This window comes from Sarcophilus harrisii, chromosome 1, assembly GCF_902635505.1.
Source record: "Sarcophilus harrisii chromosome 1, mSarHar1.11, whole genome shotgun sequence".
Lineage (NCBI taxonomy): Eukaryota > Metazoa > Chordata > Mammalia > Dasyuromorphia > Dasyuridae > Sarcophilus > Sarcophilus harrisii.
The window spans coordinates 589,974,228-590,550,943 of record NC_045426.1 but is presented as its reverse complement, the minus strand read 5'-3'; the positions used below and the strand labels follow the sequence as shown (position 1 = coordinate 590,550,943).

Below are 576,716 nucleotides of genomic sequence, written 5' to 3'. Positions count from 1 at the left end.
AAATTAAGCAGAAATTTCCTCTAGTCCTCAATAAAATGCTAGTTGAGGATACTGTGGAGATGATCTCTAAGGTATATTCTAATTTAACTCTAATGCAGAATCCCATTTTAGCTCACTCTCACAAGAATCATCCTAATTTATTGGATCCCTCAAAGGCAACTGATTACTTATCCTCTCAAAGTTTATGGGTTAATGGCAAAACTTGACATTTTAAAAATTGATATTTTATGAGTTCCCATAGGTGCACCCTCCCATTGATTATCAATGTATTTTGACAAAGTTAATTTGTTATAAATGAATATTTACCAGGAAATATAATTAGAGGGGGGCAGAGTCAAGATGGTGGAGTGGTCACACACTTCTTTCTGAGCTCTCCTACTACCTTCACATTAATTATGAAATTCAGCCTCTGAAATAGCGCTGGACAGGCAGAACTCACAAATATTGGAAGTGCAGCAAATTACCAACAGAAGATAATTTTGAAGATCACCAGAAAAGGTCTGTTTTGGTAGAGTGTAATGCTCTCCTCTAAAAATATAATCTTCTCTGGGAGCAAGTTTCTTGGGGGACTTCTGGAGGCAGCCTTCCTTTCAGTTCAATGTAATCACCCCAAATGCAGCCAGGAGTAAAAGTTATTTATTTTCTCCTTCAAAGTCTTGTCTCTTTTCCTTGGACCCAGTTAGTTTTAATAGAGGCCTATCTCTCTCCTTGGTTCTGTGAGCTTAAGGTGCCTTCTCTGGCTTCTGAATCTCCCAAAATGAATTCGACATCTCAGAAAGGGTGATGAAAACACCAGAGGAAATGGGAAATCAAATCAAATTAGTGGGTTCCTGAAAGGGCTCATTTGAAACAGGTAAGTATAAATCCATCAATATGGGAGGTATTACACATAATGACATAAATTACATAAGCACATAGTAACATAACACAGGCTAATAGTGATGTAACAAATAACACAAATCAACATGAGGAATTATACATATCCATAAATCCTAGAAATAGTCCAAAAGGAATGTATTGTCCATTAGTTCATGGCCCGGGAATCCAATAATTCCTGCAAGTTTTTTTTTTTTTTTTTTTTTTTTGTTTGTTTGTTTTTATTTAATAGCCTTTTATTTACAGGATATATGCATGGGAAACTTTACAGCATTAACAATTGCCAAACCTCTTGTTCCAATTTTTTACCTCTTACCCCCCCACCCCCCCCCCTAGATGGCAGGATGACCAGTAGATGTTAAATATATTAAAATATAAATTAGATACACAATAAGTATACATGACCAAAACGTTATTTTGCTGTTCAAAAAGAAACAGACTCTGAAATATTGTCAATTAGCTTGTGAAGGAAATAAAAATGCAGGTCTGCATAAATATGGGATTAGAATTCAATGTAATGGCTTTTAGTCATCTCCCAGAGTTCTTTTTCTGGGCATAGCTGGTTCAGTTCATTACTGCTCCATTGGAAATGATTTGGTTGATCTCGTTGCTGAGGATGGCCTGGTCCATCAGAACTGTCATCATATAGTATTGTTGTTGAAGTATATAATGATCTCCTGGTCCCTGCTCATTTCACTCAGCATCAGTTCGATGTGAAGTCTCTCCAGGGCTTTCTGAAATCATCCTGTTGGTCATTTCTTACAGAACAGTAATATTCCATAATATTCATATACCACAATTTATTCAGCCATTCTCCAACTGATGGATATCTATTCAGTTTCCAGTTTTTAGCCACTACACAAAGGGCTGCCACAAACATTCATGCAATACGTCCTTTCCTTCTTTATAATCTCTTTGGGATATAATCCCAGTAGTAACACTCTGGATCAAAGGGTATGCACAGTTTGAGAACTTTTTGAGCATGGTTCCAAACTACTCCAAAATGGTTGGATTCGTTCACAACTCCACCAACAATGCATCAATGTCCCAGTTTTCCCGCATCCCCTCCAACAATCATCATTAATTTTTCCTGTCATCTTAGCCAATCGACAGGTGTGTTAGTATCTTAGAAGTTGTCTTAATTTGCATTTCTCTGATTAATAATGATTGGAGCATCTTTTCATATGACTAGAAATATTACAATTTCCTCATCTGAAATTGTCTGTTCATATCCTTTGACCATTTTCAATTGGAGAATGGCTTGATTTTTATAAATTAGAGTTAATTCTCTATATTTTGGAAATGAGGCCTTGATCAAAACCTTTGACTTAAAATATTTTCCAGTTTATTGCTTCCTTCTAATCTTGTCTGCATTGGTTTTGTTTGTACAAACACTTTTCAGTTTGTATAATTGAAATTTCTATTTGTGATCAGCAATGATCTCTAGTTCTTCTTTGGTCATAAAGACCTTCCCTTTCCACAGGTCTGAGAGGTAAACTATCCTGTGTTCCTCTAATTTATTAATAATTTCTTTCTTTATGCCTAGGTCATGAACCCATTTTGACCTTATCTTGGTGTACGGTGTTAAGTATGGATCAATGCCTAGTTTCTGCCATATTAGTTTCCAATTTTTCCCAGCAATTTTTATCAAACAGTAGTTTTATCCCAAAAGCTGGGATCTTTGGGTTTGTCAAAGACTAGGTTGCTATATTTGTTGACTGTTTTATCCCTTGAACCTAATTATTCCACTGATCAACTAATGTATTCCTTAGCCAATACCAAATAGTTTTGGAACTGCTGCTCTATAATTTTAGATCTGGTACAGCTAAGCCACCTTCATTTGATTTTTTTCATTAATTCCCTTGAAATTCTTGACCTTTTGTTTTCCATATGAACTGTTGTTTTTTTCTAGGTCATTAAAATAGTTTTTGGGTCTGATTGGTATAGCCTAAATAAATAGATTAGTTTATTAATATTGTCATCTTTATTATTTCTCGCCTATCCAAGAGCATTTAATATTTTTCCAATTGGTTAGATCAGACTTAATTTGTGTGAAAAGTGGTCTGTAATTTTGCTCATAAAGTTTCTGATTTTCCCTTGGCAGATAGATTCCTAAATATTTTATATTATCAGTAGTTACTTTAAATGGAATTTCTCTTTGTAACTCTGACTGTTGGATGTTGTTAGTGATATATAAGAATGCTGATGACTTTGTGGGTTTATTTTATAACCAGCAACTTTGCTAAAGTTGTGGATTATATCTAATAACTTTTTAGTAGAATCTCTGGGGTTCTGTATACCATCATGTCATCGGCAAAGAGTGATAATTTGGTTTCCTCATTGCCTATTCTATCCCTTTAATCTCTTTCTCAGCTCTTATTGCTAAAAGCTAGCGTTTCTAATACAATATTAAATAGTAACGGTGATAGTGGGCAACGTTGTTTCCTCCAGATTTTATTGGAATGGTTGCGGTTTGTCTCCATTACATATGATGCTTACTGATGGTTTTAAATAGATGCTGCTGATTATTTTAAGGAAAAGTCCATTTATTCCTATACTCTCAAGTGTTTTTAATAGGAATGGATGTTGGATTTTATCAAATGCTTTTTCTGCATCTATTGAGATGATCATATGGTTTTGTTAATTTGGTTATTAACATGGCAATTATATTGATAGTTTTTCCCATATTGAACCAGCCTGCATTCCTGGTATAAATCCTACTTGATCATAGTGTATTACCTTGGAGATGATTTTCTGTAGTCTTTTGCTAATATCTTATTTAAGATTTTAGCATCAATATTCATTAGGGAGATTGGTCTATAATTTTCTTTCTCTGTTTTCACCTACCTGGTTTAGGTATCAGTACCTTGTCTGTGTCATAGAAGGAATTTGGTAGGACTCCTTCATTCCCTATTTTATCAAATAATTTATATAGCATTGGGGCCAATTGTTCTTTAAATGTTTGGTAAAATTCCATGAAATCCATCTGGTCCTGGGTTTTTCTTAGGGAGTTGTTTAATTGCCTGTTCTATTTCTTTTCTGAAATGGACTATTCAACAAGTTACTTCCTCCTCTGTTAGTCTGGGAAGTCTATATTTTTGGAGGTAGTCATCCATTTCACTTAGGTTATCAAATTTATTGGCATAAGTTGAGCAAAATAACTCCTTATTATTTCTAATTTCTTTCATTTGAAAGTTCTCCTTTTCATTTTAAGACTACTAATTTCATTTCCTCCCTCCTTTTCTAATCCAGATTTACCAAAGGCTTATCTATTTTATTGGCTTTTTCATAGAACCAATTCTTAGTTTTATTAATTAGTTCAATAGTTTTTTGCTTTCAATATTTTTAATTTCTCCTTTTAATTTGAAATTTCAATTTAGCATTTGATTGGGGTTTGTAATTTGGTCTTTTTTAGTTTTTTTAGTTGCAAGCCCAATTCATTAATCTTTTCTTTTCTGTTTTATTCAAGTAAGCCTCAAGGATATAAAATTCCCTCTTATTCTGCTTTGGCTGCATCCCACAAATTTTGGTATGACGTCTCATCATTGTCATTATCTTGAGTGAAATTATTAATTGTATCTATAATTTGCTGCTTCACCCAATCATTCTTTAAGATGGATTTTTAGTTTCCAATTACTTTTGGTCCTATTTACCCTAACTTTTTTGTTGAATGTAGTTTTTATTTCATCATGATCTGAAAGAAGCATTTACTATTTTTGCTTTCTTGCATTTAATTTGAGGTATATGTCCTAATATATGGTCAATTTTGTGTAGGGTCCATGAGCTGCTGAGAAGAAAGTATTCTCCTTTCTATCACCATTCAATTTTCTCCAAAGTTCTAACATACCTAATTTTTCTAATATTCTCTTTCTTCTTTAATTTCTTTCTTATTTGTTTTGTGGTTTTGATTTTCTAATTCTGAGAGTGCAAGGTTAAGATCTCCCACTATTACAGTTTGTTGTCTATTTCTTCTGCAACTCCTTAACTCTCCTTAGAATTTGGCTTGCCATACCATTTGGTGCATATATGTTTAATATTGATATTGCTTTGTTGTTTATGCTACCTTTTAGCAGGGATGTAGTTTCCTTCCTTATCTCTTTTAATTAGATCAATTTTGCTTTTTGTTGATCTGAGATAAGGATGGCTACCTCTTTTTGACTTCACCTGAAGCATAATAGATTTTGCTCCAGCCTTTTACATTTACTCTGTATGTATCCCCTGCTTTAAATGTGTTTCTTGTAAACAACATATTGTAGGGTTCTGACTTTTGATCCCATCTGCTATCTGCCTCCTCTTTATGGGGGAGTTCATCCCATTCACATTTACGATTAGAATTACTAATTCTGTATTTCCTGCCATCCTAATAACCCCAGATTATGCTTTACTTTTTCTTGCCTCCCCAATCCTCTTTCCTTTTGAACTTATGTACCCATTGTATCATGACTTACCCTCTTTAGAATCCCTCTTACTCCCTTTGAATCTTTTCCCTTCTTTCTCTTTTATTACTCTTTTTCTTTTCCTTTTCCTCTCTCCCTTTTTAATGAGGTAGAGAATTTTCTCTGAAACAAATGTCAATTATTTTCTCTTTTGAGCCAACTCTGATGAGGTAAGATTACACAATGTTCCTCCCTCTCTAAATTCCCTCAGATATGATAAGTTTCCTTTGCCTCTTCGTGGGATGTGGTTTCCTTCTTTTTATCCCTCCTTCCCACCTTATTCTGCCATCATCCCTTTTCCATATCTACTTCCTTTTTTTATGTTATATCAGTAAAATCAAATTATACATGTATTCTTTTTGTATATCCACAACAGAAATACAGTTCTCAAGAGTTATTTTTACCTTTTCTACATCTCTTGAGTTCTGTGGTTGGAGATGAAATTTTTTGTTTAGTTCTGGTTTTTTCTTCAGAAACAAATGGAATTCATTTGTTTCATTAAATGTCCATCTTCTTCCCTGGAAGAAAATGTTCAGCTTAGCTGGGTAGTTTATTCTTGGCTGCATCCCACGTTCTTGTGCCTTTCAGAATATCATATTCCAGGCCCTTTGTCCCTTTAATGTAGAGGCAGCCAGATCTTGGGTGATCCTTACTGTGGCACCTCGGTATTTAAATGGTTTTTTTTTGGCTGCTTGTAAAATTTTTTCCTTAATCTGATAGTTCTAAAATTTGGCTACAATATTCCTTGGGCTTTTTATTTTAGGGTTTCTTTCAGAAGGTGTTCGATGAATTTTTCATTTCCTATTTTATTCTGATTCTATTATTCTGGGCAGTTCTCTTTAATGATTTCTTGTAAAATGTATCTACTTTTTTTTCATCATGGTTTTTGGAAAGTCAATAATCCTCAGATTATCTCTTGATCTATTTTTTCCAAGTCTTCTTTTCAAGTAGATAATTCATGATTTTTTTCCAGTTTGTCATTTTTGTTTTGTTGGTTTTTTGTTCTCAATGATATTAGTTTCTTTTTGTTCAATTCTAATTTTTAAAGAATTATTTTCTTCATTACCTTTTTTTACTTCTTTCTGTATATGTCCAATTGAGTTTTTAAATGTATTGTTTTGGTCTGTGGAATTTTTTTCCATTTCACCAATTTTATTTCCCTCCACTTCCTGGGAAATTTTTAACTTTTCCAATTCGTATTTCAGGAAGTTGTTGCTCTCTTTAACCTCTTTTCCTTTCCCCATTTATCTTCTAACTCTCTTTTGAGACTTTTTGGTTTTCTTTAAAGGACATTAAAGGAGGACAGTCTGATTCAGTTTTGCTGTTTGGGTCTCTTCAGGTTTGCTGACCTGCTCTTTTTCTCTAGAAGCTGTAGATGTTCTTTTCATCTTTTTTTTGTTTTAAAGCCTTTGGGGTTCCCTAGGCAAGGGGGTTCCAGCTTCCTCTGCAGGCAGGGAAGATGTAAACCGATTTCAGCTCCGGGTTGGGGTGCTCTGGTGAGGTTTTCCCTTCCCCCCAACAGGAAGTGGATTCAGCACTGGCTCAGCTATCAAAGGGTGCAGTTGGGCTGTGTGGGTTAACATTGCCCTTGGCTGGGACTAAGGGGGTGAAAGTGTCACTGCCCTGGGCGCCTCTTGTGGGACTGTGGGTAGGCAGCTGACCCGACCTCCATGAAACTCTGCGGCGTCTCTGCCTGAGCGGCCCTGGAAAGCTCTTGGCGGCCGACTCCCCCCCCAGGATTGGGAACCGGGCTGTGTCCTCCTGCCATGCAGGATCCACAACTGCCCAAGGAAAACCCGTCCGGGTTGGGGCCCCGTGCTGGATCTGTGCTTTTTTGGTTTGAGGCTCTCCTAGGAACCTAATTTCTCTCCCAGTCTGTGCTGATCTCCCCCCGGCCCCGACCAACCTTTTTTTGAGACTGTGATTTTCTTCGGTTGGGTGAGTTGTTCACTTCTTATCTTTACGTTGTAGCAGTCAAGACTATTTTTTGAGGCTCAATATAATATTGATAAAGAGGAGAAGAGCTTAGAAGTCGCGTGTGTCTTCTCTGCCATCTTGGCTCCGCCCCAATTCCTGCAAGTTTTCACATCCCCTGCAATAGTCTCATCAATTTTTCATCTCTAGGAATCCAATGATTCCTGCTGGTTTTCAAGTCCTACAACAGTCTCATCTTGTGTTAGGGAATCCAATGATTCCTGCAATTTTGTTCTTAAGTCTTCTCCTTTGTTTCAAGGTTTTTCTCTTTTTCTGTTTCTCTCCAGATGTTCATTGCCACCCATCTGTTTCCTTCACCATCTGTAGAAATACAAGCAAACCCATTCTCCTAAGCAGTTAACCTATCTAATTCCCTGTGATTTATCACTTTCTAGATCTCTCCTCATCACCTGGCAATTACATTGGAGCTGCTCATTGTATTGGAGCTGCTCTCACAACATAAGGACACTGCCCTTATGTTGGGTTAAAAAAAAAAAAAGCCTGTATTCTCTCCAATTGTAATCCCTTTCTGCTATCTGATTGCTTTTTGGCTGATTGATCACATCAGAGTCCTGACCTTCTAAAGACTCTCTGGGCGTAAACTCAACTGCCATCATGCCCCACCTGTTCTTTGTATGATATCTTGGAGCTGGGCCCTGCCTCTCATTTCCCTGGATCAATTTACATTCTGAGGCCCTTGTGGCATTTTGGACATAGGATTTGGGGTTTTATTCTCTTACCCTGTCCTCTCACTCTATCTATTTGCCCACATTGGGCTCTCAGATGTCCTATTTTTCCACACTGAAAACACATACGAGTTTCTCCAGAAGTCCCTTGCCAAGAGGGACCCTGTCTTCCCATGTTGATCATAGTCTGGGTATAATAAGCATTTGTGCCTACTGTGGCACAGCGTCTTATGATCTCCTCTAAAGGAGCATCTTTGTATAGTCCCCATTTAATTTTTCTGCAAATCTCCTTGGCATTTTCCTTAGACAGTTGTCTGATCATAATACTTGTAGCTGCATTTTCTCCAATGGTTCTTGTGACAGCTGTTTGCAAACGTCCCACAAAAATCAGCAAAAGGTTCACTGAGACCTTCCTCTATTTTTGTGAAGGTTTTACCTTCATCTTTCTCTAGGAGGGGACCCCAAGCTTTTATTGCAGCAGTAGCAATTTGCTCATATACTGTTATGGGATAATTAATCTATGCTGAATTCTCTTCATATTGACCTTTGCCTGCTAGTTGGGTCAAAAAGTGATTTGTATGTTAACTCCAGTTTGCCTATTGCATTGGATTTGAATCCTACATAATTCATGATACTCCAAAAGCCACAACAAGTTTTGTTCGGGTTCTAAACATGTCCTTGCTATGGATTTCCAATCACTCAGGGTTAAGATTTCTTAGGCCAACTTATCTAGTAGCATCTTAGCATAAGATGATATAGCCCCATAAAGAGTGAAACCTTTATTTCAAATCCTTAAGGACTGTATTTTCTCCTTTTTTGACCTGAAGAGTCAAACTCTTCAATCACAGGGTATGTGTTTATTTTTAAATCAAATATATCTTGTCCTTCTCTCTTAGCTTTAACCAATACCTTTGTAATCTTGTTATAGGCTGCTTTACAGGAAGTTCTGAATGTGTTACTGCCTCTCCCCCTCCACTTCTCTCTCCACCAATGAAGGGTTAATTGAGGGAAGTAGGTCAGGGGATGTGGAATGACCTAATTTGTCCTGCTGTGAAGTACCATACTTAGAATTGCACTTAACTACATTATCTGATTCTTCATCCTTTTCACCTGGTTTAGTTGACCTTCCCTCTCTTGCTCTTTCTTCTTATAACTTATATAATTTTCTAAAGCCAGTTGTATTAAATTATATTTATAAAGTATATTTTTGAAAATTGAGTTTGTATTGGAATTGTAGTATTCACCTAGTTGCTTTCTTACTAATTTCCACCCATTTGGATCCAATTCTTTTTTCTTAGAGAACCAAGGAGATGTGTACTGTACAGTTTCTAAAAGTTCAGTGATCTGCTCCCAAATTATAATCAAACCTTGGCTTTTCATAAGTCTACCAAAGCTCTCTACACATTTTCCTTGAAGAGGAAAAGAAGGCTGTTTTCTAAACATGTGTCCCATTTTAGTTGAAATACTATTTTAGCCCTTTAACAAAGTTTCTTTGTTGTAATCACCCTAATTTCTGGGTTCTTGGTCCCACATTCTGGTGCCAGAATGTAATGTTCTCCTCTAAAAATGTAATCTTCTCTAGGAACAAGTTTCTTGGAGGGCTTCTGGAGGCAGCCTTCCTTTCAGTTCCATGTAATCACTCTAAATACAGACAGGAGTTAAAGTCCAAATCCTTTATTTTTTCTTTCCAAGTCTTGTCTCTTTTCCTGGGGCCCAGTTAGCTTTAATAAAAGTCTATCTCTCTCCTTGGTTCCGAGAGCTTAAGCTGCCTTCTCTGGCTTCTGAATCTCCCAGAGTGAATCCTGGTTGAGGCTCTTAGCTTATATGTGCATTCTTAAAGGTGTGAATCTTGTAGAACTCTAGTAAGTACTAAGTACATAATTATTGTTTCTATCAATTTCAGTGACTTAGCACCTTATTTCAAGTTCTGGCCCATAACATCTCCTTTTAGGATCAGATCAATCATACTAAACCATGCTAAATTAGATAATTATTGACTCTGTCAAGTCCACTGACTTAGTACCTTATAAGAATACTAACAGTAGGACAGGAAGAGGCCAGGTGAAGGAAGGGAGGCAGAACACAGAGGCCAGTGCATCTGGAACAGACTCTGGGCTGGGTGAGGTCTCCTGGCTGGTACAGACTCTGTGCTGTGGAGAATCTATGGGGAGCACTCTACCACAGTGTTGGCTACTTGCCCTAATTGCAAGGCAGTAGATCAGCAGAGAAGATATAAAACATTGAACACAAACATAAAAGGAAAAGAGTGTAATCCAAAGTTCTGGAGTCTCACAGGACCTGGCCAGCACAAGGAGAAACTCCGCCGCAATCCAAGTGCAGTGGCTGCTGCTCTGTGTTGCCTATAGAGGAAGCCTGGAAAGCCTTCCTTGACCTAAAAGCAGATTCCAACTTTTTTGAAAAAATGAGTAAAGAGGTAAAGAGAGTACTAAGTATAGATAGCTTCAATAGTGAAAGAGAAGAACAGATTTCAAACTCTGAGGAAAGTAAGAGCAAATTTTCACCAGGTGAAGACCCAAAGGATGACATGACCTGGTCCCCAACAAAAGACTCTCCTTAAAGAAACCAAAAAGAATCTTAAAAGAGAGTTAGAAGGAAAATGAGGAAAGGGGAACTGCAAGAGGTTTTGAAAAAGGCATATAACTCATTAAAAGATAGAGTGAAAAAAGAAAACAACTCCCTAAAAAACAGAATTTGTAAATTGGAAAAGGTAAAGAACTCCCAGGAAAACAAAATTTGTGAATTGGAAAAAGAAAATAACTCCTTAAAAAATTGTGAAATGGGAAAATAATATTCCATAGAAAAACAACTCATTTAAAAACTCAATTAGACACATACAAAAAGAAGTAAAAAAAAATGAAAATAATTAATTAAAATCCAGAATTGAACAAATGGAAATGAATGACTTGATAAGACATCAAGAATCAGTCAAGCAAAACCAAAAAAAAAAAAAAGGTAAATACTTGGGATAACAACAGACCTGACAAATAGAGCTAGGAGAAATAATCTAAGCATTATTGGACTCTCTGAAAACCATGATGAAAAAAAGAGCCTAGACACTATTTTTCAGGAACTCATCAAAGAGAAATGCTTAGATGTCATAGAATCAGAAGGTAAAATAGTCATTGAAAGAATTCATTGGACCTGAAAGAGACCCCGAAATTAAAACTCCAAGCAATATTGTGGCTAAATTTCAGAAGTATCTGACTAAGGAAAAAATATTACAAGCAGAAAAAAAAATTAAATACCAAGGAGCCACAATAAGGATTACTCAGGATCTAGCAGCTTCCACATTAAAGGATCCAAGGGCCTGGAATCTGATATTCTAAAAGGCAAAGGAACTTGGAATGCAGCTAAGAAAAAACTACCCCACTAAGCTGAGCATTTTTTTCAAGGGAAGAAGATGGACATTCAATGAAACAGGTAAATTCCATTTACTTATGATGAAAAAACTGGAGTTAAATAAAAAAAAAAACTTGACCTCCAAACATAGGACTCAAGAGAAGAATAAAAGGGTAAAAATAACTCTTGAGAACCATATTTCTGTTATGGGCATACATAGAGAGTGCATGCATAATTTGATTTTACTGTTATAATATAAAAAAGGAACTAGAGGTAGAAAGGGGATTGTACCAGAAAAGGGAAAAAGTGGAGGGAAAAAGAGGGAAATTACATCTCACAAAGAGGCAAAGGAAATCTATTGTATATGAAGGGAAGAAGGGAAGGGGATGAACATTGTGTGAATCTTATTCTCATCGGATTTGGTTCAAAGAGAAATATATATATATATATATATATATATATATATATATATATATATATTTTTATAGAGAAACTTGGGAATTTCTGAAAAGTGGGAGGGCAAAAGGGAAAAGGGAAGAGGTGGGCTAAATAGAAGGAAATATAGAAATAGTAGGGGAAAGGTATAAGAAAGGGGAGGGGCTACTTGAGGCAAGTAATGCCCTCAGGGGGAGGAGGGAAAGGGGAAAAGGGAAGACAAACATACTCTGGGGATAATAAGATGTCAGGAAATACAGAATTAGTAGTTTTAACTATAAATGTGAATGGTGTGAACTCTCCTATAAAACGTAGGTGGATAGCAGACTGAATTAGAAGCCAGAATCCTACAATATGTTGCTTATAGGAAACACATTTAAAGCAGGGTGATACATACAGAGTAAAAGTAAAAGGCTGAAGTAGAATCTACTATGCTTCAGGTGAAGTCAAAAAAGCAAGGGGTAGTCAATCTGATCTCAGATCAAGCAAATGCAAAAATCAAAAATTGATCTAATTAAAAGAGATAAGGAAGGAAATTTTATTTTACTAAAGGGTACCATAGATAATGAAGCAATATCAATACTAAACATATATGTAGCAAGTGGTATAGCATCTAAATTTCTAAAGGAGGAGTTAAGAGAATTGCAAGAAGAAATAGATAGCAAAACTATAATAGTGGGAGATCTAAACCTTGAACTCTCAGAACTAGATAAAGCAAAATACAAAATAAATAAGAAAGAAGTTAAAGTGGTAAATAGAATACTAGAAAAGTTAGGTATGATAGATTTTTGGAGACAATTGAATACAGACAGAAAGGAGTACACTTTCTTCTTGTCAGTTCATGGAACCTATCCAAAAATTGGCCATATATCAGGACATAAAGATCTCAATATCAAATTCAAAAAGGCAGAAAAAAGTAAATGCATCCTTTTCAGATCATGATGCAATAAAAACTACATTCAAAAAAAAAAGCCAAGGGAAAATAGACCAAAAGGTAATTCAAAACTAAATAATCTCATCCTAAAGAATGAATGGGTGAAACAACAAATCATAGACAGAATTAATAATTTCATCCAAGATAATGACAATAATGAGACAACATACCAAAATTCATGAGATACAGCCAAAGCAGTAATAAGGGGAAATTTTATATCTCTAGAGGCTTATTTGCACAAAACAGAGAAAGAGAAGATCAATGAATTGGGCTTGTAACTAAAAAAGCTAGAAAAAGAGCAAATTTTAAAAATCCCAATCAAATACTAAACTTGGAATTCTAAAAATAAAAGGAGAGATTAATAAAACAAAAAGTAAAAAAAACCCTATGGAATTAATAAATAAAACTAAGTTGGTTTTATGGAAAAAAAACAACAAAATAGATAAACCTTTGGTAAATTTGATTAGAAAAAGGAAAGAGGAAAATCAAATTGTTAGTCTTAAAAATGAAAAGGGAGAACTTTTGAAGAGGAATGAAGAGGAAATTAGGGCAATAATTAGGAGTTATTTTGCCCAACTTTATGCCAATAAATTTGATAATGTAAGTGAAATGGAGAAATACATAAAATAAATAGGTTACTCAGATTAAGAGAGGAGGAATTAAATTGCTTAAATAGTTCCATTTTAGAAAATGAAATAGAACCATCTATTAATCAACATCTAAGAAAAAATCCCCAGGACCAGATGGATTTACGTGTGAATTCTACCAGGCATTTAAAGAACAATTAACTTCAATAATATATAAACTATTTGAAAAAATAGGGAATGAAGGACTCTTAACACATTCCTTATAAAACTGACATAGTACTGATACCTTAACCAGGTAGGACGAAAACAAAGAAAGAAAATTGTACACCAATTTCCCTAATGAATATTAATGTAAATATCTTAAGTAAAATATTAGCAAAGATATTACAGAAAATAATTCTCAGGATAATACACCATGACCAAGTACCAGGAATATAAGGCTGGTTCAATATTAGGAAAACTATTAACATAATTGACTGTATCAATAACCAAATTAACAAAAAAACTATATGATCATCTCAATAAATGCAGAAAAAGCATTTGATAAAATCCAACACCCATTTCTATTAAAAACACTAGAAAGTATAGGAACAAATGGACTCTTCCTTAAAATAGTCAGTAGAATTTATTTAAAACTATTAGTAAGCATCATATGTAATGGTGATAAACTGGAACAATTCCCAATAAGATAAGGAGTGAAACAAGGTTGTCCACTATCACCATTACTATTCATATTGTATTAGAAATGCTAGCTTTGGCAATAAGAGAAGAAAAAGAGACTATAGGAATTAGAGTAGGTAATGAGGAAACCAAATTATCACTCTTTGCAGATGATATGATGGAATATTTAGAGAATCCCAGAGAATCTACCAAAAAGCAATTAGAAATAATCCACAACTTTGGCAAAATTGCAGGATACAAAATAAATCCCCATAAATCATCAGCATTTTTATACATTACTAACAAAATCCAACAGCAAGAGATACAAAAGAAATTCCATTTAAAATAACTCAATAACTGATGCTGAGTGAAACAAGCAGAACTGGGAGGTCATTATATACTTCAACAACAATACTATATAATAATCAGTTCAGATGGACATGGCTCTCTTCAAAATGAGATAAACCAAATCAGTTCCATTTGTTTAGTAATGAAGAAAACCAGCTATACCCAGTGAAAGAACTATGGGAAATGAGTATGAACCACAACATAGCATTTCCACTCTTCTGTTTTTGTCCACTTGAATTTTTTATTTCCTTCCGAGGTTATTTTTACCTTATATCTAAGTCTGATTTTTCTTGCACAGCAAAATAACTATGGAAATGTATATATATAATGCATTTAACATATATTTTAACATTTTTAACATGTATGGACCTACCTGCCATCTGGGGGAGGGGGTAGGGGGAAGGAGGGGAAAACTTGGAACACAAGGTTTTGCAAAGGTCAGTACTGAAATATTACCCATGCATATATCTTGTAAATAAAAAGCTATAATTAAAAAATAAATAAATAAAATAACAGTCAATAGTATAAAATATTTGGGAATCTATTTGCCATGGACTAGTTAGGAACTATATGAGCAAAACCATAAAACACTTTCCACACAAATGAAGTCAGATCTAAGCAATTGGAAAAATATTAAGTGCTCTTGCATAGGTCAAACAAATATAATAAAGATGAGAATACTACCTAAACTAATCTATTTATTTAGTGCCATACCAATCAGACTCACAAGAAACTATCTTGCAGATCTAGAAAAAATAACAAAATTCATCTGGAAGAACAAAAGGTCAAGAAATTCAATGAAAAAATGAAAAAAAAATCAAATGAAGGTGGCCTAGCTGTACCAGATTGAAAACTATTTATAAAGCAGCAGTCATCAAAACCATTTGGTGCTGGCTAAGAAATACACTAGTTGACCTATGGAATAGGTTAGCTTCACAGGACAAAATAATCAATAACTATAGCAATCTAGTGTTTGACAAACCTAAAGACCCCAGCTTTTGGGAAAAGATACTTTTTGACAAAAATTGCTGAGAAAATTAATAACTAGTATGGCAATAACTAAGTACTGACCCACACTTAACACTGTATACCAAGATGAGGTCAAAATGGTTTCATGATCTAAACATAAAGAATGAGATTATAAATAAATTAGAGAATTTAGGATAGTTTACCTCTTAGACCTGTGGAGAAGGAAGGAATTTGTGACCAAAGAAGGACTAGATATCATTATTGATCACAAATTAGATAATTTCAATTATATTAAGTAAAAAAGCTTTTGTACAAACAAAATTAATACTGTGGGGTTCTTCTTCTTTTTTATAATATATGATGGTTCTCTGTGGGCAGGTTTCTTGGGGAGGTTTTCTGGAGGCAGCCTTAGTTTCAGTTCCAAATAATAATCACTTCAAATGCAGCCAGCTGATAAAATCTGAATATTTATTTTCTCGTTCCAAGTCTCATCTCTTTCCTAGGGCCCAGTTAGCTTTCTTAGAGGCCTTTCTCCCTCCTTGATTCCAAGAGCTCTTGTAGCTTGTCTTTTAGCTCTTCCAGCTTCTGCCTTTAGCTCAACTCTGACTCAATCACTTCCACTGACTGACTGACTGAAGCTCTAACAGCTTCTTATATATGATCTCTTAAAGGTGTGAACTCCTCTGAGAGTGGGATTATGGGAGGTATGAATTCACAAAGTTACAAAGTTTTGTGAATCTCCCGTACTTGTGAACTCCAGTGTGTGAGCCAATGTGTGAATTCTCAAAGGTGTAAACTCAAGCATTGTTTCTATCACCTTGTTTCAAGTTCTGGCTCATAACAAATTCAAACAAGATTAGAAGGGAAGCAATAAACTGGAAAAACATTTTTACATTCCAAAATTCTGATAAAGGCTTAATTTCCAAATTATATAGAGAATTGACTCAAATTTATAAGAAATCAAGCCATTTTCCAATTGATAAATGGTCAAAGGATATGAACAGCCAATTCTCAGATAAAGAAATTGAAACTATTTCTAGGCATATGAAAAGGTGCTCCAAATCACTATGGATCAGAGAAATGCAAATTAAGACAATTCTGAGATACCACTACACACATCTCAGATTGGCTAAGATGACAGAAAAGATAGTGACGAATGTTGGAGGGGATGTGGGAAAACTGGGATACTGATACATTGTTGGTGGATTTGTGAATACATCCAGCCATTCTGGAGAGCAATTTAGAACTATGCTCAAAAAATTATCAAACTGTGCATACCCTTTGACCCATCAGTGTTCCTACTGGGCTTATATCCCAAAAAAATCTTAAAGAAGGAAAAGGGATGCATATGTGCAAAAATGTTTCTGGCAGCCCTTTTTGTACTAGGTAGAAACTGGAAACTGAATGGATGCCCATCAATTGGAGAATGGCTGAATAAATTGTGGTAATTGAATGTTATGAAATATTATTGTTCTAAAGAAATGACCAACTGGATGACTAAACAACAAAATAATAATAATAATAATAACTACAATTTATAAAGAATTTTGAGATTTGAAAAGCATTTGACAATATTATCTTATTTGATCTTCACAAAAACCCTATGAAGGAAGAGTGCTTATTGTCCCCATTTTATAGATTGAGAAACTGAAGCTGAGAGAGATTGTGTTACATGTCCAGGGTTATGTCTCTGATTCTGAGATTGGATTTCAATTAAAGTCTTCTTGACTCTAAGCTCACAATATTTTCTACTTTGTCACTTAGCTTATTAGATTTTAAGCACTGTACTAAGTAAAGGGGCTACAAAGGAAAAAAAATACTTCTTCGCCTTCAAGGAGATTACATTCTAATAGGGAAGGTAACCTAATCCAATTGGTATATACAAGTAACAAACAAAGTAGAGTAAAGATTATCTGAGAGGGAAAGGCATTAGCAGGAGGTCCATGAAAAATCTCCTTCAAAACATGTTATATGAACTAATTCTAGACAGAATACAGTGATTCTAAGAGACGAAGGTAAGGATAATATATGAGGCAAAATGAAGCATCATGTGTGAAAAGGGATGAATTGAAGACTATATTTCAGATAAGACAATGGTATTAGGTGTAATGTGAAACACATGGGCAAGATAATAGGAGGTTTGAAAAAGTCAAGGTGACAGCTGGAAAATGATTACATTGCTGCAAAGCTTCTAGTGGATATATGACATCATAAATTTATTATGATGACAATAAGCAAGATTTCAAAATTTTTTCCAAGTTTTTCAGGAGCATATAGGCAGGAGAAAAAATAGATGGTAGGATTAATTCAGTTGTGATTTAACAAAGTGTTATCAGGAATAGGACAAAGGAACAAGAGGCTTGAGCATAGAATTGTAGTAGTAGCATATAACAATTGGCTTACTACTACATCAAAATTGGGGCTGAAGTATAATCAGGAACAATGATCTAAGAAGTTCTGAGATATAGAGAATAGAGATTACAATGAAGATGAAAATTAGGTTTTTGATGAAAAAGCTAAAAGAGGAAATGTATAAGATTAAGAGAGACAGAGAGAAAAGGAAGGAGGGGAAGAGGAAGGAAGGAAAGGAGGGAGAGAAGAAGGGGGATAGAGAGGTGGAGAGAGGGAGAGAGAGAGAGTGAAAGAGAGAGAGACACACAGAGAGAGACAGAGACAGAGAGACTGAGAGAGACAGAGACAGAGACAGAGACAGAGAGAGAGAGAGAGAAGAGAGAAGAAAGAGAGAGAGAGAGAGAGAGAGAGAGAGAGAGAGAGAGAGAGAGCAGTGTAAAAATAAAAATGGGATCCTCAAAATGAAAACTCTTGGGAGCATTGTTGCCAAATTCCAAATGTTCTCAGATCAAAAAAAAAAATACTAAAAGAAAGAGTAAGAAATAATTCAGGTATCAAAGATCCACAGTCAATATGACACATCATTTTGAAGCTATATTGTTCAAGTTGTAGAGACCTTAGAATATGATATTCTAAAAGGTCTAGGCTTTCAACAAAGAATAATTTACACAGAAAAAAATTGAGGAAAGCAAGTGGGAGCTTTTTTTCCTTTGTAACAAAATGTAAAGGATATTTACAGCAGCACTTCAGTTGTCAGAAACAACTAATAGATTAAGTAAATAGCCAAATTTGGGGCTTTTTGCCCAGCTTATTATTTTCTTATTTAAGCCCTTTTCATCCTCACACCCTTGCATGAATGCAATTCACCATAATTCATATGCTTTTTAAGAGGATCAAAGAAAATGCAAAATATTCTATAGACTATAAAGAGTAATATAAATGTTATTTATTGTCAACACCATCTTCTTCATCATCATAACTATTATTTTTATTTTTGACTTTTAGGATTTGTGGAGAAGATCATTGCTATCTCCATTTTCCTTCTCCCAAGAGTTGAAGCTATACAAGGATCATTGATTGAACTTTGGGTTCAGGGGCCAGACTCTGTAGGAACATCGCATACAGGATGATTTCTAATCAGAATGATTAGGGCTGTCAATTACCTATCAAATATGGTATGAAGTGTCTAAGAAAAATTTCACACTTCCAGTAAAGACCATGTTCCCAAGGAAGTTTCCAGTAGAACAATGAAGGTAAGAGCTATCAGTGAGGTTAGATGAAGTCACAAGGCTTTCCTGTACCTTAATAAAAATTCCTATCTAGTTCAGGAAAACCTTGTCCCTTTACCTAGAGGCAGCTTTCCTAGCAGTAGCCCACCAATTCTCTGTCTACCCATCTTATATCTAAGGAAATGCCTATATTCCTCTCTTTTCTTGTCTAGAAAACCAGAATTATTTGGTTGCTGTCTTTGTTTTTGTATTTTTTTTTTTGCTTAGCTCTTTTAATCAGTTCAAATTGCTTCCAATCATCATTTGCCTATTACAAAAAATAAAATTAAAAAAAATGTATTACACATACATTTTCCATCCTATACAAATAACTATCTTATAACAGGACAAGCCTAGGTTCTCTCAGTTTGTAAAAACTGTGCCATACTTGAAAAAACCCATCACTGAAACCAACCCAGAAAATTAAGAGGGAAAGATCTGCTTTAATAACAACCAGGAACTCCTAAAAGAAGAAGGGGGGCATTCCCTAGGGCAAATAAATTACCATAACAACACACAAGAGATCATCAGTTATCCCTATAATTCGAGAAAGAACAATAAACATATCAGAGATTTTTCAAACTTTCAGCATGGCTAGAGCTGACATATGATGGGTGTATCGTTTTGTAATCTCTCAGAATCACATCATAACTGGGAAAGTGAACAACTTTGAAATGAAATGCTGGGAAATAAAGATCCTTTCCAGGCCTCTGATTCTGCAAAAGGAATAGTACAGAGGGGGAAAAATCAAATTAATATATAAAGTAGGCATGGAAACATAACACAGTAAATCATGATTCCATGTTTCATAACATTAAAAGAGTAAATCAGAATTAGGTTTTATGGAATGATTTTTTCCCTGTAGGATTTTATATACAAAATTTACTATATCCAATATATCATTTAAGCTACTTCTTTAATTATGAATTTTATTAAATACTAAGCTTGGAGGATTTTTTTCCAATGAATTTTCAGATATATCACTTTTGTTCTCATTTGTGTTGGGTGAGATTTCATCTTTCTAAATAGTTCGTATCTGCATTAAGCATGGTTTATTATCTGCTAAATTATTGCTGTCAGGTGATTTTTTTAAAACAATGTTCTCTAGATATGCTGAAATCTCTAAAATAATAAAATAAATTTTAATAATGAAAAATATATATTTCAATAAATCTATGTTCTTATTTGGGGCAGTAAATGCTTCTGATACTGAAGTCCACAATTCATTCATGTTTCTGCATTTTCTATGACTCTTGTTCCCTTTCTTCATTACTTTATAATCACTCATTTTTAAATCAAAAATAGTCTAACATAACTTGATAATTTATCTATCTAACTCATTAGCATTGAAACTGAATTACTCTTACCTTTTGTTGAAAATTCAAATCTACCAGCACTAGATCACTGTTTGTTAACACTGAGGATTCTCATAAGAATTCTTTGGTCTAGATCTATGATTCTCTGATTTAACACATCACTTCATCTCTTTGATCTCACTTTATTCATCTATAGGGTAAAGATACTGATATTTTATTACCTACTTCTGAGATGCAGTGAAGGTAGCTTCTAAATCTTAAAGTGATACAGAATATAAGCTAGTGATTGTATATATTTGTCATTTTCTTCAACATATGACCTTATCTCACTAGCCTTCATGCCAGAGAACCTAATAAAGTTTTGTCTCTGATGGTATGTGTGTATTCCACATGTGAGTTTGGGGATAGAGGATTTCTTTATAGAAACTTAATCAATAAAACATTTAAATCAATCTATGTGTAAAAAGGTCTGCTCAGTGGCACAACAGATCAGCATGCTGGATGTGAATTCAGGAAAGTTCATCTTCATGGCTTCAAAATTGGCCTCAGACACTTATCGTCTGTGTGACACAGGGCAAGTTACTTAAAATCGTTTTTGCCTCAGTTTCATCATCTGTTAAAGGAGCTGGAGGAGGAAATGGCAAAGCACTTCAATAACTTTGCCTAAAAAACCCAAATAGGGTTATGAAGAACCAGACATGATTGAAATGATTGAAAATCACATTGGATGCTTTTTACAGAAAAAAAAATTGTGCAAAGTAATGAAATACAAAGTTGAATGAACAATTGTTATTGACATGAAGGAGTTGTTTATTACTTAATATGCAAGAGACAAAAGATATATATATATATATATGTATATATACATACACAAATACTTCTAATGCAAGATAATTAATAAATGCAAAAGGAAAAGTATAGTGTGCTGTGAGAGTTAAAGGATAGGGTTAGGTGGGAAATACTGTGGTTAAATTGGGAATGAATCAGGTGTACAAGGAGAAAAGTTAACACATTGAAGGGTGGAAAAAGGCTATCAACCCAGGCAGAAGGACCTGGATTCTAATCTTTCCTCCTCTGTGTGACCAAGAGAAAATCAATTAAGCTCTTTTTTCATCTGTAACATGGGAGAGCTGGCCTAGATGGCTACTGAGATTCCTTACAGCTCTAACTCTATAAACCTCTGAACAAATCAGAGATAATTCTTTAAGCCCTTGGGGAGAAATGTATTTGTGGTTCAAGTTTGTACTCCCCTCCTAGATGAGAAAAGTCCCACTTGACAAGTATGATGTATGTTTCTGCTTTACTGATGATTGTCACACATGTACATGATTTTTTAATTTGGACACAAGCAAAACCAGAGATAGTCCATGATTAACATTGAGAAGAAAAAGGCACACTCAAGTTTTTATTACATCACCTAGTTTATTTCAGGGTTGTTTTCATTCTACAAAAGTAGCAGATTATATTCATTTTAATGATCATTTCTATTTCAGAATGATTTCACAAATTAGATATAACAACTTTCTGGTACATTATTTTTTTTTACATGTTAGTTTTATCTGCATAATGGTGTTTACTTTTTTGGGGATGCTCTGGCTTGTTTGGATAAAAATTGAATCCAAAAATAATAAAAGTCCAAAAAACCTTGATATAAACACCTCATATGGACAAGATGAATATGATTCTCCTGATGTGTGTCTTAGATTGCTTATAGTTTAAATTAAATTTAGTCTTGATGGATCTTGCACCACACCAATATTTTACAAAGCTATTTTAAATGCTTTTTAGAATCTGCTTTAGCACAGATGTTGTGAGTAGAAAAGTTAATTCATTACCTTATGAATAACACGTATCTCTCAATTGATTCTGAAAAGTTTCATATTCTCTCACATGAAACTAAACATTTCTATCTTGTTTGTTAGTGGAAATCTTTTTTCTTCAGGGACATAAACTGTGTTTCTTACAAGATGTTAGGGCAAATGACATTGTCTAATTGATCTGATAATCATCAAAATCAGAGAAAGAAAAGAGATATTCACTCACAAAAGATATTTACTGGGTCAGCTAGGTGGCACAGTGAATAGAACACCAGCCCTGAAGTCAGGAAGATCTGAGTTCGAATATGAACTCAGACACTTAACACTTTCTAACTGTGAGGTCCTGGGCAAGCCATTTAATCTCAATTGCCTAAGGAAAAATAATAATAAAAATAATAATTACCAGCATGTTGGAGGATCATTGTGCAATTTCTAAAGAAAGAATTACTTATTAATTTTAAATTTTTTTATTTCCATATTTGTCATGTTGTCAAAGAAAAGATTAAACAAACAACTCAAGAAAAATAAAGCAAATAGCTATATGCTTCAATTTGTATTTATATTTAGACATCATCAGTTCATTGTTTAGAGATGAAGGGCATTTTTCATAATAAGACCTTCAGTGTTGCCTTGGACCATTGTATTGTTGAGATGCAATTCACATCTGATAATTTTATAATACTTTTGTTACTTTGTACACAGTATATTACATTTTGCATGAATTCATATGAATCTTTTCAGGATTTTCTGAGAGCATCCTGCTCTTTGTTTTTTATAGCACAATAGTATTCCATCACTATCACGTAGCAAAATTTGTTCAACCATTCCCCAGTTGATGGGCATCCTCCCAGTCCCAACTCCCTGACAGTAGAAAGAAACTGTTATAAATGAATTTTGTACATATTTTCCCCTTAGTTTTTTTTAATCTCTTTTTGGATACATACCTAATAATGGCACTGCTAGGTCAAAGAGTATTCATAACTCCAAATTGCTCAAAAGAATGCTTTATTCAGTTCACAATATTAATAGTACATTGCTGTCTAATTTTCCACACATCTCCTCCCATATTTGTCATTCTCCCTTTCTGTTCTATTAGCTAATGTAAGTAGCACCTTAGGATTGTTTTAATTTCCATCCCTCCAATCAATAACAATTTAGACCACCTTGGCTATCGAGAGCTTTGATTACTTCATGTGAAAAGTATTCATATCTCTTGATCATTCGTCAACTGGGGAAGATTCCTAGTTTTATAAATTTGACTCAGTTCTCTACATATTTGAGAAATGAGGTCTTTATCAGAGAAATTTGCTTCACTTTGTTTATAATTAAAATTGCTGAATGTATTTCCATCCATTGTATTCCTCTCTCCTTGTTGATTCTAGTTTCTTTCTCCTTTCATCCTGTCCCTCCTCAAGTGTTTTGTTTCTGACTATTTCTCTCCCAATTTATCTTCCCTTCTATTAATCCTTCCCTCCCTCCCTCACTCCAACCCCTACTCCCTATTTCTTCTCTTATCCTCTTCCTCTCATACTTTCCTATAGGGTAAGGTAGATTTCTATACTCAATTGAAATTTATCTTATTCCGTCTTTGAGCCAATTCTGATAAGTGTAAGATTCATGTATTCCAACCCCTCCCTTCCCTATCTTCTTCACTGTAAAAACTTTTTGCTTGACTTTTTTATCTGAAATAATTTATCCTATTTTATCCTTCCCTTTCCCCTTTCTTCCAGAGCATTCCTCTTTCTGGAGTGTCATCCCTTCACATTTAGCTCATATATGTGCTCTCTATTTATAAATAATCCTAACATCTCTAATAATGAGAAAGTTTTTATGAATTACAATCTTCATCTTCTCATAGAGGAATCTCAACTGTTTAACCTCATTAAGTCCCTTATGATTTTCCTTTCCTATTTATTTTTTATGTTTCTCTTGAATCTGGTATTTGAAATTCAAATTTTCTATTCAATTCTTGTTTTTTAATTAAGATTGCTTAGAAATTCCCTTTCATTGAATACCCATTTTCCCCCCAAATTGATTATACTCAGTTTTGCTGCTAGGTGATTTCTGATTGTAATCATAGCTCATTTGTCCTGTAAAATATCATATTCCAAGCCCACTAAACCTGTAATGTAGAAACTGCTAAATCTTGTGTTATCTTGTCTGTGGTTTCATGATATTGAAATTATTTCTTTATGGATGCTTGCAATATTTTCTCCTTGAGCTGGGAGCTATGGTGTTTGGTTATAATATTCCTGGGAGTTCTCATCTTGGCATCTCTTTGGCAAGGTGATAAGTGGGTTCTTTCCATTTTTATTTTATTCTCTGTTTCTAGAATATCAGGCTAGTTTTCCATAATTTCTTGGAAGATGATGTCTAGGTTCTTTTTTTATTTTTTGACCATGACTTTCAATTAGTAATGTAATTTTAAAATAATCTCTCTTTGATGTGTTTTCCAGGTCAGTTGTTTTTCCAAAGAAATATTTCATCTTTTTATTCTTTTTTTTTAACTGTCTCTTGATTTCTAATTAAAGGCATTGGCTTCCATTTGCTCAATTCTAGTTTTTAAAGGAATTATTTTCTTAAGTAAGTTTTTGTTCCTCCTCTACATTTGGTCAACAATCATTTTTAAGGAGTTTTTTCTTGCTTCTTCCTTCAGTGTTTTTTGTTTGTTTGTTTGTTTTGGATGTATGTGTGGCCAGTTCTGCTTTTCAAGCCATTCTTCTCTTCATTGGCTTTTTGTACCTCTTGTACCATTAGGAATATTCTATTATTAAGGTATTATTTTATTTAATACTTTTGCATGTGTGACTCCTGTACCAAGCTGTTGACTCTTTTTTCATGATTTTCTGGCATTATTCTAATTTCTCTTTCAAAATTTTTCCTCTTCTTCTCTTATTCGATTTTCAAAATCTTTTTTGATCTCTTCCATGACTAGAGACCAATTCATATTTTTCTTGGAGGCTTTGTAGGTTAGAGCTTTGCCCTTGTCATTGTCTTTTGAGTGTATATTTTTATCTTCCTAGTCACCATAGTAGCTCTCTATGGTCAGAATTTTTTTCCTGTTATTGGGTCATTTTCCCATTTTACATCTTGATTTTAATTCTTTGTTCATGATTTTGCCTCCATGGTGAAAGGTGCACTGTTCCAAGACTCAGGAGTTTTGTGCAGCTGTTTTCAAAGATGTTTTAAGGGACCTGCAACTTTTCAATTCTTCCAAGGTGAGATGATCTAAAAAGAGGTGTGTTTATCACTCTCCTGGCCTGTGCTCTCATTGAGGAGTGACCACCAGTACTTTTTTTTTCCCCTTGGATTGTTACAAGGTCCTTGCTACACTGCAGCCACAAACTCTGGCATGGTAATGCTCCTCCTTTCCATGGAATTGTGTCCTAATATATGGTCTATTTTTGTATAGGTTCCATGAACTGCTGGAAAGAAAGTGTTTCCTTTCTGTCTCCGTTTCATTTTCTCCAGAGATCTATCATATCTAACTTTTCTAGTATTCTATTTACCTCTTTGACTTCTTTCTTATTTATTTTGTGGTTTGATTTATCTAATTCTGAAAGTGCAAGGTTGAGATCTTCCACTGTTATAGTTTTGCTGTTTATTTCTTCTTGCAGCTCTCTTAATTTCTCTTTTAAGAATTTAGATGCTACACCACTTGGTGCATATATGCTTAATATTGATACTGCTTCATTATCTATGCTACCCTTTAGCAAAATATAGTGCCCTTCCTTATCTCTTTTAATTAGAACAATTTTTGCTTTTGCTTGATCTGAGATCAGGATGGCTACCCCTGCTTTTTTGACTTCACTTGAAGCATAGTAGATTTTGCCCCAACCTTTTACCTTTACTCTGCATGTATCTCCCTGCTTCAGGTGTGTTTCCTGTAAACAACATATTGTAGGATTCTGGCTTTTAATCCATTCTGCTAACCCGTTTCCTCTTTATGGGGGAGTTTACCCTGTTCACATTTATGGTTAAAATTACCAATTCTGTATTACTTGCCATCTTTTCCCCTGTTTCTTTTCTCTTTCTTTTACTCCCTTCCAGTTTAAACTTGTGGGCCCCTTGCTTCTCGGCCCTCCTTTTTATCCTTGCCCCCTCCCCTTTGGGGTTCCTCCCCTCACAGTTTCCATATTCCCTTCTGCTTAGCTTATTCTTTCCCTTTTCACTTTTTTCTTCTCACTTTTTAATGAGGTGGGAGAAATTTCACCATAAATTGAATATGTCTAATTTTTTTTCTCTTAAAGCCAATTCTGATGGTAGTAAGATACCCACTATATTCACCCCCCTCCATTCTTTCTCTCAGATATAATAGGTTTCCTTTGCCTCTACGTGAGGTGTAGTACTCCCACTTTGCCCTTTTTCTGGTACAATGTCCTTTCCACCTCTAGTTTGTAGAACAAGGTATCCATGTATTCTTTATACATCCTTATAGCAGAAATATAGTTCCCAAGATTTCTTTTTATCTTTTTAGGTGTTTCTTGAGTTCTATATTTGTAGATCAAACTTTTTGTTAAGTTCTGGTTTTTTCATCAAAAATAGGTGAAATTTGTTTATTTCATTGAATGACCATCTTCTTCCCTGGAAAAAGATGCTCAATCTGGCTGGGTAAGTTATTTTTCGTTGCATACTGAGTTCCTTAGCCTTTTGGAATATCATATTCCAGGCCCTTCGATCTTTTAATGTGGATGCTGCTAGATCCTGGGTGATCCTTATTGTGGCTCCTCTATATTTGAATTGGGTTTTTCTAGCCGCTTGCAGTATTTTTTTCCTTCATTTGAGGGTTCTGGCATTTGGCCACTATATTTCTTGGTGTTTTGATTTTAGGATCCCTTTCAGTAGGTGATCGATGAATTCTTTCAATGTCTATTTTGCCCTCTGTTTCTATGACTTCTGGGCAGTTTTCTTTGATAATTTCCTGGAAAATAGTGTCCAGGATCTTTTTTTCATCATATTTTTCTGGGAATCCAATAATTCTCAGATTGTCTCTCCTAGATCTATTTTCCAGATCTGTTGTTTTCCCAAGAAGGTGTTTCATATTTTTTTCATTGTCTGATTTTTTTGGTTTTGCTTGACTGATTCTTGTTGTCTCCTCGAGTCATTGAATTCCATTTGTTCAATTCTGATTTTCAATAAAGTATTTTCTTCACTCACTTTTTTTTATATCTTTTTCTAATTGTCCAATGGAGTTGTTTTGTTCTATGGAATTTTTTTCCATTTTGCCAATTTTATTTTTTAGAGAGCTATTTTCTGTTTCCAGTTCACTAATCCTATTTTTCGAGGATTTGATTTTTTTATCCACTTTGTCTTTAAATGAGTGGGATAACTTCTTCAGACTCTCTTGCCAAGCCTCCCTCTCCTTTTCCCATTTTTCTTCTACTTCTCTTGTGAGAGCCTTTTTAATTTCTTCTATGAGATTCATCTGTGCTGAAGAACAGATGATTTCCTCCTTTGGGGATTCACCTGGAGACAGTCTGTTTTTAGTCTCCTCAGGGTTTAGAGTCTGCTCTCTGGTTAAGGTCCTTTTCAGTTTTTTGCTCATTTTGTCAAAGAAGAATCAGAGACAAACTAACAAAGAAAAAAAGAAAAAACCCAAATGGAATTTGCTTTTTTTGGGGGAGGGGCTGGGCGGTGTTACTGAGCTTCCTCTACAGACTGTGGGGGGGAGGGGGGAGAAGCAGCGAGGCAATACAGGACTGTGCTGTGCCTCAGCTCTGAGAAACTGAGTATGCTGAGACACTGTGGGAGAGGGGGAGGGCCAGGTCTTGGAGAGACTCCAGCTGTTTGGGGATGTATTCTTCATCCCTGGTGTTTTTAGCTTCTCTGCTGGGCTACTGACTTGCTGCCAGGGTAAAGTATCCAATCCTGTAGCAAAGCTCTCACCACAGAGATGGCTGAGATCACACTCCACCCCCTTCTGGTCTGCTCGGTTGTGAGCTGCCTGTCGAGCTCTTGCTGGCACTGCCTGCCCTCAGCCTGTGCCTGATTTAAAACCATCCCCACTCTGGAGCAAAAACAGACCTTTCTTGTCGAATTTCAAGGATGTCTTCTCTTGGTAACTATTTGTGGGGTTTTTTTTTCAGTCAAGCATTAATTCAGAGGCTTGTCATGAAATGAATTCTGAGAGAAAATGTGGAGCTTACACAGCTGTGTGCCTCCTTGCCGCCATCTTGGCCGGAAGTCCCCTAAATCTTCCATGGAATTGTGACCCAGACTTCAACTCAAATCTGAGTATGAAAGAAAATACAGAGTCCTCTCCTAGTGCCAGCAAAGAGAATCTTATAATCTCCTTTTGATCAGTTGTTCAATCCCCTTCTAGTCAGTGAACTGAGAGTTGTGGAAGTAGTCATTGCTTCTACTGATTCAGTGGCTCCCAAGATCTGCTCCCAAGGTTGGCAGAGACCTGATGTGCATAGCCTGCATTGTACTCCACTCTCACCCAGCTGTAACAGACTTTTCCTGCTGACCTTTTAAATTGTCTTTGGATGTAAAATTATTTCACTCTAATCTTTGTGGGTTCTGCTACTCTAGGAATTGTTATATGGCATTATTTAAAAGAGGAATTTTGGGGAAAGCCCAGGTAAGCATCTGTCTTTTCTTCATCATTTTCGCTCTTCTAATTTAAAGATAACATTGTGCTGATTGCACAATACGGTACTTTTTCAAATCATATCCAAGCTCACTCCAAAGTTTTTGAGTTAGCCATCCATAGTGGAAAAACAAAAGGGATGAATAGTATATATTATTAAATGAGGACTGCATACATATATGTTAGAACATAGATGTATATAGTAAATATTTAATATACATTATATATCAGGACAAGAGTAAAACTAGATTATGTGCTTATTTCAGAAAGGAATAAAATAATAAGATCAGTTATAACACATTTGAAAAACTATGTAATGCATCCAGTGATTCAAAGATACTCAGTTTTTCTTTTTAAACCAAATATTTGTCATGATTCAATACGGATGTCATATATAGAACATTGTATAGTGGTGCTATTTTGGACATTAAAGCCAGAGGATATGGGTTTGAATTTTGACTGGTATTTATTTTTGTCTTTTTAAATTTATTTTTAAATTGATTAGGTCTTTTCAACTCTCTGAGCCTCAAACTCAATCCTTTCATACAAAAATTAGTAGGTTAGACTAGCTGACTTCTAAGTTTCTTTCTAGCTCTAAATTTAAGATCCTTGATCATCCACTCTGATCTCAGAATAATTATAATTAAGTATGGATCAAAGAGCAATAGGACAAAGCATGATGGGTTTGTGAAAGTTACAACATATTTCCAGTGACAATTTGTCTGTAAGAAGTAATAAAAAAAGGCAGCATCAAGAACTGCATGATGCTTTTCATGTCACAATATTAAACAACTTTATTACTGCTTTAGGGCCCAAAAAACATGAAAAGAACCAGTCAAAGCCCTTTGACTATTCATTGGGAAGAATAGATAGAGATCCAGTTTTGGAGATAGGAGATGTTGATTTCAGAATTGTCTCAAATCTACACCAACAATGTAACTCTGAGTAAATCATGTAATCTTCCTCAAACATGATTTCTTTATCTAAAAAATAGGATAATACAATTAGTAGCAATTATATCACAAGATTGTTTTAAGGATCAATTGTTACAATGTAGAAAAAAACTGAGCAAGCCAGTTCTTAGCACACAGGAGGTATATGATAAATATTAATTGACTAACTATGTAAATGCTCCTGCTGATAATAATTAGAAAATTATGAACAAGAATTGCATAGGGTGATAAGCCATGAATAGATTATGTTCTGCACCAGTGAAGAGAATGTCCATACAAATCCATTGGAGAAAAACAACACAAATCACTCTTATATTACAGATAATGAATCCCATATTTCAATTTTGATATACTTTTGTGTGGAATTTTTCAAATACATAGGGATAGTATTGCAGCTGGAATGAATTTTTACCATGTATCTGTTACTTAAAATAATTATATCTCTATTACCATCACTAATTGTATTTGATTAAACCCATGAGATAGTTTGAAAAGGTTTATAATTAAAAAATATTTTGCTATTCAAAAAAATATAATTAAAAAGTATTTAAACAATTGTCAGACTTGTTTTTTTTTAAACTAGTCTGCCTTTACACTCCTCTAAAGATAATATGGCAATGTCTTCTTAAAAGGGAAATTTAGTAGTGCATGCCATTGTTGAGATATTGAAGGAATGATTCTGCTCTTGCTAAAAAGGAATTTTATTATTTTCTTGACTAGCAATACCTGCAAATAAAACACAAATTCACAGAACTGCAGAGATTAATATTTTAATGCCATTGTTTTAAAAATTTGCAGAAAGGATACAAACTGGCAATTTTCAGATGAATAAATTAAAATCATTTCTAGACATATCAAAAGGTGCTCTAAATCATTATTAATCAGAGAAATGCAAATTAAGAAAACTCTGAATTACCACTACACACCTTTCAGAATGGCTAAAATGGCAGGAAAAAATAATGACGAATGTTGGAGGGAATATGGGAAAACTGGGACACTAATTATTTTTGGTGGAAGTATGAACTGATTCAGCCATGCTGGAGAGTAAAATATGCCCAAAGGTCTATTAAACTGTGCATACCCTTTGATCCAGCAGTATTTCTACTGGGATTATATCCCAAAGAGATCTTAGAGGAGGGAAAGAGATCCACTTATGCAAAAATGTTTGTTGTGGCTTCCCTTTTTGTAGAGGCAATAAACTGGAAACTGAGTGGATGCCCATCAGTTGGAGAATGAACAAATTATGGTATATGAATGTTATAGAATATTATTGTTCTATAAGAAATGATCAGTGGGATGATTTTAGAGAGGCCTGGAGACTTGCATGAACAGATGCTATGTTAAATGAGCAGAACAAGGAGATCATATAAGGCAACAGCAAGATTGTAAGATGATAAATTCTTATGGACATGGCTCTTGTCAACAATGAGGTGATTCAGACCAATTCCAATGGTCTTGTGATAAAGAAAGCCATCTGCATCTGGAGAAAGAATAGTGGAAACTGAAGGTAAAGGACAACATAGTATTTTCACTTTTTTTGTTGTTGTTTGCTTGCATTTTGTTTTCTTTCTCATTTTCCCCTTTTTGATCTGATTTTTTTTTTTTTTTGTACAGTGTGATATTTGTGGAAATATGTATAGAGGAATTGTATGTGTTTAACATACATTGAATCACTTGCCAACTGGGGGAGGGGAGGAAAGGGAGGGAAAAAAATAGAACACAGGGTTTTGTAGAGGTGAATGCTGAAAATTATTCATGTATATATTTTGAAAATAAAAAGCTTAAAGTAAAAAAAAAATAAAAAATAACTAAATAAATAAAAGTTTGCAGAATTCCCCCTACCATATTTATGCAAGTGATCTCAAAATGCTAAATGAAAATGAAATCAATTCAAAATTGTTTGGGAAAGTTTATTATCTATCTTAAATAAATATTCAGGCAGAATTGGAGGAGGGTCTTCTTTGAAAATATACTATTGTTTCTACTCTCTCATCTCTATTGGTTATATGTCTGATTCTCAAATTTCTAAATAGATTAAGTTGATAAGTTCTACATTGTCATTAAAAAACCCATGGATCTTTCTTACAAGTGTTTAAACTAGCATAATTATATTTAATTTTAGCCCAGCCAAAAGAATACCAGACTCCCATGAGGGTAACATTGCTTAGTATATTTGACAGTATGAAATTAATGAGAGTAAGCAGAAAGAATGACACCTAGACAAACAGACAAAAACACACAAACACATATATAATTGCTATGGTCTGTGAATATTGGAATTGGAAGGGATCTTATAGAGTATGAAATCAATTCTTTTTTTTTTCTTCAAATAAATTCCAGATTCAGAATGAACTTGCACTATATATATATATATATATATATATATATATATAATACATATACACACATATTTATGTATGTGAATACACCCATAAATATATACATATATAAATATGCATACACATGTCAGAATATTATATATTCAGAATAACTAAGATTATGATTATATTTAGTCTTAAGGTTTTCTTCTACCTAACACTTTTAAAACTTCTAACATGTTTAAGTCATAGTGAAGACAGAGAAGTGTAAGAAAGTGTGTATATTCAAGAAAGGGATATTTAACATATGTCTTTTGCTACATTCCTTTCTCACCATATGCAATGAAGTTGATCTGAAAAGCTGATGAAGCTGGAGGAGGAGAGAGGGTCATGATGAGGCCATTATCTCAATGACAGCTATAGTTGATTATAATGAGTAATCCCATCTGATACTAATAATTATCCAGGCAAAGAGACAGAGATGGAGACTGAGCCTGTATCACATAATCCTTAAGAAACTTCTAGTAACCTACTATTACCATTAGTCTGCTTATGTGACATAAGTCATCTTAATGAGCCATTAGTTCATCCCACCACAGATAACTTTTGAACCATAACAAATTTGCTCAATTTTATTAGACCACCTCCATCTAAAGGATTACATCGAAGGTGTAACAATCATTGCTTAAATTGGTTTCATGTAAACTGAAATCAATTTATTTTCCTTGGTGAAAACTGGATAAGAGACAGTAGTGTTTTTTAATCACCCTCCCTAAAAATGTTTTTGATGGGGAACAGTATTCTCGTGACTTTAGGGATATTTTGTTATTGCTGGTTTTCCCCCTGACTGGGGAGAGGGGGACGGGAGAGGGAGAAACCACTGCAAAGCTTAACGTAGAATATACTTAACAGGAATTTTTTTTATCTGTGATAAATGCATTACAAATAGCTATGAAGTATATAAAACAAAATCATTCCCCATATTTCTTTTTGATTAATGGCACTTATTCCTTGAGCTTTCAATTACTGTTACATTAGCATTTGGAATAAAATTTTGGAATTCAGTCTAGCTATCCTCCAAGGTCAGCTAGGTGTTCCTGGAATTGAAAGACCTGAGATCCAATGCTAGTTTCTCTGAAACTTACTAGTTGTGTGATTCTAAGCAAGTGATTTAACCTCTTCCTCTCTCAGTATACTCAACTATAAAATGGGGATAATAATAGGACCAATTCGTTGCGATGAAATATGAATGAGATAATATTTGTTTGTTTTTTGTTTGTTTGTTTTTGTATTGTAGTAATATTTTTATTTTTTAATACACATTGTTTTATGAATCATGTTGGGAGAGAAAAATCAGAGCAAAAGGGAAAAACCACGGGAGAGATAAAAGAACAGAAAAAAACAAGTGAACATAGCATGTGTCGATTTACATTCAGTGTCCTTAGATCTTTTTCTGGATGCAGATGGCATTTTCTGTCCAAAGACTATTGAGATTGCACCAGATCACTGAATTACTGAGAAGAACCAAACCTTTTATAATTGATCATTGCACATTCTTGCTATTATTGTATACCACATATTCGTGCTTCTGCTTGTTTCATTCAGCATCAGTTTATGTAAATCTTTTCAGGCTTTTCAATAATCAACATATTCATCATTTTTAATAGAACAATAATATTCCATTGCCTTGATGTACCTCAGCTTGTGCAGCCATTCCCCAATTGATGGAAATCTACTCCTTTTCCAATTCTTTGCTACCACAAAAAGACGCTGCAACATTTTTGCACATGTGCCTCCTTTTCCTTCCTTTATGGTTTCCTTGGGATACAGACACAGTAATGGAACTGCTGGGTCAAAGGGTATGTACAGTTTTAAAGCCCTTTGGGCATAGTTCTAGATTGCTCTCCAGAATGGTTGGATCATTTCATAACTCCATCAATAATGCATTAAGGTCCCAGTTTCCCTACATCTCCTCCAACATTTATCATTATCTTTTCTTGCCAATTTAGTCAATCTGAAAGATGTGAGGTAATACCTCAGAGTTGTTTTAATTTGTATTTCTCTTTTTTTTTTAATTAAAGTTTTTTATTTTCAAAACATATGCATAGATAATTTTCTTTTTTTTTTTTTTTTATTTTTTATTTAATAGCCTTTTATTTACAGGATATATACATGGGTAACTTTACAGCATTAACAATTGCCAAACCTCTTGTTCAATTTTCACCTCTTACTCCCCACCCCTCCCTAAATGGCAGGATGACCAGTAGATGTTAAATATATTAAAATATAACTTAGATACACAATAAGTATACATGACCAAAACATTATTTTGCTGTACAAAAAGAATCAGACTCTGAATTATTACAATTAAGCTTGAAGGAAATCAAAAATGCAGGTGTGCATAAATATAGGGATTGGGAATTCAATGTAATGGTTTTAGTCATCTCCCAGAGTTCTTTTTTCTGGGTATAGCTAGTTCAGTTCATTACTGCTCCATTAGAAATGATTTGGTTGATCTCGTTGCTGAGGATGGCCTGATCCATCAGAACTGGTCATCATCTAGTATTGTTTGAAGTATATAATGATCTCCTGGTCCTGCTCATTTCACTCAGCATCAGTTCATGTAAATCTCTCCAGGCCTTTCTGAAATCATCCTGTTGGTCATTTCTTACAGAACAGTAATATTCCATAATTTTCATATACCATAATTTATTCAGCCATTCTCCAACTGATGGACATCCATTCAGTTTCAGTTTCTAGCCACTACAAAAGGGCTGCCACAAACATTCGTGCACATACAGGTCCCTTTCCTTCTTTATAATCTCTTTGGGATATAATCCAGTACTAACACTCTGGATCAAAGGGTATGCACAGTTTGATAACTTTTGAGCATAGTTCAAACTACTCTCCAAAATGGTTGGATTCGTTCACAACTCCACCAACAATGAATCAATGTCCCAGTTTTCCCATCCCTCAACAATCATCATTATTTTTCCATGTCATTTTAGCCAATGTGACAGGTGTGTAGTGAGTATCTTAGAGTTGTCTTAATTTGCATTTCTCTGATTAATAATGACTTGGAGCATCTTTTCATATGACTAGAAATAGTTTCAATTTCTTCATCTGAAATTGTCTGTTCTATCCTTTGACCATTTTCAATTGGAGGAATGCTTGATTTTATAAATTAGAGTTAATTCTCTATATATTTTGGAAATGAGGCCTTATCAGAACCTTTGACTTAAAATATTTTCCCAGTTTATTGCTTCCCTTCTAATCTTGTCTGCATTAGTTTTGTTTGTACAAAAGCTTTTCAGTTTGGTATAATCGAAATTTTCTATTTTGTGATCAGTAATGATCTCTAGTTCTGCTTTGGTCATAAAGACCTTCCCCTTCCACAGGTCTGAGAGGTAAACTATCCTATGTTCCTCTAATTTGATAATAATTTCATTCTTTATGCCTAGGTCATGAACCCATTTTGACCTTATCTTGGTGTCATGCGGTGTTAAGTATGGATCAATGCCCTAGTTTCTGCCATATTGGTTTCAATTTTCCCAGCAATTTTATCAAACAGTAAGTTCTTATCCCAAAAGTTGGAGTCTTTGGGTTTGTCAAAGACTAGGTTGATATATTTGTTGACTGTTTTATCCCTTGGACCTAACCTATTCCACTGATCAACTAATCTATTCCTTAGCCAATACCAAATAGTTTTGGTAACTGCTGCTCTATAATATAATTTTAGATCTGTTTAAGCTAAGCCACCTTCATTTGATTTTTTTTTCATTAATTCCCTTGAAATTCTTGACCTTTTGTTTTCCATATGAACTTTGTTGTTATTTTTCTAGGTCATTAAAATAGTTTTTTGGGAGTCTGATTGGTATAGCTAAATAAATAGATTAGTTTAGGTAATATTGTCATCTTTATTATATTTGCTCGCCTATCAAAGCATTTAATATTTTTCAATTGGTTAGATCAGACTTAATTTGTGTGACAAGTGGTCTGTATTTTGCTCATAAGTTTCTGATTTTCCCTTGGCAGATAGATTTCTAAATATTTTATATTATCAGTAGTTACTTTAAATGGAATTTCTCTTTGTAACTCTGACTGTTGGATTTTATTAGTGATATATAAGAATGCTGATGACTTATGTGGGTTTATTTTATAACCAGCAACTTTGCTAAAGTTGTGGATTATTTCTAATAACTTTTAGCAGAATCTCTGGATTCTCTAAGTATACCATCATGTCATTGGCAATGAGTGATAATTGGCTTCCTCATTGCCTATTCTTATTCCTTTAATCTCTTTCTCAGCTCTTATTGCTATAGCTAGCGTTTCTAATACAATATTAAATAGTAACGTGATAGTGGCAACCTTGTTTCACTCAGATCTTATTAGAATGGTTGCAGTTTGTCTCCATACATATGATGCTTACTGATGGTTTTAAATAGATGCTGCTGATTATTTTAAGGAAAAGTCCATTTATTCCTATACTCTCAAGTGTTTTTAATAGGAATGGATGTTGGATTTTATCAAATGCTTTTCTGCATCTATTGAGATGATCATGGTTTTGTTAATTTGGTTATTACATGGCCAATTATATTGTTAGTTTTCCTAATATTGAACCTGCCCTGCATTCCTGGTATAAATCCTACTTGATCATAGTGTATTATCTTGGAGATGATTTTCTGTAGTCTTTTTGCTAATATCTTATTTAAGATTTTAGCATCAATATTCATTAGGAGATTGGTCTATAATTTTCTTTCTCTGTTTTCAGCCTACCTGGTTTGAGGTATCAGTACCATGTCTGTGTCATAGAAGGAATTTGGTAGGACTCTCATTCCTATTTTATCAAATAATTTATATAGCATTGGGCCAATTGTTCTTTAAATGTTTGGTAAAATTCACATGTAAATCCATCTGGTCCTGGGATTTTTCTTAGGAGTTGTTTAATTGCCTGTTCTATTTCTTTTTCTAAATGGGACTATTCAAGCAATTTACTTCTTCCTCTGTTAGTCTGGAAGTCTGTATTTTGGAGGTAGTCATCCATTTCACTTGGTTATCAAATTTATTGGCATAAAGTTGAGCAAAATAACTCCTATTATTTCTCTAATTTCCTCTTCATTGGTGGAAAGTTCTCCTTTTCATTTTTAAGACTACTAATTTCATTTTCCTCCCTCCTTTTTCTAATCAGATTTACCAAAGGCTTATCTATTTTATTGGCTTTTCATAGAACCAACTCTTAGTTTTATTAATTAGTTCAATAGTTTTTTACTTTCAATATTTTTAATTTCTCCTTTTAATTTTAGAATTTCCAATTTAGATATTTGATTGGGGGTTTTTAATTTGGTCTTTTTAGTTTTTTAGTTGCAAGCCCAATTCATTAATCTTTTCTTTCTCTGTTTTATTCAAGTAAGCCTCTAAGGATATAAAATTCCCTCTTATTACCGCTTTGGCTGCAACCCTAAATTTTGGTATGATGTCTCATCATTGTCATTATCTTGAGTGAAATTATTAATTGTATCTATAATTGCTGCTTCACCCAATCATTTTAAGATGAGATTGTTTAGTTTCAATTACTTTTTGGTCTATTTCCCCTAACTTTTTGTTGAATGTAGTTTTATTGTATCATGATCTGAAAAGAAAGCATTTACTATTTCTGCTTTCTTGCATTTAATTTTGAGATCTTTATGTCCTAATATGGTCAGTTTTGAATAGGTTCCATGAACTGCTGAAAGTAAGTATATTCCCTTCTATCTCCATTCAATTTTCTCCAAAGATCCAACATACCTAATTTTTCTAATATTCTATTTACTTCTTTAATTTCTTTCTTATTTGTTTTGTGGTTTGTTGTCTAATTCTGAGAGTGCAAGGTTGAGATCTCCTACTATTACAGTTTTGTTGTCTATTTCTTCTTGCAACTCTCTTACTCTTTAGGAAGTTGAGTGCCTCCACTTGGTGCATATATGTTTAATATTGATATTGCTTCGTTGTTTATGCTACCCTTTAGCAGGATGTAGTTACCTTCCTTATCTCTTTTAATTAGATCAATTTTTACTTTTGTTTGATCTGAGATAAGGATGGCTACCTCTTTTTGACTTCACCTGAAGCATAATAGATTTTGCTCCAGCCTTTTACTTTTACTCTATATGCATCCCCCTGCTTTAAATGTGTTTCTTGTAAACAACATATTGTAGGGTTCTGACTTTTGATCCAGTCTGCTATCTGCCTCCTCTTTATGGTGGAGTTCATCCCATTTACATTTACGGTTAGAATTACTAAATCTGTATTTCCTGCCATCCTAATAACCCCAGATTGTGCTTTACTTATTCTTGCCTCCCCAACCCTCTTTCCCCTTTAAACTTATTGACCCTCTTGAATCACGATACTTATCCTCTTTATAATCCTCCCTCCCCCTTTGAGTCTTTCCCCTTCCTTCCCTTATTACTCTTTTTCTTTTCCCTTTCCTCTCCCCTTTTTAATGAGGCAAGAATTTTCTCTAAAACAATGTCAATTATTTTTCTTTGAGCAACTCATAGTGAGTAAGATTCACAATGTTCCTCCCCTCTCTAAATTCCCTCAGATATGATAAGTTTCCTTGGCCTCTTTGTGGGATGTGGTTTCCCTCTTTTATCCCTCCTTCCACCTTGTTCTGCCATCATCCCTTTTCCATATCTACTTCCTTTTTATGTTATATCAGTACAATCAAAATTATCATGTATTCTTTTTGTATATCCACAACAGAAATACAATTCTCAAGAGTTATTTTTACCATTTCTGCATCTCTTGAGTTCTATTCTTGGAGTTCAAATTTTTTGTTTAGTTCTGGTTTTTTCTTCAGAAACAAATTGAATTCATTTGTTTCATTAAATGTCCATCTTCTTCCCTGGAAGAAAATGCTCAGCTTAGCTGGGTAGTTTATTCTTGGCTGCATCTCAAGTTCTTGTGCCTTTCAGAATATCATATTCAGGCCCTTCTTTCCTTTAATGTAGAGCAACCAGATCTTGGGTGATCCTTAATGTGGCACCTCGGTATTTAAATGTTTTTTTTTGGCTGCTTGTAAAATTTTTCCTTAATCTGATAGTTCTGAAATTTTGCTCAATATTCCTTGGGTTTTATTTTAGGGTTTCTTTCAGAAGGTGTTCGATGTAATTCTTTCAATGCCTATTTTACCTTCTGATTCTATTACATCTGGGCAGTTCTCTTTGATGATTTCTTGTAAAATAGTATCTAGGCTTTCTTTTTTCATCATAGTTTTCAGAAAGTCAATAATCCTCAGATTATCTCTCCTAGATCTATTTTCAAGTCTGTCGTTTTGCAAGTAGAAAATTCAGTGGTTTTCAGTTTGTCATTTTTTGTTTTGCTTGACTGATTCTTGCTGTCTCAATGAATCATTAGTTTCAATTGTTCAGTTCTAATTTTTAAAATTATTTTCTTCAATAGCTTTTTTACTTCTTTCTGTATATGTCAATTGGGTTTTGAATGTATTGTTTTGGTCTGTGGAATTTTTCCATTTCACTAATTTTTTTTTAGCGAATTATTTTCTTTTCAATTCACAGATCCTACTTTCTTGCGTGTTCTTTGTCTTTTCAATTCACGGATCCTACTTTCTTGCGAGTTCTTTGTCTTTTCAATTCTAAATCCTACTTTCTAGTAGAATTCTTTATTTTTCCAATTCACAATTCTTACTTTCCTGAAATTTTTTTATTTTTTCAATTCACCAATTTTGTTTCCCTCACTTCCTGGGAATTTTTAACTTTTCAATTCGTATTTCAGGAAGTTGTTTCTCTCTTGAAGGCTTCTCTTTCCTTTCCCCATTTTATCTTCTAACTCTCTTTTGAGACTTTTAATGGTCTCTTCTATGAGAGCATTATGTAAAGGAGGACAGTCTGATCATTTTTGCTGTTTGAGGTCTCTTCAGGTTTGCTGACCTGCTCTTTTTCTGCATAGAAGCTGTCGATTGTTCTTTTCATCTTTTTTATTCATGTTTTAAAGCCTTTAGGGTAGGTCTCTAGGCAAGGGTTCTAGCTTCCTCTGCAGAGCAGGGAAAGATGTAAACAGATTTCAGCTCAGAGGTATGGGAGTGCTCTGGTGAGGTTTTCCCTTCCCCCAACAGGAGTGGATTCAGCACTGGCCGAGCTATCAAACTGCTTAGTAGGGCTGAGTGGATTATCGATTGCCCTCGCTGAGGACTAAGTGGTGAAAGTGTCACGCCCCAAGCCGAGCCTCTTGTGGGACTGTGGTATTAGCAGCTGACCGCAAGGCATGAACAGCCTAAGCTCTGCCCAGCGTCTGCCAGTGCAAATCGGCCCTGGAAAACTCTATGGCTAGAGCAGGCTCCCACTCGCGCAGATTGGAGGCTAACCGAGCTCGTCCTCCTGCCATGCAGGATCACAACTGCCCCAAGGAAAAGCCCGTACTGCGGGTTGGGGCTGCGGCAATGCTGAGATCTGTGCCTTCACCCTCGGTTTGAGACTCTCCTCGGAACCTGTTTCTCTCCCAGTCTCGCTGATCTCCCCTGGCCCCAGAACCAACCTTTTTTGGCAGAGACTGCAGATTTTCTTCGGCGGTGGTTGTTCTGCTTCTTATCTTTACGAATTGTGCAGTCAAGACTATTTTTGAGGCTCGATATAATATTGATAAAGAGGGTAAGAGAAGAGCTTAGAAAGTCGCGTGTGTCTTCTCCGCCATCTTGGCTCCGCCCTCCTAATTTGTATTTCTCTAATCAATAGTGATCTAGAGCATTTTTTCATATAACCATAAATGACTTTAATTTCATCATCTGAAAATTGTCTGGTTATAATGAAATAATATTTGTAAAAATACTTAGTATAGTTCCTAGCACAAAGTAGACACTTAAATACTTACATGCTTTCTTCATTGTGCTACCCCTATTTTTATGTCCTTTCCAATTCATTTCTCAATCCCTAGCAATCTGACTTGCACTTATTGTTCTAGTGGGTTTATACATGATTATAAACCAGTAAAATTGATGCTTTCAGCAATTCCCAGCATCCTAGAAACATCAAACAAAAGACTGATGTCTTAAAATTGGAAAGACATAAGCAGTGTAGACAAGATTAGAATAAACATTGTACAAAGTTTAAAAAATAGAACTTGATGAAATCATAACTATAATTAGATACAGCTCTACCTTAACAATGCTATCTTCTACCCACTTTGCACTATATTTTTGGTTAGTGAATGAAACTTCACAGGGATATAGACATCCTCATTCATTGTCCATCCTCCCTATTGTAGTAATTCAGCTTGAACACACCCTTATCCTTCCAGGAATTACACTCACTCTACATTATTATAAAGAGAGAATGGCTTTAAGATAAGGGTTCCAAGTAGTGAAAAATATGACATAAGGACAAAGTGGATTGGAGGTTGAGGGGGAAAAGTGGGTATATTTGGCCTGGAATAACTTTGGAGTTTATTCTAGTTAGATGTGAGGCCAAACTTTACATCCCTCAATGGAAGGAAGTTGGGGAATATTTAACCTCAGGGTTTCATGCAGTAGAAGAAATGAGAGAAGTCAAGAAATAAGAAAGGAAACCAGAAGCAAATGGGTGAAAATGATGGAAAACCAGAAAAAAATCTAGCTTACAAGGAGAAAAAAAAAATAGAAAAGATCATGAAGACAGCATAAAGAGAACAAAAAAATCTCATTTTAAATTATTTTACATCTCTTCCCACTATTGTTCGAATCCTAGTGTCAACTCAACTTGAAACAAGGTGGAAACTCAAGGGTGATGTCAGGGTCCTGGTGTTAACTCAATACAATTGATATAGTTCTTGTTGGTTCACACCTTAGAGCAATCCTTGAAGGGTGATGGGTTGCTAATACTGATAGACAATAATGCTTGTGTTCATACCTTTAGAGAGCTCATAGAAGCAAGAAATATTTAAGTACTCATTGGAGTTCACATGGTTTAGTATGAGATATCCGAATTTCCACCTCCCTTAAACCCTGCCTCCAAAAGGAGGAGTTAACCTTTGGGAGATCATAAAAGCTCTTAGAGCTTAAGAGGGTTTCTTGGGAACATTGACTGGGGTCGGAGAGGAGCACTCTGGGAGGAAGCCCACAAGCCCTCTCTCCAAGGCAAGAGAGATTCATTGCATCTTTCACCTTGGTGCTGGCTGGAGGCTGAAGAAAGCAGAGGCAGAAGCCAAGAACAAAGCTGCAAGAGCTCTTAGAACCAAGCAGAGAGATAGGCCTCAACTAACCGGGCTATTTTGGAAGGAGAAAATAAACGTTTGCATTTTTACCAGCTGGCTGCGATTTTGTGTGATTATTTACTTGTAACTGAAACTAAAGCTGCCTCCAGAAAACCTCCCCAAGAAACCAACCTCTCCCCCAGAGAGAACTATTATTATTATTTTAAAGAAGAAGATCACAACACACTATAATTTAAACTTAATCCTTATAATTCTGGTTTATGTAGAGGGTTGAAACTCAAGAGTTGCACTGAGGTTGGTTCAAGCACTTAGGGCTAGTTACTAATTGGACAATACTCTATGGGCATATGCTTGGAAAATGGTCCTTCCCACTATCCTGTGCTGGCTCAATGATTGGTGTACACAGAGAATTGTATGAGGGACTAGGGGGTGGAATAAAATAAGCTAGGGTCACTTTAGTGGTAGACGAGGAAGAAGATAGGTGTGGAGATTCTGCTTCCATCCTGTTCACTTTTATCCCTAAAAACCAAGAATAAAGACTCAGGACTTTTGCTTATGCTAACTCCAGCTGATTTTGGGGTGTCCTGGGTGCAAGCACAGTTGTCACAGTTTATGATAGATTATCTATCACCACTTTGTCTTGCCTGGAATCAGGCCACTGCAGGCATGCCCTAGACATGTACAAAATAAGCAGCCATGAATTCAACTGCCCAGTCTCCTGCCACTTCTGGTTCCCTTTTAGGTCTGTCTTTATTATTATAATGTAAATTTCATGGAAACAGGGACAGCCTTGCATGTTTCTATTTATTTGTGTCACCAAAGATTAGCCAAGTATCTGACATAAAACAAATATTTAATAATTTATTTATTAATCATTTCATTTTGAAAGAATCCAAAACAACAAAGACAGATAAAATATTAGGAAAGACAATGAACCAAAATTACTCAGTGGAAAAGAGGATATTGTGGACTACCTCGTGTACCTGGAGAGGAACAATAACAAAAAAATTCATATTGGTTAAAAAAAGAAACTTTTAAAAGAAAAAAAATTTACATCGGGTTTCAGAGTTTTTAACATAAATGGCAAAGTATAAAGATTTTTACTATATATCAGAGAATATCTTTTTATTTTATTTTATTTTATTTTTTTATTTAATAGTCTTTTATTTACAGGTTATATGGATGGGTAACTTTACAGCATTGACAATTGCCAAACCTCTTGTTCCAATTTTTCCCCTCTTTCCCCAACCCCCTTCCCCAGATGGCAAGATGTCCAGTAGATGTTAAATGTATTAAAATATAAATAAGATACACAATAAGTATACATGACCAAACCGTTATTTTGCTGTACAAAAAGAATCAAACTGTGAAATATTGTACAAATTAGCCTGTGAAGGAAATCAAAAATGCAGGTGGGCAAAAATATGGGGATTGGGAATTCATTGTAATGGTTGTTAGTCATCTCCCAGAGTTCTTTCTTTGGGCATAGCTGGTTCAGTTCATTACTGCTCCATTGGAAATGATTTGGTTGATCTCATTGCTGAGGATGGCCAGGACCGTCAGAACTGGTCATCATATTGTATTGTTGTTGAAGTATATAATGATCTCCTGGTGCTGCTCGTTTCACTCCGCATCAGTTCGTGTAAGTCTCTCCAGGCCTTTCTGAAATCATCCTGTTGGTCATTTCTTACAGAACAATAATATTCCATAATATTCATATACCACAATTTATTCAGCCATTCTCCAACTGATGGGCATCCACTCAGTTTCCAGTTTCTAGCCACTACAAAGAGGGCTGCCACAAACATTTGTGCACATACAGGTCCCTTTCCCTTCTTTATGATCTCTTTGGGATATAAGCCCAGTAGTAACACTGCTGGATCAAAGGGTATGCACAGTTTGATAACTTTTTGAGCATAGTTCCAAATTGCTCTCCAGAATGGTTGGATTCGTTCACAACTCCACCAACAATGTATCAGTGTCCCAGTTTTCCCACATCCCCTCCAACAATCATCATTACTTTTACCTGTCATCTTAGCCAATCTGACAGGTGTATAGTGGTATCTTAGAGTTGTCTTAATTTGCATTTCTCTGATTAATAATGACTTGGAGCATCTTTTCATATGACTAGAAATAGTTTCAATTTCTTCATCTCAGAGTTGTCTGTTCATATCCTTTGACCATTTTTCAATTGGAGAATGGCTTGATTTTTTATATATTAGAGTTAATTCTCTATATATTTTCCAGAATTATAGGACCAATTTATAGCTATCTCAAAATTATATTATTGTGCCTTTCTTGCCACAGTCCCTCCAAAATTGATTATTTCTATTTTTTTGTTATTGTTGCCAAAAATTTGGGCATTATCAGATAACAGACTCTTAATGTAAAAGTTACAAATAAAACTAAGGTCCAAAATAACATAAATAATTAATGTCTTTTCTCACATGAATATGCTAAAGTAAAATTTTAGCCATTAGAATTTTTTGTTTTTATTTTCTTTCTGGTTACCAAATTACTTTTATCCCAAGTACACTGAGAACTCATTTTAAAAGGGAAACTATCAATTAATCTTATTAATTATTAACTAACTTTGATTAAGTAAGATTATTTTCTTAAATAGTAATCACACATGAATACCATTTCTTGTCTAATCTAATGCTAGGGCCTTTGGGGATTAGTCACATGAGGTTAGCATTCTAAATTTCTAACCAAGCATGCAGTCTTCATATGCATAAGATCTTTGCCTCTTGTGAGAAGGTCAGTTAATATAGCAGCTATAAAAAGAGTCTATGTCTGCAAAATAAAAAAGGAATTGGTTGATGATCACTAATATATGTTCCAGCTCTTCAATATTCTGTGATAACTAGGACCTAGCCAGTAGGTAAGGAAAAGATTGCAAATATTGAGTTTGGTAATTAATATTTATGTTTGACTTTGAAAGATCAGAAAATACAGTAGAATAAGAAGAAGTAGTTTACCACAGTTTCCCTGACATGACAACGATAAGGAAGAAGAATCTTAAAGCTATTGTTCTGTGCTAGGTGAAGAGACCTTAGACTCAGTCCTTGGATGAAGAAAAAATCTTCAGCATGTTTCAAATCCCCAGAGAATTTGACACTTGCCCTTCAAGTGAGAGAATTTGCCAACTAACATTTATTAATATTTCCTATGTAATAGACACTGCATTCTTCATGCCAGTACAGAGCAGGGTCTCAGCACAGAGACCTTAAAGGGACATCTGAGACCCATACCTGAGCTCCCAGGGACAAAGACCATACTCGTATCAATATGCCTAGGAAATGACATTTCACAACCAGATACAAAGAATAGTCACTTTAATTTTAGCAATGGGACAATAGATAAAATATTTTAGGATTGTACAAGGCCAATCCAATTCCATAAAAAGTGTGCAGAATAAGCCTCTTCCTAAAATACAACTTCCAGTCCTGGAAGTAAGTTTAGAAAATGACTAGAAATGAGTCTAGTAAGTGAGCAGAAAAAGAAGATAAAGAATAATTTTATGGTAGTGATGCCCAAGACACAAACCCACAACAGAAGACTAGCTCAAAAACATATATGAGCAAAGTCTCAAAGAAAAATATAGCATGACCAAAAGTTCAGTTAGAATTCTTCAAAGAAAGAATATGAAAGTTTAAAAAGAATTAAAATGATATTGTATATTAAATGATAGTTGTAGAGGAGGAGATTTTAAAATAAATCAGAGAAGAGACTTGGATAGATAATTAATAGCTTAGCAAAAGAGATACAAAATTTTACCCAAGTAATAGATTTCCTTAAAAAGCAAATGAAAATAAGTTAATAGCTTCATGAGGTAATATGAAATAGAAAACTAAAGTCAAAATATTAAAAAAAGGTGTAAAGTATTGCTATAAAAAGCTGACTTGAAAAACACATCATGGAAGAAGTTAACAGTTATTAAGCTAATGGAAAAACCAAGATCAAATTTAAAAGAACCTGGATATTATATTTTAAGAAATAATATAAGAAAAGTGCCCAGACATATTTTAACTGAAGTTAAAGTAAAAAAAGTTGTTGTTTTGTTGTTGTTGTGAGAATAAAAAGGAGGGGGGGAATGTTACATGGATTTTAATTTTCAAACTTTCTGATATCTTCATAATTAAAAAATCATTTTTTTGTAATCACCTGCTATATAAAAAATTTTGTTCCACCTTCTCATTTAATTCCATTTAGGTGTTCTTTTTCAATAGATGTTCTCTCTTTGTGAACTCCTCCAGTTCCACAGACATAATCATCAAATCTGTTCAAATGATTTCCAATTCTATATTTCCAGTCCCAATCTACCTCCTGATCTTAGGTCCTGGATCTTTCCTCTCAGATCCTCTCCTCTCTTTTTCTTCCCCACTCTCATCCTCACTCTCTTCTTCCAAAGAGATCAAATGATTTAAAATGCCCATTTTCATATCCATCTTTGAATGGATATGAAAAAGTAAAAAAAAAAATAGAATTAACTGATCATTTCCTAAAAGAGACTACAGAATGAAAATATTAAGGAGAGTTGTAATTCAAAACCAGAACTTCCAAGCCAAAGGAAAAACTCTTCTAGTAGTAGGCAAGCAAGAATTCTAATGAAAGAGTCACATTTAGGAGCATACAAAATTTAATAGCCATCATAAAAGAAGAGAAAATGAATAGTAGTGTTATTCCAAAAGGCAAGAGTTATAATCAAGCATAGCTTACCCAGAAATCTAAGTATGGACTTACAGAGCAAAAAACTGACCTTTAATAAAATAAGATTTCCAGTATTTCAGATGAAAAGACCAGAACAGAAAATAAATTTTGAAATATAAACAAAGGAGTCAAGAAAAACATAAAAGGTAAATAAGAGTATACAATGGAAAGGAGGAAAATCAGATATAGTGTCTTTGCATTCTAATTAAGAGCATAATGATGCCAAAATCTCTTCAGAACTCACCATATATTGGGTCACAACTTAATGAAAAACATCAGTAATATTAAGTATATCCTTTATTATATACAACAAAATATATTTAAAACAAAAGCTCTTTAAAGAGGGGATAAATAATTAAATGGAGGCTAAAAAATTTCTTTCTAAGAAATAGGCAGACAAAAATTAAATCATAGAAATTATGGATAATTTCATTAAAGATAATGACAACAAAAATATGTCAAAATTTTGATATATAGCTGAAGCAGTCTACAGAGGAAATTTTATCTCTATTAAACTTTTTATCAAAAAAGAAAGAGAGAACAAACAGATCAAGGATTTAGGCATGCAAAAATAAAATTAGAAAGGCAACAATTTTTTTTTATAACTCAGTTAAACATCAAAATATTTATTCTGCATATCAAGGAAAAGATTAACAAAAATGAAAGCAAAATGACCACCAATGAATTAACAAATAGGATGGGACTTAAAACAAAACAAAACAATAATATGGATAAGTCATTAACACATTTGATTGAAAAGAAAAAAAGCCAAATCGCCAGTCTCAAAATGAAAAAGGAAAAGAATTCATAACAAATGAAGAAGAAATTAAAATATATTTTTAGAAATTATATTATCCAACTACTATATGGCAATAAAGTTGATAAATTATATTGATAAATATTTACCCAAAACCTACAATAACAGATTAACGAATAGATAATTTGATTAGCCAGTCTTTGGGAAAAAAGAAATCAATGATATCATCAATAAACTACCAAGGGAACAAAAAACAGAGACCAAGTTAATATGAAGTAAATTCCATCAAAAAATCAAAGAATGATTAATTATAATATTAGGTTAGCTTGGAAAACTAATGATCCTAACAAATTCCTTCTATGATATAAATATTATCTTGATGCCTAAATAAGAAAATGTTAACAGATAAAGATTAGAGTATAATATGAACTTTGATGCAAATATGTCAATGAAGTGCTATATTAGTAAGAAGGTTAAACTAATACATCATGAAGATTATATTATATATATTATAATCAACTCATTTTAGAAGGGAAACTATCAAGCAATCTCATTAATTATTAAGTAACTGATTAAGATTATTTTCTTAAATAGTAATCACACATGAATACCATTTCTTGTCTAATCTAATGCTAGGGCCTTTGGGGATTAGTCACATGAGGTATAATATAATATGCAATATATTATATTATAACTAGGTTGGATATAGCCTGACAATGTATGATTTTTTTAATATTAGGCAATATAAAACCATAATTTACCATATTAAAAACTAATGCTGGATCTTGTAATCAAATTAATAGAGACAGAAAAACTATTTTGGATAAAATATAAAATTTCTGTTTTTTTAAAAAAACTAGAAAACATAGGAATAAATGCTATTTTCTTACCATAGTAAATTTTCACTATGGTACATTTCTCTCTACCCATATCCATCTACCTAAAAAGAAAAAACTACATTATATATAATGCAAATAAACTAGGTTTCTCTCCAATAATATTAAAAGATTGAAATATATGAATCCAATGAGATTAAAAGATTAAAAAGGTTTGTTGCCTTCACTTCTCTTTCACAGAATCCCAGAAATGTAGCTATAGCTATAGCTATAAGCAATATTGCTAGCTATAGTAATCAGGTAAGAAAATTAAATTTAGGGAGTAAAATAGGAAACTAAAAGAGAAAACTGACTTTTGTCGTTGACATTATGTGATACTTAGAGAATCCTAGCAAGTCAACTAAAATTAATGAAAATAATAAGTTTGAAAAAGTTGAAGGATATAAAATAAATCCAAACAAATCATCACCATTCCCATATGTCACTAATAAAACCCAGAAATATGACAGAATTTGTAATCAATTTTAAATGACTAGAGACTTTATAACATATTTGAGAATCTACCTACCAAAATATCCATAGGAAATGTATTAAGATGACTACAAAACAATATTTATATGAACAAAGACATAAGTTGTTAGAGAAATATTATTTGTTTATGGATAAACCAAACCAATATATTAAAAGGACAACAATACTTAAATCAATTTGCTTATTCATTGTCATACCTGCAACATGATCAAAAGACTATTTTATAAAACTACATGAAACTTTTAAATCATTGAGTAATAAAAGGTCAAAAAAATTGAAAAAAAAAAAAACAAAAAAAATTGAAGGAAAAGGTTCCACCAGACATCAAGCTATATAAAATTTTTAAATGGCATGGTTTCAAGAATAGAGATTGATCCGTGAAACAAAGTAGATGAACAGCATATGTCATAAAAGGAATCTGGTAGCCTAGTGCATGCTAAACCCAATGAGCTAAATCTACATTCATAAAAAAACATTTGGGAAAACTGGACAGCAATATGGCAGGTTACGTTTATACCAAAAAACTAATATAATATTCAAAAAAAAAAAAAAAGAGAGAGAACCAAGGAAGAAATTACCTTTCAGACTTGTGGTTAGAAGTTTTTGTGACCAAATAAGGGAAACATAGAATTAAAGAAGATAAATTGGTTCATTTTGGTAAAATGAATTCTGAAAGTTTTGCATAAACAAATTATATGCTGCTAAGATTTGAAAGGAACCAATTAAATGGGGAAAATCGTTGCAGCAATTTTCCTCATTATAGACCTCATTACAAAGATATATAAGGAATTGGGGAAGCTAGGTGGTCCAATGGATAGAGCACCAGCCCTTCTGTCAGGAGGACTGGAGTTCAAATCTGGCCTGAGACCCTTAACACTTCCTAGTTGTTTGTGACCCTGGACAAATCACTTCTTGCCTCAGAAAAAAGAAAAAAAAAAAAGACAAGGAATAGATTCAAATTTCTAAAGATCCAGATTTCTTATGAGTCATTCAACAATAGATAGTTAAAGGATATATATATATATATATATATATATATATATATATATATATGTATATAGGAAGTTCTTGATAGAAATCCAAGGTATGTATAGCATTACTATTACAATAACTAATTAGAGGAATATGAAATAAAACAAATCTAATTAATAAAACAGTCCTTTTCTCTTCTGATACTGCCCCCATGTTTGTATTAGGCTTCATCTCCACACACCTGGATTATTGTAATAGCCTACTTGCTACAAGTATCTCCTCACTACCTATCCTCTACTCAACTAAAATTAATGATTAAAGTAACCTCCATTGGCTCCCTATTACTTCTAGGATAAAATAAAAAATCCTCTTTTGTATTCAAAGTCCTTCAAAATCTGCCCTCCACTTCTCCACCCACACACATACCTTGCCATATTTTTTATCCTTATGCCTCCCCCTTACCACCCTCCAAATTATTCTAAGATGTAGTGATACTAGATTTCTTGTTGTTTTTATAATGAAGAAAATTCATCTTAGTATTTACTTTGCCTATTGCCCATTTATGGACTATTCTTCTTTCTCCTTTTTGCCTCCTGATTTCCTTTAAGTCTCCACTAAAATCCTACCTTCTACAGGAAGCTTTTTCCAATTTCTCTTTTTAATGTAATATTTAATTTCCCCCAATTACATATTAAAATATTTTTAAAGTTTTGATTTCCAAATTCTATTGCTCTCTCTTTCCCTTACCCCTCAAAGGTAAGCAATTAAATTAATTCATATATGTACAATCATGTAAAACATTTTCATATTAGTCATTTTGTACAAGAAGACTCAAATAAAAGAAAAAGAGTGAGAGAAAATGAAAAATAGGATTCTTCAGTCTATATTCATACAGTATCAGTTCTTTCTCCAGAGGATACCACACTTCATCATGATTCCTTTAGGACTGTCTTGAATCATTGTATTGCTGAGAAGTTGTTATTCACAATTTTTCATCATACAATATTGCTATTGCTGTATACAATGTTCTCCTAGTTCCATTCACTTCACTATGCATCATTCATATAAGTCCAGTTTTTTTTCCCCTGCAATCATCCTGCTTATTATGGCTTATAGCACAAAAATATTCCATCACAATTATATATCATGGCTTGTTTAGCCATTCACCAACTGATGAACATTCTTTTGATTTCTAATTCTTAGCTGCCACAAAAAATTATTATGTTTTGTTCAAATGGGTGCTTCCCCCTTTTTTGGATGTCTTTGGGTTATAGTGGTATTTCTGGAACAAAAGTTATGCAGTTTTAGATCTCTTTTGGACCCCAATTCCTTTAAAATTTTGTTTTTTGGTTTAATTTTAATTTTGGTTCTCCTTATATTAAGGATATCCTGTTTAATTCTGTAATAGCTTGTTTTTACATGTTTCTTCCCTTCTTGTTTCCCCCATTAAATTATTAGTTCCTTGAGGGCAGGTGCTATCTGTTGCCTTTCTTTTTATCCTTAGTACATAATAGTTATTTAATAAACACTTGACTTGATGACTTCCTTTTTTATAGATTGGTGAAGTTTATTAAAAAAAAAAAAAAGGAAAAAAGCTAAGTATTATAGTGGTTGGGGAGGAGGGGAAAGGGAACATTAATGTACCTTTGGTAGAGCTTTGAATTATTCCATTCAGAAAGTAATTTGAAACTATGCCCCAGAAGTTACTAAAATAATAATATACTAATTTATATTATAACAATTTATATTTATTAATAACATACGAATATTATACTGATATACTTAATTGTGTTACTAATAATAGCTAGTTAGCATTTCTATAGTGTTTTAAGGTTTCCAAAAAGATTTTCATATCATTAAAATGTAAAAATAACCCTGTGAAATTGAAGCTATTATGATAACCATTTTATAGATGAATAAACTGAGTCACAGTAAAGTTAAATAACTTGTAAGTGTTTGAGATAAGAATAGAATTAAATTCTTGGAATCATGGTCAGCATTCTATACCCTGCAATACTTATGCTGTCATTCTTTTGGCCCAGCAGTTTTAATCTTGCCCTGTACTCCAAAGAGATTGAATAAAGAGGAAAAATTCATGAATGTAAGAAATGAAGAACTCAAGAACTTTGATTAATACAATTATCCCAGATACCTGGGCACTGATGATAAATAATACTACCTATCTCATGACAGAGAGGTAAATGAATAAATATGCATGTTGAAATAAGCATTTTTAGACCTGGCCAATTGGGGAATTTGTTTTGTTATACTATGCTAATTTGTTATAATGATTTGCTTCATATAATTTGTTTTCAAAGAGAAAGAGCATGTAGGAAAGAGAAAAAATACATTTACTTAAAATAAATGGTAATAATAAGTAGCATATAAATAGGAGTAAATGGTAATAACCATAGTAAATAAATAAATAATATAATAAATACATATAAAAATAAAAAAATGAATAAAATAATAAAAACAAAATAAATAGTAAATAAGTAGTAATAAAAAACACAAAATAGTAATTAAAAAGTAGTTTGAAAAAATCCATATAACTTTATATGAATCAAACTGTGGATCATAGTTTCCTTATCCTCAAAATGAGGGTTGGTTAGATAATCTAAATGGTCCCTTTAGACTTGACATATAGTATCTCATATAAATTAAAATAATTATTTAAAACCAATCCCAAATGAAAATGCCATTATTAAAGGTTTAGAGTTAATATTGGAGACATTACTTTGAAATCTATCAGTAATGTTTTATGTGTTTCAAAATATTTGAAATTACACTTATGTTCTATCTCACATTTCAACTTCTTCAGTAAGACTTTTTTTATTCTATTGGTTAGTAATCTTCCTTTCCTACCACAGCCCTTATTAAGGGTTTGTTTGCATCTCTTATTTGGAATCTTCATGAAGTCTTTAATTCTAAAACTGAGAATTTAAATTGGACAGGACTTTTCAGTTGGTTTACTAAGTGATTAAAATGGAAGTGATTCAGTTTTACTTTGTGGGCACCACAGCTCTTTGAGAAGCAATTATTTTTTACATTATCCACTTTTTGCAAACAATGTCCCTTAGTTTTTCAAACTCTCTTAGAATGGGAAAGTAGAATACTAGCAAGGATCAATGTGACTTCACAGTAATTCCCTCCTGTCATTTGAATTCCCTCTTGACATATTTTGCATGTCACGTTGAACTTGTGATCTATGAAATATATAGAACATGTAAACTAAGACCAAAAAGAAAAAAAAATATGAACCAAAATAACATAACCTTAATCAAGTTATCAGAAGTAGTAGATTAACCTACCTACCAGAAGTTCTTATGCTTCCTTTGAAGTGTTACTATTAGAAAAGTATTTTGAGAAAAATAAATGGATAAATGTTCTTGTTTATAGGAAAATATTGATCTACAAAATAAGGTGAATTGTATTTGTGCTATTTGAATGTTTTATTCTGTAGTACATAACTAATAAAAAACCCAAACTGAAGTGGAGATGAAGTTCAACCAAATAAAGCCAATTGGCAAATGATAACAACTTTATGAAGTTGTAAGCAAACTGCTTTGCTAATCTCACCATGCTGTATAAATGTGAGTTATTTCATCAGCATTCAACTAGTTCTTTAAATAGTGTCCATCTCACTGTAAAAGACCACATTAAGTGAAGAGATGAAAGTCAATCTCTCAGTCTGTGAAACAAATTCTATTTCCATCTTTCAAATCATTCAGAACATCCAACTAATACCTTGCTATTCTCAAAATGGAACTCAGTGTCTATTACATTAATTATAGTCTTTCTTCAGAGCAAGTAATTTTTAAATAAAACATATAAATAAGAAAACATTTCTTTTTAAAGAAGAGAGATCTCATTGAAAAAATATTTAGGGTTATGTTCTACCAGCTGGAAAGACTAATATGCTTTTCTAAAGTCCGGGTAACTGTTCTGTGCCTCAAAAACAAGAGAACTTCAATTCAGGAACAATTTGTCCCCATCCTACTTTACAAATTACCATGAAAAAATTCAATAAATTATGAGACTTGAGAGAGGAGGATTAAATTCTTGCTTACTTCCCAACATTTAAATGTCATCCATAAGCATCTTATAGGAATAGTAAAATATAGATGAAATCCATTAGTTAAATGGAAATTTCTCCTGGTGTGGCTGAAGGGAAACCATACTCTACATCCCAAAACAGCATCATGATTTGCATTTTCTCTGTTTCTCTCAGATCTGATATCCTGACTCCAAATGAAGCAGCTGACCTGAACATGTACAGACAGAGGAAGTGGTTACCCTGACAACAGGCACCATGGACCACGTGTGACCTCTCCAAGCAGTTCCTTTTCTTCCCTTAAACATACTGCACACACATATCTATGTTCATATAAGTTTTACTTTATATTATACATATATCTTCTTAATACTGAAGTTGTTTTCTCTCAGTTGACAAACATAATTTTATGTTAGATTTGGATTTTTTTAATATAATTAACACAAATTTTTATGAGTCAATTTCTCAGCACAATTCAGTTGAGGTAACCAAAAAGGTTCAAAATCCATATGAGGCATGCTTGAAATGGACAATTCACAAGTACCAGCAGAGGGAGCTCATACTTTGTTGTTTTTTAGTTGTTTTGTTTCAGGGTTACTAAAGTGACAATATAAATTGACTTGATCTTTTTCTGGCAAAAAAAAAAAAAAATAGTACACTTGGCCTTCTTAAAATCTAGAAAAGTCTCTTCAATAAAGTGTAAACCTATTGATATAAAATTGTACAGTTTTGGGTTTTGTTTTAATCTAATAAAATACAAGTCCTTCTTCTTGCTTATGTAAATAAACAGTTTTTAGATTTAGGGTGCAACCAATTAAAAAAAATACCCTATGAAGACTGATCTAAATGAAGATTTCAACTTTCTCATAATTTTCAGTTACATTTGGCATGGAACAAGCAAGAAAAACCAATTAAAATACCATATATGCACATATATGATACACACACACATACATATATATAAATGATGTTTTACCACGTTATCCCATAAAATGAATCAAACTGAGTTTACACTGGGAAGGTTGAATGTCAAAATAACATCAGTAGAAATCTGAATCTTAGATTTCCATCTAAGCATTATGGAAGTAGAGGCTTAATAATATAAAGTCAACATTATTCAGCTAATATTAGACTTCAGCTATAAGGTCATATGCAAATATAGGACTAGATAAAACCTGCTTTGGTTCAAAAAAGAAACCAGGATATGTTTTAAAGAATGATAAAAGAAGTTTTCAGAAAAGAACAGTTACCCCAAAGACAAATTCAAATGTAAAAACACCTTGATTGCGTCAAAACAAGGGCAGTTTAAAGAAAAGAACTTCTTTTTTAAAAAATGAAATTAACAATGACATTCTTTCTGTGTTCAATGATCAGAATTTAGTAGAATCAAATGTATATGGAGTAATTCCAAAGCATGGGTCTCTCTGGTTTATATACCCCAAGTACATAATTTAGAGGAAATTATACAAAGCTGAATTAACTTAGAAATTGTGATTTTCTGGGAAAAGAATCATGGCTCATTCCAGAGATGATGGAGGAATGACTTCGTATCCATTCCAGTGCTTTGGGTAAGCATTGCCAGAGATCACAGGTAGGGACTATGCCATTAAAGCCCTAAAGCATCAAAAGTTTTACAATCCTTTCAATGGAACTGACTGGTAAAGGCAGGTCATTCCTAGCATAAACACAGTTTTATAAACACAGAGCTTCTTTCTTAAAGATTCTTTTGTCAAGTAGTGGTGTATATGGGAGAAAGCGCTGGCCTGAGTCCAAAGAAGTGGCTCATGCCCACCTCTGCTATTTATTAGCTATGTTTCTTTTGGCAAGTATTTAATGTTTCTGACCCTTAATTTCCTCATCTAAAAAAAAAGTAGAGGTTAACTCAGGAAAAATAATAGCATATTTGCATTGGCTGGCTAATGTAATATTGTGATGATCACATGAGATAGTGTGAGATGATTTGTTAAGAATTAAAACAAGGTGATATTAAGAAAATATATGCTTTATACTTATTTTTTAAAAGCCTTTTGCTTAAAAGGATCTTATAGGAATTCAATGATCTCAACATTCTATTTCATTAGGTTTTAGAGATTGTCAGGTGGTACTGTGAATGTAACACAGGACCTGGAGTTTGGAAGACCTGAGTTTAAATGTTTACTAGCTTTGAGACTCTGGGCATGCCACTTACTTTCTGTCTGCCTCAGTTTCCTCATCTGTAAGTAATAGTGTGGATAAAATAAGTGTGAAGGAAGACTGCGTATTTTAAAATCAGCCAGAGTCAGGAATTCAGGGTAGGGGAAAATCATCAGTCCTTTATTCTCAGTGAAGAAAGATCGGAGGTGGAAGAGAATGGGCAATAGCAATGTGTGTAGCTGAGTCAAGAAGCTAGCTAGACCAGCAGCCACACAACCAGCAGCTAGGAGCATATAAGCCAGGCCCAATCTCCCCCAGCTTCTCTTCCTGTCTCTCTGCCTCCACCCACCAAAATCATCATTTCCTATACAACACATCAGGACTTGCACAGAGAGTGGGGGCCATTCTTTATCTAAGCATGTATGTTATTAGAGTATAGTCCAATTACTATTTAGCCTCACGTGCTTGGGACCTCAGAGCATCAACTCAAGCCTCAGCCCATTACAAATAAGTATAATACACATATAAGCCACTTGAGGCATATACTGCCCTTTACTCATTTTTTCAACTTGACTTGTAACCCCAAAATTCAACTAAAATTAATCTCTCTAAATTTACCAGTGTCTCTCATCGGCAAAAATGCTTTTATTAATCCTTATCTTCCTTGCCATTTTAGGAGGTATGTTTCATACAAGGATAGGGACTTTTTTTTTTTTTTGCCAAGGGCCATTTGAATATTTATAACATCATTCACAGGGCATACAAAATTAACAATTAATAAACTAGCTATCTCAAAAACATCTCAAATTCAATAGGTCAAAAAGCAAACAAAGCACCTCATTCTAATTTCCTCTCTATTCACTCTCTTTCTAAATCTCTCTGTTTCTGTAGAAAGAGTCACTATTTTGGGTTATTACCTCAGTGACATCCTCAACTTCTTATCTGTCCTCATCATACATAGCCAAACAGTTGCCAAATCTTCTTATTTCCACCTCCAAAGCATTTTTCACATTTGCTCTCTACAGTCAACTAACAAAGCCTTTATCTTAGTTTAGGCTCTCACCACTTATCACCAAGATTACTGGGACAGCTTCTTAACTAGGCTCTCTGCCTCAAGTCACTTCCCTCTCTAGACCATGTTCTGTTCAGATGTCAAAATGATTTTCTTTAAATGTAGATAAGATTTTGTACTCAATAAACTCGCAGCTCCATTTCCTTAAGGATAAAATGTAAACACCAACTTTTAAAGCCTCATATAATCTGATCCCAATCTATTTTTCTGGAAACTATGCATATTGTTCCTTTTTGGTAACTCATGATGTAGCCAAAATGGTCTTCTCTATTCCTCATATATGGAATATATCTATCTTCTAACTCTGTGCCTTTGCATAGTTTCCCCAAGGTTTGGAAATTTCACCTTTATATTTATCTCATAGATTTCCTCACTTCTCTCTAGATATTACTCAAGCAGCACCTTCTACATGAAGTCATTCTTGATTCCAATCTTCTATTACTCTCCTTCCCTATCAGTATTTATTTTGTAAATTTATTTTCTTTGTATTTATTGTGTTTATACTTGAATAAAACTTGTCTTCATAAATAGAAGACCAATTCCTTGAAATTATGGATTGTTTGAATTTGGTTCTTTGTATTCATATTTTCATTTCCTACCACATTTTGTTGTTTTTTAGTCATTTGACACTTTGTGACTTCATTTGGGGTTTTCTTGGCAGAGATAGTGGAGTGCTTTGCCATTTCTTTTTCTAGCAAAATTTTATAGATTAGGAAAATCAGGCCAACAGGATTAAGTGACTTATCCAGAGTGACACAGCTGGTAAATATCTGAAGTCTGAAGTCCAGAAATGAACTCACAAAGATGAATATTCCAGACTCTTAGTGCATGATTAGTGCTTAATAAGAATCTATTGATTTATTGATTGTGTTACCTAATCCTTTAAGACTGTGCCTTACATATACAGATGTCCATTCAAGAAATATTAACCAAATGAAGTGACACTGACAGAGGATCTCTATAGGACCACTATCAAATACTATTTACTATGGTAGCTCAACAATTCAATTCAGTAAACTGTATGTTCACTAAGCAGTATGCACAGGCTGAGAATGTTAATGATAGAAAGCTGAAAAGGGTCTAGCCTTCTAATTTCTTAAATTTCATATCATGGAAGAGGTAATTATTTTTGTTCTTTGCTCTTGAAGATGACATCAGGAAGGTGATGACATACAAGTTGGATTTGAGTGAGGGAGAGCTGTGACTGTGAAAGATCACCAGCTTCATTTTCTGAATTTAAGTTCTTCCATTGCATCCAGGGCCACTAATCTAAATTTGGCCACTGGATCTTTATGGAACAGGTAAGCAGAGATACAATATGTGTACAATTAGGCTGTAAGTTCCTGGAAGACAAAGACTACTGTTTGCCTCTTTTTGCATTCCCAGAGTTCAGTACAGTACCTTGGATATACTAGGTACCAATAAATATTTATTGACTAGCTACTAAATCAAATTAATAAATTGACTATGAAATTAATTTAGCACAAGAGAAATCTAGTCAAATTGCTCTAAGAATATTTAAACAATAAGAGTTCACTTATCTGAGAGAATCAGGGAAGTCTATAGGAAGAGACAGCATCTAATTTGAGCCTCAAAAAAAAGATCTTCCATTCACTGCTATTTGACAAAGAATTTTTTTAACTGCATATGCCTCCTCTTTGTAAAATACATGTTTAAGAAAAAAAAACTTTTATTTAATAATAAGAGGAAACATTTCCAGTATTCTTTCTTTTTTCTAGTCATAAGATCTGTCAAAAAAAAAAAAAAAAAAAAAAAAAAAAACTTGGCCCAACTACCAGTTTCTTACTTAAGATAGAGCAGTGATTAAGGACCAAGAAAAAGGTTAACAGTAGGACAGATAAATTTTATGGGGGAATTAAGTTATAAATATGACAGCTTTAGACAAGACTAGATTAAAATAAGGAGTAGACAAAGGTTGGCCACCTGACTAAAGGGTGTGGAACAAGATATCTTCATGTCCCAGTGTGACCCTGTGACAGAATAAAAAAAAATCAGTAATCACAATGATTTTGGACACAAGTCTTCCAAAGGTGAAAGTAGTACTTGAATTATTATAATTTCAAGGATCATTACTGAGAAAGCAGAAAGTCTAAAATGTGCAATTTCTCTCCATTCCATTTCTCTCACAAGCCAATTCCACTAAATGTGTAGAATAATAATAACAACAATAACAAAAGACATCATTCTATTATAATTATCATTTTACATAAAAGTTCAGTTAGCAGTTTCTATTCATCAAAGAGAAAAATAGTCACATAAGTTTTTGCATACCCTGGAAAATTCATTTTCCCCAAACCATTCAATCTTTTCTTAACCACTTTCTCCAAAAAGTCTCCTTTCTTCCTGGTTAAACTTGAACTCAAAAGATGTTTCAATTTATAAAATATATTTTCCTTCTCTTAGTTCAATACCAAGCCCTTAAGATATTGGTTGGGTCTTCTATTATGATGTAACAAGAAATGTTAGAGTTTCTCACTCAAATTTTAGACTAAAGTACCATCCTAATGTACTTAAAAAAAATAGGCTGAAGTGGCAATGGAGTGGGATTTCAAAATGCTTTCTCACTGAGAATCTATCTGTAATAAAATAGTGTGACAACTTTTTTGAATGAAAGAGAATTAAGAAGATAACTGAGCTTTATAAAGATACAGTGATAGTACATTAGGAATAAATGAAGAGTGGATTATTTTTTATTGCTGATTTGAAGAAAGATTTTTTTTATGTTGCTAGCATAAACTTATTAATCTAACCTTTCATCAGGCAAGTAAATATCCTAGTTATCTGGGATCCAGACAACAAAATTGTTTCTTGAGAAAAGATCTGTGCTTTACTCTTTATTCCATTTTAATTTAGCATTTATTTTAAACATTTTATTTATAAATTTTGACTTTAAAATTTTCTCTGTCCCTTCTATTCCTTCCCTACTAACTGAAAAGGAACTTATATAATACAATTATATATGTAAAATCATGCAAAACATACTTCCATTTTTGCCTTTTAAAAATTGAGAACAATTTGCAGTCAGACTTCATCAGTTTTCTCTCTTAAGGCAGATAGCATTTTAGTATAATTTGTCCTTTAGAATTGTCTTGGAACATTGTATTGATTAGAGTAGAAAAATCTTTCACAATTGATCATCATTACACCATTGTTATTACCATTCATGATAATCTCCCAGTTCTTCTCACTTCACATTGTATAACTTGATATAAATCTTGCCATCGTTTTCTGAAACCAGCTCCTTGCTCATAGCTCTCCATCACAAGTTGTTCATAGCACTCTGCCATAATCATATGTAACAACTTTTTCAGTCATTCCCTAAATTACAGAGATCCCTTGAAATCCAAGTTCTTGCCACAAAAACGAATATTCTTTAAATATTTTCTACAAAAAAGGTCATTGCCCTCTTTGTTTGATATCTTTGGCATACAGACTTAATGGTAATATTGCTGGATCAAAGGATATTCAGTTTTATAACCTTTGTGAATAGTTTCAAATTGTTCTCCAAAGCCAGTTCACTACACTACACAGTTCTTTAGTAGTTTATTAGTGTACTTATTTACCCCTCATTCCCTCCAGCATTTGTCATTTCTGATAGATGTGAAGTAGTACTTCAGAACTATTTTATATATATATAGAACTATTATCTATATATATCTATATTGTGATCCATGATTGTGATCCATGATTGTGATCCAAGTCTTTTTCACTTCAGCTTAAACATATTAAATTCTGCTCTAGCCCTTTATTTTAACTGCGTGTGTATGGCTTTTTTCTTTCAATTATGTCTCTTATAAGATCTTGTTGAATGTATGCTTTACTCTTTAGAAAATTTTCTTTCCGACTCATTTTCCCTTTCCCCAATGAGCATTTCTTAAGCAAAATCTTTCCAACAAGCACATGTTGTACATCAATCTAAAATCCCAAATTGTCCATGCTCCAAAATGACATTTCTGGATTATAAATCCATCATCTTTCTAGAAAGAGGTGAGAGGAGCTTTAATTGCTAGAGGGAAAAACGAGATGAAAGTGCTGAGATGGACAGAACATTTCTTGGTCAGTTTGTGGGAGAATATTATGTAGAAAATGAGATTATTTGAATGAGCTGTTGTGCTGAGTGCTTTCAGATGTCTTTCTAGTTGTATAGCAACCTACCATCCAAAGAAATGGTTTTCTTAGCTGACATATGCAAGAAAAAATGGAAACTGGAATATCATGATAGCTCTTTTAAAGAATAATATAATTAAAGTTTGAAGGTTTTTAGAAACCAAATAGAATTGTGTATGACTTACTTGGGGCAATATATTTTTTTTAATATTCTGCCATTTGTGGCTGTAATAGTTTTACATATGTGATTCTGTCATAGTCTGAATTAGAAACCTGACCTTGACCAGATGAAACCAGAATGACCTAGCTCCTTCCCCTTTGGTCAATTATCTATTACTTCAGCATTCAATTTCATGTCATGTACAAGTTTCATTGCTCTTTTTGTTATGTTTTAATTCTGTGATTTTGAAGAATGAATTCACTTCAAAAAAACAAGTAAAGTTTGTAGCATTTAATGGATACACTGCTATAACTGTTTGGGATGTGGCAATACTTATTGTTGTAGAAAAATTAAATATTTCAAGGAATACTCAAGCCCACATGAGACAAAGTCAATTTCACAGATTTACAAAAGAAATAGTGGATAGAGATGAAAAAATGCCAATGACTAACAAACAAATGTAGCAAACTGGACCAATTGGAAAAGAAAGACCTCCTAAAGGACCAAGAAATTGGTGATACTAATATTGATTCCTATTGATATAAGCATTTTTTAATTTGAAAGAACTGTAAAATCAACTTTAAAATACAGTTGATAATCATTGCTGTGAAGGAAAGAAAATATCATGAGCAAGATAATAAAAAATCTCATTACAAAGATTGGAAAAAAAGTTATTTTTACTGATGAAACTAACTTTTCATTCCAAGATGTACAAAAACCATTATCAAAGAAATATATAGACCTGGATATGTTCATCTAACTATAAAAAAACAAACAAAGAAAATATTCTGGGAAATTTTGTCTATTGAAGAAATGATAAAATGATAAATTCTTATTAAATATATTAATGTACAGAGAAGAGAATTATTTCAGGTTTATCAAAATTCTCAAAGACAGATAGAATGCTGCAATTTAAACTTGTACCGTGGTCTGTGTCACAAAAACTAAATTATACATGACAGACACAAATATGTTTTCATATCCTAGGAATTTGATTAAAATTTTACTTAAATCTTATATATTGATCGTGGTCAAATTTAGTTAAAAATAGTTGTCAAACTTACACTTAATATTCAATATGGTATGGTTTCATGATATGGCAGGCACAGGTCTTTCTTTCTCCCTCCCCCCATCTATGTAAGTAAATTGATTTAATGTGTATTAAAATGTTTCACAAAGATCTCAAATACATTAAGGAATGTCTGTCAAAATACTCTATACTCAATACCAAATTATATACAGTATTTTGATTGGAGCAAAAGGATGACATAAATTGTGAAGCCAATTATAAAAGTTATTAAATGTAATCATTTATATTGTCCCAGTTAATTTGCACAATGCTCTAATCCAAGCTTTTTTAAAATAACATAATTAATCTTTTAATTCATACATACCTAGTCTTCTGTTCTTATTATTGATTGAATAAACATTCATTAAATGTCTACAGAATTCAAAGCATTGTCACAGGTATTTGGGAAAAAAAATTAAAAATGAAAGCTTTCCTTCCCTTAAGTATCTTACAAAGGAGAAACTATCAAACCTCAACTTACAAAGCAGCTACTTCCATTGTTGCTTACATTTCTTCCTTGTAAAGAATCAAAATTGCTGGTGACCTGAAGGGCAGATACATGGTGAGCATGAGAATAATTAAGTAAGTAATGAGAATAATAAGTAATGAGTACATTTTATTACCAACATTAATGAAATTGGAAAATGGTAAGAGGTGATCATTAAGGGCATATATGACTAGTAAAGAAAGTAGAGTGATCATGTAATAATTGGACACAGAGAAGGCAGGACAGCTCAAGTGTTCTATTGGTACAATTATATTGGTACAAATATATATATATATATATGTAATGAAATATATACATATATATTACATTATAATAAAATATACCATGTTATTGTATTGAAATAACCAAAGGAAGGACTTTGCATCATATGTAAATTCCCTAAGGAGGATTTATGGAATGACAGGACAAGATTCTTTCAGGAGGCATGAGCATTGGGAATTGATGAAATCTCACACCAATAAGATCATATTTTCATTTTGATGTCTAAGTATCCGATTCTAAGAATCCCATAAAAATATGGCAGTCACAGATCTTTGTTTATTTTCTTCTCTCCCCACTTATGTAAGTAAAATGACTTAATCTGCACTAAACTTCTTCACAAAGCTCTTATGACCATTTGTCTTAATAATCAAACATGTTTTGGGAAATTCCATCACCTGATGTTCCCATGGAAATTTTATTTCATAATAAGACACTTCAGTAAGATATGGCATAGATTTATTCTAGAAATTTCATTTTTACCTTTCTTGATAATCTTTCAGTCAGTATATTCTCCTCCATGTACTTGGACTGGGGATCACACTACAATGTTTCATTCTTGCTTTAGATTATCAATATCTCTACTTCAGCAATTCCTCTTCATTGAACTGAATTTTAAATAAAACTAAAACCCAACGTGGGACTTTAAGTTCACTTCTCAGTTTAGAGAAATGAACTCACTCTATTGATTAAAACAACCACAAATAAGATTTAAGAACAGGTCAAACCATTTGAGGTCAAATCTTGGAATCTGGTCAGCTATTTTTTCTATTAACTAAAATGAGAACTATTTTCCTCTCAGAAGTGAGTTTTGGATTGGGAATATTGTATAACTCCAGAAGCAATCTTAGTGAATTAGCCAGGAAATACATTGTTGAAGCAAACTCACTTTGCCCCCTATGGGGAGACTATATACTTAAATAGGTAAAAGTGATATGGTATGAGCAGGAAACATTATATAATAAACACTGGGGCGCTGCATTTTTTATGAATTCAAAACCCACCAATATGAATCATGTTGGCTAGATCTCTTAGGGGAGAAATTCCTTAAAATCAGGTTGGAGTCTTTAAATATAGTTGTTCCATTCTGAATCAGTTTTTCTATATTGAAAAGTGATATGTCTGGAAATGAGAAGAAACAATTTCTCTTCCTTATTGGTGCTGAGAGTTGCAATACACTAGACTTAGTATATTTGTCTTGAATTTAATTATCCTACAATAAGATGATATTACCTAGTGCACTAGTGATTATTTGATTAAGTAAAACTAATCAATCAAAATCAATCAATAAAGTTTTATTAGATGCCTCCTATGTGCCTGGCAACGTGTAAGGTACTAGAACTACAAATACAAAAATGAAAGAGCCTTTCTTTAAGGTCACTGAGTGTACACCGAGTAATCAGTCAGTCAACTGGCATTTATTATGCACTTCCTATGTTTTCAGACACTGTGCTAAGTGCTGGAGGTACAAAAAACCTTGGAGGGAAGGAAGGGGGTTGAGGGAACATTCTGTGCTCTCAATGAGATGAATGGTCTAATGGAGAAAATGCTGTTTGGTTTATGTGTTCAAAGAGGTCAATGTCATCAGGAAGGTAATGCGATGACATGTAAGTGAATGGGATTTAAGTGATGGAGGGTTATGTAAGATCACCTGCCTCACTTTCTCCTCCAGAGCCATCTGGGTTCAGTGGCCAGGTATAGATCAGGACTGCTAGAGATGGCCCCAGATGAATGGAGAAAATAACATGCAAATGACTGTACAAACAAAATGCATACAAGATTAATTGAGGATAATTTCAGAAAGCAGGCACTAAGATTAAACTGGATTGGGAAAGATTTCTTGAAGAAGGTGAAATTTTAACCAAATCTTAAAGAAAGTCAGGGAAGCAAGATAGTTTACAATATAATGATAAGAAGGGAGACTGCACCAGATAAGAAGGTAATGCAGTGAATATCATATGTTCCCAGATATGTAAAGAATATATGTTTACACATGAATGTCTGCACTATAAATCCATATTCATTTTACTTATAAAAAGTAGGCTACTATAGACTTATATGCATACAAAATAAAAGTGATGGAAAGAAGCTAACACTAATAATTGAGTAGCTATTAAATACCACTAAGTTGTAGCATCCAAGTTAAACTTTGAAGAGAAAGTGGAGGTTCCAAGAAATGTAGGTGAGAAGAAAAAGATTTCCAAGCCCTCAGAACAGTCTGTGTTCAGGCTAATGAAAAAAAAAAAAACTAGCATTAAAAAAGATATGGCCATGGATTTGAAGAAATAGCTTCAAAATCTAAACATTCAGGATTCAGATTGGTCTCTGAAACATATTTTGTTTTGTAACCCTGTTCAAGTCATTTAACATTGCAATGTATTCACTGCTTCATTTCTTAACTAACTTTAATCACCAAATGGGCATTGGCTCAGTCAAACTGAAACCTTTTAAAGACCTTAATTTAAAAAGGTCAAATTCTCCTATTTCATCCAGGGCCATTTCTAGTCATCCTGATCTGTGTTTTGCCATTGGATTAGACACAGGTGGTTCTGGAGAGGAAAGTGAAGCTGATGACTTTGTACAGCACCCTCAGTAATTTAAATGCAATTCACTAGAATGTCATGGCATCAACTCACTGGTGTTATGGTCCTCTGAAAAAGGTCAGCCAAAGAAATAGATTAGTTGATCAGTGGAATAGGTTAGGTTCACAAGACAAAATAGTCAACTATAGCAATCTAGTGTTTGACAAACCCAAAGATCCTAACTTTTGGGATAAGAATTCATTATTTGACAAAAACTGCTGGGATAACTGGAAATTAATATGGCAGAAATTAATATGGCAGAAATTAGGCATGGACCCACACTTAACACTGTATACCAAGATAAGATCAAAATGAGTCCATGATTTAGGCATAAAGAAAGAGATTATAAATAAATTAGAGGAACATAGGATAGTTTATCTCTCAGACTTGGGGAGGAGAAATTTGTGACCAAAGATGAACTAGAGACCATTAGTGATCACAAAATAGAAAATTTGATTACATCAAATTAAAAAGCTTCTGTACAAACAAAACTAATGGAAACAAGATTAGAAGGGAAGCAACAAACTGGGAAAACATCTTCACAGTTAAAGGTTCTGATAACGGCCTCATTTCCAAAATATACAGAGAACTGACTCTAATTTACAAGAAACCAAGCCATTCTCCCATTGACAAATAGTCAAAGGATATGAACAGACAATTTTTAGATGATGAAATTGAAACTATTACCACTCATATGAAAGAGTGTTCCAAATCATTATTAATCAGAGAAATGCAAATTAAGACAACTCTGAGATACTACCACATACCTGTCAGATTGGCTAGAATGACAGGGGAAGATAATGTGGAATGTTGGAGAGGATGTGAGAAAACTGGGACACTGATACATTTCTGGTGGAGCTGTGAACGAATCCAACCATTCTGGAGAGCAATCTGGAATTATGCCCAAAAAACAATCAAACTGTGCATACCCTTTGATCCAGCAGTGCTAGTACTGGGCTTATATCCCAAAGAGATACTAAAGAAGGGAAAGGAATCTGTATGTGCCAAAATGTTTGTGGCATCCCTGTTTGTAGTGGCTGGAAACTGGAAAATGAATGGATACCTATCAATTGGAGAATGGTTGGATAAATTGTGGTATATGAATGTTATGGAATATTATTGTTCTGTAAGAAATGACTAGAAGGATGAATACAGAGAGGCTTGGAGAGAATTACATGAACTGATGCTAAATGAAATGAGCAGAACCAAGAGATCATTATATACTTCAACAACGATACTGTATGAGGATGTATTCTGATGACAGTGGATTTCTTTGACAAAGAGAAGATCTAACTCAGTTTCAATTGATCAGCGATGGACAGAAGCAGCTACACCCAAAGAAAGAACACTGGGAAATGAATGTAAACTGTTTATATTTTTGTTTTTCTTCCCGGATTATTTTTACCTTCTGAATCCAATTCTTCCTGTGCAACAAGATAACTGTTCAGTTCTACACACATATATTGTATCTAGGATATACTGTGACATATTTAACATGTGTAGGACTGCTTGTCATCTGGGGGCGGGGAAAAATCGAAACAAAAGTGAGTGCAAGGGATAATGTTGTAAAAAATTACCCTGGCATGGGTTATACCAATAAAAAGTTATTAACTATTATAACTATAATTATATATGTAATATATATAAAATATATAATAAAATTATTATAATATATTATAATAAAAAATTAGAAAAAAAAGAAAAAGGTCAGCCAACAATAGCAATACTAGGGGACTATAAATTGAAATAAAAGTGCTGATTCATCTTGGTCTTAAGAAGAAATGCCCTCCACAAAAGAAATTGCAGTTTCAGTTTCTGCCTTAACTATTTGGATGGGCAGACTTGAAGTATTTCTCTTTGAAACAAGGTCAACTTCCTCTTTGTCATTAAATATTATTCTCAGTTCATAGGACCCAAATCTATAAAATGCCTTAGAGATTGTAGTTCCAGGACCCAACACTGTGCCTTGCTAATAGGGAAATTTAATGAATGTAGTGAATTGAATAAAAATAACTCAAATTTTATCTCCTCATTTTGCAAAACAAAACAAAACAAACAAACAAAACTGAAGCCTACATAATTTGAGTAATTTACTCAGTCACCCAAATCATGAAAAGCAGTCCCTATTAAAAACCAAGTTTTCTGGTTCCAAATCCAATATTATTTGTGCTAACACATGGAAAATCACTAATATAGTGGAAAGAACAATGAATTTTAAGCAAAAAGACCAGAGCTTAAATCTAACTTCTACTACCCATTATTTGTATGATCAGGGATAGGTCATTAGCTCTTTGTGTATCTCTGCTATATTGTGTACCTCATAGAAACTGGGAGCTAGGATATTTAAATTGGAGCTGTGATAGAATGATCATTCAAAAAGTAAAGAAATTCAGCATAGTACAACATCGAGATTTTCCTCCAAGGAGACCATTTTATTTTATGAGTCATCCTTTCAAAGCAGTCTGAAATTGTGAATGTTTAGTGTTGTGAATTATATCACCTTGGAGCATTCCAATTTCTCTGGGAATTCAAACGGTAGAATGAGATTGCATGTCTCTGTGGAAATGAGAGATACAAAAGCCCAAAGAGGAAGGAAGGAAGGAAGGGAGGAGGGAAGAAAGGAAGGAAGGGATGGAGGAAGGAAGGAGGGAAGGGAGGGAGGGATGGAGAAAGGAAGGAGGGAAGGGAAAGAGGGATTGGAGGAAGGAAGAAGGGAAGAGAGGGATGGAGGGAGAGAGGGAGGGAAGGAAGACAGAGAGGGAGGGAAGGAAAGGAAGGAAGGAGGGAGGGAGGGAGGGAAGGAAGGGAGGAGGGAAAAGTGGGAGGGAAGGAGGGAAAGATGAGAAGGAAGGAAGGGAAGGAGGGAGAGAGGAGAGAAAGGATGTAGGAAGGAAGGGAGGGAGGGAGGAAAAGATCTAGGAAGGGAGGAAGGAAAAGGATATAAGGAAGGAATGAAGGAGGAAAGGAGGGAGGAAGGGAGGGAGGAAACAGCAATATGCTTTAAAATTAAATACTAATAATTCTTATTATTTACACGAATAAAATTGTTATCCATAGATAAGTTTATCCAATCTTCCTTAGAGATTTCTTTGTGCTCTTCTAATCTCAGACACCTAATACATTTCAGTATTTGGATAAGAGTTTAGGAGCTAGGGGAGGGGAGTCCACTGCATGAGGTAACTCTGCACAGCAGAACAGCTGTCATCTTTGTTACACATCTAAACATATGAGACTTGGCCATACCTGTTTCATTGCCCAAACAGGTTTGATAGGTCCAAGGCAAATATAAATGAAGAACAGCTGTTTTTTAAATAAGGTCAGGCAAAACAGGGATACAGACCGTGCACTATGATGCTCAATAGTGTTTATGTTGTCCAATTCAAAATGACTTCAAAGTTGACTTCCACAGAAGAAAGTTGTTGTGGTCAAATTTTCCAGGATTTCTGAAGAGTTGTCAGTAAGAAAGGGCCATTTTTTACAGCTAAGATTGCTGCTTGAAAGATATATTCATCAAATGTGCATCACATAGAATGGAAAAAGCAGTGATTTTGGAAGTAAGAGACTTGGCTTCTAAACTAAACTGCCCCTTATTTACTATGTAATTTTAGGCAAGTCACTTATAACTCTTCTATTATTAATTTCCTTATCTCTAAAATGGGCATGTATTCATTGCCTCAAATGATATATTGTATATAAAAGGAGAGGATGAGATGTGTTAGTAGGGGGAGATTCCAGCTGAGGGCAACTCTCTCTAATAATTAAAACTGGCATCTTCTATGCAATTTTTAGACATAAAAAGTTACTTTTTTCCCTGAGACAAGTGATTTGCTCAGAGTTACAAGGTCATGCGTGTCATAGATGGGTGGGTTTTCCTATCTATATGCCATACTCTCCATTGCATAGAAAACTACAGAAAGGCAGTTTGTAATTAAATGAGAGAAGTGAAAATGTTAAGTAATGGATTTTTTTGATTAAATAAATATGTGTAATCTTTTAAACACTAAGCAGAGAGATTTGGGGTTAGAATACCTGGCTTTCACAAATCACATAATCAATAGGACTCAGTTGCTTTATCAATTCAAATGAAATAATTAGATTAGTTGTTCTGTAAAGTTCCTCCAATTCTAAATATGCGATGCTCTGATTGCAATGCAGTATATGCTTGCCGCATTATATCTAACATACGATGAAAAAGGGAAAACTCACTACATTCAAACTTACAGATATTACCATGACTTTGATTATACTGTGAATTACAGTACTGTATAATTCTGTGATTATACTATTGAAATAGTTCTTCTCATGAGTATGCCAACCCAAGATCACTATTACTACCAATTTCTTCATCTCTAAAATGACCACATAGCACTTTCCTCAAATAATGTTGTTTTATTTGGTTGTTTTCAATTTTATTGTATTCTCTATGATCCCATTTGGGGATTTCTTGGCAAAAATAGCAGAGCTATTTGCCCTTTCCTTCTCCAGTTCATTTTACAGATGAGAAAACTGAGGCAACCAGAGCTGTCTTTTCACACAGCTTGTATGTGTCTGAACCATATTTGAACTCAGAAAGAGGAGTCTTCCTGACTCCACTCCTAGAATTCTATCTCATGCATACACATTTTGCCTGATTTAATGACTGTTTAAAAAAGAAAACAAAACAAAGTAAAAAGGAAGGAAGCGATGGGGGGAAGGAAGGGAAGGAGGGAGGGTAGGAAGGAAGGAGAGAGACATGGAGGGAGGAAGGAAGAAAGGAAAGAAGGAAGGAAGGAAGGAAGAAAGGAAGGAAGGAAGGAAAGAAGGAAGGAAGAAAGGAAGGAAGGAAGGAAGGAAAGGAAGGGGGGAGGAAACCTTGTTCACTGACTTCAGGATGCAAATAATTAGAACCTTACAAATACCTAGCTAGACATGAGCTGGTACTAGAATTATACCTCAGAAGCTTGCTATCTTTAATGGTCTGACAGATGCCAATGCCCCCAGTACAAAGCTTCAAATACAAATCTCAAAATATCTTTGAAAACTCAACTAAATAAACTCTTACAACATGAGCATAATCACAGATCAAACTTTCCCCAAATTGCCCACCCATAACATTGAAGCACAAAATTCAAAAACTATTTTGTAATAAATGTTGCCATACCAAGTACTCATCATCTCCAAGCTTCATGGAACACAACACTTTCAAAATACAGCATTCTAACAGTAGGAGTCATGTTGGAATCTGACAATGCATTCCAATAGTCCTATCAGTTCCTAGAATTGACTCAGGAATTATATCTGTGATCCGCAGAAGATGAGCCTAGCAATTTTATTCAATTACAAAAGTAGATAATTTATCTATTTGTGCAATGATATATAAAATACTTGGCATGTAAAAATAATAGCAAGATTATAGCAACTTGTCTTTGGATCATTTCTGTGTAAATTTCATTGAACAGGGCAAGCAGAATAATTTTCAACAATAATAATAACAACAATAGCAATAGTAATGATAGGGATAAATACATCTATGTTTCCATGTTTCTTTCTGAAATAATTGAAATTTCTTCAATCATACTTTTTTTTGCTTTTGTAGTCAACACTTTTCTAATTTAATATTGCATTTAAGTATTTTAACATATCCCATATTTGATGAGAACTCATTTCCTATATATAGAATATGGGCATAGAGAGTCAGATACATCAGACAAATATGAATAATAAAAGTAGATATGCTATAAGACCAGAATAAAATGAACACTTCCATTGCTAAAATATCAAGCTTAAATAAGAAATTCTAATTCTTACAGTGTAACTTTGGATTGTTTGATCAATCCCTAAATTTCTATGCTAATATCTGCGTACTTTTACTTACTAGCTTCATTTTCAGGGCTATTATTTTTCTGAGAGTGGCTTCTATAATCTCAGAAAATCAGGGGAAATGCATTCATATAGTAGTCTCCATGCATCCTTCTAAGTCCCAAAAGTTGGCAAACAAAAATAAATCAGGAAGAAGGGTCTCAAGTTCATGTCATATAATATTTCAGTTGATTGCACTGGGATATTTGGCTAGAAGAGGTAAAAAATTCAAGAAGAACGATGATAACAATATTTAGATAATAGTAATTATAACAACTAATACTTACAGAGTACTTTAAAGTTTGCAAAATACTTTGTAAATATTATCCCAATTTATCTTTTCAATACTCCTGGAAGATAGATAACATTATTATTATTCTTTTACAGATGAACAACGTAAGACAATCAGAGATGAAATGACTTGTCCAGGGCATCACAGCTAATAAATATCTAAGCCAGGGCAGCTGGATGGCATAACAGATAAAAGTGCTGGGGCTAGAGTAAAGATGTTCATCCTTCTAAGACTTATAAAAATACCTCTGAGATTAATACGTCTCCTGTCTATTTTACAAGCAAATAACTTTTTTTTTTGTTTGTTTTACACGCAAACACAAAGCAAACCTATTTGCAAGAGACAATCAGGAGCTTGCAGAGAATCAATGTATTGCTAACTCCTAGACACTTTTGTTGGTGTTTGCTGGCTAACCTTGCTTATTTGTGCACCCCAAACCAGCCTGAACCAGCTTTGTGGTCAAGTATTCCCATAAAACATCTAGGTTCTGTGTTTTACCAGTTCCTGGGAAAGACTGTTTTATCTGTACCCAAACCTCTCTTTTGGGGTTTTCAAGCAATAGTCTTCTCAACAATTTTTGATGTTAATGAGTCAATTGCCATACACATTGGATTAGCAGTTATGCTTTTTCTTTTTTTTTTAATAACTTTTTATTGACAGAACCCATGCCAGGGTAATTTTTCACAAATTATCCCTTGCACTCACTTCTGTTCCGATTTTTCCCCTCCCTCCCTCCACCCCCTCCCCCAGATGGCAAGCAGTCCTATACATGTTAAATAGGTTACAGGATACAATATATGTGTGCAGAACTGAACAGTTCTCTTGTTGCTCAGGGAGAATTGGATTTAGAAGGTATAAATAACCCGGAAAGAAAAACAAAAATTTAAGCAGTTTACATTTATTTCCTAGTGTTCTTTCTTTGGGTATAGCTGCTTCTGTCCATCCTTGATCAATTGAAACTGAGCTAGATCTTCTCTTTGTCGAAGAAATCCACTTCCATCAGAATACATCCTCATACAGTATCATTGTTGAAGTATATAATGATCTCCTGGTTCTGCTCATTTCACTCAGTATCAGTTCATGTAAGTCTTGCCAATCCTCTCTGTATTCATCCTGCTGGTCATTTCTAACAGAACAATAATATTCCATAACATTCATATGCCACAATTTACTCAACCATTCTCCAATTGATGGGCATCCATTAATTTTCCAGCTTCTAGCCACTACAAACAGGGCTGCCACAACCATTTTGGCACATACAGGTCCCTTTCCCTTCTTTAGTATCTCTTTGGGATATAAGCCCAGTTAAAACACTGCTGGATCAAAGGGTATGCACAGTTTGATAACTTTTTGAACATAGTTCCAAATTGCTCTCCAGAATGCCTGGATATATTCACAATTCCACCAACAATGTATCAGTGTCCCTGTTTTCCCACATCCCCTCCAACATTTTGCGTAATCTTTCCCTGTCATTCTAGCCAATCTGACAGGTGTGTAGTGGTATCTTAGAGTTATCTTAATTTGCATTTCTCTGATCAATAGTGATTTGGAACACTTTCATATGAGTGGTAATAATAATTTCAATTTCATCATCTGAAAACTGTCTGTTCATATCCTTTGACCATTTATCAATTGAAGAATGGCTTGATTTCTTATAAATTAGAGTCAATTCTCTATATATTTTGGAAATGAGTCCTTTATCAGAACCTTTGAGCAGTTATGCTTTTTCAGTGGTGGGCACAGTCATCCTAATTGTTGTAAGATGTTTCTTCCCCAAAGATTGATGGGGATTTTTTTCAACTACAAAAGAAGTAAAAACTCCTGTCTCACCTTCAAATATCCATCTCAAAGCAGTAGCACTAACTTCAGCTACTATTGATCCTCCTATACCAGACCTGTAAGTGTCTGCCTTAATTTTTGGCCAATGACCTGGACCAAGTGGCACCTCCAATGACTGTACGATCTGCACCCATGTCTACCAAACCTTTCAATGGTATGCCCTTTACATAGACAGTGGGCACAGGACTGTTATCTGTAACAGCTGCAGTGCAGAATATTCCTGGATTCTGTTGTTGGGAGTCGAAATCTGGACAAATATCACCAAATTGCCTATTAGGAATGTGTATCAGTAAACCTGATGCTACTACTTCTCCTGGGTGATAAATCACACATTGTCTACCTGTATTAGTGACTGGGATATTAACTACACATTCCCCAATTTCCCAAATCAGTGTATAGACAGACACTGTTTTATAAGCACTCTTAAGAGGTGAAATGATCAGTCCTACAGTACCTGGAGGCAAAGGATACATAGGTCGGACAGAGCAGGGAAGATCTCAGTAGTCCCAACTGCATACAACTCTATTCTCCCCAATTGTAATCCCTTTCTCCTATCAGGTTGTTTCTTAGTTGATTGATCATGTGGGAGTACTGAATTTCTAAAGACTCTCTGGGTGTAATCTCAGCTGCCATCATACCCCAAGTGATTTTTACCTGGGGCCCTGCAGCTGGGCCCTGCTTCCCATTTCCCTGAGTCAATCTACATTGTGATACCCAATGGAAACCTTTGTTGCATTTTGGACATAGAGTTTTGGGTCTTGTTCTCCCATCCTGTCTTCTTTGCCAACCTTGAGCTTTCAGCTGCCATATTTTACTACATTGAAAGCATTGACGAGTCTCTCTGGAAGTCCCTTGCCAAAAGGGGCCCTATCTTCCCATGCTCAGATCTTGAAAAGTCTGCATCACAGCCTGGGTATAAAAGGCATTTGTGCCCACTGTGGCACAGCGTCTTATGATCTCCTCTAAAAGAGCATCCTTGTGTAGTCCTAGTATATTTCTTCTACAAACCTCATTAGCATTTTCTCTAGCAAGTTGTCTTATAATTTCTTTTGCTGCATTTTCACCAATAGTTTGTATGACAGCTATCTGTAGACATCCCAAGAAATCAGCAAAGGATTCATTTGGACCTTGCATTATTTTCATATGAAGGCTTACCCTCTATTTTGTCTTCCTGGGAGGGTGTTCCATGCTTTGATAGCAGCAGAAGTAACTTGCTCATATACAGCTGTACAGCAATTAATATGCACTAAAGTGTCTGCATAAGGACCTAAACCTGCTAGTTGATCAAAGGTAAATGGTATATTAACTTCAGCTTGCCTATTTCATTGGGCTTGTGTTCTACAGAGTTCACTATATTCAGAAAACCACAAGTTTTGTCTAGGTTCTAAACACATCCTTGTTATAGATTCCAATCACTAGAGGTTAAAATTTCATAAGCCAAATTCTCTAATGCCATCTTAGCATAAGATGATGTAGACCCATAAAGAGTGCAACCCTTTTTCAGATCCTTGATAATTTCCAGATTTAAAGGAGTGTATCTTCTTCTTTCTTGACCTGGAGTCAAACTCTTCAATCACCAGGTATGCTTCTATTCTCAAATCAGATGTATCCTGTATCCTGTCCTTCCTCTTTAGCTTTAACTAGTGCCTTTTGTAATCCTGTCATAAGGAGTGGACAAAACTGCTGCATGGGTGGTGCTGATAGTGTCACTACCCCTTCCCACTCCTCCTTCTTCTTCCACTCACAAAGGTGAAATTGAGGGTTGAAGGTCATGAGATGGGGAATGCTCTAAGAGCTCCTGCTGAGAAGCATGACACTTTTTAATTTCATGAGTACTGTACTTAACTCATTTCTTGTCCAATTCTTTATTCTTTTTAGCTACTTTATCAGTACCATCTCCCTCCTGCTCTTTCTCTGTTTTCCTTATTTGAAACTTGTGTGATTCCTTAAAGCCAATTGTATTATGTTGTATATATAGAATGTTTCCTTAGAAATTGAATCAGGACCATTATCATTGTAATATTCAATTAGTTGCTCTCCCACTAGTTTTCACTTGTCTGGCTCTAATTTTTCTTCCTTAGAGAACTAAGGAGACATGCATTCTAATATTTCTAAGAGTTTAATGATCTGCTCCCAAATCACCAACAAACCTTGCTTTTTTATTAACCTAACAATGCTTGCTACACTCTTCCTTTGGGGTGGGGAAGGCTCTTTTCTTAGTATTTGCCCAATTTCTGTTGAAAAAACGAAAGTGAGTAGTCTACTCACCCTATTTCCAGGTCACAGGGACTTCTCCACTGAACTTACGATCTTTTTAGTTGAGCTGCTGAATGTAGGTCCTTATGTCCAGAGCCTCAAAATGTAGTGTGCTTCTTTCAATGCCCCAAGTTTGGATGCCAAAATGTAATGTCCAGGCTAGCTTTCTGGAGGGTTTCTGGATGGGCCTTTGTTCTCAGCAGGATAGTCAGTAGGAGGATAGTCAGGAATAGAGTCTAAAGTATTTATTGTCTCCCTCACAGTCTATTCACTCTGACTAACTGACCTTGTCCCCAGTTCTCTCAGCCATTAAATACTCTATTACAATTACATAATTGCAGCATACTATGTATGTGCGAACTAGAGAACTATTACATTGTCATACTAAGTACTAAGTATATGTGAACTAGAGAACCATCATTACATCAATTACACTGAATTAACACCTTGTTGTGAGTATCCTTGTTTCAAATATACTTCTCCAGAGTTCCGGCACTCTACACTTATTCTGTATCCATCTTGTCTCATAAGGTAATTTCATAGAAAACAGACATATTAAACTTATGGGGTACTTTTATAATTAACTCTGAACAATTCAGTTTATTCTTAGTTTCCTCATCTATATGAGCAAGAGAAAGAAATAGCAAACCACTCTAATATCTTTACCAAGAAAACTCCAAACAGGATCACAAAGATCTGAGCACAACTGGAAAAAAAAGACTGAACAACAATAAAATATCTAAACCACATTTAAACTCAACCTTCTCAATTTCAGATTGAATTCTGTATCTACCTGCTTCAATATTAGAAATTCTGCCATGTAGAAGAGGGATTGTTTGCTCAATTGGCCCAGCAAGAAGCATAAGCTTGCTACAAATTGTTGATTGTACTGTGGAAATGATTTTTATTCCCCCAAATATAAGGTAGATCAGATGGTAGCTATGTGGTGTGATGAGAGGAGTCAGAAAGATCTGATCAAATACAGTCTCAGAAACTTCCTAGCAGTATCTCAAATATCCTATGTTTGCCACTGAAAAAAGCAGTGATCAACCACTCCAGTATCTTTGTTAAGAAAATCTAGAAAAATAAAGTCACAAAAACGTGAACACAATTAAAATGTTTGAACAGTAATAAGTGTATACTTTATTTAGGACCTTAGTGTGGCATCAAATCTTAGAGAAATCCAAGAAATAATATTAGTCCTTTTCTACAAGATGACAAAATACCTGTATCCCCTTAACTGTATATGTGCTTTATTCTTCACATATCAAAATATGTTTGGTAGGTTTTAAATTTGCTACCTACCACAACATATTATTCAAATTCCTGTTTCCTTTCCTCTGCTGCAAATTGTTTCCCAAGCCTGCTTTTTGTTTTAAGGCCTAGTCCTTAAGAAAAAAATCTAGCCAGTAAACCTCAAGATATCTTGTGAGGATTCAGAGGTGTAAAAGACAAAAATTGCTTCTAAGAGCATCATTAGATAATGCCCTATGTGGACAGAGGGAGAGAAGGAAGGAATGAAAGAAGGATGAAAGGAGGGAGGATGGAAGGGAAGGAGAGAGGGATGAAGGGAAGAAAGGAGAAAGGAGGAAAAAAGGGAGGGAGGGAAGAAGGGAAAGAAGAAGGGAAGAAGGATAGAAGGCAGGGAAAATGCAAAGGAAGGAGAAAGAGAAGAAGCGAGGGAGGGGGAGAGGAAGAAAAGAAGGAAGGGCGAGAAGGAAGAAGGGAAGGAGGAAGGGACAGAGGGAGGAAGGGAAGAAGACAAGAGGGAAGGAGAGAATGAGGAAAGGAGGGAGAGAAGGAAGGAAGCAGGGAGGAATGAAGGGAGGGAGTGAGTGAAGAAAGGAAGGAAGGAAGGAAGAAGAGAGGGAAGGAGAGAGGAAAGGACGATGGGAAGAGAGATAAAGGAAGGGAAAGAAGGAAGAGCTAAAGGAGGGAGAGAGAGAAAAGGGCAGTGGGAGAGAGGGAGGGAAAGAAGCATAGAAAGAGGGAGGGAGAGAAGAAGGAAGGAAAAAAGAAAGGAATGAAGGAAGGAAGGAAATGTAATATCCAGGCTAACTCTCTGGTGGGCCTAGGGATCAGCCCAAGGCCTTGGGTTTAGTGGAGGAATGAAGTGAAGGAATCAGGAGAGCTGCCACATGGCTATTCAAAGATGGAGTCTGGAATCGAGTCTGGAGCCTGAAGTCTTTTTTGTGGGTGAGAGTGCTGTGGCTGAGAGAGAGCCTTCTGTCTCTGGAAGGAAGGCAGGGAAGGAGGGACAAACAGAGGAGGAAAGAAGAAAGGAGGGAAGGAGAGGAAAGTAGAGAGGAAGAAGGAGGGAGGGAGGAAAGAAAAGAAAGAGGAAGGGAGGTGAAGGAAAGGAGGGAAAGAAGAGAAGAAGGGAGGAGTCTTTCAACTGACCAATTCCAGGACAACTTTACTCAGGGAGGTTGTTGTTTGTTCTAAAAGAGAACCCTGACATCAGGGAGAGGCTACCATGACATCCAAGTGAATTGGATTTGAGTGAAGGAGAGCTGTTGTGCAAAGTCACCTCCCTCACTTTCCCTTCCAGTCATTTGGGTCCAATGACAGAATATAGAGTAGTGAGAATGGAGATAGTTCTGGATGAAATGGGAGACCTTAGTCTTTTTAAGGGAAGGTCTTCAATAGGTCTCCATTTGACTGAGGCCCCACCCATCAGATGATTAAGGCTAGGTAGCAATTAAGGCAAGAATCTCTTCTTTAGCTCAGTCCAAAAAAAAAAAAATAATAATAATAATCTAAATAAATAAATGAATGAATGAATATAGGAGGGGAAAACCCTCAGTCTTTCTGGCCAAAGCAGAAATGTTAGGTATTTAGATTCAATCTAAATCAGTGAGGTCCCAAACAGTGAATGCCTCTCAGTAATTTTTTCTGCTCAATTTGACCTCTATTATCTTTCTTCCTCAATAAACTGTAGTGGCTCCCTATTACCTCCAGGATTAACTCCAAAGTTCTTAACAACCTGAACTTTTCTGGGAGGATCTTCCTCCATTTTTCTCTCCTCCATGCATTCCAAACTTGTAGAGCAGCTGAAAAATGCTACATAAGGCATTCAGTGCAATATTAATCCAACATATAAAATCTAATTGTAATATTCCAACAAGGAGTCATCTAAAATTTCACTTGCAAACTACAAAGGGAAACTTATGACCTTTAGAACCTCATTCTATATATGGCAGTTTTCATTGTAAGGGGATTTTTCCTAATCATGAATTAAAATATGCTTCCCTACAAATTATATTTTTGCTAACTAGAATCTTTAGAATCTGCATTCTAAAGAGAATAGAGTAGTCACTTTTGGAGAAACATTTAACTAACATGGGGGAAGCTGATTTTTGATCAGGGCTGCCAAAATCAAAGTAGAGTATGGGGAAAGTTGCTCTTATGTAATGGGATGTGTTTCTTTCTTGCGAAAACTGCTCTTCCAATTCTTCACCATATGAATCTTTGCACTGCTACTTCTGGGCAGTCACTTCTCATGTTATATTGTCATGGGGAAGTATCAGGGGGATGGGCTGCTTACTTTATCATCACAACTATATCCTTCCTCAAACTATGCTCTTGCTGTTGCCCTTTTCTTGCCTTCCTCTTATACTCTTCTTCGGGCCATGAGCAATACCTCTCCCTCTTTTCCACAAAGCCAACTTTTTTTTCCTTCTCAAGAGAAAAATCTTGCTTCCAATATTATATTTGGGAATATCTGAAAGTAGCTATCTATCATCTCTAATTTTTTTTTTATTTTCAATTTAAATGTTCTCAGATTCTGTATAGAAACTGGTATTTCATGTTTTCAAGACCACTCTTATTGTTTGCCCTCTTGTGAATTAATCTCTTTCTTGTCCCTTAGCTTGTGAATTTATATATATATTATATTATATTATATATTATATTATATTATATTATATATTATATAATATAATATTATGTTTAGAATTAGTTGTAATATTCTAGTCTTGTCTCTCCAATGAGATAATAGCCTTTTTGAGGACAGGACCATACCTTTATACTTGTCATATCACCTAGAATCCCTAGCACAATAGGGGATCAATGAATACTTGTTGATTCATTGGCTGAAATTTGCATTATCCTTTGGTATACCAAAGTATCTTTATTGAAACTGGAAGTATATGAGTAATGTACCCTTGCCAACCAATTCTAATTGTGGCTCTAAGAAATTTGCATACTCAGCAGCCACAATCTTGTAAAATGATCTAGGCAGATAGGCTAAATCAGGTTCTTTATAGGTTAAAGATCTATGATGCATCTCAAGTAATCAGTGTTGATGGAGCCACATTGTTTAGTGATAAGGACATGACCCTGGAGAGATGAGCTGAACACTTCCATAGTGAACTTCTAAAAGATCATCATCAATTAATGCTGAAGCCCCTAATTGAAGCCAATCCTTCTTTAACAAAACTTCCAACTGAAAAAAGATTTTCAATGCCATTAGGCTCTTTTGTGTGGTGAAGTATCTGGTGCTGATTCTATTCCAGCTGAGATTTACAAGTTAGGGGATCCACCGTTCATTAAAAAAAACAAAACAAAACAAAATAAAACAAACAAACAAAAAACTGACAAATCTTCTGGATTATATGTTAAGAAGAGATTATCTACCAGGAGTTCCTCTTTTGCTCATCTGTATGAGCAAAAAGGAAATAAATTATTTTGTGACAATTAAAGGGAGGTTTCTAACTTAGCCAATGCTGAAAAGATTCTTACCAAAGAAATTCTTAATAAATTGATATTTCATTTGAAATATGATAAGGTATGGTATGGCTTCAGAAAAGGCTGAGGAATGGTTAATATATTTTTTTTGTTTGTTTGTTTTGCCTTTTTTTTTTTTTTTTTTGCTGCTCAGCAACTCCAGGAGACATTGTAGGAGCAGAACAGAGGTCTGCACACAACATTCATTAATCTGATCAAGGTCTTTGATATTGGCAGTCATGAGTGTTTGTGGAAGATCAAGACAAAATTTGGTTGTCTAGAATATTATATCAGTATATGCCAGTTTAACAATAGCATGTATGTGTGGAGTTTGAATAATGGTGAATAATTCTCTCATGCTTTCCCATTCATCAATAGAGTAAAGCAGAGCCCTGTACTTGCTCTCATGCTTTTTATATGTTTTCAGCAATATTGTCAGAAGTCTTTGACAAGGACAAAAATGATAGCAAAGTCAGTTACTACACTGATGGTAAGTTATTTAACTTGAAAAGGCTATAAGCCAGGAGATATGGAGGGAGAATTGGTGGGCAATTTTTTGTTCACAAATGAGTGCTGCCTCTGAAGCTGAGATGCAACAGAGTATGAATCAGTTCTGCATCTTGGGCTAATTTTGACTTGACAATGAACACCAAGAAAACAAGGATTCTCTACCAGCCAACACCTTAGCATCCATATATTGGATCATCAATTATGGCAAAAGGAGAAATTTGGAATGCTGTGGATGTTTACTTACCCTGGAGGTATATTTTTCATGCATGTAGATAATGAAGTTAATATATGAACTGCGAGAGTTAACTCAGTGTTTGGAAGGCTCTGAAGCAAAATGTGTGCGAGAAACACTGTGCTGTTTATTAAACTGGAGATCCACAGAGCAGTTGAGCTGACCTCATTGCTATATATCTGTGAAATCTGGACAGGGTACCAGCACCATGCCAGGAAACTGAATTGCTTCCATTTGAATTATTTTAGAAAGATTCTTTAAGATCACCTGGCAAGATAAGGCATCAGACACTGAAATCCTTTCTCAAACTGAACTCCTAAGCATTCAAACTATTGCTTTGAGTGCATCTTCAAAAGACTGGACATGTTGTTGGAATGTGAAAGATATGCATGCCTAAAAGACTATTTTATGGAGAATTACAAGGAGCAAGCACTCATAAAGAGGTCAGAAGAAGTGATAAATGGACATTCTCAGTGACTCTGAAGAAATTTAGAATTGTTTGGCACATGGGAGGCACTACCATGGGACAGACATACCCACAATCAAATACTAAACTCGAAATTCTAAAATTAAACAGGGAAATTAATAAAATTGAAAGTAAAAAAAAAACTATTGAATTAATAAATAAAACTAAGAGTTGGTTTTATGAAAAAACCAAAATAATATGCAAACCCTTAGTAAATCTGATTAAAAAAAGGAAAGAGAAAAATCAAATTGTTAATCTTAAAAATGAAAAGGGAGAACTCTCCACTAATGAAGAGGAAATTAGAGCAATAATTACGAATTACTTTGCCCAACTTTATGCCAATAAATTTGATAACCTAAGTGAAATGAATGACTACCTTCAAAAATATAGGCTGCCCAGATTAACAGAGGAGGAAGTAAATTGCTTAAATAGTCCCATTTTAGAAAAAGAAATAGAACAAGCTATTAATTAAGTCCTTAAGAAAAAATCCCCAGGGCCAGGTGGATTTACATGTGAATTGTACAAAACATTTAAAGAACAATTAACTCCACATAGTTATACAAACTATTTGAAAAAATAGGAAATGAAGGACTCCTACCAAATTCCTTTTATGACACAGACATAGTGCTGATACTAAACTAGGTAAACTGAAAACAGAGAAAGAAAATTATAGACTGATCTCCCTAATGAATATTGATGCAAAAATCTTAGATAAAATATTAGCAAAAAGATTACAGAAAATCATCCCCAAGATAAAACACCATGGCCAAGTAGGATTTATACCAGGAATGCAGGGTTAGTTCAATATTAGGAAAACTATTAGCATAATTGGCTATATCAATAACCAAAATAACAAAAAAAGTGATCATCTCAATAGATTCAGAAAAAGCATTTGATAAAATCCAAAATCCATTCCTATTAAAAACACTTGAGAGTATAAGAATAAAGGGACTTTTCCTTAAAATATCCAGTAGCATCTACTTAAAATTATCAGTAAGCATCCTATGTAATGAGGATAAATTGGAACTATTCCCAATAAGATCAAGAGTGAAACAAGGTTGCCCACTATCACATTGCTATTCAATATTGTATTAGAAATGCTAGCTTCAGCAATAAGAGATGAAAAAGAGATTAAAGGAATTAGAGTAGGTAATGAGGAAACCAAATTATCACTCTTTGCAGATAATATGATGGTATATTTAGAGAACCCCAAAGATTCTACTAAAAAGCTATTAGAAATAATCCACAACTTCTAGCAAAGTTGCAGGATACAAAATAAATGCACATATATCATCAGCATTCTTATATATCACTAACAAAAATCCAACAGCCAGAAATACAAAGAGAAATTCCATTTAAAATAACTGCCAATAGTATAAAATATTTGGGAATCTCTCTGCCAAGGGAAAGTTGAGAACTATATGAGCAAAACTACAAATACTTTCCACACAAATAAAGTCAGATCTAAACAATTGGGAAAATATCAAATGCTCTTGGATTGGTCAAGCAAACATAATAATGATGATAATATTACCTAAACTAATCTATTTATTTAATGCTATACCAGACTCCCCAAAAAAACTATTTTAATGACCTAGGGAAAAAAACAAAAACAAAATTCATATGGAAGAACAAAAGGTCAAGACTTTCAAGGGAACTAATGAAAAAAAAAAATGAAACGTACCTGATCTAAAACTATATTATAAAGCAGTGTTCAGCAAAACCATTTGGTATTGGCTAAGAAATAGACTAGTTGATTAATGGAATAGGTTAAGTTCACAGGACAAAATAATCAATAACTCTTGCAATCCAGTGTTTGACAAATCCAAAGACCACAACTTTGGGATAAAAATTCACTATTTGACAAAAACTGCTGGGAAAGTTGGAAATCATTATAGCATAAACTAGGTATAGACCTACCCTTAACACCATACACCAAGATAAAATCAAAATGGGTTCATGATTTAGGCATAAAGAATGAAAATATAAATAAATCAGAAGAACAAGAACAGTTAATCTCTGTGAAGGAGATAGGAATTTGTGACCAAAGAAGAACTAGAGATCATTATTGATCACAAAATAGAAAATTTTGAATATATCAAGTTAAAAAGCTTTTGTACAAACAAAACTAAAGCAGACAAGATTAGGAGGGAAGCAGTGAATTGGAAAAACAATTTTTTACAGTTAAAGGTTCTGATAAAGGCCTCATTTCCAAAATATATAGAGAATTGACTCTAATTTATAAGAAATCAAGCCATTCTTCAATTGATAAATGGTCAAAGGATGTGAACAATTTTCAGATGATTAAATTGAAACTATTTCTATTCATATGAAAAAGGTGTTCCAAATCATTATTGATCAGAGAAATGCAAATTAAGACAACTCTGAGATATCACTACACATTTGTCAGATTGGCTAAGATGACAGGAAATGATAATGACAAATGTTGGAGAGAATGTGGGAAAACTGGATAGTGATGCATTGTTGGTGGAGTTGTGAATGGATCCAACCATTCTGGAGAGCAATTTGGAACTATACTGAAAAAGTTATCAAACTGCATACCCTTTGATCCAGAAGTGTTACTATTGGGCTTATATCCAAAAGAGATCTTAAAGAAGGGAAAGGGACTTATATGTGCAAAAATGTTTATGGCAGCCCATTTCCTAGAGGCTAGAAACTGGACATTGAATGGATACCCATCAACTGGAGAATGGCTAAGTAAATTATGGTATATAAATGTTATGGAATATTATTGTTCTGTAAGAAATGACCAGCAGGATCAATACAGAGAGACTTGGAGAGAATTACACGAACTGATGCTAAATGAAAGGAGCAGAACCAGGAGATCATTTTACACTTCAACAACAATACTATATGAGGATCAGCTCTGATGGAAGTGGCTATCTTTGGCAATGAGAGGATCCAATTCAGTTCCAATTGATCAGTGATGAACAGAAACAGCTACATCCAGCAAAAGAACACTGGGAAATGAGTGTGGACCACAACATATCATTTGCATTCTTTCTTTTCTTGCTTGCTTCCATTTTTATTTTTCTTCCCACGTTATTTTTAACTTTCTAAATCTGATTTTTCTTGTGCAACAAGAGAACTGTATAAATATATACACATATATTGTATTTAACAAATACTTTAACATGATTAACTGACTGCCATCTAGGGAAGGGGATGGAAGGAAGGAAGGGAAAAGTTGGAACAGAAGTGTTTGCAAGAGTCAATGTCGAAAAATTACTCATGCATATGCTCTGTCAATAAAACCTATAATATTTTTTTAAAAGATGCCTCGGATGACCTTGGTGTCTTCAATATATAACCAAATTCTAAGCACTGTTACCTGCTTATATTTATCTGACTTCATGGCCATAGGAACAAATTGTTCTTGGTTGCCCATTCTACTGGAAAGTCTTCATGTTCATGGAATAGATACCCTCCCAACTTATTGACAGGTTTGAGATTTCTCAGTTATTCTCTGTCTGGGTTAGCCCATATCTCAGAATGGTTCACTGGGATGTGACCATTGTAAATGCTAAAGCTTCTTTAGAGAGTAGGAGGATTAAATAAATGCCAGTGGTAGAAAGCAAAAGTGAAAAGGGAGAACCTTCTGCAGCCCTCATACCACAGATACTAGTCTGTATCCTACTCTATACCTGAGGGATAATAATAGTACCTATCTTTCAGAGTTGTTGTGAGGATGAAATAAGGTAATCTTTGTAAAGCACTTTGAATGCCTGGCGCCTAGTTCATTGATTTATTAATTGGTTGATGTTTGGTTGATTAGTAGGTAGGATCTGATAGGTCTCGTATTCTGTATTGCCTTCAAGAGCCTAGGATCCTTACCTCTAAATCAAGATAATAGCCATACAGTTGATATTCCTGGAGGGATATGTTAGGGTGAGTTGAAAGCTCGATGAGAAAAGCCTGCTTTATATATATTTAGAAGGTTTTGAAAGCACAAATTTTGATTCATTTGTTCATCATTTTTTTCTTCCTTTTTTCTGTTTTCTTCAATGTACTCTGAATTATTATGAGATTTGCTTGTGAAACTAATTTTGCTCAACATCTATACACTGAATCCCCCCACCCCTATCCCCCTACACCCATTCCCTTCAACTTCACTCATTCCAACTAAAGTCAGAAAGGTGGAAGAGCAGTTAAAAGAGTGGGAGGAAATGTGCTGCTGTGGGAATAAAAGCAGAGTAACCATGGGGGATCAGATTCTTTTTGCCTCTTAAGCCTGATATCACTTTAGCTCCTATTGCTAAGCCTGGGGTAGGAAGGTTGGATTTTTGCCCAGGCAGTTAGTTGGGGCATAGTGCCAATGGAAGGTCACAAAGGAGGGAAAAGAAGTTCAGGAGGAGGAGGGAAGCAAACTTCTTGAAATGTTCATGGTAAAGGGGGTCAAAAGTAAATCATGTCACAATATTGTTTTCCTAGTCTATTATTAAACATGATCTTCCAAGGTATGATTTCTCAGACCCAATGCATTTTCAATCAAATTAGAAAGGATCCCATTATTTTGAGAATTGATAGTTTTCAAAAAAGCCAAAAAAAATCTCTATTTACCTACATAGTTTTCATTAGTTTTGACCATATTTAACCATGAAGTTCTATTTTTATGTTTCATCTCACTTGTACAAGAGATTACAAATACTGTCTACAGAAAATGTACTTTCTATCCTCCCACACAGAGCTTCTACAAAAACAACAAACAAAACAGATGTAGAAGGACTAAAAAGTAACAAGAAGATATGTTTACTTTCCTCTTCCTGGCATTCTTTAAGCCTTATTCATGATTCCCATTCACTGATTTGATTCTTTTAAAAGACCCTCTGTATCTAGGCAAGTGTTTATATTCCTGACTTATTTATAGTCATGTTTTTAATGGTTTGTAATGTAGTATTTTATCCTGAAGCATCTCCCACTGTGATACAGGTGTCAAATGACCCTGCAGTGTGATTGGTAGTTAGTTAATCTTGTACAAATTTAGGTAAGGGTGAGAAGGAAGAGAAGAGGCTGAGGGATTAGGAGTAAAGTTTCCCTAGGTAGAGGAGGGCCAACCTCTCTTGAAAAAAATTATGGATAAAAAGTCAAAAGCAAGAAAAATATTTACAAAACCTGGACCTTATCAACATAACATGCTGAGAGCTACATATATGCTTGCATTACATCTATTTAAAACCAGATTCAGAGAATCCACCCAAAATGTTCATATGGACTATTTGTGTCCAACCAGTGGCAGGGCATTCCAAGGTTGTATTGGTCTGAGTAGTCACAGTCAGACACTGGAACTTGACTCTAACATATTAATGTCATTTTGGTTCTCTTCAAAAATGAAAGACAGCAACCAACCAACCATTTAAACTATAGGTAATAAGTTCTATATAATGCTTTCCTTTTATCAGATTCATCCAGAGAGTAATTTAATATAAAACAAATGCATGTAATCAAACAGACATAAATCGTTAAGGATAAAAAAAATCCCCCTCCACCCCAAAAAAGAGACACTTTTTGTTGTTGTTATTGTTATTTATTAGAGTTCAATTCTTAGTAACCTTATGAATTATAGCACATTAGTCTCTTCTAGTCTTTACTATCTCCTGAAATCTGATCAAGGTCATGTTCATTGCTTCCATGATACAATAGATCCATCCTATCCTCTGTTGTCCCCTTCTCCTTTTGACTTCAATCTTTTCCAACATCAGTGTCTTTTCCAATGAGTTCTGTCTTCTCATATATTTAAAGTATTCAAACTACAGCTTTAGTATTTGAACTTCCAATGAATAGTCTGAATTGATTGATTTGATCTCTTTGCTCTCTAAGGATTCTGAAAACTCTTCCAGTAGGCTAATTCGAAAGTGTTAATTCTGCAACTTTCACCTTTCTTTGTAGTCCAACTTTCAGACCATACCTTGCTACTGGAAAAACACAGAAACACATCACCTCATAAATTCCTGACACTGTTGGAAGAGGGAACACTTGTAGCCCACACAAATTATATTCTTAACTTTCGAATTCCAAATAGATCACATCTCTGCCCTGGAGCTGCTACATGCTGCTTTCCCAGAATTCTCCAAAGTCTGATGCCATTTTCTTGGCTAGCTTCTCCACTGGGTTACCATTAGCTTCTCTCTTGACCTGCTTCAGGTATCTACTGCCTTTTCTTTATTGCTGCTACTCTCTACTTTCTGCTTATTTGCTTTCTTTTCTCAATGCCATATTCTGCTTTTGCCTGGAACGTTACTTCTTCCCCACAGGGGAGAGTTTAAACTCTTTAGTGAGCCAGCCTCTAGCCTCCAGGTCATTTTGGTTCTTTTGTGAGTCAGATTTATAGCCTCACTCAATGAAGAAAAAAAAATTCCTGAGTTTATGTATATCTTTTTAATAATACCACATCTTTTTCATCTTCTTCATTAAGAATTCTCCTAAATCTGCTTATTTATTTGGGTTGGATTGGAAAAACTTAATTCTGTTTCTATCATTACAGCTAACCACAACAACTAGGCATCAGTTTGCATGTTTTGCATGTGAAGTGTTGATTGAACACTTAGTTGATTGAACACTGAGAAATGGGTGCTTTTATTATTCCATTTTTATAAAGAACTTGAGCTTGAAAGTGATTAAATAATTTTGCTACGATCACATAGTGTGAAGTAAGATTTCAACTCAGGTCAAATTGCCTCATCTAAGGCCAGTGTTTTATCTACTTCTTCAATAGTCTGCTACCATCAGAACCATATTGATTTTTCTGGAGTTCCACTTAAGCCACACTAAATAGGTAAGAGTGGAGCTGTCAAGCTTTGTCTTGCATTCCTACATCTATGTTTAAATTGCGGTCCACCATACACCTACTTCTTAGTACCTATTGACTTTTATAGTTTTTATTAGGGTCCATTTTCCTGAGCAATGATGTAATGAGTGTAATGGAAAGAAAAGTGATTATACTTAGGAGAACTGATGCAAGTCATCCTAGAACTATAATATAGTTCTAATGTGACCTTGGGCAAATCATAACTTTTTTCTGCATTTCCTTATGCACAAAATAAAAGAGGTTGACTTGATGATTTCCAAGGTCCTTTCCAGCTCTCACATGTTATAATTTCATTCCATTTCCAGTCTTAGGAATTGTTCATATATTATCCTTAGCCAAAAATAATTATTTCAATGGGGAAGGCACCACAGGGTGTTAGAAAGAGCAGTGGGCTAGGAATATAGAGGCTGGAGTAACCAGTGATCTTGGGGAAATGATTAACCATTCTGAACCTGTTTTTTCACATGTAAAACAAGAGAAAAAGAGAATGTTTCTTAAGGTCCCCTTTGACAGTAAACTTATTTTAAATAAATTATTTTATTTTACATTTATTAAATACCCATAAGAAATAACCTGAATATGCCAAAACCATGGCTCTCTACTCAAAATCCTGAATTTATTAGTCACATATAATGGCATGGATTTAATTAGCTTCACTGTTTCATAACTTAATTTAGCATATGGACCTATTTTAGAATCATAAATGGGGAATTTAGAATAACATTTGCTCACCTATTGAAAAGATGTTAGTAGCATTATACATTCCAGGTATGTAGACTGATCCTCCCTTAGGACCTTTTACCTAATAAAATTGACAGAACAACCTGTTAGGAAGCACAAAGCCAAGCCAGTAGAAGCAGGCATACATACAGTAAGTGTTAGGAGCCAAGAGTACTTTTGGTAGGTAACAGCAAAAACACCAGCCAACAATATCTGAACAGCTGTCACACTGAGGTTACAAGTCCAAGGTTAAAGAATGGGACATCCAGAAACCAGTTAAAGGAGAGAATGGATTTAATACTTTACTAAGCCCTAAAGATCAGAAAACAAAATATCTATTCATTTGAGCAAAAGACAGGGCATAAGGAAGTGATAATAACAATCAAATTTCCAGTCTAATCTGGAAACTTTCTATGCAAAACAGTGAAGTTCTGTTTTACAGACTGGAAATTATCAGTAATTGTAAGGCTTCTGTGATGACTTTTGGCATTTATAATGAAATCCATGTATAATTTCTTCCAAATTGAGCTCATAATGCTTTAAAATATCATTCAAGTGATAGCAGAACTCTTATGAATTCTTAAATAATATGATACAACTTTATTGATACTGTATATTCCAAAAGGATCAGAGAAAGGAAGGAAGGAAAATTAAAGAAAACAGGAGAGAGGGACAAGGGAGAAGAACGGGAGAGGAAGCGAGAAGGATAAATTTAAGTGCAACAGAAAAAGAGGAGAAAATATCAGGGAGTGAATTTGAGACAATAAAAGCATTAGAATGTAGATAATCTCCTGTTAAAGTTCATATTTATCTGAGAAAAGTATAGGGGTCTCCTAGAGTTAGCTCTGGTGAGCCAATTATTAAATTTTTAGAAGGAACATTTATGCCTTGGAAATAAGTGAATGCTACAAATCAGGGTTTAATTTTTTGCTTTATTGTTTGTATAGACTTAATAGAGTTGCAGAGCAAGTGTTAATAATGCAGATTAAATTATAAAATGTGTCATGTATACATTTTTATTTCTTTGGAGAGGCAGTTATTAATCATTTACTGGGACACTCCTGGAAAGGTATCACATTAATCTAATATGCAATAACATTTTGATATAAATTATGTGGGAGAGCTAGGTGTTACAGTCAGGCCTGGAATCAGAAAGAATTGAGTTCACATTTGGCTCCAAACACTTTACTAGTTGTGTGACTCTGGACAAGTCACTTAATCCTGTCTGCCTCCATTTCTCAGCTGTAAAATGAACTGGAGAAGGAAATGGCAAACAATTCTACTTACTTACTTTTATCAAGAAAAACCCAAAAGAAGTCAGAAAAAAGTCTGACATGAATGAAAGTGACTAAACAGCAATGAAATAAATTATCTATTTATATACCTACCCACCTATCTTCTCATCACATAAAAGGGTTCTGAATCAAGTGTAGGTAATAGAATGCTCAGTTGGGATCTCTGCCTTCACACCATTCTAGCCTAATTAATAGGTCATCTGCTTGCTTCTTCCTCAAACCAAATTGTATAAACGGAGCCCTAGCCCAAACTCTGGTGTGCCTCCTTTTCCTAAGAGGATAATGATGGGTAATAAATGGACATTCTGATTCAGTATTTTATGGCTTAGCAATATTGTTCTTCCCAATCTGCCCTGCCCTTAGTGACCCAGATGTTTCAATGGCTGAATCCCTGAAGTTATGTCATCCTGAAAGTGTCTCCCAACACTGTTTAAATGACAGGACCCTGAAAAGTTTCCAGAAAATCTACATTAACCACATGAGGGAAGGGAGAAGAGGGGAGGGGAGGTTAAGTGGCTTGCCCAGGATCACACAGCTAGTAAACATAAGAGGCTGGATTTGAACTCAAGTGTTTCTGGCTGCACGCCTAGTAATCCACTTTTATTCCAGCTATATTCAGGGGGAAAAATGCATTACATATGTGTGTATGCATATAGATTCTTATTTGATTCATTTAATCTAACCAATCTTTTCCTTCACCCTATTATACAAATGAGATAAATGAGTTCATTGGAGTCTCCCACTGATCTAATTCCAGCAGTGTGTATGTGTCAATCTCATTAACAATGTGGACATTGCTGGAAAGTTTGCTGCCAAAGTAAGTGAACTTATTTACAGCATTCAAAACTTCACATTTGCTCTAACTGATGGGTCCACATATGGATGGTATACATATATGGATAGTTTGATACTGGTTGATAGAGGACCTGTGTTTTTTGGTGTTAATTGTTAGAGCAAAATTAGCACAAGCAACAGAGAATCAATCCCTACTTTGTTGCATCTCAGCTTTGCAGGCTGCATTAAGTGCACAATCAATTTCAAGCAAAAAAATCATGCACCAACACTTTCTCCACTTTAGTTTTGACTCTTAACCTTTTAAAATTAATGAATTTAGCATTAGTATGGTACCTGACTTTGATTCCAGGTTTTTTCTCATTCAAAGCATTTAACAATGTGACTGAAAACATCATGCTAAAAATCATGGAAGCATACTATACCGATGAATTTCTCTGGCCAACCAAATTTTGACCTAACTTTCCATAAGCCTTCATGACTGACAGTATCAAAGGTCAAATTTGCAAATGTTATAAATGGACCTCTGTTCTGTTCCTGGCCTTTTTCCTGGAGTTATCAGACAGTAAACATATATTGACTGTTCCATGGCTCTTAAGGACTAATTGTTTATCAAGTGGCAGAAAATTGGAATCTGAACACAGGCTATTTACATGGAATTCAGTGCTCTTCCAGCTTTGGCTCCAAGAATTATATGAGTATTTTGTCCCTGATGTAGCTATATAATTTTACTTATTCTCATTAATCTTTTCTCATATCCATTAAATATATATTCCCCTCAAGGACTGTGATAAATTTTTTTTTTCATTATCTTCTTTATAGAATCTGGTACAGAGCCTTGCACCATGATATATGCTGAATAACTATTTATTTAAATGAATATCTAACGATCCAAACAGATGATCTTGGGAGTATATATTCCATAGTCAGCATCATTGACTATTTGGCTTTGGGGTCATTTCTGTGAACTAGCCTGCTGGTTTAAATATAATTGTTTATTTGTTCCTCATTTTCCTGGGATCAACATGTAAACCACAGATTCTACTTTCTCCCTAGTTTTTAGGTCTTTTGACAGCCTTGCCCTTTCTATGAACTTGTTTTTAGATTTTGTTTTAACTTTCTAGGCATTATGCCCTTGCATGTTTCTACCTACACTGATGCTTTCTTAGATTCCTATCCTTGAACCTGCCCTCTACCTAAATATATGGGTTTGCCAGGCCTTATGCAGTCTTGCCCGTAAAAATGCCGCTAGAACTCCAATTCAAGCACATTTTGATGGGAGAAAAAGATGAGAGAGATTCAAAAGCAAGAAAAATTACTTGGATCAGAGGTGTAAGTAAGAATTACAGAATTTGAAGCAAAAGCTATTGAGTTGCCTGGAGTAAAGTGCATGAGCATTGAGGTGAGGTCTAAGGGATGATCACTTCTTAATGTAAGTTAAGATAGGTTAGAAGTCAGAAATCATTAGAATTAAGGACAATAAGTGTCTTGAAAGCCAGAGTGTTTGACAGGGTCAGAAGTTGGGTTGAAGAAGACTTTCAGGTACTAAACTTATAGGGAAGGAAATAGAATGATAGAAAATAAATGTAAAAGAAATTATAAACCAATAGATTAGTTTTATTTCTACCTCTTGAAATTATATGAATATATAGTATATGTTTATATGTATAAGTATACATGTAATATATTTATGTACAAGTATATTCTATATATCATTTTATATATCAAAATACACTAAACATTCAGGTAATTGTTTTATATGTGATTCTTGTTCTTTGCATATTGTAATGTCTGCATTTATTGATATTCACTGTATCACCCCCCAAAAAAGAAAAAAATAATAGTGATTTCAATGAATAGTGTGATAACCATAAGAATCTAGAAAGGATGAAGTGAATTCTTCTTAATGGATTCTTGTTTGATTTTAAATTCAAAGATCTTTTCATATTAGCAGCAGAGGAAGGTAGGCAGAGGGTTTAAAGGAAATAGAGGAATTTAAAGGAAATAGCAAGGAATTTTGACTAGAAGAGACAGGTCTGAGTTTACTAGAGGAAGCCAGAAAGTGATGTTTTTTAATCCTAGGGGAGAAATCTTTGGCATGGTCATATGGCACTATTCTTATTCTGAATGATCTGGTGACAAACTTTTCAGAGTGAGGAGGTCAGGGGAAAGTATAAGAACACAAGGCACTAAAAGAAGCTGTAGGTATCTTGGGATGAAATGGGAAAAATATAGTGAGAGGGGTACTTAGGTGGTACAGTGGATAGAGCACTAGCCCTGAAGTCAGGAGGATCTGAGTTCAAATTTGATCTCAGAAACTTAACACTTCCTGGCTGTGTGACTCTGAGCAAGTCATGTAACCCCAATTGCCTCGGGGGGGGGGGGGAGGAGTAGTGAGAACCAGGCTACAAGAATACATTTTTACTTCATAGGTCTGTTTAAGGTTTATTTTTTTAGTCATTCAGGATTGTCAAGCTCTTCATTACACCTTTTAGGGCATTCTTTACAAAGATACTGCATGGTTTTTCATTTCCTTCTTCAGTGGATTAAAGCAAACAGTGACTAAATAACTTATTCAGGGTCATAGAACTAATACTGTCTGAAATCGAAATTTAATTCAAGCCTTCTTAAATCCAGGCATAGTCCTCTAGCTACTGAGTCATTGAGCTGTCTCATCTTACTGTTTAGAAATTGGCCTGACCTACATATGAGACAACTAAATGCATATAATTCAATAATTCTTTTTTAGGTGGGAGTGGCTGAATTTAATTACAGTCCTCTTAATATAATTAGAGACACCTAAAATTGGAAATCACTTTTTTTCAGAATTATTTGTAACAATCATATTCTTAAATTCTTCAGAATATTAGTTAACAAATATTGATTAAGATAGTAGATAAGTGATTCAGTGGACAGAGAGCTGGATTTACAATCAAGAATACCTTCTATCAAAAACACCTCAGACATTGACTAGCAAATCCTCACCCTCTGTTTGCCTCTATTTCTTCATCTGTAAAAAGAAAATAATAATAATACCTATATCAAAGAGTTATTAGAAGGATTAAATGAGATAACATTTGTAAAGTGTTTCACAAATTTTAAAGTGTTCTTTTCTTTTCTTTTTTAGAACAATCAGGACTTAGTGACATGCCCAGCATCACACAGCTATTGTTTGAGGCCAGATAACTCCTAACTTCAGAGCTAGTACTCTATCCACTAAACTACTAGCTGACCCTAGTAATTATTATTATTTTTAATATATTTGGTTTCTATATAGCTTACTACAGTCAGACCCTGTGCTAAACACTGGGGTCAATTTTAAAAGAAATGCAAAAATGTGATTCCCGTACTCAAGAAGCTCACTCTCTAATGGGGAGACAACATATTAAAAACTATGTACTTAAATAATCTCTCTCTCTCTTTCTCCCTCCCTTCCTCCCTCCCTCTCTCCCTTTCCCTCCCACCTTCCTTCTTTCCCTGTTTTCCTCCCTTTGTCCCTTCCCTCCTCTCTTCTCTTTTCTTCTCTTTCTCTCTTTCTCTACACATACATACACACATGTGTGTGTGTGTGTGTGTGTGTGTGTGTGTGGCTACCTCTATCATCCATATTGTCAATAGTAGTAAATGAGAGATAACCTTAGAAAGATGACTCTAGCAGTCATCCTTGGGGAGGTAAAAAAGATAGATGGTAGGGGAGGAAGATTAAATATTCCTATTCTAATTAGATTTGGGGATTGTTCAGCTATATCTAACACCTCAGGACCCCATAGAGGATTTTCTTGGCAGAGGTACAGAAGTGTCTTGCCATTTCTTTCTCCAGTGGAGAAGTTAATTGATTAGGTGACTTACCCAGGATCATACAGCTAGTGAGTAAAGCTGCCTTCCCTAATTAGATTACCTTACATTTTATATCTCTAAATTCATATGCTATCTAAGCTGCAACTTCATTTAGAGCAGTTCTTTTGAAGACCCTTAGGAAAAGTCGATTACTTTTATAAGCTGGATGACACAGAATAAGGGGGGAGGGAAGGGAGGAGAGAGAAAAGAGAGGAGATTGAAAGGGATTCTGCTTCTTTTAAAATTCTGGGGCCAGAAACCAAATGTTCAGTTTATCCTGCTAGAAAAACTCTGAACAAGGTTTTATTTTCTTTACAAAGATGCTGCCAGATCACTGCAGGTCACTCAGGAGGTCCTTTCTCAGAAGTGGCCAAGTTAGGGAAGAACACATACCAGCAGTATTCAAAAAAGTAAAAGAAAAGAAAAGAAAAAGAAACCAAAAAGCAAGTTTTTCTCCCCCCACCCCTTCCACCTCCAGATATGAATTCTTTTTTCATTCACTGTCCTCTTAAACAGAGTGTAACTGACTTTGCCATGAAAACTGAAAACAGCTCTTTTTTTTCATATTTTCAAGGCAAAAAAAAGTCTAAAGTTGCCCTTATTGACATAGAATGAGATTTCTTATTCTGGAAAGATTAATTTTCTAGTAAACCTTACTTTTTTAAAATGACTGATGTGTTTAAATATTTGAATGGCTCATTGTTACATATCACTTATATGTTGGCAAAGTATTTAATGTTGCTGAAGTCATGTTTCACTCTTTGTAAATACATTTAGTTTTTTTTGGTAAAGACACTAGAATGGTTTACCATTTCTTTCTTCAGCTCATTTTACAAATGAGGAAATTGAGGCAAATAGGGTTAAGTGATTTGCCCAGAGTCATACAGCTAAATGTCTGAGGTCACATTTGAACTTCTTCTTTGATCTTCTTCACTTTAGGACGATGTTCAATTCATTGTGCCAAATCTGTGTCCTTGATGTCATTCAATTTTCAGAATATGATATATTGAAGTACTTTTATTTATTTATTTTTTATGTAATACGGTTTAATAACTTTTTATTGACAGAGCCCATGCCAGGGTAATTTTTTTACAACATTATCCCTTGCACTCACTTCTGTTCCGATTTTTCCCCTCTCTCCCTCCATCCCTTCCCCCAGATGGCAAGCAGTCCTATACATGTTAAATAGATTACAGTAGATCTTGGATACAATATATGTGTGCAGAACCGAACAGTTTTCTTGTTGCTCAAGGAGAATTGGATTTAGAAGGTATAAATAACCTGGGAAGAAGAATAAAAATGCAAGCAGTTTACAATCATTTCCTAGTGTTCTTTCTTTGGGTGTAGCTGCTTCTATCCATCCTTGATCAATTGAAACTAAGTTAGGTCTTGTCTTTGTTGAAGAAATCCACTTCCATTAGAATACATCCTCATACAGTATCATTGTTGAGGTATATAATGATTTCCTGGTTCTGCTCATTTCGCTCAGCATCAGTTCATGTAAGTCTCGCCAATCCTCTCTGTATTCGTCCTGCTGGTCATTTCTTACAAAACAATAATATTCCATAACATTCATATATCACAATTTACTCAAGCATTCTCCAATTGATAGGCATCCATTCATTTTCCAGCTTCTGGCCACTACAAACAGGGCTGCCACAAACATTTTGGCACATACAGGTCCCTTTCCCTTTTTTAGTATCTCTTTGGGGTATAAGCCAGTAGACACACTGCTGGGTCAAAGAGTATGCACAGTTTGATAACTTTTTGGGCATAGTTCCAAATTGCTCTCCAGAATGGCTGGATGTGTTCACAATTCCACCAACAATGTATCAGTGTCCCTGTTTTCCCACATCCCCTCCAACATTCTGCATTATCTTTCCCTGTCATTCTGGCCAATTTGTATAGTGGCATCTTAGAGTTGTCTTAATTTGCATTTCTCTGATCAATAGTGATTTGGAACACTCTTTCATATGAGTAGTAATAGTTTTAATTTCATCATCTGAAAATTGTCTGTTTATATCCTTTGACCATTTATCAATTGGAGAATGGTTTGATTTCTTATAAATTAGAGTCAATTCTCTATATGTTTTGGAAATGAGTCCTTTATCAGAACCTTTGACTGTAAAAATGTTTTCCCAGTTTATTGTTTCCTGAAGTACTTTTATTATCCTCTTATGCAGATGAAGAAACTGAATTTCAAAGATGAAGTGACTTGCTCAGGATCACTCAATAAGCATCTGCTTGGTAATCATACAAGGCTCACAAGTTTCACTTTGGTCTTTGAAGTGTTTCCATAGTTTAAAAGATAGAACTATATAAAGTGCTATTATACTTTAATATATAAACATATAAAAATCAGGTGAGTTGTTCCTTAGTTCATTTTAGCAACCATGGATTAAATGTCTATCATGTATGAGGGGCTTTGCAAGGCAGTCAAATACATAAAGACAAAAATGGAACAATTCTTGCTCATAAGCAGCAGATATTCTACAAGAATCTTCTCCAAGAGACTTTTGTGATTCCTCCCAGTTGTTAATGCTCCCCTTTCTCCATCAGAGATCATTTTTTTATTTATTCCATATTTAACTAACAATAAACATCTTATTTCCCCAAGTAGAATAAAAGCTTCTTGAGGTCAGAAGGTGTTTTTTTTAATTATATCCCCAGCATTTATAGAATCTGCATATAATAGATGCCTAATACATATATGTTGAATTGATTTCAACTGAATCTCTCAGGAAGGATAGTTTTAATATAAAGGAATGGATTCTATTGAAAACATGGTGGTTAGTAGTTATAATACTTATTCAGACTATTTCACCAATTGTTCAATATACCCCTATATAGTTACTTGCTCAAGGCAGAGGACTCTGGTGGAAAGTTGAGGGGATGACAAAAAACAAATTTTAGGTAAAGTACCATTGCTATCGTTCTTGCTTCATGCCCAGTGGAGAGATCTAGACAATGATAATGTGCAGTATTATATAAGAAGCATATTTGATGGTTAATTAAGGGTTTCAGAATATTTCAGACTTACATTTGAATTGGGCTCTAAAGAATGGGTAAATTTTTTATAGGAAAAGTTAGAAGAAGGCCTTTGGGGGTTAGGATGCTAAAGAGTTTATTTTGGATAATAGAATAATATTGTTTGGTTTGAGCATAAAGAGGAGTAATATGAGACAAGGCTAGAAAGATAAGGTAGCATCATACTGTGGAGGGCATTATATGCCAAGGCCAATTATTTTGTTTGAATGTGTTTCCAAATTTCCTTTCCTTGGTTCTACTTCTGTCTCTCTCTTGAATTACTAGAGGAAAAGGAGACGCATGTTTGAACAGACATGATCATCTTTGCCATTAAACTTGCTTCATCTATGACCACCAGATGGCTCTGCTTTGCATCAGAGTAGTATAGCAGAAGAGCATTAGTTTAAATCTGATTTTACCTCAATTAAAAAGGGGAAACAAGGGAGGAAAGGCCGGTAAGTGATGCAGTGCTGGGTCTGAAGTCAGAAAGACTTAACTCCTTGAATTCAAATCTGGTGTCAAATACTTACTAATTGTGTGACCTTGAGCAAGTAGACAACCTTGTCTACCTTAATTTCCTCATCTGTATAATGTGTTGGAGAAGGAAATTGAAAACTATTCTAGTATCTTTGACAAAAAAAAAAAAAAAAACTGAAACAAAAAACAAATGGAATCGTGAAGAGTTAGACACAACTGAACAACAACACTCAGAAAAATACTTCTAGGATAAGAGAAACATTAATATGACATTATAACCCAAACAATAAACTTAAATAACCTTATACTGAAAAAAATTTATCTGGTAGCCATACAAAGGATAGATGAGGGATAGGATGAAAATCATAGGTGGAAAGACTCCGCAAAGTCTTGTACAACAATGCAGATGAATGGAAGTTATGGTCTAAGTATTTTATGTGGTATCTGTGGGAATGAAGAGATAGTGTTTACAAGGACTTTTGTGAAGCTATAAGCTATAGAACTTCATAACTCATTGTTAGAGTAATAATAGCCAATGGTTAGATATCAAAATGGATATAGTGCTGGACTTGAAGAGGGAAGATCTGAATTCAAATACAGCTTCACACATTTACTAATGTGTGATTCAGGGCAAGCCAACTAACATCTGTTTGTTTTCCTGTTTCTTCATCTGTAATGTGAGGGGAAATGACAGTGTCTATTTCCAAGAATTATTGTGAAAATAAAATGAGATAATTATTGTAAAGCACTTAACATAGTGCTAGGTACATAATTGGTTCTATATAAATGTTAGCTAAATACCCAGAAAAAGAACTCTGGGAGATGACTAAAAACCATTACATTGAATTCCCAGTCCCTATATTTATGCACACCTGCATCTTTGATTTCCTTCACAAGCTAATTGTACAATAATTCAGAGTCTGATTCTTTTTGTACAGCAAAATAATGTTTTGGTCATGTATACTTATTGTGTATCTAAGTTATATTTTAATATATTTAACATCTACTGGTCATCTTGCCATTTAGGGGGGGGGGGGGGGGGTAAGGTGAAAAATTGGAACAAGAGGTTTGGCAATTGTTAATGCTGTAAAGTTACCCATGTATATATCCTGTAAATTAAAGGCTATTAAATAAAAAATAAATAAATAAAAAAATAAATGTTAGCTAATACATCAGGTGTGTGTGTGTATGTGTGTATATGTGTGATGATACAAATATGTTGTTATATTATTGATTATATTATATGTAAATATGTTAAGTGATATATAAACACACATGCATATTTCATTTCACTTTAGTTTTTCAAAGCACTTTGCACATTATCTCATTTGATCCTCACTCCAACACTGTGAGATATGTGATCTTATTATCTCCATATTTACAAAACTGAGGTACAAAGAAATTAAGAGAATTTTCTAAATTAAGTAAATGTCTGATGCAATATTTGAAAGATTATGAGAGGTAAGTGAGAAGGAAGAAAAATTTGAAACATAGAAGAAAAAAAGAATGGTGACAATTTTGAAGGAGAAAACTGTTTAAGGGAAAAGTGAATAAGTTCAATTTTGGACATGTTGAATTTAGATGGCAGTGGGACATTCCTGTAGTTCTGCTGTAAACACCTGAAGATAAGAATGGACAGTTCATAAAAGAGATCATGACTATAAATACTGATTTGGGAACCATCTGAAGAGGTTGTAAATAAAATTATAGGAATAAATGAAATTGACAAGGGAGAAAGTAGAACCAATGAGAGAAACTTTGGGAAGTTCAAAGAATAGGAAGAGGATAAATGAACATGAATAACTTGAGAAGTACGAAGGGAATGAACAGAATATGGTGTCTGAAGGCAAAAAGAGAAAAATATATATATATATATATAAAACTATATCTATCTATCTATCTATCTATATATGTATGTATGTATTAGGCAATGTGGTCAACAGTGCTGAATGCTGCTAAGGGATCAAAAGAGATGTGAAGAGAAAATAAAATCTATTGGATTGAGTGATTGATTGGTGGGTAACCAATTATTTCAAAGAACAAGTTAAATAGAAAACTTTTCAGACGACAGGCTTCAAAGGAACTGAGAGGAAAGTAGCAAGTGAGAAAGTTTTTTGGGGGGTTTGTTTTTTTTTGTTTTTTAAAGCTTGAGGAAAGGCTAGGAGAGAAAGATGAAACAGGAGCTGAAAAATGTCAGAGTGAAGGGGTGTGAGACAGGCTATGACTGATTTCTGGAATACACTCTTGAAGAGAATGAAAAATGATGTGCCTCAATTCAATCTTTAATTCAATTAAAGACTCTCTAAAGTCTGACTTCCTACTTTTATTTCACTTGCAAATTTTCAGTGGTCACTTCTAAGGAGTTTAATCTACTCAAGGAACTGTGTAGAGAGCAAGAGATAAGAAGGCAGAAAATAAAACAGATTCTGCTGAAGTCCTAAAACACAAATCTGTTCACCCTATTCTTTTGCTCAATAAACTTTAGTGGTTCTCTATTACTAATCTCTCCTGATCTTCCTTCTACATAGTTATCTGATTGCTCTTTGCAAGGCTTTTTCTTTTTAGCTCTTCATTTAGATCATGCCTGGTCATCAAGGGTGTCCCTTGGGATTGTCCTGAGTCCTCTCATCTTCTATGTTTTTTTTTTTTTTTTTCATTTAGTGAGTTCATCAGCTCCACTGGATTCAATTATCATCTCATGTTGATGATTCTCAACTCTACCTATCCAGCCTTACCCTCTCTCTGTTATACATTTCAAATTGGATGTCCAGTAGATATCTTAAATTCAACATGTCCAAAACTCAATTCATTTTCTTCCTCCTTCCTATCTTCTCTATTACTGTGAAGGTAATTACCATCCTCCCACTCTTATAGACTTATAACTTAGGTGTATTTTCAACTCTTCACTCTCTTATCATCTATAGATAATCTGATGATTTAAACTTTGGAACATCTTTTGCATATATACTCCCTTTGTAACCTCTGAAATTATACCTTGACATAGACCCTTATCATAGGTTTGACCACATTGGTGGTCACTTTCACTCAAGGAATTTCATTGGTTCTCTATTATCTCCAGGATCAAAAATGATTTTTTCCCCAAAACCCTTCAAACCCCATACTTCTAAATTTCCAGGTTTTTTTTTTTACATGTTACTTCAACCCCACCCATACTCAAACATGTACCAAATATCTTTAATCTACTATCTACTATCTTTATTCTACTATCATAGCTTATCTTGCTGTACTTCATGTAAAAAAACTCCATTTCACAATTTTAGATATTGTTATTGTTTATATCCCATGCACAGAATGATCTCTGTCATCTCTGCCTCTTAGATTCCTTGGCTCCTTTCAAATTGCTGTCAAAATCATATCTTCTGTAGAAAGTCATTTCTAATCCCTCTTACTTCTCTTACCTTCTGCCAGATGCTTATTTCTAATTTATCCTTTATATAACTTGTTTGTAGTTATTTGCACATTGTTTCCTTGTTATTCTTATTCCTTATTCCTTAGTCCTTATTCCTGAGTTCCTTAAGAACACAGACTACCTTTAGTCTTTATCTGTATCTCTTGTGTTCAGCACAGTATCTAGCATATAATAGACATTTAATAACTGTTTACTGACTTAGTTACTGAAGTGTGATTTCTAGGAAGCCTCCTTCTCAGATAGGACGTTTTCTCTACATTTTCATCTGTTTCCTTGCCATACACACATAAGCAAGATATCAAACAACCATGGTGGTCATTTTTCTGAGAAGCAGTAGAACAGGCATGTGTCTATGAATTGTTCTCATCTTCCAATAAGCAGAACAGCAATATAAATATTTGGGACTGCAGAGTCTATTTAATTTGGCATTTGCAGCTGCTGGTGGTGCTGTACAACTTGTTAGTCTGGGAACTTCTTTGACATCGGTGAAGAAAAAAGATAGTCCATATAAAGAGATACTACATTAGAGCAGACAACCCTTATGTAGATGAGTTATGATTTGTTATATATTATTAATTATTAACTATATGCTAACATCAAGAGATTTTATTATATTATCATATGATTTTGTCAATCAAATATCAAATTAAGATGAGCTTTGTAGAGAGTCTTGATGCTTCTTTTATTGTTCAGCAACAAAAAAGGATTTAATAAGGTTTCACAATGTGCTCATTTCAATGCATTCTATAATTTAAGAGTAATCCAAAGAATATCATGCATTCTTAATATACCATAATATCCTTTAAATCAGATATAGTTATGAAGTAAATGAAGCAATTATACTAGGGCTAGGGTATTCTCTGAACAAAATATAGAGTCCATATGGATCAGATATCTATAGGTATAGTAAGTAACTAATCCAAGCTTTCTGTTGTAATCTTTTTGAGAAATTCTGTTTTTGCTTGTCTTTGTTGCTTTATAAAGCTTCTCAACCACTTGTTCATCCCAGGGATAAGATCAGATACTGGAAAAACTGGAGACGTGGGGGAAAAAAAAGGCTATCTGCTTATTTTCCAAGGAACAAATAGAAATGCTGCATGAAAATAGAGAAAAAATAGCATCATATTGGTTATTCATTATTAGATAAGGGCTGATAGTGTTCTCAGTGATGCACAAAACATACACATTTTTTCCCTAAGGGAATAATAAAGGGATTAATCAAATAAGGGTTATTTGATAAGCAAAGAAGACAAACCCCCTGTATATGAGGCACAGTAACTGAAGAGATGATGGGAGTTGTTCAGTCAAATGTTTGTTTTGACATATGGCAAATACCAGTTATATATCAAAGTCTTCATCTTAGCATCTCCAACCTGGAGGCATATGAAAAGATATGTGCAGGTACTTCAGCTGAGTTTCCTGTATATGTACTTGGGCAGATAGTTATCTATTGCATCCTTAAAATATGCCCCAGGAAAGACTGGTAACCCATTCTTGTACTAACAATTCTTGTACTTTTTTTCTTTCTTTTTTTTTTTCTTCCCAAGTCAGCAGCAATAATAATAGAGTGGTTGCACAGAACCTGTCCACAAGTTCAGAGGGGATACTTTTAATTAGCATGCAATTTAAAGAGAGAAATGTAAGAAGTGCTTCTCATTTGCTATTTGCTTTTCTAAAAGCGTATCCCTGCTTCCCTCCTACTGAGACATCAGTTTATGAGAGTGTAAAGAATACAAAAGGAGGACTTTCTTAAGAAATAGTTTGCTTGGTATCTTCCTGCCTACCTTCCAAAGTCAGGTTAAAAAGCTCTTACACTGAATAATTTTGCCATTCTGTTCACTGTGAAAAAAACAAACAATAATTCTAGTATCACAACAAAAGAATTTATAACATCTGATACTGAAATTACTCGTAAGTTATTAGTTTCAGGGCTAGACTTTCAGTGGTCTATTTCTGGGAATTTGCAGTATTGCTGGTGTTTGCCAAAGCTACATGTCACCAGTTTCATTGCAGGTGATCTGAAGGTAGATCCTTCACATTGCTATCTGGCGGTAAGTATAGTGCTATGAAACAGATAAATACACAAAATCGCTCAAATGATCAGTAATGCAAAGCAATAGGCTATCATTATAGGTCATTTTTAAATCACAGGGAGTAGTATGACTCGTGATACATAACAACATAAACTAAAGAAGCCAGAAAAATCAGGAAAAGGATACATCCCACTTACAGTCATCATTGAGGTAGGATATAGCCAGAATCTGGAAAGGTGGGGCTATGCAGGATCTTAGTTATCAGGGAAACACAGATACAACCAAATTCATCATGGGACAGGATATACAGGATCTTAGCCTTAAATAGAAATTTTTAGGTTATATCAGGAAAAAGAAAGGGGCTGATGATCTAGCAATATGCCCCCAGGTTCTTAGTCTTCCTTTTAAGTTGTATGCAAGTTTTCCTTAAGAGACCAGTTTCACCACACCATGAATGTAGAAGAGGGTCAGTCTTTAAATGATTTCCCACTTTTGATATGCATTAGAAAGCTCACTAGACTTGTAATCAGAAAGATCTGCATTTAAAACGAGCTTCAGACACTAAATAGATGTGTGATCATGGCAGATTACTTGATTTCTCTCTGCCTTAATTTCTCCATCTGTAAAATGGAGGGATTAGATTTAATGGCCTCTGAGAGTCCAACTCCAAATCTATTAACCTATGTAATAGGCAAGGAAGTAGTAATTAGTGTGACTGCATGAGATAATGGAAATTTCTAGGACATCAAAGTTTTCAGAATATTCCATAAAAGAGTATTACTCAGCAGGAGATAGAAGCATGTGCAGAGCAAAGATTGCCTATCATAAGAAAGACTAACAACTTTCTCTTACCCCCAGCTTCATTGAAAAAGGAAAAAAAAAAAGGTTTTTTTTCCCCCCTCTTTTTTATGGTCTACCACAAGTTGTCAGTTTAAAAAGGTTTTCTTACATTTCTGATATGGTGACAAAGGGAAGTTGGGTTGGACCCAGTCCAGTAACATTGTGTGGCATGATGCAATTTGATATTCTGGAACTGCAAGTAACACAAGTCATTTGGACAGGAATGTTAGTAAGTGGCTTTGTTTCTTTTCTCAAATTTGAATACTTTTACTGTTGACTGACCTGTAGGTAATACACTCTCTCAAGCCTAGGGACCAGAAGTTAGTTTGTGTATGTTTTGTAAGTGGCACAAATCTAAAGAATATTGAAGTGTGGTTATGATAACCCCTTTCTAGTTGTACAAAACCATTTATTGTGGCCATTGGCCAAATTTTGCATGTGTTTCTTTCAAAGAAACAACAAGAAAATTCTAACGGAGTTGATAATATTTCAAATATTTTGTTTCAATATTTTTTTTTTGGTTGTTAATATTACTTTCCACTTTGGGGGATTTTAATATTTATAAGAAGGCAAATGACTGACAAAAAAAGAAAAAAGGAAAAATAAAACAGCTTAGCATCAAAAGGGAAGAAAGTGGATACTTTTGAGATTAAAGGGGAAAATCACAAAGAATGTGCTATTCAGGGTGATCCATTCAGGATGATTTTTACATAAAGAACTCAAGAACAGAAAATCTAACAGTATTAATTTAGTCATGTAAATTTTACTAGAATTTATTTCACAATATACTTTCTTTGTAATCTGACTTATTATACATAAGAATATAAACCAAGGAAGCCAGGAAAATCAGGACAATGATGTAATCTGATCAGAACATAGTAAGAAACTTCTAATTAAGCACTGGAGAAGAAATTGTAAGATAAATTTTCATGTCAAGCTGTATGTTTGCTATAATTAATACCCCTTTTCTCCTTATTTTATTAATCTAACCATTGCCAAGAGTTAATACTTTCTCCTCTTTTTGGTTACAGACCTGATTAATATAGGTCCTAAGTCTTAGGCTCATAATTCTAGACCTAGCAGGAACCCCAGAGTCCATCTGGTTCAAATTTCTCATTTTTTAGAAAAAAAAACTGAGGGAGGCCTACCCATGAAAAGCAGCTAGTTAAAGTAGAGTTGTATTTTTAAATTCAAAGATATAAGTGGATTTGAGACAGATATATCAAGTAAGCTGCCAGCAAAACTCCCCAGGGAGGCCAGAACCAGATTAAAAAGTAATTGGTAAAAGTTTAACAAAATAAACAAAAATACAATAAAACATAGATAATGTTACTTTATGGTTTTCTAATTCAACATGCTGTTCACTGGAGTTGGTTTCTATTTGAGTTTGACACCACTGTTGGAAAAGATAAAATTATTCAATATTATAAAACTGTGTGAATACTATAGGAGAGTCCTTATCTGAATTAATAAAATGAATGCATCCTTGTCATTATTACAAAGTGCTTCTGGATATTGGGAAAAGAACAAATGGAATGCTGAATCTTTTAATTTGGGGAATGACAATGGAAACTAGTTTCAGCTCTACTTGTATTTGATCTGTATGGTCTCATACAAATCATTAAAGCTAGAATTAGAATTATAGCTAGAAGAGACCTTAGAAATCAATAAGCCCAACCCTCTCATTTTTCAGATGAGGAAATTAAAATTGTGAGGGGACATAACTTGCTAAGGGTCAGAGAGTTACTAATGGACTGAGGCAGGATTTGAACTTAGATCTTCCTGATTGTAAATCTAGAACTTTATCCACTAAACCACCTAGCTGTCTCATTAGCAGAGGTATTTCATCCATGCCTTCTCAATCTATGTAACTCTTTATTGTATGTTCCCTCTAATTTCTTGAGTTCTATCAACATTGTAGAGATAACACTTGAGCATGTGGGATATTTGTCACTTACAATCTTCTCTCACCATGAGGAACAGCTCATCTGTTTTTAATCATACATTTCTTTGAAAAGAATCCCTCTATTTCTTTCTCTTCATTATTCCATCTATTATGGTACCCTCCTACCCATCATGAATTTCTCCCTTTTTTCAGAAACTCAAAGTGGAAAAAGGATATGGATATTATATCAAACATGGATAACTATGAGAATAGGCCAGATGTTAGATCATAGATATGATGACATAATATGTGGAAGGAAAGATTCTAGTTCAATAAGATGAGAAATTTATTTTTTTTTAATAATTCCCAACTGAAGATAATGATGTTAGTATGACCTGCTCTTTGAGTAGGAAAATCAATTCCACTCTGGATTATGCTTTCTCAGAAAATTTTCTCAGGGATACTGTAGCATCTCATGTCGTGGTTAGTCACCAGGTGCTGCAAGTTCTTCAAAAAAGTTCTAATTTGATGTAAGTATAGAACTCTTAGAATAGATAGTCTTGGAATGTTTTCTTTCCTCTCATCTCAAAATTCTAAGAAATCCCAAAAGGTGAAGTCAACAAGGAAGATAAGGGGAATACTGTACACATTACCTCTTGGATATCAGCTAAAAATGTTGTAGGGAAGGAGGAATAAGGAAGCAATAAGCAGGTTAGAGTTCATGTATCTTTAAAACAGGAGTTCTGAAATACCTTATGTCACAGACCATTTTGGCAGTGGTGATGTCTGCAGACCTCTTCTTTAAATCAGAATGGCAACAATAGTAGCAAGAATAGTTAGCCTTTATAAAGAACTTTGAGTTTTGAAAAGGACTTTATATATTGTTACTCATTTAATCCTACAATTACAAGGCACATGGGTGCTATTTTTTTTTCCGTTTTACAGATAAGGAAGTAATTAACCCAAGGTCATACAGCAAGTAGGTTATCTGAACTAGATTTTTAAATATCCTAATTCCAAGGGCTATGTCTTCCTAATATAGCATTTTATATGCTATGCCTCCTTGTTGTCAGTAATGGCAAAAAACATTATTCTAAGGCTGTTTTTTTTTTAATCACATATATAGCATAAGCAAAAGAGGTAGAATGGGGAAGGGAATACACATATACTATCTCTTACATGTCAGACACTATGCTAAACTGTTTTATAACTATTATCTCATTTAATCTTCACATCACACTTGAAAGATAATACTACTATTAAACCAATTTAATAATTGAAGAAAGTTAAGAGATTTACTTAGGATCACACAGTTATTAAGTGTCTCAGATCACATTCGAATTCAACCTCTTGACTCCAGACTTCATGTTCTATCTACTCAGTAACTAGCTGTCTGGTGATTACAATTGAAATTGATGGATTGCAAAGGAAGTCACTTAAATTTAAATACAGTTATTATATGTACACACATATATGTTAAAAGATAACAAGTCCATAAAAACTAAGTTAAGAATCTCTGCTTAGGATTTGAGAAACCAGAGTATTGCTAGTGATAACATGGAAATGCAGATTTTCCAGGAGGGAAGGAGAGGAAGGATCCATCAGTCCTTTTTGATAACACTACACCTGGACAGAATGGCCTCTAAAATCCCCTCCTCTGTAACTGAACTTCCTCTAGGCCTAAGAATTTTTGGTAGATTGTCTTATTAGTCCTTATCAGAACAGTTCTGGAAGGATCTAGCCTAGGACAAGAGCAAACATAATTGCTGGTCTTTATATATCAATAGTTATTATCATATATATAGTACTTTAAGGTTCAAAAGTTACTTTAGATGTGTTATCTCATTTTTCCTCATAGCATTCAAGAAAAGTAAGTACCATTATTGTCCCAATTTCATAAATCAGAAAAACAAAGCAATCAGTCTTTAAATAATTAGCTGTGCCCTCTTTGTAGTGCCAGAAACTAGAAATTGAGTGGATACCCCTCAATTGGAGAATGGCTGAATAAATTGTGGTATATGAATGTTATGGAATATTATTGTTCTGTAAGAAATGACCAGCAGGATGATTTCAGAAAGGCCTGGAGAGACTTACATGAACTGATGCTGAGTGAAATGAGCATCATTATGGAGATCATTATATACCTCAACAACAATACTATATGTGATGATCATTTCTGATGGATGTGGCCCTCTTTAACAATGAGATGAAACAAATGAGTTCCAATAGAGCAGTATATATAATATGTATTATATACTATTATGAGTTATATTAGGTAAATATATGCATGTATTCATTAATTTTTAGTAATATATTATATTAATGTATTTAGTACTATTTATTTAATATGTATATTATTATATGATAGAGGACTATAAATGTATGCTCTATACACATAAATATTTATAATTACATTAATACATATGTAAAATTTTATGTAAATATTTTACACAAAAATGTAATTATAATGAAAAAATTTTGCAAAAATTTAATACTGAGATAGTATATAAACTGAATTTTGCGATTAAAAAGAAATAAAATTTTTGATGCAGGAAGTAGTTTAAATAGAATATCAGTTTTGGGCATTGATGGTGGGGCTTAATGCCTTCTTCCTGATGGGTCCTAGGAAGGGGTTTTACCTTCATAGCTGACTTACAAGGCCAGTACTTTGGTTAAATTACTAAGGACTCTTCATTTAGGTTTTAATAATAGTTTTCAAATAGGCCTGCTAGGGGCATTAGGACAAGAATTAATAGGAAGTAGAGTATAGAGGCTAGTTGGCCGATAAATGATAAATGGCTGCTCTACAGGTTGGCCGCTGATTCATTTAAGTGTGATTAGATTAGCAGTAAGGATTCAGAATAAGGTATGGGATACTGGACAGAATATCATGCTTCCTTGGTTGGGAAGATTAGGAGGATTAGGATGGAAGCTAGTAGAGGGAGTACTTCCCCTAGTTTGTTGGGAATAGAACGTAGTGTTGCATATGCAAATAAGAAGTATCACTCTGGTTTGATACCAGAGCTGATATACCAGCTACACCCAGTGAAAGAACTCTGGGAAATGAGTGTGAGCCACTACATAGAATTCCCAATCCCTCTATTTTTGTCCACCTATATTAACCTTCATAGGTTAATTTTACACTATTTCAAAGTCTGATTCTTCTTGTGCAGCAAAATAGCTGTATGGATATGTATACATATCTTATATTTAACATATACTTTAACATATTTAACATGTATTGGTCTACCTGACATCTGGGGGAGAGGATAGGGGGAAGGAGGGAAAAGTTGGAATAGAAGGTTTAGCAACTGTCAATGCTGAAAAAATTATCCATGAATATATCTTGTAAATAAAAAGATATAATAAAAACAAACAAACAAACAAACAAATAAATAGCTGTGGATCACACAGGTAGTATCTGAAAACAAATTTGATTCTGATCTTTCTGATGCTTTATCTATTGTTTGTCCTTTTTACAAAGAATGCTATCCTAGCGTCTTGACTCATGGATAAATTAGATTTAAGTGGGGCAAAACTGTTTCTTCCAGAGTCAATGAAGTTCCGTGGCAAGACAAAAAGTCTGGATGACTAGTGATGACTTGGAATCCAGTGGATAAACTTGACATCTTCAATATCTGAGCAAGTGCTCCATGATGCCTACATCAGCTGTCTTCATGCTATTAGAGCAAATTGTCCTCATCTGCCCATTCTGCCAGTAGAAGTCGTCACATGCAAGGTGTTTATGGCCTTTTGGTTACCTTCAGCCTGGTTTAGTCTATCTGCCAAGACAGTTTACCAAGGTGTAGCTACTATTAATGTTTGGAGTCACAGGTGAGAGTTGAGTGCCAGATGAACATCAAAGATGAATGAGCAGTCCTGAAAAGGATTCAGCAGGCTTTACAGCAGAGGTGCTAGTCCTTTTTTTTTTTTTTTTTTTTTTTTTTTTTTTTTTAACACCCATACACTATACATAGATGTTTGAATTATTCTACCACTAATTGCCAAAAGTTTTTGAAGAATAATGAAAAACAAAGGATTTCAGAAGAGGTGAAATGGTCATAGTTAGAAACTGGAGCAAAAGACAGCTTAATACTGGCAATTTAAAAGGATATCTGAAATACATACAATTGGTTGCAAATTCTAGACTAAAACATGACAACTACATTTGTAGATATCATCCTTTAATAATGGCCACATCTCACTAAACTGAACAAGGTGGTAAAACTGGGAACCAGAGTTCCCAAATGATTTTAGGACTCTTTTTGTTATTGTTCACTCTTTCTTTTCATAGAGAACCAATGCCATCAGGAGGATGATATCTTGACTTGTATGTGAATTGGATGTTTCTGAAATTTCTATTTTGGGATTTGTTTATGGAGGTGAGTGAACTCTGTAGTATTCTTATTACTCTTTTCTGGAAGTCACCTCATTAGTAAAAAAGATTAGGATATACATTTTAGTAGAATTTTCCATTTTTTGGTATGTTCTAGGTGGTTTTTGAATCATCTATCTAGAGTGGCAATTTTTTACTGAAATTACTGAAAGACAGACCACAGACATCACAGAGAGAAAATGCTTCTGAATTTACCTAAATAGAAACACTTAATTTTGTAAAATATTTGCTATTTTAAAATAGCATGCCATCATGGGAAGATCCGGAAATATTTTCAATTAATTTTAATGCATTTTTCATGGCAACTGGCAAAAAGAAGGCTTCAACAAATTCATGTTCCTTTTTCTTTGTTTAGTCTCATTTACTTCTTTGCTACTGGTATTATTGTTCCCATTTTAAAGGATTTTAAACACACAATTATAATGTTATTCTTTTTACTAAGTACTGCAGATGCTCACAATGATTCTAATAGTTTTCAACTCTTAGACTAAGTTCTAAAAGCATATAAATTCACTCTACACCCCCTGGTGGCTCCTAATAGCTTTAAAAATGGATTTCTGGCTGCTATTTCTAGAGTTCAAACTATTTTTTTTTTTTTTTTAGAATTGTATGTGTGTGTGTGGGTGTGTGTGTGTGTTCTGGAATTCAATTCCACAAACATTGAACATGCAAGATGATGAGGGTATGAGGACAGAGTAACAAATAGTCCCTGCTTACATTCTCCTTGGGAATATGACATGTAAACAGAAAAGAAGCTACCAGATAAGTTCAGCAGACAGAGAAAGTATTGGGAAGAGTAAGCCACAGGAGAGGTTCCTGCAAGAAATAGCAGCATTTGAAGAAGCAGAGATTAAGGAAATGCTGCATCTTAGGCCTAGAAAAGATCTTGTGTGAAGGGAAAAGATGCAAGAAATGAATTTAAAGTCTAGGAAATAGCAAGTAGGCCAGTTCAGCTAGAAGAAAGAGGGTGTGGAAGGAAATACCTGAAATGTAAAATTAGATTATTTTTCATGTATAGGTTGGAATAAGTGTCTTCTTAGATCTCTTCCAAATATTAAATTTTCTGGTGTTTTAAGAATACAAAGGTAATCTAAAGCCCAATTACAGAGGGGTTTATATGTCAAAATGAGGAGTTTACATGAAGAGGTTTTTTTCCTATTTTTTTTTTTTTTTACTTTTTAAAAGCTTTAAAAAAACATATACATAGATAATTTTCAACATCCACCCTTTAAAACCTTATGTTTCAATTTTTCCCTCCTTACTCTCATCCCTCCCCTAGACAGTAAATAATCTATGTTAAACATGTACAATTCTTCTATACATAATTCCATAATTATCATGCTATACAAGAAAAATCAGATCAAAAAGAAAAAAATGAGAAAGAAAACAAAATATAAACAAACAACAATAAAAGAAGTGAAAATATTATGTTATGATTCACACTTACTTTGCCACCATTCTCCTTTTCAGTTTATCTTGTGTGTTGTCTTTTCCTTTTGGAATATAAACTCCTTGAGGGTAGGAACTGTTTTTTTTTTTTTTTTTTTTTTTTTTTGTTTTTTGTTTTTTTGCTTGTATTTATATCCTCAGTACTTAGAACAGTGCCTGGTGCATAGCAATTATTTAATAAATTGTTGTTGTCTTATCTTGTCTTAAGAGCACCTATGACTGTGAATGGGGAAAAATATATATATTTGTTCTAATCAAATTGGTTTCCTTTGTAAGTCTAAGTATTTTATCTTGTGCATTTAAAGGTGCTTTTCTGAGAAAGGATCCACAGACATTACCACACTTGCAAAGGGGGCCCAAAAGTTTAAGAATCTCTGACCTATAGGTTATAAAAGGAAATGATTTAAGATTTTTTTTCATATCAGACTGTACTTTAAGAATGAAAGGAGAGCCAACCATATATACTTAATCAAGCCAGGAATGCTGCTAGGCAAGAGAAAGATGTCTCTAGACTTGTATTTGTTCTTATGCCTTTCTCCCTCTAACTTACTTGCATGGAAGACCAAAAGCATGTTAAGGCTGAAAAACTGAGGAGAAAGGGGTGAACTTGGATCCCTCAGGCTTTTGACCATTTAGGAAAGGATGTACTTCAACTAAAGACTCCAGGTGATTCAAGAAGCTAGAAGCACAGCCAAATTCTTCAGCCTCATGTCCAATGGAGCTGGGTCACATGGGAGCCAGCAGCAATCACAGGACTGCTTTGATACCATTAGGCAGATGTCAAGTGAGACCAGTAAAACGAAATATCCACCAGAAACTATATGTCAAATCTATCAACCAATCAGATATTGTGTATCCATTGAAGACTGACTCTCTCTCTCTCTCTCTCTTGGAAGATTTACCAAACAGAGAGAGACCAGTATGGAGCAAACCCAGTGGAAGCAGCATAATATCATCAGAATACATCTGTGACCCTACAGCCCTAAGTGTAAACCTCTCCATATCTGAACCTTGGTTAGCCATACTTGTTCTTTGGCTGTATACCACTCACCATATCTCCCAGACATATGTTCCTTGTAAATGTCTACATTTCCTACTTATGGTGAAGTGTTTTGGGGAGAGTCCATGACAGTTTTATGGGTAAAATATTCTACTGTTTGACACCCTAGTTTCTTAAAAGATACCCTATTTTGATGAAAATTATTTGCTCAGAACTAGATGTTACTGTAGGACTAGAGAAAATAAGCAAATTGTTGGACCCTTGTGAGATATACTCTTGGAAAGTTACTGAATTGCAGAACACTTAGAACTTTAGACAGACTTGTTTGAGGAATACGAGTAAAAACTAAGGTGTCTCCAGGTGTTATAGCAAGATCATTTTGGCATAGGTTAAGGAGAGGAGAACCTAGGGTTACTGCAAAGACAGGAAACAGGAAGCTACTGATATAGTCAAGGTGAGGGGTACTGAGTATTTGATCTGAGAAGTGGCTATATGAATGGAGAGGAAACGGATGCAAGAGACATTCATGAAATGCAAGAAGATTTAGGGATAACCATATTTCCAAATGGTCTCAGTGTTTCCTCTCTATTTTCTTCCCTTCAAACAACAGCAGTTAGGGATGCCTCTTTTTGGAATATCCATTTTTATTGCATTATGCTGGGAATTTCCCATTTTTAATTCCTTGAAATAAGATAAATGAATATACACAGACATATAAGCACACATGTGCATGTGCGCACATACACACACACACAAAAATAGACATAACTATTGGCTATTTAAATAATGGGAGCATTACAAGTGAGGACTATTGATCCTCTTTTTATCCTTTTCCAATTTTTGTTGGATTTTGTTCTTAATAAAGCCCTTATAGGGGTGAGTTTTGGATTTTCTTATTTCCATGAATAACTTTCAAAGCAAAGATTATTGGAAAATTTTCTTAGAAAACCTTTATTTTGCCAGACCAATATTTGAATTTGGGTTCTCTTCCCTATCAAAAAAAATTATTATAGAATCATAGATTTAGCGTTGAAATGATTTTTTTAAGGGTCATATAATATAAGCCTTCAGGAAACAGAATTAATGTCACAAGAGAGTAAATGTTAGCAGCAAGATCAGAACATAGCTACTCTGCTTCCAGGAGAAAGATGACACAATGGAGCACTGAGTATAAAATCAGGAAGATATGAGTTCAAATTCAGGTTTCAAAATTTTTACTTTTTTTCTTTAAATATCATGACAAATTTGTTTCTATATTGATTAAATGAGCAAGGATTTTTTTTTTTTTTTTTTGTTAAGGTATTATAAGAAGGGATAAATTCTAACACCATTTCCACAAAACATGAAGTGTGCTTTGACTGTTTTCCTTATTTAACCCTTCCTTTTAGCAAATGTTGTCCACACTTTTATACTTTTCCTTGCCATGGTGGATAGAGCACTGGACCTGAAGTCAGGAAAATCTGAATTGAAATAGGGCCTCAGACTTTTATTTACTAGCTGTGTGACCCTGAGCAAGTCACTTAACCTTATTTCCCTCAGTCAGACACAACCACTGTCTTTACCTCCCTCTGACTCTCCCTCCCTTTCTCATCTGAAGGACCTGATCATGCATGCTTACATAAAGAGCAATCCAAGGCAGGTCATCCTATTCTTAAGATAGAGTTGCAGTTATGGTGCTGTGGTGATGTATTGTCTATAGCTGGGGTCCTCAAACTTTTTAAATAGGGGGCCATTTCACTGTCCCTCAGACTGTTGGAGGGCCGGACTATAGTAAAAACAAAAACTTTGTTTTGTGGGCCTTTAAATAAAGACACTTCATAGCCCTGGGTGAGGGGGATAAATGTCCTCAGCTGCTGCATCTGGCCCACGAGCTGTAGTTTGAGGATCCCTGGTCTATAGATTCTTTAAAATCCTGGGATCACAGGTTTAGAGTTGTCAAGGATCTTAGAATTCATTTAATCCAACTATTTGGATTTTAATCCAACTAAAAACTCATTTTACAAATGAGGACACTGTGGCCCAGGGAGGTAGTGACTCACCCAGAATCACATAGGTAATAAGAAGTAGAGCCAAAATTCAAACACAGGCCCTTTAATTCCAAAACCTTGTATTTCCACTGCATCTTGCTGACTGGATGGGTTATACAAAATACATTTTTTAACATGTCTGATTAAAATCCCTTTAGTATCATCTGTACTCTGCATTTCTGATTATTATTTGTTTGGGAAATTTTTATGCTCTATCTTTTTGGAATTTTCCCCCTTTTAATTTTGTTCCTTCATTAAATGATATATCTAGGTTCTCTTACTATTGGACTATCCTGAACTACCAGCACTTTTGCTCTAAGATCTCTGGCAATCATAATGAGGATTTATGTGTAACTTGCATAGTAGAGCTAAGAAGAACCATAGCAACCCCCAATGAGTTCTTTGTGATATACATGATTAGGACATACCACAGGAATTAATAATTCTTAGGACACTCTTCTAAATTGTTACCACATTGTTCTTGCAAGGAAGTTGCTTCATTTATGTACACAACAGAACAAAGAGAGCTGCCTTCTGACTAGGCATTTCTTAAGAAAGCCACCTCTACTTCCCTGCCCCCCCACCAAACCTCCACAAAACCCCACAAAGGACTTATCCTATTTAATATGCATTTTTGGGATTAAGGAACAAGGTGGAGCATCATTTAACTTATTATATTTGGTTTCCCAAAGTCCCTCCTGCCCAATTTTCTTTGGCATCTGAAAGTTTAATACATTCAAAAGATCAATCTTTTAAAAAGGATTTAAAACATCTTTGCTTAAGCTAACAAACATAAACAAATTTAATAAACATTGCCCCAAAGTAAGTATTCCTCAAGCATAAGCTGTATAGTATGGAAGAAATTTTCTTTCACAGTTCCCAATATTTAACTGAAACTTACAAAATATTGCTAGAAGGATAGGTTTTAATAGGTCGAGGCTGGAACAGCCAAAGTGTATTAAGGTGGACTGCTGTACGCTTCGATTCTACGCGAATCCCTGAAAGGCTCAGCGCTGTTTTTCGAGCAGGAGGGGCTGGGCGGGCAGCTATACATGATTGAGGTCATGCGCATCCAGCCAATTTGTAAGACGATCCCTCCGGCACTAAGCTGTCGGCAGTCCTTAGCATAGGGGCACACTCAGGCATTCCTGTCAAGTCATCTTGTGAAAGGCTGCCTGCTTCCAGCTTGGCTGGAAAGCGGAACCTTAATAAAACTCACTGAGGTCGGAGGGAAAATAGCAGTTCGGCTGCAGATAGGGTAGAGACAAGGGGCTAGGATGTGTACATGCTGCTGACTATAACAGACTGCGTGCCGAACTGTTACACAGAAAGGAAACAATAAATCTCCGCTACTATGCAATAAATATCTCAACTTTTAAGGAAGGGAACTATCATTCCAGTGAAATAAATTTTTTAAAGTTTTTTTTTTTTAATTTTAATTTTAATTTTAATTTTTTTTTTTTTTTTTTTTTTTTTTTAGCTAAAGCTACCAAATGAATCGTTTTCTAGGACTCTTCTTCTAGGGCTGACTTAAAAAACAAACAAAAAAAAACAACCAAAAACAACCAAAAACTTTTTTTTTTTTTAACGTGCAATAAAAAACTTACTGATTAAAGGACGAAGGAAAAAGTGACAGGGGAATAGGTTAAAAAAAAAAAAAAAAAAAGTTGTACAGAGGCAGACCAGAAAGGTGCTGATACCATGACAGTTTTCCTTTCCTTTGCTTTCCTGGCTGCTATTCTAACTCATATAGGGTGCAGTAATCAAAGGCGAAGCCCCGACAGCAGCGGGCGAAGATACAATCGGATTCAGCACGGACAGTGCTCCTACACCTTCATTCTGCCTGAACAGGACACCAACTGCCGGGAGAGCACCACAGATCAGTACAACACAAACGCGCTGCAGAGAGATGCTCCTCTCATGGAACCGGATTTCTCTTCCCAGAAACTGCAACATCTGGAACATGTGATGGAAAACTATACTCAGTGGTTGCAAAAAGTAAGTGCTTGCTTTCAGTTTCTCATTGTACCCCAGTCCTTTATCCACGCTTACCCTGCAGATAAATTAGTTTGCCCAGTGTGGCGGGGAAGAACCGGGGAGGGGGGGGGGTAGGAAGTTGCGTGGGAAGGGAACATTTGCTTACATGTTGCTTGGGGAAAGACAGTCGCACAAGTAACTGCAGAGCAGCTTTCTATGTGGGACTTCCTTAGCAAGGGAACCAGACTGTTCCAGCCTGCCTGGCTGGCCAAGGAAAGGGGTGAGGGGTTGTTACAGATCTCGGAGTTGGAAAATTTGCAGAGATTTTAGCTCAGGTGTGTTGGGGACCCCTCATAGCTGTCAATGATGGCACAAGTTTGGAAATCTGCTTCTCATTTAGGACTTCGGAATGTATGTCACTAGAGTATGCCTCCATGTTCTGTCAGCACCTAAATTGAAAAGCAATAACTCCTAAGAAGTTGTTTTTTTTTTGTTTTTTTTTTTTTTTTTAAATTTGGGAGAGGTGGGAATGACTACAACCTTTTTTTCTTTTGAGGGGGAAGCTTGAAAAAAATTCTTTATATCAGTTCTCTTTAAGTACCTGCAAGGAAAAGTGTCATAAATTAACTTTTGACTTTTGACTAAATAAATATAAAGTAAGAATGTTTATAAAATGTACTAAATGGATATTGAAATAGTGAAAATTGCAAATATCTAATTTCTAAAAATAATTCTGAAGGTAATATAACCATTTATATTCTATAATAATTCTAGGTTTGAGGAAACAGTAGGAGCAGAGGTTTTAAGGTAGAACCCTTTAAGAGTGGGTTAACTGTTCCTATCTTGAATGGAAAGTAGAGAAGCTATTGGTTGTTAACTGCAGTGCACCTGCAGAGGATGGAATGTAGTGTCTATTAGTTTTTCAGTCCTGGAGTAATAATACTCTACTCCCTTCTCCTCCTTCCCCTTCCTTCCCTCCTCCCTCCCCTCTGCCCCCACAACTGCTAGGTATATTTGTAATGAGGAAGATTACAGAGATTTGGAGAACAACCTAACCCTAAATCTCTGTTGGCGCAGATGTGAAATTATTCTAGTAGAAACTAGTTCTAGAAATAGAAGGCTGGCTACTTGAAGATCTTAACTAAAGATACCTCTGCAAACAGAATGACTTCAATACCTATATCTTATGTTATAGTTTTCTATATCACTGGATATATCACTATCTCCAGGGTTTCAATAAAAAATTTTAACTGTCAGGAGATTGTGTTCCTGAATCATGGGCATTCCACATCACAGTAGTTATGTCATCACTTAGAAAACAGAGATCAGAATGCAAGCAAATTTCTCAGGTCATGATTCCAAGTTAACATTTCAAAAAGTTTGAACAGAAAAGTGATAGAAAAGACAAAATGTTAGTGTGTGTGTGTGTGTGTGTGTGGTCACACTTATTGAGTAAACTGCCTTTCCCATTGTGCCTTTGAGATTTGTTGTTCTTCTTTTGTCCACTAGAGACTGAACTAAGATCACTATTACTTTTCTTTGCATGTTTAAAAAAAAAAAAGCTTAAAGTAGGAGACTTAGGATTTTAAAGTCTGGAATTGTAACTAGTTCTTGTACTTAGAAGTGCAAATCATCAGTCCAGAGGTAAAAAGATTCATGAACAAAGATAGTGATTACTTAAACTATTCATCAATAATGCTCATATTACATACCAAGCAAAATTGCGCACACAGCCTGAATAGAGAATCAGTGGTGATTCTTCTCTATTTATTTGTCTCCTGGTTCAAGAGGGAGTTCAAGAATCAAAGTAGGTAAATGAGTTTGACTTTGTATATTACCCTCTACATATTTTTCTATTAGAATTGGCTACTGCAAAAAATATATTTTGTTACATGTTCTTAAAAAAAAGTTTATTTTTTTGTTTGTGATATTTGAACTATAGGCGGGCTACAAATAGTGTTGGATGTGTTGATATAAACATAGTAAGTTATATTTTGGGGCCTGTGCAGTTAATAAAAGGAAGGGTAACTACTAGTAGACCACGGGCTGAAGATTCAAATTCAGCAAATGTTTCTTTTCAAAAAATGTGTTTTGTTTTCTGTTCTTTTGAAATAGGAAAACTGTTTTTCATCATAGTATCCTGTAATTTAAATATATGGACAGTCTAAGCATTAACATGTGAACTTTTTATATAATACTAATTCAAATGACATTAAATTCATTCTATTTAATAATTTATCATGTCTTCATTGTTACCATATTTTCCAAATATTAGGTAAAATTTTGAGGAATGATGCATATGAATCTTGTCTTTTAAATTTGAATTTATTAAAAATAAAAATAAAACATTTGAGTGCATTCATCTTTAACACATTTAAATCAAACTGGATATTTATTTAAAATATTCCCATGCTGACTCTAGCAGTTTTTCTTGAGTATTCTGGGATGAAATTTACATATTTCTTTTTAGTATTAACTTAATTGAATGGAGAATCAAGCAATCATCTAAATGGATCCACTAGAACCTCATAAGAAAAAAAATGTTTAACCTCAGCATTTTCCAAGGAACTAGAAAATTTCCTTTAAAACGGTCTTTTCTTCATTTAAAGTTTATCATTATAAAATCGTCATTTAAAGTTATTACATTTCATGTGATACTTTTGTGATAATAATTCAAGTGGAAATGTTTTTATAAGATGTAGTATGATCATCATTATTACTGATATTTAATTCATATTAATTCTATTTTAACATCAAAAGTGAATGGATATCAATGAATTTGAAGGTGCATGTTGTCCCAAGTCCATAACTATCAGTAAAATTGGCAATTGCAAATGGCAATTTTTGGATGAATGAATATTATTTTATGTTATCATAAATTAAAATCACCACAGTTGTAGAAAAAAGTTGTATTCTTTCTTCTTACATATGTTTTAGTGAAGGCTGCAACTCCGTTTTAATTTCAACTACTTAAGTTGTTTAGCAAAGTAATTAAAATGATATAATCAATTGAGGTATAAATGAAAGATGGTGACAAAAACAAAAGGTCATTTTTTACATGATATGGCTTCTTATAAAGCTTTCTAGGTATGCAACATCATAAAATATTTGGCTATAGAATTCATTTCTGAGTTATATTAGTATTTGGTTGTATGAATGTGCAAGCTGTCATCACTTGATTCCAGTAATTCACATTATATTCTTCAGTAATAGGCTTTCCAATATTGTAAAAACACACTATTTTAAGAGAATGAACCATTATTATTATTGATATTCATTTTTATGGATCATCATATTTTGTTTACATCCACACCAGTTTTCCTACTTTATGTATAGAAAAGATGGACTGAAGGAAGGGAAGGGTTATCAGTTGAGCCAATTTAAAATCTAAGTAGGATTGCTATGGGCATTAATATGTTTGCTTCTTGATATTTCTTCAAGAAGTAACCACCTTGCCACACTAAGTCTTCTTTCTACACTGTTATAAGGTACATAGTAGAATTACCTGCATTTGACACAATGGAAAAAAAAATGGAAACAACCAACCTGAGACAGAAGGGTGAACAAGATTGCATAAGGTCACACACAAGGTGAATGACTCTTCTGTAAAGAGAATCTAGGTTTTATGTTCTAATAGGGGGTTCTAACCATAGTCATTGTCAGTAGCAGCAGTTAAAAGAGGGCTACTAAGACTTGAATTGGAAACACTAAATATTCCAGATATTGTCTTTTCTACTTTGTGCTTTCTCTGATGAGGCACTAAATTGAAGTAGCATCTATCTGAGTTCTCTATAGCTATCTTGTGATTAAATTCAAAAAATATATTTCTGTGGATTTGAAAATGCCTCAACAATCTAAGAATCTCTTCTTATTTACTTTTTAAATATCAAAATGAAAAAGATTTTTTTCATTCTAGAAGTGGAGTTCTTAACCTTTTTTTGTGTGTTGTGGATCCGTTTGATATCTGGTAAAATCTATAAAGTCATTCTAGGAATCACATTTTCAAAAGAATAAAATAAAGAGAATTACAAAGGAACCTTAAGATTACTAGACATATCTATATCTATATTTATATCTATAGATAGATAGATATAGATATAGATATATATGTATATAATTTTTCCATCCAAGTTGACAGACCCTCAGAAATCTCTCTATGGCCATCTCTTATTGATTCCAGGTTAAGAATTCCTGATCTAGAATATTCAGGATTGAATAAGGTTTTTTGTTTTTGTTTTTGTTTTTTGTTTTTTTTGTTTGTTTTTGTTTTTGTTTTTTTGTTTTTTTACAAAATCCTTTAACAATAAGTTTCATTTGGGTTAAATCTGATATCTCCCCTCCCCCCCAAGAAAAAATCAACTTCTATTTGCTGCTTGGGAGTCAACAGGTTTTAACTGCCCCAAATGTGTATATTCCATTTTTTTAATTTGCAAACTGATGATCATCACTTAAAACTGAAAGTCATAAATGGTCCTTTAATAAAACCAAAATAAAACAAACAAAAAATATTTCACAGGAGTTCTGAGTTATATATCTCTCTTTATATTCTTTATGATATCATAGGCCACTCAACCTGTGAAAAATAATTGCTTCCTTTCAACAGAGGAAATTTCACCTTTGTAGTGCTGAACCTAAAGAAATGAAATGCATGCTCCCATTCTAATATGCAATAATACATATTTTTTTAAAAAATCTAAATACTTTTTTATCTATTTCTAATGCTTTTGGTATCTTTTATCTGAAAGTAATACCTGCCATGTTAATTTTATTCAACTAATATTATTCAATGTATTCAATTAATATTATTCAACTACTTTTTGTGCATGTTTTGTGCACCCAATAAGATTATAAATTCCTTGTGGGGAAAATTTTAATCCTTTTCTGTATAAGGGACTGCAATTTCTACTTTCCCCTTAGCCAAATGCTCAAAAATAATTTGATGGATTTATAGTTATCTAATGATCTGGGATTTTAAGTCATTTTAATTTAATACATTCAAACACTCTTAATTAATAAAACACTTATTAAGTGCTTTTGGAAAGCCATTGGATGAATAGAAACAACATTCACAATAGAATTAGGGATCTGGATTCAACTGCCAACTTCATCTTTAGACTGGCCTTTGACATTGCTATTTTTGCTTTGGATGCATGGAACCAGTACATGTGATGGTTATCTAGATCAAATTAATATAGAGGATAAATTAAAAACTCTGACAGGTAAATCCATTGAACAGTATGGAACAGGGAAGGGGAAAAGAATAAGCATTTATTTATATGCTATGCATTATGGTAAGTGCTTTATGAATTTTATTTCATTTGATCTTCACAACAGCCTTTCAAGGTAAGTGCTGTTATTAAACCATGTTACAGTAGAGGAAATTGAAGCCGACTAAGGTTAAATTACTTGCCCAGGATCATAGACTAGTCAGCATCTTAGGTGAAATTTAAATTAAAGACTTCTGACTCTAAGCCCAGTGCTTTATTCAGTATGCCACCAAGATATAGAAAGAGTGCTGGATTAGGTGTTGGAGAAACTGGATACAGATCCTGGTCTTGCTACTCATTTACCTGTATTATTTTTGGCAAATTACTTAAACTTTGAACTTTAGTGTTCTGATCTGTAAGAATCAGAAAATTGGACTATAACTAACTAAGTAACATCTCAGTTCTCAATTAATTAACTTAATTCATATAGAACACAAGTAACTTTTGCTACTCAGATAGGTTGTTTTATCTTCAATTTAGCTTACTAACTGGAAAAGATGTTTCAATGATATTTCTAAATACCTATTTTTTTTCTGCAATTTTTTTAGAGTTTGTGACATTTAAATCTAGTCATATTTTAAAAGGTGAAGCATATATACCAAAGCACTTATTTTCAAAGTTCCTTAGATAATAAAATCTAATAAAATTATCTCATGGTGGGGAGGTATAAACAGCCATTTGAAGAGGTGTATTGCCCAAGAATTATAGTTTGAATCCAAATAGTTGATTCATATTAATAATTCACTATAAAACATTTAAAATCTTAGAGATTTAGTTTTAGCTAATGATTGTTTTTAAAGAAAGTAACTAGAAAAGTATCAGCAACTATATTGTTCCTCAGGGAACCCAAGTATGTGCAAAATTGGGTAAATAGTATTCTTATAAGGCTTCATGGGTAGTGTATGGAATGATGTCCTTCCAACTCCCTCCATATTATCTTCAATAATTTCAAAATTCAAAGCAATTGTTCCCATTCAGGTTTAGCATGCTAGGATTTAGCACTCATATCCACTATTCAAGCATTAACTCAAAATACAAACATAGTCCTGAATAATAAGAGCAATGAATAGGAAAAACAAACAGGCACACACTGTGGTCCCTTCTCTTTTCCTGAGGAGAACCATATAATTTTTCAAAAAGTCAGTCTCTTAACTTCCATCTACTTTCTATAGTTCCAAAGAAGTAAAAATAATATTTATTATATTTTTTATGTATCATATTTATGTATCTTTAGAAAATAGTCTCACTTGAAAATGTTGGGAAAAAATCCATAAGTTTGCTTATCCATTTAAAACATAGTTTTCTATCTATCCCTCTGATATGTCACATGTACTTGAAACTTTGTTTTGCTCTTGGCTGTCTCTTTTCAATACAAGAAAATCCAGTCTTTTCCTGGTTATGTCCTTTGCTTAGAAGCTCACCCTAATTACCATCTGAGTCATTCTTTCCTTTTGTTCCAATACAAGATTATCTTTTGCACTGAAGATTGAAAGCTCTGAACTCTCTCTTTCTCTGTCTGTCTGTTTCAGAAAGTGAATGGGTGGGTGAGGGCCTGTGGTGTTTAGGTCTCTATACAGAACATACAAAAGATAGAAGCCTCTGCTTTATAGGAGATGAGATTCAAAAGAAATGAGACACAGTGGATTAGGACTATTTTATAGTTGAAGACTCTTGGAAAGTATAAATCTTGGTTGAAAGTGTTCATTATATTCTAATTTTCATATTTTTGAACTTCAAGATTTACAGTGGGGGTAGTGGGAGGGACTAGAATTTGGTCAATCTTAGGTATCAGACATCTGTTTTTCCATTCATTGCCCTGAATAATCTGGAAAGATTCTTTGATGAAGTAGGTTTTTTGTGGTATATTTGGTGTGATAACCAGAAATGAAAGTATCATCTGTGCATACAGATGCAACTCATTATTGGTTGTAATTCTACTATTTCATTTCAAATGAACTTAACATTTCAGAGGTACTTAAATTTTTACAGTAATACTATAGAATCAAATGTTAAAAAAACATGCAGCAGAATCAGAATATGAACATTTTAGTGCCAGGACTTTCACTATTTTATGATTTCCATTCCATGTGACATCAAAAATTCATTAAATCTCTTTTGACTTTCATTTGTGTCATTCTATTTAATGAACTTTGTCAATTTTATGGCATTGTGGAAATAAAATCAGATAAGGTATAAAAGAAAGACTTAGAAAAGGAAAAGTGTAATTTATCACACAATGATAGGCATTATTAAAGAGTCATTGTGACATAATATTGGAAGAGGTGATCTTAGAGTAAGAAATACTTGCATTCAATTCTAACACATACTGGCTATTTGATACTGGGAAACATCACTTAACCGCTTTATGTCTCAGAAAACTCTCTAAGCACACATGCCCATCTGTATTGGTAGAGGATTCCCCACCCCAATTTTGATATTCCCTAAACTAGTGACATCACAGGTCTAAACCATAGCTAAAAGTCATCATTGTTATTTTCATTATTACTTAGAAAATCTGGTGCAATCACATCATTTCTAATGAGGAAGTAATCAATTGGGAAAAACAGAGATTTTAGGGTAGTGATATTATATTACATCTGTCTAAAGAATCCTATATTATCAATGGATGATATAGATTTGGCTTGAAGATTAAATTAGTTCTTTAGACGCTGCAAGCTTCTAATGTTAATTGAATCAAGATACATCAGTTGTAGTGTTCTGTTAAATATGTGTATATATATATATATCAATAATTTTAAAAGCTACATATTTTTTAGTTTACATTTGCATCTCACTTTAGATACAGTCAAGAAAACTTTTAGTAGATGTAAAATTTAGCTGAAATGCATAAATTCAATAGGACAGTATTGTTTACACTTAAGGATTTATGAACTGATTACCTAATTTATCTAGTTTATAAACTGCCTAGGTCCTTTGAATCATAATTTCCTTTTTATAAATCACTTCCTTCTCCTCTGAATTACTGCTCATAGATGTTTCTGCCAAGGCTATGTGATAAATATAGTTGATAAAATGCTGGACTCTTAATCCAGAAGATAAGGTTATATGCTCCCTCTGAACACGTATTTGCTATTATGGGAATTTTATTTGCTATGGGCAAAACACTTAACTTCTGAATGTCAGTTTCTTAATTTGTAAAATATGGGTGAAAATATCTGAATTTTCTACCTTATAAAATTGTAAGACTCAAAGGAGATTATGTATGTAATTGTTTCACTTTAAAGTTAAAACTTTGCAGTGTAATATAATTATCAATTGAAAAGATTCTGATAGAGTAAATAGTATTGAGACTAAATTCACAAAGTTCACTTGAATTCAAATGTACTCATAATACCGGTAGTTTGACCACAAGCAACTTTACCACATAACAACTTACACATACCTCAGAAAACTCAATCTCACTTTCATAAATGGGAAATATTAGAAAATAGTCTCACTTGAAAATGTTGGAAAAAATCCATAAGTTTGCTTATTCATCTTTTATCCATAGTTTTCTTTCTATCTATCTATCCCTCTGATATTAGATTAGGAAAATAGGTGGATGATATTTCTATAATGCTTTAGAAAGTTCTTTACCTCAATGATTCATTTATGGATTAAAAAACAAAACATAACAATAAACCACTTTGTGAAGTTTGTGCCATAGTTATCACCATTTTACAAATGAAGAAACTGAAGTTCAATAAGATTTGTCTGTGTTCACACAGTTAATAAGTGTCAAGCATGGGATTTGAACCCAAGTTTTATCTTATTTTGTTTTCTTGACTTTGAGGCCAACATTACTTCTTGTTACTATACAATTAATCATTTAAACCTTGTCCTATATTTTATCCAGTTGGTATTAATTTTACTTTCACAAGAATTCCCTTCAAGCCAGCATCCATGTGAAATATACTTCCATCTTCTCTACATTGCCCAAAAATATGCTTAGCTCATTTTGTGTTCATTAAGTGTTTGGATTTTAATTAGTTATGGTGCTTATCTATCATAAATATGCCACTAAATCATAACCTCTTCCTGCTTTTATCAAAACTTGAAAATTTTACAACTTTTCAGTTACTCTGTTTTGGTTTTTACTTTTTAAAATTTTATTCAGGGAAAATTTGTATATGTTGGATAAATTGAATTGGAGAAAATGAATGTTATCTGCATAATCCAATCATATGCAATTCTCTTTGCTACAATTAACTGGAAAATTCATAATTTTATAATAAATTCAACAGAAGAAACATTAATGAATAGAAATATGAATTATTATTGCCTTGAGAGTTGCCAAATTACCAAGTTTGTCCTTATGCTCTTAATAATAACATTATCGACACACACACAGATGTTTAATAGTTTTAAAAAGATTTGGAAAGTGTTTGGCAAACATTATTTCATTCACTTCTTCTGATAACTCTGTATAGTTAGAGAATTATAATTAACCTCATTGTAGAGAAAGAAGTTGAAGATCAGATAGGTTTAAATAGAAGGATATAAAGCACACACACACACACACATTTCATAACTTTTATTATCATAAAGGAAGATGCTGGGGAAAGGGTTGGAGGAGTGATGGGGGAGCAAAGGATGAAAAACAAGGGAGAAAAGGGTGATTTCTTTCTCTGTAAAACAAGGGGATTGGACTAAATAATTCCTAAATCCTTTCCAGTTTTAACATTCTATGATTCTATGATCTTCCTCTCCCAAGCGGGTGAATGATGAAGCAAAGTTTCTGTGTTAGTCATTACTGTTTTAGGAAGTCATGTATCTGCTGCTGCTTTCCTGCCTGAGGTTGATCTGATGTCTGCCAGATAACTCACTAACCAAACAAAGCAAACATTTCTCTCTTGGTATCTCCAGAATGTCTTTTAAACAACTGCTTATGTCAGTTGTTATTCATCCTTGTCTTTAATCTCCTGATGCAGTGAATCCATCAGATCCTCAATGAGTAGGAGATCCTTTCAGGTTCCAGAGACCATTGAACTTAACTCCTGATGTTCTCCTTCTAGCATTTTAATATCTTGTTCCTCCTCCTCGTCTTCCTCTTCCTCCTGCTCCTCTCTCTCTTCCATGTTCCCCTCTTTTAGAGTTTGGTGATACACTGGAAAGAGTGCTAAAATAAGGAAGATATGAGTTCAAGTCTAACCTCACAAATCTATTAGCCATGTACTCTTGGGCAAGTCAGTTAACCTCTGTCTACCTTAGTTTCTTCAACTGTAAAATACAGATCATAATAATGGCTGTGTCTGAGAGTTGTATAACATTTGTAAAACAGAATATTATCTAAGACATAGTAGGTGCCTTGAAAAGGCTTGTTTTTTTTTTCCTTTGTGACTCTCCTTCCTTACTTCTTCCTTCTTATTCCTCATCTTTTTTTTCCTTTCTCCCTCTTTCTCTTCTCTCATCTCTCTTTTTCTTTCTATCTCTCTCTTCCTTCTTTCCCCTCTGCTGTCTCTTCTTCTCTGTCTGCTTGATTTCCTATTAGTCTCTTCCATCATCCTCTTTTTTTCCCACCCCAACCAATTAAACTTTCCTCCAAATGTTGTCCCAGCATCTTCTGAGAGGACTGACTCCCTCGCTAAATTAAGTGTAACACCCTACGAGGTGTTTAGGATGGGAGAAGAATAGATGTGTTCTCCTTCCCCTCCCACATGCCTGTTAACAGACCGTGGAATCACACGTCTGCAACCCCTTTCAGAGGCATCTCTTTAGAGGCACCATCACATGAAGTCACAGAGCTTAATTGAGTCTGACTATTTTTCAAAAAAAAATTCTGAAACACAAAGAAAGGCTTACAATTGCTCTACACAGGGTGAAACTGCTTACTCAAAAGATCTTCCGTTCTATTTAACGACCCCCTCTTGGATATCTGTGTATGCAACCCTGATTTGAAAAGCAAAGACACATTCTCCTGTTTAAAACATTATTTGCATGCACTTTCTCTTGTGGGTCATTCAGATAGCTGTAAAAATTAGGAGAATAGATTTCTTTTTTTTTTTCCCTCAAGGCAATGGAATCTTATCTCTCACTTCCTATTTTATTTATCATTGTCCCTTTTAATTGAAATGTTTCTGGTTTTTTGTATAAAAGCCAAGAAAACAGCTACTCGCAGGGCGGGTATGACAGTTACTTTTCTCTGCATGAACACAGTGGTCTCAATGAAAGAAAGCACATGGTAACTGCCCTTCCAGACCCTGTCAGGCATAGGACTCAGAACAAATGCAGCCTTTGCTCCCATTCTGCAAGAGCCCGCCTAAAGGAAAGATAACTAAGGGAGAGAGCAACAGAGAGAGAGAGAGAGAGAGAGAGAGAGAGAGAGAGAGAGAGAGAGAGAGAGGAGAGATAGAGAGACAGAGACAGAGAGAGAAAGAGAGAGAGAGAGAGAGAGAGAGAGAAACACACACAGAGAAAGACAGACACACACACATACACACAGAGATGCACACAGAGAGAGAGAGACAGAGAGATAGAAAGAGACAGGCAGAGACAGAGAGAGACAGAGAGAAATAATGCAATAACAATAGCAATGCTTATTGTTGGGGATGAAGAAATCTCAAATGAATGTCTTCATTCCCCTATTCACCTCAAAACCCCTAAATCATTTTTCTTTGGTTACCACATAGGAAAAGAAACAAAACAAAATTCCTGGGGATTTTCATCCACCTTGTAGAGGCATGACAAAATCCAAATTCTTCAAAGAGACAACATGTATTTTCCCCTTTGTGGCATGACACCCCACAGTATCTGAGAGACAAATTAAGTCTAATTCTTCTTTGGTAGGAAATAAATTACCCTTAGTTGCCACTGCTGCTGATTTGTCTGAGCATGGGGTTGAATGGGATATTAGCTCTGATTTTTTTTTTTAAACAATGCATTCATTTCCTTGCTATCTTCCTCCCGAACCTTTTCTATCCCAGTTTTATAACCTTGAAGGACAGTCACCAGAAAAGGTAATTACTAGTCATATTTGAAAGGTGAGTGTACCTTAAACAACTAACATATAAGTCAAAATAACATTCATTCTTTTATTATGTTTATGTACCAGGCATTGTGCTAAACTCTGGACAAAAAAAAGGAAGAGATAGGCCTTGTCCTCAAGGAAAATAGATTTTAATGGGGAAGATATTGTTGAAATAACTAAACATCTATAAGATATGTTCAGAGTAGATGGGAGATAATCATAAAAAGTAACATATTAAGAATTTGAGGGACAGCGAAAGACCAGTAGAAGGTCAGATCTGAGCTAAATATTTAAAAAATCAGGGAAACCAAAAGGAGAATCTAAAGAAGGAATTGGGTATAGTCATTCAAAATTAAGAAGATAAAAGATGGAATTTTGAATTTGGAGAATAGCTGCAAGATCAACATGACTGTAATATAGTGTACATGGAGTGAAGTAAAGTGTAAGAAGAATGAAAAGTAAAAATGGTGCTGGCTAATGAAGACATATAGATGCTAGACTACCTTATATTTAATCATGGAGGTAATAGGAGTATTTGTAATTTATTAATTGTGGAACAGAGAGTGACAAGGTCACACTTTTGCTGTAGGAAAATGACCTGGGCTGTCCAATGGTAGAATGGATTGAAGTGGGAGCGATTTGGGACAGGGACACCAATTAGAGCACTATTTCAATTGTCACAAAATGGTTAAGGATGTTAGAATTCTTACAAGGTGCTAAGTCAGCGGAATTGATAGAGACAATGGTTGTTTAGCAGGGTGCTTAACAGTTCTCTAGATGTACTTAGTACTTATTAGAGTTTCATAAGATTCACATCTTTAAGAGAGCATATATAAGGAAGAACCCACTAAAGGACAAGCCCACTAAGACACAAGTCCACTCTTGGAGGTGGAGTCAGATTCATTCCATATTCCACCTTTGTGCTGGCTGGAGATTTGGAGCAAGCTAGAGGCTGAAGCTGGCAGAGGCAAAGGGTTAGCAGCAGGAGCTCTTGGAACCAAGGAGAGACAGAGGCCTCTAAGAAAGCTAACCAAGCCCAAGGAAGGAGACAATAAAGGAGTTGGACTTTTAACTCCTGACTGCATTCAAGGTGACTGAAACAAAAAGGCTGCTCCCAGAAGCCCCCCAAGAAACATGTTCACAGTGAATATTATATTTTAGAGAAGAATATTACAAAGAAGGCCTGAACTAGTATAGTTTCTAGTATTGTGTGAACGAAGAGAAGGGAACGTATGCAATATATTAAGAAGTAGAGGTGAGGAGATTTGGTAATAGATTCCATATGTGAGATGAGTGGAGAGTAAGGAGTCAAGTATGACACCAAGATTTTAAGTGAAGATCACTGGTAGGATGGTAGTAGGGAAGTCTAATAAAGAAAAGGTTTGGAGCTGGTGAGATAATGATTTCTTTTTTGGATACATTGAGTTTAAGATGTATACAGAATGTCTGTTTCAAGATATTCAAAAGACTGTGATGAATAAAGTGGTGCTTAAGAGAGATATTGAAAAATTATGGAAATATGTATATATACATATCTATAATACACATAATATACACATATATATTATGGACACATATACATACATATATATATATATATATATATATATATATATACTCTCATATGCATGTATATGGACAATATGGACAGGATCTGCATAGAGATCATAATTGGGATCAAATTACCACTTGAAATATTATAATGAGAAAGAGAAGACCCTATACAAAGTGTTTCAAGATACCCAAAGTAGTGTGTGTGACATACATGAAGAACCAAAAGGAAAACGAAGAAGCAGCAGATAGAAAAACTTTCAGGGAGAGAGAGGTGACATGAAAACTTAGAGAGGAGAGAGTATTTTAGAGAGATAATGTAAAATTTTGTAGTGGTCAAGAGGGAGAAAAGCTACCATTTTGAGGGAGATTTGTTTTACTTTATTTTAGGTTTGAAACTAGATCTCCCAATCTAGCTCAGATTATAAGTATAGCAGCCATTCAGATCTTGATCCATAAAGTGAGGGCTCAAAAGTTTTTATCTATTTCTTTTTTCTTTTTTTTTTTTTTTTTTCTGAACTGAACCAGTTCATACCTCCTTAGACAGTACCACTTTGGTATCAAACTCAATGCTGATACCTGATCTGCATTAGTGCTACTACAATTACTCAGAATTCTTGAACTCAAGCAATCTACCAGCCTCAAATTAGTGTCAAGGCACTATAGATATATAGGAGATAGGTTTAAAGAAATTGGTTCAAATATATCCTATATTAATTCTCCCTCTCTGCAGAATTCTCTAGAATTTAATAAAGTAAAGTTAATCCAACTACTTTTAATTCAGTTTTAAAAGACTTCATAACCTGCTTAATTATTTGACACTAGTGAGTATGAGAAATTTAATTATTCAGCAACAAAATATCACTACAATCAATTTTACTGACCAAATGGGCATCTTATTACATCTGGAAGTAATTCTTAAAGCTAACATGATAAAAATAGTTCTATAGACTCAATATGCGTTCTTTTATTGAGTTTTCTGGCTCTCCATTATTTCTTTGAGGCTACATCTTTTCATATGTCATTGAATGTAAGGAACTTTTAATGAAAATACAGAAACATGGAACAGCCTAGGAATTTGGAAGAAAAAAAATACAGAGGCCTAGACTTTGAATTTTGTTTATGTAATATAAGTTAAAAGTAATGACATAGAACTCCAAAGGTTAAAAAAAAAAAGAAACATTTGTGGACCAGCTGAGTATATCAAAGAAAGTTATAAAACATAAGCAAAATATCATTAATTCAAATTGATTTAGGGTAGACTAGTTTGAATTATTGCAAGAGTCTAAATTGTAGAATTTTTTAAAATAAATATAATTTTACAACTTTCATTTATACACATAAATTTAAATTTGGTAAATCAAAATTTTTCCTAGTAGATTTTTTTTTTAATTTTACATTGCTATACCATTTCTCATAAGCACGACAATGATTTTTAAGCAATATTGGAGAAAAGAAAAAGATCAAAGAAGAGGTGGATAGGATAATCATAACTGACAACTACTACTTAATTCTTGATTTCTTTTTTTTCCTCTGCCAAGGGGAATGACCTTTGCACTAAAATGACAGACCAAAAACAACTAGAAGAACCAATCATTTCCACAAGAATAAGGAGATGGTAAGATAGAACCCAACTATTCTTGATGAATTTAAGTCACCTGGCCTAGATGAACTATATCATCAGATCATGAAAGAAATATCATATGTGATCACTTAGCTACTACCAGTTATATCTGAGTGATCATGAGATAGGAGATGGGTATCTACATGAAGCAAATGTGGATAAGGGTAAATATTCTAATTTTCAAAGCAGGGGATAGAATAAAGTATGTTATCGATAGAACAGTAAGCATAACACTAATATCTGAAGAATTAGAGGATAAATCATGAAGGAAGTGGTAAATATCTAAAAAAGGAAAGAGTAATTATAGAAAACCAACATAATTTAATCAAGTGCAAATTGTGATAGACAACCTATATTTGCTTTTCTTGACATTTGTCAAATAAAGACATTTTAGAAACATAGTTCATCTAGATTTTAGTAAAGCAATTGTTTGACTATCCCATACTATTTTTGGAGATAAAATGAAGGAATATGAATTAGAAAAAAATAAAAGTAGATGGAGTCAGATTAGGTGGAATGTTGCGAATAAAATAATAGATATCAATTGGTATATGTCACTAAGCCAAGGTCCCATCAAAGCACTTTAGGGATTTATTCTTGTCCCAGTGATTTAACACAATTATCAATGATCTTGATAAAGAAAGGTATGGACAGTTTATAAAATTTGCAAATGACACAAAACTTAGAGGGATAGCTGATACACTGCATGACAGATCAGAAATGAAAAGGATCTTTACTGGCTTGAGCAGAGGTGTCAAACACAGATCAGAAGACAGCACAATGCTCCCAAGTATAGCATTGAAAAGTAAAAATACAATCTAGAAGTATTTAACAAAATAAACCAAATACAATAGAATATCATTAATGTTAACATATGGTCATCTAAATCTATATCTGGCCCAAAAGGATCTCAGATAGAAAGATAATTAGGTGCATGTGCGCGCGCGCACACACACACACACACACACATACACACACACATTGATATTACATGTGTATATAGTTTAGTGACCTGTATCTGAGTTTGACAACATAGGACTAAAGTTTTATCTAAGATGAAATTCAATAAAGATAAATGTGAGATTCGCAATGAGTAGAAAAATTCCATTTCAAAAATACCATATGAAAGGAGTATAGATAAATTATTTGAAAAAACAAAACAAACAAACAAAATAACTGAACACTGTGATATGACAGGTAAAAAAGCTTTAGAGAGGATGGATTATAGGTGTGAGTTAAATATGAAGGGATAATATCTTTAAAATAGAATGAAATTAAGGGGTGAGAGAAAAATGTACTGGGAGAAAGAGGAAGAGAAAGGTGGAATGGTATAAATTATCTGATATTAAAAAAAAAAGAGACAAGAAAAAGCTTTTATAGTGTGGAGGGGAAGAAGGGGAAGAGAAGGTGAATAAATAAACCTTATTCTCACCAGAATTGGCTGAAAGATTAAATAACATACATTCTCAATATGAGTAGACAAATCTATCCTGCCCTGCAGGAAAATAAGAGGGGAATTGAATATGGGAAGGAGGATGGTGATAAAAAGGAGGGTATATTGGAGGAAAGAGTGATCCATAGCAAAACACTTTTGAAGATGGATAGGGTGGAAAGACAGAGACTAGAATAAATGGGAGAAATATAGTTAGTAATAATAATTGTAAAAAGAATTTTGAAGCAAGTTTCTCCAATAAGGCTTTATTTCTCAAACATATAGAGAATAGTCAAATTTATAAAAAAAAAAAATAAAAAAAATAAGAGCCATGCCCCAATTGATAAATAATCAAAAGATATGATCTTGGCTCAAAGGACTATAAATTCATGCATATCCTTTGACCTAACAATACTACTACTAAGCATAAATAACAAAAGAGATTTTAAAAAAAGGTCCTGTATATACAAAAATATTTGTAGCAGTTCTCTCCCCAGGGCAAAAAATTGGAAATTTAAGGGATGACTATCAATTGGGTAATGGCTGAATAAACTGTGGTATGTGATTATGATAGAATATTATTGTTCTGTAGGAAATGATGAATTGAGTGCTCTTAGAAAAAAATCTAGAAAGATCTCCATGAACTCAAGCAAAGTGAAATGTACTGTATACAAAGTAATGGAAATATTTTGGGATGACCAACTGTAAATGACTTTGCTATTCTTAGCAGTACATTGATCCATGACTACTCTGAAGGATTCATGATGAAAAATCCTATCCATACCCAAAGAAGAAGCTGATTGTTTCTTAATACCAATTGAAGCATTCTCTCTGTGTCCTTGTCTGTCTGTCTGTCTCTCTCTCTTTCTCTCTCTCACATCATTTTCCTAGAGGTTGTTTGTTTGTTTGTTTGTTTGTTTTGTTTTGTTTAGTAGAGTAAGATCTATATTTTCTTTTACAGCATGATTTTTATAAAAATGTTTTGCATAACATCACATGCAGTTTATTAATGGGGACTGGGATGAAGATAAGAGAGAGAAACTGGAAGTCAAAAGTTAAAAAAAAAACAAATGCAAAAAATTGTTTTAAATGTAACAGGGGGGATAAATAAATAAATAATTTAAAAACTAAAAAAAATAGGATGACATGCATTAAGGGAGATGTTGTTTCTAGGAATGAGGATCTTCATTCAAAAATATGGAAAATGGTACTCAAAGAATTTAAATAATATATTCAAAGTCATATACATGACAGTTCAAGTCTTTTGATTTCAAATCCAAAATTAATATATCTGTAAATCTAGCCTTAGTTTTCAAATCCATTGCACTCTTCTGCCTTTTGGAACAAAAATTGAGCTATAATCTTTGTGATTGTGTTGACTCTGTACATATAGTTGATTATTAAGTCCATATGCAATGAAATATTTTCAAAGCACTTAACATAGTGCCTTGACACAAGGTAGGTACTCTATACTTATTTCCTATCCTCACCTCCTCAAAGTCTTTTCAGCTTTGTAGGTTCTTCCAGAGATTCCTCTTCTGTATTACAGAGAAGACTTCAAGAATGCAGGTTTACCTTCATAACAAGATGTTCATGTATTTCATACTGGAAGAAAAACTTTGAGGTCCTCTGGTTTAGCCCCACAATTATAAGGATGTTTGGTGGGATTTTTTTGCAATGACAAGACTAAGGAAAATACTATATAAGACAGATATTATAGGAAGACAACTTTTTGTTTGAAAAGAATTTCTTCCTGGGAACATTTTGAACATTAAAACATATACTTAAGCATGGTCACATATACATGTATGCATTGGTAGACATATATACACATACACATATACATATAGATAGATATATATGCATATGTATACACATATACATATACAAATGTGTATAAATATATACATATGTGTTTAGATATGTTCTTGATTATACATATATACTTAGCTATACAGATATGTACAAACATATGTACATTTCTGTGTTTATGAATTTTAAATGGAATGACCTGCATAAATAAATTCCTTTCTCCTGGTATGATAATTCTAGAATAAACATAGAACAGAAACTGCATTTGAATCATGCCTTCATTTATGATTGAAAATTTAGTTACATCTATATTACAGTTGTTTGAGACAGATGTCCAACAAGGTTTTCTTGGGTTGTCACATGGGGAAAACTGATAAACAAATTAGCATTTTGGTGACTCATGCTACTGTTTGTAGTGCTCTTGTAAGGGATCATCACTTGTTAAAGTACCTCTCTATGTTTTGTTTATAACCTTTAATATAAAACATTACTAAGTCTAGATCCCTACCAGGACCTAGTGTTTATATTTTATACAAATACTAAGTGGTAAAGGCAGGATTCAACCCAGGTCAGAGAATTAAAGCATTAGAGGCAAATGTTAACTTGTCATCCACTGGTTTCTTAGCTTTATAGATAAGCAAATTAAGGTCTACCTAGATAAAATGCTTTGTCAAAGGTCACACAGATAGTAAAATGGTAGAATTAGGATTTAATCCCCTCCTGGGATTTTACTCCCAAGTCAGCATACTGGCTAGTATACCACCCACCTCCCCATCTGAAGTCTGTTCCCTTTTCCTAACTACACTTTGTATAAGAAATTGACAAATAGTGAAATTCAAGACTATTTAATGTCTTGTTTACATTATCCAATGATTTATCTAACTTTTTATTTTATCACAAATAAATAATTATACTGAAACTATAAATTGTATCTTGCCAATGTGTTCAGCAAAGCATTTAATTGAAAGGGGGTGGTTTGGGGGGGATACATAATATTTATGAAGACCAGAGAAAGAAGAGTAGAACAGAGGAGTGAGAAAGAGGAGAGAGAAATTGATGTGTTGCTATTATATTCTGTATGGGAATGAAATTCCTATAACTTTGAACTCATAAATCAAACTTCAACTTTAGGTGCATGGTGTGGGGGGAAGGTCAGGAAAGAGTAGTTTTTTTGATTGGAGAAAATGAGTTTCTCTGAACATAATATCCTTTGTTTTCTTTCAAATATTTTAAAATTCTCTTGGTTCTTAGGTTAAATACAATGGCAAAAAAAAAAAAAAAAAAAAAAAGATATCATAGATGCCCCAAAAAAGTTATAAAAGTCTCCAAATGAATTCAAAAATTATTTTTTGGGGGAGGGACTTCAAAACTCAAGAAAAAGTTACCATCCAAATAGTAAAATTTTACTCTGCAATATCAGGCTTTCAAGAGATAGCAGCAGACACTAGACCCCAATGTGAGACCACAGGTTGGAAGACTTGGTTTTGAGACTGAGTCTTTGTTTCTCTTTCTTATTCAAATTGAACCATTTAAGGTAAAGGACAAGTTGTAAGATATAATAAATTTAACATAAATGAAATGCATATCAACTTCTTTGAATTATAATTTGATATTTAATTTTTATCACATTGAAATGATTTCTGAAATAGGATTTAATTTAGGATCAAAGGGTGAAATAGATAGAATTGGAAGAGATCACAGTGGCCATTTAGTAAGACCTCTCATTTTGAAGATTAGAAATCCAAGACCCAGAGAGGATAAGGATTTGCCCAGTAAAATTCAAATGGACAAGACTTGAAAGATATAATGATGAGTTGAAGGGTTATTAGTGTGCTTTTAAATACTAAATAAAATAAAATCTAGAAGTTATGAACTACCTTGTTGATAAACTAGAACTTGAGTCTAAATAAGCTCAAGAATAAAAATAGTAAATATGCAAATGATTTGTAGCCTGTCATTTTCAGTCCATGAAACTCAATCTAGCTGTGTACAAAAGCTGTTACTATCCATGGCTAACTAGTATCTTCAAGAACAAAAAACTAGTTAGTGGCCTTTGTTCAACCTCTTGTGTATGGGGAGTTTTGTAATAAAGTCATTTCTATATTCTTCTCTTGTTGATTGTGAAATCAAATGATCCAGGCTTGAAATGCGGTTAGAAATATGCCCATTAGAGAGATTTTTTAAAGTATAAATTAGAGGAATAGTAATGGAAATTCACATTTATATAATACCTCCTTCTTTCCTTAAAATAAGTTCTGTGATCTAGGTAATATAATGCATTTTGATTTTCCACCTGTTTTTCAGATGAGAAAACTGAAGTTCAAAAGGTAATTGTGACTTGTGTATGTTCACATAAATACTAAGTAGATGGAGACAGGAATCAACCTAATTATAGAACTAAAGCATTATAGTTGGAAGATATTTTGTCATTCATTAACTTCTTAACTTAACCTCATTACCTTAAAGGTAAGGAAGATCAGGCTCACTTAGAGGAAGTGATTTTGGCAAGTTCACATGGGAAGTAAATGGTAGAACTAGGATGGCAAAACTAGGTAGAACTAGGTAGAACTAGGGAACCTTTGTACTATGGCCTCTTAACCACCTGCCTCCCCATCTGAGGTCTGCTCTCCTTTCTACATAAACTATTTTGAAGATTTCTTTATTGTCATTTGTGCTCAAAAGTGGATCAAAATGATACCACTGAAAATTCAGTGACAAAATAAAGGTGAGAAGGAAATTTTGAACCTTGAAGCATGTAGAAAGTAGAAAAATATTATCTAATAATGGAAGTAACTAATGGTCATGCCTTTCACAAATTAGATGTGGAATAACCTTGTGTTGATTGGAATTTTGTTATGGATTTCAGTACCCTTTACATAAGCTAACAGTTTCTTTAAAATGGTCTTATCTAAATCTTGCTTATCCCAAAGCAACCAAACAAATGTGTCCTTTATGCAATGTTGTTAAGGTTGAGAACTTCTAGTTTTTAAAACCTAAAAAAAAAATAATTTTTTTAAATTTTTGTGTAAGGGTGAAGGGATCACCTTAAACAAGTACCCTGATACACTTAAAATAAGTCACAAGTTGCCTCACTCTGATGCTTTAATAATATCATATGGGTCATATCTCAGTTATTCACTATGTAGGAACAAGATCAGGACATCAAGATGAATCAATCCTAGGTTTTAGACTTAATCTGCAACTAGACAGATGTCAGGATCTTGAGGAAATTCTTTATGTTTTGTTGGGCTCAAAACAAGAAAATTATTTTTGGATCAGAGATTCACTTATATTAATTTATTGTAGGAAAATTGGGAAGACCTAAAAACATAGCAACTAAAACAAGAGGGTAGTAGAGCTAAAAGAGCACTGCATTTATAGTCAGAGCACTTAGGCTTGAGATCAGGCTCTGCTACTTGCCTATGTGACTTTGACCAAGTAACTGAGTTTCTTCATGATAGAGATTGGAGTAGTCCACTTATAAAGGCCCTTCCAATACTACACACGCATGCACGCACACACACACACACACACATTCATGTACACATACTATTCAATGTTTGGTTGTAAGAAAAGTTCATTTATATCTGCTACAAATTTAGTACTATCATAGATTTATGAATTCAGAAGTGAAAGGTACTCTAAGTTTTTCTGGTCCAGCCTCCATTTTATAGATATAGAAGCAGAAATTTAGGAAGGGTGACTAACTTGTTTTAAAGTCACATAGGTAGTAAGGGGCAGAGCCAGGACCCAATTCCAGGCCCTTTGACATCAAATCCAATTCTCTTTTTATCTATTTCACACTTCCATAAAAAAATACTATTATCTCAGTAGCTCATGGGACCAATGGCTGATCTTCCATAGGCTAAGCCAGTTTTTACAAACACAAATACAAAAATGATTCAATGGGAAGAGGATTAGACTTGGAAGAAAAGGTTGTACATTCAGATCCTGGCTTTGGTACTAATTTCCTTTGTGAATTTAAGAAATTACATGACCTCTCTCATCTATAACAAACATGATTAAGTGCCTGCTGTGTACCAAACCTTATGCCAGGATTTAATGATATAAATACAAAGAATGAAATAATAGCTGTTCACAAGGCAATGGAATTGTAAAGGAACATTTAAATTATTTATGTCTGTGATTCTGTGATCTTGTGCATTCCCAGATGAAATAGTTCAGAGTATGCTCAGGAGGGAACCTCTTGATAGGGTCTCACTATTGTATTACACATGTACATAAATGAGTGATTTGGTTACTTCACTTTGAAGTGGAGTGAAGCACAATGGTTTGTCAATTTTGTGTATGCAAATCAAGTGTGCCTTTATGTTAATTCAAATCCCTTGGCTAATTTTTAAGTGAATAAATCATTAATTATGCTAGAAATTTTTAAATATTTAAAATACTTATGGAAAACTTTAAAAAATTATTGAAAATCATAGCTGATTTATCTTTGTGCTTTATATCTCATGGGGCTAATTGTTTTCAGAAGCCCATTCTTATTCCTGTGTTTACTGTTGACACATTATACATTCAAGTGTGCATATTTCAACAATGACCTTGAAACATTTTGAGTCATTTAAAAAGTTCACCATTTGGCATAGTGTACTTTTTAAATTCAATACAATACAGTGAGATTTCTATCAAATAGAAGCCCTTTTCATACTCTTGCTGTTCAGTAATTTTTTGAGCAAAATGTTTGGGTAGAAATTTGGTTTTGTGAAAACATAAAAATTCCCTGTATGCAGAGTAAGAATAATGATCTTATAACATGGAACATGTGAATGTTTAAGCAAATGCACATTTATGCCCAGAAATCAAATATGCACATTGGGAAATGCACAAACCCTTAGAAAACATACACTCTTTTTACTTTCACATAGCTTTATATTTTAGAAGCTTTATTAACTCAAATGTCAGCAATCCCTAGAGAGTCAGGGACCTTAAACAAGGAAATCCTTGATGACCAGTGTTTAACAATGGTGTTTGGAAGCCATTCACATTATTTATGATGGAAAATGAATAGGAAAAAATGAAAAAAAAAAAAAACTTCAGTAAACCAAACTCACCATTCTTTATTTAAAAAAAGTCCATCATCTTAGTTGTATATGTTGTCCTCAAAATCCAAGTACATAAAGATTTCTTTCTACTCACAATAATATAATCAAAAATCCCTACATCGTCTTTTTGGCCATAAGTAAGGTGAGAACGATTATTCCTTATCACTATCTTACAGTATTTAAAATATGAGATGAAGAAAATTAATCAAGAAATATTGAAGTTATCTTCCTTGTCAGACTCCTATTTTTTTGGTGCATTACCTCCGTGCAATAGATAATTGCCTTTGAAAAGTAAAAAGACCTGGGTCAAAATTTTGCCTTTGACAATTACTACTTGTGTGAACTTGGTCAAGCATTTAATTACTGGTCCTCAGTTTTCTCATCTGTAAAATTAGGGATTTAATAGATGTCTTCTGGCATCCTTTCCATCTCAGATTCAATTATCTTATTATCACTGAAATGATAATCATTTGTGGGGAGGATTCTGAGAAGATGGTGGATTGATTAGTAAATTTCAAACTCTTCAGATTTTCCCTACAAATAGAACAAATTAGTGCCTCTTGGTAATATAGAATAGTAAATAATCAAAAAGATTTGAAGCAGAACAGTCCCCAGACCAAGATTAATGCATGTGAATTGCAAATATTTTCCTGTTGGCTCCACAGAAACACCCAGTGGGAACCTTTTGGCTAGCTGGGTGGCTGGAGCCTCAGCATCAGGATTTTCACCTCCCAGACTGTTTGTGGAGTCAGGTTTTGAGTCCCCAAAGACTAAGTTAATCTCAGACAATTATGAATGCCAGGCCCAGCTATGCTGCTGAGATGCCACTCTTGGTAAGGAGGAACCAGCACACCCACAAATACAGAGGCAATGGGGCAGGGATGCTGCTGACTATGGGCATTTGTTGGAGGATGAAGCTTTTGGTTTAGAGTTCCAAATCAGAGGGGAAAACTGAATGGAAGCTGTAGGCACAATTCTTCCACCCCATGATTAAAGGTTCTTGCACTAATACCTCTTATTAAAAAAATAATGAACATACAAAGAACAAAGAACTCTACCATGGAAACATTATGAGAACAGGGAAGACTGGGGGTCATCTTCAGAGGAGGAAACTGAATAAAAAAGGTTCTGCCCCAAAGAGTAATGTGAAATAGCTCCCTGTTCTGAGAGATTTTATCAAAAAACTCAAAAAAGAATTTAAAAATCAAATGACAGACATTGAGAAAAAACTAAAAAAAAATTAAAAATCAACTAAGAAAAACAAGATTATGAAAAAATAGTTTAGCTAGAAAAGGAGATACAGAGTCTCAAACTTGAAAATAATTCTTTGAAAATTGGAATTGGGAGACTTCTGGAAGTGAAACCAAGATGGTGGAGTAAAGTCAGGAAGCTGCTTGAACTCTCCCAGTTTCCTTTAAAAACCACATGAAACCAAGCCTCTGAACAGAGTCTGACTGAGTGAAACCATTTACTAGCTTAAGATAGACTGAAAAATTTTCAGGAAACATCATTCTCATTGGGGTGGAAAGGATGTTCAGTCTACTCTAGGATATACTTTAGGATACACTCTAAGAAAGCTGGTGAGAGGATCTTAATCATAGCAAAACACCAACTAAGAACCTTAGTCCTGGTTCAGTAAAGGAACAAATCAGTGGGGCAGCTTCCAGTCCCAGTTCAGAAGGTAAACTCTGGGAAATCAGGCTGTTTCTTGAAAAAAGCAGGCAAAGTTACCCTCGAAAGCACAGAAGTCTCTGTGCTCAAAGACAAGGCTCAAAGCAGCACAGGAAGCTTGGGACAGCACCTCCTATACCCCAGGAGCAGAGCTTGACCTTTAAAGTAAAAAAAGAGGAAATACCAAAAGAAAAGGAAAGAAAATGAGCAAGAAACAGAAAAGAATCTTGACAATAGAAAGTTATTATGGTGACAGGACAGACCAAAACACAACTCAGACAAGGACAGAATGTCCACAGAAGAAATCTCAAAGAGGGATTATAAATTGGTCTCAAGCTCAACGAGGCTTCTTGGAAGTACTCATAAAAGACTTAAAAGGCAAATTAGAGAAGTGGAAAAAAATGAGAAAGGAAAACAAGAGCTATGCATGAAAGAGTCAACAGCTTGGAAAAGGAAGAAAAAAAATTGTCTGAAGAAAACAACTCCTTTAGCAGTAGAGTTAACAAAATGGAGAAAAAAAAAGAGATACAAAAATTAACTGAAGAAAATCACACTTTAAAAACTACAACAGGTCAAATGGAAGCTAATCACTTTGTGAGACAGCAAGAATCAATCAATTAAATTTTTAAGTTTCATTCTTTTAAGAATGAAAAATGGAAGAAAATGTGAAATACCTCATTGGAAAAAAGAACCTACCTGGAAAATAGATCCAAAAGAGACAATTTAAAAATTATTAGCCTACCTGAAAACCACAACCAAAAAAGACCCTGGATAGCCTCTACAAGACATTATTAAGGAACGCCAATATTCTAGAAAATTAGAATTGGGCAAGGAGAAGCCAGTGAAATTATGAAAGAACAAGGTATAACAAAACAAATTTTAAAGAAAGAGAAAATAGAACAGAATGTGAAATGTAAGAAAAATGACAGATCTGGAGAACAGATCAAGGAGAAAAAATATAAAAATAATCGGTGTGATAGAACATGAGGGGGAAGTAAAAATAGAAAAAATCCACAGTTCACTCCCTCAACAAAATCCATTGTGGAAAACACACAGGAATATTACTGCCAAATTTCAAAATCCCCAGTTCAAAGAGAAAATTTTGCAAGAGACAAAAAAAAAAATTCAAATACACTGGAGCTAGAAATATAGAAGACTTATCAACAGCTACAATTAAAGGTCCTGAAATCATATTTACTGACAATTAAAAGAACTAGGCCTTTGGCCAAAAATATCATTTCCAGAAAAGTTATCCATAATAATAAATGAGAAAAAAATGGATATTTAATGTAATTGCAGATTTTTCAGGACTTTCTTAAACTTAACAGAAAATTTAACTTTTAAGAGCTAATATCAAAGATCAATTTTTGTTTTGTTCTTAACATGGTAAATGTATACTATATTTTTTAGATTCTCATCATCAATAGGATAGAAAGATTGGCAGAGTTAAGGTAAAAATAGTAATTATACAATGAGATACAAAGGAAGAATAGACTCAGAGACATTAGATGGGGAAGAAAGGCTCTTAGTTCTCAAAACCTATTCACATCAAGAATGGATTCAATTGGCAATACTACATATATATACCATGAAAAGTATAGCATCCTCCAAAATCTACAAAGAAAATAAGGGTGATAAATGGGCTGATGGGGAAGTAAAGGGTGTGGGAAGAAGGCAAGGGTGGGGATCCACACATGGTGGGGGAGTAAGTAGCAGCAAAGAAAGTTAAAGAGCAGAATTAAAGCAAAATCAGCAAAGAAAAACAGAAAAGGAATACAAAACAAACTTTGCATCCCTGCTCATATCACTTTGTAAAAATTCTATATTTAAATGGATATCTCATTTCTCCTTCATTGAAGTATAAGTTATTTGATGACAGAAACTATTTAGTTCTGTCTTTGTATGGTATTTTTTTAAACTGGGTCTGTAATTTCTATATTGGGAACTGTCACTTAAAATTTCCTCCACCAATGCAAGTGGGCACATGCTACATAAATAGTTTTAGAGAATCATCTAGGTGTACTTAGAGGTCAAATATCTTGCTCAGAATCACATAGCAGATGATGTCAGAAGAAGGCAAGTCTTCCTGTTTCTGAAGAAAGTTCAATATTTACTTTGCCTTTCTGTCTCATTTAGTAAATAACAGTTGCTTAAAAGTGGTTGTTGAATGAATGATGAACAAACCTGTGATAGCAAAATGAAATAAAATGAGCAGGGATAAGACATGCAGAGAAATAGCTTTGAAATAATGATTTGGGAATTGTTCTAACATAAAACAAAACAAAACAAAAAGATTGCCATTCTGTTTTCTATTTGTTTTATGCTGGGAATAGGCGTTTCTCATCTGATACAGTTTTAGAAACCTGCAAAATTTACTGATGTTTATGAGAGCTTTTCCTTTTGGAAACTTTTGAAAAATGAAGTGTGCATATAAGAAAAACTGGATTAACTTTAGTTATCATGTAAGCACTATAGTGAAGTATGATATATTTAATAAAGATTGCTAATTGTGCTAAGAAAAGAGAATGTTAATAAATCAGTACCAATTGTGCTTTTGGAAAGCAGCATTATATTCTCAGCAACAATCACAAACCCAGTTCTCTAAAACAGCAGCTTTATTACAACAACAACAAAAAGTGTAGAATGAACCTTTTTTCCTTATTGTTTTGATGATTTGCCTTTTTCTTCAATAGAAAAGGGATGTAAGTTGTCCTATAAAAGGAAATTAGAAGTGCATTGTATGCCAGTGACCTATTTGCATTACAGAATAGCCCAAACATTTCCTGATGGTATGACATCAGATCTATAAAAGTCACTTTTTGTTGGTATGGATTCAGTTTCTAGAGGCCGCTAGATAGAGCACTGAATCAGGAGTCAGGAAAACCAGAATTCAAATTCATATTCAACCACTTATTAACTGATCAAATAATTTAACCTGTGCCTCAATTTCCTTATGTGTAAATTGGGTATAGTAATAATAGCCACCTCTCAGGGCTTTTATAAAGAAGATAATGTTCAAAAAAACTTTTGTAAACCATACAGTGCCATGTAAGTCTCATATTCTTAGAGAAGTTTCAGAATGAGTATGTATTGGAGGCATGACTTAAGGGCAAGTCACTGGTACTCTAAATGGAACACCTTTGCAATGTACCACCTTGCTTTCCATGTATGAATCTATTGCAATCCACTTCACAGAACTGAGAACCTATGTGAGTGAGATCAAAGCTTCTTCAAAATCTTGGTGTCTGTTTTGAGTCTGGTAGTAGCTATGATGAGCAATATAGAAAAGATGTTTTATCTGTCTTAGATCAGGCTAATTTGTATTGACTTGCTTTTCACAACAAATTTGGTTTTGTAATGCAGGTCTCAGTTTGGAAAACCAAGTATCTGGCTTAGGTTCTAAAGATATGTTAATTATAGTAACAAAAATGACATAAGAGGGAGAAATGCATTCTGGATTTCTACTGATTGAAGATTGCTCAAAAATAAATTATAGTGACATTTAGTGCCAGCATGCATTGGTAGATAGTGTAGGAAGCCCCTAACAATTTACTTCCCTTCCAATGAAATCACAAGTTCTTGTCCTTATCCTATCTACCTATACGACATAGTTAAGTCTTACACTTAGGTAAAATATTGCCTTTAGTGTTATACTTGTTACATTTGTAATTAATAGCTGAGATTGACAGAATGCTTTAAAGTTTTTGAAGAAGAATTCACAATGGAAAAAAACTGAAGTCAATGGACCTAGGTTCAAATCCCAATGAGCCTCAGTTTAAAAAAAAATTAAAAAAAGAATAAAACAGAATTCAATATCATGGTTCTAGTATTAAAAAAAAGGAAGGTACCTCAGAGTCTATTTAATCTAGTCCAAACCTCTCATTTAATAGAGGACGAAATGCAGATCAAGAGAGGTCAATGGTTTGTCCAGGTCAAACAAATAGTAAATTTCAAAGATTGTATTTAGAGCAAAGTTCCTCTGACTCCAGAGCCAGTATTTTTCCCATGACTTCTGTGGTTTCCGAACTTGTGAAATGAGGGAATTGAACTAACTAGTCTGTGAGGTCCCTTCTAGTTCAAACCTTTTAATTCTGTCAAGTACTTCGCATACTATATCATTTGACTATTCTTGGGCTCTTCATGTAATGCATACTTCAGTATTTAAAAATTTCAAAGATCCATAGTTTGACTAGGGTGGGTCCTCCCTTCATCAAAGCAAATCCTAAGATCTTTTAAAATATATACTCTTTGAAAGTTGTCCTACTCTCCAAACTGCATTACTCTGTGTCTAATTGAAACTAAATCTTAGACAAAGCACAAAAAATATTTTTGGATCTAAACTTGAAATATTTCCGGATCAGTTAGACTTCTCAGAGCTTGTGTCCCAAGCCATAGCACTAGAAAACCCAGGGTCACTTCCAAGATCTAAAATACCAAAGGATGGGGAAGCTGGGTGGTGCAGTGGATAGAGCTCCAATCCTGAAGTTAAGAGGACTTGAGTTCAAATCTGGTCTCAGATACTTAACACTTCCTAGCTGTATGACCCTGGGCAAGTTGCTTGAACCCAACTGCCTCAGCAAAATAATAATAATAATAATAAAAGTACCAAAGGACAGTTTTAGTAGAAGCAGACTTAACAAAACTCAATAAATAAACAAAGCATAATGAAATAGTCACCTTCTCAAGTCTGATTGCCATACTTGACACTACTGTGTTGTTTCTCTGTTGTGTTTCTTTTCTTTTCATTTGAATTCTCGTTTTCCTTTGTTTTCTTTCTTTCTTTCTTTCTTTCTTTCTTTCTTTCTTTCTTTCTTTCTTTCTTCCTTCCTTCCTTTCTTTCTTTATTTCTTTCTTTCCTTTCTCTCTCTCTCTCTCTCTTTCTCTTTTTTCTGAACAGAGACTCTGTGATACAGTGCTCTGTAATTCAAGATTTCAAGTATTTCTTGTGTGGTCCAAACCACAAAGCCAGTGCTGCAGAGGAAGCTCATAGCCACTCATCTTTTTTTTTTTTCCTTTTTTTTTTTTTTTTTTTTTTTTTTTTTTGAATCAGCTTCATTGGAAAAACTCATTGAATGAAGTGGTCACATAGAAACAATCTTAGAGAACCTACACAATCCATACCATACTTTTTTAATGTTAAATTTTCTTTCTTTTATTCTTTCTTTCTCTCTCTCTCTCTCTCTTTCTCTCTCTCTCTCTCTCTTTCTTTCTTTCTTTTTTTGCTGAGGCAATTGAGATTAAGTGACTTGCCCAAGGTCACACACAGCTAGGAAGTGTTAAATGTCTGAGGCTGGATTTAAACTCAGGTCTTCCTGATTTCAGGGCTGGTGCTCTATCCACTGCATCACCTAGCTGCCCCTCATATTAAATTTTCAATTAGGAACAAATCTTCTATCTGTTAATGTCAAGTGTATTACAATACATTTGGATTTGGTAACATAGTCAGTATTCACATGCATCAACTATTTTTTTCTTGTAAAAAAATAAAGTTGTTATTACTTCATTTTAAGGATTCATTTCAAAAAAGATTTTTGAGTCCTGAATTCTCTCCTGCTTGTTCCTGACCTATCCATTGAGTAGTAGAAAAATATGATATCAATTAGGTATGCAAAATCATGACAAACATTTTCATATTCACCATATGGGGGAACAAGAAAAATAAAGTTAAAAAAATATGCTTTACATGAAGACTGTCAGTTCCCTTTGGAGGTAAGTAGCATTTTTAAACATAGATCATTCAGTATTGTGTTAGATCATCACATTGCTCAGAATAGCTAAGTCACTCACATTTGAAAATCATTGCTGATACTGTATATAATGTTCTTCTGGTTCTGCTTACCTCACTTTGTATCAAATCATATAATTTCCAATTCTTTGGCACTACAAAAAGAGATATTAGAAATATTCCTCATTACAAATATTCCTTTTCTTTTTCTTATAGTGGTATTGTTGAGTCAAAGAGTATGCACAGTTTATAGCCTTTGGGGTTCCAAATTCTTTGGGGTTCACACTTCCACTATCAATGTACCTATATTTCTATATTCCTTTCAACATTTCTCATTTTTTTCTTTTCTATCATATGAGCCAACCTAATAGATATGAAATATTATTTCAAAGCTGCTTTAATTCACATTTATCTAATCAGTAGCAATCTAGACATTTTATCATGTAACTATTATTGCTTTGATTTCTTGTTCTGAAATCTACCTGTTATAGACTATTTATCAATTGAGGCATGACTTGTATTTTTTAAAAATATGGCTCAGTCCCTTCTATATTTGAGAAATGAAGCCTTTATCAGAGAAACTTTGATATAAAGTAACAAAATTTTTATATAAAATTTTTATGTTAAAAATTTACTCCACTTTTCTTCTTTCTCATCTTGACTATGTTGGTTTTGTTTGTGAAAAATATTTTAAATTTAATATTCATTCACTTTAATTCCAATAATCCTTTGTATCTCTTGTTTAGTCATAGATTATTTCCTTATCCATAAATCTGACAGGTAAAATTTTCCATGCTTTCCTAATTTGCTTATGATATCACTCTTCATGTCTAAATCATGTATTCATTTTGACCTTGTCTTGGTAAATGGTGTGAGATTTTTTTGATCCATCCAAATTTCTGCCAAACTGCTTTCCAGTATTCCCAGTAATTTTTGTCAAACAATGAATTCTTACCACCCAAACTCATATCTTTGGGTATATCAAACACTAGATACTGTGGTCAGTACCTATTTATTGTGTACCTAATCTATTCCATTGATCCACCACTCTATTTTTTAGCCAACCAGTAAAAGATCGTTTTCACAATTACCACTTTATAATAAAATTTGAAATCTAGTACTGCTAAACTGCTTTCTTTTACATTTTCCTTCTTGATATTCTTGACCATTTGTTTTTCCAGATGAATTTTTAAATTATGTTTCCTAGCTCCACAAAATAATCTGTTGGTTGTTTCAATGGCGTTGTGCTGAATAAGTAAATTAGTTTCAATAGAATTGTCATTTTTATTATATTGGTTTGGTATTTATTAATATTTCTCCAGTTATTTAGATCTCTCTTTATTTGTGTGAAAATTGCTTTGTTATTATGTCCACATAATTCCTAGCTAAATCTTAGCATTTAGACTCCAAAAGAATTGTATATTGTTTGAAATTATTTTAAATAGAATTTCTCTTTTTATCCCTCCCTGCTGGACTTTGCTGGTATTGTATAGAAATTCTGGTAATTCTGTTTTATTTTATGATGATATTTTTGTAGCTTTTTTAAGTTATTAAATTTTAAGCTAATTTTAATTGGTTCTTTATAATTTTCTTTGTATACCCTCATAGTCTACTAAATTATGTTTTTTTTTCCTCATTGCCTATTTTTATTCCTCTAATTTCTTTTTCTAATATTAATGCTAAAGCTAGTATTTCTAGTTCAATCCTGAATAATGATAATGGTGATAACTTTGTTTCACTTCTCATTTCACATGAACATTCCTAACTTATTCCCATTATAAATATTGCTTTCTGATTGTTTTAGAAAATATTATTTATCATTTTAAGGAAAGCTCTGTTTATTCTTATGATTCCTGATGTTCTTAATAGGAATGAGTGTTACATCTCTGCAAAAGTTTTTGTGCATCTATTTAGATAATCACATAGTTTTTGTTGTATGTGCTATTGATATGATCAATTATGTGGAAAGTTTTCCTACTACTGAATCAGCTGCATTTCTGATATAAATCCAACCTAGTCATGGTATATAATCTTTGTGAAATTTTGCTATGTTCTCCTTACTAGTACTATATTTAAATTCATCAATATCCATTAGGAAAATTGGCTTGTAGTTTTCTTTTTCTGTTTGTGTTCTTCCTACTTTAGCAATTAGAACTATAGTTGTGCCATAAAATTTTGATAGGACTCCTTCTTTGCCTATTTTTTTTCAAATAGTACATATAGTAGGAGAATTAATTTTTCTTTATATGTTCAGTAGAATTCACCCACAAATCTTTCTGGTCCTGAGGATTTTTTCCTGTGGAACTCATTAATGAATCGTTTAACTTCTTTTTCTCTAAAATAGTGTTAATTTCAGTCTTCTATTTCCCATTTTGTTAAACTGGAAAATATATATTTTATAAATAGTCATTAATTTCATTTAGTTGTCCAATTCATTGTCATACAATTGAGAAGAAAATAGCTCCTAATAATCCCTTTACTTTTCTCTATAATCGTAGTAAAGTATCTCTTTTTATTTTTAATATTGGTAATTTTGCTTTCTTTTTTGATTAAGTCAACTGATGGTATATGTATTTCATTGGCCTTTCCATAAAACCAGTTCCTGCTTTTATTCATTAATTCATTTTTTTCATTTTTGATTTATTAAACTCTTTATTTTCATTTTTGTATTTAATTGGAGATTTTTTAATTGTTGTTTTTAAGTTTTGTTTTTTGGTTGCATGCCACATGCATTGATTGTTCTTTCTCTATTTAATTGATGTAAGCATTTAGAAATATAAAATTCCCCCTAGGTATTACTTTCAAATTTTTGCATGTTGTCATTCTCTTAAACAAAATGATCAATTGTGTCTATAGCTTGTTCCATGACCCATTTGTTAGTAAAAAAAAAATAACTTAATTTCCAATTAATTTTTAATCTATATCCCCATGGCCATTTATTAAATATAATCTTTAATTAAGTTCTAAAAATGATGAATTTGATATTTCTGCCGTTCATCAATTGTTACATTTGTTATGTCTTTATGCCCTATTATGTGGTTGGTTTTTGTGAAGATGCCATGTGTACCTGGGGAATAAAGTATATTCTTTTCTATGCTTATCCTGTTTTCTTCAGAGATCTATCTTATCTAACTTTTCTATAATTCTATTCCTCTCTTTATCTTTCTTCTTATTTATGCTATGGCTAGATTTTATCTAGTTCTGAGAGGGAAAAATTGAAGTCTCCCAATAATAATAGTTTTATTGTCTATTTCTTCACTCATTTAACTTTTCCTTTAAATATTTTGATATTATGCCATTTTGTCCATATATGCTTAGTATTTATATAACTTCATTATCTATGGCATCTTTTAGCAAAACATTTTCTCACTTATCTCTGTTATTATTATTTCAGTTATGTTCAAGGCTTGCTAATGGGACACCACACGTGTCAAGCTCTAAGCTGCCCCTTAAACCAATGTTATAGGCCTCTTGTTCTTAATTCTTAAGTTGTCTTAGTTTGGATAAAATGTCTTATATACTGACATTTTGTCAGCTTTGCATCTCCAAAATTCTTCTTGAACAATTATTTTAAAGTTGTTTGGAGTTGAATGTTGGGATAATTCAGCTGAATTTCCACCTATACCCTGCTATATTGGACCTGCCCACACTACATACTCTTCATAAATTTACTTTTTAAATAAATTTTATTGATAGCTTTTGTTTTTATATTAGTCATTTTCAGATATACATACCCCTGGTCTGACTTGAGCCTTCCCATATAACAAAGAAAACTGTTAAGCCCAAATATGCTGGGCAATGATCTCATCTGCAAGGTATACAACCCTTTAGCCTAGTAATCCTTCACAGAGTAGAAAAGTACATTGCATTATCTGTTCCCTGGGACCATTCTAATTTTTCACTTCTTTAGAGTTTTGCTTTCTTGTAGAGATTTTTTTTATTTACATTCTTGCTATTATTTATAGAGTTCTTCTGTTTCTGTTCATTTCACCGGATTCAGATCTTTCATATAGATCTTCCCATGTTTCTCAGAATTCCTTGTATTTTTTTCCTTATTGTAGAATAATATACATTTCATACCATAATTTTTCAATCTATTGATGAACATTCATTTTCCCCCAATTCTGTGTCTGTAAAAATAACATTTTAATATTAGAAGACATGTTCTTTACAACACAATAAAATATTTAGATTGATTATTGATGCTCCCATTTTGGGGAGTGAGACAACATGCCTTAGATATGTGATTTGACCTGCTTAATATCAACACAGCTAGTCAATAGTAAAACCAGGGTTCCAATCTAGCTCCTGATTCCAAAGCTGGTGCTCTGACATTATCCTATGTTAATAAAGAATCTCTAGAATGCATGTCTCATGTTGTTCGTAATTCAACAATTCAACCTAAAAATTTCCTTTTCCTAAACAACTCCAAATTTGTCTTTTTTGCTCACCTTGTCTCTTATAAATTCACATCCCCTTGATTTAGCTGCTATATGGTATTTCCTGTGGGAAATGAAGAAAGGACATAGGAGAGGACACAGAAGAGGAAGATGGAACATAATAAATGGCCTAATTTGAAAATTCACATGAATTGATGCTATCATATGCTTTCCTTCTAGAGACTAGAAAGGGATACCATTACTTAGGTGGGGAAGACTGACTATCATTTATCTGTAATTAGGCCTTCCCTAATGCTGCTTTATGTTTTCTAAGGTGTATAAATGAGATATAAGCAAAGAATAAGCCAATTTTTTTTTATGTTTTTCACTTTTGTAATTTGAATTATTATTTCCCTGTTCTTTTTCCCACATGGGAACATCATTGAAGGTTTTCCTTTTCTTTACATGCATCTTAAAGCTTTGTTTCCTAATTAGAGAAATATTCAATTTAATTCAGGTATATAAAGAAAGTGTATATATATATATGTGTGTGTGTGTGTATGTATGTGTATATATATATATATATATATATATATATATATATAAACAAATATTTGGGGTGGTGATTTTTTTTCTCTTGAATTGTCTAGAAAACTGACTTGATTTTCCATTTTCTTTTATATAAAGGATAATAAATACCATAATCTTAAAGGAATGAAAATTATAGGTCAATGGAGACAGGCATTATGGGTATAAATAGGCTTTTGCATTTTGTCAGTGAAAAATTGTGGGGAGGAAAAAATGCATTACTGAATAAGGAGATCCTGGTGATGGAGTATTTCAATTTAATCTTTTCTAACAAGTACTTTTTAGTGACTATTCTTTGAAAAACACGTTAGTAAATATTGAAGAGACAAAATGAAATACAAAGCAGATACAGGTGGTTTTTGCATAGTGGATAAACATTGATTCTGGGAGGACAAAGGGGGTTCAGACACTATCCCTTGAATCTTTGATCTGTGTGACCTCAGGAAAATCATGTCCACTCCCTAGGCCTTAGTTTCTTCATATGTAAAATGAGAGTACTAGTGTGAATATAGCTCTAGAACTATGATCATAGTCTCCCAGCCTTACTGGGAAATACTACAAACAAACAGATACATACATTTAAAATTATTTGAAGGAAGACAATGCTGACAACTGGTTGGGTGAATCAAGAAGGTTTCCTTCAAGAAGAAAGTAGCACATGAGCTGTGACTTAAAGGAAGCTAGAGCTGAAAAGAGAGGTGAGGGGATGATATGTTCAAGATATGATGTAACCTGTTTGTACCACTTAGAAGATGGAAGGCCAAATTTGTCAATCTTGTCAAACAAAGAACAGTTTTCTTTGTTATATGGGAAGGCTCAAGTCAGACCAGAGGTATGTATATCTGAAAATGACTAATATAAAAACAAAAGATAGCAATAAATAGACAAAAATAGACAAAAAGTCTGGCTAAATCATGGAAAAAAAGTAAAGAGAAGTAAGGTAAAGTGATTCTGATAGTTAGAATTTTAAAATGTTAAGCTAAGGAGTGTTATTTTATCCTAGAGCTATCCAAGACTCAATAAAAGTTATTGAGCCAAATAATGATATGGTCAGTTCAGGGAAATTATTTTGACAGCTGTTGCAAGGATAACGAGAGAGAGGAATGTCTGGAAGAAGGTAACGTAGTTAGCAGGCTATAACAATAGTCCAGAGAAGAGATATTGAGAATTGGCACTGAGGCACTATCAATGTGAAAGAAGATATTTGTGAATAATGTTATGGAAGCAGATTTAACAAGATTTGGCACCTGAGATAAGAAGCTTGAGGGAGAACAGGAGGATAATACCTGTACTGCATTAGTAACCAAGTAATGACAAGAGAAGTAGCAAAATATCCCCAGTCCTCTGTGGGAGAGGTAGGAGAACATACACATGACTAGGATAGCATCAGTGTATAAGTTGTGTGATCATCATGGCAAGGAGTAGTCATGCCGAAAGATTTACAGGTCCAATGGAATGACAAATAGTGCTACTTTTAATGAGAATTAAGAAAGGATTGCTGTTGTTCTGTCACTGTATCTTTTCCCCAGATTATCCCCAGATCTGAACTGCTGCTTTATTTACTTCTGCTGTTATTTATCTTCAAGACTCAGTATTAGGACCATTTCCTACATTTCTTGATTCTTCAATCCATAGTGCTTCCACAAGATATTACCTGAATGCTGATAATCATTTTAAAGCTTTTGCTTGACTCAAAATTATTATGTCTATAGAACAGAAATAAATTAACTTTAAGGATTGAGAATGATCATTTTAAATATATCCAGGGAAATGGCAACAGTAAAGATTCTATTTAATGGAATTTTTATTTTCAACCTATTATATAGCAGCTACTAGGAGATGGAAATAAATTATACTCTTTTCAGGGTGTAAAACCATATCTTATATTCATAATAGAAGAACACAGATTAAGATCATTTTGCCTATGGCATTTATCATGCTAGGTAGAGTTTCACTAAGATTGAATTCAGCTGGTCCTAAGGAAAATGTCACCTAGAATACAAATGGAATTAGTGTAGAATGATCATGTCCTTTGATTTTCTGAATTGTGTGCTATTTGGTCACAGATTGATGATAAATTTAAGTCCTTAGGTTTCTTTTGATTTTTGCCTAATACTTTTTAGAAAATCAAAACTTCTCCCTGCTTTCATCCTTCTCTCCCTCCTTTCCCTCTTCTCTCTCTTCTTCCTTTCTCCTTCCTGCCCTCCCTTTCTTTTTTTCTTCTTTCCTCCATCCTTTCTTCCTCTCTTTCTTCCTCTCTTTCTTCCTTCTTCTTTCTTCTATTCTTTCCTTTGTCCTTTTCCCTCTCTCCATCCCTTCCTTCCTTCCTTCTTTCTTTTTCTCTTCCTATATTTCTTTTCTCCTTTCCTACCTTCTTCCCTCCCTTCCTTTTGGGTAGGAGTGGGGAATGTTGATCATTCTTTATCAGCTCTAAATGAGTTATTACTAATAGTACTAAATCACCATGCTTGGCAGCAATAATTCAATCTTTCTAATTGAGTTTCAGGTTATTTCTTCTTCCTCTTCCCTTATTTGGCCCTTGCAAACAAGGGAAACAAGTTTACTGGTACATAGTGTTCTCTGAAAATCGTTTTTTGTTGTTGTTTGTATCAAAAATATTTCCTGATACAGCTACTGCTTCCTTAGCAGGCTTCAATTGAAGATTTAAAATCAGACAAGGTAAAGATAGTTGAGCTATTAAACAAGCAAGCTAAAAAAAAAGTTGCTATTTTTTATTTAAATGTAGATAGATATGTTGGTATCTCTGTGAGAATGCTTGAATATTTGATGACCATCAATATCATAATATAAATTTGGTTACATTGTTAAAAACTCCCAAGCCCCCAAGTGAATATTTATTTATCACTGAGATTTTGACTCAGTGTCAGAGATCACAAAATCCTTTTAATAAACCAAGAATTCACTGATTTGGAGCAGAAAGAGATATGAGCCCATTAATTTCAATCTTGTCATTGAAAAGACCAATAGAAAATCAAGGAACAGAGAGATTAAGTGATTTGTTCAGAGATACACCGTTAAAAGTATCTAAGGCAGAATTTAAACTTCAATTTCCCTGAATCATAATTCCAGTGCTAACCATGATACTATGTTGCCTTCCCAATGAGAGTTCATCTAGTCCAACTGCTATTGTAACAGGAATTTGTTCTACAGTTATTCTGACAAATAGTCATCTGCCCTAAACTTGAAGATACTTAGGGATCTCCCTTCAGAATAGTGTCTTCTCTATCAGAGTACCCATGGTTCCCCTATATATTATGTTTGCACAGTCATTTGCATATTGTCTTACTGAGCTTCTTGAGAAATGGGACTTTTCCCCCCCATTTCTTCTTTTCCTAACAATGTAATGCCTGACACATACTTAATAAGTGTTTATTGATTGGCTTATGAGAAATTCAATATTTTATAAAGCATTACACTTGTTGGTCAATCTAGGTGATTCAGTGCAGTAAGTGCTGAGCGTGGAGTCAGAAAGATTTATCTTCCTGAATTCAAATCTGTTTTTATACATTCATTAGCCATATGACCCTGGCCATGTAATTTTATCTTGTCTGCCTCAGTCTACTAATACTGTCAAGAAAACTCCACATAGGATCACATCAGATATTTCTGGGAAAAAAGATTCCGTTTTATTAAAGCCAATTTCCAAATTGTATACTATTTGGCCAAAGACTGATTTCCTTTGATTTTGCCTACTTCCTTTTGAAAATTAAAACTTCCTCATCTCCCTCCTTTTCTCCCCTCTCTTGTTCCTTCCTCCTTACTTCCTTCCCTTTCATTCTTCCTTCTTTACTCAATCCTTTCTTCCTCTCTCCCTTTTTCTTTCCTTCCTTTTCCCTTTTCCCTCTCTCCATTCATTTATCTCTTCTTTCTTCCTCTCCTCCTTCAATGCCTCTTTCCTTCTCCCCTCCCTTCCTCCTTTGTCTCTGAAATTTTTATCTATTTTTATTTCTTCTTTCCTTTGGGAACTAGTGGGACAGGTCTAATTTCTTTATCATTTGACTGCCCGTGCTTCCAATGCTTTGGAAATGGTCTAAAGTAATGGAGGAGGAATAACTTATTGTTTGGAAAGATTTGATGCTGGAGTTAAATTGTTTGTTAATATTAGAAAAATGGCATTTTTTTATATTTAGCTTCTGAATATTGAAGTTGGTTGCCAATATGGGTAGTTGAGTACAGAGATCTTTCTACTTAATGTTAAGTACTGACAGACTATTGTTGAAATTCTAATCAAATTCTCATTTATTTTTTATTGACCTAGACTTATTGGCACAGCGTAAATGTTCTATATTATATCTTTTTGTACAGACTGGGGAATTGCCCAGGTTTTCTATTTAATCAAATGAAATGCTACTAAGGGAGAGAGAGAGAATAACAGTAAGAAATCAGGATTATGCTGGGATAGAGCAGCTGGAATGAAATTATCTATTACCTGTGGAAAGTAACAGCTTGCTATACAGAACTCATTTTCAACACTTCTGAATGAAGATGAGTCCCAGGCATCTTAGTATTTAATGCTTGCCATATGCCGAATCAAAACTAAGGTTCTTGGGAGTATCCACAATCCCTTTGAGAAAAATTTGCAAATTAGTCATATTTCCCATAACTTCAGTGCAAAACTGAAAGCATATTTAAAATAGAAAGAAACCATTGCATTGTGTAGCTATACCTGAGAAGCTAAAATTGAATAAGCATGCTCTTCCCTGGAAAAATTCCCCTCATCCCCTTTCTTAGTCTTTTAGTTAAGTGGTTTTAAGGAGGCTTAAACATGGTGAATAAATGGTACATAAAACACATAAATCTTTGTAAATTGGAAAAAAAAAAAGCCATGTAAGTGGTAGGCCATGCTGGATATTTTTTTTTCCTAGTGGAAGAGGGGGAAGGAATCATGTAAGTATGTTTTATTGTGTCTTTTACCTTTTTCTCTGATAATTATTCTAAGAGTGATTTGTCTGACTGGAAGAAAGTTGATGAATTCTGGAGGTTCTTTTCAGAAATGCATATGGATCTGACATAATTGTCTCTAGTTTTTGCCAAGTTTGTGGGTGTAGTAGCTAGGCTAGATGTCTTAAAGTTGGAGTCCAGGGCAGAGGTTCCAGGCAGGATACAGTTTGAATTCAAGAAACTTTGTTTCTTTAAGCTGTAGGTTAACAACTTTTTAGTTAGAAAGAGGCTTTAGAGAAGTCAGAAAGCTTAGGATAATGACCCTTGAATGTCCTAGTTCCTGTGAGAGAAATATTAAGTTTATATACCCTCTATTTAGTCCTTGGACTTAGAGTGAAACTGACCAAATAGATGTTTCTTAAAGAGAAATATGCATGTGGAATGTTGTTGATACTGAGAAGATTATGCAAACCATCTCAACTGAACTAAAGACATCCAAGTTCACAGAAAACTATTTGTAACTCAGCTGCTACCAAGCTTTTCTTTTAATTAAGAAAAAAATGTCCTGTAGTTGACAACACATATTTTTAGACCCGTAATAAGGCTTCTTTAATTTGTTTGGAAATAAACATTATAATGGTAAGTTTCCTTTAAAAAATATGGTGTGACTGCTCTCTGTGCTAGAAAATGCTTGTTCTAAATCTCTAGAGCTCTCTCCATGTGGCAAATGCAAGCTGGAACTCAGAGCATATCAACTTCCTGGCATCACGTCCTTAGAAAAACATGCCTTTGACTGCTTCATTCCAGTCATAAAGCCATGTACTCTGGTTCTTTCTGAAGCTGTTTCCATACTGGAAAATGTTGACAAAAGAGATTAATGGAAGGGAGCCATTTTAACCAGATGCAATCTTTAAGATCAAAGACATGATTGTGATGCTAGACTCCTCTTAGCCTGACTCCACAGATTTCTCCTTCCCTGAGTGGCCCCAGGTAAAGACACTTTTCATTGTGCTTCTTCTTCATTCACCCAGCTACAAATAAAACCTCTTCTAGAGATGACTTGTTGAGGGAGCAGGATTGTCATGAATATGTCTTTCCTTTTAACACATACTTTCTTTGATGCTCTGACTTAAGCCTATACAAGGCTGAAACAAAAAATAAAGGTGGTAGGTTTGTTTTATTGTCCTTTCCTTGGCTTTCATATCAAGGATTTGTTTGGGATAAAAAAAAAAAATCATAGGGCTCTCAGGTTTTGTGGCACTGTTCTGGTGTCCTAATCAAAGAATAGTATTCAATTCAGCAGACATTTTTAAAGCTTTTTTTAATTTTCAAAATATATGCATAGATAGTTTTCAACATTCACCCTTGAAAAACTGTGTGTTCCACTCCCTCCCTTCACCCCACACCCTCCCTCAGATAGCAAGTAATCTGATATATGTTAAACATATGCAATTCTTCTATACACATTTCCACAACTATCATATTATACAAGAAAATCAGATCGAAAAGGAAAAAAAATGAGAAAAAATACAAAGAGCAAGCAAACAATAAAAACAAGTGTATCTTCACTTATTGTTGCTGTGATCCACACTCAGTTCTCACAGTCTCCGGGTGCAGATGGCTCTCTCTATCACTGGTCTACTGGAACTGGCCTGAATCACCTCACTGTTGAAAAGAGCCATATCCATCCGAACTGATCACTACATAATTTTGCTGTTGCCGTGTACAATGTTCTCTTAGTTCTATTCACTTCACTTAGCATTAGTTCATGTAAGACTCTTCAGACAAATCTGAAATCATATACCATGTGCCATATGGTATTCATATGCCATAACTTATTCAGCCATTCTGATGGACATCCATTCAGTTTCCAGTTCCTTGCCTCTACAAAAAGGACTGCTACAAACATTTTTGCACATATGGGTCTTTTTTTTTCCTTTTCTTTATGATCTCTTTGGGATATAAGCCCACTAGAGACACTGCTGGATCAAAAGATATACACAGTTTGATAGCCCTTTGGGCATAGCTCCACATTGCTTTCTGAAATGGTTCAATTAGTTCACAACCCCATCAACAATATATTAGTGTCCCAGTTTTCCCACATCCCCTTCAACATTTATTATTATCTTTTCCTGTCATTTTAGCCAATCTGAGAGATGTATAGTGATACCTCAGAGTTGTCTTAATTTGCATTTCTCTAATCAATAGTGATTTAGAGTATTTTTTTTCATATGACTGGAAAGTTTTAATTTCTTCATCTGAAAATTGACAGTAGTCAATGACTATAGTAATTTGGTGTTTTTCCCATTTTACTGCTTCCCTTCTAATCTTGTCTGCATTGGTTTTGTTTATACAATTTTTTTTAACTTAACATAATAAAATTATTCATTTTGTATTCAATAATGTACTTTAGTTCTTCTTTGGCCAAACATTCCTTCCTTCTCCATAGATCTGAGAGGTAAACTATCCTTTATTATTCTAACTTGCTTATCTTATCATTTATGTCCAAATCTTCAACCTATTTTGACCTTATCTTGGTATAGGGTATTAGGTCTAAATAAATACCTAGTTTCTGCCATTCTAATTTCCATTTTTTTGCAGCAATTTTTGTTAAATAGTGAGTACTTATCCCTGAAGCAAGGGTTTGGGTATTTATCAAACACTAAATTACTATAGTCATTGACTACTGTCAATTGTTACACATTTGTTTATGTGTAAAAGATGAGTTATCTTCTCCACTGAGATATTCCCTCTGGTGGTGCAGATTACATACAACCTATCCTGCTTGTCCCTTCTATATGACTCCTGAACATTTCCTCCCATGAATCTTCTTCAGGGATGTCTATCCCATGCTCCAGAGAGCTTCTTTTTAGTTTGTTAACATTGTTTGGATCCCTCAATCTTGCCACTACATCTTTGACATTGTTTATAACACTTTTCTATATATACCACAAATCCATATATGTAATATGTTAACCTGCTCACAGAACCACACTCTTCTCTGTTACTCTCTGAATGATTTTCAAATTTAATCCTTCAGAAACTTAGTATCATTGTAAGCATCACTGCCATAGAACATAATTTGAAGAATTTGAAAGGGAGGTGAGGACAAGTCCATTTAAAAACACTGATTATAGAAACTTCCTCCTCTGATGCAGAATTGTAATCCTTCTGTTTCAGGGAGCCTAAAGCCTTAAGAGGTAAGCTCTAAGTCACATAACTATAGTAGTCTTTTCTGAGGCAAGAATTGAACCTGAGTCCCTGACTGTAAAGTTGATACCCCCTTTTATTTTGACTATTAGCCAATGTACCGGAAGAATATTGATGTTGAAAAGATGAGCTGTTGTTCTTGGGCAATCTTGGAATTAATAAAATCCAGTTGGTCTTCAATCCTTCATTTCAGTTCTGGGCTAAGATTATTGCCCTTTTGCAGTATTCTGAGAGTGCAACATATTGTTATTATTTGTCCTTGGTGCTTGAAGCAAACCAAAATAAAATCACAATGTTGGGGTCAATGTACAATGTGGTTGATTGTGTCTGATGATACCAATTTGATTTGGGAAGGTTCTACCACAGGTCAGATACAATTTAGGAGATACAAAATAAAAATTAAACAGGTCCTGCCATTGCGGTAGAAGGAAAATTAAAACATACATAAATACTTTTATACAAGGTAGTAAAGGGCAAGATGAGAAAAGGTTTTATGGAGGAGATACACCTGAATTGAGACTTGAGAGAAATTAGGTTATTGAGGTTTGGAGGTAAAGAGACAATACTATCTGGATTTGAAGTTCAAAGTCTTCATATGCTACACATATAACCATAACCTTTAATTCAAAAGATTTCAATCAATCAATGTTTGATATGTATCATTTTAGCCAAATCCTGGTTTTTAATTTAGTATGATTTTGCAAAGAGATATCAATAATTTAAAGCACAAACCAAACAACAACTTTAAGATCATGTCCTATATTTCTAAAATAAGTTTTAGTCATACCTGTTAATGTTTCTGATCACTACCTGTGTGTGTGTGTGTGTGTGTGTGTGTGTGTGTAAAAAGAAATTATCTCTTAAGGCTTATTTTGAGGTCAATTGAGGTTTATTTGTTATATCTTTTCAGTTATCTTTTTTAAACTGGCAACCCCAGAAAGGAGTTGGGTAGTGAGTTTGCAGAACATCTGGTAGCTATTGGAAGGTTGGGAAAAAGGCTTCTGAGGAAGGATGTGTGGGAAGGTAGGAATATAGAAAGACATATGGTGACCAAGGGTCAGTGGAAGAAAGTAGAACCTGTTTCTAAACCAGTTGATTTTATAAGCAATGTCTGGAGAAGGTGAAAAAAAATGCTCTGGACATTGACACATGGATGGTCATAAGCCATGAAAGACTAATTGGAAAGACAAATAACTACTTTGATTTTTTTTAAAGATGGTAAGATAAATACTGTATGGAATCAGAATTACAAGAAAGATACAAGTAGGTACATCTTTCTTAATTTCTGACTTATTACTTGGTATCTACTTAGATACTTAAGGACATGCAATAGCTTTCTAGCCAATAAAACATCATGCCAGTCTCAGCTCAGTCGTTGATTGAGTTTTCCTGCAAAATCATTTAACTTTTATGGTTTATATATTATTAACAATACTTGACAATTATAGTGTACTTTAAATAAACAGTTTCATTGGAATCTTAGAAAATTTTAAGAGGTTGGTAATATACATAGTATCCTTTCCATTTTATTCCCATTTTAATATTCCTACACCAAATATAGAAACTAAATCTGTATAGTAGTGTTTAACTCTACCATATTGCATATCCATGTTGCTTCTTATAAAAAATGAATTTTGCCAAGATCAATCACATAGCTCTTAAGATTTTATAATTTTATTCAAATATCTGACAGCATCTAACTAAAACAATAAAATAATCTTGATACTTCATAATTTTTCTCACATGAACTAGAAGAGTATTCTTCTCAAGAGGGCTTGTATTACTATGGAGTCAAAAACAAAACAGGAAAAAGACAAGAAACCATAAAAATTATAAAAATAATATCATTTATGTTGAACCAAGATAGACTTAAATATCATGGAGTACATGCCACTCATTTTAACAATCAAGAAACAGTTCCAGTAAAGATAAATACCTAGAGTCACAGAACTTATTATTGCCAGAGATGAATTTTATATCCCTGTATTCTGATTGTAAATGTAGTGCTATTTGTACTGGATAGTTAAGCATGACTTGAAAAAAAAAAGCATAACAATTCCATCCAACTCACTAGAGGAAGATAGTCTTAGCTTTGGAACTCTACCCCAGGAATGGATAATCCTGATTGCTATAGACTCACCTAATCAACAGTATCTAGCTGGCTGCAAACTATGCTTCCTACCCCATACATCCATGTACATGTGTACAAAATGCATATATACACATATCTAGGTGTATATTGATATGTGTAAATCAATCTATTTATTAACCTAAAGACAGTAACTAATGCCTCCACAGATGATTCCTGAGATTCATGAGATCAAAATGCCCTTTTCTGGCTACTAATGTCATAGATAGATAGATAGATAGATAAATAGATGGCTGGATGGATAGAGCTCTCTCGCTCTCTCTCTCTCTCTCTCTCTCTCTTTCTCTCTCTCTCTTTCTCTCTTTGAATATAAGCTTCCTGAGAAAAGCATTGTCTTACTTTTGTATCTGTATCCCCAACATCTGTGCCTGGCAAGATACTTAACAACAATAACAACAAATATATATATATATATATATATATATATATATATATATATATATATACTGTTTTTTATCATTAAAAAACCCATTAAAAACAAGTGAAGTTTATACTATATTTTTACATTCTAAATATGACTTCAGATTTTATGTATCATATTTCTTATTTATACAAACCACAGTTTTGCATATTTCCAACATTTTTATTATTGAATAGAATTGTGATCATCTAATACATCTAAAATGTAGCTAATGGTGATCTTTTATATTTTGCTTTTTTGTTGTATATCTTAATTTTTTATGATTTTTATGATTATCATCACTGACAGTAATTAGCTTTCCTAGGTCTAAATGTAAATTCAAGAAATGAATCTTGAGAGGGATTACTATCCATAATTTACAATCTAATTGGCTTGGGATTTAAAGCTGAAAATGGTGGTGACGGGGGTAGGACTTGATGCAACAGGGAGTTTTTCCATTACTGATTTTTATATTGGGAAAGTTAAAACCACTTCTATCTTTCCATAAAGGCAAGAAGGCTGTAGCCATATGTCCTCTCTTATTCATTCAAGAAATTTAGAGAGAGACAGAAACAGAGACAGAAAAAGAAGAGGAAATTATATAGCATATGGAAGAAAGCATAAGCTTTGGAATCAATGAGAGTTTAGATGCTACCTCTGTCATTTTAAAATTGTTTGATCTTAACTTTGCTGAGCATCGGTCTCCTCACCTCCAAAATTGTTGAGTTAAATGTTATCTAAGACCCTTTTCAGTTTTAAACCTGTGATCTTAAAAAAAATTCAATAAACATTTATTAAGCACCTACTATATACCAGTCACTATGCTAAACTAAACAGGAGAGACAGTATGGTATAGAAGACATCTGGATTTTGAATTAGAAGAAAAATAGAGTAAAAAACTTCCCATCCCACATAATCACCTCCTATGTGGATAGAATTGCTATACATTGTGAAAATTGAGTTAAAGCTACAACTGAAAAAACGATGGGGTAAATAAATCACAAACTAATGTAAACCTCTGGAGAAAATTAAGGACCAAGTTCCTTGGCCAGATGAATGTCAAAGAAAAAAACCTCAATATATAATCTAATGTACTATTAGCTTAATTCTATTCAATTGTGATTTTAAAAAAAATCATGACTATTAAAAAATGTACTATTTGCAACCTTCTACAAATCACATTTAAAACTTGTCCAAATAATGCATAAAATTAGCAAGCTCCTTATTTAAAAGACTCAGCCATTTCAATCACTTTGAAAAATGTGAAATGAATAAATGTCATGCTATATATAGCAAGTTATCTGTTTCAAATTGGCATTTTATCCAAACCTTCCTTTTAAAGGTGCTACTCCCATATTATGTTTAAAGTTGTTGAAAAGCTTCCTTGAACTCTTTTAAAGCTTGGTAACTTTGGTACCACTTAGGATGCCTCTGCTGCTCTAGCAACATTATGTAGGCAGAGTGAGTAAGCATTGATGTGCATTGATGTTTTCTTTCTTATATCCTCCCTTCTTTCTTTTTTCTCCTTCCTTCTTCTAAAATCTTTTCCATTGTAGTTTCCATTATTCTTTTGAGGTCAAAGTTTTTATTCAGTGCCGAACAATGTCCTGTGCTCAGCAGATATTCCATATCACTATTCCATAGTGATGACTTTAGTTATTTGTCCTATGTTGAAAGTTAATGCAGGTTCAGAGTGATGGTGGGGGAAGGAGAACCAGATATTTACCTACTCTGACCTGTTTATTCATGTTCATAGGATTTTACTAGAAGATTTTCAAGGTGTCTTTTAACCCTGACATTTATTCTATGGTTCCAAGTAGTTCTTTAAATAATCAATGTTTTATAAATAATACTAATAATAGCCTAAACTTCACTCCTATTTCAAAGCTTGGCCCAAAACACATTCTAAATAGATGTCTCTACACAAGTTCAGTTCTACAACCCATATGCTTGCTATTGGTACTCATCAAATAACAAATATAATTTAAAAACAAGATCATGATATTGAATACAGAGTATCTCCTATAAAATGCGTTGAGAGAGGGTCTACAAACTTTAGTAGAGTTGCTTTGACCCATCTGCTTCTCCCCAACATCCTGAAACAAAAGAAAGCAAAAAAAAAAGATATGTAACTATTATTTACATATTTATACTTAGTATTTTAAATAATAATATATATTTATGATATATATATACAATATGCATAGTTATATTGTGTGTTGGGGTGTGTGTATACACATATACACACTTTTTATTTGAGTAGGACAAAGTTTAATTTTCTTTTATAAACATACCATTTTTCTTTTATTATATAAGAATGTTCATATGCCTTTTTATTCTTATACAAAATGTCAAGAAAAGATATGTGCACATCCATACACATGCACACACATATATCACATCATGATTTATAAGGCCACATAGTGATTTATAAGTTTTTCTCCACAGCTTTTAATGGGGAAAAACTATCTTCCTTGCTAGGTCAAGATATCATCACCTTTATCACATACCACAAGCATAAACGAACCATATAAAAGCAAATAATCCTTAACTCCTCTGCAGGATGTTAAAACTGACTTGAGTTTTAGCAGATGCTCAGAAAAAAGAGGTAATGTAACTAGCCTGTGGAAACAATGCGACTACAATACTAACAAATAATTTAAATAGATCCTCTAGTTTAGTAACTATGTTCAGCCAAACAAAAAATCTGGGTGTCAATATTTAGTATCCTAGCTTTTCCCCTAAAGATTTGCATCATTTTTTTTTACTTCTTTAGCTTTTCTTATTGCTTATCCTCTTCCTTTCCTCCTATTAGTCTGCAAGATGCAGAACCAAATGATGTTTGTTTCTTTCAAAGTATTTTTGTATCTTATTCATTTGGAAATCCATTCATGTGTATGCAGTTATATTTGCATTTGAATATTCATAAATCTTATGGCAAAGATTTCTTCTATTTTTTCTTCTTTATATATACTTTATTAAAAGCTGACTTCTAAGCTAAACAATAGTATTGACTTGAGGGTAAATTTTTCAAAAGAAAGTGTTTTCTTATACTTCTTTTTTTCTTCATCTAGATTAAATCGTGTACAAATATTTGATCCTAATGTCAATAGTTTATCTTATCAGTTCAAAGGTTTATCACCTACTGCAATAAATCCATTCTAGCATTGAGATTTATCCAATAAATCATGTATTGAATGGATGAATGAAAAAAGCATTTCACTCTTGCCTACAATGAATCTGGCACTGGTAGATTGAAGAAAGAGAGATTGGAGAGGGAAGGGGAAAAACAGGAGAAAACAAACTCTTGAAAATCCTCAGAAAAGAAAGTATCCAGAAGAAGATACACATGTCAAAAGAACAAAGTGATAAAGGAGGATAAGGAGTGAAAAAACAATTGTTAGATTTAATTATTAGATCATTGATAACTTTGGAGAAAGTAAGTTATGTTGAGTGATAAGGTCAGACACCAAATTGCACATGGTGAAGAAGAGAGTGAAGGACAAGAAGTGGTAATTGAATGTAGATAGATTTTTCAAGAACTTGGTTGAGAAAACTAGGAAAGTTATATAGGATGAGAATTTTCTCTCTCTCTCTCTCTTTTTTTTAATTTAATAGCCTTTTATTTACAGGTTATATGCATGGGTAACTTTACAGCATTAACGATTGCCAAACCTTTTGTTCCAGTTTTTCACCTCTTACCCCCCACCCCCTCCCCCAGATGGCAGGATGACCAGTAGATGTTAAATATATTAAAATATAAATTAGATACACAATAAGTATTCATGACCAAACCGTTATTTTGCTGTACAAAAAGAATCAGACTCTGAAACATTGTACAATTAGCTTGTGAAGGAAATCAAAAATGCAGGTGGGCATAAATATAGGGATTTGGAGTTCAATGTAATAGTTTTTAGTCATCAGCCAGAGTTCTTTCTCTGGGCGTAGCTGGTTCAGTTCATTACTGCTCCATTGGAAATGATTTGGTTGATCTCCTTGCTGAGGATGGCCAGGTCCATCAGAACTGGTCATCATATAGTATTGTTGTTGAAGTATATAATGATCTCCTGGTCCTGCTCATTTCACTCAGCATCAGTTCATGTAAGTCTCTCCAGGCCTTTCTGAAATCATCCTGTTGGTCATTTCTTACAGAACAATAATATTCCATAATATTCATATACCACAATTTATTCAGCCATTCTCCAACTCCTGGGCATCCATTCAGTTTCCAATTTCTAGCCACTACAAAAAGGGCTGCCACAAACATTCGTGCACATACAGGTCCCTTTCCCTGCTTTATAATCTCTTTGGGATATAAGCCCAGTAGTAACACTGCTGGATCAAAGGGTATGCACAGTTGGATAACTTTTTGAGCATAGTTCCAAACTACTCTCCAGAATGGTTGGATTTGTTCACAACTCCACCAACAATGCATCAATGTCCCAGTTTTCCCTCATCCCCTCCAACAATCATCATTATTTTTTCTTGTCATCTTAGCCAATGTGGCAGGTGTGTAGTAGTATCTTAGAGTTGTCTTTATTTGCATTTCTCTGATTAATAATGACTTGGAGCATCTTTTCATATGACTAGAAATAGTTTCAGTTTCTTCATCTGAGAATTGTTTGTTCATATCCTTTGACCATTTTTCAATTGGATAATGGCTTGATTTTTTTATAAATTAGAGTTAATTCTCTATATATTTTGGAAATGAGGCCTTTATCAGAACCTTTGACTGTAAAAGTATTTTCCCAGTTTATTGCTTCCCTTCTAATCTTGCCTGCATTAGTTTTGTTTGTACAAAAACTTTTCAGTTTGGTATAATCGAAATTTTCTATTTTGGAATCAGTAATGATCTCTAGTTCTTCTTTGGTCATAAAGTCCTTCCCCTTCCACAGGTCTGAGAGGTAAACTATCCTGTGTTCCTCTAATTTATTAATAATTTCATTCTTTATGCCTAGGTCATGAACCCATTTTGACCTTATCTTGGTGTACGGTGTTAAGTGTGGATCAATGCCTAGTTTCTGCCATATTAGTTTCCAATTTTCCCAGCAATTTTTATCAAACAGTAAGTTCTTATCCCAAAAGCTGGGGTCTTTGGGTTTGTCAAAGACTAGGTTGCTATAGTTGTTGACTGTTTTATCCCTTGAACCTAACCTATTCCACTGATCAACTAATCTATTCCTTAGCCAATACCAAATGGTTTTGGTAACTGCTGCTCTATAATATAGTTTTAGATCTGGTACAGCTAAGCCACCTTTATTTGATTTTTTTTTCATTAATTCCTATAGGATGAGAATTTGCAGAGATGATGGGAGGTAGTGAAAGACTTTTTCTGAATGAGAAAGAGATGAACTTGTTTTTAGCTGACAGAGGAGCTAGTGCACAGGAAGATTTCAAACTACAGAGAGAAAAATGAGTGATATTGGGGGAAATCTGCAAAAAAAAAAAGTTAATACAAGTTAGGATTATATTCTGTTCTTCAATCCATTCATAAATATTTATTGAATAGTTATTGTGCATTTGGATCACATAGACTAGAAAGAGATCTGACATAAACCAAAGATAAATATAATAATAAAAAGGCAAAGTGGAATGGGTACTAAGAGAGAGATCCAGATGAAGCACTCTAGTGGAGAGATCTAGATAAATCATGCTAGCATATCTGTGGAGGCAATGAATGCACAAATGAAATCACTGCAGCTAAAATTAGAAGAAAAATAGAAAATTGAAAAAAATTAGCATCTTTTTCTCCTATAAGTTTCATATGTCAATTATATGGAGAACTCAACTAATTTTAAGACTAAGAGCCATTCTCCAATAGAGCAAATCAAAGATATCAATAGTCTGTTACTCTAAACCACTAATAACTGTAAGAAATTAAAATAAAATTACTCAGGTACTATCTCACACCCATCAGATTGGCTAAAATGACAGAAAAGAAAAATGACCCACATTGGAGAGGATGTGAGAAAGTATGCTACTAAAGGAACTGTGAAATAGACTAACAATTCTGGAATAACAATATGGAATTATGCTCCAAAGATATTAAACTTTGTATACCTGGCAATACTGCTACTAGGTCTATATCCCAAAGAGATCAGCATAAAAGTGAAAAGACCCATGTATACAAAATATTTAAAGCATCTCCTTCTGTGGCCTAAAAAAAATAAGAGCATTGGGTGAAACACATTAAATAGGGAATGGTGGGAAAGTTACAATATAAAAATGTGGTGGAATATTATTGTGCTGTATAACATGATGGAGAGGATTTCATTAAAAACCTGGGAAGATTTATATGAACTGATGCAAAGTGAAATGAGAAGAACCAGGAGAAGAATTTATACATTAATAATATGGTAAAGATAAGTAACCATGAAAGAATTAGTTGCTAATCAACAATCAGTAATATAGCTACTGAACAACTATCACAGTTCTGAAGGAATAATGAGGAATAATAACAGCTGCAAGTATGTTTTTTTTTACTTTTTTTCTTGTTCCCCCTCCAAAATATGTAATGTAGAAATTTGTTTTATGTAACTTCATATTTATGATGAGTTTTGTATTTCTTCCCTTCATCTGAAGATGGAGGAGGGAGTTAATTTGGAACTGAAAACGTAATAAAATGAATGAAAATACAAAAACAAACAAACAAAAAAAAACAAGGTTCAACACAGGAATTCTCTTTGATGGGAGATCTTTTTACTATTTATTAATGACTCATTCCAATAATAATAATATTTGGGTGTATACATATACATATTTTTGAACATGACATGTATATTAATATGTACATAACATACATAAATATGTATACATATACTTATATGTGTGTACATGCATGTGTGCATACATACAAACATCCATAATTACATATTCTATCTCTATAGTAAGCTCAGGGATTATTTTAAATTTTGTGTTTATATCTTTAATATCTATCACAGTTTTCACACATTGAAAACTCATAATAAATAATTCTTGGATTAGATTACAGTAGAATGTAAGTCATTCTCTCTTGAATACAGGATTTTATCAATGTAAAGATGTTTTCAAATATATGAATTATGTGCACTATTTTGATTTAAAACATTCTTTGGGAATGTGTTGGTAAATAGATGATAGATAAATCTATTGTTAGAAAAATTTCCAAATTATTCATAATTGCCTCCCTATTTTTTTATTATCTTCTCTTTTCATTAATTTTCTTACATTAACAAGCATTTATTTCCTTTTTTCCTTCCTTCCTTCTTCCTCCTGCTCCTCCAAAACTTTTATAACAAATATATAGTCAATAAAAATAAAATTTCAAATCATGTGCTTATATATAAATACACACATACACACATATATATTTTTCTGGCAATATATATTTCTCTGGCAAGATATATATACATATACATACATATATATATATATATATAACCATTCTTTATCATTAATCTTCAATGATCAAGGTTGTTCTTTGCATAGTTGTTTAGAGTCTCTTAAAGTTAGTAATTTAAAAAATGGTGGTATCGTATAAACTATTCTCATTGTTGTGCTTATTTTATTCTGTATACCGGTCTTCCCAGTTTTCTTCATAATTTCTTATAAAACAATTGTATTCTATTATATTCTCATACCATTATTTGTTCAGACAACAACACATGAAAAAAATTATATGCTGTGATTAGATGAGATTTATACCAAGAATGCATGTTGTTTCAGTGTTAGCAAAACTGTAAATATACTTGGCATATTAATAAAAAGAAAAACAAAATTTTTATTAATTTACCAATTAAAGCAGAAAAAGCTTTCAATGGACAGGATACAACACTGTTTCCTGGTTGAAAACAAAAGAAACCATAGAAATAAATGAATCTTTTTAAAAATGTGATAAGTAGTATTTATCTAAAATCTAAAACCAAAAGCCAACAGGGAGAGTCCTTTCCAATGTGGTCAGAGTAAAGCAAGGATGTTCATCACTACTATTTCATATAATGTTAGCAATGCTAGCTATAGCAGTAACGTAATTAAAAGGAAATCGTATAGGAAAAAGAAAAAAAAATGATCTGTTCTCCAAATTATATGATTGTTTAACAATAAATAACATTAACAAACATGCTCTTCCATTTTCAATGGGACCGTATAGATAATCTGAAGTTTTAAATAAAAAAAAATTTTAAGTGAAATTTCTACCTCTACTAATGTCTTACTATGATGGGTCTTCTTCTGATTGGTCTTACCAAGTTTGCAAAACTTTAAATCAATGTTTGGTGATGCTCTCTGAAAGCTTATTTATGAGAGGTTCACAAATAGTTCAGTTGAATGTGATGAATTTTTGACCTTAGAATACTTATACTATACTAAGAAAATCAAAGATCTTTGAACTAAAATGTGCTCTATTAATTCCCTTTATTGTAGAAGAGATTATCTAAATTCATGCATTAACAATAAGAAAAAAGGGATTTTTCAAAAAGAATGAGAAAAGATCTTACCAGTAGTTTTAAATATTGAAGTTATATTGATTTTTCCCCAAAATATTGGCCTATAGTTTTCTTTGTCTAATTTATCTTTCTTGGTTTAGCATCAGAGTCTAGTAGCCTTATTTCTGTATTTTCACAAATAAATGAAGTGATATTGAAGTAAGTTATTTAGATATGATAGAATTCTCTTGTAAATTAATTATTTATATGTTAAAATGGTTGTGATTTTGAGCATTATTTAACTCATAATAAAAAATTTAAAATTGTAAAAGAGTTTAATAGAAGACTACTAGTGAAAAGAGAAGATTAGTAATAAATTGTGTGAAATTCAGATCATTTTGAGGAGCTCAGAACTTGTTCTCATTATTTTATATGACTGTACCTTATTTGTCAAATGAAAATGATGAATATTTAATATTTATGTAGATAATTTAATGAAAATATATTTGAATTTCAAGATTTCAGTTTGCTACAAGAACAGGACAAACCTCTGTTGAAAAATAAAGTTAGTTACTAGTATGTAGCTTCAACAGTTCATTAAAATGGAATTCTCTGAAATCTATTATAAAATTTATGCACTTGCTGTTCATTAAATTCAATAGTTATTATAAATTTGGTTGCTCAAAATTTGTGATATGTTTATTTTTTATCAAAGTAGTTGGCAATTTTTATTATTAATATACTTGACAATTTTATATTAAAACATAGCAAGTTAATCAACATAAATTTCAAATATGAATAGGGATGGGTACAGTCATCTGATTTTATTGGTATAGGGAACTCTTATATGAAAAAATGCCTCTCCCAAAGCTTGTCAATAGATTCTGTGCAACTTAGTCTTAGAAAATTATAGTGGGACGTTAAATGACTTGGCTAGAGTCACACAACCATTATGTGTCAGAGGCATATGTGAAACCAGATCTTTCAGTCTCTACATACTGTTCTTTATCCACTCTGTTATAGTACTTTTCAAAGCAAATTTCATTTAAAAAATGACAACTAAGAGGGCATTGCTTTTTGAAGTAATGAAGATAATGAAATGGTTCTGTGACCTGCTGGTTAACATGTTCTTTTCTCTTCTCCCCTAGTCAAGGCCGGACGAAAATGACTTGGATTTATTATTATTCCAGTAACAATCTGTATCTTTTGGAATATTCCAAGAATATGCTTTCAATGCAAGTGCAAATGAAACTCCAGGCAGATTTCATTCTTTAAAAAAATGTAGATAAGACTGAAGAGTACCACTGAACATTTGATTTATCAGAGTGCTTTAATATTTTAGATATAAAAGGCAGAAGCAAATATTAGGAGGTGCAGATTATATCTGCTAAAGCTAAAGGCCAAACAGACTAATGGCTACCACAGAGTAATTGGTAAATTTGTGAACTCAGATTCTGTTTACTTTTGTCTTCTTAAGCCTCACTGCCATTTGTGAATAGGGGAGTTTTTGAATTTTTTGCACTTTTTAAATTTCATTAAAGGATTCTAGATTCAGTCAGTGACTTTATGGACCAACACCTGTGCTTATTAAAAATATATTATTATTTTCACAATAGTTCTTAAAAAAAAACTCTCATTCATGAATTTGTTGTTACTGGTTTTAATCATGTATATGAGTGAATTTCACTACAATGCATTATTACATTTATGTTCCAGGTGCTCTGGAGAGGTACAGATGAAGTACAAAAGAAAGTTCTTGCCCACAATGAAATTTCACAATTCTATTGAGGGGTAAGGAGACTCAGTCAGTATTAAGATAATTCTTTCTCATATTATTTTACCTTGAGAATAGTCTCCTCAATAAAAGCTTCTTAAACCGTGGCTTCCCCAATTGGGTTGCCTAACAATGTGGGGAGTCACAAAATGTATACCTATTTTTGATATCTATAGACCAGGATCGTGTAAAAATTTCTTGGTTGAAAAAGAGTTGTAAGTGAAAAAGTTTAAGATGCCCTGTCGTAAATCACCCTACTAATTCCCATATAGGCTATGAGGTTCATTCTGCAAAATCAGGGAGCAGTATATTTCACTATACTGGCAATAGATAAAAGATCAAAATGAGAAGATCTAAAACCAGACGAATTTAAGGTAAAGAAGAAGGTTTTGTGGATTGGACGATCTGATAAGTGGTTTAGTATATAATTAATGATACTAATTAAAGAATTTCAAAAAATCCAGGGATTAAGTCTCCATCCTATTAATAAAGGCATTTATTTTTTTTTCCTCTTTAACAACTGAAAATCCTGGAATACAAATGAACATCATTTCAAACTTCAAAACTATCATTATGATATACATGGAGTTAAAATGTAGCTTTTGATGGAGTTTAGGTTTGGTGGGGAAAAAAAAACTGGATTTACATTTTGACTTTTCTGTAACTCATCTCTTTTAAAAAGGGATTTCTTGAAATTCTTAAATGTCAGGAAATTGAAGAGAAGTGTTACTGTTAGTTTCTCTTTTCACATTTATTTTATTTGGGGAATAAAAGTAGCCTATTTTTAAAGATACTCAAAGTCATTGCAAAATCATTCTAAAGACTTCATTGCAACCCTGAGAACTGTACTTCTTCTATGAACCTTGTGGTAGATTATTAACATTCAAGAGATTATTGACCTTGATTAACCTGCTTCTGGATCTTCTAGATGATGCTTGCAATAAAAATTTCATCTATTGCAAGGGTAGCTTAATGAACATGCATTCATTAAAATGGAATCTAGCAATCACCATTTATTAATCTAGTATCACCATTTATTAATATTCATATGAGTTATATGTTTTATATATATATATATATATATATATATATATATATATATATATATTTAAGAAACTCCAGTAATCAGGTATGTCAATAAAAATGCACTGTTAAATTTCCAGGCAAAATTAATGATTTACAGGTCTTAGAAATGTTAAAATAATGAAAGAGTACAATAAATAAAGGAGATTATGATTATAAATAAATTGTTCATCTAAATTGGTCAAAGATCTTAGAATGTTTATTTTCTGTCCTACATGTTAAACATATTTCCATAATATAAATGATTTTAATGGAGTGTGATTATTGTGAAACTACAAGTCTTCAAGCTGAAAGAAGAATGTCATTCCAGTCAATTACATCTGTAATAAACAGCAGTTCTCTCCAATTTATTCTTCCTCTTCTAGTGCCAGTATAGTGAAATGCAGTAGTATCTGATTTTCCAAAACAAACTCAAAATGACTTGTTTGGAAGATAGCCTAAGGACTACGGTAATATTTTCAAAGAAGACAAAATTACCACAAGAAGAACAGTTCTGGGTCCTATTGAGGGAACCCCCATAAATCAACTTTAAAATGCTTCAGCAGAAACATGATCTCATCATTGTGGTTTCTGTGTCCACTAGTACAAATAATAATAGTAATGGTTATTTTTATATGGCATTTTAAGATTTGCAAAGTGTTTTACATATATTATCTCTTTTGATCCTTATAACAATTTATTACCATTCCCATTTTACACATGAGGAGATCAGTTTTGAAAAAGTGATATATCTAATGATAGAACTAGTAGATCTCTGGGGAAGCTTTCAAATTCAGATCTTCTTGACTTACAGTCTGGCATTCTTTGTACTCAGCTATCTAGCTGGTACAACTCATCTTTTTCATCCTATATGGTTCCTGTCTTTATCTTTAAAGAAATATTCCATTGAAGAATTCAATATTTTACAGAACTTTCTTTGATTTTTACATTATTTTGTGATGTTTAATGCACACTTATGACTTTACATTTGTTATATCTCACTCTCACTATATATCCAGTCCACTTGCTTTTTCTGGTTCTATATATATTTCACATCTTTGACATCAGTTCTTGCATGCAAATGGTTACTAAGATCATAAAATTTTAGAGCTAAAAGACATTTTAACAGTGACTTGAATAAGAAGATCGATAATATGTTTATCAAATTTTCACAAGGCATACACAGGGAGTCAGGAAGTCATGTGTTAAAATATGGCATATGCACTTATTATAATAATTAGTACTTATACACAATTTTAAGGTTTGCAAAGCAATTTACAAATATTATTTCATTTCATCCTCACAATAGCCCTGGGAGATAGGAGCTATTGTTATCTACATTTTTACAGATGAGGAAACTGGCTCAGACACATATTCATATAACTAAAAGGAAGTCTTTTTGAATCCACTTCATAGGGGTATTAAAGAAGAAAGCAATATCAGAAGAAAGAAAAGGGAAATATATGATAGATGTTTTTGTCTTTGTCTTTGTACAGTGTATATTATGCTTGAAATGTACTTTCTCCTTAGCTCCCTCTCTTAGAATCTCTGGTATCCTTCATGATTCAATGCAAGTGTACCATTTGTATAGAATAGCCTTTCTTAATGATTGCAGCTGTAACTAACTGCATCCTCCCAAAAGTTATCTCTTATGTTATTTTAAAAATTACATGTTCATGCTGTCTCTTCCAGTAGAATGTAAACCCCTTGAGGTCAAAGGTCTTTTTCCCACCTTGAGGTCTTTTCTTTTTTGTGTGTCCAGTGCTTAATTGTGATTGGTACATAGAAGAATCTGTGGTATCAATATTTCTTGATCGACTAAGATGCAATCAGAATGAAGAATTGAAGGAGGTGTAAATGAAGGATTTCACAATATAAAGGGAACTCTATCTCTTCCATTTAGGCTCAGTCTAGAATACTCTCTCCCTGTTAGTGGGCAAACACTCCTGACAAACATACATCTGTTCCTCTTTTAATATTGAAATTTAGAAAATCATTAAACAAAGTTATTTCAGCTTTTTTTAAAAAATATGACTTTTAAGATGAAAAAGTGTGCATGTAATTTATTAGTTACTGATATATTTTTATTCTTAGGTACTTCATTTTTGGTAGGAATACTATTTGTAATTTTTTCAATTTTAAAGAATCTTTTCCTTTTTTGAGAAACCCTAAAAATCCAATTCTTGAGAGCCCTTAAAATTGTGTTGCTTCCAGCATGGTTTATTTTGCATAAATTTGGTCATATCCGTTTGTTCCTCTAGACTTCACCTTCTTTATTAGTGTGATAGAATACTTAATGAGAGAAATTATACATAAATATCAGAAGATATCTGTGATTTTATTCATATCTACTAATTCTTCTTTTATCCAAAGAAAGTCTCAGGATGATATAAATAAATTATTGTGCTTAGAGACCTTTTAGTTTTTTCCTCAAGTGGTTTTCTTCATTGTCTGAAGCTACAATGCTTCTATTATTTTTCATGATAATTTTCCAATTAACTTCTAATCTGTCAGTATTGCTGTGGCTGTCTTTTTTTCCTATCTGGCAGAGACAATTTCTTAGCCCTTCCAGTCTCTTCACATTCATTGGTGGACATGGATTCAATATCTTTAATTTTGTTTTCTCCCTTTTCTATGATTGACTCTATTTGATAATAGGTAAAATTAGAGTAACTGTAACTCCTTACAATAAAATTTTCTAATCTGAATTATTTCCCCTTATTTGACATGTTTAGCTTTATTTTTGACAAGTCGATGATCTGATATAAATGCAGCATTTTTAAATGAATCCCACTGCATAACTAGCTATTTCCTAAGATAAGTTATTTTTAATATTATTCATTGCTTACCACACTCAGTGCCTTTTAACTCCAGCTCTCTGATTAAAGAATATATTCACATTTTATGATACATATGCTAAGGAAAATTAATATAAGTATATTATAATTTCACTTTTATACCTCAGAACTCCAAGAACACTTTGAAAGAAATAGGTATACAATTACTATGACATTTGCAGAAGTACATTGTGGGGGGTAAGCAGCTTATTATCTCAGAATTAACATATTTAGAAAATATAAACCAATTACTTTGCCCAGAAGAAATGAATATTTCCATTGTCAAGAAAATCAGTCTCCTTGTTCCTCAATAAGTCCATATCCAAGGAGAGATACTTCCAGCACTTTAAATAAATGTTCACTACCAAACAAATTACACAACATGGAGTATAATGAAGGTTTAGAGTTTTCTTGTATTTGCCATAAGCTGTTGGTGCCAGGAATTCAGACTTGTTTCACCCCTCTATGTTTTTAGAATATATTGAACCAGATTTACTGTGGTTAAAATGCCTTAGGAATAATTTAGACTCTTTGGGAAAGTCATCGATTCTTTCAATCCACTTAAGTATTATTAAGAAAATTACCTACAACAGTGAATGGTAAAGACCTAGATATCAAATAGAGTTATATGGCATCTATGTATTCAAGTATAATTAGTTGTGTTGTTTTATTCTTTTGAATATAAGAGCATACTCTCTCATAGTCAATACAATTTAATACTTTTTTTTTTTACTATATTTTATTCTGATTAATCCTTCTCAAAGTAGGTCTTTGAAGATGGCTCAACTCTCTTAAATTTTAGCTTTAATTGTCAAGTGATAAATATTATACTTAGTATCAGTTCAAGTAAGTCTCTCTAGGCCTTTCTGAAATCATCCTGGTGATTATTTCGTATAGGACAATAAGAATCCATAGCATTCATGTGTTGTAACTTATTCAGCCATTTCCCAACTGATGGATATCCATTCCATTTCTAGAATGACAAATATCTTCCTCTTATTTTAAGATTCTAACATTGCTTTTATTGGAGAAGAGCTGAAGTCAAGAAGATGTGAATTTCAATTTAAAATAACTATAGATAATATAAAATGTTTGGGAGTCTACTTGCCAGGGCAAAGACAGAAAGTATATGAATGCCATTAGAAAATACTTTATACACAAAAAAGTTAGATCTTAAGAATTAGAAAAATATCAAATGCTCATGATTAGGCCAGGCTAATATAATAAAAATGACAATTCTACCTAAATTAATCTACTGATTTAGAGCCATAACAATCATGATTTAGAATAAAGAGTGATAGTATAAGCAAATAAGAAGAACAAGGGATAGTCTACCTCTCAGATCTATGGAGAAGGGAGGAATTTATGGCCAAAGAAGAACTAGACAATATTATTAAATACAAAATGGATAATTATGATTATATTAAATTAAAAAGGTCTTGTACAAGCAAAACCAGTGCAGACAAAATTAGAAGGGAATCATAAGACCAGGGGAAAATTTTTACATCCAAAAGTTCTGATAAAGACCTCATTTCTAAAATATATGGAGAACTGACCCAAATTTATAAGAATATAAGAATAAGACTCTCCAAGTGATAGTCAAAGTAGATGAACAGACTATTTTCAAAAGAAGAAATTAAAGTCATTTATAGTCATATAAAAAAATTATCTAAATTACTATTGATTAGAGAACAGCAAATTAAGACAACTTTGAGTTACCACTACACACTTCTCAGATTGGCTAAAATAACAGGAAAAAACATAACAATAAATATTGAAAGGGATGTGTGGAAAACTGGAACACTAATACATTGTTTATGGAGTTGTGAAGAGATCCAATCATCCTGGAAGACTATTTGGAACTATACCCAACGGGCTATCAAATTGTGCATACTCTTTGATCCAGAGTGTTTTTACTGGTTCTGTATACCAAAGAGATCATAAAAAGTGAAAGGGACCCTCATGTGCAAAAATATTTGGTGCAAACCTTTTTGAGGTAGCAAGAAACTAGAAATGAAATGGATATCTATCGGTTTGGAAATGGCTGAATAAGTTATGACATATGAATGCTATGGATACTTATTGTTCTATATGAAATAATCACTAGAGTGATTTCAGAAAGGCCTGGAGAGACTTACTTGAACTGATACTAAGTGAAGTGAGCAGAACCAAGAGAACCTTGTAAACAGCAATAAAAAGATAATTATGTGATGATCAACTGTGATGAACTTGGATCTTTTCAGCAATGGGTGATTCAGGCCTATTCCAATAGTCTTGTTATGGAGAGAGTCATTTGTATCCAGAAAGAAGACTATGGGAAGTGAATGTGAATTACAACATAATATTTTTACCCTTTTTGTTGGAGTTTGCTTGCTTTTTTCTCTTTCTCTTTTTTTTTTCTTTTTGATTTGATTTTTTTTTTTTTTTTTTTTTTTTTTTTTTTTTTTTGTGCAACACAAAGTGTGGAAATGTATTTAGAAAAACTGCACATGTTCAACCTATATTGGATTACTTGCCGTCTAGGAGAGGGGGGTAAGGGAAAGGGAGGGAAAAAAAATTTGAAACAGAAGATTTTATAAGAGCAAATGTTGAAAAGTAGCTTTGCATATATTTTGAAAATAAAAAGGTATCAAAATAAAGAAATGTGAATTTGAATCAGATATTTACTTTCAGATATTTACTTCTTGTATGTCTCCAAGCAGATCGATTATCTGTTTATAATCAGTTTCTTCATCTGTTGAATCAGGATAATACCTAATACCTCCCTCACAGGATTATTGTGAAAATCATATATACACATTATGTCTGCATGTATATATATAATATATATGTGCAATTTTCACAACTCTGTGGAGTTGTTATTTTTAATATTTTATATCATATTTCATAATGCTACTGGTCTATATATGACATATTTATACATGTTCATGTATGTGTATAAACACAGTGCTTTGTAGATCTTAAACCTCAATACAAATATTAGCAATCATTATTCTTAAAATGCTATTATTACAATATAAGGTATTGACTCCTTCTCTGAGGCTGAGGCTGTGTCACGTCTTCTCTATTATTCCTTGGAATTATTCCCCATAATCTTCCATTCTTATATTTATTTCTATTGATAGAGGATGAGATGTCATTTTAATCCCTGTTCCTTTGCTTTAGGTCTCATGTCTTTCTATCATCTCCAGGAGAAATAACAAGAATTTATTTTGTAGCTAATTATGTTCCAGGCACTGTGCTAAAGAATAGGATTACAGCAAATGAAAGTTTAAATAGACTCTACTTTCAATGATCTTTTATTCTAAGAACATGTACATAAATAAATATATACAAGATACAGAAAGAATAGACAAATGTTAACCTCAGAGGGGAGGATACTATTAAGAGATATTAGGAAAAACCTCTGACAGAATGTACCCTCTGAGCTGTCATAAATGAAGTTGGAATTCTAAGAAGGAGAGAGTATAAGGCAGAACATTCTAGGCATAGGAAATTTCAGAAGTAAAGAACAGAGACAAAAAACAACACTATTTTTGAGGGAAAAGTAGAAGGCTTCTTTGTCAGACTATAGTGTTCATAGAAGAGAGTACCATATTAAGAAAACAGCCAGGTAATGAAAAGCTTTACATGTCAAAGAATAGAAAATGAAAGACTACCTGGAGATTAATTGACTTGCTCATGGTCAAAAAATTAGTTAATGATAGAGTGAGAACTAGAACACAAATCTCATAACTCCCAGTACCATCTACCAAGATGACTTATGGAATTACATTGAATAAACCCAGAAGAGCAGAAGAAACGTATGCATTAGATAAAAGGACAAAAAATATTGAACTTCAAAAATCTATAGGAAGATTGGCACTCTAATGCATTATTGGTTGAATTGTACATTTCTGAAAAATAATTTAAAAATTTTACCAAAAAAAATCACTCAGCTGTGCATATTCTTTGACCTACTATAACTACCATTAGGCATATACCTAAAGAAAGTAAAATACAAAGGAAATGATTCTATTTTATATCTATATACATATCTATATGTATACATATGCATATATATATATTTATATATACATCATTATATGTATTACCTATGTACCTATATATTGTCAAATATTTGAATAGATTATGTCATAGAATGCAATAAAATATTATCATATTACAATATAATATTATCATATCAAACATTGTGAATATAAAGAATTCAAAGAAATTTGAGAAAACACATAAAACAATGTAGAGAGAAGTTAGTTTAAGTTAGAAGTACAGGAGAACAATTACATAATAACCAAAAAGATGAAAAGAGAAACAATAGAGAAAGATATCACAATTTTTATCAGTGAAGTTACTTGTCATTCCTTTAGAAGGCTGCTGGTGAAATATGGCACTTATTTCTCAGCATAGTGATGTTGGGTAATAGATATATAATGAAAGATATATTTTCAGACATGAACAAAGCATTGTTTTGCTTATTATAACAGGGGTATAGTGGGACAAGCCATGATGTGGCAGAGTATTTTTTTTTCCCTCAATAAAATTTTATTTTCCCCAAAACATATAAAGATAGTTTTCAATATTCATCTCTACAAGATTTTGTGTTCCTTTTTTTTCTTCCACATTCCTTTACCTCTCCAAGGTAGCAAGCAATCTGATATTGGTTTTACATGTATAATCCTTTTAAACATATTTCCACATTTGTCGTGTTGTAAAAGAAAAATCAGAGCAAAAAGGGAAAAAATGAGAAAGAAAAAAAAGCAAACAAACAAAAAGGTAAAAATAGTAGGCTTAGATCTTCATTAACTCTCCATAGTTCTCTCCTTCTGGATACAGATGGCATTTTTCAATCCCAAGTCTATTGGAATTGTCTTGAGTCACTACATTGCTGTGAAGAGCTAATCTATCATAGCTGATCATCACAAAATCTTGTTATAACTATGTACATTGTTTTTCTGGTTCTACTCACTTCACTCAATATCAGTTCACATAAGTCTTTCCAGATTTTTCTGAAGTAGCCTGCTCATTGACTCTTATCCTACAATAATATTTTATTAAATTCATATACCATACTTATTCTGTCATTCTCCAATTGATGGACATCTACTCATATTTCCAATTACTTGACACTACAAAAAATGCTGCTACAAATATTTTTGCACAGGTGAATCATTTTCTCTCTTTTATAATTTATTTGAGATATAGACCCAAGTCATGACACTGCTGAGTCAGAGAGTATATGCAGTTCTATAGACCTATTGGGAATAGTTCAAAATTGTTCCCCAGGATGGTTGGATCATTTCATAACTCCACCAAAAATGTATTAGTGTCCCAGTTTTCCACATCTCCTTCAACATTTATCATTATCTTTTGCTATCTTCTTAGCCAATCAGATAGGTGTGAAGTGATACCAGATCATCAATATATGTGTGTTTGCAAACACATACATGTATGTGATCCTTGACTATATGAAGGGCAACATGATATCTATCAAAAATATTAGAGATGGTACTTTTATTATATCCTGTCTCTATTAGACTACATCTAGAGGAATCTTTTTTTCCCAGTTTTGTATATCTCATGATAGAAAGTCCATTGCAACCTACAAGTATGTTCTGAGGATAGTGATTCAGAATATGAGGATCTCTGAAACCCTGTAGTCTGCAGAAAAATAGAACTGTTGGAGTTTAATTTGGAGAAAAGATATAGAGAAGAGGTCATTAAATATTTGAAGGACTATCAAGTGAATGCACAATTAAGTCTGCTTTGCTTTGCTATCAAGGGAAAAAATTAGGAGCAATGAATGCAAATTTTATGGGGAAGATATAGAGTTAATATAAGGAATTAGTCCATTAATATAGATTTATTGAATACCTACTTAAGGAGCTATTTGAAAGTTAAGCTGGAGAGTTAATAACAATCATTAGACTAGTATTAATAACAAATGACTTTTATTTTAATATTATTTCAATGTGTGCAAAGTGCTTTACACAGGTGATTTTATATGAACCTCCTCTCAAATCTTCAAGTGAGAGCCAGTTATCTTTTGTTGAGCAATATAGAGTTCATTCTTCATTGGGTACTATTTGGATTAGATGAAAACAGAAGTTCCTTACAACTATGAGATTCTGTGATTAATTTTAAGACAAGGAAAGGGATACAAATATAATTTCATGCACAGAGAAAACCAGAGAAGGAAATAAAAACACACAATGATAAATTAACATGAAACATACTTTTTCTATGTGCAGAAAATCCATTCAAAATAGAAACTGTGGACCCAGGATGGCAGGGTTACCAATTTTCAACTAGAAAGGGAGAAGTGGTCATCCAGTCTATCCTTTTTACAGATGAGAACACTGAGGCCTGGACAAGTGAAGTGACATGCTTAAGTTGATGGTATCAGCTTTGTCATATGTTCTGGCTACTAAATATGGTTATTTACATATAACAGGAATATAACAAATTTTTGCTGAATTAAATACAACCGCCAAGGTTCTCAGCTGCAATTTGGATGACAAAGACAGATGTGGAATCTGAAGAGCTTTTTAAAAGAAATTATAGACTTCAATTGAAAAGAATGAAAACACTTGACCATAATTTAGAACAGAAAAGCAGGAATGACTAATCATCCAGGAAGGGTTCCTGCTTACCAGTTGACATGCTAGCTAGAATTATTTAATGGCCTACACCAAAAGTAATGTACTGCACCATGCCAGAATATATTAATGTTGTTCTGTTTCCTTTGCATTTTCTGCCATTTACAATGCCAACAATAGTTCTTGAAAATGAATTACATGAAGAAAGAAGAAACTCAACTATCTTCAAAGAGTTTCAGGAGGAAGGCATCCTTGCTTAGATGGATTCGCCATTCTTGCTTGATCACTTCAGTTTGAATTTTTAGGGAAAAAAAAAAACTTCCACTTAAATGAAACTACCCATACTTTACATTCTTTGGCTTCTGTCAATTCAATAAACAACAGAAAGAGTCCTTATTCATCTTTGTGTAAAGATAGGATAATGTCCAGGAAAGTTATTAATGTAATGTTTTACAACTTTCCAAATAAATAGCTGAAAACTTGCTACACACTTGATTATGGGGGGTGTTAGGATTCTAATATATCACATATCCTTTGAAGACACATAAAATTCAATTCTATTCTACAAATATGTATTCAGCACCAATTATTAATCAATCAACAAGCATGTATTAAGTACTTATTACTCTATTTAAGGCACTGACACTGTACTGGGTCTGGATGCGTATGGAAGGAAGGAGGGAGGGAAAGAGAAAGGGAGGAAGGGAAGGAGAAAGGGAGGGAAGGAAGGAGAGAGGGAGGAAGGGTAAGAGTCAGAGAGAGAGAGAAAAAGAGAGAAAATATTTCACATATATAGATATATGAATACTTGAAATACAGATAGAGATATGAAAAACAAAGATGAAAATTGGCAGTGAGAAGTTTGTATTCTGGGGGAGAGCATACTAGCAGAACGTAATTTGGGGAATTTGAAGTTAAAAGTGTATTAGGGACTTCAGGAAAGGGTTCATATAAAAAGCTGGGCTTCAGGGGAGCTTTGAAGGAAGCTAGGAATACCAAATGGAAAACACAAGGTAATGGAATGAGAAAATACAAACTATTTTTTGTTGAGAAGGCTTTTAAAGCACTCCATGATGTAGCTCCCACCTATCTTTCTTGAGTTATTTGACATTCCTTCCTTTTGGGCACTTTAGGTTTCTGTCAACTGGCCTAGCAACTCTTCCCAGAACTCAACATATTATCTGCCAAGTCCATGCTTTTGCAAACACTGACCCCATGGACATAATGTATTCCTTCCTCCCAAATAGATCTTGGAATTTCTAGTTTCCTCCCGAGTTTAAAGGAGACTCAGACTCATGAAGTTTTACCTGCCTCACCCCTAATTGTGTGTATTCCATTTTCCTTGTGTTATACTTATTCATATAGGTTGTATCTTCCACTTATATTATATGCTACTCTAGGGCAAGAATTCTTGGAGCCTTGCCTTTGTATCCCCCCAGGGCCTAACATAATGGTTTGAACATAGTAGGTACTTCATAAATATTTGTTGGATGGGATAATTTGCTAAAGGCAATTCATCTCTTGGCACAGTCCCTGACAATAAAAGTTTATTGAGTGACTAACTGAAGATGTTGCCTCAGGTATTGAGGCTGCTAAGAAAAACAAAACAAAACAAAAACAGATTTTTCCTTCATTAATTTTTCTTATTTTTTGTGGGCACAAAAACATTACAAAAGCTATACTTTAACCCAAAACTTTTTTTTTAAATTAGACATACCCAAATAGTCAAGTCACTCCTTGTGTGAAACAAAACTGAACGAAAACTACTTCTCTCCCTCTCTTCTTCCCTCCCTCCCTCCTTCCACACACATCCAGACCCAGTACAGTGCCAGTGCCATAAATAGAATAATAAGTACTTAATGCATGCTTGTTGATTGATTAATAATTGGTGCTGGATACATATTTGTAGAATTTAATTGAATTTTATGTGTCTTCAAAGGGTAGACTTTGAAATTGACTTGTAATAAATAAACTAGATAGATTATGCTAAATAGACTCGGGATGTTTTTTTTTTTTTTTCCTAAATGTCAAAGTGATTGGGTTTATTGATGCTAATTTATTTTAAAGGAACAAATTTGTGTTTCAGGAAAAAAAAAACTTTCTTTTCTACAAAGATATCAAAAATAGCTGTAGGCTGGTAACTTGAATTTTGTTTAGCTAATTTATTTACATAATTGATTGATTGATTCAAAGCTTGATTAAGGAACTAATGACTAGTGAATATAATGTAAACATGGAAGTCAATAAGAACTCCAATTCCAATTGGAGTTAGCAAATGCTAGCTTTTTGACTTTGGGCATATCTCAGAATCTCTTAATAACCCCCTCCCAGACAACTTTCTTAAGACTACTAAATTACAAGTTGTTAATCTATGTAGTTAGAGGGACTAAATTTTCACACCAGTAAATACCAACTTTAATGAAATATCAAATCCAGATCATTTGTTGCATCCTCTTCCCCAAAAAGCAAAATAATTATTTCCCTAATTTGTCAGTTTCAGTCTTATTTTTGTGCATTGTAACATACAACTGTTTAATACACTTGGAATGATAAGGGAAATTAGAAGCCATTAAATTTGATCATTTTACAAATGAGGAAAATGAGGCAAAGAGAGAGATTAAATAAATCACTTATCTAATGTTGCAGAGATAGACTCTCAGCTGAGATTTGAACCTTGGTCCTCCTGATTCTAAATGTAGCACACTAGTCACTTCAATTTTATTTTGTTCTGATTTATAATAAACTGTCCATATCTCATAGTGAGAAAGCACATTAAATCTGATTAATATATTAAACAGCAGGATTCTAGGAAGCCATTTAATGCTATTAGAATATTTAGTAAATCACATATCCAGCCATATTTTCCCAATGTAATTCCTTTTAAAGGAAAATGAAATACTTTGAGATATAGAGTGGCTCTTTTTTGTCTCAATTTCAATGCCCAGTATTATACAGATGATTTCCAGATCTGGCTCTCTTGCCCTGACCTCTCATACTGTCTCCGGTCCTATATTTCTTTTTGTTTACAGAACATTTTTACTTAAATGTTCTGCCATCACCTAAAACTAAACATGTAAAAAACTGGAGTTCGTTATCTCCACTCATTCCTTTTTACATCACTTCTCTTGTTTTCTGACTTTCTTAGCATTGGCAATTCTGTCTGGTTCCTCAGGATTCTTAGATTTGAATCTCCTTTCACATTTACTTCTAATTTTTAAGCTGTTCTGGAAGGAAGGAAGGAAGGAAGGAAGGAAGGAAGGAAGGAAGGAAGGAAGGAAGGAAAGAAAGAAGGGAGGGAGGGAGGGAGGGAGGAAGGGAGGGAGGGAGAGAAAAAGAAAGAGAGGGATGGAGGAAGAAAAAAGGAAAGAAATCACAGAGAGAGGAACAACTTGTATATATCCAAAGGAAGAAGTCTTAAGGATGGAATGATAGACAGTGGGGTTGATAGCCTTTTCCTATCATATGATATATTACTAAGATAGTTCTCACTGATTCATAATATACCACTATTCAAATAAACCATACTCTCTTCTATATACTGTTGAAATATCATATCTGCTTTTGCAGAATTTTTGAACAGAGGACACACCTGGAAATTTATTTGGCATATTAAAAATTGTACAGAACTGAGGAAAGAATGATTCATTTTCTATCATTGTCTTTGATGGCTTCATTGTCCAGATTCAGTTTAATTGATACCAAGTTGCCTGGTCACAGCAGATGTGTCTAAGAAGTGACTTATCCATAATACAATTTTTAATTATCAATGGTGAAATTCGAACCCTTCTGGATTCTGAATACCAGAGGATTCAAAGTTCAGCACTATGTTCCCTCAATTAGGCTACCTATATAGTACCTATATAGTACTATATTCTATAGTATAGAATCTTGCTATAGAAAGACTGAACATTTCTTAATATATTTTTATAAAACCTAATCTTTCCTTTTGAGGAAGAGGCAGTCTGATATAATAAATATAGTGTTGGGTTTGGAGTCAAGAAAATCCAAATTTAATATTCTGCCCTTGGAATTTTCTAAGCTAGTCAATTTTTCTCTTTGGCACTTGAGGAAGTCTCTAGGACTGAGCTACAGAGATTTAGTAATTAATTAATTAATGGGTTTTGATCTTTGTTGATGAAATGCCTATAATAGGAGTTTCTCAAGCAAAGAAATACCTGAGCCTTTATGAAAATCTTTTTGTTTAGATCATTGTTCTTGATTTTAAAAAAGACTTGTAGAAAAATAAGCTTTTTTTTGCTTTCATTCACTAACAATTTTTTTCTATTTTAATACTCATAAATAGAATAAGATTATTATAATTTTATGACTTTGTACTTTACTAAACACAATCCTGGGACAAAGATTTATTTTGTGATGATCATTTCAAAAATAAAGAAGGTTCATTGTAGATAAGGAACAAATATGATAATTTTGGTTTTTAGGTTGTTTCAAACAACTCTTTAAAAAAGTATATACTCAAGGATGTGCTGGTAAATGTTTAACAACTATTTCTCTTTCTTTTTAAAATAAAATGTATGCACAACATTCTTTATTCTAAGTTATTAGCATTTTCTCCATCATTTTTTAAAATTTAAACCATCAAAAAGTAACAGTAAATAACTTAATTACTGTGCTTGCTGATTTTTGAGGTATAAATGATTGCACTGAAAATTAAAAAAAACTGGCTCTTCTGAAAATGGTTCAAGCTGTCTCAAGCACTGTCTCAAGCACCATCATCCCTATACCACCCCCATTCCTCAATGTCCCTCCATTGCTACCCCACTATACCAGCTTGTTTTAGTGAAAGAAAAATTTCTGGAATACTTATCCAGTTCAAATCCATACAGCAAATGAAGTTGATGATGTTCACTTTATGGACAATTCATTGTATTATAAGTAAAACCAGTAGTCTAGAAAGTATGTTTTACAATGTACAATGTTTTCCAAGAAATATTTTAAATTGTTTGTTCATGTAAAAACCTAAAATATAGCACTCTGTTAAGAAGGATTAGGTATCATAGTTTAAAAACAAATGTATTACCATTCAAAAAGAGGCAGAATACCATTAGGCAACCTTTAAAGTTGTCTAATTGAGTGTTATCATATCTTCATGCCACTTGTCATTTTTCGCTATTAACTATTTTTTAATATTGTTTTACTTTTCCAAATAAATGCAAATATAATTTTCAACAGTCATCTTTGTAAAACCTTGTGTTCCAAATTTTTCTCCCTCGCTCACTTCCTCCTTCTCTTCTCCCTCCCCAAGACAACAATTAACCTGAAATAGGCCAAACATGTGAAATTCTTCATCATGCTATTCAAAAAAAATCAGATCAAAAGGAAAAAAAAACATGAGGAAGAAAAGAAAAAAAACAAGCAAACAAACAATAACAAAAGTGAAAATACTATGCTTTGATCCACATTCAATCCCCATATTAACAATAATTATATAATAATCTGTAATAATTATCATATAATAATACAATAATGCAAGTTCATTTGACCCACATTCCCTTTATGATAAACTCTTTGAGGGGAGAGGATGTGCCATTTTTTCACCCTTTTAGTTTCTAGGACTAAACAAGGGACTTTTTAATGTAGTAAATGCTTATTGCTTGAGTTGAGTTTTAGTGGGTCACCAAGGGGTAAGGGCTGAATTCAGAGTTAAAGGATACAAGTTTGAATATGAGGTATTTTAATCAACACCAGGGTGACACTGGACAATTTACTTAATCTCTCTGGAGTTCTTCAGCAATTGGGTGGCCCACGGGATAGAGCACTGAACCAGCATTCACACAGACCAGAGTTCCAATTTGATCTTAATTACTTAGTACCTGTGTGATACTGGTCAAGTCATTCAATCTCTGAATGCTTCTGTGAGAGGAAAATGAGAGCACATATCTCTGAAGGTTGTTATGAAGATAAATTGAGATGATATTTTGTCAAGTAAAGATTTGTCAATTTTTAAAGTGCTACATGAATGCTAGCTATCATCATCATCATTATTGTTACAATTATTATTATACTATGATTTATAAATGAGATGACCTTTAAGGTCTCTTCTTGCTTTCAGTGTAGGGTCCCATGATTTCTTCATCTCTAATGTCCCTCTTCTCTCACTCCAAGTCTATCTGTGATCACAATAACAAAAATTCACATTTTTATCAATGCCTCAGTTTTCCAAAATGTTTGTCTTTCAGTAACCCCATGAGATGGATAGTATTAATATGCTCATCCCCATTTCAAATATCAATGAACCACAGCACAAACAGACTGACCTGTAATTGACAGTAAATTAACAATTGTTAACAGTAAAGGGATAACTGGGCTTTGGGTAAGGCTTGTATTATGTTCATACTAAAATCTTGTCACTTCATTTATTATTTGGGAGTACAGGTCTGCCAAGTGTCTTTTAATATGGATTTCTCCTGACTGCCTTTGTATGGACCAAAAAGTAGAGATGATCAAGGTCGGAGGTTGAATTGGAAAAGCATCACTCAGGATTTCCCAGCACCATGCTTAATACCAATCAAGTAATATCATTAGTATTATTTGGTTAAGTTGTGACTTTCTGGCTGAATTCTTGGTAGGCTACCCAGCATGAGATTTTCCTGGTACAAGAGAAGTTAAGCTTCTCAAGTCTCTTAGGTCAAAGGTTGGATTAAAACGGCAAGACATGATGCAGGAGTACCCCAAACTGTGCTTTGACTTCTAAATAAATAGAAGACTTGAGTCTCCAATACTATCAATCCTTCACTTTTCATGAACGCTTAGTTAAACAGAAAAAAAAAAAGATTTTTTTAGACCAAGATAAAAGACACCTGCATGTCATGTCTTCTGTTCAGTCTACTTGTCTACTTTCTTCTCCCATTCTTGATGATTGATCACTTCTGCATTTTGTCAATTTAAAATGCGGGAGAGGACAAAGTCCACAGTAATGTTTTTCAGCATGTTTAATAGAGTCTGGTTAAGTAAACATCCTCAACCATAGCAAGGAGAGAGACCTTAAAATAAATAATGCTACTGTGCCAAGTCTATAATTGCTTGCACATTTAGCACTTTGCCCATCTCTTAAGTATGACCATCAAAACCAGATTTGTGTACTTAATATAATTGTCTTGAACCATGGATGCTCAAATGCTATAGACCGTTTGCATGCTTGGAATTTTTTTTCTCACTCCTTTCAAGCTTATACAACTCTAGAATTTGTTTCAAAGAATTTATCTTAGGATATCTGGTGAAATCTCTTTTTTATAACAGGCCAGGCCTACAGGATTGCTGTCTGGGAATTATTGCTCTTTACTAAAAAACATTCCTCTTAGTGAATATATAATGTATTTGCACAAATTCATGATTTCTAGTGCCAGAGGAGATAGTACTGAGTGGTGCCATACAAATCCCAAATTGGAAGGTTGCTTTGGATTACTCTCATACATAATTCAAATACTTCCAAAATTTTGTAATTTTATAGGTTTTCATAGTTTCACTAAGAAAGATGGTAAAAGCAATCCCTGCATTTTCTTAACTTGCTGCTTATAAATCAATCTATAAATCAAAGAATGAATAACTGAATGAATAGATAAATAAACAAGTTAATAAAGAAATGAGCAAGGAAATTAACATGTAAATAAACAAATAAATGATCATTTAGTGGCAGCACAACTCTAAATTTAAATAGGCAGGTCCTTGGACAAGAAGCATGATATCTTTCAACTGTGACCAGACTCAAGATCTTCTCAATTTGGTAAGGCTTCCAAGGTTTCTAATTGATGATCTTCCATGCCTCAAATATATTGTCTTCTCACTTCTATATTAAAGGACTCCTTGCTTTCTTCAAAATATAGTTCAGGGCCATCTTTTAAATGAGGTATTTTCTTACTCCTACTCTTTTCATTTTGAAATTATTTTTTGTATGAATGTATAATTTCCTCCCAATTTAATATAAGGTCCTTAAGATCAATCAGTAAGTATTTATTAAATACCTACTCTGTGTGAGACCTTGTACTAGATACTAGGGCTACAAATACAAATGTGAGACAGTTCATACTAATAAGATGCTTACATTGTATTGGGGCACTCTTTTTGTTTTTGTATCTCCATTGTCTAGGACAATGAGCAGGTATAAAATGAATATTTTAGAATTAAATGTTATGTCATGAAGAAAATGAATTTTAGAAACTTTTATACTTAATAACACCTCTATACCACAAAAAGGAATTGAAGTAGGACTTTAGATTTTTATTTAACTCATAACTCAGGACCTCCTAAACCCCGAGCTTCCAAAGAAGTGATCTGATCCCAATAAATGACCTTTAAGGCAACCATCTTTGCATTTCTGTGCCCCTGCCCAGAATTTGCTTTAGGAAAAATCCTCAAAAGAGGATTTGTGTAGACTTCCATAAATGTAAACAACAAGCTTGCCATATGCTATATTAGCACTCATGATAACCAGCACATATGAAGTAGAAGGTAATCCTTATTTCAACTCATATAAAATACAGAACACATATAAAGCACTCACCATAATCTCTAAGCTTCTTTCAGAAGAGAAATGAACTTGGGATTGAAAATATTGTTATAGCAAACATTTTGATGTCTCCTTCACTCTTGTAGAGGGTCCTATATCATTCACTCCAGTCTTCCCTAGAAAGGAAAAATGCTTTGGAACTGCTAAATAAGGTATTCCCCTTCTCATCAAACTTGTATTATATGAATAATTTAAAATAATAGTGAGGAAGACAGCAAAGTATAAGTCTTTTATTATCCCATGTGAAAATTTTAATTCTCAAAAATCCTTTAGCTGTGGGAATCAGGTGGAGCAATATTTTTCTTTCTCATTTACATTTAAAGAAAGGGCTATGGACATAATTAAAATACAGGATATATGCAGAGTTTCTCATGGGTCATGTTGGGTCCTATTTTAGCAGCATCAATTGGGAACTGAAAGCGGAAGTAGGAAGCATGAGAAGTGCATCTGTTAAGGATAAACGAAGATGATCTGCAAATTCCTGAAAGTAAAAATAGATCCTTAGAAGGTTGCAGAAATGGGCAGGAATGAACAGAAAGAATACAATCTTCCATATAAGCTAAACCAGCCCTTCAATGACATGACACATAGAAAGGAAAATTTGCTAAGACAGCAAACAGAGTTGCTGAAAACCAGCTGCTTTGATTTGTAGTAGAAAATAGAGAAACATTAAGTGTCAAATTAAGAATGTGATATACTTAGTTTAAGTTTCTGATCCAAAAAATACAGCAACATCATAAAAAGAGGCTGCCTTTGTACAAATATGCCATTCCACCACCCACCCTTTCAAATTAGTGTAGATCATTTTCTCTCCCATTGTTATCATAGGAAACTGCACTAAGTTGAAAGTACCTGAATTCAAATTTGAATTCAGATATTTATTTAATGTGATTTTGGGCAGGTAATATGTAAAATTTAAAAGGATAGAATACTGTAGGACATTTTAAATATAGTAAAAGAATAGCCTATAATTATTTAGGCTAATGTTTTAATATGGTCATCACTAATCATGAATGACTTTAAGAAATGTAACATAGTTGCTTACTTAAAATTAAAATATTTTGCAAATCATTTTTTTAAATCTATAATTCATACTTCTATGTCAGTATAATGAGTTTAAATTAAGGAAGTTGTAACACAAAATTGCTGCATCAACCAGAGTGAAAGATTGAGAGTCTTTTATTAAAGAAAATTTAATTTCTAAAAATATTAACACAGTTTATAAAGGTCACTTTCATCATTATTCTTTTTGTTTGAGCTTAGTCTTCCCTTATTCCTCTTTTTTTATCACTATATGTAACATTTTATTACTGTAAAAATATTTTTATCATGAATAAAACACTTTGAAAGATAAGTAGTATTAAACACAGGAAGTGGAACCCCAAAATCTGACCACTTATAAAACTTAACCTCCTTGATCTATTTAATTTAAAATAATGAAATCTTAGGTTTGAAAGGGGCCTCAGAAATAAATTAACTCAGAAACCCCTTCCAATTCTTCAACCCAATGAGGCTATATATAGAGGCTTCACCTCTAACTCATATTTTTAACATTTTCCAAGGTAAGGAACTGAGTTTATAGTAGGCTTTTTTAACTGTTCTTTTCTCTCCTACACCACTTTCCATGAAAATGAAATACATTTGATTATAAAGGAAAACAATTGCACTGAAAGATGGTTTTAAAAGTTCATATACCCCATGTTAAGAATCCCTAGTCTATAGAGTTTTATTTTTATTTATGTTGAGTAGATGCTATTTGAATGTTCTGGCAGAAATGTAAATATCGTATAGGACATATAAGCATTTAGTGTAAGTATAGTACAGGAATATAGTACAGCAAAATAAAATGATTTGTAACAAACTTTTGTTTCATGAAGTCAAAATCACCACTAAATATGTGCAACATTATGTTCCTTGCCTAACCATTTCATTTCCATTTTATGGTCAAAGTCTCATTATTTGGAAGACTGTTGAAAGAATCAGTTGGTTCCAAATGCATTTCATAACCATAATGGTGCTGCTTTCTGACTACTTTGCCTTTCATACAAAAACATTTTAGTACGATAACATAACCCTCAATTTTACAAATCTACAAATTTTTATAAATTACAGTTTTACAATTTTTGAATTTGAAATTTTTCTTCAAAAAGCTTTTTTTTTTCTTTCTAATTTCAATAACAAATGTAAAAAAATAGAATGTTGTAAAGCATGTGAAGAAACCTTTGGTGAAACCAGCCCACATAGTTAGGAAAAACTCAATTCAAGAAATACTTCATAAAGAGTTTTTGTGTATAGAGCTTCTTGTTCTTTTCCAATATCAGCCAAGAGGAATGTGTGAATAAACTTTGGAGAAAGCTGAAGGTGGTCCTGAACAACAAGATTAGACTGCCAAATGGTTTGAAATCTAAGAAGATGAGAGAAATCTGTGAGAGGAGGCAATGTTGGGTATGGGAGAAATTTCTTTTCATGCCTATCATTTCCTTTGAGACAACTCCATAGCTCCTATAGGGTTATACTAGCGTTTTTTCTTTCTATTAGTGATGAGTATGCCAGTGAGTCATAGGGGTCCATAGAATGTTCACATATAATGTGTCAGGTATCTTTGGAAGTGGTCAAAAGAAGGTTCCTACTGTTAACAGCACAGTAACTGAGGGGAGGAGGGAATGCTGGAGTACATGTTAGATCTGCTCCCTTTTTTTCTGTAAAGAGTCTTTGAGAGGAAAAGAAATTAGGAGACACTTGTTCCTAAACAGATAAACTTATATGCTCTAGGTAAATGTATAGAATTAAGCTATGTATGTTTATTGTCCTCTTTTATATCATACTCATCTGATTGGGGTCCAATGAAGTTCAACACTAAAAGAAGACCATTTCAAGAGTTTAATTGCAGAAATCCACATGTACATATTTTATCTATATAAATCCACATGTACACATAATGCCCATAGACTTACATAATTAACACTGCTAACCACAGAAAGGAAAAACAAGGGCAGAGTGGTTGGCAGCTCTCTGAAAACCATACAAAACCTGGCATTTCTTCCAGGATAAATATGAGGCTGTTAGTGCTTAGCCTTCATCAATGAATAAGATCAGGAAAGCAATCATTGGCAATATTCCACTCAGTCTCATAAATCTGTAAACAAACATGCTTTTTTAAGAGTCTACTTTCTGGGCATTAGGCTAAGTTGTTGAGCAAAACTGGGGGACTTTTTTTCTGCCAAGGGAGATTTGAATATTTATAACATCATTGGTGAGCCATACAAAATTATCAGGTAAATACAAGCAAAGGGAGGTTGCTATACCTTGTTTTCATCACAAAGAGTTACCTTGGCAGGGCCAGACCGAATGATTTCATGGTTCTTATATGGACCATAGGCTAGAGACTTTCACCACCCCTGCACTAGACTTTTGAATTTTTTTTTATTTAATAGTCTTTTATTTACAGGTTATATGTATGGGTAACTTTACAGCATTAACAATTGCCAAACCTCTTGTTCCAATTTTTTACCTCTTACACCCCACCCCCTCCCCCAGATGGCAGGATGACCAGGAGATGTTAAATATATTAAAATATAAATTAGATACACAATAAGTATACATGACCAAACCATTATTTTGTTGTACAAAAAGAATCAGATTCTGAAATATTGTACAATTAGCTTGTGAAGGAAATCAAAAATGCAGGTGGGCATAAATATAGGGATTGAGAATTCAATGTAATGGTTTTTAGTCATCACCCAGAGTTCTTTCTCTGGGCGTAGCTGGTTCAGTTCATTACTGCTCCATTGGAAATGATTTGGTTGATCTCATTGCTGAGGATGGCCAGGTCCATCAGAACTGGTCATCTTATACTATTGTTGTTGAAGTATATAATGATCTCCTGGTCCTGCTCATTTCACTCAGCATCAGTTTGTGTAAGTCTCTCCAGGCCTTTCTAAAATCATCCTGTTGGTCATTTCTTACAGAACAATAATATTCCATAATATTCATATACCACAATTTATTCAGCCATCCTCCAACTGATGGGCATCCACTCAATTTCCAGTTTCTAGCCATTACAAAGAGGGCTGCCACAAACATTCGTGCACATACAGGTCCCTTGCCCTGCTTTATGATCTCTTTGGGATATAAGCCCAGTAGTAACACTGCTGGATCAAAGGGTATGCACAGTTGGATAACTTTTTGATCATAGTTCCAAACTACTCTCCAGAATGGTTGGATTCGTTCACAACTCCACCAACAATGCATCAATATCCCAGTTTTCCCGCATCCCCTCCAACAATCATCATTATTTTTTCCTGTCTGCCAATCTGACAGGTGTGTAGAGGTATCTTAGAGTTGTCTTAATTTGCATTTCTCTGATTAATAATGACTTGAAGCATCTTTTCATATAATTAGAAATAGTTTCAATTTCTTCATCTGAGAATTGTTTGTTCATATCCTTTGACCATTTTTCAATTGGATAATGGCTTGATTTTTTATAAATTAGAGTTAATTCTCTATATATTTTGGAAATGAGGCCTTTATCAGAACCTTTGACTGAAAAAATATTTTCCCAGTTTATTGCTTCCCTTCTAATCTTGTCTGCATTAGTTTTGTTTGTAAAAAACTTTTCAGTTTGGTATAGACGAAATTTTCTATTTTATGATCAGTAATGATCTCTAGTTCTGCTTTGGTCATAAAGACCTTCCCCTTCCACAGGTCTGAGAGGTAAACTATCCTGTGTTCCTCTAATTTATTAATAATTTCATTCTTTATGCCTAGGTCATGAACCCATTTTGACCTTATCTTGGTTGGTACGGCGTTAAGTATGGATCAATGCCTAGTTTCTGCCATATTAGTTTCCAATTTTCCCAGCAATTTTTATCAAACAGTAAGTTCTTATCCCAAAAGCTGGGATCTTTGGGTTTGTCAAAGACTAGGTTGCTATATTTGTTGACTGTTTTATCCCTTGAACCTAACCTATTCCACTGATCAACTAATCTATTCCTTAGCCAATACCAAATGGTTTTGGTAACTGCTGATCTATAATATAATTTTAGATCTGCTAAGCCACCTTCATTTGTTTGTTTTTTTCATTAATTCCCTTGAAATTCTTGACCTTTTGTTTTTCCATATGAATTTTGTTGTTATTTTTTCTAGGTCATTGAAATAGTTTTTTGGGAGTCTGATTGGTATAGCACTAAATAAATAGATTAGTTTAGGTAATATTGTCATCTTTATTATATTTGCTCACCCTATCCAAGAGCATTTAATATTTTTTCAATTGGTTAGATCAGACTTAATTTGTGTGAAAAGTGGTCTGTAATTTTGCCTCATAAAGTTTCTGATTTTCCTTGGCAGATAGATTCTAAATATTTTATATTATCAGTAGTTACTTTAAATGGAATTTCTCTTTGTAACTCTGACTGTTGGATTTTATTAGTGATATATAAGAATGCTGATGACTTATGTGGGTTTATTTTATAACCAAACTTTGCTAAATTTGTGGATTATTTCTAATATACTTTTTAGTAGAATCTCTGGGGTTCTCTAAGCATACCATCATATAAATTGGCAAAGAATGATAATTTGGTTTTCCTCATTGCCTATTTTATTCCTTTAATTTCTTTCTCAGCTCTTATTGCCAAAGCTAGCGTTTCTAATACAATATTAAATAGTAACAGTGATAGTGGGCAACCTTGTTTCACTCCAGATCTTATTGGGAATGGTTGCAGTTTGTCTCCATTACATATGATGCTTACTGATGGTTTTAAATAGATGCTGCTGATTATTTTAAGGAAAAGTCCATTTATTCCTATACTCTCAAGTGTTTTTAATAGGAATGGATGTTGGATTTTGTCAAATGCCTTTTCTGCATCCAATGAGATGATCATGTGGATTTTGTTAATTTGGTTATTAATATGGCCAATTATATTGATAGTTTTCCTAATATTGAACCAGCCCTGCATTCCTGGTATAAATCCTACTTGATCATAGTGTATTATCCTGGGGATGATTTTCTGTAATCTTTTTGCTAATATCTTATTTAAGATTTTAGCATCAATATTCATTAGGGAGATTGGTCTATAATTTTTTCTCTGTTTTCAACCTACCTGGTTTAGGTATCAGTACCATGTCTGTGTCATAGAAGGAATTTGGTAGGACTCCTTCATTTCCCTATTTTATCAAATAATTTATATAGCATTGGGCCAATTGTTCTTTAAATGTTTGGTAGAATTCACATGTAAATCCATCTGGCCCTGGGGATTTTTTCTTAGGGAGTTGTTTAATTGCCTGTTCTATTTCTTTTTCTGAAATGGGACTATTCAAGCAATTTACTTCCTCCTCTGTTAGTCTGGGAAGTCTATATTTTGGAGGTAGTCATCATTTCATAGGTTTATCAAATTTATTGGCATAAAGTTGAGCAAAATAACTCCTTATTATTTCTCTAATTTCCTCTTCTTTGGTGGAAAGTTCTCCCTTTTCATTTTTAAGACTACTAATTTCATTTCTTCCCTCCTTTTTCTAATCAGATTTACCAAAGGCTTATCTATTTTATTGGCTTTTTCATAGAACCAACTCTTAGTTTTATTAATTAGTTCAATAGTTTTTTACTTTCAATATTTTTAATTTCTTTTTTAATTTTAGAATTTCAAATTTAGTATTTGATTGGGGTTTTAATTTGGTCTTTTTAGTTTTTTAGTTGCAAGCCCAATTCATTAATCTTTTCTTTCTTGTTTTATTCAAGTAAGCCTCTAAGGATATAAAATTCCCTCTTATTACGCTTTGGCTGCATCCCACAAATTTTGGTATGCGTCTCATCATTGTCATTATCTTGAGTGAAATAATTAATTGTATCTATAATTTGCTGCTTCACCCAATCATTCTTTAAGATGAGATTTTTTAGTTTCCAATTACTTTTTGGTCTATTTACCCCTAACTTTTTTTTGATTGTAGTTTTTATTGCATCATGATCTTCAAAAGAAAGCATTTACTATTTCTGCTTTCTTGCATTTTAATTTAAGGTCTTTATGTCCTAATATATGGTCAGTTTTGAATAGGTTCCATGAACTGCTGAGAAGAAAGTATATTCCTTTCTATCTCCATTCAATTTTCTCCAAAGATCTAACATACCTAATTTTTCTAATATTCTATTTATTTCTTTTAATTTCTTTCTTATTTGTTTTGTGGTTTGATTTGTCTAATTCTGAGAGTGCAAGGTTGAGATCTCCCACTATTACAGTTTTGTTGTCTATTTCTTCTTGGAACTCTCTTAACTTCTCCTTTAGGAAGTTGGATGCCATACCATTTGGTGCATATATGTTTAATATTGATATTGCTTCGTTGTTTATGCTACCCTTTAGCAGGATGTAGTTTCCTTCCTTATCTCTTTTAATTAGATCAATTTTGCTTTTTGCTTGATCTGAGATAAGGATGGCTACCCTCTTTTTGACTTCACCTGAAGCATAATAGATTTTGCTCCAGCCTTTTACCTTTACTCTATATGTATCTCCTGCTTTAAATGTGTTTCTTGTAAACAACTATATTGTAGGGCTCTGACTTTTGATCCAGTCTGCTATCTGCCTCCTCTTTATGGGGGAGTTCATCCCATTCACATTTACGATTAGAATTACTAATTCTGTATTTCCTGCCATCCTAATAACCCCAGATTATGCTTTACTTATTCTTGCCTCCCCCACCCTCTTTCCCCTTTTTAACTTATGTACCCCTCTTGTATCCACGATGCTTACCCTCTTTATAATCCCTCCCTCCCCCTTTGAGTCTTTTCCCCTTCCTTCCCTTATTACTCTTTTTCTTTTCCTTTTCCTCTCCCCGTTTTTAATGAGGTGAGAGAGAATTTTCTCTAAAACAAATGTCAATTATTTTTTCTTTGAGCCAACTCTGATGAGGAGTAAGATTCACACAATGTTCCTCCCCTCTCTAAATTCCTCAGATATGATAAGTTTCCTTTGCCTCTTCATGGGATGTGGTTTCCCTCTTTTTATCCCTCCTTCCCACCTTATTATGCCATCATCCCTTTTCCAAATCTACTTCCCTTTTTTATATCAGTAAAATCAAATTATGCATGTATTCTTTTTGTATATCTACAACAGAAATACAATTTCCAAGAGTTCTTTTTACCTTTTCTGCATCTCTTGAGTTCTATGGTTGGAGATCAAATTTTTTGTTTAGTTCTGGTTTTTTCCTTAGAAACAAATGGAATTCAATTGTTTCATTAAATGTCCATCTTCTTCCCTGGAAGAAAATGCTCAGCTTGGCTGGGTAGTTTATTCTTGGCTGCATCCCCAGTTCTTTTGCCTTTCGGAATATCAGATTCTAGGCCCTTTGATCCTTTAATGTGGAGGCAGCCAGATCTTGGGTATTTAAATTGTTTTTTTTTTGGCTGCTTGTAAAATGTTTTCCTTAATCTGATAGTTCTGAAATTTGGCCACAATATTCCTTGGGGTTTTTATTTTAGGGTCTCTTTCAGAAGGTGTTCAATGAATTCTTTCAATGCCTATTTTATCTTCTGATTCTATTACATCTGGGCAGTTCTCCTTGATGATTCTTGTAAAATAGTATCTAGGCTCTTTTTTTCATCATAATTTTTGGAAAGTCCAATAATCCTCAGATTATCTCTCCTAGATCTATTTTCCAAGTCTGTCATTTTTGCAAGTAGATAATTCATGGTTTTTCAGTTTGTCATTTTTTTGTTTTTGCTTGACTGATTCTTGCTGTCTCAATGAATCATTAGTTTCTATTTGTTCAGTTCTAATTTTTAAAGAATTATTTTCTTCATTAGCTTTTTTTACTTCTTTCTGTGTATGTCCAATTGAGTTTTTAAATGTTGTGTTTTGCTCTGTGGAATTTTTTTCCATTTCACTAATTTTTTTTTAGTGAATTATTTTCTTTTTCCAATTCACAGATCCTACTTTCTTGCGAGTTCTTTGTCTTTTCCAATTCACAAATCCTACTTTCTAGTGAATTCTTTATTTTTCAATTCACAATTCTTACTTTCCTAGATTTTTTACTTTTCCAATTCGTATTTCAGGAAGTTGTTGCTCTCTTGTAAGGCTTCTCTTTCCTTTCCCCATTTATCTTCTAACTCTCTTTTGAGACTTTTAATGGTCTCTTCTATGAGAGCATCATGTAAAGAGGACAATCTGGTGCATGTTTGCTATTAATCTCTTCAGGTTTGCTGACCTGCTCTTTTTCTGCATAGAAGCTGTCAATAGTTCTTTTCATCTTTTTATTCATGTTTTAAAGCCTTTAGGGTATGCCTCCTAGGCTAGGGGTTTACCAGCTTCCTCTGCAGAACAGGAGAGATGTAAACCGGTTTCGGGCTCCGAGGTATGGGAGTGCTCTCAGTGAGAGTTTTCCCTTCCCCCAACAGGAGGTGGATTCAGCACTGGCCGAGCTATTGAAGTGCCCAGTTGGGCTGTGTGGGTAAGCGATTGCCCTAGGCTAGAGACTAAGGGGTGAAAGTGACACTGCCCCAGGCCAGAGCCTCTTGTGGGGCTGTGGGTATTAGCAGCTGACTGCAAACCGCAGATTCTACCGGGATTCTGCCTGGCAGTCTCTGCTCCAACGTTTTTGCCCCAATGTCTCTGCCTAATGCAAATCAGCCCTGCAAAAGCTCTATGGCCCCAAACCGAGCCCCCACTGCGCAGATTAGAGGCTATCCTGGGCTGTGCCCTCCTGCCGTGCAGGTTTGCAACTGCCCCAAGGAAAAGCTCCGTACTGCAGGTTGGGGCTGCAAGCTTATACTGAGATCTGTGCTCTCACTTTCGGTTTGAGGCTCTTCTCGGAAACTAATTTCTCTCCCAGTCTATGCTGATCTCCCCCCAGCCCCGGAACAAACCTTTTTTGGCGAGACTGCAGATTTTCTTCGGCTGGTGAGATGTTATACTTCTTATCTTTATGAATTGTAGCAGTCAAGACTATTTTTGAGGCTCGATATAATATTGATAAAGAGGGTAAGAGAAGAGCTTAGAAAGTCGTGTGTGCCTTCTCTGCCATCTTGGCTCCGCCCCTTGAATTTTTTTTTAAGACATAGTAGTTTATGTTTTGTTTGGTGTGTGGGTATATGGGGATAGGACATAACATCATTAACATATGTATTAAAACTATATATATATATCAATATAAAATGCATACAAAGTAATTAATAGAGAAGGACCACTAAGCACTTGAGGAAGCAGAAAAGGCCTGACAGAGACTGAATTTGGTTTGAACATTGGAGGGAATTATGGGTTCAGTTGTGACAAGAGTTATTTTTTAAAGAAATGAATTCCAGTTATTGGTGTAGCCTGTGCAAAAACGTGGGTACAGTAAATGAAAATGATCTATTCTGGAGAACAAGGAATAGACCAGTTTTCCACTTTTCCTCTAGTGAAGTTGGGGAATATTGTATAATCATTTTGGAATAATATGGTAAAGCCAAGTTGAAGAACTTTAGGGGAGTTTTTTTAAATCCTAAAGGCAATAAAAAACTGATGACGATTTTTAAATTGGAGAGTGACACAATCACTTTTATATTTTAGGAGTATCAAATTAGCAGCAGTGTGGTGGATAAATTGGAAAGGGTAAAAACCAATTTGAGGTGCAAGTATTATGATAATTTATTCAAAAGCTGATGAAGTTCTGAATTAGAGTAGCTATGTACTGAATAGAGATAGAGTAAGGAGAGATACACAGTTGAATAGAGAAGATCAAGAGTTGAGAATGACCTCTATGTTGAAAATTCACAACAATGAAAGAATACCTTGGAAATGTAGTATGGGTATGTAGATTTGGCATCCATTTACTTCAAGAAGATAGTTGAACACATGAGAACTGATGGAGTCACAAAGAAAAAGCAAAAAAAAAAAAAGATAACGGAGGGATTGAGACAAAACATATACATACATATGCAGAAGTCAGTCATAGATGATCAAGTAGATTATGATAGACTGTAGTAATTTTGTACAGAAAACTGAAAAGGATTGATCAGATTGGTAGGAATGGAATCATAATAGAAGAATGTCATGAAAATCCAAGGGAAAAAAGAGGATTCAAGGAGAAAGAAGTAGTTAAGAGTGTCAAATGCTACAGAATGGGCAAGAATGAGCCATTGGATTAAGTAATAAAGAAATTATTTAGTAACCTTGAGGAGAGCAGCTTCATTTAATTGCTTGAATAGAAACCAAGCTAAATGGGAAGAAAGAATGTAGAAGACCTTTTTTCCCTAGGAGTTTGGCTATAAAAGGGTAAAGAGAAGGAATGGCAGGTTCAATCCAATATTTTTTTTCTTCTTTTAAGGATGAAGAATAGAAGGTCATGTTTAAAGAATAGGAGATACTGATAATTACAGAGAGAATTAGGTGACAAAGTTCATAAGGAACTCAACTTGGAGTCAGAAAGTCCTGAGTTCAAATTAAGCCTCAGACACTTAATAATAGTGTAATTCTGGGTAGGTCACTTAATCTCTGTCTAACTTAGTTTGCTTATCCATGAAATGGGAATAATAATAAAATGGAAATAATAATAGGAATAGTATTGTTATGGAGCTAATTCCACTGGAGAGTTTTAGAAATCTAATGAACAAATATAAGAGCTCATATTAAATATTATAAATAATAAATCAAAGAAAGAGATTCAGAGGTAAAGCCTAGGAAAGTAAAGAAGACATGGATGTCTTAATTAAAATAGATGTTTTGGGGAAAGCCAGCCAATCAGAGAAAGGTCATCTGAAGAAAATTCTTTAACCCAACAAAGTAATTGTACTAGTGAAAATTTCACAAATTTATGGCAGATCAGGGAAGGAATTTTTTTGGGGGGAAGGAAGCTAATCTCTTGTTATATCTCAAATAACTTATCAAAATTACCTGCTTACTTTACTCAATCCAGAAAAGGTCTCTATTCTCTGAATTCACAGAACTTTGGATCTCACTAATTACTCTTTTATAAACATTAAGTTAGTAGTATAGATTAGTTTATCAAGTTATCTCTAGAAACTAAGTATAGGAATAAGTGAAAATGAAAATAAAAAACAGGAGTGTTTTGATGATGAGTGATGGGATGTGGCAGATCTGAATAACAGACTAATAATAGGAGGACATAGGTATAGTTGGGACAAAGAATCAAGGGGACCCAGACATGTGGGGACTGAGACAATAAGAGTACTAGGGGTGAGAGTATTGGGAATCTGTAGAGTAGGAATAGTGATGACAACCCTCTAAATTTTGTCTGGATATTGCACTAGTTTTTTTTTTTTTTTCCGCTAAAAACTTTTCAGAAACTTGTACCTTCATAAGATCATAGCTTTAACAAATGATTTGATCATTTTCCAAACATAAAGATTTGGATCATATGTCTGTGGTCTCTAATACACAATTAACTGGGTAGACATATGAGAAGAATGGAAGTGGGATTGCCAAGGAAGAGGCAATAATATCTTTAATTGAATTTTATATTGTAAAATTAACTAGAATCTATTTTCTCTCTTATCAACTCCCTCTCTACTCAACATAGACAAATATGTTTCCCAAACATAATTGGGAAGTAAAACATTTACACCATGTCCAAATATGCATTTCTCATTCTAAATTTTGAATTCATCACCTCTCTATTAAGAAGTAGGCAATTTGCTTCACCAGTACTTTGGAATCATCGTTGATTATCATGCTTATCAGAAGTCTTAAAACTTTTCAAGTTGTTCATCTTAACAATGCTTTTTATTGAATGAATTGTTCTTTTGGTTCTCCTCACAGAACTTTTCAGATTTATTGAAAATGCCCCTTTCATTATTTCTTCTAGCACAATTATATTACATTACATTCAAATACAGTGTTTTATTAAGGCATTCTTTAATTAATGGTTAACCCTTCACTTACCAGCTCTTTCCCTCCACAGAAAAATCTGTTATGAATATTTTCATGCACATGCTATAAATTGGTATAGATATTCTAGAAAGCAACTTAGAACAATATTGCAAAAGGTATATGTATATTTCCAAGAAAGAGCCACTGATGTCTTTGAATATCAAAAAACCTGGCCTTCTTGGGAATTAAAATGTGTTACTAAAATTGATCTGGTTATTTACTTAAAGGTATTTCCTCCAAGAATGCAGGGCTGGTTCAATATTAGGAAAACTATTAACATAATTGACTATATCAATAACCAAATGAACAAAAACCATATGATCATCTCAATAGATGCAGGAAAAGCATTGATAAAATTCAACACACATTCCTATTAAAAACACTAGAGAGTATAGGAATAAATGGACTTTTCCTTAAAATAGTCAGTAACATCTATTTAAAACCATCAGTAAGCACCATATGTAATGATGATAAACTAGAACCATTCCCAATAAAATCAGGAGTAAAACAAGGTTGCCCACTATCACCATTACTATTTAATATTGTGTTAGAAATGCTAGCTTTGGCAATAAGAGATGAACAAGAGATTAAAGGAATTAGAAAAGATAATGAGGAAACCAAATTATCACTCTTTGCAGATGATATGATGGTATACTTAGAGAACCCCAGAGATTCTACTAAAAAGCTATTAGAAATAATCCACAAGTTTAGCAAGATTGCAGGATACAAAATAAATACACATAAATCATCAGCATTTCTATACATCACTAACAAAATCCAACAGCAAGAGATACAAAGAGAATTACATTTAAAATAACTGTTGGTAGTATAAAATATTTGGGAATCTATCTGCCAAGGGAAAGTCAGGAACTATATGAGCAAAACTACAAAATGCTTTCCACACAAATAAAGTCAGATCTAAACAATTGGAAAAATATTAAGTGCTCTTGGATAGGTTGAGCGAAGATAATAAAGATGACAATACTCCCTAAACTAATCTATTTATTTAGTGCTATACCACTCAGATTCCCAAGAAATTATTTTGATAGTCTAGAAAAAATAACAAAAAAATTCATCTGGAAGAACAAAAGGTCAAGAATTTTAAGGGAACTAATAAAAAAAAAAAATCAAATGAAGATGGCCTAGCTGTACCTGATCTAAAACTATATTATAAAGCAGCGATCACCAAAACCATTTGGTATTGGCTAAGAAATGGACCAGTTGATCAATGGAATAGGTTAGGTTCATAGGACAAAATAGTCAATAACTATAGCAATTGAGTGAGAAACCCAAAGATCCCAACTTTTGGGATAAGAAATCACTATTTGACAAAAATTGTTGGGAAAATTAGGATGGCAGAAACTAGGCATTGGCCTACATTTAACACTGTACACCAAGATAAGATCAAAATGGCTCCATGATCTAGGCATAAAGAATGAGATTATAAATAAATTAGAAGAACATAGGATGGTTTACCTCTCAGACTTATGGAGGAGGAAGGAATTTGTAACCAAAGAAGATCTAGAGATCATTATTAATCACAAAATAGAAAAATTTGATTATATCGTCAAAGAGCTTTTATATAAACAAAACTAATGCAGACAAGATTAGAAGGGAGGCAATAAACTGGGAAAATATCTTTATAGTTAGAGTTCCTGATAAGGCTTCATCCAAAATATAGAGAGAATTGACTCTATAAGAAATCAAGTCATTCTCCAATTGATAAATGGTCAAAGGATATGAACAGACAATTTTCAGATGGTGAAATTGAAACTATTTCTACTCATATGAAAAGGTGTTCCAAATCACTATTGATCAGAGAAATGCAAATTAAGACAACTCTGAGATAACACTACACATGTCTCAGATTGGCTAAGATGACAGGAAAAGATAGTGACAAATATTGGAGGGATGTGGGGAAATTGGGACACTGATACATTGTTGGTGGAGTTGTGAACAGAGCCATTCATTCTGGAGAGCAATTTGGAACTATGCTCAAAAAGTTGTCAAACTGTGCATACCCTTTGATCCAGCAGTGTTGCTATTGGGCTTATATCCCAAAGAGATATTAAAGAAGGGAAAGGGATCTATATGTGCAAAAATGTTTGTGGCTGCCCTTTTTGTAGTGACTAGAAACTGGAAATTGAATGGCTGCTCATCAATTGGAGAATGGCTGGGTAAATTGTGACATATGAATGTTGTGGAATATTATTGTTCTCTAAGAAATGACCAGCAGGATGAATAAAGAGTGGCCTGGAGAGACTTACATGAACTGATGCTGAATGAAATGAACAGAACCAGGAGATCATTATATACTTCAACAACAATACTATAAGAGGACCAATTCTGATGGAAGTGGCTATTTTCAACAATGAGAGGATCCAAATCAATTCCAATTGATTAGTAATGAACAGAACCAGCTACATCCAGTGAAAGAACACTAGGAAATGAGTGTAGACCACAACATAGCATTTACATTCTTTCTGTTATTGTTTGCTTGCATTTTTGTTTTTCTTCCCAGGTTATTTTCACCTTCTTTCTAAATCCGACTTTTCTTGTGTAGCAAAACAACTGTATAAATATGTATATATATAATATTTAAGATACACTTTAATATGTTTAATTTGTATGGGACTGCCTACGATCTAGGGGAGGGGGTGGAGGGAAGGAGGGGAAAAGTTGGAATGGAAGTTTTTGCAAGAGTCAATGTTGAAAAATTACCCATACATATTTTTTGTCAATAAAAGCTATAATAATAATAAAAAAAGATTGTCTACAACACTAAAAAAGGAATTTCTTCAATAATTTTTTCTTCAGAAATTATGTGTAAAAATTATGATAAAAATTTGTGATTTTCCTGGTCCAATAATTTGAAAGCACTTGAATCAAAGTTCTCCATAATAATAAGTATTTATCATATTGAAGTGATTTCACTAAATCACAGGAATAAGGACCCAATTTAACTGAATTATCTCAACATTTAGCAAGAAGAGCAAAATTTATGAAAAAGAAGTTGGGCCATGTTATTATTATCATTTAGTCTATTACTTTAAATGACAAACATTCCCATATGAATTAAATATTCCAAAACGTAAATGCAATCTTATGATTGACTAGATGGTGTTTTTAAATTTTTTTCTCCATTCCTTCTTTCCCTAAATATTTAGTTATGTCCCATAAAGTACTATATTAAAATACCCCCAAACAAGGAACATTTGAGAAACATTATATTTTAAAAATATCATTGCTCTATTGGCCTTTGGAATGAAAAAAAACAAAAAAACAAAACAGTAGTCATTCTTCTATAACACTAGGGAATTTTCTTTCATCAAGACAAAGGCAGTCCAAGAGGGATTTGTTGGGGATCTCATGAAATTGATTTTTCCTCCTTGCTTCAGAATTCAGCAGTAGGCAGGCATTCATATGCTCTTCAAGCTCCATTGGGTTTATTTTTTGGGTTGGAAGAGACAAATAATTATCCATTTAGTAAGGAGCAGTTCATTGCAGACTATTCCTGCTGTCTAACAAACACATTTAAAAAACAGCTCCCCATTAGTATTTCTCCCCAGTCCCATTGATGATTAGTGACACTCATTCTTTTTGGCATAGTCCTAAGAACCTTAAGCTATATGGGACTTAATAATTAAAGATGACGTTTTTACTAGCTTCTTTGTCCAGTGCTGAGAGCCTGATTAGACATGTCCCTTCCATGGGACACTCAGGTTTACTTTATTGGATAGCAACCGGTCTTGGGTTTTTTAATGCTTGCTCTGCTCTGTTGTCTTTCAAACAACTTCCACCCTCACCCCCCACGCAACAGCCTCTTTTGGTCACAGATGCACAGTGTCATCCTGCAGCTGGAAGTTGCAACATGTGAGTGCCTGTTGATTAGAGCAATTCAATTCAAAGAAACAGCCAGTTGTCCTCAACTAACCTATTATTAATTCTCTTAAAGGAGATAAAGGTATAACTGGTTATTTTTAACAGATCTCTAAAAATGACTAACTAGATATGAATACTAAAACTTCAATTGAATATCCTGGAGTTTGGAAGTAATGAATCTGTAAACAGTATTAACATTAAAGACACAAAGGTTTGCCTTTCCTAAATAGATGATATGTTGTTGGAAACGTCCTTCTCTGCCTGTCTAGGTGCTGAATGTATTGTCCTCTTAGAATGAACTTTATGAAGAGAATAATATGTTCAGTTCTCAGAAGTTCCAGGTAGCTCTGCTATGTTCAAGGATGAGAGCAAAAATGTGTACTATTGCTTAGAAAAAAAGACCAGCAGGAGCCAAAAAAAAAAAAATGCACAGGTATATCCCCATTACATAACACTATAAGATATTGTAGGCACTTTACAGATGTTACATTATTTTTCTCTCATACTAATCTTGTCAGATAGGCCCTATTATTATTCCTGTTTTAAAGATGAGCAAAATGAGGAAGAAAGAGAATAGGTGATTTGCCTAGGGTCACACAGTTTAGATAATCATCTAAGCCAGATTTGAAATTATATAATCCAGACTTCAAGACCAGTATATTATCTACTATGTCACCTAAATGGTTCTAGAGAAAAACACTCAAAACACAAGTCTTACTTATCATGCCTTACTTTATTAGGAAAAGAATAAGGTAGTTCTTTCTATTAGGGGCAACTGAGACTTAACAATGTTGTCATAACATGGTGAGCATGCAGCTATTATGAGCTATTAACATCTGAGATCATTTTGTGGTAATAGAAAGTAAGCTGATTTTGGAATCAGAAAGAATTTGATTAAAGTGGTACTTCTAAAAAATACAGACTGTGGGTCTGGACAAGTTATTAAGACTGAAATTCAAAGTAGGTACCTATTTGCACTGGTGGAGGGGGTTTTGTCACTAAGAGTTTCTTAACACTGATGAAATCACCAATGTGATCAAACAAACAATCCTTATAAATATTACTACATTTTACAATAACTATCATCGATTAATCTTGCAGCTTCCTAAGAAACACTAGGCAGTTAAATTTATTATCTTTGGGAGATAGCGATATCTGGAGTATGAGCACTATCCAGAAGAACAGGCCCAGGTGGATACCACAGGGATCCCCAAATCCAAGGAATTTTCAAAAAGAGAGGGAAAAAACTCTAAGAATTGGGAATAAAGGCACATAAAAAATAAAAAAACATAAACAAACTCTAGCTCCTTCACAATTTTACTCAGATTTGGCTTTAGTGAAGAGTGGGTCAGAGTTTTGAACCAGGCCTGTAGATATTTGCTAGTTACTTCAACCTGAGCAAGTCATTTAATCTCTATTTTATTTATTTAGATATAAAATGGTGATAATTACAACACTTACTTCAGTAATAAGATAATTGATAAGATAATATTTGTAAAAATGCTTACCATATTGTTGGTTGGTTGTAGTCCTTTCTTCTTGAAGAGGAGCCAAATAACATCAATATATTGGGGTCAAGCTATAGTGTGTCTGTTGCTTGTCAGACCAAAAAAAGCTTAGACCACATCACAGGTTCAAGCACAAACAGTCCTTTTGAAGTAGAAAGGTCTCTACATTTGTTCATCTCATTTTTTTAAAGTCACGACAATTCTACTTTGCTCATAGAACACAGTGCCTTCTTTAATGGAGCAAACCATGCCATGTCACACAGTCAATTCCCAAGTTCTTCTGAGAGACTTTGAGAGTGTCTTCCTATCACCTATTCTGACCATGTCAGCACTTGCGTTCCATAAATTTTCAGTCTTTTAGACAAGCATATATTTGACATTTGAACAAGATAGCCAGTCCACTAGAGTTGTGACCTCTGCAATAGAATTTGAATGTTTGGTAGTCTTGAAAAAACACCTTATTATGTGGTTACCTTATCTTGCCAGGGGATCTTCTGAATCTTTCCAAGATAATTCAAATGAGAGTGATTCAGGTATGGTGTTGGTATTCTGTCCAGATTTAACAGATATGTAACAATGAGGTCAACACAACCGCTCTGTAGGCCTTCAGTTTGATAGACAGACTAATACTGCTTCTCTCTCACACTTTGGAGCTTTCCAAACAATGAGTTTGGTCTGTCAATATGTGCATCATGCTAATTATCTACATGTACATTCCTAGAAATCATATTGACAGAGTAAATGAAATCCATAGTATGTACAATTTCTAAATTTGTTGTAATTGGTGATTCCATGTATGGGCATAATGATTCTGGCTGGTAGAGAACCACTATTTTCTTGATGTTAATTGCTAGGCCAAAATTAGCACTAACAGCAGAGAAGTGATCCATAGTTTGTTGCATTTAGCCTCAGAGACTGTGCATTGAATGCACATTCATTTCTGAACAAAAAGTCATGTATCAACTCTTCCTGAACTTAAGTTTTGGTTATAATCCTTTCAAGTTAAATAATTTTCCATTAGTGTGGTAGCTAAACTCGACTTTGATTTCATCCTCATAGAAATTGTCTGATATTGTTGAAAACATCATGCTAAAAATCGCATAGGTGCTATATAAATGCTTTTTGCCTATTCTTTCCCACTCCCTCATTAGACTAGCAAGATTCACAAAACCTCCCACTTCAAGAGAATTAAGCTATAAAGAGTCACACTGTAGGCTAAACTTTTGTCTACCACAATTTACTGAGTAGATACACACCCAAGAGGTGAGGGTAAGGGAAGAGGAAGGGAAAAGACCTAACCCCTTGGCTTCCAAGATTTAGCTTAGATTGGATAACTACATCCTTAATCAAGATTCAAAGCAACAGGCCTTCAAGGATGTTTGCAACTGTCAAAGTGTTAAGGACATGAGTTAGTTTTTTTTTTTTTTTTTTTCCCCCTCTGTCTCTCTGTTTCTATCTCTCTATCTTTGTATGGATTTATTTTTTCTCACATTTGTTGAACTTTTAGGGATATAGTTCTGATATTGAAAATATTGAATGTAATTATTTTGGTTAAATAATTAATCATCTTAGGGATTTTGCTGAAAAAAAAATTATTGTTTTATCCTCAATTTCTGTTATTCTGATTTCTTTGGATTATAATTATTTTAGGGACAAAGACCTGGTCATAGTATACCATACATAATATATTAAGAATAGGAAGCATATGTAGAATAGAAGTAAAATGGAAGTGTATGTAGCATAAGCTAGAAAGCAATTTTTCAAAGTTATTTTTCATTTAAAGGCTCATCTCATGAATAACAATAAAAAAGAAGACACCAGAGTAGGCTTTACCAAGTGTGTTCTAGGCTATATATTATGAGAGTAATTTTTTTTTTCTCACTTGGCTTTCGTCACCCTTGCTCTCCATATATGTTATATATTATATTTATATTATAATATATATTAACAATATCAGTATTAATGGAAAGAAAATTCAAAATTGGACAATCTATCTCTCCTACTTCTACTCTGTTCAAGCAAGGGGAAGCAAAGGGAAGAGTTAGTTGATAGCTATGAGGAAGGAGTGGGTAAAGATAATAGGCAATTATTATAAATTATACATATATAAATGCATAATATATACATTATAAAATAAGGAAATAGAAAGAATTCACCATTCCAGAAATGCAAAATTCTAATCTTAGCACTTCCAGCGTATAGCTTTGTGATTGGGAGTAAGTCAATTCACTTCTTTGGGATTCAGCTTCTTGATTTATTGTAGTGTTCGGGCTAACTTTTTGGAGGTCCTCTGGATGGGTCTTAGTCTTAGCAGGATAGTCACCAAAAGGATGGTCAGGAATAGAGTCTAAAGTCTTTATTGTTCCCTTCACAGTCTGTCTCCTTCACATTCTCTTCACTCTGACTGACTCTGTCCCCAGTTCTCTCAGCCCTTAAATATCCTATTATAATTACATCATTACAGCACACTGAGTATGTGTGAACTAGAGAACCATTATATCACCATACTAAATACTAAGCATGTAAACTAGAGAACCATTATGTCATTAATTCCACTGAGTTAACACCTTGTTGTAAGTATCCTTGTTTCAAGTCTACTTCTCCAGAGTTCCAACCCTCTACAATCTATAAAACAGAGCTTGGACAAGATAATTGCTAAAACCTTTTCTGCTTCTAAAATACTAACACATTATGACTTGCCACAGAGCAGGACACTTGGGTATTTTTCTGTCAAAAAAAGAAGAGGAATTCCACAATGTCCATCTCTGACAGGCCTTTTTGAACTCAAATGGCTGTTCCTAAAGTATGAAAGCCCTTAACGGCAGAAGTATATGCTAACCTATTTGTCTGACATATAATGTATTTAATAAAGAAAGGTTGAATTAAATTATCCTATTCCTTAAATCATTGTTATTTGTGTCATTCCTTGTTCATAGAGAGCACAATTTCTTTCTACATATCTGTAGCATATTTTTCATGTCTACATATAATGTTTCTATTGCCTTTTTAATTGTAAAGTACCTTAAAGGAACAATAGAAATATTATTGAGAATTTTATTTTGAAAAGGAAATCTCATGATAGTCATGAAGTGAATGTATATCCAGGACAATATTTATTCTCCTAGATTAATCTGAATTGTTGCCAAATGGTGTTCATAACTCATACCTATTTAAGAGATAGTCTCCAAAATTTTGAGGATAAGAATATTTAGTAATCATACTCATTCGTCAGAACTTGCAAGTTTTTGTTAACAAATATAACCGACAAGATTCTCTCTTGTTTACCTTTCTCAAAATTGCAATATTATCTGCATAATTTTAATATTCCAGTTAAGTATTCTGGAGAATCAGTCTTTTCAGTAAGTGGGAAGTACATATATTTAAACATGAATGAATCAAATCTATATACACAGGCATATATACATACAGTCAGTCATTTCTATTAAGTAAGCCAAAAACAAATATGCTATTTTATTGACTCTAAACAGTATTTTTGAATTTCTAAATCCCCCAAGAAATCCATTTAAACAGAAGTTAGTCTGTAAGACTCAGCTGCCATTTATCTTTGATATAGTATATAGTTTGAAAAGTTGGTCAACTCCCCCCCCCATTACTTTATACAAAACATGTCTTTATGTTGAAAAATTATAATTTTAAATTATACATTTTTGTATATGATAATTTTTTGAGTAATTCTAAAGTATAAAAAATGCTGTCAGAATGGATCAGTCCTATTTTTTTATATATAATTGAACAGGTTGTACTTAGCTTAGTCTCATTTTCCTTTGATTTACTGAAAAATGAAATATTTTGAAACTAAATTCACATTTTCAATAAGTATTTAGTGAAAGCTTGATGCCTTAGAGGTGCTGTGCTATGTTCTAGGAATCAAATGTTTATTCATCCAACAAAAAAGGGGATAATTTCTTTAACCAAAATTTCTAACTAATGATACAGAGGATAAACATGATTGCCTTGATACTGTTATTTAAAAGTATGTATTAATAAGATCAGGTATTATAAATTTGGAATTATAAAAGACCTAAATGGCACAGAGGATAGATTGCTGAGCCTGGCATCAGGAAGATCAGAGTTCAGATATTTCCTCAAACACTTACTAGCTGTGTGACTCTGAGCAAGTCACTAACCCCTGTTTTTCTTGGTTCCTCATCTGTAAAATGAGCTGGAGAAAGAAATGACAAAACAATCCAGTATCTTTGCCAGCAAAATCCCAAGAGATCACAAAGGTTACTAAAACAACCAAATAATAACAAGCTCAATTAATAAGCATTTGTTAATCAACATGAATTTATTAAGTCTTTACTATGTGAAAAGCAGTGGGCTAGTAGGGATACAAAGAAAAAGAAAAAATAATTATCTGACTTCAACCACTATCCTGGTGGGAGAGAGAGTGTATATAAATGAGAACATACAAATTCAGTACAGAATTGTTTCAACTCTATCAGGCTAATGCAAGGAATTGGCCCATAGGACAAAGCCTCTCAACATGGAAATCATTAAAATCCTGCTGTCATGGGTCATACATGGAGTTGTCCAAAGAATGAATGGAAGCCAGCACAAATAACAAAATATTTAAGGGAAAAATCAGATGTCTTCATTAAAATGTATGAGGTATCTCACTGAAAGACAGCAATTGGATAATTTAGATAAATTGTCATACACAAAAACCATTCATGAAAATTATATTAAAATGACCAACTCATCAGTCATTCCATTTATTTTGTTGAAAGTAAATACCCATTCCTTCTTATAATCCCACATAATAGGTAATCAGTTACTTTTGAAATTCCATGCTACAGTCATATTGTGGCCATTAGGAGATTCCATTAAGCAAACAATGTCAAGGATTGGTTGGCTTTTATGCTAAGGCACCATATTGATGGATGCTAACCTTAGCAGCAAGACTTCTCCTTTATAAGTTCAAACAGACTCTTTTATTCCTTTTCTAAACTTTTGAGGTTTTTGGCAAATGTAGGAGTTTAGTCTTCCTAATACCCATTGATGTGGCTATAGGAGACTTGAAAATGTTAGAGAGGAGTGAGATGTTGTCTTCACCTTTTCCTTTACCCAATTTTATTTTGCTCTGACTAGTATATTGGATCATACTTTATATCTTCTCAAAAGGCCAATGAACATTTTTATTATGCTTCCACAGAAGCATCACTTGATTTCTTTTAATGCCAGATTTCTATTCAAACTGTGACTAATACAGCTCCCCCACACACACACACACTTTCATTTAACAAGAAAAGAAAAGGCAACTTTTTACTTCACTAAGACAAAAGCTCTTAGCTACCTGCAAAATAAAGGTAGTCTGGGTTACCTTTCTGTGCAGTCCAATGATTTCATTCACTATAGGGATTTTTTAATGGTTTCCATCAAATATGAAAATAGCTATTTCCTGTTTTCTGACTAGTCTTTTCTCTCCCCCATCCCTAAATTCTACCCAATCAATTGATCTTTAGTTGAGCATCAATTACTATGTAAAACCAAACTGCTAAAATTCAAATATCTGCATTAGTCTTTACACCAGAATCTAAGCTTATAGCAGGAAGTTGCATAAATTCATAAGCAAATGAGATATAGACCAAATGACTAGAGCCCAAGAGCCATGATTTGCTTTTCACTGTATAGAGCTTTAAAGAAACTGTTTTGTTTGTTTTGGTTTTAAATTGATTTTGCTAACTCAATCTGAATATAATTGATTTCCTTTGGAATCCTATGTATTTTTCTTTATTCATTCAAAAATTATTATTCTGGGAAGATGAATATAGGTTTAATGAGACTGTCAAAGGGTCTACAGCATACACACACACACACACACACACACACATACAAACACATGGTTAAAAACTTCTGCTTCAAGTGTTAAAAAAGAATTCTATGAGTTTTCGTCTTCTTCACATGTCCTTACTGATTTATAAATCCAAGTTGCTTGTCATTCTATTTTTAAGAGTTGGAAGAAATAATGGTGAATAAACAGCTTTTCAGAATAAGTCACTAATTTTGGATGACTAGTGGTATAGGGAATTACAGCTATGTCACATAATGTCACATTCTATTATAGTTTTTGCTTGGATAAAGTATTTTTAAGGATATAAGCTTGAAGAAAGTAAGGAATGTTTACTTTAGTTACTAGGCTACTTGTGTGTTCTGCTGTAATGAAAGATTTAAAGACAGAATATCTAGTGATTAACTGTCAATGGGCCATTTATAAATGATGACCTAAGTGACAGATTGGAAACAAAGTTTTTGGATATGGTCCCAGCTCCTCCAGGGCACTAAAGACCAGAGTTTAAAAGTAGGACAAAATGGAAATTCTGGCATCTTCTTTCTTCTTTTGGTCAGAAACTGTTTTGTCTTTAACTCACTTTAGACTATCAGTGCAAAATAGGAAAAGGTGAGAAGAGGACAGAGGAAATGAAAATTTTGTTGAATCTGACAATAAAGTTGCTTTAAGTAGATAACAATAACTGGTGTTTATATGACTTTTAAGTATTATAAGGTACTTTGCATTTACCATTTAATAAGATTCTCACCATAACCTGTTGATAAAGTTGCTAATGTTTTTCCCACCCATTTTACAGATAAATAAATTGTGGTTCAGAGAATTTGTTTGTCCTTGTCCTCTTGCTATAAAATCAAGTTCTATCCACTGTGATGCCACAGCACATATTTGAAAGGCCCATAATTTTGAGAAGATGTTCCAAAAGTTACATGACTTCACTGCAGCCTTGGTTCTAAGCATACAATATGTGCATTTTGCATTGAACGTGTATAAATGCTGCCAGAAACACCTTAGCTCATATTTAACCAGGGTCTTGTAAATATTTCTTAGACAAAAAGGGGTTGTGAGTAAAAAAAAAAAAAAAAAAGCTTAAGAACAATTGCTCCTAGTAAAGTGGATAGACATCTTGTCTCAAAACCAGTAAGAGCTAAGTTCTAGTCCCTTTTCTGATACTGGCTGTGTGACACTAAGGAATTCGCTTAATCTCCCAATTTTATATAAAACTCTCCAAAATTATAAACTGCATAGTAACTGCCAGCCTGCATGTGTAGAAGGAGTTTCCTTCTGTGGTATTTCATTATATCAATGCAATCATAAATCCAGTCCTTTCCCCCATCTAATTTTTATCCATCTAGTTCCCCAACATTACAAAGTTGGATCTTCAATTAAACTTGAAGTTGATGAATGTCATGATACATGTATTATTCAGCTAGGATTTTCAAAGTATTTTACATTTGGAATAGGGATGAAAAGGGATATGGGTAGTTTTTCTTGGCCACTGATCACACGTAGATTTTCAAATTGTTCAAAATCTCTCTACCAGAACTAATTTTTTTTTTGCACCTGCAAGCAATTGGGCACACAAATCATTAATTTCAGTTAGCAAGATGAGTGTGTAATGGGTCCCAAGAGGGACCCTGCAAGAGCAGGGGAATCATTATGCCTGTGCTGGTCAGATACCTTCACAATAAAGCTAAGGACAATTGATAATATACAAAGCATCATTAAGGAATCTACTATTTAGGAAAAGTTAACCCAGAAACCATAACTTTTCAAAAACCTATATTTTTAAATAATTGCAAAATATGATCAGATAATTTACCTGACATCACATAAATATATAACTATGCACATTTATAAATATGAATTAAATGAATGAATGAAAAAAATATTAAGTATTTATTATGTGCCAGACCATCTGCTAAGTGCTGGGGATACAAATTTTAATAAGAAAGTATATTCTAAAAGGAAGATACAATACATTAAAAAGAAAAATGACCAAGGAAGGAATTTTTGTTCTAGGGAGGCAGAAAGTTGCAAGATGTAGGACAAATGTCAGGTAATAAGCAAATGCTGAGATGGCCTGTCTGCATGTGTGTCTAGATAGGATATGATGCCAAAACATGGCCTGGTATCTAGTCCAACCATTAGATGTAGTGAGCTAGTTTGCATATATTCAGTCACGAATCAGTTATTTTGGACCTAGAATGAGATCTGAAAGTAAGTAAACTCATTTCAGCAGGTACTGGGGCATGGAAAACTTGACTAAGGAGATCTGGATCTTAGGTCTGATGGGTGTTGTCCTGGTGTGAAGGAGCATGTGAACAGTAGCACACAGTTGCTGAAATGATTGGAGAAATTGAGAGTCTCTAGCATGTTGAATGGATGCAAAAAGTTTCGTAGTAAAGGCAGGATTAGAAGAATTGTGAACTTCCTCATTAGAGGAAATTTCCAAATTGATGACATCACATATGTTTTTGTATTTGAAAATGTGTACATGTGTATACCTTCATAAAAATACATATATATGTATATTTGTATATATAAATAGACATGTAATACATTGTACATACACATATTTATATATACTTCAAAAGAATTTATATCACAGATTATTGTCTTGGGTCCAATGTATGATGTGATGATATATACTTATATAGACTTATCATAGTATTATAGAGGTAAAATAGGAAGAGACTTTAGAGATTAAATGTAACTACTTTATTTTTCAGATGAAGAAACTGAAGTTCAGTGAAGTTATATAAAACTTACTTAGAGTTGTCATAGCTAGTAACTGTCTTAGAATTCTACTGTGGTCTTGACGATTACAAGTTTAGTGCTTGAACCATCCTACCATGCTACTTCTTAATATATCGGTGAGAACAGAGATAATTTACATTTACACACACATACATTATATACCTATATATGTTCCTATGCCTATATACCTATTATTCTATGCAAACATGTAAATATATATATATATATATATATATATATATATATATATATATATATGTTTGTGGATGTGTGTGTGTGTGTATAAATCAGATACTAAAATAGATGTGATCCCATTGATTAGGAATGTGTGCATACAGATTAAGATAGAGATTATTGAAAGGACATGGATATATGGATAACATGTTATATAGCTTTAACTATAGATACATATATAAATATAAATATATAGTTTTATGTACATACATGCATGTCTGTATACACAATGCACAAGAGTTCTATTTACATATGTACTATATAAACATAATATTATATGTATGAAATTCTAAAAAAATACATCAAGAATAAACTTTATTAAAGAATATATATGTTAGTTCCTTCTCTACGAAAATTTGTTATAAGGGGGAAAGGAAATCTATGTTTCATGTATTTAATCTATTATCCAAATAATCTAATGTTTCTATAACTACTTTATTGTCATCTTGCCTAAGGAGCTCTCTACTCTTTTATATTCAAGTAATTAACATGGGTACTTTGACACTTTTGCCTGTGTCAGCACTAGGAATAATTCGTTTTAATATTGGAGTACTCAATTTCTATATATCTGATGATGGAAGTTCAATATACTTGGTCTCTTTTCTCATTTAGCTCTCATTATGTATTTAAACAGGCAAGTCTATGTTTTGGATTCAAAATACCTTCCATTTTGTTTAAACCAGATGTTGTTTCACTTAAATAATATCCTTCCTCTTGTCATTTAAATAAGAAGTGGCACTAAATTGTATACTTTTACATTTTAGACTTTACATTTTAGTATGTATTAAATTCACTATTGCTCTTATGGGGGGTCCTCTTAGCTTTTTACAATGTGCTCAGCATAGAATTGATTGATATGTATCAAACCCTGTGATTTTGAAAAAAAAAATGCAATTGGATATAGAATCGTGGAAACTGGCACTCAGATGAACCTATTGTCTCATGTACTCTGTTGGTTTATTCAAGACCAACATCATTTTCAGCTGAATGTCATGTAATTACTAAGTAACTTGGTTATCACAGCAAACAAAAGAATACATACAGCATAGTCTCCTTTTACTCCCAAATACTTGTTTCAAATTATATTGCTAGTTTTCTCAGGCAAAACAGCTGTAATGCTTTTGGCTTTAAAAGCTCATATTATACTCAGCTAAGTGCAACTGTCAGGAAAAGTGATCTAGTTATGGAAACTGGAAAAATATAAATACAGATTTTGGAAAAAATAGAATGAATCATTAATTTACATCAAGAATGGCTTCATTGGTTTTGGTTGTATTTTATCTTTTGTTCTGGGTTTGATGAGAAACAACCTTGTTTTAAATTGCCTTTTATATTTACAAAGAACAAATACCTGCCAGAGATTTGGACATCATATAACAGAGGGAACTGCGGCATACAATTACTCAGGGAACTGTAATCAGAGACCCAAAGAGCACAACCTCTCTTGTAGAGATAGCAGTCATGGTGACATTTAGTGAACAACTGTGGTTGTAGCATGTTATTAGGAGATAAATGTCTAAATACCACATTGGAAAAGTCAAAACAAGTCTATTTTCTTTGCTCTATGTATATTATATTTATCATTTCCTAAAGACTATAAAGAAAACTTGTCTCTTAAACCTATTTATCTTTCACTGCAGAATTTCTAATTTGAGAAAAGCTGATTCCAGGCTCATTGTTTATTGAGGTCTGAGGTCAAAATAATAGGGAGTCTTCAAATTTGGAGTCACATGCAAATTTCTTCTGACCCTTGATTTATTTTTGACTTAAGGAGAATTAATAGAATATTATTCTTTAGTATGTATGGCACCACTACTGGTTTGTCTCCTTCATAAAGCCAGGACCTGTGTTTTATTATAACTTTGTACCTTTGTAGTAGTATGAGGAAAGTATGGTCAAAATTCCCAGGAATATCAAACAATTTAGCTGTTGGCTTCAAAATGTTATGTTTCCTGTCTTTAAAGAAAACAAGGCCAGGGCTCTGATACTTGTATCCATTGTTATTCCTGCTATTCTGGGAGCTGATAAGAAGGAAAAGAAGGAAACAAACATTTATTAAGCATATACTATACTATGTGCCAGGTACTGTGCTAAAGACTTTACAGATCTTTACAACTTAAGAGAGCTTAAGTGATTTGCCCAAGTGGGGTCATAAAACTGGTACATGTTTGATATTGGATTTTAAGTCAGATCCTCCCGACTCCAAATCTAATTTGCTGCAGTATATATCTACTTTTTAATTGGGAAAAATCCATAGTAAGGAAATTTAGGATAAATCATATCCTTGATTTTTTCTATATATGAGCATAGATTAGTGGCTAAATATTCCTATTTTACAAATGGGGAAATTAATGATTCTCTAGTCACCCACTCCTGAACAAGGACTGTTTTTGCTTTTGCTCTTACATTTCCAGTATTTAGTATTGTACTTTCAATATAATTACATAAATACCTTTTAATTCAGTCTTTCATTAATATGCCCTTCATAAATACATTCATTTACTTATTGCAACTCTATAGCCCATCCTCACTTAAATCCAATAACTTATGTGTCATGGCATTATCTCCCTGATGTTAAGATCCTCTTAGAGAACAAATGATAAACAATAATAGCACTATAAGAATGGAAAGTAACATTTTTAAATATAAAATTATTGAATTTTTGAATGAAGAATGGCAGATGAGTATTGTCTGGGGGTTTGCCCTTGAAAAGGAATGATGTGTTTGACCTAAACCATCTAAAAGTCACCTATTCCCAGATTTCCTCAACTATACCGCATCTGTTTTATGAACAAAGCTCAGTATTGCAGCATCATTCACTATTTTTCCATTGAGCAAAGATCTTAAATTTCCAAAGTTCCAGCAAAACATGGACACTTAGAGTTGAATTATGTGATGTAATAAGACACATAGTTATTTGATATACACAAGTGGGGTATTCATAGGTAAAGTGAACACTTTTGGCACCATGTAAAAAATTAATGAATCTATACACAGGACAGAGTATGAAAATCTTTATTATGAGAAACCTGATCATGGTCTTTGAGAAGCTTAAAGGTCATTTTCTGAAATTATCATTGATATTCAGTTAGGATTAGATGTCACTAATGAAACCTTAGTGTATTTGACGTACAAGCATATATGATTTGAAGGTCATTTTTATTGTCTTTGTATTCCCTTAATGGTAATAAAGGCTTGATATATCCACTCAGATATAATCATGAAGCAACTTTTAAATGCATTTATTACTAAATAACTTTAATCATCAGTATTATTAAATATTCCTTTATAAAATTTCAAAAGATGATTTATTATTGTATTTTATTGCTTACAGTGAAAAAAATTTTAAATAATGACCCCACACACATATTTCATACCCTCCTCTACAATAATATTTGTTTTAAACAGAACAGTCAGATATAAAAAATGTCATTAACAATATATGTATATGTACATACACATACACATATACATATATATAAATATATGTGTTTATAGATATATGTATGTATGTATGTATATATTCACACATATCTCATTCTATCTCACCAACAAAATAACTCTTCCCACATCAGTTACCTGGAACTGTGATTGATTGTTGATCAGAGAATCATACAATTGGAAGGGAATCCCACCCACCTAGTCCAACCCTACTATGATAACTCAACACAATTGTTGTCTAGCTTCTATTTGATGACATCCAAGAATGGGGAACATACCAGCTCTCTTTTACAAAGTTCTAATTGTTAGGATGTTTTTCTTGCCATTGAATCTAACTTTTGCCCCTTTGTAATTTCCCTCTACTGTTCCCAGTTTAATTGTCTGGGGCTAAACAGAAAAAATCTGATCTCTCCTCTATATGAAAGCTCTTCAAATACTTGATGATAGCTATCATGTCCCCCATAAATCACTCCTTTTTTCTCCAGGCTAAATATACCCAGTTCCTTCAACCAAACTTTATCTGTAATCTCACTCAATCCCCTTCAACATCCTGATCGTGTTCTTCTGGACACTCTCCAACTTATGTTCTTCTTTAACACTATTTAACCACTATTTAACAACACTATGCCAAGAAGTTAATATAAAGCTCTCAATGAAATCTGATGCTAGCAGAACACAATTAGACTATCAAATTATAATTCTGGAAAATAGTGCCCTCTTAATAAAGCCAAATTGCATTAGCTTTTTTTTTTTTTTTTTTTTTTTTTTTTTTTTTTTTTTGGTTGTTATATCACACTGCTGACTGACACTGAATTTATGGTCCACTGAAAACCCTAGATTTTTCTCAGAAAAACTGCTACCATCTTTGCTTAAGATGGGTATCTTAACACTTGTAAGTTTTTTTTTTTAATTTTTGGTAGACAAATGCAAAACTTCATACTTACCTTGATTAAATAGCTTTACATGATTCTTTTGGATCCTCTGTCATTGTCTGTATCGGTTATCCCTTCTGGTTTTATTTCATCTGCAGATTTAATGAACATGACATCTGTGACCTCATCTAAGTCATTAATGAAATTTTAGATAATACAGAGGGAAGGGTAGATATCTAGAGTTCTCCACTTCCTGTGACACTGACATCGAATTATTGACAGCTGCTCTTTGAGTCTGACCAAGTACTCAGTCCTGAATCCATAAGATTGTATCATGTTTTAATCCTCATCTTCATCTTCTACACAAAATCGAGACTTGATCTGAGTTCTGTCATCCTCTGAGTTGTCTTCATTTAAATCAGTGTAGTCATTTTATATGTTGATCTCCTGGTTCTATTCTTTTTATTCTGCATTAGCTCATAAAATACCCCTCATATTATTTTTAGTTAATTACATTCAACATTCTCTAAGTAGAAATTATATAATATTGCATACATATAGAATAATTTAATTTTTTTCAAAATATATAAATTGCATTACAAAAACTTTTTTTCCCTTTTAATGTTTGGGTTGGTATCATTTAATCAATATGTATTACTCATTTAGTACATTGAAGATTGTGTAGTCCATCTCTTATATTTTTGAGGAGCATGTTTAATATTGGCTGGCATTGCCTCCCTTTGGCCTGCACTGTACTCCTGACCTGACCTTTCTTCCTAATATCCTAAGTTTTTTTTTTTGATGGTTCTGCTGCTCCAGAATTTGATTTGAGGGGATATTTTAAACTTTTTTGAGGAAAATTTCAGAGTTCAGTTGAGTTTCTACCTCTACTCTGCCATCTTAGTTCTGTCCCTTGAAAAAATAAGTCCATGAGTTATTTCAAGAGCATGTTTTCTTGTATTATTAAACTCAAATGAATAATGAATTGAAAAAGGATTATGGGTAAGAGATACATTTAATTTTCTATGGCAATCTGAAAAACCATCTGACAAAGTGAATTTAGGGAATTTCAGTACTTGACATAATCATTTCTATATAATTACTCAAATTCTACTTTATGTGAAACAACATAAGATTAAGAAAAATAGTCATCTTTTAGGTGAATTTCAAGAAACAGTCACCTGATGGTCATCTAACTTACCAAATCTTTAACAGACTACTAGCTATGGAATATATCAAATGCTACATTAAATAGTCTAATATCCCCATTTTTTTGGGAAAACAAATGTGTCTATGGTACCATCTAAATATGCCTTCTTATTATTTCCTATATTTTTTTATTTTTTTTTTTGCCTAATGTTCTTAATCCTAACTCCACCACACATGATTCCAAATGAGTTACTAACTGGCAATACTAGATGTAAAACATTTTAAAATTAGTTTATTATAGAAAATTGAACATTGTCAGTTCCCATCCACTCAAATGTTTGTGGTTCACATACAGGATCAATCCAAGTAAAAAAGACAAAAGGTTCTTTTTTCCTTTCATTTATTTTACTCTGTCCCTCACTGTGTTTGTTATCTTTCCTGGTTTGTTCCAGTTGCAGATTTGATGAACATACTATTTCCTTATCCTAGTCATTGATAAAACATTAGACAGCACAGAACAAAGGTCAGATCCCTGGTCCTCTACTGGAGATCTTCTGTCATACTGACATTGAAACATTGACAACTGCTCTTTGTGACTGACCATCTACCCAGTTCCATTTAATTGTATTATGGTTTAATCCTTATTGAAAAAAGTGCCATGCCAAAATAAAATACGAGACAGAGGGCTTAATATGAGGAATTTCCACTAATTTCAATTCCCTCATTCTGAAACTGTAATGTGTCATTATTGCCATTATCATCATCATCATCAAAGAAGGCAAAGTAGAACAATGGAAAGAGTTGTCTGGAATTAGAGTGTTGGGTTCAAATCTAGTGATATTCTTTATTACTTTTAAGTAGAAATAATATATTCTTGGCAATATATAGAGGGAAATTTTTATTAAAGCTTTTTATTTTCAAAAGATAGGCATGGATAATTCTTCAACATTAACCCTTGCAAAACTTTGTGTTCCAATTCCCCCATTTTCCCCACCCTCTCCCCTAGATGGCAAGTAGTCCAATATATGTTAAACATGGTAGAAATATATGTTATATCCAATATATGCATATATTTATACACTTATCTTGCTGCACAAGAGAAATCAAGTCAAACTGGAGAAAAAATAAGAAAATAAAATGCAAACAAATAAGAACAAAAAGAGTGAAAATGATGTTGTGAACCACACTCAGTTCCCACAGTCGTCTCTCTGGGTATAGATGGCTTTCTACATCACAAGATCATTGGAACTGGTCTGAATCATCTCATAGTTGAAGAGAACCACATCCAATAGATGGGATTTTCTGAGACAGTTGTCCTGATTTCCATAAAAAGGAATACAATGGAAAGAACCCGGTATAGTTAGATCAGTGAACTTGATTTTAATTTCTGGCAATGTTCTTAAACACATTGTTAAAAGAATGGTTAGAGTATATCTAGAAAGTCCGCCAATGATCACAAAGAATGATAATGGCTTTATTAAGAACAGATAGTTTCAAAATAACTTTATATTCTCCATTAGGGGCAATAAGACAGTTAAATAACAGAAATACTGTAAACATAATTTACCTGGATTTTTAGCTATCCTCTTTTACAGAATATTATAAAGGTTTTTGTATCTTTAAGAGACAAATGGAAAATCTCAGAAAAGAGATTTTCAGTGGAAGTTTGGAAGAGATTTGTAATTGTCTTTCTCTGAGAGCTTTTCTCTGTGGGCTCAAGAAGGGTATAAGTTTAATTTTGATTTATGAAGAATTGGAGAAGCAGAGAGGAAGAAGGTGGGGATAAACAACCTTGTTAAAATTATTTTCATTTGTATTTAAGGAAGAAACATTTTTAAAGTGAATGATATTAAGACTCTGTGAGGACCTACCTGATAGGTTATGGTGCAGTTCTGGAAACTTACCTATGATTCTTGAAGAGGAAAATAAGGAAAAAACATTCCTATTTAATTCTTATCTTTATAAATATGAAGAAAATTCTTGAGAAATTTTAATCAGTATCTTGAATGAACTGAGTGGTATAATTGTATTTCCAAATATGAAGTTGTTATTTGCTGTTATAGTATGAAGTTGAGGTGACTGCCCATGACCTTTTCAAGATAATCGATTATTATAACTAATTATCTATATCTTTGTCTTTTTATGTATTTGTTTAAAAAGTGTTTATTAGCCTTATTATATGTCTCATCTCTAATATAAAAATCATATGAGTAACTTTATTTTTAGAAAGGAATTATCTCCAATTTTTTCAGTAATAATATTTCATCAACTCGGGTTTTCAATCAACTGATTTATTAATAAGAAAGAGGTTATAATTTTGATTAATTAATAAAGCAATAGCCAAATATACTTTAGGTTACTTTAAAATATAGGATGATAATTAAATATGGGAACAAATCAAATGGCAGACTAAGGAATGAATGATAAGTGTAGTTTATCCTAAATGCTATGCATCTTTTGTCCAGATTTTATCAAATATTTTCATAGTTTCTTATACTATTGTCATGGGAAAATTGGGGAGATGTGGGTTAAGTAGATCTTGAGCTGGTTGAAGAGCTGGCCTAAACAGTAACCTTTAATGTTTTAATATCAACATGTAAGGAGGTCTCCAGTAGTGTGCCCCAGGAATTTGTGCCTGGTCCCGTGTTGTTTAACATTTTTATCAACTACTTAGATAACACTAAAAATGGCATATTTACAAAATTTGCACATAGTGCAAAGCTGGGAAGGATAGTTAAAATATCAAAATGATAGAATCAGGATACAAAAAAGATTTTGACTGATTACAAAGTTGAGTTGAATAAGATGGGGTAAAAATGCAGTTAAAAATGCGGTCTTTTTGAGTTACAAAGAAATAACTTTATAAATGGAAACTCATTTTGACTCAATATGACTAGGTAGTAATTTAACTGAATAAGATCTGGGGATTTTAGCAGATTGCAAGCTTAGTAAAAACCAACAATATGGTAAAGCACTAAAAAAAGCTAATGTAACTGCTACATTTAAAGAGGTAGGGTTTTCAGTGATAAGAAAGTTTTAGCCTTGTTCTGAACAATTATTTTTTATTTTGTTCAATTCTGTTTAATTTTTAAAATCTTTAAGTGCCTTCTATTTTCAGGGTTAGATTATGGACCTTGTCGACACTGCTTTATTGTGTTTTTATGTAAAATCTTAACAAATATTACTGTTGGGATACCTTTGGATATATTTTGGATTTAAATTAGTGGGAATCCAACAATCTTGACTATAATCCCAAAGTATTGTTATATATTAATTAAATGTGACCTTTTTTTGGTCACAGCCTGTACCTTTCCTAGATATTTTCAGGTGTAAATGAATACATAGGTATTTAGAAGAGTGAAAAACGTTATAAATACATAAAAACAAATTGTGCTTTATGAGGTGGAATGAGAAAAGGAAGAGTTTCTGGAAATGATCATGACCCTAGCCTTCATATGTCACTAGCAGACTTGCTGGCAATGAAGCTTCTGATTTGGAATGTTCCCCTCCTTGGAACATAGCAGAACTTGATGGAGAAGGAATTCCATAGTCTTGGGAGGAGACCTGATCTGAGAATTTTCTCTCCAATTTCTAGATCAATCCTCAAATAGGCAATGACTGTGAGTCAATGAAAGGGAGGAAGTGGGAGGGTTAAAGTGTCAAAAGCTTTCCCAAAAGGATGAATTTCAGAAACTTGATGAAGAGGGTAAAAGTTTTAAATGGTTTCCAAGTTGCTAGAGTGTCAGGGGCCAGTGATTTGTGAGCTCTGTCCTCTGTCATCCTTCAACCTTTGGCCATACCTTGCTTTGCTTAATTGGCATAGGCCAAAGACTACATAAAATGTTTTGAGGCCCACCAAGAGGCCCACCAACCCCAAATTATCTTTTTCATGAGCTATTTTAATAATTGTAGCACTATGTAACAATCAGGATTATGTGTTTTGTCTTCAGAAGAGCTATGTTAGCCCTAAATTAAAGTATCTTAGCTTTAAAATTAAAAGAAAAACATTGGACCATTAACAGTTATTGACACGTTAATCTATATTAGTTTATTGAATTAGTGTAGTGTTATTGCAGAAAACAAGACACTGAAGGAACTGGACAGAAGGAAAGGAAATAAAATTTGACATGATGGAAGCAACCCATTGTGAAGAAAGAAGCAGAATAAGCTTTTTGTAATGGAATGAAAGCTGGCCTTAGATTCAGGAGGCCCAGGTTTCAAGTCCTAGTCCTGCTTTGGGTACAAATCGCTCATTCTTTCTGGATCTCAGTAGATGTATAAAAAGATTAAGATGGACTAGGTGATCTTCTAATATTCTTTCTAACTGTGATTCTTTGGTCCTAAAAAGTGTCTATTGAGAAGACACCTGAATTGACTAAGCCAACCTTCTTAGAGGTTATTGTTTTGGTGTGGAAGGAACTAGCTATTTTATTATTTCTGCCCATTGTTTGCCCATGCGCATATACCTTTGTAGTAAGGTTGTACCCCAAAATGTAGCATGAAATTATCAATATATGGATGGAAAGGAGGCAGAATCAATATTTTTAGATTCCTCGGAGAGAAATATAATTCCTACCATAAGGAAAAATAGATTATAGAAAACTATATATAGATATAGAAGTAGGAGGGCTTATAGAGAAACTTGGTCACTTTGCTCTCCTCAGAGAGAAAGGAAAAGTCCAAAATTATACCTATCTATTCTATTAACTCCTAGTAGTCTAGGGAATGTGGTCTACAGTTTCAATCTAACTTCTGATTCTTATATCATTTTTGGGATGAAACCAGATTCCAAGCTTTATATCCAAGGCTTGATACCTTTATCATTAGTTCTACAAAGAACATATTGGCAGGAATTATCCAAGAAATCCATTTAACCAAGTCAAAAGCAAAATTAGAAATCAAATTATACATATAAGAATATGTATCAGGCAATAAATATAAAGTGAAGGAGTTCTCCCACTGGGAACAAGTTAACTCAGATAGAAAGAAAGAGACAGAGAGAGAGACAGAAAGCGAGACAGAGAGACAGAGAGAGACAGAGAGAAGGGATGAAGGGAGAGAGGGAGAGGAGAGAGGATGACAGAGAGACAAAGGCAGATTCAGAGATAGAGACAGAGAAAGACAATACAGAGATAGAGAGAGAGACAGATTGAGATAGAGATCTCAGCCAAGGAGAAGTTCCTTAAGTACAAGTAAGGTGGGGATGGAGCCATAATGGAGGCTGCTAGCTCTTCACATGCCAAATTTCCAGCTTCTTCTTTCCTAGAGTCTCTTGTTTTAGCAACTAGAACTGAGGTTAGTATGCATCATTTTCCCTCACAAAGATAGGAACTTTGGGTCCAAAGTTAATGTTCAAAGAGACTCATTCACTTGAAAAAGATTTGAGGTTATTCTCTTTCCTGCTTTTGCTCTCAGTCCTACCTGAAATTCAGAAATAAGGTATCTATATGTACCAATAAGTAGAGAGTCTCATAACAATGGTTTTAGGGACTGGACTTGCATCTTGATTCTCTACCTGGGGAATCAAAGGAAACTTCTTTGTAGTCTTCCACACCAGGCTTAGAGACCAATATTCTGTAAGAAAATACTGTGTCAACTTATGTTGTATATATGAATATGAGGACTTTCAGAGCTAGCTTGAATTCACAGGATTATGGAGGCTTTGATGAGTGATTACCTACTTGTCCCTTAATTTATAGCAAAGGGAACGGAGGCCCAGATAAAGTTAAGTAATTTGCCCAAGATTATATGACTGACCTGGATGTCATCTAAAAGCAGGGAGGGTAGAATCTCAGCGTTACTGTCAGAAAGATAACATGTCTTGGCTTTCTGTTGTCACTTTTTTGGCAATTTGTAAAAATCTTTATGTCTTCCTTCATGATCCACATTTGGAGTTACTAAAAGGAGGATTGACATGAATGCATCAATATCACACAGTGATAATATATTATCATGGTTATCTGACTTCTGCCATCTATCACAGAATCTCTGAAGTTAGAATAATAGTTAAATAAAGTTAAGATCCTGTCATTTCCTTATCCCCATTCCTAAACCCCGATTTCCATTCCCTCCCTCTTTCCCCCAATCCCAATATATTGAAAACATCAACACTTTGAGGAAAGGAAAATTATTTGATGTATCACAATGAAGCATTACAGAATCTAAGTACTGGGCAGCTATCCAGTCCAAATCACACAGAAATAAGAATCTCTGCCTCTATGTGCAAACATGCACCTACATATCCTCTTGAAATACAGTAAGCAGAGAGTAACATGAGAGAGATTAAAGCTCAATGCTTTAAGTAAGTCATCTTAAAGTAAATTTGCAAGTCTGCCTGGTGGGCATTTCAAAATTCCAAAGATAAGCTATTCTCAGCTGCAATCAGTTATCACTATTTAAACATCTTTCTTTACTCAAACTCAACTTTCCAAGAAGTTAGTTCAGATGATCTTGAACAGTAGCACTTCATCAAGGCAGAGCTACTCTCACCTCCCACCTCTCCTGTCTCCCCTCTCTTAGCATAAAAACTTTCTTAGGGTTGCCCTGAAAGGAGACATTTTCCAAAGGCTCCAGAGAAATGAGGGACAGCAAACCCTCAAAAACAATCATTTAGTCTTGTACATTTTTTTCCCTTTCTTATTGGCCAAGGATGACTCCTGGTTTCTAACAACAGAAGAAAAAACACAGCTTCTCAAACATCAAATAGCTTTCACAATATGACATTTTGTTATATGCAATGTACACAAACCAGAAACATATGGACAGAGTTTTCCATCAAACTATCGGAAGCTGATGCATTAAGTGAAAGAAACTTATGAAAACATTCTTTTTGGTTTTTGTTTTTTGCTGCCATAATGAGATGTCTCTTCAGAGATTTGGGGTACTCTTATTCAATGATTATCCCTCCCTTTAATTTCTCTTTTGGTAACTAGAGAGATAAAGCATTTATTAACTGCTAAATGTGTTCCTGGAGGATGCAATTTGGGTAGTTTTATTGAAGCCTGACTTTACTTTAAAGCATCTGCTGACTGAAGAACTTTAGCCTGCTTTCACCCAATTTCAATTGCATAAATAAAAGGGAAGGATTTCACAAGCAATTCTACCTCTTCCCATGGTTAATAGAACAACAATGATCACTGGAAACCACAGATAATCCCCCAAGCCAGTCTTGAGTTCATCAATTTCTACAAAGCCTTTTGACTAAAATGACTCACAAGTAGCAAAATTGACTGATTGTTTTTTTTTTTCTTCCCCTTCCTGCTGCCTATGCACAACCTCTGTCAGAGGCACCAAGAACAGTGAAATGGCCCAAAGGCAGACAGCAGGAGGGAAGAAAGGAAAAAAAAAAGAAAAATAAACAGGATAATCAACCTTGAGAGATGGAGTGTTGGCTGTTTTCTATTATTCTGGCCAGCTGAGCTTTATCAAATGCATTTAGAATGGTCCTTCATGTTGGGTTTCCTTCCCTCACTATGACTAACCAATCTCTTTTTATGTGTGCATATGAGGTTTATGAACACAGTTGGGCTTTGGACATACAGCACTTGAATGAGATCCAGTTATGCAGCCAAATTCTCATGACTTTCAGTCACAGTATTGCCATGCTCTTTCTTCTGAAAACAAGCATTTAAATCGTGCATGAAACCTTGTCAATTAGGAACACAAATAAAAGTAATCGACCAATGAGTGGAATCACAAAAGCACTTCATCAATCTTGGGTGTTTACATATTCTTCTAAGTATGAGGATTTTTTTGATCATGCACTTGGCTATTTGGAATATCCACTTTAAAAAGCATAGCCTGCTGTGTATGAAAATATGATCTCTAGAGTTCTGTTTGATCTATCTTTACTATCAGTGAACTTTAGCATTTTTATGCCATGAACAAGATGGAGAAAGGACCATTTATTTATATGAAATCAGTCTATTGGGAACCATATATATTGAAGGGAGCAAATCTGGGCAATCACCATTGTGGAAAAGAATGCCCTTCGGACACCTCCTTTATGTTGTTTAAAAACAAGAATAAATACCCAAGAGGAAGAGATAAATCAACTTCAAAGAGGCACTGTCTTGATCAAAAGGCAAATACATTTCAACCTTTTGTGAAGTATTAGCTGTACTTAACATGTGTATCACCAATAGGCACAGGTTTTATTTAAAAATGCTTCAAGATTACGATAAATTAAATCTATTATTGATGAAATCATTTTGAATTCCACCTAATAGAACCAAATAAAATACAATAAATTAAATGGAATTGAATATTAGAGCAGGAAAATACCTTAGAGATCATATAATTAATCTTATTTTTCAAAAATAAATTTAGGCCCAGAGAAAATAAGTGGTTCATCACTAAGTTAGTTAGTGACATAAACAACTCTAAGAATCATATCCTAACTTCCCAATTCATTTTGTACTCCGTGCTTAGGTTACTGCCTAGGCAGAAAGTAGATAGAGTTGTTTATTTGTGTTTCTGAATCCTTTCTCTAAAAAGTTTTTTTAAAGTGAACATGTAACCTGGAGAAGTCTGCTAGTGGTGATTTCCATAAGAAAACTATTATTGAATATTTAGTGTCTCTAAAGTGCTGGAGAGAATATGGAGCTTTTGAGAAGCATGGTTCCAGCTTTTGGACATATTGGATATTCTGAATCTTGTTCTTATTTGAAAGTTTTTCATATTTATTTTCAATAGGATTCACATTGAAAACAGTATTGCACAGCAGATAAGAGAGATGGCCTCATGCCATGGAGACATATTCAAGTCCCATCTCTAACTGATTTTGGGTGCAGGCCCTGGGCACATCAGTTAAACTTCTCTGTATAAATTTTGGGCAACTCTAAATCTTTATATGAAAGAGAAAGTGCTGCCATGCCACAAAAGATGGTGTTTATTCATTTGAGAGACCCCTATAGTGAAGAAAACCATACATTCAGTTCCGATTCTTATATTCCATTAGTTTAGAATCACTAGCTATAGTGAATTCCAAATAAATTTATTCCTCTTAATTCTTGGCTCCTAGAAAACAAAGATTCTTAAAAAGCTATTATTTAAAAATTAAAAAAAGAAAGAGTCTTTCTTCACTATTAACTAATTCTAAGATATTTAATGGCTTCAAATTTCTGCTTCATTTAACTTCCTTCTCTAGTTCTTCATACTCTGATATCACTTGCTTTTGTAGGTCTCTTGCCTTCATCCTATATCTTCTTGTCCTTCATTTTCTATACTTCATCCTGCCCTCTCTGATTAATCAACCTAAAGGCCATTTCATTCTAAATAGTTACATTGCCTTATTTTCTGAATTTCCCTGATTGATATCTATCTCTGTAGTAATGGGATCACACATCAAGGCCAACTTTCAATTTCTTTCTCTACACTGTTCTCAGAATAAGATTCTCCAAGACTGCACAACTCTGATTTTCACCTTGTGCTCCCTGGTGACCTATCCCAGGCTCACTAATCATTTATTAAGTTTAGAGGACAACCTATTTCTTGAGAAAATGGATATTGGAGTGACTGCCCTTCTTCTCAGCCTTTTGCCTTCAACAATGTTGCTTTTACAATGTTGAATTGGTTCATGTCTTGCTTTTGTTACAGAGGAACAGTTTCCTAGGTTCAAAAACACAATCAATAAATATTCTTAAGCAGACAATAAATATAAACAGAACACATTCACCAACTGTCCAAATCCATAGGACTAGCATTGACACCAATTATCTTCATAGAATTTCATTTAAAGAAGAAATGACCATAGTGAAGGAATACTGTTTGTTTACTTGTGATTAAGATCATTCAGTAAAATAAAGTTTTCTGATTTGCCCATTTTTGATGGTGAAATAATGTAAAAAAGAGCCACATGCAAAAAATTAGGAACCACAATGCATTGCAATCTCTGCCCTCACACAAACAGTAAGTATGCAAAGGGTATAACCTCACATTTATCATTGTTCTTGGTCTAAGACAAGGATGTTTGTTTATAAACATTTAATAGATAGAAGTTGAAAAGAGGCAAAATTAGACTTGACATATTAAAAAAGTCAACAGAATGGGTTCTTGCTTTCTTGATATCTTTAATCAATGGCTATATGACTAGTTGTTGAATATGACAAAAAAAAGGATTTTCTTTTAGGTGCATTTGAACTCTAAATCAAGATTTCTTAATCTTTACATGTGTCATAGATCTTGTGTTAGCCATGGGAAACCTATGGACCACTTTTCAGAATAATGTTTTAGGGAAAAATAAAATGCATAGGATTATCGAGGAAAACAATTATGTTTAAAAGCCTTTATTTATCATTTATCTATCTATCTACCTATCTATCTATCTATCTATCCCTGTATAAATCTCTCTATGCAAATTGGAGAAGGAAATGACAAGCCACTCCAAAATTTTTGTTAAGAAAACCCCATGGACGATATTGGTATGGCATGCCCATGGAGTCATGAAGAATTGGATATGATTGAATGACCAAACAATAAAATCTTTACAGTTGTTGATATTCAAGTTTAGAGACCTTAGATTAAGATCCTGTAAGTTCATAACAGATAAGTAATTTCTTAGATCCCTTCTAAATGTAAGATTTTTATGTTTATTTAGCTCCTAAAACCTCTTTTTTTCCAGGATTAATATCCCCAGATCCTGTAGCTATTTCTATTTTAAGGGTATGACCAATAACTGAAGCTTTATTTTACTCCTTGTATTACATATATTTTTGGGAGGTATGAGTATCATCACCAAAACGTCAATGAAATGATTGAAAATATCCCCTTTATATGATTTGGTTAATAATCTAGATCTAGATATTTGTTCACCAATTTATAATTGATCCCTATGAGTTCTGAACAGGCCAGTACAAAGTTTTCTCAAATCCACACTGGAATCAGTCAATCAATTCATCTCCAATGGTGAGACTTAATCATTCAAATTCATTAAGCTATGAATTTTATCAACCACTTCTATGCTATTATGGAAGCTCTTATTTTTCATCTCTTCCTTTTGCAAACCCTACCTCCTTTCACAAGTATACTCAGGTGGCACCAGCTTGCTAAACGAAGCCCTTCCACTTCTGAAAAAAAAGTGCCTTTTAAATTACTTTGAATATATAATCTTGTAACAGTATCAACATGAAGATGAAAGATACGGAATCCACTAACATTCATAAGAATTTCTGAGATTGTCTCTATGAAAACTTCTGGGAGAAAGACACCAGAAAAGAAACAATCTAGATCAAGGGGATAATGGAGTTTGTCTTCCATGTCTGGGAACAAGATTTTTTCAGAGTCAAGCACTTAACTGGTCTTTGAATTGTGCTCCTGTACCCTCCCCAACAAATACTCTGAAAGGTGATGTATCTACTACTGCTGAAGGGACATAGGGATTACAGTAAACAATGAAGCCATATTGTTGTTGTTTGTCCTCATTCTGGAAAGGACTTTCACATCAAAGTAGTGATGCCATGACATATAAGTGAATTGAAGAAGGGCTGTGCAGGTCACCTGCCTTACTTTAAGAGATACTGGGGTTAGTGAAGGTGGAGCCGATTAGAAAGTTTCTGGACCATCTCTTCTCTTGTGATTATTTTGGAAAACAAAACAGTTGCCCTGCCTTTTTTTCATGGGATGGGTTTAGAGAAAACAGTTCTATTCTGCCATAGGCAATAGATTGTAAAACTTACCACTAAGTCTCTAAACTGCCATCCATGGTTATTGGGAGTAAGGGGTAGTATGAGGGAAAACAGTGGAAATATGCAATATTTATCATGAGGTTATGAAGCATGGGGAAAGATGGAAAAATAATGGCTTCTTGGTCTTTCCCAATTTCAATTTCACCCCCACCCCAATCACAAATGTTTGGTATAATTTCAGGCATTCCTTAGCTTATTTGAAGCAGTTCATAAAATAATAATCAGTACTGAGAGACTAATAAACTGATATGAGCAATTTTTTTTCTAAATTAATAAAAGAAAATCTCTTTGGAGACAGATGTGGGCTATCTGGTTAGTTTGAGACAAGGATGAAAGAGGGACATACATATACATATATATGTAAATATATGAGTATTTGTATGCATATATAAACATATATACACACATTATCTATAAATACATAGAAACTATTTAAAATGTTACCCAGGGTGCACAAATATCAATTCCACTTAGTATTTGATTCTTTAAATCCTATGAAACTTCCTAGTAACATTACATCACAAAAGTGAAAGTTAAACATTTCCATTCTCTCCAGAACAACTGACCATTTTGAGCAATTTTTCTTCCTCTGCTCACAGTGCTTCTAGTTTCATTTGTTTTATGTTCTGATAAATTGTTTCTCCCTCCAGTAAAGGTATTTCAAGAGGTTCTTCCATCCCAGTGGCAGCCTTTCCCTATGTCCCTGTTCTTTTTCTAGTTGATTGTATAATTTTTTTTTCTATTTAACTTTCTAGCTAGCTCATTTTTGATTAATGAAGCATCTGGTTAATGAAATGGGTCACTGGCCATTATTTCACTTTACTTCTCTAGTTACTTCCTAGATAAGTTAATAATAGATAACAGTCAACAAGCATTTATTAAACACTTACTATGTGCCACTGTGCTAAGTACTGGAAATATAAAACAAACAAACAACAAAAACTCTAGCACAGCCCCTGTTCTCATGAACCATACATTCTAATGGGTAAAACAATATGAGAAAACCTAGGTAAATTAAAATTATATAGAGAGTATATGAAGTTAATATTTAAGGCAAGACATTAGCAGTTATGATAGGGATAGGGTGGGGGAACTGAGGAAGGCCTGCAACAAAAGTTGGGATTTTATCTGATTTATGAAGAAAGTCACGGTATCTTAGAGTTGGAGACAAGAGCAAAGCATTCCAGGCACTGGTTAGAGTCAGAACAGGAAAGGGAAACAGAGTGTCATCCTCAAAGAACTCCACAGTGTTGCTGGTTCATAGAGACCTTGGAGAAGCATAAGCAATAAAAATATTGAAAAAACAAGAAGGATGCCTTCTATGTGGTACAGTGAATAAAGCACAAACCATGGAGTCTGGAGGAACTGAGTTCAAATCTGGTTTCAGACACTTGACATTTATTAGCTACCTGGGCAAGTCACTTAAACCCTATTGCCTCATCAAAAGAGAGACATGGTCAGACAGAGAAAAGGAAGGAAGGAAGGAAGGAAGGAAGGAAGGAAGGAAGGAAGGAAGGAAGGAAGGAAGGAAGGAAGGAAGGAAGGAAGGAAGGAAGGAAGGAAGGAAGGAAGGAAGGAAAAATAGGTAGGAAAGGGTTAGGTTATGAAGAGTTATACATATCAAATAGAGTTATGCATATTTTATCTTGGAGGCAATAGAGAAGTACTGGAGCCTTGGGGGAGTGATATAGTAAGATTTATGCTTTAGAAAAAGTACTGAGGCAGCTGAGATGATTTGGAGTAGGGAGAAACGTGAGTCAGGGAGACCAGCTCAAAGAAAATGAGAGATAGACTTGAGTTTGGAATCTTCAACCATGGCAAGATAGAAACAACTTCTATTTCTTCATGGCTCAATGAAATTTTGTTAAAATAAGATGGAACTAATCAACAGAATTTTTTTTGAAAGAAGCTAATTGGCAGCTAATTTTTAAGACCTTTAGTAGCATAAAATACATTCAACATTTTAGGCCCTTAAATAAAAAAAAATATATAATTTATAGAGAAAGAAAAGTTTAAAGGAGAACAAAAAGATATAAGGCATATATTCTCATCTTGGATTTGTGTTACTTTGGGCAGTCATTTATGACCATTATTGCTCAGTTTTTTTTTCCTAAAAAAATAGGTTGTTTTGAAGGACAATTTCTTTATCACTGGTATTCTTCAAGTACTATCTGAATAACTATTTGGAGAAGTTCTAGAAGGAATTCACATGTCAGATTATAATTTTGGAGGCAGAAAGTAATCTTAGAGAGCACAAAATCTAACCTTCTACTTCATAAATGAAGAAATTGAAGCTGATAGAGACTAAAGGGCACACAGGTTCATATAGTTAGTAAATGTCTAAAAGATTATTCAAAGTCAAACTTCCAAATTCAGTATTCTATTCACTATTCCTTCTAGCTACCCACAAATTACACCAAAACAAGGAATATGCACTTGTGTATCCAAGGCCAGGTTCCTGAATTATGTGACACCTTGTATTTGGAAATTGTGACTATCATTTTTCATCCACCAGAGATTTTAATCCATGTTGCTTAGCAATTCTATTCACTCTGTCATATAATAAATATTTATGTACTATGGACAATGGAGACTTTCTGACATTAATAAATTCATGAAAAGTAATATTAAAAAAATACTCTGTTTATCCTCTGTAACTTGTGCCATATTCGTTACCGAATATGCCTGAATATGAATATCTTAGACCTGTGTTAGCTAAATGACCTTGAAGGCCAATCAGTCAACTTCTGATTATTTGCCAGGTTTCTTCCAACCTGATTCTATGATTCTAGTGTTATATCATATACCCCCAGAAGGTTGTCATAAACAAGGTTCCATATATACAATAGAGAGCTCCATAAATGAGATGATTAAAAATATCAGTATTATTCAGGTCTGATTTTTATTGTATATTAACATCAATTTTTATTGCACAATACATATTAACTATGTGTAATGTAATTGTATTATTAATATTAGATAAGGAAAAATAAATTCTTTGAGGTAAAGGACTACTTTACCATTGCTTTTACATATCTATCGCAAAGATCTAGTATAATGCCTACAACTTTTTAGTGGTGTTATTCTGGATCTATGATTTTATTACTTTAAAGAGGTCTCTAGCTAAGGAATTCCCTTGATCTACAGATTTGCAAGTTCTTTGCTATATATATATATGTATAATGTTATAGTTGACTGGGTCATGGATGGTTTTATTTACTTGCCCAAGAACACATTAACCTGGATCAGAGCCAGGATTTGAACCCATCTTCTTAATTTCTAGACTTAGATTTCCTCCACAATCTTATACTACCTCTATATTTGATTGACTAAAAGTTTGAATGTATACCTACAAATGAGCTGCCATGAAAAAGAAGGCAGGACCTAGTGGCCGACTACCAGGAGCTGAACCTCTTTATACTTATATTAGCTGGTCCTTAGACATGAGAAATAGTCTGCTGCCATATTTGAATGCTTTTCCACTTAGTAGAATTTACCAGAGATTCTGATCCACTAGTAGTGTATTGAGAATACAAGGTCAACTTCATGCCACAAGAAAGTTATCATAATGATATTGGGTTTCCCTGTGATATTACCAAACATAAGGGAAAATCTTCATTAAATATGGAGGACTCACAGAAAAATATAAACAGGAATCATACAGGCTAAGAAGATATGTATGATTTACAATCTTCACTGAGAGTACTTTCATCGATGATTGGGATCATAAATTCATTTCAGTGCTTGTCATCATTGTTAATAAGCATCTATTATGTACCTACTATATACTAAACACTGTGCTAAGCTTTAGGTGACACAAAGTAAAATAAAAAAAACAATCTTGGGCTTGAAGAAATTCATCTTTTAGTGGGAGAGAAACACTAGCTAGATATACAATATAAAAGAGACTTGTTGTGTATCTATATAGCTAGATATCTTGATTGTACAAATACACCTACATATATATTTTGTGTCAATGGAATAATCTCAGGGGAGGATACTAACATTGCATATATCTGAGAAATACTTCTTATAGAAAGTGTAATTTGATTTGAACTGAATTTTGAAGCCAGAGAAACTGGGAAACAGAGGTAAAAAGAAAGAATATGATTATATTGATTCTTGGTCTCCACATATAATACTGTATTTATGAATATAAAATATGAATTGGGTAATCAGTTACATTATATAAAGAAGCCAGAATACTATATCTTAATTCCTTCACCAAAGATTGTTGAACTTTTATGTGAAATCCATCTCTTCTTTTCCTTTATCTACTCACTACCAGCCAGACCCATTTAATATAAAATCAATTACATATTCTCCAATTGAGATCCAAAAGCACACTATTTTGGAAGATAAGAACATTATCTCATTTCTCTAATCTAATAAATTGCATTGGCTACTATGGCAATCAAAAAGGTCATTTAATTTAGGAAAACAGTCAACAGTCTTAGAGATGTTTTGGAGAGCTATTGTATTTCAGGGGTCCAGCAAAAGAATTTCCATTTGAGGAAAAGGAGGGAATTAAAAATATATATATGTATGAATTTTATCTAGTTTTATATTTAGCTAAAGGGAAGGAAATTCATGTTTCATATTTGCTTTAGTGACAGATGAACTGTTAATATGCATAGCTTATTTATAATTGAACTGTTAAGCTGAAGAAAAATTGAGCACAAACCACAGAAGTATAGATGAAATTTTATTTTTGTCTTGGTGTCTATGAGTTTCCGGTCTTCTGCCATTAAGAAGTTATGAAATGGAATGTTGGTGCATCTAGAAACGTTTGAAAAAAAGTCATGTGTTTATAGCAGGGCTGGTTGGCACCTGTAATTTCTCTGTTTTTGAGAAATTCTCCTGTCACAGTTTTCTCACTATTTTGCAGTCTTAGAAAACTGCCTAAAAGTACTAAGAAGTAATTTTCCTATGCTCAAATAATTCATATATGTGAAATGTTGTAAGCAACACTTTTAATAGAAAGCTTTTCCTGATCCTCTCAACTGCACTCCATCTTTATTACCTAAATATAGCTGCTTTCTATACTTACAAATATGGATATACTATCTTCCCTGTTAGAACTTAAGTTCCTTGTGGGCAAGGATTTGTAATTTTGTCTTTGTTTGTCTAGTAATGAACAAGATGCACAGAATAAACAATAAAAAAATATTTTACTAACTTATATTGTCATTAGCTTCTTTTCTATTCCAGGGACAATATACTCCATTTCTCAGCTTTGTGCATTTATTTTCTCACTATTCCCATTCCTGGAACCATCTACCTTCAATCTGACTACTGATTTTTCTGGCTTCCTTTAAATTTCCACTAATATCTACTCTTCTATAGGAAGTCTAAGAGATAGTAGATGATAACTTGAATTATCAGGAACAAAAAGGTTTTTTTTTTTTTTTAGAAGAGTGAAGAACTGAAAATATTTTAGGTGTAGGGAAGAAGGCAGTCAGAAAGGAAAAGGTTAAATGTGCATGAGTTTAAAAAGATGAAGAATTGGGAAGGGAAGATTGGTTGTGGACAAAGATACTGGTTTACTTTTATAATGAGGAGCTTGTCTCCCTCTTTAACTAAATAAAAAAAAGAAACAAATACTTATTAAATACTTTTAAAATGTGCTGATCACTATGCTATCTCATTTGATCTTCCTAACAACCCTGAGAATTAGATGCAATTTCTTGTGCAGCTGAAGCAAGCAGAAGTTGAATTGCCCAGAGTCACATAGCTAATGAGTGTCTAGGGTCACATTTGAATTCAGATCTTTTTAGCACGAGTCCCAGAATTCTATCCATTCCACCATCTAGTTGTCTCTCTGTAAAGCACATCACCTGGGTTTGGAAAGGATCAAGTTGATGAAGATCAAAGCTTGGATTAGAAAGATCAACAGGTAGCCACTGTGGCTAGAGATAGACTCAAGGAAATTATTTCTCGAATAATAAAAAACCAAGATATGGGAGATCTCAATATCCCTTTTTGGACTATTCTCCATGTACATATAACCCTTATCTCCATCTTGAATTTATATCTTTTTTTAGATGTATGCAGATATGGTGACTTCAAAAGAATAATAAAACCAATTAAAGAAACTGCCATACTAGTCCTTATTCTTCTGAAACTGGCCATTTGTTACAATTTCTATAGGACCTGGTTTCTTTTCTTTTTTTGGTCTTAGTTTCTTAACCAATAAAATAGAGGCATTACACTAGGGCAGAGGTTCTTAATCTGGGGAATATAAACTTTAAAAATCCCAATAATTGTATTTTAATATATTTATTTCTTTCTTAATCATATATATATATATTTAAACAGTGGAAAATATTATTCTCAGAAAAATTCATGCCTGAAATTCTCTCCCTTTACATCTTTGCTTCCTAACTTTCCTGGCCAAACTAATTTCCTAACTAAACTAATTTCCCAACTTCCCTAGTCTCCCATATCAGGGGTTTTTAATTATGATAACCTTCATCAACTTGATCCCTTCCTAGTCCAGGTGGTATACTTTACAGAGAGGCAGCTAGGTGATGAAGTAGATAGAATTCTAGGACTGGAGTTAGAAACATATAAATAAAAAAATTTAAAAGATACATACACAAATACACCATTTTCTCTGCATTTTAGCAAACCTTTCCTTGCTTCCTAATTTGGTTAAATAGTAGAACTGCTGGACTACCTCAGGAAAAAAAAAACAAAACATTCTCATGATTTTCTCCATTACAGTTGGAATTTTCAAATACCAAAAATGTCACAGTGCCTTTTGAGACTTCATTCCCTAGTGGACTAGCATCTGCCCTGACAACTAGTAACAGACTTTCTTTTTCCCACTAGTACTAAAAAGGTATTTACTTAAAGGACAAAATAAAGTGGATATGTGTGGATGTATATATAAAAGTATGTATATATGCATGTATCTATGTGTATGTATATATATATAGATTGTGTTTATTGTGTAGATATAATATATAATACATATATATATATTTATACTTATTTGGCTTTGGAATGATTTGGATATAATAGATTTACATATGTCAGCTTAATGATAGACCTTTGGGTAAAAAAAAAAAAGGTTTTTCTCCAAAATTATGAGTATTCCATGTGCTTATAAAATGTTTTTATAATCTCTTTGATTCTAATAGGCTTTGTGTAGAAGATTTAAATATATAATAGTAAAGAATTTCAAAGGAAATATGGTGTAATGAACAGGCTATTATCCTTGAATCATGCCTCTCTATAACCTAGTTAGCTGTATATGGGCAATTCATTAAACTCCTTAAGTCTTAATTAAATCATCTGTGACATGAGAAAATTGGATCAAATGATCCCATCCAGATCCAAGATTCAAATGGAAATTTTTAAAGAAGTGTTTTTTTTTTAAAGCAATGAACAATTTTTAGGATACTAGATTTAGTGTTTAGTGGTCATTGAGTTAAACTCCCTCATATAACAAATGAGTATGTATTTCTGATTCATTATGAATTCTTTGGGGGTATTAGAGCAAGAGAATCTTATATTTTTAAACAGGTGAATTAAAAGCACATAGTATTTAAATCAAATAATGTAAATATTGATTTTTTTCCTAATCAAATCATTAAGAATGCCCCTAATTCATATAACTGGATTCTAGGGTATTATTATTATTATTTTTATAAGTATCATGATTTTATTAGTAATAGGAAGTACATGTTATTGAAGAAAAAGCTCAGGATTGGAAGGATGAAGATTTCAAATCCTGCCTTTGATATGTAATTAGACATGTTTTCAAGGGCACTTTACTCATCTTCTCTAAACATCAGTTTCTAGATATGCAAAATGAGGATAATACCTATTACAACAACCTCATAGGATTATCATGAAGCCCAAATAAAAATGTCTATTGTTAAATATATATCTGTAACTGTATAACCTTTTCCAAAACCACAAATATACCAATATGTATTGTTATATATGTCTTTCGAGATTTTTTGAAAGATGCTTTATACAATCAATCTTCAAATCTGTGAGGTACAGCAGTATCTCACAGGATTGGTCTTTAAGTAGGGAAAACCTAGATTCCAAATCTTAGCTCACACTAATTTTGTGATCACACTAAGGTCATTTTAAATGCTCAGATCCTTAAAAAATTCACTGATACTATAAGTTATAGATGAGTTCCCAATATCTGTTGGAGCACATGGAATTTCCTTCACTTATGAAATTGAAGGTAATAACCCAAAAGAAAAGACCACATAAACATTACTATTAATATCAGTCCATATGGCAGATCACATAAGTCAACTGCAAAGATAGCTTTGCTATTATGTTCTTTTGGCATACATTTGGTTGCTTTTTCAGGAAATAGAACACTTAAAACTCAGAAAAAGCTTTTTATGATGTTTACAAGTTCTATAATCCTTTTATCACATTAGCTGTTGTCAACCCTTGAGAGCAAGCCATTTCAGCAATATTTCTGTAACATTATGAAAGGTTAATTAATCTCTGATAAGCTGACCATAATTAATTTTAATTGCATTCCAACATTAATAATTGAATCATAGAAATCACAAATCTTTTATATAGTGACAAGTTGGGAATTCAATGAATATATAGAATTAGAATGAAATGTTTCTGTTGAAAACCAAGAAACTTAATTTGTTGTCATATGACTGCATGGAAGGGATAGCAAAATATCAAAACAGCTCCACTACAGGATGACAGAATTTAGAAACAAAAATACAAAAATAAGGAAGAAGACATCCTGTGAAAAATTATTTTAAAGGAACATATTTAATTTACTGCTTTTGAGACCTGACTCAATCAGTCTGAATCATCTCCAATCTCTTCAACAAAGTTCAGACAAGAAAAGTATTGACTTACTTTTGCTGATCTTTCCTCCTGCTGTCTGGGAATTTATAAAAGAAGAGAACTGGTTTTTGGTTCCACTTGAACATAAGATTTCATTGAAAACCTGGTATTTTGTGAATTGTTATCACATAGTTATAAATCTTTTTAAAAGGAAAATATGGAGAAAGGTTTTTCTAGTAAATTTCATTTTTTTTTTCCCTTGAAAGCATGAGAAATTTCACATGAAGCCTTTTGATAGTGTGGGTCACTGGAGGGGAATCCAAAAAGCACTTCCTTTAGAGATTGCTTTGGTAGCTGTAACATCTGCAATGTCACTTGGACCTCTAGGCTTCCTTGAGAGGCAAAAGTAAAGGTAGATTTTTAAAAATCTGTTAAATAAAAAATTGAAAGTATTCTTTGTCTTCCTTGGATATTGGTTATATTCGAAGTTTTTCTTCAATATCCAACTTCAAATATAACCTTTACTTTTGCCTCTTTTTAAAAGTGACAAATCTTATATACAAAAGTACAAGGTACTTGCTAATGCTTATTTCATCATATTCAAGAACTGGCTCTCTACTTTGCATATCATGCTAGTCTTAATTGGCTTCTCCCTTCTTCTGTGTATCTTTTTGCCTAATGTATTGTCCTTTTACCTCTCTGACCTTTTTTAAAATGCCTTCTCTCTGTTGATTATTTCCAATTTATCCTGTAAAAAGCTTATTTATACATATTTTCATATTGCTTCCCACATTAGATTGGGAGCTCTTCAGAAACAGGGATTGTCTTTTTTGCCTTTTTTTTTTTTTTGGATCCTCAATGCTTGAAACAGAATCTGGTATATAATAAGTTTTTGTTTGTTTGTTTTGCTGAAGCAAAGGCAATTGAGGTTAAGTGACTTGCCCAGGGTCACACAGCTAGGAAGTGTTAAGTGCCTGAGGTCAGATTTGAATTCAGGTCCTCCTAACTTCGGGGCTGGTGCTCTAACCATTGCACCCACTAGCTGCTCCCTATAAAATTTTTTGAAAAATATTCATTGATTGACTTACTGAATGAATATGGACATGAGGGAGGAAAAATAATTAAATGTTCTAATGATGATTTGGTTAAAATAAGATTTTAACCACCTTTTAAAAATAAGGGCTTTAGACTTTGTATGAATTTCATTTAAAATTTTAAAACATATTTTAGTTCACATATATACTTAGTACTTAGTATGGTGATGTAATGGTTCTCTAGTTCACACATAGTATGTTATAATGATGTAACTGTATTTAAGGGCTGAGAGGTCTGAAAATTAGACTTGCATCTTTGACCATCCTCCTGGTGGCTCTCCTGCCTCCTGCATTTCTCCACTAAGATCAAGACTAGGTCAGACTGTAACAGACAGAGATTGTAAAGGAGACTGTGAAGGAGACAATTAAGACTCTAGACTTTATTCGTCACTGTCCTTGTGGTGTCTATCTTGCTGAGACCAAGGCCTGTCTGGAGGACCTCTAGAAAGCTAGCCTGGACATTACAATGTATAACTTGCCATGCCTTTTAACTTTATTATCATGTTAACTTTGTTATCATGTAAATTTCTTTTAGTTTTCCTTTTCTCCTCCACCCTAATAGACACAGACACAAATATACATACGCACATATGTAAAATCATTTATTACATATTTCTACTCATTTATTCTTTGTCTGGATACAGATAACTTCTTTCTTCATATATCCTTTGTAAGTAATTTGGGTATTTTTAATAAAATGACTTAATCACTAAAAATTATTCTTTAAGCAATATCACTGTAACTATATCCAATGTTCTCTTGGTTCTGCTCATTTTGTTTTTCATTATTTTGAGCAAGTTTAACCCTGTTTTTTCATCAAGTTCATCATCATCATAGCACATTAGAATTTTATCCCAATCATATATCATAACTTGTTCCACCATTTCTCAATTGTTGGGCATCCCTGTGATGCCTAGGTCTTTGCTATAGCAAAGAAAGCTGCTCTAGATCTTGTAAGTTATTTTCCTTTTCTCCAAATATCTTTGGAAACAGACTTGTAGTGGTACTGCTGGGTCAAAGGGTATAGGCAGTTTAATAACTCTATGGGCATAAATTCAGATTGCTCTCCAAAATAATTGGATTAATTCATAATTCCAACAATGAATATGTTCCAGTTTTTCCATATCTCCTCCAACATTTGTTGTCTTTCACTTCTTTAATTTTAGTCAATCTAATTGGTGTAAGTGATACCTCAAAGTTATTTTAATAATTAAATTTTTAACATTAAATTAATCTCATCAAGGATTAACCTACAAAACTCTAATCATAGTGATAAAACTTGACCTTTGACACATGACGCCAAATTTAGAAGGTGCTCATAACACTTAACAACACTTCTTCAGTATAGAATAGAGCAACAAAGTCTTATTAACCAAAAATTAGTTAAAATAGGAAACTTCTAGATGCATCACTTATCCTCTTCCTTCAGATAGGTTCCAACTCTCCCCAAGACATTACAACAATATTTGATGATTTCTTTCTCTTCTATATGCCAAAAAAGAACACATTTCATATTGTTTGTTCAGGGCATGGTTTTGATGGTTGCCACAAATAATCCCTTATGATTCTGCTTGCTCATTTTAGAAATGAGAACAGTGAGCTAAAAACATAAACAAGAATTCAAGACAGTGTCTACATAGGACAAAGTGGAGATTAGGAAATGAGATATTTAATTTGCTTATAGGCAAGCTGGATAATTTAGATTATTTTACCCTTTGGGGGCAGAATTTTCTGGTATAATTCTCTACATTGAGCAAATTAATTAGAATGCTGTCTAATCTCTGCTTCCTTTGTGCTATGCAGACATACTTAAATTTCAGTTCAGTCTCTAGCTGCTATAATATACTCTCTTGGCTTTGATCCCCATTATCAGGTTTTCCTGGTTGCTTTGCCTTATTCTTTCCCAAGCATAAGCTTGTAATGTCTCACCTTTGAGATAAGATCTACAAAGACAAGTACTAAGATTTTATGCCTGCAACAATTCAGGGTGTTTTCTGTTTCAATTAGTGTTCTTGTTTTAGCTCTCAGCTTCTAGTTATAATCAACAAGCATAGTGGTACTTATTAAAGAGTGAGGAGGAAACATGCTATAAAAACATACTATATAAATATTAATTAAGAAATACTTCCTTAGAGATGAGTAAGAAATCACATCCTGATTTGATTTTAGCTTTTTTTTAATAGCTTTTCTTCCATTAAAATGGATCACATAATATTCCTATTAATGACCTTATATGACAAGGTGACTCCTATTAAGACATGTTTCTGAACATGATATAGAAAGAAAAGGTATCCTTTTTTTTCACTTCTTCCCATTTATGTAGAATGTTCCTTTAATTTATTCCAATAAATATTTACTAAATGTCTACTCTACAACAAAGCACTGGAAAGTAAAGATATGAGTCCTTTCAAAGCATATGAATTGCCTTTATTTTTAGCACAGGTCCGGGAAATATGACCAGAGAGACATTTACATTTGTCATTTCTTTTCTGACCTCTTTAAATCAACAAATGTTTTCAAATGCATCCATCATCTTTCTAAAATGAATAGAGGCATTGTGAGAATTTTTTTTGGCAAAGAGAGATGGAACATAGAAATTAGATAATGATGATGAAGATGATGATGAGCATGTATACAGCACTTTAAAGTTCTTCAATTTAAATAGTACTTTTATAAAGTACTTCAAGTAGCATTATTCCCCTAGCAAGATGAAGAAACTGGAGTTTACTGAAGTTTAACTTGTTACATGATTAGTGTCAAAAGTTACAGACATATATTTAAGTTGCCAATAAAGGAATGGAGTTAGGAACACCTCAGTTCAAATTTTGCCTCAGACATTTATTGGCTATATATTTTCACAGCGTTTTGAGGTTTGCAAATTCATATATACATATATATCTTTATATATATGCATGCATATGTATATATGTGTATTGTGTGCTGTGCACACACACACACAGAAAAACACACATAAACAGGAACCATGTTGAATTCAGAGTATTCTCCTTAATAGGCCCCATATTGGTTTCTCATGCTTATTTAAATGCATATGGGAAAAAAGCTTTGGCAAAATCTCCCTGAGGAAGAGGGCAGAATTAAGCTAAAAATTGGAGGAAATGACTCCTACACTTAACCTAAGTGGCTAAAAGGAATTAGTAGTGATCTAATAATTTAAGGAGGCTCCTATAATCTTATCTCAAGTTAGGCCCCATATTTTTACAAGTGATAAAAAGCAGGCATTCTGTAGTGATAGCCCTTAATCCCTCACCTCCTCCTCTGTCCCTCATTCTACCTCTGGAAATTAACTCCTTCAGGATTAAACACTGATAACTCACCCTTAGCATCCACAATTGGCAAAATGCTAATTAGTCCAGTCTAATGTGACTAGGGCAATCAGCTCACTTTCCATTCAATTCTGAGATTCTTCAGTAGAATATAGTACTTGACATAGTTTAAAGACTTCAGGGATCACTCTCAGCCTTACAAAATACTGTGAACACCAGTCTCAAACAGTTATAGGATCATAGAGGAAAGGCTACAAATTTGACCAAGCCTTGGGAAGGTTAAATGACTGGCCCACAATCACACAGACCTAATTTCTAGTATAGACATAATGTTAAAGTTAAACAACTCTCCTCAGTTCACATTTAAGTAAGAAAGATCAGAGTAATATATGGTAATCAGAAGACCTAGGTTCTATTCCATAATAAGCCACTAAATAGAAGAAAAAGATTGACTTTAGGAGCTAAAATTGGTTCAAATATCAACTCTGTCACTAAATACTTTTCTGGGAAATATCATTTACCTTCTTAGTTTCTTCATGTATAAAATGAGGGAGTTGGATTGATGATATCTGAAGAACTCTTCTGCCTCAAAACCTATAAGCCACTAGCTAAGCAACTGTAAATAAATCAAAAACTTCTCTGGGTTCAAATTCTTCACAAAATGAAAGAAAGAAACCCTTATGTTACTAAAATTGAATATTATAATATACCAACTACTGCCACAATTCATAAGATCCTTATTAGATAAAAATGCAAAGGCAAAAATACCATAATAAATTAATGTGAATCATGAAAGAGATATTTCTCTGCATTCAAAATGAGAAACTATAATTGGGGGAGTGAAGAAAAGGGAATGTCAGAGGCTCCTTTGGAAAAAAAAATAGAATCATACATTAGTTGGAAAAATTCAGGGCCATAAATTTAGAGCTGGATTCTCTTGGAGATCACAGAGTCCAACTCCTTCATTTTACATATAGGGAAACTGAGACTAAAGGAAGTTAAATGACATGTTCATAGTTGTGTAAATAGCAAGTGGCTAGTCCTTTGATTCCAAATTCAGTAATCTTTCAAATAAATGTCTTATTTGTAAATGCCATTAATCATTTGCCCTAGTCCCTAACTTAAAAATTATATGGAAATCACTGTGTTTTCATTATCTATTACATCAAATATTAATTCACTAATAAACAATTAGAGCTACAAAGAATTATTGAAGTTAACAAAGATTTTAGATTATGCTTCCAAATAAAACCTTTTCTCCATTATAAGACTCTCTTTTGCTCCAGTCAGATTTTAGAATATCAGTGTTGGTTAAATTCAGTGTCAGAATGAAAATTAGGAGAAAGTGTGGCTATCCCATAAAATGCATTTTTATTACAGCAAAATTATTACCTTAGTTCTGGATAACCAGAAAGACAATGCTAAGAAACTGATCCAATGTTTTAGGACACTATTCACCTAGATTCTTATCTTTGAATTTATCTAAACTACATTTGTATCCACATTTTTTTTTACTCCAATTCCAGTATATCTGCTACCTCACAATGCTTCACTAACATTGCCCTAGATTTTAGGATTGTCAAATCTAGTATGACACTTAAATAGAAACATCCACTAAACAGTACATAAGGATTTCTGTGCACAGCATATTGATGGAGAAAATCATTTATTACTATCTCTTCTTGCATTTTATTTATTTTGGAAACATCATAGGTACTTACCCTCTGAAGGCCACTGTTGAACATCCCTGGCAAAAGCATATTCCTGTCAAGCAGATGTCATAAAGAATAGATTTATATTCCTGAAACAGGCATGATATTTACTAATAAGATACATCTACATACATACAATCATATAACATAAGTAAAATAGTTGTTAGTGCACTTAGGTCAATATTATAAAATTTCCCTTAGGAATACTTTAGGAAATAAGACAGTTCATTCTAATTAGAGGGAAGTATTCATTCTATTGATGCTCAATCACTAATACATTTGGATTTTTATCTTTTACTAGAGTCAAATGGGTGGTATAGTTAATGGTCCAAATAAGAATAAGAAAGATCTGAGTTTTTCTTCAAGTCACTTTATCTCTGTCTCTATCAGTTTCTTCATCTGTAAAATGAGAGCAATAATAGCACCTGCTTTGGAGGGTTATTATAAGTATCAAATAAGATAATATTTGTAAAGTGCATTTTAACTTTAAAGCACTACATAAATGCTAGCTGTTACTACTGCTTAAACAATCTCAATAAAAATTTTGCTTGGCTGATTGTGTAAATATTACTCCCCTGACATTAGGACTAAGACTGAGCTCTATGCCCGCACTGAGCAGAAAAGAAAGCAGAAAGCAGAAACAACACTCCCATAAAGAGTAGATCCAATTGTTCCCCTTATATACATCCAGAATGCAAATGCATAAATTGCTATAGGAAGCAAGGAATGTTTGTCAGCCAGAAAATGTGCTCTTCCCCTAATGTAGCTATCCAGGCAAAATACTGGGCTGAAAGGGCCACATCTGGGTTTGACTCAAAGAATGGTATTTGTTACATCATGTTATTATGATGAACCATACAATCAATCAACATATATTGGATACATAATGGGCTCAGGATATAAGTGGAACTGGAGAGGTGAGTCAATACCTCCTTAACACATTCTCTCTCTCTCTCTCTCTCTCTCTCTCTCTCTCTCTCTCTCTCTCTCTCTCAGAATTTAGGTTTTCCTGATTCTAGGTTTAGCACTCCATCCATTGTGTACCTTGCTGTCACATAGGCTCTCTGCATATGGATTCTGGATGCATGAAATGAGCAGAGTATAGATCCTAAGATTTCTAAGATTTCTTCCAGATCTACATCTGTGATTCTATGTCCTCTCAGGTCCCTTCAATCTCTAAAACTTTGGTCTTATAAACTCTAATGGTGTTTTTTGAATATTCCTGGAATGTCCTTTCAAGTGTGCTCTTAAATTTCTACTCATCTTTCAAGGCCTAATCCTACTTAAGCCTCCAAACTTTTTCCAGTTAAACAAGCCTTAAACAATTGCTCCATCTTTTGAACTCCAATAATGCTTTAATGCCCAGTGGTATATTTTGTATGCTGTCCATCTAAAAAAAAAAGGGTTGCATGCCCTCTTTACTAGATCTCTGCCATCATATCTGTGAAGACATAAGGGGATAAGAGACAGCTGAGAACCATTTTGTCTTTTTATCCATAATGAAAAGGATTGAGAGCTAGAGAGAGCCCTCCCAATCAAAAACTAGACCTGACTTCATATCCCATCTCTTAGATATGTGAATCATGGGTACCTCACTTAAAATCTCTAACTTTGTTTTCTCTTCTGTAAAGTAGGAATAATAATATTATTAGATTATAATTACAATACAAAATTATAATTCTTATAAATTGTAGAGATTGAACATCACAATTGCTACTTGATCCTAAAGATGATAGGGAACCACTGAAATTTATTAAATGTTCATAGAGAAGAGACATGGTAAGAGTTACACTTTAGGAAGATTTATTTAACATCTGAAAGGAGGATGAATTGGCTATTATGCGTTTAGTTGGCACAGTGGGTCTGGAGTAAGGGAAGACAATTTCAAAATGGCTCAGACACTTACTATCTTGTGAGACTTCTGTGAGTCACTTAATCTTCTGCTTCAGTTTCATTAACTCTGAAATGGGATAATAATAATAATAATAATAATAATAATAATATCAGCTCACACTGCAGTGAAGATCAAATGAAGATAATAATTGTAAAGCACTTAGAAGTGCCTAGTGCTTAGCAAGTGCTTTATAAATATTAATTCTCTTTTCCTCCTTTACATATTGCAAAAGAGTCAATAGATACTCCTCAACACATTCTCTCTCTCTCTCTCTCTCTCTCTCTCTCTCTCTCTCTCTCTGTGTGTGTGTGTGTGTGTGTTTCTCCCATTCTCCATTGACCTGTCTGTCCTATCCCCCCTATTGTAGGGATCTATAGCATATGCATGTATGTGATTGACCCTTTTGATGGTCTGGTGAGGCCCTGTAAGATTCATCTCAGAATCATATTTTTAAATATACAAGATAAAATACACTGGATACACTGGATTACAAAATTAACAAATTATATTAAAATGTAGTTTAAATATTTTTTTTTTAATTCACAGATTTCAGATTAAGAATTCTTGTTCTGTGGATTGTTAGTTCCATGAGAGTCAAAAGACTGTCTTATCTAAGTTTTGTGTCTCCCTTAGAACCAGGCAGTGCTTTCCAACAGGAACTCTTAAATCAGTTTATTTACTTTAATGTATTTTTAATTTTAATAGACATTTAGTTGAAATTATGTTTAAAATCCTCCAACTTTTTTGCTTTCTTAATTACTTGTTTTAGATGGAAATATAATACTTAAAATGGTTTCTTTCACAAAAATCCCTACTTCATCATTTAAAAAGTGCTTCTACTTCCATTTTTCCTAGAGTCTAGAAATACATTCCATCGTCACTGAGGCAAGCATATTTACTATATCATTGTACCAATAAGATATTTTTAAATGTACTGAATGGTCACAATATTTTCCTACAATTTTCTTGCTTGGATTTGCTTTATGTCACATGCACATATGTATATTTGATATACATAAATATATGCCCATATATGTATGTTATATATGCATACCTAGATTTATATATATATATATATATATATATATGTCAATATATATGAATGTATACATGTAAATGTATATGAATGTATTTATAATTATCTTTTTAAATTTTCTGAATAAGTACAAATCCACTCTTTTGGACAGAGGTTTGTTTTGGCAGGCTGAAATCATTTTTATGTTACACTGTCACCTCCTGGACTTATTGTTAAGTTGAAATAGACAAATAAGATCCAGAAAAATAAAGATGATTATTAAATCTGAATTTGTAGAGTCCCAAGTCAAAGATTATAATTGAAATAGAAGTGAATAGTATCTTTAATTTGCTATCTGTCAAGATTCTGTCATATTCATTATATCAGAGCATTGGTTTGTGCATTAATTTTAGCCTTGTTTGACTCCAGTGGGACAATGCATTCCCTCCTTAAGTCAAATGACTTTGACAACTGTCCACTAATTTTTTTTTGAATGCTTTATGTTGAAATAATTTCTCTAAGGGATTAGTTTTTAAAATTTTATCTAATGGAGCTGTGCTTGTTCGGTATAATAACTGACTTAAAATCACATTAAAAATTACATTCTGTGTCTATTTAACTTTTCAAAAGTGTTCATATTTAAGATCTCTATTTATGATCACTATAATAACAGGCATACAAAGTAGGTATCATTTATCTCCCAATAACAAAACTTCCTCCACCAATGAAGGTCAAATGTTCTATAATTTATAATCTCAGAGACTTTTCTGAGGCATTGACTTGTTCAGTTTAACAGACAATGTATATATGTGATATGTGAAATTTGAACTTAATGTTTTGTTTCCCTGACTGAGAGACAGGCTTGCTTTCTATTCACTATGTCATGCTGCTTGTCATCCTCATTTCATGGCATGAAAACTGATGTGCAGAGAGGGTAAAGGACTTGCCTGATAACTAATTAATAACAGAGCTAACACTAAAATCCAAATTCTCTGGATGTATCTTACTCATCCACATTGATGTCTAGAACAAGTCTTCTTAAGACTATGAGACTATATAGGATTAGACATGGAATTATAATTTTAGGTCTGTCTGATTAGTGGAGTTTGTTTAGAACTGTGAGCTTTAGAGTTTGTATTTTTGGAAATTTACTGTATGAAGCCAGCCAACTACACAAGCCAAAGTAAATCAAATATATTTAATTATAGGACCCAAACTAATTAGTCATGTATAATAAATGCAAATTTACAGTCAAATGTCACAGGACATTTCTTGTTATATTTTTCACTGAATAATAAACTCCCATATTTCAAAGGTAGTCCAACAAGAATTCTCAAAATTTTTGATTAAATGGGATAATCTATATCTTTGCAAAACATAAATATTTATGTCTGTGCTTATGATTATTGTTAAATTTATTATTATTACTATTAATACTAGTAATGATAAAAAATAATAATGGTGGGCCTAGGGAATGGATAGTTGTGTTCCTTCCATCTCTTTGACCTCAAATTTAGAATACTCAGTCTTCAATATGAATCTTTTCCTTTATTTCTTCCACTCTCTCATATCCAGTGAATTGCTTATATGTTTTTTACAAAAGAAATAAAATGTATAAACTCTTATCAATTCATTAAATTCATTAGCTTCTTTTGCTACACGTAATTCCTTGTCTCTTCTAAATTCCATGATCAGTTACTAGCATCATGACTTCAGTAATTTCCTACACATCCTTGAACTCTTACTTTTCTACTTTTTTAGCATACCAATCCCTTGCCCTTGACCTCTTCCACTATTTATTCCTTAACTTAAGTTTCAGAATGTACTTTAAAAACGGCTATGGAACAAGAGGTTTTGGCTACAGATTCATTTCAGTTTAGGTAAATGCAGATAATTTAAATTCATTTGAATGTCAGTGGTAACATTCCCAAGAACATATTTGGTTTTGTCCATAACAGGAAGATCAAATCAGTTCACTTTCATTCAGTTAAAATCTCTTCAGTCTGCAGTATGGCACACTAAATAAAACTCTGCCTTTGGAGTCCCAGGACTTAGAGTCAGACTGACAGTCTCTGATGCTTACTGCTTGTGTGACCTTTGATTATTCACTTAACCTTCTTGTGCCTCAATTTCCTCATCTGTAAAATAATGAAACTGCCCTTTCTATTGCTAGCTGTATGATTCAATTCATTCAACAAGTATTTATTAACTGCTAGTTAAGACACTGTGCTGCTCTTCAATTCTGTTTAATAATATTGTTGTTCATTTGTTGAGCTCTTTTTTCAACTTTTTTCAGTCTCTTTGTGGCCCCTCCTATCATACAGTCCATTCCTCTAACATATATGCTTACATGTGCTTGAAAGATTATTTATCTTATGCTATCCTTAAATGATAAAACTATCTGGCGTGAAAATGCCCCATATCCTTACTTCACTCTGCAAATTTTTAGGCTCTCAGAGGTGGAAAGGACCTTATTTTACCTTCTATTTCTGAAGAAATGGTTTCTGTTTTCATATCCAAGACTACTCTTTTCAGCTTTCCACCTGATCTCATATCTTCTTCAGGAACCTTTTACATATAATTACCAGTCCCCAGAACTCAGCACCTTCCACATTTCCCTCTATATTCTACAGAATCACAAAAACATTAAGCTGGAAGAGATTGACTCTCAATCATCCTTTCTTTATGTTTCAGCAAATAAAATGTCTGTTTTTTCTCTTTTCTAAGGCTAATCCTTCCATCTGTGTTCTTGATCCCATCTGCTCCTCTGTGACTTTCCTTTTATAATTATTGCCCCTCTCCCTCCCCTCTTAACATCTTTAATCTCTTCCTCTTCACGAATTTTTTTTTTCCTGGCTTCAAGTGTAGATACATTCTCTCTTAACTTGGAAACAAAACAGTTATAACAAAGAACATTTACCTGAATCCTCTGATCTCATCTGGATCTTTCCTATTTGTCTTCTTTCTCTCCCACATTTCTGGAAGTAATGTTATATGCCTATTGCTTTTAGGTCTAATTGTCTACACTCTCCATAACACATTTCAATATGCTTACAATCATCAAGATGTCTGCAGTCAATCAGATCTACTAAATAACAAAACCCAGTGGAATTTTCTTAGTCCTTAATTAACCTCTATTTCTTTGAGGACCTTGATACTGGTGACCATCCTCTTCTTTTTGAAACTCTTTTTTCCTTTGTTATCTATGAAAATTTCTATTCTGGATTTTTTTAAACTCTCTATGTCAAGCTGTGGCTCTTTGGGTCCTTTCTCTCTTTCAACCCTTCAGCACAGAACTCATGACTTTCTTTCCTTTCTTTAATGTCTAGATAGAAGTTCTTTCCTGTGAAGCTCTCAGAAATTTGTTCATTCTCTGAATTTGTATAACATATTGTTAACACTTGTTTCTCGATTCATTTCTACCTTGTGTTGTCATATTGAATGGCTGGTATTTAAATCCTACTTATTTAAAAAAAAATTCTATTTGTGATATCTATGCAATTAGATGTCTTCCTTCCTTCTTTCCCACTTCCCTCTTTCTTTCCTTCCTTCCACCCTTCTTTCCTTTCTTTCCTCTTCCTTTCTTCATCCTCCTCTTCCTCCTTATTTTCTTCTTTCTCCTCTTCCTCCTCCTTCTTCCTTCTGACTTGTGATTTCATTGGTATAGAACACAACCCATTGAGAAAAAATTCTCTAACAATTCTATTTACTCTTGCAACTTATTCTTAGGGATCTTATTGGATCATGGCTGGGTTAAGTGATTTGTACCACCTTATCTCTGAGCCTGGCTTTTTATCAATAGCATGCTTCCTCTTAACTAGATTATGTATACTCAATAAGAATAATCAATATACAAATGTTTATTAAGTATCTACTATGTGCCATGCACTATGCTAGGGAAGCATGCATTTTTAGAAGTCATTTATAATTATACAGTGATTTTCAATTACATTCCTACTTAATTCTCAAAATAATGTATGAAGTAGATGATAGAAATACTATTATTTCCATTTTAATGAAAAAACTGAAGGCCAGGGAAATTAAGGTACTAACCTAAAGTCACATAACAAATAAGGAGAGCTGAAATTTGACTCTAAATCCATTTGGCTTTTCAAAACACCAAACTACTTCTCCTTGAGGGGAGGAATAATATATTGTGACTATTTGTGTATACTATAAGGCCTATCTTGCCATCAAATGATTGGGTTCAGATATAATTCTAATTATCTATGTGACTTTGAGTGACTCTTTGAATTTTGATCTAGAACTATTGAAAATAAAAATTTGAAGATATTATTTTCTCTTTTTGCTGTTTATCTACAGTAAGGAACCCCTATAAGTGAAGTGATTTGCTAAAGGTAACAAGGCATAAATGGAAGAATCAGTATTTGAAACCAATATGTACATCCAAATCCAGTATCTTTGCTGTTGAATTACTTTGCTTTATAAATGTCAAAATACTTTAAAAGAATCATTCAAGTAGATTGAACAGCTATATATTTTTTTCCTTCATACAAGTTGCTAGCAAGAAAGCCATTGGACCATAAAAAGTAAATTCCAAGGGATATCACCATTCAAAATGAAAGGAAGCCTCTAAAAGTAAAATATTCTACTTCTTAAAGTTGGGCTAATAATAGCATGCTGCTCATTGGGTGCTCACAACAGTCTAGTGAAATAGTTTTTTTTGTTTGTTTGTTTGTTTGTGTTTTTTTTATCCTCAATTTTCAGATAAAGAAAGAAAACAACTTTCTGTGTCACGCATATACTAAGTACTCCCAATAGTATTGGAATCCAGGTTTTCCTGATGTCAGACTCAGTAGACTGTCATGTTTTTCTCTACCATTCTCATGATAAATTGAAGTCAGTTCTAATTATTATCTCTATCATATAGATGGGGAAATTGAAGGCTAGAGAACTTAATGGGCTTGCCAAGGGTCATATAACTATTAATTATCGAAGTATCTAGGGTTGGATTTGCTTCTCTTTTTGTAGTTATTTTGCTTTTTGCTTTTCTTTTTTGTAGTTCTCTTTCAAGTCTGTAATAATATTGTCAGTCTCTTGTTTGTTTCTTTATTGATACTTATAGCTGGCATAATATTGCTTTAAGATTTTAAAACATGGTTTCTTATTTAATCCTTACAACAAACCTGGAAAATAGATGTTATTATGATCCTCTTTTTACAGTGTAGAAAATTCAGGCAAACAGTGGTTAAATCACTTGTTAAATGACAGCTAATGTAAAGATATATTTGCAACTCTTTTAGATTGTTCCTCAATTTGCATTTTTTAAAAATGTTTTCATTGCAAATTAGTTCTCTCTTTTGTTTCTTTAGTGAGACCATAGATTCACAATTTTTGTATTCTGCCAATCTGCCAGTCAGACCATAAATTCTGCTTTGATAATGTTTATTTATCTTTTAAAACATTCAGAAATATGTTCCTGAAGTTTCAAGGTCTCTTAGAAATCTACACAATCCTATTAATGATCAATTTTTATTAATTTTCCTTTTTTTGTTTTTTAAAATTAATTAATTTATTTTAAACACACATTGCTTAATGAAACATATTGGGAGAGAAAAATCAGAGCAAAAGAGAAAAACCATGGAAGAAGAAAAATAACAGAAAAAAAAAAAAAGACGTGAACATAGCATGTGTTCATTTATATTCAATCTCCATAGTTCTTTTTCTGAATGCAGATGGCATTTTCTATCCAAACTCTCTTGGGATTGCCTTGAATCATTGAACCATTGAGAAGAACCAAGTCTGTCATAGTTGATTATTGCACATTCTTGCTGTTATTGTATAAAATGTACTCCTGGTTCTGATTGTTTCCCTTGACATCAATTCATGTAAATCTTCCAGGCCTTTGTAAAATCAGCTTGTTCATCATTTTTCATAGAACAACAATATTTCATTACCTTCATATACCACAGCTTATTCAGCAATTCTCCAACTGATGAGCATCTGCTCATTTGTTACTACAAAAAGAGCTGCTACAAACATTTTGTGGGTTAATTAAATTTCTGTACCTAACTGAATGATTATTTTCTCTTTGAGAAAAAAGCTGATGAGATCAAACTTCGACGATGCTTATCCCCTTCCTTTCTTTCCCTCAATTGTAATAGGTCTCTTGTGCCTCTTCATATCATCTAACTTGTCCCATTATATGTCCCTCCTTTCTTCTTCTCCCATTACAGTCATCTTTCCACTCCTTAATGTCTTTTTCTTTTATACCATCACTATCAGAGTCCATTCACAACCACACTCTTAGTCCATGTGATGACTCCTCTATCTGCTCCAGTAAGATCTCAAGATTTCAAGAATTAGATGTAGAGGGCTGAAACTCACTGCACTGAGGGTGGTTCAAGCACTTAGGGCTAATTACTGATTGGACAATACTCTATGAGCATATGCTTGGAAAATGGTTCTTCCCACTATCCTGTGCTGGCTCAATTATTGGTATATATAGAGGATTGTAGGAGGGACCAGGGGATGGAGTAAGACTAGCCAGAGTCACACTTTGGCCATAGACGAGGGAGAAGGAGTTTGCGCAGATTCTGTTTCCATCCTGTTCAATCCTGCGTCTAAAGACCAAGAATAAAGACTAAGGACTTTTGTTTATCCTGACTCTGGCTGATTCTGGGGTGTCCTGGGTGCTAGCATGGTTGACACATTTGATGCCTGAGTGTGGGGCCTGAGGACCCTAACTTCACTGAAGAAGTCTCTGGTGACAAGGAAATAGGGTGAATATTTAAATAGACAAACAGGGAACTTACTTTCTTAAGGGCTAAACTAGTAGCTTTTTCTAACTGAAATGGGACAGATATTGAGAAAAGATTCTCTCCCTAGATCCAGACCCAGCCCCAGCCCCAGCCCCAACCCCAGCCGCACACCCACACCCACCCTGAGCAGGCCCTATAGAAAGCATACTTAAGCTGCTCAAGGGACAAGGCTTAATTGTAACTTGGTTGCAGATCACTAGACTGTTGGGTATATTAGAACACACGTCCCCTTGGTTCTTAAAGGAAGAGGTGATAGGGCTAGATAATTGGAAGATAGTAGGAAAACAATGATGTGAACACTACAGTGATAAAGGTCCTAGTTCAATTTCCAAGGAGACATTCTGTACATACAACATAATACAATTAGCCTTAAAGAATCCTGCAAGTTATAGAAAAAAGAAAAATTCTAAGAATGGCCAGATGAGGAAGTATGAGGAAAATGAGGAGAACAAAGGAGGGATTAAAAGTGATATTACCAGAGGGCATGGGGAGTTAAGTGAGGATGAATGAAGAGGATGGTGAAGGGTGTGGTGAAGGTTGAGGTGATTCTCCATCTCACAAAGCAGCTTCAACTCTGCCTAAACAGGAACTGATCCTTGACACACCCCCATCAACTTCACCTTTTGGGATGGAGGGGGAAGGAGTAGTGGGAGGGACAGTGACACCACCAGCACCTCCCCCCCAAAAATCACCCCCTCCTATGACTAGATTGCAAAAGGCAGTACTTAAAGCCCCTGAAGAAGGCCAGAATTTAAATGATTTGCAACTGGAAATGTATCCAGTGAATCAACAGTTTGACTCTTTAGGTCAAGAAAGTAGAAGATACCTCCTTTTGTTATAGAAATCCTCAAAGACCTGAAAAAGGCTTGCAATCTTTATGGGGCTACATCAGCTTATGTTAAGATTGTTATTATAGAATTTGGCTTATGAAGACTTAACCCTTATGGAATGGAAAGCTATAGCGAGGACATGCTTAGAACCTGGACAAAACTTGTGGATTTCTGAATATAGTGAGCTCTGTAGGATACAAGCCCAACAAAATAGTCATAGTGGAGTTAATCCTCCAAGCACCAGTGACCAACTAACAGGTTTAGGTTCTTATGCAGAAATTTCAGTACAGATTAATTACCCCTTAGCAGCTTATAGGCAAATTGCTGCTGCTGCTGCTATCAAAGCATGGACTTCACTCCCCTATAAAAATGATAAGGGTGAAGCCTTCACAAATATAACATAAGGGCCAAACAAACCCTTTGCCGATTTTGTGGGACATCTGCAGACTGCTGTTGTATGAACTAATGGTGAAAATGCAGTAACAGGCATTATGATAAGGCAAATTGCTAAAGAAAATGCTAATGAGGTTTGGAGAAGAATTATACTAGGACTACACAAGGATGCTCCTTTAGAGGAGATCATAAGACACTGTGCCACAGTGGGCACAAATGCTTTTTATAGTCAGGCTATGATGCAGACTTCCCAAAATCCAAACATGGGAAGACAGGGTCCCTTTTGGCAAGAGATTTCCAGAGAGACTTGTCAGTGCTTTTAATGTGGTAAAGTAGGACATCTGAAAGCTCAATGTTGGCATAAAGACAGAGTGAGAAAACAGGGTGGGAGAACAAGACCCAATACCTCATGTCCAAAATGCAATGAGTTTCAGCCTTCTAAAAATATCCTTTTCCTATCTAGAGATGTAAAAATTTTAACTATTAAATAATATATATATTTCCCCCTGTTTACCTTTCTGTGTTTGAAGATTAAATTTTCTATTTAGTTCTGCTATTTTCAATAGAAATAACTGAAAATCTCTTACTTCGTTGATGATCCCTCATCTCCCCTGAAAGATGATGCTGAATCTCACTGGGTAGTTAATTTTTGGTTCTAATCCCACATCCTTTACCTTCTGGAATATGGTATTCCAGGCTCTCCAGTCCTGTATTGTACAAGCTGCCAGATTCTGGGTAATCCTAATTGTTGCTCTTTGATATATAAATTGCTTTCATCTTGAAGCTTGTGGTATTTTTTCCTTGAGACTGGAATTCCGGAGTTTTGCAACAAGGTTCCTTGGGTTTTTCCTCATGGGATTTCTTTTCAAAGTGCTTAGTAGATTCTTTCAATGACTATTTCCCAGTCTCTGTTTCTAGAATATCAGGACATTTTCCTTGATGATCTCCTAAAGAATGCTAGTCACTCTCCCTTTTTGGTCATGGTCTTCAGGTACACCAAATCATGTTAAAAGTGTATTTTTTGGATCTATGAGGTATTTTACATTTTCATCCCTTTTTTCATTCATTCTTTTTAGTGGGTTTGACTGATTCTTGATACTTAATAAAGTCATTAGCTTCCATCTGCCTCATTTTAGTTTTTAATATGTTATTTTCTTCAGTTAGTTTTTATAATTTAGTTTTTTTGACTAATTATACCTTTGAAGGTGTTTTCTTCAGTGGATTTTTTTTTTTTTTTTTTTTTTTTTTGCGTTTGGCCTAATTGTGCTTTTGAAGGAATTGCCTTCCTTTTCCAAGCTTTTGACTCCATATCTCTTGCATAGCTCTCATTTCTTTTCTTGTTTTTTCTCCTTCCTCTTTTATTTGCCTTTTAAAAGACTTTTAAAGCCTTTATGAGCACTTCCAAGAAGCTTCTTTGAGCTTCAGATCAATTCATGTCACTCTAAGATTTCCTCTGTAGACATTTTGTTCTTGTCTGAGTTGTGTTTTGGTTTTCCCTCTCACCATAGTACCTTTCTATGATCAAAGTTCTTTTCTCTTTCTTGCTCATTTTCTTTTCTTTGGTATTTCCCCTTTTTTACTGTTATGGTAGAGCTCTGTTTGGGGATTAAGAGGGCACTGTCCCAAGCTTCCTGTGTTGCTGTGAGCATTGACTTTGAGCACAGTAGAGTGTTTGCAGGGGGTAGCTTTATCTACTCTTTCTGGGAAAGAGCCTGGTTTTCCAGAATTTGCCTTCTGAGCTGAGACTGGAGACAGTCCTAGTAGTTTGCTCCTTTGCTTAGTCAGTAATGAGGGTCTCCATTGCTGATCTGCTGTGATTATGACCCTCTCAATGGTTTTTCCAGATTTGGGGCTCTCCTGAATACTTTTTTCACCCTGTGAGACAGACCTTTCTTGAACTTTTTCCAGTATAGCTTAAACTAGAGAATGGTTTTAATCTGTCAGACTCTGTTCAGAGGCTTGGTTTCATGTGGCATTTGAGGGAAACTTGGAGAACCCACGCAGCTTCCTGGCTTCACTTTGCCATTTTGGCTTCATCCCTAGAAGGCTCATTTTTCTTAAAATATTTACTTGGATATGTTTGGACCTTTTTAGCTGTTCTGAAGGCTATATTGTCTCCTATTAATATGATTTCTCTGTTAATTTATTTGCTTATGTTCAATGTTTTAATTGAGTTTTATTCCTGAATTTTTGTTTTTGGTTCTCTCCCTCTCCATCCTCGATTATTGATTACTTTGACTCCTTTCTCTTTGTCTTTTCTCTGACAACTAGACTTAATAGTTGTCTGAGTCTCTTCCCATACAGGGCTATTCCCATTTCATTAGTTTCAATCTCTTCCACAAGTCATTTCTTTTTTATTTATTTATTTTTTTATTTAATAGCCTTTTATTTACAGGTTATATGCATGGGTAACTTTACAGCATTAACAATTGCCAAACCTCTTGTTCCAATTTTTCACCTCTTACTCCCCACCCCCTCCCCTAGATGGCAGGATGACCAGTAGATGTTAAATACATTAAAATATAAATTAGATACACAATAAGTATACATGACCAAAACGTTATTTTGCTGTACAAAAAGAATCAGACTCTGAAATATTGTACAATTAGCTTGTGAAGGAAATCAAAAATGCAGGTGGGCATAAATATAGGGATTAGGAATTCAATGTAATGGTTTTTAGTCATCTCCCAGTGTTCTTTTTCTGGGCATAGCTGGTTCAGTTCATTACTGCTCCATTGGAAATGATTTGGTTGATCTCGTTGCTGAGGATGGCCTGGTCCATCAGAACTGGTCATCATATAGTATTGTTGTTGAAGTATATAATGATCTCCTGGTCCTGCTCATTTCACTCAGCATCAGTTCGTGTAAGTCTCTCCAGGCCTTTCTGAAATCATCCTGTTGGTCATTTCTTACAGAACAGTAATATTCCATAATTTTCATATACCACAATTTATTCAGCCATTCTCCAACTGATGGACATCCATTCAGTTTCCAGTTTCTAGCCACTACAAAAAGGACTGCCACAAACATTCGTGCACATACAGGTCCCTTTCCCTTCTTTATAATCTCTTTGGGATATAATCCCAGTAGTAACACTGCTGGATCAAAGGGTATGCACAGTTTGATAACTTTTTGAGCATAGTTCCAAACTACTCTCCAAAATGGTTGGATTCGTTCACAACTCCACCAACAATGCATCAATGTCCCAGTTTTCCCACATCCCCTCCCACAATCATCATTATTTTTTCCTGTCATCTTAGCCAATCTGACAGGTGTGTAGTGGTATCTTAGAGTTGTCTTAATTTGCATTTCTCTGATTAATAATGCACAAGTCATTTCTTAAAGGACAAACTATTCCCTTATGGATTCTGGCTTCTTTCTCTTTCCCATAGCCACACTCATATGTAATGCTTCCATGAGATGCTGCCACAAATCAAAACAAACTTCTTACTTTTGATTTTCTCCAACATGAGGAGAGGAGTAGCTATGACCTTTTTGAATCTAATTGGTTAGCTATTGCAATCTTGCTGGAGTATGGTAGCCAATAAGGATAGGAATATTGAATAAACTAAGTAATAATTAAGGACAAGTAAAACTGGATTTTGAGTACAGACCATTCTGACTTGAGATTTAGCAGTCTACAATGGCACACTACTTCTCATTTAATACTCTATCAAATATGCTGATTAATGATGTGTAAAAATTAAAACAGCCATAAATGAATGTTTTCTCAGCAGTAATATACAATTTAAGTCTATTATGATTTAGTACAATATTAGATATTTTGGATTATAGAATGATTGAATCAATTCTTCAAGGACTTAATTATTGTATTAACACCTAATATAGCCCGCCTAGTCCACCTCCTTCACTATAAAGATTTTGCTCTATGGAGCTTTTCTATAATATTAACTGGCAGTTAAGGGATCTAGTACATCATGTCTTTATGCTAGCTTTCTTCCATTCTAGGAATGCTTTCACTTTTCTTTTCTATCCCTTAGAATACTTGGTTTCCTTCAAGAATCATCTCAAATGCTACTTTCTATTTAAAGCTTTACCTACTGCCTTCCTCCACACTGTCCCCCACACCTCAGACTATCACTATCTATTTTATATTTATTTGCATGGGCCATCATATATATATGTGATATATCATATATATATATATCATATATATACATATATATATATATACAGTGTGATGGATAGGATGCTGGACCTAGAATGAGTAAGATTCACCTTCCTGAATTCAAAAATCTGTCCTCAGATACCTATTATCCTATGACCTTAGCAAATACTTCACCTTGTTTGCCTTAGGTTCCTCATCTATAAGGTGAACTAGAAAAGGAAATGGCAAACCACTCCAGTATCTTTGTCACAAAAATGGCTACATAAATGTGACTGAAAAAGCAACTGAACAACAACAACAATGATATATATATATATATATATATATATATATATATATAGTGTGTTTATATATGTGTATATGTATATACTTTATATACACACATACTGTCTCTCCTGCCTCATCTATAAACTCCCTGAGAGCAGAGACATTTTCATTTTTATCTTTGAATATGTAGTTTCTGGAATATAGCAGGCATTTGATAAATATTTGTCAACTGATATAGTTTAACAAATTAAATATTTGGTTCTCTAATGTGAAACCCCAATTGTGATTCTCTAAAGAGATTTATTTACCTTACTGATTTTAATCCTCACAACAACCTTGGGAAGTTGTGCCCATGTTATTATTCCCTTCTTTCATATGAAAAAAACTGGGATTTAGATACTTGTGCATAGTTAGTAGAATAGCTAGGGTTTGAAATCAAGATGTCTTACTTATATTTCCTGCTGTTTTGGCCACAGTGATCTATCATTTGTGATATATACAACTATAGTAGTCCAGGGAAAAATTGCCATAAGTACCTGTGAACAGTAGAAGGGTCGTAGAAGGTCAAGGACAGAAAAGGGAAATTTAGAAAATAATAATTTTGAGGAGAGAAAGGAGAAGGAAAAAGGAGGAAAAGAATTGTGAAAGAGGTAGAAAGGTATGATAGAGTACACAAGAAAGCAGCTATTCTTTCACAGCTAGTCTCAAAGGAAACTATGTGGAAGATGACCAACTTTGATTCTGAAGAAAACTTCCCCCAGTCCCATTTCCCATCTCTGTAATGGCTCCTTTCCCCATAACCAATTCCTGTAATGTTGTGGTCTGACATCATAAGAATGTATCCCATTTTTCTTTAAAGAGGTTTTAAAATTGGTGGTATTCTTCATCAGTTGGAAATTCATACTTCCTTTGTACTGCACCCCCCCCCCATTATTGTTGGAAAGAATAGAGGGTACCTCAGAGAGCAACACCTCCCTTTAAGGAAGCATCCAAGGATAGCCATCTCATCATTGTCCACCTGGTGGCAGGACTTTCTCATGCTTCTATGCACATTTTCTCTGTCTTCATCTTCCTCCCTCTTCTTTTAACTATTTTCAAATTGTGTTATCTTCCCCCTAGATTATAAATTCCTTCAAGGAAGGCATTGTCTTTTTCCTTTCCTCAACACTTAACATAATGCCTGGTGCCTAGTAGACACTTTCAAAATGTTTCTTAGCTGATAATTGACTGAGAGATCTTGATTCATTTTCAAGTTAGACCTCAGTTTTATTTATTTATTTTAATTTTATTAATTCCTTTTGCTTTAACATCCCCAAAATTTCTAGGTATACTATTTTTCTCCCTCATGTCTCCATGATAATGAACACTTGTAACAAAGAAGAAAAAAATAAGCAAAAATGACATATAAATCATCTGAACTTAATTATGTATTCAGCATTTGATATCCCTTGTCCCCTGAGCTCTCTAGCAAATCATGCTAATTTTAAGTTTATTACAAATGTCAGTGGAGTTCCTTATCTCTTATATGAATCCAAATTTGTGCTTTTTAGTTATATAGCATGAAACTTTGTTTTCTAATTTTTCTATACATTCTAGAATGTATACATTCTATACATATATACTATATATATCTAGTGTTTATTATTTTTCTACTTCTGGATACTTCGTTCTACATTGTTTCATATAAGTATTGCTTTATTTCTTTAGGTTTATATATTTGTATTTTTATAGTGAATAACATCTTACTCTCATCAATTATTTCCTCAACTGATAGGCAATCATTCTGTTTCCACTGTTGTGCTACTTCAGCTTTCCAAACTTATCTTAGCAGGAACAAAAAAATAAAGGGAAGATGATGAGGCTTCCTCTAAACGGGGTATAGGTAAGACCTATAGTGCCATGAGAACTTTGTCCAAGATCATTAGGGCCCCACACACAATAGTCAGAATACATGCTTAGTTACTAATCATTAGCTTTTAAGAGATTCAGTTATTTAGGGACTAAGCTGTGAATTAGAAGATCATTAAACTCCAGGTAATCTTTGGAAGTCTCTGGAGGAGCAAATATTTGTCAATCTATCATCATTTAACAGCACAACTCTGTTCAAGACTTCCTGAGTACACATAGCATGGGATTTAAGACCTATTTAGAATCTGTTCTTTTTCCCCTATAGTGTTTTAGTGGAAATTTTTGTTTGCTTTGGAACTTTCTGACCGAATGAATAAAGTTTGATCTAAATAAGTTCCCTGAAGCTTAACACAGCCATTTGAAAGGATTTCAAATAAAATCAAAGGTAGAGGCAGTAGCCATCTGGCTAGTGACATAAAGCAAAAATTTGCCCACTAGGAGTTGAAATTAATGTACTATAAAATCAGGAGTCCTCAGAAATGGACTATTCTTAAATCTCTTCCTGGATAGAGTTCAGGTTTACCTGAAAATTAGGAGAAATGCATCCAAAATAGTATTTAAATAAATTATTTTATAAGAAATTAATTCATTATTAATAGAACTTTTTCAAGAGGAAAAATCTATTAAATAAATGTCTCCTCTTTATAAATGACACAGTTCCATTAGCCATTAGCATATATATATATATATATATATTTATAAATCTCCAAACATGATAACTGGAATTATGGAAATTTTTTCTCCCATAATGGACTTTTGAGGATATTTTCCCCCTATTGTAATGGGAAATAGAGAAAATGAGGATGGAATTTGTTATCAAATAAGTTGAATACATGAAAATAGTAAGGTAATATGGTGGATAGAGGACTATTATTGGAGTGAGAAAAGGGCATGTTCAAATCCTATCTTAGATACTTAATGGATATGTGAAAATGTGAGTTACTTATTTCTATTAATTTCTATTAGTTCTAGTTTTCTCAATTGTAAAATAGGGACAATAATTTGATAATTTCACAAGATTCTTATGAGGATTAAATAAAATAACTTATATAAATGGTTTTGAAGCTTCAAAGTACTATAAAAATTCTATTTTTATTTTTAAATAGCTCTTAATGAAAGAGGTAGTCACTGTCAAGACTAAAAGACCAATATGGGGGAAAAGAATGGAACAGAAAAATAAGTTTTAAAAAAATGTTAACTGTGAAGAAACAGAGAGATAGGCACAGAAAAAAAAAGAGATAGAGACAAAAACAGAGGCAGAGAAAAACAGACAGAAATAATGACAGAAGCAAAGAGAGACAGCAAAGGAATAAAATAATTTCAGTGAAAAAATACTGTAATCAATTTAGTTGTAGTTTTGGTGTACTAATGGGTTTTCTGCATGCAGTCATTAGAATAGAACTTAAATGAGTAAAATGGTACCTAAATCTTTAATAATAGGGTAGGCATTAGGCAAGTTCAGTTATATAGATGAAAAAGTTTGAAAGTTTGAAAGAATTGTTTCTTGTTTCTTGAAATATTGACTACTCCTTGTTAGAATATGTGAAGTTTAAACAATTTAAATATTACAATACTTTACAATAACCATATGTAAGTACATATAGGATTCATGTTTAGTGACCAGAGGACTAAATTTGGATCTCAGGAAGATGAAGTATCAAATGCTTACACTGAACTTTCTTAGCACTGTGTTCTTGGCTAAGCCTCTAACCCTCACATCAGTATTTGAAAACTTACCTATTAAAATACAGATACATGTGATCTGCTCCTTATTTTGTTGATGTTTCTCAAAGGGATTAAGACCTTTTGGCTTCAAAAAGGAAAAGCTGAGAAATGTTCTCTTAATTTGGAAATTCAGTTTAAACTCATTCAGTCAAACTGTTGCACAAAAATCATTGCACAGATTGTTCCCATGCCTTCAAGGTTTTTCCTCCTCACCTATGATTCTGTAAACATCTGCCTGGCTGCAATGCTCAACTTAATGCCACCTTCTTCAAAAGGTCATTGCTGATTTTTCCAATTATTAGTGCTTCATTTTCTGCATTTCCCAAATAATTCATATTTCTATAGACTAAATCTGTGATTGTTGTATCACCTCCTAATAGAATGTAAGCTCCTTAAGAACAGGAACCATTTGCATGCTTTTCTTTTTATTGCCCATTTTAGTACTTTGCTCGAAATATCATGGACAAATAATAAGTATTTATTAATTGAATTTAAATCAATCTCAAGTATCTTATGAATGAGCACTAGTTTTTTTTAACTCAAATTCTTCAAGCTAAGTACTAGCACTGCAAAAATTCATTAGATAATTGATCAACTGTCCGTTTGCATGGGAAGAATTAATGACAGCATGAAATGATTAGCAGAGTCAATGATGACTACAATTTCTTCATTTGGGACATGTTGGGCAATGTGAGAATATAATCTTTACAGTCTTGGCAATATAGTTTGGCTCGGAAGTTTGCCTGAAGGATGTCTGGTTATTTGCCATAGATAGATAAGTCATCCTATGAGATTTAAGAAATCTAACCTGACAACAGAAAAAACTCACTCAATTCCTTGGTCATCTTTTTTTTTTTTTTTTGACATTTCTTTAATGTCAACATCTTTTGACATTTTGACATTTTTGATGATTTTTTTTACATCTGACATTTTGACATTTGACATTTTAATTTATTCTCTTTGTCTAGAACATGATATAAATATAATGATAAATTCCTCTTAGATAGCCATACTTATTTCATTTCAAATTAGAAGTCACTAGTTGAAAAAAATCTATTTTATGTGTATGTGTGTATTTAAGTTGTAAATTCTTTATTTTTTTATTATATTTAAGTTCTTTATTTTAGGTAATCCAAAGCTTTCATGCTTATCTGAATAATTGATGGATACTGTGGCCTTTCTGATATGTTTATGTCAATGTCTTAATGTATCAAGGGATATAATTCAGTCAGTTCATTTTTTAAAAGTTTTTCTTGTACTTTCCAAGATATTTATGATGGCTATTTTGGAGTGAAAAACAAAATGTAATACATAAAAAGACACATTTTGTTTTATATTTGGAATTCTTTTTTTCTTCCAAAGGAAATAGAAAAACCCCTTACAAAACTACATTTGGTGAAACGAAACAAATGTTTTCTTTTTATATTTATGCAAGGGAAGATTTGGGGTGGTTTCCTATATCAGTTAAGGTTTGCCCTCACACTTCATTACTTGCTATAAATGGGCCATTCTTTTAATTATTTGGACAAGTAAGGATGAGCTGTGCTGTGAAGATAAGTGCTGGAGATCATTAAACATTTCAATAACTGCTGGAGATCATTGTTAGGCATTCCCATAAATGAAACTTGCAGTTGATCATCTGGAACAGTTGGAAAAAATATGTTTCAAAAAGTGGAAATTTCTTAAACCCAAAGTTCAATAAGCAAGGAAATATTATATTTCCCAGATGCAATGTACCACAAATCAAATTTTGATATTTTTAAAGCAAAATTTCCTGTTGTAAAAAAAGTTTTTAAAACTTGAGGTTCTTCTTGTGGTTCAGCAAAATACAGACAGTTCTCTAAGTCTACAACCCATATCCTTTCAATGGAATCAGTTTTAATCTCCATGGCTTAGTATTTAAGTCCCTCTACAATCTAGGTCAAATTTATGCTAATAATTTTCTTTCTCATCACTCTTCTTCAGAACCCTCTGCTTTAGCCAGACTGAGTTATTTATTATCTTCCAGATGTGGAATGTTCACTTTGAACTCTTGTCCCTTCATTCCTCTTGCCTGGGATGTTCCTTGCTTTGCATCTGCCTATGCAACTAAAACTTTTAATTCTTCATGTTTCACTTCACTTTTAACCTTCTTTACAAAACCCCATTCAACTCAACTCATAGTAATAGCTCTTTCCAATGAAATCAATGATTCTGAATTTGAGCATTTCACCTTTCCTTTGAGCTACTTCAATTCTGCTTTGCTCATAGAGCATAGCACCTTCATTGATATTAGCATACCATGTTGGTGGTCCCATACTAGTGTTTCCTATATTTCATAATCAATTCCAAAGATTTTCAGAGAGATCTCTAGAATATCATAAGCTTTTATATACATAGCTGGGCAGCTAAGTGGCACAGTGAATGGAATGCCAGGCTGGAGTTGGGAACATTCATCTTCCTGAGTACAAATCTAGCCACAGATATTTACTAGCTGTGCAATCCTGGGGAAGTCACAACTTCTGTTTGTGGAGAAGAAAATGGCAAACTACTCCAGGATCTTTGCCAAGAAAATTCCATGTACAGTACTAACATTCAGTAGTCCATGGGATCCTGAAGAGTTGGACACAACTAAGCAACAACAATATTGGAAGGCAAAGAAAAGAGCATTGGTAGATATTTGAGCTTCTCCACTGAAGAGAATATCCACATAACTGAGATTGCAGCTTCATCCAGGTGTAATGATTTATATTACCAACACAAAGCATGCACGATGCTTTATTAAGTGTTAAATGGAATTGTTATGACCATTAGGACTACTACCTATGGCATCAGAGAAAAGGACAATGTAAACTTCCCTACCACTTAACTATAAAATGACCATTTTAAAGCAGGACTTTAGATTTAGAATATCATCATTCAAATGAGTAGATGGAGGCTTAGATAAATAACTCTTTAGAAAAAAAAGCACCAAAAATTTTGGTGAAATTTGAACCCAGGTCCTTTGACTCCAAAACCATATTTCTATACATGGGCCCTTTAGTCCAGTTAAAGATAACCACATTTATGGATTTCACTAGCACAGGAAACAATCTGATAAGAAAACTTTAGCACTATGGTTTCTCTATTCATATTTCAATCTTAAAGAGTTGCTTAAGTTACTAAGAAATCAAGTTACTTGCTCAATGTCACACAACTAGTATGTGAAAGAGTCTGGAATGGAATCTGTCTTCCTATTTCTGATGGAAGCTCCCCATCCATTACTTCATGTTAACTTTAGACCTCTTTTGGTTTCTAAAGCAGACTGTATATGAACACAATTTTTTTTTAGAAGGAGTTGATATAGAGCTCTGCTTTGTATAAAATGTCATTTTGAATAAATTTTGTATTTTTATATGTTATATTAATTTCCAGATAAACATGATCCTGTAGCTTTATTCTATGGGTAACTGGAAGCAACTTTTACTTACAGCAATCCATGCTCTTGTGACAGATTTAACTAGTTTCTTAATATGGAAAATGCTTTTTCAAAATCCATTAAGGCAAATAGATTGGAAAACTTTTTTATGAGTTAACAGAGTAGGTTTTTGCAGGTCAGAGTGTGTCTAGAAGAAAAAAAATAAAATGTATTCCTTACCCATTACTTTCTAAAGTAGGAATTAAGGGCACTATTCCTAAAGCAGCCAAATAAAGTGGCACTAAGTTCAGAAATTATTTGGAAAGAAAAATGACCATCTGACTTTCACTAGAGTAAAAGGCATCATCTGGGTTGGATGCTAGTATCAGGGATGTTTTTGCTAATCATAATTCTTCTATTAGAGTATCCATTCTATAAGAACACTGGAAAATGTTGTTCATAACAGGAGTTCTAAAGGTGTTAGTACAGTTTTGAGCTTAAAAGCTTAAAACTATTGAATATTAAAATTAATAGCTTAAAACAAAGACAGATCAATGAACATTAAGCTTTACAAGCTCAAAACAGCATTAAGATTTAGAATGACCTGTAGGTTAGGACTAATTTTTTTAAATTTAATATTCTTTTGTTAATTAGATTCTTTTCTATTGTAGAACACACATCATACATATGAACACAGAGATATAGCTGTGTATAAACATACAAAATTGGATAATAATCCCAGTTTTACAGGGAGAAAGTTGAAGCTTAGAGAGTTTTAGGTTCCACTTATGGCCACACACATAGGTAAGTTTTGATTTCAGGTTAAGTTGAATCCAAATCTAGCCCTGTATTTATTACACCTTTAGATGAACAAATTTTTGCTTAGTACATGATTGTTATTTTTCTTGTCTGACATAACCTTGAGAGATATTTTCTACATTCATATCAATATTTCATTTTGCTTGAGGTCAGTAATGATCTCTTGGTTGCAGAATCATTAGTCCTTTTCTTCATTCCTATCCTACTTTGCTTTTTATTTTCTTCTTTTGACACTGTTAACCATCTTCTCCTTCTGGATACTGAATTTTTTTTTTTTTTGAGACTGGATCTTCCTGTTTTGCCCAAGCTGGAAAGATGCTAGACTCTCATAGGCCTGAACTGAACCCAATACTGTCTAGCACAGAAACTTTAACCTGCTTTATTTTTTTTTTCCTTGGGTCAGATCTTCTCTCTTTAGATAGGGTCCCTCTAATTCCTGAGTGGACCTAACCATATTCATGCTTATTCTTACTGCATGTACTCAATTATTGTTCAGATCTCCTGAACTCAAGCAATCCAACAGCCTCACTATCCTTCTTCCCCCAGCATCAAATACTATAGGCTTGATTTACCATGATCAGCACAGCTACTTCTTTCTTGAGTTTCCCCTCAAATGTTTATTGAGCACAGCTACTTCTTTCTTGAGTTTACCCTCAAATGTTTATTGATTTAGTGCTAAGTGATTAACATTGACTACCACTCTATTTGAGTACAATTGAGTTGGGTAGAATATTTGAAAAATATTTAGAATTTGACTTGAGTTGTTTTCCTTACTTTGAATTTGGAGTGTAAATAAACCATATTTCCTGATTTTTTTTTATTCAGTATCCCTTTGTTCTACTTAATTTTCTTTTTTTTTTCAGTCTGAAGATTCCCAGTTGTTATAGACTTCCTTTCAGTGGCTATAGCATTGTGAGAAATATAACAAAAGAGAAACCACTCAATTTGTTTAATAACTTAAAATCTTTTACGCTATAATTTAGTGTAATGAACAAAGATGGTTGAATGAACACATAAACTTTAACTAATTCTGAATTTTTATATCACTCTTGGCTGAGTCCATGCTTCATAACAGGAGAATTATCATTGTATTTATATCATTAATTGCTTTTCTGAGATTCTCATTATTATTCAAATTTTAGTCAAATCTTACTGAAGCTTTTGGTGGATTAAAATCTTTTCATGGCAATGCTTATCAGAAGTTGTAAAGCTTTCTGTAAGTCTTGCTTTAAAAGTCTTGTGTGTTGTGTGCTATTTATAATAGCACAATATATATATATTTATAATTGCCAGATAATTTGAGGCAAGACAGAGATTAGAGAGTTTTTAACATTTTATTTGAATTTCTGAGAGGGATAGATTGTCTGGGGGCAGAACAGAATCCATTTTCCCCCCAGGACTAAAATGGACTTTTATTTCAATGAATCCAGAGTTGAATGTGAGATTCCAATGATTTTTATAGGGCTCTAGCTATCAGGGAAGACAAAGACAAAGGAGGGTGTCCCAACACTAGTGAGGGGGAATTTTCAGGAACAGACCATAAATCTGGTTCTGACAGGTTGGAGGATGAGGATCAAATTCTTGATAACTTAGGAGGGCTTAGGAGCCAGGATATTTGAAATAAAAAAATCTCCACTTTATCTGAGATGAAACATTTACTGTTTATGACCCTAGAGTAGCCAGCCCTAAGTTATATCAGTCCTAATAGTCAAGAAGGGGGCAGGGAGGATTGCAACCAGGGTGAATGAGGTAGAACAATTCAAGGAATTGAAGCAAAACAATTTAAGAAAACTGGGGCAGAACAGTTTAAAAAAACTAAGGCAGAACAATTTAGGGAAACTTAGGCAGAACAATAAAAGGAAACTGTGGCACAATACTGTAAAACCATCTTAAGATCCTTTTTAAAAAGACTGGTAACCTAAAACTCCTTAAAAAGGGGATAGGTGAGTTAAATGAGAATAATAGGCTGGGGAAAGATTATTTTACTAGGGCTTGTTGACTAATGACTAATTATCAGTTGATTCATGAGTTTTGGAAGCAGAGGACCATTATTAAATATCTGCTATTTGTATTGAGTGGTATTAAGTACTGTCCAGAATGTAGAAGTATAAAATATCTTTTCTCCTCATAAGGAATTCAGAATTTAGAGGGAAAGAAAGTGAGTTCAAATCCCAATTTTGCCATTTAATACCTGTTTGACTTTGAACAAGTCACTTCAATTATCTGAGATTCATTTTTGTTTTTGTTTTTGTTTTTCTGCAAAATAAGGAGTTTGAACTAGAAACCTTCAAACTCCAAATTTGGAATCCTGATATCTAGCTGAGAAGACACAAAACTGTTGAGTGGAATTTGCCAATAATGAATATTAATTCACTGGACTGTCCCCTCCTTGAACAAATTTATACAAATATCATTTTGGTATAAGAGAATCCTTGACTTTCAAATAAGGATTCATCTTCCATCTTCTCCAGCTTCAAACTTAAATATGACAAAGGTGTCTCTTAGACTTTTTATTGAATTTGACATTTTCTCTGTTACTTCCATCGATGTATGCATAGATCAGGGTGCTGATATACACAAGCATACCAAATTCAAGTTCTGTTCATGCCTATGATGATTATCTTCACTTTATATAGGTTTATATATACCAGTTTCATATTTCCTTGAGAACACTTCCATATTGCTGCTGTTCAAGCTTTTCTGCGCATCCCTCTCCCCCCTCCACCCCCCCTCTGTCATGTCTCTAAACTCATTTGGAGTTTTCTTGTTAAAGATACTAAAGTAGATTGCCATTTTCTTCTCCACCTATTTTTAGATGAAGAACCTGGGGCAAACAAATTAAGTGACTTGTCCAGGATCAGAGAACTAGCAAGTGTTTAAGTTGGATTTGAATTGACTCTGGACCTGGCACTTCATCTACTATACCACCTAAGACCAATAACCTTAAAGAAGGTCAGAGCTTCAGTTGTCTGGTTAAGCAAACTCAAATTCACTACTAAGTAGTCTCAAAAGAAGGAGGCTTATTTAGATCCACTCTATTTGAATATAAGTCACGGGAAAAGAAATAAGCAAATAAAACAAACAAAACCCAAATCTTTTCTCTCAGAGATCTTGAGACTGAAGAAATTCAGGTTTTTTTCTGGGCTCCTGAGAGCCTAGACTTGAAAGTTCCATGGAATATGTTGGATCTGGAGGACAAGAAACTTGAGTTAAATCCTAATTCTGCTACTAAAAGACCAAAACCAAGTCACTTAACTTTTCTGAGCCTGTTCTCTCAAATCTAAAATGGGGGAAATGGAGTAGATGAACTCTGACATTCTTTCCAACTAAAATCTACAATCCTGAATATGTTTTGGAGAGATAGGGAACTATTGGTATTAAGCTTAGGCACTGACCCCCACCAGACAAAGTCTTCATATACTTCAGGGTAGACAAACCCCCAAATCATCAATGATTTTGAAGCCTATTGGTTATCCTCAACATTATTTGACCCATCTGTAAAGGCTGTTTGTTGGAGTGTGATCACTGTGCATAAAACTTTTTGGAGCCACATGTGAGAGTTGGGCTAAGTTGAACAACAAAAATGAATGAGCAGTCTTGAAAAGGATTCAACAACTCCCACACCAGAGGTGCTAGTCCTCTTGAACACCCCATATACCTGTACACTGCTAATCATTAAGATAACTGATTACTTGCCATTTGGATTTACTTAAAAGGGTAATGGCAATGACATAATAAATCAAATAACTCTAGCATCATGCAATTTTATATCCATAAAACAAATAAATAAATTTAAAATAAGAATGTAAGGTTCTTAAGGACAGAGATTGTTTTTACTTTTCTTTGTATTCTTAATATTTAGCACAGTGGCTGGCAACAAGCTAAGCAGTTAATAAATGCATGTTGACTATTTTACCGATTTAGTTGTAATCATATAAGAAAATGCATTTTTTCTTATCACTAAATATATTATTTTTAATCTAAATTCTTTCAGGGAAAAAATATCATTAAAAACAATGAACAATGTCCAAAGGGAATTGAAGAATAATTTACTGAGGTTGTTTTTTGTCCTTTGTTCTCAAATAGAACCATGACATTAGGGAGGTGATGCTATGGCATGCAAGTGAAATGGACTTTTAATATAAGTATATGCTTATATTATATTTTCAGAGACCTCAATTGTTTATCCATTTTATCAAAATAAGTCTTTTATTAACTTTAGATAGTTTATAGAGAAATAAGGGTTTCTGATGATATTTGGAAAGATTGAAAAAAAATGTCTAATAATGGCCTTTTCCACTGCTGTATTTTTCCAACAAATTCCTTGAAAACAGAGACAGATTTTCATTTTGTTTTTGTATCCCAGAACATATCAGGTGAATGATAAATGTTTTTTGGATCAAATTGCATTTTTAGTCAAGGTTTAGAAACAAAATTCCGGTTTATTTCCACTCAAATGAAATAATATTAGTAGAGCATTTAGCAGAACATCTATCGTATAATAAGTGCTTAATAAATGTTTATTTTCTCCCTCCCAAACTAAAACAATAACCAATGCGTGGTCCCCAAAGCTTTTTGGATATCCCAAAATTGCAGAATCACAGAATTGTACATCCCATAGCTTTTCAGAAATGTGCTTTATAATTGAAATGAACAAATAAATTCATAGCATGTAACATAACAAATGGCTGCCTCTACAAGAAGATATTCATGAGACAAGATACTTAGAATCACAAAGGATCGAAAAAATCCTGTTATCCAACCTCTCCTTATACAGATAAAGAAACAAAAGCAAAGGGATTACACCTACTGTGACAGAGAAAAAATTTGAACCCTGATCATTCACCTCTTTCTGCAAAAAAGCAGGCTGCCAGCCAGTTTAATTGTCTTGTTGTTTCTTTGATTTTATTAGTATTTGTTTGCTTGTTTTTGTCAGTCTATTTGTTTGTTTGTTGTTATTAAAATATTTTCTTGTTGGTTTATTTGTTTTTTTTTCCTCCCTTTGGATTGGGATTATACTAGCCTAGGCAGTTTAAAAATTATTCATTGACCTTACAGACCAATGTGCTTAATTGTGAGAGCATTTCTTTGTTATGAAAATTAGGCTTACTTGCTACAGCTCTCTAGGACAAACAAGCATCACTGGGTGATGTTCCATTTTCTTTCTACCAGAAGAAACAATGACTAGATCAATGACTGTCTTTGATCAAAGTAAGAGGGTAAAAAAGAGGATTTAATTTCTCCTATAATATGTGTCAGAAGTCATTATCCTTTACTTAGTAGACTTTGAATTCCTCTTTTCCTCCTAACTGCTCCTAGTGTGTGGACTCATTGTTCAGAATCAAAATTATTCAAGAGACATTGTTCAGGAGGACAAAGTTAGATAGTTTTAACATATAATCCTTTGGAATGTTTGTTATACAATAATGTTGAACTTTCTGACAGTTTTATGTGTGCAAATGTTACAAACTTATTGTGCATTCCACTGAGTAAAGCCATATTGCTGAAACAAGGAAAAACAATCCTTAATAATTTCAATGAGTATTACTGAAAGCAGATACAGCTGAATTAATAGAAGGACTATCTATAAAATAAATAAAGAAATAATGGAAAAATGAAGGGCAGAGAATAGGGGGTCTCATTCCTAAAGAGAAAGAAACATAAAGGTCACTGCTTGCATAAAAGAAAAATATGGCCGAAAATCAAAACACTGAAGAGAGAACCTTTGTTGGAATGATGTTTAAGTTTAAAAGTCATATTATCTAGCAATTTAATAAGTAATATCAGAAAAAATGATAATAAGTTTCTCCATTATGAAGTTACTCCTAAAAAAAAAAAATTAAGCCTGCTAACTATTAAGGCTTTACTTTTATATTCTATGGTCATTTTCTGTTTAGAAGCACCTGCTTGGAATAAAAAAAAATTTTGGCATTTATCCATACAGTTAAAATTTTTGTTATTATTGTTGGTAAGGGCCAAGATCACTACTCCTAGATTTTTTTTATCAAAATTTTAAATTGTAACTTTTTATTGATGCTTTCTGTTTTATATCATATTTATTTATAATTTCCTCCCTTCTCCTGCTCTACTCAGATTTACAATGATTTTAAAGATGGAAAAATTTCAGCAAAAACAAAGATATTGGTGAGATATGACAATATATGTAATGTTATATACCCAGAGATCTTTTTGAGAAGTTAGCTTTTCCCATCTCTTTTCAGAGGCCAGGTTTGGTTATTATAATGGCACAGTACTCTTTTCAATAATATTCCCATTTCCATTGGTGTTGATATTGTGTTTTTTATTTTGTTATTTCTATTTACTTTTTCCTTTGTCAGTTAGCATCAGCTAGTTTTGCCATGATGGATATGTTGCAGGACTTGGAGTCAAAAAGACTTACATGTAAAATCTACTATGCTTCCTAGATACTGTTTAACCCAGTACAAATAACATAACCTCACAGTGCCTCATATTTATCCCTTGTAAAATAAGGGACAAAAAGATGAACTAGATAGCTTCTATACCTCCAAATGCATGATCCTTTCTACCTCTAAATCCATGATCCTCTGACTTAAATCTATCCATACTTCTCTGAATTCTCCCTATTTGTTATACAGTAATATTCTATTATATTCATGTATTACAATGTAGGAAGCCATTCTTTAATTACATTTACTTGATTTCCACTTCTTTTAAATATTTTTTGAATGACTGTTTTGCTCTGAGGTACAATCTCATACCTATCAGATTAGCTGATATGACAGAAAAGGAAAATGATAAATATTTGAGAGAATGTGAGAGAATTTGGTCACTAATGCATTCTTGGTGGAGTTGTGAATTAATTCACTCATTCTGGAGAACAATTTGGAATTCTGCCCAAAGGACTACAATACTGGACACCCTTTGATCTTTGTATCCCAACAAGATCATAAACATGGAAAAAAAAGCTCATATGTATAAAAACATTTTTAGTGATTCTTTTTGTGGTGGCAAAGAATTGGAAATTGATGGGGTCCCCATCATTTGGGAAATGGCTGAAAAATTGTGGCATACAAATATAATGGAATACCATTGTGCTATAAGAAATGATGAGCAGGAGGATTTCAGAAAACCTGGAAAGATTTGTATGAACTTATACATCGTGAAGTGAGCAGTACCAAGATAATATTGTCATAGAAACAGCCATATTGCTGAATGATCAACTTTTGATAGACTGATTCTCAGCAATACAATGATCTAAGACAATTACAAAATACTCATGATGAAAAAATGCTATGGAAAAAGAAATATGGCGTTAATAAAAATTGAAGCATACTATTTTCACTCTTTTTTTTTTTTTGTGGTATTTCCCTTTATTTTGTATTCTACTCTCACAACATGACTAATATGTAAATATGTTTAATGTGATTCCATGTGTATAACCTATAGCAGATGGTTTGCTGTCTTGGAGAGAAAGAAAGGGAAGGAGGGAAAAATTTGGAACTCAAAATCTTATAAAAGTGAATATTGAAAATTATCTTTATATATAACTGAAACAATAAAATAATATAGGGGGGACTTTTATGACTTTTGTTAAATGGGACTCGCCCCCATCCCATCCCAGTTTTAAGTTGTTTGGTTTATGTGAAGCAGGAAGATCTCTTGAAAACTTTGATGGTCTGGCATTTTGTTAACATGGGAATTCAATCTATTATCAAAATCCATCCTTTCCCATAACACAATTCCAATTTAGCAAACATTTATTAAGTATCTAATGTAAGATGTTATATAATTCCTGTGAGTGTCCTTCTGAGTTACCCACCGTGATACTGTTGTACCACAATCCTCTTTTATTGTCCAGATTCAGTTTCCCTAATTGTCCTGCCTCAGTTCCTCTGAATTGTTCTGCCTCAGTTTCTAATTGTTCTGCAACATCACTCCTCCCACTTAATCATGAGCATCCAGATAAAGAGAAGGGCTTTCTATCTTAGACATCATGACCCCAGGCCTTCCCTAGGCCTCTCCAGGGAAACAATGTCTCCCATCACCATGTCAGAACTGGATTGATGATAGTCCAGTTGCCCCTCTCAGTGCTCAGAGCTTACACCTCTGCCCGAGTCTACCCCTGTAGCTGAGCCATATATATATAGATATATAGATATATATACATATATATACTCACATTGCTTGTGGATTCTTGGAGACAATAGTCTCATTCAGCTCTGGGACCAAACCAAGGATCCATTTGGTCCCAGTAAAACTTTCCCTTTCAAATAAAATATTAAAAACCCTCTAAACTCTATCTTGCCTCAGTTTCTCCGGCATTACAATACCGCATACCTTCTATATTTAAGACTGAGAATAACAACTTTTTAGAAAGTCACCTGAGTTATTTTGTATAATTCTGGTTTTGTCATAGAAGATAAGTTTCTATTTTGTAAAACACATTCCTTGAAAGATAATTTTCCTAAGGAGAATCTTATCCAACTGATTGACTACTCTGTTGCAGAGGTTCATACTTCAAATGTCAGAGGTATTTGCTTTCTTTTTTGGGGAATCACAATATGTTTTGTGCTAAGCCCAGGGGTTAAAGTACATTCCAGGTTAGCATGAAACTAATATTGCATGATTTCTTTTTCTCCTGCAATCCATTTTGAGATAAAACAGTAGGTATGAATTTGCAGTATGGTTTTTCCATTTTTTTTTTCCTGCCTGAACATTAAGCATGTGGAGTTAAAAATTCACTCCTCAGCTAGAATCATCTAGAATTTTTAAGCATTTGTCTTAACATGTTTCTTTTTTTTTTTCCTCTTCTTTGTAAAAATGAAAAGGAAGTACTGATAAATTTAAACTAAATTCTAATTTTTAAAAAGTCAAAATGCTCGAGTATGTGATAAGAAGAATTTATGAGAAAATCAACAGGAAGCCCATGGGCATAGTGAAAAGAGGTGTTTTTAACTCCTAAAAACCTAGATTAATGATGCAAAGTGAATAAAAGAAACATTAATAATAAATAGCTTTTATATAGTATCTTAAAGTTTGCAACTAGCAAATTTTAGCATAGCTAGATGGTACACGGTATAGAGCTCTAAGTCTGCCAGTAGTAAAATTTGAGTTAAAATTTAGGCTCAGAAACTTAGTAGCTATGTGACATTGGGCAAAGTATTAACTTCTGTCCCAGTTTCCTCAGTTGTAAAAAGAAGGAAAACGATAACACACAAGGTTAATGTGAGAATCAAATGATACATTATGTGTAATTTGTACTTAGCACACTATCTGGAACATAGTAGGTACTATATGAACAAAGTGCTTTTTGTTCCCTCAGCTTTTGGAAGTAAGTGCTATTATTAATCTCATTTTACAGATAAAGAAAATGAGAAATACAAAAAGATTAAGAAAGTTTTCAATATTCATTTTTGTAAGATTTTATGTTCCAATTTTTCTCCCTACCCCCTTGGACCTTCCTCTTTCCCAAGATAGCAATCTGATATAGGTTAAACATAAAAACCCTTTTAAACATATTTCTGTATTTGTCATGGTGCCCAATAAAAATCAGACTCAAAACAACAACAACACAACTGTAAAGAAAAATAAACAAACAAAAGGTGAAAATACTATACTTTGATCCATATTTAGTCTCAATAGTTCTCTCTCTGAATGAAGATAGCATTTTCCATTCCAAGTCTTGGAATTCACCACACTACTGAGAAGCAATTTTATAATTCTGGCAGAGTGCTTCTCCCCAAACATAACAAGCAACCTTCCAGCCCACAAAGAAGGTGGCTGTCATGTATACCAAGCAGAGAATCATTTCAGTTAAATAGATGCATTGAATAAAAAATTATACACACAGTACTTTTATACTTGATACCAACTTAATAAGAAGTTGGCAGTAGAAATATCCTCAAATAAGATATTTAGCCTCATTGATGTTTTTTCAAGTCCATAAATCTAGATAAACTGGCCTTTCCAATGTGGTTGATAATTTATAAAACAATTACATTAGACAAAATTACAATCTTATTTTTAAATATTTTGTATGATCTGACCTTTTTTTTTTATTACTGTTATCCCATACTTGTCCCCCTACTTTTATTTCATGGTTGTTTTGGCATAGCTGAATAATACTATGTGTACCACACACTATGGGTCCCCTTAATCCACACCAGATTTGAAAAATAACCATACCCTTGTGAATTTTTATAAGTTTTAAACTTTATTTTGTTAAATAATATTTAGAAAAGTATGTCTTTGGTTCTTTGAGATAGAATGTAAGATAACTTCAAGCTATAAGACAATGCTATTATGTATGTATAAGCATAAAATATATGTTGTAAAAATGTTCACATATATAACATATATTTGAATATATATTCACATATATAATAAGCGTGTATACACAATATATGTATATATATTTACACATGTATATATGTATATATATATATATATGTACACATGTATATATGTATTTCAGGTCCATGTTTGATATGTATATCTATTAATATTTCTATCTGTCTATCCATCTATTATCTTGCATAGGACATGGAATGCCCTATGCATCAGTCCTCCTTAATTTGTTCTAAACTAGATTTTCAATTTTATTCTCATATTACTTTCCTTCAGGTATTTTATGACTCTTGACCATTAGGTTCCTTTCTGTTAAATTCAATCTAAACATTATTTCTTGAGGTTTTAGAGGATCAACCTTGTTATCATGGCTTCCTGGCTTAAAGTTCCACCTCTGACATGTAAAAAACCTGTGAATCTGGGCAAGTAATTGAACCCTTAAGTGGTCTAGGCAGTTCACTAAGAGCTACTCTTAGGTGCTCATTTATATTGTTAGTGTGCAACTGTAGGCAGAGGGAAGGTTCAAACCAGTTTTTCCTATACAAGGGGTAAAATGAAAATGTTTTGACGGTATTTTTATAAGTGGTAACAATTTATGTTCTATGTTAGGTGCTGGTGATATAAAGGCAGAACCAAACTGACCCTGATCTTTCCTACCACAGCAGTAGTATGCTATATAGTACAGGGTTTCTTCAGCATTTCAACTTGTTACCCCTTTTTACTCAAGAAATTTTTATGTAACCCCAGGTATATAAGTATATAAAATAGGTAAAGAGATAAAGTATTTACTGATAATAAATCATAATCTTATGTCACCCACATTCACTTATGTGATCCCATGTGGGGTTGTGACCTATAACTTAAGAAGCTTTGCAAACAGTCTTGTACTTGGAGTTAAGTAAGCCTATGTTCAATTCCTTCCTCTGTAATTTTGTCATATTAATACAGCTTTTAAGCACTTAGTCCATAGAAGCCAATATCTACCTTTGTAAAATGAAGTAAGAGATCACACAGATTGTGACTGTTCAAATTGGAATTTAAACTCAGGAGCTAATTCTAAATTTAAAGCCCTGTCCACCTACCACAGTTCCTCTCTTCATTTGAAAAGATTTTAAAGAGCTACATCCATGTCAGCAATTATTATCATTCTCTCAATTTATTTGTTCCCACTTAATATACACAGAATCCATTCCCTTTCTCTTCCTTTTCCTTACTCTCAAATCATTTTGTAATGAAATTACACATGTTAAAATTTAATCCCTCCTTCAAGCCCCAGCTTGAAAAATATTTACTTCAGAAAATTTTCCTTTATTTCCCTCTAGTTGTATGATATCATTACAGCTAAGTCCTAATTACTAAAAATAACAAGTCCCCTGAAGTAGTCATATGTATTCAAATACATACAATTTGAAGTTATAATTCCATAAAATATGGTAATTGATTTTAGCCTAGTGGAAATATACACTATGAATTTAGATAATTTAACCACTTTATGAGATTCATCATTTAGACTAATTAGTACCTACATGTATTTCCATTTTACAGATAAAGAAATCAAATTTGAGAGAGGTTAAGTGATTTGCCCATGATTACAGAGATGTATCTGAGGCAAAAAGGGAATCCATTTTTTTTTCCTGAATATAAGACCATAACTCAATCCAAGTCACCTTGTTTCTTTCATACATCCTCTCATTTGATCTTCATACTACTTCTTTGAAGTATATACTATTATCTTATACTTGGTAGTGTGTTAACAAGTATTTAGTGAAGTTAAATTTTGTCCTCACAAAAAGCTTTTGTGTGTGTGGATATGAAGTCAAAGACTTCAGGACCAGAAAGAAAGCTATTTTAAATTAGCATACACTACAAAGCAAGTTGTGTGAGTTTTAAAAATGGAAAAAAAAATTGCTATTTGTTATGATCACACCAAGACCAGCTTTCTATTACACCATGCCATCTCTCAACCAAATGTGTATTATTGAAAGAAATGTAAATATAAAGCTGCAGAATCCACTGTGTTTCCTTATTTTCAAATTCAGCTAGAACTTCATCAGAAAAATCTTTACATTGATCAAGTTATAACATGAAATTGTGATCTGAAAGTTTCTCCTATTCTTTGCTGACAAATATATACGAACTTTGAAATTCTGTGATTCCAATATGATACATAATTTCAATGGTTTGTTCTGTATTCATCCCCTTTAACTTATTTCCAAACATTTGACACTGCTGATCATCCCTTCCTTGATGATGGTCACTTCAACATTTCACTCATTTTTCTTTTTCTTCTCCATTGCTCTCTTCTGTTGACTTTTTATCCTCCCATTCCTTAACTTTGATATTCTTAATGTTGCCCTTATCCCTCTTTTCTTTATGATATTCTCTTCTTTGGAAATTCATCTATTCCACTGCCTTCAAATATCTTCACTATGAAGGCTGTCAGCTACATAGGAAACCACCTGAAATTCAAAAGTGATGACTAATGCTAACCTAGAGGGAGGTCTCTAGTAGCATACCCTAAGGATATCTGAGTTTTGCTTTTAAACATTTCATTCATTACCAGTATGGTATTCTTAGCAATTTGTGGGTGACAGAAAGATGAGAGGGAAAAATTAAACTATAGAGGCTATACTCTCAAAAGATCTTGCTAGTTTAAAATGATATATCACAGAAGACAAGGACAAACTAGGAATGAAGGTACAAGTGAGAACCCTTATCATTGGCAGCCATTATGCTTTCATATGCAGTAGTTTGTTTGTTTTTTAAGTATATGCAGGAGCAGCTAAGTGGTGCAGTGGATAGATCACCAGCCTTGAAGTCAGGAGTTCAAAACTGACCTCAGACACTTAACATATTTTAGCTACATGAACCTGGGCAAGTCATTTAATTCCAATTGCCCCAGCAAAAAAAAATAAATAAATAAAAGTGTATATATATATTAGAGAGGAAGAAGTTGAAATTGAAGAAGATTAGGTGACAAATACTTGGTTTGGTCATACAACTAGTAAGCATTTGAAGCAGAATTTAAACTTGGGTCTTCTTGACTCCATATACTTCCCATTATACCATCTAACTACTCTGTAAATGTAAACAGATGACAGAGAAGACCATGCAGAGTACTAGTCTTATATTTTAATTTGCCTGGCAGATTCTCTCCATGTGAAAGTTTCACTGGCACCTCAAAACTGTTATTTTTTTTTCTTTCTAACTTTCCTGTTTTGATGGCATCACAATTCCCTCAGTCATTTAGATTTGAAATATCTGAATCATCTTTGATTCCTCTCTCTTCATCCTCACTCTCTACAACTAATACACTGAGAAACCCTACTTTTTCAACATTTCTTTTGGCTGCCCCATCCTTTCTCATTGTCTTAGTAAAAGATCCACCTTCCAATACCCAAAATTCAGTAACTATTCACCACTATTTATTAAATGGGAATTGCCTCAGATAACTGAGATGTGGGAAAAATTTTAATTTAGAAAGGTCAAGGTCATCCACTGCATCCCAGGCCATGGCCAGTCTTCTTAACTTTTGCTTTGTCATCTAATACTCTGGAGAAGAGAGTGAGGCTGATGACTTAGCAAAGCTCTGCCTTACTTAAATCTAATTCAGTGGCAAGTCAAGAGATCACCCTTGTGATGTCATTGGTTCTCTTCTAGAATGAAGCATAAATAACAGCACCTACTAGTTGCCATGTGATGCATTAGATGATAAGATCACACATACAAAGGATGAAGGATTTCCTATTTCTAAGAAGCTTATATATATATATATATATATATATATATATATATATATCACTTAATGTCCTGTCTAAACTAGTATATTATCCTCCTCACCATATCCTCTGTCTCCAGCTCTTCCCTATCCAATCTGTATGACACACAAAGAATTTTTCTAATCCACAATTGTCTTCCCTAACTTTCAGTATCTCTTTATTGTTTAACATAAATTCAGAAGTCATTCTCAAATGATTCAAGGTGCTCTAAATCCAGTTGCAGCCAAATTAATCTTAACGTCCTTCATGTTCTCTGTTTTCCAGTCTGACTAGACTATTGTCTGTCCCTCATTCTTATCTGGCCTGCAATTGTCTGGAATGCAATTGTCTCCTCTGTTTCTGGTTATTTAAATCATTCTCTTTTCTTTGAAGCCCAATTCTAATATCATCTGCTCTATGAAGCCTTTCCTAATATTTCAAATAGCCTTTCCTTTTCAAATTCCTTCCAGCCTCCTGTCTGGCTCTTTTTTTGTACTTATCTCACTCCTGCATTTCTTAGTAATTTGTGTTTGTGCCTTCATCCCCTTAAACCTGTTCATCGTCATTGATTTTCATCTAAAAAGGACCTGAGAAGACATCTAATCCAACCCACTCAAATTACAGATGAGTAATCTGAAGCTCAGAGAGAGGTTAAGTGCCTTACCTTAACCTTTCAGTCACATAGGGTCACAAAGGTAGTAAATGGACAAAGTTTAGGTGTTATATTGCTGTGTATGCCTCGCATACAAAGACCTTTAAAATATTTGTTATGCATGTTGAGTTCAATAGGAGTTGTGTATTTTTGTATTTGAAATTAGATCACTTCATAGATTTTGTGAACGTTCACTTTAAAGGGAAATATTGCATTTGCCAAGGAATCAACCAAGGCCTTTCCCTGTAGGAGAAAACATTTCTCTTGGAATAATATTTACTCCTTCTTTTTAAGAGTGTTTTTCTTATTTTTATATTTTTTATTTAGTTTAATTAATTTAATTTAATTTAGTTCAATAATTATTTATTAAATATTTTCTGAATGCCATATTCTTTTAGGTGCTTAGTTCTAGATTCTATCTATGGGAGTCCACAGCAGTATATTATGCTCAGTGAACTTTGTCTCTTAGAACAGAGTTGGGCGGCATGCTTGGGAATTAAAGCCTTTTTACTATTTGGCATATGTCACAATCATTCGTGATAAATAGAATGGGAATGGGAGAAAACTTGGCTGAGAGTCTTCAATCTAAGAGCACAATTTGGTTAATAACTAGTGGTTCTCAAGGGTACCAGGAGAGAAGGCAGTAGCCAAAGATCAGTGAGCAGACTGTGTCCCAACCACTCCCTAACCTTCTTTCACCTCTTCTTGGCACAACTCTTTGTCCTTATCCCTTTTTAGCTGTGATTTGGTTGCAGGGAATAAAAGTGATTCTCTTCTCTACCTGTTTAAAGCTCTAATGAAGTCAATGATGAATGAACTAAAACTAATGAATAGATAAAAACAGATCTTGAAGTTTGTTTTTTTTCCATGAACAATTTACATCTTCTAGCAAGTTATTAAACCCTTATCCTCTTATATTCTGGAAAATACCTGCAAGAGTTTGACTATATAAGATTGTGGCTTTGGTTTGGTAGTCCTCTGCTTGATAACCTTGGCAGGCCTTATGGTTCCTGGTCTCAAAACTTAAGGCTTAAATCTGAGAGGTGCATAAAATATTTAACTATTAGGTAGCTGGCATTTTCAGTAAATATGATTTCAAAATCAGTAGGGAATATAGACATACAGTCAAATTTGTTGTGAATTTTTTCTGGACTCAGCTGATGTGGCCCATCAGGATGGATTTCACAGCTATACATCTGCAGAGGAATGTTTACAGATAAGATGAAAGAGGCCCTCCTTATTAATCACACGTTGTATATTTGACTTTTGTTTCTCAGTTCAGCCTTTAAATCAACTACATCTGGTTCTTGCTACTTCACCATACAGATTACTTAAAAAAAAAAAAAAAAAAAAAAAAAAACAATAAAAGGCAGTTAGTTCATTACTGCTATAGAAGGCAGGCCCATTTGATTAAAAATGGATTAACTAAAGAGGCATTGGTAGTTTTCATGGCGGCCGCCTTAATAAAGAATTTGATAGCAGATTTGAGACCTTCAAAAATTATGATCAGGCAGCTCTCTAAGTCTCTTTACAATTGATCTGTTTAATGCTGACATTAAACAGTACTGCTGCTTGGTTAATGTTGACAAAAAAGCAAGGATAAAATTGTCAGATTTCTAGAGTTCTGGACTTGAGAATTAGGAAGACCTGAGTTCAAATTCTTCATCTGACATTTCTAGCTTTTTGATGCTGATTTATTCAACTGTTTTCTATGAACATCAGTTTCCTTATTAGTTAAATGGATAAAGTTTATAGATTCTAATTCATGATGCTTTTGTAAGGTTCAAATGAAATAATATATGTGAGAAACTTTGCAAACTTTACAATTTGTGATTGTTTAGTTTTTTCATTATGTCTGACCCTTTATGACCCCATTTGGGATTTTCTCAGCAGATACTAAAGTGTTTTGTCATTTCTTTTTCTAGCTTGTTTTACAAATGAGGAAACTGAGGCAAATAGAGTTAAATTACTTGGTCAGGTGAACACAGCTATTAAGTGTTTGAAGCTGGATTTAAACTTGTTTTCCTGACTCTAAGCTTGAGATTCTATCCATCTAGCTGCCCCAAACATTACAATGCTGTACACTTATTGTCATTTGCCACTTCCCATCTACTTTGCATCAGAGAGTATGTTATATATAAAATTAGGAATCAGCAAATAATTGTTTTACAATAAAATTCCTAAGATCTTGAAAATAAAGTAAATTCAACTTAGCCACTTAATATATCCTGCTATATAATTAGGAATAATATTTGGATCCATAATTTCATTGCTACAAGAAATTGCCAGTGAAGGAAATTTCTACCAATTAATTGTGGCAGTTTCTCTGAAATTTATAATCTTAAACTTGTGATTTGACCAAAATCAAATAATCAGTGAACTATAAACATTGTAAACATTTAGCAAAATATAAGATTAAAAAATGGTTCCCTAAGCCTGTAATAAAAGAAAGACAAAATGTGAAGTTGTTCATAATATTGAATGAGGTTAAAAGCTTTATAGTAGGAATTAAAGACTTCAGAATTCAAATCCAGAAATGGCTATTATTTTAGTGTGTGGCCTTGGAGTTGATTTTACTGAGCTCCAATTACCACATATGTGTAATTGGGATCATAAAATGTAGTCACCATAGAATGGACATGTGGGAATTGAGTGAGCAGACTATATATATATATATATAGTTTTATATATATGTATATAAAACTATATATATACATATATATATATATATATATGCAAGCAAATTTGGCCTTTCATCTCCTCAGTTTCTTACTTATTCCCTAATATTAAATCACTTAAATCCTTTAGATCACTACTTCTATGTGATTGGATGATGAGAAATTAAATGATAATCTCTCTGGGAAAATGAAATGCTATTCTATGACTTGATATTCTTTTTAGTATCTACTCTATAACTGTGTGCTCTATTTTAACCCAAAGTTCCAATGAAGCCCTCTCCTTCTCTTCAGCAACTCTTTTTAGCATGTTTGGGTATAACAATCTCTTAAAATGAGAGTCTGAGTAATATCCTTTATTGCTCCCAGAACAATTCTGTATTTTATATGAAGACAATATCAGCAGGAATAAAAATTGGAAGCTGATCTTTTACTTTTGCATAAGTATAATCTTGGGATGAGAAAAAGCAATTTGCTCTGCTATTTAGTAGCTCTATATCCTTGAGTAAGTCAAAACCTCTGAAAGACACTTTCCCCATGAATAAAATGCCTTTCTTACTATACAGCCCATTTTGAGAATTCATTGGAATTTTGTAGCTCAAAGTACTTTGAAAATTGTAAAGTTCAATAATATTCCTAAAGCACATATTTAGACATGAAATCCCCTACTCAGTAAACACCAGTGGCTTCCTTTTACCTCTGGGGTCAAATATAAACTCCTCTGCTTGGTTTCAATCTTCCTTTCCAGTTTTATCTTGTGTTATTTCCCTTCCTGCTTTCTGTAATCCAGTCAAACTGAGCTTCTTTTTGGTCCTCACACATGAGACACTATGCCTCTGTACAGGCAATGCATCTTCAGTTTCTTTCAAAGCTGAGCTCAAGCTACAGAAGTCTTTTTCTGTTTGTCTTAAGTATCAATACCTTTAAGAAAATTTCCTTTTATTTATTTGGATCTATCTCAGATATACTTATGTCACAACTTGAGAAACTGTAAATGTTGTCTTTCCCAATAAAATGTAAGCTTCTTGAGGGCAGGAATTGTTTCATTTTTATTTTGTATCCTCAGTACTTAACATAATAAACTATCAATAAGAGCATATTGATCTATTGATAGAAATTTAATTATTTATGCCAATGATGTCTGTGATGATAAATTTGTAGAATCTATTAGTTTGCTTCACTGTTTTTACCATTACATGGGAAGTGGAAGTAAAGCCATATCTAGGCTAGGGAGATAGGAAACAAAATTAAGATGTCTCTGATGGCATTCAGATCTCTTTGTTTGCATAGAAACAAGTGAGTTAGCAGTAATAATTACTTGAAATTGGAAGCTACCAGATGGTGTAACCTCTTCCTCCTGTGGCCACATGTTGTCTGCATTCCTGACTCTGTCCTGTCCAGCCCTTTCTCCCCAGATGTCATTCTCTCTAGCATTGGGCTTTTCCCTCTAGGTTTCTGTCTCCCTCCCCCTTTACCACCAATTGAATTTTATTTGAAATGTTGATTTAGTGCATGAATTTCATGCAGCCTGCCCTGAATGCCATAATTGCTAGTTATGTCTCTTAACAGACCATCATCAGATAAGGAATGATTTGCCAGCTGTGCTTTGTTGAGTTATGATAACTAATATATGCCTCATTGGAAAAGGTTTGACTTAGAATATGCTATGTTCTTTCTTTATCTTTCACAGCTTGAAAATTACATTGTGGAAAATATGAAGTCGGAGATGGCTCAACTACAGCAGAATGCTGTTCAGAACCATACGGCCACCATGCTTGAGATAGGAACCAGCCTTCTTAGTCAGACAGCAGAGCAGACAAGAAAACTTACAGATGTTGAGACGCAGGTATGTCCCTGGGGCCAGACTCGACAAGCTGTTAAACATGAAGATGTGTGTGGGTTTTTTTTTTTTAAGCTCTCAACAAAAACAAAGAATGCATTTCAAAACAGATTTTCAAGGAGCATATGCTTACTCTATTCTATACATATTGTATCCATATTTCTAACAACAATAAAGAATGACTAACTTATTTTGTATGACTCTTTTGATTTAATGAGGGTTGGTAAATTTATCTTTGTATATATTTATGACAAAAAAAAGGGACTGGTAAGAAGACTAATCAGCATTTAACTTCAAATAAACAGTTGGGCTACCAACTGGGAAGTGATATAAGTGTCAAGCAATATAAATCAATTTTAAGGTCAAGATACCACCTTTGATGTACATTTCAACATGTCACATTATTATGTGAACTTTCATGTATTTTCCATAATAACTTTCCAGCAATGGTCCCTATGGAGTTTTGCAGGCTTGATAGAGAAGAGCCCACAAAGGGAATTTATTAACTAACAGGAATGTGTAGAATTTACTGTTTTAGATGAGACAGAGTGATGTAGTGGAAAGAGCACTGGATGGTGAATCAGGAGACATGAGTCTTACATTTAAGCCTTTATTTTTATTCACTACCTATGTGACCTTGGGCATAACCTTGTATCTCAATAACTTTCAGGAGTTTTTTTTTTTATTAAAAAATGAAAGTTAGATTGGAAGTTATATGTGATTTATTCCATCTCTAATATGCTATGATTTTGTGGCAGGTGGGAATTAATTAACATATACATAAGAACCTGAAGCATAATTCTGAATAGAGAAGTAGTAGAAAACCCAAAAACTTCCTTTTTCTGTTAATTCATTTCATGGATATATGATTCTTATGACCATAAATATTCAGTTCAAACAACATAGATGAAGAACCACATTATATTTTCTGCCACTAATGAGAAAATTAGTTTTGATAGATCATATTCATATGGCATTTTAAGAGGCAACAAGAATAGAGAGCTTGCCCCAAAGTCAAGTAGATCTTGTTTGAAGTACCGCCCTTTGCTCAATAGTGAATAGAAGGTTGACCTGAATTCAAGTTCAGCTTTAGGCACTTATGAATTGTGTGATCTTGGGCAAATCACTTCTGTCTACCCCAGTTTCCTCAAATGTAAAATAAGGGTAATAACAGAACCTACTTCTCAGGAGCACAGTGGCTGGCATACAGTAAGAATTTAATAAGTGCTTGCTTCCTTCTTTCCCCTGACACAGACTTGACTAAGTGAACCTAAGCAAGTCTGTTTCTCACAACTCTTTCATAGTATCTGATATAAAGAAAATGCTGATTTACATTGATAAAAAGAGTTTCTTCATTAGGAGTCCCTTATATGATGAAAGATATATTGCTAAGTAGAGTGAGAGATACATATATAAATAGATAGAAAGATATTAGATATGCATATATATGTACTCTCAGTGCTTTGAAAGCAAAAAAAAACTTAATGAATACTTTTTTATTATTTGTGACATAACACATTTGGTGCTTTGCAAACTGTAAAATGCTATTAAAAATCTAGTTGTCATACATACATATAGAGAATGAATATTTGGCACTCAGAAATTATTAACAGAGATCACTTTTTCTGATAATTTTGAAAGTTGGTAAGGATCATATTATGTCTATTTAAACACTAGGTACACTGATAGCTTCAAAAGAACTAATAAGGAAACTGTGATTTAGAGGAGATAATTTACTTGAATGACATCACAAATCTAGTTCAGAGCTTGCATTCAGAAGATATTTCTCACAAGAGCTTGTTTAGGTAAGACAACTTGCTATTTCAAGGAGAAAAAGACCTTAAAGAAGACTAAATTTTGCTCTTTGGCTATTACTTAACTGTCTTGGCAGTTAGGTGCCAGTGGATAGGGTGCCTAGAGTAAGTAATACCTGAGTTCAAATCTGGTCCCAGACTTTTATTAATTGTGTGACTCTAGGTCAGCCACTTAACCCTGTTTGCCTCAGCTTGTTCATCATAAAATAAGTAGGAGAAGGAAATGGCAAACCATTTCATTTTCTTTGCCAAGGAAACTCCAAATGGAGCCATAAAGAGTTTGAAACAGTGGAACAATCACAAAATGCTCAACTTTAGATAGGGACTTCTGTATATACTTTGCTTGTTGTAATGACTCAGCCTGTTTAGTGAAAACAAATAGATGCACAAATTTTATTTATTTAGACTGTTGTAGAAGAATATATCCCATTTGTGATAAATCATGTTCTTTGCACTCAAGTCCTGATTCATGCCCAAGTTTGTAAAATCCATCCCAAATTTTTACTTAGGCACTTTATGTAGCAGGCATTTACCAAAGGAGTTAGAAGACCAATTGTTTCTTTTATGTTGTCTAGATCTGCCCTATTCCCCAGTAATAACCCAAAATTCTATTTTTTATTTCCTTTCATTCTTTTCTACATCCCAAGAGCATTATTATTTCTAAAACTGACTTTGTACCTGTATTAATGGAACATAGCTACATGATATGGTCACAGCATGTTTGAAATATATTGTAATCTATTTTTCAAATAATGATATGGACAATGAGACTTGACCATCCATTTCCTGCTTCTTTACTACTGTGGAAATATTTCATCAAATTCCATTCTTGTTCTTCCAAACTGTTTTGATTAAATACCTAATATATGTAAAGTACTTCATTAAGTTCTGAAAATTCAATACTAAAATCAATATGACATGGTTAGAAAACACAAGAAGAGCTTAATTTTTTGTAAACTTCAAGATCAATATAAATCCTTCATTCTCAAAAAAAAAAAAAAAAACACCTAATATAGTACCCCTTTTATAGATGCATAGCTTCTAGGAGTAAGATGATAATCTCAGTTTACTCTTTCCTGTTCAGAACATATCTATAGTTATTTTTTTTTTCAATTCTGGACACCATCGTTTAGGAAGACAATATATTGAATAGTTGGAAGAACAACATCTCAAGTAGAGCAAAAAGGAGAGTAAAAGGCCCTGGAATACCTCTCTATCTTTGTAAATCTGATAGAAGAAACTGGGAGACATTTAATCTGGAGAAGAGAAGCTTTCAGTTAGGTGGAGTTTGGAATGGGAAGGCATAATAGTTAGGTTCATGTAATTGAAGGACTGTCATGTAAAAGAAATATTAGAAAGCAGAATCGGGACCAATATCTGGGGAAATCCTAATAATTAGAATCACCCCAAAGTTACTAATATGTTTTAGGAAGTGACCAATTTCTTCTCATCAAGAAAGTCTTCAATCAGATAATTAATGACTAGCAGTCTTAGATTGGACTAGGTGACTTCTGAGATATATTTCAATTTTCAGGTTCTGGGATTCGATGACATAGTTCCTGTCCTTGAGAATCTTACACTATAAATAAGTGTAGATAGAACTTTATAATGTCAAGGTGGTATACAACATATAATCAGATGAATGAGTCACAAAGCAACTCATTGGGTCACTGGATTTGAGACCAGTGGATCTGGGTGAATTTCATTGCTAGTTTTTATACTTTCTACTTGTGTGAACTACACTTAACTAACTAAGCTGGGTTTCAGTACTCCGATGATAAAAGGTTGAAGTTAAACTAGATGATTCCCAAAGTCTCCTCTAGTTTTAAAATTCCATAATCAGTTATGCTATAACAACCCTATGGGTTAACAACAACAATAATTAATAATAAAACTAATAAGTAATATTTATATAATGTTTTAATGTCTTAACAAAATACTTTGCAACTATTATAACATTTTATTCTTGCAATAACTCTGGGAGATGGGTATAATTATTATTCCCTTTTCATATGTGAGGAAAGTGAGGAACTCAGAAGTTAAATAACCTACCCAGAGTCACATAAACAGTAACAACTATACCTGCCTGAAAGTACTAGCTTTATAATAAGCATATATAGCTATATTTTTATTGGATACTATTTATCTTATTACATCTTTTTTTCCCCCATAGCAAGAGCTATCTATTAAAATCTATCTCCCTCAAGATCACCTTCCTCAACTATTACAAACCACACTAATCTTTAAACTACATTAGAATATAATTTTAAATTACTAATAGTTTCATGCATATGTTAAGCCTATTTACTCAGATAAAATTAAGGATAAGGATGATATATTATGTTTATTTTTATATTATCTTATGATGAATAATAAAATGTCAGGCACATAATTGATGTTTGGTATACACTTCTCAATAAACATTGATTGAAAAAAAAACTACTTAATTGACATTGGCTGGTAGCTTGGATATAAAACTTTTACTAGTGTAATGGACAATTTATAGGATCTGAAGTCAGAGGAATACAGTCCAAATCCCAGGTAGGTCATTAGGCAAATCACTTAATTTCTGTAGGCCTGAATTTCCACATCTGTGAAATAAGGTAAGGGTTAGAAGATTGGAATTAAGGTCCCTCTTTGATCTTTGGCAGAATGTAAAATACATGAAGTGTCAAGTTCAGTGGATTATGCCTTTAATGTTAGGAGATTCAAGTAACCCATGAAATGAAAGAATTGCAGAATGAAGTGCAAAATGAAATGCAAAATTTGATGAATATAAGAACCATACTTAAAACTAAAGATAAATAAAAAGTAAAACTAAAGTAATAGAAAAAAATTTACATTATATTTTCTTCTCTCAAAACACAACTATTGTACCTCAGGCAGGTAATCACTTCCCCATTCCCCCACCTTGGATATTATAAAAAAAAAAAAAAAACTTCTAATTGGCAATGAATGGCAATTCTATTGTCCATAGCAATTCTGGGACACATTTCCAATGTAAAGAGGAGAACATTTGTGGTTGGTCCCATGGGAGAAAGGACTTCATTTCTTCTTTTTTATTAATATATTTTATTTTCTTTTATTTTTCATGTTAAGACAATCTCTAAAAGTTTTTTTTAATCCAATTTGATCCCTCTCCCCCCGTTTTCCCCCTCCCCTACTTGAGATAGTAAGCAATAAGATATAGGTTTTACATATACAACCATGTAAACATTTCTATATTAGTCATTTTAAACAAGAAAACAGAAAGAAAATGAAAAACAGCCTGCTTCAGTCTGCATTCAAACAATAACTGTTTGTTATTATGGAAGCAGATAGTACACTTCATCATGCTGAAAATAGCTAAATCTTTCATCGATTTTCATCATACAGTATTGTTGTTACCATGTAAATGTTCTCTTGGTTCTGTTCACTTCATTTTGCCTAAGTTCATTTAAGTTTTTCAATTGTTTTTCTGAAATCATCTTGCTTATCATTTCTTATCACACAGTAATATTCCATTACAATCATATATATTATAGCTTATTTTGCCATTCTCCACCTGCCACAGTTTTTGAGCCAAGAGAAGTTCCAGCACTTGCAGCTTCAATAGAATAGCAGCTCTTCCTGATTAAAAATCAAGTGCAGACCAAGAAAGAAGTGACCATACTTGTCCCTGGATCACAACATACTGGAAACATTGCAAACTTGTACACTCTAGAGAAATGTTCTGAAAACAGAAGAATGAAAATTTATTAGAATACAAGCCATTCTCCAATTAGCAAATGGTTAAAGGTTATTAATAAATTGTTTTCAAATGAGGAAATAAAAGCTATATGTATCCATATGAAGAATTGCTTTAAATCACTTTTGATTAGATAAATGCAAATTAAAACAACTCTGAGGCATTACTTTATGCTTATCAGACTGACAATTTTGACGAAAAAGGAAAATAATAAATGTTAGAGATGACATGGGAAAACAGGGGCATTGATGCATTTTTGGTGGAGTTGTAAATTGATCCAATCATTCTGGAGCACAATTTGAAATTATGGACAAAAGGCAACAATACAATGCATTCCTTTTGATCCAGCAATACCATTATCATGTCTGTATCCCAAAGGGATCATAAAAGAGGGGGAAGGAATTACAAGTGCAAAAGTATTTATAATAGCTTTTTGTTGCAGCAAAATATTGGAAATTGAAGGGCTGCCTATCATTTGGAGAATGGCTGAACAAGTTGAGTGTGATATATGAATATAATGGAATACTAGGAAACAATGTGCAATAGGAAACAATGAAGAGGCAAATTTAAAAACCTGGAAAGACTTGTATGAACTTCTACAAAATGAAATGAATAGAACTAGGAAAGCATTGTACACAGTAACAGCAATATGTGATCAACTCTGAGTTACTTAGTTTTTCTCAGCAATTTAATGATCCAAGATAATTACACAGGATACATAATTAAAAATGTTGTCCACATCCAGCTAGAGAACTGATGGACTCTAGATGTAGAAAGAAGCATATTTTTACTTCATTTTTTCCCATTTTTCCCCTTCAGATCCATTTTTCTCTTACAACCATAAGAAATATGGAAATATGTTTTATATGATTGAACATATATATATATATATATACATATATGTGCATATATATAATCTATATAAAACTGCTTATCATTTTAGGAAGAAGAGAAAATGCAGGAAGAAAATTTTGGAGCTAAAAATCTTGTAAAATGAATTCTAAAAACTGTCTTTATAGTTTTTACTTACAGGGAAAAACTTACAGGGAAAAAACAAAATACTATTAAAAAGACACATATGTATATATATGTGTGTGTGTGTGTGTGTGTGTGTGTGTATTTATATAGTAGATGATAAAAGGAAGGGAGGATTAAGAAAGGAAATGATCAGAAAGAAAACAGACTTTTGAGAAGCAAGAGGATAAAGAGAGAGAGAAAAACATAAGAAAATAGAATTGAGGGGAAAAGTTTGTAACCATAACTATACATGTGAATGAGATGAACTCCCTCATAAAATAGAAGCAAAAAGCAAAATAGATTGATAATCATAATATGACAATATACTGTTTATAAAAATACATGAATTAAAATGAGCCACATAGAGTTAAAATAAAGAGTTGGAACAGAATCTATTATACTTCAGCTAAAGTTGAAAAAAAAAAACAGATGATCAGGATCTCAGACAAAACAAAAATGAAAATAAATCTAATTAATAGAAATAATTAGGGAAACTACATTTTTGATAAAAAGTACCATATATAATGAAGTGATATAAAAAATTTATGCGAGTTTATCTGAAAAACTTCATTTTTCAAAAATATAGGGAACAGACTTAAATTTCTAAAAATAAGAGCCATTCCCTAATTGATAAATAGCCAAAAGATAAGACAGAAGAAGAAACCAAAGCTATCTATGTCATATGAAAAGATGCTCCAAATTACTATTGATTAGAAAAATGAAAATTCTTATAGCTCTAGGGTACCACCTCATATTTAGCAAAATAGCATAGTGGAAGAGTTGAAGGAAAATAGATATTCTAATTAACTTTTGTGGAGTTATGACCTTGTTCGATCATTATAAATAAAGAACATTTTGGAATTATGTCCCAAAAGCCATAAAGCTGTACATAACCTTTGATTCAGCAATACAATGATGAAATCTGCATGTCAAAGAGATCAGAAAAAGAAAAGAAAAGAAAAGAAAAGAAAAGAAAAGAAAAGACAAAGCACCTATCTGTACAAAATATGTATAGTAGCTCTTTTTGTGGTCATAAAGAATTGGAAATTGAGAGGATCCTCCTCAGTTGATGAATGGCTGAACAAGTACTGGGATATGACTGTGATAGAATAGTATTGTACTGTGAGAAATGACATGGGGGATGGTTTCATAAAAAAAAAAGTGAAAAAGACCTATATCAACTAATCATCGATGTTATGATGATGATCAATTGCCAAGAACTTAGTTACTTTGATCAATAAAATAATCCAAGACATTTCCAAAGGACTCATGATGAAAAAAATGCTATTTATTCATCTCCAGAGAGAGACTGATAAACTCTGAGTACAGATTGAAATATTGCTTTCTCACTATTTGCTTTCTTTGTGATATGGCTTTTAAGGATATATGTTTTACATGATTTCACATGTAAAATTGATATCATTTTTTTTGCCTTCTCAGTAGATGTGGAAGGATAGAGAAAATCTGGACCTTAAAAATCTAAAAATAATTTTTAAATCAATTATATATGTATATATACAGAGACATACATACACATGTATATATGTATTTCCAAAAGAAAGCATAGATCTGGTTGTATTTCTCTCCCTATTCAGTACAATCTAATTACTCCCTCCTACCTGCAGGATAAACTATAAAGCTTTCTGCTTGGCATTTAAAGTGCTTGAAATTAGACAATTATTGATAATAATAAAGCTTTATTTAATTCTGTAAGAGTTGCAAAGCATTGTACTCATTAGATCTCTTTTGATAACCTACATAAAATGCTTTTCAATCCTTAAATCACTGCATAAAGACTATCTATTAATAATAATAATAATAACTTGGCTTTTCCTTACTTTTCCAGTCTTCTTATTTATTATTCCTTCTTTTGAACTTGAGATTCAGCCAAAGTTGCTGATTCTTCCCATATAAAAAATGCTTCATCTCCCAATACAAACTTCTCTTTTTGGCATTTAAAACTCTTCTCAGTCTGGCTTTAGTTAACTTTTCCAGGCTTATTCCACCAAAGACAGGTAGGTAGTGCAGTAGGAAACACACTGACCCTGGAGTTAAGAAGGCATTAGTTCAAAGGCAACCACAGAAACTTATTAGCTGTGGCATAGTGAACAAGTTATTTAACCTTTATATACCTTAGTTTCCTCATGTGTAAAATGGGAATAATAACGGCAGCTGCTTCCTAAGGTTCTTGCAAGGATAAGATAATATCTGTAAAGCATTTTGTAAACCTTAAGGTTACACACACACACACACACACACACACACACACACACACACACAATATTTCTCTTTACATACAATTTAACAAAATGGCCTCCTGGTGTGGCTTGAAATTTTTATTCTATCTCTGGAATCTATGACTTTGCAAGAGTTTTTCCCAATACTTGGGATAGATTTCTTCCTGACATTTAAGTCTTTGTCTTCTAGGCTTGTTGTGAGTGCCAACTTCTTCATTCTCAGTTTATATATGTAATAGATTCTATATTACTTGGGGACAGGACTGTTTGTCATTTTTGTCATTTTTATTTTCATCATGGCTATATAGAGTCTTATATATGGTAAACACTTAAGGAATGCTCATTCAATTAAATTTCATTGGCTAATTAAGTCATGGAGAAGAACAAAAGGCAATAAATGTCAAACTTGAGGCATCTAATATAACACTAGTGTAATAAACAAAGAAATACCTTTGCTATTTAGAAAGTGGCTGTCCTGTTTTACTCCTGAATTGGAAAATACAAATATTTTTAACAGAGCAGCTAGGTGGCATAGTGGATAAAGTATAAGACCTGGAATCAGGCAGGAAGACTCATCTTCCTAAGTTCAAATCAACCTTAGAAACCCACTGTGTGGCCCTGTGTGTCACTCATTCCTTTGCCTGTTTCCTCATCTGTAAAATGAGCTGGAGAAGGAAATTGCAAACCACTCTAGTATCTTTGCCAAGAAATGTCCAAATGGGGGCAGTTAAGTGACACAATGGATACAGCACCAGCCCTGAAGTCAGGAGGACCTGAGTTCAAATGTGACCTTAGACACTTAACACTTTCTGGCTATGGGACCCTGAACAAGTCACTTAACCCCAATTGCCTCAGAAAAAAAAAAAAAAAGTCCAAATGAGCAGTAACTAGATTGTCCAAATGGCCTTGGAATCAGAAGGACCTGAATTCAAATATGATCTCAGATACTTAGCATTTCCTAGCTGTGTGACCCTGGCCAAGACATTTAACCCTAAATGTCTTACAAAAAAAAAAAAAAAAAAAAAAAGAAAGAAAGAAAGAAAGAAAGAAAGAAAGAAAGAAAGAAAAAGAAAAAAGAAAATCCCAAAGGGGATCACAAAGAGTCAGATGTGATTAATGAATAGCAAGAAAAAATATTAGATAGAAAAATGTAAGTACTCAAAAAACAACAATTCAAACCCCAAAAAAACCTAAATTCCTATTTGAGATTCTTGGAAAGTTAAAACAAAACCTTGCAATTTGTTAGTCATGTATTGAATGTTTGTGCTGTATGTTTCTTTTTGTTTTCCATATATTTTTTCTTAGAGAGTAAAAAAATATAAGCATTTATTCAGCACCTACTATATACCAAGTATTCTGCTAATCACTTTACAAATATCATATTATTTCATCCTCACAACCCTGCAAAATAGGTATTATTATTAGCTGCATTTTATAGATGCAGAAAACTTCAAAATGAAGCAGTCCCAAGTTTAATCAGTTTCTTGGTATTAACTTTCTGAGATGCTTTCCTGATTCCAACTCCAATTCTTTACTTTTGTACTACTTAGCTACTCAACATAGTATCCATATTCTTTGATTGATTATTAAAACTGAATTCCTCTTTCAGGGCATAAAAAGGAAATATATCCACTCCACTTGTCCAATATGTTGCCAAATGTTGATCTTTCTACCTTCACAAATTCTTGATGATGTATATAATCATCAAGTGATATCACTTCTGTTCATTCCTATAGCCAGGTACTTTTATACAAGTCCTCATCATAGCAAAGTCTATTTGTTATTCCTGATGAAATTTCTCCCCCTCTCAATCTATCCTTTATTTAATTGTCAAAATAATCTTGCTACAGCACATGTATGATCATGTCATACCCACATATACACACAAAACACTTTCTGTCTATTTCTCTCTATATCTCAGTCTTTTGTCTGTGTCTCTCAGTCTGTTTTTGTCTCTGTGTCTCTATTTGCCTTTTGTGTTTGTGTCTGCCTCTCTTCCTTTTTCATTTTCTCTTTTTGTCTCTTTTTCTTTGTCTCTATCTCTCTCTGTCCCTCTCTCAGTTTCTTTGTCTTTGTCTCTGTCTTTCTCTCTCTCAGTCTCTCTGTTTTTGTCTCTGTCTCTTATGTCTGTCTCTCTCAGGCTCTCTGTCTCTCTGTTTTTTTTTTTCTTTCCCTCTTCACCTTTGTCTCTGTCTCTTTCTATCTTTCTTTCTTTGTCTCTGCCTCTGTCTCTCTGGTTATCTCTCTGCCTCATTCTGTCACTCTGCTTCTCTCAGTCTCTCTTTGTCTTTTTCAGACTCTACCTTTGTCTCTCTTTCTGTCTCTGTCTGCCTTTTTCTTTGCTTGTATCTATATCTCTCGCTATGTCTGTCTCTCTCTGTCTTGCTTTATCTTTCTCTATTTTACTCTCAGTTTCTGTCTCTTTCTCTCAACTCCAGTGGCTCTCTATTTCCACTAAGGTGAAATAAAAACTATTCTTTGGCCTTCCAAGTCCTTCACAACTTGTCCTTTCCTCCCTTCCCAGTGTTCTTACTCTTTTTCCCTTCCTATGTACTCTATAATTTGGATACATTGGTCTACTTGCCATTTCTATTCTCAGATTACAGTGTTTCCCCTAGGTTTTACCTTTGCCTCTTTCCCCACACTTGGAATGATTTCCCCTTCATCTTTATCTCTTTGCTCCTCCAGCTTCCTTCAAGATAGCTCAAATTCCACTTTGTGCAGAATGTCTTTTCAGAACTCTCTACTTCTAGTCCCTTTCCTAGGATATTGTCCTACATACACACTGTTTATGTTTTACATATACATTTGTTTGTCATCTCCTCTGTTGAATATAAGCTCCTTGAAGGCAAGGACTATTTTGTTTTTAACTTTCCTTGTCTCCTTGGTACTTAGCACTTGACAAAACTTTAATGAACACTTATCAACTGACATACCATTGCTATTTCCTTTATCAGGGCAACTATTTTTTTTTTCTTTTTCCTGAGGCAATTGCATTCAAGTGACTTGCCTAGGGTCACATAGCTAGGAAGTGTCTGAGGCCAAATTTGAACTTAGATCCTCCTGACTTCAGGGCTGGTACACTATCCACTGCATCACCTAGCTGATGCTTAGGGGCAACTGTTTTTTAAAGAAATGAAGTGAAATGTAAAAATCCAAGAATTTAATAACCATCTCTTTTTTTTTTTTTTTTTTTTTTTTTTTTTTTTTTTTTTTTTTTGCTCCGTATTATATGTTTTGGAAAATTTAAGCTTGTTAAAAAAAAAAAAAAAAAGTTTTCCTTGGGGGCTTGTTCCACATTCTCTCTACATTTTTTTAAAAAACTGATGTGTCTTGGAGTGTGTTCCTTTTGAAGAAGGAAATGGGTTCTGTCAGTTTAATAGGAACATTTAGATCACGGCTAAGAAGCAGGGCTGAGAAATAAATGGCTAGAAAGAAGCCAACCTTAGCTTTCTTAGCTCTTCATAGTTCTGCCAACTGCCCTGTTTAATGCTTTAACTTTTAATTGCAGAGCCATTTTATACTTTCCAGATAACAAATGACAATAAAACAGAAAAATTGAAGCACTAGCTTTGCTTAGATAATATTCAGGGGAAAAATATAGGTTAGCTCTAAGTGAAAGTACAAATCAGACAACAAAAAACACATATTAATCTCCCCTTATGAGCTGTTTATTCTTCTAGAAACTGAAACAAAATGAACAAAATGATAGCACCTCCCTTCAAAAAAGATTACACCCAAATAATAAAAATTCCTATATATTTCTAAATTGATTGGGGAAGGGAGTTCTTAACATTTTTATGTATTGGACTCCTTTGGCAATTCAGTAAAGTCAATATTATTGTGGCTTGTTCCCTACATTCAAATTTAAAGGAAATGTTAAATTTCTTTTGGACTTAGTGAAAATAAAATGTCTTATTCCTATCCAAGTTTCCAGACCCCTCTTCCTCCTGAAATCTATTCATATATGCTATTGGAGATCAATGTATCTTAAATTATAAAATCGGGTTCTAAGATATCAGCTCAATTCTCCTCTCTCCCTGGTGGTAACTAATTATTCATCAGGTTCCTAGAACTTGACTCAACAGTACCCCATAGTTTATTTAGATTTCCTTTGGGAAAATTCTGATTTTGGGATTATGACATTCCAGTGAAATCCCTTCCTGGACTAGGATGCTATATAGTGCCCTCAAGACTGAGACTGTCATCTTGTTGTGTGGATTTCTCTAGAAGGCAAACCTATAATGGAGCTCCCGTACCAGAAGATCCTTCTTTTTATTAGACATACACCAAGCAAATAATTCCCAGTAATAATAAGGAGCACAATTAAGGTCTTTAGTTAACCTCTTAACTAGTAACCCAAAATCCAAAGATGACACCATCCATAAACTGTCCTGTTTGACCATTTGGATAAACACAAAATAACCCTTGATGTAAGGGAATCTACTCCTGCAGAAGACTCCCTCCCCCACAGTCTAGCTTGTTGATTCTGTGACCTTTTTTCTCCTTTTTCCATGCCATAATTTGGATGTCCAGTTCTCCTCAAACTTTATTCATTCCTGTTTATCCATTATTTTTTAAAGCAGTTTTCATATCCCCTAATTATGCTTAAGGTAAAAATTGCTGTGACATATTGTTTTAGGAGGGACCTTAGAAATTATCTAAATTTATGCCTATTAATTTTACATTTAAAAAAAACTGGGAGCTGAGACTTGAAGGAAGCCAGAGGAAGTGGGGGGGGGGGTGTGTGGAAAAGAAGAGGTGCATTCCAAGTACAAGGGAGAGCCAGTATAAAGTTATGAAATGAAATGTTGAAGAAAAACATGTAGGCAGTAAAGCAAAATTATTGAGTGAATCAAAAGGAATAAAATGTAAGAAAACTAGAAAACCAGAAAGGATCTTATTGTGGAGGGGCTTAAATGCCAATTTATTTTTGGTCCTGGAAGTAATAAGGAATCTCTGTTTATTGAATAACAGAATGATATGGTCAGACATAGACTTTAGAGAAATCTCTTCAATTGATGAATGATATTATATCTGAATTGGAATGGGGAGGAGTGAGATAAAGAGATAACAAATAAAGCTGTAAGCAAGAAATAATGAATTTTATCCAATAGTCTTAAGATTTTCTTTGCATCAGACTTTTTCACAATATTTATTATTCCTATGCAAAATAAAAAAAATGATTTTTATCCATTGTCATTTCCTTAAAGAAAGCTTTAGATTTTTTTTCAAAAGACAAGTAATATATTTGCTCCTTCATACAAAAATGTTCTCACCTAAGTTTATTGTTAATTACATATATCTTGGATATTTTTAGTAGAAGTCCATATTTATGGAAAAGAATTTGGGTACAAGTGTGCAAAGGCAAAAGCTTGAATGGAAGCTTGGCTTCATCAGCAAGTTGAAACTTACTGGATTTTCTCTAAATTAGAAAAAAGCTGTCTTCTCTAAATATGGTGTCTTAGATATGGAATTGAATCTTGAAATTTAGTACCTGTTCAGTCTTAGGGAAGTCATTACCCTCTTCTGTATCTCAGTTCCCCCTTTTAAGAAATGAGGAATTGGGATTAGATAGCCACCAAGGAAACTTTAACCTCTAGAGCTTTTTTTTCCCTTGTATTATTTTTTTTATTATAGCTTTTTATTTACAAGATATATGCATGGTTAATTTTTTCAGCATTGACAATTGCAAAACCTTTTGTTCCAATTTTTCCTCTCCTTCCCCTCAATCCTTTCCCCTGATGGGAGGTTGACTAATACATGTTAAATATGTTGAAGTATAAGTTAAATACAATATATGTATACATGTCCAAACAGTTATTTTGATGTACAAAAAGAATCAGACTTTGAAATAGTGTACAGTTAGCCTGTGAAGGAAATCAAAAACGCAGGTGGACATAAATAGAACCTCTAGAGCTTTGATCCTAATTCCATAAACCATACAGGTTCCTTAAGGCAGAATATGAAGAGTAAACTGGCTGAATATGGACACTCTTAGTTAAAGAGAAAGTGATTCTGTTATTCAGATAGTTGGAGACTTCAAGTCTGTTAGGAATTTATTTAAATGAATCCAAGCTTAATTTGTTGAATACATCTACAATACAAATTGTCTCAATAATAGATTTTCCAATCATGGGAGCCCTTTTATAGTATGACAAAAGACTCCTCTTCTTTCATGTTTACCACCACAAATACATTGGGACTATCTGACATCCCAGAAAGGATTGAACAGAGATTATAATAATTATGGTACAGAACAAATCCTTAAGATTTTTAGTCTCTCTACTCTTAGTTGTGGAAAATTACCAACAAAAATCTCAGCATCTTACCCAAGGAACATCCTTAAGAAAATTCAGTATTAAAAATTCTGTTTACATAACTGTTGATAGGTCCACTTGGCATACATCCAAAATATGTCAAGTATTTGACAATCTTCCAAGTGTGTTTTGTATAACAATGTTTCTGGTCATGTTTCTTTGCCATCATTGCTTTGGATTTCATAGTTCTATTTTCTCTCTTTATCATTCAATTACAATCCCATTCCAAAATAAATCTAGTCCTACAGAGATATTTAAAGCATTCAGCGATAGGAACTCATCTATTTTGTGAATTTTCCTTCAATCTTAACTACCAATAACTAAAAAGAAACAAATTCCCCCAAATTATTTTTGACAGTTGTATTGTTGTTCTATAAATATTTAATTCTTGAAATGTTTTTATTTATCTCTTAAGGTTCTAAACCAAACATCTCGACTTGAAATTCAACTGCTGGAGAATTCATTATCAACTTACAAGCTAGAGAAACAACTGCTTCAACAGACACATGAAATCCTAAAAATTCACGAGAAAAACAGGTGAGGGTCCATTATGTACTCCTAAAGTAGTTTCCTTTAGGTTCTATTTCTTCAGACCTCATCATTGCATTGCTAAATGACTGCTATTCCATTATTTCTACAGTGATTTATTTGTGGCTTTTAATTGAGCCATCACATAATCCAGAAAGTATTATTGATATATGAGATAGGAAGGCACCAACTATTATTAATAATATACTTATTTCTCTACTATTTTGAAATAGCCTTTTGACAATAGATAAAAGTACAGATAAGACAGGCTTCTGCCTTGTTCTTTATACTGGCTCAATTCATTACACTGAAAGAGCTATGTGTTTGGGAAGGAAGAAGAGCTAGGGTCAGAGAAGAATACTTAGTGACAGAGTTGTATACTTCTGATATGTCTTACTAATTTTATAGTATTACCTTAAAGCATTCCCCTATGTTGACTATGAGGAAAGTATTGTAAAACTGATTGTGTTATAAACTCTTTGAATTTTAAGCATTGGTAATAGTCAGTAATCATGGGACTCTGACACTAAAGTCATTGACAGTTTCCAGTACAGTAAATTGAAAACAAAACAAAACAAAACAAACACTTGTGGGAGCTTAATTCTAATTCTTCTTAAATAATTTTAATAATTGTTGTACCTATCAACTAGGATAGAACTATAGGAGCTGCTGGATTATGTGCTTTTGTATTACTGACCGCAAATAGTAAGATACATTTTCCAAATACTTTAGGATATTATTTTTCTAACATCTAATGTTAGCTCCAAAAGGTAGCTTTATAGTGCATCTTTGAAGTCTCTTCTTCATGAAATGTTGTATAAGGGTAGCTGTGGATAAAAATAACATTATTTTATTCCCATAAATTATCTGTTAAGAGATGCTATCACATCATTATAGAAGATGGTGCAGTTGTGGCTTACTTTGCTCTAACTTTAAGATTATTGATAGCAGGAATATGATAAGAGCACTTTGTTTTACGAATTTAAATATTTGGATAAACAGAAAAAAATTCTGGTTTTTTTAACAATTAAAAATTGGTTTTCATAGCATTAGGGTGATTGGTTACGTTTGTTCTTTGTCAGTGTACAACTCCTCCTTTACTAGAGAGTACAGCTGTGTTAAGAATATAATTGGGGACTTTTAAATTGTTCAACTTGAAAAAATCATAACCATACTGTTTGGGTTCATACTAACAAGTAGTAGTAGTAGTAACAAAAACTAACCTTTTCATGGACAAGATAGGACCTGCATAGCACAATATAATATTTTCTATATGGAAAGACATTGTGATCATGTGGAAAGAGAACTCAATTTACACTCAGAAGACATGATCCCAACTCTTCCACTTGCAATTGCTATCAGTAATATATTGTTTTACATTTTAAGGCTTACAAAAAAACTTCATATAAATTATCTCATTTTAATTTCTCAAGAACATTGTGAGATAAATATTATAAACAATAAATACTATATACTTGCCCTGTGTCAAACTCTGTGTTATGTTATGGAAATATTTTAAAAAGCACAAATATAAGGTCCATGTAGATATGTAGAGAGATTAGATAAATAGATAGATAGAGATAGAGATAAATGATAAAGAGATCTATAGTAAATGGTCAGTAATCTCAGTAACCTCAGAAGTAAGGGTCAATCAAGAAGGCAGAGGGAGGGCAGGGGACAACTGATGAAGCCCTTTTGCAGAAAGTAGTATTTGAATTTGGGGTTTTCAAGGAAGCCAAGTTTACCCTGAGCATAGGCAGAAATAGCATGTAGTACTCTTGAATTGCACTTCAAAAGAAAATGTAGACACTTGAAAAGGAAAAAGGGAATCAGTTATGAAGATCTTTAAATACCAAAAAAAAAAAAAAAAGAATTGTATAGTTTATTTTGGAGATAAGAGGTAGTTATTATAGGTATTATTACACACATGTTTATAGATACAGAAACCAAGATTCAGAAAAATTAAGTGACCAGCCTTGGAATCAAATACTCATCAACATTTACAAACATTTGTTTGCTAGCTGCTGTGCTAAGTAATGAAGATAGAAAATGGAAAAACAATACCTGTCTTCAGAGAACTTGCATCTTTATGGGGAAAGGAGTTTTATACAATGAAACTGACTGCTTGAATCAGAAAATCTGGGTTCAAATGATGCCTCATGTTTACTGAATGACTTGCAATTCCATTTCTTCATATGTAAAACTGGGAACTTCGACTAGGTGGCATCTTAGGTCCTTTTCCGTTCTAAACAGATGATACTATTTGTAAATCAGAACACACTATGAGTAAAGTAGATAAATAAAAGGATGGCACTGATGTTAAGAAGGAGACCAGGAGAAGCATCCTAGAGGAAGTTTCATGATACAACTAAAAATAATTTTGATTTGTGATGCATTTGTCTAATAACATGTTAAATCCTGGAATCTGGAACTAAAGATCTCATTGAAAGTTACACTTTCTGAACAGCTCAAAAGGCATATGTGTGTTGTCTGAATGAACAAGGAAGGCAGATTTGTTTTCTTTATCTTTTTTTCTTGTCTTAGGGTGGAACAAACCAGTGATGTCTAATTTAAATAGAAACAGGGACCAATAAACCATTTATGAAGATCCCTATGGTCTATATATTGACTCCGAAAATAGCATGTTAACATTATCTATGTTTTATATTTTATTTTTCTTGTTGAATATTTCCCAGTGACATTTTCATCTGCTTAAGGCTGCATTCTGTAGTGTTGGGTTCGACATGTGGTCTGTGGGCTATATTTTCAACACCTCTGATATAAATCATCTTAACATGTAGATGTTCTTTGGCAAATATATATTATTACACTGAATTATTGAGGTGTTGATTGAAAAGCTCTCAACATGTGTATCATTAAGAGGCAGTATAACATAGTGGAAAGATGGAAAACTGGGCTTGGAGATAATCATAATAGTCAAAATTTATATAGTACCTACTATGTGCCAGACACTGTTAAACTTTACAAATTATCTCATGTTATCCGCTCAATAACTCAGGCAGATAGGTTTTTTAAATTATCCCTATTTTACAGATGGGAAAAACTGAGGTGAATAGGTTAAGTGACTTGTCCAGGGTCACATAGCTAATAAATGCCTAAGGCTGGATTTGAAATCAAATATTCCCGATTCTGGGACCAATATTCTATCTACTTTGTTATCCTGCTGCATCTGAGAAATTAAGACAAGTTTGAATCCCATCAGTGCTTACTAGATAGATGATCCTTGGCAATTCAGTTAAACAATTTAAGCTTTACTTTATTCATCTGCAATCTGTAAATCATAGCATCTACATCTTAGAGTTGTTTTGAGATTTTAATAAGAATTAATGTATATAAAAACTTTACAGTATTCAATTTACAGTATGTCATAACAATACCATTTATCCTCTATTTTATTATTGTAGCTGTACTGGATACTTGAGATGTTAAAATGATATCCCTGTTGCAAGCAGAAGTGCTTCCTTTACTGTTTTCTCTTTAATAATAATTTTAACACCAATTTTAGTACTAACTATAAATATGACAAATAATGTATGTTGTAGCTCTATTTTCTCATATCTGCTTTGTTTAAACTTTTGATTGCTGGATGCCATCATCATGCTGGGCTACTTAGATGCTTTCTCTGTGACTTAGGCTCAAATTCTTTATTGGCTGATCAATGAAGATCAAGACATTTACCCTCTCTGGGATTTGCTTTTATCACCTATAAAATGATAATATCCTATTGTATCTACTTTGCAGAGTAAGGCAAAGTAGGCCATCTTTTACCACGATTTTTACCTAGCTTTGAACCACGAGTATTGCCTCAGACAAACTGAGATCTGGGAAAGACTTTAGCTTAACAAGGCCAGAGTCTTCTACTGACTGCATCTAAGTACTTTGCTAATCATTCTGAAGTATGTCTTGCCACTTGACTATAATGACCTTGGAGGAAAAAGTGAAACATGACTTTGCTTATCCCTACCTCACATAAATCCATTTCACATTATCACTCATCCTCCTGATGTCATTGGTCCTCTTGGAGAACAAAGGACAAACAACAACTATCACAACAAACAACTTCAGAGAGTAGTTGTGAAGCTCTGTGTACAGTTATCTGCTTATCAATAATATTATTAATCAGTGAAAAAATATATAAGAATTCTAACTTTTTAAATAGTCTTTCTATTGGTTAAAGAGGAATTGAATCTTTGAAGCATAATGTTGCTCTGCAACATATCCATTGTCTTTGACCTAGTATCATACTGAGTTCAATATTAACTAGTCCCAAATGACTAATAAAGATGTTGTCAATAACAGACTTGTCTTTGGTAAATTTTCTTTTCAAGGTCAAACTTAGAAGGTGATATATCAAATCTAACCTATTTTATCAGCTGCTAACTACATTTTCCCCCATGAATTCAAACTAATTTTATTATAAACATTTTTAGTAATATTGAAGTGATGTAGAATGTCCCAAAAGTCTTAGTGTGGCTTTAAACGGTAAACCTATGTTTGTATAGGCTACATATCCATTCAGTCCCATACCTGCATACTTCCCCTTCTCTTCTTCTATTATCCTTGACCCTCAAATCTTCCATCAACTTGATGCTAATCATTTTGTTGTGTCTATCTGTTGTATCTATTGACCCATCTGTCTGCCTCTGTCCATATGTGTGTAACAGTGCTTTGGCAGAATAGTACTGCTCATTTAAAGGTGTATTTTTTTTTCATGTGCCACACTTGGAAAAACATTGTCCTAGTCCAGATCGTCAAAACTTTCTTGTTTGTAATATGCAATATGCCTTTCCAATATCATTATCATTTTTCAAAACTACAATGGAATCAAAGTGATACCTCCAAGCACAACCTAAAAGATATGAATTTTTCCCAGTCTAATGGATTAGAAACCAAAGTCTTAATCATTAAAATCTTCAAATTAAAAAAAAAAGTTTCTTGATAATTTCTTCCCTAAAGCTCTTCAACTAATCTAAATCCTGCAAAGGTGATAAGGCATCATTTCTTTTTGAAAAAAAAAAGTCTCAGAAACTAAGTACAGATTTTCTTTAATCAGCCAGGTCTGGTCTGTATCAGTTAATAAAGTTGGCAAAAGGGATTATCTAAATTAAGCATTGCTTCCTCCCACAGGAATGTCAGAGGGTGGTATCTGTGGCTTTGGTACTTCATCACCTTTTAAAACAATTTGGTCTCAACTGGGAGCTAGTACAACAACCCCCATGTGGAGTGTGTCACCTCTTTGGAAGAAAGAGGAGTATTTTATATATGAGGTTGTACAGTCCTTTCATGCTGCTTTATCCTGCTGATTTATATCCTGACAAATAAAATGCATCACTTGTTGGGTTGAAAATGGATTTCTGGTCTCATTAAATTTAGCTTTCTTTCCCAAAATATCTGAGCTAATACTTTGGTTTGAAATTTTACCACATGTACTCACTCATTGCTTTATTATTAATCTTGGGATATTATTGAGAAATTCTAAACTTGCCCTTTTGAGATGCTTTTCTCCATCGTACAGTTTCAATCTCACTTTCTTTTGTTTCCCACAAAACCAACCAACTTATTATGTGCTGGGGAAATATTTGGCCCCTATAATTGAAATTACACAACCAAGCTCCTGATTGAATTATAAGCATGTTTGTCCATATATAAGGAGTAAGGAAGTACATACAATCTCACATATTAATCATTCAGCAATTTCTTCTGACTAAATCCAAAGGTATATGTTTGCAGATACAATACTCTTCTTGCTTAGAAAGGAAAGAGGGCTTTCCTTCTGGGTACAATGCTATTCTTGTTTGGAAAGGAAAGGTAGCCAGGACACAGTCATTCCATTAATTAGACGTTACTTTATCCATTCAGTGAAGGAGTAAATTAGGCAATTAAGAATGAGTTTTTAAACCTAAGGTCTGTCTTTAATTTAGTTGCTATTTTAATCAAAGGAATCCCAGAATCTCAGTGGTGGAACAAATTCAGAGTTCATGTGCTTCAAGTAGTACCCAAACTAAGACTCTTTTTGATAACGTCTTCAGAAAATGAACATGTAGTTTTCTTACATGAAGACCTACAGTGAGGTGAGATCTACCATCTTCTAAGGCCGCCCACTTCACTTTGGGATTTCGCTAATTGTTGGGAAGTTCTTTAGATGGAATTTAAATTTATCTCTTTGCAAATTCCACCCACTAGGTTAAGAAGAAAATGATCCATGCTCTTTAAACTTTAGCTCTTTCCATAGGCTTATATTGGAGGGTACATTTCCCCCTCATAAGTAATTTTTTCCTATCTGTATTTAAATATAAATATAAATAAATAAAAATATAAATATAAAAGTCAGCATTAGGAAAATGGCACTAGTTTAAGAATAGTTAGAAACTAGTGTAATATGATAAATATGGAAATGTGTTTAAAAGGCTAGCATCTATTTAACCTAAATCAGATTGCTTGTTGTCTTGGAGAGGGAGAAAGTAAGGGAAGGAGGGAGAAAAATTTGGAACACAAAGTTTTACAAGAATTAATGGTGAAAACTATCTTTAGATATATTTGGAAAAGTAAAATACTATTGAGAAAAATAAACTAAAATAAATATGCCAAGTTTAAAAAAGAGAGAGAAAAAAAAAAAAGAAACTGGAGCTAATGAAGAAAATCATTCTGATTCATTTATGTTTTTCTGTTATCTTCCAAAGTGATTGCCTTGTTCCAGCATGACTCATATGAATACATATTGAAAAAAAATTTTGCTGCTCTGAAGACATACATGTAGCTTCAGTAATTATCAAATGATTCTCCAGGTGCAATCTGATATTAGCTGAGAAGAGGGTAGTGGACTCTCTTGTGATGCACTACAGAAGAGGTTGAAAAATGATGTCCTCCTATGATGGAATAGAAGAAGTAACAACAACATTATATTAAATAGAGCTGAGATTGTGAATATTTCTTTATATTTAATAATTATCAAAAAAAAAACCTGACAGCTCCCTTCTCTAGCATCCCAAAAGTTCATCAACTTATCCCCTGTGATTTAGCAATAAGAAAAAATTACACATATGTTTTCCCAAAATAATGGTTATACTAACTTTTTGATGAGATGAGATACCAACTATTTTTTTCTGATTTGAATGTACTGTAATTGATAAAATACTATGCATTTATGTGCTTAATTTTTCTCAAAACAAAGTTTGTCCTTCATTAATTTAAAATGATTAATAATGAGATTTTCTGTTTATATCTATCACAATAATCTAGAAAGTAGAAAATACAAATATTATCATATCTTTTCCATGACTGAGAAAACTGAGGTTTAAACAATTTAAGTGATTTATTAGCAACGGTCTAAGTCAGGCTTTGAACCTAAATATTCCAATTCCACATCCAAAATTTTTCACTATTCCATGCTGCTTTTTTATTATGTTGACCTAGTTTTATTAAGCTTTGTTTATTAATTGGTATTAAATTATACCAATTAAACAATAACAATAAAAGATATGAAACAAAAAATATATACACAAATTCTAACATTCAAATATACAAAAAATACAAATCTTAAACAATCTGATAGATTTGTGCCTTTCCGATGTGACTGAGATTTGAGAACCGTCCAGAAGCTTTGGATTTGTAGTTTAGAAGGATACACATTGTCTCTTATCTCCGAGAATGATTAATTTATCATGATTTTTGAATTAGAAGGTGACATGAATATTGAGCGTTAGGACTTAACTCACATCTACTAAGTAACTATATTTGATCACATATTCTACTATGTGCTAGGGAAAAGATAAACCATACTCTTAAGAAGCTCATATTCTTATGGCAAAGATCATGAGCAAACAAATATACACAAACAAACCATTTACAGAATTAATAGGAAATACTAAGCAGAAGAAAAGCACTAAAATTAGGAGAAATTGGTAAAGTCTTCTGAGTAGGATTTTAACCAGTACTTCAAGGAAGTGGGAGAAGCCAAGAGGTGGTGATAAGGAGAGAAAAAATTTCAAGTTATGAGAGATAGCCAGAGAAAATGTCTAGAAATAGACTCATAGTAAAGGCATCTAACATTTTATTTATGAAATAGTAAGACTAATACCATTGGTTAGAAAGGAATGCAAGTGAAGGAACTCTTGAGAATGAATTTGTTCCATGGTAGTGGTGGTGGTGCTAGTGGTGGGAAAGTTAGGTTATGAAGAGCTTTGAATGTTAAATAGAGGATTTTGTAGTTGATCCTAAAGGTGATAAGAAACGACCAGAATTTATTGAGTCTTAGTTGTCAAGGGGTGGCCTGTGCCTTAGGAAAATCATTTTGACAGCTGAATGGAGGATGAACTGGATTGGGGAAAGACTTGTGGCAGGCATACAAACTAGTGACCTGTTGCAATAGTTCAGTCATGAGTTGATGAAAGTTTGCAGAAGGGCTATATTAATATCAGAGGACAATAGGGTGCCAATTTGAAAGATGTTGCAATGGTAAATAGCAAGATTTGGGAAAATATTGAATGTTGGGGATTGAAGGTAAGGAGGAATGCCTAGATTGTAAACCTGGGACACTATAAAAATGATAGTACCCTCAACAATATGTAAAGTTGTGGGATAATGTGGGATAATGATTTAGGGAGAAAAACAGTAAGAATAATTTTGAATAAATTGAGTTTTAATATACCTATTGTATGTCCAAGTTGAGATGTTCAAAAGGCAGTTACAGATGTGAGATTTCAGGTTAACAGATTGTGATAAGATAGGTAGATTTGAGAATTGCTAGCATAGAGGTAATAATTAATCCATATGAGATGATGGGATTGTTAAGTGAAGTAGTATAGAGGAGGAGGAGAAAAGTACTCAGTATAGAATGTTATGTGACATAGACAATTAGAGGATATGATCTGAATGAGGATGCAGTAAAGGAGACTAAGACACATTGGTCATACAGGTTGAAGGAGAACCAGGAGAATGTGGTATGCTGAAAATTTCAAGAAGAGAGTATCAAGAAGGAATTGGTTAACTGTGTCAAAGGATGCAGAGAGATCAAGAAAAATAGATTATTGAGGAAAGTCTACTGAATTTGGCAATTAGGATATCATTCATAACTCTGGAGGGAGAAGTTTTATTTTAATGGTAATGTTGGAAACTGTATTGTTGGGAATTAAGAAGAAAGTTAAGGGGAGAGGAAATGGGGATATCTATTATAAACAGCCTTCTTAAGGAGTTTAGTCACAAAGGATTAAAAGGAACTAGTTAGTGGGAATAGAAGGATCTAGTGAGGGGGGATTTAAGAATGAGGGAAACATTGACATGTTTGTAGGCAATAGAGAAAGAGCCTGTATTTGGAAAGAGATTTAAAAGAAGTAAGAAAGTGAGGATGACAGAAAAGTCAATTTACTGGAAGTGTTATGATAAAGTGGAATGGATAGAAATGGAGATACATGTTCAGGTAAAAGGGTTTACTTTAGCAAAGAGCAGGGCCATATCTTCATGTGAAAAAAAATGAAATATGAGATAATGAAAGAAATTATAAAATGAAAAGGAAAGGAGTAGAGGGAATTCTCAGTCAATTCTTTCAGTTTTTTTCAGCAAAATACTCAGATAAAAGGGTTATGGAAAAGTTTGAGGAGGGATGTAAGGACTTGTAGCAGCTACTGTGGGAAGTGAAATACTGTTTAAAAAAAAAAAATAAAAGGATTGCTTACCAGCAGTAAGGATCAGTTGAAGTTGTGTATTATAAATTTTAGTAGACACATTTTGGATATTTGTGTGAGTTTCTCCACCTTTGTACAGCAAAGTATGTAGAACTAAAAGTAGTAGATAATGGTAGTGATCCAAAGCTGAGGTTTGGCAGGGCACAATTAATATGATAAGGGAGCAGGCAAAGATTTAAGAGAAAATGATAATATAGAGAGGAGCTGGTTCACCAAGGGGTCATGTCAGAGAAGGGAAAGAATGGCTAGTACTGGGGTGATAGACTGGGAAAGAACTGAGAGGCTAAGGGATTGGAGATTATCATGCAAATGAAGAGAAGAGTTTGATATGCGAAGACAGAGTGAGAGGTGGAAACCCAACAAACTGTGATTAGATAAAGGAATCTCATAGTTTTTGAACATGTGCATTTGTAAGTAATGGAAAGGTTCAAGAATTGATTTGTTATTTTTTGTATCTTTATGTGTGATTGAGCTATTGAGATTGCACTGCTAATTTTTTTGTTTGATATACATTTTATTAAGTACTAAAGGAGTGTACCATGTGGACAGTATGAGCCATTATATTGCCCCAGCTCAAAAACAAACTAATTGTCATAACAAGGCTTGGCTAATTAAATTTCCAGAAACAAAGGAGATATACAGAAAAAAAAAAAAAAAAGTGATTAATATCAGCTGGCCCCTTACAACTTCTGCAAAGAGTGGGTAAAACACATGGGAATTTTTACTCATTCCAGTGCTACTTATTAATAAGAAGAAAAACAACCAACACTTCAACAAAATTCAAAGAAATATTGACATTTCTCTTGAGAAACCAATTAGTTATTCTCTTGTCTGCATTCAGTGTCATGAATCAATTACACATGGTGGAAATAAAATACAGCACTCTTTTATGTTATTTCTGTGAGGCCTCTCTTTACAGCTTTAATGGACCACCAGTGATCTCCCAACAATATTTTAATAATTATTCACCTAGACTATTTTTCTCTTTAGTCAAGGAATAACAAAATGATTTTGGGATTACATTTTTATTATGAATATAACAATCATTAACAAACATAAATGTTTTACTATACAAAGAAGAATAAGGGTCTTGATTGGGAAACTATGAATTTATTCATGCAATTTTTCAAGTATATGCATATATTATTATAATTTAGCAATTTATATAACAAGATTGCTTTATTTATTTTTTGTCTCTATAATTTTTCTAGTTTTTTTTTTCCCTTGATTTATTCCCTAACAATTCTACTATTAAGTACATATTTCCAGGGAAAGTATCCATTATGTATAGATAATTTTTTTCAGACAGATGAATTTATCCTACATTATAGCAGCATTTCTTTATGATTTTCAATAATATGAATTTCAATAATTCATCAAGAAGTTCTTCCATAGTTTTGGAAGCTTACAAAATGCTAGTTGATCTAAATTTGAATCTCAATACAGTTTAATTTTTGATTTTCAGGAACTTTTCATTCCTGAGAGATGAAATTATGACTTCACCAAACTCTTGAATTAATGATAAAGCTACCACCAAATGTTCCATTTTTGTAACACATGTTGACATCATTTTTATAAGGAATAAAGAGATTTTTATCCAAAACAGAAACTCTTGAAATATCTGTAGACTGGCTCAGTTCAATAAAAAAGGAAGGTTTGTACATTTTCAATATTTGCTCCCAGTCTGCAGCAGTACTTATATAAATAGAACTAAGTTTAACTGTCAGTACTGAGAATTCACTGGCTGCTGTGTTAGAAAGGCTATTGAAAGAAATCATAAGGAAAGAGAGAGCAGTGTTTCTTTTCTGTGAAGGCATCAAGATAGATTCTGTGAATGGAACTACTTCATATGAGACATTTTATTATTGTTAGCTATGACATTGAAGATATAGATGGAATAATATTAGCACTAACTGGAAGCCACCAAATTGAAAGTTTATGCTTATTAATTTAATTTCTTATATATATATATATATATTTTTTTTTTTTCATCCTAGGGAACCTCTATCCCAAACTAAAAAGGAAGTGTCAAAATGTGAGAACTATCAGTTTTCAAGATATTTTAGGATGACAGAAAACAGGAAATGCTGAAAAATCTTGTGAGAAATAATTCTTATGGAATATTAGGCCCAAATAACCTTGAAGGCTATTAGCATCCAATAGAAACACTCTTCACTGACACAGATTAGAAAAAAAAAAATTAAGACAATTATCTCAGTTCACTGAAGGTATAAAATTACTTGGCCAAGGTCATTTAACTTGTGTTGTTTTGTTGCTTTCGTTCTACTTTCAATTCAACATCTTAGGGCAAGTCTTCATTAACTCACATCTGGCTACTGCAAAAGCCTGCTGGCCAACCTGCCTCAAGTTTCTCTCTGTAACTCTCTTCTCTCAATATACCCTCCATTCAGCTGTAAAAATGATTTTCCTAAAGGGCAGAAATGATCATGCCCTCCCATCCAATCCAGTAATCTTACCCTTTTACCTCCATAATCAAATTTTAAATTATTTGGTTGGTTTTTAAAATCCTATAAAACTAGGTCTCTCCCACTTTACTCCTTTCTGTATACTTCACAAGATCCAGGGATGCTGGCATTTTTGCTTTTCCTTGAATATTCATTTTTTCATACTGTTATTTTTGACTGTGCTTTCCCTTCTTCCCCTTAATTAGCTATTCCTTCTGCATGGAACACTCTTTCTCCTAAACTTCCCCCTCAGACTTTGTTAGCATTCTTCAAGACTCAGATCTTAGATTTTAGAAAAAAAGTCTTTTACCATTCCTAAGTGCCCTAAAGTTTTTCCTCTAAGATATTTCCTATTTATGCTGATTTAAACAGAGTTGTTTGCCTGTTGCTTCCTCCTTTAGAATTATTGTTCATTGAGGGCTAGGATCATATTTTTACTTGTCTTTGAATCCCTATAATCCCTATAGCACAGTGTCTGGCACATAGTGAGCACTTAATAAATACCTATTATATAATGGTCTGACTGACTAAATCAAGTTTTTTCTGACTGCATGTGTCATGTAGTCTATTGTGTCATGCAAAATCTCAAAGGTTAGGGTTATCATTTAAATTTAAAGATTTAAGTCTAAACCAAAACAATACTCTGAATGGAATACCATTGGAGAAATGAGAAGTGATGGTTCTGTGGGCCAAATTTGGAAAACATTCAAGATTTCCTACCTGACTTTAGTTAACTGGAGATAAATGGTAGTCCCAGAGTTGAACTTCTGACCAGAGGGCCAATAATAACTCTAGATATTTAATACGTGGAGTCCCAATTTAAGCATTTGTCAAATTAGAATAATAATGTATTGTTCTCTTAAATGATGCATTGTAGTACACTATAAAGAACATTAAATTTTGAGAGGAAAGAATTACATTTATGTCCTAACATTGCTGTTTACTATCTGAGTCTTATAGGCAATTCATCACTCAAAAACTCAGTCTCTTCATATATAAAATAGATTAGTGCTTTCTATGTCTATCTCAGTGCAGTGATATGAATATCAAATAAAAAAGTACATAGAAACCATGTTTTTATAAGGCACTAAACAAATTGATTATTATTTTAGCAATGATAAGGAGGTCTGTCATTTTATGTGATTTTTCCATTGCTATACTCTTTATCTCTTCAAAGAAAAGAGGGAGGTATATCCTCATGTCTCTTGTTTAGCACCAAACTTAACCATTGTAATTTCATAATATTTAGAAGGTCAGAGAATTTGAAAGTTTGAAAGGTCTCAGCAGAATAACATAAAGAATATCAATATAATTGGCCATATTAATAACCAAATTAACAAAAACCATATGATCATCTCAACAGATGCAGAAAAAGCATTTGACAAAATCCAACATCCATTCCTATTAAAAACACTTGAGAATATAGGAATAAATGGACTCTTCCTTCAAATAATCAGCAGCATCTATTTAAAACCATCAGTAAGCATCATAATGGGGACAAACTGCAACCATTCTCAATAAAATCCGGAGTGAAACAAGGTTGCCCACTATCACTGTTACTATTTAACATTGTATTAGAAATGCTAGCTTTGGCAATAAGAGCTGAGAAAGAGATTAAAGGAATAGGAATAGGCAATGAGGAAACCAAATTATCACTCTTTGCTGATGATATGATGGTATACTTAGAGAACCCCAGAGATTCTACTAAAAAGTTATTAGAAATAATCCACAACTTTAGCAAAGTTGCTGGTTATAAAATAAACCCACATAAGTCATCAGCATTCTTATATATCACCAACAAAATCCAACTGTCAGAGTTACAAAGAGAAATTCCATTTAAAGTAACTACTGATAATATAAAATATTTAGGAATCTATCTGCCAAGGGAAAATCAGAAACTTTATGAGGAAAATTACAGACCACATTTCACACAAATTAAGTCTGATCTAACCAATTGGAAAAATATTAAATGCTCTTGGATAGGGTGAGCAAATATAATAAAGATGAAAATATTACCTAAACTAATCTATTTATTTAGCGCTATACCAATCAGACTCCCAAAAAAACTATTTTAATGACCTAGAAAAAATAACAACAAAATTCATATGGAAAAACAAAAGGTCAAGAATTTCATGGGAATTAATGAAAAAAAAATCAAATGAAGGTGACTTAACTGTACCGGATCTAAAATTATATTATAGAGCAGCAGTTACCAAAACTATTTGGTATTGGCTAAGGAATAGATTAGTTGATCAGTGGAATAGGTTGGGTTCAAGGAACAAAACAGTCAACAACTATAGCAATCTAGTGTTTGATAAACCCAAAGACCCCAGCTTTTGGGATAAGAACTTACTGTTTGACAAAAATTGCTGGGAAAATTGGAAACTAATATGACAGAAACTAGGCATTGATCCACATTTAACACTGTACAACAAGATAAGGTCAAAATGGGTTCATGACTTAAGCATAAAGAATGAAATTATTAATAAACTAAAGGAACTCAGGATAGTTTACTTCTCAGACCTGTGGAAGAGGAAGGAATTTATGACCAAAGAAGAACTAGAGATCATTACTGATCACAAAATAGAAAATTACGACTATACCAAACTGAAAAGTTTTTGTACAAACAAAACTAATGCAGACAAGATTAGAAGGGAAGCAATAAACTGGGAAAATATTTTTACAGTCAATGGTTCTGATAAAGGCCACATTTCTAAAATATATAGAGAATTGACTCTAATTTATAAAAAATCAAGCCATTCTCCAATTGATAAATGGTCAAAGGATATGAACAGACAATTCTCAGATGAAGAAATTGAAACTATTTCTAGTCATATGAAAAGATGCTCCAAGTCATTATTAATCAGAGAAATGCAAATTAAGACAACTCTGAGATACCACTACACACCTGTCAGATTGGCTAGACTGACAGGGAAAGATAATGAGGAATGTTGGAAGGGATGTGGGAAAACAGGGACACTAATACATTGTTGGTGGAACTGTGAATACATCCAACCATTCTGGAGAGCAATTTGGAACTATGCTCAAAAAGTTATCAAACTGTGCATACCCTTTGATCCAGCAGTGTTACTACTGGGCTTATATCCCAAAGAGATCATAAAGAAGGGAAAGGACCTGTATGTGCACGAATGTTTGTGGCAGCCCTCTTTGTAGTGGCTAGAAACTGGAAAATGAGTGGATGCCCATCAGTTGGAGAATGGCTGAATAAATTGTGGTATATGAATATTATGGAATATTATTGTTCTGTAAGAAATGACCAACAGGAAGATTTCAGAAAGGCCTGGAGAGACTTACATGAACTGATGCTGAGTGAAACAAGCAGGGCCAAGAGATCATTATATACTTCAACAACAATACTATATGATGACCAGTTCTGATGGACCTGGCCATCCTCAGCAATGGGATCAACTAAATTATTTCCAATGGAGCAGTAATGAACTGAACCAGCTACGCCCAGAGAAAGAACTCTGGGAGATGACTAAAAACCATTACATTGAATTCCCAATCCCTATATTTTTGCCCACCTGCATTTTTTATTTCCTTCTCAGGCTAATTGTACAATATTTCAGAGTCTGATTCTTTTTGTACAGCAAAATAACGGTTTGGTCATGCATACTTATTGTGTATCTAATTTATATTTTAATATATTTAACATATACTGGTTATCTTGCCATCTGGGGGAGGGGGTGGGGGAAAGAGGGGAAAAATTGGAACAAGAGGTTTGGCAATTGTCAATGCTGTAAAGTTACCCATACATATAACCTGTAAATAAAAGACTATTAAAAAAAAGAATAACATAAAGAAAAAGAATTCCCATTATTATATAACTCAAAGTGGTTGTCCAGATTCTTCTACATGATCTACAAAGAGAGGGAAATTACCCTTCTCAGGGTAGTTTATTCCATGGCTGGAAAACTCTAGTTGTTAAAAAGTTTTTTGGATATCAAGTCTAAATTTGTCCTCTCACAACTTCTACTGATTTATCTTAGTTCTGCTATTTTATTATCAATGTTGTTTCCATTATGTTGCTGTAGTATGTTATAATCCTAATTTTTCTTATTTCATTTTGCATCATTTCATTAGTCTTTAATTATTTATCTGGATCCATCTTTTTTCACATCCGCCCCCCTCCAGGTCAGTAATATTCCATTACATTCATGTTGTTTAGACAATCTCTAATCAATGAGTTTCTACTTTATTTTTCTAGTTCTTTACCACTACAAATAATGCTGCTATAAATGTTGGGCCAAATCTAATAAAATGAAATTTATTAAAGATAAATGTGAAGTCTTACACTCAGGGCCAAAAAAATAAAGTTGAAAAGTACAGCCTAGGGGATGTATGGCTACTTGACAGTTCATCCAAAGAAGATTTGGGGGTTTTAATGGCCTGCAAGCTCAATGAGTCACTGCTGTGGCAGCCAAAAAAGAGAATGCAGTATTAGCTTTCAGTAAGAAGCATCGTGTAAAGGGAGTGAATCTTTTTTGTTTGTTTGTTTCATTTTGTTTTTCTTTTAAAAGACCCCATTCTAGTTTTTTCCTGCTTATGGTTCCCTTTGGTTACAAATCCAATGAACCTCTCTATATTCATTAGTACACAAAAGTTTGTACATCAAAATCCTTTAGCAAGTTTCCCTGTGTGACCATGCATTTGCCATATGCTTAGTTTTGTTTTCCTTGTCTAAGATTTAGTTTGGCGTCTTCTTTATTTAGTATTTGACAGGATGGTGCTCTTTACCTAGCCATGGGAAAACAGAAAATTGGAAAGAGGCTCTCCTTCAAGGAGAACAAAGGGAAATACATAACAAGTGTATGCATATAGGGAAAATATACCAATGGTTTCCTAAGCTTCTTTGTCTTAATGTATCCACAGAGGTTCAGTGGATTTGTAACCAAGGAGAATTAATACCAGAAAAAGAAACAAGTTTTAATCCTTTACAAAAAAAAAAAAAAAAAAAAGTCTACAAAGTTTTGATTTCCCTAAAGGACTGGTAGAATCATTTTCTCCATTTGCAGATTCTTTTGATCTTCCTCCAATTTCCTAGATTCTCCTCTTTTCAATCTAACCTGAAGAAAGGAAGGGAAAGGAATAGGCAGTTTTTAAAAACAAATATCTCATTTGATCCTCACAACAGTCCTGTGAGAGAAGTGTTATTATCACCCCCATTTTACAGTCAAAGAAACTGAGACCAGCAAGATTTAAGAAATTCACTCAAAGTCAAAAAGCTAGTAAACGGCTGATGCAGTATTTAAAATTAGATCTTTCTGATAGCAGTCCCAGTGCTCTATCCACTATGCCAATGCCTGCTTCTGAATATTAAAAGACATTTTTCTTTCATTATTACAAATTATTCTTGAAAATATTATCTTCCCTAAAGACAGATCATTTTCAAAAATGGAGGAGAATGATGAATGTGATATAATAGAAGAGGTTCTGGGGTTTGGAGCTAGAAGACCCAAGTTTGAATGCTAGCTGTTGCCCTATTATCTTGTGTGAAACTTTATGAAAACCCCTTCACTTCTCTTCAGATTCAGTCTTCTAATGTCTAAAATAAGAATGTATCAGATGACATCATATGTCTCTTCCAAGTCTATGGTCCTATTATTATGTCAAAAGAAAATAAGACAAAACTTCAAAAAATCCAAGATGATTTATAACATTTTAAAAACTCCAAGGAAATTAAAAAATCCAGGGAAGGTGCTCTAATACTATGAATACTTTTCTGGTGGTGATTTCTACATATGTGATTTTTTTTCTTTTTAATTGTAAAACATGAATAGGAAAAAGTATGATTCCATTTTCTTTATCATATTGAGTTCAATATTGGCCTCTGAAAAATATAGACTAAAAATAATAATTACAAGACTTTTAGTTCACCAAGGGGCATATCACAACTTGATTGACTGGGGAGATGGGAAGACCACAATTAATCATGTTTCAAAGGAATAATGCCATATTGTATTATCTTCTATTATCTTTATGACTACAATGCTCTTATTAAAAACCTACGTGAATCTTATTCTTTTTTAATAGCTTTTTATTGACAGAATATATGCATGGGTAATTTTTCAACATTGACCCTTGCAAACACTTCTGTTGCAACTTTTCCCTTCCTTCCCTCCACCCCTTCCCCTAGATCACAAACAGTCTCATACATTTAAACATGTTAAAGTATATTTTAAATATAATATATGTATACATATTTATACAGTTCTCTTATTGCACAAGAAAAATCGGATTTAGAAAGGTAAAAATAACCTGGGAAGAAAAACAAAAAGGCAGGCAAAATACAACAGAGTGTAAAAGCAATATGTGGTCCACATTCATTTCCCAGTGTTCTTTTGCTGGGTGTAGCTGGTTCTATTCATCACTGATCAAATGGAATTGAATTCAGTCTTCTCATTGACGAAGATAGCCACTTCCATCAGAATTGATCCTCATATATTATTGTTGTTGAAGTGTATAATGATCTCCTGGTTCTGCTCATTTCACTTACCATCAGTTCGTGTAAGTCTCTCCAAGCCTCTCTGTATTCATCCTGCTGGTCATTTATTACAGAACAATAATATTCCATAATATTCATATGCCATAATTAACTCAGCCATTCTCCAGATGATGGCCATCCATTCAATTTCCAGTGTTTAGCCACTAGGAAAAGAGCTGCCACAAACATTTTTGCATATACAGGTCCCTTTCCCTTATTTAATATCTCTTTGGGATATAAGCCCAGTAGTAACATTTCTGGATCAAAGGATATGCACAGTTTGATAACTTTTTGAGTATAGTTCCAAATTGCTCTCTAGAATGGTTGGATCAGATCACAACTCCACCAACAATGCATCAATGTCCCAGTTTTCCCACATCCCCTCCAACATTCGTCATTATCTTTTCCTGTTATCTTAGCCAATCTGACAGGTGTGTAGTGGTATCACAGAGTTGTTTTAATTTGCTTTTCTTTGATCAATAATTATTTGGAACACCTTTTCATATGAGTAGAAATAGTTTCAATTTCATCATCTGAAAATTGTTCATATCCTTTGACCATTTATCAAATGGAGAATGGCTTGCTTTCTTATAAATTAGAGTCAATTATATATTTTGGAAATGATGCCTTTATCAGAACCTTTAATTGTAAAAATGTTTTCCCAGTTTATTGCTTCCCTTCTAATCTTATCTGCATTAGTTTGTTTGTATACAATTTTTTTAACTTGATATAATCAAAATTTTCTATTTTGTGATCAATAATGATCTCTAGTTCTTCTACAGTCACAAATTCCTTCCTCCTCCACAAGTCTTAGAGGTAAACTATCCCATGTTCTTCTAATTTATTTATAATCTCATTTTTTTGCCTAAATCATGAACCCATTTTGATCTTATCTTGGTATACGGTGTTAAGTGTGGGTCCATGCCTAGTTTCTGCCATACGAATTTCCAATTTTCCCAGCAGTTTTTGTCACATAGTGAATCCTTATCCCAAAATTTGGGATTTGGGGGTTTGTCAAAGACTAGATTGCTATAGTTATTGACTTTTTTGTCCTGTGAACCTAACCTATTCCACTGATCAACTAGTCTATTTCTTAGGCAATACCAAATGGTTTTGGTGGCTTCTGCTTTATAATATAATTTCAGATCTTAGATTTTAGGTTATATCACCATTTGGGGCTTTATCTGGAGACAATCTGCTTTTAGTCTCCTCAGGGTTTGAAGTCTGCTCTCTTTCAGTATAAAAGCTCTCTATAGTTAGAGCTTGCTTGCCTTTTTACTGATTTTGAAAACAAATAAACAAACTGCAATTTGCTTTTGGGGCAGTGTAGTGTTACCAAGCTTCCTCACCAGACAATAGGAAGCAATAGCGGGACAGTAATGGCTATGCTGAGATCAGTGTCTGCACTGGGATTAGTATCTATACTGTGATCAGTGGTTGAACTGAGATCATGCTGAGTCCCTCGTGGTGCTGGGTGGCTGTGGCCAGGTCCAGAGAGACTCTAGTATTTTGGGGTTATAATCTTTACCCTTTGTGTTTATAGCTTTTGTATTGATCTACTCACTTGCTGCCAGAGCAGAATAGCCAACACTGTGGTAAAGTTTTCCCTGCAAATTTTCCACTAGCTAAGACCACCTCTTACCCCCATCAGGTCTGCTCAGTGTGAGCTGTTTTCCATGCTTTCACTACCTACTTGCCCGATTCTGCACCTGATCTAGATGTCCCTGCCTGCTAGCAAAATCAGATTTTTCTGGCAAATTTCAAGATTATCTTCTGTTGGTAATGTGTTATACTCCCAATATTCATGGATATTGACAGTCAAGCACTAATTCCAATGTTGTTTCATAAAAAGTAGTATGAGGATAAGGAAGAACTTAGACAGATGTGTATATTCTCCCTGCCATCTTGGCTCCACCCCCCATGTATCTTATTCTTCTTTCTTTTTTGCAGCAATCATTCTTTGAACTTGATTAGATTTTTCTATTTAATTAAATCATCTGAAATTAAGCAGGCATTTTGCCACTGATCTTTTGTCCAGGAGCTGAAACAAAGTTAAAAAGAATGTAAGCAGAGGAATAGCATATAGTTTAGAAATATTGCACTAAATTGAAGTCTATTGGTAGGCATGTGAAAATACTGTAGAATAATGGCTTACCCAACAAAATATCTATGTAAATATTTTAAATCTCTCAGTAGGGAAATCTTTTTCTTGATCTTCCCTAACAGTAATGTGTCATCTAAAGAAAAGAAAATATTTCCCATTAATGATTCCTACCTGCCTGTTTGATCCATTACCCATTATCTTGCTTTGGCTACTTTACTCAACAAGGATTGGAGTACAAAGAATGGCCATGTTTTCCTCATATCACTGTACTACAGAGAATATACTATTGAGACTTTTCAGTGAGAGTAAGAGAACTTGCTTCACCCTGAGATAAATGTGGTACCAAAAGGAAGAAAAGCTTCCTTAATTCCCCTGATATAATACATACTTTTGTCATGTTATAAGGCTACCATCAGAGTAGCCTTATTTACAACCACAAACCTCTGCACTCCCACTGAAATATACCCACACATATGGGCTTTGGTGCTGATTTCTTCTACAGAATGATTGTCTAGGTGATTGGACAATGCCATACCTGCACTAGAGAATGGATTTATTGGTGAGGAGTAGATAGGAAGCAATTCTCTTCTTTTTCTCTGTATATTCCAGAGACATGTCACAACAGCCTGATTCCCTCAAGCAGAGAATTGGACTCATGAGATACTCTCTATTTTGGAATCTGAGAATTAATTTTAAAATACTCCCTGGTTCTTCTTTTTAAAAACATCCAGAAATGATTCAACATATCCTTTTTACAAGGTAGAAAAAGCATAAAACCTAGTTCATTGAACTTGAATAACACTTTGTAAACAAGGGACTGGTTGATCCTTTTGAAAACTGAATTGAAAAACTGAGTTGGACATCCTTGTAGGATAATAGTTGATTAGACATGCTATAAAATCTATTTTTATTTTCATAAATTTATCGGCAATTGCTGGGTGCCAGTGCTTCTGCAAAGAGTCCTTTTTTAATGTAAGATTTCTGAAAGAAAGAAAGTTTAACTTGAATTCCACAGTACTGAATGAAGAATGCCAATTACAAGCAATTTATAAGCACTTATTAAGTGCTAATTGTGGGATAGACACTATGCTAGCTCCAATGAATGCAAATGTAATTAATAAAATGGTCTTTATGTGGAAAAATCTTACAACATACACTAGCCCAAGCCATCAGCTGACTAAAGTCTTTCTTTGTACAAGTCAATTAAAATGTCCCACTTAAGAGCACCAAAACAGTCAATCAAGAAGTCCTAATTTGGCACCTAACAAATGCTAGATACAATTGTAGGCACTGAAAATGCAACTAGAAATAATGAAAAATCTCTATTTCCAGTGAGTTTATATTCTACAGGCAAAGCAACAAATTATTATGAAAGTCTATACAGCACAATTAATATATAATTATACAAACATTCAAAGGAGTTAAATATCAGATAGTTTGGGAAGGAGAGCAGTAACAGTATGGAATCAGGAAAGATTTTATGCATCTGAAAGGAAAGGAAATGCTTTATGAGGGGCTGGAAGGAGGAAGCATATTTCAAATAAGAAGGACATTTATCTAATTCAAAGGTATAGAGAGAAGAGTATGGAGCACTATTGATGAGAAAGAGAAAGAAATCCAGTTTGCTTAGATTAAAAGAATGAATGAAGTGAAGTCATGTCCAATTAGACTAGAAATATTGTTGGCACCAGACTGTGTAAAGATTTTAAAAGTTAATAGGGCAGTTCACATTTTATCCTAGAGGAAATACTAAGTTCTTGAAATTGATTGAAAAAGGGAAGCACATGATGAGATCTGTGGCTAAAGAAAATTACTTCAGCAGTAATGGATAATTTAATGGAGTACTGAGAGACTTGATTCAGGGAGACCAATTAAAAGATTGCTGCAATAATTTATGCAAGAGGTAATAAGAACTTGTACTAATGTGGTAGCTTTGAAACTAGAGAGAAGACATTTGATGGGAAATATTGTGAAAGTAGAAATAATATTTGACAATTGATTGGATATGGGGAGTGAGGAAGAATGAAGTGTAAATGATAATGCTAAAATTATAAATTTGAGATGCTGGAGATATAGTGGTACTTTGACAGAAATAGGAAAGATGAGAGGCCTTCAGGAAAGAAAAATAATTAAGGTTTTAGAAATATTGAGTCTTAGAACATCTAGTTTGAAAAAAATTAAGGGTCAAGTGGTCATCTAGTATTGGAACTTGGAAGTGAAACTGAATCTTGGATATTTAGAACTAGGAATCAACTGAATAGAGATGGTTAAAGACATTGCAGTAAGTGTATATGGGAGAGCAAGAGGGGGACCAGAGGGACAGAGATAATAAAGAATAGAGAAAAATGAGAATAGAGACAAAGGCAGAACTTTGGAGTATTCCCCTGGGGTATGATGTGGATAATGACCAAAGGAGTGGTCAGAAAAATAGAAAACAATCCAGAGGAAATAGTATCATAAAAATCCGGAAGAAAAGATCTCCAAAAGGAAAAAAAAAATGTTTATAGTTAAATGAAGTAGATATTAAGGTATTGTTAATAAATTATTAAGAATGAGAAAAGACCATTGGAGTTTTTGATTAAGAATTTGATTAAGAATTCAGCAACATGAAGAAAGAGAAACAGAGAGAGGTGTTTCTTTTAACCTATTTGCATGTTTAATATTTAGATATTTAATCGATTTATCCTCAGGTTTCACTTTAGGACAGATATATAGATAATAGCATTTAGACAAGATAGTTTAGACTATTGATTAGAATACAAGACAGCATAGCAATCTGTCTTCTTTCCAAAACTTCCCTACAATGTGACCCTAGTTATTTTGCTTAATGATAGAATGGTTCCTATATTTTTGAAGTTAATTATCTCACAGAAGCTTTATGAAAATTCATCAATGTCAGTTAATGTTTTTAAAACACCAGATAAATGAAGCTATGTAAATATAAAACATCATGATTATTGCCATGCATATGTTTTTGGTTTTTTTCCAGCACGGTCTCACTATAGCAGACAAGATCTTTCTTATTGGATTCAGTCCCTGAATGGAAGTTATAATATTTCTTTTCCTGGCTTCAATTATTACTTGGGCCAGAATAAGCTACCCTCTGTGTATAAGGTACCTCCAGGAAATAACCTATAACCGAGGGAGGGTGCAAAGGGAGGTGGTCTTTATATGTTCCTAAGTGCATAGTTTTTGGATACCTTCTTAAAGCCAACCTGTATATTTTTATCTATCGTTCTAAAAATAAAAGCAAGTTTATAGTAAATCTAATTTAAGTGTATTTGAAATATCATAAACTAACAGCAGATAGGAACTCAATATATGTACAGAACTAAGCAATACTATTTTATCTCTTTGTTTGTAGTCTATTAGAGCATAAAATTCTAGAAATGGAAGAAAGACACAAAGAAGAGTTGGACACTTTAAAGGAAGAGAAGGAGAACTTGCAAAGCCTGGTTACTCGTCAGACATATATAATCCAGGAATTGGAGAAACAGTTAAACAGGGCAACCAGTAACAACAGTGTCCTTCAAAAACAACAGCTGGAGTTGATGGACACAGTTCACAACCTCGTCAATCTTTGTACTAAAGAAGGTGGTAAGGACTTGTTCTTAACTTTGGGTTTCAAGTATTTGGATCAAAAATAATACAATTGCTCCATAAATCACCACTTTCAATGGATTTTTATAGAGAACAATTAAACAATAAAATTTGTAGACTTTTATTTAAGATTTTTTTTAAAAATTGTTTTGAAATCAGAAAATACTAAATAGCTTTGTAGAAGGATATTTGAGTAAGAGGTTTTCTTTGTAATCACAGTTTGTATATTTATAGTATCTTCTTTATAATTTTCATCCCCCTTTTTATTCTGTTTGATCACAGTGAAATCTTTAAAAAGTACTCTCATGATCATTGATATGGAAGCAAAGACTGTCAATACATAGAAAAGAATTTAATAAATGAAAAGGGGTACATGGATGAACAGAAAATACTTGTTATTAATATAAAATGAGAAAGTATAAATTTCAGTTTCTTTACCCATAAAGGAGGAAGTCAAATTAGATCATCTCTAAGAGTTCTTCAAACCTAGCCAACCATTATTAATCTGTGAGTTACAAAGAATTCTTGTTATCTTACATTTAAACTTAATATTCAATACATTTTGTAACACATGTGAATAGTTGTTTCTGAAAAAAAACATTATTATGATGAAGGATAAAGAAAGTTCATAATTAGAAAATGAATTAGCATCTATTTTAATTCAATTCAGTAAGAATTTTAAGAACTCCAGCAGTCAGTTAATGAGGTAGGAGCATGGAATAAAAAAAAAAAAAAAAAAAAAAAAAACCTTACTTTCAAAAAAAGTGAGAAATATGTGACACTTTATTGAGGTTAGTGCAAAGCTAATTAACAGAAATAATGAATAATATCAAGAATGTTTTGCTATCTTTATAGCATTAGGAAAGACCTGAAGATTGAGATCTCAATAAAAAAATGTGCTTGTTCCTTTCACATTTGTGTCTATAGCACTCTGTGGAGTTATTCTAAACTTGCATCTTGAGATCATCTCTGAGAGTGCAATTCTTTCAGCAATTTCATATGAGTGAATAAGTTGAGATCAGATGTGAGTAAATGTTTAGTTATTTCAGAAAGTAAGATTCTCTTCCTTCTTGATATTTAAAGTGAAATGGAGATCTCATTAAGTTAATATATCTTATTTAACATTTTATCAGCACACATAACAAATATTCATTCCTTAGATTCAAATCTTTTTAATTGAATAATATAAATTTATTAGAAAATACAAATAATGGTTTTGATATAATATTTTTCTCTATTTTTACATAATAGAGGATTTTCATAATTATGGCTTAATTTGTTAATATCATTTCCATTACATTTTGATATCAGCCTATTTTGGCTCTGACCCCCTTAGATATGTTAAAGTAGTTTGTATTACATATTGAAAAGCACTTTTTAAACATTTATAATAGATTCCCAGAGAAGTATTTGGATATAGACAACAATATGGCTGAGAATGATTAAACAACTTGTTTTCCAGTTTCCAATTTCCTGATAGTGTCCTTTAGAGTCTATTGGAATGAAGACTTCATATTACTTTAACAAATAATTTTATCAGAGTTTATGAGAATTAAACAATTAAACATTATGTGAGTTAGTCATATTCTATTTTTGTATTGAGTTTAATTCAGCTCTGGAAAGATTAAAAGCACATTGTCTTTATCATGCTGGGATTTTATCTAGATAGAGCTGTATTGATTTCAAAGACAGAGGTTTCTAGGGATTCTTGAAAAATTCAGATGTTCTTATGACTTTCATAGAATTTTGCTTTTAAATCCATGCATAATAAAGAGTTCACAGTAATGCCTCAAGTATAAAGTAACTTTAGAGGTAAGAGTATGACTTTAGGATCAGAAATTCTTGGCAAACAAGGGTTCTGGAAGATTCCAAGTATATGTTTTGATATATTGATATATATATATATATATATATATATATTAATTTTACCTGGTAAGTAAATACAACTACTAGGTGACATATATAGGCAGACTCAGAAACAATGCTAAGTTTTTTCTAAGCCTTTTTCAAATATTATTTAGATGCAATATATCTACTCCAGCAAATTTAGTTTCACATACAATATTTCCCAGATCTCTTTCTCTCTCTCCAAACTAACTTCTATCTTTTTTTGCTGTGGGTATTGGTTAGTGTGACCCTCCCCTTAGGTTTTTGCTCATCAATCTCTTCTTGTGGTTTCCCCTTGATCTTTCATTAAAATTATTAATTATTTCAGGGCTTAAGAAGGTATTGCAACTGAGATGTTGATCTAAATGATAGCTTCTATTTTATTTTATTTTTTGATGAAAATCTTGATTTTCATTAGGGTTTAAAGCCCTGTTTTGTGAAGTTTAGCACATCTTCATAATGCTATTTGACATTCAAAAAAAAAGTTCTGTTCTGCAACTGAATCCATTCAGGCAAAGGACTCCTCCTGTGCATCAAATTTCAGATAGGCACTGCAGTATCATCATATAAAATATTGAGCATGAATTAACAATATTGGAGTGATATAAAGATATATATCAAATATGTATGGGCTCTACCAAAGTGATAAAGTGGAAGAAGTGCTAGAACTAACATTATATGACTTTATAGTTATGTCATCTTAGGCAGTCATTAAATAAATCTTTATTAAGTTTCTATTATGCTATATTATATTTAGGTGTTCCTATATTCAGGGAAGACAAATGTTGCTGGTATGAGGGCTGGTGGGTCCTTTTCAGAACTGATTTCCATGCTTGAATTCATGGATTTTATCCATGCAAATCCATCCATGCAAATATCAAATAGATATTTGATTCATTAGTTCTGTCCTAGAGCTCTAAGAAGTATGTTATAAAAATGCACATTAGCCATGTTTGGCAGATGGGCTAAACTAGGCTGAGAGTAATTGAGGGGTCTCAGACCCATTGGTAATTTAGGGGGATATCTATGACAAGGATTTGAAGACCTCAGCCAGAAGAATAGGTAGATGTGAACAGCATGTTGCAGTAGACATGAAGGCAGTTGAAGCAAGTGTTGTGGAGCATTTAGTGTTCTTTAGATATGGAAGTCACCTAGGTCACCTCTGCCTCCTAAGTTATCATCAACCATCTTCACTTTTATTTTGTCATTGGACTCCTATGACTCTGGAAGAGATAGTGAGTCAGACAATTTTTCAGTATTCTGTCTCATTTAAATCCAATATATGACTGAGTCAAAAGGCATTACCCATAACATTTTATCATTTTTACCTATCTCAAAGACCTGTGGTGACAGATAAAGAATCAGGTGATGGTACACTCGGTGCTGTAAATATAAACTGGCCCAAAGGCAGTCCAGAGCAAAAGGTTGTATTCTCCCTGGGCTGAAGCAGAAGTGTATTTATAACTTCCCCCATGCCAGGTATCTGAACAGTCTTTTTAAGGGACCATATTTTCACCTCATGGCATAAGGAAAGATTTAGAAAAGATATCCTAGAAATTGTCTAATCTAACCCTGACATACTTACTGCAGGATGGGGATCCTAAGTTTGGTTTAAATAAAAAAAAAAATTACAAAGCTAGTCCTTCTCAACATTGGCACAGGGAATATGCACATGTTTATGGACAATATGAAATTCAGTAGAACTGAAAGGCAAACAACTCTTGTTATAAGACAACTTAGTAGGGATCACATCCAAATAGCAGTCCTGACTGGCACAAAGATGGCAAATGAAGGCCAGCTTACCAAAGCTGAAGCTTTTTTTTTATTTTGTTTCTGGAATGTCTGCAGTGATAGGAAGCATCATTAATCTGGCATAAATTTCATCATCAAAACCAATCTAATGAACAAGCATGTATGTTTTGTAATGGGAGTGAATAACAGATTCATGATAGCATGATTATTACTTTCAGGAAAGTGTCATACTATTATCATCATATCATATGTTCCATATGAACCCTGATGAGGTCAAAAAATCCTGAAGAGATAGGCTGAATACTTCCACAGCATTCTCAGCAAACTGTCATCAACTAATTATGAAGCTATTAAATGTGAAGCTCAGGTTAAAGTCAATCCCTCTCCAGCAAGACTTCCAAAGGTATTGGAATATCATTAGGCTTCTCATGTGACAAAATGCTTGGTGCTGATTCTATTCCTGCTAAGATTTACAGAGCAGGTGGAATCACTGTTCATATAGAATCTGACAGAAATCTTCTGGATTATATTGCAAGAGGAGATTATCTCTTGGGAGTTCAAGGATGTCTCCATTGTCCAACTCTATAAATGAAAAGGAAATGGGTTGTCCTGTGACAATCACAATGAAGTCTCTCTCTTAGTCATCACAGGCAAGATTCATGCCAGTGGCCTTAATTGGCTGATCTTTCAACTATAAAATGGTCAGAAAACCAATGTGACTTCAGAAAGGGTCAAAGAATGGCCTATATGTTGTCTGCAGTCCAAAAAATTCTAGAAGATATTCCAGGAGTAAAACAGATGTCTGTACATATTTGTGGATCTACCTAATTTCTTTGATAGCATCATTTGTGAAGATTTGTGGATCGTGGCAAAATTTAGATGACCGGAGAAGTTCACCAATATTCTATATCAGTTTCATTATGGCAGGCTTGCAAGGTTTTCAGATAATGGACAGAGTCCTTGTGCTTTCCTAAGCAAGACTGTGTGCTTGCCCCCATGCTTTTTAGCATGCTTTTTTCAGTGATGTTGTCAGACATCTTTAATGCGGATGAAAATTGCATCAAGGTCAATTACTGAGCTTATGGTAAATTACTTAAATTGAAAAGGCTATAAACCAAGACTAAAGTTGAAGGAGAGTTGATGTGTGACTTTTCTCTTCACTTCTCAAATTATTGTGCATTCAATGCAATCTCTGAGGCTGAACTGCAGAGTAAGGATTGATTCACTGATGGTTGTGCTAATTTTGGCCTAACCAAGAAAACAGAGATTCTTCACAATCATCCATGAAATCATTGGCTACAGCAAATGGAGGAATTTTGCTGTAGATAAATTCACTTACTTTGTCAGTATACTTTCCAGGGACGTACACATAGTTGATGAGATTGATACACACATTGCCAGAGCTAGCTCAATGTTTGTGAGACTTTTGAAGGAAAGCATACGAAAGAAGAGGTATTAGGCTGAAGGTCTACAGAACCATTGGGCTGATCTCATTGTTTTATGTCTGTGAAACCTGGACAGTGTCCCAGAACCATGCCAGGAAACTGAATCACTTCCATATGACCTGTCTTAGGAAGATTATGAAGATCACTGGGCAAGATAAGGTTCCAGACACTGAGGTCCTTTTTTAAACTGTATTGCCAAACATTCAGATTCTAATGCAGAAATCACAACTGTGATGGGCTGTCTATATTGTTCAAATCCCAAATATGTATGTTTCCCTAAGAGGCTTTTTTACAAAGATCTCACATAAGACAAGTGGTCACATGAGCATTAGAAGTAGCAATACAAGGACATTCTCAAGGTTTTTCTGAAGAACTTTGCGATCACTTGCAAATCATGAGAGACACTGGTAAAAGATTGTTTAGTGTGTCTCATCTACTTTGCTTTCTTAGTGAAGCACAATCACAATATCTAAACGAATGTGAGATGCACAAATTTAGAGACATCTCCACTCCAAATATTCATGTGGATTATTTGTGCCCAATCTATGGTAAAGTCTTCTGAACTCATAATAGTCTGGTCAACTATAATTGAATACATTGTACTTGATTCCAACATAGTGATGCTATTTTGGTTCACTTCAAGAAGGAAGGAAAACAAACAACCAAACGATTATGTATCAAGCACCAAGCTAAGTCCTGGATACACAGAGAAGGGTAAAAGACTGTCTAATGAGAAGCCATTAGGCCTTTTTAAGACTAAGCACACTTCTCTGTAAAATAAGGGGTTCAATTTAATAATCCCCAAGGTTCAAAGCAATTGAAGAAATCACAGATATCAGGAATTTCATAGGCTATTATTTAGGATAGATGCTAAGATGAATGTTGTGATATAAAGTGTTTTTTTACAGTTTTACTTGTATGAATATTTCCATATGTGACTTTAGAATGTATTTAATTTTAAAAATAATAACATTTATTTTAATATTTTCAAAGTGCTTTGAATATATTAGTCAATTTGATCGTTACAACTTTAAAGTAGATCCTCATTTTATAGATGAAGGGAACTAAGGGCAACAGATATGCAACTTGTCTAAAGTCACAAAGGTAATAAGTGTGAAGCTTGATTTCAACTGATACTCCAAGTCTAACTCTCTATCCACTAATTTCCTTATTTGCATTCTCACAAAATAAGATTTTGTGAATATCTAGTTACAAAATTGATAGTAGTTTTAGAACTTATGTATTTTCTTTTTCTTCTACATGATCTGACAAGTAAAATGAAGACAAAGACGAATATAAATTCAACAACTGTCTTTCTCAAAGGACAAAAGCTATGCTGGGGAATGTTTGATTATGATGTCTGGTACTCTGGCCTCTTTTCCAGAGGAAATGAGGCATTTTCTTCTTCCCAATACTGAGGAGTGTTTTGGCTCTGTTCTCAGAATAATATTGCCATATGCTTGGAATTTGCCACCTTCGCAGTATCTATTGAGCCCAGGAAGTAAATCATTCAATCCCTGAATGAGATTACTTGAACTCTTGCAAATTCTTTGGATTAGGAGCCTCAGGCCATAGCAAGTAATAAGATGAAACAACATTTTTAATACATTTTTTCCATTCATCTGGTTAACATATTTTGTTTTAAATTTGTGAATATAAAATTAAATGTTATGTGAAAAGAAAAAAAAATATCAGAAGTCACTTGTTTAAATTTCACAAAGGAAGTTTAGGAATGGAGGGGAAAAGGTTTACCTTTTGAATTGAATTATCAAATTTCTACAATGTCCTTAGAGTGAAAACCCTTCCTAATATTTTGGTTTGTAAATTCTAACAACTTAGAGAAAAAGTGAAAAATCTTAGAAATTAACTTTTATTTTCTTTTTAATTATTTTTGTGGTAATATTCTGAAATGTAGGTTTATGTGAATCAAGGATGATTAGCCAATGAAAATAAGGTAGTAATTTTTGAAAATAACACAGTTTTATGCAACACTGTTGAACTTTTTATTATTAAACTACCACATTTTGGGGAAATGTGAGGATGAGAAAAGATAAAGATTGAAATTTTGTGCTAATTATCTTTGTAGGTATGCTTTTACAATTTCAAATACTAGTTTATAACTTTATCAGAAGAGGAGAAATAACCTGAGAGGTATGATCATGGGAAAGAGTATTTTTTTTAATATACTGATATTGCCATTATCATACTTTAAAGCCCATCCTCTCTTGCATTTCAGATCTATTTGACTTAAGCACAGAAGTAGTACATACTATGGATTAGGTTCTAAAATATTTCCAGAATGAATTAAAACAATATTTAGTAAAGGGAGGCTGAAGAGTGACATCCAGGAATGGAGCCAAGATGACACAGTAAAGTCAGGAAGCTGTTCAAACTTAATCAGTTGTCCTCAAAAATTATATGAAACCAAGTCTCTGAAGAGACTGGAATGACTGGAATCCATTTATGGAATGACATCACTCTCCAGCTCAAGATAGATTGAAAAATCTTTAAGGTCAATCTCATTTACTGGTAAGTGTCACTCACTGGTGAAAAGAGTGTTCAGCCCAGCTCAGGTAGATTGTGGGAAAGCTAGTGACAGAGTCTTAATCATAATAAATTGGCACGTATGTCCCTTAGTCCTGGCTCAGCAGAGAAGCAAAGGAGTGGACCAGATTCCAAACTGAGAAAACAGGCTGTTACCTAAAAAGAGCAGGAAAAGGTAACCCCTGCAAACACAAGTGGTTCTTGTGCTCAAAGCCAAGACTCAGAGCTTCACAGGAAATTTGGGGGGAAAGTGCCCCTTTTACCCCAGGGGCAGAGCTCAACTGTAAAAAAAAAAAAAAAAAAATCAAAAGAAAAAAAGAAAGAAAATGAGCAAGAAATAGAAAAGAACCTTGACCATAAAAAGCTACTATGGTGATAGGTAAGACCAAAACACAAACTCAAACAAAGACAGAATGTCCCCAGAGGAAATCTCAAAGAGAAACATGAATTAGTCTTAAGCACAAAGAGACTTCTTTAAAGTTCTAATAAAAGATTTTAAAAGGCAAATAAGAGAGGGAGAAGAAAAAAAATGAGAAAAGAAATGACAAGAATGCATGAGAGAGTCAACAGCTTGGAAAAGGAAAGAAAAAAAAATTGAAGAAAACAACTCCTTAAATAGTAGAATTAACCAAATGGAAAAAAGATATACAAAAGCTAACTGAAGAAAATCAAACATTAAAAACTAGAACAAGACAAATGGAAGCTAATAACTTTGTGAGATAATCAAGGATCAGTTAAACAAACTAAAAAACTAAAAAAAAATGAAAAATGGAAGAAAATGTGAATTACTTCATTGGAAAAACAGCTGATCTGGAAAATAGGTCCAGAAGAGACAATTTAAAATTATTGGCTTACCTGAAGGCCATTACCAAAAAACAAAACAAAACAAAAAAAGCCTGAATAGCATTCTACAAGAAATTATTAAGGAAAATTGACCCAGTATTCTAGAAACATAGGGAAAAGTACTGATTGAAAGAATCCATCAATCACTTTCCCAAAGAGATCCCACAAGGAAAACCTCAAAGGCCATTGTTGTGAAAATCCAAAACTATAATCTCTCTTTTTTATAAAGCTTTTCATTTTCAAAACATATGCATGGATAACTTGACAGCTTGCTCTCGCAAGCTCTTCTTGCAAGGCCTTCTATTTCGAATTTTCTCCTCTTTCCCCCTATCCTCCCTAGATGGCAAACAATTCAATATATGTTAAACATGTTAAAATATATGTTAAGTCCAATATGTATAACATATTTATACAATTCTCTTGCTCAGGTAGATTGTGGGAAAGCTAGTGACAGACTCTTAATCCCAGGAAATTATGATAAAAAATCAGATAAAATCAGATAAATCAGATAAATCAGATAAAAAATAAAGTAAATGAGTAAGAAAACAAAATGCAAGAGAACAACAACAAAAAGAGTGAGAATATTATGCTGTGATTCATATTCAGTTCCTACAGTCCTCTCTCTGTGCTCTCTTCATCACAAGATCATTAGAACTGGCATCAAACATCTCATTGTTGGAAAGAGTCATGTCCATATTGCTGTTGCTGTGTACAATGATCTCCTGGTTCTGCTCATTTCACTTAGCATCAGTTCATGTAAGTCTTTCCAGGTCTCTCTAAAATCATCCTCCTGATAATTTCTTATAGAATAATAATATCCCATGACATTCATATACCATAATTTATTTATCCATTCTACAATTGACAGTACCTCACTTGCTGGTAAGTTTCATTCACTGGTGAAAAGAGTGTTCAGCCCAGTTCAGGTAGATTGTGGGAAAGTTGGTAACAGAGTCTTAATCTGTCTTTTTTTGCAACCACTCAGTTTCCAGTTTCTTGTCACTACAAAAAAGACTGTCACAAACATTTCTGTACATGTGGATCCATTTCCTTCCTTTAAGATCTCTTTGGGATATAGGCCTAATAGAAACACTTCTGGGTCAGAGAGTATGCACAGTTTGATAACTTTTTGAACATGCTTCCAAATTGTTCTAAGAATGGCTGGAGCCACAAAACTATAATCTCAAGGAACAAAATCTGCAAGCTGCCTGACAAAAAGACACAAATGAGTGAAATGTGTGAAAAACACATTAAGGAGTGGAAAATGCCTGTATTAGAAAAAGAGGAATAGAGAGGTATAATGGAAAAATTAGTTCACATGAAGTAGCACAGAAGACCTATTACAATCCTGGGGGAAAGGGGAGCAGGATGAGTATTGTCTGAAGCTTGATCTCATAAGTTTAGGCTCTAAGAGGGAATAACTTAATAATTCAATTGGGAATAGAAATTTATTTAACTCTATAGAGAAATAGGAAGGGAAAGAGGAAAAGAAAAGGGAGGATCAGGATGGAAGGGAGGACAGAAACATTAGGAAAAAAGGTAAGAGAAGGGAGGAAGGCTTGATAAAAGATAAGGTAGTGGTTGGAGTGGGTTAAAAAGCATTAATAAGAAGACGGGGAATAGAAATTTATTTAACTCTATAGAGAAATAGGAAGGGAAAGAGGAAAAGAAAAGGGAGGATCAGGATGGAAGGGAGGACAGAAACATTAGGAAAAAAGGTAAGAGAAGGGAGGAAGGCTTGATAAAAGATAAGGTAGTGATTGGAGTGGGTTAAAAAGCATTAATAAGAAGACAGGGAATGGATAATAGCAGATAAGGTAGTGGGTGGGTGGGTTAAAAAAACAGATTGAGGACAGGGTGGAAAGAGTACAATAGTATATACAGGAGAAAAAACAGGATAGAGGGAAATACAGAGCTGATAATCATAAGTGTGAATGCTAATGGAATGAGCTGTCCCATGAAATGAAAGCAAATAGCAGAGTGAATTTTTAAAAAAGAATTGTATTAAAAAAAAGAAGAAAAAAAGACAGGCTGAATATATATCTGTGGGTAAAATGTTAATGAGGACAATATGGGTGAAATGTTAACAGGGACAATGGGCATTTGTCACCTTAATTAGGCTTCTAGATGAGAAAAAATATATCAATACAATGCCACCAAAATCTAATTGAAAGAGAATTACTAGTGATGTTGGGAGAGTTCATAAAAATTTTATTCCTTTCTGAACATTATATATTGTGTCCTAATTTCTAGTAGTGGGAACCTCATCATACCAAATACTTAGTACATCTCTTTAGAACTTCCATTTGATTTTATGGCATAAAATATTAGTTTCTTATGGGCAGGAACTAGTTCATTTTTGTTTTCATATCCTTGATGCTTTAAATGGTGCCTGAAACATCCTAGGTACTAAGTAGGTCATGTTAGTATTAGAAATAGGGAGAGTTATAATTTTAAGATATACAAAATATATAAATAAGACAAGGAGTTAGTATGGCCCAGTGGGAAGAAAAAAGTTAGATTTATAGTCAAAGTACTTTGCTCTTCTATTTATTGCCTTTGTGACTTTTATCAAGCCATTTAATCTTATTGGACATCAGGTTCTCAGTCTGTAAAATAAAAGGTGTGGACTAGAAAGTCTATAAAGTCCAATCAACTATAACTTTTTTAAATTTTGGTAGACAGAAAAATAAAAATCAGCCACCTAAAACATAAATGGATAAGGGTCTTTGTTTATTTGTTTTTGTTGGGAAACAAAATAAAATGCCAACAGAGAAGCGACACTATAAAGTATAATGCCATTTGTTTAATACAATGAAATTCACATATTTGAGAACCTTGCTTTATTGTTAGTCTATACAACTAGGTTATTATACAATCAACTTACAAATGAAGTCCTTTTGTGCTGTGGTAGCTAAACCTCTTAGATAAGGTTCGAAATGGATCTGTCACCTGTAATTTACAATAATAGATTCAATATTGAATTATATACCAGTAGAAAATTTGGCCTAAAAATAATTGAAATAAAACTGATAGACACTGTAGCTGTAAGAAAGGAGCTTTAAAAGCCTTAAAGCATAATATTCAAATACACTTAAATGGATCTGTGATCTCATTCCTCCAATGGTACAGAATGAATTTATTTTTACCTCTTTAAAACTCTGTTACCTAAACTATGAAATTGGGAAAATAATGCTACCTATTAATCTCATAGGCATGTGAGGAAAGTATTTTGTAAATCACAAATTGTTATATAAACATGAACTATTATCATAGTCAAGAGGTGTAAGATTATTCAAATCTTTTTTTTTTTTTTTTTTTTACAATTTTCTCTACCAAGAATATTTTTTTCAGGTTATGAAAGATACATTAAGATTTATCTAATACTTAAAAATGTCACTAAACAGTACTTATTTTTGACTCAATATCTAATAAAGGGGCAACTAGGTGGTACAGTGGATAGAATATCACTCCTGGAGTCAGGAGGACCTGAGTTCAAATCTGTTCTCAGATACTTAACGTTTCCTAGCTGTGCAATTCTGGATAAGTCACTTAACCCCAGTTTCTTCAGCAAAAAGAGAAAGAAATATGTGTGTCCAAAAATATTCATAACAGCTCTTTTTTTCTGCATTGACAAAGCAGTTAAATTTTTGAAATTATCAAATACAAAATAATTATTTAAAAATGCATCAGCCAAATCAGTTCCAATTGATCAGTAATGAACAGAACCAGCTACCCCAGTGAAAGAACACTGGGAAATGAGTGTGGTCCACAAAGCATTTACACTCTTTTTGTTGTTGTTTGCTTTCACTTTTGTTCTTCTTCCCAGGTTATTTTTACTTTCTTTATAAATCTAATTTTTCTTGTGCAGCAAGATAACTGTATAAATATATATACATATATCATGTTTAACATATACTTTAACATATTTAACATGTATGGGACTACCTTTCATCTAGGGGAGGAGTAGAGGGAAGGAGGAGAAAATTTGGAATAGGAAGTTTTTGCAAGGGTCAATGTTGACAGATTACCCATGCATATGTTTTGTCAATAAAAAGTTATATTTAAATAAATAAATAAAAATGTATCAGAAAAGATTGAATGACTAGCCCTCAAAGAGTAATTGTTCAGTGTCAACTTTCAAAGAATTTTCTAATAGAATGTGCTATGGGGATCTAACCTCATCTCCTCCTGTTTTATGTTTTTATTGATGACTAAAAAAAAAAAAAAAAAAAAAACAATACTTGCTTGTCAAGTTGACCATGTTCAGATGACACAATACTGGAAAGAATAGATAAGACATTGGATGATAGAATCAGGATCTTGAAATATCTTAACATATTAGAATGTTGTCCTGAATCTAAAAATATGAAATCTAATAAGGAAAAAAATTACAAGATTGGAAGCACAATATGAATAAAGAATGTAATATGGTGGCCAAAATTTTATCAAACATCCAGCAAGTTGAAAGGCATGACAAAAGATGGTACTAATCAATGCTGAGGGGAGGTAGAGAGATGGACAAATTAATGCATGGTTGGTGTACCTATAAATTAACATAAATATTTTAGAAACTAACTTGGATTAATACAAATAAAATATTTAAAATGTCCATACACTTTGACCCAGAGATTTCATAACTATGTTTATACACCAACATTATTGATTTTTTTTAAAAAAAATTTATAAGTCAGAAATAATGCCTTTGCTATGAATGAGGCCTATCCAGTGGGAAATGAATAAACAAATTATGGGACATGAAAATTATGAAATATTGCTATGTTTTGAGAAACAATGAATAAAATTAATATAGAGAATTATAGAATTTACATAAATTGATGCAGAATAAAGTAAATAGAACAAAGGAAAAAAAATCCACTGTGACTACAAATATGTAATGGAAAGAACTAATTCCACACTAATAATTTGGGAGGAGACAAGTGGTATAGAAACTGGTATTCCTATGAGTTGGTCCAACTTTTGGGAATATTCTTAAAGCATTTAAAAGACTGCCATGGGAAAGATAGGTTAGATTTGTTTTTGCTGAGCCCTAGAAAGCCTAACTAGAACAGTTCTGGCCATGACATAAGAAGAAAACAGCCTAACATTAAGGGCTCTCCCAATGTGCTGATTGTTATAAGGTCTTCAAGCAGAGGCTGGATGACTTCTTGTTGATACTTGTTATTGTTCTTTTATAGAAGGAATTCTTGTGAGGATATAGGATATATTGAACTAAATAGTAGCAGGGGTTGTCTTTTGGGGGGAAAAGTCCTGAACACTCCCCAATTGCTCAGTAATTACCTGTCTTCAAAACAAGCCTGAGTCTATTCTTTCTCTAAAATCAAAGTTGACTCCCTAAGACAAGGACACAGGGGCTATGAAGGACATGCCAACCCTCAAAAATATAGAGGATGGGGCCAGTTCTGTGAAAAGTATCTCCTTTGGAACTCCCACAGGAAACAATGCTTCAAGTTCCTTGATATCTACTGGAAAGCCTTTTCCTCTATTCTTTTGAAGGGTAGCTTTGCTTTCAGGGATCCGGAACTGATTTTGGATTTATAGAAATTATAGATCCAGACTTATTTTAAAGGCAGGTAGTTGCTGAGGGGCAAGGGAATGTAACCTCCCAGAAAGGACCTTAACCTAAAGTCCCTGGGGGTGGTCCAGAACTAGGTGGAAACTCAGCCAGGAGAAGAAAGACTCGAGTATCACTGGTTCCAGGGCTCTGGGATTAACAATCAACAATCACACTCTAATCTGAACCACCTGGGCTGTTTTTTTTTTGTTTTTGTTTTTGTTTTTTTTGTTTTTGTTTTTTTTTTTTTTTTTATCCTCAACTGATCCTAGATGGAGTAAGGAGTCTGAGCCAACAGCTACAAATCCACCTCTCCCCCAAGGAAAATTGCAGGTACTAGTATAGCTTCAGGCTCTATACTGGTTGATGATTGTGAAAGAAAAGTGTTATAAAAAGTGTTACTGATCTTTTCTATTTTTTCTCATCTTCCACCTTCATCCTTGGAAACCCTCAGAATAATTATGAGTAGCTGGGCTTTTTGCCAAGATTTCTTAAAGCTGCTTTCACTCTTCACTACTTTGCTCTCTGTTGAGATAATACTATTCATAATTCTATCATTCTCCTTTGTAAGATTTTACAAGTTTATATTCAAAACTAGTATGGTCCTTGGCAGTCACATGTTTTGACTTGGCACAAAAGCAAGCATTTGCTGAGTATGAGTCTCTTCAGGCTTTCATTATGACAACTGCTTTACAAAAGTTAAACTAGTACACAAAAGTTAATATAGTCCCTTCTATGTCTTTTCTTTTGTCCATTTTTTTCCATGTTCAAATAGATATAAGATGAAGAGATGATGGACTCATGGTACAGAATGAGGAAAAAAAAATTTGGAAGGAACCAATGTGAGAATTCATTGTACTTTACCATGCACATTTATTAGAAAAGTTTTATTTTCCCCCATATGAGGGATGGGGTGAAGAGATGAAGAAAAACAATTAGTGGTAGGACTCCAAAAAAAATAGAAAAAAATCATTGAAGCATTTTATAATGCACATAAAGGAACGGAAAAAAGGCAAGATAGAAGCACAGAGAGGCAGGATGGTTTTAAAACGGTGTTACACATATAGGAATATAGAGAAGAAATTTGTATATAGTATGTAGGTATGGATTCATAGATTTAGGTAAATCTTTTTTTTTTTTTCTATTTGACTTTTTAAATGGAAATTCTAATTTTATTTGGCATTTATTAAATTGGTAATTAAAATGTTTTAAATAAAAAGAAATGAAATGAGTTATCATATATTTTCATTATTTTTATTAGGTGACATAGTTGACAAGGTGCCTGACCTGGAGTCAGAGTCCTGAGTTCAAATGTGACCTAGCTGTGTAGCCATGGGCAAGTCATTTAACCTCTTTGCCTCAATTTCTTCCTCTGTCAAATTATTGTTATTAGCCTCCACCTCCCAAGGTTGTTGTGAGGATCAAGTAAAATATGATTATAAAGCATTTAGCTCAGTGCCTGGAACATAGTAAGCTTTATATAAATATTAACTACTTATTGTTGTTGTTCTTGTTGTTATCTGTATTACTTTTGTTGATGTTCTCCCAAAAGTCTGCTACAGGAGATCCATTTAAAATGTTCTGGACTCTTGTCACTTTTGATTTTGATTGATATTTTGAAGATAGCATTATAGCATCCAAGCTGTCCCTTGGCTATTCCTAGCTCTCAGAACATGGCCAATCTATCTTCCCTTCTAATTATATATTTCTTTGATAACATCATTTATTAGAGGTCCTTGTACATTACATGTTGCTGTCTTTTCACAGTGACTGTAAATCTCTCTATTTGCATATAAATGACATTCACTTTTAATTCCTTGGAGACTACTGTGTTCCCTACTGCTATGCAGTAATGCTGGTATAATGTTACTTTTTAAAAGATGGTCCTTTGCTTAGTGTAGAAGTTTGGGTGAGGTCATTGAAGGAACTTTGTAGTTTCCTAAAGATAAACTAGCCTATTTTTTCTTTTCTTTTTTTTCTTCCTTCCTTCCTTCCTTCCTTCCTTCCTTTTTTTTTTTTTTTGCATTCCTAGAGATCTAGTTGTTAAACATTTCCCATCATGCTACTATATAATTATATATGTATACATTATATAATTTCATTGAGAAATATGTAATATATATTTAGATAATTGCATATGTTTAGATATAAAAATAGATATAAATATCCATATATAGAGAGGATATCTATCTACATGTAAGTTTTGTATAAATGAAAATTATCATCATTATTATTTTAATTGATTTTGCTGTTTTGCAAATTTTCTTAAATTATTATCACATGTGGACATATTCTGCTTTTACAACTCAAATTCGTGCCTCAGAAATAATAACTGGCTTCTTAGCAATATTATCTTTTTAAAATCACTTAACTGTGTCTTGTAACATGTTATGCATATAGTAGGACCTCAGTAAATACTTACAACGTAACTGACAACATGAGAACATTTAGACATTCTATTTCTATATAGAGACAATATACTATTTCTATAGACAAATACTATTTCTTGTAGTATAACTTCTAAGAAAAGGGATCTGAAACTCAACTCACAGTAATTGACTTCTATTAATAGGCTTTGACCTACATTGAGATGCAAGGCAAACTTTAATTTTCTCCATTGATATATTGACTTATTATTTCTCTATTTGCCTATCTATTTATCTCTTCATTCAGATGGCAGTGCAGAAAACATCCTGTGTATCACATTGCATAAGAACTTGACTCCTTTCCTAGTGATATATGTTTAAATCAATTATTTGTCTAGCTATAGGTGGTCATCAAAGCTACCATCTAATCTATTCCACATGTATTGGATACCATTTCTGTGAGAGCAGTAAAGTCACATTGAACACATTACATGGAATATTAACATACATAAAAAATCAGAAAACACTGACATATTATTTATTGATTTATAAATGAACAATCTTCTGAATAAATATCATTAGACAATCAGAATACACCAATACACATAAGGATGCCAGTAGTTTTTGTTGTTGTTTTCTATCAGTTAAAGCTAGGTATTCAACAAAGTCTGTATTTGGATTCATTTTATAGCATTTAGTCTAAGGATTCATTTATTCCCAGGTGCCTTACTAAATCTTGTAGGAAGGAACAGTAAGCATTAAACTGAACTACACTAATAAAATGAGATAAAGGAGAGATTTATTGAATGACTTGACAAGGATTTCTGTGCTTCACTATTAAAAAGGCATAATAAAACTATAATTATCCACCCATGACCTAAGGCCATTTGGCTTTCCATAAATACATTTACATATGCCATTTTCCTACTGAATATATATTTTTCAATACTTCAAAAGATTCATGGGATGATAGAATTGCAAAGGATTTCAATCAAAGACCATCTAGTCTAATCTTCAACTTTTACAGATGAGTAAACTCAGGCCCAAGAAGCTTAAGTGATTTGCCCAAGATCACACAGGTGATATGTATCAGAGGTGGATTATAAATTCATGTCCTCTGATTTCACATTCAATATTTCTCTGCACTGTCACATGATTTTATCCCTTTGGGAGCACCCTCTATAAATACAGGTTAAATCATCTCATGGATTGCTTTAACCAAAAGACCTGTCACCATCCTGTCAGTGTATTAGGGACAAATTTTTCTGTTAGTCCTCAGAGATCAGGCTCAGAGACAAGATTGAAACTCAAGTTATTCTGCCCCTGATGCTAACTCTCTATTCACTTTGAATGCTGCAACTTATGGGGGGAAGAGGGAGAGGGAGACACAGAGACAAAGAGATAGAGACAGAGAGAGACAGAAACAGAAACAGAGACAGAGATACAGAGACAGAGAGACACAGCCATAGAGACAAAGAGAGAGGAGGGGAATAGAAAGAGAGAAAGAGAGAGGGGGTAGAGAGAGAGATGAAGAGAGGAAAGAAAGATGACGGAGGGAGAAACAGACTGACAGGCAGAGAGAAAGAAAGAGACAGAGAGAGAGAGAGAGAGAGAGAGAGAGAGAGAGAGAGAGAGAGAAAGGGAGAGAGAGATTGAAAGTATAATGCACATATTTGTAATTATTACACATATATTATGAATATTTGATATATTAAACATGGTTGGAAAATAAAGTCTTCCCCCATAAATTAACTGCTCAGATAACTGAGCCTTTCCATTAAGTGCCCATATTTATATAAATATTTTTCATGGAAATTTTATACCTTGTTTTCTATGCCTTCTTAAATAGATATTATATATAACTTAACTCAGGTCTCAAGAAGACTTGGATTTGAGTCTGCCATTGCTCTTAAGAAGCCAATTGTTTTATTTCCCTTTCAGGAAATAGTCTTAACCCCAAATGCAGATAGTACTATTTTTCTTTTAGCCATGGACTACAAATTTAGTATCAGGAAAATTTGGAAAAAAAAAATCCATGGCCTTAGAAATGATCACTCATACAGCATTGGCAATATCTGGGGAGTTCTCAGCCTCTATTATACCCAGTCCTTAGTTTCAGTCCATGTAGATGCTCATTAAAGACTACATGGGAAAAGGGGCAGAAGCCTTATGGTCAATAGGCAGTGCTTGCACTTGCTTTATATATATATATATTCAGAAACTCCATACTGGATTTGTTCAGTGACCTCTTTGAGAATTCAGAGGTCCTCAAGGCCATTTGCAAAAATTTAATTTGTGTCTCTGAGTCTGAGAACTGATTCTTATGATATTAGAATTTTTTTAAGGGGAGAAACTATTTTTGCTTTCTTTGTGTCTCCAGAACTTTGCAGAGTACTTAACACATAGTATTTAATAAATATCTGCTAACTGACATCATATTATTTCTCCCTGTGTGCCAAATATCATTTTCAGTTTTTCACTTTTTGAAAATAAAGATTTTATATTTTTATATCTTTTTTGAAAATCTAAATTTTGGGCCCAGCTCCCATTTGCAAGGGAAATGTGTTGATTGAACTATTTCTTGTTGACTTAAGTTCATGATTATGAACATTCAACATCATACAATAAAATGTGATGCTCTCAAGGAATTTTGAGGTCTCTAGTGTGTGTTGTGTAACTAGTGTTTTTAAACTCAACTAGAAACAGAGGGCTACATATTAACTTAGAAAACCACATGTTATCATTATCTGTTGCATTTTATTTGCTTTGTTAAATATTTCCCAAATTCAATTCCATTCTGATTTGAATTTCAACAGATAGTACTGGGTGCTTGCTTTAATGAACCCTCACCTGTCACTCTTTAGCATTGTTACCATTAGCAGACAAAGACTTGCCTCCATCATTTTCCCATCACCTAATTTGCCATTTCTAATCATCTGTGGTCTGGGCAATAATGAATAATTTAGTTGTGATTATATTTCTCTAATCAGTGAGTTCTTCCCTTTCCCCTCTACCCCTCTCCTCCCATCCTCCACCCTCAAATGACTGTGAACAGAATAGGTAACCAGGCCTTCTGTGTGGCACACTGCAGTTTGTGGGGAAGGTAGCTATTGGCCTTTCCTCTCACCCAAAGAGCAGACCTGTTCTGTCTGCTGTTTCTGTTGCTGGTTTTTTTCTTTACTGTCAGAATATCTGTAGCTTATCTACCCTTGTCACTGCTTTTCATCATCCCTAGACACTGCTACTACTATTACTATTACATGACCCCCATCACCACTTCTAATCTCTACTGGCTGATGCTTTTGCCAGTCCAATCCACACCCCCTCCTGTTGCTGTCTAATACCCTGCTTTTTGCCTCCCCTTTCTCATTTTCTTTGAGTGCTTCCCCATCACTGCCAATTGTAATCTCACACCATTGCATCTGCTATCTAATTTTCTCTTCCTTCTTTTTCTCTTAATTTTTCTTCTTTTTTATCTCTTCTGTCTCTCAGCACTTTTCCATTGCTTTTCAGCTTTTACCAAAAAAGATACCTAATTAGGTATCAGTATATTTCTGTCTTTTCACACTGTGAAACGAACAGCATAATGTTTCCTTCCAAAGTCAGGTTTGGGGTGCAGTTCTTGTTTTAATCTGGGGATAAAGGGTATATCTTTACTTCCAAAAACGTTTTTGGGTGTCTGCTTTAGGGCTCAGAACAAATTTACAAATCTTAACTTCTCCATACTGAGATTAGCGTGTGATTTCCTTGGTGTCTCAATTAAGGAAAATTTGTCTATCAATACAGGTCAATGGCTTTCATGGCACTTAGAGTATTGGAGAGTCTCCTAGAACTCTGTTTCAGTGACTCACCCAGGTAGGTGACAAGAGGCAGGATTTGACTATGGTGTTCCTGGTTTCAAGCTCTGTTTTCAAGCCACTGTACAACACTGCTTCTCCTGAGATCTTCCATCTCTCTACCAGCACTCTTAAATAAAAATCACTATATGGTAGGCCAATCTTCTAGTAATGATATCCTCCCTATTCAAATAGGCTGGGACAGAAAACTTAGCTAAAGGCTTCTTCTACTTGGTAGTATATAGTAGAGCTTACAGTTTGTATATATGATCTTCAAGAATCCAGATCAGAGTAAAGGATCAAAGTAGGGCTTGAGTAGAGGTATACATGTATACTTCAAAGATCAAAGATTCTTTGGGGTAAATGCTTCCTCTGGTGATGTGAATTGCAGCTCTTAGAAGGCTTTTAAGGATTTAGGCAACTGAAAAAATCCATCATTCTATGGACAACCTAGTGATAAGCCTCTCCAAACTTAGCTAAGCTGGTCCTCATACAACAAATAGACAATCCATAACCAACTTGATAGGACATACCATAATATTAGCTTAGCCAGCACTATCTTTAAGAACTGGTGGCTATCTGATTACTATAATGAGTCACTAGAGTGAACTTTTAGTCCTGCGCAACACAAAAATATTCCTATAATATATATATATACACATACATATATATATATATATATATATATATGTATAATATTACATATACACTATGCTTGGAATTAGACACATATTATTATAACACTTCTGTTGGCAGTAAACTAATTCTGTGCCTTATCCACTATCATACTTGGAACTCTTGTTTTCAAGAGTCAAGCCAGAGATTTTTCTTGTTTTATTTCTAATCCACTGTTCTTCCTGAGACAACCTGCTTCATCTCATAGGGAATATACAAAAGAATATTTTTGCATTTCAAAAATAATCTACAATTTTTACACACAAAAAGCCTTCCAAAAGCTTTATTCTTTGAGGAGGCAAGTGGGTAACTATGCCCTTTTAAACTTCTGGAACTGAAAATTTCAAAGTCAGTATTTCTTCTATGAGAGAATACATCAAATTAGAACAGTTAATCAACTAGCATTTTTTTGAGTGCTACAATGTTCTGTATTGGTCTGATGAGCTGTAGTTGGACACAATGCAGCTTAACTCTAACATAGTGATGTCATTTTGGTCTTCGTTGAGAACAAGGACAATAACCAGTCAACCAACTATGTGCTAAATTCTGTGTTAAGCTATGGAAATGCAAAGGAATGAAAAAAAAGGTCCCTGTTCTGGATGTGATCACAGTTTAATGAGTAAGAAATATACAAACAACATTGTACAACCAAGATATATACAGGATAAATTGAGAATAACCTCAGAATTAAGGTGCTCAGAAATTAAAACCTTCTTATACTATGTATGTATTTGTATGTATATATCTAATCTAATCTAATTGTCATTTATTAAGTATCCAGTAAGAACCAGGTGTGCTGAGCTCAGAGGATACAATTAATAAAAAGAGAGTCCTTGTCCTCAAGGAATTCACAATCTAATGAGGCGAAAAACAAAAAGGGGCAGGAAGTGGGAGAGGTGTCAAGAGGCACCTTGTTTACTAAATTTGAGACCAAGCATAGGAGAAGAACCAAAGTGAAATGAGTTGGGAGTCCAATTTCTACGCTCAATAAAGGAAGGTATAGAGTTGAGTTTAACTCCACTTACTGGGGTGGGTATATACACACATACAGAATGATAGATATGTATTTATGTTCTACATTGGTGGAAATATCAAGCTCAAAAATCTTTTTTTTTCCTAATTACCTAATAGGGTTAGACATAGCACTGTTTTTTTTGCTACAAACCTTCATCTGTACAATTATTAGACCTTTGAGGCAGGTGACAGTATCTATAATAATCCTACATTCTTTCTAAAATAAAGAATGCTTTGCTCTTAAATTCACATTCCATAATGTTGTCATACCAAAAAGAAGAGAAGAATGAATGAAGAAGACAAAGAAGAATTCTGGGGTACTGGAAATATCCTACATAATAGCCCACACAACTGATTGAAATCTGAAATTTCCAGTCAATATAAATAGTTGATTTGTTTCATGTCACCAAACAGCCTGTTTGGTTGTTTCTTCCCTGTTAAGCTTAGGTTAACTTTTATTTTTTGATTTGTGCTTGAGCAGCTTTAATATCATTGTAAGAGACATTGGAGGTACCCTTTTCTGGCTAAAGTTGGAGAAAAGACTCAATATTCTTAACAATCTCAAAAGAGATGCATCTTTAAGCTTAACACAGCACAAAACCAAACACATAAAAGGATGTTTGCTCAATAATGAGGATTAAACTAAGCTTAAATCGACATGAAGAAGAACAATCTAGAACAACATACTCCTTCCCAAAAGAAAATCTTATCATTTTAAAAGCAATTTTAGTGAGGAAATGGATACGATTCTCTTCTGTCATTTTGAAAATGTCCTTTGCTGTTAGGACTAATTGTTTTTCTTGATCTTTACTAGTGTTGTTAAGATTAGTAATTGCCAGTTCTACATTTCAGAAAAGTTTTTTTTTTTTCCTTGAGGGTTCAACTCAACTGAAATGACCCTGAGCTTTTGGCTTTCATGGTCTTTCCTGTGGTCAGTCCTATGGCAGATACATGGATTGGATTCTAATTGATTTGGCAAGTGTAGGACAAAATTAGATAAAAGTAAACAGTCGGTCGGGTCTGGATCTCAGGTTGCTTAGGGGGTAGTGAATTATTGCTTTTGACAGATGGAGCTATCCACATGCTAATTCTCCCACTTTTTCCTTTGTATAGCAGAGATTTGCCTGTAATGCAAATGCCTAAGGAAAGAATGATCATCTCTGTTAGAATTTCTTTTCTCTCTCTCTCTCTCTCTCTCTCTCTCTCTCTCTCTCTCTCTCTCTCTCTCTCTCTCTCTCTTTCTCTCTCTCTCTCTCTCTCTCACTACAATGAAATCTCTAGGTTGAATTCCAAGAAAACTAGCTGGTTCATTTTTAATATAATAACCAGAATTCCCATTACCATTTCTAATCTTTCCTAGCCAGTTCTTTGATTATCATCCTACTCAGAGCTTGGTATGTGCCAGTCAGAAATTTCTACTTCTTTCTTTTAAATGATACAAGTCCAAACCCCTTCACTTAAAATATTCACTTGTCAATTTCTTATTCAACAAGTCATTTTTAAATTTGATAAATTAATATTGAATAGCATGGGCCAGTACAATTTAAAGATTAATTGGGTAAGAATCTTGAGTTTAACAGAACAATGACATGTAGACAGATAACTATACTTGATAAAAGAGTGTTAGGCTTAGAATGAAAATACATGAATTCTAGAATTGGGTCTTCTTATTGATTATGTGATTGCGGTCAAGTTGCTTAACCTAAGTGTCATATAAAGAAAAGAGATTATATTATTTTCTTTACATGCCTTGTAAGATTGTTATGGGGAAAGCTTTTTGAACTTCAAAGGGAAATGTATATCCTTATATAGAGAGATACAAAAATAGAAAGATGACACAAATAGAGATGAGACACACACACACACACACACACAGACAAACAGAAACCAAAACAGAGATGTTTCAAACCAATAATTTCATTAGTAGAGGGAACTTCCAAATAAAGTAGTTGATGACTCTCTTTACAATTTGATTTTATAATTTATAGTCTCTGGCTGGTGCCCAAAGTAATAGTCTTGAATTCAAACAGATATGGGTCCTATTGAACCATACATAAGAATTTCTGAAGCTTATATTAACTTAGAAAACCACATTATTTATAATATATTTTGTATTTTTTTTCCTTTTGTTAACTATTTACCAAACATGTTTTAATTTGTTTACTAATAGACACATATTTCTTCAAGGTTTACAAAGTGTACATACACACATATATATGCAGCACATATACATGTGTATGCATATGTTTATATATCTATGTGTACATACATATATGATAAGTTATCCTATACTAACTGCAATCTGTCATTCATACTGCTCTAAAATAATCCTCCCAAGACACAAATCTTGTTCAAAAATGTTAGTAACTACTTGTGTGTATAGGATGTATTACAAGTTCTTTGATCTAATATTTACGAGTTCCTAAAACCTATTTTATTTCTGAAACTACCTTTATAGATTGATTTAATATTTATTAGTTTTATAAACTTTATATGTAATTCCATTTTATTCAACTCCGCAAATATTGTATGCCAAACATTGTTTTAGACATTGAGAATAAACAATACAACAGTTCCTGTCTTCAAGGCTCTTATATTGTATTTAGTGGCACACGCACACATATAAGTTCATTTCCTTATCTATCCAAATAATTATTTTAAGGAATAAGAGGAGAGCATGAATGGTTTTTCTTCAAATATACTTCCCTCCAGCCTCCATATTGAAAATTCACTCGGTTTCTTTGCCTTTCAGAATTCTCCTCACTCTTCAAAGCATGCAGCCTTCCATGCAGCCCCTCCTAGTCATCCACACTGAAAGTGTATTTTCCACCTCAAATTTTCCTAAAGTATTTTATCTGAATTTCTCATTTACACCCATAACTAAGCATTGTCTAGTATCCATCTATCTCCCTTTGTGTCATACTTCTTTTAGATAATATCCGTTAGTTCATTTTTACAATTCATCTTCATTTCATTCAGTTCCAAATCCATTACTTACAATTGAAGAAACTAAAACTGAGATATGGAGGGACAACTAACTGCACACCATTGTCTTTTGGACTAGAACTCATTTGCAAATTGCTGGCTGCCTGGGGTAGGATAATGCATAGACATTAAAGGGACACATAGATTAGTAAAAAAACAATTTTATGGCTATTTGTTGATTTAAGAAGAATATAAATTCACCATAATGTCACGAAAAAATTCCCAACACAACTATATATATATATAGATAGATAGATAGATAGATATAAATAAATATAGATATAGATATATAGTAACAGGCTAACTTGGAAAGTAGTGAGTTCTCCCTAACTGGAATTTTAAAGCAAATTACTAACCATTTATTAGTAATAATAAGGTTTCTTTAGATTATAGATTGGATTGAATTACTGCTGTGGAAACATCCAGTTTTAAAATTAGTTATTCTATGATACTAAAGTGTTTCCAATTCTTTCTTTGGAAATTAATGTGTTGAATTAAATTCTGTATCCATATTCCTAGTCTTGTTCCTTATGGCTGCTTTGGGTCTTGTGTTGGCTCACAATGAGGTGAAGACAATTAGAGATTTACATTATAAATGATAACCTATTCCTTGAAGAAAACCTCCATTTCCACATGGGGTATTTATAGATATAAATAACCAGGGTAAATAAATTATACAGATTTTTTCTGGATTGAAGAAAGACATATTTTATGTTCCTCCTGTCCTCACTTTACATACACTTCTTAGGCTATGTTTATATACATTGTGGATTTAATATTTATAAAATGACTAAACCATCTGTGCCTGAAGTCATGTACTTCACTTCCTTAATGTCCCTCTTTTGCTTTCCATATTCTTCTGCTCTATTGAATCACATTTTCTTTTGACCAGATTTGCTCCTGATTCCCAGTCATAACCTAAGACTTTTTTTTTTTTTTTACATATCATTAATAGTGTATCTTAGCCTAAGTCCTTCTGTTCATTCAAGACCCATTTCAAATCTCACTTGCACAGGAAATCTTTCCTGATTTCCTTTATTATTAAAGGAAAGACATTGTCTTGTCTTCATTCTATGGATTATTTCCATTTTACCTTATATGTGCCTTGTTATTACATAGATGTTTAATTGTTGTCTCTCCCATTACACTGTAAGTTCTTTAAGATATAAGACTGTTTTACTTTTCTTTGTATCTCCAGCAGTTAGCACAGTACCTAGTACATCTTAGGATCTTAAAAATACATGTTTATTAACTGAAGATTCAAATTCAGTGATAGATAATTTGTGTAAACCACGTTTTCTAAATCATAAATATGCTGATTATAATAATGAGACACAAATTATACCATAGATGACTGAGTCATAGGTTCATCTTAAATGTATATTTGAAAGGAGCCTCAGAGAGCACCTTGTTTGATGCTTCCATTTTCTAGATGAGAGAAATGAAGTTCCAAGACAGTGTCATCACCTCATTTACAACCTAGAAATCTATCACTTTTATGAATAAGCAGAAGTAAAATTTTGGCACATAGAAAATCTAATAAGGAGTTATTTATGAGCTATCTTTCTTCTCTAATATCTGTATATTTTTTTTCATTTCCTTACCCTTGGGCTATCTCCTATAAATTGAGAGGAAATGTTTGAAAGAGAAATGGTCTCTGCTCCTATAGCACTTGGAAAAGAGAAGAGAAAAGTAGGAACAGCAGAGAAGTGGGAAACAACTATGTTCCCTTCAGAAAATAAATTAAGTATAAACCAAAAATGGCACCTTCAACTTAACAAATACTTATTAAGCTCTTATTATATATAAGGAAATATCTTAGGTGTTAGAGATGACACATTTTTTCATGGGAAAAACTGATTTCCTTTGACTTAGACTAAACTGGTCACATTTCCATATGTAACTCATTCATACAATGGTTATAAGATATATATATATATATATATATATATATATATATATATATATATATTTATATATATTTAAATGATACAAGTAATATTCTTATAAATTTCTGTAGTTCATGTGTATATTTAAATTAACGTTATAAAATTACTCTAAAACATTTTTTCTAAATCATACATACATTATAATAGTGTAACAAAATAAAATTCATCAGTGCAAGTTTGCATCTCTTTGGAAGTTTATATTCTACTAGAATTACCAAGAACATTTAGAGATGTTTGAACACTGAGAGAACATGTGAAGCTTATATTCTCCTAGAATTACCTAGAACTTTGAGAGAACATGTGAATGTTCATTGAGTTCCAGTGGCTCCCTATTACTTCCAAGATTTACATTTCTTTATAACATTCCTCCATCTTATCTTTCATTTTTCTTATAGTTCCTCCTTTTCACATAGTCTGTGATCTAGATACATTGGCATACTTGCAGTTCCTTGAGAACCATATTCCATTTCACATCTCTGTGCTTTTTGGATTGGCTGTTCCCCACCTCCCTGACCTCTGTCTCTTTTTCTGACTTTCTTCAAGGTCCAGCTTGAGTATGACCTTTGCAGCATCCTTAACTTGGTCAGCTGCTAATTTCTTTCCCTCTGAGATTACTTTTCATCAACTTTATATATCTGTTGTATTGCTTTTAGTTATTCACATGTTCTCTCATTCTTTAGAAACAACTTCCATGAAAACAGGATTTGCTTTTAGCTTTTTTTATATTCCCAGAGTTTAGAATATTTCATGTGGAATAGTAAGTATCTAGTAAATGTTTGTTTATGGTCACACTCAATTCCTCATAATTATATAACCTATATCTGTTAGAAGTGGGATTTAAACTCATCTTCCGGCTCTGAGGAGAGCTGTTGATCTGCTTTACCATATTATCTAGCTCAAGTCCATTCTCTGACATATATTGACCATGACTTTGGGTAAGTCATATTGTAGAGTATACATATATGAACATGCAAATAAATACATATGTATATGTATGTACATATATGTGTATATATGTGATAATAAATTTATATGTTATTTTGTGAATTACAGAATACTTTACTGTAAACACTTTATAAAACAAATATGCACTTAATTTTAACTTCATAATCACATGAAGTTTTTAAAATGATTATTATAATTTTTTAAAAAATTATCCTTGTTATTCTTATGTTTAATTATTGTCCTCATTTTATAGATGAGATATAGGCTGACAGAGATGTGCTTGCTCATAAAATACTCCATAAGTATCTGAGGTAGAATTTGAACTCAGGTTTTCCTGGTTTAAGTAATGTATTCTGTCCACTGAGATTTCATAGTACCTTTATTGTGTGATTCTTATGCTTTTTCAATCTCTACAGAGGATCTGTAAGCAAAATCCTGGAAGCTTTCCTCTGTTTTCATTTGGTTTTAATGCTTTGCTAATGCTTTTAACATAATTGGAAATTTTGGCAGCACAAATGGCTGATGAGTGTGGCATTAGTATCACAGAGTCATTTTTAGGTTACCACAATATATCTGACAGATATTTGAAAAGTTATACTGTTCAATTATTTTATTTGCTGGAAATTTAATTTAGAATGTCAGGAGAAGTGTAAATATATTCATTTTAAGGTGGTTATTCATTCTATAAATATGAAATCTGTTGATTTCAATGATTTATAAACTGATAAATAATGTGCTTTGAAATTTCAGACATTCTAATAGGAAAAAAAATTAGATTATTAAAAACATTTGAAGTTACTTTTTAAAAGTTGACTTGTAATTTTCTTGTTATGCTAATTATAATCAATTACAGTATAAATATGACTAATAGCATGGGCATTTATTAGCTAGCCACAGATTTTACAATCAAGTACATCAAAGTTTTTTAATCTTAACAGTCAATTTGCAAAAAATCTCATGAATGATAGCCAAAATTCTACATATGATAAAATATCTTTGGAGATTGCCAATATCTTATAAATTTAAAAAACATATGACATTAGCTTAACAATTAAGAATAGGAGTGGAATATACATAGTATGGCCCTTTAGTATAAATAACAACATTATTAATGAGACATGTTATAAAGCTTAATGATTTGAATTATAGTTCTTTCCATGTTGGATGCCATAAAATTAATTTAGGCTTTGTGCAGATTTTTATTTCTCTTCTTTCCTTTCTTGCTTTCCAGTACATAGGATAAAGAAACTTCAGTTTCATTTATAAAACTAATCCAAAAGATGGTAAAGTAATAATTTAAATATGGTGTATCTTTCTGGTTATTTAGTTCAATCACCTCATGTTAGAGATTAAGAAAGTGAAAGAGATATGAATTGACTTGGATAAAATTATTCAGAGAGTACATATCAGGGCCAGGACTTGAATCCATGTTTTTGAATTAAAATTTCAAAGCTTTTATTTATGCTTTGAATGACTTCTTAAAAAAATCTGATTCCATAGAAAATTATTTTGAAGTGTTATATGACAAACTCTGGGGAAAAAAATTGCTAGTGGAGAGACAGGTAGCATAAAAATGATTACCAATCTTTTGGAGTTTGCTTTGTTAACCTTTGTTTACAAATCTTATTCTCTTCTCAAAGTACTTTTTTGATATGTATGTTTATGATGTATGCATGTAATTTTTAGAGTTAATAAGATTAAAAAAAACTTTATGTATATATGTATATGTGTATTTATGTATAAGTGTGTATATACATATACTCAGATCTTATTAAACAAACTCTGTGATGTAGGCACCATTTATAACCTCCATTTAATAAATGAAGGAATTAAATCCCAAAAGAGTTAAGTGACTGATATATGGTTTACAACTAGTTAGTTTTGGAGGTAGATTTAAGCCCACATTATTCTTGTCAATCAATTTTCTATTCTGCTTATCAGGCACATAATATTAATTAGTGTGTCTATCATGTCCTTAAATTTTCTATTTGTCATTTAAAACTCTTCACAATCCGATTCTGTTCTTTCTTTCCAGACTGTTTTCACTTTTCTCCCCTTTGTGCTATCTGTTTCAACTAAATTGACCCATTTGCTGTTATTTCAGCACAGGATATTTTATTTCCCCCCTCCATTATTTTGCCCATTATCACTCAGATCTAGAATGCTCTGCATTCTCAACTCCATATCTCTTAGAATTTTTTTTCCCTTCATTCAAGAATCAACGCAAGTTTTACCTCCTAGAAAATGCCTATTTTTTATTAACCCAAATGTTAGCAACCCCCATCTCTTACCTCTCAACACACCCAGCCTCATATTTAATTTGTTTGTATTTTATATGTTTGTATCTGAATACAATTTGTTTCCCTCTGATATAATGTAGACTCCAGGAATTTGTATTTATTTTTATTGTTGTAACCTCAGAACTTCATTGAGTATGCAGTATGCTGCTTTCCTCATAGTGGACATATGGTTGTGGGTTTCATTTGATTCAGGATGGCCCTCCTCTGTTCCTTTTATATATCATTTCTTTTGCACATATTATTCTCTGTTGCAACATATCATTTTATTGAATTTCATATCAGTCCTTAGTAGGCTGTTGAATTAAAGAAGTGGGTCTGTAGAAGATCAAAAAACTAGGATTTGAAAGGCCTGTATCTCATCTTATTAGGGTAGAGCATCAGTCACTTGCTATAATGTAAAGATTGTCTGCAGAGAATAAAGTCAAAGGAAACAATTAAGGCTTAGAGAAGTAATTTCTTTCCTTTTACCAGCTTGTTAATTTTAGAAGCTGCTTTAAAAGCTCCTTAGGCCATCATGCTGTAATTATTATTGTTGTTGTTGTTGTTTTAAGCAGAATAGACCTTAATTGTCAGATGTATTGAAAACATTAAAAATTTAAAAAATATTATGTATGAAGCCCTTTTTGGATACTAATTGTCCTGTTAATATCATATTTCTTTCTTTGCAGTTTTACTTAAGAGTGCAAAAAGAGAGGAGGACAAACCATTTAGAGACTGTGCAGATGTGTATCAAGCTGGTTTTAATAAAAGTGGAATCTACACTATTTATATTAATAACGTGCCAGAGCCCAAAAAGGTAAAAGCTGAAGTATTTGTTTACAAGTTGTGAATTAGAACTCTGAAATGAGGAAGGGAGATTGTGATTAATCTGTGAACACGCTAAACTGAAAGTGTATCAGTGAGCTGGGTTGTCCCCAGAGAACCTGTGTTCCTTCCTGAGTCATTGAGGGGCAAGCAGAGCCCTTCCCTCTGGGAAGCTTCAGTATTTCCTGCTTGCTCCATGCTCACTCCTAGGGTGAGCCCAAGCATTCCTGGTCAAGATTATGAAGAAACCCACACAGAGTGACTTGAAGGGTTGAGAAAAAGGAAGTTAAAGACTTCACATTTCTAGAAAGACAGATATCCTCTCCCCATCCCCCAAATCCTTACCACCATTCCATATCATGCCCTCTTAGAGTTAGAGCATCAGTTTGGCAGAACAACTGCCCCTGAGGGATGGGGTGGGATGGGTGGGAAAGAGAGGCATTCTTTTCTCTGAATAATCTGACAACTTCCTCTGCATATTTTTTCTAAAATTGGGTCAGAGAATTGGATTCATAGGGAATCAGAAAAATCTCTCTGAGAGCTGAAAAGGGATTTTAGGAATCACTGAGACCAAATTTCTCGTTTTACAGATCAAAAAACACAAATAGGGTTTAAAAGACTTGCCCAAGATCACACAGTGAATTGAAGATAGAAGTTAGATTAAAAGCCAGGTGTTCTTTTTCGGTATTATCTTTTTTTTTTTGTTCTCTCATATCATTTCATATCATAACATTAGTGTTATAGCAGAAAAGACACCAGGGGAGAAATGAATCAACCAATGCTTTTTTGTATTGTTCTATCTTTTTCTGAACTTTTTTAAAGGGATGAGTGGTGGGAATTGTTTCACCCTGTTTAGTCATCCTCAAGTACTTTTTGTGCCCACTCTGTCTTTTGGCTGCTCAGAACCCTTTACTTTCATTCATTCTCTAGGACTGACTTCCTAATTAGCCTCCCTTCTCTTCCCTCCTGTCTCCCTATTCCCATCTAGATTCATTATCCTCATTTAAGCTCACTTCCCCTGTTTCACAGGCAACAGGACCCTACTTTTAGAACAAGAAAGGAAGTTAGAGGCTATACAATCTAGTCTTATCACATTGCAGATTAAAAAGAGAAAAATGAAGATCCATAGATTTTAAGGGACTTGTCCACTAATCTTATAGATAGAAGATTTAAATTCAGATCTTATACCAAATCTATTACTCTTTCCTTAGTATCACACTACCTCCAAGGATCCTGCTTTCTTACCTGGGCTATAAATATTACAATTCTTTAAAGCATGTATTATTTCATTCTGGTTCTTTGCTGGTACAGCACAGGTTTAATTATCCATTCTAGTTTCTACTACATCCCCAACCCCAATTTGAACCTTAGTTCCTTCTTTGAGATGTCATAGTCAAATACACACACACAAATTGTTTGAAAAGAATAGAAAGAAAATGATAGAGAATGATATGGAAGGCTCTGTTAATACCCTTCAAATAATACCATAGAATCAAAGAAATACGTGAGGTAGAAGGAAATAGTGGGATGATGATGAAGTCATGATAATTTAATAATAGTTAAAGTTTATATAGCATTTTGTGTATTTCATTTGATCCTTTAAGATCTTATTATGATTCCCATTTTAAAATAATCAACCTTGTAAGATAGCTAGCACATGTAGCATTCTTAGCATTTCACAGAGAAAATTGAAATACAGAAAAGTTCGGTGACTTGGTCATAAACATAGAGCACCCAGAATCGGGATTAGAGCTCAGATGTTCCTCATTCCTAGTCCAGCATTCAATTTTTTATCAAGTAATCAACAAGCATTTATGAAGTGCCTAATGAATGGCAGACTAAATATACATAAATTTTTAAAAAAGAAATTATCTTTGACTTCAGGAAATGATATTCTATCAGGGGAGACAATGTGTAAATACACAAAAAAAAATAAATCAAAGATATATTGTTTGAGGGCAATTCAATTGCTACCAAAGGGAGGTGGATCTGTGTCACAATGCTTCTCACATTTAGGTAGTGTATCATATAAGCTTCATCTTTTGCCAATGAGAAAGTTGAGACAACTTGCCAAACTAAAAGCAAACAACTAGGTAACAGCAGATGCAAACAAAAATATGAGTTGTCTTTGTTCTACTTAGTCTGCTGTGTTTTTTTTTACTACCCCCCCACAAGATATAATCACCTCAAACTCCTCAGGGTGTAGCATTTCCTCAGTTTTCCACAGTGCCATGTCCAGAACAAAATCTAGTAAGGGACTAACGACAATCATTACATCTAGAAAGATTGTTCTAAAGAAAACACAGTTTTACCAGAAGATAAACTGTTAAACTTACCAGAAAATATTGCTGCCTGAAGGCAGAGAGAGGTTGGAGGAGACCTTGATTAAAGATTGATTTTTATCAATAATGGCTGAGGTCACATCAAAAGAAGATCCACAACAGGAAAGATTGAAAGAACATTGAAACACTGAGAGTTTTTCTGGCCTTGTATAATAATCTTTTTAAAGACATTTCTCTACTGGTGAACAAGGATTTTCTGTAGGAAGGCAATGTAGTATGGCAAAAAAGAAGTAAGATTGGAATTGGGCATCTGTATTCAAATAATAACTGGGTTAGTAACTTACTATCTATCATTCTACCTTTGGTTTATCTCATCTGTAAAAGTGAGAGAATTGGACAACATCTTAAATGTTTATAACAGTAATATTTTCCCTAATTTGTAGACTATTTAAAGTCAGTCAGTTTGCAAGTCATCATGAATCATGGTACTAGAAAGTCTATTTTATGTGAAACTTCCCAAATATTAGTTATGTTTATTTATCTTTTCATTAATTTAATGGCATTAGTGCTAATTTAAGATAACCAAAAATGAATTTTTACTCATTCCCCTATTATCCAAGATATTATTAGAAAATATAGAATCAGTAGCTGACATGGATAAAAATCTAGGTTATTACAATATCAAAAACAATTCCATATTCTGACTTTGGGCAAAAAATTGTTTCTATTGTAAATAGGATTTAGAATAAAGAATATTTGTGTGATTTTATGCAGGAATCAGTAATGCACACCAAGCTTACAGGAATTCCAACTTTCCACTCTTATTTCAATCTGATAATCTAAATCTGGTTCAGTCAGATTGACCTAATAAACTAGTAAATTGGTACCATATATGAAAAACTGAGTCTAGGGCAAAGATAATTGGCCAGGATTGAGGAAATGTTGTAGGCAATATTCAAGTTGCAAGAATGACAAAACTTGGTATATTATTGCTTTTTATTTGCATTGCTATATCATTGAGAAACATCTAAAAAGCTCAAAATATGAAAATTAAAAATGAGGAGAAAAGCATTGTTTTATAATGCTGATGAGGAGAACTAAAGACAATTTTCTGAGTCCATTTCACATTTTAAACAATTGAAATAGAAACACATTGGGCATTTAGAATCTTTTCACATTTAAGTTATTAACTTGTGGTTATTTTATGCACTAGGTTCTTTTCTAAGCATTATTGTAGGAAGCATGAATTTTCCTTTCATTTCATAAATTGTCTTGCAGCCAACATATTTTCATCTATAAAAATTCAAATTGTACCCAAAACTCTACTTGTTCTTATTTTAAAATATTTTAGAACTAATACTTCTAATTCTTGGAAGAGGTGTATAACTGATATGTTGAATCTTTTCATTGTGAAGCTATGGAAAAACAATTAGCATCCCTAAGCATCATTATTCCATCTCCTTCAGAAAAGCAGAAAAGCATGAAAATGAGTTTGATCAAATTTCACCAACCCCCATATTATGTTAAAAGGTGTTTAATGGTTGAAACCCTTGACCTTGCCTGGGATATGCCAGTTGAATCTTTTCCTGGATAGAGTTAAGTCAGAGTCAGATTTTCAATAAACTCAACAGCATACCTAATGTAACAGGTTCCCCCATCCACTAGTGGGGATCACGCCAGAGAGGGCAAACTGTCTTGTAAATTTTTTTCATGCCTCAAATCCTTCTGCCAACAAAACCTAGCATTTTCCCCTTGAAATTTTCTTAGCTAATAAAAGATTGATTTGTTTCTTTTCTCACTAGAAACAGCAATGTGGCTTTTGTCAAATAGTCAAATACATTCTTTTTTTTTTAATTTTTCAGTAAAGAAAATCAGGAAATCTAAAGTTCCATGTAACTAATATTTCAATCAAAACTGTAGAAATCTTCATAAAACTAGAATCATAACATGTGAAATCTCAAAGAAACAGGCAAAAAAGAGAAGAATCATAATTTTAGAGCTAGAGTGGCCATCTATTGCACACTTGCATTTTGCAGATGGAAAAATCAAGATTAAATATTGAGTGAAGTGACTAATGTTGCATGGGGGCAGTGAAGGGAAACTAGCAAGCCAAGATTTGAACTCAAATTCTCTAGCTCAAAATCCAGAACTCATTCCATTTACCACACTAACTTTAATCTTTAGTACATTGTAATTAGTGTGCACTTGATTTGTTTATCAATACTTCTGCAGCAAAATGTTGTTTTTTTTTTATATATAGATTTTTAACATAGTTTAAAGTGTAGTTAGGAGTTTAGTATTTCCTTTGTAATTAAGACCTGTGAGTCAAGTACTTTCATCGATTCTAATTTTAAAGGTATTCCATGGTCATTTTTTTTTAATGCCAGAAGGGAATTTGTGAGTTATCCTATCCAACACCATAAATTTATAGGTGAAGATGCTGAAGGACAGAGAAGTTATGTAATGTGCCCAAAAGCACAAGAGATAGTAAGTTTATAGACATAATATCACAAGGAATTGTATGGAAAATTACCTTGAAGTTACAGAACAAGAATGTAAAGTAGAAATAGAAAAAAAAAAATCACCATTTACCACTTGAAAGAGATTCCAGGAAGAAAACTTCCAAACATGTTATAACTTAATTTCAACATCCCCATGTTAAGGAGAAAATATTGCAAGCAACAACAACAAAAAATTAAATACTGCAGAAATACAGTCACAAGACCTAGCAACTTCTACTCTAAAAGACTGTAGGTCTTGGAACATTATATTGCAAATAAAGTTGAGTATAATCCTGAACTTTAAAAAAATTGGATATTATACAAACAAAGACTTTAAAGATATTTTTAACAAAAAGACCAAAATTCAATAGCAAATTCGATATAAAAGGTCGAGAAGGAATATAAGTAAAATATCAAAGTTTAAATATAAGCATTCATTAAGGTAAATCTGTTAACTTATTATATATATGAAAATGTTGTTTGGGTTTGGAGATCAAATCCAGAACTTTTTTTTCATAAAATTGCAATGTCTATTAATACCTTTATTTAAATATTTGCATAAATAATAATAATCATGCTATATAGAAAAATGTTATAATAATATGCAGATTTAATGAATATCAGAACCTAGAAAACTCAAAACCAAAAACCAAATCAGTTTTTTTCCTGGATACTTCTGGTGCCAAACAGCTTTTTTTTTTCCTCCTTTTTTCTCTTTTCTTTTTAGCTAAACATCTGGTATACCACTAGTCTTGTTAAAATCTGATCCTGACTTCTTTCCTTCAGAAGCAGAAGAAATCCCCCAGACTGTACTTATTACAAAACTGCTATGGGTTTCAGGCAGCTACTAGAGCAGCTTTGGCAGTGGATGGCCTCAAGCTATTTTGAGTCTTAGAGGCTTGGAAAGGTCAGTTCTTCAGACCTTATTGCAAACCTATTTAAATGTGTTAATTTTGCCTATGCCCTCTAGATATTCAATTTGTAAGTATGTAATTACTCTAAGATCTTAACTAATATCTTTGTCTGGAATGACCTTTGGTGAATCTGACTAAGGTCCAGAGGAAATGTCTTATTTGTTAGCTTTTAGTCTCATATCTTGAGGCTTCTTTCTTCTTCATCGCCAGAACAGAAAATTTGGAGAAAAACATTATAAAATCCTCAAACTAAATTCTAAAATAATGATTATTTTAGAAACTAAATCTCTTAGCCCATCACCATTGCCTAAACATTTTCCTAAAACGGTATTATTACAAGCACAAAGATTCTAGAGCAGTGTGGGACCATAGAGGTCATGTTCTTCATTTTATAGTGATGAAACAGACAAAGAGACAAAGACAGAAACACAGAATAACAGAGGGACAGACAGAATCTGCTCAAAATTAAACCACTAAGTAACAGCTAGGAACATAATCTTTTAAAATAATCTAGCGATGAATTTCTGAGAACCCCACAGACAGGACATTCAAATTAATTTCTAAAACTTTCTAAAGCATTTATAAAAATGGATAATATGTTCAATAGAATTAAAGTGTATAACCTGGGATTTGTGGTGATAAACTTGAAGCTGGAATAGAGCATATTTTAATTAAAACACTATATATGGGGTATAAATGTAACTTTAATTTAAAAAAATCTAATCAAAAATGTTTTTGTGCATCCCAGGATAAGCTTGCTAATGCCCAACTTCATTCATTAAAATCTGGAAGAGCTCTGAAGACTACCTGTGGTTCAAGCTTCAGCAATATTACTCTTTCTCTTTCCTTTTTTATTCCTCTTAAGTTTCCACCATTGGAATGTGAGCTTCTTGAGAGCAGGGTCTATGTTTCTGCCTTTTTTTTTTTTTTTTTTTTTTTTTTAATTTCCCTAGCATTTAACAGTGCTTGGCAATAGCTAGTGCTTAATAAAGGCTTGTTGACTAATCCATTTTCTTAATGACACACAAGAGTTCTTGGGTAGGAAGAGGAGGGAACCTCAAAAGACTAGAAACTACTGAACTAGGAAGAAATGATCCTCAAGATCAAGATCACCCCCAAAAAGAATAAATTGCATTTGGAAGAACATATCAACAAAAAGTGTTAATATTCAATAATGTAAGCTCTGATAGACTGAAAAGGAAAAAAACAACTTGGGAACTGGGAAACTTAGGTTCTACTTTTGGCTATTTACTAGTTGTAATGCCTTAGATAATTAATGAACCTCTATGAAACTCAGTGGCTTCATTTTAGCCCTGATAGTTATTAATTGTATAACTTTGGGCAACTGAAGTTTCTGATGCTCAATTTCCTCATCTGTAAAGTAAGTGGTTTGGGATTAATAACATCTACCATCTATAATTACATTGGAAATGACCATAAATTTTGTAAAATCAAAGATTGGGACTAGGTTTTCTTCCAAGTCTATAATCCTATAATCCTATGGATCCCTTTTATTGAAGCTGGAATGCCTAAAAGTTTTTGTTTTTTACATTTTACAAGCTGCTACAAATGCTGCCAAAAGAAGCTTTGCTCTTCTATTTCTGAATGACAAAAAAAGAACATTTGGTAAAATGCAAGGTTTATAATAAATGATCTTTCATGTCCCTTCCAGCTTTTAAATTCCATGCTTCTCTGATTCTTTGAACTTAATATAGCCACTAGATATTAAACAATAATTTACTCCATTCAGTCTAGGCAAGAATCACTTGTAAATAGAATTAACTCTTTCCCTCAGGAAATTAGAGGCTACCTTGCCTCACTACTTATAAACCAAAGTTTGGCAAAGTGTGTCAAAATCACAAAGTCCCTAAGATAGAATTGGAAAAGCATGGAAAATCTAACCTCATATTGGAAGAAAGTCAATCCACAGTAAAATGTGGAAGGGAAAGAAGAATCAGTTACATCACAAGAGTTTAGCCAGGTTTCCTCTGTCTAGAAAGATTGTGCAGCCCCATAAATACCATTTAGTTTCTTTTTTTTTTCCTCTTTCCCAAATTTCTCAAATGAATGATCTACATATTCTCTCCATTTTTCCTTACTTTTTATAGGAAGCCTTTCTTAGTCTTTTCTAATCTTGGGGTCTTACCTGTGGAAATATTCTCAATTTATTCTCTATATAACTTATTTGTATATAGTTATTAGTATGTTTTATCTCCCATTAGATTTTGACCTTCTTCAGAACAAGGACTATCTGGGGAGAAGGATGTTGCTGGGTTTTCCTTTTTTATTTTTGCCTTTATTTTTACACTTACCACTAACCACAGTTACTGGTATATAATAAGCACTTAATAAATGTTACATGAATAACATTTAAATCTTCCTTAAACTCCTGACTTTCTTCCTGATGAAACTTCTGAAGCAGTTCTCTCGAAAATCAACAATCATAACATTTCTGTCAGAATCGAATAAAAGAAAGTTATTGAAATTTTAACAGCTGGGCTTCTTTCTTGATTTGTCTCTGGCAGTTGACATCATCAACTTTTTGCTCTTTTGACTTATCTGATTCTACACTATCCTGATTTCCCTCCTACCTTTGTTTTTTGTTTCCATTGAGAAAGTTTGTCTTCTTCCCATTGGAGGCTTATAGGTAACTCTAGATTATCACTTCTAAAGTATGATATCTGTATATAAAGTATATTTCTGTATATATGTGTGTGAGTCTGTATACTTAAGACTCTAAAGCCTCTTTGATATAATCTTCCAAATATGAAATTCAACTCTGTACCTACAAATCTGTAGTCTAGTGGTCCATCTTTAACACTGTACTGAGACATTTTCATTTGAATATCTTGCTTTTACCCCAAAACCAACATGTCCAAGTGAAATTTGATCATCTTTTTTCATTATGATTATTTTCTGTATTTATATCAATTCTCATAGTTACTTAGGTTAAAAACCATCTCTATTTTTACTTTCATTTACCATCTTTACTTAGCACCCAAACTTATTGGTTTCTGCTTTTTAAATCTCATATTTGTCCTTTTCTTTCCATTTCCCCTACTACTGCCCATGTCTATATTCTTGTGACTTCTTACCTGGATTGTTAAACAGCCTCCTTGACCTAAATATCTCCTACATCTTTCTGTATTATACTCTGCTTCCAGATTCATCTTTCTAAAATGCTATTCTGATTATGTTATTATCTGCCCCAGAACTTAATGTGACTTTTAATTGCCTGTAGGATAAATGTTAAATTCCTTGTCCTGACAATCAAGGGCAAACTTGATTTGATGAATCCTTGGCATCATTCTCACATTATCTCAAACAATTTCCTTCCATGAGCCCTTTGTTTAAGCAAACTAATCTTACTGCTCTGGTCAAAAATAAAATCCCTGATCATTCTTTTTATGCATATTTGTTCATGGTATATCACTTTTGCTTCCACCAAATAAATCCTACCCATCCATTCCAAAATCTGAGAGTTGTAATAAATTGCAATTTTTTCTATGAGTCAGTACAGAACTACAACAACCAAAAAGCTAATTAGATCTCATACTGAAAAAGAAAAGAGATATGTAACCAAGATGAGTTAGCTTATAGTCCCATTATATTTTGCTCTTTTCAGGCTACATCTGAAATACAATGCTCAATTCTGGGTGCCAAATTTCAGTAAAAAACATTGATGAACTTGAGAAATAGGTATGGTTGGTTTATGACCTTAGACTTATGCTAGGAAGAGGTTGAAATAACTAGTACTGTGTAGCCTGGAGAAGATGGGAATACTCTAGTATATACTTGTGGTAAAGTTTATGAAATCAGTAATTATGGATTTAAAAAACTGATGTAGATTAGATTTATTCTTTGTGAGAAGCAAGAACTAGGAGATATGTTATAAAGACTCAGTTTTTAGTTAAATAGACAGAAGAACTTCCTAAATTATTAGAGCTGCCCCCAAATAGAATGGCCTATTTCATGTGGATTAGATTCATACCTAGTGGAAGTAGTCAGATGATGGTTAGATAACTACTTGTCAGAGTTATCGTAGGAAAGATTCTTGATAATGAATTGTTTGGATTATAGATCTGCTAATGTTTCTTCATACTCTCTGGATTCCACTGATTAGAGATCCAAATGTCATTGTTTACAAAATTATTTTACAGCCTACAGATTTATATTGATATACTCATCTTCTAAAATCCTTTGATTTTATTTTCTGAACCATTTATCCATAGTTTTCACATAACTGGTGCTCATTAAATACCATAAATGCATACCATAACATAGACATATAGCAAATAGGTCAATCACATTGTAAATTTTAAGAGTGCATTAGCTAAACACATCACAGGAATAATGGAAAATTCATTCCAGATTCACATAAGTATGTTTTTCATGTCCTGTGATATTATTAATTGTAATAACCTCTCGGGGTTCTACCTCCCAGTCTGTAAGTATTTTAAATCTGTGGTTATTTCTCCAAAAGGACTACTCATATATCAGAGTTCAAAGTATGCTTTATAGTTCTTCTTCCTAAAACTAAAGCTTCATGATTTGCCTACTAAAACACTTACCTTTAAAAGTTGTCTAATGGAGATAATTATCTTTTAAAGCAAAAACAATTCCTAAGCAATCACAATGTTGGGAAAAATGGGCACAACCTGACTACATTTATAGTAAAAAAACATACATAGAAAAATATATAATCAAAACAACTCATTTCTTTAGTAGTAAATGTAGCCTTTCCTATTTTTGTGATTACTATACACTCCTCCAGCATCTCTGCTGGGCAAATGGCTCATTTTTGGTTCCAAGGCCCAATTTATTAGCTATTCTACTCTAGACTGCCAGGAATACTTCTTTCTTTAAGCTTTCTCTACTGTCAGAGGTCATATTTCTTGAAACTTCTTCGGGACAGACTGTCTTCAGAGGTGGCAAGATTAGATTTTAAAAGACCACAGATGTAGAGCCAATCCTCAGCCAAATTGCCCCTATAATTCTATCATCTTTCACACTTTATAAAGAAACAAGGTAGAGACATGCATTAGTATTTCATTTAACACATTAACATCTTTGATATCTTGGAAACTTTGTTACATGTTTATTCCTTAGTTCCTGTGATTAAATCAGCTAGACTGGTGGGTAAAGACATGTCCCTTGAAAACATATTTTTATATTTGAAATTTATAAAAAGCATTTATTTTAGTAGGTTGTGTCTTAAAATTTTTAAGAAATAAAGAATGTAAAGAAAAAAACAATATATATATATATATAAACTATAGATATAAGCAGGCCAGTAATTCTGTCCCAATGAAGTAAAAGTTTTAGTCACTAAAATTATATGTGTGCATTATTGGATCCTTTTAATTTATTCCAAAAATCATTAAATACCTTCTACATACAAAGCACTTCATAGAATGCAAAAAAAGTAAAAGTTGATCATTGCCCCCAAGATACATAATCAACTGAGAGTAACTAAGCCATGAACCTTATAATAATAGAATACAATAGAATGAAAATCATTTATTGGTGTTTACTATATAACAAGAAGTAGAAGAAAATATTTAATAAGTAGTATATATGTCATATAAACAAATTGTTATAAAAGTTCAGAGAAGGAACAGAAAATGCCTAGAAAATTTCATTGTTTAGGTTGCATTTTAGAAAGTCTACAGGGGATGAAAATTTAAATAGGAAGGGACTATTCAAAACTGAGACAGTGATGTGAACAAAGATGTCAAAGCAGGAAAGTTCAATATTTAGTAGAGATAAACTAGACAAATTTGTTGATAGTTATAGGGAGTAATGACTAGATATGATTAATTTTTGTGTCAAAGACAGATACATTGGCAGCAATCAATTCCATTCCTGCTTCCATATATATATTTTAGAAAAATTGCATCTCTTTGAAATAGAAATCTATCCGAGTTTTGAGTTACTTAAAAAAGTTGAGCACAAACCAGAAAATTTCATTTGTTCCTCTGCAATTTTAAAAACATTTTTTATATGATAGTTCAAATACCCAGTGAAACTAAGATATTTTCATCAATCCAGATCTATGATTTGTGAGGTGAAGTGACTGCATATTTCACAACAATAATTTGGTCATGGGACAAACAATGAATGGGAAATAACAAACTATTCCAGTTTTCCTAAAACATAGGTTACATAAATTGGAATGGAAGAAAAAAAGAAAGAAAAAGAGAGAGAGGCAGAGAGACACAGAGAAAGAGACAGAGAGAGACAGAGAGAGATAAGGTGGGGAGAGGGAAGAGGGAAGGTTCTACCCCCATTTTTACTACTAGCTTGCTGTATGATACTAGGCAAGTCAAGTTACCTGTATGACCCTTATATAACGGTAGATTTAGAGAGAAAAGAGACCTTAGAAGCCCCCTAGTCCCACTTTCTCATTATATCAGTGAAGAACCTGAAGTACAAGGGTATAAGAGGACTTCTCTTGGTGTATACAGCTAATCAGTAAATAACAGAGCTGAGATCTGAACCCAGCTCTTCTTAACTCTAAATCTAGTCTTTATTCTCTTTACTACTATTTGTTTAGTTGTTTCAGTCATGTAAGACTTCCTGACCCCATTTGGGGTTTTCTTGGAAAAGATACTCGAGTAATCTACCATTTCCTTCTCCAATTCATTTTACAGATTAGGAAGTGAGATAGTTAAGTGACTTGCCCAGGGTCATATGGCTAATAAGTGTCTCAGCCCAGATTTGAATTCACAAATATGAGTCTTCCTGATTCCAAGCCCAATTCTCCATTCAATGTGCCACCTAATTGCCATTTCCTGTAATTTTTTTTTTTTTTAATTTCCTTTGCCTTTAGAATAAAAGGGTCAGAACTGATGATATCTAAAGACTTTCTGGCTCTAGAAATCAATTGTCCCTTTCACAGTAAATACATTGGCAGTTTTACTTGAGGGCCCTACCCCTCTTTTGGTCCCCACTCATTGCCTTAGGGAAAAGTTTGAGGTTTTTCCCTGAATTGAAGCTTTACATTCTGTGTGTCCACACAAACTACTGCTATTGCTTCACACCCACACCTTTAGCCTTCCACAGAAATGTTCCAGTAGTTTGCTGATTCAGCAAAGCAAGGGAATTATCATCCCCATAGATGGTCTTGAATTATCAAGCGGCTGTATGCACACTATTCTGAAAACAAAGATTGCTCTCCAAAGACCATTATGTGTTACATATGTTTTCCTTCTCTCTAAAACTCTGGGGGGAAATACATCAACTTATGAATAAATATTGTGGCCTTTAGAACAATTGAAGCACACACAAGTGTGTGGAAGGTTAGCATAGCTTTTCCACATGGGAAAGAAAGTGTGACCCTGTCAAAAGGACCATAACAGGTCATATTCCTCCCTCCTGTTTGGAAATAAGTCATCTGATGTGCCAAATTGGTGTTTGATGGATCAGAACAACAATTATATTTTGACTTATTCTAGTGTGTGATTTCAAAACTTTAATAGAGGAAATTTTTTAACTTCTTTTCTCTGTGTGTGCATGCATACATATAGATATACATATACAAATATACAAGTTTTTGATTATTATACATTATTAATAAATAAATATATTACAGATATATTATATATACAATATGGCTATTAATTATAGATTAAGATTAATAGAATGGTATACTATAAAGTATGATGAATTTGTAATCAGAAGATGAGTTTTAATCTTCTTCTGATACTTACTGTGTGAGCTTGGGCATGTTGATTAATATTTCTAGGTCTCAATTTCTTCATCTCTAAAATGGGGGAACTGAATCAAGTCTAAGGTCCCTTCCATCTCTAAAGTCCAATGATCTTATGTTCATTTTTTCTTATGTCTCATCTCATGTTTATTTAAGACTCTCAATTATATTACTACTATTCATTTAGTTAATTTAGCATTACTTTGACCAGTCTTGATATTAAATGTCCTCTACAATTGGTCACATCTAGTGTAGTCAATAAGAAAGTCAAGTCAAGTCTTTGTCATAGAATTCCATAGCTAAGAACTGAAAGAAAAAAATAATTCTATGATTGTCTCATCCAACACATTCATGTTATAAATAAGAATACTAAAGCCCAAGGAAATTAGATGAAATATCAAGGGTCAAGCAGCACAAGTAAGTAGTAAAGTAGCAAGCCTTATGACATTTATTGTTGAGATCTAACCTAAATGATTTTCACTACAAAACAATTTCTATTCCATATATCTTTCATCTTCTGTGGATACCAATTCAACACTACTGTGCCATGATTTTCCTATTATTTTTGTAGGTATTTTGCAATATGGAGCTTACAGGAGGAGGATGGACAGTAATACAACATCGTGAAGATGGGAGTCTGGATTTTCAAAGAGGTTGGAAAGAATATAAAATGGTAAGATAAATGCTTGATCCTAATTTGGAATGTTTTACTGTCAAGTTATTTGTATTACACTGTTCAACCCTCAAAATATAAAACCTAATAATAATATTTTCCCCATTATTTTAGGCCAACTTTGCAGAAACTTTGTAGTAGAAGGATAAGTTTATGATAGTGGCATTTCCCTCAAATATAACACAAATTTCATATGTGCCTAATATGAAACAATACCTGAGCAAAATGAAATATTAAGCCAATTAGTAGAATATTGACTGCATTTAGACTTCTAATCATCATAGACTGAGCCTCTTTTAATAATGAAACCCTTTTTAATTTATATCATATACAAAGTGTATCTTGCTATTAAGTTGTAAGCCTCTTGAAAACAGGGACTATTTAAAAAAATTCTCTTTGAATGTCTAGGGCCTTGCATAGTAATTATAAATTATAGTAATTACTTAATAAATGTATGTGGAATTGTCAAATTAAAATTTTATCCCTTCTTGTATGGGGGACACTTTTGGCAATAGATCATGCTTAGGAATGGGGATGGTATTATACCTATATTAGTTTGCTTATCTTTGTGCTTATGTATAGATGATGATGGTGTTCATTTACCATCAATAGAAATATTTTGAGTTATTGTTTCCTAGTAGCTTTAAGGAATTTAGACTGATACAAGCTCATTGCATTGTTCATGACTGAACATAAGCAAAATGACTACTGTGAAGATAATTGTTGTTTTGCACCAAGATAGTGAAATGGAGAAATTCCATGAAAAATTTGATAAGATTATTCAAAACAAGTCAAGTATGTTTATTATATATTTATTGAGATCAATATTAAATTGGGCTCAAGAAATATGTTTTGTTGCCTGTGGTATTAGAAGCTCTTGAATATGAACAGCAAGATATGACTTTTTTTAGGGAAGGAAAGACAATGAGAACTTTGATGGGATCAGGTTATTTATTAGGAAAATTATTATTATTTTGTCTCTATTAAGAAAAATGAGTTTCAAATAATTAATATTAGAACTAACATAATTAAGTCATAATGGGTACTAGATTTATCTGAGATAATACTCAAGAAAGGACTAAGTACTTGAAATTGTTTCAAGTCTCATTTTCAGGAAAAAATATTCTAGAATAGTGAAATAAAAATGATCATAACACATCTGTGTTTGGGAAATTTTAAGAAGTGAGAAATAGCATATTACCAATGTAAATGGACAAAAGTGCTGGTCTACAACAGCAGAAACAAGTTTTAAAAATAGATGAATGTCACATAAAATGCCAGAAAAATTCTAGAAGTGATTATTAAACACATTCTATTACTTCAGAAAGATAATAGTGCTAAGAGAACTAAGTCCATTTTTTGATATAATTAATAAGCTGATAGAACAGCAGAAGGCAATAACCATTATTCAAAAAGACATTTGACTGTATACTTGTAAATTTATTTTGTGGAATAACAGTACATCATATACATACACACATACATACACACACATGCATACACACATATACATACATACCAACACAAACACTAAAATACAGACGCTGTAGACATAATTTTCTTTATTTGATCAAAACTTATTTCATTTTCTCTTCTTATACATATCCCTCTTAAAATATTCCTCATTTTTGTTGTGACTCTCAGTTCCTTCAGCATTTAATAGCCATTTATGAGCTATGTGAGGTTTTTGAACTTTCATCATTAGCACAAATTTTCATTTGCTATTAAGTTAGAATTTGAAGGATGGAGAATAAGAAGTGCATAGATGTCAAATGTAAATGTAGAGATATCAAGATATCTAGAATGTAGAGATACATGAACAGATGTATATGTAAATCTGATTAGAATCAAAGTAGAGTGATAACACTCAACAAATGGGAGAGAGTGAGGATAACATTCCTATAATTGTTTTTCTCATTGTTAAGACAAATACTTTTTAATATTGGTGACATTCCAAAGCAGGGAATTATACACCATATCATATTAAATGTCTTGGCAAACTAGACATATACAAGAAAAGTGACATGTAAAGCATAGAATTGATCCTTATCTTTTAAGTATTTACCAAAAATCTTCATTTTTAGGAAATGATTTTTCATAATTGGAATGTTGTTTAAGTTATACTGGAGTCTTAGCTTTTTAAGGCTATCAGCTTCTGTTTGATAAGGAATATTTTCATACAGTTATTTTCTTTTAATATACTAAAACTTGTAAAGTATTTCAGACATATATTATTTCTAGAATGTTTAGGAAATGTAACGTTTCTGATTGCTGAGGCCATTAGTGCAGAAGTGAGAGAAGAAATGTTATTCTATTATAAGAATTGATGGCCTTGTTTTAACTTGAATTGATTACATCAAAACAAGTGGTCTATCACAGCCTTCCTTCAGCATTGAGCTTTTGCCTGAAAGAAATGTAATAATTTTCTTTAAAAAAAAAACAACTTTTAGTAATAGCTTTTTTATTTTCAAAATGCATGCAAAGATAATTTTCAACATTTAGCCTCGCAAAACCTTGTGTTCCAATTTTTTCTCCCTCCCCCCAACCTTCCTCTTTTTGACAAGTAACCCAAGATAGGTTAAATAGGTGCAATTCTCTAAACATATTTCCACATTTATCATGCTGCACAATAAAAATCAGATCAAAAAAAGGAAAAAAAATGAGAAACTAAAACAAAAGCAAGCAAACAACAACAAAGGTGAAAATTCTATGTTGTAATCCACATTCAGTCCTCATAGTCCTTTTCCTGAATGCAAATGGCATCACAAATCTATTGGCATTGTCCTGAATCACCTCATTGTTGAAAAAAATACTAGTCCCTCACAGCTGATCATCATATAATTTTGCTGTGTACAATGTTCTCTTGGTTCTACTCACTTCACTTAGCATCAGTTCATGAAAGACTCTCCAGGACTTTCTAAAATCATCATGTTGATCATTTCTTATAGTACAATAAGCCATTACATTTATATATCATAACTTAATCAGCCATTCTCTAACTGATGAGCATCCACACAGTTACTAGTTCCTTGTCACTAAAAAAAGGGCTGCTGACAACAGTTTTGCAGATGTGGGTCCATTTCCATTTTTTAACAATCTCTTCGGGATACAATCCCAGTAGAGACACTGCTGCATCAAAGGGTATTCCCATTTTGATAGTCCTTTGGGCATAGTTCCATGTTGCTCTTCAGAATGGTTGGATAAGTTCATAACTCCACCAACAAAGTATTAGTGGCACAGTTTTCCCACACATCTTCCAAAATTTATCATTATCTTAGCCAAGCTGAAAGGTGTGTAGTGGTACCTTAGAGTTGTCCTAGTTTGCATTTCTCTGATCAATAGTAGTTTTGAGCACTTTTTTCATATGATTAGAAATGTCTTTAATTTTTTATTATATCCTTTGGCCATTTATCAATTGGCAAACGACTTGTATTCTAAATTTGAATCAATTCTCTATATATTTTAGAAATGAGGCCTTTATCAGAACTTCTAGATGTAAAAATTTTCCCCCAGTTTTCTGCTTCCCTCCTAATCTTGCCTGTATTGGTTTTGTTTGTACAAAATATTTTTAATTAACATATTCACAATTATCCATTTTTCATTGCATAATGTTTCTATTTCTTCTCTGGCCATAATTTTTTTTTTCTTTCTCCTCAGATCTGAGAGATAGACTATGCCTTATTCTCCCAATTGCTTATAGTATTACCTTTTACATCTAAATCATGAATCCATTTTTACCTTATCTTGTTAGGTAGGTGCCGTATAGGGTGTTAGATGTTGGTCAATGCCTAGTTTCTGCCATACTGTTTTCTAATTTTTCCAACAATTTTTGTCCAGAAGTTGAAGTCTGGGTGTGATGACCGCGTATTTTAAAATCAGCCAGAGTAAGGAATTCAGGTTAAGGGAAAATCATCAATCTTTATTCTTTGTGGAGATGAAGGGGGATGGCGATATCAATGTGAGCAGCCGCGACACAAATCCAGCCAGCAGTCTCTCTCTGCCTCTCTTCCTGACCCTCTGCCTCCACCCACCAAAATCGTCCCTACGTCATTTCCTATACAACATATCAGGACTTGCACAAAGAGTGGGCAGGGCCATTCTTTCTCCAAGCATATATATTAATAGAGTATGGTCCAATTACTATTTAGCCTCATGTGCTTAGGACCTCAGTGCATCAACTCAAGCTTCAACCCATTATATCTGGGTTTATCAAACATTAGATTACTATAATCATTGGCCACTATGTCTTGTGAACCTAACATATTTCACTCATCAACTACTCTATTTCTTAGCCAGTACTAAATAGTTTTGATGAGAGCTGCTATAGAATATAGTTTTAGGTCTAGTACAGCTAGGCCACCTCATTTGCATTTTTTTTTCATTAGTTCCCTTAAAATTCTTAACATTTTGCTCTTCAGATGAATTTTGTTATTATTTTTTTCTGGTTCTATAAGTAATTTTTTGGTGGTTTGATTGGTATGGCACTGAATAAGTAAATTAATTTAGGTAGAATTGTCATTTTTGTCATATTAGCTCAGCCTAGAAATGTAATAATTTTCAACGTCAGTCTTACCAACTTCTCTTTTTTTTTAAATTTTTTATTGTAACTTTTTTTTTGACAGAACATATGCATGGGTAATTTTTTACAACATTATCCCTTGCACTCACTTCTGCTCTGATTTTTCCCTTCCTTCCTTCCATCCCCTCCCCTAGTTGGCAGGCAGTCTTATACATGTTAAATAAATTATAGTATATCCTAGATAGAATATATATGTGCAGAACCAAACAGTTCTCTTATTGCACAAGAAGAATTGGATTCAGAAGGTAAAAGTAACCTGCGAAGAAAAACAAAAATGTAGTTTATACTCATTTCCCAGTGTTCTTTCTCTGGGTGCAGCTGATTCTGTCCATCACTGATCAATTGGACTTGAATTAGATCTTCTCTTTGTCAAAGAAATCCACTTCCATCAGAATACATCCTCATACAGTATTGTTGTTGAAATATATAATGATCTCCTTGTTCTGCTCATTTCACTCAGCATCCAGTTCATTTAAGTCTTTCCAAGCCTCTCTCTATTCATCCTGCTGGTCATTTCTTACAGAGCAATAATATTCCATAGCATTCATATACCACAATTTACCCAATCATTCTCCAATTGATGGGCATCCATTCATTTTCCAGTTTCTAGCCGCTACAAAAAGGGGTGCCACAAACATTCTTCCCTTATTTAGTATCTCTTTGGTATATAAGCCTAGTAGTGTCACTGCTGGATTGATAACTTTTTGGGCATAATTCCAAATTGCTCCAGAATGGTTGGATTCATTCACAACTCCACCAACAATGCATCAATGTCTCAATTTTCCCACATCCCCGCCAACATTCATCATTATTTTTTCCTGTCATCTCAGCCAATTTGACAGGTGTGTAGTAGTATCTCAGAGTTGTCTTAATTTGCATTTCTCTAATCAATAGTGATTTGGAACACTCTTTCATATGAGTGGAGGTAGTTTCAATTTCATTATCTTAAAATTTTCTGTTCTTATCCTTTGACCAGTTATCATTTGGAGAATGGCTTGATTTCTTATAAATTAGGGCCAATTCTCTATATATTTTGGAAATGAGGTCTTTATCAGAACCTTTAACTGAAAAAATGTTTTCCCATTTTATTGCTTCCTTTCTAATGCTATTACATTAGTTTTGTTTGTACAAAGAATTTTTAAATTTGATGTAATCAAAATTTTCTATTTTATGATCAATAATGATCTCTAGTTCTTCTTCACAAATTCCTTCCTCCTCCACAATTCTGAGAGATAAACTATCCTATGTTCCTCTAATTTATTTATGATCTCATTCTTTATGCCTAAATCATAGACTCATTTTGATCTAATCTTGGTATATGGTATTAAATGTGAGTCCATGCCTAATTTCTGCCATACTAATTTCGAGTTTTCCCAGAAGGTTTTGTTAAATAATGAATTCTTATCCCAAAAGTTTAGCAACTTCTCTTAATTGCAAAATTTACTGTCTATTCTTCAGGTTTATGGTGTACATTCTTTGAGGAAAAAAAAAAAGCTTGTATTTTCAATTAAAAAAAAAAGATCTACAGAGTATTTTTATCTCAATTCAGTCCAATTCAACAAGCTTTTATTAAGCATTTACCAGTAATAGGCTCAAGAGATCAAAAGACAAAGTGAAAAAGAACTCTTATTTTCAAAGGTATATAACTTGTAATCAAGTAATTAGATACTGGACAAATGGAACTAATTGGAGAAAATATTAACAACAAAAGCAATGAAAAAATATTTCCTATGAGAGAAGGTTCCTCGACTAAACCTTGATAGAAACAGGGATTGGAAGAGGCAACTCTGAAGAGGAAGTGAAATTTAGACATGAAAGCCTGTACAAAGGCAAAGAAGTAAGAGATGTCAGATTAAGATCAGATAATGGCAAATAGGCTGGTTTGGCTGAAATGAAGAATGCTTGATAGGAATAAATATACATTTAACCTGGAAAGGTGGACTTGAACTAGACTCCGGAAAATTTTTAATGCCAAGCTAAGGAGTTTATATTTTATCCTAAAAGAATTAGGGGGCAAATGAAGCTTCCTGAACTAAGGAATGATTATGATTATGCATTGGGGAGATTATTTTTGTAATTTTATAATACTGACCTAGATTCTCCAAGAGATAGAATGCAATTCAAGGAAAGTGCAATGATTACCTGGCTTGGCCATCAGTATAGCAGAAGAATGCTTCTAATCACATAGCTCTGGATTTGGAATCAGAGGATCTAGATTTCTTTTCCACTTTTTTATTTATTTATTTATTTTTGCTTTCTACTTTGTAGCTTTGGTCAAGAATCTTAATCCCTACATTGTTCAGTTTCCTTAACTATATAACATGAAGGTCACAGCAGATATGTTTTAATGTGTCCTAAAACCAGGATCCTCTCATAAAAGTTACACATTCCCAGGGAAATAAATAGCCTACCAACACACACACACTAAAAATAGATGTTCTCACTGGCATTTTAAAAGTTTTTACATTGTAAAGTTTAGCCTTAGCCCAGAAAACACTTTCACTGGTTTTGCTTTTACTTGGTTTCTGTCATGATGAGATTTGAATCACTTCAGATTCATTAAAGTCAATACCCCTACAATTTGCAAAGCCAAGCAGTCTGCCTGGCTTGTTTGTTTTCTTAATAGGGTATTAAGGATAGGTTATCAACTTATTCTGACCAAAAAAGTAATGATTTTGTATATTGTAAAAGTAATAATTGCTGCTAGTAGAATTGTGCCTGGCACATAGTAAGTGATTAATAAATATTTAATCTTTATCTATTCTCTATCTGCCTATCTATCTGTTTTTACAATATTGCCATTAACCATATGAGAGGGGGATTGTAATTGGATAGAGACCATGCTATGTAAGATGTTCTGTTGAATGAAATGGAATACTTAGCCTGTAGAACATAAGATCTGGGAACAGGGAACAGAAAAGATGACAGATGAATATAAATATTTGAAGGGCTGCCATGTTGAAAAGGGATTATCCATGCTCTGTTTGTCCCCAGAGAACAGAACTAGTTTCATTGGGTGGAGGCAGATTTTGGCTTGATGCAAAGAAACACTTCCTGATTGTTTGAAAAATGGAAACTCTGGCTTCCTTATTACTGGAAGTCTTGAAGCAGTTTGAATACCTATTGGTTTCAGGAATATTCTAAAAGGATTTTAAATTCTGGTAGGAGTTGGAATAGATAAAAACCATGGAGGACTCTTTCCACTCTGTGAATTGTGATAATCATACCACAAGGCTCTAATTTACTACCTGGCATTGACTTCTGCACTATGAAGAAGATAAACACAAATATAAATAAACCCTATTTGCACAGTGTTTCTTATTGACACCAAACTTTAATAGTAAAGTCCATATTCTGTGTAGTTAGAGGTTTGTTATTTTTTGTTGTTTTAATTGTAGAAATTAAAGTCCATTTGCAACTAAGCAGGGAATGTATTGATAAATGAGGGGAATATCAAGCGTACTTTGAAGTATTTGAATTTTTTTTAAAGTATTTTGAGCTTTTCTCTAAACTTTCATACACCTATGCTGAGTTTCTAAGCAGTAGGAGAGTGAAAATGCCTAATTTTACTTTGTGACCTCTGGAAAGATAAAGCTCTATAACAGACCAACTTAGATGCTTTCTGTAGTTATTTATCTTACAGAAGATGAACCCCATAGGATATACCAAGTGTGTCTGGTTTCAATTTGTTTCATCTATAAAAAGTCAACACTTCCTATGAGCATTATCAGGCAAAATAAAGTAACAGAGATAATTGTTTTATGAACTTGGAACAACATGAAGCAAATTGAATATTCCTCCAGGTTTTGGCAAAGCTAATGAAAAGTGATTTTTTTTCCCTTCCTATTAATACATTTCTTGAGTAAAAAGTGGGTCTCTAGAGTTTTATTGTTGATTTTTATACTAGTATTAGTTTTTAGGGTTATTATTTTATTTTTATTTTTATTATTTATTATTTTAGGGTTATTATTAATTGAAAATTCCATCATTTTTACTTTGATTGTAATTCAGAGCAAAATGATCTTGAATGTTAATTTGCCATCTATGATAAATGTAGTGACTGAATCGTAGTAATAAACCTTTTCATATCAGTATTACAGGTAACTAAACAGTGTCATTACAGTGTAATGGCATAATATCCACATATATTACTCACTAACATGATTGTCTTATATTTTTTCCTTTCTGTCCTCACATTCTTTCCTTCTTTCTCTCCTTCCTTCCTTCCTTCCTTCTCTCCTCCCCTCCCTCCCTCCTTCCTAATTTCTCTAGTTTCTCTATATTTATCTTTTTATCTTTCATTTCTTTTCAAAATCTTTTGTTTCTACTTATCTATTCTTTTCCATTTTCTTCTCTCCTCTTCTGTGTTTCTTTTTTCTTTCCTCTCCTGTCTTCTTTGTTCCTCTCCTCTTATCTTCTCTCCTCTCTTTTCTTTTCTGTGTTTTATCTTCTCTCTTTTCTGTTCTCTTCTCTACTCTTGTCTCCTCTTTTCTCTTCTGCATTTATTGGACACTGGATATATATACATAGTTCTGTGCTAGGTGCTCAAAGGAAATAAACTAAAAAGTAAAAGGTATATCTGATCTCCCTAGGGAACTTAAAAAACATTTTGAAATAAATGACACAATTACCCAAAGCTATCTATTGCAAAATTCTGAATCATGAGCTGAAATAATTTCATGAAACCGCATTTGATGTTTCCTAGTTTTTGACTGTAAGCATCAACATATCTTACATATTCAGAGTGGACAAAAGAGCCTATATAATGAAAAATAGATATATAAGGGTTCTCAAAAATGAAATCAAAACATAATTTATCTACTGACCCATAGGGTAAGGAATGTGAAGGAAATATTTGATATGTATTTCTTGTTCTCTCAATGCACTGATTATATCTCTTGCTCTCACTTTCTCACTCTTACTCTGGCTCTCTCCTTGTCTTTCATTTCTGATATAAGCTAAAAATAATTTCAGAGTGGTTTGGATTTGGAGTGAAGTAGGGCATAGTAGGTGGTTCTCTTTTTTTCTTCCTTTTTATTGTAGAACTACTAATTTAAATGTGTGAAAATTCTCATTTAGTAGATCTACAATGGTAAAATAAAATTTTAATAATGCCAAATTACCACTAGACCTGCACAACAGGGAGTCTGCAACTTCCAATTTTAGAGAGTTAGCTTGAGGCACTAAGAGATTGTCTCTTTTCATATATTTAGTATAATATCCATTCAGAGATTATGTTTGAATCTAGATCTTTCCAATAGGGCCAGTACTATCTGGTTACTACGGGTTCCCAGCTACGATACACAACTTTTTTCATGAGAGTCTATGGATCACTGAAAAGGCTAGATAGAGAGGCCTGGAGTATAGAAATAAATCAATTAGTTCTATTTTATATTTTATCATAATAATACTTGTAAACTTCAATGATCCCTGATTTTGCCATTGTATGGGGCAGCTTGGTGGTGCAGTAAATAGAATGAGGCTGGTTCTGTAGTCAAAAAAAAAAAAACTCATTAAGTTCAATTCTGGTTTCAGACATTTATTAGCTTTGTAATCCTTAGAAAGTTGGGGCAGTAAACATAACAATTCAGTAAATTAACAGTACATTGTTGATGTGATAATAATAGGATCATAGATTTAGAGACAAAAGGCACATTAAATAAAAATATAGTCTAACAACCTAATTTTAACAATGAGGAAAGTGAAGTCCAGATAAGTGAAATTACAGATAAGTGAAATTACTTATTCAACGTCTGATCAGAAAGAATAAGAATAATAATGATTGATGTTATGGTGTTATTAGTCCTGATTTTTTAGATGAGAATACTGAAATAGACAGAGGTTAAATAATTTTCCCAAAGTTATACAGCTAATGAGTCAAAGCCAGCTTTGAACTCAGGTTTTCCTCATTTCAATCCCAACACTTGATCCATTGCATTTTCCTCTAAGGAAGTGAGCAACACAATCAGCATTTTAATCCAGTTCCTCTGATTTTAAATGCTTCATTCCACTATGAGTGGATCATTTGTCAAAAGAACATACTCAACTCTAGTATAGCCAAGTTTTGTAAACATATAAGATGTTTTGTGTTTGTATTTGTGTGTGTGTGTGTGTGTGTGTGTGTGTGTGTGTGTGTGTGTGTTGGGATACATACCTCTCCACACACGTATATAGATATAGATATAGATACTTATTTATCTATATCTATAGGTAATACTAAACATATTATATATACTAAATATATAAACACTATAAAGATATAAACAACTTATAAATATATAAACTATAAGTAATGTTTTACTTATCTAGTACATATACTATTACCCACATTAAAGTTATTAAGAAACCTTTTTTTGAATCTTTATATAGAATAAAGTTTTTGGATCATTACTCCCACATCTGTGACAAACATATATAGCCAGATTCAATCAAATAAACTCAGTAACCCTTCTTTGCCCTTACTTAAGAATTCCAGTTGTATTAGCAGTCTATCAAATGCATTCCATTTGAATAATGATAAATGTTAATAAGTAACTTAGAGTTTATGTAATTTATAGATTTAATTTAAAAGAACCTTTTAAAAATGAAACTATTCTTCAGTAATCCTTTTGAAAAGGTCATCTTAACAAATCAGAAATATAAATTAAATGAACAGTGGTGGGAGGAAAACTAATGAATTCACTGAATAAGCTATACCACAGTAAACAAATAGTTTGATAGGGAAATTATTTCCTTATCTATAGAAAGGGCTTTTGGAATAAATGTTCTCTAAATAAAGTTCCTTTTCAACATGACATTTTATGATTTGACAATGATGATTTTGCATGTGAAAAAAATTCTTAATGCTCTAATGAGTTCTTTTTTTCCCTACTTTATTCCAAAATCTTTGTTTCTACATCACTGAATTTGGTTATTAATGAATTCTCACCCTGGCTTATCTTTCACATTTTCTTTGACTCAGTGTAGACAAATGTTCAGGGTCCAACAATGTAGCAGGTGTGGAATCACACATCTTCTGTCAGCCTGGGAGGTTTAGGGGGGAAAGGGATGGAAAAAGATAGTTGTAATAGAATTTGGCCTCTAAAAAGTGAATGTCATCACTTTCCATTCAGTTTCTTCATCCTTTATATTTAGTCAGGAAGGCAGACTGCTTAGGAAGAGATATTTATCTCGATTCAAGGGGAGGACACATCCTTGCATGCAGAAATGTGGATGAAATCTCTGTGAAGAATGACACTAATGTTATTCCATTTCTGTGGCTTCCTGGAGACCATTGCCTTTTTCCCTTGGGAAGGCCAAAGACTTTATTGACACAGGGCTTTCAACAGCATGGAAATGTATGACCTAATACTTAACACTTCATCATTCTTTGCTTTGGATAAGCAGACATATTCTCACATTTGGTATCTCTCTAAATCTGGCTTAGTTGACTAAAGAAAAGAGGGCAGGGCAAGATGACAAGACTAAGAAAAAGTATAGAACAAGTTTGTATTGCTTGTCTGTCTTTGTGAAGTATAAGAGATTGCTAAACTTATTTAGCTCGTAGAGAAAGAAATGGTATCAGGACTTTGCATCTCTGGGTATTGTCTACACACTGATGTTAGAGAATATAGATGGAAGGATTCGACTATATGTCTGATTGTGGCATAGGACATTTAGTATCATACAATCCAAAACCCAATGTATTTTGGAATATAGCAGAATGATTGTAGATAGTCATTTGCCAAATAATATTGACAATCCTGTTTTCCACTTTCTTTGATGAAAGAAGCTCACTTCAGCGAAGAAAAAATTATAAATTCTTGGAATCCAGTGTTTCTTTTCTTCCTTGTGATAGGTTGTGTTGATATAGTAAAGGCTAATATGATTGCCCCAGAATTATCTCTTTGCATTTCCCCAGTTCAATTATAGTTAAAAAAAAAAGTTAATAAGAAATTCAAGTAAAGTAGATTTTATATTAATCATTAACACAAATATTAATTATATTTACATTAATAATGTCCTTAATTTCCACAGGAAAATAACCTTGTTTGAATATTTTAAAAATATATCAATTATTTCATATTCAAGCGAAATCTGCTCTATCTTCTTTTGATAGTACACCTGTAGCTATGCTACTACAATAAAATCTATGATTCTTAAGTTTGAGGGGACAATTTCAGAGGCTGGAGAGAAGATCAATTTCTCGTTTATTCCTCAGTTATTGGAAACGAATGCTCTATAAATAAATAAATAAATGCCTTCAAAGTATTAGAACCATGTTATCAAAATATGAAAAAAACAGAGCTCAATATAGAGTTTCAAATGAGAGCTTATGATGATGGATAGGTCCTCTATTGTGCTTCCTTAGCCTCTCAAAGCTCTTCCTGTGTCATTACTTACTACATCTATGAAGGACAGGCAGCAATTAATCAGCAGCAGTGATCTTTTTCAGAGTATACTTTGAGAGAGTTTTGCTTTCTTCTTATTGTCATTTATCAACAAAGTTTTGCCTTCATCAACAAAAATTTGCCTTTTAACTTGTCTCTGAAGGTTCTAAAAGAATTGATTGACTAGATTGCCACAGCAGAGTCAATCTCTTTTCTGAAATCTTTTTTGAAATTATAATTGATCCCTGGAACAACTCAGCCTTGGCACACATTCAAACACATCAGCTGGTTTAGACATATGTTGCCATTAAATATGCAGTTAGATAGTATAGTGGACTAGTCCAATCTCAGTCACTAATTGTATGATTTTGGGGCAGGTAACTTAACCACTGCCTGCCTCAGTAGCCTTGTCAATAAAATGAGATAATATTACCTAATTTCCATGCTTGATGTGAAAATAAAATAATATATTTTCAAAGTGCTTTATAAATCTTAAAGCATTATGTAAATATTAGCTATTAGTGCAGTTTTCTGGATGGGAAGGTACCAGGTAGTTTTTCATAATTAGCTAAAGAATAAGTAAGATATACTCAATAATCTTGTTTTGTAAGGGTAGGCAGGCAAATTCTCCATTGCAGATATTAATAACTCTCTTAGAAGAAACTGCTCTCATACTTCAGGGAAGTGAAGTCCAGTAAGGCTTCTTTGCAAAATTTACTTTGGAAAAGGATGGAAATGTACTGGATTTTTATCAAATGTTATAGTTTCAAGATTCTTTGAAGAAAAAAATGGATATATATATTTACATATATATGTAACAAACTAACTATATGTAATACAATATTTCTTTCACTAAGGAAGGAAATCTTCCCAAATGGGCAACAAGTAAAAAAGGGGCCCAGTACCACACACAAACCTTGGTTCATCATCAAGACCTTCTTCTGCAGACAGAAATCCATTTAACAATACTAACTCAAGTTGGAAGGCAGGCTACAACATCATATGTCATGAGAAAAATATCACCTATAACAGCATGAAATCTCTCCAGATGATAATTCATCAAAGAAAAAAAGAAACATACATAACCCATTTTACTTACTACTAGGACAATGCAAAAAAAATACACTTTAGAAATTCTCATCAGAGTTTTAAACAAGATTTTCTGATTATTAGTTTTTATTAACTAGAGCACTCCATATTGCAGAATTTCAAGTAAATGAAGTCTATTATAAATATTGCACATAAGTCTGGATCAAGGGAAGAATAGCAAAAATACACTGAAGGCATTTATGAGAAACTTTGTTTTTAATTATAGAAAACATTGATAAGAGTTAAATTCAAAGAGCCTTACTCTAATAAATCATTTCATCTACATTTTTTTCCAGGGTTTTGGTAATCCATCTGGTGAATACTGGCTGGGAAATGAGTTTATCTTTGCAATTACCAGTCAGAGGCAATATTCTCTAAGAATTGAGTTAATGGACTGGGAAGGAAACCGGGCATATTCACTGTATGACAGATTTCACATAGGCAATGAAAAACAAAATTATAGGTAAGTACTCAAACTATTATATTGATTTTATTTAGCTTATTACAAGTTCTCATTGCATTGCAAAATTCATACTGCAAAACTATGTCTTGTCCTATGAAGTATATTTTAATCCCCCAAAGGCAAAAAGGGTGTCTTTTTTTATTTTTTCCTGTATTTCTCATAAGAGTTAGCAAAGTGATGTGCACAAAGTAGATGTCTAAGATGTATTTTTAACATTATTTTAAAAAAACTAAAAATTAATGAAAAAGAATAAATTTCAAAAATATATACTCAAATGAATATATGAAATAACAAGTAAAACAAATCACAAAGATAAATGGAAATTCCTATAGAAAACCCCTAAAGTCCTATAATAATAACAGTAACTATGACAAGATAAATTCTAGATCAGATCATGAATATATCAGATGTAACATTCAAATGATCTGATTATTTCTTGCTTAGAAAAATAACAAAGCAATCATTAATATTCAGTGACCTTAAGGAACCTACTTTTTTTTTCTTTTAACAACAAAAACCTGTCTACTCTTTTAGCCTACTCCTTTCTTCTTATGAATTGCTGTAGTGATCAGCAGGATGTGAGGAAAAACATGTCAGATTTGTTTTGTTAAAATGGAAGGCTCCACATGGTTTAAGAAAGTTTGCATACAAAACTTTAAAAAATTAAATCAAACCAATGGAACTAGAATGTCTAAATAATAATAATAAATAATTATATAGTATTTTTAGGTTCACAAAATAATTTACAAAAAATAATTCATTTTAACCTTGCAACAAGGATCTCTCTTATTCCAAGAGAGAGAATTTTTATCCCTATTCTACAGAAGCAGAAACTGAGTCAGATAGATTAATTGACTTGCTCAGGATCACACATTCATTATCACAATCTGTATTTGAGTTCAGGCCTTTCTGAGCCCAGGCTCAGTGCTCTATCTGTTGTTCTATTTGTCTGTCGTTCAATTGTTTCCTAAGTCATGACTGACTCTACATGATCCCATTTGGGATTTTTCTTAGCCAAGATATTATAATTATTTCGTTCTCCAGTTTACTTTACATGCAGGAAAGCTGAGGCAAACAGAGTTAATTGACTTGACTAGTCACATATCTAGTAAAATGTCTGAGACCAGATTTGAACTGACACTAGGGTTGGCTTACTATTTATTGTGCCTTCTTGCTGCCCTTATTCCACTTACTTGAAGTAAATAATTTCAATGGGGAAAACCAGTTAATTTTGAAACATAGATTAACATGTTGTCAAATTAGTGTACATTTGAAACAATCCTGCATTTGAAGTCAAAAGATTTGGATTCAGATCTCAATTCTATCACTTGCTACCCTTGTAATCCTGAGCTCAACACTTAAATTCTCTGATCCTTAATTTCCTCACTTAACTTCTTAATTTCAGACTAGATTACCTCCAAGATCTCTTACAATACTAAATCCATGATCTACTATTTGACTATGAAATTCTTGAGAACTCAGACTATTTATTGCATTCCTTTATCTCTAGTGTTTAGCATATAATCGATGCTTTATAAATGCTTATTGAATGACTGATCACTTTGAATTTACAGATGACTCTCAAAATACCAATCACTTTCTAGAACAATATATTACTGGAGTTTATTTTATAAACATTGAACTTTATTAGCAGTCTGGAGATTAGAGAATTCTTCTTAATTAACTAGTTTACTAACTGTCACTGGCAATTGGTATCTATTTTCAGCATTTCCCTTTTCTTTCCAAAAATATAGTGAATCTCAATTTTAGGGAGGTTGCATAATGTGGAGAAAATAGCATGGAGCTAGATGCCAGGAGAATTCGGGCTTAGTTCTGGCACTGTTATTAACAAACTGGGTGATTCCTTCCATAGGCACTGTACCTCAGCTCTCAGGGAACTCAGTGAAGGAATAGATTGGATGTCCACTTCAGTTTCTTTTGGTGCTGGCCTTTAGATAAAATTGCACAACCCTTATTGTAAACTCTATTCAGTCATTAGGGGAATATAGTTTTCACATACTACAAAGTGTTTACTCACTGATTCAAGGAAAGCAGAGTAATAGCTTGCAAAGTACAGCTAAAATCTTGTAATACTTTTTTTTTTAGCCAATGTAGACATAACTTCATGGTTCATTTATTTCTGGTGCTTGTTTGACTTTTGAAGCCATACTACTCATTGGAGGCTCTCTATGCATCTATTTTTTTTTCATAGGCACAACTCCCATTTTGTTTTAATACATTACTTATGGGATTGGGCCTTTGAAGGACAAAATTATCATTTTCATAACAACTTGTGATGATGTCATCACAACAGAAGATTATAGTCTCTAAGGAGAAATAGATCCAAGGAGCAGATGACCTCATAGAATGGGAGAAGATCGTATTATGTTCTGACGAGAGAGAGAGAGAGAGAGAGAGAGAGAGAGAGAGAGAGAGAGAGAGAAAACGAGAAAGAAAGAGAAAGAGAGAGAGAGAAAGGAAATGAGGAAGTAACCAAGAATGAGAAATGTTCAAAATTCTTTTGAGCATTTGTCTTTTAAGGACATTTCTTAAGAAGACCAATTTGACAGAAAAATTTACAAGAATAAAAATAAAATGCTCCACAGTTTAAAACATCTAGATAATTCAGTCTCCTCTGTTATGAAAGGAAGGCCAAAAAGTTTTACATGGATTATACAGATTATAAAGATTCTGTGCTCCTAAATACCTTGATATGGAAGTAATAAGTGTATATTAATTTGTTTTTATATTAATTGGTCATTTTAATTGAAAAGTAGGTATTTTATATAATTTAACCCAATACAATTCTAAATAATTCAATATAAATTACATATTCATTGGCTAGGTGATTTTTTAATGTAATAAATTTTAAAATTTATGGAGATATATTTTAATCAAACCACTATGAAATAAATGTATCACATGTTAAGCATCCATATGATTTGTGATATAGTATTCATTTCCCTCAAATATAGAATGTGAAATAGATAACATCTCCCCTAATACCTGAATCTATAAATGAATGCTGTATCTCTTTCTATCTGATGTCACCTGTGTCTATGTATCTCTCAGCTGCTTAGAGCCAACAATGACTTTTGGGGGATGGCTGTATGAGTAGTTTACAAAAGATAAGTGTTTCTAAACCTTTTGACTCTATTTTGGTTAACTCTGGAAGGTGAAGATGAGGCTAGGTAGAAATCTGGCTCCTTTGCAGCACTGATTAGAAAAAAAACTTCACTCTAGAAGACAGAAACAGAATTTATGAAACACTAGTTCATGGTCTGAGTAAGACTGGAAACAATTTGGGGATTAACCATCTAGGATCCATATGACAGACTATTATAAAGCACCTTGTTATAATGGAAATTATAGTGAGCTCCACTAGCAATCAGGAAATTAGAGAACTGGTATTGACTTTAACCCTAACTTGCTTTGTGAGCTTGAACATATGAATTAACCTCTTTTGGCCTCAGTTTCCTCATCTGAAATATAAACATGTTGATCCAAATAAGGTGATATCTCTTCTAGTTCTAGTATTGCATGATTTTGTTATTATTTGAAAACATATTGTATGTGTTACCACTCAATATTAAGTAAACCAGTATTTTTAACTAGAATTCCCTTCCCTTAGCTCTTTACCTAAATAGAGGTATGCCTTTTTGTATGCTTGACAAAGTTTATTTCATACCTTTCACTATATTTTTTTTTTCTGAGCCTCTGGGCCTTATGGTTCTGGCTAGAACCAGTAGCAGATGTAAGGAGAGCAGTTATTTTTTTCCTAAACTTCTGGCTTGATGAGGATTAAAAAAATAAAGTATGACTGGGACTTTCATGGTTATTTTTATTCTCCTGAGATTTTCTAGTTTAAGTTGCCTAAAGCCAGTAAGGAATTTGGGTTATTGTCCACTAATACTTCCAGTTTACGGGAGATTGGTTTTATTTACTTGAATTTTGTTCTAGTTGTTGTTAATTCCTGTGATTTGTTAAAAGATATTTTCATCAGCAGAAAAATAAGTTTTAAATCAATTGAATAGATCAAAATTCTCAGTAGAAAAAAAAAGGAAGCTGTACTGAGGAGATATTCTTTCCCTGTCTTGGGAAGAATGGATGGTGGTAGAGGCAGAAACGCTTAGCACTTTTACCTCCATTTTTTTTTTCATAAATTTTATTGATGTGTTCTTTCATTGCTTCAGTTTTCTCCTTTGTTCTTCATCATCATCTTCTCAGAAAATTATCCTTAGTGACAAATTATTTTTAAAGAAAAATAAGAAGAATATAAGAACATTAGTAAAATTGATCAATGCATTGTAAAAAAAAATTCAGATAATATAGGAAGTGTTTTAATTTTGTCCATAGAATTTCTAACTATCATCAAACATATTTTTAGAAATGAACATTATATAACCCTGGAAATTAGCAAATTTCCTTAGGAGCACAAAATGAAAAAGAAAAGTCTGATGGCTTTGAATAATCTGTTAGCTCTTAGTTGATTGTGACTTTCATAGACTCTCTTTTTCTCTGCTGAACACATGTGCTTAGGTACTGAAGAGTTAGTGACAATTTAGAGGGTTCGATTTTCTAAAATTAGTGAAAAGTAGTGCTTTTCAACCTGGCAAACTATAGCTCTCTACCCCTTAAAGAATGAAATTCCTACTCCTTTTAGATGCTTTACAGAGTATGGCTCTTCTAACTTTCTACAATATAGTGAATCCATAGGAAGAAGGGAGAGAGGAAGGAAGGGAAGGGGAGAGAGAGAGAGAGAGAGAGAGAGAGAGAGAGACAGACAGACAGACACACACACACACACAAAGGGATAGAGAAGGAGGATGAGGAGGAGAATCCCACTATATATTAGACAGCTAGGTGACACAGTGGATAATGCTAAATCTGTATTCAGGAAGATCTGAGTCTTAGCCACTTAGATATCTCATATACTAATCAGCTCTGTGATTCTAAGCAAGTCACTTAATCATATTTGCCTTTGCTCTTCATATTTCTTCATCTTTCCTCCTTCTACAACCTTTAAAGCCTTTTTTCAATGGTCCTCCAATACTCTGAGATCTATTAACACTGAAATTTTTGCTGTTCTGCACACAAGAATTTTCATCTCCCAATTCTAGCCACCTTGCCCTCCCCTCACACATAAATTTCTTTTCATCCTCATCTTTACCTCTTGACTTTTTGAAGTTCCAGGTAAATTCTACATATTTTTTGAAAGTTCTTTAATTCCCCTTTACTGTTCTTACTTTTTTGTCCAATTTACCCTCTATCTTTCTTAGTACATAGTTATTTGTATATTGTCTCTTTTGTTAGTTTGTTGTGAGCTCCTTGAAATCAGGAATTTTTTTTTTCTTTCTTTGTATCCCCAGCATTTAATGTTATAACAAGTACATGACAGCTGCTTAATAAATGTTTGTTAATTGACTAACTGGTTATGACCCAAAAGTACTCCTATTCTGTTTTGATGCAACCAATTTGCATCATCTATTTTCCTTTTTTGAAAAATTTTGTAAATGAGTTAATATTCTAAATCTTTGTTGCTTTTGGTTGCCATGTCTCTTTGCTTCGCAAGTGTATCAAAATTTGCTAAGGTTTTTTAAAGACTAGTTTGGTTTCATCACTATGACAATTGATATGTTTTTACCTTTTATATGAAAATAGTATAATCATTGTCTATATCTTTTTATTCATCCATAGTTATCTTTTCATGCTGTGGATATAAGCACCAAAAAATGAAACAATCCTTGCCCTCAAAAACCTTAATTACATTCTCTTAAGGTGATGCCAGAAAAATACAAAGAAATAAATATAATCCATAAATAAAGTTAAGCATGTTAATTTTAAAAGAAAGAATGACTTAGGACCTTTGTCATTATTTCACTTTTAGAGCAGCCATACTGTTTGGATCTCACTACCATGATAAATTGTATAAATCTTTCTGATTGTAAAAGAAAACAATCTTCCACTCCTCTCTCACATTTTCAAAACATGGGTGTTAGACATGATTTGCAAAATGAACTTTCCATGGTCTCGTTAAAAAATCATATTCTTGTTTTTTTTTTTTATTTAATAGCCTTTTATTTACAGGATATATTCATGGGTAACTTTACAGCATTAACAATTGCCAAACCTCTTGTTCCAATTTTTCACCTCTTACCCCCCCACCCGTCCCCTAGATGGCAGGATGACCAGTAGATGTTAAATACATTAAAATATAAATTAGATACACAATAAGTATACATGACCAAAACGTTATTTTGCTGTACAAAAAGAATCAGATCTGAAATATTGTACAATTAGCTTGTGAAGGAAATCAAAAATGCATATGTGCATAAATATAGGGATTGGGAATTCAATGTAATGGTTTTTAGTCATCTCCCAGAGTTCTTTTTCTGGGCATAGCTGGTTCAGTTCATTACTGCTCCATTGGAAATGATTTGGTTGATCTCATTGCTGAGGATGGCCTGGTCCATCAGAATTGGTCATCATATAGTATTGTTGTTGAAGTATATAATGATCTCCTGGTCCTGCTCATTTCACTCAGCATCAGTTCGTGTAAGTCTCTCCAGGCCTTTCTGAAATCATCCTGTTGGTCATTTCTTACAGAACAGTAATATTCCATAATATTCATATACCACAATTTATTCAGCCATTCTCCAACTGATGGACATCCATTCAGTTTCCAGTTTTTAGCCACTACAAAAAGGGCTGCCACAAACATTCGTGCACATACAGGTCCCTTTCCCTTCTTTATAATCTCTTTGGGATATAATCCCAGTAGTAACACTGCTGGATCAAAGGGTATGCACATTTTGATAACTTTTTGAGCAAAATCATATTCTTGTTAAAGAAAATATCTCTCCCTTGTTTAACCTCTCCCATAATGTGTCTCAGTATTTTTAACAGCATGCTCAACATCTACTTTTGCAATCTCTTTTTTCAAAAGATGTGCGTGTAAGAATATTATGTCTGATTTTTAAGTTGGGACAAAGAAAATACATATTATGAAACTAATCACTGGGAAGAAGTCATCATTCTTACTCATAACTTCGCAAGGTTAGGATTTTCATTTTAAAGTAGTAATCTATAAAGGAGTTAAAATGCCCAATTGGCTTAGTTGTTTCAGCATCATTTGAGAGCCTGGACTATAAATGGGTGATTCTCAGTGAACCATTCATTCAAAGGTGACTTTTTATCAGCTATAGATGACACCAAGGGAGTTGAAATATGTTTAAGAGATTGTTGATATTTTTGAAAAGGGTCTTAGTGCCACATCATTCATTTTGGCACTTATTATTTTCCCTGTATATTCTTAGAAAACTGAAGGAATCCTGCAAAGAATGTTTATTTTATTTTGAACTAAAAACAATGTATCACTGTAGAGTCTAATTCTGAGATCTTTGGAACAATTATATTATTGACATAGATTCCATTAAAATGTTTTCTATACTGAATATAATATATTCTGTCAGTGTAAGTCCTTCAGCTAAGTTGTTGCACCTAGAGATAACAGTATGGAGATTCTCTATTTTCTTTGGAGGCAGAATTTACAACTAGTTTGTGTGTATTGTGCAAATTTCATGTCAAGTTGAGAAACATTGGAGTCTATATTTCACAGGGGTTTTGAAACTTGGGTCACTTGCAACAATATTTTCAGTGTCAAGAGAGCTTGAGAAAACCTGCTAAGTGGATAAACTTATTTTTCTTTAATTCCTCAACATATTTGGATTTGCAACTGAATAGACACTCATGAAAGAAAGTTGAAAATGTCAAAACTTGAATATAGGCAAGTGTACTATGTGACAAGAAATACTTATAACAAAAAAAAAACTGCTTAAAATTTCTTTTTTTAAAAGAAGGATTTATCTTAAGATCGAGGTATCAAGCCTTCATTCACTGCTTTTCTCTTATTATTCATACTGAGGTGCTTCTCTGCCACACCTTCTATTTCTATTATATGAGCCCGGTTATTATATTATATCAGCCAAGTTGCCTGACTCTTACAAACATAATTAAATATCTATATGATTTAATGGGAGTAACATATCCAAATCAAGGAAGTACACATCCCAACTACAAAACAAATGATTATAGAATTAGAACAGAGGAAATTTAAAAGTTATTTACTACAATAGTTCATAAACATTTTGGTCTTAGGACTGCCTTTATATTAAAAAAGATATTGTGGACCCCTAATAGCATTATTTTATGGGGGTTATAAATATGAATATTAACCATATTAGAAATAAAACCCAATAAATTTTAAATGTGATTTTAAAATAATAATAAGCTCATTTCAGGTTAACATAAAATATGTTAAGAAAAATAATCATATTTTCTAAAACAAGAAAAAAACTTTATTAAAAAGGTGCTATTTCACAGTTTTGCAAATCTTTTAAATGTATGGTTTAATAGAAGATAATAGGATTCTCATATCTACTTGTATATTCAATCCATTGATAGGTGTTGTTTAGATTGAAGTGTGTGAAGAAAATCCAGCCTCACATTAATATATAGTTGAAAAAAGAAAGACTATTTTAATAGGCAAATGATACTCAAAAATGAAAGAGTCTCAAGGCCTTCAAATACTACTTTAAGAACTGGGATTTAATCCAAACCTTTGATTTTTACAGATGAAGGCAAACATAGTTAGTCAATGACAAATAAAGATTAGAAAACAATCATCTAACTTCCAGGGTACAGTATATAGTGCATTGGACTTAGAATAGAAAGACTCATCTTCCTGAGTTCAAATCTAGTTTCAGATTAGCAATGTGATCCTGGGCAAGTCACTTAAGCCTGTTTGCCTCAGTTCTGAAAATGTGAAATGAATGGAAGAAGAAGGTGGCAAACTACTCCATTATCTTTGCCAAAAATACTTCAATGAGCTCACAGAGTTGGATACCATTGAAATGATTGAAGAATAATAACCTCAGACTTTAGTACTTTTTCTACTACTTCATACTAAACAAATAAACTTCATACTAAACAAACTAAACTACTTCATACTAAACAAAAATGAAAATATATTTATTAAACAGAGGGCACTCTGCTAAACACAGAGGATACAAATACAAATAAGGAAGGTAGTCTCTGACCTCTAGCAGCTTACATTTTAGTAGGAAAAGACAGCACCTAAAGAACACTAGAGGGCAGAGGGTATGTGAATGCCAACATATATTGAAAATGACTGAGAAGTTATGTGGATGGAGACCTGGTTCTGGGACTCTTCTATCTGAGCCTAGGATTCATGTGAGAAGGAGCAGAATCCAGGTTTTCTAGAGGAAGATGGCTGAGGAGGATGGAAAGTATGGAAGAAGCATGATTTAACAAGTCTTACAATTGAAGTGGAGACTGATTCTGGAAATGACAAGCTGAAATCTCCCAAATAGCATTTTTTCTAAAATTCAGATTATTCCAAAAATAATTATCTTAGTTCAGTGGTATGAGCAAGGCAGAGCAAGAAGGATTTCTCACTTCCTTATCTTAAGCACTATGCTACAATTACCGAAGCCTGAGGTTGCCTTTTGACTACTTCAATCTAGTGCTTATTATAATGCACTTACAGTACACTGACTATTTTACTTTTTATGTGTACTGTATTCTAGACACTTTTTTTAAATGCTGTATTTCCAAAGTATTCTTTTTAAATTCAAATGCTTTACTTTTTTTTTTCCTATTGAACTTCCTATTGATATAGTTTGGGATTCTAAATCTATCATTCAAAGTATAGCCTTCCCAGCCTGATGTTATTTACAAATTTAATAAACATGACATTTATCTCTTTATTTGGGTTATTGATGCCAATTAATGTAACAGAAGCAACAAGAGATTTGGGACAATCCATGGAATACCCCCTCCAAAAATGATTAATTCTTTCTGTTTGATTCTATCCAACCAACTTTGTTATTATGCTTTTCACAATTAAGCATTCTTAGTATTTCATTACAGAGAAAATGTAAATTCTTCCCATGGCATACCAATTCACTGATACCTGTGCAAAAATCAAACAATTAGAGTACTAACAGCTAAATTCATTTTTGAAGACAGTCTTAAGTATGAGAAAACATAACAAAGTGGAAAGGAAGCCATTTTTGAATCAACAATACTTGGGTTCACTGTCCACCTCTGAATCTAAGTAAGTCATTAACTTTTTGTTGTCCCAGTTACTTCTAATATTTTGATTGTTTAACATTTGATAAGTCAGCACAATGAACAGAATGCTGAAACTGAAGTCAATTCCTGCCTCTGCTACTTATTAGCTGCATGATCCTGGCAAGTCACTTAACCTCTTTTCACATCACTTTTCTGCTTTATAAGATAAGGATAACAATAGGACCTTCCTCTCAGGATTGTTGTGAGAATCAGATCAATTAATATTTTTTAAACACTCTGCAAACCTTAAAATTATACATGCTTTTATTAGTGTACACAATGGGGCTGGAACTTGCTTCCTAGAGGTTGGAACAACATCTAGACCAAGATAAACGATTTGAATTTCAGTGTCTTCTCCCAAATTTACAATGCTATCTCGGAGATCCTTTTTTTTTTTCCTGAGGCAATTAGGGTTGAATGGCTTGCCCAGGGTCACACAGCTAGGAAGTGTTAAGTCTAAGGTTACATTTGAACTCAAGACTTCAGGGCTGGTGCTCTATCCACTGTACCACCTAGCTGCCCCTGCAATGCTATCTCTACAAATGCAAAAGGAAGTCACATAAGGATTGAGTATCACAGTTTTTGAAATATCTCCTGGATTGCTAGGAATAAAAGAACTTTACTGTTTTTAAAAGCAATTGTCTTCTTTTTCCTTCTGATATTCTGTTGGATAAAACAGATCCATCTATCTATATCTGTTCAGTGATAATATTATTCAGCTATCTAGAGATCATTATCATTTCCTTAATTCTTACCTGTATGAATTTAACACTTGTAATTCCTTTTTTTTCCCTCTGTTATTTGTTTTGGACTGAACTCATTTAGATCTCTTATCTATATCATGCATACAACTACGACAAAATATTTTGTCTTACACATACAACCAAGCACTTTGTAATAATTCCATCAATTGCATCATGCAATAAGTAACCATTTCTATCTTCATTTTTGTAATATTGACAGTTACTCAGAAATAAACTGAGAGCCACCACCACAGAAGAATCTCTGTCATGTCATCTCCTACAGGCAATCAAAATGCATAGTACTTATCTTATACACACAGATATACAAATATATAGATCTTTCAACCAAAGTTATTATAATCTAAAGACATGGTATCTTAAAACAAATCTCTTTTCCTGTGATAAGGAAGAAATAATTTTTGAAACATTATTCCAACAATGGCTAGACCATTTCCACTGGGAATTTCCCAACAGAAAGAACACATCTCTTGAAATAGGTCCTGTAATAAATCTTAATGTTCTAATGTAGATTCTCAAATATTTATTTCAACGTGTTATTCCATAAGCTATTTCTTTAAATCTTTCTCTTCTGACAATGACAAACATATTTCTAGCCTTGTAATCAATGCACTACAATACAGTTTGAGGGGGTTATGAAAGAAATGACATTGAACACATTTCAAAACCAGAAAAATGTTCAATTTTAATTATAAAACATAATCTAATTATTTGTGTTTAAAAACTTATGTGTGAACTATCTCTTTACATAAATTATTTCAGTCAATGTCAGTATTCCTTCATAATGAATGCTTTTTATATCTGACAAATTTTTTAATGAGAAGTTATTTTGAGAGAAAGTAAAAGAATGTTGTTTATCCATAATGGTATATTTCCTACATTTTAAATTTAATCCATTATTCAATTCAGTGCTAAAAGTATTTTAAAGAGCTTCATGTTGATTTTCAAAACCATTGGATTAACCAATGTTTCTATGAGAATAATCAATATAATATAATGAAAAAGTACTAGATTTAAACTCAGGATAACTAAGTAGAAAATCTCACTATATATTACCTGTGTGACTTTGATCACTTAGCCTTTCTAATTCAGTGGTTATTCTGGTTGTTTGTGGTAATTTCATTGAGATATAAAGTGATTAAATAGGGCTCAGTTATGTCCCCCATTCACAGAAATGACTATAAACTTCCTCTCAGTCTCTTCATACCTTTTTCATTTTGCCAAACAAGGACATTATTATGTAGCAAAGTCACACCAATCATGACTTTGTTGAAGGGAAAACCCTCTCTTCTCTCCTTATAGAAAATTACTCAAAGATAATGAATTCATCATTGTAATTATAGATCATACCTTTTCATTTTGCATAAATTTGCTGGGGAAATTAGTCTTGCTATTCTCTATAGTGAGGCAGTAAGGTGGTACAATGCATAGAGCACTGAATCAGAGAGACAATTCAAATTTGACACTTCTTAGCTGTGTGATAAGTCATTTAACCCTGTGTGCAATAGTTTCCTCATCTATAAAATGAACTAGAGTAGAAAATGGCAAACCATTTCAGTGTCTTTACCAAGAAAACCTCAAATGGGGTCACAAAGTGATGGACATGACTAAAACCATTGAATAACAACAAATTCTCTATAATGGAAAGGTAAAATTCAAGCATTCGTTAAAAAAAAAAAAGATGCACATCCCTCTGGAAGTGCTTGGGAATATAATGTGAAAGATGAAATATTAAAACCTCATCTTATCTGTGACATATTTAACATGTAGGATTGCTTGCCATCTGGGGGAGGGGGTGGAGGGAGGGAGGGGAAAAGCCAGAACAGAAGTGAGTGCGAGAGATAATGTTGTAAAAAATTACCCGGGCATGGGTTTTGTCAATAAAAAGTTATAATTATGGAAAAAAATAAATATTAACTTAATTTCACACCTGTACAAAGAGTGGATTAGGCTAGATACATGGAAAAAAATTAAGAATTAAATCAAACAACCCACTTAAAAAAAAACAAACCTCATCTTAAACTTATGGAATCTTTTAAAGAGATTCATAATGACACATCTTTCACAAAATATGTAAGTTCTAGGTGATTTAAGGTTTTCATTTTCAATTATATTCAACATAATTTCATGAGTAGAGGTTTGGATACAGATAATTTGACTCAATATAAAGAAATCTTCCTAACAGAGATATTTACAAGTAAAGAGTGCACCTTTGGAAAATAGTGAGTTTATCATCACTAGAAGACTTCAAGTAGAGGGTACATGAGCTTGGGGCAATTTTGTTGTAGAGAGAATTCTGTTTCAGGTCAGTTGCTCTCTGAGATCTCTTCCAAGTCTAAGACACTATTATTTTATAATTATGAAAGCCTATTGCTTTCCATTATCTCCAATTGTTTCATGATATAGAATGCTGAATTAAATTTTAAAAAATCTTGATTTGAACCTTGCTCCAGATATTTACTTGCTAGGTATTTAAATTGACCAAGTCACTTAATTTTTAAATATTTCAGGACACTCACTAGGACTTATCTATGGAATCATAAGTAGGATTTTATCTGTTTGGGGGTAGGGAATTACCAAATAGGGTGATGATGAAATCATATATCTAGTGCACATTTATGTATTTCATATTGAAAACTGCTACATGTTATATACATGTAAGGTATAATATCTTATCTTTCCAACAAAATTTTAAGCTCCTATAAGACAGAGATGCCATTCATTTTTTTTTTACTCATAATACATTACAAAAAGAATTTGCCATCCTTTTTTATTATTGAAAAGGCTGAGCACTACTTTTGGGGGAAGATTAATTAAATAACTTGTTCTTTTTGATAGTCAAGTGGAAAATTTATCATTTTGTTCTGTTTTAATACTTTATCAGATTCTAAACAATTCTAATTATTTTTCCTTATCTCTTATGTATAGATAATTCACAACAGTTGTACTAGTATAAAAAGGATAATTTTAGGTAATGTAAGGGTTATGGTTTATTTGTTTGACCTCTGTCCAGACAAAATTATCTTGCTTCATCAGCAGTTACTGTGGTAACTAAGAGTGTGAATTTGAAAAGTCTGAAGTTATTGTTGTTTAGTCATTTTAGTCCTTTCTGACTGTGGCCCTATTTTGAGATTTTCATGGCAAAGATAACTGTAATGGCTTGCTATTTCCTTTTCCAACTCATTTTACTGATGAGGATCTGAAGCAAATATGGTTGAATGGCTTGTCCAGGTTCACACAGCTAGAAAGTATTTGAAGTCTTGAAGTCAAATACAGCAAATACTGCATATTTGAAATTGTCCATGTATGATTTGGACTCAAGCAAAGTAAGTCCTTAAGATGATTATGAAAGTTTGACAGCTACATTTACCCCCAAAAGCGGTTTGCTTTCTTAAAACTTTAGCTAAAAACCCCAGAAGTCTAGAACTAGATGAATAACTTTCTCTCAAAATTTATTTAGTTTGTAAGAATCTCTAAGAGTACCAAAATAATCAGAGGTCTTGTGCTTACACATAGAGAAAATCTAATTAAAAAAAAAAAACTATACTTTAGGGTAATATAAACAATGATACCCAACCCCCACCCCTACACACACACATCCCTTCATTTTCACCATGCATACATTCAGGAGAAACGATTTTAAATTTTTTTTTCATCTCAAATTTCAACTTATAATGGCTTAAAATTTTAATGACAATTTTTTTATATATCATCATTCACAAGTGAATGAAATCTCCCCCTGTCTCAGTAAATCATCCCTTATGATAGAAAAAAAAAGAAAGAAGATAGAAGGTAACTCGAGAGCAATTTAGCTAAGCTCACCAACACATCAGCTGAATCTGACAGTATATTAAATATTCTGTACATATAGTCCCCCCTATATTTCCAGTGTAGTGATGATGATGAATTTTTTCATTACTTCTTTGTGGACAAAATTTTATTTTTTGAATGCAACATTGTAAAATGCTATCTATTCTACACTTATACTTGATGTCTGGCATACTTTGTATGTGACATGAGGAACTTAGAGATGTTCCTGAACAAAAGTATTTATAAGTGACCATGTCACCAAGTCCTGTCACCATCAGTCATTGTTACCAGACCCTGAAGGAGAAGCATGGAGGTCATTTTAAATAATTGTAAAAAATGACAAACTAGTTCCATATGGCAGCAGAAAGAGTTCTCAGAGCTAAAACAAAAATCTGCTTGACTTGTCATTATCCAAGACTTTAGAGTTCAGAAATTTGAGCATCTGTCTGCTGTTTGAAAGATAATTTGTCCTAGTACAACTCCCATTGACTTGGGTAAGGAAGGAGAGTGTTACTGAGAATTGAATATGTGAGCTATGTGATTGTCTTTAATGTAAAGATAAAGATCACAGGAGGAAATGGATTTTGGTTATAGGCTTATTGTATTAGAAGGGGAAAAAAAGCATATCATCCCAAGTATAAATACTTCATTTATTAAAAAGACTCTATTGTAGTCATAGTAGCTTAGGAGACAATATTTAGTGGAATAAGCACTAGATTTGGAGAGATAAGATTGGGGTTCAATTCTTGCTAGTGTCTACTTTGTCTTTGGACTCTTGTCTGTGTACCTCAGTTTCTTCATTTACAAATGAGGGACTGGAACTAAAAGATCTTTCTGGTTTCTTCCAGTTGTAAATAATTGCTCCTATAAACTCACCGTTGGAAAAATTCATTCTGAAAACTTATTTTGATTACTAATTTTCTATACTTGTCATTTTTGTTTGTTTCTATTTTGGCTAGATCTCTTATTTCAGTGCCATAGAGACTCTCATGTGGACACTACACATATCAATATAGGCCAGTATCTGCTCTACAATTTATTCTTGGGTCACAGAGAAGTTAAAGTGATTTGCTCAGGATCACACACCCGCTATGTATCAGAGACAGGATTAGAACTCAGGTCTTCTTGACTCAGTCTGGATATATAGTGACAATGCCAAGATGCCTCTTTTATATGTAATACATAAACAAAAAAGATGCTACTTGATTTTATTATACATTATGAAAGAATCAAGGAAAATAAGAAGGTGGAATCACCTGTTGTATCTCTTTTATATAAGTATTTTTTTCTGAATTTTATAAAACCAATGAAGAAAAAAAGTTGGTTTTCAGAGTCATTGGCCCTACACTGCTCATAAATATTTTTTCTTAATTAGGAAGACTATGTTGAAAGGGTCAAATACCATGATTCTGGGTTTTGGCGGTTTGCTTGGTCACATCCAATTTTGTGTGTAACAGAATTTTGGCAGCTTCTTTCTGTTGTCTGTCATTAAGCCAGCTGCTTTGCTCTGGAGTGAATGTGTGGTTTGTATCTCATAACACATCATCTTTCATTTAAGCCACGTCTACACTGACTGGAAAGGGGTGTACAAAAATGAGAGTGTGGAGGAGGAACATTTTTTGCTAAGGTATTCTTTTTAGTGGCATATAATTTTGTGGATTCCAGTCTGATTTAAAGAGCATTTTTGCATCACCACATATAACAGGCTATTGGATGTATGGACTAAGCAACTAAAGATAATAGAGGTACACACACACACACACACACATATATATGTCATGCCATTCATTTTGATAAAAAATAATCTTACTTTTCTCTCTATTGCACAAGGCAAAATACTTGTACTTGACCCTCTCTTTACATGGACCAAATACCTAGATACAAAGTACAAAGATAATTAGAAATGGGTAAATCATGACTGTTAGAAAAAATAATTCATTAAATAATGTGGAAAATATAGAGAGGCAACACAGAGGTCTTGACTACTGCTCAGAGCCAGGAAGATTTGGGTTAAGTACTGACTGTATGTTTCTGGACAGGTCACTAAATCTATCAAGGCCCTAGATAACATTATGCAATAGAAATTCTTAACTCAGTGTCTAAGGGTTTGGGATAGATTTCAGGTGTATGTATGAAGTGGGAGGGGAAAAATACATCTGTACCTGTAACTAGAGTTTGGCCTTAAAATAATAATTTTTAAAAGATTGCTATTTTAAGAAGAGGTCAAAGGTCTCTTCCAGATTGCCCAAGTGGTCCATCACACACACATACATACACTAAAAAATATCTCTTCTTAGACCATAAGTTGTAACCAAAGTGGTGACTTGTGTTGGTAGTGTATACTTCATTAGAATTCCAATCATGGCCTGTGTCCAAATGGTGTGTTGGCTAATATTTTACAACAAGCTCACTTAGAAGAAAAAAATATATACATAATATGCTTTTCAGTTCATTATGCATTATTAACACTTTCTCTAAAAATTTATATTAAAAAGTTCAAAAAATTCAATAATCCAAGCCCTAATTATAAAATTTGCTAAGGAGATCTAAATTCTCACCTTGATAATTTAATAATTAACTCTTGCAAAGTAGTTGGAACTGACTTAATTTTACTAGTATATAAACAGCCTATCAATAATAACAGAATCTCTTGTTATTCCTATATTATGGGATAAGATTGTTATGACTTCATTGAAACTCAAATAGAGTTATAATTTTATATATTTAAATGTCTACCATATTTCCAGGTAGCGAATACACAGAATATCAGAAGTGAAGTTTTCTATTAAGACACCTTGTCTTGCATCTTTTTCCCCTCTTTCTATTCTAAAAATGTCATTATGGGCACATTATAGTATTTGTTATTTTGGTTTGGCATTCTCTCCCAGGTTATTATTTTTTTCTTTAGAAATAATTTTAGCTACTGGATTTTACTCAAAATATGTTTGCATTTTGAATGCATGCCCAGAGATTAGTAATTGAGCAAGGAGAACATTGCAAATAAATTAGTAAATAAAAAGATATATGCTGGGAAATTTTTCCTGCCTCCTCCACTTTAGTAGTACCTTCTACCTGCAGTATTGTTCACTGGGTAAATGCACTTGGGCATTCAGTGGAAGTTCAGTAGTCAGCAATAATAGCAAAGATATTACTTGAAATGAGAATAAAAATAAAATCAGGGGATATTTTGTATACCACTCATTTTGTAAAACAAAGGAATTAGATAATATATGCATTGATGAGTTAAATATGCAAATCTGCTATAAAATAATGCAATAGTGCCTTTGAAAGATCATTTCTGGGGCTCCACTCTTCAGCGATCATAATGGAATTTGCTGGAAGTCTAGATAATTAAATAGGGACTGAGGACCCATTTGTGGATATGCTAGGGATAGGTAATTTAATAAGAAAACATATTAAAAAGAAACATTTCAGGGGCAGGTAGGTGGTGCAGTGGATAGAGCACTAGCCCTGAAGTGAGGAGGATCTGAGTTCAAATCTGGCCTCAGATGCTTAACACTTCCTAGCTATGTGACCCTGGGCAAGTCACTTAACCCCAACTGCCTCAGCAAAAAAAGAAAGAAAGAAAGAATAATATCTGATGGTAATTAAGTTAACAAGGAAAGAAATTTGGGAGCTGTGTTGAATGCAGCAATGACTAAATACAGATAATCATTTTATATCAGGAATTTGCTTTATATTTTCTGGAGATGAATGAGTAATAAAGTACAATAACAATAATTGTATTTATCATCCTATTGTGTACAAAGTACTATTTGGCTATGAGTAATATATAAAGTTTAGATATGACATAGTTCTTGTTCTTTTTTCTTTTTAAGTTTCTTAGTTGAAAAATCAGAGTAAAAAAAAATTAGCCTGCACCTCCATTCTCACTCCCCCAAAGAGGTTTTGCTTATTTCATTTAAAATATACTATTTTCTTTTTACAGGCAATGGCTTTCTGGGAGAGGTGAGGAAGGGATAGTTGAGGATAAATATAATGAGTTAAATAGAATTTATCAAAAACATATTAGAATGCTTATCAACTGCTATATAATTTCATAAAATTGCTATTTTTGGTAAAGGGATCAGAAGTTATGTGATAGGTATATAATTTCAATGCTCTTGATATCTGAGTAGAGTTCTTAGAGGTTAAATGACTTGCTTGTGGTCACACAGCCATAGATAAAACTTCAACTGAAGTCCTTACTCCTACATCATAAATATTCAATATAGTATGGTAACTTTTACTCTACTACTATGATATCTAATATATTCATGTACTCTGGAATCTCTCTGGGATGTGGATATAACCATATATTCTCAAATACTATATTTATATAGCTTCTGTTAGGGTGTAATAAAAAGCAAACATTTTGAAGATAGTAATAGTAACAAATTAAGTGGCTGTTGTATAAGGGCCAGTGCAGCAAAGGACAAAGACAAATATATCACAACAAAGTTGGCTACTACATAATAATCTGTTTTTACTATCTTTCATTATAACATGTATCGAAAATATAAGCAATATGATTATTTCCTTCAGTGACAGAGATATTAAGTAATCTATGCCTGCTCAACCTGTACAACTCTACTCCATATCTTCCCTTAAATACATCACAAAAGGTTCACTTAGCCTTCTTTATTTTCTCATATCAAAACAAGGATACCTGTAATACATACAGACTTTCCTTTAGTTATCCTTTATTCTCATTCTAAAGTACATTTCTCTTTATGATAACATTTATTTGATGACATCTGTAAATATGGGTTCTTCACAATTCTTTGTAATGGATTACAATTTGCTCATGCCTATTGTGCACTTCTCTTTTGCCTTCCAGGTGATATTCACTTTTAATTCTTCAGAAACTGCCATGATCTGAATGAAGTGTACTTGTCTTGTTTTGGAGTAGAAAGGAAATGAAAAGTTGAACAACATAATCAGTCATTAATATGACAGCGGTTTGATTTTTTCTTTCTTCTACCTTTAGGTTGTATTTAAAGGGCCACAGTGGGACAGCAGGAAAACAGAGTAGTCTGATCTTACATGGTGCTGATTTTAGCACAAAAGATGCTGATAATGACAACTGTATGTGCAAATGTGCCATCATGCTAACAGGAGGTAAGTCTTATGGGATGTTCTGCTTAAAAAATGTTCTATTGACTTGATAAGAAAGGGATGTGGTTTTCTGGTCAGGAAACTAGAAACCATGCCTCCTGAGGTCAATTTTTGGCTCTTTCCAGTCATTCACCACAAGTTCTTTAACAACATATTGTTAGAGTTAAATCCAAAGCAATGTTTTTCCTGTGTCCATTATGCTCTAAGCATGATACAGAATAAATCTTTGGTTTCTCTGACCTTTATTTTCTGGTTCCTGAGTAGTGTCCCTGATGCTCATAAGGATATCACAATTTTTAAATAATCAACTGATATTTATAAAATGCATTAGGATCCTTAGATAGAGGCCAGCAGGGCTTAAAACTCTTTGAATGAATTTGCCAAAATGTAATTACAGGCATAATGAATACATGAGAGACAACAAGACATACAAGTTAAGTCAACGATTCTGGGAATGCAGGTAGCTGAGCTGTATAGCACATTAGGTCATGGCAAGTAAGAAATGGCAAAAGAATATCTGGATATCAGTGCTAAGCCAAGCTAATTTACTCAAAATTGCTTATGCATTAAAAGAGTATAATCTCTGCCTCTGGAATTTACTCTTAGTACCCTTCTCCCCTTCTTTCTCTATCCAAAATTGCATGCATATGGTACATTTCATATTCTCTCTCCTCTTTCTAATATGAATAAGCTGTCTGAAAAGAATGTAGTAAACTCATATACACTGATGTGTAAACAAATGGCTGGTGGGGTTAACTTGTTATTTCAGGAATAGTGACATTTTAAAGAGACAAAGCCCTAAATCAAAGCTATCATCTCAGTTATTTAGAAGTGAATGGGAAGGTGGTGTGTTTCTACTACATATAATACCTAATGCCTAAACTATACAATATAAATGATCTATGGAACAGATTTACTGCACCATTCATTACACTGCCCTACCATAGTGATTCTAATCCTGAACCTGGGAATTTCTAGTTACTACACAGAGTACCAAATAGCCTAAGGGGTATCCCTATACATCAGGATGTCACAGGGAAGCAATTTAAGATTTCCTCAGAATTCTTGCTGTGAGAACTTCCCAAACCACTTAAGACTGAAAGTCACCAACAATTTAGTTAAGTACTAAGACTAAGCACTGCCTGAAACACATAGAGATTAAGTTGGTTACCCAGGATCGATCACAGAGCTAGTAAATTATCAGAGGCAGAATTGAAACCCCAGCCTTCCTGACTTCCTATCTATCACATCACACCATATCTGTATGAAGCTATGATCTGATTAATATGACTGCTATAAAGTTAAATATGTATCTTGAGGTCACATGCTGTTTCCATTAGAAGAATGGGTCTCCATGGTTCTCATTTAGAGTTTTAAAAAATCTGGATCTGAAACTGAACAGTTCTATTTATGAAGCATATGACCAATGGAAAATCTCTCTAAAGTTCATTTTTCTCACCAGTAAAATTAGAGGGGTCCAGACCAAGATTGTTCTTTCCTCTACCTCTGTGACCCATAATGGGATTAATTATATGATCTTCCTCACAGGGATGTATATATGGAAGTCCTTTAAGGTGAGGGCACCATGCAGACATAAGGCAGAAGCTCTGGATAATGAATATACAGTACTTCTCTAAGGAAAAATGAATTTCCAACTATCTTAACCTTATAAAAGGGAAAGTGTTAACTTTTTTTCCCGAAAGAAAGTTCATTTTTATTATCTTTTTGTTCAAATAGAGTCACTAAGAAAGGAAAAGGCTTAAAATTGATGTTGATTTTCTACACTGCTATCCACTTTTGGATTGAACTATGCCTTATTTTTTCACCACCATGAGTGATTGGCCCCAGTTTCCATGCATCCAGTTACCATCTTTACCATCTCAGTAATAAATATATGTATATGTATATATGTGTAAAATGTGTATATTTTTACACACATATATGTGTGGATATACACATGTACACAAATAAAAGTGGCATATGTATTTGCATATATGTGTGTACAGATATTTATTATGCAGATATGCATATATATGTCTGGACTTATATTCATTCAGAAATTTACCATCTCATATCACTAATGTTTTTAGGGCATTTCAAATTGGATAAGCATCTTAAAGTCCATATGCCCAAAATAGAACTCTTTACATTTCCTTCCCCTTTCCTCAATTTTTCTATTATTATTGAGGGTATCAACATCCTCCTAGGTATTCAGACTGGTAACCTTAATATACTTTCCCAGCAATTTACTCCTAGTCACCACACATATTTGATGAGCTACCAAATCTTGTCACTTCTGCCCTAATAACATCTCTTGTGAACATCTTTCCACTAACAGTGGAAAGGCTTTGGGTCACCTCTTGCCTGTATTACCTCCTATTTCAGTGACTTTATACTGGTTAACTCCATTATCTTACATTGTGAAATAGTCTCCATTCCTACCTCTTATTAGGATTAATCACCCTCTTTTAAACACCCACTTCTCTTTAGTTTTTCATGACAATACTCTCGTTTGTTTTCCCTTCTATAATCTAATCATTACTTCTGTATCCTTTTCCTGGATGTTAGTTCAGTTCACACCCACTAGCTCTGGGCATCTCCCAGGACTCTGTCCTGGGTATCACTTTCTCCCTTTTTACTTAATTTGGTTGATTTGATTCGCTCTTATGGATTCAATTATCATCTCTCTGCTGACGATTCTTAAATCTATTTATCTAGTTCTATACTATTTGCGGACCTCCATTCTCACATCTCAAACTGTTTAGTGAGCTTCTTGAACTGGATGTCCTTAGTATATCCTGGATATACTAAGATATAGTATCTTGAACTGGATAAACTTAGTATATCCCAAACTGACCTCTCTCCTGTGGCTTAAAAGTGATGAAGGCAGCTGAAAAAGATACAGCAGAGCTTTTAGAGTCTGGTCAAACGTCAAGGATGCCAAGCTCATCCTCTATATCCCACCCCATTGCCAATCATCCTAACTTTTGTCTTGCTGCTGAACCCCAATGGTGCTAGAAGATACAGGGTAACTGTGGACTTTCCACAACTCTGACTCGCTTAAATCCAATTCATGCACAAGTCAAGACATCACCTATGATGTCATTAGTTCTCTGAAAATAAAGGGCAAATAACAATTATAACCTCCAGAATCAGCTCTAAAACCACCTCCAGTTTTGCGTTCAGAGCCCTTCCCATTTTCCTCATCCACCAGTCCTTCTAGTCTTTTTTATATTTTATAGCCATTCTTTACTATACAATCTAGTAACATTGGCCTCCTTATTATTAGTCACATAAAATAGTATATCTCAGTCTCTGGGCATTTTCCCTGGTTGTCCCCTATTGACACAATAATCTTCCTTTCCATCTCTGCCTTTTGACTTCCCAAGCTTCTTCAAGTCCCTGCTCAAATCCTATAATCTATAAGAAGTCTCTTCTAATACTCCTTATTTCTAGAGCCTTTCTTTTATTATCTTGAATTTATCCTGTATTCTTCTTGTTAATCCATGATTGTTTGCATGTTTTTCTTCATTACACTGTGATTTCCATGCAAGTAGGGAATAGCTTCTCTTCCTTTTTCTCTATAATACTTAGTGCACATAATAGCTTCTTAATACATGTTTTTTTTTTACTGTATCTTCTTATAAGACTTCAGTTCGAAATGGTACCTCCAATAAGAAGCCTTTTAGATTGGTCCAGCTACTAGAGACTTCCTTTGAGACATTATCCTCTACTCTGCATACATCTTGAATCCACCTATGTCTTTATATAGAGAAGGTACGCTTCTTGAAGAAAGGGGTTGGTTTTGCCTCTTTTTGTGTCCCTAGAACTTTGTAGCCTAGAATACATAGTCAACCTTTAATACTTACAAGATGATTGTTTATTAATTTAATAAATTATAGACATTGAAGGAAAAAACAATCAAAGTTTTCTAAATTACCCTAAATGCATTCTCAAGCATTACTAATGAATATGAAAATAACTGTGGAAAGAAAATACTAACCTTTAATTCATCAATAAGAAAAATCTACAAGTTTGTGCTTTTAGTCCTCCTTGTGAATATTGAATTCTATCTTTTTTCATTCATAATTATTGCACTTACTCTCTAAAAACATGTGAGGAGGAGAGAAACTTTCCATTTACTGTATGTGCTGAAATAGTGTAAGTAAATGTGTTTTTGTAATGTATACCCCATTGCCCTATCAAATATCCTTTTGAAATAATCCAGGTCTTGAAAAGCTAGTCACACCCCAAAGCTAAAATGTACAATTTGGAAATCCTAAACTCTGGTGAGCATAAGAGAAAATTTCAACTGACAGAATAGGTAACCTAAGTTTTACTTAGAATATACTTCCTGTTTTCTTACTCAAAGAGGTCTCATTATTCTTTGACAAATTTTTCCTTTGTGACATTTCTTATCCTATGATCCAATTTTATCCTTTTCATTTATGTTTTCCTACATTTGAATTGATTCTTTGTTTAAAATAACTTTTGCAGCGTGACTATGTGTTCCTTGTGGCTAACAACCAATAATTCTCAGTCATTTGTCATATTGTATAGAAAAAGAGCCTTAACTTATTGTCAAGATACCTGGATTCAAGCACCAACTCAGAAACTTATCAGCTATATGATCTTAGACAAGTCACTTAATATGGGCTTTGTTTTCCTCATCTATCAAATAAAGGCCAAGAAGAGCTGTTCTCTGAAATCCTTTCTAGCTCTCAGTCTATCATCATAGTTCTGTCATCTAGAGCTGGAAGAGACCATTTGATGTCCCATTTCTGGAAGATGCAGCTATTAAGAAATAAAGGAAAGCAGAAGACTAATTCAGTTGTGCATAAGGAAGGACTTTTAAAATTTTATTGTGAATTATAAACTGGGAAGAGACACCAAAGGAGGCTATGGAATCCCCATGGAGAATTATAAGAAGAGGAACAAAATTGGTTTGTCCTTAAAAATGATAATATTGACTTTAGAAAGAAGGGCTAGAAAAGATAGAGGGTTTAGGGTTCCACTTGACTCTATGGCTCTGTTCTATCACTCCAGGATAATTTTCTTAAGATTATTTCCTGCATTATTGTGTCAAGGTTCTTTTTTAATCACAACTTTCTGGCTGTCCAATTATTCTTATATTTTCTTTTCTTGATCTGTTCTCCAGATCTGTCAATTTTCTCATATTTCACATTCTGTTCTATTTTATAGAACATCCTTTATAATCATTCTTTATAATCTGTTTTGTTATTGGTCTCTCATAATATCACTGTCCCCTTACCCAATTCTAATTTTCAAAACATTATTTTCATCTTTGAGACTCTGTACCTCCTTTTCTAGTTGGTTAGCTTTTTTTTTCATATCTTGTTTTTTCTTGAATAGTTTTTATTTTTTGTTTTTCCTCAATATCTTTCATTTGATTTTTAAAATCTTTTTTTGTGTTCTCTCTGGGTGGGAAGCTCTTTCACATTACTCTTTGGGATAGAAGCTTTTTTTTTTTTTTTTTTTAAACTAATGTGTCTGCCTGTGAAAATGAACTGTGTTCTTTCCTATTCTCATAATATGTTTCAATGGTGAGGTTATTTCTTCTTTGTCAGTTCATTTAAAAAAAATAAGAAGTATTAGTGTAAGCACCTCTAATCATGGTATGGGGGATGGTGCCCTAATCTTCCCTTCAGTTCTCCTCTTTGACTAGGAACCCCAAACCAAGAGCTCCATCTTTCTGCAAGTGCCCACAGCCAGGAGTATCTCTGCCCTGCTGCTTCTGCACTCACTAGTTGTTGGTTCCCTCGGGCTCATGTCCACATCTCTTAAGTCCAGCTGAGGCTGGCATTCTAATTTGCCAAAGTTCACTCCGTTTTCCAGGACTCAGACCCCACTCCACAAACAGTTCAGGAGATAAAAGTCTCTGGTTCCTGCTAAGACTTCAGCTGCATCCAGCTAGCCAGAGAGGTCGCTACTTGAGGTTTCGTTGAAGGTAGCCCAGAGATATTTGCACTTCACAGGTGTTAATCCCTGGCCTGAGGTTTTTCTTCAGATTTTCTCAGGTTGTAGCAGTAGAATCTTTGTTCTGCCCCAAATCTTCATTTTTTGATAGTCTGTGTTAGCTCTGAGGTGCAAATTTGTTCTATTTGTGGGGGAAATCTGGAGAACTTGAAATTTACCAACCTACTCTGCCATCTTCCCAGAATCCTCCCCCTTCCATCAATTTTACACTAAAATTGTTTTGAAGGAAAAAAAATAGAATTGATTAATGGCATTTTGAGAATGACAAATTTACTATAAGTCTTGCCAATAAAAAGCAAGTTCATGTAATGTACAAAACTAATTTTATTTCTTTTGGGAGAGACTGAAATAAAATTAAATCATTTTATATTCTTTACCTTCTCTTGACATTCTTTCTATGTAGTTTCCTTATTTAGTACACAGCATACATTTTTGTTTTTGTTTTGCTGAAGGATTCCCCTCTGGTTAAAAATCATCCTTTTATTTTTTGTAAGTCAACAATGTTGAATAACAGAAGAAAATTTTCTAAGTTTACCAAGGACTATTTCTCAAGCCAATCAACAGACAAAGGATAAAACTACTTGTTAATTTGTTACATTGATCTAGAATTCCAAGATGCTAAAAGTAGAACATTTGATGGATTCTTGGCTCAACTCCCTGATAGTTTTCATCTGTCAAAAGATAAAGAGAAAGTAACAAAGCAAACAGGTACTTGATTTAATCTTGTTGAATGAAAAAGAATTGGTTGGTACAATGGAAATAAAGGAAACCTTACAGAACAGAGATCTTGTCCTAGAACTACTAATAGTGAAAAAATGAATATTGTACATACAATAAAGCATAATTAGGCTACATATTTATTATACTGCAGAGACCTCTAAACTAGGAATCAAAAGATCTGTATTTGAATACCAGTCCTGCCATTTATTATTAGCTTTCTGGCTTTGTACAAATCCTTCAACTTTCTCATCTGTAAAAACAGTTTTTTAAAATATTTATTATTTATTTAGCATTCATTTTTTAAAATTTTGAGTTCTAAATGTTTTCCCTTCTTCCTGCCTTTCCCATATCAATTATACATGTGAAGTCATGCAATACATATTTCTGTATCAGCCATATTGCAAAAAAAAAAAAAAAAAAAAAAAAGCAGGAAAAAATAAAGGAAGAAAACTACTTCAATTAGCAATGCAAGTTCATCAGTTTGTTTCTTTTTTTTTCTGAAACTGTATATAATTTTTTTCATCTTGCATCATCTGGAATTTTCTTGGATTATTGCACCAATCAGAATAATGAAGTTTTCCATAAATGATCATCATGTAAGATTTTGTTGTCACTGTATTCAATTATCAATTCTGTTCACTTCAATTTGCATCACTTTATATAAATCTTCCTGTTTTTCCCCCCTAAAACCATCCCCCTCATCATTTCATATAGTACAGTAGGCTTTTCTCACAATCACATGCTGCAAGCTTGATCAGACTTTCTCCAATTGACAAATGCACCTCAGTTTCTAATTCTTTGCCACCATATAAGGAATTGCTATAAACATTTATATATATATATATATATATGGGTTCTTTTCCTTTTCCTTTAATTAAATTTTTGCAAAAAACTATAGTCCTTTGGGTATTGTTTCACATTGTTCTTCAGGATGGTTGAACTAATTCATAATTTTACCAGCAGTTCATTAATGTGTCTATATTCCTACATACATTCCAGCATTTATTGTTTCTAATAGGTGTAAGATGGTACTTCAATTTTTTTGAATTTGTATTTTCCTAACCAATAGTGGATTTTTTTATATGAAAAAATGTAATTTCCATTTCTTCTTCTCAAAACTGCATTGGCATATACCTTAACAACTTGACAATTTACAATTTAAAAATTGGGGAATGGCTTTTATTTTTATAAATTTGATTCAATCTTTCTATATATTTGAGAGAGGAAAGCCCTTTATCAGAGAAACTTACTATAATTATTTTTTATTCTATTTCATTGTTTAATCTAAATGTAGATTCTATGATTATAGATTTTAATTAGGTCTATTTTTGCTTTTACTTTTTCTGAGATTATGCTTTTTTTCCCCGCCTCAGCTGAAGCATAAGAGATGCTGCTTCAGTCCTTGTTTTGATATTAGGTCTGTTTTAGTCTCAACATCTCAATTTGTTGGATTCTGTTTTCTTTTTTTTTTTTCTTTTCCTAAGGCAATTTGAGTTAAGTGACTTGCTCAGGGTCACACAGTCAGGAAGTACTGTGTCTGAAGCCAGATTTGAACTTAGGTCCTCCTGACTTCAAGTTTGGTGCTCAATCCACTGCACCATCTAGCTGCTCTGGATTCTGTTTTCTAATTTATTCTCCTATCCACTTCTGTTTTATGGGTGGGCTCATGCCTTTCACATTCACATTGATACATTCATTAATGTAAGTATATATATACATATATATATATATGTATATGTATATATATATATATATATATATACTTATATATAAGTATACTTAAATATATATACTTAAATATATATATAAAATATGTATTTCTTATATATTTATATACATATATATATATATATATATATATATATATATATCTCCTTCCTGTTTTCTTCTGTTTATCCTTCTCCCTCTCTTTTTACCCTAAATTTCCTCAAAAGTCTGTTTTGATTCTGACCTCGTTTCCCTTAATCTGCCTTCTTTTTTTATTTTTTAATTTTATTTATTATTTTAAAAATATCTTTTCTATCCAATTTCCTTATTGGGGAAGAAAGTTTGTGTGTGTGTGTGTGTGTGTGCGTGTGTGTATGAAAGAGACAGACAGACACAGACACAGACACAGCAACACAGAGACAGAAAGACAGAGACAGAGACAGACAGAGACACACAGAAAAAGAGAGAGAGACAGAGAGACAGAGAGAGAGAGAGAGAGAGACAAACAAATGAATAATGAATTATAAGTATCATCTTTTCATATAGGAATGCAAACAGTTTAACTTTGTTGAATCTCATAATTTCTCTTTAATTTTTACCTTTTTATATTTCTCTTGAGTTTTGTTTTTGAATATAAGATTTTCAAATCATCTCATCATTTTAATCAGTAATGCTTGAACGCTCTTTATTTTATTAATGTCTATTTTCATCCTGAAGGATTATACTCAGTTTTGCTGGATAGATTATTCTTAATTGTAATCTTTGCTCTATAGCCTTTTAGAAAATAATTTTCTAAATCTTCTGCTCCTTTAACATGGAAACTGCTAAATTATGTGTGATTATGATTATAGCTCCATCATATTGAATAATTTCTTTCTAGTTGGTTGTAATATTGTCTCCTTGACATGGGAACTCTGGAATTTAACTATGATATTCTGGAGAGTTTTCATTTAGAGAACTTATTTAAGAGGTGATTGATGGATTTTTTTTTTCAATTTTTGATTTATTCTTTGGATCGAAGATATTGGGGAAACTTTTCTTTATCATTTCCTGAAATATAATGACTAAGCTCTGTTTTTGATCATGGAATTCAGGTGGAACAATAATTCTTAAGTTACTGACTTCGATCTATTTTACAGGTCAGTTGTTTTTCCAATGAAATATTTCACTTTTTCTTCTATTTTTTTTTCTTCTTTTGACTTTGTTTTATTGTTTCTTGAAGTATCATGGAGTCATTAGCTTCCATTTGCCCAATTCTAATTTTTAAAGAGTTCATTTCCTCAGTGAATTTTTATATCTCCTCACTCCATTTTACCTATTTTGATTTTTAAGGAGTTCTCTTTAATGATTTTTGTGCCTCTTTTTACTGTTGGGCAAATAATTTTTTAATGTTGTTTTTATTTTTTAAGAGGCATTTGGGGTTTGTGACTTGACCAGGTCACACAGCTACTCAGTGTCTGAGGCTGGATTTGAACTCAGGTCCTTATAACTCTAAGGCTAGTTCTCTATCCAATGCACCACCTAGATGCCCCACAAATATCTTTTTTAAAGGTATAATTCTCTTCAGTATTTTGTGCCTTTTTTAACCAAATTGTTAATTCTCATTTTATAATTTACTTGCATCAGACTCATTTCTTTCCCTAATTTTAATCTGCCACTCATCTTTTTCTTTAACTCTTCTATAAGTTTGTGTCCAATTAGCATTTTTCATTGATACTTTACTTGTTTTCATATCATTGTTTTCTGAATCAGTGCCTTGATCTTCCTTGCCACTATAATGACTTTTTGTGAACAATTTTTTGTTGTTGTTTGATCATTTTCTAATCTTTATGTTAAAGTTGGGTTCTGTTCACCATGGTGAGATGTGGGCCATTCGGTTAAGTTTCAGGCTTTACCATGAAGTTATTTTCATAGCTTAGCTATAAGGATCTATAAGTTCCCAAATTGTTAAAATTTTGGAAGAAAGATGATGACTGTTCTCTTAGTATACAATTTGGTCTTTACCTAGGAAGGGTCCCTGTTCCTCCTACAACTGCAAATTCCAGTACTTGTCTTGGACCTGGAACTGTGACCAGGTCCCCCGCTCTCCTGCAACCCAAAGCACTAGTGTTCTCCTTTACTTTGGAACTGCAACCAGGGCCTCTGCTTTCTTGTGACCAAGGACAAGCACTCCTCTTCACATTGTAACTATGACCCAGATTTTCATATTGACTATAAAGTTACCACTTAGCTCTAGCTACACTCAGTGTCAGTTGTCAGACCTTTTTACTCTCTGAGGAATGAGAATTCACAAAATTTATTCTGATGCTTTTGAAGTTGACTTCATGGCCTATAATTGGTGCTGCTGCAACTTGTGCTCTGAACTGGCCAATATCCAGAGTCACAGACTTTTCCTGCTGACATCTTAAGTTTTCTTAGGCTGGTAAAATGTCTCAAACTGCTCTCTTCTTCAAAGTTCAACTTGAGGTGCTATTTTAAAGTTGTTTGAAGGGGAATTTGAAGAGAGTTTGACTAGGTTGCTCCCTCTAATCCACCATTTTGACCCAGAATAATAATTGTACAAGACTGTATTGAAAATAATTTATTAACCAGAAATTAGTGGCTAGATGGTATTTATTATTATCTTAGAATTTAGGAAAGCCTATTTCAAAAAAGTTAAAAAAAAATAAAAACACAAACCAGAAAATTATACAAGTGTAGAATCTTTAAGCAAATATAGTTCTCAGAATGCAATCATGTTCTTGATGAGAAAGAAAAAAGGAAAGCAGTTAAATAAATTGAATTAGTCACGTAGAAAGCTAACAAATTGCTCAGATTTTTTTAGCCTCATATAAAAAGCTAAATTAAAATTATATAACTAAGGAAGAAAATAAAACCATGGCAAAAAACTATAAAGGAATGTCAGTACTAGTTCAGAATAATAATGATTTATAAAGAATGTTAATGAAATTGTTAAGAAAAAAATACATTATAGTAGGAGCAAGAATCTGAAAATTCATTCCTTTGGACAAATTCTTTCATATGACAGAACAAAAGGAGCAAAAAAGAGCTACTAAGCTTGTAATTTCCTTTCATTTCTTGTCAGTCAATAAATAGATATGTATTAAGTGCTAATTATGTGACAAGTATTGTAATAAGTATCTGAAAAACAAGGAAAAGCAAAAAAATAGCTCCTATAGTCAAGTAGTGGAATAATTGAATGAGGGGAAAATATGTAAATAAATGTGCATTCATCAATATACACAGAACAAATAGAAGGAAGTCTTAGAAGGCATTATTCTAACAGCATAGGCAGAGGAAAGAAGAAAGGACTCATACAAAGGTTCAAATTAGTATTGAGTTTTGAAAAATGAAGGTAAACTAAAAGGCAGAAGTGAGGAGGGAAGACTATTCCAGGCATATTTCAGGGCAACCAGGCCCTGAAGCATAAAATGAAGCACCTGGTTCAAACAACAGCATTAATAAGAAAAAAATAAAAGATTGCCTTGCTTTTGTAAGAGTAAAATTAAGATTTACACTAAATGTAATATATTCAGATGAGAAAGGAAAAAATAAATATATCCAAGAAATCATTATAACTTAATAAGGAGACAAAAATCAATCAAACCTTTTAATTGGGTTCAAACTTTAAGATTCAGTTACATTTTGTGCCAATATATTGAATAGAATGGTACAAAAACATTCATAAAACAAATGTTAATAAAATATAAGAAATTATGGAAAATAAAAGTGACTACCTAAGCCTGATGAGCCAGACCCTTTGGACCACATATAGAATAAAATGCTAATCATGTTTGCTCATTAAAAAAAATCATATTTCCCTTTGTGAAGAGATTACTAGACTTGAGGGTAGGGAAATATTATCTGTGCATACCTTTATACTTCAGGGGTTTCAAGGTGTATTGGTCTGGCCATTACTGGTACTGAAACAGATTATGGTCTCTATATTTATAAATAGTATTTGTAAGGTGTGGCTGAGAAAAAAAAATCAATTTGTAGCCAGCCTTCTAGCAATAAATCCCTGAAAATTAAGTAGGTTGATCTTTGGTCAATAAACATAGTCTGTTGCTAGACAAATACTTGGATTCTTTCCTATTTGGTAAACCTGCTATAGCTTATGTTCTGTTGCCAGAGCCTTTGTGGACCCAGAGTCACCTCCATTTTATGGACACTTTAGGGAAAGATATTGTGCATTTTGATTTCAGCTAAACATTTGAGAAAGTATCTCATATCCTTGTACACTACTTAAAAAAAATTCTGGGTTAATTGATATTACAATTAGGTGGAATCATAACTTTTAAGCAACTATTCTACTAATGATTAATCATTATCAATCTGCTGATTGATTGTTAGTGGTATACTATATAACTTTTGTTTTGTCCTATTCAAGATTTTCATCAGTGACTTGAATGAAAGCCTAGAAAGAATATTTATAGAATCTGCACATGAATGATAGTTGGAAATTTTAGGCAATATACTGGATGGCATAATCAAGAGCTAAATGTCAACTTAGACAAAAGACTGAGAAGGGACAGAATCATGGTCTTTAGATAATTGAAGGCTTTCAGCTTGGACAGAGATTAGATTTGTTCTGAATAGTTCCAGAAAATTGAGTTAGAAGGAAGAAATGAAAGTTTAAATGTAAGGAGGGAAAAAAACTTCCTAAAACTTAAATCTATTCAAAATGAATCATTTTGCTTCACTTGAATGTGTTTCGGGAACTTCTTATTTGTTAATTAGAAAAGAAATTAAGATCTAATCATGTATTATAAGATGTCAGCTTGCAACAATCTTTTTTATAGTTTCCTTTCAAAACAATATCTTAAACCAAAACAACAACTTATATCTTTGGAATTTCAGGCAATATTTATGGAGACATGTGAGAGAAAATATGATAGAGGTTAAATAGAACAGATATTGATGCATTGATATAGAATATAGACACAGAGATATAGATGAAGATAGATATAGATAAAGATATAAATAGCTTTAAATACTCTTTCATTTTTCCAAACCAAATCTGCTTGTCTACTTTGCTGCCACAAAGGCAGTTTTATGTGAATATTGCTTTAGGGTTGACTAGCATAATATTGATAATAGTGTTGAGAAAGTAGTTATATTGAATTTACTTCATGATTTTGTTTCAAAATATCTATATATATATTTTCATTTTGCTTAATTGATAAATTAGAATAGAGTAATATGTACTAAGAACCTAGCCAAAATATTCAAAAAAAAGTTCCTTAAGCTGCCAAAAGAAATTATATAAATGTTGTCCAATAAAGCACAGGCATTTTATTTAGCAAACTATCATTTTCTTCATTTCATTGATTTCATTAGTATGAGGAACTTCCTTTGAGGAAATGCTATACATGCAAATCTGCAATTGTTTTGTAACTTTAACTCTCCAACTAATAGAGAGATTTGACTAGGAGCACTAAGCAGGCAAATGATTTACCCAGAGTCACAAAGATGTCCCAGATCAGAAGTAGGTCTTCAATCCATATATGTCTGGCATTGAATGTATTTTCCTTTCCACAATTCCAGTTATTTTCAAGCTATTTATAATGAATTTTTAGCATTAGTAAATTATAATATAATGTGAAATAGTAAATATTATAAAGCTTTGATATTTTCTTATAACAGTAATAATTAATTATATATATTTAGTAACTATACAATATATCATAATTATATACAATTGCATTATATATAATGTATTGCATCGTTATTATTATACCATATATTTTATCTTTACATTGTTATGTTACTATGATTATACTATAATTGTATAATATAATATCATGTAAAAACAGAACTCAAAAGTTTAATATTCAAAAAAAAAAAAGAAAAGATTATATATTTTGAGAATTGATAAAACATATCAAACATGTTATGGTTAATAAATCTTGGATTCTGCCAACCATAATATTTTGATATAATATAATAGTAACTATTAATATTCATTTCAGGGTGGGGCAGTTCATGAGATAATTTTTCAGAATTCCCAGTCTCTCAACATTCCCTTAATATTGTATACATTGATGACTTTTCCAAATTGCACAATTGCACGTGTTCCTGACCATTGTTCTCTTCTCAACTTGACCAACATTGATGCCATGACATGTAAGGAAATGGAAAATTGAAATTCTTTCATCCATACCATCAAGCTTATTCAATAAGTTTAGAGGCTAAGGTGTTCCAGATCCTTATAGTTCAGAGAATTCCTCACCAAACACATCAATATAATAGGTATGAACCCTTGATTGCCCTGTGATCAGGCTACTTCTTTTCATCATTCATGAGCTATGCTAGAAAAGGAACAAAGAAGATCAGTGGAAGAAAGAAGTCAATGTTTCCTCACAATGTACCACAATTTAAGAAAAAATCCTTTGCTAACCCACTTCTCTAATCATCAATATTCTCCCACTCCACCCAGAAAATCATTAGTGCCCTCTTATGCCTCACTTGTTTATTTTTTTTTGCTTTGTATATTTTAAAATTTATGGAATATAAATTCTTAATGAATTACGATAGTTTTCATTTTTCTTTTCTATTACCAATGTATACAAAAGTGCCTGTCACTTTGCAAATATTCAGTAAATACTTGATGAATTGAATTAAAGTATAATATACACTATATTGTGTTATTATAGGAATAAAAAGAATTGTTTTCCAAACAGGTAATGGGATGAAGAATGGAATAGAATAAGTATTTATAATAGTGACTGCTGTATACCAGGCATTGTACTGACACATATCCTCAAAATATTATTGTGATATTATTTTAATATTGATTGTGATATTATTTTTTCAATTTTTTATTTATTTATTTTTATTTTTTTATAACTTTTTATTGACAGAACCCATGCCAGGGTAATTTTTTTACAACATTATCCCTTGCACTTGCTTCTGTTCCAATTTTTCCCCTCCTTACCTCCACCCCTACCTCCTCCCTCCCTCCCCCAGATGGCAAGCAGTCCTATACATGTTAAATATGTCACAGTATATCCTAGATACAATATATGTGTGTAGAACTGAAGAGTTCTCTTGTTGCACAGGGAAAATTGGATTCAGAAGGTAGAAATAATCCGGAAAGAAAAACAAAAATGCAAACAATTTACATTCATATCCCAGTGTTCTTTCTTTGGGTATAGTTGCTTCTGTTCATCACTGATCAATTGAAACTGAGTTAGATCTCTTTGTCAAAGAAATTCACTTCCATCAGAATACATCCTCATACAATATCGTTGTTGAGGTATATAATGATCTCCTGGTTGTGCTCATTTCACTTAATATCAGTTCATGTAAGGATTGTGATATTATTTTAATCTTGCAGTTATTATTCCCATTTTATAGTTAAGGAAACAGAGTGCCTGAGACTTCATTGGAACCCACATCGTTCTGATTGCATGAGCTTATTACCAATTTATCTATTACCTGTCAATTAGTCTTTTACCAAATCCACAGTGGATTACAGGCACAGTGAGAGCAGTAAGAACAATGACTGACAGCCTGACCTAAAGAAAGAAGACAGAAAAAAATATAAAAAATAGACCTGAAAATTTTAAGATCAGCTATGTGAAGTCATATAGTGAAAATCCATGTAGCTTTACATATCTGAGTGGGTATCATTATAATTCTCTAGAGCTCTCTCTCTCTCTCTCTCTCTCTCTCTGTGTCTCTCTCTCTCTCTCTCTCTCTCTCTCTCTCTCTCTATATATATATATATATATATATATATATAATTAATCTATATATTATTTTACGAATAATAGGATATAATGGCAACAATACAGATTGAAAATGAGAACTAGGTTGCAAATTTTTTCACTCAGTAACTATGGGAGTTGAGTGACTATATTTAGTCATACTTGTAAATAAGAAGGATTGAAATAGATAAAAGCTTTTTAAACTGTGGGTCTTTAACCTGAATACCTCAGTTGAGTAACTGAAAGTGTGGGTTGCAAAAAACTGGACAATAGTAAAACGAACCACATATTCCACCAAGGTTTAATTCTTTATGTAAAAATAAACAAATGTATTAGCATACAAATTTGCTTTCAGATTTAATAAATGATAAAATTATATATATATATATCAAGGAATTAAAATAAATTTCTTTAAAAATTATTACCAGTAAATGTTTGATTTGTAAATCTATTTATTATACTAATATACCTGGAGTCATGTTAAAATTTCTCAGGTGAAAAAGTGTTGTGAATAGAAAAAGTTTAAGAAGCCATAGACTAGATGATCTCTGAGATCCCTTCCTGATCTAAATCTTCTAATCTATAAAATATCTTTCAATTTATATATTAATGATGCTAACTCTAAGTCAGTAAGGAAAATTGACAAACTTTATGCCCTTTCATTTGAGAAAACCAGGAAGTATCTAAATTAATTTTTAAAAAATTTCTACTTAAATGATTAAAATAAACAGAAACAAATATACAGATCTCTGTATATCCTCAAGTTCAAATTCACAATTGAATTTTAAAGCTCTTAGAACTTTCTATTGTATGCAAGTTTCTATACTAGATACTAGTAATACAAAATCCAGAGTCATGGGTTTCAAGAAGCCTATATTTTATTTGGGGTAAACATTTAGTTATGGAAAAATAGCTGGGCAAAATAGACAGAATAATTTATTCCCAGAAGATTTAACAGTTCAAGGTTCTATTACAGTTCTCCAACTAAATGATGTTAAAACTGAAAATGATGGATTTCTTATCCTCTAAAAGGGGTACTTGGAATGTTATGGTTATATCATTTGCTAAAGGTAGAGTTGGGTGTTTCTATATGCTTGGCACAGTATAAAATGGATAATTAGCATCAGTTGAAAGGAGACAAAAATACCAAAGATTCCACTGTGGATTGTGGTTTTCTAAACTTAAGAGCACATTTGAACTTCCTGTGTTAAGAACTGGAAAAGATTTGACTTAAACTCATATTTCCAGGTCAAAGTTGCATTTGTTGTTGGTAAAATGTGATTTTCTACATCAAAGATAAGAATCCAAATATTTTGAAAAAGGCTTTTGGGATATTACAGATAGATGTTACAGATCTAAATTTTAATGAGTTAAGTGTAAATGAATTAGAAATATTCGTATCAGGTTTCTTATTGAATTATACAGGAGGTTACAGAAAATGTTTGGCAAAATACATCTCAAGTGTTGCCAACCATAAAACATTTGAGAGGTTTTTATCAATCTTCAAAATAAATAGTCTCCCCTCTTTGGTCCTTTCCTTACATCACTGAGTACATTGGGACTTTGCCTTTCTTGGAATAGTTTGTTCTTATTTCTATTCTATATTCAGAATTGAAGGTAAAGTTAGTGTTCTTTTTTCTTCTACACTATTTTAGAAAGGTCTGAACCTTTGAAGTCTTACAAATAAGGAGTCATGAATCTTGGTCTCCACTCCAATTTGTCACTGACTCATTGTGTGACCTTTCTCAAGGTCCTAAAATTCCTCATGTATAAAATGAGTAAGTTGAGTTAGATAATCTTTAAGGCCCTTTCCTATACTGTTCCAATGATTTAATGTACTTTTTGCATTGTGTAAACAGTCTTTGAAATGATTCAACAAAAGTCAAATTACAATACCTCTTTTTAGGATGATAGTTACATAGCCTGGGTAGGTGAGGCCATGACAGTGGCACCAAAAATAAATAAATAAATGTCTAAACAAATAAATAAATAAAAGGTAGACTCTAAAGTCTGCAAAAGTAGTCTAAGTGGCATGGTTATTTATTTCTGATGATTAATCTGCAAAATGGGGAAAACCTTATCACCAGTAGATGGCAACCATCTGATGAATTTTTTGAACACAAGAATTTATTTTTTAAAATGAAAATACAAAATGAACTTTGTTATAAACCCCTTTCATTTTTGCTTCTCAGTTAGGCATTTTTCTAGTTGGGCCATCTTCTTGCTATTTACCTTGCCTTAAACAGACCATGTCTCTCCTCCATAACTCAAATTCTCTCTCTTACACAGGGAATCAATCAATTCATTAAAAATTGAAAGTGTAATTATTGATCCTTTAGTACATTTCACAAATTATATACAACTCTTCCCACAGAAAAGTATTAGTTCATTTAATTATTCATCCACTCATTCATCCTGTGCCTTTCCAAACTTCTCTAATAAGAGAAAACGCAGAATAAATACTTCATCTGTTCAGACTGACTTATTCCATTACTCTGTGGTTGATGAGCCTTGTATAAATTAGGGAACTGAAATTCTAACTTATTTGAAAAGGTCATATGAAATACTACATTTATCACTTCATATTTTCTCAGGCTAATTCATCATCTTTATCATCAGTAAATAACTGAATGGTAGGCCCTACTATGCATTTCACATAGCTCTCAAGCTACAGAATTACTGAAGTGGATAAATATTTTAAGTTCTCTGTTTTACTCCATTATTGTAAATTGAAAATTTACAATTGAAAACCAAATTCATAAATAGAACATATAAACAACAGCCATTTCTCAACTTGGCTGTGATATTTGAACTTAAGTAGTTTTCTTGTACTGACTTACTCTTAATTATATAGTATCTAGTGAAACAGAACAGGGAAGTAATCAAATAATTTACTTGGATTTTAAGTTTTTATGAATTTCTCTATTCCACAGAGATTAGTGTTTTATTTGTTTCTGCTATAAGCACTATTTACCATTCAATACTTTATGCTTTTTTTGTGTAACAATTTACTGTTTTCAAAATATTTTCATAAGCACTCAATAAATGGGGTAATATTAATAGTAACAATAAAGAAAAAGGACTAGGACAGGCAAGAAGGAGGAGAAAAAGAATAAGGAAAAAGAAGTAGGAGGAAGAGGAGAAAGAGAAGAAGAAAGATAAGGAGAAGAGAATAAGAAGGAGAAGAAGAAGAAAAAGAAGAAAAGAAGAAGAAGAGGAAGAGGAGGAGGAGGAGATCAAATTGACAGCTTTGTTGGTTTTTCAAAAATGGCAATGTCAATGTGACAGAAATTGAGGATTTCCAAGAAATGCTTTGATGGAACATTTAGCTGGGAATAGCTGGTTCCTCATGTTTCATATGAACGCTTGTTCTTATGGGTTTGTCATTTGGTACTCTTTAGAATGCTTAGTATTCACAAAATCACAGGTGGAAGAGGAGCCAGATGGTCCAGTTCATATTTAAGAGGAGGAAGAGGGGGAGGAGAAGGAAGAGGAGGGGGAAGAGGAGGAGGGGAGGAGGAGGGGAGGAGGAGGAGGGAGAGGAGAAGGAGAAGGGGGAGGAGGAAGGGGAGGAAGGGGAGGGGGAGGAGGGGGAGGGGGAGAAGAACAAGAATAACAAAAACAAGAACAAGAAAGAGGAGAGATGAGGGCAGAAAAGAAGAATTGAATAAAGGGAGAGAAAAGGCAGAGGAAAGTGAGAGAGAATATTTTTATAGCACTTAATATGTTAAAGTCACGGTGTCAATAATTTTACAAATATTGTCAGGCATTATTCTTTCCTTTTATTGAATAGAAAACTGAGGTTTAGAAAAGTGCTGTGATTTGCTTGATGCAACTCCATTTATAAAATTATGCCTGGAAGTCATGCCATATGAGCCTGAGCCCGTTGTTCTTTCCATTATTCCCATATGATTCTCTATTTTGTGGTTAGCTATAAGGATGAGAGACCAAGTTGACAGCTTTGTTGGTTTTTCAAAAAAGTCAGTGTCAATGTGACAGAAATTGAGGATTTCCAAGAAATGCTTTGATGGAACAGTTAGCTGGGAATAGCTGATTCCTCATGTTTCATATGAACGCTTGTTCTTATGGGTTTGTCATTTGGTACTCTTTAGAATGCTTAGTATTCACAAAATCACAGGTGGAAGAGGAGCCAGATGGTCCAGTTCATAGTTAAACAACAATTTTCTCCCCAAAGTAGTTTGTCTGTCTTTATTTCAAGTGATGGAAAATCTGTTCCCTCCCAAAGCAACCCATTCCATATCCCTTTAGAGATAACTTTAGACAGCCTAAACCTTCCAGCATCAGTAAGAACCTGACAGAATGAAAGAAGAGGAGAATGCAAACTAGGCATAAAGAATAGTTTTGGACAAAGTAAAAAAAAAAAAAAGTTGCAGGAAAGTTGGAGGAGTAACCATATCCCTATGGTGACAAGTTGAAGTGTTTGGCTAAAATTTCATAATCAATGATTACCTTTAAGGTTTTTAAGCAGTGGAATCATTATAAATTCTGGTCTCAGAAGATAATCCAGCAGAATTGTGTAGGATAGATTAGAGAGGAAATAACTGGAGCCAAGAAGATTATTTTCATATATGAGCATCTCCTCTTATGAACAAGTACCCTGTTAGCAAATGATAAGAATTCATCACCCATTTAAGAGAGGCACATCATTAGACTTTTTATTAAGCACCCACTATGTGACAGGTGCTGTTACTTACCACTTGGGGTATACAGTAAAGATATGCAAACAAGGTCAAATTATGTGTTTATTTAAAGTTACAGGATTTTGAAACTCATATTCCTCATTTCAGGTTACATTACAAAGGTTAAAAAAATAAATATCCACAAAGTTTAGCAATCATAACCTGGGCACATAGTAGATTTTTGTTTACTTGACTTGAAAGGATAAAGAAAAATACATTTTTAAAATCTATGTTTTCTGAGCCTATCCCAAGAGCAGTGAATTAAGAATATATATAGCTATAGAAAATATAGCTTATACTCCAGCTTTTTACAATCCGTGTAGCTGGATGAATGAGAATGACGCAGTTAGTTACTTCAATTGATAGAGCACTGTACTTGAAATCAGCAAGATCTGAACTAAAATTACATCTCGGTCATTTGCTAGTTCTGGGACAGTGGCAGTTACTTGCCTTCTGTCTGTCTCATTGTCTTAGTGTGTAAAATGGGAATAATAATCACCTCTACTTCTAAGGATTGTAAAAATAATGTGAAATGAGTTAAGCACTTTGCAAACCTTAAAGCACTAGATAAAGGATATAACTACTATTATTAATTCAATATATCAAATATAGAGTGGGGAAAATAGAGGTATTGAAATGTATAAAATCATTAATCTAAATATCTGAATAAGAATTTGCTATAGATTGGCCAGCGAGGCAGCGGACACAAATGATAGACTGTTGAGCTTGAAGTCAGGATGGCACATCATTCTGAGTTCAAATCTAGTCTCAGAAATTTATTAGCTATTGGATTCTAGGAAAGCCACTTAACCTTGTTTTCCTTAGTGTTCTTATCTATAAAAATGAGCTGGAGAAGATGACAAAACACTCCAGTATCTCTGCCAAGAAAACCCCAAATAAGATCACAAAGAGTAGGACATTGCTGAAAAAAAGACTGAATAATAATTTATAAATTGATTGGAAGTGAGATGCTGAAAGTCTGAGTTTTATGGGACATTTATGTACCTTATTTCATGTTAAAATTTTAAATGTATCAATGTTTTGTTTTGTTTTTGTTTTTGTTCTTGAAGTTGGGAGTGGGGAAGAGTAGTGGCAGCACATGGGCTATTTCTAGCATATAACCTATAAAAATTACAAAAAAAATGAAGCATAATATTTTGTTTCTTCTTCTATTGCTAAAACATGAGTTTAGACAATACTTTTGAGGATATCTAATCTAACTCACTCATTTCACAAATGGAGAAACTGGGACCTTGAAGAAGGAGATAACTTTCCCAAAATAATTATAAGCTATCATGTCCAAAGTCTGAATTCAAACCCAGGTCACATAATGTAAATTCAATGCTTCTTGTATTATGTCATTTTATGGGGACCCTTGTATCTTATTTAGTTCACTTGCAAAATAAGCTTCAGATAGATTTCTATGGTCTCTTCCATCTCAAGAATAACTTGATAATATGAAAAAGTAATCAATCCAGGAGAGGCCTGATTAATCCTTAGAAATCACAAAGGAAGGTATTATTTGTTAATTGAATAAGGAAATATAAGCATATTTCTATTAGAAAGAGAGGTAGTCCAGCATGGTAAATAAGTTATGGACCACTGGAGTTGAGATGATATAGTTCACATATGACAATTGTTGTGTAACTTGAAGCAGGTCATGTAACCCCTGTGCATCTCAAGCAACTCCTTAGTTCTCTCTAGAACCATGGATAAACCATAAAGCAGAGTGGAAGGAGATTGCTATGCAGAGAAAATAGCAAGTCCTTTTTGCATTAATATACAGAACTACATTAGCCACACATGATAGTGTGAAAAACATATTGATGACCCTCTCTGTACCTTCCCCTTCGGTAAGGAAATCTATTTATATTGCCTTCATCTCCAATAACTTTGCACATGGTAATTTATATTGATATTCTTTCCACTGTTACTAGTCATATTACAAATGTATATGAATACCAAAAAGAAAAAAACAACAACTTGTTATTTCTTCAATATAGGAGGCTTTTTCTACTCCATTTACAATCTATTCACAATTTAAAAAGAACTAGGAAGTTTCTTGAGATGTAAATAACAAGATAATAAATTTAGTGTTGGAAGGAATTTTAGAAGCCACCTATTCTTACTCCTTTATTTTAATAAGGAGTGAAGCCATTATTGAAACCTGGAACCTCTGACTTCAAACACTGTGCAGCTTTCTTGTTGCCCTGCATCTATTCAGAGCTCTCGTCACTCAACACTAAGAGAACATGGCCTCACTGGATATTACAACTGATGAATATGTGATCGCCACATATTCATTACTTTGTCATTACTGATTGCATTCCTTTATTTAGAGAATAACAGTTCACCACCAATCATTCAGGTTGCTGCCCTTAAGAAACTGATAGAGATCAGAGACCCCATTTCACTAGACTTCCAGGGAACTTTTCTGTTCTCTATCACATAAAGGATGTGTTGCAGAAGGGACTGATACAGGGTCAGACCAATGTTACTAACCAACCACACTGGGAAGAGGACATGTCCTTGGCAAATATGTTATGTGGACCTTTTAAATCATTTTCCCCCTTCTTCAAAAGTAGAAGTAATGATTTTAAAAGAAGAAAAAAATAGTCTCATTAAGCATTTACCTAAAGGATAAAAGGATAACATTCAAGTCAGCAAACATTTGTTAAGCATTTCCTTTTTGCCTTGTACTGTCCTAAGTGCTAAGAATACAAAGAAAAATAAAAACAGTTCTTTCAAGAATTTTGTAGTCCAAAGGGAAGAGAACAACTAAATACTATGTATATATATAGGAAATATAGATATGATGTATTTATTGTAAGTTAAAAGTAATCCCAAAGGGAATATACCAGCATTAAGGAGAATGGAGAAATGTTTCTACAGAAAGTAGAAATACTTTAATATTTTATAACTGATATTTAATATTTTATAATTGAAGCCATTTATGTCATTCAAATATTTCCCTAATCAGAATGCTTTCATTCAGCTTATTTTATATATTTTTTCATTGATATTTATTCTTCAAAAGAGATTAATTAATACTTTAAAATCAATTTCTATACAATGATCCTTCTTTAAAAATAAGCACAAAATTTGCAATTGTAGGCTTATGAAAATGGTTAGCACTTCTGCATAGTCTCTCCCCAGTTTTTAACTTGTTCTGTAAGGTGATTTCCTTAATTTGATGTCATGTCAAATCTCATTGTCAAAAATGTGAGTTTCAGATGTACATATTATATTCATCATCAATAATTAAAACAAAAAAATGTAAACTTTCTTTGACTTGCAATCCCCACCACCCCAACCCTCCTATCCCCATCCCCTTTCTTAGACTTAAACATGTATTGTTGGTGGAAGATAATTGAAAGATAAAATATGGGAGAGGCAAGGATTTTCATGCCATTTGAATAGGATAGAAAAGCTTCTTTCAAGAGGGTCTTGGTATTTGAATGGGAGGATGCAAATCCTTTGGGAGTAGGAGTCTGAAGGGACAAGGCATCTGAAGAAGCTAAATGTGATGGAAAACACACACGCATCAACAAAAACAAACTATTGAAGATATATTTGCTTAACTAAGGGCAAAGGAGGGGAAAATACTATTAGAAAAGGCTAACAATAATAATCATAAGTAGCACTTATATAACATTTAATGATCTCATAATTCTCTTCAAGAATGAAAAATAAAAACCACACCAGGTTTATGAAGCACTCTAAAAATATTATTTCATTTTATTCCCACAGCAACCTTGTGAGATAGACATTATTATCATCCATTTTACAAATTAAGAATATGAGGCAGACAAAGGTTTAAATGAGTTATACCTCAGAGTTGAACAGCAATCTGAGATTTTCCTAATTTCAGGTCCAGCATTCTCTCCATTGTATCGCAGGTGATACAGCTAAAAAGAGACTGGCTTCCTTTTAAATAAAGTAAGCAGAAGTGTGACTACTTTTCTGATCTATTAAACTGAATTAAATGTTTTTAAATATTATTTGAAGGCAGCTAAGTGGTACAGTATATAGAGCACCAACCCTAGAGTCATGAGGACACTAACTAGCTCTGAGAAACTGAACAAGTCACTTCATCCTGTTTGCCTCAGTTTCCTCATCTGTAAAATGTGCTGTTGAAGGAAATGGCCAATCACACCAGTTCCTTTGCCAAGAAAATCCCAAATGAGGTCACAAAGAGTCAGACACAACTAATCAGCTAAACAATAAAATATTTGAAGGACTCTGATAGGCACCAGAGATACAAAGCAAAAAACAAAACAAAAAAAAACACAACAATTCCTTCCTTAATTGAACTTATATTTTTCCAGAGGGCATTGGGATAATATAATCTCTATGGGCCTAAGCATTTCATCTATAAAGTGTAAAATTAATAATTTCAACTAACTGAACCCTAAGGTTTCTTCATTAATCAGGTCAAAAATCAGAACAAGAATTTTCCTAATGACATGAACTAGTAAAACTAATTCAATATTATATTTACTAAGCATAATGGCAAACTGAAGAATCTCATATTATGCTTTATAGATAGATACTAGTTAAAGGAACTTAGGATGCCTAATCTAGAAAGATAAAGTTCAGAGTGACATATTATGACTGCTCTGAAGTTTTCAAAGCAGTCAAGAAGAGGAAACAGATTTGTTTGCTTTGGCCTATAGAGCAGAACCAAGAATGATGGGTACAAAGACATATTTAGTTTTGAATATCATAGCAATTAAAGATAATCAAAAAGTCTAAAAGATACCCCCAAGAGATAGTGGATTCTATTTCACTGGAAGTCCTCAAGCAAAAACTAGGAGGCCAGTTATGAATTATGTTTAGAAAGGATGCTTGGTCAGGTATTTGTAGACCAGATGGTTTCTGAGGTCCTTTTCAACTATGGACTCCTGTGATTCTGTAATGTCTCAATAGTATACTAAATTTGTCTACTCCCAAGTCTGTGATAGAGAATTGTGGGCCTATTAAAGATTCATTAAAGTGATGGAAGAGGCCCTTATACCAGGTCATGAGAGTAGGAAGTAGGAAAGTTAGTTCATTGAAGCAATAAAATGGGGGTTATTTGTCCTTTACAGAGTCTTCTGTGAATGTAAATTTCCCAATATTGGAATATATATTAAAACACAAAAGCATTCCCATTTTTTGTCCTTAACAAAAAAATGAAAGAATTAATCTTAAGAAAACAATGGTGGAATTTCACTCATCCTCCCCTTCTCTTTGCAAAACAAAGAGGGTTTTTGTGTTCTTTAGCTTTCAGTGCATTAGAATTTATGTTGTTTGCATTGAATTCTCGACATTTCCAGATTAAGCAAACCTTACTTTCCTTTGCTCCAGGAAGAAGCAGTGTTGAATACAGCTTATTAAGTCTGTACTTTGAGTCTATAAACACAACCCAGCTGCTTCTATATTCCCACTTTGAAAAATGGGAACTAGGTTTTCTCTGGTTAGCTTTTTTTTTCTAAAGTTGCTACAAGTTTATGTTCATGTTACAGAAAATATCAACTGTATAGCTTTCTTTTTCTTTGACATTATTCCCTTAAATAGAACTGCAATCAAAGAGAGGTCAGCTGTATCAAAACAGAAATTGCCAAAATGTATCTGACATTAATCTTTTCCTAAAGATTTTATTAGTGTTACTTTAAGGTGGGAGGAAAAAAAGCACACTCAGTGGAATTAAAAAAAAAAAAACCCTAAGAATTCATTTAATAATCTATAAAACTTATTTTAAGGAGTCAATATGATATAGTATGCAGTATTGAATTTAGAATCTAGACATCTAAATTCAAATCCTGGTTTTCATCTATTATATCTGTTATCTGGGGAAAATTGTTGAGCCTACCTCAACCTTAGTTTTCTCATCTTTGTGATGGGAAAGAGAGAGAGAGGGGGGGGGGGAGGGAGGTAGGTACAGAAAGGGGGATGGAGAAACAGACAAATAGGAAGAGAGAGGATAGTTGGCTAGATGTTAGAGAGAAAGAGATGAAAGACAGAGATAAATGGACAGGTCAAGGGAGGTAATAAATAATAGAGAGGTAAATAAATGATAGAGGTGATAGATTGATACATCCAGGTATATCAACTACTGCCCAAGGTAACTGTGAGAAAAGTGATTTTTTTTAATGTCTAAAAGGATTATAGAAATATAGAACATGACTGATGCTGAGCAAAACAAACAGAATCAGGAATACAATGTACACAGTAATAGCAAAATTGTAGGATGATTAACTATGAAAGACTTGGTTCTTCTCAGCAGTTCAAGGATCCAAGGCAATCCCAATAAATTTGGATAGAAAACACCATCCATATCCAGAGAGAGCACTATGGAGATTGAATGTAAATCAATACATGCTAAATTCACTTTTTTTCCCTGTTTTTTTTTTCTTTCATGGTTTTTCCCTTTTGTTCTGATTTTTCCCTTCCAACATGATTCAAAAATAAAAAAACAAACAAATGGGCATGTATAACAAAAAACGTGCTATGTACCCAGAAGTTATTTAGGAGCCAGAATGGTAAGTGAGTCAGTAGAGAGGTGAAATAAGTTATGAGAGATATTTTGGCAAGAGAATTAACAAGATATAGCAACTAAATAGAGCCAAAAATAACAACCAATTTGCAAACCTGGGTAATTAGAAATAAGGTAATATCCCAGACAAAAATAAAAATTTGAAGATAGAGGTGGATATGATGAAGGAATAAATGAGTTCAGCTTTGAACATGCTGAGTTTGGAGTAGGTTGAAGATATTATTTTGAAGTATTTAATAGGAAATTGAGAATTCAGGATTATAGCTCAGGACACAGAGCAGGATGTGTAGAATTTATAGCCATCTGTATATATATTCCTTTGGGTGATGCAAACTTAATTTTATTGAACATTGAACATGGTAGGAATATCTTGCTATATATATATATATATATATATATATATATATGACATAATCTTATATGAATATGATTGCCATATATAAATATGACATGAATAGGGCAATATGAATAGGGCAAAAATAAAATGAGGTATTAGGAAGGCAGGGGGGAGAATAAGAAAGGACAAAACCTTTGACTAGGAAGGGAGAAGAATATCAAAATCAATCTCCTGTAAGTCTTTTAACTGCATCCTTACTTACATAGATGATCATTTTACCCTTGAAAACTAATGAAGTCAACAAGTGAGAGTGAGGTTTAGGTTTTGGGATTCCCTTTGTTAGGAAAACAAAATATGATGAGGTTTAGATTTAGGGTTGTCAAGGAAACAAAATGATGAGATTAGAATTCCTGGTGGTCAGATGAGTTAAATGATGAGGTCTAGTGGCAGGTTCCGGGTTCAGGGAACCAAATGGAGAGGTTAGGCTTCCCTATACCCCCTTGAGATTCGGCACATGAGTAGGGAGTTTTGGGAACCTTCCTTCTAGTGGCACAGAGATTCTTTGTAAAGGAATTTACAAACCCCAAAACTTAGATTGATAAAAGAGGTTTATTAAAGGCAGCCTTTGCTATGCATGACCAGAAAGGCTGAATTCCTTAGTGGAGGAGTCCTGGCAAAGAAATAAAGTTTAGAGAAATTTCTACAGAGAAGCATAAAGTCTCGCTTAGGGAAATAGGTGAGGGAGATAAAGAGAGGGTCGCGCTGGAGGACAATATTGTTCCAGTGGGCAGGGGTTTCCTTGGCATAGCATGACATAGCATAGCATGTCATGGCATGTCAGGTCATCTGCAAAGAAATGAGTTTAAAATTGCCATTTTTATAAGGAAGTCATTGGCTACAAGCTAAGACCTGCTCCCCATTCTGATGAGGCTGGTGGGTGGAGTTGGAATTGAATAGAAAATCTTCAATTGAATAGGTTCTTTCTTCAATTCAATAGGATTAGTATCTCTACCTCTGAACTCAACCAGCCCCATACAGACAACAGAATGAAGCTGCTTGTCTTTGGGTGGGATCCCCACAGTGGCAGGATTCAAGGAGAATTTGTCCTTCAAGGAGTTTTAAGAGTTTTAAGATCCTTTCAAGAGGACATAGAAATATTTTTTTAAAAGTCATAGTCTTGTGGTACGTTCATAGTTTGGGAATCTAACAGGTAATAAGAAAGCAAAGAAGATTTTAGGAATGGCCACATAGGTAGGAGGAAAACAATGAGAAAGCAATGTTAGAAATGAGATAGAAGAAACTATTGATTAGGAGGGAAAGTTATTACTTCAAATACTATAGATAAGTAGAAGGTGAGTAAGAAAAAATCCATCAGATTTTGTGATTAAGAAATTATTGGTAACATTGGAAAAAATAATTTCAATGGAGAGATAAGGGCAAAATCAGATTCCAAAGGGATAAGAAGTTACTGAAAGGAAAAGAATAAAGACATTAGATGTGAAGATCTGTTTTTGTAAATTTGATTTTGTAAGGGTTGAGGAAATCCAAATGATAACTTGAGGATAGTAGAAGCTAGTAAAGAATTTTTTTTCAGAATGGGAAATATTTGGATAAGTTTTAAGGTAGACAGAAGCAATTAGAAGAAATATTAAAGATTAGAGAGATGGAAAAAGGAGATAATAATAACGTTGGTCTTCTAGGTAAGATGAAAAAGGATATGTTAATTCATAGGTGTATATAGCTGAGTAGACCTTGACAAGCTGCATTGTCATTTAAAGCCTATCATCAAAGCCTATAATGAAGAAGCAGAAAATGGTGGATGCAGTTAATGAACTTAAAGGAAATTGTTTTTGTTGTCCCATCCTATTCAAAGGATTTCTTTTTCCTCATTCTCTCAGACTCCTACTACCTATTTTTCTTATTCATATTCTGGCAAGATATTCCTATTAATAATAAACAAATTATATTAATAATTACAATGTTTAATAAAATTAGGTTTATAATACAAAAAGGAATATGTGCATTTTAAGTTGAACTGCTTAAAAAGAGAATGAAACTTTTTTGAGATTATATTTTCATTTTGTATCATACTGTTTAGATCTACTGTGCTTGCTTAGTTTAGCCCTCATTAATTTATTGCATCTTGACTGCTTGACTGCTGAAACATATGTAATGAAATGGGCTATTCTTGAGGTAATGGGTTTCTCCTTATTGTATATTTAGTTGAATATTGTATCATTAGCCTTTGGGAATATTGTAAAAGAAGAGATTACTATTGCAAAATAGGCTGGATTAGGTAGCCTACAATGTCTTTCTCTTATAACTCTGAAATTCTGTGATTCTAAATCAGAAAAAAATATTTTTATGTATGCTGCTTGCTCTCTAATTGTCATTTTAATATTTATATTGATTAGCAGTTATTAGTGTAAACTTAATTATTTATGTGGCAAGCCCTTTCTCTTAATAAAATGTGATCTTTTGAGGGAAATGACTATATATATATATATTTTTTTTATTTTCTTTACCCAGGGCCTAACATAGTTTCTTGTCTATAATAAGGCCTCAATAAATGCTCTGAAAGTTTGGGCTGTTGAATCTATAATTTGTCTGGCAAAATGTTCAGTAAGTGTGTTACATGCTGGCCTTTTGATTGCAAAAGGTGCTTGTTTTGAGTCCTACATTCAGCATTAGGAAGGCCTAGTATTAAATAATGTCCTTGATATTTATTTATAGAAAATGATCTTTGGCAAGTCATTTCATATCTCTGGGCCCCAGTTACTTTATCTTTAAAGTAAGGGAGTTGAACTAGATAATCTCTATAATTCTTTTCAACTCTAAATCTGTGCTCTTATAATTCTGCTAACTGGGACACTGGACAAGTCACTTCACCATGTTTCCCATTTTCCTTATTGATAAATAAGGGTATCCTTAATCTTTGTTATAGCTCTAATGTTATGGATCCCTTGGCATCTAATAAAATTACAGACTTCTCAGAATAATGTTTTAAAATGCATAAATGTTTTAAAAACCACATAGGATTGCAGAGAAAATCAGTTCTATTGAAATATAATTGGGGGCTTGAAATCAGAAATATTTGGATTCAAATATTGCCTAAGGCATTAATTAGCTTCATGCTACTAGCACTCAAGCTTTCTTGGCCTTCCTTATATGTAATTTGAATAATGATTGCAACTATTTTATAAGATTGTTGTAAGGCTCAAATAAATTAACCTATTTTTAAGCTCTTTCCTAAACTTAAAATGGTATATAAAGTCCTTTGTCTATGTTGCTTCTGCTTCTATTACTATTACTGCTATGTTTGGACCTCATTTTCTTACCTAGTAAAATAAAGGGTGAGGATAGCAATAATAATATCTCTTAATATCCCTTCCAGCCCCAAATCTATAATGCTACAACCATTTATCAATGAAGCAATAATGTAAAGTCAAATACAAATAATCTATTTGCTTTGTGATTTTTTTTCTCACTTATTCCCCCAATCTGGGATGCTTTTTTTCAGGCTGGTGGTTTGATGCCTGTGGCCCATCCAATCTCAATGGGATGTTCTATACAGCTGGGCAGAATCATGGAAAGCTGAATGGAATCAAATGGCATTACTTCAAAGGCCCCAGCTATTCCTTACGATCCACAACAATGATGATCCGACCCTCTGACTTCTGAAAGCACCCCATCAAAAGCCATTTGAAGTCAAGGAACAGATACATTGAGCTAAACTACTACCAGAAGAGACTTCTTGTGCTAGCAGCCAGAAGCAAATAGTCTCAACTTCCCTCCACCTGCGTAGTAGTAACATGGAAGCACAGTTTTTCCTTTCTTTTGGTTTCAAGGCCTGATAAAATTCACCAAAGTCTCCCCTTGAGCTTCTGAGCCTAGATTTTTTGGGGAGCTAAAAGGAGTGTGCTTCACCCTTCCACTTGACAAAAAACAAAAAGAAATGAGTTGACTTTCTGGGTTTCATCTGCTACATCTGGAGCTCACCTTGAAATCCTGAGGACCAGATCGCCAATGCATTTTCTTTCATTGGAAAAAGGCCAATTAAAAAGAAGAGTATTGATTTCAGGAATCAAACAACAAAAATCAACTCACCATTATCCCTCCGGGGAAAAATAAATGTATTTCACCCATCAAGTGGCATTGCATCTATGCAAAGTATGACAAAGAAAGCTTTGGTTCTTGCACAGCTTAAATGAATGTCCAGGAGAAATATTCAGATCTTTGTTTTCTGAATGGATTCAATGTAGATGGATGGATTCTGCAGCCAGAATCACTTATCACACTTAATAGTTATTCTTAGTTAAAACATCTTCAAATGTTAAATTTACTTCACCTGGGGAAACACAATAAATGAACAATGTTAACAGTAGTAGATGGAAAATCTTCAATTCTTTCTGCTTTTAGGGGAAAGTCCACTGTTAATAGGCATGATCTTCCAACTAGGATTGTTAATATGAGAAGCAAATTTGTTTTCCTGTTGTTGCTGTTTTTTCCTCTCTCTAGTGTTGAAGCTTTTGTCCATATTAAAAGAAGACTGAATTTCTTATTGGAAAAGCCAGAGGAAAGTTTAAAGTATGTGAACTTTACCATGGAGAATTGTTATTTTGCAAATTTAATGATGGCATCTACTCTTTTTCATTTGACAGTATATGAAAAAGCAGCATTTGTGTGTGTATTAAACATAGTTTAACTGGAGCAGCTCATTTTATCATATTTTTTTTTGCATGTGCACTCTTAAAAGTGTTACTTCATTATGTTAAAACATTTTCCTGATCTCCAATGCTTCACTGCAGATAAAAGTTTTGCATTAACTGAAAGAAGTTTACAAAGTCACCTTTTCCCACCTTTCTATGAGAAAACCACTTTTTAGTCTAAGACAAATAAAAGAATAAATATTGTTATGAAATGTATATATAGTATGTTTATATTCATGGTAAAAAGTACATAACACGTAACTTGGCCATGCCATTTTCAGATAAATTAATGAAAATAAACATCTATTTGCAAAAAATATTAGCTGTTCCTTAAGATGCAATGAATCTGCATTTGGTTTTCCAGTAATGTCTCTGCCATATGAAGCCATCTCTGACATATTAAAAAGCATTATTTTGTGAAAAGAATCTTCATATGCTGTGTACACACAAACATACATCTATATATATATATAAGAGATAAAGGGGAATAGAAAAACATATCCACACATATAAACATAGGGGCAGGATGGTGACAGAAACACATAGATCAACATACATGGGTGTGGGATGGGAAGAGAATAGAATACATTCTTGAAGGAAGTTGTACCTTTGTTGGAAAAAGTCACACAGTTAATCAACCCAAAGACTATAATTTCTATTGTAAATAAACTTGGTTAAAATATTCCTGATAGATCTCCCATGTTGAAGTTACTTTCATCCAATTCGTACTTACATGAATCAAGAAAAATGAATGTGTGGTAAGGAGCTTTTCTTCTCAAAGTTGATATGTTATTTTTCTCAAAGGACCCCAAATGATCCAGTTTTGAGTTTAAGGAGATGGAATTTTACTCACTGACTCATCTTGCCTTAGCAGATTTTTTCCACTCAGAAGAAACAAAGTTGCAACATTTTGAAACATTTTTTTTTTCTATTCATGTATGATGCCACTGGTTTTATGTGAGAGTTGAATCAATGTTTGTCAAAGGGCAGGTTTTATTTTAATGTATCCAGGGACAGCTCCAAAACCATGCTGTCTAATGACTTTGATTGGTTGCGGTTTACAGATTATATTACTTAGCTTTCCTATGTTTTGTGGTTACTTCACACTTCTTCCATCACACTTTCTAGAAATCTTTGATAGTCTTCATTTTTGTGAAACAGGATGGGAGTGGAGAAAAGCCTGTGGGTTTGCTTTCCCTGTGTTTCTAATGAATATGTGAGTGTATATGTGTGTTTTGTGAATGTGTGTGTATGCATGTGTGTATGTATTCATGCCATGAATAAAATATAGCATCCCCCCAACTCGCTGCAAAAACAAAACAAGAGTTTATCTGGGTTTGAAAATGGAATATGGTTTTTCATTTTTCATAATAAAAACATTTTTAAATGGTCTCTGACTTCATATCTGGGCTATGTTTGAGGGATAAATTTCAGCAGCCACTTCATGCAGAATACTTTATGTGGTAGACATGCTGCTTTTAAAAGGTGCCATTTAATCTGGTAAAGCAATTCACTTAGGGAATTCAAAAGATTTTGTTGTTTTTGTTTTTTTCCCACTAAATACATGATGTGTCTTTATGTTAACATCAGCAGATCTCCATCAAAATCATTTCTGGGTGATCTCTAAAATATTGTGGAAAAGGGAAAAGTTGCCACAGGCATGAAGAAGGGCAACTGTCATGATTTTCTAAGAAGAGGAGAGTGACAATGGAGTTTACAGATTATAAACCAGTAAATTTGAGTTTTTTTCTGGCAAAGTTCCGTGCTATTAAAAGCATAGATGTGAACATGTAGGAAAGAAAGACAACATAATTTCATGAAGTTTAAGTCCTGCCAGAGTAATGACTTTTGCATTGGACAGGATTACTAGTTTGGTAAATCAGGAGAATATTATAGATATTAAAAAAAAAAAAGTCAAAAATTTTAATCCTGGAGGCCAATATAATGGTTCCTAAGGTCTGCTTGGTTTCCTTCTATTGGACTTTAGGAAATTTGTTTTAGGTGAAAAAAATCTTAATCTAGTCATAATCACTCTGATCCTCTAGGTAGGAAAAATTCTTAACTAGCAGAAGTTGAATTCACAGCCTAATCTTACATTTATTTCTATCTCTAGTTAGGTCCTGGTCTATTGGTATTTGAAAAAAAAAATAGTTTACTTAAAATATTGATATTCAAATCAGCTATAATATTATAGTTCATACGGATAGATAGGCACCAAGAAAAGAAATTGGGAAAACGCCCATCCTTATCACCCTTTCACCCAAACATGAATTTCTCAGTTTGAATCTTACTATCCATGATGCCCATAGAGGAAAAGATTATAAAGTATAATGTCTCCTTTATTTGATCTAGTTCAGTCCTTTCCTTGCTCCAACTTCTCAAATATAGACACTCAAATTTCTTCTTCCTCTGATAAGTGTTCATAATTTCTTATGTTATGTTCTTATGTTACATAATTTCTCACACAATGGTGTTAATTGATTCAAAAATTGAGAGCAAGCTCAGAGGATTGGTGTGGGGCCAAATGAATTAAACTATGTAAAATACTCTATTCACCTTTAAATTGTCTCAGTATATTCTATCACCATTGACAACTGTTGTTGCTGTTATTATGATTACTAACTACTATGTTTGGATCTTATTTTCTTATCAGGTAAAATAAAGTGATTGAAGCAGAAAATCTTAAGATTCCTTCCGGTTCTGAATCCATTCAGATATGACTATTTTCCAAGCAAGCAGTGAAGTCAAAGCACAATATTTTAATTCTTTGTCATTGTTTCCTCATTCATTTATATACAAGATTCTTTTCATGCTCAGTTTTGATGATTTGATTCAATCTTTAAAAAAAAAAAAGTATTTGCATTCAAGTGTCAGAATCAAATGGAGATGGTTTTGACTGCATCTTTACATGAAATATCCCGAATTGAGAGCAATATAGACTAGATGATAGAAAAAAAAAAAAATATGGGTTTAGACTTGGTTGAATGGCAAGACCTAAAGAATAATCATTAATGGCTTGGTGTTAAACAAGGACATTTTTCATATTCTAGGAATCTTTGGTTCACTCAATCCTATCCAATATTTTTTCTATGATTTGGAAAAAGGCTTATCAGACTGACAGATAACACAGATAAAATTAGTAGCAAATACTTTGGACAACAAGATTATAATACCAAAATACAGTGATGGGATGAATTTAATAACATTAATTTCAATGGGGATAAATGTCTTATTCTTGAGTTCAAATCTTTGACTTTATAAGTGTCCTTTTGTGGAGAAGGCATGAAATTTAAATGTGAGTTAACAATGTGATTAGCTGGAGATGGTCCAGAGGAAAGTAGTCAGACAGTTTGGATATCTTTAATTGTTTGTAATTTTCTATTTTTCCAGAATAGTATCTTTTATTGTAAAAATCAAGACTTTTAAGTTATTTGATGATAAAATATGAAAGGCAAGGATCATGATGGAAAAAAAATTCTATGCAAATATGAATTTAATCTGTTATATGTATACTCTTTTCTTGGGAAATATGGTATAAGGGGAGAGGGAACCAAACACTGTTCTTGAAGTCTGAAATTCTATATTCTCATCATGGTTCTGCTACTTAGCACCTTAAATTTAATGTTATTATTATCTTTTTTTTTTTAATTTTATCTTTCTCTCTCCCTCTCCCACCTTTTTTCTTCTCCATATCCAGTTTGTTTTACCCTTTTCTTTCCCAGTTCACACTGATACATACTGTTCAGACTCTTGGATGTCCCTGTTCATGAAGAAGCTCCTGAGCCTGAATCACCCTTTCTTCCCCCAGGCATAGGATACCAAGAAACTTGTTATGAAAGGTTACTGATCACTTCAGCTACCATAAGCTATCATTATTATCAACCCAAGAAATTTTTTCCCTTATTCAAGCATAATATTTTGAAAATGTTTTCAAGAAAAATTTCACAGTGGTTTACTAAAACTTCAAAACTTTTTTGACTATCAAATACTTCACACACACACACACACACACACACACACACATACCCTCCAATTGATGATGGTGGGTTATGTGTAGATGAATGAGCATTGTGTGTATTAGATTTCTCTGGAATTTTACATAGATTCAGAATTGTGAAAAAAAAAATGCTTAGCCAGTGGGTTCTGAATGTTTCCATGAAAACATTTGCAAATAGTTTAAAATATGGATATACAAATATGAATACGACTACCATCAACCTGAAATAAGGAAGATTGCCAATTTGGGGGAGAGGGGTAGCAAGGAATTAAAATGAATAAGTGTCATCAATTGGGGAATGGCTGAACAAGTTTCAGTAAAAGAAGTTAATGGAATATTATTGTTCTATTAAAAATGATGAACAAGCTGGTTTGGCCTAGAAAGATTTATATTTACTGATGCTGAGAGAAATGAACAGAACCAGGAATACATGATACACAATAATAGCAAGAATGTGCAATGATCAACTATGAAAGATTTGGTTCTTCTCAGTGATTCGGTGATCCAAAACAATTCCAATAGATTTTGGACAGAAAATGCCATCTGCATCCAAGGAAAAGAACCAAGAAGACTGAATGTAGATCAACACATGCTATGTTCACTTCTTTTTTCTGGTTTTTTTTTTTTTTAATCTTTCCTATGATTTTTCTCTTTTGCTCTGATTTTTCTCTCTCAACATGATTCATAAAATAATGTTTATTAAAAATAAATACATTTACTAGGGGAAAAAAAGAAGACTGCCAAAACAGCAAAAATAAGAATCTTTGTATTGAATCAAGGGAATTGTAATCTCTGGCCACATATAGAACTAGGACTCGAGTGTCCAAGAGGGATACAGAAGGAGCAGGGTTCAATATACTTCAGTAGTGAGGGATTCTTATGGGAGGCACAACTTTGAGACAGTGTTAGATAAGTTGGTTTACACAGCAAGCAAATATCCACAAAGAGAACTGAGGAAGGCTAGAAGAAAGGAGTAAAATCTGATCAGAACAGCAGGCTCAGGTTCCAGTATCAGCAATAAAGAAATTGGTTTGAATTGGCTTCAAACATGAGATCAATTGACTTCAAAGTTAGGTAGATTTTTCTTATGTCTGTATACAACATTTTTTTTTTTTTAAACTGATTTTGAAAGCCCTATTTATAGTTCTAAGAACAGGCAAGGTCAATTGCTTCATTCCATATTCTTCATTCTTGGGCAAGACAAATTCCATGGACCAAAGGGGAGTTTGAAGAACTGCTAGAATAGGACAGTATCAGTAACATTGACCCTCAATACAAGAAGAGTCAGATAGATGATACTTAATCGCTCCCCAAAAAGAGAAAGTTACTGAATTTTGAAGAATGAGAATAGTGGAAGGGGAGGAAGAAAAGATATGACCCACACATTGACAGGGACTACTGGGAGACAGGCCCCTTTGGTGAGCAGATCTTACAAAGAACTCCCCTTTCATTTGTTCATCATATCTTAGGGTTCAGACATTTCATGCAACTGTCTGATTTCCAATAACACTTCCAAATTACTTACATAGAAAATCACCCATCCTATCATAAAAGCTTTTCTTCATTAAATACTATCAGCTGATATGTAAAACCTATTGGAATCCATAGCTCAAAGTATATTGGGAGAAATATGCAAGTCATTGCTATTAAAATTCCTTACTCTAAGACCCCAGGTGGAGGATTGATCCACAGTAGCTACCATAAACCTTTTTTTTTTATTATCAACCCAAGAAATTTTTTTTTTTCCCTTGCTCAAGTCATAATATTTTGAAAATGTTTTCAAGGAAACATTTCCATTCACAGTGGTTTACTAAAACTCCAAAAAGTTTTTTTAAGCTGTTAATAAGAAGCTCTCAATGAGTTTTTGATGCCTCCATTTTCTAGGGAATAACAGAATTATATCTCTTTGGCTATAACTTAATAGATTAATTGTTATTACTACATTGATAGTCAATATTGCAAATTGAGAGTAAATATCTTTAATAAGTTATTAGCTTTGTATAATAACAATATGAACTAAAATTATCAAGGAACTAATTCAGTGGAATGAATGTAATCTGAGATATGCTTGAAAAGTGAAAAAGTTAAAAAAAAAAGGGGGGGGGGGAAGAAGAAAGTTTGGCTACATCCAATAGTCCTGCCCATTCACTTTTCAGGATGGTTTTTGAGAAGTTTTTGTTTATAGAGTACTCACCATTAGATCTAGTCCATATTATACACTAAGTACTATATAAATGTTGGTCAGTATAATTTTCAGTGTATTAATTCTTTCTGTGAAAAATCTTAAGGAGTTCTGCTTGAAGAATAAGGGACCATGTCTTGTCTGAAATTTCTTAGTGATTTTTGCTTGAGTACAAAATTTATGGCCAAGAAGCCAAACAATTCTCCAGATTCAAATTAAATGTTAAATTTTGGATCTAATTTAAAACTGAATTTGCAATTTTTAATATTCAAGGTCAATTCCCAATTAAAAGTTTAGTTAGATAGAAACAATTGACTTAAAAACAAGTAAAAAAAAGTAAAGCTATAGGAAACCTTTATCTGTCTCCTTGTGTACATTATTTTACTGACAATTGTGCTTTGCATGTCAGAGAGATTTCCATAGTTCAGGGAACAACTTTAACAAAGGAAAGGGATTTATTGAAATTAATTCACTAGGTAGGGTAAAGGGAATACATAAAATAAAAGTCCTTCCAACTCTCTGGATTTGATATTCTTTAAACTGGTTTTGATAGCCATTGGACAATTTATAACTCTAGATTTAGGCAAGGGTCAGCAAATTTGTTAAACACTACTGTCTAAAATAACCCAGATGACATCCAACATAAGCAAGATCCCTAACAATGAGCTAGGATTATAGGAGGGAGAGGGTGGGGAATTGTAACAACATTAGAAAGGTAGAGAAGAAGAGTTCCTTCAAATTTAAATTTATATGACTAAGTTTAGGGTGAATTGGTTTATACCTATAAGCATTGTCTCATTGTATATCTTTTAATATCTAGGTCCTGTTTTTCCTGGTAATTATCTCCCTTTGTCTTTCTATGCAAATTCCTCAAAATCCTTATCTCTCCTCTCAGTGCATTGATTTTCTTTGACCAAATAATATTTGCCTAAATTATGATTTCTTGGTAAAAGATAAGATTTGTTTATTTCACAAATTTTAGCTTTGCAAAGAACTTCTAGGACCATCTAGTCCAACTCATGCCTGAACCTAAATTCCCAGCAAGTAACCAGAAATCCACTACTCTTGATATGATCCATTCCACCTTTAGTCACTTAAGAATTTTTCTTTGCGGGACAAGAAGAATTATTATGTCTACTAACTTTGTGCCAAAGTTCTCTTTTAATGTCCTGACCCATTTTCTCTAATTGTCCTATTCAGTTACTCTGCCTCAGGTTATTATCATTCCCTCTTAATGTTAGGATAAAAGTTTTATATCTTAGACCTTAGGCTATAATCATTCCCTCTTAATGTTGGATGGGATAAAGGTCTTTATCCATTTTAGACATCATTAGAATATCAGGAGCCTCTCCAGTACCTCCCTTCATTATGTCATCCTCATCCTAGGTTCCTCCCCCCCATTAGGTCATCCCCAGCCAGGTACCTCCCCCCATTATGTCATAGTTCTTGTAACCCTATAAAAGAATCTTGTATTTGACATTCACTGCTGGATTCTTTGAGATGATAATCTCATTCAGCCCTGGGAAAAAAACATGGATCCATTTGGTCCCAGTAAATCTCTCCCTTTTAAATAAAAATATTAAATTGTTCTCTAATCTCCATCTTTCTCAGTTTCTCCAGCATTACACTACTATGATAATTTTTAAATTTTGTAGTTTAATGTTTTCTCTCATCCATCCTCAGTTTTTTGAACTGATTCTTCCATGGAATAGTATCTACTGTTCTTACCACTCTTCCTCTTTGGGCTGCTCCTCACTGTGACTCCATAATAGACTTTCCATGACCTCCATCTCTCTAGTATTCCACTTTACTTACCCTTAATCTCTTGAATTTCTCATTGTTTCTGTATCTTTCATTGTCTACCCACACACTTTTTTTTTTTAAACAAAGATATTTGGAGGGCAAGTTTGGGAGTCAAATCCTGCTCATATGCTCAACAATAGTAGGTACCTGAGGTCTCTTCAATCTCTGCCTTCTATCGGTATAATAAGAAAATGCTATTAGATGTTTTCTATGACTTCAACATATCATTGCTCCAAATATATTCTCTACCAGATTAATCTTCCTAATATAATATTATCCCCTTTGCCTCCACAAATTTCATATGGTGTTATAGAAGAGCATGGGGCTAATAATATTCAGAAGATTAGAGTTTGCCAACTATCAGTGTGAATTTAAGCACTGAATCTCTCTGTATCTCACTCTTTACAACTGTAAAAATTGAACTTGATTAATTATAATATACCTAAATATACTGTAGATGAGATCCAAATAAGATAAGATATTTATTATCTAGCCCTTAAAGAGACCTTACATGTCAACTAATCCAACTCTTCATTTTACAGATGAGGAAAAATGAGGACAATATACATTAATTGACTTTTCCAAGATCACACCCAATGAACTCATTCCATTTCAAAACATATTTAGTTAGATTATACTATATCCAAGATTTTATACTGTCAATACAAAAGCAAAAAAATGTCAGTTTCTTTTCTTAAAAAACTTCCAAACCACTTAAATGTTAGAAGTACTTTGTTTAAGTCTGATTCTTTTTGAACAGCAAAAACTTTTTTGGACATGTATACTAATATTTTATTTAATTTATACTTTAACATATTTAACATATATTGTCAACCTGCCATCTGGGGGAGAGAGTGGGGGGAAGGAAGGGAAAAATTGGAACAAAAGGTTTGGCAATTGTCAATGCTGTAAAGTTACCTATGCATATAACTTGTAAATAAAAAGCTATAATAATATATTTTTTTTAAAAAAAGTACTTTGTTTGAGTGAAATTTTCTTTGTAGTATGTTCCAAACAATTTATCTACATCCCTCTCCATTGCCCTTTGGGTCATGCTCAAATTTAATCCTGCAAAGATTGTAACTACATGATATTGCTGGAAAATAGCACTGTGTTTTGTTTTGTTTTAGTTGATCTTTGTTTTATTTACAAGCTTGGAATCATTAAAATATTGTGCATTTTCCCAAAGGTAAGCTAGAATGCCATCTTACTCTTGTTGAATTATGAGCCCAGTTTATTATACATTGGCAGTTCTTAGCCTACACAGATTTAAGAATAAACAAATTCTGGAATTTATCCTACCCACCACATTATAGTCTTGACAACAACTTATGTTGATGCGTTAGGATGGAGAATGAGTATTCTTCAACCCAGATTGTAAGCATTTCCTTAAGAAATTTCATTGAACTTTCAGAGGTGGAGCCAAGATGGCAGAGTGAAACCAGGAAGCTGCTCAAACTCTCCCTATTTCCCTCAAAAACCACAGGAAGCCAAACTTTTGAACACTCTCATGAAATGAAACCACTCTCTCAAGATAAACTAGAAAAACTTCAAGAAATATCATTCTCACTGAGGGTGTTCAGCCTAGCTCAGATAAAGTCTGAGAAAACCAGTGACAGGGTATTAATCATAACAAATCACCAACTGAGACCCTCAATCCTGGTTCAGTAGAGGAACAGATTGGTGGAGCAGCTTTCAGTCCAAGCTCAGAAAGCAAACTCTGGGGAATCAAGCTGTTTTCTGAAAAGAACAAGTAAAGCTAACCCCCTGAAAATGCAAAGGGCCCCTCTGCTCAAAGCTAAGGCTCAGAGTTGCCCATGAAGCTTGGAACAGTGCTCCCTTTACCTCAGGAGCTAGCTCAACCATAAAAGTAAAAAAGAGGAAATACCAAAAGAAAAGGAAAGAAAATGAGCAAGAAACAGAAAAGAACCATGATTATAGAAAGCTATTATGGTTAAAGGAAGACCAAAGCACAAACTCGGATGAGGACAAAATGTCTACAGAGGAAATCTCAAAGAGTGATATGAATTGGTCTCAAGTACAAAGAGGTTTCTTGGAAGTGCTCAAAAAAGATTTTAAAGGCAAACGAGAGGTAGAAGAAAAAATTGAGAAAAAAATGAGAGATATGCAAGAGAGAGTCAACAGCTTGCAAAAGGAAGATAATTCCTTTAAAAAAAATACAATTGGCCAAATGCCAAAAAAATTTTTATTAAAGAAAACAACACCTTCAAAACCAGAACTAACCACATGCAGAAAGAGCTACAAAAACTAACTGAAGAAAATCACACATTAAAAACTAGAAAGGGGTGAATAATAGCTAATAATTCTATGAGACATGAAAAATCAAACAAAATAAAAAGAATGACAAAATGGAAGAAAATGTAAAATACCTCATTGGAAAAACAGTTGACTTGGAAAATAGATACAAAAAAGACAATTTAAAAATCATTGATCGACCTGAAGGTCATGACCAAGAACTTGGATAGTATTCTTCAAGTAATAATCAAGGACAACTGTGCCATTTTTCTAGAAACAGAGGGTTTAATAATCATTGAAAGGATCCATTAATTACCTTCGAAAAGAGATCTCAGAAGGTTTTCTTGTCCCCAAGAAACATTGTTGTGAAACTCCAGAATTTAATTTAAAGCTTGAACTCTTTACATATTTATATGGGAAAATGATATTGTAATTCTTGAGAACTTTATCTGTTACTGGGGCAGACAGACAGGGGCATCACATGGATAGAGGGTGTGGTTGTGGATGGACTCTGATGTGACCATATCAAAGAAAAAGGCATCAGGGGTTGGAAAATGGATAGTCCTCAGAGAAGAGGAAAGGGGAGATATAATGGAATAAATTAGATGACATGAAGAGGCACAAAAGACCGACTACAATCTAGGGAAAGAAAGGGGGGGAGGAGCATTGTTTTAAGCTTGATCTGACCAGTTTTTGCTCTAAGAAGGAAGAATTTAATCATTCAATTAATTATAGAAATTTATTTAACCTTATAAAGAAGCAAAGGGGGAAAAAAAGAAAGAAAATGGAAGGGCTGGATAGAAAGGAGGACAGAAACACTAAGAAAAAAAGGTAAGAGAAAGGGGGGAAGAGAAGGGGAGAGGCGTGATAAAAGATAAGGTAGTGGGTAAGTTAGATTGAAAAAACAAAACACTACTAAGAGGAAGGGGAAGAGGTAATAGAAGAAAAAGTACTGGGTGAAGTAGGTCAATAAAACAAAACACCATTAAGAACAAGGTGGACAGAGGGAACAAAATTATATACAGGGGAGAGAATTGGATGGAGAAAAACATGGAGGGAGCTGGTAATCTTTACTGTGAATGTGAATGGGATGAACTCTCTCATAAAATTGAAGCAAATAGCAGTGTATTAAAAAACAGAATCCTACAATATGTAGTTTACATGAAACACATTTCTCTTAGAGAGACATATACAGAGTAAAAATAAAAGGCTGAAACAGAATTTATTGTGCTTCAGCTGAAGTAAAAAATAAAAAACAGGGGTATATATATTTTTATTTTTTGCTGAGGCAATTGGGGTTAAGTGACTTGCCCAGGGTCACACAGCTAGGAAGTATTAAGTGTCTGAGGTCAGATTTGAACTCAAGTCCTCCTGATTTCAGGGCTGGTGCTCTCTCCATTGTACCACCTAGCTGCCTCGGGGATATAAATTTTGATCTCAGATAAAGCAAAAGTAAAATGAAATATATATATATATATATATATATATATATATCTAGATAGATCTATATATTCAGAATTTCAGGTGATCAATGGATTTTTTTCCTATTTCTATTTTCTTCTCTTGTTCTAAGACTTCAAGACAATTTTCTTTAATTGTTTCTTGTATTGATTTTTTTTTGATCATAGCTTTTAGATAGTCCAATTATTATGTTTTCTCTTTTTAATCCATTCTCCAGATCTAGATCTATATATATATATATATATATCAAGTAGTACAACAGTCAAATTCCTAGAGGAGATTTTAAGCCAGTTACAGAAAGAAAGAGACAACAAAACTAAACTAATGGGGGACCTCAACCTTCCCTACTCAGAATCAGACAAATCTAACCACAAAATAAACAAAGAAGAAACTAGAGAGCTTAACAGGATCTTAGACAGCTTAGATGTGATAGACCTGAGGAAAAAATTGAATAGGGAGGCTGAAAGGCATATATCTTTTTCTCAGCAGTACATGAAACCTACAGAAAAATTGACCATGTATTTAGGGCATAGAAATCTCACAATCAAATGCAGAAAGGCAGAAATAGTAAATGCTATAAAGCTAGGGGAAAATAGACTAAAAACCAATTAGAAATGAAACAATTTAATTCTTTTTTTTTTCATTTTTAAGTTTTGCTTTATGGTTTCTCAATGGGTCATAAAGTCCTTAGATTTAACTTGCCCGATTATTTTTTTTAACTTTTTATTGACAGAACATATGAATGAGTAATTTTTTACAACATCATCCCTTGCACTCACTTCTGTTCCGACTTTTCCCTTCCCTCCCTCCACCCCCTCCCCTAGATGGCAAACAGTCTTATACATGTTAAATATGTTATAGAATATCTTAGATACAATATATGTGTGCAGAACTGTACAGTTCTTTTGTTGCAGAAGAATTGCATTCAGAAGGTAAAAATAACCTGAGAAGAAAAACAAAAATATGAACAGTTTGCACTCATTTCCCAGTGTTCCTTCTCTGGGTGTAGCTGATTCTGCCCATCATTGATCAATTGGAACTGAATTAGATCTTCTTTTTATCGAAGATATCCACTTCCATCAGAATACATCCTCATACAGTATTATAGTTGAAGTGTATAATGATCTCCTGGTTCTGCTCATTTCACTTAGCATCAGTTCATGTAAGTCTCACCAATGCTCTCTGTATTCATCCTGCTGGTCATTTCTTACAGAACAATTATATTCCATAGCCTTCATATATCACAATTTACCCGAACAGTCTCCAATTGATGGGCATCCATTAATTTTCCAGTTTCTAGCCTCTACAAAAAGGGCTGCCACAAACATTTTAGCACATACAGGTCCCTTTCTCTTTTTTAGTAACTCTTTGGGATACAAGCCCAGTAATAACACTGCTGGATCAAAGAGTATGCACAGTTTGATAACTTTTGGGGCATAATTTCAGATTTCTCTCCAGAATGGTTGGAGTCATTCACAACTCCACCAATAATGCATCAATGTCCCAGTTTTCTCACATCCCCTTCAACATTCATCATTATTTTTTCCTGTTATCTTAGCCAATCTGACAGGTGTATAGTGGTATCTCAGAGTTGTCTTAATTTGCATTTCTCTGATCAATAGTGCTTTGGAACACTATTTCATATGAGTAGTAATAGTTTTAATTTCATCATCTGAAAATTGTCTGTTCATATCCTTTGATGATTTATCAATTGGAGAATGGCTTGATTTCTTATAAATTAGAGTCAATTCTCTATGTATTTTGGAAATGAGTCCTTTATCAGAACCTCTGACTGTAAAAATGTTTTCCCAGTTTGTTTCCCTTCTAATCTTGCCTACATTAGTTTTGTTTGTACAAAAACTTTTCAATTTGATATAATCAAAATTTTCAATTTTGTAGTCAATAGTGATCTCTAGTTCTTCTTTGGTCATAAATTCCTTCCTCTTCCACAGGTCTGAGAGGTAAACTATCCTATGCTCTTCCAATTTATTTATGATCTCATTTTTTATGCCTAGATCATGAACCCATTTTGACCTTATCTTGGTGTACAGTGTTAAGTGTGGGTCAATGCCTAGTTTCTGCCATACTAATTTCCAATTTTCCCAGCAATTTTTGTCAAATAATGCATTCTTATCCCCAAAACTGGGGTCTTTGAGTTTGTCAAACACTAGATAATTAAAGTTATTGTCTGTTTTGTCCTTTGAACCTAATCTGTTCCATTGATCAGCTAGTCTATTTCTTAGCCAATACCAGATAGTTTTAGTATCTGCTGCTTTATAATATAATTTTATATCTGGCACAGCTAGGCCACCTTCATTTGATTTTTTTTTTCATTAATTCCCTTGAAATTCTTGACCTTTTGTTTTTCCATATGAACTTTGTTATTATTTTTTCTAAGTCATCAAAATAGTTTTTGGGAAGTCTGATTAGTATAGCGCTAAATAAATAGATTAGTTTAGGTAGTATTGTCATCTTTATTATATTTGCTCGCCCAATCCAAGAGCATTTAATATTTTTCCAGTTAGTTAGATCAGACTTAATTTGTGTGGAAAGTGTTTTGTAGTTTTGCTCATAAAGTTTCTGATTTTCCCATGGCAGATAGATTCCTAAATATTTTATACTATCAGTAGTTACTTTAAATGGGATTTCTCTTTCTAACTCTGACTGTTGGATTTTGTTAGTGATATATAAGAATGCTGATGACTTATGTGGGTTTATTTTATAACCAGCAACTTTGCTAAAATCGTGGATTATTTCTAATAACATTTTAGTAGAATCTCTGGGGTTCTCTAAGGATACCATCATATCATCAGCAAAGAGTGATAATTTGGTTTCCTCATTGCATATTCTTATTCCTTTAATATCTTTCTCAACTCTTATTGCCATAGCTAGCATTTCTAATACAATATTAAATAGTAACGGTGATAGTGGGCAACCTTGTTTCAGCAATGGCTGAAAAAAAATTATAGTACATTAATTAATCCTGCATTTATGTGCTTTTAAGAAACACAAAAAGGTTTGAGGAGACATATATGAACTAATACTAGCTCATAAAACAAAATAATACAAAGTTAACAAAACCAGGAAGATTGTATACACAATGACTACAGAACTATAAATAGAAACAATGGGAAAAGTAAAACTGAATCTTGTCTAATTACAATGATCAACATACTCCAAAGAGATAAGGAAATCCCTTTTGCAAGGGTCAGTGTTGAAAAGTCAACCATGCATGTGTTTTGTAAATAAAAAGCTTTAATAAAAGAGAGAGAGAGAGAGAGAGAGAGAGAGAAGGAAATCCTTCCCTCATTAGAGGGGTAGAAAAATATGGAAATAGAATTTGGCATGTGCTATCAGATTCAACAAAGCTTAGTTTTGTGCAATTGCTTTCTCTTTTTTTTTTCTTTTTTCTCCCCATTTTTGTTTCAAAGGATGGTCTTTGGGTAGGAGAGGGGAAGAATATATTTGCAAATGAAGGTCATGTAAAAACAAAATGACAGCCCAAATTTAAAAATGAAGGAAAAAGTGAATGGGTTGCCTCAGGAGGTAGGAACTGCTCTTTTTCTCTAGGTTTTCAGGGGAAACAATGATCCTATGAGTCAAGGATCTCATAGAGGAAATTGCCATTCAGATATGAGCAAAATCAGATTGGAAAAGGAAATGGCAAATCACTCCAGTATCTTTGCCAAGAAAACCTCAACTGGAGTCATGAAGAGTTGAACATGACTGAAAAATGACTGAATAACAATAACAGATGAGATTGATTTCAAGTCCCTTCACACTATAAGATTCTGAGAGTCTCTAATTCTCTAAACACAAATACAACTGTCTATAGCAATGCATAGTAGTATATATAAGTAGAAAATCTTCAAAGAAACTTCATGTCCATAACATGGGATGCTAGTTTCTGGAGAACCTGAAATAAATTAGCCAGGCAGGAGTAGTAATATTTATCAATAATAGGAGTCTTGAGTGGCAGTATTGAGGAGTGGTGAAAGGATATTTGATGCTTACAGCTTGGTATGTTTGCTACAGAACATAATCCTGTTTTACTCTTTTGTCTTATGAGGTTCTTATTTATAGATCATAGGTGCAGAAATTTGAAGAAACTTTCAAGCCAAGCAATTCAACCTAATAAATTTGACATATACCGTGACACAAAATGGTTAAGTGATCTATGTAAGGTCACACTTTTAGTGAACAACAGAACCAAGGTTTGAAACTAGGACATCTCTTGTGAAATCTATTGTTTTCATTGTGCTAAAATACTATTCTCTTCTAAAGAAGATCCATCCAATATGCTGGTGTCTTTCCTCTTGTTTTTATAGGTGTGTGCTCTCCTTCTCACGCTTACACTGGCTCTTTATCTTCCCCTCTCTCCTTCCTTCCCCTCCTCTCCCTCTCTCTCTCTCCCTTCTTCTTCCCCCCCACCTTCTCTGTCTCTTCACTCTCTGTTTCTCTCTCTGTGTCTCTCTGTGTCTCTCTCTGTCTCTCTCTCTCTCTCTCTTTCTCTCTCTTCCTCTGTCTCTCTGTTTCTCTCTGTCTGTCTGTCTCTTTTTCTCTCTCTTTCTCTCTCTCTCTCTCTCTCTCTCTCTCTCTCTCTCACCATATCCAGAGTTATTGAACTGAATATCCTACCTGGAATGATTTCCTTTGTGCTTGTGTCCTTCTTCTTCCCTTTCTAGCAATTTATGAAATGGATGAAGAAAGGAAAAACCAATAAGAAGTAACTGGTAAATAGGGCAAGTTAAAAGGAGATATGATAGATCTAGCCCTTTCTGTAAAAGTTCTTGTCTATAGGTTTATAAGGTAATAGGATGTGGTAGTGGTCAAAAGAACTTAAAAGAGGAAGAATTCTAAGAATTCAAGAATCTGAAAACCCAAGTTATTGTATCATAGAATATTTGCTACAGTTCTCAAAGTGATAATCTACTACAACTTCATTTTTAGAGAAAAAAAACAGGCTTTGAGAGATGAAGTGATTTGGAGAAAGTTACAGAGGCAGAATTCAAACTCAGGTCCCTGATTCAAAAGAAGTTGTTCTGTGACAGTAATATCTAGGAAATTATTTTGTATTAGTTGTGACATAAAGTGATACAGATCATATTGATAAATCACATTTAATATTAATGTCACTGGGCATAATTTTGTTTCATAGTAGTTCAGGGAACCTTTTATAGCATGGATATATGCTATAGTAGATGGTGTTCTGGACTTGGCAACAGGAATCTAGTTTCAAATCCTGTCTCAGGCACTTAACAGCTGCATTTAGATCAAGACATTTAATAACTCAGAGTTTCAATGTTTCAAATTTTTAAAAAATCTTTAAAACTTTTAAACCCTTGAAAATATTTTAAAAGAGATGAATAATAATTGTAATCCCTTGGAGAATTTTTATGAGAAAAAATGCTCTTGTTGGTGGAGTTGTGAACGAATCCAACCATTTTGGAGAGTAGTTTGGAACTATGCTCAAAAAGTTATCAAGCTGTGCATACCCTTTGATCCAACAGTGTTACTACTGGGATTATATCCCAAAGAGATTATAAAGAAGGGAAAGGGACCTGTATGTGCACGAATGTTTGTGGCAACCCTTTTTGTAGTGGCTAAAAACTGGAAACTGAATGGATGTCCATCAGTTGGAGAATGGCTGAATAAATTGTGGTATATGAATATTATGGAATATTACTGTTCTGTAAGAAATGACCAACAGGATAATTTCAGAAAGGCCTGGAGAGACTTACATGAACTGATGCTGAGTGAAATGAGCAGGACCAGGAGATCATTATATACTTCAACAACAATACTATATGATGATCAGTTCTGATGGACCAGGCCATCCTCAGCAACGAGATCAACCAAATCATTTCCAATGGAGCAGTAATGAACTGAACCAGCTACGCCCAGAGAAAGAACTCTGGGAGATGACTAAAAACCATTACATTGAATTCCCAATCCCTATATTTATGCACACCTGCATTTTTGATTTCCTTCACAAGCTAATTGTACAATATTTCAGAGTCTGATTCTTTTTGTACAGCAAAATAACGTTTTGGTCATGTATACTTATTGTGTCTAATTTATATTTTAATATATTTAACATTTACTGGTCATCCTGCCACCTAGGGGAGGGGGTGGGGGGGTAAGAGGTGAAAAATTGGAACAAGAGGTTTGGCAATTGTTAATGCTGTAAAGTTACCCATGCATATATCCTGTAAATAAAAGGCTATTAAATTAAAAAAAAAAAAAGAGAAAAAATGCTCAATGATTGGTGATTATGGTTATTTTTGGAATCTTGGTTTAGGCAAATTTCCCATTATTTTAGTCAGGACCTGTGATTTCATTGGTATAGTCTATTCCTGTGGGGAAATTTTCTCCACTGTTAGAGAACTCTATGAAAACTAAAGGCATTAGAGAAATGTCACAGGCACCAAGAGGTTAAGTGACTTGACTGATTGCAGAGATACTTACTCTGCATCAGAGGCATGGCTTGAACATAGGCCTTCCTGAGTAGACTGACTTCCCTGTAATTACTACAGAAGCCTGCTTCTCTTTTATTCAAAAATTCCATTAATCTTTTCTCTTTTGTAAATCTTAATGACATGCTTTGTTTTCACATTATATACATTTACAGATGATTCCCACTTCATGAGAGGTTTCTTGCTGGGAGGTAATACAATGGAATGCCATTTTTAATGAAGAACTCAGGGTCCATGCTGTGGAACCATTTTATAGGTTACACCCCTCATGGCAAGGTCTTTTTGATGCTTTGGTAACTAGACACCTAAGATATACTTGTGTTATATTGAATTCCTCTCTTCAGTGAATAATGTCATGGTAAGGTATATGTGTGTTTCTGTGTGTGTGTGTGTGTGTGTGTGTGTGTATGTGTGTATGTGATGTACATGTATGCCTAAAGGTATCTGAATGTTTCAAGGAAATATGCCAAAATCAAGAACAAAAGTAAAGCCTGATATTTGTTTTGATTATCTAAATATTTCATGGAAGAGTAATCACTTAGACTTTTCTATATAATGGCCTCAATTTTCCATTTTGTGAATGTTGTATAGACTTGCTCTAAACTGAATTACATGACTTTTTATTACCTATAGTACCATGAAGCCCCCAGAAAACATGCTAGGTATTTTCTCATTTAGGAAAATATGATTCCCTGAATATTTTGTTGCTCTAAGACAACCTATAGAAAAAACTAACTAGATGAGAAGGCTAAGGTGAGTGAATGGCCCAATAGAAACATCCTATAAGTCGTAGACACAACAGCAATCTGCATTAATAATATATCTATGAAATACTCTCCACTAAAACTGAATCCTTACTGTCAGCATCAGACGATTTCAGGGAAATGTACTTCTCTCTTCAGATTTCTGTAATAGTCCCCTGCATTCCATAATAATGAAGACAGCAAAAGATAATCCCTTGGGAGCAAAAAACTGAAAGACATGCTTACAGATTAGGATTTGCAGGCAGTTTTTCCCTCTATTCCCATACCAGCAGCTGCTCTGATTATTCTTCAGCTAAGGGAGGCATTCTTATAAAAGGGTATTACTGTATTTATAGAAATGATATTACTGTATCTCATTGTACTATAAAGGTCATAAAAATAAATTTAGCATCAGCTGAAAGGAACATCATATGGCATCTAGTCCAACCCCCTCATTTTAACCTACAGCAAACTGAGAGCCAGAGAAGTTAAGTGAATTGCATTTGCCCCTTTTTCCCCTGTTTTAACACTGTGTCAAAAACACCAATAATATACCATGATGTCAAAATAACCAATTACTCAGACATGTTGGTCAAAGGCATCTGAGGCATCCATTTACAAGGCCCCGACAGAATTATTTTTATGGCAAATGAATAATTTCCTACCTATTATATTGAGGTGATAGCTTTAGTGGTTTTATTTAATGACATAAATATGAAGAAACTCAATTCAAGAAAACAAATTTTTGTTAAAGAGAATTATACATAGATATAGACAGGTGATTTCAGTAAATATAGTTCTGGACCTAGATTCAAATAGATCTCAGTTAAATCTAGCCTTAGATATTAACTAGTTGTGAGGACAAATCATTTAAACTCTTTTTGACTTAATTCACTGGAGAGGGAAATAAGAAATCACTTTTGTCAAGAAGACCCCAAGGTATCCCAAAGAAATCATGGAAGAGGGGAAAGTACTGAAATGTCCAAAAATGTTTGCAGCAGCTCTTTTTGTGGTGACAAAGAATTGGAAAATGAGAAGATGCCCATCAAATGGAGAATGGCTGAACAAGTTATGGTATATGAAAATAAGGGAATATTATTGTCCTATACAAATGATGAACAAGTTGAATTTAGAAAGACTTGGCTGATGCTGAGAGAAACAAGCAGAACCAGAAATACATTAAACACAATAACAGCAAAAATGTGCAATGATCAACTATGAAAGACTTGGTTTTTCTTAGTGGTTCAATGATCCAAAGCAATCCCAATAGACTTTGGATAGAAAATACCATCTGCATCCAGAAAAGAACTATAAGGATTGAATGTAAATTGAATGTAAATGCTATGTTCACTTCTTTTTAATGTTTTTTTTTAAATCCCCCATGCTTTTCCCTTTTGTTCTGATTTTTCTCTTCCAACATAATTCATAAAGCAATGTGTATTAAAACAATTAATTTTAAGAAAGAAAGACTTAGAAAGATTTACACAAACTGATGCTGAGAGAAAGAAGCAGAACCAAAAATACATTGCACATAGTAACATCAAGAATGTGGCATGATCAACTATGACAGACTTGGTTCTTCTCAGTGCTTCAGTGTTCCTAGACAATCCAAGAAACTTTGGATAGAAAACACCATTCACATCCAGAGAGAACACCATAGAGACATATAAATCAGCACATGCTATGTTCACTTTTTCCCCCTTTTCTTTTTTTCTTTTTCTTTTGTGTTTTTTTTTTTTATTTGTTCTGATTTTTCTCTTCTAACAGGATTTGTTAGGAAATATGTAAAAAAAAAAAAAAAAAAAAAAAAAAACATGGACAGTACTGGCATGCTCGCCCTGCATGGTATGCTGTCCTCAGAGAAGGTGCTGTGCTCTAGGAGCAAAGAAGAATTGAATTAGCTCAGAAGAAATGCCAGATGCACAAAGTCAAAAAGTCTACCCCAAATATTCATAAGGAACTATTGGTGTCCGACCTGTGGCATAGCATACCAAACTCATATTGGTCTGATTAGCCACAGTTGGACACTGTGATTCAGCTCTAAGTGACATCATTTTAGTCCTTTTCAAGAATGAAGAACAAAAACCAACCAACTACCTATGGACCACAGGGATGTGAAGAGTCAGACACAACTGAATAAGTGAGTAATAACAAATACACACACACACAAGAAGAAATAACAAAAAACCCAGCATGATATAATCAATAGAGAGCTAGTTTTGGAGCCAGATCTTGTATTCATATCATGTCTCTGACACATTCTGCCTGTATGACTCTGGGCAAGTCCCTTATATTCGATGCCTCAGTTTTCTTATCAATAAAATGAAGATATAAGATTATATATCTTCTAACTCATTTTATAGCTGTAAGCAATAATCCTGTTACTTAATATCTCAGTAATAAATTAAGTTCTAGAGAAGATACCAATTTACATTGATAGGGGGATTATTCTTATCTGGGACCTCTCTGTACAAATAAGATCAAAGACCATTCAGTCCTTTTCCCAAACATGTGTAAAGGAACATTTAATGAGACATTTAGGTAGTACTGTGTAAAATAGCATCCTGGGAGTAGAGTTAGGAAAATCTGAATTCAAAATGTGGCCTCACAATCTGGCTTGTGTGATCCTGGGCAGGTCATTGCATTTCTGTCAGCCTTAGTTTCCTCAATTGTAAAACAAGATTAATAACAACACTTATGTTGCTGGGTTGTTGTCAGGTCACAAATGGCAAGGTCACAAAGTCCAAAGATAAATGAGATTATACTTGTAAAGCAAACTTAGTGCTTGGCACATAGTAAGTGATATATAAATACTTATTAGCTTCTTTTTTCCCTTTCCTTTAAAAATTTAGGTCTTACCATTTTCCAGTCAATGACTTTGGGGGAAGGGAAAGAGATTAAGAAGATGGAAAAACAGTTGTTTAGTGTCCTGAAAAAACACCAGTTAGCTGATTGACTAAATTGTTTGCTTTTCAAATGTCTTTCTAGCATGATATACACAGAGTTGCTTTATTCTTTTTCCCCTACTCAAAAAAAAAAAAAAAAAAAAAAGGAGGCAAATTACTCCTTTTTCTGAAAGCTTGTTCTTCCTTCTTTCAATTTTTCAAGAAAGAAAGACGATAAAAATCAATAAAGAATTGCTTCAGTAGATTCCACATAAAGATATGTAATGAAAAATTATTTCAGGTCAGCACTTTAAAAAAATGAGAATAAAGTCATACTTTAAGGATACTTCTTTGGGAAAGATACCAATCAGGTTCAGGGATGGTCTAAATGTATCAAAAAAAAAAAAAAAAAACCCAAAAAACAAAAACAAACAAAAAAATATGTCTCTGACACATTCTGCCTGTATGACTCTGGGCAAGTCCCTTATATTCGATGCCTCAGTTTTCTTATCTATAAAATGAAGATATAAGATTATATATCTTCTAACTCCCCTACTCAAACAAAACAAAACAAAAAAACTACCAGCCATTCCAAAGAGATGTCAGTAGTCTTTTCCCTGCATAGGGAAAAGTTTCCTCTTGTATAAGCAGACAACTTTGGGATCTCTTCAGCCTGCACATAATTCCAAAATGTTATATATTCTACCCAGAAAGAGAGGCTTGAGAAGTCTGTCCTAGCCTAGACAACAAAAGATCAGTATCATCTAAAAATCTAACAGTATAAATTAAATTAGATTACACTGGACTTACAGTCAGTCAACATTTATTAAATTCTAATTATATGCCAGGCATATAGAGGCAGCAATGTGATGTAGTGGAGTGCTGGACCTGGGACCAAGAATACCTGAGTTCAAATCCATCTGTGTGACCTTGGAAAAGACTTAACTTCTTTTTGCCTCAGTTTCCTCATTTATAAAATGGGGATAATAATAGCACTTAACTTACAGGGTTGAAGCAAGGATCAAATTAATAATATGTGGAAAGTGGCTTAGCCTAGTCTGATACATAGTAAGCACTATATAAATAGTAGCTATAATTATTAATATTCAACCTCATTTTCTCTTTTGAGTCATCAAAGTTCATTGACAGGACAAAAGTCAAGATTACTGGGAATATCCTGGGATGCAATTGGTGATCTTTGCATCTTTGATGTCTGACCAAGCTCTCAGTGTTCCCTAGTACTTGCTTCAGCTTTGTAGTTATTGGAACAAATTATTCTCATCCACCCATTCTGCCACGAGACATCTTTACATGCTTGAGTAGACATCTCCCTAACCTACAGATGGGTTTGAGGCTTGTTGGTTAACCTTCACTTGGTTTAGTCCATCTGCTTAGACAGTTTACTGAAGTGTGGCCATTGTGCATGCTAACAACTTCTTGGAGGCACAGGGGAGAGAGTTACATGAATCAGGTGGACACTAAAGTAGATGAGCAGCCCTGAAAAGCTCTCAGCAAATCCTCACACTTTCCTGAGAGAATATGTGGAGATTAATATATGTTAACCATACAGCAATAATAGGAATAATCTATACGGTTAGAGGAATGAGATAGGCAGAAATTCTATGATGGAGGCAGGACCAATTAGAAAGAACATAATTAGGCTATTCAAAATCCTCCAGAGATTTTTGTGAATAATGGTGTTATATCCTGGGAGGTTCAGGAGGTCTGCCTTTTTGAAGACTTGAGCCAGTGGGGTTTGGGGGCTGAGAAACAAGGTACTTTGAGGCTTAAGAAATTGGAACTGGGAAATGATTTGGGGAATGGTCTCTGAAGTTCTGGAGAAAGTATTAGGATAAGATCATCATTAATTGATTACCTATAATTTTTAAATATGAAAATTTTAAAATTACAACAAATCATTCTCATACCCCTATCTTTAATTAAGCACCTATTATATGTGAACCTGCAAAAGAAGATGGAGTCAAGTTATGTACTAACAGTGAAAAATTACAAATGGAGTTCTATATAATATATATATAAAAAAAAAAACCTAAAGAAAATGTTCCAGCCAGTTGGGTAGATATATGGAAGAAGAAGAAGAAGAATCGAAGGATAAGATGACCTAGGTAGATGACAATTTTTATTACCGGAATGTTGCCTTCAGTAAGTTCGCTCATTCACCGAAGTACTAGCCATGCATATTCAAAGTATTATTTGGGGCTTTAGGAGCTACAAAGATTATCAAGACATGGTTGCAGCCTTGTGTATTTAAAATCTATGAATCTATAAATGACTAGAATGTAGTAAGAGCAATAAGAGAAATTCAGAATGATACATTAGACCAAAGGAAGAAAAAAACACTCTTCCTCCCCTCCTCCATTCTGCCTCTTCTCCAAATTCCCTTATTTCAGATGATTTCTCATTATCCTTCTGCTCAGAGCATCTGGAAACTGCCATCCTCTTGGATTCTTCCATTTCTCATTTCTCACAATGAATAAGTTGCCAAGTCCTGTTAATTCAACATCTCCATGATCTTTTACAGATGTACCATTGCTTCTACTCATACCTCTAACTCCATAGTTGAGGTCATTATCATTTTTCATCATTTTTTTCCAGGACTATTACATGAGCTTTATTGCTAGTTGTCTTGCCTCCAGTCTGTCCTTCACATAATGTCCCAAATTCATCCTTCTTTCCAGAGAAGTCACTCCCTTCTCAGAAACATTCTTTATCTCCTGATTGCCTATAGGTTATATGACTTTGTTTTCCAAGTCCTCCAAAATTAGAAGTCAATATTTCTTTGCAGACTGATTTTATGTTATTCCCCCTCAAGAAATTTTTGTCCTAGTTTAACTAGGTTACTAGTTAATCCCTGATATTGATCAGTACCTTCTCTTCTCTGAATTCTTGTAACTTATCTTCCACTTGTCTAGGACATGTTCCTTTTTCATCCATTTCTTTTTTCAATGCTCAACTCATGTGCCAGTTTCTCCAGGAAGCTCTCTCTGATCACTCAGATTAAAGTGATTTCCTCCTTTGCAAGTTATATTGAAAAATATTGTCTGGATTTTTCTTTTGCCCTCATCTTATTCTATGTTGTCTCACCTCCACATACTTCTCTCTTTCTGTCTGTCACACACACACACACACACACACACACACACACACATACACAGAAAGAGAGACAGACATAGACACATTCAGGATCTCAGAGATCAAGGGACCAGAAGAGAAAAAAAGCCTGAGGAGGTACAGATTGACACCTTATAAATATGCACAGTCCATCTTCAACCTCCAATTAAAAGTCTTTAAGGTAAATAAGAAGGAATCAAATGGTATCTGTGTCTGCTCTGAAGTAGGGGAAGGGAGGAATATAGAAAGGGAGTAAAGATCCTTCAATGTGTATCCACTAGGAGGTACTACAACTTCCCAATGAAACATTTGCTTTTGACATTAAAACAGAGTAATCCAACTCCACAATTTGATGCTTTAAAATGAAACAAAGAATGCAATACATAATCAAGTTAAATATCATGCTTAAATTCCTGAGAATGCAAATAACCTGCTGATTAATCAGCCATACCTGATTTTTCTTATGTTCATACAAAAAATCCTTACTCAAAGTATTATATTTCCTAAACTGAATTGAGGTTATTTACATATAAAAAACTCATTTCCCCAATCTTTTAGAAATGAAGTCATTTCATATTTCCCCAAAGAAATTATATTGTTTCTTGTCATCCACCTGGTTTCCTATGCCTTCAATAATACCATCTTTCCCCTAGCAAGCAGCAAGCTGCAAATATTTCCACATGGAATGACGATCTTTGTGAAGGGCAAAATACCAATTAACTTTATTTTAATTGACCAAACTGTGTGATGTCTGGAAAAGTTGATGACTCAAAAAAAAAAAAAAAAAGGTTGGGCAAGACATTTTTTTTTTTTCAGATCAGAGGAAAATTGCAAAACAGTTGGCAGGGGACCAAATAGGCAAACTTTGGCAACATCCTGTAATAAACACTAGGAGAAAATTGTTAGGTATGCAACAAGCTATTCTGAACCATTTTTAAAAGGTTTCCATTGAGTAAAATGGCCCTTCTACTTTATTTAATCTTGTGTGCCTGTCTGTGTTTAGTATTCATAATAGAGAACTACTAATTAGAACCAGATCTCTCATAAGCCACTCTGAAATTGTGCACAGCTCACTGTTGAACTGTAACACCCACACTATTTCTACTGTGATTTTCTATGTAAGAGACACTCCCAATTTTAAAAGCTTCATATTTATTAAAGATGGGGAATGAATTAGAGGAGTGTATTTTTTTTCTATTTTATTTCATGCATTTGATTGTGTCAATATATTATTTTTAATATAATTTTCCCAATTACATGTTAACATTTTTTTAACATTTTCTTAATGTTTTGAATTCCAAATTCTCCCTCTCCTACCCTCCCTCCACTTCCCTATTCTCAAAGAGTAAGCAATCAGATGTAGGTTTTACATATATAAACATTTTCATATTAATCATCTTGTTCAAGAAGACAAATAAAAGAAAGAAGGAAAGTGAAAATGGCATGTTTCAGTCTATATTCAAGAATATCAGTTCTTTCCCTGGAGGCAAATGATATGCCTTATCATTAGTTCTTTCAGATTGTCTTAGATCATTGTATTGCTGAGAATAGCTAAATTATTCACAATTCTTCATATAATAATGTTCTTATTGCGTACAACATTCTCCTGGTTCTTCTCACTTCACTTTGCATCAGTTCAAGTAATTCTTTCTAGGGTTTTTCTGAAATTATTCTGCCGTTTATCTCTTATAGCAAAATAATATTCTATCACAATCATATGCCAAACTTGTTTAGCCATTCCCCAGTTGATAGTCAGAGAAGGGGTATATTTTGATTTCCATGGTTCATATTCTTGAAATATATTTCTTGTTATTATGAGATCTTTTGAGCTTCATTGTTTTTAAGTTATATTAATTAAGAGGGTAAAAATGTTCCTAACTTATTAACTCACTTTATTTGGAGGGGAGCTACATATATAAGTGTGATGATCACGTATTTTAAAATCAGCCAGAGTCAGGAATTCAGGTTAGGGGAAAATCGTCAATCTTTATTCTTAGCAGAGATGAAGAAAGGTTGGAGGTAGAAGAGAATCGGCAATAGCTAAGTCAAGAAGCTAGCTAGACCAGAAGCCACGAGACCAGCAGCTACCAGAACTGAACCCAGGCAGCAATCTCTCTCAGCCTCTCTTCCTGTCTCCCTGCCTCCCGTCATTTCCTATACAACACATCAGGACTTGCACAGAAAGTGGGCGGGGGCCATTCTTTATCCAAGCATGTATATTAATAGAGTATAATCCAATTACTATTTAGCCTCACATGCTTGGGACCTCAGTGCATCAACTCAAGCCTCAGCCCATTACATATAAGCAATGGAATTATTATTAATTGACTATCACTTCCATCAAAATTAAATTAATTTAAGAAAATACCAATTAAGTTGTGTTCATATGTGTTATTGAATTTACTATTTATTAACTGGGTTTTCCAGTGACTGGAAATTTGAATTTGTGATGACCATGCTAGCACCCAGGAAATCTCAGAATCAGCTGGAGTCAGGATAAGCAAAAGTCCTTAGTCTATTCTTGGTCTTTAGATGCAGGATTGAATAGGATGGAAGCAGAATCTCTGCAACCGCCTTCTCCCTCATCTACCCCCAAAGTGTGTCTCTGGCTAGTCTTCCTCTACCCTGTAGTCCCTCCTACAATTCTCTATATACACCAATTATGGAGCCAGCACAGGATAGTAGGAAGGACCATTTTCCATGCCCATAGAGTATTGTCCAATCAGTAAATAGCCCTAAGTGCTTGAACCGATCTCAGTGCAACAACTCAAGAATTTCAGCCCTCTACATTAATTGAAGACTGAGGAGGTAACATAGGCAATGGGGTCAAGAATGTTTCTGTCCTAAATTGCTATTGTTTTCACTCATGTTCCACAAGAACTGAATTAACTGTGACAAGAAACAGAGGATTCTGCCAATCACAGGACATTGAAAAGGATTGCATCCACTGCAAGAACTTCAGGCTTATTTGGTTCTGATTCCATGCTGATATTAAGAAGGAAGAGTTGAATCTTGAGTACAGATTTTTTTAGTTGTCATTTAGTGACTGATAGTATGGATAGTATATGTTAAACATTAGTTAAACAACAACATACATACATTGTGTTGTATGTAAACATACAAAACAATAATTGTATTGTACTAAATACAATAAGTATTAAAGTATCAATTAATCAATTAATATTGTCTAGCATAGTGCCTGGCATGCAGTAGATACTTGTGATGAAAACTTGTTGCTTTATTGATTGATACATTTCTTTCCCTCCTTGCAGGAAGAGGCTAAGAATATTTAAGTAAATAAAACAATACTTTTCCTAGGATGCTTCAGTTCAGAGAAATCTATGCTTTGCATGGGTGTTTTTTGGATTCAGAAGTTGTAAGCATTGGGCTATAGGGAAGGTGTTTTTTTTAAATACTATCTGCTGCTCTTGTCGTTCTTATGCCAAGAATAAAATACAGTATAAAGTCGAAAATATTCTTTTCGGACTTCCGGCCAAGATGGCAGAGAGGATGCACACATCTACTTAAGCTCTGCATTTTCTCTCAGAATTATTTCATGACAAGCCTTGGAATTAGTGCTTGACTGAAAAAAAAACCCCACAAATAATTACCAACAGAAGACATCCTTGAAATTCACCAGAAAAGGTCTGTTTTTGCTCAAAGGCCGCAATGGTTAGACAGGGCACAGGCTGAGGGCAAGCAGCTCACATTGAGCAGATTGGAGGGGATTGGGGTGTGATCTCAGCTGTCTCTATAGAGAGAGCTTTATTATAATATTGGTTACTTTGCCCTGGGAGCAAGCCAGTAGACAAGCAGAGAAGCTAAAAACACAGGGGTGAAGACTATAACCCTGAAAAGCTGGGTCTCTCAGGACCTGGCCACACCCACCTGTAGTGTCTCAACACACTCTCAGAATCTCAGAGCACAGACACAGCGCAGCCACTGCTGTCCTGCTAGTGCTTCGCTGCTGCCCCCCACAGTCTGTAGAGGAAGCTTGGTAACACCATCTAGCCAAAAAAAAAAAAAAAAAAAAAAAAAGCAGATTGCTTTTTTTTTTTTTTTTTTGCTAGTTTGTCTTCTTTGATTCTTCTCTGACAAAATGAGCAAAAAATTTAAATGGACTTAACCATTAATAGCTTATATATGGATAGAGAGCAAATTTTAAAACCTGAGGAGACTAAAAACAGACTGTCTCCAGAAGAATCCCCAAAAGGGGATATTTTGTGATCCTCAACACAAAAGACTCTCATAGAAGAAATTAAAAAGGCTCTCACAAGAAAGCTAGAAGAAAAATGGGAAAAGTAAGAGTAAGCTTGGCAAGAGAGTCTGGATAAGTCATCCCACTCATTTAAAGATAGAGTGGATAAAGAAATCAAATCCTTGAAAAACACATTAGTGAACTGGAAAAAGAAAATAGCTCTCTAAAAAATAAAATTGATGAAATGGGAAAAAAGTCCATAGAACAAAACAACTCACTTAAAAACTCAATTGGACAATTAGAAAAATATATTTAAAAAGTGAGTGAAGAAAATACTTCATTGAAAATCAGAATCAAACAAATGGAATTGAATGACTTGAGGAAACGCTAAGAATCAGGCAAACAAAACCAAACAAATGAAATAATGGGAAAAATATCAAATACCTTCTTGGGAAAACAACAAACCTGGAAAACAGATCTAGGAGAGGCAACCTGAGAATTATTGGACTCCCTGAAAAATATGATGAAAAAAAGAGGCTGGACACTATCTTCCAGAAAATTATCAAAGAAAACTGCCCAGAAGTTATGGAAACAGTTATGGAATCTTACTGCCATCAGAATAGGCTTAAAAATAAAAATATTAGCCATATTCGATCTATGGTGAAACTTCTCCCACTTCATTGAAAAGTGGGAGGGGAAAAGTGAAAAGGGAAGGAGTAAGCTAAGCAGAAGGGAATTCAGAAATTGTGAGGAAAATAAGTAAGATGGAGGAGGAAATTTAAGGTGGGAGGAGGGATACTAAAAATGGAGGGCTGTAAGAAGCAAGTGGTGCTCACAAGTTTAATACTGGGGAGGGGAATAAGGGAGAAGGAAAGAAGAAAAGCATAAACAGGGGTTAACAAGATGGCAAGTAATACAGAATTGGTAATTTTAACCATAAATGTGAATGGGGTAAACTTCCCCATAAAGAGGAAGCAGTTAGCAGAATGGATTAAAAGTCAGAATCCTACAATATGTTGTTTATAGGAGACACACCTGAAGCAGAGTGATACATACAGAGTAAAGGTAAAAGGTTGGAGCAGAATCTACTATGCTTCAAGTGACGTCAAAAAAGCAGGGGTAGCCATCCTGATCTCAGATCTAGCAAAAGCAAAAATTGATCTAATTAAAAGAGATAAGAAAGGGCACTATATCTTGCTAAAAGGTAGCATAGATAATGAAACAATATCAATATTAAACATAAATGCACCAAGTGGTGTAGTATTTAAATTCTTAAAAGTGAAATTAAGAGAGCTGTAAGAAGAAATAGACAGCAAAACTATAATAGTGGGAGATCTCAACCTTGCACTCTCAGAATTAGATAAATCAAACCACAAAATAAATAAGAAGTCAAAGAGGTAAATAGAATACTAGAAAAGTTAGATATGATAGATCTTTGGAGAAAACTAAATGGAAACAGAAAGGAGTACAGTTTTTTCTCAGCAGTTCATGGAACTTATACAAAAATTGGCCATATATTAGGACATAAAAACCTCAAATTCAAATGCAGTAAGGCAGAAATAGTAAATGCATCCTTTTCAGACCACAATGCAATGAAAATTATATTCAATAAAAAGCCAGGGGAAAATAGACCAAAAAATAATTGGAAACTAAATAATCTCATACTAAAGAATGATTGGGTGAAACAGCAAATCACAGACATAATTAATATCTTCACCCAAGAAAATGACAATAATGAGAGGTCATACCAAAATGTGTGGGATGCAGCCAAAGCAGTAACAAGGAGAAATTTTATATCTCTAGAGGCCTACTTGCATAAAATAGAGAAAGAGAAGGTCATTAAATTGAGCTTGCAACTAAATATGCTAGAAAAACTTCCAGTCAAACATTAAACTTCAAATTCTAAAATTAAAGGAGAGATTAATAAAATAGAAAATTAAAAAAAAACCTATTGATTTGATTAATAAAACTAAGAGTTGGTTCTATGAAAAAAAAAACACAACAAAATAGATAAACCCTTAGTAAATCTGATTAAAAAAAGGAAAGAGGAAAATCAAATTGTTAGTCTTAAAAATGAAAAAGGAGAACTCACCATCACTGAAGAGGAAGTTAGAACAATAATTAGGAATTATTTTGCCAACTTTATGCCAACAAATTCAATAACTTAAATGAAATGGAAGAATACGTTCAAAAATATAGCTTATCCAGATTAACAGAGGAAAAAGCAAATAGACTAAACAGTCCCATTTTAGAAAAACAAATAGAACAAGCTATTAACCAGCTCCCTAAGAAAAAATCCCCAGGACCAGATGGATTTACATGTGAATTCTACCCAACATCTAAAGAACAATTAACTCCAATGCTATATAAACTATTTGAAAAAAATAGGGATTGAAGGAGTCCTACCAAATTCCTTTTATGACACAAACATGGTACTGATAACTAAACCAAGTAGGTTGAATACAAAAGAAGAAAATTATAGATCAATCTCCCTAATGAATATTGGTGCTAAAATTTTAAATAAAATATTAGCAAAAAGATTACAGAAAATCATCCCCAGGATAATACACTATGACCAAGTAGGATTTATACCAGGGATGCAGGGCTCATTCAATATTAGGAAAACTATGAGCATAATCGACTATATCAATAACCAAATTAACAAAAACCATATGATCATCTCAATAGATGCAGAATAAGCATTTGATAAAATCCAACATCCATTCCTAATAAAAATACTTGAGACTGTAGGAATAAATGGACTTTTCCTTAAAATAGTAAGAAGCATATATTTAAAACCATCAGTAAGCATCATATGCAATGGGGAAAAACTGGAACCTTTCCCAGTAAGATCAGGAGTAAAACAAGGTTTCCCTCTATCACCATTATTATTCAATATTGTATTAGAAATGCTAGCCTTGGCAATAAGAGTTGAGAAAGAGATTAAAGGAATTAGAGTAGGTAATGAGGAAACCAAACTATCACTCTTTGCAGATGATATGATGGTATATTTAGAGAACCCCAAAGATTCTACTAAAAAGCTATTAGAAATAATATATAACTTTAGCAAAGTTGCAGGATACAAAATAAATCCACATAAATCCTCAGCATTTTTATACATCACCAACAAAATCCAACAGCAAGAGATACAAAAAGAAATTCCATTCAAAATAACCATTGATAGCATAAAATATTGGGAATCTATCTACCAAAGGAAAGTCAGGAATTATATGAGCAAAATTACAAAACACTTTCCACACAAATAAAGTCAGATTTAAATAATTGGAAAAATAGTAAGTGATCTTGAATAGGCCGAACGAATATAATAAAGATAATACTCCCTAAACTAATCTATTTATTTAGTGCTAAACCAATCAGACTCTCAAGAAACTATTTTAATGACCTAGAAAAAATAACAAAAAAATTCATATGGAAGAACAAAATGTCGAGAATTTCAAGGAAATTAATGAAAAAAAATCAAATGAAGTGGCCTAGCTGTACCTGATCTAAAAATATATTATAAAGCAGCAGTCACCAAAACCATTCAGTATTGGCTAAGAAATAGATTAGTTGATCAGTGGAATAGGTTAGGTTCACAAGACAAAATAGTCAACAACTATAGAAATCTAATGTTTGACAAACCCAAAGATCCCAGCATTTAGGATAATAATTCACTATTTGACAAAAACCCCTGGAAAACTGGAAATTAATATGGCAGAAATTAGGTATGGACCCACACTTAACACCATATACCAAGATAAGATCAAAATGGGTCCATGATTTAGGCATAAAGAACAAGATCATAAATAAATCAGAGGAACATAGGATAGTGTCCTTCTCAGACTTGTGGAGGAGGAAGGAATTTGTGACCAAAAAAGAGCTAGAGATCATCATTGATCACAAAATAGAAAATTTTGATTACATCAAATTAAAAGGCCTTTGTACAAACAAAACTAATGCAAACAAAATTAGAATGGAAGCAACAAACTAGGAAAACATTTTTACAGTTAAAGGTTTTGGTCAAGGCCTCATTTTCAAAATATAAAGAGAATTGACTCTAATTTATAAGAAATCAAGCCATTCTCCAATTGATAAATCATCAAAGGATATGAACAGACAATTTTCCGATGATGAAATTGAAACTATTTCCACTCATATGAAAGAGTGTTCCAAATCATTATTGATCAGAAAAATGCAATTAAGACAACTCTGAGATACCAGTACACACCTGTCAGATTGGCTAAGATGACAGGAAAAAATAATGATGAATGTTGGAGAGGATGTGGAAAAACTGGGACATTGATGCATTGTTGGTGGAGTTGTGAACAAATCCAACTATTCTGGAGAACAATCTGGAATTATGCCCAAAAAGTTATCAAACTGTGCATACCCTTTGATCCAGCAGTGCTACTACTGGGCTTATATCCCAAAGAAGGGAAAGGGGCCTGTATGTGCCAAAAATGTTTATGGCGGCCCTGTTTGTAGTAGCTAGAAACTGGAAAATGAATGGATGCCCATCAATTGGAGAATGGTTGGGTAAATTGTGGTATATGAATGTTATGGAATGTTATTGTTCTGTAAGAAATGACCGGCAGGATGAATATAGAAAAGCTTGGTGAGACTTACATGAACTGATGCTAAGTGAAATGAGCAGAACCAGGAGATCATTATGTACTTCAACAGCAATACTGTATGAGGATGTCTGATGGAAGTGGATTTCTTTGACAAAGAGAAGATCTAATTCAGTTCCAGTTGATCAATGATGGACAGAAGCAGCTACAACCAAAGAAAGAACACTGGAAAATGAGTATAAAATATTTGCATTTTTGTTTTTCTTCCCAGGTTATTTTTACCTTTTGAATCCAATTCTTCCTGTGCAACAAGAGAACTGTTCAGTATTGCACATATATGTTGTATCTAGGATATAATATAACATATTTAACATGTATAAGACTGCTTGCACCGCTAGAGGATGTGGTGGAGGGGGGGAAGGGAAAAGTCAGAATAGAAGTGAGTTCAAGGGATAATGTTGCAAAAAAATAAAAAATAAAATACCCAGGCATATGTTCTGTCAATAAAAAGATACAATTAAAAAAAAAGTAAAGAAAATTGTCTTTTCCTCTGGGGAGTAACAACATGATGCAAACATGTGACTATAGATTAATTAAATTGAATAAACATTTATTAAATGCTTCTTCTGTGCCAGGCATGCTGCTAAGCTCTGGGGATACAAATAAGAAATGAAAGACAGTCCCTGCCCTGAAGAAGCTTACAATCTAATGGAAGATAATGCATATGAGAAAGCAAAAAAAGCAAAAAAAACAAAACAAAAAACAAAACCTAGACAGTTTTGTACAGTTTAAACCAAGCAGTACTCCAAATGAAAAACAGAGAATTGGAAAGGCCAGATCATACCCTCTCTAAAAAGAAAACTTTGGAAAGAGTTTCAATCCCCCTGAAGTTCTTAAATTATAAGAGAGGGGAGGTTGAGGAAAGAGGAACAATATTGAATATCCAAAGCTGATTTAAATAGAATGAAAGGGATATTTCAAGTGATCAACATATGCTACAAGGGGAGCTGAGACTAAGCATGGGATGTTTAGATGGCACAGTGGATAAAATGCTGGCCTGGACTCAGACGTGAGTTAAAATCTAGCTTCAGACACTTACTAGCAATGTGACTCTGGAAAAGTCACTTTACCCCATTTACTTCAGTTTCCTAATCTGGAAAATTATCTAGAGAAATAAATGGTAATCCTTTGTCAGGAAATGCCAGCATCTTTGCCAAGAAAACCCTTCATAGATAGGGTCACAAAGAGTCAAATATGATTGAACAATGATAAACGAGCTGTAGATGGAAAGCAGAGAGTGAGTTAGAAAATTCAGATTCTGTTCTCTGTAAAAGGAAAGCTTTGGGAGGAAAGAATTGGGGCAAAACGCATTGTCTCAGCAATAACCTAATTAGCCTCACATGTACACATCAACTGTAACTCCTAAACTGATGCATTCATATGGCCACCCAGAAAGAGCCAGAGGTGAAGTACAAAGGATTATTAACTCATCAAAAATCTGTTTATGTATTTTTGTTCAGTGGCACAAAGTACCATAAAACACTGAGGGAAGGAGTGGGGAGAGGCATAGAATTCTCCTAGAGCACACAATTTTTTCTGTTGCTATCTTCAAATTACATGATAACAGCACCATCTGAGGCTAATGGTAAACATCACATGAATTTGATTTTTGTTTGATTCATATCATTTGGAGTTGCAATGTTTCACTGTTGCTATGAAGGTAAGAAGAGAATAAAAGGAAGGTTACATCAGCTGATCCTCTATAGTGAAATTCTAGGAGGCTTGGATGAAAATCAAGTGTTTTTTCTAGGTATGAAATACTAGAAGCAATGCCTACATCAATAACATGATGTTCATTGTCACTGTTATTGACAGCCAACATTTGCAAAATGCCCTAAATTTTTCACCGTATTTCACATATTTTATCTTTTTTTGATCCTTACAACCAGTCCTCCAAGATTGTTACTTTTGTCCCCTTTTTTTTTTTACATTTGAAGAAACTGAGTCTGAAGAAGTTAAGTGATATGCCCACTATCACATAGTTTGAGATCATAGATACCTTGAGATACTGGGGTAAGAAGCTCCTTGAGTTTATGTTTTTGAAACCTGATTCATTCACCAGTTATCATGGGCCTTGCCAGCTAAGTCACAAGAATTAAAAAATACATCATTCATTTTTACTGAGACCACTGGAATCAGTTCTATGTGTCCTGTCTGTCTGGGCACAAAAATTTTGGTTGATTGATTTATAATAATGTTCCTGGCCTGAAAAATCCTCAGGGGATATACACACATAAAAATGCATCCATATGCATGCATACAGATAGATCACAAAGTAAATAAAATCATGCACAGGCCATATACCAAACCTTTTTGGCAAGTTATTCAGAAAGGATAAGTGATCTCAAAACCTATGTCTGTTGTTCATTGAAAGTCATACAAGTCAAATTAGAATAATTAGAATAAAGTCACAAAGTCAAATTAGAATGAATCCCAAACTACTATGCTGTACTTCTTGATCTTTTAAAGCAGTCTGGTACTGTTCAAGGAGTGTTGCTAATTAGTCTTTCTGGAATGTGAAAGAGCAGAAGAAATTCCAAAGATAACTCACACATGCTTTTAACATAAGAATGGGTAGAGTTGAAAACATATATTGGTCTGAATTTAGGTATTAATCACCAAAAAAAAAAAAAAAAAATGAAAATCATATAACATGGAGCCTATGGGAACATACATCTGTTGCCTTTGAAGCTTCTTGCTCATTCTCAAAGGGCTTCTAGGATGTCTTTCAAAGATCTTGAAAGCCAATTTAATTCAACACATTTATTACATGCCTCCTATGATAAAGACACTGCGCTAGAGGCTAAAGAAACAAACAAAAAAATATTCAATTATCTCTGCCTTTAAGAAACTTAAGTTCAAATGGGAGGCTGCAACATGCATACAAATATGTACATGATTTCAGTCAGGACTCCAAAATAATATTTCCTAATCCATCTTCTTTCCAGCTGTCTTACTGTGGGGATCTGAGACCATGATCTAGAAATTTTAACCTCATTTCTGAACCCACTATGCCCAGTCAAGCCCCAGGTATGTTTCATCTTAATACCTCTTCATTGCACAACTTTTCCCTAGCTTCTTTGCCAACCCACGTGTTCCTTGGCTTCCCCCTTTTTCCTTTCCAGTACCGGAACCATGATAAAATCAACATTGATATTGCTCCTAGAAGTATGTATCAAAACAGTCCCTTATGGCCCCACTCATCATCCTTGGCACTTTCAGGTGCCATTTGATTTTTTTTTTCATTAATTCTCTTGAAATTCTTGATCTTTTGTTTTTCCATATGAACTTTGTCGTTATTTTTTCTAGGTCATTAAAATAGTTTTTTGGGAGTCTGATTGATATAGCGCTAAACAAATAGATTAGTTTAGGTAGTATTGTCATCTTTATTATATTTGCTCACCCTATCCAAGAGCATTTAATATTTTTTCAATTGGTTAGATCAGACTTAGTTTGTGTGGAAAGTGTTTTGTAGTTTTGCTTATAAAGTTTCTGATTTTCCCTTGGCAGATAGATTCCTAAGTATTTTATACTATCAGTAGTTACTTTATTTATTTATTTTTTTATTTAATAGCCTTTTATTTACAGGATATATGCATGGGTAACTTTACAGCATTAACAATTGCCAAACCTCTTGTTCCAATTTTTCACCTCTTACCCCCCCACCCCCTCCCCTAGATGGCAGGATGACCAGTAGATGTTAAATATATTAAAATATAAATTAGATACACAATAAGTATACATGACCAAAACGTTATTTTGCTGTACAAAAAGAATCAGACTCTATCAGTAGTTACTTTAAATGGAATTTTTCTTTGGAACTCTGACTGATGGATTTTGTTAGTGATATATAAGAATGCTGATGACTTATGTGGGTTTATTTTGTATCCTGCAACTTTGCTAAAGGTGTGGATTATTTCTAATAACTTTTTAGTAATGAGGTTCTCTAAGTATACCATCATATCATCAGCAAAGAGTGATAATTTGGTTTCTTCATTGCCTACTCTAATTTCTTTAATCTCTTTCTCAACTCTTATTGCCAAAACTAGCATTTCTAATACAATATTGAATAGTAGTGATCAAGTGCCCTTCTTTAGACACTACTCTTCCTTGTGTATTTTCTTACCCCATCAAAATGCAAGCTTCTTGAAGAGCATTTACATTTGTATTTGCATTTGTTGTTTGTACACTTAGTGCTTTAGCAAAATGATTGACACATAACATTTAATTTTTTTCATTTATTTTCATTCATGCATACAAAATAATTCCTAGTCATTTATAGGGAAGGAAAAAGGGGTGAGTGAGAGAAAGATAGACAGAGAGACAGACAAATACAGACAGTCAGAGACACATAAAAGAGACAGAGACCAGCAGAGAGATACAAAAAGAGACAGAGAGAGATAGGACAGAGATAGAGAGATAGAAACAGAGAGAGATAAAGCTAGAAAGAAGCAAAGGCAGAGATACTGAAAGACAAAAATAGAGTCAGAGACAGAAAGATAGAGACAGGAAAAAAGGGACAAAGGGAGACACAGAGTGAGAGAAAAAAAGGGCTGAGGGGGAGAAGGAAACAGAGAGGGATAGAGAGATAGAGATATAGATCCAGAGACAGACTGATTATAATAACTGGTAGATCAGAACAAGTTTCCTCCGGGAGGTTTATTCCACAAAATAGAGGTAAAAAGGAATACATTCCAAGTTTTGGAACCCAAAGACAGAGTAGGACAAAGAAATGGAATACCTTGTATGGGCAACAACTATGGAAATGAAAGCACTGGAGAAGAAAAGGTTGAAAACTATCTCAACCTAGAGGTTTCCTTGGGTTCATTTGGGTGCCTTAAGCTAGAGCTGTTTATAGGAAATCTATAGCAGATTGTAAACCTTAATAAAATAAGGAATAAATTATTTCCTTGAAGAAAGCCCATATTACCTTGGCAGCATGTGAAATAGTTCTTTCCTAGTAATCAGTCTCTTTAGATTAGATAGAAAGCAACTTTTTTTTAAAATTTGAACTCAAAGTTAAGTGTGAGATACTGTGAAAACATCTTGCACTAGAAGGTCAAAATGAGTCAATACAATGATATACCATACCCCCTCCCCCCTATCACCCCCACAAGTGAATGCAATCTGATTTCCCTCCATTCTATTCTGGTCAGACCCCATTTGTAGCATTGTATTCTTTGGGCACTACATTTTAGGACAATGAAGATAAATTAGAGAATACTAAGAGATGAGCAAACAGAACGGTCAAAAACTTCAAGATTATGATAGAGGATGAGCTAAAGAACCTTAATTATTTATTCTGACAAAGGAGCTCTTGGGGTTTGGTAGATGGTTTAAGCAGTTGAAGGACTGTCCTATAGAAGAGGGATTAATTTTCTGTTTTTTTTTTTTTTCTCGTGGACATACAAAACTAGAAGTAAGAGGTATAGAGGGAAGAAAAGCAGATTTAGGCTCCATATGTTGGGGTGGAGAAGGAAGAAGAAAAGAGAATTTCATAAAGTTGCTTTTAAAAGTACCTCTCTGATATCCTTGAGTTGTTGGTTTTCTCTCTCTCCCTCTTCCATGACTTCATGTCATGTGTGCATTGAATATTTCCTCATGTAAGATATATACTCATTGAGGACAAAAGCAACCTGTTGTTTAGGTTTTATATCTCCACAGAGCAGGTAGCTAATAAATGCTCTTGGAATTGCATTCATTTGAAGTCCATGGTTATTAATAACTCATTCACTTGGGTTGACATCCAAATAATTCAGTAGAAACAGGTAGAAATTGTTTCCTAACAGTTAACTTTTTTTTTGAAGAAGTTTTTCAATGTTCTTGCCTCTTGACATTAAAGAACAAAAGTGTCATTTTTTTCTTAAGATTGGAGGATCTTGAATTTGGAGATTATCTAGTTCAAACTGTAGCTGAATAGGAATTCTTTCTATGCTTCTAAGTGGGACATGGTGGAGCCTGTCTACTTCTAGGGTATCTATGACTGGTGCATTTTTGGAATTCAGGTTTTATGAGGCACTATAGTAAGGCTAATGCTGGTAAATTATAGGTTCTGTCAGATATCAATCTCCTAGGACAAGAGACCTACATTAGTCTAGCCTAGAAAGAGAGAAAGTCAAAACTTTTATGCTCATTAGCAATGGATTGAGGTAGGAGTGACTGCTGCACTGCCAGCCTGAGTCATTAGATAAGTGAGACCCTCTCTCAGTAAAATATAATTTAAAAGTTGTCATTCAGCCTCAGAAATTATTATCCATGGAGCCTCACATTATACCTTAAACTTCTCTTATGTACTTCTCTTAATCAATTTGTATTGTAATAATAATATTAGCTGACATTCACATAGTACCTTAGGGCAGCTAGTTGACATAATGGATAGAATGTCAAGCCAAGAGTCAATAAGACTCATCTTCCTTAGTTTAAAATCTAACCTCCGATACTTATTAGCTATGTGACCCTGGACAAGTCATTTAGCCATTTTCTTTATCTGTAAAATGAAATGGAAAAGGAAATAGCAAACATCTTCAGTATCTTTGCAAAATAAATAAACTCAACTGGGTTCATAAAGAGTAAAAAATGATTGAAAAACAACTGAATAATATATAATGCCATAAAATTTACACAACACTTTCATTTTCTCATTTAATCTTTTTAATAAGCCAATGTGATAAGGAGTACAGATATTTTATCTCCACTTTGTACATGATGAGTAAATTGAGCCTCACAAAGGTTGCATTAAATTCAAAGCCTTACCAGTTGTAAATGTCAGAGTATGTACTCAAATTTGTCTCTCCTAACTCCAAGAATGTAGTATTCTTTCCATTATACCACACTGATCTTAATACTGCTATATATATATATATATATATATATATATATATATATATATATATATATATTTATTTTATTTTAACTAGATCTCTAATTTCTTAGTTATAGGGAATTCCTGGTGAGGAAATTCCTTGATGAATATATATTGGTTCAGTCTTTGTAAATGATATTTTACAGAAGTCCCTACTGTCCCTTAATGCTAACACTAACTGAATTAAGTAGGATCATGTAGTACATAGCAAAAGGCAGGATTTGAGGTTGGCCTCTCTTACTATTTATACCACACTGCCTCTGTTGTTGTAATTTTTGTGTCTATCTTGTGACTTAGGTAAGCAACCTAAGGGTAGAGAACATATTTTGTTACTCTTTTAATCTCTCATGGTAACTAGCACAGGGGAATATACAAACTTTAGTATTTCAAGGAATAAAAATCTTACAGAACCGGGACATTGATCACATGGTACATTGGGGTATCTCACAATTCAACAATTCAATGAAGTAAACTATTTAAAAATGCTATTTCCCAATGCATAAATTAGATTGTATTTTAATCTAAGGGAATATAAAATTAAAATGAGTGATCTTTCATACATTCCTGAACCTCTGCGTGATGTACATGTCATAAGAACTTGCAATTTGCCCAGAGATGTTGGGCTCTGGCTTTTAATATTTGTATCATTAGAGTCAAGTCCTATGACTTCCCTACACCTCAGTTTCCTCACTGACAAAATGCTGATAGATATCCCTATACTACCTCTGAAATAGAACTGTTATAGGGGAAATAAATTGTAAATCATTAAGCACTATAGAAAGGTGATTTATTATTGTTATCACATCAAATCAGTAGTCTTATCAAAAAGAAAAAGAAAAAAGAAAACTCTAGAGAAAAGTTAGTTCTTGCTTTTCTAGCTTTTCAAGACTGAGTTTAATCATAAACCATGGCCATGTTTTGAAACAGAACATAATGATCATTGATTTCCAAGTAATTTTGCAGAATAGACAAGAAACCCAGCAGACCTACTACCTGGCCTTTGGATCTACAAAAGCAGTTTCTTAAGTGTGTACTTGTAGATGTCACACACCAAAAAATCAATAGCCCCCATTTCATCATAGGAGTCAAGAACCATATTGTCAACAAAATCCATCTGGTTTAGATTTCACTTTAGAATTCCAAACCAGGTGTTTCTCATGTGTATTTAATTAAAAAAAAAAAAGCTTACTATTAAATATAGTATGATTCAAAGTGGTTTAACAATACACATAGATAAATCAGTGCTAATATTATATTGCCAGAAGACTCATTTTAATTCCATTTATGGCCTGAATTAAAATTAACTTTTATTAAGGTTCATTTCTTGAATTGTAAAATGAGATAGTGCTTATTTTGTAGGATTGTTGGAAGATTAATTGAGAAAGCACATGTAAAGCATTTTGCAAATGGCTATTAATATGAACAGAAATAGAAAGGACATCAAGTGTTTTGGTTTCCTTGCTTTAAATGTGTGTTCTAGGGACTTTCACAAACTAGACTAGGCTGAGAAAAACTCCAAAGACAGAAGATGTATCACTCTTCAAAGTCACCTCTTCAAAGCCACCAAAATTATGAATTTCCAACCTTACAAGAAGAGAGAGTGAAAGAACCTCACATAGACAGAGAAGCAGAAGGAGGGAGGAGAAAAAAGGATGAAGAGGAAGAGGAAAAGGAGAAGAAACAGAGACAGAGACAGAAAGAGAGAGGGACAGAGACAGAGACAGAGAGAAAGAGAATTGAATGGGAAAAGAAGAAAGACAACAGCACAGGCTATGTGTACATTTTATTTTATTTTATTTTTATTATTATAGCTTTTTATTTAGAAGACATATGCATGGGTAATTTTTCAGCATTGACAATTGCAAAACCTTTTGTGCCAATTTTTCCCCTCCTTCCCCTCACCCCCTCCTCCAGATGGCAGGTTGACCAATACATGTTAAATATGTTAAAGTATAAGTTAAGTACACTATATGTATACATGTCCATACAATTATTTGCTGTACAAAAAAAATTGGACTTTGAAATAGTGTACCTTAGCCTGTGAAGGAAATAAAAAATGCAGGTGGACAAAAATAGAGTGATTGGGAATTCTATATAGTGGTTCATAGTCATCTCCCAGAGTTCTTTCGCTGGGTGTAGCTGGTTCAATTCATTACTGCTCTATTGGAACTGACTTGGTTCATCTCATTGTTGAAGAGGGCCTATGTGAATCTTTTAAACAAGAGAGTTATCATGTTGTTGACTTAGAAAATCCAGCTGTTTAAAGAGTAATAGACAAAGAAATCTATCAAATCTATTTATCTTTCTTTATACAAAGGATTCCATTTGAGAAAGGAGCCTAATTTCAGAGGAACAAAAATAGATTCAGTGTATCTTATAATATTCATTGGTCACACAAGTTTGAATATAACTTTTCATATATATAGATTTTTTTTTTGAGTTTAATGCAGCACCAAATGGTATTCTACAATTATAATTCTGAAAGAATTAGAATCCAGAGTCACACTTAAACTTTCTCACTTCAACTAAAGAAGCTTTGTTAAGTTCTTATGGTGATTTCCATTTATTGATGATAGATATATAGACAGATGATAGATAGATAGATAGAGCTAAAATGTTGATCCTGTTGTTCTCCAAATTTTGCATTCCAGTTCCCTCCTCTGAGCTTTCTCATAGACTGTGTCCTTCATGGCTGGAATGAAAAGGGGTTCCTCTTCACCTCTGCTTCTTTTCGGAATCCTTAGCTTCCTTAAAGATTAAATTAAGATGTCAGCTCCTATGGGAAGCCTTTCCTTATCTCTCTAATTATTAGTATTTTCTCCCTTTTCAAATTACATTAGATTTATTCATCTATGTAAATAATATTCACTAGTTAAAATTACATTAGATTTATTCATCTATGTAAATAATATTCACTATTTCCTTTACCCCCTTCTGTGGGGAGAGTCATCACTATTTGCCTGTGCTATATTGTTATGTGCTTGTGTAATACCTCCCACTTCCCTTTGGTTTTTTTCATCTCCCTTCCTGAGAAGTCAGAGAGGGCATGGTCATCTCCTTTTTAGTGTTTTCACCTCCCTTCCTGAGAAATCGGGAGCTGGGGGGAGGGAGGGGGAGAGGGGAAATAATCACCTCCTTTTTGGGGTTCTCACTTCTCTGAAAGTCAGGGAGGGTGAGACCACCTGTGTTCTAAAACAAAAGAAAGCAGGAGATGTAGAAGACTGAAACTCTGAACAGGTATACTTGAATCTGAGAATGCAGAGCACTTAAGCCTAATTACCAATAGGTAATTTAAGACATGTAAGACAACAGTCTATTAGCATATATTTAGATAATGGCTCTCCTCACTACTAGTGCTGGCTGAATGGGTGGCAGTAAGATAATCTTAGGAAGGATTAGAGGGCTGGGGGAGAGAAGTCAGAGTCACTTGGCAGCAGGACAAGGAGGAGAGAAGCTGGAAATTCCAGACTCCAGAATCCAGGTTATATCTTTGGCAAGCTGGATGGCAGCTTGTCTGTCTCCTTCACTTTTTCCCCTAAAGACCAAAGACTTTGATTTATCCTGACTCGGACTGACCCTGAAGTCCTCCAGGGAGCTAGCCCGTACTTCACACCCTTCCTGTGTGTTGAATTGAATAGAGAGATGAACAGATAATTGATAGTTTGTAATGTGCCAGTGGGAGCAACTAGGAGATATTGGATAGAGTATTGGATTGTGAGTCAGACCAGAATTCCTTGATATTTCCTACCTAAATGGCCCTAGGCAAAACATTTAACTTCTATTATTCTCAAACTCTTTATCTATAAAATGGGTATAATAACAACAGTTGCTATCTGGCAGTGTAGTTATGAAATTCAAATGTCATATGTACAATATTTTGTAATCTTAAAGAGCTATGCAAATATTAAACCCAGCCCTGCTCCCTTCAGTAAATCTTAATAAACTGGTAAGTGTAGGAAAAGGTGAATCAGATCACTGATATTAAACTCTTCAATATAACATTTGTTTTAAGTTAATCAATGATAAGCCAAGCAAGTAGACACTTGAGGTATAACATGGAATTGGGAACACAGAATATGGAGCATTTATACATATTTGTAAATGGCTATATTTTAATATACATTAAGTGAAAATGTCTGCTTTCTGTAGCATATAGGTATTTCATAGAATTTCAAAACTCCCAAATTGGAAGCAGTCTCAAAGCTATAAAGTCAGAGATCTAAAACTGGAACAATCCTTAGGGGCCAACTAGTTCCACTTTTTCATTTTATGGATGAGAAAACTGAGGCCCAGAAAAGTTAAATGATTTCTCTAATCTTGCACCCATAATAAGTAGCAGAGTCAAAATTTTAGCCCAGTCCTCTGACTACAAACTGTGCTCCTAAAACTGTAGCATATTGCTTCTAATTCTTACCTGCACCACACATCTTCTAATATGTGAACATCCAACTTCTGTTTACATACCAGCATCAGAAAAATCAGGCACATTTGGCAGTTATTCCAGTCTTTAAGAACTCTAAATGTTAGCAAGTTTGTCCTTATGTTGAGTTGAAGTCTCCCAGCAATTTTCTTTTATTATTCCTATTTCTAGGACCAGGAAGAATAAATTCTATCTTTCTTCTTTGTCACAACCCTTCACATATTTAAAGGCATAAATCATATCTTCACTTCTTTAAACTAAACAGCCACTGTTTTGTTTTGTTTTTCCTTACTGGTAATTACATGTCATGATTTTAAGTCTCCTCACCATTCCAATTTCCCACTTCTGGATATGTTCTAGCTTACCCAGAAATAGAAGAAAGCTTGACATAGCAAAAAACAAACAAAAACAAAGAGAATCTGGGTTAAGATTCTTTTTATTTTTTTCTGTCTAATGTTGGACATGTAATTTAACCATTTTTTGTGCCATATCATCTGTATATAAGTGGAAATAATACTGATTAATAGCTTCTCCAGCTCTATCTGGCTGTTTTTAGTTTTGTTCTTGAATTTATTTGTTTGGCAGCCATATCCATTATGAATGATATATAAAAGTCTTCATTGTTAGAAACATGCATTTCCTGACCACACATGTTCTCTAGATGTGAGCCACTTAACATATATACCTAATCACAAATATTCTCTACATGTAAGTCCTTTTGTTCATTTATGTTACCTCTCTCAATATTTCCTCTACATACTGGAGGGTGGCAGCTGATAAGAGGATATATCTATGTTTGTCTGGAGGATTCTTGTTTGTCACTTATTTTGCTTTTGTTTGATTAAATATCTTTTGCTTCTAACTAATATGTCCCCTAGCTGACCTTATAAAATAAAATATATTAGTAGGGGGCTTATACATTATGGTTTTCATTAGAAATTGCCCCCCCCCCCATCCTCAGAGACTATGTTTCTGAGGGCTCACATGTGAGGATGTCCTAGGAAACTGCATGTAAAATGAGATGGTTAGATTAGATAATCTCCTAAATCCTTTCCAGCTCTAAATCTATGACGCCTTGAACATAATATTTTGAACAGGGCCTCTCTAGGATATAATACAGTGAGAAAATTATTCATTTTTTCTGGATGGTCTTGTTTTATTTATTTCTAAAATCCCCTTAAGGTTCTTTGGCTGCCACATATTTTGTGGTCCATCAAATTACATGTGTTACATTAAAAGTTCAAAGCCTCCAATAGACATTATCATGTAAGGGATGCAATTTTCAAAAGTAAAGGAGGGAGGGACAATCCTCAAAAGCTGCCTAGGGCTTAACTAGTCCTCAATGATATTCCAGACCATTTGTCTTTAAAGTACATTTCAGACCATCTGCCTTTAAAGTACAAGATTCCAGCAAACACATTATGTGGTAGCTAATCAAGGCCCATCTGTATTTTGAATTAGTGGTTGTCTATAGTCCCTATCAGGAAGGATATAAATGCTAAGAGAAGTTGTTAATTTGAGCAAGTGTACTGGATAACATCTTGTCTTAAAGTTCTAACCTTTAATATCCTAAGTCAGAAGAGGAGAAAATTGTTTGGGTCACATAAAATTAAGCATTCATCTTAAATCTGAAAAGTCTGTGTTTTTAGTCAGACGATTACTAGTTATGTAATGTCTCTGGGTCACTGTGGTGAATAATTACAGATTCTTTGTAGGTTAGGGATTGAGAGTATAGATGTATGAACCAATTTGTACAGGGCAAATTTTGAGGCATCTTTATTTATGCATCCCAACATAGTGAGAAGAATATAACCTAAAGAATAGGGATATATATATATATATATATATATATATATATATATATATAAAAAACCTGAAGACTGAGGCAAAAATATAAAAGTTGAATGCTACTGGCAAATTAAGATTAAGGAATTCCTTCATTCCTATAAGAAAAGAAAATATAATTTAAACTGTCCTATCTCAGCTTAAGGAAGACTAAACACATTATTAAATACATGATCAATATGGACTTTGCATTTATTTGATATAGATAAAAAGGAAATGAAGTGCACCTCGAAGTTATTACATGATCCAAACTCTTATCTCTGAATGAGAATGGCACCAACATGAATTACACTATAAAGGAATGAATGAACAAAACAAACGCTTTTTTTTTTTATTATTTTTAAATGGATGACATTTCTCTTAAACTCTTACACTTGGAGTAGATTTTTCAAATTTAAGCTACAGAGGCTTAGAAAAAAAGTTTAATCATTAATGTGCCAAATAGCCCTTAAATTAAATCCCATTATCAGGTAAAGTAAGCTAAAGGTCAGGGAAATATTTTCCTATTGTCTGGCGAGTCTCCTTCCTTTCCCTCCCTCTCAGTTCCCATAAGTCCTCCGATAAATGATAAGGGAAGCTAGAATCTAAAGAAATGGTAAAGAGGAGCTAGGCTTATTTGAAATTCCACATAAGAGGATTAGTAGCTGATAATGAAGCATAAGGGTGCTATCATTAATTAATTAAAAGATGCTAGTCTGAAGTAACAATTCCAAGAGTGTCAATGGAAAAGTATAATCAGAATCAAATAAGGAACTGTCAACTATATTTTAACCACTCTGTTATCAAATATCTCACTGCATTTTACACCTGTATTTTATACCTGACTATATTTTACAATGATTGAAAGGAAATACAAATATAGCTAAACAATAGTGGGATGTGGTGGGAATGGAGATCTGGGTTCCCTGCTTCCCATCCTTCTAGCTTTCCGTAGGGTCCTAGTGTAAAAATAAAGCTAGGATTCCTTTTTTTTATTTTTTAATTTATTTTTTTCAATTAATATAAGCAAATATCCCTGTATCACCTTGGAAAAGAAAGAAAGAAAGAAAAAAGGAAGAATCAAGTTTCTTCTAAAAAAAGATGCATAGTCAAGCCAAATAAATTCTCATGTTGGTCAAAAGAGCGAGAAAGAAAAAAAAGAAAGAAAGAAAGAAAGAAAGAAAGAAAGAAAGAAAGAAAGAAAGAAAGAAAGAAAGAAAGAAAGGAAGGAAGGAAGGAAGGAAGGAAGGAAGGAAGGAAGGAAGGAAGGAAGGAAGGAAGAAAGAAAGAAAGAAAGAAAGAAAGAAAGAAAGAAAGAAAGAAAGAAAGAAAGAAAGAAAATTTACTTCTGTACTGATTCCATCACCTCTCTGACAGTATGTAAGAAGCATGCTTCATCATCTGTATTCTGAAAACTTGATTGTCATTGCCTTGATAATTGTTCTTGTGTCTTTTTTTTTTTTTGCATTTCATTTATTTAATATTTTTCACCAGTTACATTTTGTTTACATTTGTTTTAAAATTTTTTGAGTTCCAGTTCTCTTTGTAATCCCCACCCCCAATTAAGTAAGAAACCACATGGGAAGTTATGCAAAATATTTCCATAAAAGTCATGTTGTAAAAGAAAACATGGCTGAATGGGAAAAAAAAAATCCCTCAAGAGAAAAAAAAAAAAGAGCAAGCCAGTGAGAAAGAGAGATTATACTTCAATCTGTATTCAAATACAATCAATTTCTTCTCTGGGTATAGAAATGATTTTTCCTTATAAGTCCAGAATATTTGTCCATCACTGTACTGAAAATAACAAAGTCATTCCAAAACATTACTTTTACTTTGTATACAGTACATATCACTTTGCTTGAGTTCATGAAGAACTTTGCAGGTTTTGTCTTTCAAAATTAGTTGTCTTTACAATGTTGTTATTATTGCATAATTATTCTTTTGGTTCTGCTTACTTCATTCTGTATCAATTTGTAGAACTCTTTCCAGTTTTCTTTGGAATCAGCCTTTTCATGATTTCTTAGCATGCAATAATAAATTAGTAATATTATAATTTAGTAATATTCTTATATTTAATAATATATGTTCATATTTTGATCATTCCTTTATAATTGTTCATTTTGAAAGAAAAGAAATACTGGATAAACTAAATACAACTAAATTTCCATCTGTGAGTCCTGTTCACACAATAATGATAGCATCATTTATATAGTGCTTTAAGGTTTTGCAAATGTTAACTCATTTGATACTTATAATTTTGTGAGGCAGGTAGTATTTTTATCTTTTTTTTTTTTTTTTTTTTTTTTTTTTTTTTAACAGATGATGAACCTGAAGCATGAAAATGCTAAGTGAATTTCCCAGAGTGAGATAGTTAAGAGAATATAACACTGAATTTAACTTTAGTTTTTCCTGTATCCAAGTCAAACACTCCATCCGTTGTGCTCTTTGCTACCCCACTCATACCATCCCAATTTGGAATAAGATAAAAAAAAGAGTCCTGAAATAACAGGAACTGGATTCAAATTTTACCTCTGAAAGCTATGTGACGCTGAGTCATTTAGACTCTCTAAAACTTGATTTACTCGTTTGTAAAATATAGGAATAAATAAAATAATAGGATAATTAGACTTGAACAGTGGACTGTTATAAAAAAAAGTTCCTTTTGTATAATCTTAGAAATATTAATTGTATTGTATTGCATTGCATATTCTTAGAAAAGTTAATTATTACTTAAATGGTAAGCTTAAACCTTCAGAATCCTTAAATACTTGATCTTTGTATTGTGCATTATAGAAAACAAATACTAGAATTACTTAATACATGTAGAGCACTACTAGTGAAATGTATGATCTAAGAAAGACATGCCTTATTAATTAAGTTGAATACCTGGCTAAGTCATGAAGTAATTCTATAGAAATTTAGTTTTAATGCTTCTGAGTACTAGAATTAGTTGACTTTGCCAGGGGACCCCACTTCACTGGATAAATTAGCTTGATCTGAACTTGTAACATGGTTTTTCAGCCAGTGTTTCTTATAAAGTTCTCATTTCTAAAATATATAAAGAACTGTGTCAAATTTATAAGAACACCCCAATTGATAAATGGTCAAAAGATACGAACAATTTTCAGATGATTAAATTAAAGCCTCTGTAGTCATATGAAAAAATGCTTTAAATCACTATTGATTAGAGAAATGGAAATTAAAACAACTCTGAGGTAGCACCTCACACTGCTCAGACTGACTAAGATAACAGGAAAAGATAATAATAAATGTTGGAGGGGATGTGGGAAAATTGGGACACAAATGCATTTTTAGTGAAATTGTGTGTGATATGATCCAATCATTCTGGAGAGCAACTTGGAACTATGCCCAAAGGGTTATAAAACTGTGCATAATCTTTGACCCAGCAGTGCCACTACCATATCTGTATCCTAAGGAAATTATAAAAGAAGGAAAAGAACCCATGTGTGCAAAAATGTCTGTAGCATCTCTTTTTGTGGTAGCAAAGAATTAGAAAATGGGTGGATGCTCATCAATTGGGGAATGGCTGAATGAATTGCTGTATGTGTAAGTAATGGAATATTATTATTCTATAAAAATAATGAACAAGATGATTTTAGAAAGATCTGGAAAGATTTACATGAACTGATGCTAAGTGAAACAATAAGGCATACATTGTACACAATTACAGCAAGAACATGCAATGATCAACTATGAAAGACTTGGTCCTTTTCAGTGGTTCAGTGATCCAAAGCAATCCCAATAAACTTTGGAAAGAAAATGCTATCTGTAGCCAAAAAAAAAGGACTATGGAGAGTGAATGCAAATCAACACATCCAATGTCCATTCTTTTTTTTTTTTTCCTCTTCCGTGGATTTTACCTTTTGTTCTGATTTTTCTATTCCAAAATGATTCAAATTGTCAAGATTATATATTCTAGTGAAGAAAATAGGATAGTAAATCAGTGGAACAGACTAGGAAAGCAAGAATCAAGAATAACCAAACTCTATCATATAGTATTTGATAAACTCAAGAATATAAACCACTTGAAAATGTAAACCCAAATTCAATGAGAACAGGTAAAGTCACTGGAAAATGTCTGGCAAAAAATAAATTTATATTAGCATCTTTCTTATACTACATGGCATGAAAATTCCAAATGGATATGAAATTTTAATATAAAACAGCTATATTGCTTTAGGAAAAAGCATGGGGAGGTTTATATGAATTACTGCAGAGTAAAGTAATCAGAGCCAGAAAAGCAATTGTGGGGAAGGGTGGTGGATGTGCAGGCACGCGCGTGCTTGTGTGTGTGTGTGTATGTGTTCATGTACATACATGCTACAGTGATACAAACTTGATAGTCTAATAAGTTCAGTTCAGAATTGGTTGAATAGAGTGCATGAACAAACATTAATGTTGACTTTAATGGAGTCTCTAACCCCCATCTCTCTTTGGCCATGTGCTATTGAACATTTTTATCAGTGAATTCAATGAAGACTTGTCAAATTTATAGATGACATTAAACTGGGAAAGCTAGCTAACATGTTGGATGACAAAATCCAGATGCAGAAAAATTTGACAGGTCAGATTGATGGGATAAATCTAATGAAATATTTGAAAATGTAAATGGAAAGCTTTACAATAGGTTAAAAAATCATTATCCCAAATGTAGGTTAAGCAAGGTTTAACTGAAACAATCATACATGTGCAAATGCTCTTAAAGCAATTAATATGAGTGAAGTGTTACATTGCAATTCCCAAAGTCATCACTGTCTTTAGCTACATATAAAGAGTCATAATATCCTCAACATGGAGGGTGATGCCCCTCTGTACTCTTCCTTGGTCATAATGCATCCAACATATTGTGCTCATTTATGAGTGTCATATTTTTGAAAAAGCATTGACAAGCTGGAGTGCATTCAGAAGAGGAACTTGGTGAAGGTAGTAGAGCTCAATCCATATGTATGCAAACTGTTTGAAGGAATTGGAGCTATTTAGCTTCAATGATAGTAGGTTTAGAAAGAGCATGAGAGCTGTCTGCAAGTATTTGTAAGGCTGTCATATGAACGAATGATTAGCTTGTTTGTCATATTTTCCAGAAAGGAGAATTAAATAACAATGGGTGGATATCGTAGGAAACAGTTTAAGCTTGATGTAAAGACAATCTTCCTAATAATTTTAGTCATGTAATAGTGAAATTGGATCCTTTGGGAAGTAGTAGGGTGCTCGTCACTAAATGCCTTTAAGTAAAGGCTGGATGTCCACTTGGTAATGTTTTAAAGGGGATTGACAGGTGCTAGATGGCCTGGGATGTATGGGGTGTTCAGGAGAAATAGCATCTGTGATGTGAAGGCTTGCTGAGCTCCTTTCAGGGCTGATTATCCATCTTTGGTATTCACTTGTACTTAACTTTTACTGGTGGCTCCAAGAAGGTGGAATATGTGCAATGGACACAATTAAATAAATTGTCTCAACAAATGAAGTAAACTAAGTTCCTCAAACCTGTCAGTGAGCTAGGGGAATATCCATTCAGTTTCTAGTTCCTTGCCACTATAAAAAGAGTTGCTCAAACGTTTTTACACATATGGGTTCTTTTCCCTTTTTTATGATCTCTTTGGGTGATAGGCCCAAAAGAGACACTGCTGGATCAAAGGGTATGCACAGCTTGATAGCCCTTTGGGCATAGTTCCAGAATAGTTGGATCAGTTCACAACTCCACCAACAATGCATTAGGGTCTCAGTTTTCCCACATACCCTCCAACATTTATCATTATCTTTTCCTGTCATTTTAGCCAATTTGAGATGTGTGAAATGGAACCTTAGAGTTGTCTTAATTTGCCTTTCTCTAATCAATAATGATGTAGAGTATTTTTATATGAATTAAAAATGGCTTTATTTTTTTCACTTAAAAATTGTTCATATTATTTGCCCACTTGTCAATTGATGAGTGACTTTTATTCTTATAAATTTGAATCAACTTTCTACATTTTTAGAAGTGAAGCCTTTATTAGAACCCTTGGATGTAAAAATTTTCCTGCAGTTTTCTGCTTCCCTTCAAATCTTGGTTATATTGGTTTTGTTTGTACAAAACCTTTTTTAATTTAATATAATCAATATTATCCATTTTGCATTTCATAATGTTCTCTAGTTATTCTTTGGCCATAAATTCCTTTCTTCTCCATAGATCTGTGAGACGGATTATCCCTTGTTCTCCCAATTCGCTTATATTATCATCCTTTATTTTTTGGCAGTTTGATTGGTATGGCACTGAATAAGTAGATTAATTTTGGTAGAATTGTCATTTTTATTCTATTAGTTCTATTAGTCTACCCATGAGCACTTGATATTTTTCCAGTTGCTTATATCCAACTTTATTTATGTGAAAAGTGTTTTGTAGTTGCATTCATATAGTTCCTAGCCTTGTCTTGACATATAGACTCTTAAATATTTTATATTATCTCCAGTTATTTTAAAAATAATTTATTTCTATTTCTTGCTGCTGGACTTTATTGGTAACATATAGAAATGCTGATGATTTATGTGTATTTATTTTATAACCTACAACTTTGCTAAAGTTAGTTGTTTCTAGTAGTTTTTTAGTTGATTTTCTAGGATTCTCTAAGAATATAATCACATCATGTGCAAAGAGAGATGATTTTGTTTCACTAACTAATTCAATTTCTTTTTTTTCTCTTATTGCTAAAGCTAACATTTCTAATATAATATTGAATATTAATGGTGATCATGAGCAACCTTTCCAGAAAACTATATTCTTTGGTGTTGCTTCCAGCATCTTTGGATTTGTCATCACTGATAAAAATACTCAATGACTTTTGCAGCACTAAATGTCTACTCTGCTGACTAATATTTTTTTTTAAATTCACATTGCTATTTCATGTGTAGTAAAGTTTATCAATGAAATGCTAAGAAACATTATTTCTCACCATTTCAAGAATATGTGCTAGAGGGGGGGGCGGAGCCAAGATGGCGGAGAAGACACACACGACTTTCTAAGCTCTTCTCTTACCCTCGTTACCAATATTATATCGAGCCTCAAAAATAGTCTTGACTGCTACAATTCGTAAAGATAAGAAGTAGAACAACTCACCTGCCAAAGAAAATCTGAGTCTCGCTCATAAAAAGGTTTGGTTCCGGGGCCAGGGGAGATCGGCCAGATCGAGAGAAATTCAGGTTCCGAGGAGAGTCTCAAACCGAGGGTGAAAGCACAGATCTCAGCACAAGCGCCAGCCCAACCTGCAGTAACGGGCTTCTCCTTGGGGCAGTTGTGATCCTGCACGGCAGGAGGACGCAGCCAGGTTAGCCTCCAATCATGCGCAGGGGGAGCTGGCTTGGGGCCATAGAGCTTTTTTCCAGGGCCGATTTGCATCAGGCAGAGACGCTGGGCAGAGTTTGTGGTTGTCATGCGTTCTGCGGTCTGCGCCAGCTGCTAATACTCACAGTCCCACAAGAGGCTCCGCCTGGGGCAGTGACACTTTCACCACTTAGTCTCTAGCCTAGGGCAAATGATAATCCACTCAGCCCTACTAAGCCGCTTTGATAGCTCGGCCAGTGCTGAATCCACTTCCTGTTGGGGGAAGGAAACTCTCACCCAGAGCACTCCATACTCGGAGCCGGAATCGCTTAAATCTTTCCCTGCTCTGCAGAGGAAGCTGGTAACCCCTTGCCTAGGAGACCTCACCCTAAAGGCTTTAGAAACATGAATAAAAAGATGAAAGAAAATCGACTAGCTTCTATGCAGAAAGAGCAGGTCAGCAAACCTGAAGAGACCTCAAACAGCAAAATGCATCAGACTGTCCTCCTTACATAATGCTCTCATGAAGAGACCATTAAAAGTCTCAAAGAGAGTTAGAAGATAAATGGGAAAGGAAAGAGAAGCCTTTAAGAGAGCAACAACTTCCTGAAATACGAATTGAAAAGTTAAAAATTCTCAGGAAGTGCAATGGTGAATTGGAAAAATAAAAAATCACAGGAAAGTAAGAATTGTGAATTGGAAAAATAAAGAATTCACTAGAAAGTAGGATCCATGAATTGAAAAGACAAGAACACGTAAGAAAGTAGGATCGGTGAATTGGAAAGAAAATAATTCACTAAAAAAAAATTAGTGAAATGGAAAAAAATTCCACAGACCAAAACAATACATTCAAAACTCAATTGGACATATACAGAAAGAAGTAAAAAAGCTAATGAAGAAATAATTCTTAAAATTAGAACTGAACAAATTGAAACTAATGATGCATTGAGACAGCAAGAATCAGTCAAGCAAACACAAAAATGACAAACTGGAAAAACCATGAATTATCTACTTGCACAAAATGACAGACTTGGAAAATAGATCTAGGAGAGATAATCTGAGGATTATTGGACTTTCCGAAAACTATGATGAAAAAAGAGCCTAGATACTATTTTACAAGAAATCATCAAAGAGAACTGTCCTAGATGTAATAGAATCAGAAGGTAAAATAGGCATTGAAAGAATTCATCGAACACCTTCTGAAAGAAACCCTAAAATAAAAACCCCAAGTGAATATGTGAAAATTTCAGAACTATCAGATAAAGGAAAAAATTTTACAAGCAGCCAAAAAACCATTTAAATACCTGAGGTGCCACAATAATAAGGATCACCCAGGATCTGGCTGCCTCTACATTAAAGGAAAGAAGGGCCTGGAATATGATATTCCGAAAGGCACAAGAACTTGGATGCAGCTAAGAATAAACTACCCAGCTAAGCTGAGCATTTTCTTCCAGGAAGAAGATGGACATTTAATTGAAACAAAATGAATTCAATTTGTTTCTGAAGAAAAACCAGAATTAAAACAAAAAATTTGATCTCAAGAATAGAACTCAAGAGATGCAGAAAAAGGTAAAAATAACTCTTGGAGAATTGTATTTGTTGTGGATATACAAAAAATACATGTAAAATTTGATAGTACTGATATAACTATAAAAAAAGGGAAGTAGATATGGAAAAGGGATGATGGCAGAATAAGGTGGGAAGGAGGGATAAAAAGAGGAAACCACATCCCACAAAGAGGCTAAGGAAACTTATCATATACTGAGGGAATTTAAGAGGGAGGAACATTGTGTGAATCTTACTCTCATCAGAGTTAGCTCAAAGGAAAATAATTGACATTTGTTTTAGAAAAATTCTCTCTCGCCTCATTAAAAACGGGGAGAGGAAAAGGGAAAAGAAAGAGTAAAGGAAGGAAGGGGAAAGACCTCAAAGGGGGAGGAGGGATTATAAAGAGGATAAGTATCGTGATACAAGAGGGTACATAAGTTTAAAAGGGAAAAGAGGGTTGGAGGAGGCAAGAATAAGTAAAAGCACAATCTGGGGTTATTAGGATGGCAGGAAATACAGATTTAGTAATTCTAACCGTAAATGTGAATGGGATGAACCCCCCCATAAAGAGGAGGCAGATAGCAGACTGGATCAAAAGTCAGAACCCTACAATATGTTGTTTACAAGAAACACATTTAAAGCAGGGGATACATATAGAGTAAAGGTAAAAGGCTGGAGCAAAATCTATTATGCTTCAGGTGAAGTCAAAAGTCAGGGTAGCCATCCTTATCTCAGATCAAGCAAAAGTAAAATTGATCTAATTAAAGAGATAAGGAAGGAAACTACATCCTGCTAAAGGGTAGCATAAACAACGAAGCAATATCAATATTAAACATATATGCACCAAGTGGTATGGCACTCAGCTTCCTAAAGGAGAAGTTAAGAGAGTTGCAAGAAGAAATGAACAACAAAACTGTAATAGTAGGAGATCTCAACCTTGCACTCTCAGAATTAGACAAATCAAACCACAAAACAAATCAGAAAGAAATTAAAGAAGTAAACAGAATATTAGAAAAATTAGGTATGTTGGATCTTTGAGAAAATTGAATGAGATAGAAGGGAATATACTTTCTTCCTCAGCAGTTCATGGAACCTATTCAAAATTGACCATATATTAGGACATAAAGACCTCAAATTAAATGCAAGAAAGCAGAAATAGTAAATGCTTTCTTTTCAGATCATGATGCAATCAAAAACTACATTCAACAAAAATTAGGGGAAATAGACCAAAAGTAATTGAAACTAAACAATCTCCATCTTAAAGAATGATTGGGTGAAGCAGCAAATTATAGATACAATTAATAATTTCCACTCAAGATAATGACAATGATGAGACATCATACCAAAATTTGTGGGATGCAGCCAAAGCGGTAATAAGAGGAATTTTATATCCTTAGAGGCTTACTTGAATAAAACAGAGAAAGAAAAGATTAATGAATTGGCTAAACTAAAAAACTAAAAAAGACCAAATTAAAAACCCCTAATCAAATACTAAATTGGAAATTCTAAAATTAAAAGGAGAAATTAAAATATTGAAAGTAAAAATCTATTGAACTAATTAATAAAACTAAGAGTTGGTCTCTATGAAAAAGCCAATAAAATAGATAAGCCTTTGGTAAATCTGATTAGAAAAAGGAGGGAGGAAAATGAAATTAGTAGTCTTAAAAATGAAAAAGGGAGAACTTTCCACCAAGGAAGAGGAAATTAGAGAAATAATGAGTTATTTTGCTCAACTTTATGCCAATAAATTTGATAACCTAAGTGAAATGGATGACTACCTCCAAAAATATAGACTTCCTAGACTAATAGAGGAGGAAGTAAATTGCTTGAATAGTCCCATTTCAGAAAAGAAATAGAACAGGCAATTAAACAACTCCCTAAGAAAACATCCCCAGGACCAGATGGATTTACATGTGAATTTTACCAAACATTTAAAGAACAATTACCTAATGCTATATAAATTATTTGATAAAATAGGGAATGAAGAGTCCTACCAAATTCCTTCTATGACACAGACATGGTACTGATACCTAAACCAGGTAGGCTGAAAACAGAGAAAGAAAATTATAGACCAATCTCCTAATGAACATTGATGCTAAAATCTTAAATAAGATATTAGCAAAAAAGACTACAGAAAATCATCTCCAAGATAATACACTATGATCAAGTAGGATTTATACCAGGAATGCAGGGCTGGTTCAATATTAGGAAAACTATCAATATAATTGCCATGTTAATAACCAAATTAACAAAAACCATATGATCATCTCAATAGATGCAGAAAAAGCATTTGATAAAATCCAACATCCATTCCTATTAAAAACACTTGAGAGTATAGGAATAAATGGACTTTTCCTTAAAATAATCAGCAGCATCTATTTAAAACCATCAGTAAGCATCATATGTAATGGAGACAAACTGCAACCATTCCCAATAAGATCTGAGTGAAACAAGGTTGCCCACTATCACCGCTATCTATTTAATATTGTATTAGAAACGCTAGCTATAGCAATAAGAGCTGAGAAAGAGATTAAAGGAATAAGAATAGGCAATGAGGAAGCCAAATTATCACTCTTTGCCGATGACATGATGGTATACTTAGAGAACCCCAGAGATTCTGCTAAAGGTTATTAGAAATAATCCACAACTTTAGCAAAGTTGCTGGTTATAAAATAAACCCACATAAGTCATCAGCATTCTTATATATCACTAACAAATCCAACAGTCAGAGTTACAAAGAGAAATTCCATTTAAAGTAACTACTGATAATATAAAATATTTAGGAATCTATCTGCCAAGGGAAAATCAGAAACTTTATGAGCAAAATTACAGACCACTTTTCACACAAATTAAGTCTGATCTAACCAATTGGAAAAATATTAAATGCTCTTGGATAGGCGAAAATATAATAAAGATGACAATATTACCTAAACTAATCTATTTATTTAGCTATACCAATCAGACTCCCAAAAACTATTTTAATGACCTAGAAAAAATAACAACAAAGTTCATATGGAAAACAAAAGGTCAAGAATTTCAAGGAATTAATGAAAAAAATCAAATGATGGTGGCTTAGCTGTACCAGATCTAAAATTATATTATAGAGCAGCAGTTACCAAAACTATTTGGTATTGGCTAAGGAATAGATTAGTTGATCAGTGGAATAGAGTAGGTTCAAGGGATAAAACAGTCAACAAATATAGCAACCTAGTCTTTGACAAACCCAAAGATCCCAGCTTTGGGATAAGAACTTACTGTTTGATAAAAATTGCTGGGAAAATTGGAAACTAATATGGCAGAAACTAGGCATTGATCCATACTTAACGCCAGACACCAAGATAAGGTCAAAATGGGTTCATGACCTAGGCATAAAGAATGAAATCATTAATAAATTAGAGGAACATAGGATAGTTTACATCTCAGACCTGTGGAAGGGAAGGTCTTTAGTGACCAAAGCAGAACTAGAGATCATTACTGACCACAAAATAGAAAAATTTTGATTATACCAAACTGAAAAGTTTTTGTACAAACAAATCTAATGCAGACAAGATTAGAAGGGAAGCAATAAACTGGGAAAATATTTTTTACAGTCAAAGGTTCTGATAAAGGCCTCATTTCCAAAATATATAGAGAATTAACTCTAATTTATAAAAAATCAAGCCATTCTCCAATTGAAAATGGTCAAAGAATATGAACAGACAATTCTCAGATGAAGAAATTGAAACTATTTCTAGTCATATGAAAAGATGCTCCAAGTCATTATTAATCAGAGAAATGCAAATTAAGACAACTCTAAGATACCACTCACACACCTGTCAGATTGGCTAAGATGACAGGAAAAATAATGATGATTGTTGAGGGATGTGGAAAACTGGGACATTGATTCATTGTTGGTGGAGTTGTGAACGAATCCAACCATTTTGGAGAGTAGTTTGGAACTATGCTCAAAGGTTATCAAACTGTATACCCTTTGATCCAGCAGTGTTACTACTGGGATTATATCCCAAAGAGATTATAAAGAGGGAAAGGGACCTGTATGTGCACGAATGTTTGTGGCAGCCCTTTTGTAGTGGCTTAGAAACTGGAAACTGAATGGATGTCCATCAGTTGGAGAATGGCTGAATAAATTGTGGTATATGAAAATTATGGAATATTACTGTTCTGTAAGAAATGACCAACAGGATGATTTCAGAAAGGCCTGAGAGACTTACAGAACTGATGCTGAGTGAAATGAGCAGGACCAGGAGATCATTATATACTTCAACAACAATACTAGATGATGACCAGTTCTGATGGATCAGGCCATCCTCAGCAACAAGATCAACCAAATCATTTCTAATGGAGCAGTAATGAACTGAACCAGCTATACCCAGAAAAGAACTCTGGGGATGACTAAAACCATTACATTGAATTTCTATCCCTATAGTTATGCACACCTGCATTTTTGATTTCCTTCACAAGCTAATTGTACAATAATTCAGAGTCTGATTCTTTTTGTACAGCAAAATAATGTTTTGGTCATGTATACTTATTATGTATCTAAGTTATATTTTAATATATTTAACATCTACTGGTCATCCTGCCATTTAGGGAGGGGTGGGGGTAAGAGGTGAAAAATTGGAACAAGAGGTTTGGCAATTGTTAATGCTGTAAAGTTACCCATGTATATATCCTGTAAAAGGCTATTAAATTAAAAAAAAAAAAAAAAAAAAAAAAAGAATATGTGCTAGAGTGTATAAGAAAATTTACTCTAAATCTGACAGATTTTTTATCAGAAGAAAAAGTAGGGGCTTTTTCTGACATGACACAAGCCAATGACTTTGACCAAAATCTCTCTAATATTTAACTTTTAATAGAATTGAAGGCACAAGCTATTCATCCATTCATCTATCTATTTATCTTTTTTTCTTTCTATTTATCCATCCACCCGTCAATCAAGAATTATTTTTTTCTTTTAAAAAAAATATTTCAAGAAACATTTTTTAAGCCTAGTATGTGCCAGGGTGATCAATAGTCAGAGCTAAGGAAAAATAGTGTTACAGCCACAGGAAACAGCCAGAAAAGTTGCCAAGATTCTAGACTTGAAATGTCTTTTTTGATGAAACAGTAAGAAGGCCCATGTCACTGGATCTAAAAATACAGATAAGGGGGTAAAATGTAACAAGACTGGAAAGGAAGGAGAGGACAAAGCATTTTAAAATATCTCTGTCTCTACAAGATGTATACATATACACACATACATAGATAGGTGTTTATATGCATGTATACATTGCATATATACAGATAGATATGCCTTTGTTACATTGTAGATACATGTGTTTATATATTAGAGTTGATTGTAGGTATAATTATATAAAAATGCAAATGCACATTTATAAATGATAAAATATATGTATCTGCATATATATGTATGTATATATGTATATATTATATATATGTATATCTGTCTATATTGAGGAAGCTAGTTAAATGGCTAATCTAGATTAAAGATTTGAGTTCAAATCCAATCTCATTAACTGTGTGCCCCTGGGCAAGTCACTTAACTTTTATCTTTATCCACTGAAGGACAAAAAAATGGTGAACTAGTATATTTGCCAAGAAAACTTCATTGGGGTCAAAATGAATTAGATACTACTGAACCATTCAACAATAACAACAAAATGGTTATGACTCTTCAGATTTAGCAAAGCTGAAGTTCATGCAGGGCAAAAATAGTGAAAGTGAAAGTGAAAATTAAACTGAAGGCCTTTTCAAATGTAAAGGCAGTCCTCATTGTACCAAAAGGCTTGAATAGTCCAATGATTTATGAAAAGGCAGGAAACAATGAATTTTCCCCTATAGCACAAATTGTCTTTGTCCCCCGACCCTCATTTGCATAATACCTCAGCATGTATCTAGAAAATATATACAAAGTAAATGTAGAATGTTCATTGAAGGAAATAGCTTCAAACTAGAATTATTGAACTGAAGACTAAACTTCTCCTTTGTTGCTATTGTTGTTCAATTCTCTTTTAGTTCTGTCCCACTCTAAGACCTCATTTGAGGTTTTTTTGGCAAAGACAATAGAATGGTTTGTCACTTCCTTCTCCAGTTAATTTGAGGAAATTGAGGCAAGACAAGGTGACTTGCTCAGTGTCACAAAGCGAGTGTCTGAATCCAGATAGGAACTCATGAGATGAGTTCGTGACTCCAGGCCCAGCACTCTATCCCCTGTACCATCTGACTTAGACTTCTATTTCCTGAAAATGTAAGCAAATTTAGCAGCTGAGACCTTGGAGGAATGAAAAAATATTTACTTTTGTCAATGCTCATCTAAGCATCATTGCCCCATCTAGAATATATTGGTACTTCAACTAGAAAGAGCACTATAACACTGTATTTGAAGACAGCACAGCATAGGCTGATGATGGTAAAAACTACAACATTCGCCCAAGAAAGAAGTGCAAAAAAAAATCAGGGGATTCATTCATTTAGTAAAGACACCAAACTCTTGAAAATCTCTGCACATGGTTGATCACACAGTCCAGCAACAGCCCAGTCACTAATAAATCCACAGCCAAAAGAGGTCGACTCATGGACCTGTATAGTTGAAATGCAGCATCCTTCCAGGGGTCAACCCATCTAAGCAGTAGGAAAGCTCATCATCACCAACTCTATGCTCTGAAGTTTAGAACCATATAGAAAAAGGAAGGATAGCAAGCCTCTGCAATGCTAGAATTGCAAAATTCCATGATCTCTTTTATTCCCTATATGAGTCAAATATTATTGCAAGGCAACACTTGCTGTGTGCACAGATTCAATGTATTTGTGGGAGAAAGAACCATTTACTTTTGTAACTGTTTTTGCTTTGTCTAAATATCTTTGCTAAGAATTAAATCTATTATTTAATTGTTAATAGAAAATACATCTATGGGAAGGGGAGTGATTAACCTTAAAAAGATGATCCCACATACCTCCAGAACTTGCAAAAACATGTGTCCCTCTGAGAACTCAATTTTTAAGTGTTAATTAGGAGATTGAATCCAGAAAGATTATTTTCTTTTTGAGTGATGTGAGCATTTCTTCCTTTTCTCTCTCCCTCTTTGTCCTTCACCTCAATCCTTCCCTCCCCCTTCACCCCCTTCACTCATACACAGACAGACAGACAGACACACACACACACACACACACACACACACAATTTGTTATGTTCAGACCCTCATCATCTCTCATCTGGACTCTTCCTGTTTCGTCTCTTTCAACTCTTAATACATTCTCCATGAAGCTGCCAAAGAAACATTCATAGAGAGTAGGACCATGCCAGTCCCCTACTCAAAAATTCCACTATTTTCTTATTGGCTTTGGTTTAAAATACAACCTCCTCTTAGCTTTCAAAGTCCTTCCTAGCAACATAGGACAACCTATCTTTCTCTTGCCTTACTCTCTAAAGTAACCAAATTGTCCTTGCTGTAATTAAGACATGATGCAGCATCTCCCATGTATTAATTATCCTCCATGCAGATGTTCACTTCTTTCTCCCCATTATGGGGTAGAAATTCTTACTTCCCTCAGCAATGAGGAGGAGGAACAGAAGATGAGGCTGGAAAGGTAAATCAACATGAAATCACCAAGCCCTTGAATGCCATGCTGAGATATGGATTGTACACCACAGGCAATAGGGAGTCACTATCTTGATTAGAAGAATGACTTGGATTATTCCTTTCTTGGCAGCCAGGTGGCACAGTGTATACTTACTAGCTGTGACCAAAGACAATTAACTTAATTTTGGTCTTTCTCAGATCTCAGCTTCTTATGGACAAATGAAATATTTGTCAAATATTTTGCAATTCTAAAAGTACTATTTAAATCCTAGTTCTTAACAGTGCTGAACCTTAAAAGGGACTGGCATGGGCAGATCACAAATAAGGAGAACCATGAGGAAGCTACTGATCTTATAATGCCGAATAGTTAGCAAGATCCTTGCTTGACACATAAATAAACAGCATAGAATGCTAATGCTTTAAATAATGGTTTGGACATGTATACTTATTTTGTATTTAATTTATACTTTAACATATTTAACATGTGTTGGTCATCCTGGCATCTAGGGGAGGGGGTGGGGGGAAGGAGGGGAAAAATTGGAACAAAAGGTTTGGCAATTGTCAATGCTATAAAAATTACCCATCATATAATATGTAAATAAAAAGCTATTAAAAAAAAAAGAATGCTAATGCTTATGCCTTCAGGGACCTTCAAAGGCTCAGAACTGTACTAGTTTCTGCCTCTTCATCACCAGTTCTGTACTCAATGCTCTTTGCTGTTTCTCATTACCAGCACTGTCATCACTGCCCCCACCAGTGAATTGTCCTTGGTCTCTTCCTTCTTCTCTCCATTTGTTTTTCTATTTTGTTTCTCCTCCTATCCTTTTCCCATGATTCTCAGCTCTCATCTAGGAAGGCTGACCTTTTAAATACACTAAGTGTCAATCAGAGTTCTCAAATCAATAAACATTTACCCAAGACCTAATGTGTTACAAGCACTGTGCAAAGCTCAAGAGGAGATTGCACAGTTTAGTTAAGACATGATCCTTGTTTTTGTGAGCTGGCAAATTAGTTGGGGGATAGGATACCTATAGAAATAACTATAATATATAATATTTCAGAGACATTCATGCAGTGATTAGTAAACTATAGCCTGTGGACCAAATTCTTCTCATTGCCTTTTTTTTTTTTTTTTTTTTTTTTTTTTTTTTTTTTTTTTTTTTTTTGTATAGCCTAAGAGCTAAAATGTTTTACATTTTAAATTAATTAATCTTTACATTTAAAAAATATATTTAAAAATTCTTACTGGCAATAAGTACACATCTTCAACTGACTATTAAACCTTCGAGCTGTCTTTTAGACATCTTAAATTTAACTCTTTAACCCTTCCCACTTTTAAACCCTGTCAAGTGCTACCACTGTCAAGAGTACTATCATCCTCCCAGTCCTCCAGACTGACAAACTATATAATCCCTTTGACTACTTTCTCTCCTCATTTTCCATATCCAACATATGGCCAAATCCTATTGATTTTTTACTTCACAATTTCTCTTGTTTTTGCTCCATCCTTTCCTCTAATACCATCATCTTCCTGGTGAAGACTTATCATTTCAAGTAAGAACTATTGTAATGACCTGCTCTGGTTTGTCTCTCTTCTTCAATTAGTCCTCTTCATTTGATTCTCCACTGAGCAATCAAATTGATCTTCCTAAAGTTCAAATCTAACTCTGTATTCCCTTATTCAATAAATTCCAGTGATTCCATATCACCTCCAGGATGAAATATAAAAACCTTTGCTTGGCATTGAAAGTTGTTCATAGCCTAGCACCTCCTATGAGTCAAGATATCTTCTTATATTTTATACTCTCCTTCCCTCCACTCCCCATGTATTCTGCAGTCTAGTGAAACTGATCTTCCTGTTTTTCCTCCAAAAATATACTTTATCTCTGACTCCAGGACTGTTCATGAGTTATTTTTCTTATTTTCAATGCTCTTCCTCTTCATGTCTGCCTCCTGGCTCCCTTCAAGTGTCAGAAAAAAATCTGGATTGGAAGCCTTTCCCAATCCCCTTTGATTCTAGTTTCTTCTGTCTATCTATCATCTCCAATTTATCCTATATGCTTTTTGTTGGGCCATAGTTGTTTGCATGTTTTCTCACTTATGAAACTGTATGTTAATTAATATGATTTAATTAATGTGATTAATTAATATGATTTTGGAAAATCATTATTCTGAAATGAAAATGGGAAAATAGAATTTTCTTTCCCAAACCTGAACCTCACATATTAATCTTTGCTGAAAGAGAATATGATATTTTAATTTAACATAGAAATCCACAAAGCCCTTTTGCCCTCTGTCTTCATCTAAATTATTGAGGCTTTTTGTTGTTGTACTCATGCCCACCAATAAGATTTGTATTCAGAGGTCATGAGACAGCAGATGGTCTTAAACAGGAATCCATAAATATTCATTTTATAATCAAATTTCAATGTTCAGTTCAAAGGGCAAAGCAGTAGCTTTGACTTCATGTAGATAGACCCTCAAGAATCTCAAAGAACTTTCAACTGATTTAATCAACTTTATAATATAGATGAGATAAATAGTTTTAAGTTTGTTTTTTTTTAATCCTGGATTTCTAAATGTTTTACTTGATGTTATAATTTTACATTATACCCTTTACATTATAATCCTTTATATTAACATTGTTGGGTTTGTTTGAGTTTGTTTATTTGTTTTTTTACTTAAACCTGAAGAGTTGTGATCACATACCTTTTGTCATCAAAATTTGGGTGTTTTGATGTTTTTTTAAAAATATATAAAGAATGTACCTATATATTTAACTTTTTAAAAAAGATACTAGCCCTCAAAAAGGTTACAATTTTTCCTTTGGTATATCTAACTCTCCAAATAATTAAATAATCTCTTATCATATCTGCACAAAATTCCTAAAGTTCAAGAAATCAGAATTGTTGGGTGTCTCACTTCCTCCATAAGAAAAATGAAACCCTTAGCATCTAGCCAACATGTTTCCCTTTCTAGTGCTTTCCAAACTGGTTTACAAATCAATCAGACACCATAGAAGTAAAAGAATATAAGTTGTAATACACAAAATATGTCAAAACATGGTATGGATTATCAAGTCAATCGAGTATGGAAGAAAGACCTTTGCAACCCTGCCAGTTAATTTTGAAATTGATGTCACATGAGGGATAAACTTCGTATCCCATAAGGAACTATCGTATTACTCTGTTGATTCCAAAGTGTTTCTTTTCACCAAGGGTTCTACACAGTGTTATCAGAGACAACAATTATACAAAAGAGGCCTTGATCTTTCTCCAAAAATATGACAAAAATCTCAAGCCTTCATGCACTCTGAAGTGAACCTGTTTTATAATTTATAATAGTTTTAAACATGCTATTTTTTCTCAGAGTCTGAAGGAGAAAAAAACCCAATTAAATTACTTCAAACTTTTTTTTAAACAATATTTTATTTATCCCATAAGTAGTGGAGAAGGGAACTTTACAACAATGTAAAGTCTATGATTTTATGGCATAGACTTTTAGAATGAGAAAGGACCTGCTTTTATATTATTTAGGATAATGGCCTCTTTTGAAAAATGAGACAATTGAGAAAATAAAGCTTAAGCTGCAGAATATGATATATAAGCTAAGAAGGCTAAGAAGGAAGGGAATACACATTTTTAAATGTGTATTCTGTCCACACACTAGGCTGAGTGCTTTACAAATATTATCTCATTTGATCTTCACAATAGCCCTCTGAGGTAAATACATTTACTCTCCATTTTCCACTGGAGGAAACTGAAGTTAAAGTGCCTTGCTCAGGTCACACAGTCTGTTCATATCTGAGGCTGGATTTGAAGTCAACTTCCTGTTGTTGTTAAAACAGTCAGGAGCGTATATTTAAAACCATCAGTAAGCATCATATGCAATGGCGAAAAACTGGAATCTTTCCCAGTAAGATCTGGAGTGAAGCAAGGTTGCCCTTGCACACAGGAAAGCTCATCATCACCAACTCTATGCTCTGAAGTTTAGAACTATATAGAAAAAGGAAGGATAGCAAGCCTCTGCAATGCTAGAATTACAAAATTCCATGATCTCTTTTATTCCCCATATGAGTCAAATATTATTGCAAGGCAACACTTGCTGTGTTCACAGATTCAATGTATTTGTGGGAGAAAGAACCATTTACTTTTGTAACTGTTTTTGCTTTGTCTAAATATCTTTGCTAAGAATTAAATCTATTATTTAATTGTTAATAGAAAATACATCTATGGGAAGGGGAGTGATTAACCTTAAAAAGATGATCCCACATACCTCCAGAACTTGCAAAAACATGTGTCCCTCTGAGAACTCAATTTTTAATTGTGTTTTTTTTAATCCTTTGTCTCTAGTACTCTAGTACTCTTTCCACGGTACCAAATAGCTGGCTTTGGCCTATTAAGGAGGATCCACAGGTAAGGAATTTGCCTGTCTGGTTCAATTCTACCTGGGATTAGAACACATTCTGTTCAGTTCTGTCTGTCACATTTTAGCAGGGATGGTTACAAGATAGAGAGCATCATGAGAAAACATTAAGACTGAACTTGCAATGTTATATGAAGTCTGAGGAGAATCTGAGGAAGTTTAGCTTGAAAAAACGAGACTAGGGGAATCTATATCCCCTAACTCACACTGATTGAGATTTGGGAAAGATCTTTAGCTTAAAAGGGTCAAGTTTTCTCACTGTATCCAGAACCATCTTGACTATCTATGTTTTGCCACTGGACTCTAGGAACTCTGGAAGATATTGAGGTTGACTGCACAGTTTTGCCTCAATTAAATCCAATTCAATTGCAAGTCAAATGCATTACCCTCCTGATACCCTTGGTCCTCTTCTTTTTTTTTTTTTTCCCCAAGCCAGTTTTCTTTTCTTTCTTTCTTTCTTTTTTTTTTTTTTTTTTGTTTTTTTTTTTTATTATAGTAACTTTTTATTGACAGAATCCATGCCTGGGTAATTTTTTTTTTTACAACATTATCCCTTGCACTCACTTCTGTTCCGATTTTTCCCTCCCACCCTCCACCCCCTCCCCTAGATGGCAAGCAGTCCTATATATGTTGAATATGTCCTAGTATATCCTAGATACAATGTATGTGTGCAGATCCAAACAGTTTTCTTGTTGCACAGGGAGAATTGGATTCAGAAGGTAGAAGTAACCCGGGAAGAAAAACAAAAATGCAAACAGTTTACATTCATTTCCCAGTGTTTTTTTTTTTTCCTTTGGGTGTAGCTGCTTCTGTCCATCATTGATCAATTGAAACTGAATTAGGTCTCTTTGTCAAAGAAATCCGCTTCCATCAAATTACATCTTCATACAGTATCGTTGTTGACGTATATAATGATCTCTTGGTTCTGCTCATTTCACTTAGCATCAGTTCATGTAATTCTCTCCAAGCTTCTCTGTATTCATCTTGCTGGTCATTTCTTACAGAACAATAATATTCCATAACATTCATATACCACAATTTACCCAACCATTCTCCAATTGATGGGCAGCCACTCAGTTTCCAGCTTCTAGCCACTACAAACAGGGCTGCCACAAACATTTTGGCACATACAGGTCCCTTTCCCTTCTTTAGTATCTCCTTGGGGTATAAGCCCAGTAGAAACACTGCTGGGTCAAAGGGTATGCACAGTTTGATAACTTTTTGGGCATAATTCCAGATTGCTCTCCAGAATGGTTGGATTCGTTCACAGCTCCACCAACAATGTATCAGTGTCCCAGTTTTCCCACATCCCCTCCAACACTCATCATTATTTTTTCCTGTCATCTTAGCCAATCTGACAGGTGTGTAGTGGTATCTCAGAGTTGTCTTAATTTGCATTTCTCTGATTAATAATGATTTGGAACACTCTTTCATATGAGTGGTAATGATTTTAATTTCATCATCTGAAAATTGTCTGTTCATATCCTTTGACCATTTATCAATTGGAGAATGGCTTGGTTTCTTATAAATTAGAGTCAGCTCTCTATATATTTTGGAAATGAGGCCTTTATCAGAACCTTTAACTGTGAAGATGTTTTCCCAGTTTGTTTGCTTCCTTCTAATCTTGTTCACATTAGTTTTGTTTGTACAGAAGCTTTTAATTTGATGTAATCAAAATTTTCTATTTTGTGATCAATAATGGTCTCTAGTTCATCTTGAGTCACAAATTTCTTCCTCTTCCACAAGTCTGAGAGATAAACTATCCTATGTTCCTCCAATTTGTTTATAATCTCGTTCTTTATGTCTAAATCATGGACCCATTTTGATCTTATCTTGGTATATGATGTTAAGTGTGGGTCCATGCCTAATTTCTGCCATACTAATTTCCAGTTATCCCAGCAGTTTTTGTCAAATAATGAATTCTTATCCCAAAAATGAGGATCTTTGGGTTTGTCAAACACTAAATTGCTATAGTTGACTATTCTGTCTTGTGAACCTAACCTGTTCCACTGATCAACTAATCTATTTCTTAGCCAATACCAAATGGTTTTGGTGACTGCTACTTTTTATAATATAGTTTTAGGTCAGGTACAGCTAGGCCACCTTCATTTGATTTTTTTTCATGAATTCTTTTGAGATTCTTGACCTTTTATTATTCCATATGAATTTTGTTGTTATTTTTTCTAGATCATTAAAATATTTTCTTGAAGTCTGATTGGTATAGCACTAAATAAATAGATTAGTTTAGGGAGTATTGTCATCTTTATTATATTTGCTCGACCTATCCAGGAGCACTTGATATTTTTCCAATTGTTTAAGTCTGACTTCATTTGTGTGGAAAGTTTTTTGTAATTTAGCTCATATAATTCCTGACTTTCCTTTGGTAGATAGATTCCCATTTTATGCTGTCGACAGTTATTCTGAATGGAATTTCTCTTTGTATCTCTTGCTGTTGGATTTTGTTGGTGATGTATAAAAATGCTGAGGATTTATGGGGATTTATTTTATAACCTGCAACTTTGCTAAAGTTATGGATTATTTCTAATAGCTTTTTTGTAGAATCTCTAGGGTTCTCTAAGTATACCATCATATCATCTGCAAAGAATGATAGTTTGGTTTCCTCACTGCCTATTCTGATTCCTTTAATCTCTTTCTCAACTCTTATTGCCGAGGCTAGTGTTTCTAATACAATATTGAATAGTAATGGTGACAGTGGGCAACCTTGCTTCACTCCAGATCTCACTGGGAAAGATTCCAGTTTTTCGCCATTACATATGATGCTTACTGATGGTTTTAAATATACTCTCCTGACTGTTTTAAGAAAAAGTCCATTTATTCCTATACTCTCAAGTGTTTTTATTAGGAATGGATGTTGGATTTTATCAAATGCTTTTTCTGCATCTATTGAGATGATCATATGGTTTTTGTTAGTTTGTTTATTGATATAGTCAATTATGCTAATAGTTTTCCTAATATTGAACCAGCCCTGCATTCCTGGTATAAATCCTACTTGATCATAGTGTATTATCCTGTGGATAATTTTCTGTAATCTTTTTGCTAATATTTTATTTAAGATTTTAGCATCGATGTTCATTAGAGAGATTGGTCTATAATTTTCTTTCTCTGTTTTCAGCCTACCTGGTTTAGGTATCAGTACCATGTTCTGTTCGTAAAAGGAGTTTGTAGGACTCCTTCAGTCCCTATTTTTTCAAATAGTTTATATAGCATTAGGGGTTAATTGTTCTTTAAATGTTTGGTAGAATTCACATGTAAATCCATCTGGTCCTGGGGATTTTTCTTAGGGAGTTGGTTAATAAGCTTGTTCTATTTCTTTTCTAAGATGGGACTGTTTAGGATATTTACTTCTTCCTCTGTTAATCTGGGCAAGCTATATTTTTGAAGGTATTCTTCCATTTCATCTAAGTTGTCGAATTTATTGCCATAAAGTTGGGCAAAGTAATTCCTAAATATTGCTCTAATTTCCTCTTCATTAGTGGCGAGTTCTCCCTTTTCATTTTTAAGACTAACAATTTGATTTTCCTCTTTCCTTTTTTTAATCAGATTTACTAAGGGTTTGTCTATTTTGTTGGTTTTCATAGAACCAACTCTTAGTTTTATTAATTAATTCAATAGTTTTTTTACTTTCAATTTTATTGATCTCTCCTTTTATTTTTAGAATTTCAAGTTTAGTGTTTGACTGGGGGTTTTTAATTTGTTCCTTTTCTAGCATTTTTAGTTGTAAGCCCGATTCGTTGACCTTCTCTTTCTCTGCTTTATGCAAGTAAGCCTCTAGAGATATGAAATTTCCCCTTATTACCACTTTGGCTGCATCCCACACATTTTGATATGATGTCTCATTATTGTCATTTTCTTGGGTGAAGTTAATTATATCTATGATTTGTGTTTCATCCAATCATTCTTTAGTATGAGATTATTTAGTTTCAATTATTTTTGGTCTACTTTCCCTGCTTTTTGTTGAGTGTAATTTTTATTGCATCGTGGTCTGAAAAGGATGCATTCACTATTTCTGCCTTACTGCATTTGAGTTTGAGGTTTTTATGTCCTAATATATGGCCTATTTTTGTATAGGTTCCATGAACTGCTGAAAAGAATGTGTACTCCTTTCTGTCTCCATTTCGTTTTCTCCAGAGGTCTATCATATCTAACTTTTCTAGTATTCTATTTACCTCTTTGCCGTTGGTCCTCTTCAAAAATGAAGAATGAAAAATAACATCCCTTAACTGAACACTTATGTGTTCATTCAATTCAACAAGCATCTATTACTTATTACACTCAAGCCAGTGGACTTGACACTGGGATATTACATCAACACACATTTATTAATCATTTAAAATGTGCCAGGCTTTATATTAAGTACTATGAATACAAAGAAAAGGAAATCATCTATATAGGAATAATTATGGAAGCTGATGAGATTGTCAAGTGTAATACAATAGAGTGAAAAGAGAAGAGATTCAGGACAAAGCACTGAAAGACATTCATTATTAGTGAGTAAGTATGTTTCTAGATAAATAAAGATAGGTAGGAAGAGAAGCAGGAGAGAAAGATCATAAAAAATACAGAGAAGAGAGAATTTCCAGAAGAAATTAGTCAGCAGCATCATATGATGCAGAGAGATCAAGACAAATGAAAACTAAACTACAGCCAAGATGGAACTGGTAACTTTGAAGAGAGCAATTTCAAAGAATGATGAGATCAAAAGTCAGAATGCAGAGGGATTCCATGAGAGAGAGAAAAGTAGACACCTTTCTCTAAAGAGGTTATTAAATAAGATGAAGAGAGATGTAAAATGATAGTTTGTAGAGAGAACAGTATCAAGTGAAAGCTGCTTAATGAATTAGAAAAGTATTTCAGGCAGCAGTAGAGCAGCCACTATAGAGAGAGAAGCTAATTTAAAGAACAGGGATGATTGTATGGTTAATCTTCTGGAGAAGACAGGAGACAAGATCAAAGGTAGATTTATATTTACCTCTTTGATATTTATGAAAATGAAGAAAGACATAATCAGATAATATGTTCAAGTGATGTAAAATAAGGGGAAGGGAGAAATTTTGGGCAAATGATCTTATTTTGGGGAGGTGAAGTATGAAATGAGATCCTCAGTATAGAGGGTGTCACAGGAAACTTGATGAGAAAACATTTGAAATAGTCACTGAAGAGTGATATTGAGAATCAACTGAGAAGAATATTATGTTTATTTTGTGGTAGTGAGGAACCATTTGAGATTATGGGATAAAAATTTTGTAAAGGGCCCAATCAGCATAATGTTGTAGTTCTCCCATTCAATATGGATAGCATCAAAGAGGACAAATGGTGAGAATATTCCAGAGTTGGAAAGACCTAATCAATGTTAAGACAAAGAACAAGAGATCTAAGAATAAATTGAATAATTCTGAAATTGAATAAAATTGCCATGGTTAACCAAATAGTTGAGATAGGAATGAGTTTCTGCAGGCTTAATGGCCTGCAAAATAACAGAAGTGTGCAATGTTATGTAGAGGATGAAGAACAGAAGTAGAGACCTCACAGTAATTATAAAAGATTATGATCATATAATGAAGTTTTGGGATTCATGAGCATATAAGTGGAAAAGGATTTGCTAGTACATGTTTAATAATAGCTCTCAAAAATGTATATAAAACACACATTTAAATTTAATCTGCATCATTAACATTTTCTCCATCACTTTCTTAAGAATAGACTAGGATTAAGCAAACATTGGCTCAAGGACCAAGACTATTTTTGTATAGTGCTTAAATTAAATCTGTTTTTTACATTTTAATTTTTTTTAATTTTATTTAAAATTGTATTTTAAAATGTAAAATAAGTACTATATTCAGCTCAAGAATTATACAAAAATAAGTGTGAGGTGAATTTGGCCTTCAGACTGTAGTTTAATTCAGACAATAAAATAATACATCAAGTCCTAATTTATAACATTTGCATAGAATGAAAATTTAACTACCTGAATTCTATTTGAATCTAGCACACTGATACAAGTAGGTTTAGGTAATTTTATATTTGATACCTGTATTGTCATTTTTATGTGACTCTAAAGTAGATTATAGGAATTGATCATTGGAAATGAATTGATTGTGGAACTGAGAAATTAGAGTAGTTAAGGGACCATCAATATATAATACATCAATACTAAAATCCCCTAAAATGAGAGCAGTGAAGATAAAAAGTCTATAATTTAGGCATTGTACTCATTGAAAGTAAATGTCTTGAGTAGTTAATAGATAGTGATTACCAAGAATAGCACAGACATCAAAGGGGAAAAAATTCTCTATTGATCAAATCACTATCATCATCAATCATTATAAATATCACCATAGTTTTCAATGTAGCTATATTTATATCTATAAAATAGTACTTTAAAATCTGCAAAGTGCTTCACAAATATTATATTATTTTATTCTCACTACAATTTTAAAAAATAAGTGCTATTGTTACCCCTATGCTACTGATGAGGAAACTGAGGTAGAAAGAAGTTAAGTGATTTACTCAGAATCACACAGTTAATAAGTGTCTGATGCTGGATTTTTAACTCTATTGTTCCTGATTCCACATCTGGAGATGGGGAGAATCTATAAGTGACAATGAGAAGCAAGTTCCCACAACATCAATATTTTCAGTGTATTAGAGAAACTGCAGCCAGTACTTGGGAAGGCTATGAGAAAAGTAATATTATCAAAAGAAAACCATGTCTCATTGAGTTCTAGAAGATAGGAGAAAGGAGAGAGGAAAAGATTTAAAAATGAAAGAAAGTTTATTAAATGTGAAGCAGATCCTTAAGGAAGCACAATTGTAAGAGTGAACAGTTGTGGAATGGAATATAGTGAAAGAAAGGGTTCAGGTAGCTGGGAGTAAAGCATTTGATTATGAAGATTAAGATTGAGCAACCAGGGATTTAAAAGTATTCAGATTTACAGGCAAAAACCAAATAGTCCCTGCCCTGAAGACCTTGACATTCTACCAGATGCTAACCTCAAATTTCCTATTTCTTGAGCAAAACTAGACTCAAGAGGAAAAGAATTAGTTCAATAGTTTCATAACATTTATAGGCTGACTACTCCCATTTATCAGTCTTCCTTCCCAAATAATTCAGCCAACTCTCTGCCATTTTAATTTTGATTCCTGTTGGGTTGTTTTTTCTATTTCCCTGTTTATTTGACTTTTTCCTCACCAGTAAAAGGGGAAATTTCAGTTATTCTAAACAATAATTTAAAGTGTTAAGCTACAACTTTGCTTTCATTTGAAAGGAGCCAGGGAAGAAGGGAGGAAGAAAGGGAGAGAAAGAGGGAGAGAAAGAGAGAGGAAGGAAGGGTGAGAAAGAGGAAGGAAGGGATTTAGGGAGGGAAGGAGAAAGGAAGGAAGGGAGAGAAAGAGAGAGGGAGGGAGGAAGGAAGGGAAGGAGGGAAAAAGGGAGGGAGGGAGGAAAGGAGGAAGAGAAGGAGAAAGGGATGAAGGAAGGGAAAAAGGAAGGAAGGAAGGAGGGAGGGAGGGAAGAAGAAAGAGAGGGAAGTAGGAAAGAGGGAAAGAAGGGTGGGAGGGAGGCAGAAAAGAAGGAAGTAAGAAGTGGAGAAGGAAGGGGGGAAAGAAGAAGAAAGAGGGAAAGAAAAGAGTGTGAGGCTTTTTTATTCTTTCTTTATTTATTTTTATTGACAGATACTATGATAGGCAATGAATATGCAAATAAAAGCAAAAAAAAAATTAGTTCCTCAAGGTTCCCACACACAAAAGAAAGCTAAATGGGAAGGTGGAGCTGGGGCAGGGAAGGACTTGGATTCAGGAAGATTGATGTGGGTCTAGTGGTAGTGAAGAGGTGTGAGAATTGAGGTGGGGAATCCCCTCTGTTACACACAGATCCAATATGAAAGAATTCGTGAATCCTGTTCTCCCACCCCTCCTCTAGATGGAGAGTAATATGTTAAACGTGCAGTTTTCCTATATGTAATACTACAATTATCATGTGTACAAGAAAAATCAGATTAAAAAAGGAAAAAAAAAAAAAAAAACGAGAAAAAACAAAAAGCAAACAACAATAAAAAGGTGAAAATACTCAGTCTCCACAGTCCTCTCTCTGGGTACAGATGGCCCTCTCTATTAAAAGACATTGGAACTGGACTGAATCACCTTGCTGTTGAAAAGAACCACATCCATTACTGACCCTAAAAAGTCTCCTTCAACCCATTCCCACCATTGTATACATCCTAAATCCATTCCTATCATTGTATACATCCTGTTATTGCTTTCATTCCCACCATTGTATATATCCCAAGCCCATTCCCATCATTTCATGTATCCTGTTATTGCATTAGGCTGTGAAAAACATATTTTTTCTTATATAACAGATGCCTGATGATAAATAAGGAAATTACCTAACTGCATTATTTTTGCTTCTGTTATCACCCGCTTGCTTTGCTATTTACAATCCTATATAAACTCTGTGCCCCAGTTAATCTGCACCAAATGCTTAGGACAATAGTTCTGTTGGTCAGCTAGCTTATTAAATTCTCCACTTTAAAATTAAAGCAGTCTCTACTTGCCTCAGTTTCCCTGGTATTACAATATTTACTATCTTGTGAACTAACTACAAAGTCATTCAAGCTCCCTCAACCTCAGATTTCTCATCTGCAAAATGGAAGAGATAATAACAGAGACTATCCCCCAGGGGTAATTTTGAAGATTAAATGAAATATTTGTAATTTGTTTTGCAAAGCTTTTTTTTTTTTTTTTAAAGGAAGTTCTGATCCACTTAAATACAACCAAGAACTTCTGCCTGGGTGAAAAAATTCTTCACTGATTCCCCAGAAATAGGAGGAAACAATGGCAAAGAATGGTCTAGACGAGGATAGCATTGATACTGCCAATCATAGGTGAATGCCTTCCTAGGAGCTGTATTAATAGACACAGGCCTCTTGAAGATGATGCTAAAAGCCTAAGTTCATCCACCAGACACCACCCTTCCCACTACAAAGAACAAACACTCTTCTCCTCCCCACACTCTTATACCTCTAGCTGGCAGTCACTTATCTTCCATCTGTGGTGAAAAGAATTATTTTCCAAAACAACAGACTAAGCCATAATGAGATAGCCATGAGATTAGGCCAACCCAAAGTTTTTTTGTAAGGAACAGGCCCACCTTGTCCCTGTTAACTGTATATTAAACACTCTTCCATGTATCTTAAAAAAATTAAAATATTGGTTTCCAAGCAAAAATTCCAAGAAATGGTACAATTACTCTTTGTTAATGCCAAAATAAACAAATCTCCAGGGATGAGGAACCTTTATGTTGTTAGATCTCTTGGGATATAGGGCCATTTTATGTTGTGAGTAAGGCAATGAAGTAAAATTAAGGTAATTTTGAGAAACTGTGATAACGCTCATAGATTTGGAGATGAGAGGAATCTACTCTAGTGGTCATTGCATCTAATATCACCCTTTTTTAGGTGGCTCAATTAAAAAAAAAAAAAAAACCTTGAAGTAGAATCAGAAAGATCTGAGTTCACATTTGGCATCAGTTAGCTATTAGCTGTGTCACTCTGGGCAAGTTGTTTAACTTGTCCATGAGTCAGTTTTCTAAAGGTAGTTGTTAGGCTCAAGTGAGATAATGTATGTAAGGTACTCTGCAGAACTTAAAACTATAAATACCCAATTATTATTATTAATAAGTCTGGGAAATGTAGTTGGTTCTTCATTGTCATGTAAATGAATTGAATAGGTAATTTTCTCTTGCTATTAGGGTAGGTCAAAATTAAGTTATCCTTTGAAAAGCATTAGCTCCTTCACTGGTGATAAATTCTGACAAAGTTCTCACAGAACATGGGATATTGTTTCTACTTTCCAAGGTGTGTTGAGGAGTGGGTGACAGACACTCAAGCACCTAGGAAGGCAATAGCTTATTATGTGAGGAGATAAGAAAGAATGGCAAAAGCTTTTAGGGGGTGCATAGATTTTTTGAATTCTACCAAGAAAGTGGGGAAGGGAGAGGGACCGTCTAGGGAAGACGGCAGAAGCTCTGTTCCCCTTCTTTTGGGGGGAATATCAGTGGTCAGCAGCATTGTTTCCTTGGTGGACAGACGAAAAGCTCAAATTCAGTCTCCTGTCTGTTAATACTAGCCCCTCTTCACCATGTTTCCACTGCCATTCACTCTATCTCTTTGCACCTAGGAAGCCTAAACATTCTCATAACAAGCTAGACTAATTGGTCTCTAGAGAAATAACCTCATTTCATGAGGCAACTAGGTTGTGCAGTGGATAGACCTAGAGTCAGGTGGAATCTAGTCAGATGAAATCAGATGCAACTATAATCAGGCACATGAATTCAGCTCTGACCTTGGATACTTATTAACTGTGGGATTCTGGGCACACTCTTAATCCATAAAATAGGGCTAATAGAGTAACAGTCTCAAAGGGTTATGATAAAAGGGCAATGAGAAAACAAAATATTTGTAAATCATTTTGCAAACTTTAAAGAGTTTTGTAAATTGGTTTACCACAATTTTAGGAATACTTGAGTGTTTTGTTTTTTAATCCTGCAATAAAGAATTATGTTTCTAATTTAGAGAATATTTTATTCATTTAAATAGTTGTGATGAGCTAGAAATTTCCCTGGAAATTGCATTTTTGTCCTCACTAAATAAATTCTCTTCTTTCAAGGAGAGTTGTGCCTGTTCCTTTAGTGGAATTCTGTCCCACTGTCAAATTCTGAAACATCCTGAGTTACTGACATGAAAAGAGATTTTTTTTAAACTTCCAAACTTTTCAGAGTAATGCTTTTAACACACTTCATAATTTCTCTGTTAAGTGGAAAGAACCTGATAATTAATTGAATTGTAACTTATCAATAATTTCTTGGGATATTTTAAAAGAAATTATTAACATTACTTCTTGGCTGGTAACTACATATTTGTTTTTATAGTTTCTGTGCTATATAAAAAATTCACTTTAATATTTTTAGCCTCTCATTTCAAGATTGACATTGGTTAGTCAAACAATTTCTATTATATGCAAGCAAATGATAGACTATGAACCACAGCACTTAGGTAGCAACGATTTTTATACCCATCAAGGAATGTGAATTTCTAGATAGGTTTTATAAACACTATCATCTTCCAGGTCAAAAATCTGATAATTCAATCTGGAATACTTTTCAAATGCAGAGATGGACAATCCTGATTACCCCTAGAGGTAAAAGTGTTTTCATGTCCTTTTGGCTTAAGAAAAAAATAACAACAACAAAGACTCTCATTTTTGTTTCATTAACAATGATGTGATTTAGCTTGGGTTCAGATTATCTGATGAAAAGGAAGTATTGAATTTCAATAAACCAGTCCTGTATCTGAGAAGAATGCATGTCAACAAACTCCAGAGAAAACCCAACCTAGGACTCTTCATTCAGCAAGATGGTAGACAAGATCTGGGCTGAGTAGACACATTGACATGTTGTGGTTAAAAATGGGTGAAGTCCTCAGAGACTTCTAAGGGACATGGAGAAACCCATGCCAATTATTGTTGTTTTTAAAAGGAAATTTTAAAAAAATATTCTAAATATTTCTTGTCTAATGTCTTGGCAGGGAAGTTCTCACACCTAGTTAGAAAAAAAAAAATTGGAAGATTAAGTCATCTGTGGGAATAAAAGTCTCCTGACCTCATGACTTCTACTAACCAGAAAGTCACCTCCCTTGGTGATGGTTGAAAATCTTGTTTGTACTCACTTGATCTCATGGGCTCCTCCACTCTCCCACCTATCCCTCCTTGCCTGAAAATAGTTAAAGGCAAAGCAGTAAATCAGGAAGTCTGCAAACACAGCAGGGTTCAGTTTACAGTACAGGAGGGCTAAGGTTGAAAACCAAAGGCATCTAATTCCATTTTCAGAGTTGAGCATCCAATAGTGGATTATCACAAATGACAGACAGCATGGTGTCAAAGGGCTGTGTCAGGTTCCAGACCTTTTCATACTTTAAATTCCAATGTTTAATCAAAGGTTAACCAAATCCTTGCCAGTGGCAAACTACTCCTTCATTATGTCTCTTCTGTGGGTGGCCTTCCAAACCACTGAGGCAACTAGCTTTGAATTGGAAAGCATAAAAATGTGTATGGATGTATTATATACATACTCACCCACCACATATGCATAGATGTATGTATATATGTATATATATATATATATATCTTGCATAAATTATGCTCATAAAATATAATTCATAACATCTGCAATATTAAACCTGAGAACTGTTAGCTGAGAGATGACATTCTGAAATTACTTGTCAATTTGATTATTTAAATAGCTAATTCAGACAACATTTTTTTCTTCATAATTCCTATGTTCTTTTAAAAAGTATATATAATCACTTACTTTTTCTTTTTTCCTACTCTTCTTTCAAAAGCTTTATGTCTTAGGGAAATCAGGCTACTTGTTTCTGTCCCAAACCACAGACTGTCTTTGTTCTGTGAATTTTCACATTTTAACCTGTATTCCTAGAACTCATTTCCTTCCTCTTTTTGCTTCTCAGGTTCTTTGTTTTTATTCAAAGCTCAGCTTAGGCATCAACTCCTCCAGGAAATTTTCCCTGATTTCCCAATTTGCTGGTATTCTAACATCTTCAAATTACTGTCAATTATATATATTTTCAAGGTAGATGCTCATCAATTGGAGAATGATTAAAATGTGACATATGAATTCAATGGAATAGCAAGCATCATGTGCCATTAGATTGTGAGTTCCTTGAGAGTAGGGATAGTCTTTTGCTTCTTTTTGCACCCCCAATTTTCAGTATAGTGCCTGACAGATAGTAGGCATTTAATAAATATTTATTGTTTACTTGGGCGATGAATACAAAGAATTCAAAGAAGCATGGGAAGATATGTTAATAAAGTAAGAACCAGAAAATCAATTTACACAGTGATCAAAACAAGATAAATTTACACACACACATATATATATATATATATATAGAGAGAGAGAGAGAGAGAGAGAGACAGAGAGACAGAGAGAGAGAGAGACAGAGACAGAGACAGAGACAAAAAGAGACAGAGAGAGACAGAGAGACAGAGAGACAGAGAGAAACAGAGAGAGAGAATGGTCAAGTTGGGTCCCAGGGAACAGATGAACAGATACATCATTCAATTATTTACAGGGTTTGGGACTTTGGAAGTGTAAATTTGCATTTACCATTAGCAAATTTCTAAAAAATAATTAGTTTTGTTGAACTAATATTTTTTCACATTAAAAAAAAAAAAAACTTCTGTGTTACAAGTGAATAGTAGAGAATACCTTAGTGAACTCTTGCCCTAAGCATTTAACAATCATCTCACCCTGAACAAGTAATTTAACCACTCACTTTCATTAACCTCATTTCTAATTTGGCTCTAAGACTTCTCTGACTTCTCTGGCCCAGGAAACTCATCACCGAAAAGGAACAACAACAAAACACTTTGCCAAACTTCAAGAACAAATCAGCCTTTCAACTGACACTTCCTCAGAATCTTCTGCCCCTCTGATTGCAGGGTTGAGCAAGGAACTTCAAAACCTCCATTTAAAAAGGGTGCTCAGGACAAATATCTCATTTAGTGTTCACTTTAGGACTTCTCTGACTTCACCATACCACACTCCCTTTCATTTTCCTTTTATGTATTGTCTTCCCTCATTAGATTGTAAATTCCTTGAGGGCAAGGGCAAGGATTGTCTTTTTTTTTTTTTTTTTTTTAATGTTTGTATCTTCAGAACTTATCATAATGTCTGATAAATACTATGAATTTAATAAATGTTTATTGACTATTTCTTTACTCTTTTAAATCTGTAAAATAGGAATAATAATAAAAACATCTCTTTTATGGGTTCATTGTAGACTCAAATGAGGTAACTCTCCAGCCTGCACTGATTTAGCATGGTCACAGCCATTTATTTATAGAGGAGAGGACTGCTCATTCTGGGTATAAAGATTCGTGTCCCTTTAATCAAGAAGAAAGGTAATAGGGCACCTTGCACAAAATAGACATTTAGCAATATTTTTGATTTTGCTTTTTTAATTGAATAGAGTCCAGACTTAATCTGGTTGAATTTCCAGGACTTTGGGTTATCCTACCTAAGACAGTGACTGGTTACATAACTCTGGGAAGGTCACTTAAATCCCTCTTAACCTCATTTGTAAAAGAAGCAAATAGCCCCTATCTCATAGGATTGTGGAGAGAAACAAATTATATATATATATATATATATATATATATATATATATTACATTTTTTAGCTGAATGACATTGGGAGAACCAAGTCCATTTTCTAGGCTCATTTTGATCATTTGTAAAATACGACAAAAATTGTACCTCCTGAAAAGGTTGGTTGCAAGCTGAGAAAACATTCATATCCAATCTGATGCTGAGGGCTGTCTATTTCACCTTTGCTACATATTTCAATGTTCCCTTCTCTCCTCTGACACTGACAACACCATGTTTAAAATGAACAATTTTGAGGGCCTTTATAAAACCATAAAGAATGAAATAAACAGAACCCAGAGAATGATTTCTATGCTAACAAATACATAAAATCTAAGAACTTTGTATATACCATTGGGGAAATTTGTTTCCCTTGAATATACAGAATTGTCATGAGAAATTTGCTTTCTTTCTTTTTTTAAAGAAGTAGGAGAGAGAAAAATAGATTTTTAAAAAATTATTTTATTAAAATAGGGAAAGTGATAGAGGTGTGAAATAGCACATAAAATTTCAGATGACATTCACTTTATTACAAAAGACCCTGAATAAATTGGAAATAAATTCTTAATGTTCGCAATATAATAGTATAGAAGATCAATGAACTCAGGAAAAGAAAAAGGCATAGAAAAATTGAACTGGTATGCATGTCTTCTAACCACCTTAACTAAATTTGGACAGACATATATAACTATACTGGCCAATGTGATCTTTTTTCCTTCTATGTAGAAGATTTTAGGGAATTTCTTCCTAGTAGAATATAGTAGAATCTTTGTTAGTGAGGGAATACCCACAACAATGAAATTATAGGCTTGGGAATTCTGAAGAGTTTTTTTTTTTTTTTTTTCATATTTGGGTTTCATTTTTTTTTCCCATATTTTGGCTTTGCTCTCTGTTACAGTCCCCTCAAACTAGATTTTTTGAGTGTCTCTCTGGGACTGCCTCTTGTACACTGGAGCTCTTCCCCAGAACTCCCATCCTGCTATTCCCTGAAAATGTCTCTCTATATATTCAAAAGTAATAAGGTACCTATAAGGCAAAGAGAAATATACAATGGGAAATGAAATCCTAAGAACCAGATCAGAATTATTCTGGTTTATTGTTGTTGCTGGGAGTGGTGGTAAAGCCTGGAGGAAACCACAAGCTATTCCATGCTGACCATACACATGGGAGAGCCAGATGGGAGATGAAAAGTAAAAAGGAAAATGGATTGAGTGGTGTGGCAGGTACTCTGCTTATGTTGTTTCTCTCTTCCACCTAGTGATTCAAAGTTTGCAAAACAGTTGGTTTTCTGACTTATAACAGTAATGGAAAGGATGCCATCATTTCATAATTTCTATCCATCTTACCACTATTCATTCTGTCTTCCATTTTCAAAAGCTTCAAGTTATCTCTCACTATTCTTTTTCCTTTAGTTCAGTTTTAAGGTCTTGTCTTTCCACATCTATTACCTTCTCACTAGTCCCATTGTTACCACCCAAGTGCAAGCATTTTTAAAAATTTCAATAGCCTTCAAGCATGGTTTTCCATTATCATTCTCTCTATAAATGGTTCTTCTTTCATTGCCAGTGTTCTTTCTTGTTCACATATGTAAAAGCAAAACATGTGGGGTTTATGGGACGTTTAGGGAGGACTAGCATCTCTGGCATGAGGACTGCCAAGGCCTTTCCAGATCTCTCTATCTACCTTTGGTGTTCTATCTTCCCCACAGCTATCATTTGTGATTCCAAGAAGCTGTAGCATGCGTAGGGGCCACACCCTTGCCATATTGGCAGACAAGTTAAACCAGATTAATGGTAACTGGTAGGCCTCAAATCATTTGGTGAGTTAGGGAGGTATCTACCTCAAACATATAAAGACATCCCAGGCAGAATAGGCAGATGTGAACAGTGAATGAAGCAGGTGCTGCAGTCTTTAGAACTTGGTCAGACATTAAAGATATCAAGGTCATTACAGTATACAGAGCCATCAAGAGTTGCTTTGACTTTTGTCTTGTCATTGGGATCCAGCTTAAAAAAAACTACTCTCTTCAAAAAGGAGATGATTCAGGCCAGTTCCAATGATTTTATGATGAAGAGAGCCATCTGCACCCAGAGAGATGACTGTGGGACCTGAGTGTGGATCACAACATAGCATTGTCTCTCTTTTTGTTGTTGTTTGCTTGCATTTTATTTTTTTCTCAATTTTTCTGGTTTTATTTGATTTTTCTTGTGCAGTAAGATAATTGTATAATTATGTGCATATATTAGATTTAACATATATTTCTACCATGTTTAACATATATTGGACTACTTGTCATCTGAAAGAAGGGGTGGGAAAAGAGGGGTGAAATTGGAACACAAGGTTCTGCAAGGTTTAATGTTGAAGAGTTAGACATGCCTATGTTTTATTTTATTTTATTTTTAAAATTTTTTTAAAAAGCTTTTTATTTTCAAAACATATGCATGGATAATTTGACAACATTGACCCTTGAATAGCCTTGTGTTTCAGATTTTCTCCTCCTTTCCTCAACCCCCTCACCTAGATGGCAAGCAATCCAATATATGTTAAACATGTTAAAATATATGTAAAATCCAATATGTATAAACATATTTATACAATTCTCTAGCTGCACAAGAGAAATCAGGTAAAAAAAAAAAAGTAAATGAGTAAGGAAACAAAATGCAAGTGAACAACAACAAAAAGTGAGACTGTTATTTTGTGATCTACATTCAGTTCCTACACTCCTCTCTCTGGGTGTAGATGGATCTCTTCATCACAAGATCATTGGACTGACCTCAATCATCTTATTGTTGGGAAGAGTCATGTTCATCAGTAGTGATGATCGCATAATATTGATGTTGTCATGTACAATGATCTCTTGGTTCTCATTTCACTTAGCATCAGTTCATGTAAGTCTCTTTAGGCCTCCTCTCTGAAATCATCCTGCTGATCATTTCTTATAGAACAATAACATTCCATTATCTTCATATACCATAACTTATTCAGTCATTACCCAATTGAAGGGGATCCACTCAATTTCCAGTTTCTTGCCACTACAAAAAGGGCTGCCACAAACATTTTTGCACTTGTGGGTCCCTTTCCCTTCTTTAAGATCTCTTTGGGATATAAGCCCAATAGAAACACTACTGGATCAGAGGATATGCATACTTTGATAGCCCTTTGGGCATAGTTCCAAATTGTTCTCCAGAATGGTTAGATCAATTCACAACTCCACTAACAATGTATCAGTGTCCCAGTTTTCCCATATCCCCTCCAACATCTGTCCTTGTCTTTTCTTTTCATCTTAGCCAATCTAAGAGGTTTGCAGTGGTATCTCAGAGTTGTCTTAATTTGCATTTCTCTAATCAGTATTGATTTAGACATGCATATGTTTTGAAAAACTGACAAGCTTTAATAAAGAAAAAAGAAAATGTGTCCTAAATTAGTTTTTACTTCACTAAACCTAGGCCTGCTTACTGTGGTAGGCTAGGATCTTGCCCTGCAGTTAAACACAAAAAACGTGCAAAAATTTTTTTGAAGATGATCCCATTCACCATCATTATAGAATATGTGTGCACACATGGATAACAAGAATTCCAGTAGATCTGAAAGGCAATCAGCTCTTATTACAAGAGGACTCAGAAAGTAATATATTGGAATAACAGTTCTGAGTGAAACAAGGCTGACAAATGAAGCTCAACTTACTAAATTTGGAGCTGGATACATGTTTTTCTGCAGTGTCTGCAATGATGAGAAGCACCATGAATCTAACATACATTTCACAATTGAAACTAATCTAATCAATAAACTTGCATGCCTCCCAAAAGGAGTGAACAACAGACTTATGGCAATTCAATTGCCCCTTGCAGGAAAGTGCTGTGCCACCATCATTCCTCCCATCATGATGATCCCTGATGAGGTCAAAGAAAAAAACTTTTTTTTTTCCCCACTTAATAGTATTTTCCCCTAAACTACATGTAACAATGGAATTCAACATTAATTTTTGTAAGATTTTTAAATTCAACATTTTTTTCACTCCCTTCCTTCCCACCCCCTCCCCAAAACATCAAGCATTCTGTTATAAGTTATATATGGACAACCATATAAATCCTATTTCTATCTTAGTCGTATTGTGAAAGAAGGATCAGAACAAAAGGTAAAGCCATGAGGAAGGAAAAAAAGTGAAAACAGTATGCTTTGATCTTCATTCAGACTCCATAGTTTCTTCTCTGGATTCTCTTTTGAAATTATCTTAAATAATTGTACTGCTAAAAAGAGCTAAGTCTAACATAGATGATCATTGCCCAATGTTACTATTGTATATAATGTTCTATTGGTTCCACTCCGTTTGCTCAGTATAAGTTCATGGAAATATTTTTAGGTTTTCTGAAATCCACCTGCTCATCATTTCTTATAAAACAATAGTATTCCATTACATTTATATGCTACAACCTGGTCAATTGATCGTCATCCCCCCTATTTCCAAGTTTTTGCTACCACAAAGAGTTGCTATCACTATTTTTGTATATGTAGATCCTTTCCCCCTTTTTATTGCTTGTTCAAAGGACATGAATAGGTTTATAGTGCTTTGAGCAAAGTCTCAAATGATCTCCAGAGTGTTTGGATCAGTTCACAACTCCACCAATAATGCATTAGTGTTCCAATTTTCCTGCATCCTCTCTAACATGTACAATTTTCCTTTTCTGTCATATTAATCAATCTAATAAGTATAGGTGATATCTCAGAATTATTTTACTTTGCAATTTATCTAGTTAATCGTGATTTAAAACTTTTTTTTATATCTCTATAGATATAAAACTGCCTGTTCATATCCCTTGACTATTTATTCTTTGGAGAATGACTTACATTCCTCTAAATTTGATTCAGATAGAGAACAATAGTATTCTATTACTTTCATACACCATAACTTATTCAATCATTCTCCAATTGATGGGTATCTACTCATTTTCCAATTCTTTGTCAGCACAAAAAATGTTGCTACACATATTTTTGCACTTGTGGGTCCTTTTCTCTCCTTCATGATTTCCTTGGGATACAGACCCAGTAGTAGCATTGATGGATCAAAGGGTATGCATAATTTTATACTCCTTTGAGTGCGGTTCCAAACTGCTCTACAGAATGGTTGCATCATTTCATAACTCCATCAACAATGCATTAGTGTCCCATTTTCCCACATTCTCTTCAGCATTTATCATAATCTTTTCTTGTCATATTAGCCAATCTGAGAGGTTTGAGGTGGTATCTCAGAGTTGTTTTAATTTGCATTTCTCTCATCAATAGTGATTTAGAGCATTTTTTCATGATTATAGATGGCCTTAATTTCATCATCTGAAAACTGTGTATTCATATCCTTTGACTATTGATCAACTGGAGAATGACTTGTATTCTTATAAATTTGACAGAGTTCTTTATATATTTTTAAAATGAGATCTTTATCAGAGACACTGGCTGTAAAAATTTCTCTCAGATTTCTACTTTCTTTTTAATCTTGTTTGTGTTGGGTTTGATTGTGCAAAACCTTTTTAATTTAATGGAATCAAAGCTGTCCATTTTCCATTTTATGATATATGCTTGTTCTTCTTTGGTCATAAAATCCTCCTTTCTCTAAAGATCTGATAAATAAATTATCCCTGGCTCTCCCAATTTGCTTATGGTATAACACTTTACACCCAAATTATTTACTCATTTTGACCTTATTTTGGTATGGTGTGTGTGATGTATGTATGTCTATGCCAAGTTTCTGAGGTATCATTTTACAGATTTCTCAGTAATTTTTGTGAAGTTCTTATTCCAGAAGCTAGAGTTTGGAGGTTTATCAAATTCTAGATGACTATAATCATTGATTATTGTGTCATGAGTATCTAATCTATTTCACTGATCCACACCTCTGTTTTTTAGTCAGTATCACATGGTTTTGATGACTGCTGCTTTATAATAGAGTTTTAAGGCTAGTATTTTTGGCCACCATCCTTTGTATTTTTTTCCTTAATTCTCTTGATATCATTGATCTTTTGTTCTTCCAGATGAGTTTTGTTATTATTTTTTTCTAGCACTATAAAATTTTTTAGTAGTTTGATTAGTCTAACACTGAACAAGTAGACCAATTTAGGTAGCTGTGTAGGTATTTATATCAGCTCAGCAATTGATATTTTCCCAACTATTTGGAGTCTACATTTACTTTAAATATAATTTCTCTATCTCTTGCTACTGGATTTGTATGTAATAAATTGAAATGTTAATTATTTCATATAAATTTATTTTATGTCCTGCAATTTTCTTAAAATTACTCATTATTTCAAGTATTTTTTTAGTTGATTCTCTAGGAATCTCCCAGTAGCCCATCATTTTATCTGCAAAGAGTGTTGGTTTTGTTTCCTTATCACCAAATTTAATTTACTCAATTTCTTTTTTTGTCTCTTATTGCTAAAGCTAACATTACTGGTACAATATTAAATGATGATGATGATAATGGTCATTCTTGCTTCAGCTCAGATCTTATTGGTAATGCTTCGAGATAATCCTCATTACATATAATGCTTGGTCATAGTTTTAGATAGATGAGGCTTATCATTTTAAAGAAAATTGCATTAGTGCTATGTTCTCTCATATTTTTAAATAGGAATGGTTTCTTTATTTGGTCAAAAGGCTTTTTTAGCACCTATTAATATAATTACATGAATTCTTTTACTTTTGTTATTGATATGATTAATTGTGCTTATATTTTCCTAATATTGAAACTGCCCTAAATTCCTGATCCTACTTGGTTGTTGTGTATTATTCTGCTGATAGGTTGTTGTAATTTCTTTGCTAATATTTTATTTAAAATTTTTGCATTGATATATATTTGAGAAATTGAGCTACATTTTTTTTCTTTCTTTTCATCATATTTGTGTCTTAAAAGAATTTGGTAAGATTCCTTCTTTGCCTATTTTTCCAAATAGTTTCTATAGTATTGAAATTAATTGTTCTTTAAATGTTTGGTAGAATTCACTTGTAAATCTGATCTTGGAGATGTTTTCCGTAGGGTATTCATTGATGTTTATTTGATTCCTTTTTTTTTTTTTCTAAAATGGAATTATTTAAGTATTTATTTCCTTTTCTGTTATTCTGGCAATTTATATTTTTTGCAAATATACATCTGTTTTACTTAGATTATCAGATCTGATGGCAAGCACTTGGGAAAAATATGTTTTAATTATTGCTTTAATTTCTTATTCATTAGTGGTGAATTCACCATTTTCATTTTTAATCTTGGTGATTTAATTTTCTTTTTTTTTTAATTAAATTAGCCAAATATTTATCTGTTTTATTGATTTCCCCCTAAAATTGCTTTTAGTTTTATTTATTAGTTCAATATTTTTCTTACTTTCAAATTTAATAATTTCTTCTTTGATTTTTGGAATTTCTAATTTACTAGTTATTTGGAGATTTTAAAATTGTTCTTTTCTAACTTTTTAGTTGCATACATCATCCTTTTTTCTCTATTTTATTCATGTAAGCATTTGGATATAAAATTTCCCCATAGAACTACTTTGGATGCATCTCATAAGTTTTGTTATTGTCTAATTTTTTGTTTTTCTCTTAGATGAAATTATTAATTATTTCTATAATTTGTTGTTTGACCCACTCATTCTTTAGGATTAAACTATTTTTCCAATTAATTTTTGCCTATTTTTTCATGGCCCTTATTATATATTATATAATAATAATTATAATAATTACAGGCATTGTGATCTGATAAAATGCATTTAATATTTCTTCATTTCTGCATTTGATTGTGAGGTTTTTATGTCCAAACATATGGTCAATTTTTTGTGCAGGTACCAAGTACCATTGAGAAAAAGCCTTATTACTTTTTTCTCCATTCAATTTTCTCCAGAGATCTATCATATCCAACTCTTCTCAAATTATATTCACCTAATTAACTTTTTTCTTCTTTATTTTGATTTTAGATATATCTAGTTCTGAGAGAGGGAGGTTGATATCCTCAACTAATTTAGTTTTCCTATCTATTTCTTCCTGTAACTCATTTAACTTCTCCTTTAAGAATTTGGATGCTACAACATTTTGGCATATATGTTTAATGTTGATGTTCATTCTATATGATACTTTTGAGCAATATGTAGTTTCCTTCCTTATCTCTTTTAATAACATGCATTTTAGCTTTTGCTTTGTCTGAGATTAGGATTGCTATCCCTACTTTTTTTTTTTTTTTAACTTCAACTGAAGTATAAGGTTTACTGTTCCAGGTGTTTACCTTTAATCTATATGTTATCTCTGTGTTTTAAATGTGTTTCTTGTAAACAACATATTGCAGGATTCAGTTTGTTGATCCATTTCACTATCTGCTTCTGTTTTATGGTAGAGTTCATTCCATTCATATTCACAGTTATGATTGCTAACTATGTTTTTCTTTATACTAGTCCTCTCTCCTTTCCTTTTTTCCTGTTCTTTTCTCTCTTATTTCACCTAGGTAATTGATTCTTTGTTGTAATCCTGTCTTCTGGAATATCATATTCAAAGGCCTCTGGTCCTTTATGGAGAAGTTGCTAATCCTGTGTAATCCTGAATGTGTCTCCTTGATATTTTAGTTATTTCTCTCTGGATGCTTGTAGTTTTTTCTCCTTGACCTGATAATTCTGGAATTTGGTTAAAATATTCCTTGGAGTTTTCATTTTGAACTCCTTTCAGGAGGTGATCAGTAGATTCTTTCAATGACTATTTTATTGATAGGATACCAGGGAAGCTTTCCTTAATAATTTTCTGAAAGATACTGTCCAGGTTCTTTTTTTGTCATAGCTTTCAAGTAGTCTAATTCCCGAATTACCTCTCCTGGTTCTATTTGCCAGTTCAATTGTTTTTCCAATGAGGTATTTTATATTTTCTCTTTATTTTCATTCTTTTGATTTTGCAGAACTGATTCTTGATGTCTCATAAAGTCATTAGCTGCCACTTGCCCAATTCCACTTTCTAAAGCATTATTTTATTCAGTTTGCTTTTGTATCTCCTTTTCCATTTGGTCAATTCTACTTTTTAAGTACTTTTTTTTTTTGTTAGTCATTTTTTGTGCTTTCTTTTTTCCAATCTATTGACTCTCATAATTCTTTTGTATAAATCTCATTTCTTTTACCAATTTCTCTTTTTACCTCTCTTACTTGATTTTTAAAATCCTTTTTGAGCTTTTCTAAGAATACTTTTTTTAAAACTAATTCATATTCTCCTTTGAGGCTTCACATGTACATGTTTTGACATTGATATTCTCTTTTGGCTTTGTGTTTTGATCTTTCTTGTCAGAAGGTAACTTTCTACCATTAGGGATCTTGGGGGGGGGTTTTGCTCATTTTTTAAAAGTTAGATTCTGCTCCTGGAGACAGGGGCATTGTCCCAAGCTAGTTGTGCTAGAGGCCAGGAGAGCCAAAGGGGCCTTAGATGTTTGTGGTTTGATGACTGCACTGGGACAGCCCAGCCCAATCATGCCTATTGTCCAAGGTTCCAGAGTTGGCAGTGTGCCTTCTCCCTAGGGCTGAAAGCCTCACAGCTGGCCTGCGTGCTACTAAACAGTGAGAATGACAAAGGTGATCTGTGACCAGTGTGCTAGACTGATTGATCATAGGCTTATCCTCTTCAAGTAAACATTCATGTTCAACAAAAGTGACAATCATAAGGCAAGATGAGTATGAGAAGACTTCATGTTAACAGGCTGAAGTGCTTCTATGAATATGAACAGTTCATTGCTAATTTGGAGGTAAAGTTGAGCCAACACATAGTTGGCAACAGTCAAACAGAAAAAGAATAGGCACCTTTTAAAAATTTGATATATAGCACTGCACTTATTTATGTGAGACAACACTAGAAAACATCAGAATTGGTTTGATAAAAATAATGGGTCAATACAGAAGCTACTAAATAAAAAATGAGAATTCTGTAAAATTTTTATCAGCAGGATAGTTCATTCATCTATAAAAAAGCAGCATTTATCTCCAGCAAATGTAAAATGCAAATAAAGCTTAAAGAGATGCAGGATTCTTGGCTCAGCAAGAAGGCAAATAAAATTCAGTTTTTATGTTGATAGTAACAACCCAAAGCATTTCTAAGCTGTCCTGAAAGGTATTTATGGGCCAAAGATCTTTGGTATATCTCAACTATTTAGTGCTGATGGAACCACACCAATAGTTATAAGGACATGACCCTGAAGAAGTGATGAACACTTTCATAATGCTTTCAAAAGAATATCATCAATCAATATTGAAGTCATTGACCATTTTCATCAAATTAAATCCAATCCCTCTCTAGCTCAGCTTCCCACATAAAAAGAGCTTTTGGGTGCCATTAGGCTCTCTTTTGTGGCAAAGTGCCTGCTACTTATTTTATTCTGCCAGAGATCTACAAGGCAGGAGGTCTACTGTTCATACAAAAGCTACAGAAATCTTCTGGGTTATATGGCAAGGGAAGATTATCTCCCAGGAGATCAAGGGTGCCTCTATTGTCCATTGATATAAAAGAAAAGGAAATAGATTGTCCTATGACTACCACAGGGGAATCTTTGTCTTAGTCACTGCTGGCAAGATTCTTGCCAGATTCCTCCTTAATTGTCTGATCCTTCACCTGAAAGAAGGTCATCTACCCTAAAGCCAGTATGACTTCAAAAAAAGGCTGAGGAAACCAGACAACTTCAGGAGAAATGCCAGCAGGAGAAAGGTCTGTACACAATATTCAATGATCTAACCAAGGTCTTTCATATTGTCAGTCATGAGGGCCTGTGAAAAAACCATGGTGAAATTTGGTTGCCTGGAGAAGTTCATAAGTATTATATGCTAGATTCACAATGGCATGCTTTCAGGGGTGTGGGATAATGAAAAATGTTCTTGCACTTTCTCAGTCACAAATGGAATGAAACAGGGCTATATGCTTACTCCCATGATTTTTAGCATGATATTTCCAGTGATGTTGTTATATGTATTCATTGAGGAGGAAAGCATCATCAGATGCTGCACTGCTAGTACATATCATAAGATACTGCTCGGATAGTAAATTATTTAAATTGAAAAGGTAACAAGCCAAAACTAAAGTCGAGGGGGACTTGGTATGTGACTTTCTGTTCACAGAATTGTATACTTGATGCAGCCCCTGAGGATAGCATGTTGGACCCGGAGTCAGGAAGTCCTTGGGGAGTAGAGGAACAATGTAGAACCAATAGGCTATTATGTAGCTTTTGCACTTAAATTAAGCCAATATTTGTAACAGGGCATTCCATTGGTTACAGAGCTTTTTTATAATTATAAGTTTAAATAATAACAGGGAAAATGCTACCTATTAGATAATGAAGAAATGGATTATAATTTTATTGTGAATAAACCACATTTTAATAATATTATCAATGAAGGTTTTGAAGACAGTAAGAAGAGGTATATATATGTATATATATGGTGGTGCATTCTATAATCCCAGCTACCAAGGTAAAACCAGAAGACTTCTTGAGCTCAAGTGCTCTGAGCTGCAATTGGTTATATCAATCCCATGTTAATACAAAATTGGGGATGAATATGGCACCTTTTTGGGACAGGTTGGGGTATGGGAAAGAACCTCTTATATGAAGAAGAAGCAAATGGACCTGGAGGTGAAGAAATAGGGACAAGCTCCCCTGTATGGCAGTAGTAAGCACTGTTGACCTGATTGTGCTAATCAGTAGCAGGATCAGAGCCATGAATAACCCTGTTCTTCCAGCCTTGGTGAGATGGAGAGATCTAATCTTTAAAAACAAACAAAAAGAAAATAAGAAAAGTCTTGGCTGGATGGAAATTATGAAGATGTTGGTTCATATGGCATCTCTGGTACAGGTTGCTCAACCCTATTCTCCCCACATCATCATCTTTTTGTGCTAAGGTAATTTCCTAGGTTTAATATAGAAAGCTTTTGTTGTTCAGTCATTTTGAGTCATGTTTGGTTCTTTGTGACCCCTTTGGGGCCTGTTGTTTATTTTTTTGGCAAAGATATGGAGTGGTTTGCCATTACCTTCTCTAACTCATCGTATAGATGAGAAAACTTTGGCCAACAGAGTTAAATGACTTGTCCAGGGTCACACAGCTAGTAAGTATCTGAGGCTGAATTTGAATTTGGGTCTTCCTGACTCAGTATCCAGCACTGTATTCACTGTGCTTCCTAGCTGCATTGATAGATTTGACTTCCAATCATATCCTAGAAGTTTACTTTTTATGTGATCCTGGGCAAGTACTTTAACTTCTCTGCCTCAGTTTCCTCATTGATAAAATAGAGATAATAGCACCTACTTATCTCCCAACATTGTTGGGGTCGGGATGGATAATATTTGTAAAGCACTCTCCAAATCTTAAATTACTATGTAAGCGCTAGTTGTTATTATTAATATCATCATCATTATTATTAGTTAATGTCTGATTGGTAGAGGGAGTTCCCACAATGGAAGAATGAAATTCTAAATTTTAATATTTACACATTCAATAAGTAAAGAGAACATTGTCCATTCATGTGAAAGAGTGAACTTCTCTCCCTGACAGAGAAGGGTTTGGATCAAGAGGAGGAATCAGTAGTAAAGTCTATACTATGCTAAGTTTATAGAAGCTTTAAGATATCCAAGCAGGCAAAGATTTCTAAAAGATCCTTTGAATTGTAGTTTTAAACAGAAGGACCAGCCAGGTTGGGGTTACAAACATATATCTGGTAATCATCTGCAAACTGATGCTAGTCTTAGCTGTGGGAGTGAATGGGATCTGCCAAGGGAAGGGAAAATAGGTCTTAATGTAATCAAGGACACAAGAGCTGAATTGGAGCAAATCCCAGACAGAAGACAGAGGAAGGCAGAAGCAGGCACTGTAGGTGGCATATCCACGGGGTCTGCAGCTAATGTGGGAGAGAGATTTTTTTTTAACCATTCTTTATCTGTCCAGATTCTGCTTTTCTTCTTGGAGGTCATGGGCATCTGGCCAAAGGCCAAATGTAAAAATGCATCAGTGAGAACTGAAGAAAATTTACCCAAGGAAAAAATCAAGAGCTCTCTCTGTAAGATTGGAAACACTATTGTAGAACATGGCAATGTAAAAAGGGATCAGGAATTGCAAGCTAAAGGTTTAGGGAATTCCAAGAGATATACTTATTGATTTTAGTCAATGGTCTTGTCTCTACCTTACTCTGGTCAATAGAAAATAAGATATTTTAAAATAATGGTTGATATCTTGATTGAACTTTGTCTCTGTGCAATAGAGTATATAAAAAAGCAAGATAGTATTCAATACTAGTTAACCATATTAATAAATCTGTCATGTCTTTGATGCTGTACTAAATTCAATGAGGATTGTCAACTTAATGGCTTACTTTATATAGCACTTTAAAATTCAAAATGGTTTTACATAAGTTAGCTCATGGACCATGAGAATTTTGAGACAATGATAACTAGTAATCTGAGGTTTCTTGAGAGTGGACACACACCTAGGTGACTCAGATTATTTCATCTTTTTATATCAGTTCCACTCTTGAGATGGTACGATAGGGATATACATTAATTATGAAACAAAGAGTCTCACTTTCTTGTAAATATTTTGAATTAAAAATAATAATAGTTTGATTTTTTAATTGAAATTATGTTTTAAAAAAGAAAGGAAGAAAGAATCTAGCTATATTTAAACTCATTCATAAGAAAGCAACTTCTAATTTATTGTCAAAGAGTAGTAAATTCCTAATTATATAGTTTCACAGCTATTTTAGGATTATTTAGCATGTCTTAAACTCTAGTAGCTATGGATCAGATTCTAAGTATTGAAGGTTTAATTTTAAACATGTCAAGGCAATCTTTTCATGAAACTAAAGATTTAAGGATTCATGTGAAAAAATAAAAATAGCACTGAAATAATTAGAAGTAATACACTTTGCAATGGATCCCCCAAGTCTCTGTGAATAAGTGTATATACTGAAAACTTTTATCAATATTAAGCTATTTCTTCTGATTTATTTAAAAGGGAAATCATTGACTGGAACTCAAGCCAATTTTTTGCCCTTAAGAAAATTGCTAGTGACTGACAAATCATATAAAAGAAAAATTCACAAGATTTCACAAATCAACAGCATTGTACCCATCATAAATCATGAACTTAAAATGACAGCATAACTTTTAAGGCAAAATCTTTTGAGAGAATGAATCTAAAATGTCACTGCAAGGTCAGAAAGGTATTTATTTATTTCAAAGAATTTCATAGGCATTTGAATAAGCAGCACTGCTTCTTTAAAATTCAAGTAATAACATAAAGAAAATATCAATAATTTATGCTACAGGTGCTTTCCCCATAATCTACTTTTGATTCAATTAAATTTAGTGCTTTTAAAATAGCTGAAGAAGAGTTCAAAGTCATTATTGTTCAGTTGCAACTGCTTCTTTGTGACCATGTTAGCTCATATTTGTAATATCCTTCTTTAAATTGTAATGTTCTCTGTGAGCAGGTTTCTTGGGGGGCTTCTGGAAGCAGCCTTTGTTTCAGTTCAATGTAATAATCACTTCAAATGCAGCCAGCTGTTAAAGTCCAGATTCTTTATTGTTTCTTTTAATGTCTTGTCTACTTGGGGTTCTGCTAGTTTTCTGGATGCCTTCTGGATCTTGGTTTCAGTGTTCTCCACAGAACAGCCTACCACCACTTCTCTGTCTTCCTTCATTCTGCCAAACCGTGGTCTCTGGCTTATGAACCTCCTCAACTGAATTCTGGCTTGTGAATCTCCCGAAGTAATCCTGGTTGAGGCTCCTAGCTTATATATGCTCTCTTAAAGGTATGAACTCTAACAAGTACTAAGTATATTAGTGAATTGTTAAGCACCCTGCTAAACAACAATTATCTCTATCAATTCCACTGACTTAGCACCTTGGAAGAATTCTAACACATATTGACCATTATGTTTCCTGACAAAGATGCAGGAGTGGTAAGACATTTCCTATTCCAGTTTTTACAGAAGAAACTGAGTAAAACATAGCTAAATGACTTGTCCAAGGTCACACAACCAGTAAGTGTCTGAGGCCAGATGTGAACTAAAAATAAGTCTTTCTGACTCCAGACCCAGCTTTTTATCTACTGTGGAACCTAGATGCCCCACTAATAATAAAAATGAACAGTAAAAACAACCCCTATTTTCAAGAGGCTGCTCACAATCTAATTGCTGTATAATTTGGAGATTAACAGACTGATTAAGATGACAGGAAAAGATAATGATTAATGTGGGAATGTGGGAAAACTGGGACACTAAAGCGTTGTTGGTGGAATTGTGAAATTATCTATTCTGGAGAGCAATTTGGAAATGTGCCCAAAAGGCTACACAACTGTACACACTCTTTGATCCAGCAATGTCTCTACTGGGTATAAAGAGATCATAAAAGAGAGAAAAGAATCCACATGTGCAAAAATGTTTGTAGCAACTCTTTTTTATAGTGGGAGGGAACTGGAAATTGAATGAAAGTCCATCAATTGGGGAATGGTTAAATAATGTTATTATTTATATGGTATATGAATGCAATTAAATATTATTGTTCTATAAAAAATGATCAGCCAATTGATTTCAGAAAAGTCTCTAGAGAGACTTATGTGAATTGATGCTAAATGAAAAGAACATTGTACACAGTGACTACAAGATTATGTGATGGACTTGGGCTTTTCAAAAATGAGGTGATTCAAGTCCATTTCAAGAGACTTTCAATGGAAAGTGCCATCTGCATCCAGAGAGAAAACCATGGAGAGCAAGTATAGATCAAGCATAGTATTTTTACCATTTTTATTGTTTTTGTTTGCTTTTTCCCTTTTGATCCTATTTTTCTTGTGCAGCATGACATATATGGAAATATGTTTAGAAGAATCACATATGTTTAAGCTATATCAGGTTGTTTGCTGTCTTGGGGAGAAGAAAGGTGTAAAGTGAGAAAGAAAAATTTGAAAACAAGGTTTTGCAAAGATGAATGTTGAAAATTCTTTTTGCATGTATTTGGAAAAATAAAATACTATTAAAATTTAAAAAGATATAATCTGGAACTTAGGATATTGTGGACCAAAAAACAGTACTTAGTGTCCTAACAAAATGCTTCAAAATTTTTTTATGGTATTTTACTGGTTTAAAATAAAAAAAAAACATATTTTGAGTACATTTCATAAACACAGATATTTTGTCTGTTTTAATGGTTAGCACCATCTGAGCCAACGATTTTTCCAGCAAATATTTGTATATTTCTTGCCTTTTTGTAATATTGGTAGAGCACAAAAGAGCACTGCTAGCTCCACTGTCTTACAAGTCAAGCTGATTGTCCTGATGATTCTGAATAGAGCCCCTATCTAAAACTATAATTCTCTATCTATTTTTTTAGATTCAAAGGATTCATCACACTTTTATTGCATGGAGTGCTAATCAAATTAGTAGTATTGTCAGAGATCAAGTGATCATAATTTCTAGGTTGCTGCCAGGTCTTTACAGACTCCATAGCAGTTTCAGGGCTCTCTCAAAAGTTATCAATGATCTTTTAGGCACCAAATACAATGGCCTTTTCCCAATCCTCATTTTTTTACCTCTCTGCAATTTTTAGCAGCATTAATCACCCTCTTTTTGATATTTTATTCTCTCTAGGTTTCAGGGACAGTACTCTCTCCTGGTTTTGCTCCTATCTATATATATGATCCACTGGGATTTCATCCTGGTCACATCCTATAACCATAAGTGTTCTATTGGATTGTGATTTGGGCCCTTTTTTTCTTTCTTTACACTATTCCTTACTCTTGGTGATCTTATTAGCTCACAGGGATTCAGTTATCATCTCTATGTTTATAATTCTCAAATCTACCTATCCTGCTCTAATCTGCCTGCTGACCTTTGGGCTTATATCCCCACTGTCTATCAGGTATCAACTAGACGTCCAGTAGACATCTTAAACTCAACATGTTCAAAACAGAACTCATTATGCTCTTTCTAAATTCTTGCTCACTCCTGCCTTACATATTGCTATTTAAAAAAAAATTATTGTTACTTTATAGTTCTTATGTCATCATAGAAACCCATGTATTCCTTTCTTTGCCTTTCCCCAAGATCCATATCATATGATAAAATAAATATGATAAAAAAGGTTATGTCCTTTTTAGAGAGGAAAATACAACCTGCATAACTGATCAATACTTTAAAAAGTCCAAAAATAGTTTCATATTGGTCTCTCACCACCAAGTGATAGGTTGGATATGTCTGCTTCATTTGTACTCTGCCTGATCTTTATAATTTTGTCATTTTTTCTTTTGATTTTTGGTATGTTATGTTCTTTCCATTTAAAGCACTGTGCTATGTATATACTTTTCTTCCTTCCTTATTACTGTTGAGGGCACTACCAATCTCCTGGGTCACCAAGTTTACCACCCAGGTAGAACTCTTATTTTCTTCATTACTTCATACCCTCCCTCCATTCAATGTGTGGTCAAAACTCAGCAATTTCATTTTTAAAACATTCCTAAAATAAATCTTCTTCTTCTCCTCTGATAAGACCATCATCCCCAATATAGGCCTTCATAATGTCATATTTAGACTATTTCCATAGCTTTTTTAATGAAGCATATCTTTCTTTTATTTTATTTTTCATATTTTTTTTATTTTTATAAATACTTAATAGTTGCTTATTGACTGATTGACTATATATCACCCTGGATGGACTTCCCCTATCTTTCCTTTCTCTTTATGGAATAAAACAAGCAATTCCATAACATAGTATAATAAAAAAGATTATTGCACTTGAAACTGTATCTCTATTATATTCTTATTATTCTATTTAATTATTTGATAAAGCTACTATGTACATTTCTTTTTTCTTCCCTCCCCCACTACCCTAGAGATGTCTACAGTTATACACATATGTATATATTTGTATATTTTTACATATATAAATACGTAAAATCATTCTATTTATACTTTTATTTGTCAGTTCTTTCTCTGAATGCAGATAGCATATTTCTTCATATATTCTTTATAGTTAACTTAGATATTTATAGTAGTCAAAATAACTTACCCCCTTAAAGTTGTTCTTAAAACAACATTGCTGTTACTATATAGAATGTTCTCTTGGTTCTGCTCATTTTAATCTTCATTATTTAGTGCAAGTCTTTCCATGTTTTTGTAGGATCATTGAACTCATTATTTCTTGTAGTACAGTAATATTCCATTATAATCATATACCATTCCCCAAATGATGGGCATCCCTGAAATTTCCAGGTTTTTGCCACCACAAAGAGAGCTGCTAAAAACACTGTAGTACAGAAAAGTTTTTTGTGTTTTTTTTTTTTTGTTTTTGTTTTTTTTGTTTTTTACTTTTTCTCTATTCATCTTTGGAAATAGACCTAGTACTGGCACCACCAGGGTGACGCTTTATAGCTTTTCTGGCAGTTTATAACTTATGGTTTCTCTTTGGGCATAATTCCAGATTGCTCTCCAAAAGGTTTGGATAAGTCAGTCCACCAACAGTGAATATACCCCAATTTTCCCATATGTTTTCCAACATTTGTTTTCCCTCTCAATCATTTTAGCCAAATTGATAGGTAAAGGTTGTCTTAATTTTCAATTATCTAATCAATAAAAATTTAGATCATTTTAAAAATATGGCTATACATTATTTTGATTTCTTCATTGTAAAACTGACTGTTCATATCATTTGGCCATTTATCAGTTATGGAATGATTTATATTCTTATAGATTTGACAAAGTCTTTTATATATTTTAAATATGACTTTTTATGGGTCAGCCTGCCTCAAGTTTCTTCTCCCTTTAATCCATCTTCTATTCAACCACCCAAGAAATTTTTCCATTGTGTACATCTGAATATGCCACTCTTCACTTCCACTCTATAAACTCCAGTGGCTCGCTAATATTCCAGAATCAAAGACAATATTTTAGGTTTGGTGTTTAAAGCACTTCATAACTTATACATTTCCTAGCTCTCTAGTCTTTTTATACCTTACTCTGGCATATAACACTGCCCACTTTGCTATTCCACCAATAAGAAACTCTGTCTCTCCAAAATACCCATTTTTTCTGACTGACCCCCAGGCCTGAAATACTCTTCTTTACATCACCACTTCTTAGATTCTTGCTTCTTTCAAAGCTCAACTAAAACTCTTATTTTCTACAGGAAACATTACTCAACTTCTCTTAATTCTAATGTCTCCTCTCTGTTATTTCTAATTTATTCTGTAAATGACTTGTTTGTACATAGTTGTTTGTTTTTGTCTCCTCTATTAGATTATAAGTGATTGTCTTTTGACTTTTTTTTTTGTTTACCTAGGATATGGTACAATGCCTGGTACATGGTAAATATTTAATGAATGTTTATTGATTGATTGACTATATATCACTTTGGATGGACTTTTCCTGTCTTTCCTTTTTCTTTTCTTCTCTCTCATGATGTGGCAGATAGATTCAATTTCTACAATCATTCCCTGTTTAGGGACCTTCCAAAATACTTTATCATGCAGGAAATGCAACGTTTTCAATTTGGTACTCCCTCAAGTGGTTCCACCATACTTGTTACATAATATCATTTGTCACCACTTTCCCCAAACAAATTATCTGCTTCAGCCAGAATAGGCTCAGTGTCACAGAATCACAAAATTGGGACTTCAAATGTCATTTTATTCAACCCATGTTGTGATGACCGCGTATCTTAAAATCAACCGGAGTCAGGAATTCAGGTTAGGGGAAAATCGTCAATCTTTATTCTCAGTGAAGAAAGATTGGAGGTGGAAGAGAATCGGAGATAGCAATGTGTGCAGCTGAATCAAGAAGCTAGCTAGACAGAAGCCACAAGACCAGCACCACCAAAGTAGAACCCAGGCCCAATCTCTCCCAGTCTCTCTTTCTGTCTCTCTGCCTCCACCCACCAAAATCGTCATTTCCTATACAACACATCAGGACTTGCACAGAGAGTGGGCGGGGGCCATTCTTTATCCAAGCATGTATATTAATAGAGTATAGTCCAATGACTATTTAGCCTCACGTGCTTGTGCTTGGGACCTCAGTGCATCAACTCAATGCCTAAACAAAAATTATCTTTACAATACAACTGAGAAAAATTCATTCTCCTATTTTCTTTGTATATCTGCTTTCTTTACTTCAATCTCCACATTCATGCTATTCTTCCTACTTAGAATTCCATTTTCTTTTTTGTCTCTCTTCCAGTTTTCTCTATTATCACACTCAAAGCTTCTTTTCCCCCTTAATGCAAATTCTCTTAACCCTTCAATATGGAATACTTGAATAATTTCCTCTTGTCTTGACTTTTTTTCTTTACTGTCTGTCATGTCATGATATTGTCTTCCCATCTCCATTTTTGCAATCACATGTACCAAGGAACACACACACATATATATGTAATATCCAAATAAGATGGTGTGTGGTATAATACATTCTGAATGAGCATACCTGAATTTCATTCTGACATTTCACTGACTACATGACCTCCAGCATATCATTTAATATTGCTATTCTTCAAACTTCTTCATCTGTAAGATAGTAATAATAATACTTGGATGCCTACCATCTGTTATTATTATAAAAACTGCAAAATTTTACTTGAATGTAAATTATTAAGCAAATGCTATTTATTATTATAGATATAATGCTAGGAGGATCCTTGGAAATCATCACCAATAGCCCACAAATTCGTTGAGTATCTTTTGGATAGACTAGGATTAAATTTATCAATTTATAAATATAAATAATAAATTTACCTTTATTTGGTATGTCATTCTGTTACAACAGCATTTTTCATCTGCACTTGTGCTTGGTTTGAACTCTAAGGGAAGAGATATACTTCCCAGGGTAAGATCATCACCTGAAATTTCATCTCCATGGCATTCATTCAGTTTTGGATATTCAACACCTTTCCAACTCCTCCAGGCTCTTTTTCCTTCTGATTGAAGGGATAGAAAGTGAAGCACCAAACTCCTCTAGAAGCTTTCTATAATAGAAGGCAAAGATTATGGATTTTCTACTTCATTTTCCATTTTTTATCTGATAGCTGATTAAAAAACCTCTGCTTAGTTTAAATCCCATTGAACATTATGTCCCACTGTCACGTACCTTCTCTTTTCCATTGCCCAAGCTCCAACTTCTTTTTGTGTATTACCTTCCCCATTAGATGTAAGTACATTGAGGGCAAGGAGTATCTCTTTTTATTTATATCCTCAGCACTTAACAGTGTCTGTAACATAACAATAAATGTTTGTTGAAATTAATTCATTTTTAAAGATGAATTGATTTTTTAAGATATTTAGCTTAAAAATATATTGGATTTGGATAGTGTATCATGAAAAAAAAGATATGAGGAGAACATGGTAACCTGATGCTTGACTTTAAGTCTTTCTGGAAGGATCAATTTATAATAATGCCATGCAGGTTAGATTATCCAATCATTTGATTGAAGTGTCCATCCACCCCTTATCATTACCTCTTTTATTTTCCCACCACATTTACTTAACTGGCACTAGACTAAGATAGTATATAGGATATTGTCAAAGTAAATGGGACCTCTGTCCATCTATGAATTACTGAAAAGATGAACCCATTCTAAATAGGGACAGGGAGTAGACTCTAGTCCCACTAATAGTAGTGTACCATAACTTCTTTCTTCCAGTTATTATTGACACATGGTCTGCAATTATGGTCTTAGAAAGTTTCCAAGAATGCTTGGAGGTTAAGTGACTAGCTCAAGTTTACAAAGCAGTGGTTTGAAGGTAGGTCTTGCTGACTCTCTCCATTATTCTTTGTTGCCTCTCTGTATTCATAATTAATGATACAGATCTATGTTGCTTGCTATGTAACCATAAACATATTTTCAAATATCCAGTGAACATCAAACCATACAATTGCAACAAAACATACTTATATCCCAAATTATTTTATATGATAAACTAAACCAGATCTTTTACAAATTACTCTCTTGGCTATTGAATGAGCAGAGGCAGGGAAATTGTTGAGGAAGCAAATTTTATTTGAAGGATGTGGTGGAAAATAGAATCTATTTGAAGATATAAAAGGGAAACTGAGGTGTAAGTCTGAATTTCTCTAAACTTTTAAAGGTCCTATGTTCACATATTTCAGTTATGTGTGCAGAAGTGGGTTTATTTGATTGAAACCAGATCCTTTTCACTATTTCAATCCTTATGATCCCCTTGTGATTTTAGGCATAATAGCAAATTTTAAGCATCTGTGAATGTTTCTGTTTTTAAAGAATGATAGAACTAGGTAGAATGGAACTAAGATTCATCCTTTTCTTCCCTGCATGCCTGAAAATTAATCTTTTGCTTTTCAGTGACTTACAAAATAATATTGGTAGTGAAGCATATACCTCCTTTTATGGAAAATATCTAAGTGAGCTAATTATGCCCTTTTGCACTAATCTTTCCCCTGAGATGAAAAGAAATTAGGTTGTTTTTAAAGAAATCAAATCAGGGGAACCAAGAATTGTAATTGTATTAAAAACAGCATCAACACACTTGAGCTCAAAAGGCAGTCCTTTTCTTGGCTATTCCTTAACTTCACAATTGCTAGAATAGACTGAGTATTAAGTGGGGGGGGGGGAGGAAGCATAAATTCTTTGAGTCAATAAAATTCTTTCAGACTGATCAGTTTGCCAGAGTGCTAGTGAAATCAAATTAATACAATTAATTTTACGTAATGAAACCTCCCCAGACCCATTTGTAGATGAGCTATGGCCCCAAGTAACAACGGCTGCCCCAAGTAACAATGGCTTCCCCTATTCTCAAATTGTCTTTTATTCATTTTATCATTCCTCTACTCAAAAAACTTCAGTGGCTTCCAGTTGCTTCTAGGATAGAATGTAAACTCCTCTTTTTTAGCATATCAATTTTTCACTATCTGACCCACCCAAACCTTTATAGACTAAAAATATTTCAGTCACTTTTTATGAATTCTGTGGTCCTAACAAATTGCTGTTTTTCCACCCATGACATGACTTCTTTCATCTCTACACTTTTGTGTAGTGTATTTCCCAGGCCTAGAATTAATTTTCTCTTCACTTCTGTCTCTCAGAATCACTGGTCTCTTTCAAATTCAGTTCAACTTTCTACATGAAGAATTTTCTAGTCCTAAAATTCTAAAAAATCTAAAATGATTATCTTTGAAATTTCCTCCAATAATCCTTTGTAGTTTAGCCATTTTCAACTGGGCCCAATAATTTGTGGTAACTTTTTGAAATTTTTGTTGTTGTTGTTGTTGTTGTTGTTATTTTGGGAAAGATACTGGAGTGGTTTGCCTTTTCTTTCTCTAGCTCATTTTACAGATGAGCATAAGAAGGCAAACAGAGTTAAGTCATTAGCTAAAGGTCACATAGCTAGCATCTGAAGTAGGATTTAAACTCATGTCTTACTGACTCTAGGTCTTGCTGGCACCCTAGCTTCCCCCCACCCCAATTCTCCTTGCCACCCTTTTATTTTTACTTTTAATATTTTGAGAATGGGACCAGTTCCCCCTGATAGCTAGAGGAGAGAGTAGCTAGTACAGTGAATAATTTAGAGTTCACAGTATGAGAAAATAACAGGTTAACAGAATTGGAGATATTTAGCTTAGAAAAAGATAGTGGTAAGGAAGAACCATCATATGGAAAACAAACAAACCCCACCTCCCAAATAAACTCTTTTTTTTCTCTTAGCTTGGACTTCAGAGCCCAGAATGGGAGCAGAGTGGAGGTGAGAAAGAGAAAAATGTCATCTTTTGTATTAGAAAAAACCTTCCTAAAAATAAGAGATCTCTAAAAGCAGAATGGGCTGCCTTGGTAAATAGAATATGATCACTTGTTAGGTATAGCATTGGTATTACAAATTTATAGTAAGAAAAAACCTTAGAGATCATTAAATTTAACTTCTTCCTACCTCTCCAATTTTATAGATGAGGGAAGTAATCACAGAGAACTTTAGTGATTTGTCAGAATAATTCAATTATTAAGCATGTAAGCGTGGAGGCAAGGAGAAAGCAAAGGGAGTTGAATCTCTATCTTTTTGACAAAAGATTATTGACCTTTCTAGTATACCATTCTGCCTATTCTAGAAAAGCTGGCCTTGAAAAATCACTAAGATCCCATCTGAATGTAAAGTGCCACAATTCTGTCATCTTCATTTAGTCATATTCCAAGATGGAAGGAAGTATTACCAAACTTCAAATAAGAGAACAATTTATTTGTTCCAATATTTCATTTGCCTTTCTGTATCCCCAACACTTAGCACAGTACCTAGCACACTGTAAATGCTTAATAAATATTTATTAATTTATTGATCTAAGATGGAGGAAGTAGTTTTTAGACAGTTCATGGTACATTCACAATACATTGAGTCTAGCCCATTGGCCCAAAATTTTAGCAGCAGGCTTCCTATTGCTGTACTATAGAAATATATGTATATGTGTGTGTATTATATATGTCTATACACAGATATAAATACATTGATATGCACACATATATACATAGATTCACACATAGATATGTACATATATAAATATAAATTCCTATTCTTGTATATAGTGGACATTAAAATGTATATGTTGCACTGTATAAAATATATAGATATGCACATATATATAAATACACATATATATACATAGAAATAGAAACAGAAATATATATATATTAAAATGTATGTGTTGCATTGTTGTATATATAAAGACACACATGATAGATACATATATAAACACATGTATATATACATATCAGTATATATATAAATATATGTATATATAATAGATATATAGAATACAATATATATATACTATAAGAATTGTATTCCTTATCTTGCAAACAATGGGTTTTTAAATTTGTGTTACATTATGTAATATATATATGTGTGTGTGTGTTTTCCAGACGGGTAGGACTCTGACTTCTGTTTATTTCTGTCATATCTAGAATTTCAGGTTTGAGAGAGACAAGCAGGAGCTATTGAGTCTTACCCCTGTCTGGAAAACAAAAATCACTAGTAGAGAATATATGACAAATGCTCATTTATCATTTTCTTGATGCTTTCCAGTAAGTCAGGAAAGCATCAAGAAAATGATAAATGTCTGCTGAGGAAGCTCGTTCTCCTTTTGGATTTCTATAATTATTAGGAAGTTTTTTTTTCCTTACTTAGTCCAATTACTTTTCACCACTTGTTTCCATTGCTCCTGATTTTGTCCTTTAAAGCCAAGCAGAACAAATTGAATTCCTCTTCCATGCAAGAAGCCTGCAAAGACTGGAGCACAGCTATCATGTACTCTCTCTACCCCTATTCTTGTTTAGACTAAACAAACCAATTTCCTTCAAGTTTTTCTCATTTGTTTCTATAATTTTTCCCCATACCCTCTATTTTTATAATGTAAAATGAAACATTTTTGGAGGTTTTTATCATTTTCTTTTCTTTTTACCAAACTCTCTCTCCCCAAAGTGCTCCAAGCTGAGGCTGAAAAAGGAAATGATAGATTTTTCTCAGGATATTTCTCTGCAGGTTCAAAAGAGGAAATTCCAGATAATGCCTGAGAACTCACTGACTTAGAAAATCCCTGGCCCAATTAGGCTGACCTCAGAGTTTTATATAGAAAAAAATACCAGGCCTAAGTTGAAATTGGAGGTTTGGGGTGAGAAAGAAGAAAACTATCTGTGGTTGTTCTACTAAATTAGTATCTTTATTTGTTTCTTTATTTGAGAGACAGTGTGGTATAGTAGGTAGAGAGCCAACCAAAGAATCAGAAAGTTTTGGATTCGAGTCTACACATAAAGGCCAGATGGCCCTGGACAATTCACTTAATAGCTCTATACTCCAGTTAACTTTCTAATTTTTTTTAAAAAAATGAAATATGTATATTTGCAATTGTATAATTTTGCTAAATATTTCAATCTCTCTGTCTCTCTGTCTCTCCCTCTCTGTCTCTTTGTCTCTGTCTCTCTATCTTTCTAAATTTTATAGAGACACTATCAGGTATGGGGATCAGGAAAAGTGATAAAAAGTAGTATATGAGCTGAGCTCTGAAGGAAACTAGGAACTGTAAGAAGCAGAGATAAGAAGGGAGTGCATTTTAGGCATGGAGATCAACTTGTGCAAAAGTATAGAAGTGGTCAATGGAATACTGTCTGCTTTTGTCTGTAAGCATTTATGAAATGTCTACTATGTGGCAGGCAGATTGCTAAACACTTTTTAAACATTTTCTCATTTGACCCCCATAACAATGTGAGAGGTTGATGCTATTATTGTACAATTAAGGAAACTGAGGCAGACAGACACTAAGTGATTTGTTCAGTGTCAAATAGCTAGTAGATGTCTGAGGCTGGATTTTTACGTACATCATCCTGATTGCAGGCCCAGCTCTATGTTCACTGTATTACCTAGCAGGAGTGATAGATGGGAAAACAGGAAGAGGACAAATTGGCTGGATCAACATGTGTGTGAAAGAGAATAATTTATCACATGACTGGAAAGGTAGAATGGCAAGTTTAAATTATTCATAGAAACATTGAAAATTTTGCCAGATTACTACATTATTTTTCTTCCTTTTAAAGTGTCATAGTCTTATACTATTTATCTTTCAGTTTTTGGGATATAGGGGATTTCTAATTATAGTAAAGTTTCTCCTCATCATTGTTGTTTCTTGTTGTTAAGTCATTTTCAGTCATATCTGACTCTTCATGGCTCCATGTGGGGTTTTCTTGGCAAAGATACTGGAGTGGTTTGCTATTTCCTTGTCCAGCTCATTTTTACAGAAAAGGAAATTGAGGCAAACAGGGTTAAGTGACTTCCCGCGGGGTCACACAGCTAATAAGTGTCTGAAGCCAGATTTGAACTCACAAAGATAAATCTTCCTGACTTCAGATTCAATACTCCATTAATTTTTGTGACCTAGATTCATATCATTCTCAGTCAAGCTTCATTCCTTTGTGGAATAATAGCGATTCTCTCTTTAACTTTTAAACTGTTCTTAAGCTTTTTTCTTGCCTGCAAACAGCTTAGCACCTCTGCCATAATGAAATCCTCAAAGAATTCCAATAAGCTAAGGCATGAGCTCCACTTCCTGAAAACATGTGGCTGTTCTTAATCAAGCATGAGCAAGATTTTGTGACATGCAGCTCTATTGAATGGTCTCAAGTGCTTGTCCAAAAGTTTCTCCCCAGTGAGATTAGAATGGCCTGATGCAGAATTTTTAAGTTATTCACTGGACCCCCTTTCTATACTGGGGTTATGCTAACCATGTTCTGGTCTCGGGGAATCTCTCCTGAAACTAAACAAAGTTGTGAAAATATCAGCCGGCACTTCTCCAGTTTCTACTCTAACTTCCTTTATCAGTCTTGGATGTCTAATGTTTGGCTTGGTGCCTTGTCAACTATAACATCCTCTAAAGCTTTTCCCACTGCTGGCCTAAGTCTTTTAGCACAGTTTCTAAGTCTCCCTTTGATAGCCAAAGAAACTCAATCTACCTCTGGCAGACCACTCCCACCCCCATTCTTTTGCATCTGGACATAAATTAAGACTTATTGTTCTTCTTTGCTCCTACTTCCTTGGGTTTCATTTTTTAATTTTAAAATTAGGCTTTTTCAAGATAACTACTTTCTGTTATCACTTTGTATCTATCACATATGAGAGAAACTTGATAAACATGAAAGTTGCAATAAAAAAAGCCTCTTTTCATCACATTAATTCCTAGATGATTTATCTAATTAGAAGAGATTTATTGTACTTGGGAACATAAGCTGGGTCCTACAGCACAGGGAGGCTTGAATTCCTTGAGATTTTCACAGCTCAATTTTAAGATATTCTTTTCTTAAGGATAGTTTTACAAATGGCCTATGATCCATCCAAGATAGATCATAAGAACAAGGAATAGGAACACTGACTATATGACAAACACTGTTAGGCACTTGGGGTACAAATATGAAAATTAAATAATTCTGACTAGCAAGTATTTTATATTCTAATGGAAGAAATAATAAATACAGATAAATTACTTTATGTAGCATAAATATAAAATAAAAGGTAGTTCTTGGAGAGAGACTAGCATTTGGAATCAAGAAAGTCTCATGCAAAAGATTATGTCTGAACTGTATCTTAGAAGAGAAAACTTTATGAAGCAAAAGTAAGGAGGAAATGAATTCTAAGCATGAGGGCTTGCAAGTTCAAAGTTTATAGATTTAAAGTTGAAAAGTCGAGGTACCAAGCATTTATTATAGCCTTATTATGAGCTAGTTTCTAAGCTTAGCATTTGGTATACACAAGAAAAGACAGGATGGGGGGCAAGTTCCTGTGCTCAAGGACTCTCTAATGGGGGAAGCCTCTTGCAGGGGAAATCAGCTGTATGAAGAGAAGCTGAAATAAGGGGGTGGAAAGGGTATGTTGTCAAAGTCTTGAAAGTCAGAAGCTAATCCTGGAGGGGAATGAAGAAGGGTAGCTGCTCTCATCTCACAATATGGGGAAAGAGAGTTGGCAAAGCAGAGGGATATTCTAGGGTGAGAAAGTCCCAGGTACTGAGGCAGTTATGGCATGATAGAAAAGTTTGGAAAAATCAGAAACAAAGCCAGCAGGGACCTAAGAGACCAACTCACTCATTTTACATATGAGGAAATAGAGTCCAGAAAAGTTATGCGATCAAGTAGTAAGGGACAGAGACAAGATCTGAACACTTATAGCCTGGCTTCAAAGGCAGGGTTTGATACTCCCACAATTGTTCATTTAGTGTATATTGCATACATATGTATGACATGCATGTAGATATATATATATATACATTTTTTCATTTTCACAGATATTTGTGTACAAGTGCATGTCTGTAATCTGTGTATATATGTATTTATATAAATTACTATGCATATTCACATATATGTGTGTGCATTAAATGGTTTATAATAAATAACTATATATGTATATATATTCATTTATATACACATATACATACAAGTTGACAATACAGTGTGCATATAAATTTGTTGCATATAGACATAAATGAGCAACTATGCATGTCCAGGACATAAAGTATTCAGTTACATGTGAATACTATATACATCATGATATAAATGTATGTACCTATGTGTATATGAATACTATGTGAATGAATATGTATTCATGTTATATTGCATCTATAGACATATGTATACATTCCATATAAACACATACATGTGATATATCTATACCTCTACACCTACCCACTCCCTATATATATATATATACATTTACATATGTGTATATTTGTGTGGGTTTGTGCATATATATATATATATATACATACCCATAAATATATATATAATATCAACCAAGGTTATTAGCTTTATGCATTTATGAATGAATGTAGTTTTGGGAAGTTTGCTAATTATTTGTATTATTCCAAATCTATTAGGTATGGCTACTTGGTACAATAGAATAGGGATCAAATTACAATTAGTCCCTCTTTTGTTCCTACGTACCCGTAAAAGATCTTAGCTAAGTCATTCTATGTCCCTAACCCTGAGTTTCTTCATTTGTCAAATGAGAGGATTAGTCCAAGTGATTGCTAAGGTTTTATTTCTAAATCTTATGATACTAAAGTCTATCGTGTAATATTTTCAAGAGCAAAAATTCCATCTTCAAATTTGAGTTTCAAAATCTAACTTCAAAATCCTTTAAAAATGTATAAGGGTAAGTTCTGAATCTAAGGTATCAGTCATCCAAGGTCATATTTTAGAACATACTCATCAACCTAGAGTGAAAGGTTTACTTTGAATGCATTTTTATAATGTGAAATTGGGATTTTGTGTTTTATATATAGATATAGCTATAGATAGATATAATTATATAAATATATGGATATGTTTTCTATTTCTTGTTGTTTCCTATAAAAATAAATGTTTAGATATTTCAACTCACCCATTCATTTGATAACACTCTTTTGTACTCCTATCGTAGGATGTGCAAGCACTTGGCTAAACTCTGAGACTCCAAATACCTTGCCAAACCTCAGTCAACTTTCAAGAGCCAGCTCTATTCCATCTCTTCAAGACAGTCTCCTAATCAAAATCTGTGTCAATTTGGACTTCCTAGAACACTTTTGGCACTTTTATTTTTGTCTTTGCTTCTCATTTGTGATTCCTCATTATCTACTTTCTAAGTTTTTCTTCTAAATATTTTTACTTGCCCAACCTGAATGTCAAAATTCTCATGTCAAAAACTAGATTTTATATTTTCTATACATTTCACAGGGTGGATGGCAATGTTTCCTACATAGCAGCGTCTTAACAAATTCATGGTTGATTAAGATTGTATGGTATTATAACTAAAATTATAGATCATCACACTATCTCATTTTTTTAATATACAGTAAATTACAGTACAGTACAGTACAGTAAAATACAGTAAATATACAGGAAACAACTGTGTGGAAAAAGATAAGACAAGAGTCAGAACTCACCTACTCTCTTCTTATTATCAAAATATTCATCAAGTTCATTGTCATTTTGTACTGTCTGCCCAAGATATGCATAATGATGGATAAGTTCCAGGGGATATCTATCCAACCATATATCAGTCTCTAAAACAAATATTTCTTAATCTAAACTTGTTTTTTTTTTCCTTGTACAGATATACTGAATTCATTTATATGATTATAGATCTACTTTAGGATTCTCCAGAGTATTCTCAGGTTTGATGCAGTCAGCACATATGCACATAAGAACAGCTGTAAGATCTCACAGTCTATATGAAATCTCTATTTCATTTAGATTCTCCATCATATACCCTCCAAGACAGTGACAAATAATGTTTGTCAAGTATTATTCTTCACTATGTGTCAGTTTTATCTGAACTTCAATCAAAAAACTTGTATTATTTCAGCATATTGTCTTTCTTGGAGGAGAGTCCTTAAAGTAGTATTTCACTATAGTGAATCAAATGGATTTCTTTTAAAATTCATTTAGTCAACAAACAATAAAAAGAGATCTTGCATTATCTATACCTCTTAGTAAATTATGCAATTGTTTTTTGAATTCTAGAACAGAATATAATTTGTGAAAGCTTGTCTCTTCACTTCTCATACTTTCATCAGTAAGATTCCTCATGCATGAGCAGATTATTTTCTTAAAGATTTCTTAAAGACGAGAGTACTGATATTTGTCTTCACCAACTTAGTGGCATCAGAGGGTGTGATATGTTCCCTCAAGCCTGTGGCATCTTTTTAATTTTTCAGATATTCAGAAATCAACATAACATCCTCAAAATTGTGTTACCTCAAAGGCAGATCTCTTTTTTGTATACTTAATCTAGCCCAGCTGCCTTTCCTATCTTTACTTACTTTAAATTTTAAAATATACAAAATTTAAGGTAAACAAAGATAGGAAGAACAGCTGGTCTAGACCAAGTATACATGTCATTTTTTAATGTTTCATGTACATATTATGGAATATGATATTAAAATTCAAGATTGGTGGTTCACTATAATTGATGGATAAAATGGTTTATTATAGAAATCTTTACTGATCTTTTTCATACCTTGGTTGTTCTCCTTCTAGTTGTCCAGTAATGAAGCAATACTGAATCTCTGTGATGACTGCATCCTTGTCTAGATATTCACCTTTCCTTTAACAATTGAATTTACTTAGGAATCCAAGGCACCGACCTGCTATTTGCAGACCACACTTTTTTTTCAAAAAGTCAGAACATTTGCAACACTTCTTTCCTTTCCTATCTGAGATCATTGAAAATCTTTTAAAAATCACCACTGCCAACTCTCTTTATGCCCTGTGTGGGTCATCTAAGTTTGGTGATTTGAATTTCTACTTTAAATGTTTTATTTAACATGTGCTTTTCTTCCTAGATACAGTTCCCTAATGAGAATGATATTGGACTGTCTCTTGTTTGAGCTGCAACTTTTTGGTCAATCCTGCTTGCCTTTGGAGCCAGCTTTCTTTAGTAACTTTGTACTTGTTAACTAGTTTCGGGGATTTTGAATCTTTTATTGGAAAGAGCAAGTATGATTGAAGCTGTAACCTTTTATTAAAGGAATCTTTTATCTAAATAATCAGTTCCTGCTCTGCCTTATCTTCTGACCAAATTTTCTGTAACTATTTCTAATTGTCTTTCTTCTATTCTTTCTACCTTTCATCTTAATTCACATTATGCCTACTTTGTTAACCAAAGAACAGGTCACTCTCCAATCTGAAGGTGAAAATGTATATCTTATTCCAAATATCATACTATTTCTAAAATATAGTTAGCTATTTCTGTCAGATAATGCCATTTCATATCTAGAGGCAAGTTAGACTTTTGATGGTCTAGAAATTCTAGGGAGTTCATCCCCCCTTCCCCCTCCAGAAAATGAATGAAGGAGGAATTATTAAACACTCTATTGAAGCACTATTGTAGTTCTGGAACCTAAATTAGTTTTATGACAATAGACAGGCTCTTCCTAATGTGCATGGACTCCCAAATTAAAAGTCCTATTCTATTGGTTTCATGTATTCTGGTTGTATCCAATGTCTCTCTCCCTCTAAGCAATGCATTTCTCCTGTCTGATTCAATCTCAAGATATTTTGATATAGCTGATAAGATGATATCTATAAATGTCTGATCTCATCCATACTTCCACTAGAACAGAAGGATATACACATCAGGGATGAGTTTATGACCAATACATTTGTTTTATCATATGACCCAAAAATGAGAATTTGGAAAACTCTAATATTCTCAGATTTCTATTACTGATGTTTATTTTAATAAGAGAAAGTACCTGAGATATTTTTGTACAAATAAACTGCAAAAATGTAAGATATTTTAAAACACTCATAGGCCAGATGGCATTGTTTTCATAAGTAAAAATTCAAAAGCAAAAGAATGAACAAGATCATTTGGTTATTTTTCATATTTTGTATTTTGCATATGTAATAATCCTAGCAAATGCTTAAATATTGCTTTAAGCTTTGTAAAATATTTTGTCTACTATACTTTTTAAAAACTATTGAATTTTAAAAGTTTCATTCTACTTTTCTTCTATTCCCAGAGGCAAAAAAAAAAACAAAAACCAAAAAAAAACATTTCCTTGGGGAATCTGTCACTGCTTCCATCAGCCAGCTTTTCAATGCACTGGAAACATTCCATCTTTGATGAAAACAAATGAAAAGCGAATCACCTATCCCAAGACAAAAAAAATGTTCATAGTTTGTTCAACTCTTAACAGTGGTATATAATCTATATTTTACAAGATTTAGGGATAGTTTAATAGATTTTCTGCAGAAGTAGAAATACGGTAGACATTACCTTGAACTCACATTCAGTAAAATTTGGCTTTAAGTCTTGCCTTGCATATACTAACTGTGTGACCTTCAGGAAGTTAAACTCATGCCTTAAGAAATTCACTAATACTATAAATTTTAGAGATGCGTACTGGCCTTCATTGGTAAGAGAAGTTTATCATTTAGCATTCCCTAAATAGGCAAATTCCTTTTCTCAAAAAAAAAAAAAAAAAAAAAAAAAGCTTATATTGTGAACACTGAAAATGAATTGAATACAAACTGAAGGAAATCTTCTAAAATTACTTTATGGTTATGCTTTTCCAGGAATATATTAGAGGGTTCATAATCATCTAATATGATAGTTTGGGGCAACGAGATAAATACTTTGGCCAAAAAAGAAAACATGTGGGGTGAGTTTGAACAACTTTAAAGGTACAACATGGTAAAACACTGACTCATTTGGCTCATTTCAGGGGAAAACTAAGGGTTTTAGTGGATCTCAAATTTTATATGAATTAACAGTGGATGTTAGCGACCAAGATTCAACTGCATCAAGAAGCATGGTGTCCCTGACCAGGAAGGTGATGGTAATTTGTTACACTCTACCCTGGTCAGATCCCATTTGGAATGTTCTGTTCTGAGTGTCATATTTTATTTATTTGTGTTAAATGTTTTATTGGTGCACTTTGTTTCTGTTTAATATTAACATCTCATTAATTGTACCATTCCTTACAAAAATAATATAAAATAAACAAAGTCTTTTGGTGTCATAATTGTAATGAATGCAACATGTAACATTATTATTTGTTTGTTTGTTATAATTTCTTAATAGAAAGTGAAGAAGACTATTTTAAAATCGGCTGTATTGTGGAATATAGTACATAAACTGGGTAAACAGACTGTCACTACATTTCCACTCTTTTTCCCTCCTTCTCAGATGTGGCAAGGAAACATCATATTGCAATAATGTTCTCTAACTTAGAATGGTTTAAAGTTTACTAGAGTCAGAACTAACAGCAAAAGCCAAATGTTTCTATCATGTTCTTCAGCTTGGAGATCAGGTCATCTACTGCAGTAAGTTAAACTCTGTCATTTAAGAACAGTTAATGGAAATTGAACTCCTTTAGGTTAGGAGCCAACTTTGCCAGATAACAATTTAGCAGTTTGATTGTGGGGTTGAGAGTTAGAGAATGAAGGTTCAGCTCCCTACTCTACCACTTAGTAGTTGCTCAGTTAGTAAATAAATATTAAGAATCTTCTATGTGCCAGCCACCATGCTAAGCATAGGGGACTAAAAGAAAGGCAAAAGACAATTTGTACTCTCATAAAACTCATGCTCTATTGTGGAAGAAAACAACTGTGTTCAAACATACTATACACAAGAAAATAGGAATAATCAACAGGAGGAAAGCATTAGAATTAAGGAGTGTCAGGAAAAATTTCCTCCAGAAGGAAGAATTTTAGCTGGCACTTGAAGGAACCCAGAAAGGTCAGAAAAGAAAACTTAGGGAAACATTCCTAGGAATGGGTTGAAAGACAGAAAAAAATGCCCAGAAACTCAAGATGGAGGGTCTTGTGCAAAGAACAGCAAGGAAGACAGTGGCACTGATGTTGCTGGGGGAGAGAAGAGTGTGTGTGATTTGGAACAAGTTATTTATCTTTTCTTGACTTCAGTTTTCTCATCTGTAAAATACTGGGATTGGATTAAGTGACTTCTAAAATGCCTTCTAATCTAAAATTCTAGTTCTGTGATTTCTCGTAGTAGTATATATGTGTATGTATCTGTGTACACATGCACACACACACAGTCATGCAAAATCATATATATATATATAATCTATCTATCTATATAATCTATGTGATTAAATGCCTATATGCATATTTTTATAAATAGCATAAATTACTTTATATATGCTTTACATATATTTAATTATATACATGTTGTGCCCCCCTAGCATAATGTTAATTCTTCTAAAGCAGAGATTATTTGGTTATTCCTTATTATCCCTTTCATCTAACCTAGAGTAAGATCTTAAACCATATCTGTTAAATTGAATTGTGAGTTTACCTGAATAGATAGTGACAAGTTGCAAAGCTCCTTAATTGTAAACTTCAGATTTATACAACCTACATTCCACTAGAGAAGGGGGGAGAAGAGAGAAAAACCAGAGGAGCCAATATAAAATTTTCTCTAAAATTCATTCAGAGTTCAAAGATAAGATATGACCTGGTTTTGAACTTCAATGAAACAACACGGTGATCAGATTCCATCATAGTGACCATATCATTTAATCTACTATGTTTTAGCCAGAGATAGTAAAAGATATAGTAAATTCCTAGAAGAAAAAATAAATATTATTAGTAAAATAGCCTCATATGAAATTTTCTGGGCCAGTTCAGAAAACACACTAGAAAAAGGATAGCTTTTTCACAAAAATCCTGCCACTAACTCATAATCAAGTCCTACCTTAAATTTGGGTTTGGCTTCCAGATTTTATGGCCTTCTTCCAATAGTTGAAGGAAATTCCAAGTCATCTTTGGTGCCCATTTTAAGTCCCTAATTCTCATTTAGGTTGTCTCAGAGAGATTTGTAACTAGAAGAGACCCTATAAGACACAAAATCCAATCTCACAAATAAAAAAACTGAACCCTAGAAAAATGAAAGTACTTATTCAAGATCAGATTGTAAAATGCAAACCAAATCAAGGTCCTTTCACTTCTAATCCTACTTTCTTTTCATGAATACTGGCTGCTGAATAAATTATACCTTTAAAGGTCTTGCTTTTATCAGTAACATCTCCACATAGGGTCCATTGTTCATATTAAAGCTGATTGAAATTTTCCAGATTATATGGCAAGAGGAAATTATGCCCCAGGAGCTGAAGGATGCCTCCATTGTCCATCTCTATAAAGGTAAAGGGAATAGATTATCATGTGACAATCACAAGGGATGTCTCTCTCTTAGTCAGTGCTGGCAAGATTCTTACCAGAGTGTTCCTTAATAGGCTGATCCTCCACCTGGAAGAAGGTCACCTTCCTGAGAATTAGGAATAGTCAATATGGTGTTTGCTGCCTGACAATTCCAGGAAAAAAGTCAGGAACAAAACAGAGATTTGTGTACAATATATGTAGATCTGACCAAGGTCTTTGATACTCAGTTGTGAGGGCTTATGGAAAATTGTGTCAAAATTCTTCAACTTGAAAAGAATACAAGCCAAAACTAAAGTGAAGGGAATGCTGGTGCATGATTTTTTAAATTTTATTTATTTTAATATACATTGTTCTGTGAATCGTGGAACATAATTTTTTGTTTGTTTGCAGATGATCGTGCACTCAACGCCACTCAACACAGCCTCTGAAGCTGAGATGCAACAAAGTATGGATGGTTGTTATTTTTGGCCAAGACAGGAACTCCATCAGCCAACTCCACATCATTTATATGTAGAATCCTTGGTTACAACAAATGGCAAAGTTTTGAATGCTGTGGATAAGTTTATTTACTTTTGCAGTATACTTCCCAGGGATGTCCATATTGATAATTAGATTGACACACACATTGTCAGAGCTAGCTCAGTGTTTGGGAGGCTCTAAAGAAAAGTATTAGAGAGAAGCATGAGACTGACTATTAAACTGAAGGTCTACAGAGCCATTGTACTGACCTCATTGTTGTGTGCTTGTCTAAACCTGAACAATATACTTAATGACACACCAGGAAATTAAATTGCTTAAATTTGAATTGTCTTACAAAGATTCTGAAGATCCCCTGTCAAGATGCTATAAGATACTGAAGTCCTTTCTTGAATTAAATTGCCAACCATTCAAATTCTGCTACAGAGAATGTAATTCCAATGGGCTATCCATCTTGTTCAAATGCCAAATGTACACTTGACAAAAAGCTTCTTTTATGGAGAACTTACACAGGGCAAGTGCTCACAGGTCAGTAAAAATGATACAAGGGCACTCTCAGAGTCTCTCTTAAGAACTATAGAATTGATTATATGAAATGGGAGACGCTGGCAGAGGGTCACTCAACATGGTGTGCCCTCATCAGAGAAAGTGTTGGGCTCCATGAGCAAAGCAAAATTGAATTAGCTCAGTGGAAAAAAAGAGAGAAAGAGAGAGAGAGATGTTCAAGTTAGAGAAGCCACAAGAAATGTTGATAGGGACTATTTGTGTCTGACCCATAGTGAAGCATTCTAAGCTTGTATTGGTCTATTCAGCCACAGTCCAACACACTAACTTGACTCTTAACATGATGATGTTATTTTAGTCCTCTTTGAGAATGAAGAACAACAAACCAACTAATCCCACAAACAATGGTCCTAGAAGCTCATTGATCTACCTAATTTCTTCCAGAATGAGAAAATAAAACAAACAACAAAGAAGAATGAAAGTTTTGATTTTATTTATTTTTCCCCAACATCTTTCAAATTCAAAGATATATTTGTTCTATTTCTCCATCTTATGAAGGTTAATACTGAATTCTATTTCGGCATTCTCAGGATTCAACTTTAATCACTTTATTTTCCTACCACAAATTACCCCAAAGCCCAATATTTTTCCATTACTTTGGGGTTGTATATTGCAATATTGAATAGTGGTGAATTTGGCTTTAGAAGACTAAATTTCAAATCTCCAGTAATGAGAGTAAAAAAAAATAACCCAATAAATGTTTTAGAACTAACTTTGCGATCTTTTTTTTTCTTTTATAGTCTAATAAGATTTATAACTGATCATTTAGTCTACCTTATTTTTCAGATCAGTAAAGCAAGGCCCAGAGATGCCATTTTCCTCAGGTTCACACAGTTAATAAGTCACAAAATTGGGATTTGATTTGAGGTTCACTGACTATAAGTCTTATGCTCTTTTGTGCTTGCTGCAAGTCATATTTTCAAAAAAATTGTTAATGCTGAAAAGAATGAACTTTTTCTAAGATTGATACTTAATGTTAGGTAGTAATATTGCTAAATGTGAATAGGCTATTTCTGATATTTTCCATATCAGGATTTCTACAAAGTTTTAACAAGAAAACCTTAACAACCCTTCCATTTTGTTAATGTAGTCCCCTCAATTAGCATTTATTTTGGAAGCAAGCTAAGACCACAACTGTATGGTCAAGGAAATATTGGCATAACTTTGATGAGCTTTAGTTTTCCATTTATAAGAAGGACATAATATTTCTACTGCTTACCTCATAGGAATATGTTGAATAATTTTTGAATCCCTATTGAAAACTGAGTTGTTGTTATAGAGGAAACTCGATTATAGATTTGATTTCAAGCATTTTTTTTTACCCCTTGTAGTCACTAAGACATCATATTTGTTTAAAAACAAACAAACAAAACAGATTACTTCCCAGTATTAGAGAACAGTAAAACTCCCAGAAAGAGGTATTTGCCAGAAATTTCATTTAGTAGCACCTCTACCTACCATGCTGGGCAGCACTTTCTGAACAATATAATTTCCACTAGATTACTGGGAAACAACATCAGTTCTTCTCATGAAGAATATGAACTTCAAGGTCTTAATTTGGTAAGGATTGTTTGGTGGCAATTTTCTAAATGTTTAATAAGATTTTTCTTAAATCAATTTCAAATGTTACTATGGATAGTCTCATAAATGTTGATGCAGTATTTAAGCAACTTTTGGCTATTTTAGTTTACAAATTCACCTTTAAGCTAGTCTGAGGAAAAAGTCTGATCAAAATGAATGATGCTCATCTCAGATTGTGAATACATGCATCTAAATTTTCATATAACTCTATTTTAGTGAGCACACTTGATATCAACAATTAATATTTGAATCTGAACTATATTCTTTCATCATGCATGAAGCAAATTCATTTGGGAAAATAAAGCAAGAATTCCAATAAAAATATATGGAAGGAAGACACACTTCCCTTCTTCAAAGGCCATTCACCTAGATTGAAAGAAGCCAAAAAAAAAAAAAAAAAACAAAAAAAAAAAAACAAAAAAGGATTTGAGCTAATAAGGTATTTGTGATTAGTGAAATGGGGTGTCATAACCTGGGTTCAGATGGTAGAAGACTGATGTATACGAGACCCAGAGATCAGCCAAACCCACAAAGAGGAAGACAAGGAAATCATGAAGGATCCCAAGAGTATGCTAGGCATGATGTGCTAGCAAGAACATTGGTGACATCTAGCTTCAGTTCAGAGCTCTGAACTTTGATTGATGTACTCCAATAAAGACTCGAAAATTACCCCAGATCAAAAAGTGATCAAGAAATCCCATGAAAAACTAGTGACTTCCTCCATCTCAGAACTATAAAAAAAAGTCAGCAAGTCAGCATTCCCTAGGCAGTAGGAAAGGGGGCCACTAGCAATACCAGCACAGACAAGCAATCTGGCAGCCTCCCAGCATGAACAGAGATGAGCCAGGAAACATATAGCTTCCAAGGCACTTTATCCAAAAGGCAGAAAGATTAAAGGGTTCCCCTGAGAAAGTGCTAGGGTGGTCAGAAACTGGGAGGTATAGCATCTAGATCAGTACTGCCCAGGGATCTATGACTCTTAGCCAAGCATATGATGGAGTCAGCTCTGAGTTATGAGAGCCAGTTGTTAATTTTTCAGTAAAATTTTTCACTTATCCATTGGACATTGGCAAAAAATAAAATCAGGGTTTACTTATTGTTTTGTTGATTGTGTTAGACTTAAGAAAGCAGTGAGCAGTTAAGTAATGCAATGAATAGAGTAATAGTTTGAGAATAATGAAGACCCATCTTTCTGAGTTCAAATCTGACATCGGACACTTAGTAGTTGTTTGACTCTGGGCAAGTCATTTCACCCTGTTTGCATTAGTTTTCTCATTTATAAAATGAAATAAAGCCCCAGTTCAAGAACTGAATAAGGTTGGAGAGAAGAACAAAGAAGATATCAGCAATTATAATGAATTATTATATCTAAAAATGCCCCGAAATCCAGGTTGGAGGGAGAAACTAGCTCCATGAAAACTGCAAGGGACCAAGAAAAATAATACATAGTTTTTGTAAAGACTATATCATAAAAATAGCATTAGCATAGCACAAATTTACAAAAGGTTACAAAATACTTACTATATATTATCTCATGTGATCTTTGCAACAATTCTTTGAAGTTCATGCTATTATTGTTTGACATATTTGATATATCAAGAACCTGAGACTGAGATAATAACTTATTTGACCATGCTAAGAAACAATAATTGAAACACAACCCTTACTAATCAGATGACAAAATGAAGCTAGAAAAAATCCACTAATCACTTCCTGAAGGAAATCCCTAAAGGAAAAGTCTTAGGAATGTCTTAGTCAAATACAGAGATTCCACATTAATAAAAAAATATATATTTCCAAGAATCAGAAAGAAAGAGTTCAAATACCTCAAAAACAAAATCAGAATCACATAAGAGCTAGCAACTTCTAATACACCCTAGAGGTCATTCTGAATACAATATTCCAAAAGGCAACCAAAAATAGTAATATCATTCAAAGCTGAATTTCATTCTAGGGTGAAGTAGGAGTACAGACCTTTAATGAGAGAGGACTTTTAAGCATTTCTGATAAACAGATAAGAGCTGAATAGGGACTTTGAAATATAAACAAAAGAAAAGGGACTTAGAAAGTTAAATTAGCAATTGGAAGGGGAAGTTCTATTAGGGGAAGAAGAAACAAGTGTCCCTTTAGACCTTTAATGACTTCAAAGGGCAAAAGAAGCTCTAGGAAAATAGACCCAAGGTATACAAGGGGATGTTGGAATAGGCATCAGATGAAACTAATTCTTAGCTAAGCCAGAAAGAACACACACACACACACACACACACACACACATGTGTACACACACACACACACACACACACACACACATCTTATTTTGGTGTGGAAATTAATATGATTCAGAAGAGAAACTAATGAGAAGGGGGAGATAGTGGGTCTAATGAACAGCATTTCTAGTTCTGATGTAGAAAGTGAAAGAGAAAAAAACTGGAATTTAGAAGGCTTCTATAAATTTGTGATTGGCCAAACAAATTATGACATCTGAATGTAATAGAACATTGTTGAACAATTGAAAGATAACATGAAGTAGTGCATAGAGAGCCAGGCTTGTAGTTAGAATGTTCTGGGTTCAAATCCTACTTTATCATGTACTGCCTACATGCAAGTCACTTTACATCTCCCTTTCCTAAATATCTCTCCAAGATTATAAATTAGAGAATAGTTGATCTGTATGAGTATAGAGGTTTTTTCAAAGAAGATTTCTCTCCAACTATAAAATTGCCGTTTTGGACCAATAAAAATAATATACAAAAGAGTTATAAAGTATTTCAAGAAGGAAGACTAATCTACAATTTGTGGGAAAGGGATATAAATTACAGAAAGTTCCATGAAGTAGGAAGCATTTGAAGGACTAATAGGATTTTCAGAGAAAGAGGTGGAAATTTAGAAATTACCATACATTAAAGCATGGGATGAGTTGATGGAGTAATTCAGTTTCACTCCATTTACAAAAAGGACAGAGATTTGAGATGTGCTATGAAGATAAATAAATGTTTTAGAGTAAAGAGTTTAAGTACTAAATTGTTTCAGTTTCATTTCTCTAGCCTAGGGCTCGTCTAGAACCACAAGTCTGAATTTGCACAAACCAGTCTTGCTAAATTGTGAAAACACAAATTATTCCTTAGTTGATTCATACTAATTATGAATTAAATCATGCCAAAATCATGCCAGGATAAAGGAAACAAATCATAGCGACAAAGAACATTCAATCAGTGGAGAAAAAGAGAAGTCATTAAATGAAGTAGCATCATTTCTAGCACCCACACCAAAAGGTTTTTCTTCTCCTTCTCTCTGAAAAAAAAGTCTACTGTGAGAATGCTTTCTATTCCACCCCAAGACCATTTTACCCTATAGAATTACTCTCTCTTTAAAGAGTTAATCCACGCCCCAATTAACTATACGCACATCATAATGTTTTCCTGAACTAGCTAAATAAAAACAAATTCAAATTCATGACCATTCCTTTTACACCTTTCTTTGCTTAGGGTAAACAATCTAGCAATCACTGACACATCTCTTTAAAGATAAACTGTCAGGTCTCATCAACTGCTTTCCTGGGCTCTAGTGAGTTACATCTCCACTTGATCATATTCCTCTTTTACATCATTTTTGTCCCTTTTGAAGACACTGTTGGTTAACAAAAACAAAAACAAAAACAAAAAAAAAAAACCAAACAAACAAAAAGCCATCCTTTGCTAGTGAAATAAGCATAGTTGTTTAAAAGTTGGTGCACAGTGGATCCTACTCACAGGCTGGTGAAGAATATAGCTTATTATTTTCTCTGAGTAAATAGGATTCTCTGTCATGCCTTCAATCATTGTAAGAACTTAAAGGATCAATAGAAATTCCCCTAACATTTCTGTGACATGACATAATTCAACTCTTTATATAATAATTAGTTTGGTAATTTGTGAATGATGAATTTATGAAGATGAGATGGGAAAGATGGCAGAGGAAAGAAAGGAAACATTTATCCAATGTCTACTGCATATCAGATACTATAAAAAGCACTTTACCAATATTATGTCATCTATAATTATCTCAAATACTGAAAATATTTTGTAGCATGCTGTTAGGCATCTGGACGGCTCACTGGATAGATAGGCTTAGACTCAGTAAGATATGAATTCAGATTCATTCTTAGATAATATATGTATGACTGTTTATCTTATTCTCCAACTATATAACAGGAATAATGGTAGAATATAATTTTTGGATTGTTGTGAGGATCCTTTGAAATACTTATAAAGTATTTAACATGATATTTAGTACATAGTTTGTGTCTTATTATCATCATTATTGTTATTATATATTTCAATAGTCCAGGTAGAAGGAAACAATGATGAGAAATAGTTACGCACTGAGAGCACAGTATGGGAAATTACGATTAAATGTGGGAGAATATCCTATAGTTATTTGATTATTGTTTTTGTTTTAATTTTAAATGACAACAATTTTGAACATACATGACTAAGAATGATGATCATTGACAGAAATGAGGAAGACCAGAGGACAATTAAAGGAAGAAACTGGGGTTCATGTGATGTTCAAAGAAGACTAGTACCTCTGGCATGAAGACTTGTTAAATTCTTTTCAGGACTGTCCATTCAACACTGGCATTTACCAGTCACCCAACTCTCACCTGTTGCTCCAAGAAATTCTAACATGAGCAGCAATCACACCCAGTAAGCCATCTTGGAAGATGGACTAAACCTATTTGAGAATAACTGCCAAGCTTCAATCCCATCTGCACGTTAGAGGATCTCTACCCTAAGAATGTAAAGACTTCTGGTAGAATGATTGTATAATTACAATATGTTCTGGCTAAGTCCTGAAAAGAACTAAGCTCCCTATGAAGTTCTCTTTCTCCCTCCTTAGAGTGTCTTCCCTTTAATGAAATCTTTCTCCTTACTATAGCTAACTCTGTTTAGGCTGCTAAACTCTGTGAATTTAATCTTCAATTCAATGGAGTACTCATGCATATTCCTATAATAGATTCTTCCAAACTTTTTTCCTTGGTAATCATATTGCCCTCCCAAATCTGTTTCTTATTTGCCACTCCTTGTGCCTATTTTATCTCTTTGTTCTGTCTGTTACCTACTCTCCTCAATAAACCTACCTTTTTTGGGGAAAAAAAATAAATGTTCCAACATAAAGACAGTTGAAGTAAGCACTGTGGAGTACATAGAGCTTGGTCAGACATCAAAGAAAACAAAGTCATACTCCGCACCCAGGGCTATAGGACTTTTTTCTTAACACTGAACTTTGATGCTCTGGAACACAGAGTGAAGCTGATAACTCTGTATAATTCTACCACCCTTAAGTCCAATTTGTATGTGAGTTGAGACATCACATTGTTATGTCATTCATCCTTTTCAAAAATGAAGTGGGAATGAAATCAAAAGAAAAGATGGATTTGGGTTTAGAGAATGATTTTTTTTTCATGTTGGTGAACCATATAACTGAAGACATCTAATTCAAAATACAAATCTGGACTTCAGGAAAAAGGATAGAATTACAAATGCAAACTTAGAAGGAAAAGGGATCAAACAAAGCATTAAGAACTAAAACCTCATTAGTTGATCAGGTTGATAAAGGACAAAAGATATAAACAGTGTAGAAAAGAGTTGATCTCCAATAACACCTATATTAAGAGTATAGGGAGAAAAGGTAGAGGCAGTAAAGAAAGAAGTATGAGCCAAACCAGAAGATGACAGTATCAGAGAAGTCAAGGGAATAAAAAATAGAGTTTGTATTTATGAAGTTTCCGTGTTCCTATTCTGTACCTCAATTCTTTGTGAAGAAATTTAATCTGTCATATCACCTGGATTGCAGGGACAATAACTACCTTTAGCATCCTCATTTTTTAGAGGAAGAACCTGGCACTTCTCTGAGGATGCTTTAACACACCAATGTACATTGTAGCCACTGAGGCAATTTTCCTACTACATTATCCCTTGATGAAGGAAAATGGTTATATCCTTGACTCTCATAAAGAAAAAAAAAACTGGAGACTAGGACTAGAACAAAGGTATGAAGTCAGAACTCAAATGAAATCATAGCTGTTTGAGGGCAGTGAGCTCTTTGTATTCCCATATGTGGAGACAAAGTTGGCCCCAGAGTCAAGAACAGGGCTGTGTGTGCAGGTAAGGGTTAAGTGGTTCCAGCTGTGAAGGTTAAAGCACTTTAGGGGCCAGGAACTAGCAAGATCATTAAGTGGAGTAAGCATTTTCTGTGACTGACATGTTAGCCTCAGAAGAATAAATCAATTGTCCTTTTAGTGACTTTTTTTTTTTTTTATGAGAAGGTGTAATCTGTCAGGTGTTCCATTTTTTATATACATTTTACTCCCTTCTCTTATTAAAGTCCTTTAGGTTTCTAAACTCCTCAGATGCAGAAAAACATTTTTTTAGTCATATCCCATAGTCCCATTTGGTTTGGAGGGTATGTTCAGGGAAGATTAGTATCTCTAGTGTGAGGGCTTCTGAGCTCTTTTCAGAGCTGTTTTCTACCTTTGGTGTCTACTTGGTCCCACCCAATTCTCATTTGTGCCTACAAGAAGCTTCTGCATGCATAGTAGCCACTCCCAGATAAAGCATTTTAGCAGATGAGCTAAAATAGCCAAGCTGAGGGTAACTAAGAAGTCTCACACCTTTTGGTGAGTTATGGGGGTGCCTATTACAAATAGGTGAAGACATCGGGATGGAATCAGCTGATGAGAACAATTTGTTCTAAGGACCACAAAGTAGCTAAAGTAGGCTCTTTAAGATGTTTCAAGCTTGGTTAAACATCAAAAATGCCAAGGCCACCGAATCAAAAACATCACCCATAAACATTTATCATTTTTACCTATCTTAAACTCTGGTGGTAACAGGCAAGTGATGAAACATTAGGTGTGGACCAGTAGCTGTAGTCACAACCTTGCACAAAAGTAGTCCAGATACAAAAGCTCACTGGAAGCTATAGTAGGATTAAAAAATCCTCTGGGTATCTGACAGTTTTTTGGGAGTCTGATGGTATAGCACTAAATAAATAGATTAGTTTGGGTAGTATTGTCATCTTTATTATATTTGCTCGCCCTATCCAAGAGCATTTAATATTTTTCCCGTTGTTTAGATCAGACTTAATTTGTGTGGAAAGTGTTTTGTAGTTTTGCTCATAAAGTTTCTGATTTTCCCTTGGCAGATAGATTCCTAAATATTTTATAGTATCAGTAGTTACTTTAAATGGAATTTCTCTTTGTAACTCTAACTGTTGGATTTTGTTAGTGATGTATAAGAATGCTGATTATTTATGTGGGTTTATTTTGAATCCTACAACTTGGCTGAAGCTGTGGATTATTTCTAATAACTTTTTAGTAGAATCTCTGGGGTGATAGTGGGCAACCTTGTTTATCTCCTGATCTTATTGGGAATGGTTGCACTTTGTCCTCATTACCTATGATTCTGAGAAGCTTTTTAAAGACTGCACTGCTAAGCTCTTGCTGTAAGGTAGGAGCTAGAAAAGGTGCTCTAAAAATGGTTTGCTTACACAACCCTGGACTTTTTACTGTGACAGACAAGGATTCCGCCCTGTGGTCAAGACACACACACACACACACACACACACACACACACACACATACAAAATCTTCTGTAAAGAAATATATCTGAGCAAAATTTGGGGTTTTCCTGGCCAAGGTATTTGAGTAGTTTTTTTTATTTCCTTTGCAAGCACATCTTACAGTTCAGGAAAAATGAGGAAAATAGAATTAAATAATTTAACTAGGGTTACATATCTAGTAAGTCTGAGGCCATATTTGAATTTAGGAAGATGAATCTTCCTAATTCAACACCTAGCTACCTAGCTACCTAGCTATCTAGCTAAAGAATTTTTTAAAAAATATCAGGTTTTAGATTATCATCCTGAGATCATAGATTTAAAGTTGGAATGTAGTCTTTGAAATTAGCTTGTCTAAACCCTTGTTCTTATAGATAAGGATAACCAAGTTGAAAGGTGAGAAATGACTTGTCCAAATGGCAATACTAAATTCAATCACATGTCTCCTGAAAACAAATCCAGTGTGTTTCTCACTGGAGCAAAATTGCCTCTTCATCATTACACTCAAACATTGAGAGCTTAATTCTAAAGTATTGGGGGATTGCGAGTTGGGTCCCATGTGATATTTCAGTGGTCTATGCAGTTTGTAAAAGAGCATGCACTACTTTGTATGGACCAAAATAAATACAGTGGCTGAGTAAAAAGATCATAGCTTATTTGTTTTTTGTTGTAAATATCATTTAATTCTTAATCAGGATAAAATTTGCAGGATTTTCATTTAATTTTGCTGAAATATCTTGTATTTTGTGTCTTGAAGTAGCTATCAAACTCTGCATTATTTCAAGTCTTGATAGAATAATAAATTTTCGAGATACTGAGAACCTTAACGATAATCCAATTTCATAATTTCTTCAGACAAGTGAGGACACTGAATCTTGGAGTGGGGAAAATCACTTATTCAAAGCCATACAATTGGTTAAGTAACAAAGTCTAGATATAAGCTCAATTTTTCCAACTCCAACTGTTCTCTATCTTCTACTACAGTTACTACCACATTATGTTCCCATTTCATTACAGAACCACAAAATTTCAGCATTGGAAGATGCATCAGCAGACAAAACTCAACTTATACCTGAAAATAACACCTTCTATAATATACTCAAGGCGTTATCCTACCTCTGCCTTGTAGAGGGCTGAAACTCTAAAAAAGTATACT

At 33.5% G+C, this 576,716-nt stretch overlaps 1 protein-coding gene across 2 annotated transcripts; it reads left to right on the top strand.

Moving 5' to 3' along the window:
* The first annotated feature begins 117,492 nt into the window (after window positions 1-117,492).
* Window positions 117,493-448,577, top strand: ANGPT1 (angiopoietin 1). 2 transcript variants are annotated; one of them, XM_031947117.1, is made up of 9 exons: window positions 117,493-118,026; window positions 295,253-295,408; window positions 310,933-311,054; window positions 335,185-335,414; window positions 366,205-366,332; window positions 380,320-380,421; window positions 394,755-394,921; window positions 414,638-414,768; window positions 445,997-448,577. In XM_031947117.1, the coding sequence occupies exons 1-9, from the start codon at window positions 117,730-117,732 to the stop codon at window positions 446,155-446,157; spliced, it is 1,494 nt and encodes a 497-aa protein (XP_031802977.1). In that variant the 5' UTR covers window positions 117,493-117,729; the 3' UTR covers window positions 446,158-448,577. The 2 variants fall into 2 exon arrangements, with proteins under 2 accessions (XP_031802977.1, XP_031802976.1); XM_031947116.1 differs by having other exon boundaries at window positions 117,494-118,026; window positions 335,185-335,417.
* Window positions 448,578-576,716: the final 128,139 nt, after the last annotated feature.

Excerpts from the sequence above, each read along its gene's own strand:
- ANGPT1 (XM_031947116.1), top strand. The coding sequence starts at position 117,730 with ATGACAGTTTTCCTTTCCTTTGCTTTCCTGGCTGCTATTCTAACTCAT. Across the intron at positions 311,055-335,184 it reads AAAATTCACGAGAAAAACAG|TCTATTAGAGCATAAAATTC; the intron begins GTGAGGGTCCAT and ends CTTTGTTTGTAG. Across the intron at positions 380,422-394,754 it reads GTTGGAAAGAATATAAAATG|GGTTTTGGTAATCCATCTGG; the intron begins GTAAGATAAATG and ends ATTTTTTTCCAG.